Source organism: Scyliorhinus torazame, chromosome 9 (assembly GCF_047496885.1).
Source record: "Scyliorhinus torazame isolate Kashiwa2021f chromosome 9, sScyTor2.1, whole genome shotgun sequence".
NCBI classification, from domain to species: domain Eukaryota; kingdom Metazoa; phylum Chordata; class Chondrichthyes; order Carcharhiniformes; family Scyliorhinidae; genus Scyliorhinus; species Scyliorhinus torazame.
Genome location: NC_092715.1, coordinates 48,241,910 through 48,818,625, shown reverse-complemented (window position 1 = coordinate 48,818,625; position 576,716 = coordinate 48,241,910). Strand labels below are relative to the sequence as shown.

At 47.8% G+C, this 576,716-nt stretch overlaps 5 protein-coding genes and 2 long non-coding RNA genes across 11 annotated transcripts; 4 read left to right on the top strand and 3 right to left on the bottom strand.

The window, feature by feature from the left end:
• Positions 1-34,669: 34,669 nt before the first annotated feature.
• On the bottom strand, positions 34,670-90,278 carry LOC140429181 (organic cation/carnitine transporter 2-like). The gene is made up of 10 exons (XM_072515849.1): positions 89,749-90,278; positions 69,181-69,284; positions 61,282-61,436; positions 54,881-55,052; positions 50,936-51,077; positions 44,564-44,655; positions 41,719-41,933; positions 41,200-41,382; positions 39,848-39,983; positions 34,670-34,896 (listed from the first exon to the last, which is right to left on the bottom strand). Exons 1-10 carry the CDS (start codon positions 90,121-90,123, stop codon positions 34,806-34,808), a joined length of 1,665 nt encoding a protein of 554 aa, XP_072371950.1. The 5' UTR covers positions 90,124-90,278; the 3' UTR covers positions 34,670-34,805.
• Positions 90,279-110,383: 20,105 nt separating this feature from the next.
• Positions 110,384-220,879, bottom strand: trappc11 (trafficking protein particle complex subunit 11). 2 transcript variants are annotated; one of them, XM_072515848.1, is made up of 30 exons: positions 220,749-220,879; positions 216,739-216,965; positions 213,763-213,932; positions 203,422-203,492; positions 199,963-200,077; positions 192,154-192,253; positions 190,484-190,557; positions 189,871-189,967; positions 188,497-188,630; positions 188,163-188,310; positions 184,526-184,619; positions 175,396-175,475; positions 175,201-175,279; positions 175,010-175,064; positions 163,474-163,619; positions 162,361-162,422; positions 162,142-162,274; positions 158,500-158,630; positions 150,475-150,630; positions 148,882-149,069; positions 141,689-141,837; positions 136,612-136,733; positions 134,803-134,922; positions 133,474-133,539; positions 131,445-131,601; positions 113,260-113,371; positions 112,992-113,083; positions 111,554-111,687; positions 111,146-111,313; positions 110,384-110,967 (listed from the first exon to the last, which is right to left on the bottom strand). In XM_072515848.1, exons 2-30 carry the CDS (start codon positions 216,940-216,942, stop codon positions 110,923-110,925), a joined length of 3,402 nt encoding a protein of 1,133 aa, XP_072371949.1. In that variant the 5' UTR covers positions 216,943-216,965; positions 220,749-220,879; the 3' UTR covers positions 110,384-110,922. The 2 variants fall into 2 exon arrangements, with proteins under 2 accessions (XP_072371949.1, XP_072371948.1); XM_072515847.1 differs by lacking the exon at positions 220,749-220,879 and adding an exon at positions 220,525-220,677.
• LOC140429179 (uncharacterized) lies at positions 116,364-157,884 on the top strand. Its single transcript, XR_011949006.1, has 3 exons — positions 116,364-116,544; positions 118,806-118,909; positions 157,087-157,884. It is a non-coding gene; the product is annotated as an uncharacterized lncRNA (long non-coding RNA).
• Positions 220,880-221,004: 125 nt separating the features above from the next.
• On the top strand, positions 221,005-229,402 carry LOC140429178 (uncharacterized). Its single transcript, XR_011949005.1, has 2 exons — positions 221,005-221,664; positions 224,745-229,402. It is a non-coding gene; the product is annotated as an uncharacterized lncRNA (long non-coding RNA).
• Positions 229,403-230,770: 1,368 nt separating this feature from the next.
• Positions 230,771-256,859, top strand: rwdd (RWD domain containing 4). The gene is made up of 7 exons (XM_072515846.1): positions 230,771-230,954; positions 240,311-240,391; positions 241,137-241,246; positions 242,865-243,015; positions 243,908-244,019; positions 244,828-245,158; positions 256,298-256,859. The coding sequence occupies exons 1-6, from the start codon at positions 230,931-230,933 to the stop codon at positions 244,887-244,889; spliced, it is 540 nt and encodes a 179-aa protein (XP_072371947.1). The 5' UTR covers positions 230,771-230,930; the 3' UTR covers positions 244,890-245,158; positions 256,298-256,859.
• A 57,774-nt stretch (positions 256,860-314,633) lies between these two features.
• Positions 314,634-569,200, top strand: LOC140429174 (uncharacterized). 2 transcript variants are annotated; one of them, XM_072515841.1, is made up of 31 exons: positions 314,635-314,897; positions 320,130-320,222; positions 342,822-342,938; positions 343,026-343,103; positions 358,044-358,160; positions 370,800-371,391; positions 373,191-373,390; positions 385,522-385,937; positions 394,437-394,591; positions 400,435-400,643; positions 412,695-412,834; positions 422,275-422,388; positions 424,983-425,141; positions 429,093-429,216; positions 435,996-436,199; positions 440,348-441,240; positions 461,969-462,108; positions 463,874-464,002; positions 473,891-474,222; positions 484,912-485,045; positions 515,508-515,636; positions 520,297-520,544; positions 522,016-522,184; positions 531,331-531,532; positions 532,502-532,632; positions 532,855-533,024; positions 536,472-536,626; positions 541,429-541,635; positions 554,007-554,101; positions 566,849-566,973; positions 568,134-569,200. In XM_072515841.1, exons 1-31 carry the CDS (start codon positions 314,847-314,849, stop codon positions 568,370-568,372), a joined length of 6,267 nt encoding a protein of 2,088 aa, XP_072371942.1. In that variant the 5' UTR covers positions 314,635-314,846; the 3' UTR covers positions 568,373-569,200. The 2 variants fall into 2 exon arrangements, with proteins under 2 accessions (XP_072371943.1, XP_072371942.1); XM_072515842.1 differs by lacking the exon at positions 566,849-566,973 and having other exon boundaries at positions 314,634-314,897; positions 568,134-568,311.
• A 1,231-nt stretch (positions 569,201-570,431) lies between these two features.
• ing2 (inhibitor of growth family, member 2) lies at positions 570,432-575,851 on the bottom strand. 3 transcript variants are annotated; one of them, XM_072515844.1, is made up of 2 exons: positions 575,580-575,851; positions 570,432-571,334 (listed from the first exon to the last, which is right to left on the bottom strand). In XM_072515844.1, exons 1-2 carry the CDS (start codon positions 575,653-575,655, stop codon positions 570,670-570,672), a joined length of 741 nt encoding a protein of 246 aa, XP_072371945.1. In that variant the 5' UTR covers positions 575,656-575,851; the 3' UTR covers positions 570,432-570,669. The 3 variants fall into 3 exon arrangements, with proteins under 3 accessions (XP_072371945.1, XP_072371946.1, XP_072371944.1); XM_072515845.1 differs by lacking the exon at positions 575,580-575,851 and adding an exon at positions 575,335-575,401; XM_072515843.1 differs by lacking the exon at positions 575,580-575,851 and adding an exon at positions 574,975-575,191.
• Between the last annotated feature and the right edge of the window lie 865 nt (positions 575,852-576,716).

The following is a 576,716-nucleotide window of genomic DNA, read 5'->3' as shown; positions in this document are numbered from 1 at the left end:
CAAGGTGTTCTGGGAGTATGGAAGTGATGATCAACCTCTCGAAGCACTTCATTATGACTGAAGTCAGGGCCAACGGACTGTAATCATTGAGGCACGTTGCCTGGTTCTTCATGATGGTGGTCTTCTTGAAGCAGGTGGGGACCTCGGAGTGGAGTAGGAACAGGTTAAAGATGTCCGCGAATACCTCTGCCAGCTGGTCTGCGCAGGCTCTGAGTGCACGACCAGGGATTCCGTCCGGGCTCGTCGCATTCCGAGGGTTCAAAGGTTCACTTTCAGGAAGTCCGATCTGACTTTGGAAGCTGTGATGGTGGGTATGGGTGAATTATGGGCTGCTGGGGCACTCGACAGCGGATTGTTGGTTACCTGCTCGAACCGAGCATTGAATGCATTGAGTTCATCAGGGAGGGGTGCGCTGCTGCCAGAGATACTGCTAGGCTTCGCTTTGTAGCCCGTTATGTTGTTTAATCCTTGCCGCAACCGCCGAGAGTCTGTCTGTGACTCTAGCTTGCTCTGATATTCTCCTTAGGCATCTCGGATGGCTTTGCGGAGGTCGTACCTGGATTTCTTGTATATGTCAGGGTCATCTGCCTTGAACGCCTCAGATCTGTCCTTCAGTAGAGAGTCAATCTCGCGATTGAGCCATGGTTTCCGGTTTGGGAACGTATGTACTGCTTTCTTTGGCACGCAGTCGTCCACACATTTGCTGATGTCTGTGACGGTGGTGGCATACTCATTTAAGTTGGTCGCTGAGTTCTTAAATATGGAGCAGCACCATACATGCCTAAAAATGAGGTGTCAACCTGGTGAAGCTACAGTACATGCATGCCAACTGTGTTAGCGGCAAGCGATAGACAGAGCAACGCCATCCCACAACTAACGGATCAGACCTAAGCTCTGCAGTGCTGCCGCATTCAGTTGTGAATAGTGGGGGATAATTAGACAATTAATTGGAACAGGCGTTTCACAAATATCCCCAACCCTAAATACCCTGAATTGTAGGGGAGACTAGCACATCAGTGCAAAAGACGAGGCTGAAGCATTTGCAACCACCTTCAATCAGAAGTGCCGAGTGGATGAACAAACCAGGCAAAGTGATGGAAGATATCGTAGACAGTGCTCTCAAGCTACACCAGTCAGCAATATCCTGCGCACTGACGCTCAGTTTGGCTTCCACCAGGGTCACTCGGCGCCCAATTTCATTACAGCCTTGATACGAACTCCAGAGCTGAGGTGAGAGTGACTGCCCTTGGCATCGAGGAGTCCTAACAAAACTAGAGTCCGTGGGAATCAGGGGAAAACTCTCCACTGATTGAAGTCATACCCAATACAAAAGGAAGATGGTTGTGGCTTTTCGAGGCAAGTCATCGCAGTCCCAGAACGTCACTGTTCCTCAGGTAGAGTCCTAGGCCCAACCATCTTCAGCTGCTTCATCAATGACCTTCCTCCCATTACAAGGTTAAAAGGGTGGACGTTTATTGATGATTGAACAATGTTCAGCACCATTTGTGACTCCTCAGATACTGAAACAGTCCGTGTCCATGTGCAACAAGACCTGGACAACAATCAGGCTTGTGAAGATAACTGACAAGTAATTTCAAGATAAAGATAGTAAGAAGTCTTACAACACCTGAGGAAGGAGTTGTGCTCCAAAAGCTAGTGATTCGAAACAAACCTGTTGGACTTTAACATGGTGTTGTAAGACTTCGTACTGTGCTCACCCCATTCCAATGCCGGCATCTCCACATGAAGATAAAGACAGATAGTTTTTTTGAAGAATAAAGGAATAAAGGGTTATGATGATCGGGTGGGAAAGTGGAGCTGAGTCCACAAAAGATCAGCCATGATCTCATAGAATGGTGGAGCAGGCTCGAAGGGCCAGATGGCCTACTCCAGCTCCTAGTTCTTATGTAACATTCACACCACACAAGTGCCAGGCAATGGCCATCTGCAACAAAAAGAAACCAACTATTTCTCCTTGACATTCAATGGCATTACCATCGCTGAATCCCCACTATCAACACCCTGGGGGTTATCATTGACCAGAAACAGAACTGGACCAACCACACAAATACTGTGGCTACAAGAACAGGTCAGAGGTTCAGACTTCTGCAGGAAATAACTCATCTCCTGGCTTCCCACAGCCTGTCCAACACCTACAAGGCACCGGTCAAGAGTTTAATGGAATATTTTCCACTTACCTGGATGAGTGCAGCTCCAAAAAAGAGGCTTGACACCATCCAGTACAAAGCAGTCGCTTGATTGGCGGTCCATCCCACAACCTTCAACATTCGCTCGCTCCACCATCAGCACACAGCGGCAACAGTGTGTACCATTTACAAGATGCACTGCGGCAGTTCAAGGCTCCTTCGAAAGCACCTTCCAAACCTGCCACTTCTACCACCTCAAAGGACAAGGGCAGAAGATGCATGGGAACATTACCTTCAAGTTCCCCTCCAAGCTACACACCATCCTGACTTGAAATGATATTGCCGTTTCTTCACCGTTATTGTGTCGAAATCCTGGGATTCACTTGCTAACAGCACTGAGTATATTTGCACCACATGTCTGCAGTGGATCAAGAAGGAGGCTCACCACGACCTTCACGAGAGCAATTAGGGATAGGCAACAAATGCTGGCCTAGCCAGCGACAGCCACAACTGTGAACAAATAAAAAAAACTGGGGTGACTGGGCCGTAGGTAGCTTTGGAAGCCATTGGACTAGGTGGGGGACATGACTTGGCACCGAATTGGAATGGAGATGGCGTGGGGCCATTGGTAAGACCTTTTGACCCTATCAAAACCACGGCTCCTCTGAGGTGCGACTCCATGGAAATTGCAGGGGATTAACAGATACCTACCTCCACACGGCAGCCAACCAGGCTATCCGCACCCTCATTCTCCACCAGCAAAAATTGGAAATGCCAGGAATGTTGGGGGTAATCCCTGACAGGACTCTTACAATGTGGACTTGTTTCCAATGCCCCCCCTAACAATAAATTCTTTTGGGATGTTGATAAACACCCATGTTCAGGAACTGCAGTTGCCACTGAAGCAAGCTGTCTTTTCAGCCTGGTTTACACAACCAAGCACTTTGCGCGAGTCAGGCAGAGTTCTGTCCATGTTAAATGTTAATGCAGTGCTGTTGTCATTTTAAGATGCCAAAGTTACAGACTCTTGCCAGCATGTGATAACTCGGAATGCCCAAGCTGATGTATGTGCCTGTATGGGAGCAGCTGTAAAGCACTCATGAACTTCAACACTTTCACTGATGCAGCAGGTCACTTGATCCATCACACAATAGCCTGACTGAGTGGGGACAAATGGGTGTTTTTTCTGGTTGGTGATCAGTAGCTAGTGGTGAGCCTCAGGGATCAGTGTTGGGACCTGATGCACGATCAATGACCACTAAAGCAAGGTTGTAGTCCAACTGAAGGCTTTAATAAGCTAAATGTTTCCCCAGCAGCTCAGGTGCAGAATGAGGGCTGCTGGGGCGGCAGGGGTTCTTATACTCCGCCTATCAGGGCGGAGCTATTATACACTCTAGCCAATAGAAAGCATACAGTTTCCACCAATGGTGCTTTAGCCCATCAGGTACCGTAATACCTATAATACCACATTCACCCCGTGGGGGTCCAGTGGGGGGGGGGGGTGGCCAGAAACTACAAAACACAACAACATGCATAATTAGTTATGGAGGTACCGTAATACCTCTGTACAGTGTTTAGTAACTATTTACAAGTCTGGTAGCTATGTACATTTGATGGTGCATATTTACAGATTACAGTTAAAATGAAGCATCAGTCTATCGGGGGCCCTGGTCGTCCTCCGTGATCGTCGGAGCTTCGGTGGCGACTCCGGTGGAGGCTCGGGCATCTGTGACTCCGGGAGCGTGGCTTCGATCTCCATGGCAGCTTCGTCAACCCCAGACGGCGTTGGTGGGGAAAACGGCTGACCTGGGAAGGGAGCACCTGAGGGGGGGTGTCGGTGGGAGGGGGGGGCCTAGACAGGGGCGGCGGAAGGACCGATCCTCCTGTAAGGTGCTGCGGTGGAGGGGAGGGTGGGACTGGTGGCTGGAATGTGCGTGGAGTTCCGGCGGGCGCCAGGTCCCGTAGGGAGAGTGTATCTTGTAGGCGTACTAGGGGTTAGCATGGAGCAGATGGACCCTCTCGAACAACGGGTCCGATTTGTGCGCCCGCATGTGTTTTCGGAGCAGGATGGGTCCGGGTGCTGCCAACCAGGTCGGGAGAGAGGTCCCAGAGGACGACTTCCTAGGAAAGACAAGGAGATGTTCGTGAGGTGTCTGGTTGATGGTCGTACAAAGCAGTGACCGGATGGAGTGGAGGGCATCCAGGAGGACTTTTTGCCAGCGGAAGACTGGGAGGTTGCTGGACCTTAGGGCCAGTAGGACGGTCTTCCAGACCATTCTGTTCTCCCTCTTTACCTGTCCGTTACCCCGGGGGTTGTAACTGGTCGTCCTGCTCGAGCCGATGCCCTTGCTGAGCAGGAATGGACGCAGTTCGTCGCTCATAAAGGAGGACCCCCGAGTTTGGGTGAGCTGGAGGAGAAGTACGTGCTCCCCACGGGGTTATCTTCAGGTACTTACAGGTAAGGGCGTTTGCCAAGCGGCAGGTGGTGGAATTCCCGCGGCTACTGCCACACACAGTACAGGACAGGGTGCTCTCGGGGGGTGGGTGGGAGTGGGGAAGATCTCGGAAACCAGGTGATGCAGGAGGAGGCCTCGGTGGTGGAGTTGAAAGGTAAGTGGGAGGAGGAGTTGGGAGAGGAGATCGAAGAGGGGACGTGGGCAGATGCCCTAGGGAGGGTGAACTCTTCCTCTTCGTGCGCGAGGCTCAACCTCATACAGTTTAAGGTGCTGCACAGGGCACACATGACCGGGACAAGGATGAGCCTGTTTTTTGGGGGCGAGGACAGGTGTGTTAGGTGCTCAGGGAGCCCAGCAAACCACACCCATATGTTCTGGACATGCCCAGCGCTGGAGAAATTTTGGAAGGGCGTAGCGAGGACGGTGTCGAGGGTGGTAGGATCCAGGGTCAAACCGGGCTGGGGGCTCGCAATATTTGGGGTGGCAGAGGAGCCGGGAGTGCAGGAGGCGAAAGTGTATTCTGGCCTTTGCGTCCCTGGTAGACCGGCGAAGGATTCTTCTTCAGTGGAAGGATGCGAGGCCCCCAAGCGTGGAATCCTGGATCAGCGATGGGGCAGGGTTCATTAAATTGGAGAGGGTGAAATTCGCCTTGAGAGGGTCGATACAAGGGTTCTTTAGGCGGTGGCAACCGTTCTTAGACTTTCTGGCAGAACGATAGACATTGGTCAATGGCAGCAGCAGCTCGGGGGGGCGGGGATTTTCTTTATTATTGTTTTTGTTATTTACACTGAGGGGTCTCAGGGGGTGTATATACCTGTTGTGTTAAGTCGGGGTGTTAAGTCGGGGTGTTAATATTAATTTATTCTTTATGTACAGGGGAGAGGGGTATGGAGGGTTGCTTTCCTGGACTGTGTTTTGTACTTAACCCTGTTGGGTTCTTTTTTTTCTCATTTTGTTATTGATATTATGAAAACTTTTAATAAAAATTATTATTTTTTTAAACAAAGGAGGACCCCCTATCACTGTGTATGTAAGCGGGGAACCCGAACAGTGCAAAGATGCTATGGAAGGCCTTGATGACGGTGGTGGCGGTCATGTCGGGGCAGGGGATGGCGAATGGGAACGGAGTACTCGTCAATCACGTTCAGGAAGTGCGTGTTGTGGTCAGTGGAGGGGAGGGGGCCTTTGAAGTCCATGCTGAGGCGTTCAAAGGGACCGGAAGCCTTTATCAGGTGCGCTCTCTCTGGCCGGTAGAAGTGCGGTTTGCACTCCGCGCAGATTTGGCAGTCCCTGGTGGCAGTCCTGACCTCCTCGATGGAGTAGGGCAGGTTGCGGGTCTTGACAAAATGGAAAAAGCGAGTGACCCCCGGGTGGCAGAGGTCCTCGTGGAGGGGTTGGAGGCGGTCCACTTGTGCGGTGGCACATGTGCCGCGGCACAGGACGTCAGGAGGCTCGTTTAGCTTCCCGGGACGATACAAGATCTCGGAGTTGTAGGTGGAGAGTTCGATCCTCCACCGCAAGATCTTGTCTTTTTATCTTGCCCCGCTGTGCATTATCGAACATGAAAGCAACGGACCGTTGGTCAGTGAGGAGAGTGAATCTCCTGCCAGCCAGGTAATGCCTCCAATGTCGCACAGCTTTTACTATGGCCTGGGCCTCCTTTTCGACTGAGGAGTGGCGGATTTCGGAAGCATGGAGGGTACGTGAGAAGGCGGCCACGGGTCTGCCCGCTTGGTTGAGGGTGGCCGCCAGAGCTCCGTCAGACGCATCGCTCTCGACCTGGAAGGGGAGGGACTCGTCGATGGCGTGCATCGTGGCCTTTACAATGTCTGCTTTGATGCGGCTGAAGGCCTGGCGGGCCTCTATCGACAGGGGAAAAGCTGTGGATTGGATCAGGGGACGGGCCTTGTCCGTATAGTTGGGGACCCACTGGGCCCGAGGCAGCGTTTCAGGGCCTTGGGGCAGTGAGGGAGGGGGAACTCCATAAGGGGGCGCATGCGTTCAGGGTCGGGGCCTACAACTCCATTTCATACTACATAGCCGAGAATGGCTAGACGGTCGGTGCTAAACACGCATTTATCCTTACTGTATGTTAGGTTAAGGATTTTAGCGGTCTGGAGAAATTTTCAGAGGTTGGTGTCGTGGTCCTGCTGGTCGTGGCCGCAGATGGTGACATTATCGAGATACGGGAATGTTGCCCGTAAACCGTACTGGTCAACTATTCAGTCCATCTCGCGCTGGAAGACTGGCACCAAAGGGAACCCTTAAGAAGTGATAGAGCCGCCCGTCTACCTCGAAGGCAGCGTATTTGCGGTCACTAGTGCGGATGGGGAGCTGGTGGTAGGCAGACTGGAGATCTACCGTGGAGAAGACCTTATAATGCGCGATCCTGTTTACCAGGTCGGATATGCAGGGGAGAGGGTACGCGCCCAGCTGCGTAAACCTGTTGATGGTCTGACTGCAGTCGATGACCATCCTATGCTTCTCCCCGGTCTTTACCACCACTACTTGAGCTCTCCAGGGGCGGTTACTGGCTTCAATGACCCTTTCCCTCAGTAGCCTTTGGACCTCTGACCTAATAAAGATCCGGTCCTGGGCACTGTAGCGTCTGCTCCTGGTGGTAACGAGTTTGCAATCCGGGGTGAGGTTCGCAAACAGGGAAGGCGGGTCGACCTTAAGGGTCGCGAGGCCGCAGACAGTAAGGTGGGGTATAGGGCCGCCGAATTGGAAGGTCAAACTTTGAAGGTAACACTGGAAGTCTAAACCCAGGATGTAGCCGCGCAGAGGTGGGGAAGGACGTAGAGACGGAAATTTTTGAACTCCCTTCCCTGGACTGAGGTTTGCTACACAAAACCCCTTTATCGCCACTGAGTGTGAACCGGAGGCCAGTGAGATTTTTTGATTAACAGGGTGGATGAGGCGGGAACAGCGCCTTACCATGTCGGGGTGTATGAAGCTCTCCGTGCTCCCAGAGTCGATTAGGCAGGACGTCTCGTGCCCGTTGATAAAAATGGCCGGCGTAGCGGTTGAGAGTGTTCGAGGTCGAGACTGATCCAGGGTCACCGAGGCCAATCGCAGTCGTTGAGAGTTCTGTTCGGGCAGTGTGTGGTCGGCAGAGCTGGGGTCCTGGGGGTTCATCCAAGATGCCGTTTCCCATTGGTCGCACATGGCCGGGGGTGCACAAAATGGCGGCGCCCATCCCTCCAACGTGGCGTCCGCGGAACAAGATAGCGGCGGCCGGGGTCCGCATGTGGCCCTGGGAAATGGAGGTGGCGGCGACCGCTGGCCGCAAGGGGCCCGTGGAGAAGTTTGTGGTTGCGGTCCGCATTCGCTGCTGGAGACCGCGGCCACCGCTTGTGCCTGACATACCCCCCCATAGAAATGGTCCTTTTTGCCGCATCCCTTGCAGGTGGATGCGCGGGCCGGGCAGCGCTGGCGCGGGTTCTTGGCCTGCCCACAAAAGTAGCAGCAGGGCCCCTCGGGGCTGCCAGGCTGCCTTGCAGCGCAGGCCTGTGGGGGAACAGGGGAAGTCTCTGGGTCGGGCGCGGCGTGGTTCCACGGTGCCCAGGGGGCTGCCGCGCAGTCGGGAATGTGGGCGTGGGCATTCCTGGAGGCCACGTCCAGGGAACCTGCAAGGGCCCATGCCTCCTCGAGACCCAGGGTGTCCTTCTTTAACAGGCGCTGGCGAATTTGTGACAAAAGCATACCTGCCACAAAAACGTCCCGGACTAAGAGTTCCGTGTGTTCGCTCACCGAAACTTGCGAAAGCCACAGCTTCTTCCCAGCACCAGGAGTGCACGGTAGAATTCCTCCAGTGATTCCCCAGGGGTTTGTCACCTTGCTGCAAGCAGGTGCCGGGCGTAGACCTGGTTTACCGGGCAAATATAGTGTCCTTTTAGCAGCTCAATTGCTGCATCGAAGTCTTCCGCTTCCTCGATGAGGGTGTAAATCTCCGGGCTCACCCTCGAGTGCAGGACGTGCAGTTTCTGCTTTCCCGTGGGTGCGTTTTTCGGCCATCTCGAGATACCCTTTAAAGTACGCCAGCCAGTGCTTGAAGATTGCCACTGAGTTCGCCGCGTGGGGGCTGAGTTGCAGACACTCTGGCTCGATTTGGAGCTCCATCCTTTCTTCTTAAAATTCTAGCTTATTAAATCAATGACCACTAAAACGAGGTTGTAGTCCAACTGAAGGCTTTAATAAGCTAGATGTTTCCCCAGCAGCTCAGGTACAGAATGAGGGCTGCTGGGGCGGCAGGGGTTATTTTACTCCACCTATCAGGGCGGAGCTAATATACACTCTAGCCAATAGAAAGCATACAGTTTCCACCAATGGTGCTTTAGCCTATGAGGTACCGTAATACCTATCATACCACAGGACCGCAATTGTTTACAATTTACATAGATGATTTGGAGTTGGGAACCAAGTGTAATGTGTCAAAGTTTGCAGATGACACTAAGATGAGTGGTAGAGCCAAGTATGCAGAGGGCACTGAAAGTCTGCAGAGGGACATAGACAGTTTACGTGAGTGGGCAAGGGTCTGGCAGATGGACTACAATGTTGGTAAATGTGAGGTCATCCGTTTTGGTCGGAATGACAGCAAAATGGACTATTATTTAATTGGTAAACAAATTGCAGCATACAGAGGGCCTGGGTGTCTTTATGCATGAATCGGAAAAAGTTGGTTTGCAGGTGCAGCAGGTAATTAAGGCAAATGGAATTTTGTCCTTCATTGCTAGAGGGATTGAGTTTAAAAACAGACAGGTTATGTTGCAACTGTTTAGGGTGCTGGTGAGGCCACACCTGGAGTTCCGTGTACAATTTTGGTCCCCTTGCTTGAGAAAGGATGTACTGGCACTGGAAGGGGTGCAAAGGAGATTCATTAGGTTGATTCCAGAGTTGAGAGGATTAGCTTATGAGGAGAGACTGAGACTATACTCATTGGAATTTAGAAGGAGAGGGGTATGATAGAAACATATAAAATTATGAAGGGAATGGATATGATAGAAGCAGGGAGTTGTTTCCATTGGTGGGTGAAACTAGAACAAGGGGGCATAGCCTCAAAATAAGGGGGAGCAGATTTAGGACTGAGTTGAGGAGGAACTTCTTCCCCCAAATCTGTGGAGTTCCCTGCCCAGTGAAGCAATTGAGGCTACCTCATTAAATGTTTTAACGACAAAGATAGATAGATTTTTGTACAGGAAAGGAATTAAGGCGAGCAGGCGGGTAAGTGGATCGGAGTCCACAAAAAGATCAGCCATGATCTTATTGAATGGTGGAGCAGGCTCGAGGGGCCAGATGGCCTACTCCTGCTCCTAGTTCTTGTGTTCTGAACGCAGTGAGTGTCTGGTACATCCGTTGCTGTGACCTGAAATCAATGAGTCTACAGAGAAGATAGACAACCTTGCCAGAGAAAATCCATCTGAAGCCTACAAGGAAGAAGTATCAAAAAGTCCAAATCTGTGCAGGTTTGGTGGATTGGTTATTCTAAATTTCCCATTAGTGTCCAGGGATGTGCAGGTTAGGTGGGGTAACGGGGTTACAGGAATAAACCAGCAGAGTGGGCAGATTGGCAGATGGGGTGCTCTTTCAGAGGGTTGATGCAGACTTGACAGGCCGTACTTTCAGAGGGTCGATGCAGACTTGATAGGCCGAATGGCCTCCTTCTACACTGTAGCAATTCTATAGTTCTAAAACGAAAGCTGAACACAGACATTAACTGGAAGTCATCCCAGTGCTTCAAAGAACTTTATCCTTTTATTTTTACTAATGTTTTCTTTCCCTTTCCAACATACACACACGTGTGTGAGCGCGTACATGTATATAGAATGGGTGCAGTTTCTGTCCGTTCAATTATAATACTGTACATAATAAAAAGTTACTTGCGTGTTAAAGTTACAAACCTGGTGACTGTAGTTTATAGGCTCAACCAAGGACCTGGAGTATTTTAACTAAAATGGAGTTTCCCCTGAGTTGCGACTCCGGGTCACGAGGGTGAAATTGACCACGCACCAGCCCAGGGTGTCATAACAACATAAAAGACTGTTGAAGATCATCGAAAGGTGAGTGTACGAGTGTTATGAACACAAATACAAAAGCAAAACACGGTGGACGCTGGAAATCTAAAAAACATAAGATGCTGGAAAATCTCAGCAGGTCCGGCAGCATCTGTGGGCAGACAGAGTTAACATTTCAGGCCAATGACCTCCCATCCTAACTCACTTATGCTTAAAATCCCAGAATCTTTTGCACTGATTTGGCCAACTGATATGACTGACAAAAACTACGGACTCCTCTATGTACAACATAGCAATGGATTTGGAAGAGACACAAGCAAAACTTGTTACATGGTGCCACCTGGTAGTTATAGCCTGCAACTACACCTTAACAGTTGACAAAATGGGCTGGGAAATGTTGCCACGAGTAATGTGAAATTTGTTACTATTGTGGGACTCAAAGACAATTCCATTTAAAAATCTCCCTTTTTGCTGAGGGTGAAACAGAATGCTCTGGAAAGGCAGGATGGTCATTGCACACTCAACTCAGTTTGCACAAAAAGCCAATGTGAATTGCTACCAGAACCTCAACAATCAATCCATTGGAGGCCATTCAGTCTGCTGTAACCGTGCTGGCTCTCTGCAGGAGCAATTCACCTCAGGCCATTCCCCTGCTTGCTCCCCATAAACCTTGCACATTCTTCCTTTTCAAAATAATAATCCCATTTAAGAATTTGCTTGTAGCTGCAACTTGTGGAGAGTTGACAATGGAACCATCCTTTTCCCCCTGGTCTGACTGCGGCCCATTTGTGCCCAGTGACTCACAATATCCCAATCCACGGCATTGCTAGTCCTTGTGCTGATATCCTCTGCTAGTGTCGGAGCTGGTGATTGAAAGTGTGAGACCAAGTGACGGGTCCGTCACTCGTGCTGCTGCTGCTCTTTTTTCCCCTCCTGGAAGATGTATTAGAAAACAGCGGGCTTCTGCAGTGGAGTTACTGGGTTACAGGGATAGGGTGGAGGTGTGGGCTTAAGTGGGGTGCTCTTTCCAAGGGCTGGTGCAGACTTGATGGGCCGAATGGCCTCCTTCTGTATTGTAAATTCCATGATTCTATGAGAGCCCGATGATCACACAATCCAATGCTTGCTTCTCATCCTCATCCTGTTTTCTGGAATGATATGGGAGTTGAGAAGGGGCATAGAATCATAGAATTTACAGTACAGAAGGAGGCCATTCGGCCCATCGAGTCTGCACCGGCTCTTTGAAAGAGCACCCTACCCAAGGTCAACACCTCCACCCTATCCCATAACCCAGTAACCCCACCCAACACTAAGGGCAATTATAGACACTAAGGGCAATTTAGCATGGCCAATCCACCTAACCTGCACATCTTTGGACTGTGGGAGGAAACCGGAGCACCCAGAGGAAACCCACGCCGACATGGGGAGGACGTGCAGACTCCGCACAGACAGTGACCCAAGCCAGGAATCGACCCTGGGACCCTGGAGCTGTGAAGCAATTGTGCTAACCACCATGCTACCCTAAAACAGGAATGTACTAGCAACGGCACGGCGGTTAGTGCTGCTGCCTCAGTGCCAGAGATCCATGTTCATTTGCTGCCTTGGGCAACTGCGTGGACTTTGCACTGTCTCCCAGTGTTTGCGTGGGTTTCCTCTGGGTGCTCCAGTTTCCTCCCACAGTCCAAAGACGTGCAGGTTCGGGGGACTGGCTATGCTAAATTGCCCCCTTAGGATAAGGTGAGGGAGTGGGCACAGGTAGGGTGCTCTTTCGGAGGGTCGGTGCAGACTCAATGGGCTGAATGGCTTCCATCTGCACTGTAGGAATTCTATTCTATTCTCAGCATCGCCAGATACTACAAGCAGCTGGATTCTCTGCTGTCAGGATTCTCCATGGCGCTGGCAGAGCACCCACGCCCAGGGATATCCCGATGGTGTGGAGTTGCCCACAATTTGAAATCCCACTCACCAGCTGGTGGGACGGGAATCCCACCCAAGTTCTCTCATTGCCATGATACTGACAGTCATCGCCTCCACAGGGCTCAGGAGACGCAGTCATCCATCGCTCTCACCATGCCTATGTCTATTACTTACCATCTTGTCGTGCAAGAGACAGGACTGAAAGTCAATTGGGTTTGGGCAATGTTCCTGCCACAGCTAAATAACTGGTGCAGGAAAGATGTAGAGGCAGCAAGTGTATGTGTGAGGCGGATATCATTGGGAAGTGCAACTTCACTTTGAGAGGGACGGCCTGCCTTTAGAGGAGCAGGCGTATTGCAAGGCTGCGGAGTCCCCTGCTGAGGGAAGAGACAGCGCCAAGGAAGAAGCAGCGGGGATCCATTCAGCCACTAATTATACAGGAAGCGGTTTCATCAAATTTATAGAATCAGTATGGATAAATCATGAATCCCGTGCCCGAACATCAGGGCACAATTTCTTGCCCAAAGATAGATCTCCAGGGAGGAAGATAATCTGACTGATATGAATCTATCAGCCTAGCTGTTGATCTGCTTGCACAGCACAGGAACAAAAAAGACTGAAAATTGTTAACATATTTTGAATTCTGATAAGAAATCTGGCCGCGAGGTTTGCTAGTGTCACACGGGAGGGTTTAAACTAGTATGGCAGGGGGGTGGGCACGGGAGCAATAGGTCAGAAGGTGAGAGCATTGAGGGAGAACTAGGGAATAGGGACAGTGTGGCTCTGAGGCAGAGCAGACGGAGAGAAGTTGCTGAACACAGCGGGTCTGGTGGCCTGAAGTGCATATGTTTTAATGCAAGGAGCATTACGGGTAAGGCAGATGAACTTAGAGCTTGGATTACTACTTGGAACTATGATGTTGTTGCCATTACAGAGACCTGGTTGAGGGAAGGGCAGGATTGGCAGCTAAACGTTCCAGGATTTAGATGTTTCAGGCGGGATAGAGGGGGATGTAAAAGGGGAGGCGGAGTTGCGCTACTTGTTCGGGAGAGTATCACAGCTATACAGCGAGAGGACACCTCAGGGGGCAGTGAGGCTATATGGGTAGAGATCAGGAATAAGAAGGGTGCAGTCACAATGTTGGGGGTATACTACAGGCCTCCCAACAGCCAGCGGGAGATAGAGGAGCAGATAGGTAGACAGATTTTGGAAAAGAGTAAAAACAACAGGGTTGTGGTGATGGGAGACTTCAACTTCCCCAATATTGACTGGGACTCACTTAGTGCCAGGGGCTTAGACGGGGCAGAGTTTGTAAGGAGCATCCAGGAGGGCTTCTTAAAACAATATGTAAACAGTCCAACTAGGGAAGGGGCGGTACTGGACCTGGTATTGGGGAATGAGCCCGGCCAGGTGTTGATGTGTCAGTAGGGGAGCATTTCGGTAACAGTGACCACAATTCAGTAAGTTTTAAAGTACTGGTGGACAAGGATAAGAGTGGTCCGAGGATGAATGTGCTAAATTGGGGGAAGGCTAATTATAACAATATTAGGCGGGAACTGAAGAACATAGATTGGGGGCGGATGTTTGAGGGCAAATCAACATCTGACATGTGGGAGGCTTTCAAGTGTCAGTTGAAAGGAATACAGGACAGGCATGTTCCTGTGAGGAAGAAAGATAAATACGGCAATTTTCGGAAACCTTGGATGACGAGTGATATTGTAGGCCTCGTCAAAAAGAAAAAGGAGGCATTTGTCAGGGCTAAAAGGCTGGGAACAGACGAAGCCTGTGTGGCATATAAGGAAAGTAGGAAGGAACTTAAGCAAGGAGTCAGGAGGGCTAGAAGGGGTCATGAAAAGTCATTGGCAAATAGGGTTAAGGAAAATCCCAAGGCTTTTTACACGTACATAAAAAGCAAGAGGGTAGCCAGGGAAAGGGTTGGCCCACTGAAGGATAGGCAAGGGAATCTATGTGTGGAGCCAGAGCAAATGGGCGAGGTACTAAATGAATACTTTGCATCAGTATTCACCAAAGAGAAGGAATTGGTAGATGTTGAGTCTGGAGAAGGGGGTGTAGATAGCCTGGGTCACATTGTGATCCAAAAAGACGAGGTGTTGGGTGTCTTAAAAAATATTAAGGTAGATAAGTCCCCAGGGCCGGATGGGATCTACCCCAGAATACTGAAGGAGGCTGGAGAGGAAATTGCTGAGGCCTTGACAGAAATCTTTGGATCCTCGCTGTCTTCAGGGGATGTCCCGGAGGACTGGAGAATAGCCAATGTTGTTCCTCTGTTTAAGAAGGGTGGCAGGGATAATCCCGGGAACTACAGGCCGGTGAGCCTTACTTCAGTGGTAGGGAAATTACTGGAGAGAATTCTTCGAGACAGGATCTACTCCCATTTGGAAGCAAATGGACGTATTAGTGAGAAGCAGCACGGTTTTGTGAAGGGGAGGTCGTGTCTCACTAACTTGATAGAGTTTTTCGAGGAGGTCACTAAGATGATTGATGCAGGTAGGGCAGTAGATGTTGTCTATATGGACTTCAGTAAGGCCTTTGACAAGGTCCCTCATGGTAGACTAGTACAAAAGGTGAAGTCACACGGGATCAGGGGTGAACTGGCAAGGTGGATACAGAACTGGCTAGGCCATAGAAGGCAGAGGGTAGCAATGGAGGGATGCTTTTCTAATTGGAGGGCTGTGACCAGTGGTGTTCCACAGGGATCAGTGCTGGGACCTTTGCTCTTTGTAGTATATATAAATGATTTGGAGGAAAATGTAACTGGTCTGATTAGTAAGTTTGCAGACGACACAAAGGTTGGTGGAATTGCGGATAGCGATGAGGACTGTCTGAGGATACAGCAGGATTTAGATTGTCTGGAGACTTGGGCGGAGAGATGGCAGATGGAGTTTAACCTGGACAAATGTGAGGTAATGCATTTTGGAAGGTCTAATGCAGGTAGGGAATATACAGTGAATGGTAGAACCCTCAAGAGTATTGAAAGTCAAAGAGATCTAGGAGTACAGGTCCACAGATCACTGAAAGGGGCTACACAGGTGGAGAAGGTAGTCAAGAAGGCATACGGCATGCTTGCCTTCATTGGCCGGGGCATTGAGTATAAGAATTGGCAAGTCATGTTGCAGCTGTATCGAACCTTAGTTAGGCCACACTTGGAGTATAGTGTTCAATTCTGGTCGCCACACTACCAGAAGGATGTGGAGGCTTTAGAGAGGGTGCAGAAGAGATTTACCAGAATGTTGCCTGGTATGGAGGGCATAAGCTATGAGGAGCGATTGAATAAACTCGGTTTGTTCTCACTGGAACGAAGGAGGTTGAGGGGCGACCTGATAGAGGTATACAAAATTATGAGGGGCATAGACAGAGTGGATAGTCAGAGGCTTTTCCCCAGGGTAGAGGGGTCAATTACTAGGGGGCATAGGTTTAAGGTGAGAGGGGCAAAGTTTAGAGTAGATGTACGAGGCAAGTTTTTTACGCAGAGGGTAGTGGGTGCCTGGAACTCACTACCGGAGGAGGTAGTGGAAGCAGGGACGATAGGGACATTTAAGGGGCATCTTGACAAATATATGAATAGGATGGGAATAGAAGGATACGGACCCAGGAAGTGTAGAAGATTGTAGTTTAGTCGGGCAGTATGGTCGGCACGGGCTTGGAGGGCCGAAGGGCCTGTTCCTGTGCTGTACATTTCTTTGTTCTTTGTTCTTTGTACTTGCGTTGTATGCTATATTCCAGAATTTGAAGGAAATAGAATCATAGAATTCCGACAGTGCAGGAGGCGGCCATTTGGCCCATCGAGTCTGCACCCACCCTCCGAAAGAGAGACCCCACCCAGGCCCACTACCCTGCAACCCCACCTAACCGTTGGAAACTAAAGGGCAATTTAGCATGGTTAATCCACCTAACCTGCACGTCTTTGGGCTGTGGGAAGAAACCCACGCAGACACAGGGAGAAGATGCAAACTCCACACAGTCACTGAAGGTTGGAATTGAACCCGGGTCACTAGCAGTGCTAACCACTATGCCACCCATAGACTTGCGATCGCTTTGCGTTGCGTTTATTTAATGTAGATGTGCACATATTAAGCATGTGCAGTAGCTACCCTTTAGTTACATCTTAGGGGACAGCACCCTCTAGGTTGTCTGTCAGTACAGCAAGCACCCTCTTAAATTCAATACACTCGGCCTGTCATGATATGCAGACATCCAGATAATGATATGCAGACAGGCAGCTAATGAACTCAGAGAAGAGGACATGACCAATGAGCAGACAGGACACTCGGGGGTGGTATCTCACTATAAAAGGCATGAGGATCTCACTCCGCCTCTTTCCACGGATGACCTCTACAGAGTGAGTCAGGGTGTATTTACAGTATCACACCTCCAGCACGTGGCTAAGAGCTAGTCTGGTTCAGTCTGACAGAGTAACCACACTTAGGTTAGCAGAGAGTCGAACTCAGAACTGTGCTACTGGTTCAATAAATCAGATTGAACTAACTTCCAGGTCTGGAGAACCTTTTGGTTAAAGCTGCATCCAGTTGCAGCCTGTGTTATCCCAGAGTACATAACACATCATGCTACCAGGAGACTGCTTAATCTATGTGGTTTACCTCAGTCTGTCCTGTAACGACCAGCAAATGTATCACGGCACCATGGAGAAGATTCAGGCTCCTCACCAGCTCAAGACCTCTGGCAATCTCAGTGCCAACTGGCTGATATTCAAGCAAAAGGTTTCTGTTGTACATCGAAGCTTCAGACCTCATGGGAGCGTCTGATGCAAGGAAGAGAGTTCACTCTGATCCTCAGAGAGCAGCTACTGAAAATCAAGCATATGACCCTGCCAGTCGCGATTGAAACATGGTGCATGAGCATGCCAAAAATCACTATGCCCAGTACAAATCGGCTGAAAATGAGAAACTTACCTCCCACGAGGCAGAGAGTGTGCAGGCCATCTCCCGGATGCAGCACCTCAGCATTAATTAAAGCGGCCATTTCACGCGCTTTTCCCGGGGCCCCCACGCATGCGCGATGCGAACGGGATAACAAAGTGGCCGACACCCACACTGCGAAGGTACAGACGCCTGCTGACCGTACTGCGCATGTGCTACGATGCGCGGAGCGTCAGGACACTGACGTAATGACGTGCTCTAACTGCGGCAACGCCCACATAAAGAAACACTGCCCTGCAAGAGGCAGGCGATGTTTAGCTGCGGGAAGCCTGGACATTATACAGCCGTGTGCAGGTCTGCACCACCAGTCAGGGGCCAGCGCTCCCAATTCCGTCGACGGTGTGTTCAGAGTGTGCAACAACAATTACAGGATTCTGATCCTGGCAGCACAAGGGATTCAGAGGAAGAATGCCTGGACTCTGCCTACTGTGTGGGCGTCATTACCAAATGGGAGTATGCCACATCCAACTCATCACAAATTCAATCCATCCTCGGGTGTGGATTCTGCAGACGAATAGCGTGCGGTGATGCAGATCAACCACTGCTCCATCCAGTTTAAGCTGGACACAGGTGCTTCTGCCAACCTCCTCTCACAGGCAGATTTCAAACGCATCAAGAAGCCCCCACCAAGGTCCTTCCAGCAGCCTGCAGCTCCAGGACTACAATGGAAATGCCATCACAGCTCTGGGATCCTGCTATCTACTCGTCTCCAACCGGAGCACCATGCACAGTTATGTTTTGAAATTGTCAAGCCAGACAGGGCATCCCAACTTGGCGCGCATGCCTGCAAGCAGCTGAACCTTGTGCAGCGGGTTTACACAACGACATCCTCCAATGGGGATCTTCAGGTCGACATTGATGACATCCTCGCTCAGTATCCGGATGTGTTTAATGGGATGGGCATGCTGCCATATCCACACAAGATTCTGCTACGACATGATGCCAAGCCAGTGGTCCATGCACCACGCCGGGTCCCGGCTCCGCTGAGGGAGCGCCTGAAGGCACAGCTCAAGGATCTTCAGCAACAGAGCATCATTTCCAAGGTAACCAAACTGACTGACTGGGTTAGCTCAATGGTATGGGTTAGAAAGCCTTCGGGAGACCTGCGCATCTGCATTGATCCCAAGGATCTCAATAAGAATATAATGCGTGAACACTACCCCATACCGAAGCGGGAGAAACTCACCAGTGAGATGGCGCACGCACGTTTTTTCTAAAAGTTTGATGCATCACATGGATTTTGGCAAATCCAGCTGGATGAGCCCAGCAGAAGGCTCTGCAACTTCAACACATTGTTTGGCAGATACCGCTATAATCGCATGCCGTTTGGCATTGTCTCGGCATCGGAGATCTTCCATCGTATCATGGAGCAGATGATGGAGGGCATTGAAGGGGTTTGTGTACGTGGACGACATCATATGGTCTGCGACCCCGGAAGAGCATGTTTCCCGTCTCCAACAGGTATTCCGCCATGTCCATGCCAATGGCCTGAAGCGGAACAGGTCCAAATGTTCCTTTGGCATGTCGGCACTCAAGTTCCTAGGTGACCAGATCTCTCAGCAGGGCGTGCGCCCGGACACAGACAAGGTCAAGGCCATTGAAGCCATGAAGGTCCCTGAAGGCAAGGCGGTGTTGTGCTTTCTGGGCATGGTCAATTTTCTGGGCAAGTTCATCCCAAACCTGGCCTCACACACCACGGCCCTACGGAACCTGGTGAAAAAGTCCACTGCCTTCAAGTGGAAGGCAGCACATCAGGCAGAGTGGTTGGAGCTGAAAGCCAAGCTCACCATTGCACCAGTCTTGGCATTTCTCGACCCAGACAGGGAGACAAAGATCTCAACAGATGCGAGCGAGGATGGCATTGGTGCAGTGCTGCTTCAACACAGGATGACACTTATCCTGGGCACCGGTAGCCTACGCATCGAGGGCCATGACGCCCACCGAACCAAGGTATGCGCAAATAGAGAAGGAATGCCTGGGTCTTCTCACTGGCATTCTCAAGTTTCACGACTATGTCTATGGCCTGCCGGCATTTACTGTCGAGACAGATCATAGGCCTCTGGTCCACATTACCCACAACGACCTGAACGACATGACGCCTCGGTGGCAGCGCATCCTCCTCAAACTCAGAAGGTACGGCTTTGACTTAGTGTACACGCCTGGCAAGGAGCTCATTATCGCTGATGCATTGTCCCGCTCCGTCACATTGCCTAGTGAACTGCTGGAAATCATCTGGCAGATTGAATCACAGGTGCAGTTGTGTGCTAGCACCCTCTCAACGTCTGATGAGAAGGTGGTTCGTATCTGCGAGGAGACGGCCAAAGACCCCCTCTTGCAGCGTGTCATGCACCACCTCGCCAATGGATGGCAGAAAGGGCAGTGCCCTCAATTTTACAATGTAAAGGACAACCTGACGGTGATTGATGGTATCCTCCTCAAGCTGGGCCGGAATCCTCCTCAAGCTGGGCCGGATTGTCATTCCACTCAGTCTCCAGAGCTTGGTGCTCCGCCAAATCCATGAGGGGCATCTGGGGATCGAGAAGTGCAGGTGCAGAGTCAGGCAGGCTGTCTACTGGCCCAGTATTAGCCAGGACATCTCGAACATGGTCCTCAACTGTGCAACCGGTCAGTGCTTCCAGCCAGCGCAGAGCAAGGAGACGTTCCAGCAGCATGAAATCGAGAACTCCCCGTGGTCCAAGGCTGGCATCTACATCTTTTGTGCGAATGGTCGTGACTACGTGTTGATTATTGACTATTTCTCCAATTACCCTGAAGTCGTGAAGCTCTCAGACCTCACATCTCGGACCGTCATCAAGTCCTGTAAGGAGACGTTCTCCAGGCATGGTATCCCACTCACTGTCATGAGTGACAATGGCCCGTGCTTCAACAGCCACGCGTGGTCTATGTTTGCCAAGTCATACCATTTCAAACATGGTCACTTCCAGCCCACACTATCCACAGTCCAATGGGAAAGTTGAAAGAGGTGCACATTGTGAAAGAGCTCATCTGCAAGACTGCGGATTCTGTTTCTGACATCTACCTCACGCTGCTTGCGTACAGGGCGACCTCACTGTCCACTGGCATGTCGCAGGCTCAACTCTTTTTTTTTTAAAATATGTTTTATTGAAATTTTTTTCCCAAACAATTTTTCCCCTCTTACAAAGCACACGCAACAATAACAATACAGAAATTTTTAACAATACACAAGTAACAAATCCCCTTTATCTTTGACCTAAACTAAACCCCCCCCCCCTCCCTTCCCCCTAGGTTGCTGCTGCTGGTCATCTGTCTTCCCTCTAACGTTCCCCTAGGTAGACGGGAAATGGCTGCCACCGCCTGGTGAACCCTTGAGCCGATCCTCTCAGGGCAAACTTTATCTGCTCCAGTTTAATGAACGCCGCCACATCATTTACCCAGGCCTCCAGTCCGGGGGGTTTCGCTTCCTTCCACATGAGTAGAATCCTACGCCGGGCTACTAGGGACGCAAAGGCCACAACGTCGGCCTCTTTCGCCTCCTGCACTCCCGGCTCTTCCGCAACTCCAAATAGAGCTAACCCCCAGCCTGGTTTGACCCGGGCCTTCTCCACCCGCGAAATCACTCCCGTCACTCCCTTCCAATACCCTTCCAGTGCCGGGCACGCCCAAAACATATTTGCGTGGTTTGCCGGGCTCCCGCCACACCTCCCACATTTGTCCTCCACTCCAAAGAACCTGCTCAATCTTGCTCCCGTTATGTGTGCTCTCTGTAGCACCTTAAATTGAATCAGGCTAAGCCTGGCGCAGCAGGCTCAACTCTTGATGATGAACAGGGACCTGCGGATGACACTTCCAGCCATATACTTGCCCAACCTGGATCACCTCCCAGTGTTGCAGAAGGTGCAGCAGCTCCGAAACCAGCAAAAGCAGGGCTATGATGCTCATGCCATCGATTTGCCCGCGTTATCCCCGGCAGACACTGTCAGGATCAAGATACCGGATGGTGGCTGGTCTGCTCCAGCTATCGTTGTTCGACAGGCTGCGCCCCGCTCGTATTTGTACGTATGGCTGATAGTTCTGTTGTGTGATGAAACAGACGGGCACTGCATAACGATGCCTGCCCGCAACCGCTTTCTTCTCAGTTTCCGTTCGTTGTTTTGCCACCTCCTGATACCTCAAACTAAGAGGCCACCAGTCAGGCTTCCATCCTGCCTGTCAAGGCGCCGTCGTCCCCACCATCACCTCTCCGGCGGTCGACAAGGATCAGACGTAAACCCCAGAGACTAGACTTATGAACATTTGTTTTGTTTGCTATGTTCTGTTTTCTCACATTAGACAGCTGTCTTCACATGTAAAGACGTTCACATTAACCACCGCTTGTAAATGTTAATATATGCCACCACATGTAAGTACGTTCCCATATGCCAAAACATTTTTAAAAAGGGGGCGATGTCATGATATGCAGATAATGATCTAGACAGACACAAGACAGGCAGCTAATTAACTCAGAGAAGAGGACATGACCAATGAGCAGACAGGACACTCGGGAGTGGTATCTCACTATAAAAGGCACGAGGCACTCCGCCTCTTTCCACTGATGAACATCTACAGAGTGAGTCAGGGTGTATCACACCTCCAGCACGTGGCTAAGAGCTAGTCTGGTTCAGTCTGACAGAGTAACCACACTTAGGTTAGCAGAGAGTCGAACTCAGAACTGTGCTACTGGTTCAATAAATCAGATTGAACAAACTTCCAGATCTGGAGAATCTTTTGGTTAAAGCTGCATCCAGTTGCAGCCGGTGTTATCCCAGAGTACATAACACATTACGGCCCACTTAGAAATTATATTTTACTATATTATCGGGCTCGATTTAACCCACCTAATGTTAAAATATTTCATTATTTAGAATGGGCTGTTTGAAAGAATCAAATGCTGAATCTGTGTTAGTGTCAATTACATATTCCCAGTGCTGCACCACACTGGTTGTGATTGTTTACATACAATCATATACATACATATGAATTGAGAGCAGGAGGAGGCCATTCAGCCCCTCGAGCCTGTTCCGCTATTCAAGTAGATCACGGTTGATCTGGTCATAACCTCAACCCTCACACTCCTACCTACCCCCGACAACCTTTTACCCCTCCCAAATCAGGAATCTATTTAGCTCTTCAAAAATATTCAAAGACTCTCTTCCTCAAAAGGCAGTGGAAGCAGAGTTCCAGTGACTCGCAACCCTCTGGAGAAGAAAACATCAGTCTTAAATGGGCGACCCCTTATTTTTAAACATTGGCCCCTAGTTCTAGATTCCCCAACTAGAGGAAACATCCTCTCAAAATCCACCTTGTCAAGGCCCCTCAGGATCTTATAGGTTTCAATTAAGTTGCCTCTTACTCTAAAACTCTAGTGGATACAAGCCCAACCTGTCCAACCAGTCCTCAGAGGACAAACCGTTCATGTCTTGCAAGTCTTCTCTGAATTGCTTCCAAGCATTTACATATTTTCTTAGATAAGGAGACCAAGATAGTATAAAATACTCCAGGTGTGGTCACACCAACACCATGTACAACTGAAGCATAACCTTCCTACTTTTGTAATCAATTCCCTTCACAATAATCAATAACATTCTTTCTATTAGCTCTACTTGCTGCCCCATGCAACACTCTGGATAAATTTGTAAATGCCAATCAATTCTCTCTTTTAATGTTTCAAGACAAAATTAGAGTTATGGTATCTGGGGGTAAGAGGTCACAATCAGATCAGTCATGGTCTTATTCAATGGCAGAGCAGGGTCAATGCGTCTAATAGACAATTCCTGCTTCTAATGTGTACATTACACTGTGGATTGGGTAAATTGGATCAGTTCAGTGTTAAACAATGGGCCTTTATATCTGGATCTGTAATAAATTCTGCCACTGAAGTGAAGTATAGGAACAGATTCCAGGTTAATGCAACTGCAATTAAACCAACAACAATGTGCATTCCTGTGGTGCCATCAGTGTAGTACGAGGATAGTCACAGGATGCTTACTGATATTGATTCATTTGTGGCTCTAAGTGCTGGTGTTAGGTGCTAAATAAGCTAAAAATAGTGAAATTATTATAAATGCCTTGACTGTGAGAATGCAGTCATTGTTTTAGACAATGAATCAACTATTGAACTCTAAGCAACTTGCCTGCGGAAATTTAGACATTGTTTTGGTGTTTCGGTGAATGTTTCATATAATGAACTGACTATTTAGTGAATGTTTCATATAATGAATTGCTGACTATTGTATTTCTGTGCATTTAACAATAAGAATGTATCAATTAATTAGTTACGGCAAGGTTTATGGCCAGCGATATGATCGATCAATCTTATGTAATGGCCAAGGTTGGATTAATCGATTATGCTTTTGAACAAATCAGGAAGACTCAGCTGAGAATTAGAAGCCAATGAGAGTAAATGAGGGATTAGACGATAGACAAGGATTCCCTTAAAAAACCAACCTCATGGGCAAGGTTTTGTTCCGGAATCATCTATTTGTTAGTGTTTAAAGTAATTTCTTTATGCATTGGTGTGCAATGCTTTCCTTTGCCATGTATCTGGCCAAGTTTGTGTGTTTTAAGTTTTGATTCAGTTCTTATGCAAGTGAATAGTTAGCAATAACGTTGTCTTTTCTACATCTCCGATCAACCGGACAATCAATTCTGAGTAGAAGAAGAAAAACAATATAGAGTCCTGACATTTACCAAAGCAAAAAAAAAAAAAAAAATCAGACTCGTCACCAAAAGCTTCATTAAATAGGTGATGGAGGTAGGGAAGGCATCCCAGACCTTGGGGCTAAAAAAAAAGTAGCTGTACATATGGCTGGCAATACAAAGAACAGTACAGCACAGGAACAGGCCCTTCGGCTCTCCAAGCCTGTGCCAACCATGCTGCCCGTCTAACTAAATTCTTCTGCACTTCCGGGGTCCGTATCCCTCTATTCATGTATTTGTCAAAATGCCCCTTAAATGTCACCATCGTCTCTGCTTCCACCACCTCCTCCGGCAGCGAGTTCCAGGCACCCACTACCCCCAGTGTATATTTTTTAATATAGAGGTTTATTTAAACCTTGCCTCGTACATCTCCTCTAAACCTTGCTCCTCGCACCTTTAACCTATGCCCCCTAGTAATTGACCCCTCCACCCTGGGAAAAAGTCTCTGACTATCCATTCTGTCTCTGCCCCTCAATTTTGTAGACCTCTACCAGGTCGCCCCTCAACCTCCGTAGTTCCAGTGAGAACAACCAGGTTTATTCAACCTCCCCTCATAGCTAATGCCCTCCATACCAGGCAGCATCCTGGTAAATCTCTTCTGCACCCCCTCTAAAGCCTCCACATCCTTCTGGTAGTGTGACGACCAGAATTGAACACTATACTCCAAGTGTGGCTTAACTAAGGTTCTATACAGCTGCAACATGACTTGCCAATTCTTATACTCAATGCCCTGGCCAATGAAGGCAAGCATGCCGTATGGCTTCTTGACTACCTTCTCTGCCTGTGTTGCCCCTTTCAGTGACCTGTCGGCCTGTACATCTAGATCTTTCGGACTGTCAATACGACCATTCACTGTATATTCCCTACCCGCATTAGACCTTCCAAAATGCATTACCTCACATTTGTCCGAATTAAACTCCATCTGCCATCTCTCCGCCCAAGTCTCCAAACAATCTAAATCCTGCTGTATCCTCTGACAGTCCTCATCGCTATCCGCAATTCTGCCAACCTTTGTGTAGTCTGCAAACTTACTAAATCAGAGCAGTTACATTTTCCTCCAAAACATTTATATATACTACGAACAGCAAAGGTCCCGTGAACACCACTAGTTGAGAATATGGCTTGATGGGAATGTTGTATTAACTTCGACTTGCATCTGTAGACACTCGTGTACAGTGCTCAAGTCCCGGCCGTGAATAAACGTACGTTGAAGTAACTCGGTGTTCAATTGATCATTTCATCCGGACTGAAAAGAAACTAATTCACATTTGGTAGCAGAGGATGGTTCTCACGGAGCCTTGCCAGGAGCAGACGGTGTAACTGACTGATCGTGTCGGGAGGCGTTGGAGGAATTGGGCCCCCAAATGGGAGTACACTTGTTACCACTTTGGTTTACCCATCTGCTGTACCGAGCGCAACCTGGTCCTACCGTCTGTTTCTGGAGAGACTCTTACGAGATCAGGTCAGTCCGGTGAACCCATTACAGTCCGGGTTAGAGGCCCGGGAAGGGTTGGAGTCCCGTAGGAGCTTAGAGTTCTCCTCAAATTCTGGGTTGGAGTCCTGTAAGAGGTTAGAGTCCTCTTCGAATTGTAAAGGTGCTTGGCTGTTGATGACCCTTCTGGTTGCTTGATACCTTCGCGATAAAAGGTTGCCCTTAAAACAAGTGATTGTCTCAACCAGTGTCTCGACTTGTTCGACACTCCGAGTCGACTATTGGCTACAGCGGAAAACGGATAACTTTGTCTAAATTCTAGTACTTCTCACCAGGTGCGGATGATGCCTTAAACTCCACAATAAACAGGGTTTCACCGTTGCGTACCCTGTCGGAACACTCGAACAATTTCTTAAATCTGTCAGTTCTGTCTTTGATTCCCTGAGTCTGTCTGTCTGTTTAAATCAGTCCTCTCTCTCTCTATGTTTCATTTCCAGACTTTGATCTTCTAAAAGTCACTTTCGAACAATTGCCTAAGCCTCCTAATTGGGTAACGGGGCAGGATAAACCCGTTTAAATTCTTGATTGAATAGGCGATTTAGGATCGCTACCAAAATTAAGTAGGTAACCACAAGGATCATCCGAGGATAGGAGACAATGGGTAATACTCTGGATAGCACCTCTGATAGCGGAAGCACACTTCAGACTCGTTGTGAACAGTATCCGGAACATTCTCAGCAGCTGCGGCAGTTATCGGGAGAATTGCATAAGAAATTGGGAAAGGGGAAATGGCCCTGGGAGGATCAAAAGATTTGCCTACGGTTATAGAGGCACAGCAGATTATTTGGCAACATAACCGTAGCTCCACGGCTAAGAAATTGATTGAGTTACGGCGGGAGTACTGCCAAAAATTAAAAGATACATCTTTATTGGCTAATTGGCAGGCTAACGCTTTAAAATTGGGTATTGAATTAACAGAAGGGGGAATTGTTAAGACTGCGGGGGTTTTGAGAAAGGAATGTGCCCACCATAGAAAAGGACCCAAGTCTGTAAAACCCCCCATTTCCAAATCAGGACCGTACGGTCAAATAGCCGGCCTTGCCTTGACCGAGGGAGACGATGAGGATGACCCTGAAAATTGGCTATATAGGGGACGACCGACCGTTACACCGCCACTACGACCGCCTCCACCTTACATTCAAGCCCTTTATCCTCCGCTCCCACCGCCAGTACCACCACCTCCACCGTCGCAAGGAGGTCCGGCGACTCGCACTCGTTCTAAAAACTCATGCTAATCAATTCCCACAGATGAATCAAGAGTTAGTCCTGGGAAAAGAGGGGGCACCAGAGGTGGATTTCCCCGATTACCCAGACGATTATCAGCCGCCGTATCAGTTTCCCGTCCGGCAAGTTCCCAATATAGCATACAACCCTGCCAACCCCCGGGGCCCAACAAGGCATTTCAAAATAATTATTATAATTAATAAATTAATCAAATTTGATACTACTGATTCAGTATTAATGAATTATACAATATGTTAATAATAGTCAAACAGTGATTGATCAGAAACATTTCAATAATAGTATTTCAGCTCAAAATCTTTCGGAATGCTCACAGCCAGGCCACGATTGCCTGACGCTCCTCAGAGAGGAAGCCTCCGTGCGCGATGATCTCACTGACAGGCCCCTGCCCGATGTAGACTTAACTGTTTACACCGACAGCAATGCTTCCGTCGGCGAAAGGGGGGATAGATTATCAGGGTACGCTATAGTTAATCAGCAGGGAGAAACCTTGGAAGCAGCAGCATTTGAAACGCCGCTCTCCGCTCAACAAGCCGAGCTATTTGCACTTACCCGAGCGTGCGTGTTAGGAGAGAATAAGAAAATAAACATTTACACAGACTCCAGATACGCATTTGGAGTCACACGCGACTTCGGTCAATTATGGAAGAACAGGGGATTTCTTACATCTGCAGGCGCTCAGATATCCCACAAACAGTTAGTTTCACAATTACTACAGGCTTTAATGCTCCCTAAACAAATAGCCGTTATAAAGTGCGCTGCCCATACGACAGGCAAAACACTGGTGGACGCAGGTAATCGGCAAGCGGACCACCAAGCCAAAGAGGCTTCTCGCTTAAAAGACATGGTGGTACCAAAAATGATGAGCCAGACTAAAAGCTCGAAGGGTCAGTCTCCCTCTGAAAAGCCAATGCCGACCATCACTGACGTCATTCAGTTACAGGAGGACGCTCCTGGCTGTGTAAAAAGACTATGGGAAGAATTGGGATGTTGTTATGATCCTGTAAATAAATTGTGGGTCACCCCGGCAGGGCAAACTTGGTATGCCCGATGCATTGGCAGCCTGGGTTACCGAATGTGTTCACTTTGCAACTCATTGTGGTGCGCGAGCTACGGGTGATGTATTGCCCAAGGCTTGGTGGCATTCAAGACTGCAAGACATAGCACAAAACATTTGCAGTTGTTGCCTAGTATGTCAGCAGTATAATCCAGGTAAAGCAATACCCTGTGAAATGGGTAAAACCCAGCTACCGGAAAGTCCCTTTGAGACACTCCAGATGGATTACATTGAGTTGGAAAGATGCCAATGTTATAAACATGTATTAGTTATTGTTGATGTATTTAGTAAATGGATAGAAGCTTGCCCCACTGCAGATAACAAAGCTTCCACGGTAGTAAAAGTTTTAATGCGAGAAATTGTTCCTAGATTTGGGATTCCATATCGATTAAGCTCCGATAATGGACCTCATTTTGTGGGACAGATCAATAAGGAATTTTGTACTCAGCTGGGAATAAAACAACAATTACATTGCGCATACCGACCCCAAGCAGCGGGAATGGTAGAAAGGGCTAATCAGACATTGAAAACCAAACTAGCCAAACTACAGGCAGAGACTGGAGCCACTTGGCTCAAATTATTGCCTATTGCCCTCTTCCAAATACGTGCAACCCCAGCTGGAAAGACACAACTGAGTCCCGCCGAAATTTTATACGGAAGACCCTTGCGTACTCCTTGGGATCAAGGGAAACATTAGTAAGTACAGTTTCACCATATGACCACTGAAATGGCCAACTATGTGATAGCCTTGACTAAAGTACTAAAAGGCCTCCATTCACGGGTACGAGCTGCCTATGAGGAGATACCTCCCTTGTCTAGTTCTGTCACTATTAATCCGGGGGAGTAGGTTCGGATTCGTAATTGGGTTCGGAAAGGATTAGAACCCCGATGGGAAGGACCACACCAGGTCCTACTCACTACTCCCACTGCTGTAAAAGTAAAAGGCAGAAATGCCTGGATCCACATCCACCATTGTAAGGTTGTGAAAATGCAATAGAGAATAACCCTCTGTTTCGAGCCCTAGGTAGTAACTCTGACATCACTTCTAGGATGAAGGTCACACTTATTATCGTAACCCTGCTGGGACTTTTGGAAACTGGAGAAGAGGCCAAGCGAAGAACCTGTGGCCCCAAGGGAAGACGGACTCATCACCTCTGTCGAGGAGACACCTTACAATGCACCAGTCAAGGCCCAGGAGAAGGACCTTGGAACGCGACCCCTGCGGACGGATGTTCGGCCTACGTACAAAGATGCAATCGGACCATACTCATCAGTGGAGTGACTAAGGGCAACCTACCCTGTCATCAGGTCAACTGTAAATGGGACTATAGCTGCAGAAACAAAAAAAAGACTTTACCCTTGGGTTGCGTTGACCAAGGGAGGGAAAGGCTGCGAAAAAAAAGGGAATGACATGTAAACACGTATCTGTATATGTCATGTGTACGCAAAGGACATGAATGTTTCTGGTTGCTGGGCATGTACACATATCCCGACCTATGCTAAGGGAGGGATCCCCCTCAGACCTGTTTCCCTTAACCTGTCAGAAACAGTAGAATGGTATATTTACCAGGATGGTACTCGTCAATCCCCCAGGACTATAAGAATGGCATCTATGGTAAGACACCCAGACGGCAGGGCAGCTTCTAGTTTATCGTTTCTCCCCATATCCCCAAGACCTTGGAAAGAGGGGGGGGCTATCCAATGAACACCTTTGAGATGTGGTACCAACCAAGTTATAACAAATCCCACCAGCCTCCGTTTCTTACCCTCACTAATACCACCAACATGGGAAGACCACTGGGAATAATATGTTTAGTAAGGAATGTGGTTAAAGGGATATTCGTAGGTGCGAGTCAATGCGAGCACAGATTTGTGGTGGCCAACATATCCGAGGTCTATCCCGCATATACATCTCCTCAGTTTTATGGGTGTACACTGGACATGTACGCAAATGGGACAGGTACCTTCAAGTACTCCTTGGTGGCTGAAGGGTTTGATGTGGACAAACCTACTTCGTACAATGGGACGTATTTTATTGTGGCCACAAGGCATATCCCTGGCTGCCAGAGAATTGGATGGGATCCTGTTATCTGGGGTATGTAGTCCCCTTTATACACCACCTCGCCAATTTAGGCGACCATTGCCAAATGATGAAGCGACAAAAGAGAGAAATAACCAAAACACAACGATACTTTGGGATCCTGCCGCCCCCTATCGGGGTAGCTCTTGCAATGAAGAAAATAAGGAAGATTGCTACCTCCTCCAGGATTTTTGCTAACGACACCACTGAAGCATTGACTGAGATAAATAATGAAATGGTGGCAATAAGAACCGTAGCCCTACAAAACCGAATGGCCCTAGATTACCTCCTTGCAAACAAAGGTGGGACTTGTGCTATGATCGGTTCGGAATGTTGCACCTACATCCCCGATAGTTCGGAGAACATCATTCACCTCATGGATCATATCCACAAAGAGGTTAAGAAACTGCATGAAACATCAAGGGATGGGTGGTTAGATTGGTTATTTGCCGGATCATGGGGGGCTTTCCTGGTGCATGGATTGATAATCCTGGTAGTTGTAATACTTGTAATAATTATGTTTAGCTTCCGAATGAAATGCTTGTGTAAAAGTGTCAGTGCAGCAGTTTCTCAACAGTTAATGCAGCAACATGAAGCACGCCTTGAAGAGTTAATGGATGTGAAAGAAAGTGCAGAGGAACGCAAGAAAATGATAGAAGTACAGATAGAATGGGAGAGACTGAGACGATTGGCTATGGATTAGAAGTTATGATGAAATGATAAGGGGGGAATGAGAATATGGCTTGATGGGAAAATTAAATGTCAAAGAGAACTTTTGGTCTAATGGAATTTATGTTATCTCTTATGTTTTTGCACTAGACAGTTGCAGTAACAAAACACGGCCTTGGGAATAGTTTCTAATTCTACAGATAGTTGAGGGCCACAGAATGCTGCATTTCTCAGGCCTCCACTAAAGGGGCTGTCCTTGGGAAGGGGAAGGAAACATTGTCATTTTATTATAAAGTAATTGTCTGCTGTATTAACTTCGACTTGCATCTGTAGACACTCTGATGTACAGTGCTCAAGTCCCGGCCGTGAATAAACGTACGTTGAAGTAACTCGGTGTTCGATTGATCATCATTTCATACGGACTGAAAAGAAACTAATTCACATAGTCACAGCCCTCCAATCAGAAAAGCACCCTTCCATTGCTACTCTCTGCCTTCTATGACCTAGCCAGTTCTGTATCCACCTTGCCAGCTCATCCCTGATCCCATGTGACTTCACCTTTTGTACCAGTCTGCCATGAGGGACCTGGTCAAAGGCCTTACTGAAGTCCATATAGACAACATCCACTGCCCTACCTGCATCAATCATCTTTTATGACCTCCTCGAAAAACTCTTCGTCAAGTTAGTTAGACACGACCTCCCCTTCATAAAACCGTGCTGCCTCTCGCTAATGCGTCTATTTGCTTCCAAATCGGAGTAGATCCTGTCTCGAAGAATTCTCTCCAGTAATTTCCCTACCACTGACGTAAGGCTCACCGGCCTGTAGTTCCCTGGATTATCCTTGCTACCCTTCTTAAACAAAGGAACAACATTGGCTATTCTCCAGTCCTCCGGGACATCACCTGAAGACAGTGAGGATCGAAAGATTTCTGTCAAGGCCTCAGCAATTTCCTTTCTAGCCTCCTTCAGTATTCTGGGGTAGATCCCATCAGGCCCTGGGAACTTATCTACCTTAATATTTTTCAAGACGCCCAACACCTCGTCTTTTTGGATCTCAATGTGACCCAGGCTATCTACACACCCTTCTCCAGACTCAACATCTACCAATTCCTTCTCTTTGGTGAATACTGATGCAAAGTATTCATTTAGTACCTCGCCCATTTCCTCTGGATCCACACAGATTCCCTCACCCGTCCTTCAGTAGGCCCACCCTTTCCCTGGCTACCCTCTTGCTTTTTAGGTACATGTAAAAAGCATTGGGATTTTCCTTAACCCTATTTGCCAATTACTTTTCGTGACCCTTTTTAGCCCTCCTGACTCCTTGCTTAAGTTCCTTCCTACTTTCCTTATATTCCACGCAGGCTTCGTCTGTTCCCAGCCTTCTAGCCCTGACAAATGCCTCCTTTTTCTTTTTGACGAGGCCTACAATATCTCTTGTTACCCAAGGTTCCCAAAATTTTCCGTTTTTATCCTTCTTCCATGCAGGAACATGCCGGTCCCGAATTCCTTTTAACTGACATTTGAAAGCCTCCCACATGTCAGATGTTGATTTACCCTCAAACATCCATCCCCAATCTAGGTTATTCAGTTCCCGCCTAATATTGTTATAATTAGCCTTCCCCTAATTTAGCACATCACCCTAGGACCACTCTTATTCTTGTCCACCAGCACTTTAAAACTTACTGAATTGTGGTCCCTGTTCTCGAAATGCTCCCCTACTGAAACTTCTACCACCTGGCCGGGCTCATTCCCCAATACCAGGTCCAGTACAGCCCCTTCCCTAGTTGGACTATCTACATATTGTTTTAAGAAGCCCTCCTGAATGCTTCTTACGAACTCTGCCCCGTCCAAGCTCAGAGCACTAAGTGAGTCCCAGTCAATATTGGGGAAGTTAAAGTCTCCCATCACAACAACCCTGTTGCTTTTACTCCTTTTCAAAATCGGTCTACCCATCTGCTCCTCTATCTCCCACTGGCTGTTGTGTGGCCTTCATTAAACCCCCAACATTGTGACTGCACCCTTCTTATTCTGGATCTCTACCCATATAGCCTCACTGCCCTCGGAGGTGTCGTCTCGCAGTACAGCTGTGATATTCTCCCTAACCAGTAGTGCAACCCCTCCACCCCTTTTACATCCCCCTCTATCCCGCCTGAAACATCTCCCGGTCTGCTCTTCCTCAGAGCCATACTGGCCCTATTCCCTAGTTCTCCCTCAATGTTTTCACCTTCTGACCTATTGCTCCGTTACCCACTCCCCTGCCATACTAGTTTAAACCCTCCAGTGTGACATTAGGAAACCTCACGGCCAGGATATTTATACCTCCAGTTTAGATGCAATCAGTCCTTCTTATACAGGCCAAAACTGTCCCGGAGGAGCTCCCAGTTGTCCAGATAACGGAAACCCTCCCTCCTACACCAGCTGTTTAGCCAAGTGTTTAGCTGCTCTATCTTCATATTTCTAGCCTCACTGGCACGTGGCACAGGGAGTAATCCTGAGATTACAACCCTCAGAGGTACTGTTTTATAACTTTCTGCCTAGGTCCCCGAACTCCTGCTGCAAGACCTTATGCCCCTTCCTGCCTAGTACCAATATGTACAACGACCTCTGCCCGTTTGCCCTCCCCCTTCATGATGCCCGCTACCCGTTCGGAGACATCCTGGACCCTGGCACCAGGGAGGCAACATACCATCCTGGAATCTTTCACGTCCACAGAAGCGCCCATCTGTGCCCCTGACTATAGAGTCATGTATGACTATTGCTCTTCTGCGCTTTGAGCCTCCCTGCTGAACATCAGAGCCAGCCGTGGTGCCACTGCTCTGGCTGCTGCTGTTTTCCCCCCGATCGGCTATTCCCCCCCACAACAGTATCCAAAGCGGTATACCTGTTCGAGAGGGGGACAACCATAGGGGATTCCTGCATTGACTGCCTGCCCCTTCTGTGGTCACCCATCTCTCTGCCTGCACCTTGGGTGTGACCGCATCTCTATAACTCCTATCCATGACACTTTCCGCCACCTGCATGCTCCTAAGTGCATCCAATTGCTGCTCCAACCAAACCATGTGTTCTGTGAGGAGCTGCCATTGGTTACACTTGCTGCAGATGTAGTCAACCGGAACGCTGGAAGTGTTACAGATCTGCCACATCTCACAGTTGGAGCACTGCACCCCACAGTGACATTTAAGCACTAATTAATTCAAAATAAACACTTGAATTGTTGTTAGATTGAGTTACAATTAACTATATGGCCCTGACGCTAGATGATTTTTACTGTAAAATTAAATGTGAAATATCGATCTCCGCCCTCAGGTTTAGTTACTCTATCTAGTTAATCAATTAGAATTTTTTTGCAATCTTATTTTTTCAAATTCAACAGATCCAACCAGCCAATCAGGTCACAGCTTTACTGTGATGTCACTTGCAGTTCTCTCTCTCTCTCTCTTTCCCCCCCCCCCCCCCAACCCCACACACAATTTGAAAAGGTCATAAAATAAAAATCACTTACCTTCCCTGGTTCTCTCCCTGCAGATTAACAGTTACAGGCCAGAAGAAAAAACAAAACAGTAGGGGAAAAGCACCTTCTCCCACTCTGCACCAAATTACCAAGTTCCAATTCCAATGGTGAGGGTGGTTGGGAGAAAAAAAAACATGGAGATGCAAGAGACCAGAACTGGAACAATGCAGGAATCTGGGAGTACTTAAGGTTTTGGATGGTTAGAGAAAGAAGACACCATGGAGGGATTTGAAAACAAGGATGAAGATTTTAGTTGCTAAAATGTGATAACTTAGTAGATAATTTGACTGGACACAATCCAATAAATTCTTTAGTGTACAAACAAATGTCCCTCCTGGCTTTCTAATCAGGTCCAGATAACTGCTGACTCCATTGTATCGACACTGATAAAAGAAACATTCTCCAAGACTTACAAATTAGATTTATTAGCATGTTGCGGATACAAACAGTGCCAGAATCGCTGACTTCTAAAATTAAAGTTCAGCCATTTCATTCACCTTTCTCACAAAAAAAAAAAATTCTGAAGATGCCACATTAGAAAAACGTCAAGCAGCTCCCTTTCGACTGTCCAAGCATTGTTCATCTTCAACATTATCCTTTTCTGCCACTAAGATGTCATCCCTCGTTGTTGCACAACTGGAATAGAAATACGCAAAAGGTGAACACTTTCCTCTTAAACATCAAAACTTCAGCGAGCTGAAGTCACGATCGCTTCCCCAGCCAGAAGAACGCAGGTGCAGGGAATTCAAAATTAGTGGGTAATCCTTTCAACAGTTAGGTCAAAGACAGCAGTATCCGATGAATGACAAGAGATTTTGGTTGATATTTAATGGAGGCGACCGTTCCCCCCCCCCAAAAAACTGATTTTTACTGGGATTTGAAAATTCTGATGTCTTCCCTTCCTACTGGGAAGGCCCTTACCCACCCTCTTTTGGGTAAGGAGGACTGGAATTAAAATGGCACTTAGTTAGGCAATGGCAGGCCATCTCCAGGACCAAGGACCCCTGTGGAGCAAATCCTACCCTACCATGGTACATCGAACAGCATGGTGACCGCTGCAGGCAGTGCACTCACCTCCAGCCATAGGTGAGCGATAGCAGAATAGGATGGTGCGCTGGCAGCAGATTGCTCTCTGTAGTCGCCCCCACCACCGCTAACCTCTTGCCGAGGTCCTCCAATCTTTAAAACGAGCAATCCCTTTCCACCCTCACTCCCCAGAGAAGCGCAGGCAACCCAAATGGGATTTGAGTTTCAGGTTTTCCACGGGGTGAGATCCCACCCACTGCTGTGTGAATACAAACTGCGACAAGGCGAGGCCCACGGCCAGAATCTGACCCGATATTGGCAAAGTGTCAGGCTCAGACTGAAAACCGGCGTGTAGCTCCCCAACTGCACAGACCGGTTTTCTCTCCCAATCTGGAGCCTCCTTTTAAAGAAAAAGAAAGTGGGCATGGTTTCTGCAGTCACTCTGGTGGGACAGGTTTTGATAAGAGTCAGCGCCCCGCTCCACCGGCACCGGGGCGCACGCCCCGCTCCACCGGCACCGGGGCGCACGCCCCGCTCCACCGGCACCGGGGCGCACGCCCCGCTCCACCGGCACCGGGGCGCACGCCCCGCTCCACCGGCACCGGGGCGCACGCCCCGCTCCACCGGCACCGGGGCGCACGCCCCGCTCCACCGGCACCAGGGCGCACGCCCCGCTCCACCGGCACCAGGGCGCACGCCCCGCTCCACCGGCACCAGGGCGCACGCCCCGCTCCACCGGCACCAGGGCGCACGCCCCGCTCCACCGGCACCAGGGCGCACGCCCCGCTCCACCGGCACCAGGGCGCACGCCCCGCTCCACCGGCACCAGGGCGCACGCCCCGCTCCACCGGCACCAGGGCGCACGCCCCGCTCCACCGGCACCAGGGCGCACGCCCCGCTCCACCGGCACCAGGGCGCACGCCCCGCTCCACCGGCACCAGGGCGCACGCCCCGCTCCACCGGCACCAGGGCGCACGCCCCGCTCCACCGGCACCAGGGCGCACGCCCCGCTCCACCGGCACCAGGGCGCACGCCCCGCTCCACCGGCACCAGGGCGCACGCCCCGCTCCACCGGCACCAGGGCGCACGCCCCGCTCCACCGGCACCAGGGCGCACGCCCCGCTCCACCGGCACCAGGGCGCACGCCCCGCTCCACCGGCACCAGGGCGCACGCCCCGCTCCACCGGCACCAGGGCGCACGCCCCGCTCCACCGGCACCAGGGCGCACGCCCCGCTCCACCGGCACCAGGGCGCACGCCCCGCTCCACCGGCACCAGGGCGCACGCCCCGCTCCACCGGCACCAGGGCGCACGCCCCGCTCCACCGGCACCAGGGCGCACGCCCCGCTCCACCGGCACCAGGGCGCACGCCCCGCTCCACCGGCACCAGGGCGCACGCCCCGCTCCACCGGCACCAGGGCGCACGCCCCGCTCCACCGGCACCAGGGCGCACGCCCCGCTCCACCGGCACCAGGGCGCACGCCCCGCTCCACCGGCACCAGGGCGCACGCCCCGCTCCACCGGCACCAGGGCGCACGCCCCGCTCCACCGGCACCAGGGCGCACGCCCCGCTCCACCGGCACCAGGGCGCACGCCCCGCTCCACCGGCACCAGGGCGCACGCCCCGCTCCACCGGCACCAGGGCGCACGCCCCGCTCCACCGGCACCAGGGCGCACGCCCCGCTCCACCGGCACCAGGGCGCACGCCCCGCTCCACCGGCACCAGGGCGCACGCCCCGCTCCACCGGCACCAGGGCGCACGCCCCGCTCCACCGGCACCAGGGCGCACGCCCCGCTCCACCGGCACCAGGGCGCACGCCCCGCTCCACCGGCACCAGGGCGCACGCCCCGCTCCACCGGCACCAGGGCGCACGCCCCGCTCCACCGGCACCAGGGCGCACGCCCCGCTCCACCGGCACCAGGGCGCACGCCCCGCTCCACCGGCACCAGGGCGCACGCCCCGCTCCACCGGCACCAGGGCGCACGCCCCGCTCCACCGGCACCAGGGCGCACGCCCCGCTCCACCGGCACCAGGGCGCACGCCCCGCTCCACCGGCACCAGGGCGCACGCCCCGCTCCACCGGCACCAGGGCGCACGCCCCGCTCCACCGGCACCAGGGCGCACGCCCCGCTCCACCGGCACCAGGGCGCACGCCCCGCTCCACCGGCACCAGGGCGCACGCCCCGCTCCACCGGCACCAGGGCGCACGCCCCGCTCCACCGGCACCAGGGCGCACGCCCCGCTCCACCGGCACCAGGGCGCACGCCCCGCTCCACCGGCACCAGGGCGCACGCCCCGCTCCACCGGCACCAGGGCGCACGCCCCGCTCCACCGGCACCAGGGCGCACGCCCCGCTCCACCGGCACCAGGGCGCACGCCCCGCTCCACCGGCACCAGGGCGCACGCCCCGCTCCACCGGCACCAGGGCGCACGCCCCGCTCCACCGGCACCAGGGCGCACGCCCCGCTCCACCGGCACCAGGGCGCACGCCCCGCTCCACCGGCACCAGGGCGCACGCCCCGCTCCACCGGCACCAGGGCGCACGCCCCGCTCCACCGGCACCAGGGCGCACGCCCCGCTCCACCGGCACCAGGGCGCACGCCCCGCTCCACCGGCACCAGGGCGCACGCCCCGCTCCACCGGCACCAGGGCGCACGCCCCGCTCCACCGGCACCAGGGCGCACGCCCCGCTCCACCGGCACCAGGGCGCACGCCCCGCTCCACCGGCACCAGGGCGCACGCCCCGCTCCACCGGCACCAGGGCGCACGCCCCGCTCCACCGGCACCAGGGCGCACGCCCCGCTCCACCGGCACCAGGGCGCACGCCCCGCTCCACCGGCACCAGGGCGCACGCCCCGCTCCACCGGCACCAGGGCGCACGCCCCGCTCCACCGGCACCAGGGCGCACGCCCCGCTCCACCGGCACCAGGGCGCACGCCCCGCTCCACCGGCACCAGGGCGCACGCCCCGCTCCACCGGCACCAGGGCGCACGCCCCGCTCCACCGGCACCAGGGCGCACGCCCCGCTCCACCGGCACCAGGGCGCACGCCCCGCTCCACCGGCACCAGGGCGCACGCCCCGCTCCACCGGCACCAGGGCGCACGCCCCGCTCCACCGGCACCAGGGCGCACGCCCCGCTCCACCGGCACCAGGGCGCACGCCCCGCTCCACCGGCACCAGGGCGCACGCCCCGCTCCACCGGCACCAGGGCGCACGCCCCGCTCCACCGGCACCAGGGCGCACGCCCCGCTCCACCGGCACCAGGGCACACGCCCAGCTCCACAGGCATCAGGGCACACGCCCAGCTCCACAGGCATCAGGGCACACGCCCAGCTCCACAGGCACCAGGGCGCACGCCCAGCTCCACAGGCATCAGGGCGCACGCCCAGCTCCACAGGCATCAGGGCGCACGCCCAGCTCCACAGGCATCAGGGCGCACGCCCAGCTCCACAGGCACCAGGGCGCACGCCCAGCTCCACAGGCATCAGGGCACCAGCCCCTTCACATTGACAATCTGCCGGTGATTGTCACTCAAATAAGTTGCAGGCCACTATCTCTATTCATAAACAAAATTATGCCACCAGGTCTCTATTCCTCTCCCCCTTTAAAATTGGACCATTTAGTTTATATCATCTTCACATTCTTCCTACCAAAATGAATCTTTTTCATTTCTCCAAATCAAACTTCAGTTGTCCTGAAGACTAATAATCCTCCTTGTTTATTATGATTTCAAAGTTTCAGGTCATCTGCAAACCTTGAAATGATACCCTGCGTGCTGAAGACCAGGCCATTAATCTAGTGAAATGAGCAGTGGTCCCAACACCACCCCTGGGAAATGCCAATGAAAAACAAACATTCATTCAATGCTACAAACCACTTCCAGTGCCTCAACCACTTCTGTATGCACACAACCATGCAGGTCCCCTCATTTTCCAAATTAATTTTTGAAAAGGCTTTGGAAAGTTTACATCCACATTACTATCCTCAACAAGCCCTGCTACTTCAAAAATAACTCAAATCAAGTTAGTCAAACAAAATTTGCCTTCAACAACTCTTTTATTGGACTGGGGCTGGTTTAACACAGTGGGCTAAACAGCTGGCTTGTAATGCAGAACAAGGCCAGCAGCGCAAGTTCAATTCCCGTACCGGCCTCCCCAAACAGGCGCTGGAATGTGGCGACTAGGGGCTTTTCACAGTAACTTGTGACAATAAGCGGTTATTATTTTTCCCAGTGCCAATTATTTCCGTCCCAAATTAATACCTCCGTTTCCTCATCACGGACATTAGATCAACTGGCCTTGTACACGGTTACTGGATTTATCCCTCTTCCAATTTTTGGACAAGGGTATAATAATTATAAATTCTCCAGTGAATGGCCTTTAATTTGTGTTAAATCTTTTTGCAACCTTTAGTCGGAGTTGCAACCATTTCAGAAAGCAGGCATATCTTGTTCATGATGAGTCTCTGCAAGAGTTGGCAGAGAATTGTGGGATTAAAAAAAAGAGACAGAAACAAAAAAAGGCAATATAATCACACAAGTGCCTACTATACTGCACTTACCATATAATTGGTTTTACTTGACCAATAGTCTGTGGAAGAGGTTGGCCATATGTTTCAGGCAGCACCAAGCACAACATTCCAGCCACTATAGAGAGGCTGCCCATGAGCACGAAAGGCAATATTTTATTATGTGTTCCTAAAAAACAGAATTGCGTTACAGTTCAGTGGAGGTTTCTCAGTTACACTGCCCGGAGACTAACACGAAGTGGAGGGGGGAGGGGGGGGGCGAAATTCCATGGATGCATTTTAGAATTTAAAAAAACTTCAACCACACTGACACACAAATAGCCAGAGGTGGACTTAACACTCTTGGGGGCCCTGCACTCTCCCTCTTTCTGGGGATCCATGTCACAGCCCCCCCACTCCCTAGTGACATGGTGGTCACCCCAATGTCCACATGCAAAAACAACAAGAAAGATGTTGGTTACTGCCCAACCCTTTCCATTGCAGCCCTCCCTGGCTGGCCTCTGGCTCAGAGTCACCCTGCTTCTGCTGGCTGCTGCTCTCTGATTCTCCGAGACACTGCCGGGTTGCCTGGCCGCCTTCAGTGTCTCCAGACTGTTTTCTCCTCACCGTTCTAGCTCGGGTGGCCAGGCCTTGAGCCTCATCTCTCGGTGACAGTGTGCACTCCTGGCTGGCTGCTGCCTTCCATTCTTTTCGATTGGTGCCCACCCACCACCCCCAGTCCTGACTTTGAAGGAGAATCTACCTGCTGCTCCCCTCGACACCCAGGTGTGGGCGACTGTAGTTTGCACGTTCTCCCCATGTCTGCGTGGGTTTCCTCCGGGCGCTCTCGTTTCCTCCCACAGTCCAAAGATGTGCAGGTTTGGTAGCGTTACGGGGATAGGGCAGGGAGTGAGCCTAGGTAGGGTGCACTTTCAGGGGGTCGGTGCAGACATGGGCCAAATGGCCTCTTTCGGCATTGTAGGAATTCGATGACTTTATGGAAAAACAGAATTAAATTTATTACCATTGCAGATTTTCAACTTTGGGTTATGTCCTGGGTAATAATAGGGAGACGACTGCTGGAACGGTACCATTGATTTGAGAGTGTAAAACAGGCTTATATAGTCTAAAACTAGAGCCTTTCTCCCTCTGCTAGCCACAATGAGTTAGTAGCATCCAGTCTCGGAATCAGAAAGATAGAGGCTGGAGCATGAATCAGGTGACTCAGTGATGAGCTGTTACAAATTGTAATGAGGGACACACCCACACAAAAATAAGCCAGATGTGATCGATAAGATGAGACGGAGGACACCCTTTCCACCAAATTCACAATGTGCTGACATCAATTTAAGGTAGTTGAATAATTCGAAACAAAAAAGGAGTTTCTGAAAGTTTATACCTCTTACCCAGATAAGCAATATATGGAGATATTATGGTGGCAATCATAGATGCCATGGAACATGCCGCAATGCCCATGCTCCTCACCACAGTTGGATACAGTTCAGCTGAGAAAACAAAGATCATCGACCAGACGGCTGAATAACCAAATTTACCAACCATTGCCATTATCACGGTAAGAACATAGTGACCTGTGAAAACCAAGCATAGACAGATCGATGTATGATGAGGGATTCCAAATAATTGCATCTATTTTGCTGGTTCTATATTTTTAGCCACAACACAAAGAAAACTCAGCAACGTGGGCACAAGTATTGGATCAATTCTGCCCATCACACAAAGCTTGGAATCATCGAATAGCCGTAGACAATGCCACAAGCAATTGGCCTATGAAAAAGCGGAATAGGATTTGTTCGACCAAGTCGTGTTCTAGAAACAATGTAGAATAAAATCTGGTTGTTTTGCATAGTCACTAACATTCTGCAGCAAAGTTGAGAATTCCAGAAGTAACTGGTTCAGACTCTTACTTGGAGGTATGATCTGGGTCAACAGCAGCACAACTCCACTGCACCCCACAATGCAAGCAATTGAGATTCGACGAGGTGACGTACGCAGCAATATCCATGTTATCACATATGCTGCCATTTCAGCTGCTGCACAGATAAAGCAGTTGACGTAGGGGTCTCCATGCATATTAGGAGTATTGAAGGACAATCCATAGTATCCAACCGAGGCTATCATCCTGCAATAAATTGCAAAACAAATATTTAGTGGGAAGAGCAGAATTCCCACATTCTGGGACTACTTCCAGTGGCGGAGGCAGAAACGTTGAGTGCTTCCCGCAGCAGAGGCCAGCGGGAAAACACACCAAACCTTCTGACCCGGACTTCACTATTCATGCAACCTGGGGTTCTGCGCCGTCTTCCATGGCAGGGCAGGCCTGATGGGGCTGGTTTAGCACAGTTGGCTAAACAGCTGGCTTGTAATGCAGAACAAGGCCAACAACGCAGGTTCAACTCCCGTACCAGCCTCCCCGAACAGGCGCAGGAATGTGGCGACTAGGGGCTTTTCACAGTAACTTCATTTGAAGCCTACTTGTGACAATAAGCGATTTACATTTCATTTCATGATGCACAGCTGACCACCCTATCTGGGCATCATGCTGAAAAGGCACCCAACATCGCTGACCCACTGTTAAAGAAAGAAGGTGGACCTCCTGAAAACAAGGATGGATCACTGGGACTAGCAGATGGATGGCCTGAGAAAGAAAATACATCACCAGGAACATTGGAGATTGGAAGATGGGACCCCCCAGGACACCAGATCTGGAAAGTCCACCTGCGAATTCACACTGACCCACTGCTGTGGTGTTCCAGCATTGCTGGCAGCCTCCGTTCTGGAGGAAGCCCCAGACATTGTTCAGGTGAGTCTCCACATTCGCACGCAACGTTTTTCCACACTGGCACTTTTTCCTGCTGGCGTCACAAAGAATTGGGCGTGGGCTGTCAGGCCTCCACTTGCATGAGCAGGATGCAAGTGATATTAATGTCAGCCTCCAGCAAGTTTCTTGATCCGCTATAGAGGGCACCAGCAGAAGATTCCGGGGAAATTAATGTTGATGCAAAACCAATTTGTAGATCTCACACAATTTTGTCCCCACCTGCCGCTGAACCCACCGGCGGGGGCATGGGAGAATTCACCCAAAATATTTCAAATGCTGAAAATACAGAAATCTCATTTATTATAGCAAACCTCAGCTCCTTCCGTGGAGCCATGGGTTGGAGAGTCTTTTGGGGCTCTCATGCAATGATATGGGCTTTAGGGAGGGAGGAGCAGCCATTGAAGTAGTTTCTCTAAGATTAGTGGATAGAGTTGAGGAAAGTATCCCTCTGCTGAACAATGGAGATGAGGCGTGTCAACTATCAGGGGTTACAGTATAATGGAGAGATTGTCCAGCGTACCAGAATCACAATGAATGTCATTCGTTACTTCAATTAGAGTTGTTTAGTGCGATAGCAAAGTTGAAAGCATATTGAAGACTTGATCACTAATTTGTAAGGCAACAAGACTTGAGGAAAAGAATGGATATGGGGCAGTGATAAGCTCAAGGCTGTTCTTGTTGTAGCCATCTCTGTTATGGGTTATATTTAGGGTTAAGAATATAGAGTTTCATTTAAGGGGAATTCAGGTATTGTTTACTTGGTTTGGTTTAGTATGCCCATGTGTGTTTGCAAACCATATTTATTTTGATCCAGCTTTCAGAAGCAAGAACACCCAGGAGGTTGCTACGGAGAAGATTGGAGGGTGGAGCTGTGCTCGAAAAGGAAAACTGATAGGTTATTATTATTTTTTCTGAAAAAAGATAATTACATCAGAGGCTGCAGATATTTAGTCTGTCGTATTTAACCAGCGTACTCCGTTCTATATGACTTGAGCGGAAAAACACACATGTTCTAGATAATTGATTATGAGATCAAGTAGTGCTACAAGAGGAGTCTTGCTGCAGAACAGACACCAAGGGAGTTTCTACATGTGTCTGGTAGATCATGTATGTGACCATCAGCGACACCTATACATGGGCCAACAGGTTGAATTGATAAGAATATACCATGGACCTGAGCTTTAACCTATGCAGTCAGAGCTACAGATAAAGGGACTGGCTCCCTATGAGAATGTTTAAAAGCCTATCAGACTGAAAGCCAGAGTTAAAATGTTAAGCGTGAGAGATTGAGTTTGAGGTACAACTTGTTGTGTTGGGTGCTCTGGATCAGTGGAACACATACAGACCACTAACACTTAAAATAGTGCAACACCACTTTATTAAGCTAGAAACTGTTGAACATACTTTCACTGTGGGTTAACACGATGTTAGATTAAACTAAAGACCTATGCCTGTCCTAACCAGTCTATGCACTCAGCACATGAAGATCTGTGCTGTAAGCCCTGTCCTTCTGAGAGGCTGCATCCCGAATGAGTGGGAACTCTGATGCCGTGTCGATATAGTGAGTGTGCTCTAACTGGTGATTGGCTGCGGTGTTGTGTGTGTTGATTGGTCTTGCTGTGTGTCCATCAGTGTGTGTGGCTGCACCATGATTTACTGGTGTATATTATGACAACTCATATTGCTTACAATAATTATCTTATTTGCTCAGTGTAATGATTTAGTTATTATTGCGGGAATTTAAACCTGGGAGTCCTGCCTGCATATCTCCTTAGCCTTGGTTCTTCTACATATTATACCTTCTTTACAGTGATTATGGTCCATCAAGCCAGAACCTAACAAGTGTCTGGTTTGTCCAGCATGCTCAGCTCAGGTCGTAACATTGTGCAGGGTGTAGGGGCACGCACACACGCAAGAATATCTTTACCCACCATACAAGGACAGAAACTACTGTGACGTTTCTGATGTTGGAAGTCCTAACCAAATCCAAGTAAGTGACTGTACGGATATCCCCGGTTGGCAGCTGTATATAAAAATAAATTCAATTAGGAAATGCACAGCAAGAACAAACAGGAAAGGTACATCCTTTTAGTGTTGAGACCAAAACTTAAACATTTCTCCAGATGTGGTCTCACCAAAACCCTGTACAATTGTAGCAGGACCTCTTATTCCATTACTCCAATCCCCTTGCAAAAAAAAAACAAACCATGGCAACATGCCATTTGCCTTCTTAATTTCACCCAAGTTTCGTTTAACATCTTTACTTACGAGCTTTTCACCCTTCAACCAAAAAGGTGAACAACTCACACTTCCCTACATTATCCTCCATTTGCCATCCACTCGATTAACAAATCTGTATCCCTTTACAGTTTTGTGTTCTCCTCTCAGCTCACCTTTGCATTAGTTTATGGTTGAGGGAGTTCTTAGGCTGTGGTCCTTGGGTTTCTCTCCTGGAAATGGTGATCTTGTTCACTGGCCTCTCGCAATATTGCCACAGATGGGAACGGATTCACTCTGGACAGAGCTTAGCTATTGTTTTATGTCTTAGGACAACAAATATATCATACAAGATTTCTTTAGCGCAATCAAAACGACCTATGGCCCAAGCACCCAAGGCCCTATCGCACTGCTGCCCAAGAACAGAGAGGTGCTCATCAAGGACAGAGGCAGTCAGTGCTCATTGAAAAGGAGCACACCCAGTTTGCAGAGACTTTGTCTGCTACCCGAATAGCCTCGACTCGATCCCGCCACATGCTATCCACCACAACCCCTACCCAGACCACTTGTATTCTCTATTCTGCTTTACCTGGATGGCTCGGATGCGTAGTGTTAAATAAAGAACACAAAGCTTTGTTGACAAAACTATAAATTTATTCTCACTACTAAAGATTCGTTCACATTCCTAAAAGGAAGTTACCTAAAACTCCGCTATCTTGAACTTACAGAACTCTCAAGGTATACAACTGCTCTATGCCTGACCCTCTTCCAGCTCTCTCCTAACTCTCAACTCCCAGAATCCCCCAATTCTATGATATATATGACTGTTCTGTGGTTCGAATCATTATCATTAATTTGTTAACTTTTACTTCCCAGTAATCATATCATGACAACCACAACATCAGATCCGGCACCAAACTCATGGTCTACAGAGTGGTAGTGCTACCCTTCCTCTTGTATGGTTTCAAGACATGGGCTGTGTAAGTGGGGGTTACTGGGTTACGGGATAGAGTAGATACGTGGGCTTCAGTAGGGTGCTCTTTGTAAGGGCCGGTGAAGACTCAATGAGCCGAATGGCCTCCTTCTGCACTGTAAATTCTATGGTTCTATGATTCTATGAGCAGGCACCTCAAAACCCTGGAGAAGTACCACCAACACTGCATCCGCTAGATCCTGCAAATCCATTAGCAGGATACGCACACCAACGTCCGTGGTCTCACTCAGGCCAACATCCCAGGCATTGACAACACTTGATCAGCTCCACTGGCCGGGCCACTTGTCCATAGGCCCGACACGAGACTACAAAAACAAATGCTCTACTCATAGCTTCAACACAGCAAGCAAGCCCAAGGAGGAAAGAGGAAACGCTTCAAGGACACCCTCAAACCGACACCTGGGAATCCCTGGCCCAAGACCACTCTAAGTGGAGAAAAAGTATCTGGCAAGGAGCTGAACACAGTTTCATCACCAAGAGAAAGCTGAGGCCAAGGATAGACAGGGAAAGGAATGTGTGGCAACCCCGACACCACCCTCACCTGCTCCACCACCAACCATCTGCCCAACCGGTGACAGAGATTGTAGGTCACGCTTTTATTTCCTCAAGTCACCTGACCACCTCAAGTCACCAAACCGCTGTCGACTGACCCAGCAGCCCCGGACACAAATATACCCACCGTTACAGCTTCAGAAGTCAGATGGGCCTTCCTGAAACAAAACCCTTGGAAGGAGATGGGTCCGGATGGTGTCCCTGGTTGAGCACTCATGCTGGGCAGACCAGCTGGAAGAAGTGTTCGGGGACATCTTCATCCTCTCCCTACTCTGCTCCAGGCCCCCACCTGCTTCAGGAAGGCCACCACCATAAGATGCAAAGAAGAACCAGGCAATATGCCTCAATGTCTACCGTCCGGTGGCCCTGACATCAATCGTAATGAAGTGCTTAGAGGTTGGTAATGAACCACATCAACTCCATACTCCCAGAATGCCTAGATCCACTGCAATTCGCATATCGCCGCAACAGCAGATGCCATCACCCCGACCCTACACTCATCCCTGGAGCATCTCGACAACAAGGGCTCCTACGTCAGGCTCCTATTTATTGACTACAGCTCAGCCTTCAACACCATAATCCCAGCCAAGCTCATATCAAAGCTCCAAAACCTAGGACTTGGCTCCTCATTTTGCAACTGGATCCTCACCTTTCTGACCAATAGGCCACAATCAGCAAGGATAAACAACAACAACACCTCCATGTTAGTCCTCAATACCGAGGCCCCACAAGGCTGCTTATTTAGCCCCCTACTATACTCCCTATACACACACGACTACATGGCAAAATTTGGCTCCGACTCCATCTACAAGTTCACTGATGACACGACTGTAGTGGGTCGGATCTGGAACAACGACAAGTCAGAATACTGGAGGGAGACAACAATCTATCCCTCAATGCCAACAAAACTAAAGAGCTGATCATTGACTTCAGGAAGCTAAGTATTTTACACACTCCTGTTTGCATCATCAACGGGGCAGAGGTGGAGATGGTTGACAACTTCAAATTCCTGGGAGTGCACGTCACCAATCTGTCCTGGTCTACCCACATCGACGCTACGACCATGAAAGCACAACAGTGCCTGTACTTCCTCAGGAAACTTGGCATGTCCACATTCACTCTTACCAACCTTTACAGGTGCACCATAGAAAACATCCCATCTGGCTGCATCACAGCCTGGTATGGCAACTGCTCGGCCCAACACTGCAAGAAACCTCAGGGAGTCGTGATCACAGCCCAGTCCATCACACAAACCTGCCTCCCATCCATTTGCTCCATCTAAACCTCCCGCTGCCTGAGGAAAGCGGTAATCAAAGACCCCTTCCACCTGGTTTACTCACTCTTCTTCCATTGGGCAGAAGATACAAAAGTCGGAGAACACGCACAAACAGACTCAAAAACAGCTTCTTCCCCGCTGTTACCAGACTCCTAAACGACCCTCTTATGGACTGACCTGATTAACACTACACCCCTGTATGCGCCACCCAATGCCAGTGTCTATGTATTTACATAGTGGACCTGGTGTTGCCCTATTACATATTTTATTTTCATGTACTAAATGATCTGTTTGAGCTGCACACAGAAAAATACTTTACACGTGACAATGAACAAATTCAATCCCATCACCTGAGAATAGTGGGGAAGAAGTTATCCTGGAACTCCAGGAAGAAAATCATTGAAGTATAATCCAATACTTCCGATTCTTCCATGCGTTATGATTGCAGACCAGACCCCAACATGTGCCAGGATACCAGACTGAAAAACCCCAATATTTAATTTAATTTGTAAGACTGAAGAAAGGATACTTCACTCCGGCAGTCATTCCACACACAAATAGGGATATGATATTGCAAAACAAATTACTACTAACATAGTGGGCTCAACCGGCGGAATATCCTGGTCCCACGCCAGCACAGGTTTCCTCGCGACGAGAGCTGCAGTCACCGGGAAATCGGTTTGACAACATCGGAGTCAGTAAATCCCACTGGCGGATTGCCTCCGCCGGCAAAAACACAGCGGGTTGGTTGGTAAATCCCGCCCAGTATTGCTAACTTTAACTGCAAAGAAAACAGTTTAAACAATGCTCAACAATAGCATGAAACACCAAACCCTAACTGCTATCTTTTATCTCCTTTCAAGCAAAACCCATCTCAGGTCAGAATCCACTTTTAAATACAATTACCCAAGCCAGGAAGACTTACTGTATAGTGATGTCTTGGATAAACCACTGAGCTCCTTGCTGGTGTCAGCTGCTGTTTAACCTAGCAGCCTTATGTTCACACACAAATCTTTTTAACTAAACTTCTTTGAGAGCAGCTGCCAGTCTGTACAATCAAATCTCAAACTCACCCGACTGCTTCAGCCCCTGGCTCCTCCCATTAACAGCATCATCTTACTGAAGCCAAATAAATGTCTCTAATTACCTACTCCCCAGGGAACCTTCTTCATATCAACAAAATTCCATTTTACGATGCTTTAATTATCCTCTGCAACCGGAATGGCTGTCTTTTAAATCAGGACTTTTTTTAAAACCCTCACTGCACCAAATACAAATAATACAATTCATATCGGAAATTCCTACATACATCACAAATAGCTGGGAAGAATACAGCACCCGAGGTAGACATCTCTGCAAACTGTTCATCCCCAGCCTGACGTAATAGAATGTAGTTTTTAAAATAGTGACAATCATTTTAAATTCAGCCAGTCTTCAAAACGACCCTCGACATGAACGGGGTTGAAATTTAGAATGGTTGCTTGGTCATGTCTCAAGTTATAATCCACATTGTTAACTTGTAACTTCAAGCAGTTAGACCAATTTGCAATTGCAGGTTTGCAGCCACAGGAACACAAGAACAGGAGTCGCCATTTCAGCTCGTCAATCCTGCTCCACCATGCAATACGGTCATGGTTCATCAGACTTTTCAAAAGCCTTTTACACTGACCATCCTCCTAACCCTAATGTTTTATTGTTAATTAGAAATCTATCAACCTCTGCTTCAAACAGCTCCACAGCTCTCTGGAGAGAATTCCAAAGACTCACAACCCCGGGTAAAGGAGTTTCTCCTCATCACGGCCCTATGTGGTATTCCCCTTATTTCGAAATAGCTGCCCATAGTTCTAGGCTCTTCAACCAAGGGGTTCTAGGCCCTTCAACCAACCTTACCTGCATCTATCCTGTCTGTTCCTCTGAATATTTGGTAGGTTTCAATGAGATCTCATCGGATTCTTTGAAACTCTGGAGAATACAGGCCCAGTTTGCCCAATCCCTCTTCATAAGACAGTCCTGCCATCCCCAGGACGAGTCTGGTGAACCCTTGTTGCACTCCCTGTGCCAATAATATCCTTTGTCAAGTAAGGGGACCAAAATGGCACACAGTACTCCTGGTGCAGTCTAGCCAAGCTCCAGACAATTTAAGCAGGACCTCAATACTCTTGTACTCGGATCCTCTTGTGGTAAAAGTGAATTAGCCATTGGCCTTCCTCATAGCCTTGCTGCACCTTCATGCTAGCCATCAGTGACTTATGGACAAGGACACCCAGGTTCCTTTGTACATATACACTTTCTCATTTCTTACCATTTAGGAAATATTCTGCACACCTGCTCCTTCTACAAAAGCTGATGACCTCACATTTTCCACATTATATTCCATCTGCCAGGTTTCTGCTCACTTAGTTGGTATGCCCAAATCCTCCTGTAGCCAATTTGCATCTTCTGCCTGATATAGTTTAAGGTAGTGCACAGGGTGCATATGACTCAGGCGAGAATGAGTGGGTTATTTCAGGGGCAGCAGATGAGGGAGAGAGGCGTGGGCAGGGGCCAGCGAATCACATTCGCACGTTTTGGGGTTGAGAAAAATTGGGAAGATTGTGGGCGGGAGTGTTCGCGGTCTTAGCCAGGGTAGTGGACCACCTGGACCCTTTGGTGGCGATATTTGAGGTTTCAAAGAAGCCGGAGCTCATGGAGAGGAGGAAGCCCGATGTTGTGGCCTTCACCCCTCTGATTGCATGGCGGCTACTTTTACTGAAGTGATGGTCGGCATCATCACCGGGGGTAGCGGCTTGGTTGGGTGACTTGTATGACTTTCTGCGGTTGGAGAAGTTAAAATAAGAGTCAAGGGACTCTGCAGAGGGGTTTGAGAAAAGGTGGGGGAATGTTTGTGACCATATTTGAGGAGCTGTTCATCGCAGGGGAAGTGGGGGCGCATGGGGGGGGGGGGGGGGAAGGAGGAGGAGGAGGAATGAGAAAAAGGGAATTAATTTGTACAGGCTGTATAGTTGATTACTGGGAAGTATATTCCCCGGGGTGTTTATGTGTTGTAACCTGTTTTGATACATGCTGATAATAAAAAAAAATTAAAAATAAAAGGCATATGGTACAAACTAGGAACGCAAAAAAACGAGGAAGTTATGCTCAAATGATATAAACAGGGCCACCCATATATTCCGGAAAGCAATGTACCGTCATTTTAACAAACTTACTATTTCAAACAGCAAGGTAATTAAAAAGATGAAGAATGAAAAGCGCAATATTTATTACCATGCATTCTTGGTCAATTATATTCTCAAGAATCTCTGCAGTCGTAGTAATGCCGTTTCTTTGAGCAGCAGCTTGTAAAATCGCTTTTGCTTCTGTGTCCCGACCTTGAGAGAGCAGCCATCTTGGAGACTCAGGTATAAACCTGCAAAATACAAGGGGTAAATATTGTTAATGGGCAGAATTGTAGACATCGCAAAACGCTACAACTTGTTCAGGTGGGGTGATCGAAAAGGAAAGCAAAGCTGCAGAGAAATGTTCCCTCCCGACTACTGCTGAAATAAGGCTTGTGGGAATGGTGTATTGGAACAGATTGTTGTGCAATAAATTAAGATCACACTGCTGGTTGCTCCAAAAATAAAATTGAGGAGCGCAGGGTGATGCTTTGGGAGAAAGGAGAACCACCAAAGTCATTCTATGCAAATCAGGTCTATGTTCTCCAAAGTTTAGAAGAATGGGGAGGTAATATTATTGAAACGTAGACTCTGAAGACTCGGTAGGGTGATAAATGGCTTCTGCCCCCCCCCCCCCCCAACCTTTGGGATTACCCATCCCCACTTAAGGACCTAGCATCTGCATTGACTACATTGCTCAGGTCCATAGACGGGCACAACCTGTTGCACACTTGTTCAATCCTGGCAGTATAACAGAAGTGTTTGAACAATGCCCAACCACGCAAATGGCTCAGGACACAAGTGGTGCCATCAGGTAGCAACACAAAGAACAGGAGTTGCTGCTTGAGCCTGTTCAACCATTCAATAAGATAATGGAGATCAGCATCCTCAGCTTTCCCACCAGCTTCCGATTCCCCGAGACACCAAATATCTGTCTATCTTGATCTTAAAACATAATCAACGACGGAGCATTTGGAGTAGATAGTTCCAAAACATTCACGAGTTAAAATTGTCTTATTTCATTGGCTGTTACAGAGACATAGCTGCAGGACTACCAAGGATGGGAACTAATGGTATTCATTATTTAGGATGGGCAGACAAAAAAGGGAAATGAGGTGGGGTAGCATTGTTAGTAAAAGGAGGAAATCAATGCAGTAGTGAGGACGATATTGGTTCAGAAAATCATGTGGAACCTGTATGGGTGGAGGTAAGAAACATCAAGGAGTCTTCCAAACAGTAGTAGAGATGCAAGAGAAGGTATTAAAACAAGAAAACCAGAGATACAGTAATAAGTGTACAACAGTAGTCATGGGTGACTTTAATTTACTACATAGAATGGACAAACCAAACTAGCAATGGTATATTGGAGGAGGAATTCCTGAAGTGAATACGTGATGGGTGATGTGAAAACCAGAGAGCAGGCTATTCTGACTGGGTAGAGTACAATGAAAAAGAATCAATTAATAATCTTGTTGTGCGGGGTCCCTTGGGGAAGAGTGACCATAACATGATACTTCAGGAAGATGGGGAGTGAAATGGTCAAATCCAAAACTTGGATCCAGAATCAAAATAAGTGGACCATAAGAGTATGAGGCATGCATTGGCAAAGAGGGATTAGGGAGCTTGACTAATAGGGTGGAATGGCAATGGTTCATATTTAAAGAAGATGTGCATGCATTATGACAGTAGGATTCAGAATCAAAATAAAGGGACCATGAGAGTACGGGGCACGCATTGGCAAGGAGAGATTGGGGAGCCTTACTAAAGAAGTGGGTTGGCAATGGTTTAGAATTAAAGATCTTATGACAATTATTCATTCCTTACTGGCACAAAAAGACAAAAATGGTGCCTCAACCATGATTACAAAAGAAATTTGGGATAATATTAAATCCAAAGAGGCATAGAATTGCCAGAAAAAGCAGCAAGCCTGAGCATTTTAGAATTCAGCAAAAGGAGGACAAACAATTTGATGGGGGTGGGAACTAGGGTATGAGAATAAAATTTCAGGAAATACAGAAACTGGCCATAAAGGCTTCTATAAATATATGAAGAGAAACTTTTAGTAGGTCCGTTACAGTCAGAAGCTGGGGAAACAAAGAAATGGCAGAAGAATTGAACACATTTTGGTTCAGTCTTCACAAAAAAGGCACAAATAACCTCCCAGAAATGTTAGGGAACCAAAGGTCTAATGATAGGGTGGAATTTTAAGGAAATTAGTAACAAAATATTGCTGGGGAAATTAATGGGGGCAAAGGCTGACAAATCACCAGGGCCTGAATCTACATCCCAGAATATTAAAAAGTGGCAGCCCTGGAAATATTTGATGCATTGATGGTCATCTTCCAAAATAGACTCTGGAGCATTGAGGGATAAATGATATTTAAAAGGGAGGGAGCAGGAAAAAAGTTAGACCAGCCATAATCAGGCTGAATGATAGAGCAGGCGCAAAAGGCCAAATGATCTACTCCTGCTCTTAATGTCAATGTATGCAACCTGTGCAAATAAAACATTTTAGTCATAGGGAAAGGGCACTTCCTGTTGCATCCCTTAATTCCCCATTTCTTTGTAGTTATAATTTTTATCCATGGATGTTCAATGTACATATCCCCTAAAGTCAAGCAGAGGAAGTGAAGAACTAGTTGCAAAATAGTACACTGCGCTATTGGAGATATAGGGAGTCATTCTCCGACCACCCAGCGGGTCGGAGAATGGCCGTTGGCCGCCGTGAATCCCGCCCCCGCCGGTTGCCGAAGTCTCCGGCACCGGATATTCGGCGGGGGCAGGAATCGGGCCACGCCGGTTGGTGGGCCCCCCCCACTGGATTCTCCGGCCCGGATGGGCCGAAGTCCCGCCGATAAATTGCCTGTCCCGCCAGCGCGGATTAAATCACCTTTTGAACGGCGGGTCAAGGCGGCATGGGCGGGCTCCGGGGGGGGGGGGGCGCGGGGCAATCTGACCCCAGGGGGTGCCCCCACAGTGGCCTGGCCCGCAATCAGGGCCCACCGATCCGCGGGCGGGCCTGTGCCGTGGGGGCACTCTTTCCCTTCCGCCTCCACCATGGCGGAGGCGAAAGAGACTCCCTCCACTGCGCATGCGCGGGAAACTGTCAGCGGCCGCTGACGCTCCCGCGCATGCGCCGCCCAGAGATGTAATTTCCGCGCCAGCTGGTGGGGCAACAAAGGCAGTTTCCGCCAGCTGGCGGGGCGGAAATCCCTCCGGCGTCGGCCTAGCCCCTCAATGTTGGGGCTCGGCCCCCAAAGATGCGGAGCATTCCGCACCTTTGGGGCGGCGCGATGCCCGTCTGATTGGCACCGCTTTGGGCGCCAGTCGGCAGACATCGCTCCGTTTCAGGAGAATTTCGCCCATAGCTTTTTGAACAGCAGAACGCAAGACTTTCTGGCACCCAAGAGATTGGAGTGACTCAATTAGATTGGCTGGCTGGTGGCCAATGAATTGGCCAAAGGCTGTATTCTGCCTGGCGACAGGTGGTGATTGGGTCCTGCACAGGTGCGATGGTTTCCAGGGTTCCAGTGCCAAGGTGCTACCCAATGGCCTGGGAGACTCCCCCAGGTGCTGTTGCCAGTGGTCCAGGTTTGTGGGAACCAGTCATAAATGGCACCCGGTCGAGGCCTTCCCAGTCCTGGGATTTCGCCCAGCGCGTGCGAGATAGAGATTGCGACGTCTCACGAGGTATGGTTGAACCAAACGCGACTGAGCATCGCAAATCTCGTGGAGAGGCCTCTCGTGAGATTCAATGGCCTCATCGCAACATCAAGTCGGGCGCAGCGAGGCCTGTAATTCACACCCCACATTGCAAAACCGAGTTGGCGATGTGGATGGCTAAAGGTGAACACCATGATTGTGAATTTCCAATGCATCTGGAATACACCCTTTCCCCAACCGATAGAAGTATGTATATTTTGAAATCAATTCTACACTGAAATGGTGATAAATTTAGCAAATTGACCAAGTGTAGGCAGGGAATTCTTGCTCTGTTTCCTTAAGTATTACAAGTTCTCATCAAAAATTGAACTTAAACAGAAATTAAACTCACCACCAGAGGGGAACATACAGGATTTGTGGAAGTGACAAGGCCACCAACAGAACCCGCCAATCCCGGATAAAATATGCAAAAATAGATAAAATAACATAACCGACTGCAACAAAAAGGCAGGCACCAACTGTCCCAAAAGCAATCCTTTCAGCTTTGCCAAGAATCTCACTTCCTGTTGAAGAAATATAAAAATTAAAGCACGTTTGAAAATCAATAACTTGAATTAAGTGACAAGTCACGGAATCGGCAATTTCCAAATATAATCGGTAATATTTTGTGTAAAAACAGACTAGGAATATCTTGTACTCAATACTATGTTTTGAGTTGCAGGTTCCACATTTGATCTCCTGGGCACTTTCCATTCAACTTATCCCCCATCCTAAAGTGAGTTTGATACACCATGGGGAAAGACTGGTCATGTCCCAATTGCAATTGTTCAGATCCCGATCCAGAGATTCACCGTGTCTGCTCTCCCTCCAATTCTTTAAACCCCCCATCCCTGCTCATAGGACCCCCAGATCTCCCTACCCTTGCCATCCACAATCCTGAACTTCTGCTTTCTTCCCACCCAGACAAGACCTCCAGGATCACTTATCTCCCTCATCATCTGGCCCCCAAAGTCCATTCCCCAATCTTGTTCCCCATTTCCCCCCCCCCCCCCCACCCCCTTCAGACTGCCATTTTCCAACATTCTCCTGTCCCAACCAACCTAGAGGTCTCCCCGAGCCCCTCTTTAAGGGGTGTGGTGCTCCAGGTCCCTAAACTCCTTTCCACACCCTCTTACTTGCAGTGCTCCACATGCAGGGGATTTTCTCTTGGTACTGTGGGATACGCATCAACATATTTCCATATCCTCGGTTCTATGCCCAGAAATTCACAGAATAACTCACAGAAAATCAGTGCCAATCGCCTAGCTCTTAAAAATATGTAATCAACACCACTGGAGATCGGATTTGAACAAGGTACAAAGAAAAGTACAGCACGGGAACAGGCCCTTCAGCCCTCCAAGCCTGCGCCAACCATGTTGATCGTCCAACCCAAAACCTTTTGCACTTCCGGGAACCATATCCCTCTATTCCCATCCTATTCATGTATTTGCCAAGATGCCCCTTGCACGCCACTTTCATACCTGCTTCCAGCAGCGAGTTCCAGGCACTCACTATCCTGCATAAAACACTTTCCTCACATCTCCTCCAAACGTTGCCCCTCACACCTTAAACCCATGTCCCCTAGTAACGGACTACCACCCTGGGAAAGAGCTTCCGACTATCCACTCTGTCCACGACACTCAATTTTGTAGACCTCTATCATTTTGCCCCTCAACTCCACCATTCCAGTGAGAACAGAGTTTATCCAACCGCTCCTCATAGCTAATGCCCTCCATCCCCGGCAACATCCTGGTAAACCTCTTCCATACCCTCTCCAAAGCCTCCATACCTTGTGGTAGTGTGGCGACCAGACATGTGGTTGACTCCGAAATGACCGGTCAGTTGTATCAAACCACTAAAACGTCAATAAAAAGTAATGAAACTGGACTCTGCACTGGACCCACGCACCGAAAACAACAGCAAACCCAGCCCTGTCGACCCTGTAAAGTCCTCCTTACTAACATCTGGGGCTTGTGCCAAAATTGGAAGAGCGGTCTCTCAGACTAGTCTGGTCAAGCAAAAGCCTGATGTAGTCAGTCACAGAATTGTACCTTACAGTGTCCCCCACCATCACCACCCCGTCCCACCTACAGTCCATCCCACCAATTAGGACACTGATATTTGGCCTCCTGGTGGCCAAGCTTACCTGCCGCTCATGGGACCAGAATATTCCACCCAGTATTTCTCCACTCGAGTGGAGAAGAGCAAAACTAGGAGGCAATCAATAAAGGATAGTCAGTAAGAAACAAACAGGGAACTCGGAAGAAACACTTGTACGTGAAGTGTGTAGCTCACTACCATCAGGAGTGGACGTGAACAGTATTGATGCATTAAGGAGAAACTGGATGAACTCATGGGAGAGGGATATACAGTGTCAGGGAAGAAAGACAGGAAGAGGAGCAGGAGTAGACTAATTACTCCCTCGAGCCTGGTCCTCAAATCAACAAGGTAATGGCTGATCGGAGATCCAGGTTATGACCACCGCCACAACTACTGCAAAACAACCTACTGTGAAAAGCCCCTAGTCGCCACATTCCGACACCTGTTCAGGGAGGCTGGTACAGGAATTGAACACGCGCTGCTGGCCATCTTCTGCATTACAAGCCAGCTGTTTAGCCCACTGATCATTCAACTCAATAGCCTGATCCCCTTCTCTTTCTCTCCTCCTCTCTCCCCCCCCCCCCCCCCCCCCCCCCGCGCCCCCAATATCCTTTGATCCTCTTCATCCAAAGTGCCCAAAGTTTTTTGCCCCTGGGTGTTTCTCAACTCTACCCATACAGATTCCATATTGTCAGAGCGAATATCCTTCCTCACATTTGCATTAATACCCTCTTTAATCAGTCCTACCACTCCTCCGCCTATTTCTTTTTGTCTGTCCTTTCGAAATACAGAATACCCTGGATATTCAGTTCCCATCCTGGTCACCCTGCAGTCATGTCTCCATAATCCCGATGATATCATACCCGATTACATCTTTTACGCAATTAGTTCATCCGTTTTATTGCGAATACTCTGCACGTTAAGGCACAAAGCCTTAAGCTTGCCTTTTTTAAACTCGTCTCGCTCCCAATATTTTTCACTGTGACCCCTTTTGCATCTGGCCCTTGGTTTCTCTGCCCATCATTCCCTCCTCCTCTGACTCTTTCCCTAGGTACCCATCCAGCTGCCATTTTAGTTTAAACCCTCCCGGACCACAAACAAATACTGCCCCAAGAACATCAATCCCAGTCCTGCTTTGGTGTAACCAGTCCAGTTTATACTGGTCCCAACTCCCGAAGAACTGGTCCCCAGGAATCTGAAACCATCCACTTCACACCATCTCTTCAGCTATGTATTAATCAGATATAGCCTGCTATTTCTACTCTGGATTAGCACGTGGTACTGATAGTAACCCCTAGATTACTACCTTCATGAGGTCGGACTTCTCAATTCCCTGTATTCTGTTTTTAAAATCTCATCCCTTGTTTTTTTAAATCCTTGGTACGGATGTGTACCACAACCACTTGCTGTTCACCCTCCCTCTCCAGAGTGTCTTGCAACCACACGGAGATATCCTTGACCCTAGCACCAGGGAGGCAACACCATCCTGGAGTTTAGTTTGCGGCCACAGAAACACCCATCTATTCCCCATATAACTATTGCATTTCTACACTTTATTCCTCCCCTCTGCAGCTGAACCAACCATGGTACAATGAATTTGGCCGTTGCTGCTTTCCCCAGAGGTCGTTCCCCTCGACAGTGTCCAATGTGGCATATCAGATTTGCAGGTGAATGGCCACAGGAGATTTCTGCATTGCCTGCCTAGTGGTCACCCGTCCCCTTCTTGCGGAGTCTGAGTCTTCAGTGTGGCTGCCTCTATAAGTGATATCCACAACACTCTCCGCCTCCCGGATGCTCCCCAGCCATCGCTGCAGCTCTGAAACACAGGTTTCCAGGAACTACCTGGAGACACTTCCTCCATACAAGCTGGTCCTGGGCACTGGAAAATGTTCCTGGCTCCCACATGGAGCAAGAGAAGCAAATTAAGGCTTTGAGCTCTCCTCCTTTGACTTATCCCTCTAAATTAAACCTTAAAGATGCTTGATATTAGATTAAATCCAATTCTCCATGGCCCTTCTTTCCTCGTCACTACCAATTATAGCCCTTTATAAACCATAAAAGTATTTTCAGCTGTGTGATAAAAGTTGTAAGGACTTACTGACGTTACTCACTTCTTAGCAATTGGCTCTCTCCCTTATAACCTCACTGCAGCAGGGCAAGAACACTTCCTGAATATGTAAAAGGTAAAGCAAAGAGCACCTCTTCGCTCTCCGCACCAAATTCTCACTGCTTCAAATTCCCAAGTTTAAAACTCACTCTGGTAGTGCGTGATGCCAGACGTGGCCTCTCACACTGCTCATGTGTAAAGCTCTGTGAGCATGCTTTGGAGCCCTTTCTTAAATAGGAATGTCATCCCTTAATACCAAATCACAAATTTACAATTGATCTCACATCAATTGCCATTCACAGATAGTTCTAAACTTTTAGTACCCTTTGTATGCAGAAGACTTTCTGAATTTTACTCCCAAATGCTCTGATCGTGGTTTATTAGGTTATGCCTCCGTAGGCCTGGATTTTCCAGTAGGTTCTCGCCATCCACCTGGTCGGTTTCCTTTGGTATTTTCAGAACTTTGATGAAATGTCACCCTTATTCGTGCAAACATCAAGGAATACACCCCTGGTCTAGATAATTTCATCATGTAAATCAACGAGTCCTGCAAATCTCATGGGGCCATTAAAACCTTGTTAAACTGCAGTCCTCAAGAGTACACCATGCATGGCCTAACCAGGGCTCTGTATAGCTGAAGCCCAATTTTAAGTAGGCCTATTCGAAGAGGGCAGAGGGACAGCAAGCCAGAGATTTGGGAAGATAGACATCCAATTTTGGAGAAGATACAGTTAAGGCAACATTTGAATGTTCTTCCAAAGCGAGAGGGATAGGTTGGTGCAATGCAAAACAAGGGATTCAGTGGCATAGTGGTATTGTCACTGGACTAGTAATCCAGAGACCCAGGTTCGAATCCCACTAGGGCAGTGGAATTCCCCCCCAAAAAAAAAAAAAAAAAAAAAAAAAGGAATTAATAGTCTAACAGCGACCGTGAAGCCATTTGCCAATTGTTGTAAAAATCCATCTGGTTCACTAATGTCCTTTAGGGAAGGAAATCTGCCATCCTTACCATGGTGCATGTGAGACCCCAGACCCACAGCAATGTGGTTGACTCAAATGTCCTTAGCGACTCCCACATCACATGAACGAATTTTTTTAAAAAGGAACTGGAAGAGCAGGTTGGACAGGTATGGTGGGACAAAGATAAAGATTTTTAGAATTCAACTGATTGAGGATATGGGCCCAATAAAGGCTGTTGTGAACCTAGTCTTGCGATAGGATGGGAGCGGAAGATGTGAGAGGATGAGAGTGTTATAATATCCACTCATGTATATAATGAGATGCAGACAGGCAGTCTTTAAACGTTTTTAAGAAATAGATAGATACCTTTCTAAAGAATAAAGGATTCGGGGATATGGTGTACGGGCCGGAGAGTGGAGCTGAGTCCACAAAGATCAGCCATGATCTCATTAAATGGCGGAGCAGGATCGAGGAGCCAGAGGGCCTACTCCTGTTCCTAGTTCTTATGTTCTTATGATTGACACATAGGATGACCAGTAAGCATACAACACAGCCCAGCCAATCACCAGACAGGACACTACCACTATAAAGCCAGAGGGCACTAGGTTTCCCGCTCTCTCAGGACCCAGCTGCGGAGACAGTCAAGAGTCCACGAGCTAGCAAGCACAAACACCATGCAGTAGCTAGTAAGCCTGGTCAGGCTACTACAAGATCACTCGTCAGATTAGTATAGTGTCAACCCACAGCTAAATATGTACAGCAGTTCAGCTAGTTGAATAAAACGTGTTGGATCTTCTCCTGTGTTTGACGTCTGTTTCTAACTTCCCTGCATAGTGTGCAGTCCACATCAAACCAACCTGCCTAACACAGTGAGCATTTGGGTTTCAGACAGTTTTAACAGTCATTCAGACTCGAAATGTTAGCTTCCTTCTCTCTCCACAGATGCTGTCGGACCTGCTGAGACTGTCCAGCATTTTCCGTTTCTGTTTCAGGTTCCAGCACCCGCATTAATTTGTTTTACTGAGAGTGTTATTGCTGATGTGGAAAAGATGGGGAATGGTCAATGGATAGGACATGGGATTTGAAGATTACCTGACACACCTTTTTGTTTATTCTCAAATGCACAGCCAGGCACAAGTTCCTATTTTGGCATGAGCGAGTGTCACTGGCAAGGCCAGAGGTTTTGCCCATCCCCCAAATGCCCTCGGGTTGAGTGACTTTCTAGGTCATTTCAGAGGGAAGTTAAGAGTCAACCACATTGAACATATAGTGAACCAGATGGGTTTTTACGACGAACAATGATGGTTGCATGAACAACTTTACTGGGGCGAGTTTTGCAATTTCAGGTTTATTTATTGAATTTAAATTCCACCAGGTCAACCCATGTTCCAAGAGCATCACCCTGGGTCTCAATTCCTAGTCGACTGCACCTTCATCTTCCAAACTGCAAACACTGCTTCGTCCAATTGATTTGCCCAGACAACATACATACTAAAAAAGGGAGAAATGATTAATGCACAGTGAGAAGAGAATGAAGAAACACCGACTTTAGCGCAGCATATATAGTAATTTACAAAGAATCTTACCCAAAATAAACATTACGATGTATCTTGTAATTTGTGCAAGGCCAACAATAAAGTACAAGATAGCAAACATCTCCCAGCTCTGAGCGGTCACGAGAAAAAGACTGAAGACTGCGTGCACAGCCATGGATATAAACAAAATGATTTTTCGGCCATACCTTAAGAAAGCAAGAAAACAAAATCAATTTAAACCGGCAATAATACTTCTTCAAACATCAGATACCACTTCGTATCAAAGGATATGAAAATGACCAATTCACATAGTAATCAGATGTAGGGCTATGAGGCTCCCGGGTTGGATTCCCAGATCCCCGGTCGGCAATGGGGCGGAGAATCCCCAGTGACACCAAAACCGGGTGCGGCGCGGCTTTCGCGATGCTCCGCCTCCTGAAAAGCGGTGTAAGCACCCTGTATCCATAGCGTCCGTACGTTGGCGGAGGACCTCCCCGCGATGCTCTGTCCCCAACTAGCAGAGTTCCCGAAGGCGTGGGTCTCATGGTCTCACCCATCGGGAACTCAGCATGGCAGCTGCGGACTCAATTCAGCGCCGCCACAGTCAGACGATGACGGATGCACGGGCAGCGGTGGACGTTGGGGGCACTGTCGTAGGGCGGTCTGGGGCACGCGAGCCAGCCGAGGGGGGGGGGGGGGAAACGACTATTTCACAGGCCGGATCCACGAGTGTCACCCGCCATGAAACAGTGCAGCTGCTGCCGTGTGCGAGCACAGCCACGGACCCAGCAATTCACCAAGCTGTATCGGCAGCTAGAACCGGGCGCTTTACGCTGCCCCCCTGCTAGCCCCCAGTAAAACGTGGAATCGGTGGCCGTTACATGACGATTTTTCTGTGGAGACAAGTCACCAGAATGGAGAATCCAGCCCCATATTCCTGAATGAGAATGAACCAGATAGCCAGCTTTTCATCGCTGCCCTCAAATATAAATCACGATAAAATATGCAGGTTGAAATACTTATTACCCTTTCTTTGGGCATGGCCCTGGTGTTTCTGCAGTCCTTACACTGGTGTTGTACAACAATGGCATGAAATACAGAATTTCAGGGTTGAGACAGCAACAACAAAAGGACAGTGATACAGTTGGATACAGTTCCAGGTGAGCTCAGAGGAAGAACAGGCTTGTGACGGAGCCCTAGTGCTTCACAGCAAAACCAGAATTCAATGCCACACTAGCTTGGGGGGAGAAATAAAAACAAGCTGCTTTTACAGCCAGGAGAGCCTCGCAGTCAAGGAGGCAGACATGTCAAGGTCCTCGTTGAAGTTTGAAGTAACCTTCAGACTTTTGAAAGCTATGCAAGGTCAGAAGGGGTCAGGGCATGATTGAAATGGAAAGGATCTATGACACCTAAACATCAGGAGGATAAGGGAGCCAAAACAGAATCGTCTCACTTTGTAGAGAGCACAAAGACCAAAAGAAAACACCACTGATGGGAAATTGAAATCGAAAGGACAAAGGCTTTCCTCAAAAAGCAAAACTCTTCAAATAACGATTAAATGACTGTGGATAATGCACTGCAGTGTCTGTAATTGTAGCATAAGGGTCTATCACAAAGGGTTAATGTGGGACCGAGTACAGTACCATGCACAGTGATGTAACAGAACATACGATCCCCACCTAGGAGTGCAAGTGTTGGACAGAGCAGCGTGTAGAATCAAGCATGGAAACAGCTCCTAGCCTGGATCTTTACTGAACCGGTGTATATATTTTAGTGTAGCTGATAAATACTTACTGTTGAACTACTCAAGACTATGAATACCTTAATAGGACCCACCAACCTAGGCCTTACAACAGTAATAGTGGATATGCCAGGAGTAGGGACGATGATTGGGCAGCACGGTACCATAGTGGTTAGCACAGTTGCTTCACAGCTCCAGGGTCCCAGGTTCGATTCCTGACTGGGTCCTGTCTGTGCGGCGTTTGCACGTTCTCCCAGTGTCTGCGTGGGTTTCCTCCGTGTGCTCCGGTTTCCTCCCACAGTCCAAAGATGTGCAGGCTAGGTGGATTGGCCATGCTAAATTGCCCTTAGTGTCCAAAAAGGTTAAGTGGGGATTGCTGTGTTACAGGGATAGGGTAGATGAGTGGGCTGGAGTACGGTGCACTTTGCAAGGGCCGATGCAGACTCAATGGACCAAATGGCCTCCATCTGCACTGTAAATTCTATGATTCTATGATAATTTCACATCCACGGACGTGGGCAGGAGCAGTCACCAGAATGCCCAGCTCAATATTGCCCAAACTGCTGCACCACTAAAAGAGCTGCACCAGGGAGCTCTCACACAGGAGCCAGAGGAACCTTTTCAAAACGCATCATCAAAACCTCCATGAAGGTTAATGAACATAGCACAAAAGGAGGCAGATACCCAATATCCAAAATGGCAATCAACCATTAAAAATGGTATCAAGACCAAAATAGACATCACAGCCCATCGTAAACCCAGAGCCAACACTGACAACTCAATTCCACACTACCATCTGCAACAAAGAATCATCCTCGACATGAGGGATTGTCAATAGCGTGCAACAAATCCACTGGAGTAGGAAAATAAAATCCACAAGTCCTACAATTGGTTAATGTAAGATTCTGAGAATTTGACTAATTTTTTGAATCTCGAATAACCAAGGATTTTATTTTGCGACCACTGGTTTGGTTTTGATGTTTTGTTGGGCAATTAACAGTCGAGGAAATGGAAAGGCATTCATTAACTGTTGATTTTCATACCTTTATTGTAGGGCTCGTGTGAAGGCATGTTGACAAGAGAATATGACTTTATGGCTTTGGAAGGAAATGTAACTTCTGGGGGTTTATGACTCATAAATCATGGGTTGTGGGTGACATAACAGGATTGCATCCCATAGCCAATAGGAGGAGTGAATTTAGACCAACTCAAAAAAAAAGGAAGGAGGAATGGGAGTCTGAGGGATGAAAGTTGAGAAGTGTAATTTCCATTGGCAGTGATACCAGAGCTTGGTGGTACCAGAGCTTGGTGGTACGTCTCTTCTGGACACAGCTCAACAGCACTAAGACAAAGAAAAAAAAAAAAAAACAGGTGGCTTGGCCATAATTTTATATCATGGCCAATCCACCTAACCTGCACACGTTTGGACTGTGGAAGGAAACTGGAGCACCGAGGGGAAAGGGGAGAAAGTGCAGTGCAACTCCACATAGACAGTGACCCAAGGCTGGAATTGAACCTAGATCCCTGGAGCTGTGAGGCAACAGTACTAGTTATTTGTACCTCGCCGGTCAGACACCAACTGAGACTCTAGAACTAGAAATCAACACATTCAAAGTGGTGTTAAGTAAACAATTTTTGCTTTTGTTTTTTTTAAAAATATTTTTATTCTCCATTTTCACATTTTCTTCAGAATTTACACCCCACCAACAAACAATAAACGGTAACGAATACAATGTCAATCCCCTCATCAACAACAACGATCCCGTCCTCCCACCACCCCAAATAACGGCCCACCTGACAATATAAGCATCAAATAAAACTAAACCTCCCAAGAAGGAAAAAAGAAAGGAATCAGGAACCGCCCCTAGTCACCATGGCCAGATATAGTCCTCCCTCCCAAACCCCCCTAATATTAAACGCCATCCAATCCCCGAAAGAGTACCGTGAATGGCACCCATGAATTGTAGACAACGCCCACCCTTCCTCTTGTAAACTTATTCCCCCCCAACCTCAGTTCCTTCCCCCAACTTTTCACCCCGGCTAGACTCACCAAAACCTGTTGTACCGGGCTCCGATGACCGCAGCCCCTCCCCCCACCTCACTCCCATTCACTGGCCGCCTTAAACCAGCCAGCGTGGAGGCGCCCGGCCGGGTCTCCTTCCCCCTTGCCCAGTCCCAAGCTCCTTCCCCCTTGCACAGTCTCCTTCCCCTTTAGCACACAACCCCAGCATACACACCCAAGCCTCAAGAACCATCATTGCAAATGAAAGTCCCAACTCTTCCCTTGTCCAAATATACAGCGTCGACTCATTTAGTACATACACCATAAAGTTACATGAGGCTACATCGGTACACGACCCGCTCTCAGTCCCATTTCTCAATTCGGTCACAGTCCTTCTGCCTTTGCAAACTCCTCCACCGCCCCAAAATAAAGAGGTCCTTGGATTTGTAGGTCACCCTCAACTTAGCTGGGTATACTATGCCGCACTGCACCTTGCTGATGTACAGTGCCTTCTTCACCCGGCTGAAGGCAGCCTGCCTCCTCACCAGTTACACCGTATCTCCTGGTATATGCATATACCAGCACCAACCAACTACACCACCTGCTTCTGCTTTGCCCAGCACAGGACCTTCTCCATCAGCCTATACCTACGGAAACAGTTACTACTCTTGGCGGCTCACTCGCCTTCGGTATAGGCCTCTACGACAGATGAGCCCGATCCAGTTCGTATGGAGAGGGACCGTCCCCCTCCCCCAATAGCTCTGCCAACAACGTGGCAAAATACTCAGTCGGCCTCAGGCCTTCCACTCCTTCGGGCAGACCCACAATCCTCAGATTCTGCCACCTGGATCGGTTTTCCAGGTCTTCCATTTTGGCTCGCAGACCCTTGTTGGTCTCTTTATCACCTTCCGCAACTCCTTTCCCATCGAGGCGAGTTGATCACTACACCTCCTTCCCCATTGAGGGGAGTTGACCACTGTGCTGCGATAATACCTCTTCCACTTCCTTCAGTGTATCACCTTGCTCCCGCACCTCCGCCGCCCTCACCGGGGCAATTGCCTCCTCCACCAGCACTTTGCAGAAGGAGAAGGGCAGTGGCGGTTTCTTCATCGCTTCCATGTGCTTTGTGAACTGTTTTTCCAAGTTTCACAACCATCACTTTGGTCATTTCTTCTGCTGTGAGCGATGCTGCCTCCCCTGGTGCTCCAGCCTCCGCTTTCCTTACAGTTCCTGCGCTTACTTTTCCACTCACCGGCGGACTTTCATTAACCCCCTTTATCACGGCCGGTTTCTCTTTCTCTTTCTTCCCCCCCCCCCCCCCCCCCACCCCCAAGCCTGGACATTTCTCCTCCATGTCTTCTTACAGCTTTTTCAGCCTCCGTTGCCCCTGGGACCGGGCGTTAAAACCCCAAAATGTTATTCCCGAGCAAGAGCCCTCCAGTGTGCGGCTGCCTCCTGCGCACCGTCACCGGAAGTCCCAAATAGACGTATACCTCTCCCATTATCACTGCACGGGGAGAGTGCAGTCAGCGAAATGACGGTACTCCCAAGGCGCTTTTGTTTTTCAGAACCTCCCAATCTTCATCCCAAAGTCATTTTTCAGGAAAGTTAATGCTTTGATTTGGGGGTTTGCGTGGGTGGGGAAATCCCAAGGGTAAAGAAGGTGCTGTTGGAAAGGGAGTGCTGGGCAGGCTGGCCTTGCCAAATATGGAGATTATTGGGCAACGAATATAGCCATGATTAGGAAGTGGATAGTGGGAGAGGGGCCAACCTCCTGCAGGGGCACGGGATTTGGGGCATTGTAGATGGCGTGTCTGCCTTTCTCATCGGCCAAGTATTCCACGAGTGCAAGGGGGGGGGGGGGGGTGGCAACAGGCAGGGATCAAGCAAACATGTTTATGGTGGGGGGGGGGGGGGGGCGGGGCAGCTTTGAGTTTAGAGGAACTGGAGGAGGAGTACGAGCTGCCCAGTGGGAATGGGTTCCAGTACTTACTGATGTGAGGAAGCAGGTGGTGTCCTTCTCAGAGCAGCCGCCCCCGGGCTACAGGATAAGATGACTTCCAAAGCAGGACTTCCAAAGCAGGAGTGAGTGAGGCTCGATGTGTCTGAGATTTACAAGGAGGTAATGGACCGGGGGGGTTGGGGGGGTTGAGAGAAGAGCCTCAATAGGGGAATTCAAACAAAGTGGGAGGAGGGTGAATGCATCTTTGTTGTGTGCTAGCTTTATTCAGTTTAAGGCAATAATAATCATAATTGTCACAAGTAAGCTTACATTAGCATTGCAATGAAGTTACTGTGAAAAGTAGTGTATATGGCATTATGGGCCAGGGTTTAGAGAACCCCAAAGTGTATCATGGAGTTCACCTGACCCACAACGTTTAATAGATTGTGGTATGGGGAGCACATGGCCCACTCTACAGGTGTAGTACCGCAGAAACGGAAAAGTATTTTTTCAAGCAAAACAATGTTTATTCTATGAACTCAAGTTAACCTTTTCAAAACATACAGTGAACATCTCAGCAACCATCAATTCAAATACAACCCCCAAAGAATACAACACTAAGTAATCCTTAATAACTTCCCAAACAACATCCAGAAGACAAAAACCCCTTTTAACACATTAGGTTTAAATTCACTATTGAGAACATTTATAATTCTGAATTCACCGAACAAGAGATAGTCTTTTCCAGCAGAGAGAACAACAGTACACCTGCTTTGTCTGGCTTCAGCTCCAACACTGAAACAAAACCAAAAAAACACGACACCCAAGTTTTTCTCAAAGTGAAACTAAAAGCTGACAGACTGCCCAGCTCCACCCACACTGACATCACTGCAGTAATAAACACCCATATCTTAAAGGTACACCACTACAGTTATTCTATAAAAACACCCATTTCTTAAAGGTACTCTCACATGACAAGGGCACATATGATGGTGGCATGGATGAGTAGATGGACGGCAGGTGTGGGCAGTGCACGGGGAGGCCTGCGAACAACAAGCACATGTCCGAAGCTGAAGGGGTTCTGGCAGGCGTTTGCGGATGTAATGTTTGAGGTGGCCCCGAGTCCAGAAGTGGCGATATTTGGTGTGTCGGAAGACCCAAGAGTCCGGGGGGGGGGGGGGGGAGAAGAGAGAGGAGGCTAATGTTTTAGCGCTTGCCTCCCTGGTAGCCTAGAGTTGGATTTTGCTGGAGCGGAGAGACTGAGCCGCCAAAACCAGGGGTGTGGGAGAGCGACCTGACAGAGCTGGAGAAAATTAAGTTTGCCTTAAGAGGGTTAGTTGATGGGTTTGCCCAGAGATGGTAGCTGTTCATTGGTTTAAATCAAAGAGAATTGAGGTGTCTGCTGTCACCCACCCTTAGTGGTTCAATTGTAATTCTCCCGGACTCAGAAGGTTGAGAATTTGAGTCCCACTCCCAAGGGCCAGAGTACAAGAAAGCACTGAAAAAAAAATCTCAGCAGGTTTGGCAAAATCGGTGGAGTTTGTTACAAAGAAAAGGAAACATGGCTGCAAGAGCTGGTCAGAGGTGGTTTTCAGCAAGCAATTCACAGGAAACTCCCCAAAGTCAGTCAACCATCCACAAAGGCACAAGTGAGGAATGTGATGGAATACTCTCCACTTGCCTGGATGAGTGCAGCTCCAACAACACTCAGAAGACACTAGACAAAGCAACGGGCTTGAATGCCACCACATTATCAACCCTGACACCCATCACTACTGGCACAATGTAGCAGCTGTGTGTACTCTCTACAAAATGCACTGTTGCAAGTCGCCAAGCCTCATCTTCAAAATCAGTGCGGTCTTGCCCTAGAAGAGGAAGAGCAGCACAATGATCGGAGGACCACCACCAAAGATCACCATCTGCAGGTTCTGCTCCAAGCCAATCACCACCCTGCCTTGGAACTATACTTGCTGTTCCTTGACAGATGGGGGAGCGAGTTCTGGGATTTTGACCCAACAACAGCACTGTGGGTGTACCCTACACCTCAGGGACAGCAGTGATTCAAGGCGGCAGCTCATCACTACCTTCTCAAGGGCAGTTAGGTACAAGGAACAAATGTTGACCAAGCCAGGAGATGCCCACATCCCAAGACCAAATAAAAGAAAAACACTTCCCTTCCTTATAATACGAACCAAAGGCACCAGCTAGGCAAATACGAAAAGTGTCTTACGATTTATTGACAAAAATTAACAGCAGCAGCTATACCTATCTGAAACTTGTCCGGAGATGAGTGAGCCGCACAGCATTCCAAAGAAAAATACTGATGCTGTAAATGGTCCTTTCCATTTATCATCACAAACAAGGTTCCACTGAAAAAGAAATTCAAAAGTCATTAAAAAGCAGAGTTATCTTTTATTTCTGGAATACAATGAGTTTGTTAAAAGCCATGGGTTGGACAGGGCAGACAACATAGTGATTTCCAATCAGAGTTTAGAAAACGTCACATGGGTGATGCACGATCAATGACCACTAAAGCGAGGTTGTAGTCCAACTGAAGGCTTTAATAAACTAGATGTTTCCCCCAGCAGCTCAGGTACAGAAAGGCAGCTACTGGGGCGGCACGGGCTCTTATACCCAGCCTTGCAGGGCGGAGCTACCATACATCCTAACCAATAGAAAGCATACAGTTTCCACCAATGGTGCTCCAGCCTATCCAGTACCGTAATACCTATAATACCACATTCACCCAGTTAAAAAAAAGTCCAGTGGGGATGGTGGCCTATACTACAAACATGGCAACGTGGTAGAATTAGTTATGGAGGTACTGTAATACCTCCGTCCAGTGTTTAGTAACTATTTACAATTCTGACAGCATTTGATGATTTACATTTACAGTTTACAATTTAAAATGGAGCAATCAGTTTACAGCTTACACTTTAAAATGAAGCAATCAGTCGATCGGGGGCCCTGGTCGTCCTCTGATCGGCAGAGACCCCGGTGGAGGCACGGGCGTCTGTGACTCCGGGAGCATGGCTTGGATCTCCATGGCAGCTTCGGCACCCCTAGACTGCGCTGGTGGGGAAAACGGTTGACCTGGGAAGGGAGCGCCGGCGGGTGTGGGGGCCTAGACTGGGCCGGCGGAACGACCGATCCTCCTGTAAGGTGCTGCGGTGGAGGGGAGGGTGGGACTGGGGTGTGCGTGGGGTTCCGGCAGGCGCCAGGTCTCGTAGGGAGACCGTATCTTGTCGGCCATCAGGGTACACCACGTAGGCGTACTGGGGGTTAGCATGGAGCAGATGGATCCTCTCGACCAACGTGTCCGACTTGAGCACCCGCACGTGTTTTCGGAGCAGGATGGGTCCGAGTGCTGCCAGCCAGGTCGGGAGCGACGTCCCAGAGGAGGACTTCCTGGGGAAGACAAGGAGACGTTCGTGAGGTGTCTGGTTGGTGGTCGTACAAAGCAGTGACCAGATGGAATGGTGGGCATCCAGGAGGACTCCCTGCCAGCGGGAGACTGAGGTTCCTGGACCATAGGGCCAGTAGGATGGTCTTCCAGGCCGTTCCATTCTCCCTCTCTACCTGTCCGTTACCCTGGGGGTTGTAACTGGTCGTCCTGCTCGAGGCAATGCCCTTGCTGAGCAGGAATTGACGCAGTTCATCGCTCAGAAAGGAGGACCCCCTTTCACCATGTAGGTTAGCGGGGAACCCGAACAGTGCAAAGATGCTATGGAGGGCCTTGATGCCTGTGGTTGCGGTCAAGTCGGGGCAGGGGATGGCGAATGGGAACCGGGAGTACTCAGTCATGTTCAGAAAGTACGTGTTGCGGTCGGTGGAGGGGAGGGGGCCTTTGAAGTCCATGCTGAGGCGTTCAAAGGGACGGGAAGCCTTTATCAGGTGCGCTCTCTCTGGTCAGTAGAAGTGCGGTTTGCACTCCGTGCAGATTTGGCAGCCCCTGGTGGCAGTCCTGACCTCCTCGATGGAGTAGGGCAGGTTGCGAGTCTTGACAAAATGGAAAAAGCGAGTGACCCCCGGGTGGCAGAGGTCCTCATGGAGGGCTCGGAGGCGGTCCACTTGTGCAGTGGCACGTGTGCCACGGGACAGAGTGTCAGGAGGCTAATTTAGCTTCCCGGGACGATACAAGATCTCGGAGTTGTAAGTGGAGACCCTCCACCGCAAGATCTTGTCGTTTTTTTGCCCCGCTATGCATTATCGAACATGAAAGCAACCGACCATTGGGTCAGTGAGGAGAGTGAATCTCCTGCCGGCCAGGTAATGCCTCCAATGTCGCACAGCTTCCACTATGGCTTGGGCCTCCTTTTCGACTGAGGAGTGGCGGATTTCGGAAGCAGAGGGTACCAGAGAAGAAGGCCACGGGTCTGCCCGCTTGGTTGAGGGTGGCCGCCAGAGCTACGTCAGACGCATCGCTCTCGACCTGGAAGGGGAGGGACTCTATGGCGTGCATCGTGGCCTTTGCAATGTCTGCTTTGATGCGGCTGAAGGCCTCTATCGACAGGGGAAAAACCTGGATTGGATATGGGGACGGGCCTTGTCCGCATAGTTGGGGACCCACTGGGCATAGTAACTGAAAAACCCAAGGCAACGTTTCAGGGCCTTGGGGCAGTGAGGGAGGGGGAACTCCATAAGGGGGCGCATGCGTTCAGGGTCGGGGCCTATAACTCCATTTCACACTACGTAGCTGAGGATGGCTAGACGGTCGGTGCTAAACACGCATTATCCTTGTTGTATGCAAGGTTAAGGATTTTTGCAGTCTGGAGGAATTTCCAGAGGTTAGTGTCATGGTCCTGCTGGTCGTGGCCAAAGATGGTGACATTATCGAGAATTTTGCCTGTAAACCTTACCAGTCTACCATTCGGTCCATCTCGCGCTGGAAGACCGAGACCCCGTTGGTGACACCGAAGGGAACCCTTAAGAAGTGGTAGAGCCGCCCATCTGCCTCGAAGGCAGTGTATTTGCAGTCACTGGTGCGGATGGGGAGCTGGTGGTAGGCAGACTTCAGATCCACCGTGGAGAAGACCTTATAAATGCGCAATCCTGTTCACTAGGTCAGATAGGCTGGAGAGAGGGTACGTGTCCAGCTGTTGGTCATTGACTACAGTCAGACCATCATCCTATGCTTCTCCCCGGTCTTTACCACCACTGCTTGAGCTCTCCAGGGGCTGTTACTGGCTTCAATGACCCCTTCCCTCAGTAGCCTTTGGACTTCTTGACCTAATAAAGATCCGGTCCTGGGCACTGTACCGTCTGCTCCTGGTGGCGACGGGTTTGCAAACAAGGAAGGCGGGTCAACCTTAAGGGTCGCGAGGCCGCAGACAGTAAGGGGGGGGGGCAATTGGGACATCGAATTGGAAGGTCAGACTTTGAAGGTTACACTGGAAGTCTAAACCCAGGAGTATAGCCGCGCAGAGGTGGGGAAGGACGTAGAGACGGAAATTTTGAACTCCATTCCCTGGACTGCGAGGTTGGCTGCACAAAACCCCTTTATCTCCACTGAGTACGAACCGGAGGCCAGGGAGGTTTTTTGATTAACGGGGTGGATGAGGAGAGAACAGCGCCTTACCGTGTCGGGGTGCATGAAGCTCTCCGTGCTCCCAGAGTCGATTAGGCAGGACGTCTCGTGTCCGTTGATGAATACGGTCGTTGTAGCAGTTGAGAGAGAGTGTTCGAAGTCGGGACTGATCCAGGGTCACCGAGGCTAATCGCAGCAGTTGAGAGTTCTCTTCGGGCAGTGTATGGTTAGCAGAGTTGGGGTCCTGGGGGTTCATACAAGATGGCGGCTCCCATTGGTCGCACATGACTCGGGGTGCACAAAATGGCGGCGCCCATCCCCGCATGGGCCTGACATACCCACACAAAATGGCCCTTTTTGCCGCATCCCTTGCAGGTGGATGCGCGGGCCGGGCAGCGATGGCGGGGGTGCTTGGCCTGCTCGCAAAAATAGCAGCGGAGCCCCCCGGGGTTGCCAGGCCGCCTTGCAGCGCAGGCCTTGGGGGGGGGGGGGGAAAGAGAGAAAAGAGAAAGAGAAGAGATGGGGAAGTCTCGGGGTCGGCCGCAGAGGGGTTCCACACTGCCCAGGGAACGTAAGCGCGGGCGTTCCTGGAGGCCACGTCCAGGGAGCCTGCAAGGGCCCCATGTGTCCCCGAGACCCAGAGTGTCTTTTTCTAACAGTCGCTGGTGGATTTGAGAGGATAGCATACCTGCCACGAAAGCGTCCCAGACAAAGAGTTCATGGTGTTCGCTCGCCGAAACTTGCGGGCAGCTGCAGTTTCTCCCCAACACCAGGAGTGCACGGTAGAATTCTTCCAGCGATTCCCCAGGGGTTTGTCACCTTGTTGCAAGCAGGTGCCAGGCATAGACCTGGTTTACTGGGCGAATATAGTGTCCTTTTAGCAGCTCGATTGCTGCATCAATGTCTTCCGCTTCCTCGATGAGGGTGTAAATCTCCAGGCTCAGCCTGGAGTGCAGGACTTGCCGTTTCTGCTCTCCTGCGGGTGTGCTTTCGGCAGTCCCGAGATACCCTTTAAAGCACGCCAGCCAGTGCTTGAAGATTGCCACTGAGTTCGCCGCGTGGGGGCCGAGTTGCAGACACTCCAGCTTGATTCGGAGCTCCATCCTTTCTTCTTTAAAAAAAAAAGCTAGCTTATTAAATTGATGCACGATCAATGACCACTAAAGCGAGGTTGTAGTCCAACTGAAGGCTTTAATAAGCTAGATGTTTCCCCCAGCAGCTCAGGTACAGAATGAAGGCAGCTGGGGTGGCACAGGCTCTTATACTCTGCCTATCAGGGCAGAGCTACCATACATCCTAACCAATAGAAAGCATACAGCAACAGCTTCCACCAATGGTGCTCCAGCCTATCAGGTACCGTAATACCTATAATACCACAATGGGAAAGCCAGTTTTTGCCCATTATATCGTGGATACTCCTGTCAGTTCAACAAGTGTTCAGTGAGGGCAACTTTCAGTTTAACTTGGTGTCAAATCTGGAATTGCAGGTCCAAATGCAAACATTATAGAATCAGTGCAGAAGGAGGCCATTCAGCCCATCGAGCCTGCACCAGCCCTTGCATAGTACTTATGCCCGTGCCGCCACCCCTTCCCCGTAACTCCACCTAACCTTTTTGGACACCAAGGGGAATTTTTCATGGCCAATCAACCCAACTTGCACATCTTTGGACTGTGGAAGGAAACCGGAGCATCCGGAGGAAACCCACACAGACACAGGGAGAACGTGCAGACAGTGTCCCAAGCTGGGAATCGATCCTGGGACCCTAGAGCTGTGAAGCAACTGTGCTAACCCCTGTGCTACTGTGCCATGAGGAATGAAAGTACTGCCTTTGTAGGGAGCAGACTTCCTTCTCTAAATGTGATTACCGAATGATATACTCCATTTGTATCTATCCAGGATCCAGTGGGGTCCAACTTACAGGCTCGGAGATTAGCTTTCAGAATGTCTTTACATCAGAGTTTGGAATATTCTTTGGTACAGGTCCCCACTGTTCAGCGGACTGTCGAGTATTGCCAGTGGTGTATAGGAATCCTCCATGTGAACCACACAGCTGACGCAGCAATGGGTACCTTAGGGGTGGCATGTGGCACAGTGGTTAGCACTGGGACTGCGGCACTGAGAACCCGGGTTCAAATCCCGGCTCTGGGTCACTGTCCATGTGGAGTTTGCACATTTTCCTGATATCTGCATGGATTTCACCCCCACAACCCAAAGATGTGCAGGTTAGGTGGATTGGCCAGACTAATTTGCCCCTTGGAGAAAAAAATATTGGGTAATCTAAATTAATTTTTTATTTTTTTTTATTTTTTATTTTTTTTAAATTGGGTACATTACATGTTGCAAGACCTTGGGTGTTGGGAATTTGCGCCGTCTCAGGATGTTGCAGGTAAATCTCAAGCCGCAAAAGGTGGAATGCATCTGTAAGTGATAACAGGTTGCCCCCATCTTTGAAGTGATGAGAGGAATACTGCCTGGAAGTGTTTTTGGTCTCGAGAGACAACTTCCATACTCTCTCCAAAGCCGGTGGGTAAACCTGCCAAATATGGGGCTTGCGTCTGCCAGGTGCTGTTGAAGCAGAAGTTCTGAACCAAGTTGGAGGAAAGTAGTGTGGCAAGAGGCAGGTTAGTACAAGATCTCACCTTTTTTTTTTTTCCCCCCCAGACTAATTGTAAAGCCAAAACGTGCTGAAGATTAGGCACAGCAGTCAACAAGCACCTGGGTGTTCTCTAGAGTGTGTGCTATCAGAGCACAGTGGTCAGCAAACCTTAGTAGCTGTCCTGGAATTTTTACGCAAGCCTTCAGCCTTTCTGACTGAAGAGGTTGTCGTCTCTCCTGGATTGAACATGTACTTCTATGGAAATATCTTGGGTGTGCGTACAACAGCATGGCCCAAATGTAAATAGAAAACAGAACTGGAGCCTTATGCAGCCTTGCTTGATTCCATGGATGACAGGAAAGTATCTGAGAAAGGCAGCATCACACTGGCCATCATTCGGTCATGAACAGAGATGACCCCGATCACCTGTTCAGAACAGCCATATTTGCACTGCACAGATTACGGTGTGAAAGGCCTTGGCCAGGTGAGCAAGCACCATGTAGAGACTCTTGTTCATGGGACTTTTCTTGTGCTGCAAAGATAATGTTGACTGCTCCTCACACAGCATAATAGCCACACCGAGTCCATAAGATGAGTGACAACACAGTTGAAATGAATCATTGCAGGAACTTTTCACGCTTTGGAGAAAAATGGTTGTCGCAGAGACTTCCCTACAGTGCAGGAGGCCATTCGGCCCATCAAGTCGGCTCCAACCTTCAAAAAGGGCCCCCACCCTTTCCCCGTAACCCAGCCTAACCTTTTGGACACCAAGAGGCAATTTAGGATGACCAATCCATCTCGCCTGCCGGTCTTTGGACTCAGCATCCAGAGGAAACCCACACAGACACGGGGAGAAAGTGCAAACTCCACACAGACAGTCATCCAAGGCCAGAATTGAACACTGGTCCCTGGCACTGCGAGGCAGCAGTGTGCCACCATGTCACCCCTTTAGTCTGCACAGGGGAGTTATTGGAGTATCCAAGTAGCCCTGTTTATAAAATAATGAAAAGAAGATGGAAGCTCTGATGATAAAGGAAAGGTCAGCACAGCAGTGAGAAATGATCTTGGTTCAGAAGGTCAAGATGTAGAATCTCAGTGAATTTAAGAAATGGCACAGGAGGGAAATTAATGGTGGGAGTGGTTTCGAGCCCCCCCCACCCCCTCCCTCCCAATAGTCGTATACTGACCATAAATCAAGTAGGACTAGCAGATTGCAAGAAGGGCATTGCAATAAGAATGGGTGATTTTCATCTTCATATAGATCTGATTAATTCAAATTTAACCTCAAGGATGGGTTATATGAGTATATGAACAAGGGTGTGAAAACAGAGTTGGGTAAAATAGATTATAAAGTGGACAGAAGAGAAGCAGTAGCAGATATTTCATAAACCTCAAATCAATTCCAAGATTGCGAGAGGGATGCACCATCCGTGGCGAATCAAGGATGTTAAATTTGATAAAGAAAAGATCTATAATGCTGAAAAGGTTAGCGGTAGGTCAGAGGACTGGGAAAACTTTTAAAATCAGCAAAGGATGACTATACAAAAAAAAAAAAGGGAGAAATTGGAGTGCCAGAGAAAGGCAGCGAGAAATATAAAAACAGTAAAGGCTTCTACAAGTGCTCTAGGCCCAAATCTCTCCAGTTGCTCCATCAATGACCTTCCGTCCTGAAGTGGGGATGTTCACTGATGGTTGTACAATGTTCTGCATCATTCACAAACCCTGGTATACTGAGCAGTCCATGCCCACATGCATCAAGACCTGGGCAACATTCAGGGCAGCTGAGAAGTGGCAAGTAACACATTTGTTCCACGTCAAGTGCTGGTGAAGATAATGTCCATCGCCCGTGACATTTTAATGGCATAACCATCACTGAATCCCCCAGTATCAACATCCTGGGCATTGACATTTCAAACAGAATTAGACTATTCATATAAATGCTATGGCTAAAAGAATATCTACAATTCAACAGAACATTTAATAAAATGGTGTGCAATCAGCAAAGTGGTCTCATGGCTCTGTTCCTGGCATGCTCCTTTGGTGTACATCCAAATCCATGGCTATCCAATCATCTCCCACACCGTCTTATGCTATGCCCAGTCTTGCTTAATCTGAAGTTTACCTTACGATCTGTTTACAGTCTTCTGTCTGGGATGACAATCCAATTGATTCAAGAGAAATCCCAGAGTGTTTTTACAATCCAGGAGTTTGAGGGCTGCAAAAGGGAGAGGATTTAACAAGTGACGCAGTCTGCAGGCACATCGCTGTTGTACCTTGGGAGGTTAAGGCCCCCCTTCACAACCTTGACCTTCAGGTTAAACCAGCTCTAGTCAATGTTCATCTGGAACTATGGCGAGTTAACCTTGCCTTGGGATGGTTTGCTCTTTTGAAGATGCTGTTGCAATGTAAATTGTTATTGTTACAGTCGACAACAGGGTGTTCATTTAAGAAAGTCAACATCCACTTTTGAGAGAGCATTCTACCATTAGGACAGTGGGGCTCCAACTCTGCCCTTCACCACTTTCTTTTTTAATTGCTCCACCAAAGGTCACCGTGCCTTTGTCACCTGATCCCAAAGCTCTGGAATTCCCTCCAGGCTTGTCCCTTTTCTGCAAGACTATCCACAAAAATGTCTACTGGAGTTCAGGTGGCGTATTGTAACCTTGCGTTCTGGAGTTTAAAAATTTACCTTTTGACCCTGGTGGTGAAGTCTTGGGATATTTCGCTCAGTTAAAAAGGCACGATGAAGTTGCTTTGATGTTGTTGGATAGAAATGTTGTTTTTGAATTCAGCTGCATTGCAGGAGATGGTAAACTGATGATTTTTCTTTGATAACGTGTCAGTAGTAGCACCCATTCAGCAACAATGGGCAAAATCTTGCAGATGATGGAGGTCCTGGCTACCAGTTAGGCTCAGCCACATCACCTCTTTCAGAAGACCCGTTGTACCTTATTGCACTCTGGCATGGCAGGTCTACCCTCAGGACTGTGCACCCGAGGGGTGAAAGACCAGCCTGCCGATAGCTGCCAGTACTATACCCACCCAAGGCCTCTGATCGAGTGGGGATGGTCTCTCTCCTTCCGAACAGGCACGGTGATTCTGAATGAGGGATTCCCCCCCCCACACCAGGATTTTGATAGTGGAAGATTCAGCAATGGTAATGCCATTGAATGTCAATTGGAGATGGTTAGAAATTCTCTTATTGAGCTTCCGGGTGCGGCGATGACCAGCTGAGTCGCACGTTTCGGCACCTCCCGTTGGAACGGACTTTTGGGCTCTTATTAGGAGCCCCAACGGCAATTTTTGATGGCTAAAACCATTGTGTGGTGAAATAGAAGGGAATCCCCCCGGATATATATGGAGAAAGGAGAGTAGTGGCTGGATTGCAGAGGATCCTCAGGAGCAGCGGCAAGGAAGGGAAGCACGAAGCAAGATGGCGGCGGAAGGAGGCCGTTCGGTGTGGGGCCCGGAACAGCAAGAGTTCCTGCGGCGGTGTGGAGGAGCTGAAGAAGGAGGTGTTGGCCCCGATGCTACAGGCGATTGAAGGGCTAAAGGAGGCACAGAAGACCCAGGAGTTGGAGCTTCGTGATGTGAAGGCAAAGGCTGCGGAGAATGAGGATGAAATACAGGGCCTGGTGGTTAAGACAGAGACGCACGAGGCACTGCATAAAAGGTGTGTAGAGAGGCTGGAAGCCCTGGAGAATAACTCGAGGAGGAAGAACTTAAGAGTTTTGGGTCTTCCCGAAGGTGCAGAGGGGGCGGACGTCGGGGCATATGTGAGCACATTGCTTCATTCGTTAATGGGACCGGAGGCCCCGACCGGCCCCTTGGAAGTGGAGGGAGCATATCGAGTCCTTGTGCGAAGACCAAAGGCAGGAGAAATACCTCGAGCCATAGTGGTGAGGTTTCACCACTATAAGGACAGGGAGATGGTCCTGAGATGGGCGAAAAAGACACGGAGCTGCAGGTGGGAGAATGCGGTGATCCACGTGTACCAGGATTGGAGTGCGGAGGTGGCGAGAAGGAGGGCGAGTTTCAATCGGGCCAAGGCGGTGCTACATAGAAAGAAAGTTAAATTTGGAATGCTGCAGCCAGCGAGACTGTGGGTTACACACCAAGGGAAACATCACTACTTCGAGACGGCAGAAGAGGCGTGGACATTTATTGTAGAGGAAAGTTGGACTAGACTGGAGAGAGAAAGAGTTTCTGTAATAAAGTAGTGGGGGGATTGTATGGGACGGGGAAGGGGGGGGGGGGGGAAATTCTCTATTCCCCTCGTTGGGGGGGGGGGGGGGCATGGTGAACTGTGGGCACCGGTGGGGAAGGAGGGGGAAAGAGAGAGGGAGCTGACCCATTAGGGGCGGGGCCGAGTGGGAAACGCGGGCTTTGTTCCCGCGCTATGGTAATTGCGGCGGGAAAGGGAGTGCAGGAAGGAGGGGGCCTTACACAATGGGGGGCCAAGGATAAACGGGGGAAGCAGAGGTCAGCCAGAGTTTGCTGACTTCTGGAAGTAACATGGGGGAAGCAATTACGCTAGAAAAGGGATCTAGCGGAGGGGGGGGGGGGGGGGGGGAAGGGTTACTGCTGCTAAGGGAAAGGGGGAGCTGTTATGGGGCAGGGTGGTCGGGACGGGAGGACACCGTCGGGGGGACAAACGGGAGCGTGGGAACCGGGTGAGGAGCTGACCTAAAAAAGGGGATGGCTAGTCGACATGGGGGGGGGGGGGGGGTCGGTAAAGAGCCCCCCGACCCGGTTGATCACGTGGAATGTGAGAGGGCTGAATGGGCAGATTAAGAGGGCAAGGGTACTCACGCACCTAAAGAAATTAAAGGCAGATGTGGTCATGCTACAGGAGACGCATCTGAAACTGGCGGATCAGGTCAGATTACGTAAAGGATGGGTGGGACAGGTATTTCATTCGGGCTTGGATGCGAAAAATAGAGGGGTGGCTTGTAGCGCACAATGACTTACGAGAGAGACGAGTAGAGATGAAGTCGATGAGGCTTTATTAAGCGAGACTTGTCCCCAGCAGTTCAGCAACAGAATGGAGCGGCAGGGAGAAGCTCGGGTTCTTATACTCCGCCTTCAGGGCAGAGCCAGGAGTCAACAGCCAACCAGGGCCTGGGATCTGTCAGCCAATAGCATCACTGCTTCACAGTCCCACATGACCCCTAATACATACTACCACATTCACCCCTTGTTAAAAAATGAACCCGGCGGGGTGGTGGTTCGCATGGTGGTAGGGGTTTACAAGGCTGGTCCTGGGAGGAGATTTTCGGTCATGTCATTGCAGTTTTAGCCCTACACTGAGTTATGTATAAGGTTTGTGAAACTTTTTACAATATTAGTAAGAGAAACATTTTTTGTTACAGTCCAACAACATTCTTGGTGTCACGCCGATACCACGAGTCGAGCGGGCGGTCTGGTCTTCCTCGTCGATCGCCTCAGCCCCGGTGGTGGTGCAGGTGCTTGTTCCGGCGTTGTCGTCTCCAGGAGCGTTTCGGTGTTTGTTCCTGTTTCACTCCTGGGAGGAGGACCGATCCTCCCGGGAAGGGGGCGGTCGCGGGGTGCGCCGGTGGCAGGGAGGGGATGATTGGTGCCGGGGGGGGGGGGGGGGGGGGGGGGGGTGTTGCCGGCGGGCGCCAGGTCTCGCAGGGAGACCGTGTCCTGTCGGCCGTCAGGGTACGCCAGGCGTACTGCGGGTTCGCGTGGAGGAGGTGAACCCTCTCGACCAACGGGTCCGACTTGTGCGCCCGCACATGTTTCCGGAGCAAGATGGGTCCTGGGGCCACCAGCCAGGTCAGCAGCGATGTCCCGGAGGAGGACTTCCTGGGGAAGACAAGGAGGCGCTCATGAGGCGTTTGGTTAGTGGTGGTACACAGCAGCGACCAGATGGCGTGGAGAGCGTCCGGGAGGACCTCCTGCCACTGGGAAACTGGGAGATCCCTGGACCGTAGGGCCAGTAGGACGGTCTTCCAGACCGTGCCGTTCTCCCTCTCTACTTGCCCGTTCCCCCGGGGGTTGTAGCTGGTCATCCTGCTCGAGGCTATGCCCTTGCTGAGCAGGAACTGGCGCAGCTCATCACTCATGAAGGAGGATCCCCTGTCGCTATGGATATATGCGGGGCAACCGAACAGTGTGAATATGGTGCCAAGGGCTTTAATGACTGTGGCCGCTGTCATGTCGGGGCAGGGGATGGCGAAGGGGAAACGGGAGTACTCGTCCACCACGTTCAGGAATTATGTGTTGCGGTCGGTGGAGGGGAGGGGCCCTTTGAAATCCAGACTGAGGCGTTCAAAGGGGCGGGAAGCCTTGATCAGGTGCGCTCTATCCGGCCTGAAAAAGTGCGGTTTGCACTCCGCGCAGCTGTGGCAGTTCCTGGTGACTGTACGGACCTCCTCCACCGAGTAGGGGAGGTTGCGGGACTTTATAAAATGGCAGAACCGAGTGACCCCCGGGTGGCAGAGGTCCTCGTGGAGGGCTTGGAGACTGTCTATTTGTGCGTTGGCACATGTGCCGCGGGATAGGGCATCGGACGGCTCGTTCAGCTTTCCGGGACGGTACAAGATCTCGTAGTTGAAGGTGGAGAGCTCGATCCTCCACCTTAAGATCTTGTCGTTTTTGATTTTGCCCCGCAGTGCATTATCGAACATGAAGGCTACCGACCGTTGGTCGGTGAGGAGAGCGAATCTCCTGCCGGCCAGGTAATGCCTCCAATGTCGCACAGCTTCCACTATGGCTTGGGCTTCCTTTTCCACTGATGAGTGGCGGATTTCTGAGGCGTGGAGGGTTCGGGAGAAAAAGGCCACGGGTCTGCCCGCTTAGTTAAGGGTGGCCGCCAGAGCTACGTCGGAGGCGTCGCTCTCGACCTGGAAGGGGAGGGACTAGTCGATGGCACGCATCGTGGCCTTTGCGATATCCGCTTTGATGCGGCTGAAGGCCTGGCGAGCCTCTGTCGACAGGGGGAAGGTAGTGGTCTGTATTAGCGGGCGGGCCTTGTCTGCATACTGGGGGACCCACTGGGCGTAATATGAAAAGAACCCCAGGCAATGATTCAGGGCTTTGGAGCAGTGGGGAAGGGGAAATTCCATGAGGGGGCACATGCGTTCGGGGTCGGGGCCTATTATCCCATTGCGCACTACGTATCCCAGGATGGCCAGCCGGTTTGTGCTAAAAACGTACTTTTCCTCGTTGTATGTGAGGTTCAAGGCGTTAGCGGTCTGGAGGAATTTTTGGAGGTTGGCGTCGTGGTCCTGCTGATCATGGCCGCAGATGGTTACGTTGTCGAGATACGGGAACGTGGCCTGCAACCAGTGCTGGTCAACCATTCGGTCCATCTCCCGTTGGAAGACCGAGACCCCGTTCGTGACACCAAATGGGACCCTTAGGAAGTGGTATAGACGCCCGTCTGCCTCGAAGGCTGTGTACTTGCGGTCACCTGGGCGGATGGGGAGCTGGTGGTAGGCGGACTTGAGGTCCACGGTGGAGAAAACCTTATACTGGGCAATCCGATTTACCATGTTGAATATGCGGGGGAGAGGGTACGCATCTAGCTGTGTGTACCTGTTGATGGTATGGCTATAGTCTATGACCATCCTTTGCTTTTCCCCGGTCTTTACTACTACCACCTGGGCTGTCCAGGGACTATTGCTGGCCTGGATTATGCCTTCCTTCAGCAACTGCTGGACTTCAGACCGAATAAATATCCTGTCCTGGGCGCTGTACCGTCTGCTCCTAGTGGCGATGGGTTTGCAATCCGGGGTGAGGTTTGCAAACAAGGACGGCGGTTCAACCTGGAGAGTTGCGAGGCCGCAGATAGTGAGTGGGGGTATTGGGCCGCCGAATTGGAATGTTAGGCTCTGCAGGTTACACTGGAAATCTAATCCCAGTAATGTGGGCGCGCAGAGTTGGGGAAGGACGTAGAGCCTGTAGTTTTTAAACTCCCTCCCTTGCACCGTTAGGTTCGCGATGCAGAACCCTTTGATCTCTACGGAGTGGGATCCTGCAGCTAGGGAAATCTTTTGCGTACTTGGATGGATGGTCAGAAAACAGCGTCTTACCGTGTCGGGGTGAATGAAACTTGGCGGTGCTCCCAGAGTCGATCAGGCATGATGTCTCGTGTCCGTTGATCAGCACCATTGTTGTCGTCGTCCGGGGCCGTGATTGATCCAGCGTCACCGAAGCCAGTCGTGGTCGTAGTGTCTCGGTGTCTTCTTCGGACCCCGTGGAGCCGTCGATGCTGGGGTCCTTTGTTGTCATCCAAGATGGCGGCGTCCATGAATCGCACGCGGCCGGGGGTGGACAAAAAGGCCGCCCCCATGGATCGCACGTGGTCGGGGGTGGGCAAAATGGCCGCCCCCATGAATCGCACGTGGCTGGGGAGTCACAAGATGGCGGCGCCCATCCTCCCCTCGTGGTGGCCGGGACCCAAAATGGCGGCGCCCGCGGGTCGCACATGGGGCGCTGGGGGGGTTGGGGAGCATTTGGGATGCGCTGGGCTCGTTCTTCTCCGGGGATTGCGGCGACCCCCCGGTACCGGCACACAGCCGCGTAATGGCCCTTCTTGCCGCAGCTTTTGCAAATAGCTGCGCGGGCCGGGCAGCGCTGCCGGGGGTGTTCCGCTTGCCCGCAGAAATAGCAGCGGGCCCCCCCGGGATGATCTGGCGCTTTAACCGCGCAAGCCTGTAAGGGAGTGGGGGGGGGGGGGGGGGTTGTCGCGACGGGGGTCCACGGAGCCCAAGGGGCTGCCGCGCGGTCGGGGCCGTAGGCGCGGGCGTTTTGCGAGGCCACATCGAGGGAAGCTGCAATGGCCCGTGCCTCTGAGAGTCCTAGCGACTCTTTTTCTAAAAGTCTTTGGCGGATTTGGGGAGAGTTCATAACTGCCACAAACGCATCGCGAATTAGCATGTCAGTGTGTTCAATCGCGTTCACCGGCGGGCAGCTGCAGCCCCGTCCCAAAATTAGCAGCGCGGCGTAGAATTCTTCTAGCGATTCTCCGGGACTTTGCCGTCTCGTTGCGAGTTGGTAGCGTGCGTAGACCTGGTTCACGGGGCGAACGTAAATGCTCTTCAGTGCTGCGAGCACCGTCGGGAAATCCTCTGCGTCTTAAGACCGTAAGACCATAAGACATAGGAGTGGAAGTAACGCCATTCGGCCCATCGAGTCCACGCCACCATTCAATCATGGCTGATTTCAACTCCATTTACCTGCTCTCTCTCTCCATAGCCCTTAATTCCTCGAGAAATCAAGAATTTATCAACTTCTGTCTTAAAGACACTCAACGTCCCGGCCTCCACCGCCCTCTGTGGCAATGAATTCCACAGACCCACCACTCTCTGGCTGAAGAAATTTCTCCTCATCTCTGTTCTAAAGTGACTCCCTTTTATTTTAAGGCTGTGCCCCCGGGTCCTAGTCTCCCCTGCTAATGGAAACAACTTCCCTACATCCACCCTATCTAAGCCATTCATTATCTTGTAAGTTTCTATTAGATCTCCCCTCAACCTCCTAAACTCCAATGAATATAATCCCAGGATCCTCAGACGTTCATCGTATGTTAGGCCTACCATTCCTGGGATCATCCGTGTGAATCCCGCTGGACCCGCTCCAGTGCCAGTATGTCCTTCCTGAGGTGTGGAGCCCAAAATTGCTCACAGTATTCTAAATGGGGCCTAACTAATGCTTTATAAAGCTTCAGAAGTACATCCCTGATTTCATATTCCAAGTCTCTTGAGATGAATGACAACACTGCATTTGCTTTCTTAATTACGGACTCAACCTGCAAGTTTACCTTTAGAGAATCTTCTATGAGAGTGTAAATTTCCGGGCTTACCCTCGAATGCAGGACCTGCATTTTCTGGTCTTCTGTGATCCGGCCGGGGGCCGTTCGGAGGTAGCCTTCAAAACAAGCTTGCCAGTGTTTAAAAACTGCTGCCGAGTTCGCTGCGTGGGGGCTGATCCGCAGGCATTCCGGGGCGATCCGGAGCTCCATAGTCCTTTAAGCTCGCTAAATAAATTGTAGCGCACAATGACTTAAGAGAGAGACGAGTAGAGATGAAGTCGATGAGGCTTTATTAAGCGAGACTTGTCCCCAGCAGTTCAGCAACAGAATGGAGCGGCGGGGAGAAGCCCGGGTTCTTATACTCCGCCTTCAGGGCAGAGCCAGGAGTCAACAGATAACCCGGACCCAGGATCTGTCAGCCAATAGCATCACGGCTTCACAGTCCCACATGACCCCTAATACATACTACCACATGGCTATATGGGGGGGGTGGGGGGGGGGGGGGGGAAGAGAGATTTCAACATGGTGCAGGATCCAGGGCTGGACCAGTCCAGGTCTAGGACCGGGAGGAGGCAGGCAGCGGCCAAGGTGCTTAAGGACTTCATGGAGCAGATGGAAGGAGTAGACCCCTGGAGATTCACTAGGCCCAGGAGTAGGGAGTTTTCCTTCTTCTCCCATGTCCACAAAGGTGTATTCTCGGATAGACTTCTTTGTCCTGGGAAGGGCACTGATCCCGAAGGTGACAGGGATGGAGTATTCGGCCATAGCCATCTCGGACCATGCCCCACATTGGGTAGATCTGGTAGTAGGAGAGGAAAAGGAACAGCACCCACTCTGGAGATTAGATATGGGACTGTTGGCGGATGAGGGGGTATGTGTAAGGGTGAGGGGATGTATCAAAAGGTACCTGGAGATTAACGATGATGGAGGGGTTCAGGTGGGAGTGGTCTGGGAGGCACTGAAGGCAGTGGTCAGAGGGGAACTGATTTCCATAAAGGCCCATAAGGGGAAACAAGAGAGTAAAGAGAGGGAGCGATTGTTAAGAGAAATTTTAAGAGTGGATAGGCAATATGCAGAAGCTCCGGATGAGGGACTGTACAGGGAAAGACAAAGGTTGCATACGGAATTTGACTTGCTGACCACAGGCAGGGCAGAGGCACAATGGAGGAAGGCACAAGGAGTACAGTATGAGTACGGAGAGAAGGCGAGCCGGTTACTGGCCCAATAATTGAGGCAGAGAGGGGCGGCGAGGGAGATAGGTGGGGTGAGGGACAAGGAGTGTGAGATGGAACGGGGAGCAGAGAGGGTGAACGGGGTGTTTAAGGCATTTTATAGAGGCTGTATAAGGCTCAGCCCCCGGAAGGGAAGGAGGGAATGATGCACTTCCTGGATCAGCTGGAATTCCCGAAGGTGGAGGAGCAGGAGAGGATAGGATTGGGAGCACAAATTGAGGTGGAGGAAGTGGTAAAAGGGATTGGGAGCATGCAGGCAGGGAAGGCCCCGGGACCAGATGGGTTCCCGGTGGAATTTTATAGGAAAGGTGCCCTCAGGGGTTTCATATAGTTGTTTATATATCAGTTATTTATACTGGCGTGTGGGACTTTGTCTTGGAGAATTATTATTTTGTTGTTGGCAGTTGCCGTTTAGTTAAAATATTATTTATTTGTTTAAAAAAAAAAACGGTCATTATTGTTTTAAAGTTGTAAAAAGGGGAAAATCCTGTACTGTTCTTGTTTGACCGAAAAAAATATATTAAAAAAGAAATTCTCTTATTGAAGATAGTCAATGCCTCGCACTTGTCGTTACATGTCACTTGTCCATGCCTGGCTCCTTGTGAACATAGACTGCTTCAGTATCTGAGAGGACACAAATGGTGCAATCAACATTCCCACTTCTGACCTTACACTGGAAGGAAAGTCATTGATGAAGCAGCTGAAGATGGTAAAGCATAGGACACCAGCCTGCAGTGATTTCCTGGAATCAAGATGTTTGACCTCCAGCAACAGCAACCATCTTTCTGTGTGTTAAGTATTAGAGTTATTGCTTGCTTGTCTGGTTCAGGTTCACCTCAAATCAAGAAACCGTGGACAGGATATATAACTGGGCTCCCCATCCAGTCATTCAAGAGTGAATGGGAATATTCTGCCGACCCTGTCTGCACAAATGTATGTCAATTGGCAGGCAGCTCTTCGCCCCTCACTCAATCAGATTGACCAGCAACTCTCTATTTCCTGTAGCAGACAGAAGCTGTAGTTGAATGACGAGGAACTTCCTGAGGATTTTCATCGAATTTACAGTGCAGAACGAGGCCATTAGGCCCATCGAGTCTGCACGGGCCCTTACAAAAGAGCATCCTACCCAAGCCCATACCTCCACCCTAGCTCCGTAACCCAGTAACCCCACCTAACCTTTTTGGACACCAAGGGCAATTTAGCATGGTCAATCTACCCAACCTGCACATCTTTGGACTGTGGGAGGAAACCGGAGCACTCGGAGGAAACCCGCAAAGACACGGGGAGAACATGCAGACTTCGCGCAGACGGTGACCCAAGCCGAGAATTGAACCTGGGTCTGTGGAGCTGTGGAGCAACTGTGCTAACCACGGTGCTACCGTGCTCCCCAATGTCAGAGACGAAGTCTCAGGACTGGGTAGAAAGATAACTTATCATAACTTTTAAACGAATGTCATCATTGGCACTAGTCAAGACAAAATAGCCCACTTGACCAGCACCAGCTAAAAAAAACAGCCAGCACAACCTTGGCTACAGGGGGCAGGGGTGTCCACAGTCCTGGGGGTAGACCTGCCATGCTAACTGCACAAAGCACGAGAATAACTCCCAAGGAGTCTTCAGTAGCACTCTCCAAATCTTCAGCATCTCAGAAGGACCAGAGGTGCAGGTGCAGAAGAATACCATCACCTGCACAGTTCCCTTCAATAACACAGATACTGCAGGTCCTTCCTGTCACCAAGCCAAAATTCTGCAAACTCCTGACCTACCAATGTTGCGGGAATACCTTTATTACACAGACTGCAGTTTTTAAGTGGGAAGTTCACCAGCACTTCAAAAAGGTAACCAGGGATAGATGGAAAAGGGGTGGCAAGATAGCACAGTGGTTAGCACTGCTGCTTCACAGCACCAGGGATCTGGGTTTGATTCCCGGCTTGGATCACGGTCTGTGTGGAGTCTGCACGTTCTCAGTGTCTGCGTGGGTTTCCTCCAGGTGCTTCAGTCTCCTCCCACAAGTCTAGAAAGACGCACTTGTTAGGTGAATTGGCCATTCTAAATTCTCCCTCTATGTACCTGAACAGGTGTCGGAGTGTGGCGACGAGGGGCTTTTCACAGTAACTTCTTTGCAGTCTTAATGCAACTTACTTGTGACACTAATACAGATTGTTAAAAAATGCTGTCATTTCCAGCAATGCCCTCACCCCACAAACAGGCTTTTTAAAATGTACTTGGAAGTCAAATTAAATGCTCAAAAGCAGAGATGCTCCCACCAACATTCTCATTATTTTCAATTTAAGCTATAGAGAAAAGAGCTCAACAAGCGTGCGAGTCTGCCTGAGCTGACTTCTGACGATGAACTCGGAGCTGTAATGTCACATTCGGAATTTACATCAATATATTATAAGCTCGTTACCGGTTCCTCACAGGTAGCGTATGAAAACAAAAGCAGCTGTTGTGGATCATTGTGTGTAAATTTGGTTTTAAAAATCCCTGGCAAAGCATGTGATTTAATTATTTTGTGCTATGGAACCTGCACAAAACTATGAATTAAGTATTTCATGAGGCAATAGTTGTGCGTTTGTGGAAAACTAGTTAGTTTGGATAATTCGAAATAAACATCAACACCATGTTCTCTCTGTGCTTAATTTTCTACCAATTTAGTTTAATTGGTAACATTTACATTTAAAACTTTCAAAGGCTAAGAATTGGAACTACCTGATGATGTCGCGTTCAGGAAGGGAGGGTCCCCATATCCTGCTCCTCCCCATTGTCATATCACAAGGTCCTGTCATATCACAAGGTCCTGCCCCTATCTAATTCTATTTTTTTTAAAAATCACACAAATCTCGTTTGAAGTGCTCAAGGCACTCTTAGTGCTCCCTCATCACATAACTAAAGTCACAATGTTTTTAAGGTATATTTGATCTTCTGCTTCAAATTTGTTTTCTAACATTTTCAAATCCGGAGTGGTACGAACACGGTATAAAACAGTGAGAAACTGATCACACTCAAGAGAGCATCAAGATCGAGAGGGCATAGGTTAAAAATAACCAGCTAAAGAAGGAAAGTGGTGAGAGGACAAACGTTTTCACCCAGAAGGTGGTTGGACCATTAACTTCCGGAGGGTGGGGGAGGCAGGTTCAATTAAGGTATTCCGAATGAGAATTAAATTGTTATCTGAAAAGAATGAATGCACGAGGTTATGGGGATACGGCAGGGGAGTGGGACTCAGTACTATGCTTTTTCAGAGACCCAGTGTGGACTCAAATGGGCCGAATGGCCTCCTTCTGCACGGTTGTGTAATTTCAAGAAGGAATTAAATACAGCACTGGGGGATGGGGGGGGGGGGGGGGGGGAGAGAAGAGGTGGTATCAGGGTATTGAACTATGATGATCAGCCATGATCAAAATGAATGGCAGAGGAGGCTCGAATGACCTCCTCCTGCTTCTAGCTATGTTTCTATGTAAAGATGTGATTATGCCACAGAAATCTAGCACCCCTTCCAGGAATGCAACATCTCCCAAAATATTTGGACCCCCCACAAGCATTGTCAAATCTCAAAGCAGCACCTCCAAGTCCATGCTCCTAATAATGCAAATCTGTATAAACCAGTCTGATTTCACAAAACCACATGGCTTTCATTGAGAGAAACCCCGTGGAAAAAAAATCAGCTTGTTAAAATAAAACCTTAACCTTCCCTACCTCGCTGACAATGGTAGAGATGTATCTGTCCGTGCTGTACACCCAGCCGTCTGTACACGGCTCGGTTTCACCTGCGGTGTCATTGAAGCGCTCTCCTGCACGGGGTTTGAATTGGGTACATTGGCTGGCCACTCGCTCTCCATTCCGTTCTTCCACCGGCAGCCGCAAGCTCAGGTTAAAGGGGGACCACCCTCCCGGGCTGATGGTCGTGGAATTGGACAGGCGGCAGTGGTGCTGCGGGGTGTCTGCCACGAACACCATGGAGAGGCTGGTATAGCCGTTTGGGATAATGAGAATGCTCAGCGAGAAGAAGATGGTCTTCTGGAAGGGACCCCATTCCCCCAGGAAAGCGGTCAACTCGTCACTGTCTTGCATGTCCAGTTCTGTCTTTCTGCAAAGTTCCAGGAAAAAGATTTCTGCTCGGATTTAGTTATCCATAGGATGACAGCCTGCTGACCAGTGTGGGGGTTAAGAAGACATTACCATCTTGCGAAATAGGGCCCTCCTGATCACATCGCCACTCCCAACAAATTAAGCAAAGACCTCGCGTCCAAATAACCCAATGCACGCTTTCCTGAACGACTTAAATGTTTAACTGATGGGACCCACGTGCTTCGCACATTTTTAGAGACAAGTTTCTCATGTTGTCTAACTCTTAATTCGCGAGGCGAGTAACTTTTCATAAAGAAACTGAAAATCCCCTTTACTCACTGAAAGAATAGCCACAAGATTGGACAATAGAAATTAATTGGTGGAATTTATTGCTCGTCCCTAATTGCCCATTGAGAAGGTGGTGGTGAGGTGCCTGAATGTGGCGACTAGGGGCTTTTCACAGTAACTTCATTTGAAGCCTACTTGTGACAAGCGATTTTCATTTCATTTTCATTTCTTGAAGCACTGCATTCCGTGTGGTTATGGGGATATTTTCACTACATGAGTCAAACAAAGCAAAGGCTAAATACTATCTTGGGTATACTGCCTACGCTCCAAAATCCAGAATCAACCTAAGTTAAACATGAATTAACAGACAAGTTGTGGTCCATTATAAACCATATTAACTGGCTGATACAACTGAGACAGAGCTTACAAATTGAAGCAGCAATCCACACAACAAATATATCATCAAACTCAGTCGCAAAGTCCTTCAAAGGTTGCTGCGACTTGGCAGGGGGTGAGAGATGACATGGTCAGGAGCGGAGCAGGGAGCCATCTGGGATGGGCTAGGTATAGAGTGGAATTAAGGGGGTGGGAGTTAAGTGGGGAAGATGACTGATGGTAGAGGAGATTGGAGGCGTAAGCCTCTGGCAAGGCTGGTAACATGGGACGTCTAGGGACCGAATGGGCCGGTTAAAAGGTCACAGGTGTTCGTGCACCTCAGGAGCTTGAAAGCGGGGCTGGTCTTTCTGCAGGAGACGCACCTCCGTGTGAAGGACCAGGTTAGGTTAAGGAACGCGTGGGTCAGGCAGGTTTTCCACGTGGGGTTTGATTCAAAATCGAATCGGGGTGGCGATTTTAATGAGCAAAAATATGGGATTTGTGAGTGCGAAGAAGGTGAGGGATCCGGGTGGGAGATATGTGATTGTGAGTGGGGTATTGGAAGGGGCACCAGTGATGTTAATAAATGTGTATGCCCCAAATTGGGATGATGTAGGTTTTATGAGAGGGTTGCTGGCAGCGATCCCGGATTTGGCCAGGCACCAGTTGATCATGGCAGGAGATTTTAACTGCGTCCCAGAGCCGAGGGTGGATACGTCGAGCCCCAGGTCGATGCGTAGGGTACGAATGACGAGGGAGCTGGGGAGTGGTTTATGGAGAGGATGGGTATGGTGGATCCATGACGCTTTCAGAACCCGGGGGAAAGGAGTATTCTTTCTTTTCACACATCTATAAGATGTATTCAAGGGTTTGATTTGATTTGATTTATTATTGCCACGTGTTAACATACAGTAAAAAGTATTGTTTCTTGTATGCTGTACAAACAATGCATACCGTACATAGGGAAGAAAGGAGAGACTGCAGAATATAATGTTACAGTTATGGCAAGATGTAGAGAAAAGATCAACTTAATACGAGGTAGGTTCATTCAAAAGTCTGATGGCAGTAGGGAAGAAGCTGTTCTTAAGTCGGTTGGTACGTGACCTCAAACTTTTGTATCTTTTTCCTGACGGAAGAAGGTGGAAGAGAGTGCATGGGGTCCTTAATTATGCTGGCTGCCTTTCTGAGGCAGCGGGAATTGTAGACAGAGTCAATGGATGGAGGCTGGGTTGGTTAGTTTGTGGTGACTTGGAATATTTTGGTTGGAGTGGAGGGGACAGAATATGCGGGTTAGTTATCTTGGACCATGCACCCCACTGACTGGAGATTCGATTTAGATCGGGACGAGAGCAGAGGCCAGGGTGGAGGTTTGATTCACAGTTATTGGCAGATGTAGGTTTGTGTGATAAGGTCCAGGCGGCGATTAAGGTGTAAGTGGAACTGAATCAGAATGGGGAGGTGTCAGCGGCCACGTTTTGGGAAGCACTGAAGGCAGTAGTCCGGGGGGGGGAAATTATTTCGGATAGAGAAAGGAGGGAGGAACATGATTGTCTAGTGAGCGAGATAGTGGAGGTGGACAGTGAATATTCGAGGGTGCCCACCGCAGAGGGATTCACGACAAGGAAAATGTTGAAGGGGCAATTTGACAGGTTGACAACAAGGAGGGCAGTAGGGCAACTGCATAGGGCAAGAGGGGTGCAATATGAGTATGGGGAGAAGCCATATGCTGACGCGCCAGCTGCAGAGGTAGGTTGCGTCCAGGGAAATATTGAAGATACAGACTGGGGGGTCAAGGGGGTTGCCATTTTGGGGAGCAACAACCCACTTTAGGTATCTGGGAGTGCAGGTGGCCCGGGATTGGGCTCCGCTCCATAAGTTGAACTTCACGAGGTTGGTGGGCAGGGTTAAGGTGGATTTGCTGAGGTGGGAGAGCCTTCCCCTATCGTTGACAGGCTGGGTGCAGGCTATTAAGATGAACATTTTGCCACTGTTTTTATTCTTGTTTCAGCGGCAAAACATTTTTTTACGGAGATTTTGTTGTTTGTGTGGGCAGGTAAGGTAGCGAGAATTAGGAGGACAGTGCTCCAGAGAGGGCAACAGTCGGGGGGGCTTGGCCCTTCCAAACTTGTTATACTATTACTGGGTGGCGAATGCTGAGAAGGCGTGGGGCTGGAGTAGAGAGGCGGAGGCTTTATGGCTGAAGATGGAGGCACGTTTTTGTAAGGGGTCGGGGTTGCGGGCATTGGTAACGACACCGCTTCCATTTGCCCCGGGGAAATATTCGGGGAGTCCGGTGGTAGTAGCCACTGTGAAAATATGGATGCAGTTTCGGCAACACTTTAAGTTAGGGGCGGTGTCGAAGTTGATGCTGATTCAGAGGAACCATGGGTTTGAGCCTGTGAGGATGGATGCAAGGTTTCGGGGATGGGAGGAGCGAGGGGTGGTGGCAATAAAAGATCTGTTCCTAGAAGGATGGTTTGCGAGTCTGGAGGAGTTGGGGGTGAAGTCTAGGGTCCCGTGAGGGGACGGTTTCAGGTACGTGCAGGTGCGGGATTTTGTCTGACCTTTCCGGTGGCACCGCCCTCCTCGTTGCTGGACGGGGTGTTGTCGGCGATGGGGTTGGAGCGGGGGTGGGGGGGGGGGGGGGGGGCGGTTGTCTCGGCAATCCATGGGAGGATTTTGGAGGAGATTATGGCATCCCTGGAGGGGGTTAAGGCCAAATGGGAAGAGGGGTTGGTGATGGCGCTGGAGGAAGGATTGTGGTGTGAGGTGCTGCAGAGGGTGAATGCCTCAATCTTGTGCACAAGGCTGGGGTTGATGCAGCTAAAGGTGGTAAACAGAGCAAATCTGCGATGATGAGCCGGTTGTTTGAGGGGGTGAGGTATATATGTGCGAGCGGTGTGGGTGGGACCCAGCCAATCATGTGCACATGTTCTGGTCATGCCTTAAGTTGGAGAGGTTTTGGGGGTCATTCCTCAGCACCACGTCGACAATTTTACATGTGGACATAGGGCCCAACCCCTGCGGCCCATATTCGGGGTGTTGGACTTCCTGGAGTTGCAGATGGGTGCAGATGTTTTAGCCTTCACCTCATTGACTGCTCGCAGGCGGGTCCTGTTGGGGTGGAAGTCAGCTTCTCCACTCTGTTCCTCAGTATGGCTGGGGGAATCTAAAGGAATTGTTGTATTTGGAGAAGGCGAAATTTGCTCTGACGGGGGCGAGTGAGGGCTTCCACACGAGATGGGGTTTGTTTGTTGTGCATTTTGGGGAGCTGGTTGCCGCCAACTGCTAGGGGGGAAGGGAGGGGAGGGGGGAAGGTGGGGGAGGGGTGTTGGGGGGGGGCCTGTTTAAAAAAAAAAATTTGGATGAATTTATTTGGTAAATGTTATGTGTGTTATATGTTTAATTGTTAAAATGTAAAAATTTGAATTAAAACGCTTTACACAAAAAAATAGAGCAGTTTTAACATCCCACCTGTTCACAGAAGGGTGATGACTGCAATGCCTTCTCTTCCCACTCTCTCCCCACTGCCTATGGTGTCCCTCGTGGATCTACCTGTGGCCCACCTTCAATTTGTCATCTACACGCCACCCCTCGGTGACAATAATGAAAAACACCGCATTAGCTTTCACCTGAATGCTGCCGACATCCACCTCTACGTCACCACCACCCCTCTCTTGATTCCTTTACAATGGCAAAATTATCAGACTGCTTATCTGGTATCCAGGTGCTGGAGGAACAGAAATTTCCTTCAATGAAATATTGGGAATACAGAAATTACCCCCAATTAAATACCCGGAGACTGAAGCCATTGTCTTGGGCCTTCGCTGCAAACTTTGCTCCACAGCTACTGGTTAATTCCTGTCTCAGGCTGCATAATAATCTTTATTAGTGTCACAAGTAGGCTTACATTAACACTGCAATGAAGCTACTGTGAAAATCCCCTAGTCAGCACATTCCGGCGCCTGTTCGGGTACACAGAGGGAGAATTTAGAATGTCCAGTTCACCTAACAGCACGTCTTTCGGCACTTGTGGGAGGAAACCGGAGCACCCGGAGGAAACCTACGCAGACAGAGGGAGAATGTGCAGACTCCACACAGACAGTGACCCAAGCCGGGAATCGAACCTGGGACCCTGTCGCTGTGAAGCAACAGTGCTACCCATTGTGCTACCGTGCCTTTGTAACATTGTTGTCACATTTGACCCTGAGTAGAGCTTCAAACCACACATCCACCCTGTCACTAGGACTTCCTGCCTCAGTAATAGTGCCCGAACTTCACTCCTTTTAAAAAAAAATTTAGAGTACCCAATTCATTTTTTCTAATTAAGGGGCAATTTAACGTGTTCAATCCACCTACCTTGCACATCCTTTGGGTTGTGGGGGCAAAACCCACACAAACATGGGGGGGAATGTGCAAACTCCACATGGACAGTGACCCAGAGTTGGGATCGAACCTGGCACCTTGGCGCCGTGAGGCTGCAGTGCTACCACTGCGCTACCGTGCTGCCCTTCGAACTTCACTCCTGACTGGTTCATCTGCTGCTGAAACCTACACGTCTGTATTAGCTCTGGATTTACCTATTCCAATGCCCTCCTAGTCAGCCACCTACTTTCTATCCGCCATAAACTTGAGGTCATGTTTAACTCTGCTGTTTGTGTCCTAACTCACATTAAGTCCTATTCCCCTGTTAGCCTTGTGCTCCCTGACCAACATTGGTTTATGCTCAAGCAACATCTTTATTTTAAAGTTCTCAATTTTGTTTCTAAATTCGTCCCACAACCTTGCTCTTCTCTATCTCTGGGATCTCCTCAGCCCTACAACTCTCTGAAATATATGCTCCCCTCTAATTCTGGCCTAATGAGCAAGCCCAATTTCTATTGCTCCACCACAGTGCCTTCAGCTGCCCAGGCCCTACTGGGAGGGGAAGGGATAGGGTGGGGGAAAGGAGGAGACGGTGCTGATGCCGAGGGGAAGATGGGCGAGGAATAAAAAGGAAAAGTGGAGATGTTGAGGTAGAGGAAGGACGGGAGAGGAGATTGGGGCAAGGAGGAGTGAGGAGTGGGTGTGTGGAGGAGGAATGGGGGGAAAGGGAGGGCCTCAGAGGAAGGGCAGGGGTGATGAGAAGAAGGGCAGCATGGTTGCACAGTGGTTAGCACTGTGGCTTCACAGCACCAGGGTCCCAGGTTCAATTCCTGGCTGGGTCACAGTCTGTGCGGAGTCTGCACGTTCTCCCTGTGTCTGTGTGGGTTTCTTCCGGGTGCTCCGGTTTCCTCCCACTAGTCCCGAAAGGCATGCTGTTAGGTGAATTGGACAATCTGAATTCTCCCTCTGTGTATCGGATACAGACGCAGGAAAGTGGCGAATAGGGGCTTTTCACAGTAACGTCTTTGCAATGTATCCTACTTGTGACAATAAAGATTATAATTAAAGGGTGGCAGAGGTTGAGGGGTGGGACAAGAAGGGAATGTAAGAAGGGAGGGAAATAATGTCAGACCAGCACGTGTAAACTAAGGCATAGGATTGAAGAGGCTTAGGAAGGTAACATAGAACAGCATTTTTCCAACATTTGTTTCTGCGACCCACGTTTACAGAATGGCCAACTCTTGCAACCCATGCCACATTCACAAAAGAACCCTATAATTACTTTTAAAAACGTCACACTCATTGTTGGCACTTCTGTATTATTGTACTGTAAAATTCTAATTTGAGTTGTTGTTTGACCTTAAACGACAGCACGGTAGCATAGTGGTTAGCACAGTTGCTTCATAGCTCCAGGGTCCCTGGTTGAATTCCCGGCTTTGGTCACTAACTGTGCGGAGTTTGCACGTTCTACCCGTGTCTGCGTGGGTTTTTTCCGGGTGCTCCGGTTTCCTCCCACAGTCCAAAGATGTGCAGGTTAGGAGGTTACGTGGATTGGCCATGCTGAATCGCCCTTAGTGTTCAAAAAGGTTCGGTGGGGTTAGTGGGTTACGTGGAGGGTGGGGGTGTGGGCTTGGGTAGGGTGGCACCCACTTTGTAGACTGGGAGGATATAGAGGAGGAGGCGCAACACAATGTTGGGAAGAGTCATCATGAGAACAGTTGCGACGGAGGCGGAGGAACTGGGAGGATGGGATGGAGACTAAACGCAGATTGGGCGACCGCTTTACAGAACACCTCCAGTTGTCTGCAAGCAGCACCCAGACCTTCCTGTCGCTTGCCATTTCAACTCAGAGTCCTGCTCCCACGTTCACATGTCCATCCTTAGCCTGCTGCAGTGTCCCAGTGAAGCCCAGCGCAAACTGGAGGTAAGGCACGTTGCAGCCTTCCGGACATAACGTTGTGTTCAACAACTTCAGACAGTGAACTCGCTCCTCCACCTTCATCCCATTTTTATTGCTAGCAATGTATTGTCATTTCTTCCATTGATCTGTTTTTCCCTCACCGTTGTTCCCCCTTCTCCCACTCCTCTTGGGCCAACTGTTCCCAGTTGCCCTTTGACACATTGCTCGCCTTTGTTCTGTCATTCACATATTCTAATCTCTTTATGTCACACAATCACCACCCTTCTTAGTCTTAATCACCCCATTTACATTCCATTTGTCTTCTGTCTTCAACATCTTTGTCTATCTCCATCTATTGCTGGCCACCTATCCAGTCCCACTGCTCCATGCCCTCCCACTACAGCATAAATCTGACCCTTTTCCAGTTCTTTTTTTAAAGTATTTTTATTCAACAATTTTCAACATTTTACCTTTTTCAGTTCTCTCTAGCTTTGACAAAAAGTCATCCAGACTCAAAACGTTAGCCCCTTTTTCTCTCCTACACTGATAGGGACCTGTGGATAGGGTGCAGCGAATCCTCGGAAGCGCGTGACAGAAGTAGATATCTCGTGTAGATTTGAGACTGTTCGCTTAGAGATTTAACTGTTTACTGAAGAGTCCTGTGAAGAGATTGATAGAGTTTGATGCAGTTTAATTAAAGTACAGTAGTAGAGTCAGATAAATATTGTTTTTCCTTGATAAAGTGTTCAATTAAGTTCTTTTGGACCATCAGCTGACTCTTGTCGCCTTTGTCTAGCTCACTGCATAACGCACCTGAGTTGAAAAGGGTTACTGAAAACTGGTCGAGGTTAGTTGGGTACATTTACCCACATTTCGCTTTACAAGGGAGGAGGGTGTGAAATCTCCTGTGTGGGTGATTGCGTTGGGGGAAAATAATTCCTCACAGCTCCAGGGTCCCAGGTTCAATTCCGGCCTCGGGTGACTGTCTGTATGGAATTTGCGCTTTCTCCCCGTGTCCGTGTGGGTTCCTCCCACAGTCCAAAGATGTGCAGGTTAGGTGGATTGGCCATGCTAAATTGCCCCTTTAGTGTCCATAATGTTAGGTGTGGTTACTAGATTACGGGGATAGGGTGGAGGCGTGGGTTTAAGTAGGGTGCTCTTTACAAGGGCTAGCGCAGACTTGATCGGTCAAATGGCCTCGTTCTGCACTGTAAATTCTATGAAAAACAGGGAAAGTTCACTGTCTAAACTTGTGAAACTCGCTGGTGAGTTCAAAAATCTATAAAGTTCCTAATAAAAAGATGAGGTGCAATACAGTTTGCATTGGGCTTCACTGGAACAGTGCAACATATCAAGAGTGGGCATGTGGACATCGGAGTGTTATGGCGGCACGGTAGCACAGTGGTTAGCACTGTTGCCTCACAGCTCCAGAGTCCCAGGTTTGATTCCCGGCTTGGGTCACTGTCTCTGTCTGCACGTTCTCCCTGTGTCAGCATGGGTTTCCTCTGGGTGCTCCGGTTTCCTCCCACAAGTCCCGAAAGATGTGCTGTTAAGTGAATTGGACATTCTGAATTCTCCCTCTGTGTACCCGAACAGGCGCCGGAATGTGGCGATTGGGGGATTTTCACAGTAACTTAATTGCATTGTTAATGTAAGCCTACTTGTGACAATAAAGATTATTATTATTATTATTAAAACAAGATGAAACCCTTGAGTGTGAGAGTTCCAGTGACTAAAGGCCTTAATTCAACATACATTGGGAGATCTGCTGCCATTCCAAGGACTTCTCACGCTGTACAAGGGTTTGTAGCACAATTTATATCTCCATCAGTTAAAGCATGAACACAAATGTCTTACAAATACAATAAAAAAGTTAACTCAAATAATTATGCATAAACACAATGGAATCACGACAGACGCCCGGGCTTCAAACCCCCCCCCCCCCCACCCCCACCTCCACCTTCAGACCCTCCTTTTGGACCCCTGGTCAGGCATTATCTGGCTCAGGTCGGCCATTCCCAAGATCTTCTGCTCAAGAGAAACTCTAGGGATCCTTCTGGAGTCCAGTGTGCTTCAGAATTGCTACTCCATCCTTCTCTTATAGCTTCTTCCAAGTCCATTGACCTAAACTAGGTTCAGAACCAGCATTTCTTTAAATTGCAAAATCCTCGCGGATATTCCCTATGTTCGTGTTCGCTGGTAGTGGAGTCTCAGTGGTAGTGGGACCTGAGGCATACACCTTATTGGCTGCATTACCATTCATGCTGTTTGGTGTACGGTAATTTCTGATAGCAACAGATACACAGCCTAAAAGTAGGACTGCAACTAATGCAACAGCCGACATTACTCCCATACTGGGAAGTTAGATTGCATTCTTGCCATCTTGGCCCAATGACTGGCTGGGTCCTCCAATCTCAGGCGGCATGGTAGCACAGTGGTTGGCCCTGTTGCTTCACAGCTCAGGGTCCCAGGTTCAATTCCCAGCTTGGGCCACTGTCTATGCGGAGTCTGCACGTTCTCCCCGTGTCTGCGTGGGTTTCCTCCGGGTGCTCCGGTTTCCTCCCGCAGTCCAAAGATGTGCCAGCTAGGTGGATTGGCCATGCTAAATTGCCCTTAGTGTCCAAAAGGTTAGGTAGGGTCACTGGGTTACGGGAAGGTGTGGGCTTAAGTAGAGTGCTCTTTCCAAGGGCTGGTGCAGACTTGGTGCAAACGGCCTCCTTCTGCACTGTAAATTTTATGATCTCCTGGACTTTCCAATGACCAGATTAACCTGCACCCTTCCCCTAATGATTGCTTGACGACTTGTTTGCCTTATTCACGGCCACCCGGGCTTTTCGGCCTGGGATCCCATTGATATTTAACGTATCGTCACATCATGGACTGAATACATAGTGTCAGGGGGAAATAAATAATAACGGTTGAGGTTTTAAACAGATTACGTAGTTAGGCTTAAAAATTAATAATTTTTTTTAAAGTTACAGATCTCTTCATTCCAAAGAGTCAGCATATCTGTTTGTTGCAAAATTCAGCAGCGAGCACATTCTAACAGCAGTTGACCTCTGTAAAACTTAAAGCAGAATCTCCAGCTGAGCCTAGCACCTCCAGGACGGCATTAGCTGGAACTCTTCAGCGATAACAAAGTCCTGGGGCGCGATTCTCCGGCCCCCCACCGGGTCAGAGAATCACCGGGGGTTGGCATGAATCCCGCCCCCAACGTGTCCCGAATTCTCCGCCGCCAGAGATTCTGCGGGGGTGGGAATCGCGCTGCGCCGGTCAGCAGGAATCGCACCAGTCAGCGATTCTCCGGCCCGCGATGGGCCGAAGTACCGCCGCGTCAACCCTCACCCGCCGGCGTGGATGAAACCACCTACCTTACCGGCGGGACAAGGCAGCGCAGGCGGGCACCGGGGTCCTGGGGGGGGGCGCGGGGCGATCTGGCCCCGGGGGGTGCCCCCACGGTGGCCTGGCCCGCGATCGGGGCCCACTGATCTGCGGGCGGGCCTGTGCCGTGGGGGCACTCTTTTTCTTCCGCCTTTGCCATGGTCGTCACTATGGCGGAGACGGAAGAGACCCCCTCCCCTGTGCATGTGCGGGGATGACATCAGCAGCCGCTGACGCTCCCGCGCATGCGTCACCCGGCGAAGTCCTTTCAGCGCCGGCTGGCGTGGCGCCTGTGGTAATACCAGGTATTGCAGTACCTGAGAGGTGGATGCCCATTGGCTAGACCTAGGAGTCTACCATTGGCTAACGCACATAGCTCCGCCCTGAGAGGCGGGGTATAAGAACCAATGCCATCCCAGCAGCCTTCACTTTCTGTATCAAAGCTGCTGGGTACAGTTCTAGCTGATTAAAGCCGATTAGTATGACTCTCCTTGTCTCACGAGTAATTGATTGTGCATCAGCGCCAAAGGCCTTTCTCGCCAGCCGGCGGAGCAGAAACCACTCCGGCGCGGGCCTAGCCCTGCAAGGTGAGGGCTTGGCTCCTAAAGGTGCGGAGACTTCCGTTTTTGGCGCCGCGTAGCGGACATCGCGGCAGTTTGCGGAGAATCCCGCCCCTGGAGTCAGACAGCAAGAACAGTTGTCTTGGTACCAGATAGAGATGGGGTGGTAGTCACACCATGGTGAGCTAGGAGCCTCTGCAGGGAAGTGCGTGGCTTGTGCAAGATGGGTCTGTTTTTGGTAAAACCTGTCTGTAATGTCAGACTTTAATTTAAACAATGTGTGTGTATGTACGAAGCACCCTATAAAAAAATGTGCAATTTCACTGTGAACACCAGAGTTCGGATCAGCTGCTGGTTGAACCACCTCTCCCTGAACATTCCTGAGTAAACGACCGTAACCTGCTCTGAGCCGCCTGTGATTAGCTCCAGAGAAGTCATTGATAACAATACCCAGTGAGGGCCCTGCCCACAGTGAAGGAGTCAACTATCTGTGAGCAGAAAGTGTGGTTGTTATCACACTCTGATCCTCCGTATGTACCTTGTTCATACAAGGTATGAACCACTGTCTAGGAGAGGTTGGGACTGCCTTGAAGTCTCCTGCAAGGGGTTTAACTGACACCACGATGGCAGAACAATTGCTGATGGGTTTCAGGGCATTGCAGGAGCAAATGATGTGATGCGATTTGGTACAACATTCTCATGCTGGCACCATTATGCCACCCCGGAACCGTATACCCATGGGATCCTACATGCACCCATCTTTCCCCATCCCCAGGCATTCAAATCTAACTCCCCCCTCCCTCCTCTATATGTTCCGTTCCCAAGTTCCTGCAGTATATTCAGCTGAAATCCTAATGTGTCTCCCTTGCCCCCAGTCACGGGCTGTGGAACTACTAATTCCTGTTGTCCTTCCGATATAAATTGATAAGGTCCAATTTCTCCACAGTCTGGTTTATATGCCGTGGTGCGATGCCAAATCTTGTATGTTCAATATCAGATTTAATATTATCTATCAGGCCCCAGCCATCATGTCACATGTCCTTCCCTTTACACTGTGAATCTGTTAGATTAATAATGACCTGGGATAGTAATCTTAGCTTTTCCATTATGTCTTCAGCCTGGATCTGTACAGCTATAAGTGCGTGTTCGGTTCCTTTCACCATTAGTCGAGCCCTTCCGCAGTCTCTTTGGCGACCCATGAATCATAGAATCCCTACAGTGCCCAAGAAGGCCATTCAGCCCATCGAGTCTGCACCAAATGTCTGAAAGAGTATCCTACCCAGACCCATGGCCCCTCCCTATCCCCGTACCCTCACCTAATCTTTGGACACAAGGGGCCAATTTAGTGTGGCCAATACACCTAACCCACACATCTTTGGACTGTGGGAGGAAACCAGAGCACCTGGAGGAAACCCATGCAGACTTGGGGAGAACGTGCAGACTCCGCACAGTCACCCAAGACTGGAATTGAACCCGGGACCCTGGAGCTGTGAGGCAGCAGAGCTAACCGCTGTGCTACCTTGCCGTCCCTGAGGAGAATCATTCATAATGGAGACCTGTAGCGAATTTAAGGCACTTCCAAACAATCCCCCTCAGATTGCCCAATAAGCTTTGTCTCATCCTTCCCTTCCTAGCGGCATGAATTCCCAGAGTAATGCGGGTTTGGTAGTCACAGGTTAACTGCTGTGATGTTTGTCTCGCCCAGCTGGCGAGCTTTGTATGGTCGCCACAGGCTTCCAGCAGGGTTGGGACAAGTCAAGTCAAATTATAAGTCACTTCTAGGATTGCCATCGTGGCATCATGTAACATTTCTTTGAGCTTCCCTACTTTAACCAACCCATCAGGGGGCGGTGACATGATGGCTAGGCACTTGGTGGGATTCTGATACACACAGGTTGGCAAATTAAAACACTGCGTATTGCTACAACCAAGTTAAAACCCATCTATGCACCATTCTTGACAATATTGTATCTCCAATCCTGGTTCCCATTAAATGTGGGCAAATTCATTTATTCTGCTGTGACATTTACTCCTGCATTGGGCACCACTACTTACCACTTACTGACATGAGCACATGTACCAGAATTGTCCCATACCCGAGCTGGTGCCATACTGTCCCAATATTCTAACAGGACTAGACAGGGTAGATGCAGGAAGATTATTCCCAATTGTGGGAGTGTCCAGAACCAGGGCTCACAGTCTGGGGAACCATTTAGAACAGAGATGAGGAGACATTTCTTCACTCAGAGAGTGGTCGGTCTGTGCAATTCGTTACCACAGGAAATAGTTGAGGCCAAAGCATTGTATGTTTTTCAAGAAGCAGTTAGATATCGCACTTGGGGCGAAGGGGATCAAAGGATATTAAGGTAAAGCAGGATTTGGTTATTGAGTTGGATGATCAGCCATGATCATAATGAATGGCGGAGCAGGCTCAAAGGGCTCACATACTTGGTTTCCTTATCCATTCCTAGCCCCTCCTTTTGGAATTACACCTACTGCCCTGAATGCAGGCAATAGTCCTCTCGATGTTCATGGTGCCTCCCATGCTGCTAATCCTGTAGCGAGGGTGAATACAGTTGCAGCCTCCAAGTTGCCATTTATCTGAGGATTCGCCTGAAACAAATTAATTAAACGAGGGGCTGGTGGCGTTCATGCTGGTAGAAACAGGCTGTGAGATACAGGCTTTTACTCTGACCAGTGCTTCCACCTTCCTCTCCCTGCCATATCGAGGCACACACCTTGTCATTATTATCTCTTTTGGTCCCTGCCTGCCACCTTGGGGGGAATCCAGGTCGGGCAGGGGGCCTCTTTACTATCAACTTCTCACCCATCTTCAGTAACTGTTTCGTTCCTGTCTCTTGTTGCTATCGCACCTCGAACCATAGAATTTACAGTGCAGAAGGAGGCCATTCGGCCCATCGCGTCTGCGCCGACCCTTGGAAAGAACACCCTACTTAAGCTCACGCCTCCACCCTATCCCCGTAACCCAGTAACCCCATATAAACATTTTGGACACATAGGGCAATTTAGCACGGCCAAACCACCTAACCTGCACATCTTTGGGTTGTGGGAGGAAACCGGGGCTCCCGGAGAAACAATTACAGTCCAATTCATCCGTTGTGCAATGCCTGGGCTTTGGGGATGATATGGGATGTGAAATCATTGCTTTATTCCTAGTAACTGACACACTTTCCTCATTACCCTTCCTGTTCAGTGAGTCCCCTGACCTGAATCTATTTTGAGAGGCATTCCCCATCTTGGTGTCACCTCTTCTGGCAGGATTTTAGCTACTGTCAAGGCCGAACAGTCCCGAGTTGGGAATGTCTCCACCCACCGAGTGAAGTGATCTATGATCACTGAACAGGATGCTTTCCCCCCCTACTATTAGGCAAGGGAGCCGGAAAGTCACTTTGCAAATTCTCGTCAGGGGCCCTTTGGTCTGGGCTGATTAGCCATCTTCACCTTGACAGCGTTCCCTGAGTTATTGGTGCAGATTCCCCTTCTTTCGCCAAATGCACTCCCTACCCTTACCACGCCGTCTTTTCCCAATCTTCCATAGAATCATAGAATTTACAGTGCAGAAGGAAGCCATTCGGCCCATCGAGTCTGCACCGGCTCTTGGAAAGAGCACCCTACCCAAGCCCACACCTCCACCCTATCCCCATAACCCAGTAAGCCCACGCAACACTAAGGGCAATTTTGGACACTAAGGGCAATTTAGCGTGACCAATCCACCTAACGTGCACATCTTTGGACTGTGGGAGGAAACCGGAGCACCCGGAGGAAACCCACGCAGACACGGGGAGAACGTGCCGACTCCGCACAATGACCCAAAGCTGGGAATCGAACCAGAGAACCTGGAGCTGTGAAGCAATTGTGCTAACCACTATGCTACCGTGCTGCACTTCTTCAAGGAGGGAGGGGGGGATTCTCATACAACTTCCTGACCTTAACCCCCTCTGGATCGATGGCACTGCCAGCCTTTGGTGTGGAAATTAGGGTAAATTTTCAGGCCCATTGATTGGTCCACCGAATGGGGTCTTCTGACCTGCCCTGCCCCCTTTCTGAAGGGCCACTACCTCTGCCAGTGAGCGGACTCTCTGCTCATGTTTAATGTGCCCTCTCTGCGAGGTTATGTACCCCCTCCTTGCCCATACTGCCAGAGTAAGAAGTCATACAACACCAGGTTAAAGTCCAACAGGTTTGTTTGGAATCACTAGCTTTCGAAGCGTAGCTCCTTCATCAGGTGAGTGAAGAGGTGGGTAACACATACACATATATAGACAAAGCCAATGATGCAAGATGACACTTTAAATATGTGATAGTCTGTGTTAGGAGGATTACGGTACCTAGTATTACCGGAATACCATTGGTGGAGAATGTACTTGTTCCATTGGATAAGCTTGCATGTTAGCTCTGCCTGCTGCTGGGGGAAACATCTAGCGTATTAAAGCCTTCAATTGTCTCCAATCTCATTTCTGAGGTTATTGATTGTGCATCAAAATATAAGTAATGTTGTTCAGTTTTCCAATTGGAGACTGGGTGGAGAAGGAATATGGATCACTGCCATCATGTCGCATCTCCACATCACACCGCCAGAGGGTCAGGCACTGCCTGTCTGTATAAATGTTTACCCTTCTGTCGCTGCAGTCACCCAGTCCGGCCATCAGGGTGTAATAGCCCCCCGCCCCGCCACCCCACCTCTAAAGCACAGTGTTTAACTACGGCCTCGGTCATTTTCACTACTCCCCACCCTATCTCATGTATCTCCGCGGCCCATCGACAAACAACCGCCCCTCTCCCTCCCTCCTTCCCTCCCTCCCTTCAGGGGTAAATCTTTAACAGCAACCACCCCCTCCCTCAGTCTCACAACTGTGCGCATTTTTGCTGCGGGGTTTGTTCCAACATCCCGGATTATCTGCACAGATTGGGAATCAGAAGCGCCTCCCAAGCGGCTCTTTGGCTATGAGGGCAATCTGTCTGTGTTCACTCATTCTAGCTGTGTGTGGGTGCCTTTACTCCGGGTTCACTAACACATACTGCCCAGGCTGCAGCCGCTGCACTACGGGGAAGTGAGTCCATCCCAGACTGCAGCCACCTGGGTGGGTGATTCCGTTCAGCCTGCCACTCTGCCAGAATATAGGTGAAACAGCATGTCCCTGTCTGCTAGCCTGAGGGCTGGTGTGCTGGGGAAAGTGGGTAGGACAGAAATGTTCAGGACACAAGACAAAGGAAGTGTTAATGGTAGTGTGCTGGCCATCGCCTGTTTAATCTAGGTGGGTGGGTGTTCTTCCCTGATCCTCACCTGTCTGTTTGCCTGTTCGCCCCACGTCTGCGTGGGTTTGCTCTGGGTGCTCCAGTTTCCTCCCACAGTTCAAAAATGTGCACGTTAGGTTAAGGGATTATTGGGGTAGGGTGGGGGAGGTGGGCCTGGATAGGGTCCGCGCAGACTTAATGGGCCGAAAGGCCTCCTTCTGCATTGTAGGGATTCTATGATTCTATTACTCCTCCCACTCTATCAGCTCCGTGGGAGCAGACCGTGCATCCCGCCCAATTCGGCATTGTAGGGATTCCACTAATGCTCCCAAGGTAGGGACAAAATTCCTACAGTAGTTGAATAATAATAATCTATTATTGTCACAAGTAGGCTCACATTAACACTGCAATTAAGTTAGTGTGACAAGCCCCTAGTTGCCATACTCTGCCGCCTGTTCGGGTGCACAGGAGAATTCAACAAAGAACAAAGTACAGCACAGGAACAGGCCCCTCGGCCCTCCAAGCCTGCACCGACCATGTTGCCCGTCTAAACTAAAAACTTCCACACAGGGGTCTGTATCCCTCTATTCCCATCCTATTCATGTATTTGTCAAGATGCCCCCTAAACGTCACTATCGTCCCTGCTTCCACCACCTCCTCCGACAGCGGGTTCCAGGCACTCACTACCCTCTGTGTAAAAAAACTTGCCTCGTACATCTCCTCTAAACCTTGTTCCTCGCACCTTAAACATATGCCCCCTAGTAATTGACCCCTCTACCCTGGGAAAAAGTCTCTATCAAGAATGTCCAATTCACCTAACAAGCACGTCTTCCGGGACTTATGGGAAGAAACCAGAGCACCCGGAGGAAACCCACGCAGACACAGGGAGAACGTGCAGACTCCGCATAAACAGTGACCCAAGCGGTAATCGAACCTGGGACCCTGATGCTGTGAAGCAACAGTGCTAACCACTGTGCTACTGGCTGATTTCCCCTCAGCATGGCAAAGCCTTTCTACTATGTCCTCGCTCTCAATTCTCTCTATCCATTGCTTCGACTATCTTCCCCTCTGTCAATATTTTGTTGATTCCTTTTCCTTCGTAAACACCAATACAAAGGACAATGGGCGGGATTCTATGATCCTGAAGTGTTGACTCCATCGGGAAACATGGCCTCAGGATCAGCAATTCTGGCCCCTACACGGTGGGACCTCAAGGTGAGTGTGCGGGGGCCGTCCTGGAGGAGGGGGGGCGGGGGGATCCGACCCCAGGGGGGGGGGGGGGGCCCTCACGGTGGCCTGGTCCGCGATCGGGGCCTACCGATAGGTGGGCGGGCTGGTTCCGTGGGGGCCGATTTTACTCTCGCCGGACCCATGTAGGGCTCTGCCATATTGCCCGGGGGACGGCACTGAGAAGGGAACCTCCGCCCATGCGCAGAAATGCGCGGGCCGTTCCGCTAATGCGCGGACCCGCGCGGGCCGTTCCCCGCCAGCTGGAGCTGCGGGGACGACTCCGGCGGCATCCTAGCCCCCTAGAAAGGTGAGAATTCCTCACTTTCGGGGGTCGTTGATGCCGGTTTTCACGCCGGCGTGGGGAATTGGCCCATTTTTAGAGAATCCCGCCCCTTATTGTTACTCGAAGGGGATAGATGAAGAATCCAGAGGGGTGGGTAGAGGTCCATGCCAGGCATAGACACCCTGCAAGTGATGAGTTGCGGGCACAGGGCAGGCAGCAGAGTGGAGGAAGGTGGTTTCATTGAGGGACAGACTTCTTCAGGCTGCTAGCCTTTTGCCTCTGCTTTGCTGGCATCCTGCATGGTCTGATGGAGAGGTGGGCTGGAGAGAGTGATAGGAATGTGCTGGACTAGTGTTTAAATATGACACTGGGAACTTTGAACTCATCAACGGAGGGCAGGTGGTCAAATCAGTTGCTGGCCCACCAGGAGGGTCGGAGAACTCACCTGTACATGATAGGACCGTGTTTAGGAGGAACTTCTTCACCCAAAGGGTTGTGAATCTCTGGAATTCCTTGCCCAGTGAAGCAGTTGAGGCTCCTTCTTTAAACGTTTTAAAGAAAAAGATAGATACCTTTCTAAAGAATAAAGGGATTCGGGGATATGGTGCACGGGCCGGAGAGTGGAGCTGAGTCCACAAAGATCAGCCATGATTTCATTGAATGGCGGAGCAGGTTCGAGGGGCCAGATGGCCTCCTCCTGTTCCTAGTTCTTATGTTCTATTAGTAAGGTTTCAAGTGTAGAATCTGGTGCAGGATCCTGCCATTCTGGCTGGCGGAACAGTGTTCGCTGGAGCTGCCCACCACCACCCCAGTCTCAAAATGGGATAATTCCATCCTATATTGGACCTGTTCTCACTTGAAGAATTCACCAAACGTACATTGTATACCCTCTTTTATAGTTTCATCATCATCATCATCCAAGGAGCCCTGTTCTTGGCTCACTCTCCCACCGGTGGAACATATCCAAAACATTTCGTCCTTAAAAATCATTATTTGTTCCATTGCAGGTTTTCCTGCCATTCTTTGGTTCCATTCTACCCTGACTAGATCCCTTCTCATTGTTGAAATTAGCTCTTTTCCAGTCTGGACATTCAACATTATATTGGTCTTTGCTTTTCTCTTTCACTCATCTAAACCTTTATGATATGATGCCGACTCTTACCCAAGTGCTCCTCCACAGACACTTGACCCACTTCATTTCTCAGCACCAGATCCAGGAATGTATAATTACTTAACATTTCCCACCATTCAATAATCAAGGAATAAAGCACTCAATATAAACCATAAATGCACGAAAAAGTGACAGTATATGTTGCATAAGCAAATGAGCATTAAGATATAGAGTTAAAGGAACAGAGAGTTCATTCTGGTGGGAGGCTTGCAACACTGCAAGATGTAATGGAGAAAGAGTGGATCAAGCTCGTGTAGCCATTCTAAATTTAAAGCATTGGAAGGCCAGAAGCCATTTATTCATCAGCAAGGAATGTGGTGATGGGCAAACAAGGTTAAGATGCAGGCTGCAGAGTTTTGGAGACACTGAAGTCGAGGGAGAGGAGAGAATGCTAGGACGGCCAACAGAACATCATAGTCAACTTTGGAAGCAACAAAAGCATGGACCAGAGTTTCAGCAGCACATATGCTGAATTAGGGTGGAGACAGGTGATGCTACCAAGGTAGATTTAGGATGGGAGAAAATATGGGGTTAGAAAGTCAGATTAGAATTTAATAGGAACATTGAAGTAATCTAGAGTCAGTCTCAGCTGGAGACAGTGGTTGAGGAGGAGAATGAAGTTTGCGACAAGAATATGTAGTTTGTGATAGTGTTAATGATTATGACTTTGGTCTTCCCAATATCTAGTGAAATAAATTGTCCCTCATTGAAGATGGACTATCAGATTGCAAGGGGGGGGGGGGGGGAAGAGAGAAAGAGAGAAAGATGGCACCTTCCAGCAGTGCAGCACTCCCTCAGTATTGCACTCTTTGTCAGCTTTGATTTTTGTGTTCTTGTTCTGAATCATAGAATCCCTACAGTGCAGAAGGCGGCCATTTGGCCCACTGAGTTTGCACCAACCCTCTGAAATAGTAGCCTTCCGAGGCCCAATCCCCCACCCTATCCCCGTAACCCCATCTAGGGGTTAGCATGGCCAATCCACCTAACCTGCACATCTTTGAACTGTGGGAGGAAACCCACGCAGACACGGGGAGAATTTGCAAACTCCACACAGTCAGTCACCTGAAGTCAGAATCAAACCCAAGTCTTTGGTGCTACAAGGCAGCAGTGCTAACCACTGTGCCACAGTGTCACCTTTGGGACTTGAACCGGGAACCTTGCAAGTCAAGAGTGGAACCAACACAGGCACAGCTGACTACATTGATGCCTGGTCCCCGAACATTTAGAATTAAAACAAAAATTGAATTATGTTTAAATCCTTTCATGGCCACTCCACATCTCCTAACACTCTGTTCTAATTCTGCACTCTTCCAATTCTGATCCATTTCACTCTTCTTTTACCACCTTGTTAGTTAGTGGCCGTGCTGTCTAAATTATGGAATTACGTTGTTTTCTTACAATTTTACAACTCCATTTTTTTTGGAGACACATCAGTGTAGACTTGGAATCCAACATTCTAGATGCTTGCACAATTTTTCCCTCAGAGAGCAGTTATGTGCAAATTTTATTAAGTCAAAATCTGAATTCAGTTAACACTGCAGCGGTTTGATCAAGTAACTTGCACACAAAAATCATGCCAATACTATGATTTACTGAAAGATTTTGCAGCAGCTCTTCTCAAACATCAAGGCTGCATGATAATTATAAATGGAAAATTTACAATAGCATATATTCCAACCATCACATCACTTTGAACTTTAACAATACAAAGCTCATAATGAAATCATGTAACAATCTTAATAATTCTTAGTTCATTATCAACCTACTTTTGCTTACAGAACACTAATTTCAACATCTAGAAAATGTTAAGCTTTTATGCCTCTCGGACAATTGCAGCAAATGTGTGACAATTAGGAAACATTCAACTGTTGCAAAATGCTGCAGCTCCAGTTCAAACAGCCAGTTAATTTTATACATCCATGAATAAGGGTGATGATTTTATTCCTTTCTAGTCACAATAGTCTGATTTTTCTTCCACAAGACAGGTTGTTCATCAAGCAGCTACAATGATTACTTCATCCGCCTGCCGACCCTGGGGCTAAAATGAAACCGGAAACATAAAAAAGTCATATTAAGGATGATTAAATGTCGGAACTATTTTTTGAAATAAACGGAATAATTCTTCCCTGTGCATTTCATACAGAATGTATACGGGTCATAACCCTTGCGCGACTGAAGTAAAATCAGGTTAAAAAAGGGGTCTAGATTCAGTCTACCTTCACAAAAACGTGGGTGGGAAGGAATCTGCTCAGCAGCTGGGTAGAGACCGCAGGAAACCGTGACAAGCTTATGTTGAGACCTGGCAGTTGCTGGTACCCAGCCATGAGCGGATAGAAGTTGTACAATAACTCCTGTTCGGTGTCTGGCAGAATTCGCAACCGGACCTTGGGAAAGACAGCAAAAGAAAAAAGTCTGAAAATAAAATGGAAGCAGTTTGGAGATCCCAGACAAAAAGCAATTACCTCCTCCAGATAATTACTGGAATTATCTATCAACAACAAATGTCTATGCTGTTATTCCATTCTCTTTCTCTCTTTCTCCCCCCCCCCCCCCGCCCCAAACACAATAAAAAATCTTCAGACCCACCTACTCACTTAAAATGTATTAGCAGCTACAAATTGTACCTGTTTCAGACCAGAAAACATGAATGCATCATTGGGCTCCACGAAAATCTCCACATCCTGCACCAGTTTGGTCCTGTTCTGCAACCAATATTTGACTGGCAAAGACTCGCGGACCCTGCCGAATGATGGAAGATCTTTCAAAGAAAGCAGAGAAGTGTAAATTTAGTTTAAACTATTGCAAGTGCTTCCGTTAAAGTAGAACAGCGGTATATTTATGTATACTAAATTCACTGTAGACCATTATAGAAACATGCACATAATGCTAATTTGATGGAAATTAAAGAACAATTTTCATTAAAAACTTGGAATTATCAGCAAATGAGCTTTGAATGTCCAAAATTCGTTCAGTATTAGAGAATGTTTAGACTTGAAATATTATACATAATTGTTGCCAAGCGTGGGCAGCGCGGTGACGCAGTGGTTAGCACGGCTGCCTCACGGCGCCGAGGTCCCAGGTTCGATCCCGGCTCTGGGTCACTGTCCGTGTGGAGTTTGCACATTCTCCCCGTGTTTGCTTGGGTTTCGCCCCCACAACCCAAAGATGTGCAGGCTGGGTGAATTGGCTTCGCTAAATTGCCCCTTAATTGGAAAAAAATAATGAATTGGGTACTCTAAATTTTTTTTTTAAAAATTGTTGCCAAGCATTGGCATTTGCATGCCAAGCACTTTGAATTAATTAGATTCACAACTTTTCAATAGCGATGACTTGGGTACCATATTTGCTCTTGTAAAAGCCACATTTCTGAGCCCACAATTTAGGCAAAAAATTAAGGTGTCAATTTTTACATGGGTAACGTTTTTGAGGGACATACTTTCAATTATCGAAAGCTCACACAGCCAGCAAAGAACGGTACAAGGTTTTCAGTCTCTGTTCCAATTTGTTTAACAGTTGGGGCTCACACAATCAACTTGGTTACTCTCCACAAAGATATCTCTTGGGCTGGTGCGTACAGACTGCAGTTTGTTCCAATCTTACCTCTGTCATTCCAATGATAACTTTTACTAAAGTTCCCCAATATCTCAGTGGAAAACTGCACTCATGATCTAGCATGGATGCCGAAAGATCAGAAAACTCCTGCTTCAAATCCTGATCGCTGCTGTATTACTCTGAATGAAGAGTGGGGCAGTGAGCTGAGTCAAGTGAAGTGTCCTTGGAAAGTCAAGGGTCAACACTTTTACATGGGGTATGTGAAAAATTATGTTTTATTTTGCCAAATGGCAGTGGTTGACTTTTATATGAAATCGACTATTATTCGAGTATGCATGGTATGTACTGCTAGATAATAGCTCCTTCTTAATAAACCCTTCCTTGCTTCCAATCCTTTGGACTTGTATTCGGTCTTAAAATTTATCGTTAATTATGAACTCATGCTGGTTTTAGTGTTGCATTCTACCCGTAAAACTTCTAAATTTGATGTACACATAAAGAACAGTTCACCTGCATGAACATAGAGCGGAATTGCCTCCACAATCACATGGGGCAACGTAATCACTGTGTTGACAACAGGTATACTTTTAGCAGCGGAGGTCCTATTAAAAAATCAGAATAGAATCATAAGTGCTTTAGCAACACGGGTTTTCTGGTTTGATTTGCAACTTAAGCGGAAATCAAATTAAAGATAGATTTTTGCTCCACAAAACAAAATATTGCCGTTTTCACAGAGGAAGCAGGCTTGCTGTTTTTAAACTGATAAGAAATACTTTACCTTTTCCAAGAGATTATATATTGGCCCGAGGCAACTCCACTCTGATTCGTAGGTGCTGGAGGACACTGTAAGCAGAAGCACTCACTGGCACTTTCTCCTGTCTGTAAAATCACTGAACAAAAAAGATTTTTTAAATGCTGAGCATCAAATTTCAATGTTTGCTATTTTATATAGATCATTGAAAAAACTGAGTAACAGCAAATAAATTTTGTAGCAAACAAAAAATAAGCCTTAGCTGGAGCAGGCTAACTTTTTTGTTTAATTGTGCAAATGTCTGCGCCTCACCCTCCCAATCGTTCTGGTGTGGGACTGTATTGTCATGGAGTCATTGCTGCAGATTGATATTCCTCCTCTGCCAACACCTACACATCTGCACTTCCAAAAGGACTTGCTGCATCAAGATGCCACACAAAAGGCTACTAAATAAAGTCAAGATCTATGAGTGGCAGTTGAGTTTGGATTGGATATGGAACATTTGGATTCCCAGATAGAAAGTGGGTGCTCATCATAGTGGACCACATGCTAGTAGGATCTCACCATCAATGATCTGGGTGAAGACATTGGAGATATGTCCACAATCTTGTTGGCGAAACAAGGATATGTAGGTATAAGAAACTTGGATAAGAAAAATACATTTCAGCTCTGGCAGATGTCTTTTAATACATGCAAGTGTGAGATGATGGCTCAGATATGATATTGACAGTGGTGGGTATGGTAAATGGGAGTGTTGAAATTTTGCAGCAGGTAGTGTGCCTGCAACTACTACTAGGATTGTGGTTTGGACGCAGGATCACTGATGTTTGGGTATGGGATGGGGTCCAGTACTCTTGTTCCTCCTGGCCCACAAGCCGTGCTGTAAATGCACTTATCTTCTCCTTAAAGCTGTGCTCATCTTTCTTCAGAATCCGGGTTTCCCCAAGACCTTGAAAAAAGCAGCTGGCTAAAACAAATCAGAGGCTAATACAAAAGCAAAATACTGCAAATGCTGGAAATCCCTTGGTTGGTAGCCTCATTAGAATATTTAAATGGCCAACCCATCACTGGGACGAGGTTGGCTGTCCACCCTCATGTAATCCAGATGTGGCCATGTTGGAGGCAGGTTTGAACTGTTTAGCGTCTCACTCAACCCCAACAGTTTTGGGGAATTAAAATTCACTCCACTGCTTTTGATGGAGTTACTTCAAGCATGGGATAAAATAAAATTACTGCAGATGCTGGAATCTGAAACCAAAAAGAAAATGCTGGAAAATCTCAGCAGGTCTGGCAGCATCTGTAGGGAGAGAAAAGAGCTAACGTTTCGAGTCCAGGTGACCCTTTGTAAAAGCTAAAGATAGAGAAAGTGGGAAATATTTATACTGTGGAGTGAGAATGAAAAATGAGTCATAGCCACAGAAACCCAAGGGAACCGGGTGCTAATAGCCACAGAAACCAACGGGAAAGAGTGCTAATGGCAGTCCCCAGAGAGAACAAAAGGTGTGAAAGGCCAAACTGAGAAACTAACATCAGAGGATAAACTGTGACAGATGTAGATGTGGAGGAGGGGAAGGGGGAAGCAAAGGGAAGAAAATAGCTAAAGTTGAAAAGAAGAATGGCAATATTTTAAATAAGCCAACCTCCTTGGAGTAGTAGATTTGGCGCTTACCTTCCTGTGGCCTCCGGTAAAGCTGAGAATAGGTGTGTTTGTAGTGGGTTTGGGATCCAAATTTGCCTTTTCGTGAATTAAAAATTCGCCATATGGGTATTGAAAGCCATTGATGCTGCTCTTGTTTTTCAGGAGCTAAATGGGCACCTAAGTTTCCAAAATGGTGGATAGGAAGCACATGCTCATCATCAGTCCAAAAGATGTGCTACCATCCACATTGGTATAGGTAGATTTATTTTTAAAGAATTCATATCACTCTGTCCCAGTCATACCCCTGTCGTTACAATTGACACTCCCAATTGTCTTTCCCTACATTCCGTCCCAAGGCAAAATATTTAATAGTTCTTGGACTTACCCATTCTGATTCAAAGGACCTGCAGCTGAGGCAAATTAGTTTGTAGACCTCAAGAGTATTATGAAATCCTTTCTACATTATTTAAAGTGAATCTGTTAAAGTAGCAAAGGAATAGAGCACATATTCTGGAGCACAAGGGCAGCACGGTAGCATAGCGGTTAGCGCAATTGCTTCACAGCTCCAGGGTCCCAGGTTCGATTCCCGGCTGGGTCACTGTCTGTGCGGAGTCTGCACGTTCTCCCCGTGTGTGCGTGGGTTTCCTCCGGTTTCCTCCCACAGTCCAAAGATGTGCAGGTTAGGTGGATTGGCCATGTTAAATTGCCCTTAGTGTCCAAAATTGCCCTTAGTGTTGGTTCAGTGGGGTAAATATATAAAGAATATATAAAGAAAGACAAGAGAGAAAGAAATGGTAAAAAACAATTAAAATGAAATGGGCTGAAAACAAATGGGTCGAGGTGGGGTAGAGCTAATCATCTGACGTTGTTGAATTCGATGTTGAGACTGGAAGGCTGCAGCGTGTCTAACCGGAAGATGAGATGTTGTTCCTCCAGTTTGTGTTGAGCTTCACTGGAACATTGTAGCAGGCCAAGGACAGACATGTGGGCATGGGAGCAGGGTCTTGTGTTAAAATGGCAAGCAACGGGAAGATCAGGGTCCAGAATGCACACAGACCGAAGGTGCTCAGCAAAGTGATCACCCAGTCTGCGTTTGGTCTCTCCGATATAGAAGAGACCACATTGGGTGCAGCGAATGCAATAGACCAAATTGGAAGAGGTGCAAATGAAACGCTGCTTAACCTGAAATGTATGTTTTGAGCCTGGGATGTTAAGCATCTGGAAGAGGTAAAGGGGCAGGTGTTGCACCTTCTGTGATTCCATGGGAAGGACCCATGGGTGATGGGAGAGGTGTTGGGTATAGTGGAGGAGTGGATTGGATTATCTCGGAGGGAACGGTCTCTGCAGAATGCTGACAGAGGGAGTGAAGGGAAGATGTGTTTGGTGGTGGCATCACGCTGGAGTTGGCGAAAATGGGAGCCTATAGTACAAACCCTACTAGAGCATTCTATCCCTGAGACTATCAACTTTGGTCCAAAACAAGACAGAATACTTCATTCAAGTGCAATACCAAGAGTCTCATGACAATCTTTCATGTGACAAGACAAACATGGCTGCTATTGAGGAACAAAAGGATGCTGATGAGGAACATGTTTCTGCCTCCTTATTCAAACACCAGTGCTTACACAGTGAGGAAGAAGATTCATGGGGAGACTAGAGTTATCTGAATACTGGTATGTATGCATACATACCAGATCTTGCTTTAACGGAACAATGTCCTAAATCAGAAATTAAAACAGAAGCCTAAAGAGTCAAGAACAGGTCAACAAGTGTTATGGGCCAGGGTTGAGAGAACCCCAAAGTATATCATGGAGTTCACCTGACCCACAACTTTTAATAGATTGTGGTTATGGGGAGCACACGACCCTACTCTGCAGGTGTGATGCAACAGAGATCTACAGTACTTTTAAATTAAAACAATGTTTATTTATGAAACCAGTTAACACTTTATAAACCCACAGTAAACATCTTAACAACTATCAACACCAATAAATCCCCCAAAGAATACAGTACTCTATAAGTAACTCTTAATCTTTCCTTGCAACATCCATAAGACAAAAAAAACCTTTTTACAGAAAGACATCAGGTTTAACTTCTCTACAGAAACAGGTATAAGTTTTAAATCACCAAAGGATCTGGAGACAGTTTTTAGACTGCAGAGAGAGAGACTAATATACCTTCTTGCTGTGACTGCAGCTATCCAGCTCTCAAAATAAAACTAAAATGTACCCAGTAGCAGACAGACAGCCCAAAGCGAAAGTAAAAGCAGACAGACAGCCCAGCTCCACCCACACTCTGACATCACTGATAAACACCCATTTCTTAAAGGTACATCCACTAGATATTTTATCATCACTCATTTCTTAAAGGTACTCTCACATGACACAAGTTTGGAGATCATGCACAAACAAGGACCTTTAATAGTGATACATGTCCAGCAGTTGCAGTGATAAATAGGCCCGAAGCCTATATTTTCACCAAGGTGCAAGGCCATAGTCACTGGTACCATGCTACAAAATCCAGGTCAACACACCTGTGATGCGTTGAAGGCTTTATAGATGCCCCATTTTGGATAAGGCACGGAACTGAGATCACATCTGCTCTCTTAAGGTGGGTGCAAAAAATTTTATGACATAAGGCCGGTGAGACTTACGTCAGTAATAGGGCAATTATTGGAAAAGATTCTTAAGAGATAGGATTTATTCACATTTGGAAACAAATGTACTTATTAGTAATAGACAGCATGGTTTTGTGAAGGGGAGGTCGTGCCTCACTAATTTGATCGAGTTTTTCAGGAAGTGACAAAGATGATAGATGAGGGATAAGCAGTAGATGTTGTATACATGGACTTCAGTAAAGGTAACTCATGATACACTGGCACAAAAGATGAAGTGGTGTATATAAATGATTTGGAAGAAAATGTAGCTGGTCTGATTAGTAAGTTTGCAGACGACACACAAATTGGTGGAGTTGCGGATAGTGAAGAGGATTGTCTGAGGATACAGCAAGATTATAAACTGGTTGGAGTCTTGGGTGGAGAAATGGCAGATGGAGTTTGAACCGGACAAATGTGAGGCAATGCATTTTGGAAAGTCCAATGCATGTAGGAATTACACAATAAATTGTAGAACACTTGCGAGTATTGACAGGCAGAGAGATCTAAGCGTGCATGTCCACCGATCACTGAAAGTGGCAACGCATGTGGATAAGGTGGTCAAGGAAGGCATAAGGCATGCTGGCCTTCATTGGTCGGGGCATTGAATATAAAAATTGGCAAATCATATTGCAGCTGTACAGGACCTTAGTTGGCCTCATTTGGAATATTGTGTACAATTCTGGTCGCCACATTACCGGAAGGATGTGGATGCTTTGGAGAGGGTTCAGAAGCACTTTACCAGGATGTTGCTTGGAATGTAGGGCATTAGCTATGAGGAGAGTTAGATAAACTCGGTCTGTTCTCCCTGGAACGACAGAGGTTGAGAGGCGACCTGATAGAGGTCAACAAGATTATGAGTGGCATGGACAGACTGGATAGTCAGAAGCTCTTTCCTAGGGTGGGAGAGTCAAGTACTAGGGAACATAGATTTAAAGTGCGTGGGGAAAAGTTTAGAGTAGAATTGTGAGGCAAGTTTTTTTCCCCCCCCCCCACAGAGGATGGTAAATATATGGAACATGCTGCCTAGGGAAGTGGTGGGAGCAGGTACGACAGCGGCATTTAAGGGGCATCTAGACAAATATATGAATAGGGTGGGAATGGATGGATATGGACTCCGTATGTACATACGGTTTTAGTTTAGGCAGGTACTATGGTCGGCGCAGGCTTGGACGGCCAAAGGGCCTGTTCCTGTGCTGTATTGTTCTTTTTATTACATCGAAGAAAAGTATGCAACTTCTCTCCCTGGTGTCCTGACCATAAACCATTGTATTCCTTCAGCCAACATCAAAAGAGTCAGCATCACATTTGCGAGTCGGAGAGTATCGTGGAAAGCACATATAGAGAAGTGTGTATACTTCAAAGCAAGAAGCATCAGGAATAAGGTAGGTGAACTTAAGGCATGGATCGGTACTTGGGACTACAATATGGTGGCCATCATGGAGACTTGGATAGAAAAGGAGCAGAAATGGTTGTTGGAGGTTCCTGGTTATAGATGTTTCAATAAGATTAGGGAGGGTGGTAAAAGAGGTGGGGGGGGGGGGGGGGGGGTTGCCTTGTTAATTAGAGATAGTATGACAGCTGCAGAAAGGCAGTTTGAGGAGGATCTGCCTACTGAGGTAGTATGGGTTGAAGTCAGAAATAGGAAAGGAGCAGTCACCTTGTTGGGAGTTTTCTATAGGCCCCCAACAGCAGCAGAGATGAGGAGGAACAGATTGGGAAACAGATTTTGGAAAGGTGCAGAAGTCACAGGGTAGTCGTCATGGGTGACTTCAACTTCCCAAATATTGAGTGGAAACTCTTTAGATCAAATAGTTTTGATGGGGTGGTGTTTGTACAGTGTGTCCAGGAAGCTTTTCTAACACAGTATGTAGATTGTCCGACCAGAGGGGAGGCCATATTGGATTTGGTACTTGGTAATGAACCAGGGCAAGTGATAGATTTGTTAGTGGGGGAGCATTTTGGAGATAGTGACCACAATTCTGTGACCTTCACTTTAGTAATGGAGAGGGATAGGTGCGTGCAAAAGGGAAAGGTTTACAATTGGGGGAAGGGTAAATACGATGCTGTCAGACAAGAACTGAAGTGCATAAGTTGGGAACATAAGCTGTCAGGGAAGGACACAATTGAAATGGGGAACTTGTTCGAGGAACAGATACTACGTGTCCTTGATATGTATGTCCCTGTCAGGCAGGGAAGAGATGGTCGAGTGAAGGAACCATGGTTGACAAGAGAGATTGAATGTCTTGTTAAGAGGAAGAAGGATACTTATGTAAGGCTGAGGAAACAAGGTTCAGACAGGGCGCAGGAGGGATACTAGATAGCCAAGAGGGAACTGAAGAAAGGGATTAGGAGAGCTAAGAGAGGGCATGAAAAATCTTTGGCGGGTAGATCAAGGAAAACCCCAAGCCCTTCTACACATATGTGAGAAATATGAGAATGATTAGAGAGAGAGTAGGTCCGATCAAGGACAGTAGCGGGAGATTGTGTATTGTGTCTGAAGAGATAGGAGAGGTCTTGAACGAGTACTTTTCTTCAGTATTTACAAATGAGAGGGGCCATATTGTTGGAGAGGGCAGCGAGAAACAGACTGGTAAGCTCGAGGAGATACTGGTTAGGAAGGAAGAGGCGTTGGGCATTTTGAAAAATCGGAGGATAGACAAGTCCCCCGGGCCTGACGGGATATATCCAAGTATTCTATGGGAAGCAAGAGATGAAATTGCAGAGTCGTTGGCAATGATCTTTTCGGCCTCACTGTCAACAGGGGTGGTACCAGGGGTTTGGAGAGTGGCGAATGTCGTGCCCCTGTTCAAAAAAAGGAATAGGGATAACCCTGGGAATTACAGGCCAGTTAGTCTTACTTCGGTGGTCGGCAAAGTAATGGAAAGGGTACTGAAGGATAGGATTTCTGAGCATCTGGAAAGACACTGCTTGATTAGGGATAGTCAGCACGGATTTGTGAGGGGTAGGTCTTGCCTCACAAGTCTTATTGAATTCTTTGAGGAGGTGACCAAGCACGTGGATGAAGGTAAAGCAGTGGACGTAGTGTACATGGATTTTAGTAAGGCATTTGATAAGGTTCCCCATGGTAGGCTTATGCAGAAAGTAAAGATGCATGGGATAGTGGGAAATTTGGCCAGTTGGATAACGAACTGGCTAACCGAAAAAGTCAGAGAGTGGTGGTGGATGGCAAATATTCAGCCTGGAGCCCAGTTACCAGTGGCGTACCGCAAGGGTCAGTTCTGGGTCCTCTGCTGTTTGTGATTTTCATTAATGACTTGGATGAGGGAGTTGAAGGGTGGGTCAGTAAATTTGCAGATGATACGAAGATTGGTGGAGTTGTGGATAGTGAGGAGAGCTGTTGTCGTCTGCAAAGAGATATCGATAGGATGCAGAGCTGGGCTGAGAAGTGGCAGATAGAGTTTAACCCTGAAAAGTGTGAGGTTGTCCATTATGGAAGGACAAATATGAATGCGGAATACAGGGTTAACGGTAGGGTTCTTGGCAACTTGGAGGAGCAGAGAGATCTTGGGGTCTATGTTCAAAGATCTTTGAAAGTTGCCACTCAAGTGGATAGAGCTGTGAAGAAGGCCTATGGTGTGCTTGTGTTCATTTGCAGAGGGATTGAATTTAAGAGCCGTGAGGTGATGATGCAGCTGTACAAAACCTTGGTAAGGCCACATTTGGAGTACTGTGTGCAGTTCTGGTCGCCTCATTTTAGGAAGGATGTGGAAGCTTCGGAAAAGGTGCAAAGGAGATTTACCAGGATGTTGCCTGGAATGGAGAGTAGGTCTTACGAGGAAAGGTTGAGGGTGCTAGGCCTTTTCTCATTAGAACGGAGAAGGATGAGGGGTGACTTGATAGAGGTTTGTAAGATGATCAGGGGAAAAGATAGAGTAGACAGTCAGAGACTTTTTTCCCGGGTGGAACAAACCATTACAAGGGGACATAAATTTAAGGTGAATGGTGGAAGATATAGGGGGGATGTCAGAGGTAGGTTCTTTACGCAGAGAGTAGTGGGGGCATGGAAGAACTGCGTGTGGAAGTAGTTGAGTCGGAAACATTAGGGACCTTCAAGCGGCTATTGGATAGGTACATGGATTACGGTAGAATGATGGGGTGTAGATTAATTTGTTCTGAATCGGACTTCCGGGTGCGGCGATGACCAGCTAAGTCGCACGTTTCGGCAGCTCCCGGTGGAACGGACTTTTGGGCTCTTAATAAGAGCCCCAACGGCAATTTTAACGGCTAAAAGCACTGTGCGGTAAACCAGAAGGGAATCCCCCCTGGATACAGATGGAAAAAGGAGAGGAAAGTGGCCGGATTGCGGTGGATCCTTTAGAGCAGCGGCAAGGAAAGCAAGCAAAAACCAAGATGGCGTCGGAAGGTGGCAGTTTAATATGGGGCCCTGAACAACACGAGTTTTTGAAACGCTGCGTGGAAGAGCTTAAAAAGGGGATGAAGAAGGAGCTGTTGGCCCCGATATTACAGGCGATTGAAGGGCTAAAAGATGAGCAAAAGACCCAGGAGCGGGAGCTTCGGGTCGTGAAGGCAAAGGCTGCCGAGAACGAGGACGATATACAGGGCCTGGTGGTGAAGACGGAGATGCACGAGGCACACCATAAACGATGTGTGGAAAGGCTGGAGGTGCTGGAGAATAATGCGAGGAGGAAGAATTTAAGGATTCTTGGTCTTCCTGAAGGTGCAGAAGGGGCGGACGTTGGGGCATATGTGAGCACGATGCTGCACTCGTTGATGGGATCGGAGGCCCCGACGGGTCCGCTGGAGGTGGAGGGAGCCTATCGAGTTATGGCGCGAAGACCGAGGGCTGGAGAAATTCCTTGAGCCATAGTGGTGAGATTCCTCCGTTTTAAGGACAGAGAGATGGTCCTAAGATGGGCAAAGAAAACTCAGAGCAGTAGATGGGAGAACGCGGTGATCCGCGTATATCAGGATTGGAGTGCGGAGGTGGCGAGAAGGAGGGCGAGCTTTAATCGGGCCAAGGCGGTGCTTCATAAAAAGATCAAATTTGGAATGCTGCAGCCGGCAAGACTGTGGGTCACATATCAAGGGAAGCACCACTACTTTGAAACGGCGGATGAGGCGTGGACATTTATTGTTGAAGAGAAATTGGAATGAGTGGGTTATTAAAAAAGAATGTTTGAGACAAAGTGGTGGGGCGAATATGGGGGGCGAAGAGGGGGGAAAGAAGGGGGGAGAGATGATTTTTATGTTGTTAATCCTGCGACCCGGTAACTTTTCTCTCTTCCACAGGTTGTGGGGGAGGGAGGAAGGGAGGTGAAGGAGTTGGGGGCGTTGGCCATTGGGGACGGGGCCAAAAGGGAAGCGCGGGCTTTGTTCCCGCGCTACGATAATTATGGCGGGAATAGGGTAGCAGGAAGGAGGGGGCGTCGCACGGTGCGAGCCGAGGTCACGGGGGGAAGCCGAGGTCGGCCAGAGTTTGCTGACATCTGGGAGCAACATGGAGGGTGTAACTACGCTAGTGGGGGATCTAGCGGGGGGGGTGGGAGGGGGGGATTTACTGGGTTGCTGCTGCTGGGGAGAAGGGGGAGCTGGTATGGGGTGGGGTAGGCGGGGCGGGGGGGGCACCGCCTGGGAGGGAACCGCCTGGGAGGGACACAGCTGCGTGGGAACCGGGTGAGGGGCTGGGTAAAAGGGGATGGCTAATCGACAAGGGGGGGGGTAAAGAGCCCCCCAACCCGGCTGATCACGTGGAATGTGAGAGGGCTGAACGGGCCGATAAAGAGGGCACGGGTGCTCGCACACCTAAAGAAACTTAAGGCAGATGTGGTTATGTTACAGGAGACGCATTTGAAACTGATAGACCAGGTTAGACTACGCAAAGGATGGGTGGGGCAGGTGTTTCATTCGGGGCTAGATGCGAAAAACAGGGGGGCGGCTATATTAGTGGGGAAGCGGGTAATGTTTGAGGCAAAGACCATAGTGGCGGATAGTGGGGGCAGATACGTGATGGTGAGTGGCAAATTACAGGGGGAGGCGGTGGTCTTAGTGAACGTATATGCCCCGAACTGGGATGATGCCAACTTTATGAGGCGCATGTTAGGACGTATCCCGGACCGAGAGGTGGGGAAGTTGGTAATGGGTGGAGATTTTAACACGGTGCTGGAACCAGGGCTGGACAGATCGAGGTCCAGGACTGGAAGGAGGCCGGCAGCAGCCAAGGTGCTTAAAGACTTTATGGAGCAGATGGGAGGAGTAGACCCATGGAGATTTAGTAGACCTAGGAGTAAGGAGTTTTCGTTTTTCTCCTATGTCCACAAAGTTTATTCGCGAATAGACTTTTTTGTTTTGGGAAGGGCGTTGATCCCGAAGGTGAGGGGGACGGAGTATACGGCTACAGCTATTTCGGATCACGCTCCACGTTGGGTGGACTTGGAGATAGGGGAGGAAAAAGAACGGCGTCCACCCTGGAGAATGGACATGGGTCTAATGTCGGATGAGGGGGTGTGTCTAAGGGTGAGGGGGTGTATTGAAAAGTACTTGGAACTCAATGATAATGGGGAGGTCCAGGTGGGAGTGGTCTGGGAGGCGCTGAAGGCAGTGGTTAGAGGGTAGCTGATATCAATCAGGGCACATAAAGGAAAGCAGGAGAGTAGGGAACGGGAGCGGTTGCTGCAAGAACTTCTGAGGGTGGACAGGCAATATGCGGAGGCACCGGAGGAGGGACCGTACAGGGAAAGGCAAAGGCTACACGTAGAATTTGATTTGCTGACTACGGGTACTGCAGAGGCACAGTGGAGGAAGGCACAGGGTGTACAATACGAATATGGGGAGAAGGCGAGCAGGTTGCTGGCCCACCAACTGAGGAAAAGGGGAGCAGCGAGGGAAATAGGGGGAGTGAGGGATGAGGAGGGAGAGATGGAGCGGGGAGCGGAGAGAGTGAATGGAGTGTTCAAGGCATTCTATGAAAGATTATATGAAGCTCAGCCCCCGGATGGGAAGGAGAGAATGATGTGTTTTCTGGACCAGCTGGAATTTCCTAAGGTGGAGGAGCAGGAGAGGGTGGGACTGGGAGCACAGATCGAAATGGAGGAAGTAGTGAAAGGAATTAGGAGCATGCAGGCGGGGAAGGCTCCAGGACCGGATGGATTCCCAGTTGAATTTTACAGGAAATATGTGGACTTGCTCGCCCGCTACTGATGAGAACCTTTAATGAGGCGAGGGAAAGGGGACAGCTGCCCCCGACTATGTCAGAGGCGGCGATATCGCTTCTCCTAAAGAAAGAAAAAGACCCGCTGCAATGCGGGTCCTATAGGCCTATTTCCCTCCTGAATGTAGACGCTAAGATTCTGGCAAGGTAATGGCAATGAGGATAGAGGATTGTGTCCCGGGGTGGTCCATGAGGACCAAACTGGGTTTGTGAAGGGGAGACAGCTGAAAACGAATATACGGAGGCTGCTAGGGGTAATGATGATGCCCCCACCAGAGGGGGAAGCGGAGATAGTGGTGGCGATGGATGCCGAGAAAGCATTTGATAGAGTGGAGTGGGATTATTTGTGGGAGGTGTTGAGGAGATTTGGCTTTGGAGATGAGTATATTAGATGGGTACAGCTGCTGTATAGGGCCCCGATGGCGAGCGTGGTCACGAATGGACGGGGGTCTGCATATTTTCGGCTCCATAGAGGGACGAGGCAGGGATGTCCTCTGTCCCCATTATTGTTTGCACTGGCGATTGAGCCCCTGGCAATAGCATTGAGGGGTTCCAGGAAGTGGAGGGGAGTACTCAGGGGAGGAGAAGAACACCGGGTATCTCTGTATGCGGACGATTTGTTGCTGTATGTGGCGGACCTGGCGGAGGGGATGCCAGAGATAATGCGGATACTTGGGGAGTTTGGAGAATTTTCAGGATATAAACTGAACATGGGGAAAAGTGAGTTGTTTGTGGTGCATCCAGGGGGGCAGAGCAGAGAAATAGAGGACTTACCGCTGAGGAAGGTAACAAGGGACTTTCGCTACGTGGGGATCCAGATAGCCAAGAATTGGGGTACATTGCATAGGTTAAATTTAACGCGGTTGGTGGAACAGATGGAGGAGGACTTCAAGAGATGGGACATGGTATCCCTGTCACTGGTAGGGAGGGTGCAGGCGGTTAAAATGGTGGTCCTCCCGAGATTCCTTTTGGTGTTTCAGTGCCTCCCGGTGGTGATCACGAAGGCTTTTTTCAAAAGGATTGAGAAGAATATCATGAGTTTTGTGTGGGCCGGGAAGACCCCGAGAGTGAGGAGGGGATTTTTGCAGCGTAGTAGGGATAGGGGGGGGCTGGCACTACCGAGCCTAAGTGAGTACTACTGGGCCGCCAATATCTCAATGGTATGTAAGTGGATGGGAGAAGAGGAGGGAGCGGCGTGGAAGAGATTGGAGAGGGCGTCCTGCAGGGGGACTAGCCTACAAGCTATGGTGACAGCGCCGTTGCTGTTCTCACCGAAGAAATACACCACAAGCCCGGTGGTGGTGGTTACTCTGAAAATCTGGGGGCAGTGGCGACGGCATAGGGGTAAGACGGGAGCCTTGGTGTGGTCCCCGATAAGAAATAACCATAGGTTTGCTCCGGGGAGAATGGATGGGGGATTTGGAACATGGCAAAGAGTAGGAGTAACACAAATGAGAGATCTGTTTGTAGATGGGACGTTTGCAAGTCTGGGATCGCTGACCGAAAAATATGGGTTGCCCCAAGGGAATGCATTCCGGTATATGCAACTGAGGGCTTTTGCGAGGCAACAGGTGAGGGAATTCCCGCAGCTCCCAACGTAGGAGGTGCAGGACAGAGTGATCTCAAAGACATGGGTGGGGGACGGTAAGGTATCAGACATATATAGGGAAATGAGGGACGAGGGGGAGATTATGGTAGAGGGAAGAGGAGCTGGGGGAGGAGATTGAGGGGGGGCTGTGGGCTGATGCCCTAAGTAGGGTAAACTCATCGTCCTCGTGTGCCAGGCTAAGCCTGATACAATTTAAGGTGTTACACAGGGCGCATATAGCTGGAGCACGGCTCAGTAAATCTTTTGGAGTAGAGGATAGGTGTGCAAGATGCTCGAGAATCCCAGCGAATCATACCCACATGTTCTGGTCATGTCCGGCACTACAGGGGTTTTGGGTGGGGGTGACTCTCAGGGATGTTAGTGTAAATGTATAATATGTATAGGTTGTTGTTATAGGTAATCGTATATTGGACTGCTGAATTGTATTTTTGGAGAGTATTTATTTGGGACAAGGCAGTTGCCATTTAGTTTTGTTTTTTAATTTTGATGTTGTTTATATATTATTTATTTCTTGCTTAAAACTGGCCATTGTTATTTATATTGTTATATTACTGTGTAAAGGATACACAATGTACTGTCATGGTTGGCCAAAAATTTTGAATAAAATATATTTTTAAAAAACAAATTTGTTCTGAATCTAGGACAAAGGTTCGGCACAACATCGTGGGCCAAAGGGCCTGTTCTGTGCTGTAATTTTCCATGTTCTATGGTCACACCGACCGCAGGCTCAGAATCCGCAGGCAGGAAGGGAATGGGTGACCACCAGACAGAGCAAGAGGGCGAGGCAGGTAGTGCAGGAATCTCCTGTGGCCATTACCCTGCAGAACAGATATACCATTTTTGATACTGTTGAGGGGAATGGCCTCTCAGGGGAAAACAGCAACAGCCAAACTCGTTGGACGACGGTCGGTTCTGCTGCAGAGGGGAGGGGTAATAAGTGCAAGAGTTATAGGGGATTGAATTGTAAGGGGAATAGACTGGCGTTTCTGTGGCCGCAAACGAGACTCCAGGATGGTATGTTGCCTCCCTGGTGCTAGGGTCAAGGATTATCTCGGAGCGGGTACAGGACATTCTGGAGGGGGTGGATGAACAGCCAGTGTTCATGGTACACATCGGTACAAATGGCATAGGTAAAAAAAAAAGGATGAGGTCCTAAAAGCAGAATACAGGGAGCTAGGAAGGAAGTTAAGAAATCGGACCTCAAAAGGTAGTGATCTCAGGATTACTACCGGTTCAACGAGCGGAGTAGAAATGACAGGATATATAGCATGAATACGTGGCTGAAGAGATGGTGTCAGGTGGAGGGTTTCAGATTCCTGGGGCATTGGGACCGGTTCTGGGGGAGGTGGGACGGGTTACACTAGGACAGGACTGGAACTGATGTCATAGGGGGCTATTTGCTTGAGCAGTTGTGGATGGTTTAAACTAATATGCCAGTGGGGTGGGAACCTATGCAAGGAGTCAGAGAAAGAGGGAGCAAGGACAAAAGCAAAAGGTAGAAAAGTGAATAAGAAACGTGATAGGTGGAGAAACCAAGGACAAAATTCAAACAGGGCAGTTGAGAAAAATATTGGGAGAAGGACAAACATTGTGAAAAAGACAAACTTAAAGGCTCTGTGCCTTAATGCACGGAGCATTTGCAATAAAGTGGATAAACCAATCACGCAGATAGATATAAATGGGTATGATATAATTGGGATTAGGGAGACATCGCTGCAGGGTGAACAGGGATGGGAACTGAATGTCCCAGGGTTCTCAGTATTTAGGAAGGACAGGCATAAAAGAAAAGGTGGTGGTGTGGCACTGCTGGTTAAAGAGGAAGTTAACACAATAGTGAGAAAGGATGTTAACTCTGACAATGTGGAATCTGTATGGGTAGAGTTGAGAAATACCAAGGGACAAAAAACATTAGTGGGTGTCATATATAGACCCCCAAACTGCAGTGGTGAGGTTGGGGATGGCATTATACTAGAAATTAGAGATGCATGTAACAAGGGAATATCGGTGATCATGGGTGATTTTAATCTTCACATAGATTGGGCAAATCAAATTAGCCACAATGCCGTAGAGGAGGAATTCCTGGAGTTTATACAGGATGATTTTCTTGACCAATATGTGTAGGAACCAACTAGAGAGCAGGCCATTTTAGACTGGGTACTGTGTAATGAGAAGGGTATCATTGCCAATCTGGCTGTACGAGACCCCTTGGGGATGAGCGACCTTAACAGGATAGAATTTCTTATCAAGATGGAGAGTGAAGTAGTTGATTCGGAGACTCGGGTGCAGGGAACTATGAGGCTATGCAGCGTGAGTTGGCCTTGAACGATTGGGGAGAGTTACTTAAAGGGATGACAGTGGATAGACAATGGCAAACATTCAAGGAACGCATGGAGGAACTATAGCAACTGTTCATTCCTGTCTGGCACAAAAGCAAAGAGGGTAAGAGGGCCAATCCATGGCTTACAAAGGAAGTTAGAAATAGTATCCGATCCAAGGAAGAAGAATACAGATTGGCCAAGAAACATAATAGGTCTGTCTGAGGATTGGCAGCAGTTTAGAATTCAGCAAAGAAGGATGAAGGGATTGATTAAGAAGGGGAAAGTACAGTACGAAAGGAAGCTTGTAGGGAACATAAAGACTGACACTAAGAGTTTCACAGATATGTGAAGAGAAAGAGATTGGTAAAGAGAAATGTAGGCCCCCTACAGACAGAAATGGGGAATGCATAATAAGGGACAAAGAAATGGCTGAGCAATTGAATACATTCTTTGTTTATGTCTTCACAAATGAGGAACAAATCAGATCCCAGAAATGTTGGAGAATGAACGGTTTAGTGAGAGGGAACAACTGAGGGAGATCAACATTAGTAGAGAAAAGGTGCTGGGAAAACTGATGGGATTGAAGGCGGATAAATCCCCAGGGCCTGAGAATCTGCATCCCAGAATGCTTAAGGAGGTGGCTCTGGAAATAGTGGATGCACTGGTGGTCATCTTCCAGGATTCTATAGACTCGAACTGTCCCTGCAGATTGGAGGGTAGCTCACGTCACTCCAATATTCAAAAAGGGAGGTCGAGAGAAAGCAGGGAATTATAGACCAGTAAGCCTAACATCGGTAGTGGAGAAAATGCTTGAATCCATTATCGAGGACTTTATAGCGGAACATTTAGAAAGCAGTGGCAGGATCAGTCAAAGTCAGCATGGATTTATGAAGGGAAAATCATGCTTGACAAATCTGTTGGAATTCTTTGAAGAGGTAACCAGTACAGTCGACAATGGGGAGCCAGTCGATGTGGTATATTTGGACTTTTAGAAAGTATTTGACAAAGTCCCGCAGAAGAGACTATTGTGCAAAATTAAAGCGCAGGGGATTGGGGGAAATGTATTGAAGTTGATAGAAAACTGGTTGGCAGAGAGGAAACAAAGAGTAGGGATTAATGGGTCCTTTTCAAATTGGCAGGCAGTAACTAGTGGGGTACCACAGGGAACGGTGCTGGGACCCCTGCTATTCACAATATAAATGATTTGGATGAGGGAACAAAATGTAACATTTCAAAGTTTGCAGATGATACCAAATTAGGTGGGAGGGTAAATTTTGACGAGGATGCAGGGATCCTACAGCAAGATCTGGACAGGTTGGGGGAGTGGGCAAACCAATGGCAGATGCAGTATAATTTTGTAAGTGGGAGGTTATTCACTTTGGAAGCAAAAACAGGAAGGCAGATTACTACCTGAATGGTTGTAAATTGGGAGAGGGGAATGTGCAGCAGGACCTGGGTGTCCTTGTGCACCATTCGCTGAAGGTAAGCATGCAGGTGCAGCAGGTGGTAAAGAAGGCTAATGGTATGTTGGCCTTCATTGCAAGAGTTTTCAAGTATAGAAGCAGGGATGTGTTGCTGCAATTGTACAGGGCCTTGGTGAGGCCACACTTTGGAGAATTGTGTGCAGTTTTGGTCTCCTTCTCTGAGGAAGGGTGTTCTTGCTCTCGAGAGAGAGAGTGCGCGAAGGTTTACCAGACTGATTCCAGGTATGGCGGGACTGTCATATGAGGAGAGATTCACCAGGTTGGGATTGTTCTCGCTGGAGTTCAGAAGAATGAAGGGGGATCTCATAGAGACTTATAAAATTCTAACAGGGCTAGACAGGTTAGATGCAGGGAAGATGTTACCAATGATGAGTGTGTTCAGAACCAGGGGTCACAGTCTGAGGATTCAGAGTAAACCATTTTGGACAGAGATAAGCAGACAATTCTTCACACAAAGAGTGGTGAGCCTGTGGAATTCATTACCATAGGAAGTAGTTGATGCTAAAACCTCAAGAGGCAGCTGGATATAGCACTTGGGGAGAATGAGATCAAAGGCTATGGGGAGAAAGTAGGATTAGGCCATTGAGTTGGATGATCAGCCATGATGGTGATGAATGGCGGAGCAGGCTCGAAGGGCCAAAAGGCCTCCTCCTGCTCCTATCTTCTATGTATCTATGTACATCGTTATTTATGCTTGCTGTGCATAAATTGGCGGGGTATTTCCTTACATTGGAGTGATTCTGGATACCTGCTCATCGACATAGCACTTTGGGATGTCCTTTGCATTGTACAAGAGGATTTTCACAGTAATTTCATTGCAGTGTTAATTATTATTATACGTACAAGTCTTTCTTTCACCGTGAAGCAACACCACATCAACAATCCTTTGCTTTAGGGGTGGTGATAACCTGGGCATGGTTTGATTGGGAACAATCATTACTAAAAATTGCCACTGATCAGAAACACATTGCATGTTGGCACGGACCTCACAATATCAAATCTTTTTGGGACATTCTTCCAGTAGAGGGAATGATAGTTCAACAGTTGAATCGCCTGTTTTGTACCACACAAAGGTTTGCTCAAGATTTTCCTGCTAATCCCAGGAGATTTACAAGATTACATTGGACATTCTGCAAGTTAGCCAATACTGTGCTCTCATTGTAAAACCCATGAGTGCTGCCTCAGATGAACAATTACTCTCCCCCCAAAAAATACTCCTCAGTGATAGAGGACATCAACTCCAGTGTTAAAATGAAGAATGCATTACATCCAGAAATAAAAATGAACAGTTAAAAAATAAAAGGCTAATCTATAAACCTTGTGCTAGCTGTGACTCCATCTCATCGACTAATATCATGGAATGTGCAAGTTCCAGTCTGCTGTTTGCTATGGTGAGGGACCATGGAGATGCACTCAGGATATCCATCATCAAAAGGAATGGAATATCTGCAAACACCCGATCCATATGTTCAAACTGCAAAACATATTTGAGAAGGTAAGCATATTAACAAACAGTGGAGTATTAAAATAAAATACATCATTAATGTTAATGTAAACTTGCAGAATCACAATCAGTAAGCAAGCATAATAAAGGCTCTAAAAAAAACCCAGATGCATCGAGGTTCAGACTGAAAGAGTTGGAATTCTCCTTTAACACACACAAAACAAACAATTTTAGTTATTCTGTAGTAGAATTTGAATCCCGATCTCTAAATACTCAGTCTACTGTATCAACTTTTACAAATATTTCTTAATCCATAACCTTATTCCATATAACTTGAACTTTTTGCACCCAGAAAATACTCAATAAGTATATCATAGAATCTCTATAGTGCAGAAGGAGGCCATTTGGCCCATGGAGTCTGCATCGACCCTCCTATCTAGACCCAATTCCCACCGATCCCTGTAACCCCCACCTAACCTCACCTTTGAACATTTAACGGGCGTTTCAGCATGGCCAATCCACTTAATCTGCACATTTTGGGATGGTGGGAGGAAACCTGAGAAACCGGAGGAAACCCACGCAGACATGGGAGAATGTGAAAACTCCACACAGACAGTCGCCTGAGGTCGGAATAGAACCCAGGTCCCTGGAGCAGTGCTAATCACTGTGCCATATGTTTGAGGACAGGAAGGACGGCATGTGACGCAGTGGTTAGCAATGGGACTACGGCGCTGAGGACCCAGGTTCGAATCCCGGCCCTGGGTCACTGTCCATGTGGAGTTTGCACATTCTCCCCATGTCTGCGTGGGTTTCACCCCCACAACCCAAAGATGTGCAGGTTAGGTGGATTGGCCACGCTAAATTGCCCCTTAATGGGGAAAAAAAAATTGGGTACTCTAAATTTTAAAAATACTATTAAAAAAAAAATGTTTGGGGACAGGAATTTGAAATGATCAATGTTTGCCAGTTGAAGAAGATTACTAGTTGATGCAGTTAACACAGTACTGGTATTCAGATCCAATTGCAGACCAACGTGATGAAAAATTCTTGTTTGGTGGTCGGAGTCTGGACTATATCAGCCTAATCCAATACTGTGGTATCCAGAATTATGAGAGATTGCCTTTTATTTCCAATCCCTAGAGAACAAAATTTTGCAACAAAGTTGACAACAATTTACCATCAATTCCACAAAAAGTTGCAGAGTAGAAATGATGACTTAGGCATAGAACACTTTATTCTACATGGCCCAGCCCAAATTCAGAGGGGGGAAAGGAAATAATTCGGAGGAGTGAAAGGAAAAAATAAGCCAATTGGCCTAAAAAATCAAACTCTGCAGTACTTTACAAAAGGAAAATACTGCAAGTGCTGGATATCTGATCAATAATTCTTTGCTTTAGAGATGATGTTGACCTAGGCAGAATTTGATCGGGAATAATAATGACTAAATTACCACATCAGAGTGGAGGATGAAAAAAAAAAAAACTTAATTGACTGGCTGTTCTCACTCTAACCAAGCCAAGATAATTTTTCTTTCAAGCTTTGTGAGAGGGGGAAAGCTGGGTTAATCTGTAGCACTTCCTCCCACTTTACGAGATTCTCCGAATCAATCCTGGCTGCCAAAATGTGGTAAAGATGAACAATACATAAATTTATCTACTTTGCATATATTGTAAAAGTTTTCTTGAAGCAAAATTTAGCTGTAACAAAAAATACCAAATAGACGGCAACAGGAGAGGAATAGAGATACCACAGAAATGAATGCTGCTCTACAGACTGGATAACTAGACCCCCATAACGCCCATCAGGCATTGTTTGGGTACATTTGCCTTAGGATGTGGTTTAAAGCTTCAAGTTACTGTTAAATTAAAGAAAGACGATAACTAAATTTATTCTTGCACTTACTTTTGTAGAAACAAACTTTGCCGTAACATCAAATGGCACAACTGTTTCAATAGTGATGGTCTCATCCTAAAAGGCAAAGAAAACGTCAACAACTTTGCATTGCTGGAATCAAAAATTTACAAATCAGACCAAGAATCATAGAACCTTAAGGTACAGAAAAAAGCCATTTGACCTGTCAAAAAATGTGCCAGCTCTTTGGCAGAGCTGTCCAATTTAGTGCCACCTCCAAACTTTTTCCCCATAACCCTGTAGATTAGTTTCTTGAAGAACATGTCCAATTGCCTTACTATTACCCAAGGCAACATTTTTACAACTGGGCCAATTGCGTAAAAAATATTGCAAAATTAATTTAGAGATACATGTGAGGATCATCCAAAAGTTTAAAATTTTACATAACGTTTTCACTCAGTAGCAAATCAATAATATAGAACCACTATTTATATGCTATACCTTTGGATTCTCTAATTTGAACATTTGTTTCATGGCATCCCTTTGGTTTTTACGCGCAGTAAAATTTTTTATTCATTCATGAGATGTGGGCATTACTGGCTAGGCCAGCATTTATTGCCCATTCTTAATTGTCTTTGAGGTGGTGGTGAGCTGTCTTATTGAACCACTGTCATCCATGTGGTTATCGAAGTACCTTCTTTCAAAATCCAAGAAAAACTATCTTGAGAGTATTTCTTCAAAAAGGAGTTTTATAAACTATGTGTAGACAATTGGGCCATTACATCTTAGAAAATCCCCAGATAAGCATTCTAAACATTGGACTAAGGCAACGTAGAGCTTGCACTATTAATAGGATAGCTTGTACTTTTATTAACAAAGTTGGAAGTAACAGGCAAGATTACAAGAATGGACAAAAAGACTTGTATTTATAGTGCCTTTCACAGCCCCCAAACATCCCAACACATTGTACAACCAATGAAGGGAGCAGATCAGGAAGTCAATTTGCATAACATTTGTCTGAACAGAAATGAGATAGTGATCAAATAATTTATATTAGTGATAGTGGTTAAAGTATAGATATTGTAAAGGCCACTGCGGAGAACTCCCTTGTTCTGCTTCAAACTAGTGGCATGGGATCTTTTATGGCCACTGGATTTTATGGCAGCAGACTGGATTTTGTGCTCAGGTCTTTGGAATGAAACTTGAACGCAAGACCTTCTGACTCGGAGTTAACTCTCAAAGCTACAATGGTGGATATATTAAAAATGTTTTGCTTACCCTTCCACTTAAATTACACTAAGATACTGGAAGATCAACATTGCGTGGGGGGAACACCAAACAATCTACAACATCTGCAAGGCTCAGGAAACCATCACCAACCTTATGGCATTTGCAAATTATTTCTTTGCCTTCAACAACAGTAGTAACAGCATAAGAAACATGAACCAAAAAAATTCTCGATCCAACCTGTCCACATCGGATGTGCAGCGGTTTCTTCACCTACACAAAGTTCAAACAATTAGTTTAAGATTAAATGTCTAGGAAAACAGAAACAGGTGTAGGCCACTTGGCCCATCAAACCTGTTCCATCATTCAATTTGATCATGGCTGAAATAAAAATATTTGATAAAAGTATCAATTGTATCCCATTAATCATCATCCAAAGTTAAATAATTTATGAAGCAACTATCTAAACATGAACTTCTGTCTGTCACAATTTGAGAAATCTTTGGAAACAGCTCATACAATCTACCATGGCAGACATCCATCAACCCAGCCTTAGTGTAAAACGCCTATATGTAAGCTAAGAAAATCTTCTGTCATATGACTCTCACTTCCTTTTTTTATTTTTACCAAAGTTAAGATTCTTTCAATTTTCATCAAAGATCAGAAGCAGCTTTTAAATGATCAACATCCATCATCGAAAAAAACAACAAGTATATTGCTGATCATAAACAGATATAGAAGCTTTGTAGCAATACCCAACATCAAATGCAAGATACAGGAAAAGCAATCAATGAGCTCAAATATTTTTTTAAAAGCATAGAGAGATTCAAGGTTGCAATGGGCTTCCCAGAATCCCAGGTGTATTAATTTCCACTAAAAGTAACACACAACTTAATGGGATCAAACAGAAAGCATCACAAATAATGCGACCTAATTGTCTAACTTCAAGCACTCATTGGATTAAGCTAGCTGTGGAGTGCTTAGCAAGATAAAGGAATAGCACCAAAATTGAAAACTATATGACTTGCTGACCAAGGTTTGCAGATCATGTTTGACCATTTTGGGAATGGCATGAAAGAGTAAAGCACTAATAAACAAAGTTTTAACATATGGTATGCATGAAGGCAATAATCTGGTTGTGAACACAGGGATCTGCAGAAGCAGAAGGGATAGGAGATAAAAGGTCTCACATAAAAACGTGAAAGTCAGAAGCGAAAATGACCTTGGAACAAAAATCACAGAAAGAGGCTGCCGTATATGTAGTCACTGATACAGGTGGCAAAACAAGACCCTTAGTATGAAACATCCAAATTGCAACACAATGACCTTTAGGTGTGCATGCTTTACTTTTGCATACTGAGCACTGCAGGAAACAAATCTTACATAAGTATCGGTAGAGATAGCATTTTGAAAGGAGCTGGAAAAATTACAGACAATAGTGAACATGAGAAAAACGTTGAAGAAGCATGAAAGATAATGGCTCATCACAGCATTTCTGGTCGGTGTGTCTGTGCTGCTGTGTAAATGAAACAGGCGAGTTGCCCCTTAAATGTTACTCTTTTGCCCTATGCTGGACATTGCTGAGGTATTAAATATCAAAGCAAAGCCTGGTTATTGGAAAAGAGGAAACTACATGTATCCTGTGTCCATGTGTGTAAAATGCTTACAATTATTTTCTTTAAAATGTATTCTTAAAAAGAACATTTCTGACATCAAAAGCAGTTACAGTCAAGGCTCATGTTTGGAAAGTTTGAACGAAGCAGGAAGCCTCGCCTGCCAGGATACACAGAAATCACAGATCTTTAAACTAAAATATAGGTGCGGGGAATGGTTAGAAGCTAGATTTCCCAAGCACGGAGAGGATAGGCTCCTCATCTGCATCATGCATTGTAAAATCGGTCCTCCTCTCTCCAAGTACAGTACTACCTAAGCTTTATCTATATGCCCATTAAGGAAGGTTACCATTTCCTCTGGGTGTAAGTCTCCAATGGGAATATCAGGAAGCAAAGCAGGATGAGAATCATCACACATCTCGGTACCATCAAGGGTGACGTGTGTTGTCTGCGTGAGGTTGGCATCCTGGCCTGAAAATGGTACAGAAAGCATAATTGTCAATGTTGGTTCACAGAAATGTGGTTAAAACACGTTACGGAAAGCTAATGAGTTTAGCAGCCTTTTAGATTCAAGACTTGAATTACTAATTTGGACAAGACAAACACACAAGCTTCAGGAAGTTCTATTGCATTAGTATAGAATATATGTTTGTGCTACTTACCATGCAAATGAAAAGACAAGAAAAGCAGGACAAGGAGTTGGTTGCATTAATCTTGTTTCAATTCAGAAGAACCTTGCCTATAGTTATTACACATGTAGTTAGGAAGCACATTTTCCCAAAGTGGTAAAATGGAATTCTCTCTACCAAAAGGCTGTGATTTTCTAAAAAAAAAGTTATCTGCAGGATGTGACTGGCAATGGCAAGGCTGGCATTTATTTCCCATCTCTAGTTGCCCCAAGATTTTAGTGGGCCTTATTGATGGATCGCTTCAAAGTTTAATGTGAATATTGGTCAGACCAGGTGGTGCTTCCTTTCTTCGAGGATACAAGTTAGGCTTTCAATGACAATTAGACAACTGCATGGTCACCGAGAGAGCAGAGGTTGAAAATTTCCAGATGTTTTAAAAAATTACCTCCTAATTCTCAAATGAAAATGAAGTGATATTTGAATGTTCTCTGGATTACTAGTCCAATCACTTGACCACTACAGCTACTGTGCCATGGTTGTTGAATCAATTGACACTCCAAGGGCATAAATATATATTCGGCAATGGTACCAAAGAAGATAGAACATAGAAAAATACAGCACAGAACAGGCCCTTCGGCCCACGATGTTGTGCCGAACCTTTGTCCTAGATTAATCATAGATTATCATTGAATTTACAGTGCAGAAGGAGGCCATTCGGCCCATTGAGTCTGCACCGGCTCTTGGAAAGAGCACCCTGCTTAAGCCCACACCTCAACCCAACACCAAGGGCAATTTTGGACACTAAGGGCAATTTATCATGGCCAATCCACCTAACCTGCACATCTTTGGACTGTGGGAGGAAACCGGAGCACCCGGAGGAAACCCACGCAGACACAGGGAGGATGTGCAGTCTCCACACAGACAGTGATCCAAGCCGGAATCGAACTGGGACCCTGGAGCTGTGAAGCAATTGTGCTACCCACAACGCTACCATGCTGCCCTTAAGAACAAATAAATCTACACTATACCATTTTACCGTAATCCACGTACCTATCCAATAGCTGCTTGAAGGTCCCTAATGTTTCCGACTCAACTACTTCCACAGGCAGTGCATTCCATGCCCCCACTACTCTCTGGGTAAAGAACCTACCTCTGATATCCCTCCTATATCTTCCACCTTTCACCTTAAATTTATGTCCCCTTGTAATGGTTTGTGCCACCCGGGGAAAAAGTCTCTGACTGTCTACTCTATCTATTCCCCTGATCATCTTATAAACCTCTATCAAGTCGCCCCTCATCCTTCTCTATTCTAATGAGAAAAGGCCTAGCATCCTCAACCTTTCCTCGTAAGACCTACTCTCCATTCCAATCAACATCCTGGTAAATCTCTTTTGCACCTTCTCCAAAGCTTCCACATCCTTCCTAAAATGAGGCGACCAGAACTATACACAGTACTCCAAATGTGGCCTTACCAAAGTTTTGTACAGCTGCATCATCACCTCACGGCTCTTAAATTCAATCCCTCTGTTAATGAACGCGAGCATACCATAGGCCTTTTTCACAGCTCTATCCACTTGAGTGGCAACTTTCAAAGATGTATGAACATAGACCCCAAGATCTCTCTGCTCCTCCACATTGCCAAGAACTCTACCGTTAACCCTGTATTCCGCATTCATATTTGTCCTTCCACAATGGACAATCACACTTTTCAGGGTTAAACTCCATCTGCCACTTCTCAGCCCAGCTCTGCATCCTATCTTTTCTCTTTGCAGCCGACAACAGCCCTCCTTACTATCCACAACTCCACCAATCTTTGTATCGTCTGCAAATTTACTGACCCACCCTTCAACTCCCTCATCCAAGTCATGAATGAAAATCACAAACAGCAGAGGACCCAGAACTGATCCCTGTGGTACGCCACTGGTAACTGGGATCCAGGCTGAATATTTGCCACCACTCTCTGACTTCTATCGGTTAGCCAGTTCGTTATCCAACTGGCCAAATTTCCCACTATCCCATGCCTCCTTACTTTCTGCAGAAGCCTACCATGGGGAACCTTATCAAATGCCTTACTAAAATCCATGTACACTACATCCACTGCTTTACCTTCATCCACATGCTTGGTCACCTCCTGAAAGAATTCAATAAGACTTGTAAGGCAAGACCTACCCCTCACAAATCCGTGCTGACTATCCCTTATCAAGCAGTGTCTTTCCAGATGCTCAGAAATCCTATCGTTCAGTACCCTTTCCATTACTTTGCCTACCACCGAAGTAAGACTAACTGGCCTGTAATTCCCAGGGTTATCCCTAGTCCCTTCTTTGAACAGGGGCACGACATTCGCCACTCTCCAACCCCTGGTACCACCCCTGTTGACAGTGAGGACGAAAAGATCATTGCCAAGGCTCTGCAATTTCATCTCTTGCTTCCCATAGAATCCTTGGATATATCCCGTCAGGCCCGGGGGACTTTCTATCCTCAAATTTTTCAAAATGCCCAACACATCTTCCTTCCTAACAAGTATTTCCTCGAGCTTACCAATCTGTTTCACACGGTCCTCTCCAACAATATCGCCCCTCTCATTCGTAAATACAGAAGAAAAGTACTTGTTCAAGACCTCTCCTATCTCTTCAGACTCAATGCACAATCTCCCGCTACTGTCCTTGATCGGACCTACCCTCGCTCTAGTCATTCTCATATTTCTCACATATGTGTAAAAGGCCTTGGGGGTTTCCTTGATCCTACCCACCAAAGATTGTTCATGCCCTCTCTTAGCTCTCCTAATCCCTTTCTTCAGTTCTCTCCTGGCTATCTTGTATCCCTCCAATGCCCTGTCTGAACCTTGTTTCCTCAGCCTTACATAAGTCTCCTTTTTCCTCTTAACAAGACATTCAACCTCTCTTGTCAACCATGGTTCCCTCACTCGACCATCTCTTCCCTGCCTGACAGGGACATAAGTATCAAGGACACGTAGTACCGGTTCCTTGAACAAGTTCCACATTTCACTTGTGACCTTCCCTGACAGCCTATGTTCCCAACTTATGCACCTCAATTCTTGTCTGACAACATTGTGTTTACCCTTCCCCCAATTGTAAACCTTGCCCTGTTGCATGCACCTATCCCTCTCCATTACTAAAGTGAAAGTCACAGAATTGTGGTCACTATCTCCAAAATGCTCCCCCACTAACAAATCTATCACTTGCCCTGGTTCATTACCAAGTACTAAATCCAATATTGCCCCTCCTCTGGTCGGACAATCTACATACTGGGTTAGAAAAGCTTCCTGGACACACTGCACAAACACCACCCCATCCAAACTATTTGATCTGAAGAGTTTCCACTCAATATTTGGGAAGTTAAAGTCACCCATGACTACTACCCTGTGACTTCTGCACCTTTCCAAAATCTGTTTCCCAATCTGTTCCTCCACATCTCTGCTACTATTGGGGGGCCTATAGAAAACTCCTAACAAGGTGACTGCTCCTTTCCTATTTCTGACTTCAACCCATACTACCTCAGTAGGGTGATACTCCTCAAACTGCCTTTCTGCAGCTGTTATACTATCTCTAATTAACAATGCCACCCCCCCACCTCTTTTACCACCCTCCCTAATCTTATTGAAACATCTATAACCAGGGACCTCCAACAACCATTTCTGCCCCTCTTCTATCCAGGTTTCCGTGATGGCCACCACATCGTAGTCCCAAGAACCGATCCATGCCTTAAGTTCACCCACCTTATTCCTGATGCTTCTTGCGTTGAAGTATACACACTTCAACCCATCTCCGTGTCTGCAAGTACTCTCCTTTGTCAATGTTCCCTTCCCCACTGCCTCATTACACGCTTTGGCGTCCTGAATATCGGCTACCTTAGTTGCTGGACTACAAATCCGGTTCCCATTCCCCTGATGGAGCGAATGAAGGTAAATAGAGCGAAGATCAGGCTCTGGAGCTGAATAGCCTACTGCTCCTCTTATGTTTCAGTTGCAATATTAAAAAAAACAGCAGGGAGATATTTTTGTGTGCATGATTTCAACTGAAACGGATGAGCAGCAAATTTAAATTAAGCAAATACACTTCTTGATTACCTTCTCTCACCAAAGGATGCCGAGGAATATGCCCAACCACAGACAATCGAAAGGGATTTGGGGAGGGGGGGGGGGGGGGGGGGGAGATGGGGTGAAATCTTGCATGACCAACATCTTTGGATTTGAGGTTGTGGGAACTCAAGTGGACCGTACCTAGCTTTCCAAAGGCGTTTGATAAAATTCCACACAAAAAGATTTCCAGTGAAGCTCAAATCCAAGATAAATAGTCAGAATGGATAAGAAACTGGCTAAGGATAACAAAATTAGATTCGTTTGTTAGAAGAGGGCGAATGGTGTGTTACAGAACTGAGTGGAGTGCCCAGGCTGTGGTATTGGGACCACAACTCTGAAAATACATCAATGACTTGAATTCAGAAGCTCAATTCACACACTAGTCAAATTTGAAAATGATACCAAACTAGGAAGAGCAGTGGAATCAAGGATGTGGCAAAAGGTTGACTGCCTCAACACTTCTAATCATACAGGGCATCAAAGCAAATCTCGCACTGGAGGAGAAGGCTCCACAAATACCTCCATCCTCAATGATGGAAGAGTGCAGGAGACAAGGCTGAAACAGCCCACAGAGAGACTAGAGAAGCAATTCTCCATAAGAGAAAAAGACTTTGACCCATTTTGGTTTCCAGGATGATGGGTCAACATTACAAATATAAATCCTACAAAAGAAGCAGCCGCGTATCACATGTGCATACCTGGTTTCAACCCTGCTGTGAGCTTCACATCTCTTGCAATGGTCGCCTCTTGTGACTGAACAGTAACTGTTAAGCAGTACATTTCATTGGTCAATGCAGGGGGTTCATGGCGCAGCTGCAACAATATTCTTGGAACTCGTGAAATCACCCTTCAATTGCAAAAAGAAAAGTTACAAAAAGGAGCCCATCACTGACATGAGTGACCATTGTAAGCTGCAAGTACCCACTCCAAAGCAGGGGTTCTACACAGAACACAGGCTACCCCAATCTCTAGATAAGACAAAGGGGCAAAATTAGGCCATTTGGCCCATTGAATCTGCTCCGCCATTCAATCATGTCTAATAGGTTTCTTATCCCCATTCTCCTGCCTTCTTCCCATAACCTCTGATTAATCAAGAATCTATCTATCCCAGTTTTAAAGACACTCTTGTGACTTGGCCCCCACAGCCTTCTGCGACAATGAGTTTTACAGATTCACCGCTCTCTGGCTGAAGAAATTCCTCTCCATCTCAGTTTTAAAGGATCGTCCCTTCAGTGTGAGACTGTGCCCTTGGTACTAGTGGAAACATCCTCTCCACGTTCATTCTACCTAGGTCCCTCGGTACTATGCAAGTTTCAATAAGATTCCCCCCTCATCCTGCTAAACTCCATAATCCTCAATCGCTCCTCATATGATAATTCCTTCATTCCGGAGATTATTTTTGTGAACCTCCTCTGGACCCTCTCCAAGACCAGCACTTCATTCCTTAGATACGAGGCCCAAAACTGCTCACAACACTCCAAATGGGGCCTGACCAGAGCCTTATACAGCCTCAGAAGTACATGCCTGCTCTTGTATTCTCGCCCTCTTGACATGAACGCTAACATTGCATTTGCCTTCCTAACTGCCAACTGAAGCTGCATGTTAATCTTAAGAGAATCCTGAACTAGGACTCCCCAAGTCCACTTGTGCTTTTGATTTCTGAAGCTTTTATCCCCATTTATAAAATAGTCTATGCCTCTAATCTTGCTACTAAAGTGACCCTTGATCCCTTTCGACCCAAGTGCCAAATCTAATTCCTTCTTGAAATTACATTATGTTTTTGCCTCAACTTTTTGTGGTAGTGAATCCCACAGATTTCACCACTCTCTGGGTGAAGAAATTTCTCCTCACCTCAGTCCTAAAAGGTTTACCCCTTATTCTCAAACTATGACCCCTAGTTCTGGACTCCCCCACCATCGGGAACGTTCTTTCTATATCTACCCTATCTAATCCTGTTAGAATTTAAGTTTCTACGAGATAGCCCTCACTCTTCTAAACGCACTGACACTTCTAAACCCCAATGAATATAATCCTCACCGATTGAGTCTCTCCTCATGTGACCATCTTAGATGGGATTCTCCTAGCTACAGCCACACAATACCTTCCACGTGAATTCTAATAAAATTGGCAAACTTTACATAAAAATGCCATCAGCCTCACAGTATTAACAATGTTTTGCTGACTAAGTTCTTAGAAGCTCGATTCACTGATCCATTGTTAAACCTTGCTGATCTAATAAAGACCCTGGCAATCAGATGAATAATGTTTGAAAAAGCATTTGGAAAGATACTTGCGTCAAATAACATAATAAAATGAGCATTTTAGCATGTTCCATATTCTGGTTTGCATGATGTTTGTGGGACAAAGGACAAAGTCCCTGATTTCACCGGACATCTGTTGAACTATCGACTCAAGAGTTCCGTGGTGCAACATGGGCCCTAATAACATCACTGGCCTATGTTCAGCTCTTGGGCAATGCACGCTGCCTGAATAGAACTCTCAAAAGCCAAAACCATTAACATCTTGCAGGAAGCATATTAACATATGCAGAGGACGTTACCGGATAGGAATATACAAAATAATAACGATAATAAGACCATAAGACATAGGAGTGGAAGTAAGGCCATTCGGCCCATCGAGTCCACTCCACCATTCAACTCCATTTACCCGCTCTCTCTCCAGAGCCCATAATTCCTCGAGAAATCAAGAATTTATCAACTTCTGTCTTAAAGACACTCAACGTCCCGGCCTCCACTGCCCTCTGTGGCAACAAATTCCACAGACCCACCACTCTCTGGCTGAAGAAATTTCTCCTCATCTCTGTTCTAAAGTGACTCCCTTTTATTCTAAGGCTGTGCCCCCGGGTCCTAGTCTCCCCTGCTAATGGAAACAACTTCCCTACATCCACCCTATCTAAGCCATTCATTATCTTGTAAGTTTCTATTAGATCTCCCCTCAACCGCCTAAACTCGAATGAATATAATCCCAGGATCCTCAGACGTTCATCGTATGTTAGGCCTACCATTCCTGGGATCATCCGTGTGAATCTCCGCTGGACCCGCTCCAGTGCCAGCATGTCCTTCCTGAGGTGTGGGGCCCAAAATTGCTCACAGTATTCTAAATGGGGCCTAACTAATGCTTTATAAAGCTTCAGAAGTACATCCCTGCTTTTATATTCCAAGCCTCTTGAGATGAATGACAACATTGCATTTGCTTTCTTAATTACGGACTCAACCTGCAAGTTTACCTTTAGAGAATCCTGGACTAGGACTCCCAAGTCCCTTTGCACTTCAGCATTATGAATTTTGTCACCGTTTAGAAAATAGTCCATGCCTCTATTCTTTTTTCCAAAGTGCAAGACCTCGCACTTGCCCACGTTGAATTTCATTAGCCATTTCTTGGACCACTCTCCTAAACTGTCTAAATCTTTCTGCAGCCTCCCCACCTCCTCCATACTACCTGCCCCTCCACCTATCTTTGTATCATCGGCAAACTTAGCCAGAATGCCCCCAGTCCCGTCATCTAGATCGTTAATATATAAAGAGAACAGCTGTGGCCCCAACACTGAACCCTGCGGGACACCACTCGTCACCGGTTGCCATTCCGAAAAAGAACCTTTTATCCCAACTCTCTGCCTTCTGCCTGACAGCCAATCGTCAATCCATGTTAGTACCTTGCCTCGAATACCATGGGCCCTTATTTTACTCAGCAGTCTCCCGTGAGGCACCTTATCAAAGGCCTTTTGGAAGTCAAGATAGATAACATCCATTGGCACTCCTTGGTCTAACCTATTTGTTATCTCTTCAAAGAACTCTAACAGGTTTGTCAGGCACGACCTCCCCTTACTAAATCCATGCTGACTTGTCCTAATCTGACCCTGCACTTCCAAGAATTTAGAAATCTCATCCTTAACAATGGATTCTAGAATCTTGCCAACAACCGAGGTTAGGCTAATTGGCCTATAATTTTCCATCTTTTTCCTTGTTCCCTTCTTGAACAGGGGGGTTACAACAGCGATTTTCCAATCCTCTGGGACTTTCCCTGACTCCAGTGACTTTTGAAAGATCATAACTAACGCCTCCACTATTTCTTCAGCTAGCTCCTTTAGAACTCTAGGATGTAGTCCATCTGGGCCCGGAGATTTATCAATTTTTAGACCTCTTAGTTTCTCTAGCACTTTCTCCTTTGTGATGGCTACCATATTCAACTCTGCCCCCTGACTCTCCGGAATTGTTGGGATATTACTCATGTCTTCTACCGTGAAGACTGACGCAATGTACTTATTTAGTTCCTCAGCTATTTCCTTGTCTTCCATCACAAAATTACCAGCGTCATTTTGGAGCAGCCCAATGTCAACTTCGAATATTCGCTTATTGTCACAAGTAGGCTTCAATGAAGTTACTGTGAAAAGCCCCTAGTCGCCACATTCCAGTTCCTGTTCGGGGAGGCTGGTATGGGAATTGAATCCGCGCTGCTGCCTTGTTCTGCATTACAAGCCAGCTATTTCGCTCAGTGTGCTAAACCAGCCCCAGAAATAAGAAACAGCAGCAGACGTACATCATACAACCTCTCTAGCCTGCTCTTTTACTCAATCATAAGAACATAAGAACTAGGAACAGGAGTAGGCCATCTGGCCCCTCAAGCCTGCTCTGCCATTTAATGAGATCATGGCTGATCTTTGTGGACTCAGCTCCACTCTCCGGCCCGTACACCATATCCCCGAATCCCTTTATTCTTTAGAAAGGTATCTATCTTTTTCTTAAAAACGTTTAAAGAAGGAGCCTCAACTGCTTCACTGGGCAAGGAATTCCAGAGATTCACAACCCTTTGGGTGAAGAAGTTCCTCCTAAACTCGGTCCTAAATCTACTTCCCCTTATTTTGAGGCTATGCCCCCTAGTTTTGCTTTCCCCGACCAGTGGAAATACATGGCTGATGTACTCCATAACTCCACTTTACCACCCACTCATTATTTTGTTGATTTACTAAAAGATCAAAAATCTTTCATTAGAGTGTACAAAGCACAAAAGATATTTCAATGGTTCAATTCAGAGTCCAATGTCTGTTATAAGTCACCAAAATAAATATTGCAAGAGTGTAGATACAAGAAAGTTGTTGACGGGTGTTAGAAGAAAATGACAAATTAAGAGCAGTTATCGAAAACTCACTGCGGGCATAGTCAGTATCTGGAAACTGCATCCCAGAGAGGAAGGCTGAAAAAAGTCTTACATTGTTAAATTTTCTCAAGAAATTTAAATGAAAAGCAGGATTGCCACTCATTATTCATTCAAGGGATGGGAGCTTCACTGGCTAGGTCAGCATTCATTGCTCATGAGGGTTTATGCGCATAGATCTTTGAAGGTGACAGGGTACATTGAGAGAGTAGTTAACAATGCAGGTGCGATCATGGCCTCCATAAATAGAGGTATAGAACATAGAACATAGAACAATACAGCGCAGTACAGGCCCTTCGGCCCACGATGTTGCACCGAAACAAAAGCCATCTAACCTACACTATGCCATTATCATCCATATGTTGATATGGTATTGAGTCCCTATGCAGGGAACCATTACAAAGCTCTAGTTAGGTGACAACTGGAGTGTTGCATCTAGCTCTGGTCACAACACTTTCTTTCTAATAGTCTTAATTTTAAAATGATAAAAATATCTCTCCCTCTTACAAAGGAAAATTCCATAGCAGGCTACTGGACTTACGAAGGACAATGTAGGCTATTTTCTTTGCCAATGACATGCTTCTGGGGGCTGGTTTAGCACAGTGGAGGGGCTGGTTTAGCACAGTGGGCCAAACAGCTGGCTTGTAATGCAGAACAAGAACAGCAGCGCGGGTTCAATTCCCATACTGGCCTCCCCGAACAGGCACCGGAATGTGGCGACTAGGGGCTTTTCACAGTAACTTCATTGAAGCCGACTTGTGACAATAAGCGAATATTATTATCTAGCACAGGCTCTGAAACAAGACCACTTAGGAATTGAAAAGATGGGGTTCACACCCACTTGTCCAGACAAGGGTCTGGTAGAATTTAACAAATGGTACCAAGCAGGAGATAAACGGGAAGGTGACTTCAGAGCTGAGCGATGTGCAGAGAAAGGGTAACCTCAGTGATTGGATAAATGGAATCGAACAAGTGATCAACACGAGATGCCCACCAGTCTCTAAGGTATATAAACAGGTGGTCGGGGAGGGAAACCATCAGACGTCTTATGATGAAAGATCAGAGGAGAGCTGTCCAACACTTTGGTTAACTCCAGAAAATTAAGGAGCAGTAGGGACAGCCACCAACAACAATTGGAGATCAGCATTCACACCATGTCAGTTTGTCTTCCAGGGTCAGTAGATACTTCTCACCTGTCACAGATATTATGTCTTTTCTATTTGGCTTATGCATCACACTTAAACTGCTTTAAAATCTCTTTTGACCATCATTTTTCAATAATGTTGTCCCCCCGGGACCAAATCTTACAGGAAGGATGCGAAAGTGCGAGAGAGGATTTACCAGAATTGTTCCAGGGAGGAGAGAATTTAGCTGTAGGGTTATGTTGGTGAAGCTAGGGCTGTTCAACTTGGAGCCATGGCGATAAAGGGAATTTTTGATAGAAGTGGACAAGATTAGAACAGGGTTAGATAAGGTAGACAAAGGACTAGGGGGATACAGATTTAATATTTTGATCAAGACATATGGAGCAGGGGGGGGGGGGGAGAGAGAAAGAGAGAATATGAGAATTTAAAAAAATGTTTTTAAAAGAACACTGTGCGTTAATGATCCTGAACCTGGATGTCCATGAGGATGTGATGGAAGTGGAGATGTTTAATGATTTCAAAATGATAGAGCAAGAGAATGGTCTGACTGGGTTGTTCAAGAAAGCGCTAGAATGCACTTAATTACTTTGGATGCTGGAATCTGAAACAAAAACAGAAAATACTGGACAATATCAGCAAGTGTGACCGCATCTGTGGAGAGAGAAGGGAGCTAACGTTTCGAGTCTGGGTGACTCTTTAGCAAAGCTGCTAGAATGGTTGACTGGTCTCCTCTGTGCCACAATAGGCCCTTACATTAAAGGCAGATCACGCCATCATTCCAGCAGCCTTTCTGCATAGGTAATATTAGAGGATCAATTGCTGGTTCTTCACTCTTTCTTTCTAGGTAAAAACATTTGCACAGACAAGATTGCTTTGCCTACAAAGTTGCCAAGGCAGCCTTCTAAAAAGATAAACATTCCTTCCAGGACTCAAACCAGATGGATTTTCTTGATGAGTAAAAGGCTCAGTAACATTTCACTGTCGCCCGATCCTCATTGTAGGAGTAAACCTTCCCATCAGAAACATTTTTTGTACAAGAATAGAAATTAGAGCTTTGCTTCTAACTGTCTGCATGCACTCTAAAGAAAATATGAAATACATTTAAATCCGGTTGATTTCCTCACTGTTCCATTAAACATTTATACGAATGGAGAAGAGAGGAAGATGTAAAACATTTGGAAACACTAATGCAGTTTCATGTTGAAGGCAAGGTGGGTATAGAGGGATAAGGGCCAAATGCGGGCAATTGAGTCCAGCTTAGTGATAAAAAGTGGGCGGCATGGACAAGTTGGGTCGAAGGGCTTGTTTCCATGCTGTTAACCTCTATGAATCTATAAGTTTAAAACATGCACACTGATGTCAGCATGAAACTTAAACTTCATTTTATTCCAAATGTATTCAGGATAAGGATCGTGCTAAGTATCTCCTTGAGTGACCTACTCTAGGGGAGCAACTGTAGATTACACTACTGGTCTTTGCCTCTGATATAGCAATAGTTATTAACATCAAACTGTGAATAGCGGACTTTCACTGGAGTAATCGCATTAAACAAATTAATTGTTTCTTGTACTCACATGGTGCTCGCCTGTAATGTAACACTGTCCCAACATACTTCATTGTCAGGCAACTTTGGTCGTCGCTTAAAGGATCGAGTGGCCTGCAAGGCCTCCTGGCACGATGCAGCATCTCCTCCTCCACCCCTCCAGTTCAAAATCACACATCTGCCAGTATCACTACCGAGGACCAGGTCTACCGAAGTAATCTAATAGTACAGACAGAAGAAACAGTGCCAAATTCTGATAGGAGATACCTGTTCAGCAAATATTGCCCATGAAGATTTTTGGGATGCTTTACAGCAAAAGTCAATCCAATCAATCTTGTTAATTTTCAGATATACCGGTGACCAATTGCTGTCAAAATATACAGGGTTTTTAACAGTCTGTAAATGTTTTTAATAAACTAAACACAGAAAAAGAGAACATTTCACCATAGATGCGAGAAAATATTTTGCGATGTAATAGTGTCATTGTACCAGTATATAGTTCTTTTTATTTGGAATTGAATCACAGATTTTTACAGCATAGGAGGCCATTGTGTCTGCACCAACTCCTGAAAGAGCTACCTAGCTAGTCCCATTCTCCAGCCCTATCTCCAGAGCCCTCTAAATTCATCACTTTCAAATATATATCCAGCTCTCTTTTGAAACCACCTATGGAATCCACCTCCATCACTCGCCCAGACAGCACATTCCAAATCCCAACAACTCTCGGAGTAAAGACGTTTCTCCTCATCTCACACCTAGCTCTCTTGCTGACCATTTTGAAATTGTGACCCCGTAGTCACTGAAATACCAACTAGTGGAAAAAGAATATCCTTCTTTACCTTGGGAAAATTGTTCAGAATTTTGAAAACCTCAATAAGGTCACCCTTTAATCTTCTCTGCTCCAAGGAGAGCGAGCCCAATTTCTCCAATCTTTCCTTGTCTCTAAAATTACTCATTCCTGGTATCATTCTAGGAAATCTCCTCTGTACTCTCTCTGTGGCTTTAACATCCTTCCTTGTACAAGACGCCCAGAATGGAACACAATATTCCAAATGTGGTCTAGCCAATTGTTTGTAGAGGTATAGCATCACTTTCTTGCTTTTATACTCTGTGCCTCGATTTATAAACTACAAAGCCTTCTTAACGACTTGCCTTGCCACCTTCAGAGAATTATGCACTTGAAGCCCAAGGTCCCTCCACTCCTGCACTGCCCTCATTGAGCCTGTATTGTCTCCCCATTTTTCTTCCACCAAAATGCATTATCTCAGTTTTCTCTGCATTGAAGTTCACCTGCCAGATGTCTGACCATTTGGCCAACTTGTCAATGTCCCTCAAGTCGCTCAGCATCATCCTCACAATTCACTATTTCCCCAAGCTTAATATCTACAAATGTAGAGATTTTGCCCTCAATACCCATCTCTAAATCATTTATATAATTCAGAAAAAGCAAGGGTCTCAAAACTGAGCGCTGGGGAACACGACTTTCAACTCATCTCCAGTCTGTGAAATGCCCATCTATACCTACATCCTGTTTCTTACCTCTTAGCCAACATCAAATCCATTTACACTACCTTTTTTCAGGAAGCAGGAATATTTTAAACTGGTAAATAAATAAATAAATTACCTCCACTTTCTTTCCAACATCTTCAGTCCTGGCAACAAACTTGAATACATACTGCCTGGTTTTTCCAGGAACTAAACACATGGTCCCCTGTGATGAAGCTTCTAAGATGTCAGACGTTTGATAGGTTTCTTCTACCACACAGTGCTGGTTGTACTCCTTAAGGAAAAGTAAGTTAATAATAAAAGAAATGGCGATTGCAATCAGGTCCACTTACCTACCAAGAACACAGAAACATACACTACAGAGTGATTATAACGTATAACCCACTTCTCCAAGGCGTAATTGATGTGCCGAGCATTGGTGTTTTTAAGGGAAATCTAGATAACCGCAAGGGAGAGGGAATAAAAGGATTATATTGACGGGGTAAGATGAACAGGAGGTTCATGTGGAGCATAAACACTGGTGTGAACCAGCTGGGCCGAATGGCCTGTTCAATAAATAATCTTTTATTGTCACTTTCTGGGCTGTAAATTCTATTCTATGTAGAATTTATGTTTGCCCAATATAGAGTGCACATAAAGGGATACATAGCACCACGCTACGTTCAGAGAGCAGGTACGTGAGGAAAATCCAAAATAAACAGAAATATACCAGACAGTCAATACTTGCAATGAAGAAACAAGGCCGATTAATATTTTGGGTGTATAGCCTTTCATTACAGTTCCAGCAATTTCCATTTCAGTTCCAGAGACCTGGGGCGAAATTCTCCCCCAACGGCGCGATGTCCGCCGACTGGCGCCAAAAACGGCGCCAATCAGACGGGCATCGCGCCGGCCCAAAGGTGCGGAATGCTCCACATCTTTGGGGGCCAAGCCCCAACATTGAGGGGCTAGGCCGACGCCGGAGGGATTTCCGCCCCGCCAGCTGGCAGAAATGGCGTTTGTTGCACCACCAGCTGGCGGAAATGGCGTTTGGTGCCCCGCCAGCTGGCGCGGAAATGCGGCGCATGCGGGAGGCAGCGGCCGCCGACAGTTTCCCGCGCATGCGCAGTGGGGAGAGCCTCTTCCGCCTCCGCCACGGCCTCCACCAAAGGCCCGCCCACGGATCGGTGGGCCCCGATCGCGGGCCAGGCCACCGTGGGGGCACCCCCCGGGGTCAGATCGCCCCACGTCCCCCCCAGGACCCCGCCCACGCCGCCTGGTCCCGCCGGTAAATACCAGCTTTGATTTACGCCGGCGGGACAGGCAATTTCTGGGCGGGACTTCGGCCCATCCGGGCCGGAGAATTGAGCTGGGGGTCCCGCCAACCGGCGCGGCCCGATTCCCGCCCCCGCCCAATCTCCGGTACCGGAAACTTCGGCGGGGGCGTGATTCACGGCGGCCAACGGCCAATCTCCGACCCGGCGGGGGCTCGGAGAATGACTCCCCTGAGGCACAGATAGTCAGAGTCAAAGCCTAGGAGCACTATTCCACCCACTGCCACCCCCTGAAAAATGCAAATGGGGATATTTAGAAGCTTACCAAGGTAAAAACAATGCAGCTTACCAATAGGACTCCCCGTTCTTAACTATTTAGGACCACCCTACTCATTGAGGGTTATCAGCAGCAGACTGGGAGGGATCCTGGAGCATACCATCTCTCCAGATCGTAACTGCCAGCAATTAGGGTTTGAAGTCAGTATTTCACCAGTTAAACTTTATCCACATCTGTCATGTGGGAGTACCTTTAAGAAATGGGTGTTTATAAATGGGTATGTATATAAATATCTGTAGTGAGAGCACCTTTAAGAAATGGGTGTTTACGACTGCAGTGATGTCAGAGAGTTGGTGGAGCTGGGCTGTGTCAGCTATTTACTTTCGTTTTAGGCTGTTTGCTGTAGGGTGTGTTTCAGTTTAGCTTTCAGTGTGGGAGCTGAAGCCAGAGAGAGCAGCTGTACTGTTGATCTCCATGCCATCAAAAGACTATCTCTTCATCATTTGGTGAATTCAGAATTATAAATGTTTTCAGTAGTGACTTTAACCTGATGTGCTTTGTTTTTAAGTCGGATGGATGTTAAAAAGGAAAGCTTAAAGGCTTACTTAGTGTTGTAGTCTTTGGGGGTTGTATTTGAATTAATGGTTGCTAAGATGTTCACTGTATATTTTAAAAAGGTTAACTTGAGTTCATAGAATAAACATTGTTTTGCTTTAAAAAATACTTTTCCATTTCTGCTCTACCACACCTGCAGAGTGGGCTGTGTGCTCTCCATACCACAATCTATTAAAAGTTGTGGGTCAGGTGAACTCCATGATACACTTTGGGGTTCTCTAAACCCTGGCCCATAACACATCGGGGGCTCATCCGGGATAAAAGTCGATCTATTGGATTGGCTCAGTGAACTTAAAGACAGTGAGAGGATGAGCATATTGTGGTTGTATATCAGGTGTGGTATTCTAGTTTAAGTAGGGAGTGAGTTGTGGACAATGGCTCTTTCAGAGGCTCTGAAGTTTTTGGGGGTGGAGACGGTCACACGCAGTACCTTACGGACAGAGACTAAAAGCAGACTGTTAGATTTGGCAAAGACATTGCAGTTAACTACCTGAGAAAATGCAAAAAGATGAGGTTATTATGGCGGTGGCTAAGCATTTAAAGTTGCCCTGAGATACAGTTTGACTCATTGGAAATGGCAAAAATTCAGTTGCAAATTAAACAAATGGAACATGAGAAAGACTTAAAGCAGCTTGAATACGAAAAAGAGAGAGAGAGGAAAAAGAAAGAGAAAGAGAGAGAGAGGAAAAAGAGAGAGAAGAAAGGAAAACAGAAAGAATAGCCCTAGCAGAACAAAAAGAAAGAGAAAGGGAGATACAGATCAGGGAAAAAGATAAAGAGAGAGAGTTTGAACTTCAGAAAATGGCCATGACACATGACAGTCAGTTAAAATTGGCAGGCGTAAAGGGAAACGTACAGTGTATTGATAGTGATGAGGATAGTGAGAAAGAGCATCAAATTCGAAGGCTTGGTGGGGATCTATTTAAATATGCCCAAGCATTGCTAAGATTTGATGAGAAGGAGGTAGAAGCCTTTTTCATTTCATTTGAGAAGGTAGTTAAACAAATGAAATGGCCACAGGACATGTGGGTATTGCTGATTAAAACAAAGTTGGTAGGTAGGGCTAGTGAGGTGTATGCATCACTATCAGTGGAGGTATCTGGGTCGTATGAGGAGGAGAAAAAATCCATCTTAGGTGCATATGAATTAGTGCCTGAAGCCTACAGACAAAGGTTTAGAAATTTAAGGAAAGAATTTGGTCAAACATACATGGAGTTTGAAAGGACCAGAGTAATTTTGATAGGTGGATAAGGGCTTTGAAAATAGACCAAACGTATGATGCTCTCAGAGAAATTATATTTTTGGAGGAGTTTAAAAACTCAATTCCTGGTGTAGTGAGAATTCATGTGGAAGAGCAGAGGGTTAAAACTGCGAGGTTAGCAACAGAAATGGCTGATGATTATGAATTAGTTCATAAATCAAAGCTTGGTTTCCGATATCAGTTTCAGTCTGTGAGAGATAGAAACCGGGGACATGAGAAATACTCAAATGGTAAAGGTAAAGGTGATCTGATGGGAGATAATAAGGAGAGTGTACCTCAGATTAAAAAAGAAATCCAAGAGGGTGGAAGAGACATGAAAAGTTTCAAATGTTTTCACTGTAATTAAACAGGCCATGTAATGTCACAGTGTTGGTGGTTGAAGAAAAGCACTGGGAAGGCTGATGTGGTAAAACAGGATAAGACAGTAGGGGTTCTTAAAGTGTAAAGGAAAGTCCAAGTGAAGCGAAGGAGCTGCAAAAGATTGTAGTACAACCTGATCAAGAGATGATTGATAAGAAGGTGCCAGATCTCTTTAAAGAATTTACTTGTGTGGGTAAAGTTTACTCATGTGTATCAGGAGGAGCAGGTAAAGAAGTCACAATTTTAAGACATACGGGAGCTACTCAATCCTTAATGGTAAGAGATGAGGAGTTATGTAGTTTGGGAAGATTGTTGCCAGAAAGATGGTAATATGTGGAACTCAGGGTGAGAGGAGTAGTGTTCAATTATATAAGGTAAGGTTGGAAAGTCCAGTGGAGAGTGGTGAAGTGGTAGTAGGAGTAATAGAGAAACTATATTGTCCAGGAATACAGTTTATCTTGGGTAATGCTATAGCTGGATCGCAGGTGGGAGTGATGCCTACTGTGGTTGCTAAGCCAGTGGAGAATCAGACAACTGAAGTGTTGAAGGACGAATGTCCTGGGATTTTTCCGGATTGTGTAGTAACAAGGTCGCAAAGTCACAGGTTAAGACAAGAGAATAAATCAAAGATTGAAGATGAAGTGGAAGTGCAATAATCAGAAATGATTTTTGATCAGATGGTTGGAAAAGAACAAGAACAGGTGGAGGGTGAGGCGGATATTTTTAGTTCAGGAAAATTGGCAGAGTTACAACAGAAAGATACAGAAATAAAACGGATGTATCAGAAAGCATATACGGAAGAGGAATCTGAGAGTATACCAGAGTGTTATTACCGTAAAAGTAATGTCTTGATGAGAAAATGGAGACCTTTACATATGCAGGCGGATGACAAGTGGGCAGAATTTCATCAAGTAGTATTGCCGGTAGGGTATAGAAAGGAGGTGTTGCGAGTTGCACATGAGGTACCAGTGGAAGGTCATTTGGGAATAAGGAAAACTCAAGCTAAAATCCAGAAACATTTTTATTGGCCTGGACTACATAAAGATGTAGTTAAATTTTGTCAAACATGTCAAGTGATAGGGAAACCTCAAGCAGTGATAAAACCAGAGCCCTTAATACCCATTCCAGCATTTGAGGAACCTTTTACAAGGATCCTAATTAATTGCGTAGGACCGCTTCCGAAAATGAAAAGTGGGAATCAATATCCTTTGACTATAATGGATGTGTCTACTAGGTTTCCAGAGGCCATTCCAGTGCGTAATATTACAGCTCAAAAGATTGTGGAGGAGTCACTTAAATTCTTTACTAGATATGGACTACCCACAGAAATATAATTGGATCAAGGATCAAATTTTACCTCCAGGTTATTCAAAGAAGTTATGGATAGTTTAGGAATAAAACAATTTAAATCAACTGCGTACCATCCAGAATCGCAGGAAGCGTTCGAAAGGTGGCATCAGACATTAAAGACAATATTGAGGGCTTATTGTCAAGATTATCCAGAGGATTGGGATAAAGGAATTCCACTCGTGCTGTTTGCAATTAGGGATGCACCTAATGAGTCAACCAAATGTAGTCCTTTTGAACAAATTTTTGGTCATGAGGTAAGAGGACCACTTAAATTGATTCAGGAAAAATTGGTCAGTGAGAAATCGGAAATTACATTATTTGATTAAGTGTCAAATTTTAGGGAACGATTAAATAGAGCAGGTGAATTGGCTGGACAACATTTAAAAGTTGCACAACATGTGATGAAACGGGTCGCGGACAAGAAATCCAAAGTTCGTAGGTTTCCCAGTGGAGATAAAGCTTTAGTGTTGTTACCAGTGGTAGGTGAACCTTTAAAAGCTAGGTTTTGTGGACCTTATCAGATTGAAAGGAAATTAACTGAGGTGAATTGTGGTAAAAACACCAGATAGAAGGAAGACTCACCGAGTGTGTCATGTGAATATGCTTAAAAGGTACTTTGAAAGGGAAGGAGAGAAAAAGGAGGAGGTTTTAATGATTCTAACTCAAAGTGACGAACCAAATCCAGATGACTGTGAATTTGACGTAACTCCAATTAAATTGGAAAGAGGTTTTCTTAAAAATTGGGATAAATTGTTGAGTTACTTTCCAGAGGAAAAACGGACTGGCCTGAACGAGTTATTGATATCACGTGGGCAAATTTGTGGAGATAAATTGGGAAGTACTAAAATGGCTATACATGATGTAGATGTGGGAAATGCTGTTCCAATCAAACAACATTCATATAGACTTAACCCTTTAAAATTGGCACAGGTTAACAAAGAGATTGAGAGTATGCTTAAAAATGGCATAATTGAAGTGGGTTGCAGCCAATGGAGCTCACCCATAGTGATGGTACCTAACCCAGACGGTACCCAACGGTGTGTGTGGACTTTAGAAAGGTTAATGCAGTTAAAAGAATGGACTCTTAGCCTATCCCACGTTTGGAGGATTGCATTGAGAAAGTGGGACAATCAACTTTTATTTCCAAACTGGATTTACTTAAAGGTTACTGGCAGGTACCTTTATCCGAAAGGGCGAAGGGGATTTCAGCTTTTGTGATTCCAGATGGTATATAATGATTCAAAGTTATGCCATTTGGCATGAAAAACGCCCTAGCCACATTTCAACGGTTAACTAACAAATTTGGTTCTGGATTACCCAATTGTGCAGTATACATCGACGATCTGGTAATTTTCAGCCAGACATGGAAAGAACATTTAAAACATCTGATGGAGTTATTCGATCAACTTCAGGAGGCGGGATAAACCTAGCCAAAAGTGAATTTGGAAAAGCCCAAGTCACTTTCCTTGGCCATACAATCAGACAGGGTCGAATTCACATGGGATGTGAAACCAACAGTTATTGAGGTGTTTTCAATACCCTCAAGACGAAGGGAAATATACGATTTCTTGGCATGAGTGGATTTGATCGAACATTTGTGCAAATGTTTTATAGCGCGATTGCTCCACTGATGGACTTGCTGAAGAAACATGGAAAATTTCAGTGGACAGCGGACTTTCAACAGGCATTTGACTGCCTGAAAGCTGTGATAACCAATGCTCCTGTGTTGGAGAATTGCAAGGGACTCTGTGATCAGATTGAACTAAAGTATCTGACTTTAAAGAGAAATGCCGAGGCGTAGAGAAATGGAAGGATCGTGCAGAGACCTTCCTGTTCAAAGAGACTGTCAATCGAGAAGGAGTTTCAGTTGAAGGAAGAAGAACGAAAAAAATGGACTATATAATTATACCTGTTTGCATGTGTTGTTTTTTTTTTAAACGAAAAAGTATATTTACTATGTGCATTTCTTAAAGAATGGTGAAAAGGTGAAAAATGAAGCCATCTTGAAGTTGATGGTTTATTTTTTTTACTTGGGGGGAGGTGTCATGTGGGAGTACCTTTAAGAAATGGGTGTTTATAAATGGGCATGTATATAAATATCTGGAGTGAGAGTACCTTTAAGAAATGGATGTTTACTGCTGTAGTGATGTAAGAGAGTGGATGGAGCTGGGCTGTCTGTCAGCTTTTTACTTTCGTTTTAGGCTGTTTGCTGCAGGGCGTGTTTTAGTTTCATTTTCAGTGTGGGAGCTGAAGCCAGACAGAGCAGCTATACTGTTGATCTCTCTGCCATCAAAAGACTATCACTTGATCATTTGGTGAATTCAGAATTATAAATGTTTTCAGTCGTGACTTTAACCTGATGTCCTTCTGATAAAGGTTTTGTTTTTAAGTCATATGCATGTTAAAAAGGAAAGCTTAACCGTTTACTTAGTGTTGTAGTCTTTGGGGGTTGTATTTGAATTAGTGGTTGCTAAGATGGTCACTGCATGTTTTAAAAAGGTTAATTTGAGTTCATAGAATAAACATTGTTTTGCTTTAAAAAATATTTTTCCATTTCTGCTCTACCACACCTGGAGAGTGGGCCGTGTGCTCCCCATACCACCATCTATTAAAAGTTGTGGGTCAGGTGAACTCCATGATACACTTTGGGGTTCTCTAAATCCTGGCCCATAACACCTGCCTTCGGCATACAGTTCCAGAGGACTAAGCAGCTCCAGTATTCTTCATTTAAGACTACGGATTTTGCATTGGCAGGTAGCAGTCAAGGTTTGCCCCACTTTTGTTCTTCCTATCACAAGGATAGGAAAAAAAACTATGGAACCATTAGCACAATCCTGATGAAAGTGAGCTGTATATCCCAATGACACCCCACATTTAACCACTAAAGTATAGTACAGGGTGTAAACCGACAATTTTCAGATTAGGAAGCAAGAGTGTTACTACTGACCCCAAACACACAATTGGGTGAAAATCTTGTATTTACAGGCAGATAAGCCTTACTTCAGAATGGGTCTACTGTGTTCTCACCTGGTTGTTAAAACAGACGCAGAGTTTTGAAAATCTAAATGGATGAGGGCAGTCAGCTCGGAGGTACACATGGAGTTGCACTGGGACGTCAACGTGGAAACTAGGAGCCAGGAAGCAGGCTTTACATTCAACTACATAGAGGCAAAAATAGATGTAAGAACAGAAGAAACAAGCAGTGACTTTGCTCAGGTGAGCAAGCACAAATTTGAAAAATGTTCCATGCTTAACAATCAGTGGACCCGATCTTGCGCGGAGAGGCAATCAGAGTTGGATTGCCATTCTGCCCTTGTTTCCTGCCTTGAAGTCCAGGTGACCTTTGCTCGCCCAAACTCAAGCAGGTGAGAATTGTGTAGGGCACTGAACTCCTGAGGCCTTTAGTACAGGGAAAGTCAGAAGCCACACCTTTTTTTAAAGGCACTAGCAGCCGTAATTCAGGCAAGTTTAAAAGGTCCAGCCACTTTCAAGCCAGGGAAGTGGTTTAAAGTCCAACTATTCCTGTAACTATTACCATAAGACAGTTGGAACAATCTGAAGTTTGCGACCTGAATCATAATATTGGATGCCCGATGAAAGTTTGAAGTTCCAAAGCAATTGCCAGGCAATCCATACCTGGGAGTCGGGGTGGGGGGAATACGTCTGTGGCTGGGGGTGGGGGGGAAAGAGGGGTTTCCCCAGCACATCTTTGGCATTGAATGGCCTACTTCTGCTCATATTTCATGTGTTCGTACGTAAATAAAGGGGTTCCCTAAACTCACTCTGCTGTTGGACCTCTGCTAAATTGATTATTTTACTGTCCCACTAGCCTGAGGTTTTTTTTCCTCAGAGTTTAAAATCCCTGTCTCATTTCTCTGACCCACACTGAACACCCCCTTTCTCAACTCTTGTATTTTCTATGTCTCTGGGTCATTGTTGCTAGGGAACAGTACAACTTTTCTTTCCAGAATCATTGAAGTTTCAACTCTGCTTAACCCATTTCTAATGTCAGGAGTTGGGAGATTTAATTAAAAGGTGCATATATACACACAAACAAACCCAAAGGGCCTGAAATCTTTCAGTCCTAAATCTATCCAGACGACCAGGCACCAAGGTTCCGAAATGAAACCAATATGAAACCGAAACCATTTTTACCTTCCTTATCACACAAAATATAAATAAATTAATTTAATTTTAAGTTGAATTTATACATTGTTCATAACACATTAAAAGCTCTGTATTGAATTAAAGCCGCCTCCCCCACTCTTGCAATGGCACAGAAATTTAATAATTTTAAGGAATTGCTGCAACAAATCTGAGAACATTTTCCTTTTAAGAAAGTAAGTACTTATTCTTCAAAAGAATATGTTATTCACAGCATTAATATTAACCAGTGGAGTTGGCTTCAAAGCAGCCACATTACAAAATGGTCAGCTGTTATGGACACTTAAATATCTTATTGTTTTTCTTTCCCATAGAACCATAGAATTCCTACAGTGCAGCAGGAGCACATTCAGCCCATCGGGTTTGCACCGACCCTTTGAAAGAGCATCCTACCCTCGCCTTATCTCTCAAACCCTGTAACCCCACCTAACCTGCACATGTTTGGACACTAATGGGCAATTTAGCCTGACCAAGCCGCCTAACCTGCACATCTTTGGACTGTGGGAAGAAACCGGAGCACCCGGAGGAAACCCATGCAGACACGAGGAGAACGTGCAGGCTCCGCACAGTCATCCAAGGTCAGAATTTAACTTGGGTCACTGTGAGGCAGCAGTGCCGACCACTGTAATGCCCCATTTTAGAAGAGAATGTCAAAAGCAATCAATATAAAGTAATTGATAGAAACTTACTTTTTTTTTTATAGGTAGTAAAAGTTTAAGGGAAGAAATTATTTAGTGACATTATACTATTAAGAATCATATATTAGCCATGACAGCAGAGAATGCTGAGAGCATAGGAAAAGATCTCATAAGGAAGTCAGTATTCAAACCAACTATCCACGTTGCAGAATAGACTCATTGTTATCATTATAGGAGGGTGAATTGTGACGAGGATGCAGGGATCCTACAGCAAGATCTGGACAGGTTGGGCGAGTGGGCAAACCAATGGCAGGTGCAGTATAATTTGGATAGATGTGAGGTTATTCATTTTGGAAGCAAAAACAGGATGGCAGATTACTACCTGAATGGTTGTAAATTGGGAAAGGGGAGTGTGCAGCGGGACCTGGGTGTCCTTGTGCACCATTTGCTGAAGGTAAGCTGAAGGTAAGCATGCAGGTGCAGTAGGCGGTAAAGAACGCTAATGGTATGTTGACCTTCATTGCAAGAGGTTTCGAGTATAGAAGTAGGGATGTGTTGATGCAATTGTACAGTGCCTTGACTGATTCCAGGGATGGAGGGACTGTCATATGAAGAGAGATTGACTAGGTTGGGATTGTTCTCGCTGGAGTTCAGAAGAATGAGGGGGGACCTCATAGAGACTTACAAAATTCTAACAGGACTAGACGGGTTAGATGCAGGGAAGATGTTACCAATGATAGGGGTGTCCAGAACCAGGGGTCACAGCCTGAGGATTCAGGGTAAACCATTTTGGACAGAGATAAGGAGACAATTCTTCACACAAAGAGTGGTGAGCCTTTGGAATTCATTACCACAGGAAGTCGTTGATGCTAAAACTTTGAATATATTCAAGAGGCGGCTGGATATAGCACTTGGGGAGAATGGGGTCAAAGGCTATGGGGAAAAAGCAGGATTAGGCTATTGAGTTGATGATCAGCCATGATCGTGATGAATGGCGGAGCAGGCTCGAAGGGCCAAAAGGCCTCCTCCTGCTCCTATCTTCTATGTATGTATCTATGTATTACTGGGCAAACATCCCAGTTCTGGAAAACATGGTGGGAAACAGGTGGTTTGAAACAAAGAGAAGTTTTCCAGTGCCACATTATCTCTTAAAACTTGATAGACAGACATTTTGGTCATTTAGATGAATTACAATTATTTTAACCCAATCACAGTCAGAAAGGGGACAGAGCCTAAAAAGATTATGATTTCTTTATGAGACTAAGAGAGAACCTTTTTGCTCTCTCCAAAATCATCTTTAAGCTTTCTCTCTCTCTCTCTCTCGCTCTTTCTGAATTTATCTTTAACCTAACCGTTGAAATCTATTTTTACGTTGCTTGGCAAACAATTTTCATTTTCTTTCATTTCATTTTTGTATTGTGCATTTTGATCTGAAGAAATTACCACGAACTGAATTGTATTTTGAATTCAACTCAACCATTTTTATTTGCATTCGACAAACAACTTTCTAGATTCTGTATTCGCATAAAATTTGACTTGATCAGTACACTTTGAAACTGACATAAATAAAGCTGTACTTGACTTCACCCAAGTAGCTCAGTCTCGAATTCTGCAATATTAATATATAGTGTGGCGACACATAAATATATTAACAAAGTACAGATCCATCAGTAATTAAAGTTAACAAGTTATTTATAGGTCAGAGAAGCAGCAGGAAAATATTCCAGGCTGCACATCAATTTTGCTACAAAGGAAATAATAAGACAGAGAGGCAATGAATCAAACCATAAAGGTTTTGCACCTTCAAGGTAAATTACCACATTTTAAATTTTGATTAAATATTTTGTTTAAAAAAAAAGTTACTTACCAAATGGCACATAATCTTGCATCTCGATAGTAAATATGTTACTTCCAGCCAAAGAAATACGATCTGTCCACAATTTCTGAGCAGTTTTGATGGCCTTGGAGTCACAATCAGGTTCTGGTGCAGGGCTTTCATTCTACATTTATGTGACGGAAGTAGAGGTAATGTAATTCAAATTTACTTATTTCAAAAGATTTTTAAAATTGTTACTGCAGTACTAACCATCAACACTTTTATCAAATTCTTTTCTATACGAGATTTCTGTTCGTTATTCAGTGTGGAAGCTGTCATTTCAGTAAAGGAATAATCTCAAAACAGTCTCGAACATGGTCTAAAATTGGCACCATTTTTCAAGCAAGGAAAGAACAGTCATTTTATGATATGGGCAAAGTTAGGTGAAATTATCTAGGGCACCTTTTGGGGCCATACAATTGGCGATGACACCATTGCGGGCTTAAAATTCAACAGGTTCACCCTACTACCCGCCCCAAATTGAGGCCAATTAATGGTCACTGAGGGCTACTTCCCGCCCAGCCTTCCCTTCCAATACCATCATGAAGCCCTTTCGGCAAATACATGCTCCTGGGCCAAAAGTTTCTGACTTTGTCTGCAGCTGGGATTTTCCAGCACTGCTGAAATTGAATGGAGTTTTGGCTGGAATGCCAAATTTTCCATTCCCGCTTGCAGTGGGTCTCACCATGGACGAGACTGGAGAATCCCACCCAATTTGATTGGCTGGCAATTCTCTGAGACAGCACTTCCTCTCAATTGAGAGCGGCTGTCTCACCTTCAACCAATTAACGTCTCTTGGAGCAAGACAGCTGAGGGACAGTTTGGGTAGAGGGTGGGAAACCCTGTCATTTGTTAAATTCTACCCAAGGTTTAGTTTCCGATTGCTATCCAGTGATCTCTACTGGAAAGTCTGCATATATTCAACACTTTTGTAAATCCATTCACGCAAACAAAATAACATTTGTTGTCAATTCCTGATTTCCCTCGAGAAGGTGGTGGTGGTGAGTCGCCTATTGTGCTAGTGATTTGAGACAGTTGAATGGGTAGTTCAGAGTCGACCTTAAGAACATAAGAAATAGGGGTAGACCATATGGCTCCTTGAGTCTGCTCCGCCAGTCAGTATGATCATGGCTGATTGTGGGTTTCAACTTCATGTTCCTGCCTACTCCTCATAACCCTCGATTCCCACAGAGATCAAACATCTAAATACATGACACTTGCAACCCAATCAAATTGTTATTAAGAGAGGTCAAATATATAAATATCCAGTAACATGAAAATATTGGGAACAAAGCAACAATAGTTTTAACGAAGCAAGGATACACCTCCCAAGTAGCTCCAGGGAGTAGGTAATGTAATCTTTGATTTGACCCATCAGGTAAGCGCATTTGAGTGCAGTGGTCAGAATAAAGGTAAGCAGCTTCCACCAGCGTTCACTGCGGTAATCACACATCACGTAATCCAGCAACCTATGGGGGGGGGGAAATATTCAACAATGAGTTAGGAGAGGAAACAAAGAGGAAATTAAGAGTGGCATAGAAAGGAGAATAGAATAGCAGTTAAGACAAAACGCAAGCCAAAAATCTTCTAGGAGCATGTAAATCGTAAGCGAGTAGTAGGAGGCAGGGTGGGTGCTACAAAGGACAAAGAGGATAATATATCGTTAGAGCAAGGTTAGAATATTTAATGAGCACTTTGCATTGTTGTTCACTAAGGAAGTGGCACCCTTATTCAAGGAGGGGTACAAGAATATTCTTAGTAACTACAGGCCATTCAGCTTAACATCAATGGTGGGTAGGTTTTAAGAAACAATAATCAGGGAAATGAATCAACAGGCATTGGGGAAGCTAGAGGTAATTAAAGAGAGCCAGGATGGATTTGTAAAAGGCACATTATGCTTGATGAATCTAATTGATTTTTTTGAACAAGCAATAGAGAAGGTGGATGAAGGGAATAGAATGAATGTTGTCTATATGGAGTTTTTCAGGCTGTGGAAGGTAGAAAATGGCATCCACGTTTGTGCTAGGGCCACAACTTTTATATATATTTTAATGATTTGGATATTGGAAGAGAGCAAAATGCTGTGTATTTTAGCAGCAGAAAGTGAGAGGCAACAACACACACACAGAAGTGATGTTGAATCTTTACTTTGAAGATTAAAAATCTGTCTAACTCATATCCTTTTTTAAAAATTAAATATATTTATTCAAGTTTTTTAACAAAACAAAACAATTTTTACCCCTTACAAACAATAAACCACTCCCCCCATAACAAAATAACACAAAATCGCCCTGAGCAAGATATATACATGGTAAGATGATATATTTACAGAGCTTTATACATTGGCTCTCGCCCGTTCGTGCCAGTTTCCCCCACCCTCCATGATATCCCCCGCTCGTCCGTCCCCTCAAGCAATCTCTCGTCCCCCCCCCCCCCACCCCCCAGGGTTGCTGCTGACCGGCCTTCCTCTAACGCTCCGCGAGGAAGTCTAGGAACGGTTGCCACCACCTGTAGAACCCCTGCGCAGACCCCCTTAAGGCAAACTTAATCCTTTCCAACTTTATGAACCCAGCCATGTCGTTTGTCCAGGCCTCCACGCTAGGGGGCTTTGCCTCCTTCCACATTAGCAAGATCCTTCGCCGGGATACCAGGGACGCAAAGGCCAGAATGCTGGCCACTTTCGCCTCCTGCACTCCCGGCTCGTCCACTACTCCAAATATTGCTAGCCCCCAGCTTGGCTTGACCCGGACTTTCACCATCTGAGATATTGCTCCCGCCACTGCTCTCCAGAACCCCTCCAGTGCCGGGCATGACCAAAACATATGGACATGGTTCGCCGGACTCCCTGAACACCTTCCACATCTGTCCTCTACCCCAAAGAATCTAATCAACCTCGCCCCCGTCAAGTGCGCTCTGTGAACCACCTTAAATTGTATCAGGCTGAGCCTGGCACATGAGGAGGAGGAATTGACCATACCCAGGGCATCAGCCCACAAACCTTCCCCGATCTCCTCCCACAGCTCCTCCTCCCATTTACCCTTCAACTCTTCTGCTAGCGCTTCCCCCTCTTCTTTCATCTCTTGGTGTGTTGCCGAAACCTTGCCCTCCCCGACCCATACACCCGAGATCACCCAGTCTTGAATTTCCTGTGTCGGGAGCAGCGGGAATTCCCTGACCTGTCCCTTCACAAAAGCCCTCACCTGCATATATCTGAATGCATTTCCCGGGGGTAGCTCAAACTTCTCCTCCAGTAGGCTTGCAAATGTCCCGTCGATGAACAGGTCCCCCATTCTTCTAATCCCCGCCCAGTGCCAGCCCTGGAACCCCGGGACAAACCGGTGGTTACCCCTGATCGGGGACCACACCGAGGCTCCCACTGCACCCCTATGCCGTCTCCACTGGCCTCAGATCCTGAATGTTGCCGCCACCACCGGGCTCGTGGTGTACTTTGATGGCGAGAGCGGCAACGGTGCCGTCACAAGCGCCCCCAAGCTCGTTCCTTTGCAGGACGACATCTCCATCCTCTTCCATGCCGCCCCCTCTCCCTCCATAACCCACTTACGGATCATCGCCACGTTTGCTGCCCAGTAGTAGCTCCCTAGGTTTGGCAGCGCCAGCCCTCCTCGGTCCCTACTGCGCTCCAGGAACCCTCTCCTTACCCTTGGGTTTTGTTCGCCCACACAAACCCCATAATACTCCTACCTACTCTCTTGAAAAAGCCTTTGGTGATCACGATGGGGAGGCACTGGAACACAAACAAAAACCTCGGAAGGACCACCATTTTTACCGACTGCACTCTACCCGCCAACGAGAGCGGCAACATGTCCCATCTTTTGAAGTCCACCTCCATTTGGTCCACCAACCTCGTCAGATTCAGTTTGTGTAGGGCCCCCCAGCTTCTGGCTATCTGGATCCCTAGATACCGAAAACTCCCCTCCGCCCTCCTCAGCGGTAGGTCCCCTATCCCTCTTTCTTGGTCCCCTGCCTGTAGTACAAAAAGCTCGCTCTTCCCTACATTGAGCTTATAGCCCGAGAACTCCCCAAACTCCCTCAAAGTCTGCATGACCTCCACCATCCCCTCCATTGGGTCCGCCACGTACAGCAGCAGGTCGTCCGCGTATAGCGACACCCGATGCTCTTCCCCCCCGCGGACCACCCCCCTCCATTTATTAGACTCCCTCAGTGATATGGCCAAGGGTTCGATCGCCAATGCAAACAACGGGGGGGACAGAGGGCACCCCCTGCCTCGTTCCTCGGTACAGCCGGAAGTACTCCGACCTCCGCCGGTTCGTCACCACACTTGCCACCGGGGCGCTGTAATGGAGCTTAACCCAGCTAATAAACCCTCCCCCGAACCCAAACCTACGCAACACCTCCCAGAGGTACTCCCACTCAACTCGGTCAAAGGCCTTTTCTGTGTCCATAGCTGCCACTATCTCCGCCTCTCCCTCCTCCGATGGCATCTTATCACGTTTAAGAGCCGCCGCACATTCGTATTTAATTGCCTGCCCTTTACAAATCCCGTCTGGTCCTCATGTATCACCCCCGGGACACAGTCCTCAATCCTCGTGGCCAGCACTTTTGCCAATAGCTTAGCGTCCACATTAAGGAGCGAAATCAGCCTGTACAATCCACATTGCAATGGGTCCTTGTCTCGCTTCAGAATCAAGGAAATTGTCGCCTCCGACATTATCGGGGGCAGGGACCCCTCCTCTCTTGCCTCGTTAAAGGTCCTCACTAGTAGCGGGGCCAACAGGTCTGCATACTTTCTATAGAACTCCACCGGGAACCCGTCCGGCCCCGGGGCCTTCCCCGCCTGCATGCTCCCCAAACCCTTACTCAGCTCCTCCAACCCGATTGGTGCCCCCAAACCAGCCGCCTCTTGCTCCTCCACCCTCGGGAACCGCAGTTGGTCCAGGAATCTTCCCATCCCCTCTTCCCCCCCCCTGGGGGCTGGGATCTGTACAGCTCTTCATAGAAGGCCTTGAATACCTTGTTTATTTCAATTGCACTCTGGGCCATGGCTCCCCCACCATCTTTGACTCCCCCTCTTTCCCTCGCTGCCGCCCTCTTACGGAGCTGGTGTGCCAGCATCCGACTGGCCTTTTCCCCGTATTCGTAGGTCGCCCCCTGCGCCCTCCTCCACTGTGCCCCCGCCTTCCCCGTGGTCAACAGGTCAAACTCAGTCTGGAGCCGTCGCCTTTCCCCAAGTAATCTTTCCTCCGGGGCCTCTGCGTATCTCCTGTCCACTCGCAAGATCTCCCCCACTAACCTCTCCCTTTCCCTGCCCTCTGTCTTCTCCCTATGAGCCCTGATGGAGATTAGCTCTCCCCTGATCACCGCCTTCAACGCCTCCCATACCACCCCCACTCGCACCTCCCCGTTGTCGTTGGCCTCCAAGAACCTTTCAATACACCCCCTTACCTTACCACACACCACCTCATCTGCCAACAGCCATACATCCAACCGCCACAGCGGGCGTGGTCCCTCTCCTCTCCCAGCCCCACTTCCACCCAGTGCGGGGCATGGTCCGAAACGGCTACGGCCGAATACTCCGTCCCCTCCATCCTCGGGATGAGCGCCCTGCCCAGCACAAAGAAGTCTATCCGGGAGTATGCCTTGTGCACGTGGGAGAAGAAAGAAAATCCCCTGGCCTGCGGTCTTGCAAACCTCCATGGGTCCACTCCCCCCATCTGAACCATAAACCTCCCGAGCACCCTGGCCACCGCCGGCCTCTTTCGCGTCCTTGATCTGGAGCGGTCTAGTGCTGGGTCCAGCACTGTGTTAAAGTCCCCTCCCATTATCAGTCCTCCTACCTCCAGGTCCGGGATGCGCCCCAACATGCGCTTCATAAATCCAGCATCATCCCAGTTCGGGGCGGAAACATTTACCAACACCACCCACGTCCCTTGCAACCTACCACTCACCATCACGTATCTCCCTCCATTGTCCGCTACGAGAGTCTTGGCCTCAAATGACACATGTTTTCCCACCAGAATTGCCACCCCTCTGTTTTTCGCGTCCAGTCCCGAGTGAAATACCTGTCCAATCCATCCCCTTCTTAACCTAACCTGGTTCGCCACCTTCAGGTGTGTCTCTTGGAGCATAGCCACATCTACCTTCAGTCCCTTCAAGTGCACGAACACTCGAACCCTCTTCACCGGTCCATTCAGGCCCCTCACGTTCCAAGTTATCAGCCGGATTGGAGGGGCTGTCACCCCCCCGCTCCTGCCGGACTAGCCATCTCCTTTTCTGGGCCAGTCCCGTGTCCGCGTCTCCCTCACCTCCGTCCCAGCCACCTCTTCTGTGTCCCATTCCCTTTCGGCCAGTGCAGCAGCAATCTTGTTTCCCCCCCCTCTCGATCCCCGTCTAGCTTTTTTGCTCCCCCCATATCACCCCCGTAAGTCAGCTGACGCCTGCTGACCCTGGCTTCCCCCGCCATCCCTTTGACACCCCCGTGTGGGAATCTCCCCATCAGTAGGCGTTCCTACGCTCCCCCTCCCACCTTTCTTCCCGCGCGCGGGAGAAAAACTCCGCGCTTTCCAGAGCCTGCCCCGCCCCCCCCGACGCAGCTTCTGTTGCGGCCTTGTCTCTCGTCCCCAGCCCATATAACATTCCCTGCGCGTGCTTGCCCCCCTATATACAACTGCCATCATACTTCAACCCTCAAATAGCCCCCACCCTCACAAACCCTCAATTAGAGTACAACTTTTCAGTTAATATAAAGGTCCACGCCTCTTCGGGTGTTTCGAAGTAGTGGTGTTGGCCGTTATATGTGACCCACAGTCGCGCTGGCTGCAACATTCCAAATTTCACTCCTTTCCGGTGCAGCACTGCTTTGGCCCGGTTGAAATCCGCTCTCCGCTTAGCGACCTCCGTGCTCCAGTCCGGGTATATTCTAATCTCAGCATTGTCCCACTTGCTGCTCCGCTCCTTCTTGGCCCATTTCAGGACCCTCTCTCTATCTGTGAACCGGTGAAATCTCACCACCATTGCCCTTGGTGGCTCGTTTGCTTTGGGCTTCCTCGCCAGCACCCTTCCAGCTCCAGCAACCCCAGGGGGGCCTCCGCGCCCATCAGCGCCCCGATCATTGCGCCCGCATATGCCGCGGCGTCGGCCCCCTCCACTCCTTCTGGGAGACCCAGGATCCTCAAATTGTTTCTCCTCGACCTGTTCTCCAGGTCTTCGATTCTTCCCGCCCACGTCTTGTGTAGCGCCTCGTGCCGCTCCACTTTCACCGCCAGGCCCAAGAGCTCGTCCTCATTCTCACTCACTTTGTCCTGGATCTCCTGGATCTTCACCTCGTGGGCTTTCTGGGTTGCCCCAAGTCCTTCAATTAATGCCAGCATCGGCGCCACCATCTCCTTGCGCAGCTCCTCGAAGCAGCGCTTGATGAATTCTTGCATCTCTTCTTTGTCCCCGGCCGCTGCCATTTTGTTTATTTTACCCGTCTTCTCCCGCTGCTCCAGTGCCGTTTCTTTGGCCGTTTCGCTGCGGGTCCGGTCCATACAGGTTAGTAGGGGACCTCTCTCCTGTCTTCCCCACGGGTTGGCTGTGTGAAAAGTCCCGTTGGGGCTCTTCTATCGAGCCCGAAAGTCCGTCTTCGCGGGAGCTGCCGATTCGTGCGGCTTAGCTCTGCATAGCCGCAACCGGAAGTCTGTCTAACTCATATTCAATAACCCAGCCTCCACTGGTCTCTGTGAGGAGAATTCCAAAGATTAGTTAATCTCACGGAGTCATCAAATTGATCTTAAATGTGTAGCCATGTAAAATGGCCACCTGCAAAGGACCAAGGGAATTTGGGACACAAACAGGTACACAGCGTGTATTGTGCAAAGAGACCAGACTTGGCTGAAACTTGTATCCATTAAGAGTCGATCACCATTTCCCCCAGGACAATAGAGTTTGAATCAAGGAGTTACAACAGTAGCAGACTAACCGGCGCCACCCCCCCCCGCTTATTTGGAAAGGCCTACGTGCCTGGGACAATGATTGCTAGGACCCGCCCAGCTACCAAGGTATCCACCCCTTAATTGGCTGAGCGCAGTACGAAGTCTTACAACACCAGGTTAAAGTCCAACCGGTTGAGACTTGGCTGAGACAGTGAGGGTGATCAGAACTCTATCGATCCATTGGACCCCGAGTACGGACCGCCCAAAAGGGCGCGAAAAAGACGAAGGATAAAAAGCCCTGCGCACTAGAGATCTGCCTCTTTTGGGACCAGCCTGTGTGCGACCAACTGCAGCAGAACAACCAAGTTCGAGGGCCCGTGACCATTCCTGAAGGACGAGCCCAGCTGAGACGAACCCAACAACTTCCAAACCAACCACATGGACCCGGATAAAGGCCTTATCTCGCACAGTGCCGATCGCTCGAAGTTAAGTAAAGGTCATCTTAGTCGTTAGGTGTAGTTTAGTACGGAGCCGCGTGTATTTAATATACAAGTCGTGCTATTAATAAACTGTGTTTTTGAGCTAACATATTGGTTGTGTGGTTATTTGGTTGATATAAGAAACAGCTTGTGGTTCACCCCTAGTTTTAGATTCCATCATGTGGGGAAATATCATCATAGCATCTAAATGTTCAAGTCCCCTCAATACCTTGTGTTTCAATAAAATCACCTTACAATTAGAACATAGAACAGTACAGCACAGTACAGGCCCTTCGGCCCATGTTGTTGTGCCGGCCATTTATCCTAATCTAAGATCAACCTAACCTACACCCCTTCAATTTACTGATGTCCATGTGCCTGTCCAAGAGTCGCTTAAATGTCCCGAATGACTCAGGCTCCACCACCTCTGCTGACAGTGCATTCCACGCACCCACCACTTTCTGTGTAAAGAACCTACCTCTGACATCACCCCTATACCTTCCTCCAATCACCTTAAAATTATGTCCCCTCATGACAGCCATTTCTGCCCTGGGGCAAAGTCTCTGGCTATCCTCTCTATCCAAGCCTCTCATCACCTTGTACACCTCTATCAAGTCACCTCTCTCCTTCTTCGCTCCAGTGAGAAAAGCCCTAGCTCCCGCAATCTTTCTTCATAAGACATGCCCTCCATTCCAGGCAGCATCCTGGTAAATCTCCTCTGAACCTTCTCCAAAGCATCCACATCCTTCCTATAATGAGGCAACCAGAACTGGACACAATATTCCAAGTGTGGTCGAACAAGGGTTTTATAAAGCTGCAGCAAAACCTCACGGCTCTTAAACTCAATCCCCCTGTTAATGAAAGCCAACACCCCCATACGCCTTCTTAACAACCCTATTAACCTGTTCCTCCACACTTCCAAGAATCCTGCCTGTAACCCTGTATTCAGCATTCAAATTCGACCTTCCAAAATTAATCACTTCACATTTATCTAGGTTGAACTCCATCTGCCACTTCTCAGCCCAGCTCTGCATCCTGTCAAGGTCCTGTTATAACCTGCACCAGCCCTCAACACTATCTACAACTCCCCCAACCGTCGTGTCATCAGCAAACCTACTAACCACCCTTCCACTTCCTCATCCAAGTCATTTATAAAAACCACAAAGAGCAGAGGTCCCAGAACAGATCCCTGCGGGACACCACTGGTCACTGACCTCCAGGCAGAAGGCGGAATACTTTCCATCCACTACCACTCGCTGTCTTCTTTCGGCCAGCCAATTCTGTATCCAGACAGCCAAATTTCCCTGTATCCCATTCCCCCTAAATTTCTGAATGCCTACAATGGTGAACCTTATCAAATGCCTGAATGAAATCCATATACACCACATCCACTGCCCAACCTTCATCAATGTGTCTTGTCACATCCTCAAAGAATTCAATTGTCGTAAATTCTAATCATAATCCTTTCAGCCCTGAAAGAGCTTAATGAATCTTCACTGAACTGCCTATGGAAGCACATCCCTCATTAAATAAGGAGACCAAAACCGTATATGGTCCTCTAGGTGCATTCTTACTAGTGCCCAGTAAGTCTTCCCTACTTTTAAGAACATAAGAACTAGGAGCAGGAGTAGGCCATCTGGCCCCTCGAGCCTGCTCCACCGTTCAATGAGATCATGGCTGATCTTTTGTGGACTCAGCTCCACTTTCCGGCCCGAACACCATAACCCTTAATCCCTTTATTCTTCAAAAAACTATCTATCTTTATCTGAAAAACATTTAATGAAGGAGCCTCTACTGCTTCACTGGGCAAGGAATTCCATAGATTCACAACCCTTTGGGTGAAGAAGTTCCTCCTAAACTCAGTCCTAAATCTACTTCCCCTTATTTTGAGGCTATGCCTCCTAGTTCTGCTTTCACCCGCCAGTGGAAACAACCTGCCCGCATCTATCCTATCTATTCCCTTCATAATCTTATATGTTTCTATAAGATCCCCCCTCATCCTTCTAAATTCCAACGAGTACAGTCCCAGTCTACTCAACCTCTCCTCGTAATCCAACCCCTTCAGCTCTGGGATTAACCTAGTAAATCTCCTCTCCACACCCTCCAGTGCCAGTACGTCCTTTCTCAAGTAAGGAGACCAAAACTGAACACAATACTCCAGGTGTGGCCTCACTAACACCTTATACAATTGCAGCAGAACCTCCCTAGTCTTAAACTCCAACCCTCTAGCAATGAAGGACAAAATTCCATTTGCCTTCTTAATCACCTGTTGCACCTGTAAACCAACTTTTTGCGACTCATGCACTAGCACACCCAGGTCTCTCTGCACAGCAACATGTTTTAATATTTTATCATTTCAGTAATAATCCCTTTTGCTGTTATTCTTACCAAAATGGATAACCTCACATTTGTCAACATTGTATTCCATCTGCCAGACCCTAGCCCATTCACTTAGTCTATCCAAATCCCTCTGCAGACTTCCAGTATCCTCTGCACTTTTTGCTTTGCCGCTTATCTTAGTGTCGTCTGCAAACTTAGTCACATTGCCCTTGGTCCCCAACTCCAAATCATCTATGTAAATTGTGAACAGTTGTGGGCCCAACACTGATCCCTGAGGGACACCACTAGCTACTGATTGCCAACCAGAGAAACACCCATTAATCCCCACTCTTTGCTTTCTATTAATTAACCAATCCTCTATCCATGCTACTACTTTCCCCTTAATGCCATGCATCTTTATCTTATGCAACAACCTTTTGTGTGGCACCTTGTCAAAGGCTTTCTGGAAATCCAGATATACCACATCCATTGGCTCCCCGTTATCTACCGCACTGTTAATGTCCTCAAAAAATTCCACTAAATTAGTTAGGCACGACCTGCCCTTTATGAACCCATGCTGCGTCTGCCCAATGGGACAATTTCCATCCAGATGCCTCTCTACTTCTTCCTTGATGATAGATTCCAGCATCTTCCTTACTACCAAAGTTAAGCTCACTGGTCTATAATTACCCGCTTTCTGCCTACCTCCTTTTTTTAAAACAGTGGTGTCACGTTTGCTAATTTCCAATCCGCCGGGACCACCCCAGAGTCTAGTGAATTTTGGTAAATTATCACCAGTGCATTTGCAATTTCCCTAGTCATCTCTTTTAGCACTCTGGGATGCATCCCATTTGTTAGAGGTGTAGCAGGCTACGATGGGTTTTGACAAGGAAGACAACAAAAATGTTTTCCCATTAGCTGATCGTACAAGGAGGGGACAATGGATTAAATGGTTTATGCAAAAGATGCAGAGCATATGTGAGGAAGACTTTAAAAAAAAATACAGTAAGTGGTAATGTCCTGGAACTCACCGCTGACGATGGTGGTGGAAGCAGAGACCAATGATTTCAAAAGAAAATAGCATGGATACTCAAGGGAAGTAAAGTTGCAGGGCTACAGGAATGGAATGGGGGAATGAGACTGACTGAATTGCTTTACAGGTATGGATTCGATGGGCAGAATACTCTCATTCTGTGTTGTAATGACTCTGACTTCACAATGTTGCAATTTTGCAGTAGAGGCACCTTGTCAAACAATTCATATTAGTCTTTCAATCTCGCCACCAGTGTGCACATATAATTATTTCACCGGTCCTTTTGATACCAAAATTAAACTCAGGAATAAATCCCTTAAAACTACCTTCATTTTCCAAGAATATCTCTAGAAGCATGTCCATTCTGGTTAAAAAAAATTATGCTAAATGTTTTTGCAAACGCCTTCTAAACATGGAAAAGCAATTTATAATGGTTTCAACTTAAACATATTTTTGCAAGCACTTAGTTTGGAAGTTCTTACTGCATTTAAACATTTGGGCCAGAATTCTCCGACCATTGGAATTCTCCGTTCCTACCAGCAGTGCAGCCCTGCCCCGCGGGTTTCCCGGCGGCGTAGGGTGGCTTCAACGGGAAATCCCATTGACAAGTGGCGGGACAGAAAATCCGTCTGCCAGCGAACGGTGCACTGGGGGACCGGAGAATCCAGCCTTTTCGCACACAGGTGTTTTAACTTAAACATAATTTTAACAGTAAAGATAGTTTTTTTTTTTAAATCCCCAAAATTTTACTTCAGAACAATGACCGTTATGAAGCATGTGAAAAATGAAACAATGCAGTTTATTTGGAATGAACTTAAGAACTCCCAAAGTTTTGGAGCTTTGATAGTTCAGTCAGATAGTCCAGAGAGGAGTGGTTGGAAATAAACAAATAATGGCCATTTAGTGAGAGAAGTGTTCAGATATTGGACTGACTAGAGTCAAGTTGGTCTTTGCATTGGAATATGCTCTGTATCGGAATTTTGAAAATAATTAATATATCTGGTTGTACACTGCAATACCACACCAGCATTGAAAGTACAAAGGTGTACACAAACATCCGGATGCAAGTGAGAACTGGAAATACCATGTTGGTCTTTCAAATTCATTTTACAGAATAGATAACTGAAGATACTCACTTCAATGCTTTGCTGTAGTCCTTTGCATAGTAATATTCTTCACCCATTTGAACCACTGTCAACACAGAGGAGCATAGTGACATAAACATGGTTTTCAGAGAGACAAGTAACCCGTTCAAAAAATATATATTTTTTAAAAAGGCAAGCAAAAGCCAGCTCTGGTCCAAGATTATTTGGTATGCATTACTCACTCAAATGACTCTTCATTCGGGGACACTTGTATTTCTTGAATTGAGCCACTGCATTACTCAGGAGGGCGATGATCAATTCCTGACAATTGCGAATACTCACAATCAGGTTATTGTTCCCCCTCAAAATCATTTAAATCCAGTGTCTAAATCATAATGTATTCATTGTTGGTTATATCAGTGGGAAAGCGTACTTACAGAGTGGTCAACATCTCTTTCTTTGAGCTGAAGTGCCAGAATGCCAACCTTCTCTTTCTCAGGATCTGGTGGTTCGATACCTGGATAAGACAGTTTGTAATCCATTAAATGTGAGGAATCAACGGCATTGGAAAGAAACAGAGTGGGGGGGAAACCTACTGGGGGGTCATACTATCACAGTGGGGCAATTTCACCATGAGTAAAAGCAGGGCTTCAGTTACACTGCAACCCATTCAAAAATCAATGACCAGCACCGTTGCCATGGGGATGGAATGCATTTTTTTTTAGGAATTCAGGGCGATTTCTCATTTCCATTGTCAACACCTCAGAAATTCTAAACAAACAAAATGCATTCAACATACCATCATTATCTTTTAAAGCGGTAAGCAAATTTAAAATTGTGTAAATCTAACTTTATAGTGTACTTTCAATAATACACAACCCTTTGGGCATTTTGAGCGTGTCTAAACTACTACTTTGGCCTCAGCTGCAGTATTGTACCCAGTTCTAGGCGCCGCAATAGGAAGGCATTGGAATATGCAGAAAATATTTAGGATGGTGGTTCCTGGGATGAGAAACTTCAGTAACTTGGATAGATTGGAGAAGTGGGGACTGTTTTCCTTCAGAGAAAACATGGCTAAGAGGGGATTTTCTAAAGGTATTCAAAATCATTAGGGGTCCGAGTAGATAGCGAGAACGAGTTTCCACTCGTGAATGGATCGAGACCGAGAGGGTACAGATTTAAAGTAATTAGTAAACAGAAGCAATGGCGATAGGATGAAAGGCTAGGTTCTGGAATGCCTGTGAATGGGGTGGAGGCAGGTTCAATTGAAGAACTCAAAAGAGGATTAGACTTATTTGAAAAATAAAAATAAGAATGTGCAAGATTACATGGGGAAGGCAGGAGAATGGAACTGTGTTCGGAGAGTCTATACAGATACTATTGTGATCAATGACTTCCTTTTGTGCTTGTGATTCATTTAAAAAAATATATCTCTTAGTCCTGTTTGAAGGTTGTTGAAGTTTCTATACTTTTGATCTTTGTTCAATGTCCCATGGGATTTTATTTTGTAAAAAGATCATAGGTTCATCTTGAACTGTGAGCTTTTTCCAAGATATCACCTGACCAGCATGGCACTGGAGTAGCAGAGCTATTAGCATATTTGAACAGTAATTACTTTAACAGTTGGGGGAAAACGGTTTTAAAGGAAAATGCCCTGGTGATTTTCTGGAAATTCTGTCGAGGATGAGCTTTATGTTTCAAATTTGTTTTTTTGAAAACTTAGTTGTGTATAAACCAAGAATGAATGGTTATCAGTATTCAGCCAGGACACCTTAACTCAGTGGAATTTGTACTTGGAAACCCGAGAGGTTGAGACAAGGAGCACTGATCGGACTCTACTTTCTTCTACGCCGAAGCTCTGTTGGTGAGAATGTCCTGTCCACGCAACTAGTGATCGGTCTTCACATGTGGGATCTCCAGATCAACAGCGTTGTGGAAGGTTCCTTACAAATATGGCTGCTCTGAAAAGATGAGCAGTGTCATTCACTCATTTCACAATGGCATCATGGCCAGCGTGATGCCATGCGGTATGTTATCAGATGCCTTTCTGGTCATCAATACCCACCAAGCAAGGCTGTGTATTGGCTCCAGTTCGGTTTACCATATACTTCTGGGCCATGCTCCAGTCCTCAAAAACATTTTGACACTGGAATACACACAGGCGGCAACCTCTTCAACTTGCAGACTCCAGGCTTGCACAAAGGTTACTGAACAATATGATCAGGGATAGTCAGCGTGGCTTTGTGAAGGGTAGGTCATGCCTCACAAACCTCATTGAGTTCTTTGAGAAGGTGACTGAACAGGTAGATGAGGGTAGAGCAGTTGATGTGGTGTATATGGATTTCAGCAAAGCGTTTGATAAGGTTCCCCACGGTAGGCTATTGCAGAAAATACGGAGGCTGGGGATTGAGGGTGATTTAGAGATGTGGATCAGAAATTGGCTAGCTGAAAGAAGACAGAGGGTGGTGGTTGATGGGAAATGTTCAGAATGGAGTACAGTCACAAGTGGAGTACCACAAGGATCTGTTCTGGGGCCGTTGCTGTTTGTCATTTTTATCAATGACCTAGAGGAAGGCGCAGAAGGGTGGGTGAGTAAATTTGCAGACGATAATAAAGTCGGTGGTGTTGTCGATAGTGTGGAAGGGTGTAGCAGGTTACAGAGGGATATAGATAAGCTGCAGAGCTGGGCTGAGAGGTGGCAAATGGAGTTTAATGTAGAGAAGTGTGAGGTGATTCACTTTGGAAGGAATAACAGGAAAGCGGAATATTTGGCTAATGGTAAAGTTCTTGAAAGTGTGGATGAGCAGAGGGATCTAGGTGTCCATGTACATAGATCCCTGAAAGTTGCCACCCAGGTTGATAGGGTTGTGAAGAAGGCCTATGGAGTGTTGGCCTTTATTGGTAGAGGGATTGAGTTCCGGAGTCGGGAGGTCATGTTGCAGCTGTACAGAACTCTGGTACGGCCGCATTTGGAGTATTGCGTACAGTTCTGGTCACCGCATTGTAGGAAGGACGTGGAGGCTTTGGAGCGGGTGCAGAGGAGATTTACCAGGATGTTGCCTGGTATGGAGGGAAAATCTTATGAGGAAAGGCTGATGGACTTGAGGTTGTTTTCGTTGGAGAGAAGAAGGTTAAGAGGAGACTTAATAGAGGCATACAAAATGATCAGGGGGTTGGATAGGGTGGACAGTGAGAGCCTTCTCCCACGGATGGAAATGGCTGGCACGAGGGGACATAGCTTTAAACTGAGGGGTAATAGATATAGTACAGAGGTCAGAGGTAGGTTCTTTACGCAAAGAGTAGTGAGGCCGTGGAATGCCCTACCTGCTACAGTAGTGAACTCGCCAACATTGAGGGCATTTAAAAGTTTATTGGATAAACATATGGATGATAATGGCATAGTGTAGGTTAGATGGCTTTTGTTTCGGTGCAACATCGTGGGCCGAAGGGCCTGTACTGCGCTGTATTGTTCTATGTTCTAACAGCTACTGAGTGAATTCTTGTCCGTGGTGAACTGCACTCTCATGGCATGTACTTGAGGATAGTCAGTTTCCTTTCGACTGCTTTGCCCTCACCCCAGAACACAGATCAAAGTTTACCAGGCAGCTGCTTTTGCATCACTTCTTATGGGTGCGAGACAAGGACAACCTATTAGTTTGCATAAAGCAATTAGAAGCTTTGCTGTCTGAGATCGATTTGCAGCACAGATGGCAGGACAAATTCCCAAAACAAAGGTTCCCCCACCCGCAAATAGTGCTGCATCCCAGGCATCGAGAGCATGCTCATCAGAGCTCAGTCTCGCTGGGTCAGTCATGTGATTTACATGGAGGATTACAGCATACCAAAGGCATTACTCTACAGCTCGCTGAGCACGGACACCTGCACCATAAGATATAAGACAATCTGAAAGCCAACCTCAGCACATTGGATAAAAAAAAGAACCTGGGACAGACCCAAATGGAGAAGTCTCTGTTGTCAAGTAATTGACATTTGGGAGAACAGTCAAGTGTCTCCGGAACAAGTGAGTGTGGCATAGTCAAGGCCACCATCGATCCCTGAACACTGACTTCATATGCAGTATTTCCCATCAGTTATGCAAATTAAGACTTGGCTTGACATCACACGAGACAATATCAACCGACACTATAGTTTGCCGAACACTCATACATTGAAGCAACAGGAGAATACATCTGATCCCTTTAAAACTAGGTTTCTCGAGGATCTGATTTCTGAATTTTTAAAAAAGCAGCTGGCTTCCAGTAAATGATCATGTAACCAAATTGCCTGGGAGATGACCAATAAGAAAAAAGGTTGACAACAAGTTAATTATAGAGCAAATAGCCCTGTGGGCAGTTCTGTGTTCAAGCAATTTTATATTAATTGTTAGAATAAGCAGGCTGCAGAAAACATCTCTATCAAAAGGGTTTAGTTGAAATTGTGTGCATCGGTTACAGGAATTTAAAACTCTCGCGTCATAAAATGATTACATTGCAAGAGGCCATTCAGCCCATCGAGTCTGCACGACCCTCTGGAGGAGCACACTACCTAGGCCCAATTCAATCCCCCATCCTATCCCTGTAATCCCACCTAGGGGCAATTTAGTATGAGCCAATCCACCTAACCTGCACATCCTTGGACTGTGGGAGGAAACTGGTGCACCTGGAGGAAACCCACACAGACTCGGGAAGAACCTTCAAACTCCACACTCAGGTTGGAATCGAATCCAGGTCCCTGGCACTGAGGCAGCAGTCTAACCACTGTGTCACAATTCTTATGAACTGAAGGACTCCAAATAATGAGTTGGACTTTTTTGGCATAGCCAAGCTGAGGACAGAGTGAGTTTTAGATGCAAATTCCAGACAAAAGGTTGCTGCATAAGATAAAGATGCATGGCATTAAGGGTAAAGTAGTAGCATGGATAGAGGATTGGTTAATTAATAGAAAACAAAGAGCGGGGATTAATGGGGGTTTCTCTGGTTGGCAATCAGTAGCTAGTGGTGTCCCTCAGGGATCAGTGCTGGGCCCACAATTGTTCACAATTTACATAGATGATTTGGAGTTGGCGGCCAAGTGCAATGTGTCCAAGTTTGCAGACGACACCAAGATGAGTGGTAAAGCAAAAAGTGCAGAGGATACTGGAAGTCTGCAGAGGAATTTGGATAGTTTGAGTGAATGGGCTAGCGTCTGGCAGATGGAATACAATGTTGACAAATGTGAGGTTATCCATTTTGTTCGAAACAACAGCAAAAGGGATTATTATTTAAATGATAAAATATTAAAACATGCTGCTGTGCAGTGAGACCTGGGTGTCCTAGTGCACAAGTCGTAAAAAGTTGGTTTACAGGTGCAACAGGTAATTAAGAAGGCTAATGGAATTTTGTCCTTCATTGCTAGAGGGATGGAGTTTAAGACTAGGGAGGTTCTGCTGCAATTGTATAAGGCGTTAGTGAGGCCACACCTGGAGTATTGTGTTCAGTTTTGGTCTCCTTACTTGAGAAAGGATGTACTGGCACTGGAGGGTGTGGAGAGGAGATTTACTAGGTTAATCCCAGAGCTGAAGGGGTTGGATTACGAGGAGAGGTTGAGTAGACTGGGACTGTACTCGTTGGAATTTAGAAGGATGAGGGGGGATCGTATAGAAACATATAAAATTATGAAGGAATAGATAGGATAGATGCGGGCAGGTTGTTTCCACTGGCGGGTGAAAGCAGAACAGGGGGCATAGCCTTAAAATAAGGGAAAGCAGATTTAGGACTGAGTTTAGGAGGAACTTCTTCACCCAAAGGGTTGTGAATCTATGGAATTCCCTGCCCCGTGAAGCAGTTGAGGCTCCTTCATTAAATGTTTTCAAGATAAAGATAGATAAGCGGATGGAGGCTGCTTCGTGCAGGGGCACTAGCTTCGCAGCCCTGGTCACGGCACCTCTGCCGCTTCTGCCGACACGGTACTCCACCGGCCCGATAGTGGTCGCGGCTCTTCGGATCTGGGGCCAGTGAAGGAGGCATGTATGGGAGGTAAGAACATCAGTGTGGACCCCAATCTGCGGCAACCACCGATTTGCCCCGGGGAACATAGACAGGGGGTATCAACTGTGGAGAAGGGCGGGGATTGTGAGGATGGGAGATCTGTTCCTGGAAGGGAGCTTTCCGAGCATGAGGGCACTGGAGGAGAAGATTGAGCTGGCGAGAGGGAACAACTTTATTTCATAGAATTTACAGTGCAGAAGGAGGCCATTCAGCCCATCGAGTTTGCACCGGCTCTTGGAAAGAGCACCATACCCAAGGTCAACACCTTATCCCCATAACCCAGTAACCCCACCCAACACTAAGGGCAATTTTGAACACTAAGGGCAATTTTTTATCATGGCCAATCCACCTAACCTGCACATCTTTGGACTGTGGGAGGAAACCGGAGCACCCGGAGGAAACCCACGCACACACGGGGAGGATGTGCAGACTCCGCACAGACAGTGACCCAAGCCGGAATCGAACCTGGGACCCTGGAGCTGTGAAGCAATTGTGCTATCCACAAGGCTACCGTGCTGCCCTAGATACTTACAGGTGCGGGATTTTGTACGCAGACTGGTGCCGTCCGTCCCACGTCTCCTGCCGAAGGGGAGGCAGGACAGGGTAGTTTCTAGGGGAGAGGTGAGAGAGGGTAGAGTCTCAGACGTCTACAAGGAACTAATGGGAGCTGAGGATACGCAGACCGAGGACCTGAAGCTTAAGTAGGAAGAGGAGCCCCGGGGGGGGGGGGGGGGAAAGAGATAGAGGACGGTATCTGGGTAGAAGCCCTGAGCAGAGTGAACATGACCGCAATATGCGCTGGGCTCAGCCTGATCCAGTTCAAGGTCATGCACCGGGCCCACATGATGGGGGCCCGAATGAGCAGATTCTTTGGGCTGGAGGACAAGTGTGCTAGATGCGCCGGAGGGCCGGCTAACCATGTACACATGTTCTGGTCGTGCCCTAAACTCAGGGGGTATTGGCAGGGATTTGCAGGGGGTATTGGAAGGGATTCGCAGATGTAATGTCCTGGGTATTGAAAACTGGGGTGGTAATGAGCCGTGAGGTGGCAATCCTTGGGGTTTCGGAGGACCCGGGAGTCCAGGAAGAGAAAGAGGCCGACATTCTGGCCTTTGCTTCCCTGGTAGTCCGGCGATGAATATTGTTAGCATGGAGGGACTCAAAGCCCCCGAGGGCTGAGGTATGGTTATCGGACATGGCGAGCTTTCTTGGCCTGGAGAAAGTCAAGTTCGCCTTGAGAGGTTCGCCCGAAGGTGGCAGCCATTTATTGACTTATTTGCAGAGGAGTAAGCGTCAGCAAGGGGGGGGGGGGGGGGCAAGGGTAGAGTAGAGCAGAGTAGGGGGATATTGAGGCAGGTCCGTGCATGAACAGAGCCATGGTTTGCACTATGTTTAATTTGTGCCTTGACTTTTTTTTTGTACTGTACAATGTCACTTTTTCTATATGCCTAAAATACCTCAATAAAATTGTTTGTTAAAAAAAAAGATAAAGATAGTTTTTTGAAGAATATAGGAATAAAGGGTTATGGTGTTCGGGCGGGAAAGTGGAGCTGAGGCAACAAAAGATCAGCCATGACCTCATTGAATGGCGGAGCAGGCTCGAAGGGCCAGATAGCCTACTCCTGCTCCTAGTTCTTATGTTCTTAAAATGTATTAGAACTAGGTCAATTCTGACCAGAGGAGGTTATGCTCAAGACAGCCAAGTTGAACGGGGAATTTGCAACCATATTAAGGTCGGAAAAGGTTGGAAGGGACAACCTTGCTGAAAATAAACAAAAAGGCACAAGAAATCTCAATCCTTTTGTGAATCTTCGAAGCAGTACTCAGACCAAGCGGCTAACTTTCCAATTTTTGATAAGTTCTGACTTGACTTCATTGGGGATAAAAGGAAATCCGATTTAAGAATTCAGTTTAGAGAGCAAGTAACTGAGTTCATTGTATTTTCAACATATCTGATTGTTCAATGTTCTTTGATTTAAACTTCTTTTAATTTGAACTGTGAACCTTGTGGCTTCTTTTCAGTAAATACTGGGTTTTCGGATTCAAAGAAAGGTTATTGGTCTCGAGAGTGAAAAGCTTTAACTAAATGAAGAGTCCTTTTTTTAAGCTATGATATAGCTTAGAAACATGTAACCTCACCAATGTTCTCTACAATTGCCGTAAAATATCTCTATTCCTATACTCAAATCGTCTCGCTATGAAGGCCAACTTACCATTTGCCTTCTTTATTGCCTGCTGTACCTGCGCCCTTACTTTCAACGACTGATACACAAGGATACCAAGGTCTCCCTGAGTATCCACTTTTCTCAATTTACACCCATTCAAATAATAATCTGCTTTCCTATTTTTTCTACCAAAGCAGATATCCTCACATTTATCCGCATGATACTGCACCTGCCATGCATGTGCCCACTCACTCAGCCTGTCCAAACCCTGCTGAAACATCTCTACATCCTCCTTGCAGCTCACCTTCCCACTCAATTTTGTATCATCTGCAAATTTGGAGATAATACATTTAGTTGTCTTGTCCAAATCATTAATATATAATGAGAACATTTGGAGTCCTGGAAACAGCTCCCTGTGGTACCCCACTAGTCACTACCTGCCAATCAGAAAAAGACCCATTTATTCCAACTTTTTGCTTCCTGTTGGCTAACCAGCTTTCTATCCATCTCAAGACACTAGCCCTAATCCCATGCGCTTTAACTTTACATATTAATCTGCTATGCGAGACCTTCTCTAAACCTTTCTGAATGTCTAAATAAACCACATCCACCCGTTCTCCCTGGTCAACTCTACTAGTGACATTTTCAAAGAATTCTAACAGATTTGTCAAGAATGATTTTCCTTTCATAAATCCATGCTGACTTTGTCGGATTACACCACTGCTTTCCAAATGCTGTGCTATGAAATCCTTGATAATTGACTCCAGAAACTTCCCTACTACCAATATTAGACTCACTAGTCTATAGTTCCCATTTTCTCTCTACCTCCCTTTTTGAATACCCTCCAATTTGTAGGAACCCTTCCAGAGTCCAAAGAATTTTTAAAAATGACCACCAATAGATCTACCAGTTGTAGGGCCACTTCCTTAAGTGCTCTGGGACGAAGATTAGCAGGCCCTGGAGATTTGTCCACCTTCAATCCCAATAATTTCCACCAAACCATTTTTAAAATTAATACTAATTTCCTTCAGCTCCTCACTAAAACTTGTGGTTCTCAGAACTTAGAAATTTGACGTGTTAACAAATTTAATCGTTGAAATCTAAACAATGAGCAACACTAGCACTGATCTTGGCCAGCGGTGGCACATAATTAAATACCACAATAAGCAATTGCAACAGAAAAGCTTGAGCATGTTGGGACGGCCTCACAAACATGCTAAGCTTCACTCATTGCTGTCCAGACCATACATTTAAAACTAGGCAATTAAATGCAGCGAGGGGAATTCATGTTTTGACCACAACATTTTAAAAGACCTTTCCCAGATCACAGTTGGCATCCATCAAAAGCCTTATTTTGATGGTAATTCTTGCCTTACTTTGGTGACTTTGCCTCCAAGGTCTTTGCCCAAAAAAGTCCAATACTCCAGAAGGCGTCTCCAACGGGTCAGGACTAGGATAGGTGGTAGAGGGCTACAAAGAATAAACATAATATGACAGAATAAATATTTAAGAAATCATCCGCTCAAACAAAATGTGATGCTGTCAAACAGGAGAAGTTAATTTCACCCCTTCAATCTTAGATGTGTCACAGTCAGCCTACAAAACATTATGCACTCTTAACAAAAACATGCAACGTAAATAGAACAATTGATGGACATTGGGCTGAAGCACTCCAATAATCAGTGTGTAGTTTTCAATATGCATTTCTCAGTCACACCCACATATGGCACCATGCTTAGGAACTAGGATATGCTTTACATAGGTTAATAAGCAAAACGGCAGGTGCAAGCATGTGCATAGAGTGGAGCCTCGATTATCCACCAGGAGGTAAGTCACCCTATCCAAACCATATGAACAATTGCCGCCAAGGTTTGAATATCCAGTCTCTCTCTCTCTCTCACTTGCCGTTGGGTGTCTCCAGTCATCAAACTCCTCGGTTGTCCCGCTCTTCCTGTAAGATCAAATGGGGCTGGAACTGCTGAATGAACAATTATTCCAGCAGGTCCAGTTAGACAAAAATGCTGCTTTAATTGCTAACCTTTATTCCTCAACCCCAATGATCTATTTTGTAGCCTCCTCAGTGATCTCAGTTGCGTGGATTTTAAATTCAATAGGTAACTTTCATATTTAACCAATTTAGTGGAATAAGTTTGTATCTGAACATATTCTGCTTGTGCTGGTGTTCATTTAAATGACTACATCAGTGGCTCTTTGAGATCAGCACTCTGGAAGTTGCAAGAGCGCAGTGAAGGGGAGTGCATGTTTCTTTCAGTGATTAGGCATGTTAAGATGGTGGGGAGGTCGATAGCGGTCCTTATGGACTAGCTTTTGGTCACCTCTGGTGGCTGTGGCTAATATGACCGATTGCGCCAGTGCCATATGATGTGGTCAGCCAGAGAAAGTGAAGGAAATAGCATTAAAGCACCCCAACTTGCATAGGTCTACCATTATACGCAACAATTTTGTGGATATTCAAGAAGAGGAGCACAAGAAAATTAACGTGGCATTACGATTATTGCAAATCACAGAATTACCTAGGATACAAACTAATGTCATGTGAGAGTACCTTTAAGAAATGGGTGTGTATATAAATATCTGTAGTGAGAGTACCTTTAAGAAATGGGTGTTTACTACTGCAGTGATGTCAGAGTGTGTGTGGAGCTGGGCTGTCTGTCAGCTTTTTACCTTTGTTTTAGGCTGTTTGCTGCCGGGTGTGTTTTAGTTTTGTTTTCAGTGTTGGAGCTGATGCCAGACAGAGCAGGTGTACTGTTGATCTCTCTGCCATGAAAAGACTATCTCTTGATCATTTGGTGAATTCAGAATTATAAATGTTCTCAGTAGTGAATGTAAACCTAATGTGCTTCTGGTAAAAGGTGTTTTAAGTCTTATGGATGTTAAAAGGAAAGCTTAACGGATTACTTAGTGTTGTATTCTTTGGGGGTTGTATTTGAATTAATGGTTGCTAAGATGTTCACTGTATGTTTTGAAAAGGTTAACTTGAGTTCATAGAATAAACATTGTTTTGCTTTAAAAAATACTTTTCCATTTCTGCTGTACCACACCTGTAGAGTGGGCCGTGTGCTCCCCATACCACAATCTATTAAAAGTTGTGGGTCAGGTGAACTCCATGATATACTTTGGGGTTCTCTAAACCCTGGCCCATAACACTAATGTATAGAGAATTCTGAATCACCAATAATACAGGCATTATTCAGAAGTATTGTGCACGATGCTGTGATGCCATTGACCATCATTGTAAAGACATACATATGCATGGATCAAATGTTCAATTTCCCTCCAGTTCATGATGAATTAAAACAGAATCCTCTTGAAATACAAATTAATTGCTTAGAAACAGTTAATTTTAGCCACAAATGTATTTCTTTGTTGTTAATGACCTCTTCCGTCGCCACATACAAAAAAATCAATGAGCACCGTTCGCAAGCCAAAGGTAATTTTAAAGGAGTTATATATGCATAGGTAAACATTAGAAATAAGGGATAGTTAGTGTATTTAATTTAATTTTCTAGGCCTGGAAGGGACCTATAGCTAAATTCATGCTGGACAAAGGTGTTTGTATGTTTGGGAGTTGGTTAAGTTCCAACTGGGTTGTCCATTGTGCTTAGAGAGGGCTATGGTGTGAGAAATAAATAAACCAAAAGGCATTGCTTAGCAACAAGAGGACACTTCCCAACAAAGAAAGCTCTCCTTTATTCTTAGTTTTTAACTGCCAGAGCAGTTGCAGATAGAAAGTTGGAGATAAAGCGTTTCTCGGCTTTGCTTTAAACAGGAAAAGCTGTAGAAAGAAGTAGTATGAAAGAGAGCAAGCTCCAGAGAAACTGAAGGATGGTTGGTTGTAGAAGCCTGGAAATAGAACAGGATACTGTTCTTGGGCACCACAGACAAAGCCATGAAGGAATCGACTGGTGAGAAGATAGATTTCCAAAGTAACCATAAAGCTTGGAATGTATTATACACTTTATTGTCACAAGTAAGCTTACATTAACACTGCAATGAAGTTACTGTGAAAAGCCCCTAGTCGCCACATTCTGGCGCAGGTTCAGGTACACGGATGGAGAATTTCAGAATGTCCAAATTACCCAACAGCACGTCTTTTGGGACTTACTACAGTTGTGAAAAAAAATTACATTGGGAAGACAGTATTGCCAGAATATCAGAGTTTGTGTAACAGTGGAAGTCAGTCTAGACAAAGGAATCCTGAAGGATTGGTGCAAAGTCCTGAAGTGGATTGACGGATAAAGGTGGAGCGGAAGATGCGTTCACAAGATTCTATTGGAAAACGTGGACTGGATTTCAGAATGCAGACCGCTAATGGAAAGCTAATTATGAGAGAAGATTTTGAAACGGGTTTTGGGGATTAGAGTGTGGAAACTCTTACATCACAATCATCTGGGGATATTCTGAGGAGATATCAAGATTATTCATTTGGGGTTTCAGAGCAGGGTGTATATTTGATTACAGCCAATTGGTGTACCTTAAAAAAAGGACGGTGTGTGTTAAATGAGACTACTGGAATTTCAAATTTACTTTTTCATCCACGTTAATCTTAAAACTTGTGTGTATTTGTTAAGTTTTAAGTTGAGGGGGGGGCGGGGGAGTGGAAAGATAAAGGAGTATTGTAACAATCTAATTTCTTCATGTTTAACAAATGACTTTTTCTTGTTGTTACAACTAATTAGTGGTCCTGTGACTCTGTTCCTCAATGTTTGATAAGAAAAAAAAGTAAAAGTTACGGTCTTCAGAGCCAGTGTTTCATTCTGGGATATTCCTGTTCAGTTATATCAAATGGGATCGTAACATTACCAACAGCCCAAGAAAAAAAAACGTTTCGATCTTGCATTTTAACCAGCCTCACATTTGATATTCAGAAAATGGCTCACAATGACAGGGTAAAACAGATGCCATGAAATAATAGAACATGAATACATTTTATGAATAATCTCAAACTACCAGATATAGCTTAACTCCATATTTCTTGGAAACTTTACGTACATCGTGGTTGCAGAGTTGATTCGCTAGTTGTTTGCGTTCTTGTGCGTAGTATGCTGCCTGTTGGTAATAGAAGCCAGGGTTCTGGGTCTGAATTGCCGTGAGGCCAAGTTTAATAGCTTCATCAAACAAATCTCCGAATGCTTGAAATCTTATAAAGAGAAAAAAAGGAAAGCATTACAAATAAATTCCCAGTGGGCATCCAGTTTAATCTGTAAGTATAAACAGTGGTAGATGAGGAACACATGGGCAAAGAGATCACACACCACCATCTATGCACATAACATACATGGGGCAAGGAAGCGATTACAAGTTTAAAACGTCAGTGGGATCTTACTGTTTAGACATCCAAGCTGTGTGTTCAAATGCCAGTTCTGCACTTCCTATCTTCTTTTTGCACAAATCCACATGCTTACGGAACTGCGCGATGGCATCCAATGGAGCATTGTGTTGGAAGCATAAACGACAAATCTGGGGGAATAAAAGCAGAAAGAAAAATGAAAAATGCATGCCCTTGTCAATTGTATCCCACCGTACATACAGCATCCACAGCATTCATGAATTGTTTTGTCATCCTAACTTTCATGTCTGTTTTAGGTCAGGTTCAGCATTAAAGCTGAATGGCAAATAAACCAATCCTGACTCATGCTCGGAAAAGATGTACCCGAGCTCCCAATTTACTGTTTGAAACGCAAAACTTGCAAAATCAGATACACGGCCAAAGCTTCATAGGATGGAACTTTGTTGAGCTTATTGGGAAGATAATGGCTGGAATTCTCCAGCCATTGAGATTCTCTTTTCCCGCTGGCAGCGCATGCCCGCCCAAGGGTTTTCCAGTGGCATGAGGTGGCTTCAACAGGAAATCCCATTGACAAGCGGCAGGAAGAGAATCCCGCAGCCAGTGCATGGTGCGGCATAGAAACATGGGGCTGGGGGACTGGAGAATCCTACCAAATATATTATTGAATCAACCGTATTTTATTCCCAACTCTATGTAACGACATTCTGAATTCTTCTGTTTTCAATGAAAAATTATACTAATTTCCAATTGAACACATTCCTAAGCAGCTAGTTCATGACAGAATGCATGCTAGCATCAAATAGCAGACAGACTATAGCATTTGGTACTGTTCTATGCAAGATATAATATAAAAATGAACTGGCAAGCAACAATGGAAATTATGCCATAGATGCTAGATTTCCAAAACAAATATCTCAAACCTTAAAAAGCCAAAATGTCATTAGATTGCAGATTCTCTGCCTGTTAACTTACAAGAGTGATGTTTTGTTGCTTTTCAAAGCTTTCAAGATTAATAGTGCTTTCCTTTGAAAAGCAGACAGACAGTTCAGGACTGCTGTAATACACAAACACTAGTTAGGGCAGCACAGCGGCAGTGATTAGCATTGCTGCCTCACAGCGTCAGGACCCTGGTTCAATTCCAGCTTCAGGTGACTGTGTGGGTTTCCTCCGGGTGCTCTGGTTTCCTCCCACAGTCCAAAAATGTGCATGTTAGGTGGATTGGCCATGATAAATTGCCTGTAGTATCTAAAAGGTTAGGTGGATTTATGGGGTTACAGGGTTAGAGTGGGGAGTGGGGGATTGGGCCTTATTAGGGTGCTCGTTCAGAGGGTCGGTGTAGACTATGGCGATGTAGTTAACTCAATAATCAGTTGACAAAATAATACTATAATTAATAAGTTGCGTAATCACCTTATAATTGATGAATCCAGCCATGGTCTTGATTTCAAGCATGTTGGTCTCATGGGCTCTCAGTTCATGTACAAGGTTATAAGCCGTTCTGTAGTTTCTGATAATAAAAATCCCCAAGGTGCAGTGTGGTTAGGATAAACATTCAACAAGTATTTTGTTAGAAAGCAGCATTATAACAAGTGCCAAGTTTTTATATCAGGCGATGCTGACAAAATGCCGCGGTTAACATTCAATCGTACTAATTCAATTCTGCATTCTGCTAGGAAGCGTGGAGGGAAGATGCAACTAATTGGTCAGATTGGCAACTGAAAAGGAGGAAAGCTGAAAGCTATTTCTACTTCAAACTCTGCGGATGAAGACATACTGTTTCCAGAGTAGTGGTGGGAACTTAGTTGCTCCTGTTTATTTTCTCTGCAGCAATCCCCACATATTCCAAAATATGAAAATGTTTTAGCTTATGGTGAAGTGATGGAAATGATTGAAAAATGAGAAGAATCTTTCCTCTCCCAGTCAAGTTTTTCTTCGGGTCAGTTGTAATCCAGACAGTTAGAAACCAATTATCATAACAAAGTTCACAAAGATGAAGAACATTAATAATTAACAAAGGCCTTACTTTAATGCATTTTGTGTATCCTGCTTCAATTCACTGAAGAAAGCAGTTTTGAACTGATGTCTCACAAATAAGAGCTGTCAAAATAAAAGACGCAGATTTAAGCTACAAAGAAAGCATCTTGGCATTCCTTAAATCAGCTAAGTTTAACATAAGCAGATTGTGCATTGTAACACACCGCTAACTGGACTGCCAGTTGTGAACAGATTGCACAATGGAGTGACTTTTCAGATCCAGATGCTTGCTGTTAATGTATTAACCATTTCCAAAGAGTTTTCATTGGTTATATGAAGTGCAATAATTCCAAAATTACTTTGACATGTAGCTTGCAAATGAACATGTATTACCAAAACAATAAACCCAAATAAATAATTTATTATTGTTCCCCACAATGCCCCATTTCATTACAGATGTAAAATAATATTTTTCCAAAGTAAAGCACTGGATCTGAAGATGTTTGCAATCCATTAACTTGCCTCTTTTTACTTAAATTACAATTATCGGAATTCAAGTAGCAAACGTTTACATCACTAGTCTTAAAGACATGCTTGGCCTCTGAGCTCCAGACCCCAGGATGCCCATTGAACACCACCTTTGACATGGAAGATCCCCAAGCAGTAACTGAACCCTTTTTTAAACAATAGTCAATTGTTGAAGATTTCCAAAAATCTAATTATGTAATGCAATTAACAAAGCAAAACAACACTGGACTACTCTTCCAAACATAATTATGGTTGCCACCCCTACCAATTTGCCTCTCAGCATATGTGAATGGATCGCATGCTGCTGCCATAGAAATGGTAACGTCAGGTGACAGCAGAGAGCCAACTCAAACTTAATGGTGACTGAAAACAACCCTGGCTGTTTAGAGGGAGTAGGGAAAGACTGACAGCTCTTTGGGAGCCAGAGGAATGAGTGGGTTTTGGGAGGTGGGGGTGAAAGAAAAGTTAGGTCACAAGGGGGCCTGGACAGGTGAGAAGGGGGAGGGAGACTGGGATGTGTATGTGTGGGGCCCAGCATTTCCAGCAGAGACATGTGGACAGCAACATTGGTGAATGGAAACAACTTCGAGAGAGAAGCATGCGGTAAAGGAGCAAGTGAAACCTGGGAACTTTGATGCAGGAAATTAGTGAAAGATTCCAACCACTGGTGGCCAAATGGGGATGGTGGTGACAGAGACCAAGGATATAAACTGCAAGAACCAAGGGCTACAGAGAAGAAAGATTATGCCACTGAGGGCCATTAGGCCACAGGATATTTCATCACAAATGGTGATCAAGACAGAGACCAGATCATTTGAAAGGAAATGAGATAAGCACTTGAACAGGAGGAATTTAAAAAAGCTGGGGATGAGATTGGTGCAGACTGCAGTAAGGTTCACCAAATGGTTTTTTCTTAAGTAGTAACTACAATCATTCTGCGAAAATTCTCCATAGTCCAAAGTCAAGTTGTTGATGCCGAGCTGTGGATGGGATCAAAACTATAGCTTTATAAAACACTATCAGGCATCTAGTTCTCTGCATTAACAACAGTCTCCAGCCTAAACTGGAGGGTGCTAGATAACAGGACACGCCACCCACAGAATGGTTAGTGAAGAAGGCAGCCATTCGGCCCATCATGCCTGCCCCCCACTCCCCCGTCCCTCCTTGCGCAATGCCCTCAACCGTATTTACCTGATGAGTTGTTTTGTTCAAGAATTCTTTGTGTGATTTAACTCTTCGGATCTCGGTGTAATAATATGTCTGAGCATGCTCATAAAAAGCATTCTCTAACCTACAAGGTGACACAACAAAAATGTACATTTTTAATATGGAAAAAATGCTACCTGAACTCTAATTGAAATAAAAATTAAATACTTGTTATAATTAATCAACATCGCAGCAAGGGAAGCCCCTCAGCAATGAAGCAGTATATACAATTGTGACACAAATGAACAGGCTAGAGATTTTAATTTTTTTCAACTCTAGTTCCCTCTGGTCTTAGTTTGTCTAGGGTACAGTCTAAGGCTATAACAGAGTTAACACAGGTTTAGAAATACCAAACAAGCTGTTTAAATAAAAAAAGAGTCAAGTCTGTTAAACTTTCCATTAAAAAAGCATAATTCCAAAATTTTGGTATTCTAAATTAAACAACCTATGAGAATATGAACGGAATTAATTTGCTATTTGATCTCAGGACATGTGATAATGACAAAGTCACATTGATAGGATACCCTTAGCCGCTTGAACTGTATTGGCATTCTCCTTAAACCTGTTCTACATATAAAAATACATAGAGGCTACAACATAGAAACAGATGTTCAGCATTTACCATTCATGTCAACAAATAATCCTCATCACATTTACTTACCTTGTTACCATATCCCTTCATCCCTCTTTTCCTCCACCCATTGATTCAATCGAAGGTTGAATGTTAATATTGTTATGCCTCAAGCACGAACCATGAAAATCTATTCCAACCTCAAGAGACTGTTAAAGAAGCATCTTGATCGAATCCCTACAGTGCAGAAGGGGGCCATTCGGCCCATCGAATCTGCACCGACCCTCCGAAAGAGTATTCCATCTAGGTTCAATCCCCCACCCTATCCCTGTACCTATGGTCAATCCACCAAATCTTCTCTCTGTCCTAGTCTCCTCTTATGCCAATTGTCCTTCAACTACTACTGCTCTGCTCTATCCTTTCTTATTTACAAACACTAACAAATCAGCTGCTAATGTGTTCTTCTGATTAAAAATTCAAGTTTTATTCACATTGGCATTTCCCACAGTAGGCAGCATCATAATTAACCTTTACGGTAACCTCCCTAAAAAACACCACCATATCCTTCCGATGTTGCAAGTCCCAATACTGCATACAACATCCTAACTCTTTATATAGGTTTATTATTACCTTTTTATATTCATTTTTTATATTCTTTTTTTAAAAAAAAAAATATTTATTAAAGGTTTTCATAAAATATCAATAACAAAATGAGAAGGAAAAAAGAGGTTAAGTACAAAACACAATCTAAAAAAGCAACCCCCAAACCCCTCCCGCCCTGTACATAAATAATAAATTAACATCAACACAACAGGTGTATACACCCCCTCAGACCCTCCAGTGTAAATAACATAAGCAAAAATAAAGTAAACATCCCCCCCCCCCCCCCCCCCCCCCGAGCTGCTGCTGCCATTGACCAATGTCTATCGTTCTGCCAGAAAGTCCAAGAACGGTTGCCACCGCCTAAAGAACCCTTGTACCAACCCTCTCAAGGCAAATTTCACCCTCTCCAATTTAATGAACCCTGCCATATCGCTGATCCAGGATTCCACGCTTGGGGAACTCGCATCTTTCCACTGAAGGAGAATCCTTCGCCCGGCTACCAGGGACGCAAAGGCCAGAATTCCGGCCTCTTTCACCTCCTGCACTCCTGGCTCCTCTGCCACCCCAAATATTGCGAGCCCCCATCCCAGTTTGACCCTGGATCCTACCACCCTCGACACCGTCCTCACTTCGCCCTTCCAAAATTCCACCAGTGCTGGGCATGCCCAGAACATATGGGTGTGATTTGCTGGGCTCCCTGAGCACCTAACACACCCGTCCTCACCCCCAAAGAACCGGCTCATCCTTGTCCCGGTCATGTGTGCCCTGTGCAGCACCTTAAACTGCATGAGGCTGAGCCTCGCGCACGAAGAGGAAGAGTTCACCCTCCCTGGGGCATCTGCCCACGTCCCCTCTTCGATCACCTCTCCCAACTCCTCCTCCCACTTACCTTTCAACTCCACCACCGAGGCCTCCTCCTCCTCCTGCGTCACCTGGTACGTTTCCGAGATCTTCCCCACTCCACCCACTCCCTCGAGAGCACCCTGTCCTGTATGGTGTGTGGCAGTAGCCGCGGGAATTCCACCACCAGCCGTCTGGCAAACGCCCTTACCTGTATGTACCTGAAGGTGTTCCCCGGGGGGGGGGAGCCCGTACTTCTCCTCCAGCTCACCCAAGCTCGCGAACTCCCAGCCACAAACAGGTCCCCCAACTTTTGTATCCCTGCCCTGTGCCACCCCGAAAACCCTCCACCGGTTCTTCCTGGGGTGAACCGGTGGTTCCCCCGTAATGGGGTCCACGCCGAGGCCCCAACTTCCTCCCCAATGCCGTCTCCACTGCCCCCAAATTTTGAGGGCAGCCAGCACCACCGGGCTCGGGTATACCTCCTTGGAGGAAGCGGCAGCAGCGCCGTTGCCAGCGCTCCCAGACTCGGATCCACACAAGACGCCGTCTCCAGCCTCTTCCATGCAGCCCCCTCCCCCTCCATCATCCACTTGCGCACCATCGTCGCATTGGTGGCCCAGTAGTACCCACAGAGGTTGGGCAGCGCCAGCCCCCCCTATCACTAATCCGCTCCAGGAACACCCTTCTCACCCTCGGAATCCCTCGCACCCACACAAACCCCATTATACTCCTGTTAACCCGCCTGAAAAAAGCCTTCGGGATAAAGACGGGTGGCACTGGTACAGGAACAAAAACCTTGGGAGCACCGTCATTTTGATTGACTGCACCCTACCCGCCAAGGACAGTGGTAACGAGTCCCACCTCTTCAAATCCTCCTCCGATTGCTCCACCAGCCTTGTAAAGTTAAGCCTATGCAGGGTCCCCCAGCTCCTGGACCCCCAAATATCTGAAGCTCCTCTCCGCCCTTTTTAGTGGGAGCTCGCCAATCCCCCTCTCCTGGTCCCCTAGCTGAACTACCATCAGCTCGCTCTTCCCCATATTGAGCTTGTACCCCGAAAAGTCCCCGAATTCCCTAAGGATCCTCATTACCTCTGGCATTCCTCTCACCGGGTCCGCCATACAGCAGCTGGTCGTCCGCATAAAGCAACACCCTATGCTCCTCCCCACCCCACACCAACCCCCTCCAGTTCCTCGACTCTCTCAGTGCCAATCGCCAGTGCGAAGAGCAAGGGGGACAGGGACACCCCTGTCTCGTCCCTCGGTGCAACCAAAAGTACTCGGACCTCCTCCTATTTGTGGCCACACTCGCCATCGGGACCTCATACAACAGCCTAACCCACCAGACAAACCCCTCCCCAAACCCGAACCTCTTCAGCACCTCCCACAGGTACCCCCACTCTACCCTATCGAAGGCTTTCTCAGCGTCCGTTGCCACCACTATCTCCGCCTCCCCCTCCCTCGCCAGCATCATGATAACGTTCAAAAGCCTCCGCACATTCGCGTTCAACTGTCTCCCCTTCACAAACCCCGTCTGGTCTTCATGGATGACCTGCGGCACACAATCCTCAATCCTCATGGCTAAGACCTTCGCCAGCACCTTGGCATCTACATTTAGCAAGGAAATCAGTCTGTAAGACCCACATTGCAGGGGATCCTTGTCCCGCTTCAGGATCAAGGAGATCAGTGCCCGGGACATCGTCGGGGGTAAAGCCCCCCCCCCTCCCTTGCCTCATTAAAGGTCCTAACTAACAGCGGGCCCAACTGGTCCATATATTTTTTAGAGAACACGACCGGGAAACCGTCCGGCCCCGGTGCCTTCCCCGCCTGCATGCTTCCTATCCCTTTGATCAGCTCCTCCAGCCCAATTGGGGCCTCCAGTCCCACCACCGGTCCCTCTTCCACCTTTGGAAACCTCAATTGGTCCAGGAAACGGCCCATCCCTCCCTCCTCCCGTGGGGGCTCGGATCGGTACAATTCCTCGTAGAAGTCCCTGAAGACCCCATTGATGCCAACCCCACTCCGCACCACACTCCCTCCCCTGTCCTTAACTCCCCTGATCTCCCTAGCTGCGTCCCGCTTCTGAAGCTGATGCGCCAGCATCCGGCTTGCCTTTTCCCCATATTCGTAGACCGCCCCCTGGGCCTCCGCATTCCTGGTGGTCACCAGGTCGAATTCGGCCTGGAGGCTGCGCCTCTTCCTCAACAATCCTTCCTCAGGCTCTTCCGCATGCCTCCTGTCTACCCTCATCATCTCCCCCACCAGCCTCTCCCTCCGCACCTTGTGGGCCCTAATGGAGATCAGCTCTCCCCTCACCACCGCCTTCAGTGCCTCCCATACCATCCCCACTCGGACCTCCCCGTCCGTTGTCGTTGGTCTCCAAGTACCTCTCTATACTTTCTCGGACCCGCTCGCTCACCTCGTCGTGCGCCAACAGCCCCACCTCCAAGCGCCACAGCGGGCGCTGGTCCCTCTCCTCCCCCATCTCCAGGTTCACCCAATGCGGGGCGTGGTCCGAAATGGCTATTGCCGAATACTCGGTATCCTCTACTCTCGCTATCAGCGCCCTACTCAAAATGAAAAAGTCGATTCGCGAATAAGCCTTATGGACATGTGAGAAGAATGAAAATTCCCAAGCCCCCGGCCTTGCAAATCTCCAAGCGTCCACCCCTCCCATTTGGTCCATAAATCCCATCAACACTCTAGCCGCCGCTGGCTTCCTACCTGTCCTAGACCTGGAGCGATCCAGTGCCAGATCCAACACCGTGTTAAAGTCTCCCCCCGTTATCAGGCCCCCCACTTCCAACTCTGGGATCCGACCCAACATACGCCGCATAAAACCCGCATCGTCCCAGTTCGGAGCATACACATTGACCAGTACTGCCCTCTCTCCCTGCAACTTACCACTTGCCATTATGTACCCACCGCCGTTATCTGCCACAATGCTCGTCGCCTCGAATGACACCTTCTTTCCCACCAAGATCGCCACCCCTCGATTTTTGGCATCCAGCCCAGAGTGAAACACCTGACCTACCCACCCTTTCCTCAGGTCTTACCTGGTCTGCCACCTTCAGGTGTGTCTCCTAGAGCATAACCACATCCGCCTTGAGCCCCTTCAGGTGCGCGAACACGCGAGCCCGCTTAACCGGCCCATTCAGTCCCCATACTTTCCAGGTTATCAGCCGGATTAGGGGGCTACCCGCCCCCCTCCCCCCCCGACTAGCCCTGACCCCTTCTCGGCCAGCCACCCGCCCGCACCCCACACCTGGCCCGTTCCCCAGCGGCATACCCGCGTCTCGACCACCCCCCCCCCCCCCCCCCCCCCCGCCCGGCTAAGACCCATCCTAGCTGGTTTACTGCCTCCATTGCACTTCCGCAAGTCAGCTGACTCCTGCTGACCCCGGCCACTCCCGCCTCCCCTTCGACTCCTCCCATTGTGTGGCACACCCTCCTCTCCCGCTCCCCATCCACAGGCTTTCAACCTCCCCCCCTCCGTTCTAAGCGCGGGAAACAATCTTCGCTTCCCCGCCCCCCCCCAAAGTCTTCAGCGTGGGAATAGAAAGCCCGCGCTCTCCACCTACCAGGCCCCGCCACCAACCAAAACAGTGCCCAACCCGCCCCATCCACCCTCGCCAACCCAAAAGAGAAAAACACAGAGAAAAAGAAACCCAAAACAATGCAAAGGCCCCCCCCCCCCTCCGAACAAAAATAGGCATAACATATCCACCACAGTCCCTAATTGCCCATCCCGACCCTCAGTCTGTCCAGCTTCTCGGCCTGAACAAAGGCCCGCGCCTCCTCCGCACTCAAAATAATGGTGCCGGTCCTTGTAGGTAACCCACAGTCGCGCCGGCTGCAACATACCAAACTTCACCCCCTTCCTGAGCAGCACCGCCTTCGCTCGATTGTACCCAGCCCTCCTCTTCGCCACCTCCGCACTCCAGTCCTGGTATATCCGAACCCCTGCTGCTCCTCTCCTTCTTGGCCCACCTGAGCACACACTCCCGATCGACGAACCGATGGAACCGCAACAGCACCGCCCGCGAAGGCTCGTTAGCCTTGGGCCTCCTCACCAACACTCTATGGGTCCCTTCCAGCTCCAGGGGCCCCTGGAAGGACCCCGCTCCCATCAGCGAGTTCAACATGGTGACCACATAGGCCCCCACGTCCGGCCCTGCCAGCCCCTCCGGGAGGCCCAGAATCCGCAGATTCTTCCGCCTCGACCGATTCTCCATCTCCTCGAACCGCTCCTGCCATTTCTTGTGGAGCGCCTCGTGTGCCTCCATCTTTACCTCCAGGCCTAGATCTCGTCCTCATTGTCAGAGATCTTTTGTCGAGCCTCTCGGATCGCCACCCCCTGGGCCGCCTGTGTCTCCAGCAGCTTATCAATAGAAGCCTTCATCGGCTCTAGCAGGTCAGTTTTACGCTCTCATAGGCAGCGCTGGATACCCTCCTGTTGCTCCTCCGCCCACTGCCTCCACGCTGCCTTGTCTCTGCCCGCCGCCATTTTGCCCTTCCCTCCCTTCTTCGGGTCCACCACCACCTTTTTTGTCGCCCCGCTCCTAGTTAAAGCCATATACTGACAGGGAGCTGTTATTAATTCCTTCCCACACCGGGAAACATCAAAGAAGTGCCCTTGGGGGCCCTGAAAAGAGCCAAAAAGTCAGTTTTTGCGGGAGCCGCCGAATGTGCGACTTAGCTCCGCATAGCCGCAACCGGAAGTCTCGAGAGGGAATCCTTTTGGCAGTGTTCGCTTCACCAATCTGCCCCAAAAGGTCTGTGGAAACTCCTGAAAAAGGTCTGAGAGTCCGTTCCAGACGGGAGCTGCCGAATGCACGACCTACTCCTCCATGGCCGCCACCGGAAGCCTTGTCCCCGCTTCTTCAATGGCCTTGGTGAGATCTTTTCACAGTTGTTCCCTCTGCTGCTAGAATTCACCTTTAATAAAGGACCTCAAGTCAGCTTGAAGCCTTTAATCTTGCCCTTCCCCCGCCTGCATGCTGAAAGAGGCTTTTGTCTATTCCTGCAGCCAAAGCCAAATTTTTTTACTGTTTCTGCCGGGTCTGGTAACCAAGAGACATACCATTCCTGGGGGACACTGTTGGGGGAATGTTACAGTCTTCTTCCCACACCGGGAAATGTCAACCAAATGCCGCTGGGGGCCCTGTAAAGAGCCCAAAAGTCCGTTCCAAGCGGGAGCTACCGAACATACGACATAGCTCTGCATAGCCACACCCGAAAGCCTTCATTTTTATATTCAATACCTCTAGATAAAACATAGATGAAACCAAGAATGCTATTAACTTTTTTTTAAATCAAACAGCTGTATCAACATTCCAAACAAGGAGGAACTCCAAACAAATTAAAGCAGCACCGAGCAGCAGTCCAGCATTGTGAGAGGGGCTCCAACCAGGTTAAAAGCACAGAACTACCCAAAATACACAATAATCTTCATTCAGTTCAGAACATGACTTCTGCTTTTTTTTTTTGTTCCATCAACATTCAGTAGCGAGTTGCCTAGTAGCCTCTGTATATTCGTATAGCCGAGCTGCTCTTCACATGTTGGATACAGTATTGTTAAAACAGAAGGACTGTTTATCCCAAATGGAACATTTGAATCAGACTTGGCCCTAGCAGCAATTTGAACAAATAAAACTTTATAGGCGGACAATTATTTTAAACTAGCGTACAAAACAAGATTACAAGAAAAGCTTTCTAAAAACATATTAAAATTTAGATTATGGCAAGAGCGGAACTAGCCAAAAATGTGAAGCACCTACCTGATAATGTACCCTACGAGATGATCAGTGTGTGGGAGCACAAACAAAGACTTTCCTGACAAGTCACAGGCATTGCACAGTGCTGCTGCTCTCTCTGAAGCAATTAAGTCCTCACCTGAGAAGCATTAAATGGAAAAAACATTTAATCTAAATGAGGTGGCGATGAGGTGACAAACCTTTTATAACAGCTCCAACAACACTCAAGAAGGCTGACACTGTCCAGGACGAAGCAGTCCACCATCCACCATCTTAAGCATTCACTTCCCCACCACCGCACAGTGGCAGCAATTGGATTGGATTTGTTTATTGTCATGTGTACAGAGGTACAGTGAAAAGTATTTTTCTACGAGCAGCTCAAACAGATCATTTAGTACATGAAAAGAAAAGAAAATACATAATAGGGCAACACAAGGTATGCAATGTAAATACATAGACACCGGCATTCGGTGAAGCATACAGGAATGTACCATCTCCCAGATGCACTGCAGCAACTCACCAAGGCGCCTTCGTCAGCACCTTCCAAACCTCCACTACATGGACGGTCAAAGACAGCAGACACATGGGAACACCACCACCTAGACATTGCCCTCAAGTCACAGAGCATCCTGACTCAGAACTATATCATTGTTTCTTGGCCGGGCCAAAATCCTGGAACTCCTTTCCCCAACAGCACTGTGGGTGTACCTAAACCACATGAGCTGCAGTGATTCAAGGAGGTGGCTCACGCCCTCAACTCAAGAGACAAGCAAAAAATGCTGGCCTTGCCAGCAATGCTCACATCCCACAGAAAAAAACCCCAAAGCATTTTCAGTGTGTATGCCATTACAGTCACCCCAGGTTTTTCTTATGCACTTCCTAGAGACTTATTGTTTAGTTTAACTGGCCTGCTAACTGCTGGCATGCTACTAAATGTTTATTTTCCTTTCAATCTCAACAATGACATACTCATGCCCGAATGAAAAAAGCATAACATATGTTTGAATCTTGGAGTTTTGGCAGGTCACACTTTTAATAATTTATATTTTTGTAGTTCACCTCACCAAGGGGAGGCGGTGGCGTTGTGGTATTGTCACTGGACTAATAAACCAGAGACCCAGAGTAATGCACTGGGGACCCAGGTTCAAATCCCACCACTGCAGATGGTGAAATTTGAACCCAGTAAAAATCTGGAACTGACCATGAAACCGTTGTCGATAGTCGTAAAAGTCCATCTGGTTCACTAATGTATTTTAGGGAAGTAAATCTGTCGTCCTTACCTGTTCTGGCCTACATGTGACTCCAGACTCACAGCAATGTGGTTGACTCTTAACTGCCCCCTCAATCCCAATTAGGGATGGGTAATAAATGCTGGCACAGCCTGCGACTCCCACGTCCCATGAACGAATAAAAAAAAAAGCATCTCACTGGACAGCCAGTTCAAATAGAAGAATTCTCCCACTTAGTTGCAGAAACAGAAACTTTAACCCAGAGACAGTTTGATGTGTTTCTCTTGCTATAGATGCTGACCAACCTGCTGAGTGTTTTTCATCATTTTGTGTTCCGTTATAAAAGTGATCATGTCTAGACTCCAGTCACCAATAGAATGGAACAACCACTGGGTCAACTGGAAATAAACTCTTCATGCACCGAATACTAAAGCAAACTATAACTCTCCAATCAGTAGAAAAGCCTGTTCACAAAGCTTGACGGAGAATTAGAGATGCATACAGAACATTTTGCCTTCACAAGACAGTGTGGGGAGATCAGAGGACAGTCTTTCCAACTTCTCCTGAACAAAATATATAACAAAATAAACGATGCAGATCAGGTGACTTGGACTGGGAAGACCTTCTGGACCGTTGTGACAGTAAGGCAAAACACACTGCCTTGTGCTACAGGCAAACGGGGAAGGCCGGCAACAAAATGCAGTGGTAAGAAACCTGGATGCCTCATTGTTTTAACCTAGTATGGACATCTCAATATATGTATGGTTTAATCGTTTGATGATTTAGTGGTCAAAGGCAGCTTCCCTCAAACCGGTCAATTTTGATCAGTGGTTTATGCTAATATTAGTTAGGGCAACAACTAGTACTAGAAATCCCAGCAACTAAGAAATGGCACGGCAAAATAAAGTAACTACATGAAGTAACTTAAGCTCCCACTTCAGGGGCGGGATTCTCCGCACCGGCAATGGCAGAGGTTGACAGCAGCCGGTGCAGAGGGAACGAGTGCCCCCACGGCACAGGCCCGCCCACTGATCGGGCCGGAGAATCGCTGGGGGGGGGGGGGGGCGCTGCCAGCAGCCGCCAGCCGGCGGCGGAGAATTTGGCAACAGGCGGGAGCGGACCAGGCCCGCCCCCGCCAAAACCCCAGCACCGGAGAATTTGGCAGCAGGCGGGAGCGGGATTCACGCCGCCCCCCCCCCCCCGGCGATTCCCCGACCCGGCCGGGGGCGGGGGGGGTGGGGGTAGGAGAATCCGGCCCCAGTTAACTATTTAGGACCTTCACAGGGAAACATGTGTATGCAGAAATCAGGTGAGATGGACGGGGTCCGGCTGCAACACGAGTCATGATAAAATATTTTTGTATAACCTATCGCTTAGGCTCATGAAGAATGGTAACAGCAAGAGCTAGTACTTCCAAAAGTGAAAACTGATTTTGTTGGGAGGGTGGAATTTAAAGCAAAAAATAAGTGTACACTGAATTTGCATTCCCGCAATTCCTCACCATGAAAACTAGGATATAGTCAGGCTCCATGATTAAAGCTTTACGCTTTAGATTTCTGAAATGTGTTACAACCAAATACTTTCAAAACAATTGGGGTTTGTGGGGAGTGGTGGCTTCCTCTTCAGTGTTGTTGAATCGATTTAAAAAGCAAACAAAATAATTTCAAGTGGACCATTTTCACAACTGTGCAAGTAGCGATAAAAGTTGCACTTCCTTCAATAAAACAGAAGCACTAGTTTTGTTAGACATCACACAAAAAACACTGAGAAGTTCAGCATTTTTATTTCAAAACAAAATCCTGAACAAAAAATGCAATTACTTCAAAGCAATGTATCCAAAGTCATAAACTTGTCTGATTCAGCTTCTTATAATTAAAGTTTCATTTAAAATATTGAAACCATAGAATAAGTCTTCAGTAAATATTTACTTCAAAGCAATTTTAACTATTTACAATCTACTTTTGGAAACAAAGTTTAAAAGAATAGAAAAACAGAAATACTAGAAATGTTCAACAAGTCAGTCTGCATCTGCAGCGAAAACAGACAAGTTAACATATTGAATGCGCACACTTCTTTCGAACAGTTCTGAAGAATAGTCTGCACCCTTAACAATAATTTCGCTGTTTTTTCTTTGGATGTCGACTGACTTCTTGATTGCTTCCAGCATTTTTTGATACATTCCCCAGTCTCCCCCCCCCCCCCCCCCTTTTCATACCCCATTCCCCCTTTTCAAAAGACCTTGCAATGAAAGTACCTGGCGGTAAGGGAGTTTTCTTCTGTATCAGCACAACAGCAACCTTTGTGTTTCTTCCTTGCAAACTTTGTCTGCAACCACAAAACAATTCATAGAGCAACATGGAAATAAAAATATACAATAAAGCAATCAAGCAACCTCAGAATTATGCACACAAGGTAAAGCGAATCTGATTTGGTCCTGCACTCGGTGGACAGGGAACTGTTGATTATTTGAGCAGCTAGTTTTCTGCCTGAAATGAATCTAAACAGGTAACAGACAAGGCAATCACTCGAGTGAGACTATTCCCATTTGGCTCCAGATAATCTTGCAAGCTAATCTTCTGAACAAGCAGCTGCAAATTTAGGGTGTCTGTGCACAGCAGCCTTTCTGTTAAAGCCCTGGCTGTTCACAATTAACTCTGTACTTGAATGCACCTTACAGTTGACAATTTCAAACAAAGCTCTAACCATGTCAGCATTTTGGTATGGAAGCTAAACTCTGGGGCGGGATTCTCCCCTACCCGGCGGGGCGGGGGGTCCTGGCACCAAGGTGTGGCATGAACCACTCCGGCATCGGGCCGCCCCAAAGGTGCAGAATCCTCCCCACCTTCAGGAGCTCGGCCGTAGGCGGAGTGGTTTGCGCCGCGCCTGCCGGTGGGGAAGGGGCTTGGCGGCACGCCAACCGGCGCCGAAGGGCCTCCGCCAGCCGGCATGAGTTGGCGCATGCCAGGTGCGCCAGCGTGTGCTGGTGTCATCCCAGCGCGTGCGCGGGGGGGGGGTTCATCTCCGCGTCGGTCATCGTGGAGGACCACAGCGGCCGACGCAGAATAGAGTGCCCCCACGGCACAGGCCCCGCCCGCGGATCGGTGGGCCCCCGATCGCAGGCCAGGCCACAGTGGGGGCACCTCCCGGGGCCAGATCGCCTTGTGCCTCCCCCCACCGAGGACCCCAGAGGCGGCCCGCGCAGCCAGGTCCCGCCGGCAAATACCTGGTGTAATTTCTGCCGGCGGGACCGGCCGAAAACGGGCGGCCACTCGGCCCATTGCGGGCCGGAGAATCGCTGGGGGGGGGGGGGGGGCTGCTAGCGGCCGCCGACCGACACAGCACGATTCCCGCCCCCCGCCAAATCCCCGGCACCGGAGAATAAGGCAGCTGCGGGATTCACGCCCCCCCCCCCACCCCCCCGGCGATTCTCCGACACGGCGGGGGGGGTCGGAGAATCCCGCCCCTGGTTTCTGCATGCGTCAGATACCCCATTTGACTCAAAAAAGGTACTTTAAAAAATGGCACATAAAGAACAAACACTGATTACACACAATACAAATATGTAAACACGGGACTTCCGGTGGCGGCCATGGAGGGGGTAGGTCGCACATTTGATAGCTCCCGCCTGTAACGGACTTTTGGACCTTTTTCCTCTTTTTCCCTGGATTTTATGGGATAAAGCCGTGAAGAGTGAGACAGTGAGGAGAAATCCCCCTCCGGTGTATAGAGAATTGGACCAGAAGTGGCCGTGTGAGACGACAAAGTCCTTAAGGGAAGCGCAAGCAGAGCTGGTAACACGGGACTGCATGGCGGAGAGCAAGGGCCACGGGGAGACGGCACAGTGGTCGATGGAGCAGCTGGTGAAGTTTTTTGAGGATTGCTTCGCCAAGCTGAAGAAGGACATGCTGGGCCCGATTAAGGCTTCGATTGATCAAGTGGTTCAGAATCAGGAAACCCACGGGAGAGTGAACAAATGTTGTCCGAGCACGAGGAGTATATAACCATACTGGAAAGCAAGATGGGGATGATGAACGACCGCCAGAAAAGAATGCACGAGAAGCTGGAGGACCTGGAGAATAGGTCCAGGAGGCAGAATCTCAGAATTGTTGGCCTCCCTGAAGGCAGTGAGGGATCGGGTGCGAGGGCTTATGTGATGGACATGTTGGAGAAGTTGATAGGGGCTGTGGCATTTCCTCGGCCTCTGAAATTGGACAGAGCGCACAGAGCCCTCGCGAGGAAGCCCAGAGCGAATGAACTGCCGAGGGCCATGGTGGTACGTTTTCACCGTTTCATGGACAAGGAACACGTTTTGCAGTGGGCCAAGAAAGAACAGAGCAGCAAGTGGGAGAACTGTGAGTTGCGCATTTATCAGGACCTGGGAGCGGATTTGGTCAAGAGGCGAGCTGGGTTCAATCAGGCAAAAACGACCCTCTTTAAGGGGGTGAAGTTCGGGATGCTGCACCTAGCCCACCTGTAGGTCACACATGAGGAACGGGACTTCTACTTTGAAACGCCAGACGAAGTATGGACCTTTATTAAAGAAATGAAGCTGGAGGCAAATTAAAAGACACTTAAGCCTTGGAGAAGTACTGTGGCAGCGATTTGTGGTGCTGGATTGTAAAAATTTAAGTAGCTCTATGTGAAATAATGGGATGTGTGGATGGTTAAAGGTTGATCTGTCTTGTATGGACCTTGTTAGAGGGGGGGTGTGGGCTTTGAATTTAGTTCTGCTTTTTGGGTGACTGTTTTGCTAAAGTGATTGTTGCTTCACTTTTTTTTTCTGTTGTTTGTTTACTGGGGAATGTGATGCTTTTAAAATGTTTATTCATGTGGGGGGGGGGGGGAGAGAAAGAGGAGAGTACAATAGGGAGACAGGCTGCTTGGTGCCAGGGGCGGGGAGCTATCGAGTCAGCAGACTCTCGGAAGCGCAGTGGGGGGTGGACATGTGTTAAGCTGGAGCTTGACTTGGGGAATTGGGTTTTTAGTGTTGCTGTTAGGGGAGGAGGGAGGGGAGGGGGATGGTAGCTCCTTTGCTGACAGGGAGGAACTGCTACTAGGGGACAAATGGGAGGTCGGGAGCGGTGACAGCCCGAGTGGGGACTCGAGGAAGCGGAGGGTGCGAGCTCGAAAAACGGTGATGGCTAGTCGGCAGGGGGGGGGGGGGGTTGGAAGCAGGCTGATCACATGGAACGTGAGAGGACAGAATGGGCCGGTCAAGAGGGCTCGCATGTTTGCGCATTTGAGGGAACTGAAGGCGGAACATGGCAATGCTACAAGAGACACACCTAAAGGTTACAGACCAGACGGGATTGAGGAAGGGGTGGGTTAGCCAAGTGTTCCACTCAGGACTGGACTCAAAGACCGGGGGGGGGGGGGGGGGGGGGGGGGTAGCGATCTTGATCAGCCAACGAGAGGCAGGGAGAATAGTGTCACACAAGGGTGTAGGTACATAATGGTGAGTGGGAACCTGGATGGGGTGCGAGTGCTACTTGTGAACATATATGCTCCAAATTGGGACGACGTGGAATTTATGAGGCGCGTGTTAGGTAAGATCCCAGACTTAGAGGTCACATAGCCTGATCATGGGAGGGGACTTCAACACAGTCATTGATCCGGGATTGGACCGGTCAAAATCCAGGACAGGGAGGAGGCCGGCTGCAGCAAAGGAATTGAAGGGTTTTATGGAACAGATGGGGGGAGTAGACCCATGGAGGTTTGCACGTCTGAGGACGAAGGAGTTTTCCTTTTTTTCACAAGGTATACTCTTTCATCGACTTTTTTGTTCCGAGCAGTGCGCTAATATCGAAGGTGGTGGATACTGAGTACTCGGCAATTGCAGTGTCGGATCATGCCCCGCAAAGGTTGGATCTACGGGTTAGTGTGGAGAGAGGGCAACGCCCGCTGTGGAGACTGGATGTGGGGTTGCTAGCGGACGAGGTGGTCTGTGGACGGGTTAACAAGTCCATCCAGAACTACCTGGAAACAAATGATATGGGGGAGGTCTCTGCAGCGACGGTCTGGGAAGCTTTGAAGACCGTAGTCAGAGGAGAATTAATCTCGATACGGGCCCACAGAGAAAAGGTGGAACAGGCTGAGAGGGATATGTTAGTGGAGGAGATACTCCAGGTGGACAGGAGATACTCGGAGGCCCCGACGCGAGGCTACTGAGGGAGCAGCGGAGGTTACATACGGAGTTTGGGCTGCTGACCACAGGGAAAGCAGTGGAACAGTTGAGGAAGGCAAGTGGGGGGGGGATCTAGGAGTACAGGGAAAAGGCAAGCAGAATGTTGGCACACCAGCTCAGGAAAAGAGAGACGGGCAGGGAGATTGGTAAAGACCATAAGACATAGGAGTGAAGTAACGCCATTCGGCCCATCGAGTCCACTCCACCATTCAATCATGGCTGATTTCAACTCCATTTACCCGCTCTCTCTCCATAGCCCTTAATTCCTCGAGAAATCAAGAATTTATCAACTTCGGTCTGAAAGACACTCAACGTCCCGGCCTCCACTGCCCTCTGTGGCAATGAATTCCATAGACCCACCACTCTCTGGCTGAAGAAATTTCTCCTCATCTCTGTTCTAAAGTGACTCCCTTTTATTCTAAGGCTGTGCCCCCGGGTCCTAGTCTCCCCTGCTAATGGAAACAACTTCCCTACATCCACCCTATCTAAGCCATTCATTATCTTGTGAGTTTCTATTAGATCTCCCCTCAACCTCCTAAACTCCAATGAATATAATCGCAGGATCCTCAGACGTTCATCGTATGTTAGGCCTACCATTCCTGGGATCATCCGTGTGAATCTCCGCTGGACCCGCCCCAGTGCCAGTATGTCCTTCCTGAGGTGTGGGGCCCAAAATTGCTCACAGTATTCTAAATGGGGCCTAACTAATGCTTTATAAAGCTTCAGAAGTACAATCCCTGCTTTTATATTCCAAGCCTCTTGAGATGAATGACAACATTGCATTTGCTTTCTTAATTACGGACTCAACCTGCAAGTTACCTTCAGAGAATCCTGGACTTGGACTCCCAAGTCCCTTTGCACTTCAGCATTATGAATTTTGTCACCGTTTAGAAAATAGTCCATGCCTCTATTCTTTTTTCCAAATGCAAGACCTCGCACTTGCCCACGTTGAATTTCATCAGCCATTTCTTGGACCACTCTCCTAAACTGTCTAAATCTTTCTGCAGCCTCCCCACCTCCTCCATACTACCTGCCCCTCCACCTATCTTTGTAATCATCGGCAAACTTAGCCAGAATGCCCCCAGTCCCGTCATCTAGATCGTTAATATATAAAGAGAACAGCTGCGGCCCCAACACTGAACCCTGCGGGACACCACTCGTCACCGGTTGCCATTCCGAAAAAGAACCTTTTATTCCCAACTCTCTGCCTTCCTGCCTGACAGCCAATCGCCAATCCATGTTAGTAACTTGCCTCGAATACCATGGGCCCTTATTTTACTCAGCAGTCTCCCATGAGGCACCTTATCAAAGGCCTTTTGGAAGTCAAGATAGATAACATCCATTGGCTCTCCTTGGTCTAACCTATTTGTTATCTCTTCAAAGAACTCTAACAGGTTGTCAGGCATGACCTCCCCTTACTAAATCCATGCTGACTTGTCCTAATCCGACCCAGCACTTCCAAGAATTTAGAAATCTCATCCTTAACAATGGATTCTAGAATGTTGCCAACAACCGAGGTTAGGCTAATTGGCCTGTAATTTTCCATCATTTTCCTTGTTCCCTCCTTGAACAGGGGGGTTACATCAGCGATTTTCCAATCCTCTGGGACTTTCCCTGACTCCAGTGACTTTTGAAAGATCATAACTAACGCCTCCACTATTTCTTCAGCTATCTCCTTTAGAACTCTAGGATGTAGCCCATCTGGGCCCGGGGATTTATCAATTTTTAGACCTCTTAGTTTCTCTAGCACTTTCTCCTTTGTGATGGCTACCATATTCAACTCTGTCCCCTGACTCTCCAGAATTGTTGGGATATTACTCATGTCTTCTACTGTGAAGACTGACGCAAAGTACTGATTCAGTTCCTCAGCTATTTCCTTGTCTCCCACCACTAGATTACCAGCGTCATTTTGGAGCGGCCCAATGTCAACTTTTGCCTCCCGTTTGTTTTTAATGTATTTTAAAGAAACTTTTACTATCATTCTTAATGTTACTGGCTAGCCTACCTTCAAATTTGATCCTTTCTTTCCTTATCTCTCTCTTTGTTATCCTCTGTTTTTGTAGTCTTCCCAATCTTCTGACTTCCCACTACGCTTTGCCACATTATAGGCTTTCTCTTTTGCTTTGATGCATTCCCTAACTTCCTTTGTCAGCCATGGCTGCCTAATCACCCCTCTGATAACCTTTCTTTTCTTTGGGATGAACCTCTGTACTGTGTCCTCAATTACTCCCAGAAACTCCTGCCATCGCTGTTCTTCTGTCTTTCCCACTAGGCTCTGCTCCAAGTCGATTTTCGTCAGTTCCTCCCTCATGCCCCTGTAGTTACCTTTATTTAACTGTAACACCTTTACATCTGATTCTACCTTCTTTCTTTCAAATTGGAGATTGAATTCTACCATATTATGGTCACTGATCTTTAATCAAGTCTGGCTCATTACATAAGACTAAGTCCAGAATGGCCTGTTCCCTCGTGGGCTCCATCACAAGCTGTTCCAAAAAGCCCTCCTGTAAACATTCAATGAATTCCCTTTCCTTGGTTCCACTGGCAGCATTATTGGCAGAGGATTTTTTAAAGTAAAGAGCAGAGACGGTAATACTGTCCTGGACCCAGCGGGGGTGAACGAGGTGTTTAAGGACTTTCATAGTAAATTATATGAATCGCATCCCCGGCTGGGGTGGAGGGGATGAGGCAATTTCTGGATCAGTTGAGGTTCCCAAGGGTGGAGGAGGACCTGGTGGAGGGGCTGGGAGCCCCAATTGAGATTGAGGAAATAATCAAGGGGCTGGAGGGCATGCAGTCGGGCAAGGCCCAGGGCCTGACGGCTACCCGGTGGAATTCCATAAGGTTTTCAGAAATATTGAGCCCACTGCTGGTGAGGTCATTTAACAAAGCGAGAGATAAGGGAGTCCTCCCCCCAACAATGTCGCAGGCCTCGATTTCATTGATCTTGAAACAGGAGAAGATCCGGAGCAATACGAGTCATACAGGCCGATTTCTCTACTGAATGTGGATGCCAAACTGCTGGCTAAGATACTGGCCACAAGGATAGAGGACGGTGTCCCGGGGGTGATAGGGAAGACCAGACGGGATTTGTTAAGGGCAGGCAACTCAAGGCCAATGTTCGAAGGCTTCTAAATATTATTATGATGCCCTCAGAAGGAGAGGAGGCGGAGGTGGTGGTCGCAATGGATGCGGAGAATGGCTTTTGATCGGGTGGAGTTGAATTACCTGTGGGAGGCGCTGGGAAGGTTTGGTGAGGGCTTTATTGTCTGGGTGCGGTTGCTCTATCAGGCACCAGTAGCGAGTGTATGAACTGGCTGAGGTCGGGATATTTTGATCTACACCGAGGGACGAGGCAAGGGTGCCCCTCTCCCCGTTACTGTTTGCTCTGGCCATAGAGCCATTGGCCATGGCATTAAGAGCCTCTAGGAACTGGAATGGGCTGGTTCGGGGGGGGGGGGGGGGGGGGGGGGGGGGGGAGCACCGGGTCTCGCTCTACGCAGATGACCTGCTCTTGTAACATTTCGGATCCGTTGGAGGGGATGGGGAAAGTAATGCGAATCTTGGGGGAATTTGGCAATTTTTCAGGTATAAATTGAACATGGGAAAAAGCTAGATGTTTGCGATCCAGGCAAGAAGGCAGGAGAAGAGACTGGGAGAGCTACCGTTTAGAATGGTAGGGAAGAGCTTTTGATATCTGGGAATCCAGGTGGCCTGGAAATGGGAGGTATATACAAGTTAAACCTATCCCGGTTGGTAGAACAAATGGAAGGGGACTTTAAGAGATGGGACATGCTCCCGCTGTCACTGGCGGGGAGGGTACAGACCGTGAAAATGACGGTCCGCCCCCAAATTTCTGTTTGTCTTTCAGTGCCTCCACATCTTCATCCCTAAGGCCTTTTTCAAGCGGGTGAATAAGATTATTTGGGGCTTTGTGTGGCCGAGTAAAACCCCGCGAGTGAAGAAAGTGTTGCTGGAGCGCAGTCGGGGGAAGGTGGGTTGGCGCTGCCGAACTTCTGCAATTACTACTGGGCGATTAATATAGCCATAATTAGGAAGTGGGTTGTGGGGGAGGGGTCGGCATGGGAGCAGATGGAGGCGGCGTCATGTAAAGACACCAGTCTGGGAGCATTGGTAACGGCACCTCTGCCATTCTCGCCGGCCCGATACTCCACAGGTCCGGTGGTAGTGGCGGCTCTGAGGGTCTGGGGGCAGTGGAGGAGATATAAGAGAGTGGAGGGAGCATCGATTTGGACCCCAATTTATAACAACCACAGGTTTGTACCGGGTAGACTAGATGGCGGTTTCCGAGTGGGCAGAGGGCAGGAATTAGAAGGATGGCGGATCTATTTATAGTCGGGAGCTTTCCCAGCTTGAAAGCCTTGGAGGATAAATTTAAATTGCCAGCAGGGAATGGTTTTAGGTATTTGTAGGTGCGCGACTTCCTGAGGAAACAGGTGCCGGCCTTTTCACTGCTACTGCCACAGGGGATACATGATAGAGTAGTTTCCAGTACCTGGGTGGGAGAGGGGAAGGTATTGGATATTTACCAGGAGCTTTCGGAGGCGGAGGAAACTCCGGTGGAGGAGCTCAAGGGCAAGTAGAGGACGAGCTAGGAGGAGAGTTAGAGGCGGGTCTATGGACGGATGCCCTAAACAAGGTTAATACCTCCTCATCGTGCGCCAGGCTTAGCCTGATACAATTTAAGGTGGTCCACCAGGCACACATGACAGTGGCTAGGATAAGTAAGTTTTTCAGGGTAGAGGATGTGTGCGAGGTGCGCAGGAAGCCCAGCAAATCATGTCCACATGTTTTGGGCATGCCCGAAGCTTAGAGGGTTTTGGCAGGCAATGTCCACGGTGCTAAAAACACGGGTGGTGCAGAGTCCAGAGGTAGCGATCTTTGGAGTGTCGGGAGTTCAGGGGGCGAAAGAGGCCGACGCCTTGGCCTTTGCCTCCCTAGTAGCCCGGAGATGGATCTTATTAATGTGGAGGAACTCGAAGCCCCCGGGTGTAGAGACCTGGGTTAGTGACATGGCTGGGTTTCTCGGTCTTGAGAAAATAAAGTTTGCCTTAAGAGGGTCAATGTTAGGGTTCTCCCGGAGGTGGCAGCTGTTCGCCGACTTTCTCGGGGAAAATAAAAAATGTCAGCAGATGCAGTATTCCAAGGGGGGGGGGGGGGGCGGTTTCAGTATTCCAAGGGGGGGGGGGGGGGCGGTTTGTATGGTTGAAGTGTGTGAAGATTGGGCTGGGGGAGAAATGTTTATTTTATTATTGTGATTGTTATAAAAATTTTCAAATACCTTAGTAAAATATTATTTTTAAAAAAACAAAAAACGTGTAAACACATAGCCAATTATTATACAGCAATTATTTCCAGTACTTTGTTTGTAGAGCTAATCTACTTTCCCCCCCAAATTATATGTAACTAAAGCTTCAATGCACAATGTAATCATTAACGATCAGTCGTCAATTTGCAATCATGAAATTTGATACTTAATTTGGCAGGGGGTGAAATTTAAAGTCATGTTAACTGCCTTCACAAAGGGAAGATGTCAAAAGTATTACCCTCCATGAGAAAGCTACACAACTAACTTATTTTATAAAAAGGTTTCTGGCATAAAATCTGATTCCAATTTTTGACTTTATTTTGTTTAGATTGTAATATTTTCAAGGAAGTTTTAAATTTTACAACCTGTTACAATAAAGAGCATGCGAATGAATGGGCAACGCGGTAGCACAGTGGCTAGCACTGTGGCTTCACAGCGCCAGAGTCCCAGATTCGATTCCTCGCTGGGTCACTGTCTGTGCGGAGTCTACACGTTCTCCCCATGTCTGCGTGGTTTCCTCCGGATGCTCCGGTTTTCTCCCAGAGTCTAAAGACGTGCAGGTTAGGTGGATTACCCATGCTAAAATTGCCCTTAGTATCCAAAAAAAGGTTAGGAGGGGTTATTGGGTTACGGGGATAGGGTGAAAGTGAGGGCTTAAGTGGGGTCAATGCAGACTCGATGGGTCGAATGGCCTCCTTCTGCACTGTAAGTTCTCGGAATACCCTGTATTAACATTACATTAAGTATGTTAACATATAACACTGCAGGATATCATGGAAAAATTATCTTTGCATGAATTACATATTCAGTTGAATAATATTATTCAACCGTGTTGGTTGATAAAAGCCGATTGAGCTAAATTTCTATAACTCTTTGGAACATTTGGATTATGGCAATTTGGTAACACTTAGATACTAAGAAGTATGTGCAGCATTGTCTGACCAAGAAATTACAGTTCATAGGTTACAGATTATCTCAAATCATCCCAAGAAATGTTAAACACGCGGAGAAGTTATTAATGTTGGCACATTCCTTTATTGATTTTTAAAAACAGATTCTCAAAAGAATATTCAATTACAAACCTGACAATTTCTACTCTGGTGGCACACTCAGATTGTTTCTCCTTCCATTGACCCTCATCCCAGTCCAGTTCATAGAAGACCACCACCAGTGCAGGAACAAGGTTGAGATGTTTGTTCAGCCAGCCAGTTTTAAGGATTCCTTTTGGAATGTACCACTCATAAGAAGTCCTCTGGAAAGGGGGGGAAAAAAAAATCAGTAAATAGCGAGAGAACTAAACCGTGGCAAGAATGTTACTTTTTGTTTCATTTTGTAGGCTGCAAAGATACATATTCAGAAATTACACGTAATTTAGGTTCCATGAATTTGTATATATCGAGGTGCGATTTAGGAAATAACTAATTTATACAAGTGCAGTGCAACATGGTATTCAGGTTAAGAGATAAAGTGCACCGTAACAGTGCAGAACATCCACTGTGATTGTGATAACGATAAACAACCTCTCCATGTCTAACTTTAATCGGTCTGCAGCCTTTGACACGTTGGACGAAATCACCTTGCTCCAATGCCTCTCCACTCTCTTCCAGCTAGGTCTCATATAGCGAGAGTATCACTTGCAATGGTTTCTCTTCCTGCTCTCCCACCGTTGCCTTTGATGTCCTGCCAAGGATCTATCCCTGGCCTCATTTCATTTCTCATCTACATGCTGCCTCGCTGTGACATCATCCGAAAATACAGCCTTAGCTTTCACTCGCAAGCTGATGACATCCAGCTCCATCACACCGCCACCTCTGTCAACCCCTCACTATTCAACATTCAGTAAATGCATCAACAGAAACTTCCTCCAATTAAATATTGAGAAGGTGGAAACCATTGCTTTCGTCCTCATTCCAAGCTATTTTCCCCTAGGTACCGTTCACCATTCACAACCTTGGTGTCCAATTTGACCTCAAAACGAGCTTCTAACCACATATTCGTGCCATCTCGAAAACTTCATATTTCTACCTCTGGAACATCATCCATGCTTGCCTCTGGAACTCATTCATTGGTTCTGGCATACTTCAGATATCTTCACTGTTGTTGGAAAACTTTGTAACGAGAGGAAGAGTCACATTTACCCACCCAATGGTAATTTAATTCTAAAATAACTCACTGAAGCGCTTTTGAGAAATTCAGGATTTCTTGAGGATCTGTAAAATGCATTTTTAAAATATATTGAAACTGGAGAAGGCCCATTCACCCCTGAAGCCTATTCTATCATTTAATTAGATATCATTCAGAGAGTCAGAGTCATTTTCTTCTCCCAGTATAGGAAGACTGGAAAACAAAACTGTTACAAAGTATCATTTGGAGTACAGAGTGTTCCTATGTAATTGTTTTACTGGTGTCTGTTGAGGGTTTTGATCTTGTGTGAGCTTTTGGTGGGCTTTTTCAGTATGCAAGCGAGACATCTTTTACTACTGCTTCTGTTTTCAGTTATAACCGTTATTGCTAAACTTTGTTATTTTTATGACGCATTCGACTACCTTCTTTGAGGTCTCTAGTTGCTTTTATTCCCTATATAACAATGGAAATGCTGTCAACTTGCATACATGTAGGTAGTTTGAAGGTATTACAGAAATGGCCTGTTATCACCATCCTTCTTTTCCCTCACTTCAACTTCACCAACATGATTGCCCCTTTCTAGCCATTGCGCCTTGGCAACGTCATGGCGGCAGCATGTTTCTACAATACAGGTCGAGCGTCCCATATCCGAGTGTATATAGGATTTCGAAATATAATTATGCATCTGCCACGCATTGCGAACTGCGCATGTGCAGCATGCATTGCAAACTGCCCATTGCCCGGGCACTCATGATGTCACATCGGCACTCGAAAAAAGTGCACATTTTGGATAAGGGATGCTCAACCTGTATTAGTACACCAAAAGTCCAAGTGGTCTTTTTTGGCCAATCTCACCAACGTCTGTCAAACGATGAACACCCATCACAGTCAAAGCTTGGCACTACCTTAGCGGCATGTTATACAGGCCCACTTTGGACATGGACACTATAATCAGGTGTAGGAATTCTCCACTTTCAAGCTTGGGAGCATGGAGTCCTCCCCCCCCTCCCCTCCCACCTCCCACCCCCCCTCTCCCTCCCCTCCCACCCCCCCTCTCCCTCCCCTCCCACCCCCCCTCTCCCTCCCCTCCCACCCCCCCTCCCCTCCCACCCCCCCCTCCCCTCCCACCCCCCCTCCCCTCCCACCCCCCCTCCCCTCCCTCCCACCCTCCCCCCTCTCACCCTTCCACCCCCCCTCTCCCTCCCCTCCCACCCTTCCTCCCCTCCTCCCCTCCTCCTCTCCTCCTCTCCTCCCCCTACCCCTCCCCTCCCACCCCCCCCTCTCCCTCCCCTCCCACCCCCCCCTCCCTCCCCTCCCACCCTCCCCCCTCCCTCCCCTCCCACCCCCCCCTCCCTCCCCTCCCACCCTCCCCCCTCCCTCCCCTCCCACCCTCCCCCCTCTCCCTCCCCTCCCACCCTTCCACCCCCCCTCTCCCTCCCCTCCCACCCTTCCTCCCCTCCTCCCCTTCCCTCCCCTCCCACCCTTCCACCCCCCCTCTCCCTCCCCTCCCACCCTTCCTCCCCTCCTCCCCTCCCCTCCCCTCCCCTCCTCCTCCCCTCCCCTCCCCCTCCCCTCCCCTCCCCTCCCCTCCTCTCCTCCCCTCCCCTCCCCTCCCCTCCCCTCCTCCTCCCCTCCCCTCCCCCTCCCTCCCGATAAACTCTGGTTCTGGATTAACCCAGTGAACTATCAAGGGTTCCAACAGTTTAGGCTTTACAGTAAAACAAACAAAAGTAAGTTAAACTTAAATGCACTGTTCCCTTATTTTAATGTCTGAAAAATAAACATTTTCATACAACTCACTTGTCTTTTATTATGCACTTTTTCAGCAAATTATTGCATTTATGGTATACAGATTTAACCTCACTTCATAATACTCAAACTTCCCATCATGCAACGTACAAATTAAGGATACTCCGACTACTAACGTTGCTTACCTTTTGTCTGCATTTAGGGTATTCATGATCTCCAGGAAGTACTTTAAATGAAATAGGGACTCGATCAGCCCGTCTGTTAGCACAAAAGGCATCCCAAATAGCTCGATGTATGGCATTATAAGTCACATCAAGGCCCGTGAGGGCTACAAAGGCCATAGGCCGGCAACAAAGCTCCAACGGAAAATCCCATTGCATTGAGCTCATTGTACAGATTAATGACGCATAAGCTGAAATAAAAGACAAAGCAACACAATGTTAGCAGAGTGGAGGCTAGGCAGAATTACTGATCAGTTCTAATCAGCCATAATGCTTTTTCTGCATTGTGAGGGTCTTAAAAATCTACATTTTCAGATTTGGTCATTTCTGGATTAGGGCAGCTAAACACGCAGTTAATGCACTTTATATCCAGGGAAATATACATTTTCTGATATTCATGCCCCATGACCCAGTTGGTGAAGAAAGCATGCAAATGAAACACACAAATAATGTATCTGGTTCTATTCAAGCCATTCCTGAATTCAACAGCTGCGATGATCAAACGATTAAGGTGCCTTACTTAAAATCCAACCAGGCTTTGATGAGCAGGTTTGGATGCTGCTCGAAGCTTACTTAGTTAAGCATTGAGATGTCAGCATGTAACTGAATCAAAGCCTGAATAATATACCAGGGAAGAGGCACTTTTAACTGGGAGTTCAAGGTTCATCCGCACACTTTCAGGAAGTGAGAAGGAATCTTCCTTGAACTGCAACCTAATTGTGAGCAAATTAGCTGCTCGTGCCACTGAACCTGACAGTTACTCTTAATCAGGGTAACTTAAAGGATATCATTATCAACTCCACCCGCCCCCCCCCCCCCCCCCCCCCCCCCGCAAAATTCCCCGTTGCTATATATGGTTCATTTGTTGCACTATGCAATCCATACGGCAACACATCTCATCAACAACAGCAACTCATATTTATATAGCACCTTTAACATAACGGGATACCCGAAGGTGTGTCATTTCACAGGAGCATTACAAAACAAAGTATGACACCGAGCCGCAAAAGGAGATATTAGGTCAGATAAACAAAAGCTTGGTCAAGGTTTTAAGGAGGAAAGCGAGGTAGAGAAGGGAGATGTGTAGGGAGGGAATTCCTGAGCTAGCGAAGGAATGGCCACAAATGATGAGAGGTAGCATAATTGGCCAGAATTAGAGGAGTGCAGATATCTGAGGGCTGTGGAGATTACAGAGATAGGGAAGGATAAGACCATGGAGAAATGAAAACAAGGATGAGAGTTTTAAAATTAAGACATTGCTTGAGCCTATGTAGGTTTGTGAGCACAGGGATGATAGGGGAACAAGACTTGAGTTTTGGTGCAAGAGGGTCACTCCTGATTGCGGTCTAGTGATGCATGCTGGAAGATCATGCATTCAGACGTCAGGTGTGAATGCAACAATAATGCTGCTATTTGCTGACTAGCATGTCAACAACAGTCTTGGAACTCTTCCTTTTTTATATGTTAATTTCTTGTGGCAATACATGGGGATATAAGTAATGGGATTCCTCCTTTCTTTAACTCCATGTGTGTGTAGACATTTCTCTCTGGCTGCCAAGAGTCCTCTGCCTTTGGTGTTTCTCTCTCTCTCTCTCTCTCCCCCCCAACCCCCGCCTTGTTTTCATTTTTGATGCTACTCCTACATTTTGGCATATGTTTTTTTTTTTGTTTGCCGGAGTCCTCAGAAAACCAGAGGTGGTGTTCTGGCTGCAAGACTGGAAGCCAATGCTGTAGGTATTGGTAGAATTGTGATAACCCTTCAGAGGAGTCTAATCACCACATCGACATTGAGTTATTGGTTGGATATCATCCTTGATGGCATAGGAGAACTTTAAAAAAAAAATTCTTTTAAGTGAGAATGGAGTTTATGGGGGACTGGAAGATGACCCCAATTCAACCTGCTGTCAAACCCAATGCTTCCTGGAGGCAGTTCTGTGAAAGATTCAACAACAAATGCCTTCCAATAAAAGCAACCAATTGAAACTGAGGGCGAGAGACTGGGAGGGAACTGAAAGCATAGCCTTGAATAAATATCTGAGCTTAAACATAGGACTTGGGAGCAGGATGAAGCTATTCAGCTCTTCAGGCCATTCAACAATATCATGGTTGATCTGATTGTGGTTTCAACTCCAGTTTCTTGCCTGTCCCATAACCCTGGACTCCCTTCTCTATCAAAAATTTATCCATCCATTTGAATACAATGTCCCAGCTTCCACTGTTTTTTGGGGGAAAGAGAATTCCACAGACTAACAGTCCTCTGAGAAAAGAATTATCCTCATCGCCACCTTAAAAAAGTCTGCTTCTTCTGAAACTGTGTCCACTTGTTCTAATCTCCCCTCCTCCTCTTGGTATCTAACCTATTAAGTCCCCTCAGGATCTTATATTTTTCAATAAGATAAACTCTCATTCTTCTGAACTCCAGTAAGTTAAGGTCCAACCTGTTCACCCTTTCTTCATGATAGAAGCCCTTCAAAACAGGAACGGGCAAGTGAAAATTCTCTGAATTGCTTCTAATGAGTTATGTAGACTTGAAATATTAATTCTGTTTCGCTCTCAGCAGATGCTGCTAGACCTGCTGAGTTTTTCCAGCATTTCCTGTTTTTATTTCAGATTACTAGCATCCACAGTATTTTGCTTTATGGAGATATTAGGACAGCTAACCGATTTTAAGCAGTGTCTTAAAGTAGAGGGGCAGAGCTGAATTGAGAGCTGGAAGCAGGAGTTAAAATAGATCAGCCATAATCGTACTGAATGGTGGGCCAGGCTCAAAGGGCTAAATGACCTATTCCTGCTTCTATGTCTAACATTCTTATAATAATAATCGCTTATTGTCACAAGTAGGCTTCAATGAAGTTACTGTGAAAAGCCCCTAGTCACCACATTCCGGACGCCTGTTCGGGGAGGCTGGTACGGGAATTGAACCCACGCTGCTGGCGTTCTGCATTACAAGCCAGCTGTTTAGCCCACTGTTTAGCCCTAACCAGCTTATGACACCAAGGTTGGAAATAAGCTGGTTCTGGAGTTGGTGGCTAGGTAATAGAGCTTGTGGCAGGGAAAAAAGACAATGACTTTAGTCTTTCCAACATTTAGCTGGAGAAAATGTCATCCAGTACTTGATATCCGAGCAACAATGCAACAAATCAGACAAGGGAGAATAGAGATGGTGCTGAGGTAGGGCTGGTGCAATCAGCATACATGTAGAATCTGATGATGTCTCCAAAAACATCAAAAAATAAGAGGCGACCAAGGGTAGATTCTTAGTGGACATCTAATGTGAGTATGGAAACAGGAAGAGAAGCCATTTCAGGCAATTCTCTGGCTACAATTTGATAGATATGAAAGGAACAAGGTGAGGGAAGCCCCCATCTATCTTGACACTAGTGGAGAGGCACTAGTAGATAATGGTGCGGTCAATCATCTGTGTTGAAAATTGTAGACAAGTTAAGAACAAAGAGGATGTGTGACTGCAATGAGGGCCACTGCAGCTTGGTAGCAGGGTGAAGGAATTCAAACATGGAGTTGGAGGCAAGATGTTCCAAGGATTTGAGAGGATAGGGAGTTGGACATGGGAGTAATAGAGAGTCAAGGGTTTCTAATTGGCAGGGGAAGAGGGGATAACAACAGCATGGGCGATGGTGGCCACCATGGGGATCAAGAAGGGAAGTTGGACAGGTCTTAGTTTACTGGGAATAAGGAGACAGAGTTGAGTTAGGACGGGCTTTGGAGGAAGCTGCTGATCAGAGGCATTACCAGGGTTCCTACTGTTAAGTAAAGTCGCCATAGTCCCAGATGACCACAGCTTTCCCCTTTGAAGGGGTGAGCTGACTGCTGGTGATTTAATCTGAGGATCACCACACCTCAGGCGAGGGGCAAGTGTCACGACCTGTGTAGACAGCAGTCTAACTCCCCCGCCCGACCGGAACAGTCCCTGTGAGGCCCAGCCCACACCCCACCCTGCAGCCCGGACACTTTACCTGGACGGACCGAGTCACCGCGTCTCACTTCCCCCGAGCTGGAACTGCGGCCCCTCCAAAACACTGCGTCGTGACGCAATACGCACGCGGGTTCCTCTTTGATTGACGGCAGAACAATCCAATCACTGAGTAGTCCTCAGCGACCTTCCTTCGGCCCATTGGTCCACTCAGCAGCCAGAGGGCCGATCTCTGGCGCTCTGTGCGCGCGCGCGCGCGCCGCGGATCAGGAGGCTCAAAATCTTGTGACGTCGCAAATCATGAAGTCAGCCGTTGACCATACTTTCTCATCGTCGCCATCTGGCAGTGGGAGGTCATAGGCGGCGCAGTGTCAGGAAAGACTGATGAATCTGTGGATGGCGCCGTTGTGCAAGAAGGCCTTTTTCGTGGCTCAGCATTTTCTTCTGTCTCAAACAGAATGTGTAGTAGCAAGAAATTGTGGTTGGCGTGATCAAGATGTGTTGAGAAGCGAAGAGACTTTTCATGAGTGAAGGGCCCTTATGAATTGTCAGAGTTTACCTTGTACCCTTATATAAAACCCTTAAATATACAGAAACTTATAGCCAAGTTCCGCACACATGAGTGCGGCCTCAACCGGGACCTGGGATTCATGTCACATTACAGTCATTCCCCACCACCTGGCCTGCGAAATCCTACCAACTGTCCTGGCTTGAGACAATTCACACCTCTTTAACCTGGGGTTACCCCATCTCTGGATCTGTAAAGATTTAATCACCTGCTAATGCTTGCATTCCAAGCATTGTTTGGCATCTTTGAATTTGTCTATATATGTGTTTCTGGAACAGACCTCTTCATTCACCTGAGGAAGGAGCAGCGCTCCGAAAGCTAGTGACATCGAAACAAACCTGTTGGACTTTAACCTGGTGTTGTAAGACTTCGTACTGCCCTTATATAAAAGGTAAAGGGATGAAAAATTTGAATACAAGTCCGAGAACCTTTCCCATCATCATTTGCAGTTTGTGTGAGACTATTCAACTTTTTAAAGTTCTTTCATGGGGCATAGATACTCTGCCTTGAACTGAGTGGCTTGCTGGGCGATTCAGAGGGCAGTTGAGTCAACCACCCTGCAGTGGGTCTGGAGTCACATGTAGGCCAGACCTTGTAAGGATGGCAGATTTCATTTCCTCAAGGACATTGGTGAACCTGATGCATTTTCGCAACAATTGAAGATGGTTTTATACATTTCAGATTTGTCAATTGATTTTAATTCCACCTGCTGTTATGGTGGGATTTGAATCCATGTACCCAGGGTATTAGCCTGGCCCTCTGGATTACTAACCCAGTGACATTACTAACCCAGGGGCAGCATGGTAGCACAGTGGTTAGCACAATTGCTTCACAGCTCCAGGGTCTCAGGTTCGATTCCCGGCTTGGGTCACTGTCTGTGTGGAGTTTGCACGTTCTCCCCATGTCTGCGTGGGTTTCCTCCGGGTGCTCCGGTTTCCTCCCACAGTCCAAAGATGTGCAGGTTAGGTGGATTGGCCATGCTAAATTGTGCTTAGTGTTGGGTGGGGTTACTGGGTTATGGGGATAGGGTGGGGGTGTGGGCTTGGGTAGGGTGCTCTTTCCAAGAGCCGGTGCAGACCCGATGGGCCGAATGACCTCCTTCTGCACTGTAAATTCTATGATCTATGACATTACCACTATTTGATTTGATTTATTATTGTCACATGTATTAGTATACAGTGAAAAGTATTGTTTCTTGCATGCTGTACAAACAATGCATACCGTGCATAGGGAAGGAAGGAGAGACTGCAGAATATAATAAGAACATAAGAACTAGGAGCAGGAGTAGGCCATCTGGCCCCTCGAGCCTGCTCCGCCATTCAATGAGATCATGGCTGATCCTTTGTGGACTCAGCTCCACTTTCCGGCCCGAACACCATAACCCTTAATTCCTTGATTCTTCAAAAATCTATCTATCTTTATCTTAAAAACATTTAATGAAGGAGCCTCTACTGCTTCACTGGGCAAGGAATTCCATAGATTCACAACCCTTTGGGTGAAGAAGTTCCTCCTAAACTCAGTCCTAAATCTACTTCCCCTTATTTTGAGGCTATGCCCCCTAGTTCTGCTTTCACCCGCCAGTGGAAACAACCTGCCCGCATCTATCCTATCTATTCCCTTCATAATCTTATATGTTTCTATAAGATCCCCCCTCATCCTTCTAAATTCCAACGAGTACAGTCCCAGTCTACTCAACCTCTCGTAATCCAACCCCTTCAGCTCTGGGATTAACCTAGTGAATCTCCTCTGCACACCCTCCAGTGCCAGTACGTCCTTTCTCAAGTAAGGAGACCAAAACTGAACACAATACTCCAGGTGTGGCCTCACTAACACCTTATACAATTGCAGCATAACCTCCCTAGTCTTAAACACCATCCCTCTAGCAATGAAGGACAAAATTCCATTTGCCTTCTTAATCACCTGTTGCACCTGAAAACCAACTTTCTGCGACTCATGCACTAGCACACCCAGATCTCTGCACAGCAGCATGTTTTAATTTTTTATCATTTAAATAATAATCCCTTTTGCCGTTATTCTTACCAAAATGGATAACCTCACATTTGTCAACATTGTATTCCATCTGCCAGACCCTAGCCCATTCACTTAGCCTGTCCAAATCCCTCTGCAGACTTCCAGTATCCTCTGCACTTTTTGCTTTACCACTTATCTTAGTGTCGTCTGCAAACTTGGACACATTGCCCTTGGTCCCCAACTCCAAACCATCTATGTAAATGTTACAGTTATAGCAAGGTGTAGATCAAAGATCAACTTAATTGAAGGTAGGTCCATTCAAACATCTGGCAGTAGGGAAGAAACTGTTCTTGGGTCGGTTGGTACGTGACCTCAAACTTTGGTATCATTTTCCTGATGGAAGAAGGTGGAAGAGAGTATGTCTGGGGTGCGTGGGGTCCTTAATTATGCTGGCTGCCTTTCCGAGGCAGCGGGAATTGTAGACAGAGTCAATGGATGGGAGGCTGGTTTGCGTGATGGATTGAGCTACAATCACGACCTTTTGTAGTTTCCTGCGGTCTTGGGCAGAGCAGGATCCATACCAAGCTGTGATACAACCAGAAAGAATGCTTTCTGTGTTTCTGTGGTGTATCTGTAGAAGTTGGTGAGAGTCGTAGTAAACATGTCAAATTTCCTTAGTCTTCTGAGAAAGTAGAGTCGTTGGTGGGTTTTCTTAACTATAATGTCGGCATGGGGGGACCAGGACAGGTTGTGGTGATCTGGACACCTAAAAACTTGAAGCTCTCAACCCTTTCTACTTCATTCCCATTGATGTAGACAGGGGCATGTTCTCCAAATGCTTCCTGAAGTCGATGACAATCTCCTTCATTTTGTTGACATTGAGGGAGAGATTATTGTCGTCGCACCAGTCCACCAGATTCTCCATCTCATTCCAGTACTCTGTCTCGTCATTGTTTGAGATCTGACCCACTACGATGGTGTCATCAGCAAGTTTGAAAATCGAGTTGGATGGCAATTTGGCCGCACAGTCATAGGTGTATAAGGAGTATAGTAGGGGGCTGAGGACACAGCCTTGTGGGGCATTGGTGTTGAGGATGATTGTGGAGGAGGTGTTGTTGCCTATCCTTACTGATTGTGGCCTGTGGGTTAGAAAGTTCAGGATCCAGTCGCAGAGGGAGGAGCCGAGGCCAAGGCCACGGAGTTTGGAGATGAGTTTCGTAGGAATGATGGTGTTGAAGGTTGAGCTGTAGTCGATAAATAGGAGTCTGACATGGGTGTCTTTGTTATCTAGGTGTTCCAGGGTAGAGTGCAGGGCCATGGAGATGGCATCTGCTGTGGACCTGTTGTAGCGGTAGGCGAACTGTAGTGGATCAAGGCAATCCGGGAAGCTGGAGTTGATTCGTGCCATGACTAACCTTTTGAAGCACTTCATGATGATAGATGTCAGAGCCACTGGATGACAGTCATTAAGGCACACTGCTTGGCTTTTTTTTGGTACAGGGATGATGGTCGTCTTCTTGAAGCAGATCAGAATTTGTAAAAAGAGGTTGAAGATGTCTGCGAATACCCCCGTCAGCTGATCCGTGCAAGACCTGAGTGCCCGTCCGGGTACCCCATCCGGGCCAGTGGCTTTCCGTGGGTTGACCTTCGAGAAGGCTGCTCTGACGTCTGCAATGGTGATCTCAGATACTATGCCCTAGAGATGGGGGTGAGTCTGGTGAACCACTGCAGACCATGTGGTGTAGGTTGTCATTTACATTAACAATACCAACTAATATCTTGTCTGCTTCAAAGAATCCTAATTATTTACTCTCAAGACTAAAGGGAAGTGTTTTTGTTAATTAAGTGAGGCCTGCAAATCCTAAAACAACAGAACTTGGATAGTCTTGATCAGTTTTCTACTGATCATAATTCCACAGTGTCAAAGTGATCTGTGATTCACAAGACATAGGAGCAGAATTAGGCCACTTGGCCCATGATGTCTGCTCTGCCATTTAATCATGGCTGATATGTTTCTCATCCCCATTCTCCTGTCTTCTCCCATTAACCTTTGATACCCTTATTAATCAAGAACGTATCTATCTGTCTTAAAGACACTCGGTGACTTGGACTCCACAGGCTTCTGCAGCAATGAGTTCCACAGATTCCCACCCTCTGGCTGAAGAAATTCCTCATATCTGTTTTAAAGGATTGTCACTCGGGCTCTAGTTTCACCTACTAGTGGAAACATCCTCTCCAAGTTCACTCTGCCTAGGCCTCTCAGTATTCTGTAAGTTTCAATGAGATCCCCTCCCTCATCCTTCTAAACTCCAATGAGTCCTCAACCACTCCTCAGATGACAAGTCCTTCATTCTGGGAATCAATCTTGTGAACCCCCTCTGGACCCTGCATTGAATCAATGAGTACTCAACAGTCACAAGTGGTGAAAACAGGTGAAAAATGTTTTGCTCAGCGCAGATATCCCTCCTCTTCGTAAGTATAAAATGAATGAACAAAACTGATAAAATCAAAACATTAAAGGCAAAGAGGAACAAGTATTCTGATTAAACAATACCTCTTCCTTTCATGGCCCACCATGTATTCGGGAAGTCTTGCTTCATTGTTAATTCTTGTTGAGAATGTAGGAGCGGTTTCAAGACCTGAGTATTGAGTCAGCTTCCACGTGGGGTTATTCCCCGTGGCTCAACTCAGTACAGCGAGGAAAAAACACATCAACAACCTGGACAAGATGGCTATTGAATCAAGCTTGTTACATGTACAGGGAGAACAGACCTGGATATGTGCCAAGATCTGTTCTGCCAAACAAAGGCCAGAACATAGTACTTATACAATTTTCAAAAATTAATAGCCCACCCCAGTTGGATGCGATCCAATCCCTGAAGCTGCTACGTTTAAACTTATCCAATAGAATTGCAAGCAATGTTTAAACTTCACCCAATGGAATTGCAAGCAGTGCATGATTGATCCTCATCCTGACAGCTGTGCATTCATTGTCTGAAAAGCAGGACAGCAAAACCAGCTTCCTGCATTGTTTCACAAAGACAAGATATCAGAAGTGACATCCTTCCAGACACGTTAGCTATCCTAAATCCCATTTAATTACTTATTACTGCTATGTCCTAAAAATACATGTTTAATGGTTAATAATGATTACTCAGTCCTATAATTCATCTCAATCCTGAATAAAGTAACTTATGTAAAACTACTCTAGTCACATGCTAACTATTCAGTTTTATGAGGTATCATCGCTGAACCCCCCTTCAGAGAACAAGTCTATTGTACACAGCTAACAAACATTCCTTCCATGGAAATAACCTAAATACTGCGGATGCTGGAATCTGAAACAAGAACAGAGGATGCTGGAAGAACTCCGCAAGTCCAGCAGTTTCTATTAGGAGAGAAACAGAGTTAACATCTTGAGTCCTTTGTCTCTGTTAGAACTGAATGTGGTAAAGCTGTAGAAACTGCAACATGAAGTAGCATTCCTTCCATCTTTGCCAAACTTCAAGAAACACATTCAACCCATTTGGTTTTGGATTTGTCAAAAATTGGCAACTATCATTAATGCAGATTTAAACTACATATGAAAAGGTGATTTTACAAATGCTGAACAATAACTGAGGAAACACACAAATTACTCAACATTTATGCCTTTCATGTGCAAGCATACTCGACTCAAAAAGAAGTGTAGATATTTATGTTATATGCAGGAAAGGAGGTAGGGCGCCAATAAAAGATTTTCATTCAAATCAAATCAATTAAAAATGCTACTTAAAATATATTTGAAAAATAATCAATTTCAGTCGATAAACATAAATAAGTTCAGCACAGTCCACCTCTCCCTCATGACGCACAAGCTGGACTGCCTGGGTAGAGGCATCAGTTTAGCTAGTTCTTGTACCATGGAACTAATTTCATCTTACCTCCAGGATGAGAATCCCTACAGTAGTGCAGAAGGAGGCCATTTGGCCATTCGAGTCTGCAACGACCCTCTGAAACAGCACCTTATCTAGCCCCCCGCATCCATCCCTGTAGCCTCGTGCAATGATCGTAGCCACTCAAACTAACGTTCACATCTTTGGGCTGCGTGAGGAAAGCGGAGCACCTGGAAGATACCCACGGAGTCATGGGGAGAACGTGCAAGCTCCACACAGACACTGACCCAAGGCTTGAAACGAACCAGGATCCCCCGAACCACTGCTCTTGAATGGTGTGCAGGCTTGGTGGTGGGAATGTTTAGGATTGATTGGCCGGGACAAGATTAACAGTCATTTTGACAAATGTGGATTAATTCATTCATAGAATCCATAAAATCCTTATGGTGCAGAAGGAGGCCGAGTGGTCCATCAAGTCTACACCAACCATCCTAAAGAACACCCTACCCAAACCCACTCCCCTGCCCTCTTACTCTAACCCCACCTAACCTGCCCATCTTTGGACACTAAGGAGCAATTTGGCATAGCCAATCCACCTAATCTGCACATTTTTGGACTGTGGGAGGAACCCAGAGGAAACCTATGCAGACACGGGAAGAATGTGCAAACTCCACACAATCACCCAAGGCAGAAAAGGCAGCACAGATTAGTGAAGAGCAAATTGGCTAAGTATTTGAATGAGGAATCAGAGTTGATGAGGCAAATGTGGTTGATGGACTTCCAAAAGGTGTTAGATAAAGTGCCACAAAGCAGGTGTATCAGCAAAGGTAAAGGTGATGGAATAAGAATTAAAATGGCAGGATGGATACAACCCTAACCCTAACCTTGGATACAAGGTTGGTTGAGTGCCAGGAAACATCGGGTTGTTTAGGATCGGGAATGCACTGGCTCAGAGTGTGGTGGAGGCATATTTAATTGTGGCTTTCAAAGGAATTTCATAATTATCTCAGAAAGAAATTGCACAGCCATGGGGAAAAGGCAAGGAAGTGGAACTAGCCGAGTTGCTCTTCCAGAGAGTTGGCACAGACGTGACATGCAAAATGGCATTCTTCTGTGCTATCACAATCGATAGCGGCATCATGTCCTCATGACCCCACAATGCTGTGCACAAAACCGCCAAAGACTGTAGGGATAGTGGAACCTGTTTCACCCAGAGTCTGCATCACTTCACTTCACCCAGCAGCTTCAGCAAGAAGTTCCAACTCTGCTTCTCACCAGCCATCTATTCATTGACGGAGACAGTTTAAGTCTTGCAGGGAAATTTCTGTTTTACTCTTCATTATGACAGAAATTAGCTGATATTTGACTTCCAGCAATACTACACTCCATCTCATGGCGGCCGAGAGCCTGTGGCTGAGCTTTGGTAATCACAACCCAGCAGCCATGTCTGGTTAAACACGTGGCTGGCAAGATCACGAAGTGCTGTCAGGGACGGGTATCTCCAAGGACATACAAATGGTTCTGCGTAACACCAACGTGTCCAGAGGACAACAGGTGCTGCAGACAGAAATAACAGCTGGCTTGGCCATTATATAATCAACGATTTCTGGAGAGTAGCCCTTGCTATCAGAGGTTGCAGTGATCGTACTGCTTCCTGCTGCTTGACATTCGCTGCATGCAGATTACCATGATTTTTCTTTGTATCTTGTTCACAGCCTTATTGGTGAAATTTGCATAAAATGATGTAGGCCTCCATGTGACTTCAACCTGCTTGCAAATGGTGCAGCCCACTGCGAGGTACCTGAAAAATGAATTGCAATCAGATATGGAGCTCCGGTTTGTAAATAACAGAATGGTTACAGCACAGAAACAGGGAATTGGTGTGCTGCCTGTGCTAGCTCTCTGTACGAGCATCCCAGCTAGTCCCACCACCTGATCGTTTCCCTGTACATTGCAGCAGGTGAAGCCTGGAATCCAACAGTACATAATCTGCGATTAGATAGCAGCAAACCTCATCTGGGCATATTTGGTGAAAGTAAATACAGAACACAGCTAAAATACACCTATTATGAGGCAGAGGAACAGATACAGGACGGCACGGTAGCACAGTGATTAGCACTGTTGCTTCACAGCTCCAGGGTCCCAGGTTCGATTCCCGGCTTGGGTCATTGTGTGGAGTCTGCAGTCTCTTTCCCTATGTACGGTATGCATTGTTTGTACAGCATGCAAGAAACAATACTTTTCACTGTATACTAATACATGTGACAATAAATCAAATCAAAAGTTCTCCCTGTGTCTGCGTCTGTCTGGCTTCTCCGGTTTCCTCCCACAAGTCCAGAAAGATGTGCTGTTAGGTAATTTGGACATTCTGAATTCTCCCTCTGTGTACCCGAACAGGCGCCAGAATGTCGTGACTAGGGGCTTTTCACAGTAACTTCATCCTGGGCAGCATGGTAGCCTTGTGGATAGCACAATTGCTTCACAGCTCCAGGGTCCCAGGTTCAATTCCGGCTTGGGTCACTGTCTGTGCGGAGTCTGTACATCCTCCCCGTGTGTGCGTGGGTTTCCTCCGGGTGCTCCGGTTTCCTCCCACAGTCCAAAGATGTGCGGGTTAGGTGGATTGGCCATGATAAATTGCCCTTAGTGTCCAAAATTGCCCTTAGTGTTGGGTGGGGTTACTGGGTTATGGGGATAGGGTGGCGGTGTTGACCTTGGGTAGGGTGCTCTTTCCAAGCGCCGGTGCAGACTCAATGGGCTGAATGGCCTCCTTCTGCTCTGTAAATTCTATGATAATCTATGATTGCAGTGTTAATGTAAGCCTACTTGTGACAATAATAAAGATTATTATTATACAATTGCAGAAGAGGCAATTGGGTGAAGCAGAGGTGGATGGAAATAGATTCAGAGCCACAACAAAGGAGACCCAGAGCCATGGAAATTCTTCGGCTGTGTGCCCGACAGGCAATATGCATCGTGGACATCAAGTGTAATGAAAATGCATTGAAGCACCTGAAGGGTGAGACATGGTTCTTGGAGAAGTCACATGGACTCAAAACGTTAACTTGTTTTTCTCTCCACAGTTGCTGCCAGGCCTGCTGAGTTCTCCCAGAAATTTAAGTTTTTATTTCAGAGTGAAACATGGTGCCTGGAGACAAGATAAATGTTATTGCACTTTATGTAATTTCCAAGTCGAAATGTTTTGTAATGTACTTTTACAAATTTTGTGAGTAAAGTATCTATTTGGGGGGGGGAGCTCTCATTGATAACATAAAAATAAACGTTCTGCCGATACATTCATAACAACAACCCGTAACAAAAATAATGACCTCTGAAACATTTTCAAATATGAAGCCTGTAACTGGGAAGAGAGCAGAAACTCAAAACCTGGAGCTTTCAAACTTCCGGCGCTGCTGAGGTGGGCGGGGAAATGACGTCACCACGCATGATATGGGCGCTGGGGTGTCAACGCGCAGTTCCTTGGTGCGTGATGGCGTCACGGCGCGCGTCTGCAGCTCCCCTTTCAGGCAAAGGGTGGTCCTACTGACGCATCAGCTCCCCTGCGCACGCCTACACGTAACTGAAGACACTTTGATTGGTCGAACGTCCCGACCAATGGTGTGGGAGGTCATTGAGTGAGGGGTCGGAGTTGAGCGGGGGGCGGGGAGGTGCCGGCGTGGGCAGGCAAGGTTTAACGGCAGCGGGGTGGTTGCTCTGTGCCTCGGGATTGGAGTGCGGGGCTTGGATGGAGGCCGCTCGATGTTAAGGCTGGCAGCGTGAATTATACCCACCCGACCGTCCGGGGGTAGCTGCGATGACGGCCAACGAGGAGCAGACGGTGAGCCGGGCCGGAGGCAGGAACCTGTGGGTCGAGGACGGCGGCGGGGCTGCTCCTCCTGGGGGGTGGGGACGGCTCAGCACCCTCCCCCCCCCCCCCCCCCCCCGCGGCTTTCATAGGGGGCTCCGAACGGAGGCAGCATTCATCACCTGGGCAAACATCTGGAACTGATGAAGCTGCTGCTGGGCATCAGCCAGGAGCGTGAACACAGACTTTCTTATTCCTCACCATGAAGAGCAGGAGTAGATTGACAACTCTGACAGTGTGGGATAGGGGGGAGGATTGGGCTGGTAGGGTTTTCAGGCTGTGATTTGACCTGGTAACTCTTACTGTCGTCTGCGTACAAGCGCTGCTCTGGAGTTGGGGTAATGCAATGAATTTGTCCCATTGAATTTCCAGAGTAAATCTGTGAATATAATCCTTTGAATGGAAATAGATTGCTGATCCTTCTTTATTCCTGAGTTGAAATCCTGAAACCTCCTACTTGATACCACTGTGGAAGTATCTTTCACACATAGATTTAGATTTATTGTCATGTGCACTGAGGTACATTGAAAAGTATTCTGCGTACAGTCCAGACAGATTGCTCCATACATGAAAACATAGAACCAGAGAATTTAGAGTGCAGAAGGTGGCCACTCGGCTCATCAGGTCTGCAGCGGACTTTGGAAAGAGCACTCTACTTAAGACCATGCCTCCACCCTGTCCCCGTAACCCCACCTAACCGTTTAGACACTTAAGGGCAATTTAGCATGGCCAATCCACCTAACCTGCGCATCTTTGGACTGGGAGGAAACACTGATGAGCATACATAATGAATATACATAAACATAGACATTGGGTGAAGCGTACAGGATGTAGTGCTACAACTATAGAGAAGATTAGTAGAAAGATCAGTTCAACCCATAAGAGGACCATTCAGGAGTCTGGTTACACCGGGGAAGAAGATGTTGTTGAATCTAGTGGTGCATGTCTCAAACTTTTGTATATTCTGCCCGATGGAAGAGAGAATAACCCAGGTGGGAGGCGTCTTTGATCATGCTACCTGCTTTCCAAAGGCAGCGGGAGGTGTAGACCGTCAATGGATGGGAGGCAGGCTCACGTGATTGACTGGGCTGTTCACGACTCTGTAGTTTCCTATGGGCTTGGGCTGAGCAGTTACCATACTAAGCTGTGATATAACCTGATAGGATGCTTTCTATGGCACATCTGTAGAAATTGGCAAGAGTCATTGTAGGGATGCCTAATTTCCTGAGGAGGTATAGGCGCTGGTGTGTGTTCTTGGTCATAACAAGAAGTGGGTTTAAAAGGACCGATTCAATCTCTCCCCATACATCAGTCCTGCCATCCCAGGAATCAGTCTGGCAAACCTTTGCTGCACTGCCTCTAGAGCAAGAACATCCTTCCTCAGATAAGGAGACCAAAACTGAATATAAACATATTCCAGCTGTGCCCTCACCAAGTCCCAGTATAATTGCGACAAGACATCCCTGCTCCTGTACTCTAATCCTCTTGCAATGAAGGCCAGAATGCCATTTGCCTTCTTTACCACCTGCTGTACCTGCATGATTACCTTCAGTGACTGGTGTACGAGGACACCCAGGTCTCATTGCACATTCTCCTCTCCTAATTTATGGCCATTCAGATAATATTGTTCCATCTCATTTGTGCTACCAAAGTGGATAACTTCGCATTTATCCAAATTATACTGCATCTGCCATTCATTTGCCCACTCACTCAACTTGTCCAAATCACACTGAAGGATTTCTGCACCCTCCCCACAGCTTATCCTCCCACCCATGCACTTATAGAAGCTTTTGCTATCTTTTTTTGATACTTTGTGCCAGTTTTCTTCAGTAATTTAAAAATAAATTTAGAGTACCCAATCTTTTTTTCCAATTAAGGGCCAGTTCATCTACCCTGCACATCTTTTGGTTATGGGGATGAGACCATGCAGACACTGGGAGAATGTGCAAACTCCACACGGGCCGGGATCGAACCCAGGTCCTCCGTGCCACGAGGCAGCAATGCTAACCACTCTGCCACCCAGTTTTCTTTCGTAATTCATCTTGACTCTTTTTATTCCTTTTTAGTAACCCTTTGTTTATGTTTGAATATTTTCCAAACTTCCAGCCTGCCACTGGCCTTTGCAACTTGGTATACTTTAGTTTTTGTCTTTATATTGTCCTTGACCTTGTTAACCCATGGATCAGGGTGATGGGGAGAAGGTAGGAGAATGGGAATGAGAAACATATCAGTCATGATTGAATGGCGGAGAAGACTTGATGGGCATAATGGCCTAATTCTGCTCCTATGTCTTGTGGTCTTTTGGATGATTTTTACCCCTCTTACCATCTTACTTCCTCTGGAATATATTTTAGTTTTTTTTTCTTTTTAAATTTAGAGTACCCAATTTTTTTTTTCCAATTTAGCGTGGCCAATCCACCTAGCCTGCACATCTTTGGGTTGTGGAGGTGAGGCCCACACAAATACTGGGGGAATGTGCAAATTCCACACAGACAGTGAACCGGGGCCAGGGTCGAACCCGGGTCCTCAGCGCCGTGAGACATCAGTGCTAGCCACTGCGCTGCCGTGCCACCCTGAATATATTTTAGTTGTGAAGAATTGAGTATCTCCTTAAATAACTGCCACTGCTCATCAGCTGTCCTATCTTTTAACCTTCCAGCCCACTCGGACCAAATCTGTCCTCGTGCCTATGAATTCCCTTTGTTTAATTCCGGAAAGCTAGTGTCGAACTCCACTTTCTTGCCCCAAGCTGAATCTTGAATTCTATCATACTGTGGTCACTGTTCCCTAGAGGATCTTTAACTTCTGGGAACCTTAGTCTTCTGTGTGTTGTCTGCAATTTTTCTAAACCTATCAACAATTGATTGGATTACATGAAAATTTAGTTAACTTAACTCTTTCATTTTCTGCAGTATCTTTGCCCAATTCCTGAAGTGAAGGATCCATTAAACTGCATTCTGTATTTGAGGGTTCCAGAAAATCTACATTTCTTATTCTTTAACGGAATGTAGGCAATTCTGGCAAGGCCAGCATTTATTTCCCCTCCGTAACTGCTCTTGGGAAGGTGGTAGTGAGCTGCTACAATGAACAACTTCAGTCATGCGGTATAGGTGCACCTGCAGTGCTGTTAGGAAGGAAGTTCCAGGATTTTGACTCAATGATAGTGAAGGAACAGCGGTGTAGTTTCAAGTAAGGATGGCATGTGGCTTGAAAGGGGACTTGCAGGTGGTAGTGGTGTCCCATGCATCTGTTGCCCTTCTTGGGTTAGAAGGTTATGCCAAAGGAGCCTTGGTGGCAAAGGAGCCTTGGTGAGTTTCTGCAGTGCATCTTGTAGCTGGTACACCGTGCTGCCACTGTGTTTCAGAGGTGGAGGGAGTGAATGTTTACGGTGGTGGATGGGGTGGCAATAAAATAGAACATAGAACATTACAGCGCAGTACAGGCCCTTCGGCCCTCGATGTTGCGCCGACCTGTGAAACCACTCTAAAGCCCATCTACACTATTCCCTTATCGTCCATATGTCTATCCAATGACCATTTGAATGCCCTTAGTGTTGGCGAGTCCACTACTGTTGCAGGCAGGGCATTCCACGCCCTTATTACTCTCTGAATAAAGAACCTACCTCTGACATCTGTCCTATATCTATCTCCCCTCAATTTAAAGCTATGAAGTTGTTCACGACATCACCATCCAAGGAAAAAGGCTCTCACTGTCCACCCTATCCAATCTTCTGATCATCTTGTATGTCTCAATTAAGTCACCTCTTAACCTTCTTCTCTCTAACAAAAATAGCCTCAAGTCCCTCAGCCTTTCCTCATAAGATCTTCCCTCCATACCAGGCAACATTCTGGTAAATCACTGCACCCTTTCCAATGCTTCCACATTCTTCCTATAATGCGACGACCAGAATTGCACGCAATACTCCAAATGCGGCCGCACCAGAGTTTTGTACAGCTGCAACATGACCTCATGGCTCCGAAACTCAATCCCTCTACCAATAAAAGCTAACACACCGTACACCTTCTTAACAACCCTCTCAACCTGAGTGGCAACTTTCAGGGATCTATGTACATGGACACCGAGATCTCTCTGCTCATCCACACTGCCAAGAATCTTACCATTAGCCCAGTACTCTGTCTTCCTGTTATTCCTTCCAAAATGAATCACCTCACACTTTTCTGCATTAAACGCCATTTGCCACCTCTCAGCCCAGAGCTGCAGCTTATCTATGTCCCTCTGTAACTTGTAACATCCTTCCGCACTGTCCACAACTGCACCAACTTTAGTGTCATCTGCAAATTTACTCACCCATCCTTCTACGCCCTCCTCCAGGTCATTTATAAAAATGACAAACAGCAGTGGCCCCAAAACAGATCCTTGTGGTACACCACGAGTAACTGGACTCCAGTTTGAACACTTCCCATGGGCTGCTTTGTCCTGGATGGTGTTGAACCTGTTGAGTGTTGGTGCTGCATTCATCCAGGCAAGTGGAAAGTTTTCCATCACACTCCTGACTTGTGTGTGGCTGACAGATTTTGTGGAGTCAGGAGATGAGTTACTCTCCACAGAATTCACAGCCTCTGACCTGCTGTATTAGCCACAGTATTTATATGGCTGGTCCGATTCAGTTCTGGTCAGTGGTAACCCAGGGTGTTCATAGTGGGGATTCAGCGATGGTAATTGCTTACATAGAACATAACAGCGCAGTACAGGCCCTTCGGCCCTCGATGTTGCGCCGACCTGTGAAACTACTCTAAAGCCCATCTACACTATTCCCTTATCGTCCATATGTCTATCCAATGACCATTTGAATGCCCTTAATGTTGGCGAGTCCACTACTGTTGCAGATAGGGCATTCCACGCCCTTACTACTCTCTGAGTAAAGAACCTACCTTTGACATCTGTCCTATATCTATCTCCCCTCAATTTAAAGCTATGTCCCCTTGTGCTAGACATCAGCATCCGAGGAAAAAGGCTCTCACTGTCCACCCTATCTAATCCTCTGACCATCTTGTATGCCTCAATTAAGTCACCTCTTAACCTTCTTCTCTCTAACGAAAACAGCCTCAAGTCTACCGTGCTACCGGGCAGCACGGTAGCCTTGTGGATAGCGCAATTGCTTCACAGCTCCAGGGTCGCAGGTTCGATTCCGGCTTGGGTCACTGTCTGTGCGGAGTCTGCACATCCTCCCCGTGTGTGCGTGGGTTTCCTCCGGGTGCTCCTGTTTCCTCCCACAGTCCAAAGATGTGCAGGTTAGGTGGATTGACCATGCTAAATTGCCCTTAGTGTCCAAAATTGCCCTTAGTGTTGGGTGGGGTTACTGGGTTATGGGGATAGGGTGTGGCCTTGGGTAGGGTGCTCTTTCAAAGAGCCGGTGCAGACTCGATGGGCCGAATGGCCTCCTTCTGCACTGTAAATTCTATGATAATCTATGAGTCCCTCAGCCTTCCCTCATAGGATCTTCCCTCCATACCAGGCAACATTCTGGTAAATCTCCTCTGCACCCTTTCCAATGTTTCCACATCCTTCCTATAATGCGGCAACCAGAATTGCACGCAATACTCCAAATGCGGCCGCACCAGAGTTTTGTACAGCTGCAACATGACCTCATGGCTCCGAAACTCAATCCCTCTACCAATAAAAGCGAACACACCGTACGCCTTCTTAACAACCCTCTCAACCAGGGTGGCAACTTTCAGGGATCTATGTACATGGACACCAAGATCTCTCTGCTCATCCACCCTACCAAGAATCTTACCATTAGCCCAGTACTCTGTCTTCCTGTTATTCCTTCCAAAATGAATCACCTCACACTTTTCTGCATTAAACGCCATTTGCCACCTCTCAGCCCAGAGCTGCAGCTTATCTATGTCCCTCTGTAACTTGTAACATCCTTCCGCACTGTCCACAACTGCACCAACTTTAGTGTCATCTGCAAATTTACTCACCCATCCTTCTACGCCCTCCTCCAGGTCATTTATAAAAATGACAAACAGCAGTGGCCCCAAAACAGATCCTTGTGGTACACCACGAGTAACTGGACTCCAGTCTGAACACTTCCCATGGGCTGCTTTGTCCTGGATGGTGTTGAACCTGTTGAGTGTTGGTGCTGCATTCATCCAGGCAAGTGGAAAGTTTTCCATCACACTCCTGACTTGTGTGTGGCTGACAGATTTTGTGGAGTCAGGAGATGAGTTACTCTCCACAGAATTCACAGCCTCTGACCTGCCGTATTAGCCACAGTATTTATATGGCTGGTCCGATTCAGTTCTGGTCAGTGGTAACCCAGGGTGTTCATAGTGGGGATTCAGCGATGGTAATTGCTTACATAGAACATAACAGCGCAGTACAGGCCCTTCGGCCCTCGATGTTGCGCCGACCTGTGAAACCACTCTAAAGCCCATCTACACTATTCCCTTATCGTCCATATGTCTATCCAATGACCATTTGAATGCCCTTAATGTTGGCGAGTCCACTACTGTTGCAGATAGGGCATTCCACGCCCTTACTACTCTCTGAGTAAAGAACCTACCTTTGACATCTGTCCTATATCTATCTCCCCTCAATTTAAAGCTATGTCCCCTTGTGCTAGACATCAGCATCCGAGGAAAAAGGCTCTCACTGTCCACCCTATCTAATCCTCTGACCATCTTGTATGCCTCAATTAAGTCACCTCTTAACCTTCTCTCTAACGAAAACAGCCTCAAGTCTACCGTGCTACCGGGCAGCACGGTAGCCTTGTGGATAGCGCAATTGCTTCACAGCTCCAGGGTCGCAGGTTCGATTCCGGCTTGGGTCACTGTCTGTGCGGAGTCTGCACATCCTCCCCGTGTGTGCGTGGGTTTCCTCCGGGTGCTCCGGTTTCCTCCCACAGTCCAAAGATGTGCAGGTTAGGTGGATTGACCATGCTAAATTGCCCTTAGTGTCCAAAATTGCCCTTAGTGTTGGGTGGGGTTACTGGGTTATGGGGATAGGGTGTGGCCTTGGGTAGGGTGCTCTTTCAAAGAGCCGGTGCAGACTCGATGGGCCGAATGGCCTCCTTCTGCACTGTAAATTCTATGATAATCTATGAGTCCCTCAGCCTTCCCTCATAGGATCTTCCCTCCATACCAGGCAACATTCTGGTAAATCTCCTCTGCACCCTTTCCAATGTTTCCACATCCTTCCTATAATGCGGCAACCAGAATTGCACGCAATACTCCAAATGCGGCCGCACCAGAGTTTTGTACAGCTGCAACATGACCTCATGGCTCCGAAACTCAATCCCTCTACCAATAAAAGCGAACACACCGTACGCCTTCTTAACAACCCTCTCAACCAGGGTGGCAACTTTCAGGGATCTATGTACATGGACACCAAGATCTCTCTGCTCATCCACCCTACCAAGAATCTTACCATTAGCCCAGTACTCTGTCTTCCTGTTATTCCTTCCAAAATGAATCACCTCACACTTTTCTGCATTAAACTCCATTTGCCACCTCTCAGCCCAGCGCTGCAGCTTACCTATGTCCCTCTGTAACTTGTAACATCCTTCCGCATTGTCCACAACTCCACCAACTTTCGTGTCATCTGCAAATTTACTCACCCATCCTTCTACACTCTCCTCCAGGTCATTTATAAAAATGACAATCAGCAGTGGCCCCAAAACAGATCCTTGTGGTACACCACTAGTAACTGGACTCCAGTCTGAACATTTCCCATCAACCACCACCCTTTGTTTTCTTCCAGCTAGCCAATTTCAGATCCAAACTGCTAGATCACCCTGTATCCCATGCCTCTGTATTTTCTGCAATAGCCTACCGTGGGGAACCTTATCAAACGCTTTACTGAAATCCATTTACACCACATCAACTGCTTTACCCTCATTCACCTGTTTGGTCACCTTCTCAAAGAACTCAATAACGTTTGTGAGGCACGACCTACCCTTCACAAAACCGTGCTGACTATCTCTAATCAAATTATTCCTTTCCAGATGATTATACATCCTATCTTTTATAAACCTTTCCAAGACTTTGCCCACAACAGAAGTAAGGCTCACTGGTCTATAGTTACAGGGGTTGTCTCTACTCCCCTTCTTGAACAAGGGGAAAACATTTGCTCTCCTCCAGTCTTCTGGCACTATTCCTGTAGACCCATTGAATATTAAGGCGAGGAGGTTGGAATCTCTCTTGATGGAGATGGTCATTACCTGGCAGTTGTGTGGCATGAATGTAACTCACCGCTTCTCGGTCCAAGCCATAATGTTAGCCAGTTCTTGCTTCAGTACCTGAGGAGCCAAGAATGGTGCTGAACATTGTGCAGTCATCAGTGAACATCCCCACTTCTGTCCTCATGATGGACGGAAAGTCATTGATGAAGCAGCTGAAGATGGTTGTGTCTAGGACACTACCCTGAGGAACTCCTGTAATGATGTCCCAGGGCTGAAATGATTGACTTCCAATCACCACAACCATCTTCCATTTGTGTTAGATATGCCTCCAACCAGTGAGAAATCTTCCATGATTCCCATTGACTTCAGGTTTGCTAGCACTTCTTGATGCTACACTCAGTTAAATACTGCCTTGATGTCAAGGGCAGTCACTCTCACCTCACCTCCGGAGTTCAGCTCTTTTGTCTATGTTTGGACCAAGGCTGTAATATGGTTAGGAGCTGAGTGATCCTGGTGGAAGCCAAACTGAGCATCAGTGAGCAGGATATTGCTAAACAAGTGCCGCTTGATAGCGCTGTCGATGATACCTGCCATCACTTTGATGATTGAGGGTAGACTGATGGGGTGGTAATTGGCTGGGTTGGATTTTGCTTGCTTTTGTGTAGAGAACATTCCTGAGCAATCTTTCCACATTGGGTTGACACCAGTAGTGTAGCTGTACTGGAACACAAATGGAAGATGGAGGTGAAACCCCTTCTGGAGCACAAATCTTCAATACTATTGCCAGAAGGTTGTCGGGGCCCAAACCTTTTTTTAAAGTATCCAGTGCCTTCAGGCGTTTCTTGATGATATTGCTCTTGCATATGCAGGAAACTTTGTGATACAAAAAAAATACAATACTTGCTGACAATCAGTAATAAAAACAGAAACATGCTAGAAATACCCATCAGGCCGGGCAATAACTGTTTCGGGAGGAACAATTAATGTTCCAGGTCATTGACCTTTCATCAAAACTTGTTATCTTGCTTGTGCTAGCATTCTTTAAACACACATCTAACTTAATCTGCTTCATCGAATGTGAGTATGTAATCATAAGCGTGCCAAGAGATTACATTTAAAAAATAAAGTGCTTTCCTCTCCACTTTCATCACATTACAACTGGTTCTGGTTTGATTCTCAGATGGAGCTTGAAGCCCTTCGCTCCATTTATGAAGGAGATGAATGTTTTAAGGAACTTTGCCCAGCATCTTTTCAATATAGGGTGAGTTACAGTACATTTGATACAAATGCGGTTGGTTGGTGGAAGTTTGCATTGATGAGGATGTTAACATTTTTGCACTTCAGGGTATTATACCTTTGGATTGTATGTGAGCGATGCAGGTGCATTCAGGATTAACTCACTTGCAGCAACAGCGTTTCCCTGTAGCATTTACATGTGATCCGAATTATAGAAAACCAAAAGGCACAATGTTCTGTCATCGGTATGATCTTGATGCCAGGTTGTGATTGTTGGGGGCAGCGGCATTATCTTCCTCCTGGATAATTTTGAGTGCAGGTTTATTGCAGTTTTCATTGCTTCTCAAAACATGTATTTGTTTTTTCAAAACTTGCCATGGGAAGTTTGCACAACTGTTTGAATCACACTGGGGATAAATTTGAAAATTGTCACCAGAGCGGCAAACCTGGTGAAGCAATTTGCTCATATACTGGGGTCGATCTGCTCCACCGCGTTGCCATTTGGGCAACAAAGTTGAAATTCCACCCTCTCCCTGCCATTGTTTCCTTAAAGAGGGAAGCTTCTTTTGACTTGGCGTAATGACAGTTGCAAAATAAATGACCAGAGAGAGGATTCGATATACCGCCTTCAAACATTCAACAATGTATTCAATAGACGGCAGTATGCTGTCTTCGAATTTCTAAGTGTAGTATTTCGAATGTCTTCCCTTCTCTGCCAGTAATGCTTTTGACATTCTTTTCATTTTTGTTGCTTTTCTCCTTTATTTTAGGTAGGTAACCGTGGCGACCCAAAAGCCTTCCTGCTAGAAATCTCATGGCCTGAAATGTATCCAGAATTGCCCCCAAACATATCGTTGAACGCATTCTTCAACAATAGCATGTAAGAGTTCCAACCCTATTTGGCAGAAAATGTCAGATTAGTTTTTGTCCTCCTTGCAATTTTAAAGAGATCGCTAATTGATTTGTAAATTAAATTCAAACTGTAATCTTTGAATACAAGTGCTCTGTACTTGGAAAATTGCATTAAGCACATCTTTTGATAAGAGAACTTCTTCAGTTTGGTTTTGTCTAAATTCACATTCGTAAGGCAAATCATGTTTAACTAACTTTTGGGAGTTTTTTAATAAGGCAACAGAGGTGGCTGATGAGGGTAATGCTGTTGGTGTGGTGTACATGAACATCCAGAAGGTATTCGCACAACAGACTTGTGGACAAAATTGTAGCTTGTTAAATAAAAAGGACAGGAGCAACCTGGATAAGAACAGGATATGAAGTTGACAATACCGTCTTGGTTAATGAATATTTTTCGGACTGGAGGAATGTTTGTCGTGGAGTTTCCCCCAGAGATCAGTGTTGGGACCCTTACTCGTCCTGATATATATTATTGACCTAGTCCTAGACCTTGGTGTAAAGGGAACAATTTCATAATTTGCACCTGACACAAACTCAGAAGTAATGGCGAGCTGTGAGGTGGATAGTGTAAAACTTCAAGAGGACATAGACATGTTGCTGGAATGGACGGACGGGTGGCAGATTAAATTTAATGCAGAGAACTTTGAAGCGATTCATTTTGGTAGGAATAATACAGAGGGACAATATAGAATAATGGGTAATTCTAAGAACAAGGAGCAGGAGTAGGCCATCTGGCCCTTCGAGCCTGCTCCGCCATTCAATGAGATCATGGCTGATCTTTTGTGGAATCAGCTCCACTTTCCCACCCTTTATTCATCAAAAAACTATCTATCTTTATCTTGAAAACATTTAATGAAGGAGCCTCAACTGCTTCAGTGGGCAAGGAATTCCATAGATTCACAACCCTTTGGGTGAAGAAATTCCTCCTAAACTCAGTCCTAAATCTACTTCCCCTTATTTTGAGGTTATGCCCCCTAAGGGCGTGCAGGAGCAGAGTGACCTGGGTGTGAAGGTGCCTAAATCATGGGAAGTGTCTGGACCTGTTGAGAGGGAACTGATTTGTGATCTGATTAGAAAGAATGTGCATGGCTATGAGGAGAAGAAAGAGGAGTGGTGATGGGTAAGGTGCTCCTATGGAGAGCTGGCGCAGACAAGATGGGCTGAAGGGCTGTCTCCTGTGCTGTAACTATTCTGTAATGCCAGACTTCACATATTTTTGATGACTATCCCAGAAAGGTGTCTCAGAGCCAACCTATGAAAGAAAGCCTAAACAAAGAAGCTGATGCAAACTAACAAATAAATAATTTTGAAAATAACATAATTCCCACACTTTTACCTCATGTCCATTGTGGCGTAACCATGAAGTTTTGATTTAAAATCTTTTTTCCCCCATCCCAATCCAAAATTAAAGACTGCTTTGTCTTCAATGATTCTATTGTTAATGATCCATGTTCCACCGAATACTTTAGGTTCCAATTAGCTGGTAAAGAACGGGTATCATGTATTTTTCAGTAAAGCTGACGTTCCTCAGTTTGCTAAACCATCTGATGATGTATTTTTTGGTGTATGTTTTGTGTGCTCTTCAGTTCTTCATCAATAAAGCAAAATATAATCGGCAAGCTGCAAGAACAGGTTGAAGCAAACCTGGGGACTGCCATGGTGTACACACTGTTTGAATGGGCTAAAGAGAATCAAGAGCAGCTCATGGAAAACCACCACCCAGTAGTTGGTGCAATGGTAAGTCTGATATCAAAGAATGCTTTAACTTTAAAGAGATGCTTAATTGCTAGCAATGTTCTATTTTGCTTAAAATGCTGCATTTTGGATCGAATCATTTAAAGTGTGACAATGCAACTGCAATACAAGGTAACTGCATCCATGTTCATAGTTGAATAGATATTGACATTTAATTTGTTTTGAAATACCTCCATGGGTTTTAAACCTTTTTGGATCTCGAATGTCATCTTTTGTTGGTCTCCTCTTCTAGGTGCAGGTTGAAACCAAGTTAGCTCCCATTTTATTTATTTTTTGATTACTTTATCACAGTTACAAAGCCAGAGTATGGACAGGGGCAAACCCCTAATCCAGCTCCTTGCCTGCTCCAAAATCTAATTCAAATTGAATCCAATTCATGGTCCCCACAAGAGAGACATACCAGATCCAGGCATTACACCTGACCTCACTACACTTGATCTTAGCCAAAAGGCCATTTTAACATGAAAAACATTCAGAGACTGCCATTCGTGACCTTGGAATTCCCCAAATCGCTTCCTTTCCAGCGACATCCTTTTGAGGTGGAGGGTCACTGTTGTAATTTAGGAAATAGCGCCCAATTTGAATGCAACAAAGTCCTTAAACAGTATTGATGTAAGTTATGAGCAGTTTGAAGGGATGAATGTTGAGCAGGAAAAGAATGCCTCCGCTCATTTTGCTCCACAGGATCTTTCATGGATCATTTAATTGAATGATTGGTGTTCAGTCAGCTGTTTCCAGAGATAAAATAATTCTTTGTTTCTAGTGTAGAGGAACTATTCTTGTAGCTATATGTTCTTGTTATAGAAGAGGTTAAAAACGATTTGTGTAGTGTTGAATTTATGCCAATGTATTTTTTTGGGGGGGTTTCTTACAGACCGCATCACTGACTGAAAATACTGTAATTTCGAATTCTTCTGTGGCTAAGAAAAAGGAGAAAAAAGAACAGCTGTCAAAATCCCAAAAGAAGAAATTGGCTGATAAGACAGGTTTGGAATAGTGCTTTGAAGACTTAGTAACTGTTGTGTGCATCCAAATGTATGAAGCTTTGGGCTGTGTATCTTTTCCACTTCCTTGGCAATGCAAACACGTGTGGCGAAGATGTATTGGTATATGGTATTCTGGATGCACCTTTTCTCCTCACTTACAATCATTATCTTGTGACAAGGGCATTATGGAGCAGATGGGTTTTAACCAAATTTCTGTAGCTTGATGGTCACGTTTGTTTTAGTTCTTGATTTATTTTAATAATGGGATTTGAATTCCTCGGCTGCCATGGTTAGATTTAACTCACTCTTCAGATCATTGGTTCAGTAGCAAAGCCGTCATCTTCTTGAGCAGCTTGATGCTACTTAATTTCCCTCTTGCTCTAGTTTCCTTTTAAATAACCTCTCTCACAGCTCCCACAGAAACAGAAATGATTCACATTACCAAGGTATTAAACATCCCTGTCAATAGCTTGACATGGCTTAAAGATTTGGATCTCTGGGAAATACTTCTTGTCCATTGCACTATTAAATTGGCCCGGCTGTGTTTGGGAAGGTGAACTGGGCCCCCGTCTCCACTCATTGTTAATCCCTGCTGACGAGAGATGTTTGGTGAAGCCACAGCTGGTCTTGGTTTTGATGCTTCCGAAGTCAAGTAGCTGAACTGGCGCTCACTGCTGAAGGTTCACACGTGAATCAGAGCCTAGAGTTGAATGGAATCCAGGGTCAATAGTCCAGGGGAGAGTGGTGTGAAAGAACCAAATGCTCTCTTTGAATCTTGTGCTCAGGACTTTTTTGATTTCTCCACCAGATAACAGAGGCGAATTGCCACGAGGGTGGAATTGGGTGGATGTCATAAAGGTAAAACTTTGATATTGTTTTTGTGAAGCTCAAAGATTTGAGGCACATAATACCTGGTAAGAGCCTGACTGTATTTTAGTGCACAGAAACTTCATCAGATCTGATTGCAGTTGTAATTGTTTTTGAAAGATTTAAAGGAAACCATCTTGCCCTTAAAAGCTAAAGTGTTGGATTTGTAAATTGATTTGAAGCATTTCGGTTGCTAACGAGTTATTTTCACTTTCTCTCAAATACAATCTGCCGATGCTCGATGGATGACTTTGTTCTGGCGCATACAGCATGTAAGTAATCTTTTAAAAATTCCAAAACCGTTTTCCCGCACCCACAGAGTGCAGAGCAGATTTTGCCAATTGAGCTAACTGTAAGATGTACTCAACTGACTCTGCATGAGTGATGTTTTATCCATTAAAATTTGACTTTGCAGTGAAGGCTGGCTAAATTGTCAATTTGTATATTATTTGGAATGGAATCCATCACATGTGCGATTTGAGTCCCTGGTTGCAGTACACCTCACCCCATCAACGTGCTAATTCCTTCATTCCTTCCCACCTCACCATAATTTCACTTTTGGTCACTTGCCCTCCCCAAAGTTCTTTTCAATATTGTTCCCAAGTCCCACAATTACCTTTTTTTAAAAAAAAAAAAATCCCCCGCCCCCCCCCCCCCCCCCCCCCGCTAATAACTTACTTTTGACAAGTGACACTTCTCAGTGACTTCACCTTTCGCAATAATGTCCAGTACCATGCTCCAACTTCTCTCTACTTTTATCTTAACTCATTTCATGAAGCTCCATTTTATGTATTCGAATTAGAGCCACTGATTTGGGGGAATGCAAAAGAGGGCATTGCTGATTTTCCTTTTTAAATGGCAGTCTGAAACTGCAAGAAGGAAGTTCAGGGTTAACAATAATTACAAATTGAAAGATTTATGTAAAGAAGGTTGTTTATAGCAAGTCCAATGGCTTACTGTATCACTGATAGGAAATGTGAGCATGAGTGGCCCATTCAGTCCCGCCATGTGAAAAAAGTCATAGCTGTATTTCTTTTTTTTTTAATATATAAATTTAGAGTACCCAATTCCTTTTATTTTACAATTGAGGGGCAATTTAGCGTGGCCAATCTACCTACCCTGCACATCTTTGAGTTGTGGGGGTGAGACCCACGCAGATTCAGGGAGAGTGTGCAAACTCCACACGGACAGTGACCCAAGGCTGGAATCGAACCCAGGTCCTCAGCGCCGTGAAACAACAGTGCTACGCCACCGTGCCGCCTCCTGCTTGTGGCCTTAATTCCATTTCTATCTCTCATAACTTTTCGCTGCCTTGACAATCACAAATCTGTCCACCTCAGCGTTGAATATATTCAATGACCCAGCCTCCACTGCTGTCTTTGGTAGAGAATTATTCCCAAACTGTGTCCCCTAGTTCTAGATTCCCCCACGAATGGAGACAGCCTCCCAACATCTACCCTGTCAGCCCCCGCTAAGGACATGTCCTGTACAGTTGCAGCAAGACTTCCCTACTTTTATACTTCATCCCCCTTGCAATAAAAGCTAATATTCCATTTGCCTTCCTAATTATTTGCACCTGCATGTTAATTGTTTTGTGATTATGTACAAGGGCACCGCAATCCATTGTACCAAAGCTTTTTGCAGTCTTTCCCCATTTAAATAATATTCTGTCATTCTACTCTTCCTGTCAAGTGGATAAGCTCATTTTCCTGGATGATACTCCATCTGCCATTTTTTTTGCCCATTTACTTAACCTATCTCTGCAGATTCTTGGAAAGCAGCTTGCTTTCCTCCCTATCGTGTACCTATATTGTACTATCAGCAAATTTGGCTCCAAGTCTTTCCTTCATCCAAGTCATTAATATGGATCATAAATAGAAGCCCCCATACTGAATCATGGGGCACTCCACCAGCTACAGTTTGCCAACCTCAAAATGACTCATTGATCCCTTCGACAGCACCTGCCAAACAAGTGATCTCTACACCTAAATGAACAAGGACAACAGATGCATGGGAACACCATCACCTGCAAGTTCCCGTCCAAATCACACGCCACCCTGACTTGGAACTATATCACTATTTCTTCCTTCACTGTCGTGGAGTCACAGTCCTGGAACTCCCTCCCTAATGGCACCGTGTGTGTACCTACATCGCACGTGCAAGGTTCAAGAAGGCGGCTCACCATAACCTTCTCGACGCAGCTAGGGATGTGCAATCAATGCTGGCCTAGCCAGCGAAGCACAAGACGCATGAAATATTTTTTTTAAAATCCCGACTCAAAGAACAAAGAAAAGTACAGCACGGGAACAGGCCCTTCGGCCCTCCAAGCCCGTGCCGATCATGCTGCCCGACTAAACTACAATCTTCTACACTTCCTGGGTCCGTATCCCTCTATTCCCATCCTATTCATGTATTTGTCAAGATGCCCATTAAATGTCACTATCGTCCCTGCTTCCACCACCACCTCCGGCAGCGAGTTCCAGGCACCCACTTTCCTCTGTGTAAAAAAACGTGCCTCATCTACTCTAAACCTTGCCCCTCGCACCTTAAACCTATGCCCCCTAGTAATTGACCCCTCTACCCTGGGGAAAAGCCTCTGACTATCCACTCTGTCTATGCCCCTCATTATTTTGTAGACCTCTTATAAGGTTGCCCCTCAACCTCTGTCATTCCAGTGAGAACAAACCGAGTTTGTTCAACCGCTCCTCATAGCTAATGCCGTCCATACCAGGCAACATCCTGGTAAATCTCTTCTGCACCCTCTCTAAAGCCTCCACATCCTTCTGGTAGTGTGGCGACCTGATTGAACACAATACTCCAAGTGTGGCCTAACTAAGGTTCTATGCAGCTGCAACATGACTTGCCAATTCTTATACTCAATGCCCCGGCCAATGAGGGCAAGCATGCCGTATGCCTTCTTGTCTACCTTCTCCATCTGTGTTGCCCCTTTCAGTGACCTGTGGACCTGTACACCTAGATCTCTCTGACTTTCAATACTCTTGAGGGTTCTACCATTCACTGTATATTCCCTACCTGCATTAGACCTTCCAAAATGCATTACTTCACATTTGTCCGGATTAAACTCCATCTGCCATCTCTCCGCCCAAGTCTCCAAACGATCTAAATCCTGCTGAATCCTCTGACAGTCCTCATCGCTATCCGCAATTCCACCAACCTTTGTTTCGTCTGCAAACTTACTAATCAGACCAGTTACATTTTCCTCCAAATCATTTATATATGCTACAAACAGCAAAGGTCCCAGCACTGATCTCTGCGGAACACCACTAGTCACAGCCCTCCAATTAGAAAAGCACACTTCCATTGCTACTCTCTGCCTTCTATGACCTAGCCAGTTCTGTATCCACCTTGCCAGCTCACCCCTGATCCCGTGTGACTTCACCTTTTGTACCAGTCTACCATGAGGGACCTTGTCAAAGGCCTTACTGAAGTCCATATAGACAACATCCACTGCCCTACCTGCATCAGCCATCTTTGTGATCTCTTCGAAAAACTCTATCAAGTTAGTGAGACACGACCTCCCCTTCACAAAACCATGCTGCCTCTCACTAATACGTCCAGTTGCTTCCAAATGGGAGTAGATCCTGTCTCGAAGAATTCTCTCCAGTAATTTCCCTACCACTGACGTAAGGCTCACCGGCCTGTAGTTCCCTGGATTATCCTTGCTACCCTTCTTAAACAAAGGAACAACATTGGCTATTCTCCAGTCCTCCGGGACATCACCTGAAGACAGTGAGGATCGAAAGATTTTTGTCAAAGCCTCAGCAATTTCCTATCTAGCCTCTTTCAGTATTCTGGGGTAGATCCCATCAGGCCCTGGGGACTTATCTACCGTAATATTTTTCAAGACGCCCAACACCTCGTCTTTTTGGATCTCAATGTGACCCAGGCTATCTACACACCCTTCTCCAGACTCAACATCCACCAATTCCTTCTCTTTGGTGAATACTGATGCAAAGTATTCATTTAGTACCTCGCCCATTTCCTCTGGCTCCACACATAGATTCCCTTGCCTATCCTTCAGTGGGCCAACCCTTTCCCTGGCTACCCTCTTGCGTTTTATGTACATGTAAAAAGCCTTGGGAATTTCCTTAACCCTATTTGCCAATGACTTTTCGTGACCCCTTCTAGCCCTCCTGACTCCTTGCTTAAGTTCCTTCCTACTTTCCTTATATTCCACACAGGCTTTGTCTGTTCCCAGCCTTCTCGTCCTGACAAATGCCTCCTTTTTCTTTTTGACGAGGCCTACAATATCTCTCGTTATCCAAGGTTCCTGAAATTTGCCGAATATATCCTTCCTCACAGGAACATGCCTGTCCTGAATTCCTTTCAACTGACACTTGAAAGCCTCCCACAGACTTCCGGGTGCGGCGATGACCAGCTGAGTCGCACGTTTCGGCAGCTCCCTGTGAAACGGACTTTTGGGCTCTTGATAGGAGCCCCAACGGCAATTTTGACGGCTAAAAACACTGTGCGGTAAACCAGAAGGGAATCCCCCCTGGATACGGATGGAAAAAGGAGGAGAAAGTGGCCAGATTGCAGTGGATCCTTTAGAACAGCGGCAAGGAAGGCAAGCAAAAACCAAGATGGCGTCGGAAGGTGGCAGTTTAACATGGGGCCCTGAACAACAAGAGTTCTTGAAATGCTGTGTGGAAGAGATCAAAAAGGAAATGAAGAAAGAGCTGTTGGCCCCGATACTACAGGCGATCGAAGGGCTAAAGGAGGAACAAAAGTCCCAGGAGCGGGAGCTTCGGGTCGTGAAGGCAAAGGCAGCCGAGAATGAGGACGACATACAGGGCCTGGTGGTGAAGACGGAGACGCAGGAGGCACATCAGAAACGATGTGTGGAAAGGTTGGAGGCACTGGAAAACAACGCAAGGAGGAACAACCTGAGGATTCTTGGTCTTCCTGAAGGTGTGGAGGGAGCGGACGTCGGGGCATATGTGAGCACGATGCTGCACTCGTTAATGGGAGCGGAGGCCCCGGCGGGTCCGTTGGAGGTGGAGGGAGCATACCGAGTGATGGCGCGAGGACCGAGAGCAGGAGAAATTCCCAGAGCCATAGTGGTGAGATTCCTCCGTTTTAAGGATGGAGAAATGGTCCTTAGATGGGCGAAGAAAACTCGGAGCAGTAAATGGGAGAACGCGGTGATCCGCGTTTATCAAGACTGGAGTGCGGAGGTGGCAACAAGGAGGGCGAGCTTTAATCGGGCCAAGGCGGTGCTTCATAAAAAGAAGATAAAATTTGGAATGCTGCAACCGGCAAGACTGTGGGTCACATATCGAGGGAGGCACCACTACTTTGAGACGGCGGATGAAGCGTGGACTTTTATTGTGGAAGAAAAACTGGAATGAGCGGGTTATTAAAAAGAACGTTCGAACAAAGTGGTGGGGCGAATGTGGGGGGCAAAGAGGGGTTTTATGTACTAATCCTGCGATGTGGTAACTTTTCTCTCTCCCACAGGTGGTGATGGGGGGAGGTGGAGGAGATGGGGCGTTGGCCATTGGGGGTGGGGCCAAGGGAGAAGCGCGGGCTTGGTTCCCGCGCTATGATAATCATGGCGGGAAGAGAGAAGCAGGAAGGAGGGGGCATCGCACGGTGCGAGCCGAGGTCACGGGGGGAAGCCGAGGTCAGCCAGAGTTTGCTGACTTCTGGGAGCAACATGGGGGGAGTAATTACGCTAGCGGGGGATCTAGCCGGGGGGGGGTGGGAGGGGGGAATTACTGGGTTGCTGCTGCTGGTATGGGAGAGGATGGGCGGGGGGGCACCGCCTGGGGGAGATACAGCTGCGTGGGAACCGGGTGAGGAGCTGGAAAAAGGTGATGGCTAATCGACAAGGGGGGGGGGGGGGTAGGAAGCCCCCCAACTCGGCTGATCACGTGGAACGTGAGAGGGCTGAACGGGCCGATAAAGAGGGCATGGGTACTCGCACACCTTAAGAAACTTAAGGCAGATGTGGTTATGTTACAGGAAACGCACCTGAAACTGATAGACCAGGTTAGGCTACGCAAAGGATGGGTGGGGCAGGTGTTCCATTCGGGGCTAGATGCGAAAAACAGGGGGGTGGCTATATTAGTGGGGAAGCGGGTAATGTTCGAGGCAAAGACTATAGTGGCGGATAACGGGGGCAGATACGTGATGGTGAGTGGCAAACTACAGGGGGAGACGGTGGTTTTGGTAAACGTATATGCCCCGAACTGGGATGATGCCAATTTTATGAGGCGGATGCTAGGACGCATTCCGGACCTAGAGATGGGAAAGCTGATAATGGGGGGAGATTTTAATACGGTGTTGGAACCAGGGCTGGATAGGTCGAAGTCCAGGACTGGAAGGAGGCCGGCAGCAGCCAAGGTACTTAAAGATTTTATGGAGCAGATGGGAGGTGTAGACCCGTGGAGATTTAGTAGACCTAGGAGTAAGGAGTTCTCGTTTTTCTCCTATGTCCATAAAGTCTACTCGCGAATAGACTTTTTTGTGCTGGGTAGGGCATTGATCCCGAAGGTGAGGGGAACGGAGTATACGGCTATAGCCATTTCGGATCACGCTCCACACTGGGTGGACTTGGAGATAGGGGAGGAAACAGGAGGGCGCCCACCCTGGAGAATGGACATGGGACATGGGCAGATGAGGGGGTGTGTCTAAGGGTGAGGGGGTGCATTGAAAAGTACTTGGAACTCAATGATAATGGGGAGGTCCAGGTGGGAGTGGTCTGGGAGGCGTTGAAGGCGGTGGTTAGAGGGGAGCTGATATCAATAAGGGCACATAAAGGGAAGCAGGAGAGTAAGGAACGGGAGCGGTTGCTGCAAGAACTTTTGAGGGTGGACAGACAATATGCGGAAGCACCGGAGGAGGGACTGTACAGGGAAAGGCAAAGGCTACATGTAGAATTTGACTTGCTCACTACAGGCACTGCAGAGGCACAATGGAGGAAGGCACAGGGTGTACAGTACAAATATGGGGAGAAGGCGAGCAGGTTGCTGGCACACCAATTGAGGAAAAGGGGAGCAGCGAGGGAAATAGGGGGAGTGAGGGATGAGGAAGGAGAGATGGAGCGGGGAGCGGAGACAGTGAATGGAGTGTTCAAGACATTTTATAAAAAATTATATGAAGCTCAACCCCCGGATGGGAGGGAGAGAATGATGGGCTTCTTGGATTGGCTGGAATTTCCCAAGGTGGAAGAGCAGGAAAGGGTGGGACTGGGAGCACAGATCGAGGTAGAAGAAGTGGTGAAAGGAATTAGGAGCATGCAGGCGGGAAAGGCCCCGGGACCGGATGGATTCCCAGTCGAATTCTATAGAAAATATGTGGACTTGCTCGCCCCGGTACTGACGAGGACCTTTAATGAGGCAAAGGAAAGGGGACAACTGCCCCCGACTATGTCTGAAGCAACGATAGCGCTTCTCTTAAAGAAGGAAAAGGACCCGCTACAATGCGGGTCCTATAGACCTATTTCCCTCCTAAATATAGATGCCAAGGTCCTGGCCAAGGTAATGGCAATGAGAATAGAGGAATGTGTCCCGGGGGTGGTCCACGAGGACCAAACTGGGTTTGTGAAGGGGAGACAGCTGAACACGAATATACGGAGGTTGTTAGGGGTAATGATGATGGCCCCACCAGAGGGAGAAACGGAGATAGTAGTGGCGATGGATGCCGAGAAAGCATTTGATAGAGTGGAGTGGGATTATTTGTGGGAGGTGTTGAGGAGATTTGGTTTTGGAGAGGGGTATGTTAGATGGGTGCAGTTGTTGTATAGGGCCCCAGTGGCGAGCGTGGTCACGAATGGACGGGGATCTGCATATTTTAGGCTCCATAGAGGGACAAGGCAGGGATGCCCTCTGTCCCCATTATTGTTTGCACTGGCGATTGAGCCCCTGGCGATAGCGTTGAGGGGTTCCAAGAAGTGGAGGGGAGTACTTAGGGGAGGAGAAGAACACCGGGTATCTTTGTATGCGGACGATTTGCTACTAAACGTGGCGGACCAGGCGGAGGGGATGCCAGAAATAATGCGGATACTTGGGGAGTTTGGGGATTTCTCAGGGTATAAATTGAACATGGGGAAAAGTGAGTTGTTTGTGGTGCATCCAGGGGAGCAGAGTAGAGAAATAGAGGACCTACCGTTGAGGAAGGTAACAAGGGACTTTCGTTACCTGGGGATCCAGATAGCTAAGAATTGGGGCACATTGCATAGGTTAAATTTAACGCGGTTGGTGGAACAGATGGAGGAGGATTTCAAGAGATGGGATATGGTATCCCTGTCACTGGCAGGGAGGGTGCAGGCGGTTAAGATGGTGGTCCTCCCGAGATTCCTCTTTGTGTTTCAGTGCCTCCCGGTGGTGATCACGAAGGCTTTTTTTAAAAGGATTGAAAAGAGCATCATGGGTTTTGTGTGGGCCGGGAAGACCCCGAGAGTGAGGAAGGGATTCTTACAGCGTAGCAGGGATAGGGGGGGGCTGGCACTACCGAGCCTAAGTGAGTATTATTGGGCCGCTAATATTTCAATGGTGAGTAAGTGGATGGGAGAGGAGGAGGGAGCGGCGTGGAAGAGATTAGAGAGGGCGTCCTGTAGGGGGACTAGCCTACAGGCTATGGTGACAGCCCCATTGCCGTTCTCACCGAGGAACTACACCACAAGCCCGGTGGTGGTGGCTACACTGAAGATTTGGGGACAGTGGAGACGGCATAGGGGAAAGACTGGAGCCTTGGGGGGGTCCCCGATAAGAAACAATCATAGGTTTGCCCCGGGGGGAATGGATGGGGGATATGGAATGTGGCAAAGAGCAGGAATAACGCAACTGAAAGATCTGTTTGTGGATGGGAAGTTCGCGAGTCTGGGAGCGCTGACCGAGAAATATGGGTTGCCCCAAGGGAATGCATTCAGGTATATGCAACAGAGTGCTTTTGCGAGGCAACAGGTGAGGGAATTCCCGCAGCTCCCGACACAAGAGGTGCAGGACAGAGTGATCTCAAAGACATGGGTGGGGGATGGTAAGGTGTCAGATATATATGGGGAAATGAGGGACGAAGGGGAGACTATGGTAGATGAACTAAAAGGGAAATGGGAAGAAGAGCTGGGGGAGGAGATCGAGGAGGGGCTGTGGGCAGATGCCCTAAGCAGGGTAAACTCGTCGTCCTCGTGTGCCAGGCTAAGCCTGATTCAGTTTAAGGTATTACACAGGGCACATATGACTGGAGCACGGCTCAGTAAATTTTTTGGGGTGGAGGATAGGTGTGCGAGGTGCTCGAGAAGCCCAGCGAATCATACCCATATGTTTTGGTCATGCCCGGCACTACAGGGGTTTTGGATGGGGGTGACAAAGGTGCTTTCAAAAGTAGTAGGAGTCCGGGTCGAACCAAGCTGGGGGTTGGCTATATTTGGGGTTGCACAAGAGCCGGGAGTGCAGGAGGCGAGAGAGGCCGATGTTTTGGCCTTTGCGTCCCTAGTAGCCCGGCGCAGGATATTGCTAATGTGGAAAGAAGCCAAGCCCCCGGGGGTGGAGACCTGGATAAATGACATGGCGGGGTTTATAAAGCTAGAGCGGATTAAGTTCGTCCTGAGGGGGTCGGCTCAAGGGTTCACCAGGCGGTGGCAACCGTTCGTCGAATACCTCGCAGAAAGATAGACGGAATGGGAAAAAGAAGGCAGCAGCAGCAGCCCAGGATCGGGGGGGGGGGGGGTGGCGGAGGAGGAACCAGAAGGACTCTCAGGGTTGTTAATATATACTGTATAGTATGTATAGGTCGTTGCTACAGATAATTATATATTGGACTGTTAAATTATATTTTTGGAGAGTGTTACTTGTGATAAGGCAGTTGCCAATTAGGGCTAGTTTTCATTTTTGTTATTTATTATTTATTCATTTTTTGTTTATAAAATAGGTCATTGTTATTTGTGTTGTTATAATATTGTGTAAAGGATGCACAATGTACTGTGTTGGTTGACCAAAAATTTTCAATAAAATATTTAATAAAAAAAAAGAAAGCCTCCCACATGTCAGATGTTGATTTACCCTCAAACTTCCGCCCCCAATCTAGGTTCTTCAGTTCCCGCCTAATATTGTTATAAGTAGCCTTCCCCAATTTAGCACTTTCACCCTAGGACCACTCTTATCCTTGTCCACCAGCACTTTAACACTTACTGAATTGTGATCACTGTTCCCGAAATGCTCCCCTACTGAAACTTCTACCACCTGGCCGGGCTCATTCCCCAATACCAGGTCCAGTACAGCCCCTTCCCTAGTTGGACTGTATACATATTGTTTTAAGAAGCCCTCCTGGACGCTCCTTACAAACTCTGGCCCGTCTAAGCCCCTAGCACTAAGTGAGTCCTAGTCAATATTGGGGAAGTTGAAGTCTCCCATCACAACAACCCTGTTGTTTTTACTCTTTTCCAAAATCTGTCTACCTATCTGCTCCTCTATCTCCCGCTGGCTGTTGGGAGGCCTGTAGTAAGCCCCCAACATTGTGACTGCACCCTTCTTATTCCTGATCTCTACCCATATAGCCTCACTGCCCTCTGATGTGTCCTCCCATAGTACAGCTATGATATTCTCCCTAACCAGTAGCGCAACTCCGTCACCCCTTTTACATCCCCCTCTATCCCGCCTGAAACATCAAAATCCTGGAACGTTTAGCTGCCAATCTTGTCCTTCCCTCAACCAGGTCTCTGTAATGGCAACAACATCATAGTTCCAAGTACTAATCCAAGCTCTAAGTTCATCTGCCTTACCCGTAATACTACTTGCATTAAAACATATGCACTTCAGGCCACCAGACCCGCTGTGTTCAGCAACATCTCCCTGTCTGCTCTGCCTCAGAGCCATACTGGCCCTATTCCCTAGTTCTTCCTCAATGCTTTCACCTTCTGAACTATTGCTCCGGTGCCCACCCCCCTACCATACTAGTTTAAACCCTCCCGTGTGACACTAGCAAACCTCGCGGCCAGGATATTTATACCTCTCCAGTTTAGATGCAACCTGTCCTTCTTAGACTCTGTTTCCTGTTCATTAGCCAATCCTCTTGAGCTTGCTAATATATCTCCCCAATACCATGAGCTCTTAACTTGTGCAGTAACCTTTGAAGTGGCACCTTATCAAATGCCTTTTGGATATCCAAGGACACCACATCTACAGGTTCCCCTTTATCCAGCCTATTTGTTACACCCCCAAAGAACTCTGATAAATTTAAAACACCATTATTTTCTTGAATCGTGCTGTTATATTTGTAAGAAAGATATAAGTGAAGTGAATTCAGAATCTCATCATCTGGAGATCGTGTGACATATTAAAAGCAGTTTTGGAAATTGATTCATTAAGCCGTATAATATTCTAGCTTCATTTCCTAATTTAGGATTAGAATAATATGACATTTATTTTATTCTTTCCTTCCTCCCCCAGTTGAGTAAAACTGGCAGCAAGGATGATGAGTAACCTGTTTATGGAGCGATGTGAACCAAGAATTTCAAATTTATTTTGCTGGAGTGCATTCATTTTCCCGTGTTTGTGTGGAAAACTTCTTTGGAAAGATTACAGCATCTGTTTGGTATGAAATCATTGTGAGCTTTGTTTTTACTCTGCAGTCTAGCTGCACAATGGCAATTGATGCACTAAATGACACTCAATCGGATCTGTCCACTTACAAATCAAAATAAAAATATAGAATAACTTGAGCTCCTCCTAAGTTGGACACATGGTAACGGATTGCTTTATTGCACATATTTCTTGTGGAGTATACTCCTGTCAAAGTGATGTTTTCAATTATAAGACTCAACATTTTCCTGAGCAGCATGGGTAAGATGATGACCTATCTGCAATCATGCTAACTGTTTTTGTTATCTTAACAAGGGTATTATGGACTGTACCCTCTCCCTCACTTGCCCGTTTTGATATCCTGTCTTACCATCATGAGGAAATCAACCAGAAATATTTAGGATTTTAATAAAGCTTTTAATATTTGTTATCGCATGGACTCTTATTAAAAAAAGCAGGAAATATTTCCCAAATGTGCAAACGCCAACTGTGCAGTAAGGGAGAGACATTGGATGGTACCTACATTAGATTTCAGCATCATATTTGACATAGACATAATAGTCTAAGCCCATCATTTAGATTGGAGGATTGTTAAAATAGATTGGCAAGTGGTTGGCAGGCAACAATGAATAGTAGTGCATGCCCAGGTGTTTAGATGCCAGCTAGTTACTGGTGGAGTTCCACAACGTTCCGTATGGGATCTTCTTAAATTATTTTGCAAAGGAATTAGTGTCAAATTTTAAAAACCGTCCCGAATTGGCAGTAATAACAAATGCTGAATATAATAATAATCAAAGCGCACATTTTCAAAAGGATCCTTACAAGCTTGATCAATGGGCAGTGAAACAGATACAATCACTGGATTCAGTTGTAAGGTTGAAATTTAGCAGAGGCAAAGTTGATGTGGATTACAAGGAAAGATATAAAGACAGATTTTGGACATTAAAAGCTATTAGCACAAATTTCCCTGGCTGTTTGTTAAAGCAAACCTGGATTATTAGGATGTATAGCATGGGTTGAAGTATGAATCCAGAAAAATCATTTACAATCTCTTTTTTGGCCCTGATGAGACATGGGCTTGATTTCATACAGCTTTTTGTGAATGGAAACATGCTGGTCAGGCCCACTTAATTTTAGGAGAGGCCTATATTCTGGGGCAGGACAAGGTATCCTTGGAGGGGATTAAAGCCAAGCAGGAGGAAGAGTTGGGGGAGGTTATGGAAGACGGTCTGTGGTGTGAGGGTAAACACCTCAACCTCGTGTGCGAGGTTGGGGCTGATACAGTTGAAGGGGATGTATATAGGGCGCACCTCACGAGGGCGAGGATGAGCCGACTCTTTGAGGGGGTGGAGGGTGAATGTGAGCACTGTGGGAGGAGCCCCGCAAAACATGTTCACATGTTTTGGTCCTGCCTGAAGCTGATGGGGTATTGGAGGGAGGTTTTTTAAAGTCATCTCGGGGAGGTGGTGCATGTGAGTTTCGAACCAGTGCCCCTAGAAGTCATTTTCAGGGTGTCTGACCAGCCCGGGCTGCAGGCCGGTGCGGGGAAAGATATCTTAGCTTTCGCCTCGCTGATTGTCCGAAGGCAGGTCCTGCTGGAGTGGAGGTCAGCTTCACTGCCCTGTGCCCTGGCGTGGCGGGAGGGTCCTGCTGGAATTTTTGACACTCGTGAAGGTGAGGTTTGAGCTAAGGGGAAGGATGGAAGGGTTCGACAATTCATGGGCATAGTTTATCTTGCACTTTCAAGAACTGGATGCCATCGCACACTGACCGGGGGGGGGGGGGCATAGACATTTTTTTTTGTTGTGTTGTATTTGGAACGTGGGAATGGTGTTTGGGTTTCTATGTTGAAGGGGCTGCTGGTTGGGGGATTTATATTGTACTTGTTATTCTTGGTTATCTTTTGTTTGTTGTGTATTAGATGAAATTTTTTTTTTTAAATTTGGGGAGAGGCCTACGCCAGTCTTTCTCCAGTGGAAAACACCCTGCAATTAAATTGAAGGTGGGAATGAACACATTTGGGAGTAATTTGCCTCCTCACGGTGGGCTGTCAATTAGGCTCATTATTGAGCCAATTAACACCAATTATCTCTGAGCCGGGTGGAGTTTAGTGGTGGTTCAGGATAACATAGATTTCATAGAATTTACAGTGCAGAAGAAGGCCATTCGCCCCATCGAGTCTGCACCGGCTCTTGGAAAGAGCACCCTACCCAAGGTCAACACCTCCACCCTATCCCCATAACCCAGTAACCCCACCCAACACTAAGGGCAATTTTGGACACTAAGGGCAATTTATCATGGCCAATCCACCTAACCTGCACATCTTTGGACTGTGGGAGGAAACCGGAGCACCCGGAGAAAACCCACGCACACACTGGGAGGATGTGCAGACTCCGCACAGACCGTGACCCAAGCCGGAATCGAACCTGGGACCCTGGAGCTGTGAAGCAATTGTGCTATCCATAATGCTACCGTGCTGCTGATGCAAGAGGCATAGCTTTCCCATGCCTCCAGAAGGCTTCCAGGCACACCCTGTCAAAGGTACTTAGTGCCTGATCAAGGGAAACTCTCAGCCCTAAGAACAAAGAAAAGTACAGCACAGGAACAGGCCCTTCGCCCTCCAAGCCTGTGCCGATCATGCTGCCCATCTAAACTAAAATCTTCTACCCTTCCGGGGTCCGTATCCCTCTATTCCCAGCCTATTCATGTATTTGTCAAGATGCCCCTTAAACGTCACTAGAAGAACTCCGATCTACTGTTTTTACAAAGCACGTCGCATTTTACACCTCTGCTGTAAATATTGGTCTTATACTTGTGTGTTCGAATTCACTAAAGCAGCCAAGTTTGGATTACCCCGAAGGTGAAGTCTTTCGTCCATAAACACCAAAGGCTTTTTCACACCAAGGAGTGGAAGGAGAAGCGTAAGAATATCCAACATAGAACATAGAACGATACAGCGCAGTACAGGCCCTTCGGCCCACGATGTTGCACCGAAACAAAAGCCATCTAACCTACACTATGCCATTATCATCCATATGTTTATCCAATAAACTTTTAAATGCCCTCAATGTTGGCGAGTTCACTACTGTAGCAGGTAGGGCATTCCACGGCCTCACTACTCTTTGCGTAAAGAACCTACCTCTGACCTCTGTACTATATCTATTACCCCTCAGTTTAAAGCTATGTCCCCTCGTGCCAGCCATTTCCATCGACGGGAGAAGGCTCTCACTGTCCACCCTATCTAACCCCCTGATCATTTTGTATGCCTCTATTAAGTCTCCTCTTAACCTTCTTCTCTCCAACGAAAACAACCTCAAGTCCATCAGCCTTTCCTCATAAGATTTTCCCTCCATACCAGGCAACATCCTGGTAAATCTCCTCTGCACCCGCTCCAAAGCCTCCACGTCCTTCCTATAATGCGGTGACCAGAACTGTACGCAATACTCCAAATGCGGCCGTACCAGAGTTCTGTACAGCTGCAACATGACCTCCTGACTCCAGAACTCAATCCCTCTACCAATAAAGGCCAACACTCCACAGGCCTTCTTCACAACCCTATCAACCTGGGTGGCAACTTTCAGGGATCTATGTACATGGACACCTAGATCCCTCTGCTCATCCACACTTCCAAGAACTTTACCATTAGCCAAATATTCCGCATTCCTGTTATTCCTTCCAAAGTGAATCACCTCACACTTCTCTACATTAAACTCCATTTGCCACCTCTCAGCCCAGCTCTGCAGCTTATCTATATCCCTCTGTAACCTGCTACATCCTTCCACACTATCGACAACACCACCGACTTTAGTATCGTCTGCAAATTTACTCACCCACCCTTCTGCGCCTTCCTCTAGGTCATTGATAAAAATGACAAACAGCAACGGCCCCAGAACAGATCCTTGTGGTACTCCACTTGTAACTGAACTCCATTCTGAACATTTCCCATCAACCACCACCCTCTGTCTTCTTTCAGCTAGCCAATTTCTGATCCACATCTCTAAATCACCCTCAATCCCCAGCCTCCGTATTTTCTGCAATAGCCTACCATGGGGAACCTTATCAAACGCTTTGCTGAAATCCATATACACCACATCAACTGCTCTACCCTCGTCTACCTGTTCAGTCACCTTCTCAAAGAACTCGATAAGGTTTGTGAGGCATGACCTACCCTTCACAAAGCCATGCTGACTATCCCTGATCATATTATTCCTATCTAGATGATTATAAACATGCCATTTCCAATTCAAAATCTGCTGTCTTGACCAGGTTATGCAGTTGAAAAAGGTCAAACTTCATGTTCTATTTGAATGGTGATGTCTAGCACGAGGGGACATAGCTTTAAATTGAGGGGAGATAGATATAGGACAGATGTCAGAGGTAGGTTCTTTACTCAGAGAGTAGTAAGGGTGTGGAATGCCCTGCCTGCAACAGTAGTGGACTCGCCAACACTAAGGGCATTCAAATGGTCATTGGATAGACATATGGACGATAAGGGAATAGTGTAGATGGGCTTTCGAGTGGTTTCACAGGTCGGTGCAACATCGCGAGCCGAAGAGCCTGTACTGCGCTGTTATGTTCTATGTTCTAAACCTGCCTTCAGTCGAAACTGCTCTCCACCATCAACATCATCATGAATTCTGCACAGATATAGACTGGACTTTTCCCAATTACTGACAATTTCACCAGGGAGAAAATGTCCTGTATCCAACTGTGGGAAGTCTTCTGAAAACTCTTGAGTTAAACCTGAGAAGTTAGCTGGTCCAGCCGCAATTCCAGCCATGTTTCTCCACGTCTTCGCCTATCAGTTTAGTGTGCCGTTATGCAATGTCTCAAACGCTTCCTTTGCCAAGGGTATAGTTCAATGTCAGTGGAAGCAAGCAATTGCTCGAGTGCTGAAACGGCAATCAGCGATATTGGACCACCTAGAACATACAGTGCAGAAGGAGGCCATTCGGCCCATCGATTCTGCACCGACCCACTTAAGCCCTCGCTTCCAACCTATTCTCCTAATCCAATAGCCCCTCCTAATCTTTTTTTGGGGGGCACTAAGGGCAATTTATCATGGCCAATCCACATAACCTGCATGTCTGGACTGTGGGAGGAAACCGGAGCACCCAGAGGAAACCCATGCAGACAGGGGGAGAACGTGCATTCTCCGCACAGACAGTGACCCAGCAGGGAATCGAAACTGGCACCCTGGCTCTGTGAAGCCACTATGCTACCTCTCTAAGATTGTGGAGCAGTTCTTGACTATGTGGTTACCATCTGACACCATTCCTCTATCTGTCTGTCATCAGTTCGGTAACCACAGTGGAAGATGGACACAGCAAAGCTCCAAAACCTAGGACTTGGCTCCTCACTCTACAACTGGATCCTTGACTTTCTGATCCACAGACCACAATCAGTAAGAATAAACAGCAGCACCTCCTCTACAATAGTCCTCAATAACAGGGTCCCACAAGGCTGCGTACTTAGCCCCCTACTATACTGCCTGTACACACATGATTGCGTGGCAAAATTTGGTTCCAACACTATCTACAAGTTTGCTGACGATACGACCATAGTGGGTTGGATCTCGAATAACGATGAGTCAGAATACAGGAAGGAGATGGAAAACCTAGTAGAGTGGTGCAACGACAACAATCTCTCCCTCAATGCCAGCAAAACTAAAGAGCTGGCCAGTGACTTCAGGAAGCAAAGTACTGTACACACCCCTGTCAGCATCAAGGGGGCCGAGGTGGAGATGGTTGACATCTTCAAATTCCTAGGAGTGCCCATCACCAAAATTCTGTCCTGGTCCACCCATGTCGACGCTACCACCAAGAAAGTACAACAGCGCCTATATGTCCTCAGGAAACTAAGGAGAATCGGCCTGTCCACATTAACTCTTACCAAGCTTTATAGCTGCACCATAGAAAGCATCCTATCCGGCTGCATCACAGCCTGGTATGGCAACTGCTCAGCCCAAGACCGCAAGAAACTTCAGAGAGTCATGGGCACAATCCAGTCCATCACACGAACCTGCCTCCCATCCATTGACTCTATCTACACCTCTTGCTACCTGGGGAAAGTGGGCAGCATAATTAACGACCCCTCCCATCCGGCTTACTCACTTCCAACTTGTTCCATCGGGCAGGAGATACAAAAGTCTGCACAAACAGATTCAGAAACAGCTTCGTCCCCGCTGTTACCAGACTCCTAAATGACCCTCTTACACCTGATTAATACTACACTCCTGTATGCTTCACCCAATGCCGGTGTCTTAAGTATTTACATTGTGGACCTTGTGTTGCCCTTTTATGTATTTTAATTTAATTTAATTTTCATGTACTAAATGATCTGTTTGAGCTGCTCGCAGCAAAATACTTTTCACTGTATCTCGGTACACGTGACAATAAACAAATCCAATCCAACCCACTGTCTGGTAGATGTTGTGAACTTCCTTTGTAAAAGCGCCAATAAGCAGGGAACAATCTCCACCATTATTACAACAGTTTTAAAAGATGTTTGACAGGGTTAGTCATGCAGCCAAGCTGATGAAGTTAAGTGGATCTGAGATTCTTGTCCAGTGGATTGCTGACTTCACACACGTTCTCTGTCAGGCACTATTGTCTTTCTATCTGAAAGTAGTCAATGAGCAGGTTTGCCTTGGGGCACTCAGCTGGGTCAATTCTTTTCCTAATCCTTGTTAGTGGTGCTGTCTCTTTCTCTGGCCTGAAGTACTAAAAATACATGCATGATGTGAGTGTCGAGACCAAAGGGTGCAGTCAGTGAGGTTTAGGAAACGCAATGCTCTCAAATGAAGGATGAGGAAAACGGTATACAGCTAAATGCTACTACACGGAATGCCATGTGGGTAGACTTTGGTAAACCTGAGCACGATGCTCCTTGACATAAAGTTGGGCAATTCCATCCTGACAGAGGTAAAAGCCTTAAATCCTGGGTGTACACCTTAAAGCCGATTTAAATGAGATGGCCAAGAAAAAAAGCATGAAGACGGATGTTAATTCTCAGATCCCTCTGCCCTTTCAGGCTCCCTGTCCATGATCTGCTATTGATTTGCACTAACCACGTCTGTCTCTTGGGTTGAACGTGCTGTACCTCTGTGGCAGCCTGGCCTCAGACATAACACGCAATGCTCAGAGAAAAAGAACACAGAAACGTGCACTGCGATCGACCTTGGGCCGCAAGTACCAGTTGTTTGTCAACGCCCTTCATGTCACCAAGCTTGAACCGCTACAAGCAAGAAGGGTTACTGAGTTTGGAAAATCCCTTCTGCAATCCACCTAGTTTCGGAACCAGTTACCGCCGGCACGTCCAGAGTAATCAAGACAGCTCGGAGATTCGACTAGGTTCAACCCTGTGTATGGACCGAAGCATATCAATGTCGTCTTACTTGTTACATGCTTCAGATTCTCAATTATGTACTTAAATTATGAAATATATATATATTCACTGCCTGTAATGTAGGAATGCAGTATTGGTTTGGAATAATGTTAATTTTAATTCAATATTTCTTCTAATCCTATCTGCCACTTCTCTGTCACCTGCTGAATTTGACTTAATTTTGTTACTACAGGATAATCACGTTTCCATTATTTAAAACTTGATGGCTCAGTCTATATATGCATGTTTTGATGTAAGTCACACTGCAATCATTCTTTGGGGGGTGAAAATGTGCTCCTTGAATAAAATGCCACCATTATTGCATTATGAAAGGGTTGGACAAATTGGTTCCTAAGAAGTTTCTCTCTGTCATGTACATAATTATGCACAAGTGGATGTATTTGTACATAACAAGGACAGCAGCGGGAAAGGCAGGAGCACATTATTTTTTTGTTGAAATTGTTATTGCTAAGTGCATCAACATTACTGGCCTGAGTAGCAGACCAATAAACATAGTTGAGTTTTAAGATGTAGACAGATACTGGTCACCAAATTCAACATTATTAGAAATACACTAGTGAGGGCAGCACGGTGGCGCAGTGGTTAACGCTGCTGCCTCACGGCGCCGAGGTTCCAGGTTCGATCCCGGCTCTGGGTCACTGTCCATGTGAAGTTTCCACTTCTCCCCGTGTTTGCGTGGGTTTCGCCCCCACAACCCAAAAGATGTGCAGGGTAGGTGGATTGGCCACGCTAAATTGCCCCTTAATTGGAAAAAATGAATTGGGTACTCTAAATTTAAAGCAACAAGAAATACACTAGGGGAATACAGTAAATAGGTGGGCGAGATTACCAACGGTAGACTTCTATCCAAAACTGTTAATTTGGGATGAATTTTCAGTCACAAGCCAACTGACTAAAAGAAAAGGTCACTCTCTATTGATTCAAAAACAGAAAATACTGGACAATCTCAGCAGGTCTGGCAGCTTCTGTGGAGCGAGAAGGTACCCTATATTGATATTAGATAAAGGTAAAGTCACCATAGTCCCAGGTGAGCATAGGCTGCGTTCCCTTTTGTGGGGCGAGTTGACTGGTGGCGATTTAACCTGAGGGGCAAGGTTGAGAAGGCGGAATCTTCATCAATAACCTCAGCCAGTGGGAATTGAACCCATGCTGCAGGCCTTGCACTGCATGATGAGCCAGCTGCCTAGCCAAATGAGCTAAATGACATCAGCTGGTGGCCTCAACAAGCTGAGATTTGGACTTCTGTTCCTCAGTGGAAGGAAGTCTCGCCCTCAGGTTAGCTAGCATCTCTTGAAGCCCAGAGGCACCAGTACTCAGTCGTCCCGTGAAGAAGACACCATTTGCACTGGAGTAAGGTGAGTTTGGGATTTTTGTGGCAGGCAGGAGTGGCGCTCTAGGGAGGGCTGGGTGGGGGTTGATATTTTGGGGACCAGGTTGGGGGATGCACAAAAAGGGAGTACCATCATGGATGGGGGTGCACACAGAAGAGGTTATGAAGATTGTGTCTGGGGGGGGTGATGGCATGGAGGTAGGTGATCAGGCATGATCTGTTTGAATGGTGGTGCAGGCCCCACAGGCCAAATGGCCTACTCCTATGTTCCAGCGATGGTGATAAAAATGGGCTTCTCACTCATTGGCCTAGAATGGAGCAGCACAGTAGCATTGTGGATAGCACAATTGCTTCACAGCTCCAGGGTCCCAGGTTTGATTCCGGCTTGGGTCACTGTCTGTGCGGAGTCTGCACATCCTCCCCGTGTGTGCGTGGGTTTCCTCCGGGTGCTCTTAACAATTATGCATTTTAAGGAAGAAACTACAGTATTGGATTCCCCTGTTATCAGCAGTCACGAGTCAGATAATTGAGGATTGGTGAACTAGATCTCTTGGGTTGGAGGTTTGATAGTGCTGTTCAGGAGGGTTTAAACTAGCATGTCGGGGTGGGAACCAGAACAGCAGGCCAGTTAGTGTAGAGTAAGAAAGGAGACTGAGACAAACATAGCACAGAGTAAGAGCAGACAGAGGGAAGCCGCAGGGCTGAGTGGGACTGCAGGTCTGCAGTGCGTATGCGTCAACGCAAGAAGTATAACAGGTAAAACAGATGAACTGAGAGCCTGGATTACTGCATGGAACTATGATATGATATAATCACGGAGACATGGTTAAAGGAGGGACAGGACTAACAGCTGAACAATCTGGGATATCGTTGTTTTAGACAGACCAGAAGGGGATCAGAAGAGGTGGGGGGAGTTGCATTGCTGATTAAGGAGCAGATCACAGCTGTGTTGAGGGAGGACGCATTGGAGGGATCTTGTACTGAGGCATTATGGGTGGAACTCAGGAATAGGAAGGGTGAAATCACAATGTTGCGAGTGTACTATAGACCTCCCAACAGCTCACAGGAGACAGAGGAGCAGTTGTGTAGTCAGGTAATGAAAAGGTGCGAAAAAAGCAGGGTAGTTGTGATGGGCGATTTTAACTTCCCCCATATTAGGGCAGCATGGTGGCACAGTGGGTTACCTCACGGCGCTGAGGTCCCAGGTTCGATATCGGCTCTGGGTCACTGTCCGTGTGGAGTTTGCATATTCTCCCCGTGTTTGCATGGGTTTCGCCCCCACAATCCAAAAGATGTGCAAGGTAGGTGGATTGAACACACTAAATTCCTCAATTGGAAAAAAAATAATTGGGTACACTAAATTTTTTTTTTAAACTTCCCCCATAATGACTGGGAATTCCTTACAGCCAGGGGCTCGGATGGAGAGCAATTTGTTAGATGCTTCCAGGAGGGCTTTTTGATACAGTATGTTGATAATCCAACCAGGGAAGGGGTCATATTAGACTTGGTATTGGGGGATGAGCCAGGCCAGGTGATTGATGTTTCAGTGGGGGAGCATTTTGAGCTTGGCGACCATAATTCCATAAGATTTCAGGTAGTCATGGATAAGGACAAGAGTGGCCCGCAGGTGAGGGTGCTGAATTGGGTGAGGGACAATTACACCCAAATGAGACAAGAACTGGGAAATGTGGAAATGGGAGCGGCTATTTGAGGGCAAATCCACGTCTGACATGTGGGAGGCTCTTAAAGGCCAGTTGGTTGAAGTTCAGGACAGGCATCTTCCTGCTAAAATGAAGGATAGAAATGGCATGATTCAGGGACAATGGAAATTGTAATTTAGTCAAAAGGAAAAAGGAAGCATACGCTAGGTCTTAGCATCTAAAAACTGATGAATTTCTTGAGGAATACAGTGAACGTAGGAATGATCTTAAAGGTGGAATTAGGAGGGTTAAAAGGGGCCATGAAATGTATTTAGCAAACATGGTCAAGGAGAATCCCAAGGCTTTTTATGCATATATTAGGAGCAATAGGGAACAAGAGAAAGAGTAGGCCTACTCCAGGGCAATGGAGGGAAGTTATATGTGGAACCACAGGTAGTGGGTGAAATCCTTAATGATACTTTATATCGGTATTCAGGGAGAAGGACATGACGGATGTTGAGGTCAGGGATAGGTGTGTGAACGCCCTTGAAAACCTCAATATATCAAAGGAGGAAGTGTTGAGTATCCTAAATTGCATTAAGGTAGACAAATCCCCAGGGCCGGATGGGATCTATCCCAGATTACTGCGGGAGGCAAGGGGAGAAATAGGTGTGGCCTTAACAGGTATCTTCACATCCTCTTTGACCACGGGCAAGGTTCCAGAGGACTGGAGAATAGCCAATGTTGTTCCCTTGTTTAAAAAAGGAAGCAGGGATAATCCAGCAATTATAGGCCAGTGAGCTGACATCAGTGGCGGGAAGCTTTTAGAAAAGATACTGATGGACAGGATGTATGCACATTTGGAAGAAAATAGACTAGTTAGTGACAGGCAGCATGGTTTTTTGAAGAGGTGACAAAGAAAATTGATGAAGGAAGGGCTGTGGATATAGTTTGTATAGACTTTAGTAAGGCGTTTGTCAAGGCAGACTGGTACAAAAACTAAAATCACATGGGATTCGGGGCGGGCTGGCTAGATAGATACAGACCTGTCTTGGTTATAGAAGACAGGGTAGCGGTGGAAGGGTGTTTTGTCAGAATGGAGAACTGTAGCTAGTGGTGTTCCATAGAGATCAGTGCTGAGATTTCTATTGTTTGTAGTATATATATAAATGATCTGGAGGCAAATGTAGGTGGTCTGATTAGTAAGTTTGCGGATGACACGAAGATTGGCGGAGTTAATACTGCCGAGGATTGTCAGAGGATACAACAGGATATAGATAGATTGGAGACTTGTGCACAGAAATGGCAGATGGAGTTTAATCCGGACAAATGCGAGGTGGTGCATTTTGGAGGATCACATCTCGGTATGAATTATACTGTAAATGGCAGAACCCTAAGGAACATTAACATACAGAAGGATCTCAGTATGTAGGTCCACAGTTCCCTAAAAGTGGCAGCACCAGCAACATCAAGGTGATTAAGAAGGCATGTGGCATGCTTACCTTCATCAGCCGGGGCATTGAGTACAGGAGTGGGGAAATCATGTTGCAGCTGTATAAAACCTAGGTTAGGCCACATTTGAAGTATTGCGTGCAGTTCTGGTCACCACATTATCAGAAGGACGTGGAAGCTTTGGAGAGAGTGCAAAGAAGGTTCATCAGGATGTTGCCTAGTCTTGAGGGCGTTGGCGATGAGGAGAGGTTGAATAAACTAGGATTTAACTGGAAGGATGGAGGCTGAGTGGAGACCTGATAGAGGTCTACAAAATTATGAGAGGCATAGAGAGAGTGGATAGTCAGAGGCTTTTTACAAGAGTGTAGGTGTCAATTACAAGTGGGCACAGATTCAAGGTGAGAGGGGGCAACTTTAAGGAAGATATGCGAGGTAAGTTTTTCGGGCAGAGAATTGTGGGTGCCTGGAACGTGCTGCCAGAGGATCTGGTGGAAGCAGGCACATTAGCAACATTTAAGAGACATCTGGATGGGTACATGAATAGGGAGAAAATAGAGGGATAAGGACCGAGTAAGGGCAGAAGGTTTTTTTTAGTTAGAGCGCCATGATCAGCACAGGTTTGGAGGGCCGAAGGGTCTGTTCCTATACTTCTCTTTGTTCTTTGTTCGAGATTTAGCAACTGCAACTAAATTGGTTTCTTTGCCAGGTCAATAATGGAGCAAATCTCCCAGAAGTTCAATATCTTGTCAAAACTTTCACTTTAAACAGTTCAAACATTTGCTGGCCAGACCTTTTCCAACACCCGACTTTCCTGCTGAGAATATCTGAAGTTAGCTTCTCACAGCAAACGAAACAGGATACAGAAGATGTAATGTTTAATGGTGAGCACAAACAGAATTTGATTTCAGAATCTATTGCTTTCTAGGTGAATTTTGAACCGCACATCACTGATTGCCATTGAACAATGGATACGTTCACTTCAAGAATGGTCTCCAAGCTCAATAAAGTTTGTATTTGCTAGACTTTGAATCTGTCCTCCATTTTATCTGCTGTCTACAGCATTTACCACTGAAAATCTAAAACAATTTTTCAGAACCTAAATTCATGGGTGCTCTCCCACTCTTCAGGGTTTCTGCTCCAGTGTCGCTGGAAACCTGGAGGATTTGCTATAATTTCAGCGACATATTTATTCCATTGCAGCTGTGCCCCAATGTGCGGATTTGCAAATATATGCTCACTGTGTCCTGCACCATTTAAGGTCTCTTTTAAAATATGTTGTTGGCTGGAATTTATTTTCCACTTCAGTCCAAATTCTCACAGAACAAGTTAGCCATCACTTACAGAAATAAGGTTGTTGGGAGAATGCATTTGGGGTTGAGAAATGTGAATGGCACGGTTCAGGTATTTGTGAAAGAATTGTAATGATTCTTTGTGCGAGTGGTATTGTTAAAAAGGAAGGATTCTCTGGTGGATTTAATGTTCAACACTCACCATCTTGAGCATTAGTCTAATTGGTGATTGCCCCTGACGGGGTCTGGTTTAGCTTGCTAGACATCTGGTTTGTGATGCAGAGCAAAGACAGTCATGTGGGTTCAATTTCCGTACCGACTGAGGTTAATCATGAAGTCCCTGGCTTCTCCACCTTGCCCCTGATGGTCATCTGAGACTCTGGTGACTTTTACCTGCCCCTATGTAGCATTCTGGCTTTGCAAACATGGGAATTTTCTCAATTGCTGCTTCATAGAAAAGAGGAGGCCATTCGGCCTTTCGAACCTGCTCCACTATTCATTATGATCATGGCTGATCTTCCAACTCAACAGCCTAATCCCTCTTTCCCCCCCCACATAATTTCCCCCCTTCACTGTAAGTGCTATATCTAACTGCTTCTTGAAAACATGCAAAGGTTTGGACTCAACTACTTCCTGTGGTAACAAGTTCCACAGGCCAACATTTTCTGGGTGAAGACATTTCTCCTCATCTTTGTCCTAAATCGTCTCCTGCGTATCCTCAGACTGTGACCCCTGCTTCTGGACCCACCCACCATCGGGAGCATCCTTCCTGAATCTATCCTGTCTACTCTGTTAGAATTTTATCGGTTTGTATGAGATCCTCCCTCATTTTTCTGAATACCAGCGAATACAATCCGAACCGATTCAATCTCTCCTCGTATATCAGTCCCGCCATCCCAGGAATCAGTCTGGTAAACCTTTGCTCCACTACCTCTAGAGCAAGAACATCCTTCCTCAGATAAGGAGACCAAAACTGCACACAGTATTCCAGGTATGGCCTCACCAAGGCCCTGCATAATTGCAGCAAGACATCCTTGCTCCTGTACTCGAATCCTCTCGCTATGAAGGCCAACATACCATTTGCCTTCTTTACCGCCTGCTGTACCTGCATGCTGTATGCTTGCCTTCATATAATTACCTTACAAATTACACCTTCAGTGCTGGCACTGTATTTTAGAATCATGTTGAGAAGGGGCAAATAACCCTTCATGTCAACCCATAGAAGTTCTATTCGGTCCTTCGAGTGCACCGACCCTCCGAAAGAGCACCCTACCTAGGCTCACTCCCCCATCCATTCTGCCCTGTTCCCGCAACCTAATCGGCATAATCCCTGGGCACTAAGGGGCAATTTAGCATGGCCAATCGACGTAACCTGCATATCTTTGGACTGAAGGAGGAAACCGGAAAACCTGGAGGAAACCCACGCAGACACGGGAGAACTTGCAAACTCCACACAGACAGACACACAAGGCCAAAATTGAACCCAGCCCTGGCACTGTGAGGCAGCAGTGCTAACCGCTGTGCCACTGTTCTTCAATGATACTTAGATAAAACATTTGCTGTGCAAGATCTGTCCAGCTTTTCTTCGTGGTTAAAAACCCCTGTAAGTATGATGGCAGCACAGGCTCTGGTTCAGGTGAGAGTCAGAATACAATAGTTTAAAAGGAGGAACCCGTTCAAAGGTTTCGAAGGAGGAGGGCTCTGTCTTTAACCATTTCCCCGAGAGAGATCACTTCCCTCAGATTGGGATTGCTCTTTAAAAGTTCCTAGGGGAAGCTGGATTGAGTCTCAGATAATTCAATGGCACAAAAGGAGGCTAGTTGGTCCGTCGTGGCTGCACCATCTCTCTGAGCAACTCACCGAGTTTCATTCTCCCGGCCTTATCCCATCACCCCACGCTTTCTTCCTTTTCAAAAAAACAGTTTAATTCCCTTTTGAATGGTTCAGTTGAGCCTGCCTCCACCACCCTCTCAGGCAGAGCATTCCAGACCTCATCACTTGCTGCATGAGCAAGATTTGCCTCCTGTCGCGAAAGCTCGTGATTCCAAATAAACCTGTTGGACTTTAACCCGTGCTGTCAAACGTCTTACTGTACCCACTCCAGTTCAGCGCCGGCTTCTCCACATCAGGAGTTCCTCAGGGTAGTATCCTAGGCCCAATCATCTTCAACTGCTTCATCAATGACCTTCCTTCCAACATAAGGTCAGATGTGGTGATGTTCTCTGATAGCTACACAATGTTCAGTACCATTTGCGACTCATTAGACACTGAAGCAGTCCATATCCATTGCAGCCAGACCTGGACAATATCCAGGCTTGGGCTAACAAGTGGCAAGTAACATTTGTGCCAGACAAGTGCCAGGCAATGACCATCTCCAATAAGAGAGATGGTCATTGCCCCTTGACATTCAAACTCATCGCCCCTTGACACTCAATGGCATTACTATCACTGAATCCCCCAAAATCAACATCCGGCGGGGTTATCATTAGCCAGAAACTGAACTAGAGTAGGTATATAAATAATGTGACTACAACAATAAATAAATAAAAAATATTTTATTGTCACAGGTAGGCTTACATTAACACTGCAATGAAGTGGGCCGTACAGTGGCGCAGTGGGTTGGCACTGCGCCCTCACGGCACTGAGGTCCCAGGTTCGATTCTGGGTCACTGTCTGTGTGGAGTTTGCACATTCTCCCCATGTCTGACTGGGTTTCGCCCCCACAACCCAAAGATGTGCAAGCTAGATGGATTTTCCATGCAAAATTGCCCCTTAATTGGAAAACAAATAAAAAAGAATTGGGTACTCTTAAATTTTTTTTTTTAAAACACTGCAATGAAGTTACTGTGAAAAGTCCCTAGTTGCCACATTCCGGTGCCTGTTCGGGTACACAGAGGGAGAATTCAGAATTCTCAGCTGGTATGGGAATTGAACCCGCACTGCTGGCCTTGTTCTGCACCACAAGCCAGCTGTCTGGCCCACGGAGCTAAACCAGCCCACAGGTCAGAGGCTAGGAACCTTGCGGTGAGTAACTCACCACCTGACACCCCAAAGCTTGTCCACCAATCTACAAGGCACAAGTCAGGAGTGTAATGGAATACTCCCCACTTGTCTGGATGAGTGCAGCTCCAACAACACTCAAGAAGGTCGACACCATCCAGGACAAAGCAGTCCGTTTGATTGCTCCCCCTACACAAACATTCAATCCCTCCACTCCCGATGACCGCAGCCGTGTGTACCATTTACAAGATGTACTGCAGGAACTCACCAAGGCTCCTAAGGCAGCACCTTCCAACCCCCAACCACTACCATCCAGAAGGCAAGAGCAGCAGATACCTGGGAACCCCAGCACCTGGAAGGTCTCCTCCAAGTCACTCAGCACCCTGACTTGGAAATATTTCACCATTCCTTCATTATCGTTGGGACAAAATCCTGGACTCCCTCCCTTCCAGTACTGTGCTGCACCTACATCACATAAGGGCAGCACATAGTGCTGTTGCTTCACAGCTCTAGGGTCCCAGGTTCAATTCCTGGCTTGGGTCACTGTCCATGTGGAGTCTGCACATTCTCCCTCTGTCTGCGTGGGTTTCCTCCGGGTGCTCCGGTTTCCTCCCACAAGTCCCGAAAGACGTGCTGTTAGGTAATTTGGACATTCTGAATTCTCCCTCTGTGTACCCGAACAGGCGCCGGAATGTGGCGACTTGGGGCTTTTCACAGTAACTTCATTGCAGTGTCTTACTTGTGACAATAAAGTTTACTTTACTTTAGACTGCAGCAGTTAAAGAAGGCAGCTCACCACCACCTTCTTAAGAGCAATTAGGGATGGGCAACAATGCTGGCCGTGCCAGTGAAGCCAACATCCCACTAAAAATTTATTTTTAAAAAGGTGAGAAGTCACGTGACCACCGCGACAGCTCTCTCTGCGTTGGAAGTCAACCAGCAACAGCAGTGCTCTGTTCAACTCTGAATCTGGTCCAGTCAGGTTTTAGGTTGCCTATTATGCCATAGCCTAGCATCAAAACTCTCCTTACCAAGAAATTCTTCTTGGAGCAAAAAGGTATCAAAATTACTGCTGATGCCACAGCTGAATATTTTTAAATGTTGATTTACCAGCAGATGGCGCCATTGATCAATCAAATCCATAATGTCCGACAAGTGAGGAAAATTTTCTTGAGGCATTTTTTTTGTATAATTCCAGTGGGCCTTCCAGAAACATTTGCAGCAGTGATCCCTGTTGCCCTGGGCCTATAACCTTGAACACTGATGCATCAGCAAATTAATCTAATAAGGAGCTACGTGATTTTAGAGCCGGAAGGCTTTATGTTAACGAAAGGAAAAACCCGCACATGTAAAGAGCACTTTTCACAACCACAAAGCTCTTTAACAGCCAATCAAATACTTTTGAACTGTAGTCACTGTTGTTGGAAACAAAGCAGCCAAATGGCACACATTAAACTCCTGCAAATGGGACGGCACTGAATAACGATGAGAGAACTTGGCCAGGAGAGTGGGGACAATCTACCCATTCCATAGAATCCACAGAATCCCTACCATGCAGAAGGAGACCATTCACACCAACTGAACCAAACCTCCAAAAGAGCGCCCAACCTAGGCCTCCTGCCCCGCCAATCCCCGTAACCCTGTAATCCCATCTAACCTTTCGACACTAAGGGCCAATTTAGCATGGCCAATCCACCTAATCTGCACATCTTTGGACTGTGGGAGGAAACCGGAGCACCCGGAGGAAACCCACGCAGATACGAGGAGAACGTGAAAACTCTACACCGACAGTCACCCGAGGCCGGACTCGAACCCAAATCCCTGGCGCTGTGAGGCAGCGGTGCTTACCACTATGTCACTGTGCTGCCCTTTGAAATGGCACCGTGAGGTTTTTTAGCATCTGCTAAAGCAGGCAGATAAATAAATAATCTTTTTATTGTTACTATTAGGCTTACATTAACACTGCAATGATTGTACTGTGAGAAGCCCCTGGTCGCCACATTCCGGCGTCTGTTCGGGTACACAGAGGGAGAATTCAGAATTCTCAGCTGGTACGGGAATTGAACCCGCGCTGCTGGCCTTGTTCTGCATCACAGACCAGCTGTCCAGCCCACTGAGCTAAGCCAGTGACCGTGATTTAACATGGCATCCAAAAGACAGCACCTCCATCAGCTGGCACCCAGCGGCATGTTACAGGATGGCTGAGCGACTGGGGGAGGGCGTACACAGTTTCCAAGAAGGTCCAGAGAATGAGCATGTCCTGTACCCTGCTGTGGGCGATCGGCACCTAGCCATCCCAGCTCCCACCTGTCCTCTCTCTCGGTGAATCCTTACCTTGATTGTAATTGTTTTAAGTTCCTCCCTCTGTTTCACTTCTTGATTTACAATTGTTTCTGGGATGCTTTTTGTGTCCCCTACAATGAAGACAGGCACAAAATATCTGTTCAACTCTTCCCATTTCTAATTCCCCAGACCCACTCTCTGGAGGAGCAATGCTCACATTTGGTTACTCTTTTTCAATACATGTAGGAACTACTACTGTCTCTTTTTTGTATTTCTAGCTAGCTTTCTCTCATATGCTAATTCCTCCCTCCTTATTATGAATAAATGTGGCTCCAGCACTGGCTTTAACAAAGTTGCACAAAAAGTCAACTGATGATGGAGTCCAGTCAAAAGCAAGTGAACATGAAATCGTGAGTATTCTTTTTAAATAGTACTTTAAGTACACATCAATGCCGTGTGATGCACTATCAATTACGACAAGACGAGAGTAGAATGTAAACAAGGCTTTATTACACAGAGATGTGTGGCCTCCTACAGCAACTGACAAAATGGCTGCTGTACGGAGAGCACACATATTTATACTCTGCCTACTGGGCGGAGCCAGCAGGCAGGGATCTACCCCCGTACCTGTAGTACAGGGGCCTGACCGTAAAACCCATATATATACAGTATAATACATCAGCGGTGACTAGCACACCATGTTTACTCCCACACTGGTTAGTATTAGAACAAGTGTTGTCCAACAAAATGCAATGCAGCCTCTTTCAGGAACAATAACAGACAACTTAAGGTGCAATTCACCTTTTACCGCTTATGCGTACTGCAGGCTTCAACTCTTTTACCAAGACGGCAACTTGTGTTAAATGCTGGCTACAGAAGTGTTTCAGCAGTAGACCCCATCTTTGCCACCTCAAAAGATGGATGTTCCTGAAGATGCTGTCACAAATTACCCATCTTAACCCCCCCCCCCAAACCTACCTGGCATCTACTGGCCTCCCCAGAGAGGCTTCAGCTGGGTGCCATTCTGTACAAACAAATGTGGACCAGGCGAAACAGTATCTGTGGGATTTCCCGGGCCATCAGAGGCCCCTGGTGGCCAGGAATAGTGCAGGGTAGCCCCACAGCCCTCCCCCTGGAACTTCGTCACCTTGGCACTGCCAGGCTGGCACCTTGGAACTGCTACACTGGCACTTCCATGGTGCCCAGGTGGCACTGCCAAGCCTGCAGCAGCAGGGTGTCCAGGTGCCTGGGTGGCACTGCCAAGGGTCAGGGTCCAAGGGGGCCATGCCCATGAAAGGAGGGTTGAGTGGGGTATGGAGGGTGGGGGGGGGAGGGGGAGGTGCAGGGCAGGTAGGAAGGACCCCCTGGGAGGTTGGGAGGGTGACAGGTGGGGGTCCTGGAATGGAGGCCTGTAAGGGGGTGTGCGGCGGCCGGAAGGGGAGGAACCACGGGGACCCCATACTGGGATGTCCTCACTTGGGAGGGGGGGGGGGGGGGGTTAATGCCTATGTGTGTGGGGGTGACATTGCCCATGGGTGGGGGGCTGGGGGAACCACAAGCTCACTTAGAGATAGTGACACCCTTTCAAAATGGCGGCCCAATCTCTGAGTTCAGCTCCCCAGTAATTAAAAATATTTTGAGTGTGGGCTAAACCGGTGAGAAACTCCCCTGGGCCCCAAAAATTGACTAAGTGTCATTGAATAGCAGTGGGGAACTCGCCGACAGAGCCGGTGGGAAACTCCCAGCCAAACACACCACAAACGTCACTAAGAAACCTTTCCGTTAAATCGCGCCCAATAGCTCTGGTTGAGGTGCAAATAACATTGGAATAATTCCTGCTCATCTTGGAATAGTGCTAACGGATTTTTCACCTCCAACCGAGTGTCAGGCTAGCTTGTGTACTCAAGTTTCAAGTGGGGCCATAACCTATGAACTTTTGCTTAAAGGTCAATAATACTATTGACCTTCTGCTCAGGGGTCAGTCCTTCCATTTGAATCGAGATTGACAGTTGCACAATACATTAATTATACACTAATAATCGCCTTGTGCTATATGTTCCTCATCCAGTGGGCATATAAGATGATCAACAAAACACTCAGTGATGACTATACATCGTAGAAAGTAGCAATAAATGTTGTCAAACACATTGTAAAATGGTGAGGGATGAGCAGTTCAATAAATTCAAAAGCTATTGGTTTTATTTGTAATCATGGATAGAAACTGGTCTTAGCTACACATCACCGCCATACTTAATTATTCTTGTACCGAGGTCAAAGCATTTTTTACACTTTGAATTTGCATAAACAAAGTGTATCCTCACAAAGAGGGCAAATCTTGTTTGAGACCCAAACGCAAGTTAGCTTTTAATGATATAAAAAAAAACAAAATACAACAGATGCTGGAAAACTGAAATAAAATCAACAAACGCTGGACATACTCATGAGGTTAGATCACATCTGTGGAGCGATAAACAGAGAGTTACCGTTTCACGTTGATGGTTTTCTGGTTACCAAAGTCTCAACTGTTGGCGTGGTTACCTCTGGATTAAAATGGAAGGAGCAATTAAGATAACTACCCACTAGAACCATAGATTTGAGCCAGGGAAGTGGGATGGAACTTTTTGGAGGTGGGAGGAGAAAGGAATTAGGACACTAAAAGATTTGTTTCTTGGGGGTCGGTTTGCAGGATTGAAGGAGCTGGAGCGAAGTATGGGCTGGAGCAGGGGGAAATATTTAGATACATGCACGTTCGAGACTTTGCCAGAAAGGAGATTGATACGCCTTCAATAAGCACACAACGAGTGATGAATGTAACTGAGGCTTCAATACACTAAACAGCAAGCCTCCTGCCTCTGGACCCGAACCGGAGGCGGAGACTTGCCACCTTTATACAGAAGCCCGAGGGGAGGAGCCACAGGCGGAGCCAGCCTGGACAAGCCCAGGCATGTACAAGACAACACAATGCAATACCATGGTTTACCACATTCACCTCCTGTTTAAAAAAGAGTCCGGCGGGGGTGAAGTGATCTTAAAGGTCAAGTCGGTCAGGGGCATTGACCTTCCGCCGTGACCTGCGCGTCCGGGAGTGTGTTCTCTTCTTCTTCACCCAGATGTTGAGTCGGTGAAGGGGGGGGACGGTGTATGGGCGGAGGTGGTGATGATTGTCTCCAGTGGGCTTGCGGATGCTAGTTCGTGAGGTAGGTGGGCAGGGGTGGGGGAAGACGGTGTAGGGTCGGGGGTGGTGGTGATAGTCGCTGGGGAACCTGCAGGAGCCAAATCCCGAAGGGAGACTGTGTCCTGCCGCCCGTCCTGGCGTGCCACGTAGGCATATTGTGGATTTGCATGGAGCAGCAGGACCTTCTTGACGAGGGGGTCGGTTTTATGGCTCCTCGCATGCTGACGGGCCCTGGGACTGTCAGCCAGGACGGGAGTGAGACCCCAGAGGTGGATTTCCTGGGGAAGGCAAACATACGTTCATGAGGAGTCTCGTTGGTGGCTGTAAACAGGAGCGACCGGATGGAGTGGAGCGCGTCGGAGAGGACCTCCTGCCAGCGGGAGACTGGGAGACTTCTAGACCGTAGGGCCAGAAGGACGGCCTTCCAGACCGTCGTGTTCTCCCTCTCCACCTGTCCGTTTCCCCAGGGGTTGTAGCTGGTCGTCCTGCTGGAGGCGATGCCCTTGCTGAGCAGGAACTGGCGCAACTCATCGCTCATGAAGGAGGAACCCCGATCACTGTGGATGTAGGTGGGGAACCCGAACAAGGTGAAAAGACTGTGCAGGGCCTTGATGACGGAGGCAGAGGTCATGTCAGAGCAGGGGATGGCGAAGGGGAATCTGGAGTACTCGTCAACGATGTTGAGGAAGTACACGTTACGGTGAGGGGAGGGACTCTTTGAAGTCAATGCTGAGGTGCTCAAAGGGGTGGGAGGCCTTTACCAGGTGTGCTCTGTCTGGCCAATAGAAGTGCAGCTTGCACTCCGCGCAGACCTGGCAGTCCCTGGTCCCGGTCCAGACCTCCTCGATGGAGTAAGGCAGGTTGCGAGCCTTGATGAAGTGAAAGAAATGGGTGACCCCCGGGTGACAGAGGTCATTGTGGAGGGCCCGGAGTCGGTCTACCTGTGCGCTGGCACATGTACTGCGGGATAGGGCATCTGGGGGCTCATTGAGCTTCCCGGGTTGATACAAGATGTCATGGCTGTAGGTGGAGAGCTCGATCCTCCACCTCAGAACTTGTCATTCTTAATCTTGCCCCGCTGTGTGTTATTGAACATGAAGGTAACTGACCGTTGGTCAGTGAGGAGAGTGAATCGCCTGCCGGCCAGGTAATGCCTCCAATGTCGCACAGCTTCTACGATGGTTTGGGCTTCCTTTTTGACGGAGGAATGTCGAATTTCGGAGGCATGGAGGGTACGGGAGAAGAAAGCCACGGGCCTGCCCGGCTGGTTGAGGGTCACGGCCAGATCAAAGTCCGACGCATCGCTCTCCACTTGGAAAGGGATCGACTCGTCCACAGCATGCATCACGGCCTTGGCAATATCTGCCTTGATGCGATTGAAGGCCAGTCGGGCCTCAGTCGTCAGGGGAAAAATGGTGGATTTGATCAGTGGGCGGGCCTTGTCCGCATAGTTGGGGACCCACTGGGCATAGTGCGCGAAAAAACCCAGCATCTCCTCAGGGCTTTGGGGAAGGGGGAGTTCCATGAGGGGGCGCATGCGGTCCGGGTCAGGCCCTAGGACTCCGTGTTCAACGACGTAGCCAAGGATGGCTAGGCGGGTTGTGCAGAAGACGCATTTTTCTTTATTGCAGGTGAAATTCAGGAGTTTAGCGGTGTGGAGGACATGCCGGAGGTTTTTGTCATGGTCCTGCTGGTCATGGCCGCAGATGGTGACGTTGTCTCAGTACGGAAAAGTGGCCCGCAGCCCGTACTGGTCAACCATTTGGTCCATTTCTCTTTGGATGACCGAGACCCCATTGGTGACGCCGAAGGGGACCCTGAGGAAGTGGTAGAGGCGGCTATCTGCCTCGAAGGCAGTGTATTGACGGTCCTCCGGGCGGATAGGGAGCTGGTGGTACGCGGACTTCAAGTCAACTGTGGAGAAGACTCGATACTGCGCAATCTGATTGACCATGTCAGATATGCGGGGGAGGGGGTACACATCGAGCTGCGTGTACCGGTTGATGGTCTGACTGTAGTCGACGACCATCCGGTGCTTCTCCCCAGTCTTGACGACCACCACTTGGGCTCTCCAGGGGCTGGTACTAGCCTCAATGATCCCCTCTCGCAGGAGTCGCTGGACCTCCGACCTGATAAAGGCCCTGTCCCAGGCACTGTATCATCTGCGCCTGGTAGCGACGGGCTTACAGTCCGGGGTGAGGTTTGCGAAGAGCGAGGGTGGGTCGACCTTCAGGGTCGTGAAGCTACAGACGGTGAGGGGGGGCAGGGGTCCACCAAACTTTAAAGTATGGCTCTGGAGGTGGCACTGGAAGTCGAGCCCCAGCAATAGGGCAGCGCAGAGATGGGGAAGGACGTAGAGTTTGAAGGTAGCGTACTCTATGCCTTGTACAGTAAGTGTCGCGACACAGTACTCCCGGATTTCTACTGCATGGGATCCGGAAGCCAGGGAGATTTTCTGGGTCGCGGGTAAGATTGGGAGGGAGCAGTGCCTTACCGTATCTGGGTGAATGAAGCTGTCTGTGCTCCCGGAGTCGAAAAGACAGGCCGTCTCGTGCCCATTGATCCGGACGGTCATCGTAGACTTCGCGAGATGGTGCGGCTGGGACTGGTCAAGTGTGACGGAAGGCGGTCGGTAGGCCGGTCGGAGGTAGCGGTGGTTAGCGTACAGTCTGGTGAACCAGGCTCCCGGGAAGCTATGGAGTGGTCCCAAGAGGGCGGGCCCCGTGGGACGCGCGTGGCGGGAGGCATCGGCGATGGCGCCAAGATGGCGGCCCCCATGGGTCGCGCGTGGCGGGTGGCAGCGGCGATGGTGTCCAAGATAACGGCCCCCGTGGGTCACGCGTGGCGGTTGGAGGATGCGTAAAAGATGGCGGCCCCAATGGGTCGCACGTGGCTGTTGAAATTGAAGATGGCGGCGAAGATAGCGGGTCGCGCATGGCGGGTGGCGCGGCAGCTGGGGGCGGCCCCGACAGGCAGCAGGCAACACTGCTGGGCCTTGAACTTTTAGGGGGGGATCGGGCCTGGCAGGCTTTTGCAAAGTGGCCCTCCTTCCCACAGCAGTTGCAAGTTCCGTGCAGGGCAGCGTTGTCTGGGGTGGCTGCCCTGGCCGCAAAAGTAGCACCTCGGGCCTCCAGCGTTGGCGGGCCGCTGCATAGCTCAGGCTTGCGTCGCACTCAGGTCGGATGATGGCTGCGCCCATGAGGGTGCCGCGCGGTCGGAGGCATAGGCATCCATGTTCTGGGAGGCCACCTCCAGCGAGTTGGAGAGTTGCACTGTCACTGGGAGGCCGAGTGCACCTCCTTTTAGTAATCGCTGGTGGATATAATTTGATTTCATGCCCACGACATAAGCGTCCCTGATCAGCAGCTCCACGGGCTGGGTAGCCGATATCACCCGGCAATCACAGTTCCGGCAGAGTACACGCAAAGCACGCAGGAATTCTGCGAGTGATTCCCCCGGACGTTGCCGTCACGTGGCAAGGAGGTGCCTAGCATACACCTCGTTAACGGACTTCACGTATTGTCCCTTCAGCAGCGTTATTGCCTCCGCGTACGAGGGGGCGTCCCTGATGAGAAGAAAGACTCTTGGGCTCACCCGTGAGTGGAGGATCTGTTTCTTCTGGAGGGCTGTGAAGTTTTCGGTGAAGGATGCGAGGTACGCTTCGAAGCAGCTTAGACAGTGCTCAAAAGTTTCTGTGGCATCGGCTGCTTGTGGGTCCAGTGGCAGGCGATCCGGCTTGAGTGATGAGTTCATCGTAAAGTTTAGTATATTAAATTAATACGCCTTCAATAAGCACACGACGAGTGATGAATGTAACTGAGGCTTTAATACACTAAACAGCAAACCTCCTGCCTCTGGACCCGAACTGGGTCGGAGGCGGAGACTTGCCACCTTTATACATAAGCCCGAGGAGAGGAACCACAGGCGCAGCCAGCCTGGACAAACCCAGGCATGTACAACACAACACAATGCAATACAACGCAATACCGTGGTTTACCACAGAGATACAGAGCTTCCCAGTAGAGCCGGCTTCCACATTGCTGGAGGAGGTGCTGACGACTGGGGGACTGGAGAAGGGGGTAGTATCAGCAGTTTACGGGACTATTTTGGATGAGGAGAAGGCACCGCTGGAAGGGATCAAGGCAAAGTGGAAGGAAGAGTTGGGAGAAGGTATGGAGGAGGGGTTCTGGTGTGAGGTGCTCTGGAGGGTGAACGCATCCACCTCGTGTGCGAGGTTGCAGCTGATACAGCTGATGGTGGTATATTCCGCCGATACTACCCCCTTCTCCAGTCCCCCTGTCGTCAGCACCTCCTCCAGCAATGTGGAGGCCAGCTCCACCGGGAAGCTCTGTATCTCCTTCCTGGCAAAATCTCGAACCTGCATGTATCTAAACATTTCCCCCTGCTCCAGCCCATACTTCGCTTCCAGCTCCTTCAATCCTGCAAACCGACCCCTAAGAAACAAATCTTTTAGTGTCTTAATCCCCTTCTACTCCCATTTCCGAAAACTTCCATCCCACCTCCCTGGCTCAAATCTGTGGTTCCCCCGAATCGGCATTTCCCTTGACACTGCCCCAACCCGAAGTGTTGGCAAACTGCCTCCAAATTCTCAATGAAGCTATTATTACTGGACTCCCTGAGTATTTCCCCGGGGCCATCGGGAGCGGCGCTGTTGCTAGTGCTTTCAATCCCGACCCCCTGCACAAACTCTCCCCCATTCTGATCCACTGGGAATCAACCCCTCTGACCCAGCTCCACACCTTCTCCACATTCGCCGCCCAGTAGTAATATATCAGGTTCGGAAGACCCAAATCCCCTGCCTGCCTTACCCTCTGTAGCAGCACCTTTCTAAATCTGGCCACCTTCCCTCCCCATATGAACGAGGTAATCATTCTTTCAATCTCTCTGAAAAATGCCTTTGGCAGGAAAATTGGCAGGCATTAGAAAATAAACAGAAATCACGACAACACGTTCATTTTAACCGCCTGTACCCGACACGCCAGTGACAGACGGAGACCATCCCACCTTGCCAGATCAGCTTTCACTATCCCCACCAAACTAGAAATGTTGTACCTGCGGAGCCCCCCCCCCCCCTCCTCCACACGCCCCCCCCACCCCAAATCCCGGGCAACCTGCACCCTCAGGTATCTAAAGTGAGTCCCTGCCCTACGGAATGGCAGCCCCCCAACCCCTGCCCCCACCCCCGGCCGAGACACCACGAAATACTCACTCTTGTCTAGATTTAATTTGTACCCCGAGAAAGACCCAAACACCCGAAGCAGCTCCAATATTCCTCCATTGACACACTCGGTTCCGACACGTATAACAGCAAGTCATCGGCATATAAGGACATCCTATGCTCTTTCTCCACCCCCCCGCACTATTCCTTTCCATACCCCCGAACTTCTTAATGCGATGGCCAACGGCTCAATTGCGAGTGCAAACAGCAGGGGGGACATAGGACATCCCTGCCTAGTCCCGCGGTAGAGAGAAAAGTATCTCGATCTGATGTTGTTTGTGCGGACACTCGCCCTCAGCTCCTTATATAGTAGCTTTACCCAGTCCACAAATCTTGGTCCAATCCCAAACCGCTCCAGAACTGCCATCAAGTACTCCCATTCTACCCGGTCAAATGCCTTCTCAGCCTTCAATGCCACAACCACCACTGTTTCCTTCCCCTCCGCCGGTGCCATAACCACGTTCAATACCCTTCTAACGTTTTGAAAGAGCTGCCTCCCTCTCACGAACCCCGTCTGATCTTCACCTATCACCTTCAGGAGGCACTCCTCCATCCTACCCGCCAGTACCTTCACCAATACTTTTGTGTCCACGTTTAAAAGTGATATGGGCCGATACGACCCACACTCCGTTGGATCCTTATCTTTTTTAAGCAACAGGGAAATTGATGCCTGCCCCAAAGTTGTGGCAACACCCCCTTCCCTATCACCTCCTCAAACATCCCCACCATCAGGGGTGCCAGCTTATCCTTGAATTCTTTATAATATTCCACTGGAAACGCACCCGGCCCTGCCACCTTCCCCGACTGCATCCTCCCAATCGCATCTTTTATCTCCTGCTCCACAATCGCTCCTTCTAATGTAGCCCTGTCCCCGTCCCCTAACCTCGGGTACTCCAACCCATCTAAAAATTCCTGCATCTCCCGGTCTCCCCCAGGTGGCTCTGACCTGTACAACCTCTCATAAAATTCCTCAAAAACCTTGTTAATCAGATCCGGAGCCACCACCAACTTCCCTGCCCTGTCCCTCACCTGAACAATTTCCCTTACCGCCGCCTTCCTCCGAAGCTGACCTGCTACATACTGCTGACCTGCCTTCTCTCCATGCTCGTAAACTGCACCCATTGCTCGCCTCAGTTGGCACAGCGCCTTCCTGGTAGATAGTCGGTCAAAGCTCGCCTGTAGTTCCTTCCTCTTTTCCAACTTCGCTGGGTCCTCATCTTCTGCATAACTCCTATCTACCTCCAACATCTCATCTATTACTCTCTGCCGCTCCAACCTCTCCTCTTTGTCCATTCTGGCCTTAAACAAGATCACCTCACCCCTCACCACCCCCTTTAGAGCCTCCCAGACAACTGCCTTCGACACCTCACCTGTACAGTTGAAACCTACATATTCCTCAATTACCTTTTCAATTTTGTCACAGAACCCTTGGATCCCCAACAGTCCCACATCTAATTTCCATCCCGGCCTCTGCGCTACCCCCTTCTCCGGTACCATATCTACCCAAAGCGGAGCGTGATCTGATACTGCAATTGCCGAGTATTCCGACCCCTTAACCCCAGCCAGCAAAGCCTTCCCCACCACAAAAAAGTCGATCCGCGAGCATACCTTATGGACTGCTGAAAAAAGTACTCCCGCTCCCTCAGGTGCAGAAACCTCCAAGGGTCCACCCCTCTCATTTCCACCATTAGCCCAGCCAACGCCTTCGTCCCCCCTGATGGGACCAGCGAACGTGGCTGTGACCTGTCCAACCTTGGCTCCTGCACCAAGTTCCAACCCCCCCCCCCCATTATCAGTTTGTGTGTGTCCAAGTCGGGGGTGGCCCCAAACACCTTCTTCGCGAATCCCACATCGTCCCAATTGGGACCGAATACACTTACCAGCACCACTAACCTCCCCTCCAGCGCCCCTGTCACAATCACATATCTACCCCCCTGATCGGCAACCACATTCTCCATCTGGAACCGTACTCTTTTGCTGACCATTACCGCTACCCCTCGAGCCTTTCCGTCAAATCCAGAGTGAAACACCTGACTAACCCAGCTCTTTTAAAGTCTCACCTGGTCCTCCACCCTCAAGTGAGTCTCCTGCAGCATTGCTACATCGGCTTTCAAACTTTTAAGATGCCTCTTGACTGGACCTCCTAACCCCCTCATGTTCCACGTGAGTATCCTAACTGGGGGTCTCTCACCCCCCCCCCCCCCCTCCACCTTCTTATCCACCATCATCATACCACCGGGCCCTGTCCCATGAGCCTGACCCGCCCCTATCCATTATTAACATCGAACCCTTTCCCCCCTCCCAGAATCCCCCCCTACATTTCCTCTCGAAAAAACGTCTCCCAGTATCGATCCCTTCCCACTCCCCCCCCCTTGCTCGCCTCGTAGGCCCATCGAAACCTGCTAACCAGGCTCCAATGTCCGCAGCCCTCCTCTCACCTCACCTCCGTTCACTAGCCGACTTTAGTAAGGTAGCGTGGGTGGCCCTCCCCCCGCCCCCCCTCCCCCCAAGGTATATCATCCCCTCCCACCCAGTCCCAGAAAAAACAACAATCCAAACCATACAATTCACTAAAATAAGATATAACCGTCGCAATAAAGAATGCCAATCAACCCAAACAATAACTTGAACTCTGTAACAATGTGAAGTGAAGTAAATTACAATACACGTCAATGAAAAGAAAGTTATAGCATTTATACATTTTCGAGCTCCCCAATCAAAGTCCACAGTCTCTCTTCCAGCTCCGCTCCTCATGTCTGTCCCAAGCCTTCTGCCTTCACGAACGCCTCAGCCGTCTCCACTGTTTCGAAATAAAAGTCTTTGGCGTTATACGTCACCCTCCGCTTCACCGGGTATACCATACCAAATCGCACCCCCTCGTTGTACAGTGCCGCCTTCACTCGGCCGAATGCAGCTCGACTTTTTGCCAACTCCACCGTCAAGTCCTGGTAAATCCGAACTCTGGCACCATCCCACTGCGCCTCGCGCTTCTGCTTCGCCCAGCTTAACACCTCCTTCATGCGGTATTTTGGAAGCAGATAATTACTGCTCTTGGCGGTTCATTTACTTTGGGCTTCGGCCTTAATGACCGATGAGCTCGGTCCAGCTCATGCCGGGAGGGGTTCTGGCCCTCCCCCATCAACTCCGCCAGCATCTTAGCGATGTACTCTGTCGGCCTTGAGCCCTCTGTCCTGTCATCATATGCAGACATGCACATAATGAGATACAGGCAGGCAGCTAATGAACACAGAGAACAGGAAATAACCAATCAGCAGGCAGAACACTTGGGGGTGGTTTCCCACTATAAAAGGCACGAGGCACTCACACTCCGTCTCTTTCCACTAGGTACATCTACAGAGTGAGTCCGGTATATATATCACGTAACACACACAGCACGTGGCTAAGAGCTAGTCTGGTTCAGTCAGACAGGGAGATCACACTTAGGTTAGCAGAGATTCGAACTCACAGAGAACTGTGCTAACTGTGTGACAGGTTCACTAAATCAAATTGAACTAACTTCAAGGTCTGGAGTCTATTTCAGTCATAGCTGCATCCAGTTGCAGCCCGTGTTATCTCAGTGTGCTTAACACGACATGTCCCTTCGGGCAAGCCCACAATTCTCAGATTGTGCCGCCTCGAGCTTTGCTCGGAGCCCTCTGTTGACCTCCGCCACCCTCCGCAGCGCGTCCCCCATCGAGGTGAGCTGATCGCTGTGCTGCGACACGGCCTCCTTTACTTCCTTCATCTTCCCGCCCTGCTCTCTCACCTTGGCCGATGTCTTTGCCACAGCTACCCTCACCGGGGCGATTGTCTCCTCCACCAATGACTTCAATGCAACCGCCATCTCCTTCCTCAAAGCCTCCATGTGCCTCGCAAACTGCTTTTCCAGCTCCACAGCCATCACCTCGGTCATCTTTTCCACCGTAAGCAGTGCGGCCCCACCATGCGATCCGGCATCCGCCATCTTGTCAGCACTTTTGCTGATCCTCTCATTCAATGGCGAGCCCGCGTTTCCTCCCTTCTTCGGCGCTGCTTTTCGCATCCTTTAACGACTTATTATTTTTCTTTTTTTTTCTTTCTTTCTTCAATCTTTACAAAAAAAAAAATTCTTCCTTCAAAAAAAATCTTTAACATTTTTTTCCCCTTTTCTTTTCTATATTCCTCAAAAGTTCCCCTGTGACCGAACTTCAGACTTCTTAAAGGAGCACATTCTAGGCGGGAGCCACCCAATGTGGAACATCTCCACTACATCTCACCCTGGCTTCGGGCCTGCCGCCTCGTCCTCAGTTCGGCTCCGCCCCCACTGCTCCAAACGGCGCGCGCCCTGGGCCCGACGCCTCAGCTCTAGCCGCCCAACACTCGCGCGGGGTTCCTCGCCGGTTCTCAAAACGGTCCGGCTTGACGCCCGGAACGACCCCAAAGGCCGACGACAATTGGGGGGGGGAGAGCGAAAAAAACCCCGAAAAGCGCCTCTCAATGCAGCCAACCCGCTTGCAACCGCCACCGGAAGTCATGGTGAGGCAGACTTAATCGGTATTTATACTCAATATAAACACGAGAACAGATGGTATAGAAGCACCTAGATGACCTCCGGGACAAACCACACCCCCTCCGGTCCAGCGCAAGGGAGCCTCAGGACATCACACCCTTGGGGCCTGATGTTGAGATGTGTGAAGTTTTGGATTCAGCATCCGACATGGAGACTCAGACATCCAAGTTTTCAGACAATGGCCTTGCCAGGGAACGATCGCCAATGATGATCGACACGAAAAAGATGGTCCCTGGCACGTTGCACGCCCACCAACTCAGCCCCATAACAGCCGGAGACACAACCGTGGGCAATGTGAGTAAGATAACCTCCTCTTCTCCCTGCAACAGAGGCACTTACGGACTTTGTGGGGGGGAGCGATGTTATAACCTCCACAGTGGCGACCTGATTGATCTCCCTGTGGGGCTCGTGGAGAACGAGCTCCGCCATCGAGGGGCGGTGGACTAACAGCACCCTCGTTAATTCTTCGAGATAAAAGCTGGCCCAGGAAGGAACCGGCATCACAGGATGATCCCGGCTGGGACTTGGCTGTTGCTTAGCTGCTGTATTTCCCAGCTATGAGTAAGAAATAAATTACTTTTGACTCACCTTTTCGGGACTCCTCATTGGCTACAATTCCTGCCATCGGGAACATACTTCCTGTATCTAAACTGTCTAGTCCATTGAGAATTTTATAGTTTTATACATGATATCCACCCTCATTCTTCTAAACGCTAGGGAATATAATGTGACTCAATCCCTCCTCATACGTCATTTCCACCATCCAAGGAATCAGCCTGGTAAACTTTTGTTTCACTCCCTCCACAGCAAGGACATCCTTCCTCAGATAAGGAGATCAAAACTGCACACAATATTTAGGTGTGGCTTCACCAAGGCAAACAAATGTACACAAATCCTCTCACTATGAAGGTTAACATACCATTTACCTTCTTCACCACCTGCTGCATCTGCATGCTTACTTTCAGTGACTGGTGTACAAGGACACCCAGGTCTCATTTAAAAAATAATTAATTTACAGGATGCGGGAGTTGCTGGCTAGGTCAGCATTTATTGCCCATCCCTAGTTTCCCTTCAGAAGGTGGTGGTGAGTTGTCTTTTTGAACTGCTGCAGTCCCTGAGGTGTAGGTACACCCACAGCGCTGTTAGGGAGGGAGTCCAGGAGTTTGACGCAGCGACAGTGAAGGAACGGTGATACATTTCCAAGTCAGGGTGGTGAGTGACTTTGAAGGGAACCTCCAGGTAGTGGGGTTCCCATGTATCTGCTGCTCTTGTCCTTCTAGGTGGTAGTGCTCATTGTTTTCGAAGCTACTGTCAAAGGAACCTTGGCAAGTCCCTGCAGTGCATCTTGCAGATGGTGCACATGGCTGCCACTGTTGGTGGAGGGTTTGAATGTTTGTGGAATGGGTAACAATCAAGCGGGCTGCTTTGTCCTGGAGGACGTTGAGCCAATTGAGTGTTGTTGGAGCTGCACTCACCCAGGCAAGTGAAAATGAAATTGAAAAATGAAATGAAAATCACTTATTGTCACAAGTAGGCTTCAAATGAAGTTACTGTGAAAAGCCCCTAGTCGCCTGTTCAGGGAGGCTGATACGGGAATTGAACCCGCGCTGCTGGCCTGCCTTGGCCTGCTTTAAAAGCCAGTTATTTTGCCCTATGCTAAACCAGCCCAGGAGAGTATTCCATTACACTCCTGACTTGTGCCTTGTAGATGGTGGGCAAGCTTTGGGGGTTCAGGAGATGAGTTACTCGCAGTAGGATTCCTGGCCTTTGACCTACTTTGGTAGCCACAGTATTAATATGGCTAGCCCAGTTCAGTTTCTGATCAATGGTGTCATGTGAGAGTACCTTTGAGAAATGGGTGTTTAAGAAATGTATCTTTAAGAAATGGGTGTTTATCAGTGATGTCAGAGTGTGGGTGGAGCTGGGCTGCCTGTCAGCTTTTTACTTTCATTTTAGGCTGTTTGCTGCAGGGTGTGTCTTAGTTTCATTTTCAGTGTTGGAGCTGAAGCCAGACAAAACCGTTGTACTGCTGTTCTCTCTGCCATCTCTTGGACTATCTCTTGATCATTTGGTGAATTCAGAATTATAAATGTTCTCAGTGGTGAATGTCAACATAATGTGCTTCTGTTGAAAGGTATTTCTTCTGCTTCTGTATGTTGTTTGGGAAGTTATTAAGGATTACTTAGTGTTGTATTCTTTGGGGGTTGTATTTGAATTGATGGTTGCTAAGATGTTCACTGTATGTTTCAAAAAGGTTAACTTGAGTTCATAGAATAAACATTGTTTTGCTTTAAAAATTACTTTTCCATTTCTGCTTTACCACACCTGTAGAGTGGGCTGTGTGCTCCCCATACCACGATCTATTAAAAGTTGTGAGTCAGGTGAACTCCATGATACACTTTGGGGTTCTCTAAACCCTGGCCCATAACAAATTGGGGGCTCGAGGGGGATAAAAGTCTATCTATTGGATTGGCTTAGTGAACTTAAAGACAGCGAGGGGTGAGAATAGTGTGGTTGCTTTTCAGGTGTGGTATTCTAGTTTAAGTAGGGAGTGTGTTGTGGACAATGGCTCTTTCAGAGGCTCAGCGGTTTTTGGGGGTGGAGACGGTCACACACAGTACTTTATGGATAGAGACTAAAAGCAGACTGTTAGATTTGGCAAAAACATTGCAGTTAACATTACCTGACAAAATGCGAAAAGATGAGGTAATTATGGTGGTGGCTAAGCATTTAAAGTTGCCTGAGATACAGTTTGACTCATTGGAAATGGCAGAAATACAGTTACAAATTAAACAAATGGACCATGAGAAAGAATTAAAGCAGCTTGAATACGAAAGAGAGAGAGAGGAAAAAGAAAGAGAAAGGGAGATACAGATCAGGTTAAAAGATAGAGAGAGAATTTGAACATCAGAAAATGGCCATGAAACATGACAGTCAGTTAAAATTGGCAGGCGTAAAGGGAACCGTACAGTTGGATGATAGTGATGAGGATAGTGGGAAAGAGAGTCAACGTCGAAGGCTTGGTGGGGATCTATTTAAATATGTCCAACATTGCCAAGGTTTGATGAGAAGGAGGTGGAAGACTTTTTCATTTCATTTGAGAAGGTAGCTAAACAAATGAAATGGCCACAGGACATGTGGGTATTACTGATTCAAACAAATCTGGTAGGTAGAGCTAGTGAAGTGTTTGCATCACTACCGGAGGAGGTATCTGGGACGTATGAGGAGGTGAAAAAATCCATCTTAGGTGCATATGAACTAGTGCCTGAAGCTTACAAACAAAGGTTTAGAAATTTAAGGAAAGAATTTGGACAAGCGTACATGGAGTTTGAAAGGCTCAAACAGAGTAATTTTGATAGGTGGGTAAGGGCTTTGAAAATGGACCAAACGTATGAAGCTCTCAGAGAAATTATACTTTTGGAGGAGTTTAAAAATTCAATTCCTGATGTAGTGAGAACTCATGTGGAAGAACAGAGGGTTAAAACTGCCAGATTAGCAGCAGAAATGGCAAATGATTATGAATTAGTTCATAAATCAAAGTGTGGTTTCCGACATCAGTTTCATCCTGTGAGGGATAGAAACTGGGGACATGAGAAATACTCAAGTGGTAAAAGTAAAGGCGATCTGATGGGAGATAATAAGGAGAGTGTACCTCAGATTAAAAAAGAAATCCAGGAGGGTGGAAAAGAAATGAAAGGTTTCAAAATTTTTCACTGTAATAAACTAGGCCATGTAAAGTCACAGTGTTGGTGGTTGAAGAAAAGCACTGGGAAGGCTGTTGTGGTAAAACAGGATAAGACAGTGGGGTTTCTTAAACTGGTAAAGGAAAGCCGAAGTGAAGCGAAGGAGGTGCAAAAGATTGTACAGCCTGATCAAGAGGTGATTGATAAGAAGGTGCCAGATGTCTTTAAAGAATTTACTTGTGTGGGTAAAGTTTACTCATGTGTATCAGGAGGAGCAGGTAAAGAAGTCACAATTTTAAGAGATACGGGAGCTAGTCAATCTTTAATGGTAAGAGATGAGGAGTTATGTAGCATGGGAAGAATGTTGCCAGAAAAGGTGGTAAATTGTGAAATTCAGGGTGAGAGGAGTACTGTTCCATTATATAAGGTAAGGTTGGAAAGTCCAGTGAAGAGTGGTGAAGTGGTAATAGGAGTAATAGAGAAACTATCTTGTCCAGGAATACAGTTTATCTTGGGTAATGATATAGCTGGATCGCAGGTGGGAGTGATGCCTACTGTGGTTGATAAGCCAGTGGAAAATCAGACAACTGAAGTGTTGAAGGACGAATATCCTGGGATTCTTCCGGATTGGGTAGTAACAAGGTCGCAAAGTCACAGGTTAAGACAAGAGGAGAAATCAAAGAGTGAAGATGAAGGTGAAGTGCAATTATCAGAACCGATTTTTGATCAGATGGTTGAAAAAGAACAAGAACAGGTGGAGGATGAGGCGGATATTTTTAGTTCAGGAAAATTGGCGGAGTTACAACAGAAAGATGTAGAAATAAAACTGATGTATCAGAAAGCATACACGGAAGAGGAATCTGAGTGTATACCAGAGTGTTATTACCGTAAAAGTAATGTCTTGATGAGAAAATGGAGACCTTTACATATGCAGGCGGATGAAAAGTGGGCAGAAGTTCATCAAGTAGTATTGCCGGCAGGGTATAGAAAGGAGGTGTTGCGAGTTGCACATGAGGTACCAGTGGGGGGTCATTTAGGAATAAGGAAAACTCAAGCTAAAATCCAGAAACATTTTTATTGGCCTGGACTACATAAAGATGTAGTAAAATTTTGTCAATCACGTCACACATGTCAAGTGATAGGGAAACCTCAAGCAGGGATAAAACCAGCACCCTTAATACCCATTCCAGCATTTGAGGAACCTTTTACAAGGATCCTAATTGATTGCGTAGGACCGCTTCCTAAAACAAAAAATGGGAATCAATATCTTTTGACTATAATGAATGTGTCTACTAGGTTTCCAGAGGCCATTCCAGTACTTAATATTACAGCTAAAATGATTATGGAGGAGTTACTTAAATTCTTTACTAGATATGGACTACCCACAGAAATACAATCGGATCAAGAATCAAATTTTACATTAAGGATATTCAAAGAAGCTATGGATAGTTTAGGAATAAAACAATTTAAATCAACTGCGTACCATCCAGAATCGCAGGGAGCACTAGAAAAGTGTCATCAGACATTAAAGACAATGTTGAGGGCTTATTGTCATGATTATCCAGCGGATTGGGATAAAGGAATTCCATTCGTACTGTTTGCAATTCGGGATGTATCTAATGAGTCAACCAAATTTAGTCCCTTTGAACTAATTTTTGGTCATGAGGACCACTTAAATTGATTAAGAAAAAATTGGTGAGTGAGAAATCGGAAATTACATTATTGGATTACGTGTCAAATTTTAGGGAACGATTAAATAGAGCAGGATAATTGGCTAGACAACATTTAAAAGTTGCACATAATGTGATAAAACGGGTAGCGGACAAGAAATCCAAAGTTCGTCGTTTTGCCAGTGGAGATAAAGTTTTAGTGTTGTTACCAGTGGTAGGTGAACCTTTAAAAGCTAGGTTTTGTGGACCTTATCAGATTGAAAGGAAATTAAGTGAGGTGAATTATGTGGTAAAAACACCAGATAGAAGGAAAACTCACCGAGTGAGTCATGTGAATATGCTTAAAAGGTACTTTGAAAGGGGAGAGAAAATGATGAGGTTTTAATGATTCTAACTCCAAGTGACGAACCAAATCCAGATGACTGTGAACTTGACATACCTCAAATTAAATTGGAAAACAAGGATGTTCTTAAAAATTGGGATAAATTGTTGAGTTGCCTTCCAGAGGAAAAACGGACTGACCTGAAAGAGTTATTGATATCACATGGGCAAGTTTGTGGAGATAAAGTGGGAAGTACTGAAATGGCTATACATGATGTAGATGTGGGAAATGCTGTTCCAATCAAACAACATCCATATAGACTGAACCCTTTAAAATTGGCACAGGTTAACAAAGAGATTGAGAGTATGCTTAAAATGGCATAATTGAAGTGGGTTGCAGCCAATGGAGCTCACCCTTAGTGATGATACCAAAACCAGACGGTACCCAACAGTTGTGTGTGGACTATAGAAAGGTTAATGCAGTTACAAGAATAGACTCTTATCCTATTCCATGTTTGCAGGATTGCATTGAGAAAGTGGGACAATCAGCATATGTTTCCGAATTGGATTTATTTAAAGGTTACTGATAGGTACCTTTATCTGAAAGGGCGAAGGAGATTTCAGCTTTCGTGACTACTGATGGTATATACCAATTCAAAGTTATGCCATTTGGCATGAAAAACGCCCCAGCCACATTTCAACTGTTAACGAGCAAAGTTGTTTCAGGATTGCCCAATTGGCGGTATACTTCGATGATCTGGTAATTTTCAGCCAGACATGGAAAGAACATTTGAAACATCTGATGGAGTTACTCGATCGACTTCAGGAGGCGGGTTTGGTGGTAAACCTAGCCAAAAGTGAATTTTGAAAAGCCCAAGTCACTTTCTTTGAGGAGTTTTCGATACCCTCAAGATAAAGGGAAATAATGTGATTTCTTGGCATGAATGGATCTGATCGAACATTTGTGCAAAGGGTTTGTAGCGTGGTTGCTCCACTGATGGACTTGCTGAAGAAACATTGAAAATTTCAGTGGACAGTTGACTTTCAACAGGCATTTGACTGCCTGAAAGCTGTGATAATCAATGCTCCTGTGTTGGAGAATTACAAGGGACTCTGCGATCAGATTGAACTAAAGTATCTGACTTTAAAGAGAAAAGCTGAGGCGTAGAGAAATGGATGGATCATGCAGAGACCTTCTTGTTCAAAGAGACTGTCGATCAGGAAGGATTTCAGTTGAAGGAAGAAAAACAAAAAATGGACTATATTATTATACCTGTTTGCGTGTGTTGTTTTTTGAAATGAAAAAGTATATTTACTGTGTGCATTTCTTAAAGAATGGTGAAAAGGTGAAAAATGAAACCACCTTGAAGTGGATGGTTTTTTTTTCTTGAGGGGAGGTGTCATGTTAGAGTACCTTTAAGAAATGGGTGTTTAAGAAATGTACCTTTAAGAAATGGGTATTATCAGTGATGTCAGAGTGTGGGTGGAGTTGGGCTGTCTGTCAGCTTTTTACTTTTGTTTTAGGCTGTTTGCTGCAGGGTGGGTTCTAGTTTCATTTTCAGTGTTGGAGCTGAAGCCAGACCAAGCAGGTGTACTGCTGTTCTCTCTGCCATCTAAAGACTATCTCTTGATCATTTGGTGAATTCAGAATTATAAATGTTCTCAGTAGTGAATGTAAACCTAATGTGCTTCTGTTGAAAGGTATTTCTTCTGTCTTCAGGATGTTGTTTGGGAAGTTATTCAGGATTACTTAATGCTGTATTCTTTGGGGGTTGTATTTGAATTGATGGTTGCTAAGATGTTCACTGTATGTTTCAAAAAGATTAACTTGAGTTCATAGAATAAACATTGTTTTGCTTTAAAAATTACTTTTCCATTTCTGCTGTACCACACCTGTTGAGTGGGCCGTGTGCTTCCCATACCACAATCTATTAAAAGTTGTGGGTCAGGTGAATTCCATGATACACTTTGGGGTTCTCTAAACCCTGGCCCATAACAATGGTAACCCCCAGGATGTTGATTGTGGGGGATTTTGCGATGTTAATACCATTGAATGTGATGGGATGATGGTTAGATCCTCCCTTGTAGGAAATGGTCATTGCCTGGCATTTGTGTGGTGCGAATGTTACTTGCCACTTGTCAGCCCAAGCCTGGATATTGTCCAGGTCTTGCTGCATTTGGACATGGACTGCTTCATTATCTGAGGAGTTGCGGATGGTGCTGAACATTGTGCAGTCATCCGCAAACATCCCCACTTCTGACCTTATGATGGAAAGGAGATCTTTGATGAAGCAGCTGAAGATGGTTGAGCTAGGACACTACCCTGAGGAACTCCTGCAGTGATGTCCTGGAGCTGAGATGACTGACCTTCAATCACCACAACCATCTTCCTTTGTGCCAGATGTGACTAACCAGCGGAGAGTTTTCCTCCTGATTCTCATTGACTCCACTTTTGCTAGGGCTCCTTGATGCATACTCGGTTGCTGCCTTAGGGGTGGCATGGTGGTACAGTGGTTAGCACTGCTGCCTCACAACGCCAGGGATTCGGGTCCAATTCTGACATTGGGTGACTGTGTGGAGTTTGCACATTCTCCCCATGTGTGCGTGGGTTTCCTCTGGGTGCTCCGGTTTCCTCCCACAATCCAAAGATGTGCAGGTTAATAATAATATAATAATATTAGCTGAATTGGTCATGCTAATATTACCCAAAGGTTAGGTGGGGTTATGGTGATAAGGGCGGGGGATAGGGCCTTGGTAAGCTGCTCTATTGGAGCAAGGGCTGGTGCAGACTTGATGGGCCAAATGAAGTCCTTCTGCACTGCAGGGATTCTAAGATTTCAATGATGTCAAGGGCAGTCACTCTCACCTCAGTTCTGGCATTCAGCTCCTTTGTTCATGTTTGAACCGAGGCTATAATGAGGTTAGGAGCTGAGCTACCCTGGCGGATCCCAAACTGAGCATCCGTGAGCAGGTAATTGCTGAGTAATTGCCACTTGATAGCACTGCTAATGATGCTTTCCATCACTTTGCTGATGATGCAGAGTAGACTGCATCTGTCCATGATGTCTTGTGTACATGACACACCTGGCAATTTTCTATATTGCTGGGTAGATGCCAGTTCTGTACTGAAACAGCTTGGCTAGGGGTGCAGCAAGTTCTGGAACAGAAATCTTCAGGACTATTGCCAGAATATTGTCTTGGCCCATAGTCTTTGCAGTATCCAGTGCCTTCAGCCATTTCTTGACATCACGTGGAGTGAATCGTATTGGCTGAAGACTGACAGCTGTGATGTTGGGGGACATCCGGAGGAGACCGAGATGGATCATCCACTCAGCACTTCTGGCTAAACATTGCTGCGAATGCTTTAGTCTTGTTTTTTGCACAGATGTTCTGTGCTCCCCCTCATTGAAGATGGAGATATTTGTGGAGCCTCTTCCTCCAGTGAGTTGTTTAATTGTCCACCACCATTCATGGCTGGATGTGGTAGGACTGCAGAGCTTAGATCAGATGTGTTTGTGGTGGAATCACTTAGCTCTGTCAATTACTTGCTGCTTATGCTGTTTGCCACACAAGTAGTCTTGTATTGTAGCTTCACCAGGTTGACATCTCATTTTTCAGTATGCCTGCTGTTGCTCCTGACATGCTCTCCTGCACTCTTCATTGAACCAGGTTTGATCCCCTGGCTTGGTGGTAATGGTAGAGTAGGGGTATGCTGGGCCATGAGGTTGCATATTGTGGTTGAGTACAATTCTGCTGCTGCTGGCCCACAGTGCCTCACGGATGTCCAGTCTTGAGTTGCCAGATCTGTTCAAAGTCTATCCCATTTAGCACGGTGATAGTGCCACACAACACGGTGGAGGGTATCCTCAATGTGAAGACAGGACTTCGTCTCCACAAGGACTGTGCGGTGGTCACTTCTACCGATACCATAAGACATAGGAGCAGAATTAGGCCACTCGGCCATTCGAGTCTGCTCCGCCATTCAATCATGGCTGATATGTTTCTCATCCCCATTCTCCTGCCTTCTCCCCATAAGCCATGATCCCCTTATTAATCAAGTTACTATCATGGACAGATGCATCTGCAGCAGGCAAGTTGGTGAAGATGAGGTCAAGTATGTTTTTTCCCACATTCCCTTCCCTTCTCCAAATATATAGTTATTCGGATAATACGCTGCTTTCCTGTTTTTGCTACCTAAGTGCATAACATCACATTTATCCACATTACACTGCACCTGCCATGCATTTGCCAACTCACTCAACTTGTTCAAATCACACTGAAGCATCTCTGCATCCTCTTCACAGCTCACCTTCCCACCCAGCTTTATGTCATCTGCAAATTACATTCAGTTCCCTCACCAAAATCATTGATATACAATGTGGATAGCTGTGGTCCTAGCACTGATTCATGCAATTTCCACTAGCCACTATAAATTTGGCATTAATCCATGCTGACCCTGTCCGATCCTACCACTGTTTTCCAAGTGATTTGCTATTAAATCTTTTATAATGAACTCTAGCATTTCCCCATTACTGACATCAGGCTGACTGGTCTACAATTCTGTGTTTTCTCTCTCCCTCCTTTTAAAATACATTAGCTACCCTCCAATCCGTAGAAACTGATCCAGAGTTTAAAGAATCTTGGAAGATGACCGCCAATCCATGGACTATTTCTAGGGCCTCTTCCTTCAGAAGATAATAATAATAATCTTCATTAGTGTGACAGGTAGGCTCACATTAACACTGCAATGAAGTTACTGTGAAAATCCGCCAGTCACTACATTCCAGCGCCTGTTCGGGTACACAGAGGGATAATTCAGAATACCCAATTCACCTAACGAGCACATCTTTTGGGACTTGTGGGAGGAAACCGAAGCGCTCGGAGGAAACCCACACAGGCACGGGGAGAACGTGCAGACTCCACACTGACAGGGACCCAAGCCTGGAATTTAACATGGGACCCTGGCGCTGTGAAGCAACAGTACTAATTGCAGTGCTATCGTGCCAGCCATTTTACAGTCAGTTTTTATGTTCCCAGCAAGCTTACTCTCATACTCTATTTTCCTCTTCTTAATCAAATTTTAATCTTTGTCCTCCTTTGCTGAATTTTAAACTGTCTGCTGTTTTATCTGGCCAATTTGTATGCCTCTTCCTTTGATCTAATACTATCTCTAATTTGGCTTGTAAGCCATTGTTTTGCCAGGCTTCCCATTTGATTTTAGCGTCTAACAGGAAAAAGCAATTGTTGCAGCTCACCCATACGCTCCTTGTAAATGAAATGAAATGAAATGAAAATGAAATGAAATGAAATGAAAAATGAATGTTAGTCATTGCCTATCCACCATCATCCCTTTTAAGTAACATTCACCAACCTATCATAAGCAACTCACGCCTCATACCATCGTAGTTTCCTTTATTAAGATTCAGGAATCTTGCCTCAGAATCAACTATGTCACTCTTCACCCTGATGAAGAACTCTATCATGTAATGGTTGCTCATTCCAAAGGGGCCTCGCTCAACTAGACTGTCAATTATTCCTTTTTCATTGCACAATGCCCTGTCTAGGATGGTCTGTTCTCTAGTTCGTTCCTCAATGTATTGGAGCAGAAAACTATCCCAGATACACTCCAGGAATTCCTCCTCAACGGTATTGGTACTAATCTGATTTGCCCAATCTATACGAAGATTAATGTCACCCATAATTACAGATGTTCATTTATTGCATGCATCTCTAATTTCCTTTTTAATGCTATTCCCAACATTAGCACTACAGGTTGGAAGTATATATACACCTCTCAATAATGTTTTAAGCCCCTTGGTGTTTCTCACCTCTACCCATAGAAATTCCACATCGTTGGAGCAAATATCCTTCCTCACTATTGCGTTAATTTTCTCTTTAACCAGCAATGCAATCCCACTGCTTTTTCTTTATGTCTGTCCTTCCTAAATACTGAATATCTGTTGGTTTTCCCAGCCTTTGTCACCCTGCAACCATGTCTCCGTAATCCCGAATATATCATACCCGTTTATATCTATTTGCACAATTAATTCATCCACTTTATTGCGAATGCGCCATGCATTAAGGTACAAAGCCTTTAGGTTTGTTGTTTTGACATTCCTAGTCCCATTCCTACTATTTTCCACAATGTCCCTGTTTGAATCTGGCCCTTGATTTCACTTTTTTGTCTTTCTGCCTTTTGTTCTTGTCCTTGTTTCCCCCTCCTCTGACTCCTTGTATAGGTTCCCGTCCCCCTTGCATAGTTTCTCATCTCCCTGCCATTTTAATTTAAACTCTCCCCAATTACTAAAACAAATACTCCCCCTAGGACATCATTGCCAGTCCTGCCCATGTGCAACAATCCAGTTTGTACTGGTTCCATCTCCCCTGAACCAGTTCCAATGTCTGAGGAATCTGAAACACTCCCCCTCACACCATCTCTTCAGCCATGTATTCATCTGATATATCCTGTTTTTGCTGCTCTGACTAGCATGTGGCACTGATAGTAATCCTGAGATCATTGATGTCCTACTTTTCAACTTACTTCCTAACTCCATATAGTCTGCTTTTAGGATCTCATGCCTTTTTTGCCCATGTTATTTGTACCAATGTGTACCATGAACACTGGCTGTTCGCCCTCCCCCTCCAAAATGTCCTGTAGCCACTTTGAGACAACCTTGATCCAAGCACCAGGGAGGCAACAAACAATCCTGGAGTCTTGTTTGTGGCCAAAGAAATGCCTATCTATTCCCCTTATAATTGAATCCCCTATGACTACTGCATTCTCCTCCCATGCAGCAGAACTAACCACGGTGCAACAAATCTGGCTGTTGCTGCTTTCCTCTGAGGGGCTGTCACTCAACAGTATCCAAAACGGTATATCTGTTTTTGCAGGGGACCGGCCACAGGAGATTCCTGCGCTGCTTTCCCAGTCCTCTTTCGTACATGGTGGTCACCCATTCCCTTTGGAGTCTGAGCCTGTGATGTGACCACTTCTCTATATGTTCATGACGCATTCCACCTTGCAGATGCTCCACAATATCCCCAGCCGCAGCTGTAGCTCCAAATCTGGAATTCCAGGAACTCCAGCTGCAGACACATCTTGCACACATGCTGACCCCGACCACTGGAAATGTTCCTGGCCTCCCACATAGAGCAGGAGGAGCACAGCACAGCTATGCTCTCTCCACCATAATTTACCCCTTTAAGATAAACCCTTCAGAAGATATGTAAAACCAAATAATAGTAATTATGCAAAAGCCCTTCTTCCCTACTCCTCCTTACCTCAGAATATAGCCCTTACAAACTATAAGCCACAAACTTTAATAGATAAAAGTAGTAAATACTTACCCAACTGTTCTTACCTAATCAGCTGCTCCCACCTTTGAATTCTGACGTCACCTCAGGAACTCCAAACTCCAAGCTATCACTCAGCTTTTTCACTGCACTCTCGCACTGTTTTCAATCCCCTGACTGCCTCTCTTCTTGCGCTGATTTCAAACTCTTGACTGTCTCTCCAGTTGCACTGTTTTCAATCTCTCGACTGTCTGTCCTCAAGCGCTGTTTTTAAACCCCCAGTCTCCCCATTCCCACTGTTTTCAGTCCCCTGGCTCCACTCTCAGTCTCACTCAATCTTATGCTCTTTTATACTTGGCTCCAGTCTCAGTCTCCAGCGACACCCACATCCCTTAAAAAAATAACTAGTGGAATCTTCACCCTTATAAAATAAAATAGCACAAGTGGATAGCACTGTGGTTTCACAGCTCCAGGGTTCCAGGATCGATTCCCCGCTGGGTCACTGTCTGTGCGGAGTCTGCGCGTTCTCCCCGTATCTGCGTGGGTTTCATTTGGGTGCTCCGGTTTCCTCCCACAGTCCAAAGATGTGCAGGTTAGGTGGATTGGCCACGCTAAATTGCCCTTAGTGACCAAAAAAAGTTAAGAGGGGTTATTGGGATCCGAGGTTAGGATGGAAGTGAGGGCTTAAGTGGGTCGGTGCAGACTTGATGGGCCGAATGGCCTCCTTCTGCACTGCATGTTCTATGATCACCCCTTTCAATCCAATCTGTTCCTCTGTCGCATACAGGCTAATCTCAGCATATGAAACAGAAAGATAGCACCACGGATGGTGAAAACCTGAAATAAATACAGAAAACAACAACAGCCCATGCTTTAAAAGCACCTTGAACAGAGTAACACATCTCAAAGTGCTTCAGGGGAGCCATAGAAAGTTAACACTGAGCCACAGATGGAGGTATAAGGACAGATGAGGGTCTAAGAGCTAGGTGTCAAGGAGGAAATAGAGACATTTGGAGAGGGAATTCCAAAGCTTAGGACCCTGGCAGCTCAAGGCACAGTCACCATAGAATCACTGCAGTGTTGGCGGAGGCCAATGGCAGAATGATTAAAATCAGGAATGCTCAACAGGCCAGAATTAAAGGCTTAGAATTAAAATGAAAAAATGCTGGAAAATACTCCGCAGGTCTGGCAACATGTGCGGAAAGAGAAATAGTACTCAGGTTTAAGGTCAATGGCCAGCTCTTTCATCAGAACATGAGAACTTTGGCGATTAACAGATTTGAAGCAAGTGCGGACTGGGGGGAAGAAGGAAGGAACAAATCCTGCGATAGGGTATTGAGGTTGGGACCGACCAGATGAAAAGAGTGTAGTCATGGAACAAATAAAAGGACAAAGAAGGGTCCAGAAGAAGTGTAAATGTTTACCACAGAATAACAGGGAGAAGGAGGCATGGAAAATGTGTGGGGGGAAAGGGAAAGCTCCCTTGACCTGGGAATGAGGCAGGACAAAGACAGGTAGACCCACAAGCGTGCAGACCACCCCACATGAGGCCTTCTCCACCCCAAGCGCTCCTTCACTTCCCAACAGCTCAGATGCGGCCTTCCTTCAGCACCTGCTGTCTTGAAAAAAAAGGGAGCGGTGGTTAAGATCTGAAGTTTATTATGCTGAGGCCGCAAGGGTGGAAAATGCCCAGTAGAAAGATGTGGTGCTGTTTCTTGAGCTTATGTTGCTGAGCATCACTGGAACAGCAGGTCAAAGGCAGACGGGTCACTGTGCATATTCTAGATCCTGGCGCATTAATACCAGTGACTACTCCTTTTGACTGCCAGTTTGTAGGGGGTCTTTCATCCCGGGGCCATCTCCTTGGAGTGTGAATTTGGTTACCATGGTAATCTATCTGAATGGTTCACAGTTTTCCAGAAGGCTTGCCTCTTTTTCCATCTGCTGTCGATGACTTGGGAGTGGGAGCGGGGTTCGGATCCGACACTCATGGTAAGAGGGGTCCGGCTGGGGCTGCACACAGTTGATTTGCACTCACACTGCCAGCTTCAGTTCCCTGCGTGTTGCGAAGGCTTTGTTAACGCGTTGCTTCGGCAGAAATCATTTAACTCTCTCTCTCTTACCAGCTCTCGAGTGTTTGAGAATGAAACTGCAGCTGCTTTGGGGAATTGACAAGAATCTGAAAGTGGACTCTGTTCAGTATCCCCAAGATAAAAATGCACTGGTACAAAGCATAGGTCTACTTTAGTCTCCCCCCCCCCAACTCCTTTTTTCCATCAATGCGCCAGTACTGTTGGCTGGAATTGCATTCAAAGTGCGCTGCCTTCATGGTGTTTGTAATTACAGACAACAAACGCACTAACAGCTCTCCTCTGAGTTCAAACACCCACACAAAATGAGGCGTTGCTCTTCCTCCCCCCACCCCTCCAAAACGCTACTTTTCTCTCATTCCTTTATGGGGTGTGGTATGGCCAGCATTTGTTGCCCATCTCGAATTACCCTTGGCACCTTCTTAAACTGCTGCAATTCATCAGGTGAAGCTGCTATGATAGGCAGTTCCGAGATTTAGCCCATTGTCAATGAAGAAAAGGCGGGTGATATATTTTAAAGTCTAGGTGGTGTGTGGCATGGAGGGGAGCTTCCAGCTGGTTGTGTCCCCAAGCATCTGCCGCTCTTGTTCTTTGAGGCGGTAGATATTGTGGGGTTGGGAGGGGCTGTCAAAGGAGACTTGGTGAGTTGCTTGCAGTGGTACACACTGCTGCTGCTGTGCATTGGTGGTGGAGGGAGTAATGTTTGTGGTGATGACTGGGTGCCAGTCAAGTAGGCTGCTCTTCCTGAATGGTGTTGTGCTCCTTGAGGTGTTGTTGGAGCTGCACTCATCCAGGCAAGTGGAGAGTGTTCCACCACAAACCTGACTTGTGCCTCGTAGATCGACCGCCTTTGTGAAGTCAGAAGGGTACGAAGTTGCTGCAGAGCTGCCAGCATCTGATGTGCTTTTGTTGTCATGGTATTTCTGGCCAGTCCTTTTAAGTTTCTGGTCAACAATGATCCCTGGGTTTTGATGTTGAGGGATATAGTGATGGTAACGCCATGAGTCAATTTCCTTTTGTTAGGAATGTTCATTGCCTGACACTTGTGAAACCCTGAATATCACTTGTCCGCTATCAGCCCAAGAGGTGGGTCTGAGTAGAGGACAGGCGGTGAAATAGTAAAGAGCTATGTGTGCTTGTGTGAGTGGAAGGGGGGAGGAACAGTTTTGTTGCTGGGGAGTTTTACCAGTGGTGTGAACAAATGCAGATTGGCTACCACGTCTAAGGAGGTGGGCCAATGATCAGCATAATTAAAGGTTCAATTCAATGCCATTTTACAGGGTTGCCAATTACACTTTGCCAACCCTCCATCGCATGGGGAAGCTGCCAGCTAATTGGAGGCTATCAGAGATGGAGACTTGATGGTCCAAGGAGGAGTTCGTCATAGAGGTTTACAGCATGAAAACGGGCCCTTTGGCCCAATTTGTCCATGCCGCCCAGTTTTTACCACTAAGCTCGTCCCAATTGCCTGCATTTGACCCATAACCCTCAGCTTTCCCATATAACTGTCAAAATGCTTTTTAAAAGACAATATTGTACCCACCTCTACTACTGCCTCTGGCAGCTCATGCCAGACACTCACCACCATCTGTGTGAAAAAACTGTCCCTCTGGATACTTTTAAATCTCTCCTCTTCTTAGTAGCAGCAACAATTTCCCGCCAGATGTTCCCCTCTGACCATTGACTCCATGAGTTTTTATTTGTTTTTTATATGTGCCCGGCCCAGCTCCTGAGGTCTCCTGTGTGCCTCAGTAGTGACCACCTCTTCCTACATTACTGAGACTCCAGAGCTCCCGCCCCATTGAAATAGAAACAGAAAATGCAGGAAAAACCCAGCAGGTCTGCAGCATCTGTGGAAAGAGAAACATTTCAAGTCTGTGTGACTCTTCTTCAGAACTAAAGAGGGAGGAATGTGATGGATTTTCCACTGTTAAAGAGGGGATAAAGCAGGTGTACCAAAAGTACAAGGTCAGTGATAGGTGGGAGCGAGGAGAGATTGTAACAGAGATGTGTGGGGCACAAGACCGAGGAAGTTTTAGTGGCAATGTTAAGGACTATAGAAGGTATTACCATCCTTCTGATTGGATGAGCAGCATAAGGGCGATAGGCCCACAGGCGGCAAATTAGGTGGCAGATGTAGTAAAAATTCTCAGCTGGTAGTCAGCAATTATCAGCAATTAATTATGGGCAGCACGGTAGCACAGTGGTTAGCACTGTTGCCTCACAGCGCCAGGGACCCGGGTTCAATTCCCGGCTTGGGTCACTGTTTGTGTGGAGTCTGCACGTTCTCCCAGTGTCTGCATGGGTTTCCTCTGGGTGCCCCAGTTTCCTCCCTCAAGTCCTGAAAGACATGCTAGTAAGGTGAATTAGACATTCTGAATTCTTCCTCTGTGTACCCGAACAGGTGCCTGAGTGTGGCGACTAGGGGATTTTCACAGTAACTTCATTGTAGTGTTTAATGTAAGCTGCTTGTGACATTAATAAAGATTATTATTACTAATAAAGGAATAATATCATCCATAGAATCCCTAAAATACAGAAGGCCATTTGATCCATCGGGTCCGCACTGACCCTCTGAACGAGCACTGTACCTTGGCCCACTCTCCCACCCTATCCCCGTAAACTGCACAATGATCATGGCCAATTCTCCTAACCTGCACATCTTTGGATTGTTGGAGGAAACCGGAGATGTCAAAGTGGGAAGAATTTGTGGAAAGAGAAACATTTCAAGTCTGTGTGACTTCTTCAGAACAAAAGAGGGAGGAATGTGATGGATTTTCTACTGTTAAAGAGGGGGTAAAGCAGGTGTACCAAAAGTACAAGGTCAGTATAGAAAAAACTTACATTTACTATGCAGGGATGTGACCCAAAATGCTTCACAGGCAGTGAAACAGGAGTAAAATACCAGTGATACTGGAAATCTGAAATAAGAACCAAAAACCATAGAATCCTTACTGTGCAGAAGGAGGCCATTTGGCTCATCAAGTCTGCACCGATCCTCCTGAAAGAGCACCTTACCTAGGCCCACTCCCCTACCCATTGTAACTCCACCTAACCTGCACATCTTTAGACTGTGGGAGGAAACCGGAGCACTCGGAAGAAACCCACGCAGACATGGGAAGGAAGTGCAAACTCCATGTGGTAGTCACCACTGTTTGTATATATGACGTACATGAGAAGTAATGCGGTAAGGCTCCTGTACTACAGGTACGGGGGTAGATCCCTGCCTGCTGGCTCCGCCCAGTAGGCAGAGTATAAATGTGTGTGCTCACCGAGCTGCAGCCATTTCGGCAGCAGCTGTAGGAGGCAACACATCTCTGCTTTATAAAGCCTCGATTACTCTCTACTTTTGTCTAGTCATAATTGATAGTGCATCAATTTATTAAGCAGAGATTTTGCAACGATGGATCTACGCATCAAGCCAGATCGCCTGCAGCTGCACCCTCAAGCAGACAACGCCACATCGGCCTTCGACCACTGGCTAGCTTGCTTTGAAGCCTACATCGGATCAGCGACAGAACAACCCTCAGAAGCACAGAAACTCCAGATCCTGTACACACGGCTGAGCTCTGATATTTTTCCCCTTACCCAGGACGCGCACAACTACACTGAGGCCATGGTACTTCTGAAAGAGAACTACACCCAGCAGATCAACAAACTCTACGCCAGGCACCTCCTGTCCACGCGGCAACAACTCCCCGGTGAGTCATTGGAAGATTTCTGGCTCGACCTCGCGGCAATCAAGAAACTCGTGACCTCACTAATGGTAGCATCCCGTAATGTACAAGCGTACGCCCCCGACCGCACGGCGCCCCCCTCCTGGACATCGTGGACCCCACCAGCGACCGCCGCCAGCCAACCCCAAGCTTGCGCCGCGCGGCAGCCAACCAACACCGGGGGGCCCAAGTGTTATTTCTGCGGGCAGACAAAGCACTCCCGGCAGCGCCGCCCTGCGCGGAGCGCAATCTGCAAGGCCTGCGGGAAGAAAGGACATTTCGCTGTGGTGTGCAAGGCCCGGTCGATCGTCACTGTAACCAGCCCCATTGTTCCTGCACCCCTCACGTGCGACCTGTGGGCGCCGCCATTTTCATCCCCGCAACCCACGTGCGGCCCGTTGGCGCCGCCATCTTCCTCGCATCAGAACACGTGCGGCCCGTGGGCGCCACCATCTTCCCCCATCAGACCTTGTGCGGCCCGTGGGCACCGCCATCTTTAACGCCGCCTGCCACGTGCGCCCCGTGAGCGCTGCCATCTTCGGCGCCCTTTTGGACGGCACCTCAGGACCCCTGCTCGTCGGGCACCTCATCGGGCCGCTCATCACCCGCAACCGCCGCCGACCAGCCCTGGGCCCACCAACACGAGCCGCAGCTCGCCTACATCATGCTCGACCAGTCCCGGCCACACAACCTCGCAACCACGACAACGACGGTGAAGGTCGATGGCCAGAAGACACCTTGCCTTCTCGACTCCGGGAGCACGGAGAGCTTCATCCACCCCGATACGGTAAGGCGCTGCTCCCTCGCGGTGCACCCCATTACCCAACGAATCTCCCTGCCCTCCGGATCCCACTCCGTGGAGATCTGGGGGTACTGCATCGCCACCCTCACCGTCCAGGGGGTAGAGTTCAGCAACTTCCGGCTCTACGTCCTCCCCAACCTCTGCGCTGCCTTGCTACTCGGCCTGGACTTCCAGTGCAACCTCCAAAGTCTAACTCTGAAATTCGGCGGGCCCCTACCACCCCTTACTGTATATGGCCTCACGATCCTTAAGGTCGTCCCACCTTCCATGTTTGCAAACCTCACCCCGGATTACAAACCCGTCGCCACCAGGAGCGGTACAGTGGCCAGGACAGGACCTTCATCAGATCGGAGGTCCAGCGGCTACTGCGGGAAGGCATCATTGAGGCCAGCAACAGCCCCTGGAGAGCCCAAGTGGTAGTTGTAAAGACTGGGGAGAAACACAGGATGGTCATTGACTAGAGTCAGACCATCAATCGGTACACGCAGCTCGACGCGTTCCCCCTCCCACGCATATCTGATATGGTCAATCAGATTGCACAGTACCGGGTCTTCTCTACAGTGGACCTGAAATCTGTCTACCACCAGCTCCCCATCCGCAAGGCGGACCGCCAATACACTGCGTTCAAAGCAGACGGCCGCCTTTACCATTTCCTTAGGGTTCCCTTCGGCGTCACTAATGGGGTCTCGGTCTTCCAACGGGAGATGGACCGAATGGTTGACCGGAACGGACTGCGGGCCACCTTCCCGTACCTGGATAACGTTACCATCTACGGCCACGACCAGCAGGACCACGACACTAACCTTTTCAAATTTCTCCACACCGCCAAACTCCTGAACCTTACGTATAACAAGGCGAAGCATGCGTTTAGCACCAACCGCTTAGCCATCCTTGGCTATATGGTTCAGAACGGAGCTCTAGGGCCCGACCCCGATCGCATGCGCCCCCTCATGGAACTCCTCCCCCCCCACTGCCCCAAGGCCCTCAAACAATGCCTGGGGTTCTTCTCATACTATGCCCAGTAACTATGCGGACAAGGCCTGCCCACTCATTCATTCTACAGTTTTCCCCCTGACGGCCGAGGCTCACCAGGCCTTCAACCGTATCAAGGCCGACATCGCCAAGGCCGCGATGCACGCGGTCGACGAGACCCTCCCCTTTCAAGTCGAGAGTAATGCATCAGACGTCGCTCTGGCCACCACCCTCAACCAGGCAGGCAGACCCGTGGCATTCTTTTCCCGCACCATCCATGCCTCTGAAATTCGGCACTCCTCCGTCGAAAAGGAAGCCCAAGCCATCGTTGAAGCTGTGCGGCATTGGAGGCATTACCTGGCCGGCAGGAGATTCACTCTCCTCATTGACCAACGGTCGGTTGCCTTCATGTTCAATAACACACAGCGGGGCAAGATCAAAAATGATAAATTCTTGAGGTGGAGGATCGAGCTCTCCACCTACAATTACGAGATCTTGTATCGCCCCGGTAAGCTCAACGAGCTCCCCGATGCCCTATCCCGAGGTACATGTGCCAGTGCACAAGTGGACCGATTCTGGGCCCTACACGATGGTCTCTGTCACCCAGGGGTCACCTGGTTCTTTCACTTCATAAAGGCCCGCAACCTATCCTACTCCTCTGCGGAAGTCAGGGCGGTCACCGCGGAGTGCAAACTGCACTTCTACCGGCCAGACCGAGCGCACCTGGTGAAGGCCTCCCGTCCCTTTGAACGCCTCAGCATGGATTTCAAAGGGCCCCTCCCCTCCTCCGACCAAAACACGTACTTCCTTAATGTGGTCGACAAATACTCCAGATTCCCTTTCGGCATTCCATGCCCCGATATGACGTCAGCCACAGCCAACTAAGCCCTCAAGAGCATCTTCACTCTGTTCGGTTTCCCCGCTTATGTTCACAGTGACCGGGGATCCTCCTTTATGAGTGATGAGCTGCGTCAATTCCTGCTCAGCAAGGGCATTGCCTCGAGCAGGACGACCAGCTACAACCCCCGGGTAAAGGGGCAGGTGGAGAGGGAGAACGGGACGGTCTGGAAGGCCGTCCTGCTGGCCCTATGGTCTACAATTCTCCCAGTCTCCCGCTGGCAGGAGGTCCTCCCCGGCGCCTCCACTCCATCCGATCGCTACTTTGCACTGCGACTAATGCAACCCCCCATGAACGTCTCTTTGCCTTCCCCAGGAAGTCCACCTCCTGGGTTTCGCTCCCAACGTGGCTGGCAGCTCCAGGTCCCGTTTTCCTCCGCAAGCACGTGCGGCTCCACAAGGCGGACCCGTTGGTCGGGAGGGTATAGCTACTCCATGCAAACCCGCAGTACGCCTATGTGGTGTACCCTGACGGCCGCCAAGACAGTCTCCCTCAGGGACCTGGCACCAGCTGCCCCCCCCCCCCCCAACTGCCCCGGCGCCACCCATCCTCCCTCCAGCGCACCTCACGACAACTTCCGCTCTAGGACGGTCCGTCCTCCTATTGGTTCCACCCGGGGATGAAGATGAGGACTACACACTCCCGGAGTCACCGGCGACCAAGCCGGTGCCTGCATCGCCAGCAGGACTACGGCACTCACAACGGAGGATCAAAGTACCCGACCGGCTAAATTTCTGAACCTTTCCCCAAACTGTACACTTTAAAAATGCTCACATACATGTAAATAGATTTCCACCACCCCCACTGGACTCTTTTTTAACAGGGGGTGAATGTGGTAGTCACTACTGTTTGTATATATGACGTATATGAGAAGTAATACGGTAAGGCTCCTGTACTACAGGTACGGGGTAGATCCCTGCCTGCTGGCTCTGCCCAGTAGGCGGTGTATAAATGTGTGCGCTCACCGAGTTGCAGCCATTTCGGCAGCAGCTGTAGGAGGCAACACATCTCTGCTTAATAAAGCCTCCATTACTCTCTACTCTCGTCTCGTCGTAATTGATAGTGCATCACTCCACACAGACAGTCACCCGAGGCTGGAATCGAACTCGGATCCCTGGCACTGTGAGGCAGCAGTGCTAACCACTGTGCCTCTCTGCAGGGCAGCAAGTCAGCCAATATCTTTGCAATGCACTTTCTGCTGGTTGTGCTGGCTAAAGCGGCAACCAATTTACACCCAACAATCACCCACAGACCTGTTTTAATGGTGGGATGTTGGAATAAATCCATAGCATCTTTCTCATCCACCTAAGAGGGAGGGCACATACTCAGTTTAATATTCGCCCCAAAAGGCACAGCAACAGTGCAGCACTCCCACAGCGCTTCACCAGAGAATCAGTCTAGATTATCTGCTGGAGGCTCTGGAATTGAACTCTTAAGCTCCTGAATCAAAAAGACAGAGTGTAGGTGTAACATGGTTATTTGGGGACATTTAGTGAATGGCTAATGCAGTGGTTCACTAGTCAGGTGAACTTGTTGCAACTTTGGTTTGCAAGATTTCTTAATTCTCTCCTCAGAACAGGATTCTCACCAAGATCTTCATATTTATACCTATGTTTTACTTGAAGTATTGCTATTTACCCCAGTCAAACTGGTAGCGGCTTAAAATCCTTTGGTTAAAGTTGAGTTCTATTCAGTACATGCACAATGCTTTTGTTAATAATAGGCAATTGTAGAATGCAATGGTGAGATTCTGGGCTCGCTAAAATCTTTGCAGCATCAAAACCACATAATTGTTGCAGCGCAGAAGGAGGTCATTTGTTCCATTGTGTCTGGATCGGTTTTCTGAATGAACAATTCACCTCGTACCATTCCCCCACCTTCTCTCCATAACCCTGTGCATTCTTCCTTTTCAAATAACAATCTAATTCCTTTTTGGATGCCTCCATTGAATCTGTCTCCGCCACACTCCAAGGCAGTGCCTTCCAAATCCTAACCACTCACCGGGTGAAAAGGTTTCTCCTCATGTCGTTCTCCTCATGTCGCTGTATCTTCTTTTGCCAATTACTGCCCTCTGGCACTTAATCCTTTAACGCATGGGAACAATTTTGCCCTATCTATTCTCATCCCGGTCCCTCATGACTTTGGACACCTCGATCAAGTCTCCTCTCAGTCATCTTTTCTCCAAGGAAAACGGTCCCAACTTCTCCAATCTTTCTTCACTACCATACTTCCTCATCCCTGGAACCATTCTGGTGAGTCTTTGGAGTAAAGAAGGTTTAAATCTCCTAGGCAGTCCTTGAGCACTTTATATATGAGGTTTGATACCACACTGGATTTATATTTCATACCATGTCTTTTTTAAATTCCTTTTTCAGAGTTACAGAGCCAATGTGCGGAATGGAGTGGGCAACCCCTAATCCTGCTCCTTACTCCCAAAACAATTCAATTCATGGTTCCCCAGTTAAGGGACATACCAGATCCAAACTGACAAGAGTAGGTATTACACCTAATCTTATGCTTCATCATAGCCTGAGAATATTTTCCAAACCACGCCAAACCCAGGTTGGAGGGCAGTAACCAGTAGAGTGTCACAGGGATCAGTGCTGGGACCTTCACTACATATATTAATTGTTTGGAGGAAGGAACAGAGTGTACAAATTTGTGGATAATACAAAGGTGGGAGGGGAGGCAGGTTGTAAAGATGATATTACAGCTTACAGAGAGATATTGACAGGTTAAGTGAATAGGTAGAAAACTGGCAAATGGAATTCAATGTGGGAAAATATGAGATTGCACATTTTGGAAGAAACAATGAGAAGGCAGATTGTTACTTCAATGGAAACAGACTGCAGAAAGTTGTAGCACAAATGGGGATTCTTGTTCATGAAACCCAGAAAGCTAAAATACAAGTGCAGAAGGTAATAAAGAAGGCAAATTGAATGCTCGCTTTTATTTCTGGATGGCTGCAGTACAAAAGTAAATAGGTGGTTTTGCATCTGTACAAGGTGCTAGTAAGACTACATTTAGAATAATGTGTATTGTTTTGTCCCTTTAAGGAAATCTATATTCTCATTGGAGGCTACAGAGGAAGTATAATAGGATAATCCCAGATATGGAGGGACTGCCCAATGAGGAAAAATTAAACAGATCAGGCCTGTGCTCCTTGGAGTTCAGAAGAATGAGAGGTGATATGATTGAAAAATATAAGATCCTTATGGGTTAGACAGGGTAAATGTTGAGAGGATATTTCCACTCATGGAGAGAGTGTAGGACCACAGAGCATCATCACAGAATGGGGTGCTCATTTTAGACGGATTTGAGGAAGAACTTTTTCTCTCAAAGAATGGTGAATATTTGGAATTCTTTACGCCAGGAATCAATGGAGGAAGAGTCATAGAATCCATACAGTGCAGATGGAGGCCATTCGGCCCATGGTGTCTGCACCAACCCTTCGAATGAGCACTCTGCCCATATCCTCTTCCCCCATCCACCCCTCCCTATCCCTGCAACCCCATAACCCAACCAGTACATCCCTAGATACTAAGGGGCAAATTAGCATGGCCAATCCACCTAATTTGCATGTCCTTGTGCTCTGGGAGGAAAGCGGAGCATCCGGAGGAAACCCGCGCAGACACCGGGAGAATGTACAAACTCCACACAGTGACCCAAGGCCAAAATTGAACCCGGGTTCCTGGTACTGTGAGCCAGCAGTGCTAACCACTGTGCCACCGTGCCACCCTTGAACCTTTTCAAGGCTGAGATCGACATGTTTTCAAGCATTCGGGGAATTAAGGATTATGGAGAGAAGGCAGGAAAATGGAATTAGTGAGTGATAGATCAACCAATATTTCATTAAATGGTGGAGCAGGCTGGAAGGGCTGAATGGCCTACACCTGTTCCTATTCCTTATGGCCTTATGGTCTAAACTGAAGTAGTGTGAGCCTACCCGTCAACCTAGGTGTCCCCTCCGAGTCAATCTGACTCCGGATATTACTCTGAAAATGTAGTAGCAGTGTGACTGGGTATGGTAGTGCTGCTCAGGTTGCTGTCTGTCCTATATGGTTATTCTGTATGGGGACAACAGTACATGTTAAAGTTTGGAGCAGAACCCATTTCTGTTAGGTTTGCACCCCATCATGGCCCCATTCCTAAATTCCGACACGTGGGGGGCGACTTCCTCTTTAGATGGGGGATGACCATTTGGGACTTTCCAGTGCTTCGAAAATGGCAAACGTGCTGAATAGCAAACGTGCTGAATGAAACTTTGATTATATTTATAAATTGAACAAAACCAAGTGGTTGAAAGGTGGCGCGTCTTTTCTGGACAGTGGTGTGTCTCTCTCTCGGCTTTGTGCGGGGTGACTGTGCTCTATCTAAAGGGAGAGTTTGAGAATGAAGGCAGCACTGTCGCTCAGTACACACTGCGCCTTGTCCATGTCCCCAGCCCCGCCAGGAACCGTGCACTGCTCAAGCACAGCCAAGGGAAGACTAAATGCAGTCTGCCAATCTCATCCTGTGGGTGTCGTTCGTCCTGACAGGAAAGGTCTTTGCATCAAACCCCGCGGGTATTCTTTATAACTGGAGTCATTTAAAATGTTCTTACTCTCCGCATGCAAGTGTCAGATCCTCCCTGGTAAAGGCTAGTTGATATTGCAGTATTAACAGTCAGGTAGGTGCCCAATGTCAGATGTGGCGTATCCAGCTGCCTGGGTGTAAACACTGCCCATTGGGACTGGGGAGGACGTGCACCGACTCACTAGGACATTGAAAGGCAAACTCTGAAAGCATCTGCCTGATTTATTGCCGTCCGTGATCTAAAACAATAGTCAAACTATTTGCAAAGCTTTCCCTTGCACTAACCGTGTGAGGTTTTAAAAGTAGGAAATCAAAGGAATGCTTCTGAAATTCAGGAGGCGAATTCGGATCCTGTTGTTAGCACATATTCATTATGTACGTGACCAGTCCTAGAATTCCTACATTATGTGTACTGGTCCGGAATTCAAAGGAAATAATAAAGAACACAACACACACACACACACTCAAACAATTAGAGAGCAGCAAAGAAAAAAAGGACAATTAAGAGTGCGAGGTAGGTGTTGGTTGCTATGCCTAGAATTACTGTTTGGTGTTGTAGGTAACGATGTGAGCTTCATTCAACTGGCTGTGCTGATGGCTCTATCGGTGTTTTGTGTCAGCTCCGCTTCTGTAAAGAGGGAGCCACCTCTTGTACACAGCGGGTCGTTAAATCCCATGCCACATTCCTTGTGAATCTCGTTAACGCTGAGCCTGCTTGCCTGGAGCTGAGATATTGTGAAGGCAGAAGCGTCCCTGTCAGGAAGTTGGGGGCAGCTTCACATTCTTTGCCCAGGAGCTAGCTCCTATTCAATCCCCTCCCTCACCTTGCAAATCCACCCAGCCTGGCCTTTTAAAAAAATTGACCAGATTTAAGTGCCAAAGTCCTCCTCAGCCAACTTTGTTTTGTGTGTTTTGTTTGTTTACAAGACGTCGACCTGAATTTAGATCGCAACTTACAGAGAGAACAATACAACACAACGCGAGCATCTGACAGCAATCGAGACACAGGAACCGGAGCTCGCTACTTCACACAATGTGGACCTCTTTTATGGACCGGAGCCTCCCGCAGAAGAAATTACACAAAGTAAGTAGATCTCAGTTTATTTAACTCGAAAACATTTATTTTTGTCACGAAGGAGGCGGCTCCCTGGAATTTGGACTTTTCTAAAATGATCCTATTGCCGTGTGTGTGTGGCGGGGGGAGCTCGCTGTGCGCACTTTGGCTTTTGAAATGAAATGAAAATCTCTTATTGTCACAAGCTGGCTTCAAATGAAGTTACTGTGAAAAGCCTCTAGTCGCCACATTACAGCGCCTGTTCCTGTTCGGTATTCCCCACCTTACAACAGGGTTAGGGTTAGCACGGGCACGGCAGCATTGTGGATAGCACAATTGCTTCACAGCTCCAGGGTCCCAGGTTCGATTCCGGCTTGGGTCACTGTCTGTGCGGAGTCTGCACATCCTCCCTGTGTCTGCGTGGGTTTCCTCCGGGTGCTCCGGTTTCCTCCCACAGTCCAAAGGTGTGCAGGTTAGGTGGATTGGCTATGATAAATTGCCCTTAGTGTCCAAAATTGCCCTTAGTGTTGGGTGGGGTTACTGGGTTACGGAGATAGGGTGGAGGTGTTGACCTTGGGTAGGGCGCTCTTTCCAAGAGCCGGTGCAGACTTGATGGGCCGAATGACCTCCTTCTGCACTGTAAATTCTATGATAATCTATGATAATACACTTCAAAAGCGCTTCATTGTCTGTAAAATGCTTTGCGTGGTCCCGAGGTCATGAAATATCAATGGGAATCCTTTATTTCTGAAGTGCCTTTAGGAAGGGAGTTTATGATTCTAACCAGTGTTTGTCAGTGTGTCAGAGATGTATGCCTGAGGCAGGAGGCTGTGTGACCTGTGGGGCTTCAGGTGGTGGTGTTCCCCCTGTGTCTGCTGCCCTTGTCTCCCGTGGTGAAGGTCACTATTTTGGAAGTCGCTTTGATTAATTACTGCAGTACATCCTGTACAAAGTAAGCATTCAGCCGTGGTACCAGGTGAGGGTAGTACATATTTAAACTGGTGGATGTGATGCCAATCAAACACATCACTCTGTCCTGCATGAATTTAGGCATGAATAACATAGAACATACAGTGCAGAAGGAGGCCATTCGGCCCAGCGAGTCTGCACTGACCCACTTAAGCCCTCACTTCTACCCTATCTCTGTAACCCAATAACCCCTCCTAACCTTTTTGGTCACTAAGGGCAATTTATCATGGCCAATCCACCTAACCTGCACATCTTTGGACTGTGGGAGGAAACCAGAGCATCCAGAGGAAACCCACGCAGACACGGGGAGAACATGCAGACTCTGCACAGACAGTGACCCGGTGGGGAATCGAACCTGGGAAGCACGGGTTCCCACGGGGAACACTGTGAAGCCACAGTGCTATCCACTTGTGCTACCATGCTGCCCACGAATGTTGTAGTATCTCCCATCCAGATAGATAGAGAGTAGCCATCACATACCTGACCTGTGTCTTGTAGGCTGGGGAGACTTTGGTGAGTTAAGAGTTGAACAATCCACCATTTGCACCAAGCCTCTGACTGTCATGCTCTCCTAACCTTGGCATTTATGTGGCTGGCCTAGTCAAGTTCATTGTTAACGGGGACCATCAGGATCTGAATGTGGTGGATTTTGACAATGACAATTGAATGACAAAGAGATGTGGTTAGGATTTCCCTTATTGGAAATAGTGTTATGACCAGTCCTTGGCCGAGTTCCTCTAATTTCCCAATTTTGGTGAGGAGGAATTAGCTGACTCCCCTTCTTTATTTAATGTTGCCCCCCCCCCCCCCCACCCCACACTTCAGTTGGTCACAAGGTTAATTTAAAATGAATTTCTCCCCCTTTACCCAATGCAAATTTATTTACATTTTAGAACAAGCCAAATTAACCTGGCTTTCCCGAGTCAAAGAAAGATTACGGTTATTAAGTATTAACAAAAGAACCTGAGCAAATAATAAAGAACACGGCACACACACACACTCACACACTACTCAGCGAGAAGTTAAAAGTTCAAATAAAAGGTAAAAGATAATATACATATCAGTCTTTGACTTGTCGGTGGGTGAAACTGGTAGTGTGTTGCGGATGTTAAGTTGGGTGATTCCAGTAGACTGGTGTATCAGCAGTTGGTTTGGAGACACTTGGTTCTGAAGGGTGGCTGAATTGCCGTCTAATTTCCTTTAACCTGTGACTTTTGCTGAGCTTTCTTCATCAACACAGAGAGAGAAATTCTTTGCTTGCTTGTCCATTTTGCACGGGTGACTGGCTGTGGTTCCTTCTTGATTCTGTGTTGCACACTCTGACACATCAGCACACTAGTACACACAGAACAGGTCTGCAGTTGGCATTTTTATTCCAGTTCCCTGTGTATTTTGAAAGGGAGCAAATCCTCGCCCCAGTGTCAGAATCCTTTGAACTCACACCATTTCTACATTCTGAGATATCAATCAGCGGGAGGTGGGATTTGGATGTCTGCTAGGATGTGAAATGTCTCTCTTTACATTCCCTTTCCGTGGCTCTTGTTAGTCTTTCTTACGTTCACCTAGGAAGGTGGTCTCCCGTTTGAGAGCAGTTTGTTCTATCTCACCTCAAATTCCAGAATTTCAGTTAAAGATTTTGAAAAATCATTGAAAAAAAACTACAACTTCATGGCAATAGTCATTGCCTAGCAATTTGAACATCATCAATGTTTTTCACTACTTATCAGCACGAGCCCGGATGTTTCTTGGGCCTTGCTGTGTGTGGGCATCAATCACTTCATTAACTGAGGAACGACAATGGGAGGTGAGTACTGTGAAATTGTTAGCCATTAGCTCCATTTTAGAGTTTATGGTGGAGAGAAAGTTATAGATGAAGCAGCTGAAGATAGTTGGTTCTAGAATACTGCTGTGAAGATCTCTTGGATATCCTGGGCAAGACACCCACCACAACCATTTTCCTTTATACTACATATCACTCCAGCGACTGGTGAGTTTCATGCCCCTCTTCAACTCCAAGGCTGCTTGTGAGGAAACACTGAAAACACTATGAATACAGAACATTTCCTCCCCCTTTAAATCAAAGGTCACTGATGCAATAAACAGTACGACATGAACAACCAATTCGCAACATGAACAATCAATCAACAGCAACAGTCAATATGTCAGACATTCTGGAGCTCATCGTTCTCTGTGTGGTTGTTGCCGAACATCAGGCGTCTTCGCTTTAGTACTTGCTGCAACCTCTGGTGTCTTTGATTTGGTGTGAGTGTCGTCAGTGGTTATCTTAACCGCAGTCGGCGTAGTGACCTGAGGTTGACTCGGTGTTTGATTCGCACTTGAGATGTTGTTTTCCACAATTGGTTTAGTTAGTCTCAAGTTCTCGGGAACGTCTAGGTCGTTTCTTGATTTGACCTCTCTGTCGGCTCTGCCTCTGGTGGATTGGTTCTTGTCACCAAAAGTCGATCCACATGCCTTCTCCCTATTACATCGTCTTCTGTTTGTATGGCGGTAAGAGACCAGTTCCTGTCTGTGGGAAGATGATGGCAGGACTCCCTTTCTCACTTGTGGAATAATTTCTTGCAAGAACTTCTTGACCCTCGTGAAAAACACACTGTTATTCCTTGTTCTCCCACTATATGACCAGATCCTGCTACTTTTTCTCAACAATTTATTTCGTCTTGGGTGGTTTTAGAAAATCGAATGCTGGGCGTACTTGATGTTTAATAATGAACAACACTGGAGGACCTTGGATTGTTCAGTGCGCAGTATTCATATATGTGAGCAGGAATTGATCCAATTGTTTAGACAATGAACCTTGTTCTCTGGTTACCTTTAACAAATGTTTCATCGTCTGTGCAAAATGTTCTGCCAGCCCATTTATGGCAGGGTGATAGGAGCGGACTGGATGCGTTGAATTTTGTTTTCCTTCAAGTCGTTTTTGAAATCTTGAGATCTGAACTGTGGCCCATTATCACTCATCAGTTGCTCAGGATAACCAAATCTGCTGAAGATTTCACCCAATCCTTCAATTGTTTTCTCTGATGGTTTTGATTTCATAATGGCAATTTCAGGTCATTTCAAGTGAGCATTGACTAGAGTGAGAAATATATGCCCTTCAAATGGTCTGGCTCAATGGTTCTGTACCCATTGTCAGGCCTCTTCTGGCAATTCCCATGGGTGCAATGAGGCAATGGCGGCAGGTTCCGCACTCTTGCACAAGACAAACACATTCCTGCCTTCTCTCCGATTTCGGCATCTAGCCCTGGCCACCAGAAAAAGCTCATGGCCATCTCCTTCATCCTTACAATATTAAAGTGGCCTTTGTATAATTGATTTAATACACGTTTCTTAATAATGGTGGAATGATGGTTCCCGTTCCCAGGGGAGACAATCTGCCTGTATGGATAATTCAAGTCTTTGGGTGGAATGTGTCTTTAAGTCAGGGTTTGCTCCTGAAGTTTTCCTTCGAAACATCATGTCCATAACCTCTGACAGCACTGGATCACTTCTTCACCTGCCTTGCAGTCACAGGAGTGTTCTCTACTTGCTCAAAATAGAAAATATTTCCACACAAACTGCTTATCAATTAACTATTGGGTAGGGGCAGTCAGGCCAATCCATCTATGTTTTCATGGAGGTTTAACTGATGATAGTTGACCATGTATGTGTGTGCAACGAGCACTGCCCGCCACTGCATTCTGCTTGCTACCTGTGATGGATTCCTGGTATGAGGTGCAAAAATCATTGTTAGTGGACGATGTTCAATAAAGTGAATTTTCTCCTATGCAGGAATCAGCAGAACCATTTTATTCTAAAAATGATTCCTTGGGCTTCTTTCTCTGCGCATAATTGCTTTCAGCTCTATTTAACCTCTATGCGAAGGCTTCCCTTCACTATGGGCATTATGTGAGAAACCACAACCCCAACCCCATAAGGTGATGTCATCTGGGACTATGGCCACTTTACCTTTACTGTCATTCTACTTCATATGTTAACAGCTCTGTGCAAACTATGATGCAAGTTTTGGAACAAACTGACATGAGTCATGACTGTCAAGAGTATCCTGTTAAAAAAGCTTTGCAAATAAAACAATGAACGTAACAAAATGTGGTGACAGAATGTTAAGTAGTTAAGTAGTTCATATTGTGCGAAGGTCCTGTTCAAAAAAATTTCTGAAAACCCATCATCAGTAATAAATTTTACTGAATATTTTTAGAACATTGAAGGTGGATGGTGCAAATGTAATGGCCACAAAAATATGGACATTTTTAAATTAACAATATTGTGTTACAGGACTATAATCAGGTGAAGAATTCCATTGCTTTACCTCCGATTGGCAGACATCTGCTGGGCAGCTCCTTTCCCCCTGTAACTCGGAAAATACAAGTATGTTGGAAATTATTATTTGTATAGTTGATGTATTCAAATATTTTAAAACAGATTTAATTGCATCTAAAGGGTGCCCCGGTGACATTTTGTTGCTTTTTCTGTGTCAAAACATTTTGTATTATTTTATTTTTAGCTTTTAACTCTGACACAGGAATGGCTAATTGGAAGAACAACCAAACGAGATATTGTTAGGAAAGCAAAGGTAGTTTTGATGGATTTATATTTGTATTGGTAAACATTAAAAATAAGGTATAGTTTAAGTGGGTTTAATCTAGAATCATAGAATTTACAGTGCAGAAGGAGGCCATTCGGCCCATCGGGTCTACACCAGCCATGGAAAGAGTACCCCGCTTAAACCCACACTTCCAACCTATCCCCCAGCCCCACCTAACCTTTTTGGACACTAAGGGCAATTTAACATGGCAAATCCACCTAACCTGCACATTTTTGGACTGTGGGAGGAAACCGGAGGACCCGGTGGAAACCCACGCAGACACACAGAGAACATACAGACTCTGCACAGACAGTGACCCAAGCCGGGAATCGAACCTGGGATCCCGGAGCTGTGAAGCAACTGTGCTAACCACTGTGCTACCATACTGCCTTAAATCTAGAAGGATAGAAGGGTAAAATCTATAGTTAGATTCATGCTGGACAAAGGTGTTTGTATGTGTGGAAGTTGGTAATTTCCAACTGGGTTTCTATTGTGCTTAGAGAGGGCTACAGTGTGAAGAGTAAATAAAAGACATACGCATGTGAGTGTTGCATAGCAAGCAGGGCCTTGTAAGATAGAGAAACTTTTAAATTTTAGTTTAGCTAATTTCATTGCAGTTGAAGATATATACTGAGAAAGAAGGCAGCTCTCCCAGCTCTGCTACAACCAGCTGATTTAGAAAGATAGAGAGGAAACATCTCTCACAGTTTTGGTCAAAGAAAAGTCATACCATGGAGTAATGGTTAAGAAAACAAGTGCAGGGATCTGAAGAGCAGCTCATTAAGGAAATTAGAGAAATAGAACCATAGAACACAGCTGAGAGGGATCCATAGAATGAAAAGAAGTTTCCAAGAAGTCTGAGGTTAAAGATGCCGGTAAACATGGCCTGGAGGTCGGAATACAAACCGCTAAGAGAAGATTATAAAGCGTGTTTTTGGGAGCAGCCTTTGGAAACTCTCCCACCATCATCATCTGGGGGGATTCTGAGGAGAAATCCACAGGTGCTAACTTGGGGAAAGAGCAGAGTGCGCGTATTTTCCTATAGTCATCTTGTGTTCTTGCAATGGACTTTTTGTGTTAACGAAACTATTGTAGCTTAAGATGTGCTTTAATATCCATGTTAATCTTTAAACTGTGTATATTTGTTAAACTAAGGGGGGAGAAGTAAATGAGTACTGTACAATAATCCAACTTTTCATGTTTAATAAGTGCTTTTTTCTTGTTGTTAAACATAATTAGCGACACTGTTACTCTGCTCCTCTACATTTTATCTTTTTAAAAAGTAAAAGTTACGATCATTTGAGCCAGGGATTCATTCTGGAATCTTCCTGTCCAGTTATAACATCAACTGGAAGTGTAACAGTATAAATAAATACTTATCAACGTACAGCGACTAGGGGCTTTTCACAGTAACTTCATTGAAGCCTACTTGTGACAATAAGCAATTATTATTATAATTAGGAGCCTTGTTTATACAACTGAGCACTTTTTATGTAGTTCCTTCTTGAACAAGTTTTTAAAAATATATATATATTTATTAAAGTTTTTAACACAATTTTTCTCCCTTACAAACAATAACCCCCCCCCGTAACAAAAAAAAAGAAACGAGAAATCGCGCGGAGCAAGATAGAGACATGGCAAAATAGTATATTTACATAGCTTTGTACACTGGCTCTCTCCTGTACGTGCCAGTTTCCCCGACTCTTCATGTTATCTCTTGCTCATCCACCCCCCCAGGCAGCCTCCCCCCCCCCACCCCCCCCCCCCCCCCAGGTTGCTGCTGCTGCTGACCGACCTTCCTCTAACGCACCGTGAGATAGTCTAGGAACGGTTGCCACCGCCTGTAGAACCCCTGCGCAGACCCTCTCAAGGCGAACTTGATCCTCTCCAACTTTATGAACCCAGCCATATCGTTTATCCAGGCCTCCACGCTGGGGGGCTTCGCTTCCTTCCACATTAGCAAGATCCTTCGCCGGGCTACTAGGGACGCAAAGGCCAGAATACTGGCCTCTTTCGCCTCCTGCGCTCCTGGTTCGTCCACTACTCCGAATATTGCTAGCCCCCAGCTTGGCTTGACCCGGACTTTCATCATCTGAGATATTGCTCCCGCCACTCCTCTCCAGAACCCCTCCAGTGCCGGGCATGACCAAAACATATGGACATGGTTCGCCGGGCTCCCTGAGCACCTTCCACATCTGTCCTCTACCTCAAAGAACCTGCTCAAGCTCGCCCCCGTCAAGTGAGCTCTGTGAACCACCTTAAATTGTATCAGGCTGAGCCTGGCACACGAGGAGGAGGAATTAACCCTACCTAGGGCATTAGCCCACAGACCTTCCTCGATCTCCTCCCCCAGCTCCTCCTCCCATTTACCCTTTAACTCTTCTACCAGCGCTTCCCCCTCTTCTTTCATCTCCTGGTGTATTGCCGACACCTTGCCCTCCCCGACCCATGCACCCGAGATCACCCTGTCTTGAATTTCTTGTGCCGGGAGCAACGGGAATTCCCTCACCTGTCGCCTCACAAAAGCCCTCACCTGCATATATCTGAAGGCATTTCCCGGGGGTAACTCAAACTTCTCCTCCAGTGCCCCTAGGCTCGCAACCGTTCCGTCAATGAACAGGTCCCCCATTCTTCTGATCCCCGCCCGATGCCAGCTCTGGAACCCCCCGTCCATCTTCCCCGGAACAAACCGATGGTTACCCCTGATCGGGGACCACACCGATGCTCCCATTGCACCCCTGTGCTGTCTCCAATGGCCCCAGATCCTTAGCGTTGCCGCCACCACTGGGCTCGTGGTATACTTTGTCGGCGAGAGTGGCAGCGGTGCCGTCACCAACGCCCCCAGGCTCGTTCCTTTGCAGGACGCCATCTCCATCCTCTTCCATGCCGCCCCCTCTCACTCCATAACCCACTTGCGGATCATCGACACATTTGTTGCCCAATAGTAGCTCCACAGGTTTGGCAACGCCAACCCTCCTCGGTCCCTACTGTGTTCCAGGAACCCTCTCCTTACCCTCGGGGTCTTATTCGCCCACACAAACCCCATAATACTCCTGACTACTCTCTTAAAAAAGGCCTTAGTGATCACGATGGGAAGGCACTGAAACATGAACAAAAACCTCGGAAGGACCACCATTTTGACCGATTGCACTCTACTCGCCAGCGAGAGCGGTAGCATGTCCCATCTTTTGAAATCCTCCTCCATTTGCTCCACCAACCTCGTCAGATTCAGTTTATCTAGGGCCCTCCAACTCCTGGCTATCTGTATCCCCAGATAGCGAAAGCTCCCCTCCGTCCTCCTCAGCGGTAGGTCCCCTATCCCTCTTTCTTGGTCCCTCGCCTGTAATACAAAGAGCTCACTCTTCCCTACATTGAGCTTATAGCCCGAAAACTCCCCAAACTCCCTTAGAGTCTGCGTGACCTCCACCATCCCCTCCAATGGATCCGCCACGTACAGCAACAGGTCATCCGCATATAGCGACACCCGATGCTCTTCTCCCCCTCGGACCACCCCCCTCCATTTATTAGACTCCCTCAATGACATGGCCAATGTTTCGATCGCCAATGTGAACAACAGGGGGGACAGGGGGCACCCCTGCCTCGTCCCTCGGTACAGTCGAAAGTACTCCGACCTCCGCCGGTTCGTCACTACATTCGCCACCAGGGCTCTGTAAAGGAGCTTAACCCAACTGATAAACCCTCCCCCGAACCCAAACCTACGCAGCACCTCCCAGAGGTACTCCCACTCTACTCGGTCAAAGGCCTTCTCCGCGTCCATAGCTGCCACTATCTCCGCTTCACCCTCCACCGATGGCATCATTATCACGTTTAAGAGCCGCCGCACATTGGTGTTTAGCTGCCTACCCTTCACAAATCCTGTCTGGTCCTCGTGAATCACCCCCGGGACACAGTCCTCGATCCTCGTGGCCAGCACGTTTGCCAGCAACTTTGCATCCACATTAAGGAGCGAGATCGGCCTGTACGATCCACATTGCAGTGGGTCCTTGTCCCGCTTTAGGATCAAAGAAATTGTCGCTTCCGACATTGTCGGAGGTAGGGTCCCCTCCTCTCTTGCCTCATTAATAGTCCTCACTAGTAGCGGGGCCAACAGGTCTACGTACTTCCTGTAGAACTCCACCGGGAACCCGTCCAGTCCCGGAGCCTTCCCCGCCTGCATGCTCCCCAAACCCTTGCTCAGCTCCTCCAACCCAATTGGTGCCCCCAGACCAGCCACCTCTTGCTCCTCCACCATCAGGAATCTCAGTTGGTCTAGGAATCGTCTCATATCCTCTTCCCCCGGGGGGGCTGAGATCTGTACAGCTCTTCATAGAAGGCCTTAAATACCTCGTTTATTTTCGTCGCACTCCGAACCGTGGCTCCCCTCCCATCTTTGACTCCCCCTATTTCCCTCGCTGCCATCCTTTTATGGAGCTGGTGTGCCAGCATCCGACTAGCCTTTTCCCCATACTCATATGTCGCCCCCTGAGCTTTCCTCCACTGTGTCTCCGCCTTCCCTGTGGTCAACAGGTCAAACTCCGTCTGGAGCCGTCGTCTTTCCCCAAGTAATCTTTCCTCCGGGGCCTCTGCGTATCTCCTGTCCACTCTCAAATCTCCCCCACTAACCTCTCCCTTTCCATGCCCTCTGCCTTCTCCCTATGAGCCCTAATGGAGATTAGCTCTCCCCTGACCACTGCCTTCAACGCCTCCCATACTACCCCTACCCGCACCTCCCCGTTGTCGTTGGCCTCCAAGTACCTTTCGATACACCCCCTCACCTTCCCACACACCACCTCGTCTGACAGCAGTCCCACATCCAGCCGCCACAGCGGGCGTTGGTCCCTCTCCTCTCCCAGCTCCAGTTCCACCCAGTGCGGGGCATGGTCTGAAACGGCTATGGCCGACTACTCCGTCACCTCCACCCTCTGGATGAGCGCCCTGCCCAGAACAAAAAAATCTATCCGGGAGTCGGCTTTGTGTACATGGGAAAAGAAAGAAAATTCCCTGGCCTGCGGCCTTGCAAACTGCCATGGGTCCACTCCCCCCCATCTGATCCATAAACCCCCTAAGTACCTTGGCCGCCGCCGGCCTCTTTCCAGTCCTTGATTTGGAGCGGTCCAGTGCTGGATCCAACACTGTATTGAAGTCCCCTCCCATTATCAGGCCTCCTTTCTCCAGGTCCGGAAAGCGCCCCAACATGCGCTTCATGAATCCTGCATCATCCCAGTTCGGGGCGTATACGTTTACCAACAACACCCACATCCCTTGCAGCCTACCGCTCACCATTACATATCGCCCTCAATTGTCCACCTCAATAGTCTTGGCCTCAAATGACACCCGTTTTCCCACTAATATTGCCACCCCTCTATTCTTCGCGTCCAGTCCCGTGTGGAATACCTGTCCTACCCATCCCTTTCTTAACCTGACCTGGTCCGCCACCTTCAGGTGAGTCTCTTGGAGCATGACCACGTCCGCCTTCAGTTCCTTTAAGTGCGCGAACACTCGAGCCCTCTTCACCGGCCCATTCAGCTCCCTCACGTTCCACATTATCAGCCGGATTGGAGGGGCTCTCACCCCCCCCCCCCCCCCCCCCCCCCCCACCTGCTGACTAGCCATCTCCTTTTCTGGGCCAGTCCCATGTCCACACCACCCTCACCCTCCAGTCCCCCAGGCGGGGGACCCCCGTCCCGACCACCTCTTCTATGTCCCATTCCCTTTCGGCCAGTACAGCAGCAACCCTTCTCCGCCCCCCCCCCCCTTTCCCCCCCCCCCCCCCCCGCTAGACCCCTGTCTAGCTTTTTTGCTCCCCCCATGTCACTCCTGTAAGTCAGCTGACACCTGCTGACCCCGGCTACCCCCGCTATCCCATTGATCTCCCCGTGTGGGAGTTCCCCCTCCCACCTTTCTTCCCGCACGCGGGATAAACAAAAAACCCCGAGCTTTCCAAAGCCCGCTCCACCCCCTCTGGCGCAGCTCCTGTCGCGGCCTTGTCTCTCTCCCCCAGCCCATGTAACATTTTCTGCGCGTGATTGTGATTGACCCCCTATAAACAACAACCATCACACATCAAACCTCAAATATCCCCCCCACCCTCACAAACCCTCAGTTAGAGTCCAACTTTTTGGTTTGTGTAAACGTCCACGCCTCCTCAGGCGTTTCGAAGTAATAGTGTTGGCCCTTGTATGTGACCCACAGTCGCGCTGGCTGCAGCATTCCGAATTTCACTTCTTTCCGGTGCAACACCGCTTTGGCCCGGTTGAAACCCGCTCTCCGCTTTGCAACCTCCGTGCTCCCGTTTGGGTATATTCGGATCTCTGCATTGTTTCACCTACTGCTCCGCTCCTTCTTGGCCCATTTCAGGACCCACTCTCTGTCCGTGAACCGGTGGAACCTCACCACCATCGCCCTTGGCGGCTCATTTGCCCGGGGCCTCCTCGCCAGCACCCGGTGTGCCCCGTCCAACTCCAGCGGCCTCGAAGGGGCCTCCTTGCCCATCATCGCCCCGAGCATCGTGCCCGCGTATGCCCCGGCATCGGCCCCCTCCGCTCCTTCAGGGAGACCCAGGATCCGCAGATTCTTTCTCCTCGACCTGTTCTCCAGGTCTTCGAGTCTTCCCGCCCACCTCCTGTGTAGCGCCTCGTTCTGCTCCACTCTCACCACCAGGCCCGAGATCTCGTCCTCGTCCTGACCAACTCTTTTTTTGTACCTCCTGGATCTGAACCTCGTGGGCCTTCTGTGTGATCCCTAGTCCTTCGATTGCCGAAAGCATAGGTGCCAGCATTCCCTTCCGCATCTCCTCGCGCTGTTCCTCGAAGCAATGCTTAATAAACTCCTGCAGCTCCACTTTGTCTCTGGCCGCCGCCATTTTATCTTTTTTCCCCGGTTTTTCCCGTTGCTCCAACTCCTGCAGCTCCACTTTGTCTCTGGCCGCCGCCATTTTGTCTTTTTTCCCCGGTTTTTCCCGTTGCTCCAATGCCACTTTTGTGGCCGTTACGCTTCGATTCCGTTTCATAAAAGTTGGAGGGGGACCTCCCTCTTACCTTCCCCACGGGTTAGTATCGAAAAAAGTTCCGTTGGGGCTCTTCTAGCGAGCCCGAAGGTCCGCGGTAGCGGGAGCTGCCGAATCGTGCGGCTCAGTTCCGCATAGCCGCACCCGGAAGTCCTTCTTGAACAAGTTAAGCTTTCTGCAACTAGATCTCAATAAGATTTGACAAATAGTTTAAAAATTCAGGAATTAGAAATATTTAGGGTTTTTCCGAATGCTGAGAAGACCAAGTCATTGACAACTCCATGTCGTTTACTCACTTTTATCTGTATCGTGGCACCAGATGGTCAAGAACATTCAGTTAAATAACTTTTCTAAAATGCCTGCAAAATCCCTTAGCAGGTGTGGCTCAGCTGAAGTAATGAATTAATTACATTTTTACAAAATAAAACACATATTTTTATCTATAGTATGTGATCTATAGTATATGGGCTTTAATAATTAGATACTGCATTTGACTTGCTGCTTTATTGTTGTTTTGGTTTTGTTGGCATCTGGGACTGCATTAATTTTCAACTGTTTAAATGGGGTTGTATTGGAAAATAGATTGGGATTTACTGGTCTAGATAAATATAGTGTCGTGCATGTGGGCTAATACAAAGCAGGTATTTTTCAGACATGATTCTAAACTAATAGATGTTGAACAGGAATGAGAATTAGTTGTTATGTTGAATTAGGCGCTAAAGGTTTATGACCAGTACAACAAGTATATTCCAAAAGTACATGAAGTCCTTGCACAGATCATTAACATTTAAACATTTTTTAAAAAAAATTTAGAGTACCCAATTCATTTTTTCCAATTGAGGGGCAATTTAGCATGTTCAACCCACCTACCTTGCACATCTTTGGGCTGTGGGGGCGAAACCCACGCAAACACGGGGAGAAGGTGCAAACTCCACACGGACAGTGACCCAGAGCCGGGGTCAAACCTGGGACCTCGGCGCCGTGAGGCAGCAGTGCTAACCTCTGCGCCACTGTGCTGCCCTCACAGATCATTAACATAAGCATTTTATACTATCCTTGGTCAGATTTGGTTCCTTCTCATTGTAGAAGTTGAGAGCCCTTGGAATCTATTCAGAGGAGGGCCACTAGATTGATGTCAAGTTTAAAAGCCCACATTTATCATGATAATCTTAGAGAGCTGGGTCTATCTACTCTCGAAAAACATTGACTTTGGGAAGATTTGACTGAAGAATTTTAATAATGGACCATGTCCATATGGAGAGACTGTTTTCATTACATAGGTTGAAATTACTATTTTTAAAAAAGTATTTTTATTCAACAAATTTTCAACATTTTCATAATACAATATCCAAACAGCCCCAAGAAAGAAACAAACAAACAAGACATGTCCACCCGCAACTGTCAATGGTAACCAATGCTTGAAAATGCATAATAAACAAACCCCAGCAATTGTAGAATCCCTCCTTCATCCCCCTCAGTTCAAACTTTACCTTCTCCAGGGTCAAAAACGGCAGTGGATCCCCCCGCAATGCCGAGGCGCAAGGTGGAGAGGCTGACCTCCATCCCAACAAAACCTGCCATCGAGCGATCAACTAGGCGAAGGTTAAGACATCTGCCCCCGTGCCCGCCTGCAGCTCGAGCTAGTCCGACACCCCGAATATGGCTTCTAGGGTCTGGGCTTCACATCCACATGAAATTGTCCTGAATACCGAATAAGTTGAAATTAATGATGGAACATGCAGATAAGTTTACATTAACACAGATTTTATAGAAAGATTTACTTTTCAGAGAGTACATAGAACATAGAACATAGAAAATACAGCACAGAACAGGCCCTTCGGCCCACGATGTTGTGCCGAACCTTTGTCCTAGATTAATCATAGATTATCATTGAATTTACAGTGCAGAAGGAGGCCATTCGGCCCTTTGAGTCTGCACCGGCTCTTGGAAAGAGCACCCTACCCAAACTCAACACCTTCACCCAACACCAAGGGCAATTTGGACATTAAGGGCAATTTATCATTGGCCAATTCACCTAACCTGCACATCTTTGGATTGTGGGAGGAAACCGGAGCACCCGGAGGAAACCCACGCAGACACGGGGAGGACGTGCAGACTCCGCACAGTCAGTGACCCAAGCCGGAATCGAACCTGGGACCCTGGAGCTGTGAAGCAATTGTGCTATCCACAATGCTACCGTGCTGCCCTTGAGAACAAATAAATCTACACTATATCATTTAACCGTAATCCATGTACCTATCCAATAGCTGCTTGAAGGTCCCTAATGTTTCCGACTCAACTACTTCCACAGGCAGTGCATTCCATGCCCCAACTACTCTCTGGGTAAAGAACCTACCTCTGATATCCCTCCTATATCTTCCACCTTTCACCTTAAATTTATGTCCCCTTGTAATGGTTTGTTCCACCCGGGGAAAAAGTCTCTGACTGTCTACTCTATCTATTCCCCTGATCATCTTATAAACCTCTATCAAGTCGCCCCTCATCCTTCTCCGTTCTAATGAGAAAAGGCCTAGCACCCTCAACCTTTCCTCGTAAGACCTACTCTCCATTCCAGGCAACATCCTGGTAAATCTTCTTTGCACCTTTTCCAAAGCTTCCACATCCTTCCTAAAATGAGGCGACCAGAACTGTACACAGTACTCCAAATGTGGCCTTACCAAAGTTTTGTACAGCTGCATCATCACCTCACGGCTCTTAAATTCAATCCCTCTGTTAATGAACGCGAGCACACCATAGGCCTTCTTCACAGCTCTATCCACTTGAGTGGCAACTTTTAAAGATGTATGAACATAGACCCCAAGATCTCTCTGCTCCTCCACATTGCCAAGAACTCTACCGTTAACCCTGTATTCCGCATTCATATTTGTCCTTCCAAAATGGACAACCTCACACTTTTCAGGGTTAAACTCCATCTGCCACTTCTCAGCCCAGCTCTGCATCCTATCTATGTCTCTTTGCAGCCGACAACAGCCCTCCTTACTATCCACAACTCCACCAATCTTCGTATCATCTGCAAATTTACTGACCCACCCTTCAACTCCCTCATCCAAGTCATGAATGAAAATCACAAACAGCAGAGGACCCAGAACTGATCCCTGCGGTACGCCACTGGTAACTGGGATCCAGGCTGAATATTTGCCATCCACCACCACCCTCTGACTTCTATCGGTTAGCCAGTTCGTTATCCAACTGGCCAAATTTCCCACTATCCCATGCCTCCTTACTTTCTGCATAAGCCTACCATGGGGAACTTTATCAAATGCCTCACTAAAATCCATGTACACTACATCCACTGCTTTACCTTCATCCACATGCTTGGTCACCTCCTCAAAGAATTCAATAAGATTTGTAAGGCAAGACCTACCCCTCACAAATCCGTGCTGACTATCCCTAATCAAGCAGTGTCTTTCCAGATGCTCAGAAATCCTATCCTTCAGTACCCTTTCCATTACTTTGCCTACCACCGAAGTAAGACTAACTGGCCTGTAATTCCCAGGGTTATCCCTAGTCCCTTTTTTGAACAGGGGCACGACATTCGCCACTCTCCAATCCCCTGGTACCACCCCTGTTGACAGTGAGGACGAAAAGATCATTGCCAACGGCTCTGCAATTTCATCTCTTGCTTCCCATAGAATCCTTGGATATATCCCGTCAGGCCCGGGGGACTTGTCTAGCCTCAAGTTTTTCAAAATGCCCAACACATCTTCCTTCCTAACAAGTATTTCCTCGAGCTTACCAATCTGTTTCACACTGTCCTCTCCAACAATATCGCTCCTCTCATTTGTAAATACAGAAGAAAAGTACTCGTTCAAGACCTCTCCTATCTCTTCAGACTCAATACACAATCTCCCGCTACTGTCCTTGATCGGACCTACCCTCGCTCTAGTCATTCTCATATTTCTCACATATGTGTAAAAGGCCTTGGGGTTTTCCTTGATCCTACCCGCCAAAGATTGTTCATGCCCTCTCTTAGCTCTCCTAATCCCTTTCTTCAGTTCCCTCCTGGCTATCTTGTTTCCCTCCAATGCCCTGTCTGAACCTTGTTTCCTCAGCCTTACATAAGTCACCTTTTTCCTCTTAACAAGACATTCAACCTCTCTTGTCAACCATGGTTCCCTCACTCGACCATCTCTTCCCTGCCTGACAGGGACATACATATCAAGGACACGTAGTACCTGTTCCTTGAACAAGTTCCACATTTCACTTGTGTCCTTCCCTGACAGCCTATGTTCCCAACTTATGCACTTCAATTCTTGTCTGACAACATCGTATTTACCCTTCCCCCAATTGTAAACCTTGCCCTGTTGCACGTACCTATCCCTCTCCATTACTAAAGTGAAAGTCACAGAATTGTGGTCACTATCTCCAAAATGCTCCCCCACTAACAAATCTATCACTTGCCCTGGCTCATTACCCAGTACTAAATCCAATATTGCCCCTCCTCTGGTCGGACAATCTACATACTGCGTTAGAAAAGCTTCCTGGACACACTGTACAAACACCACCCCATCCAAACTATTTGATCTAAAGAGTTTCCACTCAATATTTGGGAAGTTAAAGTCGCCCATGACTACTACCCTATGACTTCTGCACCTTTCCAAAATCTGTTTCCCAATCTGTTCCTCCACATCTCTGCTACTATTGGGGGGCCTATAGAAAACTCCTAACAAGGTGACTGCTCCTTTCCTATTTCTGACTTCAACCCATATTACCTCAGTAGGCTGATACTCCTCGAACTGCCTTTCTGCAGCTGTTATACTATCTCTAATTAATAATGCCACCCCCCCACCTCTTTTACCACCCTCCCTAATCTTATTGAAACATCTATAACCAGGGACCTCCAACAACCATTTCTGCCCCTCTTCTATCCAAGTTTCCGTGATGGCCACCACATCGTAGTCCCAAGTACCGATCCATGCCTTAAGTTCACCCACCTTATTCCTGATACTTCTTGCGTTGAAGTATACACACTTCAACCCCTCTCCGTGCCTGCAAGTACTCTCCTTTGTCAGTGTTCCCTTCCCCATAATAAAGCTTTAGAATATGTCACCAACTCCTGCAGGGAAAGTGAATCCATTGCAAGCCTTTGAATGGGAGTTGAATGGGTTTATGGTTGATGCAGGTATCACTGTATACAAAACGTTAGGTGGTCTCTAATCACTGCTTGATTAGGGATAGTCAGCACGGATTTGTGAGGGGTAGGTCTTGCCTTACAAATCTTATTGAATTCTTTGAGGAGGTGACCAAGCATGTGGATGAAGGTAAAGCAGTGGATGTAGTGTACATGGATTTTAGTAAGGCATTTGATAAAGTTCCCCATGGTAGGCTTCTGCACAAAGTAAGGCGGCATGGGATAGTGGGAAATTTGGCCAGTTGGATAACGAACTGGCTAACCGATAGAAGTCAGAGAGTGGTGGTGGATGGCAAATATTCAGCCTGGATCCCAGTTACCAGTGGTGTACCGCAGGGATCAGTTCTGGGTCCTCTGCTGTTTGTGATTTTCATTAATGACTTGGATGAGGGAGTTGAAGGGTGGGTCAGTAAATTTGCAGACGATATGAAGATTGGTGGAGTTGTGGATAGTAAGGAGGGCTGTTGTCGGCTGCAAAGAGACATAGATAGGATGCAGAGCTGGGCTGAGAAGTGGCAGATGGAGTTTAACCCTGAAAAGTGTGAGGTTGTCCATTTTGGAAGGACAAATATGAATGCGGAATACAGGGTTAACGGTAGAGTTCTTGGCATTGTGGAGGAGCAGAGAGACCTTGGGGTCTATGTTCATACATCTTTGAAAGTTGCCACTCAAGTGGATAGAGCTGTGAAGAAGGCCTATGGTGTGCTCGCGTTCATTAACAGAGGGATTGAATTTAAGAGCCGTGAGGTGATGATGCAGCTGTACAAAACTTTGGTAAGGCCACATTTGGAGTACTGTGTACAGTTCTGGTCGCCTCATTTTAGGAAGGATGTGGAAGCTCTGGAAAAGGTGCAAAGAAGATTTACCAGGATGTTGCCTGGAATGGAGAGTAGGTCTTACGAGGAAAGGTTGAGGGTGCTAGGCCTTTTCTCATTAGAGCGGAGAAGGATGAGGGGCGACTTGATAGAGGTTTATAAGATGATCAGGGGAATAGATAGAGTAGACAGTCAGAGACTTTTTCCCCAGGTGGAACACACCATTACAAGGGGACATAAATTTAAGGTGAAAGGTGGAAGATATAGGAGGGATATCAGAGGTAGGTTCTTTACCCAGAGAGTAGTGGGGGCATGGAATGCACTGCCTGTGGAAGTAGTTGAGTCGGAAACATTAGGGACCTTCAAGCAGCTGTTGGATAGGTACATGGATTCCGGGAAAATGATATAGTGTAGATTTATTTGTTCTTAAGGGCAGCACAGTAGCATTGTGGATAGCACAATTGCTTCACAGATCCATGGTCCCAGGTTCGATTCCAGCTTGGGTCATTGTCTGTGCGGAGTCTGCACGTCCTCCCCGTGTCTGCGTGGGTTTCCTCCGGGTGCTCCGGTTTCCTCCCACAGTCCAAAGATGTGCGGGTTAGGTGAATTGGCCATGATAAATTGCCCTTAATGTCCAAATTGCCCTTGGTGCTGGGTGGAGGTGTTGAGTTTGGATAGGGTGCTCTTTCCAAGAGCTGGTGCAGACTCAAAGGGCCGAATGGCCTCCTTCTGCACTGTAAATTCAATGATAATCTATGATTAATCTAGGACAAAGGTTCGGCACAACATCGTGGGCCGAAGGGCCTGTTCTGTGCTGTATTTTCTATGTTCTATGTCTGTTGGCCAACGTGCCTTGTGGTCGCAGATTCCTCGGAATTTGTTTTGTTCATCTTTGGAGCTTGAGTGAGGAGTTTCCCATAATTTACTTTCCTCAAGTTGTCTGAGAGTTTTTAAATCTTTCTTTAATCTCTCCCATGTCGTTACATGATTGCTGCTGGGTGAGAGGAATTGTGATTAATTTTTTTAAATGTTTTTTATTGGGTTTTTTGCACATGGTATATTTACAGGTGTATACATAGAGAAACCAAAAAGCAGGTCATAAAAACAAAATTACTACATAGATAACAAAACCTCTTCAGTAATCGTAAAAAAAACAACGGGTCGGAGAGTAAAAGCTGGGAACGCCGCCCCCCCCCCCCCCCCCGCCCTTCTTTTCTTCTGTTTTTTTTTAACAAACAGAGTACATACAACACCAGCAATTCACAATAAAATTGGGTGGATGTTGCTTGCTTCTGCCGGTTGGTTTTCGCTGTTGTGTGTTTGCTTCTGCTTCAGCCATCCGTCGTTTCTTCCTCCTGTGTTTTTTTTCCTGGTGTCCTGCTGTGTTCGGTATACTCGTTGTCCCTTCTTTTGCTCTCCTCCCAGCTTGTGTTCCCTCACCTCCCCCCCCCCCCCCTCTCACCCCCCCCCCCCCCCCCCCCGGCTCCTCTCTGTTGTTCTTTGCCTCCCGTCCTTTTTGTTTGTCCCCCCCTTCCTTCCTTCTCCCCCCCCCCTCCCTGCCCCCTTTCTCCTCCTACCCCACCCCCTCTCCCTCCCTGCAGCTTCCCTTTCCTTTCTGTTGTGTTTGGTTACCCCTTCTTGCACTGTTTCCCCCCTCCCTCGTGTCTTCCCCCACCCCCCACCCCCGCCCCCCCTTCCTTCTCTCTTCTCATGTTTTGGCTACTTTCCCCTAGCTCTTGGCTAGTTGATTATGTATTTGTTTGTTCATTGGCCACAAACAGGTCCCGGAACAGTTGGGTGAATGGCTCCCATGTTCTGAAGAAGCCATCTTCCGACTCCCGGATGGCGAATTTGATTTTCTCCATTTGGAGAGATTCCGATAGGTCGGACAGCCAGTCTGCAGCTTTGGATGGCGCTGCTGACCGCCAGCCGAGCAGGATTCTACGGTGGGCGATCAGGGAGGCAAAGGCAAGGGCGTCTGCCCTCCTCCCCATGAAGAGATCTGGCTGGTCTGATACCCCGAGGGCCTCCACTTTTAGGCATGGCTCCACCCTCATCCCCACCACTTTGGACATTGCCTCGAAGAAGGCTGTCCAGTACCCAGCAAGTCTGGGGAAAGACCAGAACATGTGGGCGTGGTTGGTCGGGCCTCCTTGGCACCATTCACATCTGTCCCCCACCTCCGGGAAGAGCCTACTCATTCGGGTTCTTGTTAAGTGGGCTCTATGTACCACCTTTAGTTGCGTTAGGTTGAGCCGTGCGCATGTAGAGGTGGAGTTGACCCTATGTAGTGCTTCACTCCATAGTCCCCATCCTAATTTGAACCCCAGGTCTTCCTCCCATTTCCTTCTTGCTGGGTCCAGAACAGTGTCGGCCCTCTCTACCAGTCGTTCGTACATGTCGCTACAGTTTCCTCTAACTAGAATGTTTGCGTCCAGTAACTCCTCTAGTAGTGTCTGTCGTGGTGGTCGTGGGTACGTCCTTGTCTCCTTCCGTAGGAAGTTTCGAGCTGCAGGTACCTGAGCTCACTGCCCTTAGCTGACTGAAATCTCTCCGTCAGTTTGTCCAGGAACTGTGATTATGAGGGTTCTGATGTTCAAATGAAAACTTGACTCTGGAACTCAATGAACAAGTTTTTAATCATAGTTTTATGTTTCTAAGTTAGAGTTGACATTTTGTAGCTCAGGCTGGCTGCAAACGGAGTGGACTCAGACATTGTTATTGGATTCAACACTGTGCTAGACCAGTAGAACCAATGGAATTCTTATCTGGCCTACTGAATGCCAAAATTCTGAATACATATTTTCCAAAGTTGCGACCAAGTTTCCAGTTCTCTATGAGAACAAAGAACAAAGAAAATTACAGCACAGGAACAGGCCCTTCGACCCTCCCAGCCTGCGCCGATCCAGATCCTTTATCTAAACCTGTCACCTATTTTCCAAGGATCTACTTCCCTCTGTTCCCCGCCCGTTCATATATCTGTCTAGATGCATCTTGAATGATGCTATCGTGCTCGCCTCTCCCATCTCCGCTGGCAAAGTGTTCCAGGCACCCACCACCCTCTGTGTAAAGAACTTTCCACGCACATCTCCCTTAAACTTTCCCCCTCTCACCTTGAAATCGTGACCCCTTGTAATTGACACCCCCACTCTTGGAAAAAGCTTGTTGCTATCCACCCTGTCCATACCTCTCATAATTTTGTAGACCTCAATCAGGTCCCCCCTCAACCTCCATCTTTCCAACAAAAACAATCCTAATCTACTCAGCCTTTCTTCATAGCTAGCACCCTCCATACCAGGCAACATCCTGGTGAACCTCCTCTGCACCCTCTCTAAAGCATCCACATCCTTCTGGTAATGTGGCAACCAGAACTGCACGCAGTATTCCAAATGTGGCCTAACCAAAGTCCTATACAACTGTAACATGACCTGCCGACTCTTGTGCTCAATACCCCGTCCGATGAAGGCAAGCATGCTGTATGCCTTCTTGACCACTCTATCGACCTGCATTGCCACCTTCAGGGTACAATGGACCTGAACTCCCAGATCTCTCTGTACATCAATATTCCCCAGGATCTTCCATTGACCGTATAGTCCACTCTTGAATTAGATCTTCCAAAATGCATCACCTCGCATTTGCCTGGATTGAACTCCATCTGCCATTTCTCTGCCCAACTCTCCAATCTATCTATATTTTGCTGTATTCTCTGACAGTCCTCCTCACTATCTGCAACTCCGCCAATCTTAGAATCATCTGCAAACTTGCTAGTCAAACCACCTATACCTTCATCCAGATCATTTATCTATATCACAAACAACAGTGGTCCGAGCACGGATCCCTGTGGAACACCACTAGTCACCTTTCTCCATTTTGAGACACTCCCTTTCACCACTACTCTCTGTCTCCTGTTGCCCAGCCAGTTCTTTATCCAACTAGCTAGTACACCCTGAACCCCATACGACTTCACGTTTTCCATCAACCTGCCATGGGAAACTTTATTAAACGCCTTACTGAAGTCCATGTATATGACATCTACAGCCCTTCCCTCATCAATTAACTTTGTCACTTCCTCAAACAATCCTATTAGGTTTGTAAGACATGACATTCCCTGCACAAAACCATGCTGCCTATCACTGATAAGTCTATTTTCTTCCAAATGTGAATAGATCCTATCCCTCAGTATCTTCTCCAACAGTTTGCCTACCACTGACGTCAAGTTCACAGGTCTATAATTCCCTGGATTATCCCTGCTGCCCTTCTTAAACAAAGGGACAACATTAGAATTCTCCAGTCCTCCGGGACCTCACCCGTGCTCAAGGATGCTGCAAAGATATCTGTTAAGGCCCCAGCTATTTCGTCCCTCGCTTCCCTCAGTAACCTGGGATAGATCCCATCCGGACCTGGGGACTTGTCCACCTTAATGCCTTTTAGAATACCTAAAACTTCCCCCTTCCTTATGCCGACTTGACCTAGAGTATTTAAACATCCATCCCTAGCCTCAACATCCGTCATGTCCCTCTCCTTGGTGAATACCGATGCAAAGTACTCATTAAGAATCTCACCCATTTCCTCTGACTCCACGCATAAATTCCCTCTTTTGTCTTTGAGTGGGCCAATCCTTTCTCTAGTTACCCTCTTGCTCCTTATATATGAATAAAAGGCTTTGGGATTTTTCTTAACCCTGTTAGCCAAGGATATTTCATGACCGCTTTTAGCCCTCTTTATTGCGCGTTTGAGATTTGTCCTACCTTCCCGATATTCCTCCAAAGCTTCATCGGTTTTAAGTCGCCTAGATCTTATGTATGCTTCCTTTTTCATCTTAGGTAGTCTCACAATTCCACCCAACATCCATGGTTCCCTAATCTTGCCATTTCTATCCCTCATTTTCACAGGGACATGTCTGTCCTGCACTCTAATCAACCTTTCCTTAAAAGACTCCCACATTTCAAATGTGGATTTACCATTAAACTGCTCCCAATTCACATTCCCTAGCTCCTGCCGAATTTTGTTATACTTGGCCTTTCCCCAATTTAGCACTCTTCCTTTAGGACCACTCTCGTCTTTGTCCATGAGTATTCTAAAACGTACGGAATTGTGATCGCTATTCCAAAGTAATCACCAACTGAAACTTCAACCACATGGCCGGGATCATTCCCCAATACCAGGTCCAGTATGGCCCCTTCCCGAGTTGGACTATTTACATACTGCTCTAAAAAACTCTCCTGGATGCTCCTTACAAATTCTGCTCCATCTACGCCTCCAACACTACATGAGTCCCATTCAATGTTGGGGAAGTTAAAATCTCCCATCGTGACCACGCTATTGCTCCTACATTTTTCTATAATCTGTCTACATATTTGTACCTCTACTTCACGCTCGCTTTTGGGAGGCCTGTAGTAAAGTCCCAACAATGTTACTGCACTCTTCCTATTTCTTAGCTCTATCCATATTGCCTCAGTGCTCGAATCCTCCATCATGCCCTCCTTTATCACAGCTGTGATATCATCTCTGACCAGTAATGCAACTCCTCCACCCCTTTTACCTCCTTCTCTGTCCCTCCTGAAGCATCTATACCCTGGGATATTTAGTTGCCAGTCTTGCCCTTCCCTCAGCCAAGTCTCAGTAATACCAATAACATCATATTCCCAGGTACTAATCCAAGCCCTAAATTAATCCGCCTTACCTGCTACACTTCTCGCATTGAAACAAATGCACCTCAGACCACCTGTCCCTTTGCGTTCATCATCTCTTCCCTGTCTACTCTTCCCCTTAGTCACATTGAGTTTATTATCTAGTACCTTACTGGCTTTAGTTGCTGCCTCTTTACTGACCTCTAACTTCCTAACCTGGTTCCCATCCCCCTGCCACATTAGTTTAAAACCTCCCCAACAGTGTTAGCAAAAGCACCCCCTAGGACATTGGTTCCACTCCTGCCCAGGTGGAGACCATCCGATTTGTAATGGTCACACCGCCTCCAGAACCGGTTCCAATGTCCCAAAAATCTGAACCCCTCCCTCCTGCACCATCTCTCAAGCCATGTATTCATTCTGACTATTTTTGAATTTCTACTCTGACTGTCTCGTGGCACTGGTAGCAATCCTGAAATTACTACCTTTGAGGTCCTACTTTTTAACTTATCTCCTAACCCCCTAAATTCTGATTGTAGGACCTCATCCCATTTTTTACCTGTATAGTTGGTGCCTATATGCACCACGACAACTGGCCGTTCACCCTCCCCCTTCAGTATATCCTGCAGCCGATCTGAGACATCCCAGACCCGTGCACCCGGGAGGCAACATACCATTCGGGAGTCTCATTTCCGACCACAGAAACGCCTGTCTACTCCCCTTATGATTGAATCCCCTATGACTGTAGCCCTGCCAGTCTTTTTCCCGCCTTCTGTGCAGCAGAGCCAGCCATGGTGCCATGAGCCTGGCTGCTACTGCCTTCCCCTGGTGAGTCATCTCCCCCAACAGTATCCAAAATGGTATACCTGTTTTGGAGGGAGATGACCGCAGGGGACACCTGCACTGCCTTCCTGCTCTTTCTCTGCCCTTTGGTCACCCATTCCCTGTCTCCCTTACCAATCCTAATCTGCGATGTGATCAACTCACTGAACGTGCTATCCACGACCTCCTCAGCATCGCAGATGCTCCAAAGTGAGTCCATCCGCAGCTCCAGAGCCGTTATGCGGTCTAACAGGAGCTGCAGCTGGACACACTTCCCGCACATGAAGGAGTCAGGGGCATTGGCCGCGTCCCTGAACTCCCACATTGAGCAAGAGGAGCATAACACGGGTCTGGGATCTCCTGCCATTTTTACACTCCCAACAGTAAGTTTTTAAAAAAAAAATTACTCCCCTTCTCAGCAAGCACTCACTCAGCAACCACTGCGCCCCGCACGATTACACCTCAGGGAAAAGAAAAACTACTTACCAGTCACAGCCAATCACTTACCTGCAGGCTGTGATGTCACGGTTCAACCTCTTTCTACTTCTACCTGCCCTCGAGTCTCCCTCTTGATCTTTACTCGGCTGGGATCCTTACAGTGATTGTCATTTTTTTTAGTTAGGGGAGGAGATAGGGAGGGAAACACTGAGGAAGTGTTTCAGGTTTAACTGTCACTTGACAACAGTTCCTCCACAAACCACCTTTTGAATGCAGTGATCGCAATGCACGGATGCAAATTTTCCACACAACAGCCAATCAGCAGCTCTGCTTACTGCCCTCTGCTGGATGCTTGCCTTGACTTGAACACCGAGGGTGTCTTGCTCAGGTACACTTTCTGGATGCAGTGACTGAAATGCACAGATGCAAACTTTCCCCGCAACTGCCAATCAGCACCTCCACTCTACTGCCCTCTGCTGGATCTATGTTTTAATGTAGGATGCTATAACCTGAACAGAGAGCTGGATTCATTCAGGGTTGAACTGGACACCAAATGTTCTTGGTTGTAATTTTTGATAGAGATAGGGAAAGGTGGTGAGGCCGGTGTTGTGTAGAAAAAACATGATTAGAGCGGTGAAAAGGATTTAAAAAAAAATCTAACTTCATTCAGACAGACTATCTGACACAATCAGGATAGAGTTTAGAATTAATATATTACTATATTAGGAACACACTATAAACTATCAAATAGAATACGAGTTCTGTAGACAATTTAGAAAGATTTTCGGTAATAACAGAATTCTACTAATAGAACCATAGAATTCACACGGCGTGAGAAGAAGCCATTCAGCCCCATTGAGTCTGCACCAACCCTCTGAAAGAGCTCCCCTACCTTGCACCCCCCCCCCCCCCCCCATCCCCGTAACTGCCAAAATCCCACCTAACCTGCACATCCTTGGACACTAAGGGGCAATTTAGCATGGCAAACCACCTAACCTGCACATCTTTGGACTGTGAGAGGAAACCGGAGCACCTGGAGGAAAGCCACGCAAACATGGGGAGAACATGCAATCTCTACACCAATCACCCAGGACCGGAATTGAACCCTGGTCCCTGGCGCTGTGAGGCAGCAATGCTAACCACTGTGCCACCATGCTATACCCATCATGTTGGACGATTTTAATTATCCTGTGGCAAATGTTAGTAGTTAAAATGATGAAAGATTCTTGGAAAGCATCCAGGCTGTTTCTTAATCAGTATATTGTATGTCCTACAAGAATACAATGCTTGATCAAGTTTCAGATATCATCACAACACAAGTAAAGCAACCTGAAGGTCGGAGAACATTTGCAGGAGAACAGTAAGCAACACGGTAGCATTGTGGATAGCACAATTGCTTCACAGCTCCAGGGTCCTAGGTTCGATTCCGGCTTGGGTCATTGTTTGTGCGGAGTCTGCACATCCTCCCCGTGTGTGCGTGGGTTTCCTCCGGGTGCTCCGGTTTCCTCCCACAATCCAAAGATGTGCAGGTTAGGTTGATTGGCCATGATAAATTGCCCTTAGTGTCCAAAATTGCCCTTCGTGTTGTGTGGGGTTACTGGGTTATGGGGATAGGGTGGCGGTGTTGACCTTGGGTAGGGTGCTCTTTCCAAGGGCCGGTGCAGACTCGATGGGCCGAATGACCTCCTTCTGCACTGTAAATTCTATGATAATCTATGATTTGGAAAATAGTGACCCTAACCTGCTTATGTTCACATTGGTGATATGCAAAGTTAAAGATAAAGCGGTTGAAATTATAAATTTACTCACTTCCAGAGCACGCAGCTCAAATTGGTTGGGAAACATTGCATACCTGCAATTTGATATTTTGGGATTAAAATTCAGTGGCAAGATGCAACCAAAATTCTGGAAAATAGGCTGAGACTTAAATGTACTCGATCTGGTTTGTGTTGGGAGGTCGTAGGTCAGAGACTTTGCGTGCCCTCAAAAAGCCAATGAAACAGAGGGGCAGGATCCTTTACAAAGGAAACAAATGAGAGATGTGTCAAGCAATTTTTGAGGGGTCTCCAACGCCCCTCACATCAGCCTGAGAACCAAGGCCATAACGTGCACCATATCCAAATTGTGCTGGGGGCTAGTTGTTTATATTTAAATTAGGTAATTCCTCCATCGACCCCATAAAATGTGGTATCTGGATTCATGGCTCGAGGGTTTCTTGGGGCCATTTAGGTATGGGGATGAAAAAGATACATTTGGAAGACATTCTGACTAATTCTAGAGAAAAAATAATATTCTTCTGCTACCTCAAGAGCTGTGGTACTAATTTCATTGCCATAACCTCCTTGGGGAGAGGCGCTGGCAGGGAGGATGGGTTTGAGAACCAGAGGTTACAATGTCGTAGCTCTGTTATCATTCAGCACTACCATTGAGCACTGGGATGGTGGGATCACTGAATAACTTGTCCAGCCTTTGGAACTTCTAAATGACACTACTTTAATGTGCAATCATTTTGTTCCCAATAGGAAAACGGCTCAAAGAATCCAAGACTCTCCTATAGCTTGCAGGACCTATTCTTCATGCCTCGCATGTTAGACTTTCACAGAATTTCATATACACTTAATGATCTGAAAGACAGCAGAGTAAGTTGGTGCAAAATATTAAAATGGCAATAGCTGTAGTAAGAAATATTGGAATGTTAATTTCTATTAGATTTTATATATTTTTAGGCAGCAGAATGTCATTGGAAGGTGCCTTACAGAAAGGTCAGCAATGATACAAATTGCCAGATCAAGGCTCATTTAAAGGTATGGACAACTTACCAAGCATTGATTCCTTTTAAAATTAGTCTTGTTCTGAATTAAACAAAAGCAATAAAACAGTAAATGTAAAAATCATGACATAACCTTCAGCCAATTACCTAATTTAACAATCAATTTGCCTTCAGAAATATTTAATAAGTGAATTATTGTTAGCATTTGAATATCACAGATCATAGAATTGTTACAGCGCAGAAGGTGGTCATTTTCCTCACCGTGTCTGCACCAGCTCTATCTAGGGCATCTACTCTATCAAAAGCCCTTTACAGTTCAAAAACTTCTACGAAACCTCTTCGTACCCATCTCTACTCCAAGGAAAATAACTACAATATTTTATGTCTCTCCTTATAAGTTTAACTTCCCAATCCTGGTGAATTTACACTGTACATTCACAATGACATTAATTTACAATGATACTGGGAAAGAATTCCATTTAAAAATACACTTTCTTGTTGATACACAGCTTGCAACTAGTCATTTAAGGCAGGCATTGTCAAACTCGGGGGTGTCTTGTGAGAATACCTTTAAGAAATGGGTGTTTAAGAAATGTACCTTTAAGAAATGGGTGTTTATCAGTGATGTCAGAGGGTGGGTGGAGCTGAGTTGTCTGTCAGCTTTTTACTTTCATTTTTGAGCAAGCTGCAGGGTGTGTTTTAGTTTTGTTTTCAGTGTTGGAGCTGAAGCCAAATAGAGCAGGTGTACTGTTGATCTCTCTGCCATGAAAAGACTATCTCTTGATCATTTGGTGAATTCAGAATTATAAATGTTCTCAGCAGTGAATATAAACCTAATGTGCTTCTGTTAAAAGGTGTTTCTTTTGTCTTCTGGATGTTGCTTGGGAAGTTATTAAGGATTACTTAGTGTTGTGTTCTTTGGGGGTTGTATTTGAATTGATGGTTGCTAAGATGTTCAATGTATGTTTTAAAAAGGTTAACTTGAGTTCATAGAATAAACTTTGTTTTGCTTTAAAAAATACTTTTCCATTTCTGCTGTACCACACCTGTAGAGTGGGCCGTGTGCTCCCCATACCACAATCTATTAAAAGTTGTGTGTCAGGTGAGCTCCATGATACACTTTGGGGTTCTCTAAACCCTGGCCCATAACAAATTGGGGGCTCGTCCGGGATAAAAGTCTATCTATTGAATTGGCTTAGTGAACTTAAAGACAGTGAGGGGTGAGCATATTGTGGTTGCTTTTCAGGTGTGGAATTCTAGTTTAAGTAGGGAGTGTGTTGTGGACAATGGCTCTTTCAGATGCTCTGAAGTTTTTGGGGGTGGAGATGGTCATACCCAGTACCTTACGGATAGAGACTAAAAGCAGACTGTTAGATTTGGCAAAAACATTGCAGTTAACATTACCTGACAAAAGACGAAAATGTGAGGTAATTATGGTGGTGGCTAAGCATGTAAAGTTGCCTGAGATACAGTTTGACTCATTGGAAATGGCAAATATTCAGTTACAAATTAAACAAATGGAACATGAGAAAGAATTAAAGCAGCTTGAATACGAAAGAGATGAAAAAGAAAGAGAAAGAGAGAGGAAAAAGAAAAGGAGAGAGAAGAAAGGAGAAAAGAAAGATTAGCCCTAGCAGAACAAAAAGAAAGAGAAAGGGAGATACAGATCAGGGAAACAGATAAAGAGAGTGAGTTTGAACTTCAGAAAATAGCAATGAAACATGATAGTCAGTTAAAATTGGCCGACGTAAAGGGAAACGTACAGTTGGATGATAATGATGAGCATAGTGAGAAAGAGCGTAAAAGTCAAAGGCTTGGTGGGGAGCTATTTAAATATGTCCAAGCATTGCTAAGGTTTGACGAGAAGGAGATGGAAGCCTTTTTCATTTCATTTGAGAAGGTGGCTAAACAAATGAAATGGCCACAGGACATGTGGGTATTACTGATTCAAACAAAGCTGATAGGTAGGGCTAGTGAAGTGTTTGCATCACTACTTGTGGAGGTATCTGGGATGTATGAGGAGGTGAAAAAATCCATCTTAGGTGCATATGAACTAGTGCCTGAAGCCAATAGACAAAGGTTTAGAAATGTAAAGAAAGAATTTGGTCAAACATACATGGAGTTTGAAATTCTCAAACAGAATAATTTTGATAGGTGGATAAGGGCTTTGAAAATAGACCAAACGTATGAAGCTCTCAGAGAAATTATGCTTTTGGAGGTGTTTAAAAATTCAATTCCTGATGCAGTGAGAACCCATGTGGAAGAGCAGAGGGTTAAAACTGCGCGGTCAGCAGCAGAAATGTCAGATGATTCTGAATTAGTTCATAAATCAAAGCTTGGTTTCCGACATCAGTTTCCGCCTGTGAGGGATAGAAACTGGGGACATGAGAAATACTCAAGTGGTAAAAGTAAAGGTGATCTGATGGGAGATAATAAGGAGAGTGTACCTCAGATTAAAAAAGAAATCCAGGAGGGTGACAGAGACATGAAAAGTTTCAAATGTTTTCACTGGAATAAACTAGGCCATGTAAAGTCACAGTGTTGGTGGTTGAAGAAAAGCACTGGGAAGGCTGATGTGGTAAAACAGGATAAGGCAGTGGTGTTTGTGAAGCGAAGGAGGTGCAAAAGATTGTGCAGCCTGATCAAGAGGTGATTGATAGGAAGGTGCCAGATGTCTTTACAGAATTTACTTGTGTGGGTAAAGTTTACTCATGTGTATCAGGAGGAGCAGGTAAAGAAGTCACAATTTTAAGAGATACGGGAGCTAGTCAATCTTTAATGGTAAGAGATGAGGAGTTATGTAGTTTGGGAAGAATGTTGCCAGAAAAGGTAGTAATATGTGGAATTCAGGGTGAGAGGAGTAGTGTTCCATTATATAAGGTAAGGTTGGAAAGTCCAGTGAAGAGTGAAGTGGTAGTAGGAGTAATAGAGAAACTACCTTGTCCAGGAATACAGTTTATCTTGGGTAATGATATAGCTGGATCGCAGGTGGGAGTGATGCCTACTGTGGTTGATAAGCCAGTGCAAAATCAGACAACTGAAGTGTTGAAGGACGAATATCCTGGGATTCTTCCGGATTGTGCAGTATCAAGGTCGCAAAGTCACAGGTTAAGACAAGAGGAGAAATCAGAGAGTGAAGATAAAGGTGAAGTGCAATTATCAGAACCGATTTTTGATCAGATGGCTGGAAAATAACAGGTGGAGGATGAGGCAGATATTTTTAGTTCAGGATAATTGGTGGAGATACAACAGAAAGATGTAGAAATAAAACGGATGTATCAGAAAGCATACACGGAAGAGGAATCTGAGTGGATACCAGAGTGTTATTACTGTAAACGTGATGTCTTGATGAGAAAATGGAGACCTTTACATATGCAGGCAGATGAAAAGTGGGCAGAAGTTCATCAAGTAGTATTGCCGGTAGGGTATAGAAAGGAGGTGTTGCGGGTTGCACATGAGATACCAGTGGGAGGTCATTTGGGAATAAGGAAAACTCAAGCTAAAATACAAAAACATTTTTATTGGCCTGGACTACATAAAGATGTAGTTAAATTTTGTCAATCATGTCACACATGTCAAGTGATAGGGAAACCTCAAGCAGTGATAAAACCAGTGCCCTTAATATCCATTCCAGCATTTGAGAAACCTTTTACACAGGTCCTAATTGATTGCGTAGGACCGCTTCCTAAAACAAAAAGTGGGAATCAATAACTTTTGACGATAATGGATGTGTCTACTATGTTTCCAGAGGCCATTCCAGTACATAATATTACAGCTAAAAATATTGTGGAGGAGTTACTTAAATTCTTTACGGGCAGCATGGTAGCATTGTGGTTAGCATAATTGCTTCACAGCTCCAGGGTCCCAGGTTCGATTCCCGGCTTGGGTCACTGTCTGTGTGGAGTCTGCACGCTCTCCCCGTGTGTGCGTGGGTTTCCTCCGGGTGCTCCGGTTTCCTCCCACAGTCCAAAGATGTGCAGGTTAGGTGGATTGGCCATGCTAAATTATCCGTAGTGTCCAAAATTGCACTTAGTGTTGGGTGGGGTTACTAGGTAATGGGGATAGGGTGGAGGTGTGGGTTTGGGTAGGGTGCTCTTTCCAAGAGCCGGTGCAGACTCGATGGGCCGAAAGGCCTCCTTCAGCACTGTAAATTCTATGAATATGGACTACCCACATAATTATAATCGGATCAAGGATCAAATTTTACCTCAAGGTTATTCAAAGAAGTTATGGATAGCTTAGGAATAAAACAATTTAAATCAACTGCGTACAATCCTGAATCACAGGGAGCATTAGAAAGGTGGTATTAGACATTAAAGACAATGTTGAGGGCTTATTGTCACGATTATCCAGAGGATTGGGATAAAGAAATTCCATTTGTACTGTTTGCAATTAGGGATGTACCTAATGAGTCAACCAAATTTAGTCCTTTTAAACTAATTTTTGGTCATGAGATAAGAGGACCACATAAATTGATTGAGGAAAAATTGGTGAGTGAGAAATCGGAAATTACATTATTGGATTACATGTCAAATTTTAGGGAACAATTAAATAGAGCAGATGGATTGGCTAGACAACATTTAAAGGTTGCACAAAATGCAATGAAACGGGTAGCGGACAGAAAATCCAAAGTTCGTAGTTTTGCCAGTGGAGATAAAGTTTTAGTATTGCTACCAGTGGTAGGTGAACCTTTAAAAGCAATGTTTTGTGGACCTTATCAGATTGAAAGGAAATTAATTGAGGTGAATTATGTGGTAAAAATGCCGGATAGAAGGAAGACTCACTGCTTGTGACATGTGAATATGCTTAAAAGGTACTTTGATAGAGGAGAGAAAAAGGAGGAGGTTTTAATGATTCTCACTCAAAGTGACAAACCAAATCCAGATGACTTGGAATTTGACATACCTCAAATTAAGTTGGAAAACGAGGATGTTCTTAAAAATTGGGATAAATTGTTGAGTTACCTTCCAGAGGAAAAACAAACTGACCTGAAAGAGTTATTGATATCACGTGAGCAAGTTTGCAGAGATAAATTGGGAAGTACTAAAATGGCTATACATGATTTGGATTTGGGAAATGCTGTTCCATTCAAACAACATCCATATAGACTTAACCCTTTAAAATTGGCACAGGTTAACAAAGAGATTGAGAGTATGCTTAAAAATGGCATAATTGAAGTGGGTTGCAGCCAATGGAGCTCACCCATAGTGATGGTGCCTAAACCAGACAGTACCCAACGGTTGTGTGTGGACTATAGAAAGGTTGATGCAGTTACAAGAACGGACTCTTATCCAACCCACGTTTGGAGGATTGCATTGAGAAAGTGGGACAATCAGCTTTTATTTCCAAATTGGATTTACTTAAAGGTTACTGGCAGATATCTTTATCCGAAAGGGCGAAGGAGATTTCAGCTTTTGTGACTACAGATGGTATATACCAATTCAAAGTTATGCCATTTGGCATGAAAATCTCCCCAGCCACATTTCAACGGTTAACTAACAAAGTTGTTTCAGGATTACCCAATTGTGCGGTGTACATCGGCGATCTGGTAATTTTCAGCTAGACATGGAAAGAACATTTAAAACATCTGATGGAGTTATTCGATCGACTTCAGGAGGCAGGTTTGATGATAAACCTAGCCAAAAGTGAATTTGGAAAAGCCCAAGTCACTTTCCTTGGCCATGCAAATGTACAGGGTCGAATGGTCACACGGGATGTGAAGACAACAGTTATTGAGCAGTTTCCGATACCCTCAAGACGACGGGAAATAATGCAATTTCCTGGCATGAGTGGATTTGATCGAATATTTGTGAAAAACATTTATAGCGTGGTTGCTCCACTGATGGACTTGCTAAAGAAACGGTGAAAATTTCAGTGGACAGCGGAGTTTCAACAGGCATTTGACTGCCTGAAAGCTGTGATAACCAATGCTCATGTTTTGGAGAATTACAAGGGACTCTATGATCAGATTGAACTAAAGTATCTGACTTTAAAGAGAAATGCCAAGGCATAGGGAAATGGATGGATGGTGCAGAGACCTTCTTGTTCAAAGAGACTGTCGTTGAGAAGGATTTCAGTTGGAGGAACAAAAAAAAAAAGGACTATATTATTATACTTGCTTGCGTGTTGTTTTTTGAAACTAAAAAGTATATTTACTGTGTGCATTTCTTGAAGGATAGTGAAAAGGTGAAAACTGAAACCATCTTGAAGTTGATAGTTTTTTTTTGGGGGGGGGAGGTGTCATGTGAGAGTACCTTTAAGAAATGGGTGTTTAAGAAATGTACCTTTAAGAAATGGGTGTTTATCAGTGATGTTAGGGTGTGGGTGGAGCTGGGCTGTCTGTCAGAATTTTACTTTTGTTTTAGGCTGTTTGCTGCAGGGTGTGTTTTAGTTTTGTTTTCAGTGTTGGAGTTGAAGCCAGACAAAGCAGATGTACTGTTGATCTCTCTGCCGTGAAAAGACTATCGCTTGATCATTTGGTGCATTCAGAACTATAAATGTTCTCAGTAGTGAATGTAAACCTAATGTGCTTCTGTTAAAATGTGTTCCTTTTGTCTTCTGGATGTTGTTTGGGAAGTTATTAAGGATTATTTAGTGTTGTATTCTTTGGGGGTTGTATTTGAATTGATGGTTGCTAAGATGTTCACTGTATGTTTTAAAAAGGTTAACTTGAGTTCATCGAATAAACATTGTTTTGCTTTAAAAAATACTTTTTCATTTCTGCTGTACCATACCTGTAGAGTGGGCCGTGTGCTCTCCATACCACAATCTATTAAAAGTTGTGGGTCAGGTGAACACCATGATACACTTTGGGATTCTCTAAACCCTGGCCCATAACAGGGGCGTGACCCGCGGGTGGGTCGCGTGCGGGTGTCGGGAAGGTCACGGAGCCGTCCGTCGCGGCGCTCCCGATCGCGTAGGTCCGCGCGCAACAGCCGCAGCAGCCGGCTTTTAATAATGCCGGCTGCAAGCGGCCTCCAAAATGGCCAGGAACAGATTTTTACAATTCGGACGCACTGCGCATGCGTGCCTGATCATCGGTGCGCATGCGCAAAATTTTGCGCATGCGCACCGATGACCGGGGGCGCATGTGCAGTGCGGCCGCATTTTTAAAAATATGGTCGCAGTCTTTTTGTTTCAAGTTCGGGAGGCCAAAGGGACCAGAGGGACAAAGGAACCATTGGGACAAAGGCCATGACCATTTTCTCCATTTTTGTCAGCAACAAACAAGGGAAGAGAAAATGGTGGGTCGCTCAGGTCGGCCGGCATGGGCCGCGGAGGTCAGCCGGCGTGGGCCGCGAAGGTCAGCCAGCGTGGGACGCGAAGGTCAGCTGGGTTGGGTCCCGAAGGTTGGCCAGTTGGTAAAAATGGGTCCCCGGAAAAAAAGTTTGAAAAACACTGATTTAAGGCAGCAAGTCACCATGTTTCCAACAATCTCTCGGTTCACCTCATGTCTGCGTGAGTTTCCTCCGTGTGCTCCGGTTTCCACCCCCAGTCCAAAGATGTGCAGGTTGTAGTGATATGCATCACTGTTTATACGCGAGGGGTTAATGTAAATACACTACAAGTAAGTAACCACTAGAGGGAGCACCAGAGATGTATATAATAGACAAAACAGGAAGTCAAGGGGCACTCTTCACATGAATGGCAGCTGGTGAGCAGGACACAGACAGACAGCTCAGATGTAACATTATAATATAAGCGCTGGAGAGAGAACAAAGTGACACAATAAAGCATCTACTTCTACTGTAAGTCTACGAGGTTTATCAGGACACAAGGAACAATACATGGTGCCAGGAGACTTCAGAACGCTTACTAGAAGGTTACACAAGATGCAGACAAAGAAAGATCGAAAACAGAAGAAAACTCGTATCGGACATTCGACGTGGGGAGACTTCGCTGAGTCGATGAAACTCGTTGGAACTCCACTGCAGCTGAAAACAACCGGTAATTTAAGTCATAGATGGAAAACCTTTAAACAAATGTTCGAACTATATATCGTAGCTAATGATTTGAGCACGGCCTCAGAAGAAATGAAAATGGCACTGCTACCAGCAGGACATGATGCTAGAGAAATCTATAACTGCTTTAATTACTTGAAAGGTGAAGACAACACCAAATTAGATGTAATACTCAAAGAATTAGAAGATCACTATAACACCAGTAGCAATGCTGCTTTAAGACATTCAATGCTCAGAGACCAAATTGCACAGGGGATAAGTGATGCGAAACTCAAACAATCATTATCAGAACAGAAAGGTTTAACACTGGAAATCATGATTGAAAAGTGCAGATCTCAAGAAGAAAATAACATTATGCCTTTACCTTGAAAGAACACCGAAAAAGTTCTTCTCCACGGGTCTAAAGCAGTTAAAATGACGTCTGAGCACATTTTAAACAGCCCGGGGAACAAAAGTTGCAAATCTGCTTAGGAAACCGCAGCCGCGCATGCGCAGTTGAAAATAGCCGGTTTGGACTTAGATCGTTCTGCGCATGCGCAAGCCGTGCATGCGCAGCTGGAAAAAGATCGAACACCGTTCAAAGATGGATCTGCGCATGCGCAAGCTGCGCATGCGCAGATGAACGAAAAGAGCGCACAGTTTGAAGATGGATCTGTGCAACGCACACGCCGTGCATGCGCAGTTGAAGAAAAAGCGGACAGTAAAGGAAAATCGATTTGCGCATGTGCATGTTAGAATAGTCAGACCATGCCCACTTAAAGGGGAAATGCCCGAAAATCACAAACAAGAGTCTTAAAGGCACAAAACCAAAAAATTCAACCTCAAAAGGCACAACATTGCCTGAACTTCTCCCAGCAGTTGAAAATAACTTTCGCAGCACCCTGCAACAAGCAGTTTCCACCACCCAAAGCGAAGTGCACAATGCCAAATCCGAAACCAAAGGAGATGATTTGTTCATTGAACATGAAGAGCACAATAACAAATCCGAAACTAAAAATGATTTGTTTATCGAAAAATACTACTCAGACATGGCTGAGTTATTCAGATATGCTAATCATAGCATCAGCACCACGGTTGAAAAGCTCAACACGACTCTCCTCATGGTAGATGAATCCAATACCATGATGCAATGGCAGATCGTCGATACATTGGGTGACAGCAACCTGTCAAATACCCAAGAAGAATACGCGCCACACAGCGAGTACTGACCGACTCCTTTGAGAGAGCACAGATCGACTCCACAGAGGGAACACTGCACGACTCCACACAGAAAGCGATGAAAGATCCACGGAGAGAGCGATGCAAGCCTCCACAGAGAGCTCGTTTACAGACTCCAAAATGGAAGCAACTAAAGACTCTATAGCGAAATCCATGCATGAACATGAAGGTCTATCCACATTATCTGAGCAACCAGAAGCAGACTATGAAAGTCTACCAAGCTCACAAGAGCAACAAAAAGACTATGAAAGTCTACCCAACACACATGAACAACAAGAAGACGATGCATGTCCAACCACTGTATGTATGAATAGTGACACAGGGATCACAGTCAGCATACACGATGTGCAAGATCACAGCAAGACTGACAGATCTCAGCTCGTCTGTACAAAAGCACTCAACAATCAAGTTAAAACTACTCTTGAGTCCAGTGAGACCGCATCAATTAAAACCTCATCCACTCTTGCCAACCCACAAGAAACTGAAATCTTGACGATGTTGACTCCAAAAGAGGAGCACCAAGAGACCAACGATGAAGCAAATCAAGCAGAAATGACTCCAGAAGAGGAGCACCAAGGAATCAAAGAGGAATCACATCAACCACAAATGACTGATGTCACCAAGATCAATGCAACATCAGATCATTCTCACGATCCTCCAGAAGAAATGCTCAATGAAACATCAGGTACCATAAAGGACGCTGATACCAATAACTTTGAGAATGACTCAAATTATCAACACGGAACAGTATTTGAGCGCAACAAGAACAACGACAAAAACAAAAAAAACAACAACAGGAAGCATAACAAAGACAACAATAGAAACAACAAGCACTACAAAAATAACAAGAACAACAACAAAAACAGAAACAACAAGCACGACAAAAACAACAACAAGAACAACAACGAAAACAACAAAGACAGAAATGACAGAGACAATAAAAACAACAACAATGAAACAGTGACCTGTACAACATGGTACAACTCTGCACATGAAGGATAATGCAACAGCACACTCCAAAACAATGACAAGAGTACAAACATACCATGGCACGACAGCGAATCTCACAAATTCATATTTGCTCCAGAACAAACAAGCACACCAGCTTTCAAGGAAGATGACACACTAAATCGATACCACAAGCACAGAAAAAAGTCCACGTCAGTCAACATCAGTGGTTCGACCATTCGAACACCTCGTGATGACTTGTTGGTTACCTAAATACAAGAACACTGACGACATTCACAAAAAAATTACAATATCAACATCACCACATCAACAACAGAAGAAGAAAAAAAAACACAACCGAACAAATTCATACAGTTTGGATTCATAAATCTTTTATTAAGATTGGAATCAGAAATATTAATTGGCTTTGTATAATCATCAATTTCATCACAACTTGTACACATCATCATTTATCTACATGTTTTGTACAATATTCGTTAACACAGTACAGAAAATATGTAAAAAGAGAAAAGGGGGGATGTAGTGATATGCATCATTGTATATACACAAGGGGTTAATGAAAATATACTACAACTAAGTAACCACTAGAGGGAGCACCAGAGATGTATATAATAGACAAAACAGGAAGTCAAGGGGCACTCTTCACAGGAACGGCAGCTGGTGAGCAGGACACAGACAGATGTAACATTATAGTATAAGCGCTGGAGAGAGAACAAATTCACACAATAAAGCATCTACTTCAACTGTAAGACTGTGAGCTGTATTCAGACACAAGGAATAATACACAGGTTAGGTGGATTGGCAAGGTTATGGGGATAGGGAGAGGCAGTGGGCCGAGATGGGGTGCTCTTTTAGAGGGTCTATGCAGAGCTAATAGGCCGAATGACCTCCTTCTGTAGAGATTCTATGAGTCTACATAAATGAACCCACAGTAAACTTGTTGAACATTACAAGTTACTCAATGGTGTCACTTATGGTCTGCTATAATAGACAGGCTATCTGCATGAGTGGAGGGAAGCGGGGAAGGACTTGTGTCTTGCAAGAGCAAAGATTTATCTAATTATGGAAGCAGTAATAGCAAAGGACAAAGGAAAGTGTTGCAACCAGGTGAGGAAGAGTGCAATGACTCCTCGCTTTTCCCATTCCCAACTTAACGATAGCAGAGGTTTTGAATCTTAAAATGATGCTGTATTGCCAATTTGGTACATAATTGATGGTGTGCACTTTGTAATTAAACCAGACAGGTATTGTTGAGTTAAACACAATAGGGGTTAGATTAATTGTACTAAAACCCACCCAGGCAAAAATATTAAAAATGTTAAAAATGTCCAGTCTTGTCCAACCTCACACTAATGTGTGCAAATACACACTCAAACCCCAAGATTGCAGAATAAATACAAATGTATAGAGCATCAGATGTGAAATTTGATTATTTGGCAGAGGCCGTTAGTTTAAATAAAAGCAAAATACTGCAGATGTTGGAAATCTGAACTAAAAACAGAAAATCCTGGAAGGACCCAGCAGGTCTGACAGCATCTGTGGAGATAGAAGCAGAGCTAATGCTTCAAGTCTGTGTGACTCTTCTTCAAAATATTGACTGCTATGTCCTTTATCTCCTGGAGAGGCTGTTGTAGAAATCTGGTGGCTTTCAGTAGAGAGTCTCCTCTTTCTGCTGTAGGGATGTAGACACGATTTTAACTCAGAAAAACAGGGTTCAAAGCTTTGATGGAATAGAGAGAGAGGTGCGAAAGACAGCTGCCTTCTCCAGCAGCTAGATTATCTCTGCCTCTTAGTTCAAAAATCTTGTAGGAGACGGTGACTGCCTGGCACTTGTGTGCAACGAATGTTACTTGTCAGCCCATGCCTGGACATTTACATTAGTGTGAAGTTTGACAATACTGGACATTGCTGCATTTGGACATGGACTTCTTCAGTATCTGAGGAGTTGTGAATGGTGCTGAGCTTTGTGCAATCATCAGCGAACATCCCAACTTCTGACCTTATGGTGGAAGGAAGGTCATCGATGAAGCAGCTGAAGATAACTGGGCTTAAGACACTACTTTGAGGAACTCCTGCAGTGATGTCCTGAACTGAGATGATTGACCTCCAACAACCACAACGATCGTCTTTTGTGCTATGTATGACTCCAACCAGCGAAGAGTTTTTCCCTGATGCCTATTGCCTCCAGTTTAGCAAGGGCTCCTTGATGCCATACTCGGTCAAATGTTGCCTTGAAGACAAGGGTGATCCTCTCACCTCGCCTTTGGAGTTCAGGTCTTTTGTTTATGTTTGAATCAAGGCTGTAATGAGGTTAGGAGCTAAATGACCCTAATGTTACACAAACTGAGCATCAGTGCACAGGTTATTGCTAAGGAAGAGCCACTTGACAGCACCTCTTCCATCACTTTACTGATGATTGAGGGGAGACTGATGGGGCGGTAATTGGTCGGGTTGGATTTGTTCTGCTTTTTGTGGACAGAATGAACCTGGGCAATTTTCCACTTTGCTGGATAGATGCCAGTAATAGTGCTGTGGCTGTACTGGAATTGCCTGACTACAAGTGTGGCAATTCCTGAAGCATAAGTCTTCTATATTATTGCTGGAATGTTGTCAGGGCTCATAGGCTTTGCAGTATTCAGTGCCTTCAGCTGTTCCTTGGTATCATGTAAAGTGAATCAAATTGGCTGAAGTCTGGTACTTGTGATGTTGGGGACCTCAGAAGGAGCCCGAAATGGCTCATCCCCTCAGCACTTCGGAGGTCTTGTGGCGCAGTGGGTAGCATCCCTGCTTCTGAACCAGAAGCTCCAGGTTCAAGTCCCATCCCAGGTCTTGATGGCCACAGAAGGTGTGTTTATAACGCGGTCAAACAGGTTGAGTGTATCTACCTGCAAATCCTTCCAACATGCTAATGGCTGGGAAAGACTTCTGGTCAGCCATGCTTGATGTGCTATAAGTCCTTGGTGACAAACTAGTGACCTGTTCCAGGAATGACTCGCTATGGAAACAGCTAAAAGTTTGGCTTAGTGCAACCAGATGCGGGAAGAGAATTGGAATGGATCTCTGCACTTTTGACTGCAAATGTTGCAGCCTTATCTTTAGCACTGATGTGCTGGGCTCCCCCATTCTTCACGACCGGGATATTTGGGGTGGGTGATTCCACCAGTTAGCTGTTTAATTGTCCACCACCATTCATGGCTGGGTGTGGCAGGACTGCAAAGATTAGATTTGATCCATTGGTTGTGGAATTACTTTGCTTTATCTATCGCTTGCAGGCAGGTTGATGAGAATGAGCTCAAGTATGTTTTTCCCTCTTGTTGGTTCTCTCACCACCTCCCACAGATCCAGTCTAATAGCGATATCCTTTAGGGCACGGTGAGCTTGGTCTGTAGTTGGTGCTATTGAGCCACCTTTGGTGTTCGACGTTGAATTCCCCACCCAGAGTAAATTCTGTGCCCTTGTCGCCCGCAGCACTTCCTCCAAGTGGTGTTCAATGTGAGGGTCAGTGTGGCAGTGGGGGGCTGGGGGTGGGGGGGCGGGGGGGGTGGGGGTGAAAGGGAGTCCGTCCTAAATGTGCCGCTATCTCTGGTGGTGTCCTACCAGTGCAACAAGACATAAGGAAATATCCAGGTGATGGTGGTGTTTGTGATATTGGCCCGAATTCACGTCGGTGGGTACTTCCGAACCCACCGAAGGCACACCCTCACCAGCGGTTTCCCAGTGGCGAGGGGTGCATTCAAGGGAAACCACGGTGATTTCAGCAGGACCAGAAGATCCCGCCGCCAGCCAATGGCGGGCCGCTTTGCGGATTCCGCTGCCTCCATGAGTATGACTGTGTTAGGCTGTCGTTTGTCTAGTCTGTGGGACAGTTCTCCCAATTTGGGGACAAGCCCCCAGATGTTAGTAAGATGGAGTTTGCAGGGTCAACGATGTTGAGTTTGTTTTTGTTGTTTCCGGCGCCTAGGTTGATATAGTCGATCCACGTGGTTTCATTCCTTATTTACTTTCCAGCGATTTGATACAGTGACTTGCTGGGGCATTTCAGGGGGTATTTAAGAGTCAACCACATTGCTGAGATAGGAAGGAGGTGTTCACACCTTCAGGATTGTCATTGTCTCTATTGGGGCATCCGAAGACTTTGCGTCTCCATGGAATAGGCTGTAGCTGCACACATACAAATCGGCTTGAAATCAGTTTCTTTGTCTTGAGCAACATCCCGTCGCATCACACAAATAGGGAGTTTGCAACAAGAAAGCTCCTGGAGAAAGTTTACATCAGCCCAAGCCTGCCGCTACAGAAGGGCGTGATCAATCCCCCTGCTGCTCACCTCCCATCACACCAGCCTGTATGGCTGAGACCACTATGCCAAGGAGTAACAGCAGAGACCCCATGGCAGCAGAAATGGAAGCAACACACCACGTTCCAAAGTGGCAGGTTAGGTGGATTGGCCATACTAAATGGCCTCTTCATGTCCAAAAGTTAGGGGGGGTTACGGGGATAGGGTGGAGGTGTGGTCTTAGGTAGGGTGCTCTTTCCAAGGCGCTTTGGTGCAGAACCGATGGGCCGAATGGCCTCTTTCTGCACTGGAAAGATTCTATGATAAAAATGTTCAATCTGTGAAATCAGCTGATGAGATAAGAATTGAACTCCATGTCGCACATCTTCATGACAAAAGTTACCATTTGCATTTGAATCAGTATTTTCAGAAAACCTCATGAGAGTTTCATATGCACAGTGCATGTGACTTAAATTTCCCAATGTTTTCTTCATTTAATAGATTTTTGGTGTTTCCATTCATTCAGTATGTCTTTCTTTGATTTACCCCTTAGCACCACTTGCACCGCCGGGTGCACGACAAGAAGATTACTCAGAGTTACAAATCTGAGTCAACAAGAAATGGTGGATGCCGCTCAGGGAGGAACAGAACTTTGCTGCAACTGAGTCAGGTTAATGTGGAAGCACTTACTGCGAATAACGTAATATAATCCTGATAATCTATGTAACTATTTCAACACCGTTTCCCTCTCCCCTAAATTATTTATCAATTTCAGTTAAATTTTTTTTGGGTAAAATATTTTTATTCTCCATTTTCACATTTTCTTCAGAATTTACAACCCACCAACAAACCAAGTAAACAGTAACAAATACAAAGTCAATCCCCTTATCAACAACAACGACCCCATCCTCCCACCATCCCAAACAATGCCCCACCTGACAATATAAGCATCAAATCAAACAAACCCTCCCATGGTGGGAAAAACAAAGGAAAAAAAAAAGAAAAAGGAATCAGGAATCGCCTATGGTCACCATTGACCTATAGAGTCCACCCCCCCCCTCCCCCTAACATTCAATGCCATCCAATCCCCGAAAGAGGACCGCAAATGACACCGATGAATTGTAAACCCTCCATCCCCGACTCCTCCCCTCCACTTCCTCTTATAAAACTCCTTCCCCCAAACTCTGTTCCTTCCCCCCAACTTTCCACCCCGGCTAGACTCATCGGAACCTGTTCTGCCAGGCTCCGATGGCCGCAGCCCCTCCCCCCACCTCACTCCCGTTCACTGACCGGCTTAAACCGGCCAGCATGGAGGCCCCTGCCCGGGTCTCTTTCCCTTTGCCTGGTCCCAGGAAAACCAAGAAATCCCCTTTAGCACACAAACCCCGCAAACACACCCAAGCCCCAAAGAACCATCATTGCAAGTGAAAGTCCCATTCTTCCCTTGTCCAAATATATAGCGTTGACTCATTTAGCACATAAACCAGCACGCAGTGAAAAAGTAAAGTTACATGAGGCTACATCGGTACATGGCCATTTCTCAATTCAGCCGCAGTCCTTCTGCCTCGCAAACTTCTCCGCTGCTTCCTCCGTCCCAAAATACAAGTCCTTGGATTTGTAGGTCACCCTCAACTTAGCTGGGTATACTATGCCGCACTGCACCTTGCTGATGTACAGTGCCTTCTTCACCTGGCCGAAGGCAGCCCGCCTCCTCGCCAGCTCCACCATAAAGTCCTGATATATGCATATACCAGCTCCAGCCCACTGCACCACCTGCTTCTGCTTTGCCCAGCACAGGACCTTCTCCTTTACGCTATACCTACAGAAACACAGAGTCACTACTCTTGGTGGCTCACTCTCCTTTGGTACAGGCCTCGATGACCGATGAGCCCGATCCAGTTCATATCGGGAGGGATCATCCCCCTCCCCCAATAGCTTTGCCAACATTGTGGCACAATACTCAGTCAGCCTCGGGCCTTCCACTCCTTCGGGCAGACCCACAATCCTCAGATTCTGTCGCCTGGATCTGTTTTCCAAGTCGTCCATTTTGGCTCACAGACCCTTGTTGGTCTCTATCACCTTCCGCATCTCCTTCCCCATCGAGGTTGTTGATAACTGTGCTGCAATAATGTCTCTTCCACTTCCTTCAGTGTCTCCCCTTGCTCCCGCACCTCCGCCACTGCGCTTAATACCGCCGCCCTCACCGGGGCAATCGCCTCCTCCACCAGCACTTTAAATACCGCACCCATCTCCTTCCTCATCGCCTCCATGTGTTTTGTGAACTACCTTTCAAGTTCCACGGCCATCACCTTCGTCATTTCTTCAGCCATGGGCAATGCGGCCTCCCCGGTGCCCCAACCTCCACTTTTCTTGCCGTCCCCGCGGTGACCTTTCCACTCCCGACAGACTTTCAGCCGTGATGCACGATCAATGACCACTAAAGCGAGGTTGTAGTCCAACTGAAGGCTTTAATAAACTAGATGTTTCCCCCAGCAGCTCAGGTACAGAATGAAGGCTGCTGGGGCGGCACGGGTTCTTATACCCTGCCTAGCAGGGCGGAGCTACCATACATACAAACCAATAGAAAGCATACAGTTTCCACCAATGGTGCTTCAGCCTATCTGGTACCATAATACCTATAATATCACATTCACCCTCTATTAAAAAGAGTCCAGCGGGGGTGGTGGCCTGAAACTACAACACATGGCAACGTGGTAGAATTAGTTATGGAGGTACCGTAATACCTCCGTAGAGTGTTTTGTAACAATTTACAATTCTGATAGCTATGTACATTTGATGGTTTACATTTACAGTTTACAGTTTACAATTAAAATGAAGCAATCAGTCGATCGGGGGCCCTGGTCGTCCTCTGTGATCGTCGGAGCTTCGGCGGTGACTCCGGTGGAGGCTCGGGCGTCTGTGACTCCGGGAGCATGGCTTCGATCTCCATGGCAGCTTCAGCACCCGTAGACGGCACTGGTGGGGAAAACGGTTGACTTGGGAAGGGAGCGCCTGCGGGGAGCGTCGGTGGGTGGGGGGGCCTAGACGGGGCCGGCGGAAGGACCGATCCTCCTGTAGGGTGCTGCGGTGGAGGGGAGGGTGGGATTGGTGGCTGGGGTGTGCGTGGAATTCCGGCGGGCGCCAGGTCTCGTAGGGAAACCGTACCTTGTCGGCCGTCAGGGTACACTAGGCATACTGAGGGTTAGCATGGAGCAGATGGACCCTCTCGACCAACGGGTCCGACTTGTGCGCCTGCACGTGTTTTCGGAGCAGGATGGGTCCGGGTGCTGCCAGCCAGGTCGGGAGCGAGGTCCCAGAGGACGACTTCCTGGGGGAGACATTCGTGAGGCGTCTGGTTGGTTGTGGTACAAAGCATTGACCGGATGGAGTGGAGGGCATCCGGGAGGACTTCCTGCCAGCGAGAGACTGGGAAGTTCCTGGACCGTAGGGCCAGTAGGATGGTCTTCCAGACCGTTCCGTTCTCCCTCTCTACTTGTCCGTTACCCCGGGGGTTGTAACTGGTCGTCCTGCTCGAGGCGATGCCCTTGCTGAGCAGGAATTGACGCAGTTCGTCGCTCATAAAAGAGCTATGTATGTAAGCGGGGAACCCAAACAGTGCAAAGAGTCTATGGAGGGCCTTGATGACGGTGGTTGCGGTCATGTCTGGGCAGGGGATGGCGAATGGGAACCGGGAGTACTCGTCGATCACGTTCAGGAAGTACGTGTTGCGGTCGGTGGAGGGGAGGGGGCCTTTGAACTCCATGCTGAGGCGTTCAAAGGAACGGGAAGCCTTTATCAGGTGCACTTTCTCTGGTCGGTAACAGTGTGGTTTGCACTCCGCGCAGATTTGGCAGTCCCTGGTGGCTGTCCTGACCTCCTCGATGGAGGAGGGCAGGTTGCGGGTCTTGACAAAATGTAAAAAGCGAGTGACCCCCGGGTGGCAGAGGTCCTCGTGGAGGGCTCGGAGGCGGTCCACTTGTGCGGTGGCAACTGTGCTGCGGGACAGGGCGTTAGGAGGCTCATTTAGCTTCCCGGGACGATACAAGATCTCGTAGTTGTAGATGGAGAGTTCGATCCTCCACCGCAAGACCTTGTCGTTTTTTATCTTGCCCCGCTGTGCATTATCAAATATGAAAGCAACCGACCGTTGGTCCGTGAGGAGAGTGAATCTCCTGCCGGCCAGGTAATGCCTCCAATGTTGCACAGCCTCTACTATGACCTGGGCCTCCTTTTCGACTGAGGAGTGGCGGATTTCAGAAGCATGGAGAGTGCGGGAGAAGAAGGCCACGGGTCTGCCCGCTTGGTTGAGGGTGGCCACCAGAGCAACGTCGGCGCATCGCTCTCGACCTGGAAGGGGAGGAACTCATCGATGGCGCGCATCGTGGCCTTTGCAATGTCTGCTTTGATGCGGCTGAAAGCCTGGCGGGCCTCTATCGACAGGGGAAAAGCTGTGGATTGGATCAGGGGACGTGCCTTGTCCGCATAGTTGGGGACCCACTGGGCGTAGTAGCTGAAAAACCCTAGGCAGCGCTTCAGGGCCTTGGAGCAGTGAGGGAGGGGGAACTCCATAAGGGGGCGCATGCGTTCAGGGTCGGGGCCTATAACTCCATTTCGTACTACGTAGCCGAGGATGGCTACGCGGTCGGTGCTAAACACGCATTATCCTTGTTGTATGTAAGGTTAAGGATTTTTGCAGTCTGGAGGAATTTCCAGAGGTTGGTGTCATGGTCCTGCTGGTCGTGGCCACAGATGGTGACATTATCGAGAATTGGGAATGTTGCCCGTAAACCGTACCGGTCAACCATTCGGTCCATCTCGCGCTGGATGACCGAGACCCCGTTGGTGACACCGAAGGGAACCCTTAAGAAGTGGTAGAGCCGCTTATCTGCCTCGAAGGCAGTGTATTTGCTGTCACTGGTGCGGATGGGGAGCTGGTGGTAGGCAGACTTAAGATCCACCATGGAGAAGACCCCTTATAATGCGCAATCCTGTTTACCAGGTCGGATATGCGGGGGAGAGGGTAAGCGTCCAGCTGGGTAAACCTGTTGATGGTCTGACTGTAGTCGATGACCATCCTATGCTTCTCCCCGGTCTTTACCACCACTACTTGAGCTCTCCAGGGGCTGTTACTGGCTTCAATGACCCCTTCCCTCAGTAGCCTTTGGACCTCTGACCTAATAAAGATCCAGTCCTGGGCACTGTACCGTCTGCTCCTGGTGGGGACTGGTTTGCAATCCGGGGTGAGGTTAGCAACAGTGAAGGCGGGTCGACCTTAAGGGTCGCGAGGCCGTAGACAGTAAGGGGGGGGGTGGGGTATAGGGCCGCCAAATTTGAAGGTTAGACTTTGGAGGTTACACTGGAAGTCTAAACCCAGGAGTGTAGCCGCGCAGAGGTGGGGAAGGACGTAGACACGGAAATTTTTGAACTCCCTTCCCTGGACTGTGAGGTTTGCCACACAAAACCCCTTTATCTCCACTGAGTGTGAACCGGAGGCCAGGGAGATTTTCTGATTAACGGGGTGAATGAGGAGAGAACAGCGCCTTACCGTGTCAGGGTGTATGAAGCTCTCCGTGCTCCCAGAGTCGATTAGGCAGGACGTCTCGTGCCCGTTGATGAATATGGTCGTTGTAGCAGTTAAGAGTGTTCGAGGCCGGGACTGATCCAGGGTCACCGAGGCTAATTGCAGCAGTTGAGAGTTCTCTCCGGGCAGTGCGTGGTCAGCCGAGCTGTGGTCCTGGGGGTTCATCCAAGATGGCGGCTCCCATTGGTCGCACATGGCTGGGGGTGCACAAAATGGTGGCGCTCATCCCTCCAACGTGGCATCCGCGGGACAAGATGGCGGCGCCCGGGATCCGCACGTGGCCCTGGAATAGGAAGATGGCAGCGACCGCTGGCGGCACGGGGACCACGGAGAAGACCGCGGGGCGGTATATGAGTACGGGAAGAAGGCTAGCCAGATGTTGGCATACCAGCTTCGGAAGCGGGAGGCAGTGAGGGAGATTGGGGGAGTTAGGGATAAAGGGGGGAATACGGTGCGGAGTGCGGTGGGAATAAATGGGGTATTTAGAGACTTTAATGAGGGGCTGTATAGGTCTGAGCCCCCGACGGAGGAGGGGTGGATGCGTCGATTTTTGGATCGGCTGAGGTTCCCGAGAACAAACAAAGAACAAAGAACAAAGAAATGTACAGCACAGGAACAGGCCCTTCGGCCCTCCAAGCCCGTGCCGACCATGCTGCCCGACTAAACTACAATCTTCTACACTTCATGGGTCCATATCCCTCTATTCCCATCCTATTCATGTATTTGTCAAGATGCCCCTTAAATGTCACTATCGTCCCTGTTTCCACCACCTCCTCCGGTAGCGAGTTCCAGGCACCCACTACCCTCTGCGTAAAAAACGTGCCTCGTACATCTACTCTAAACCTTGCCCCTCTCACCTTAAACCTATGCCCCCTAGTAATTGACCCCTCTACCCCGGGGAAAAGCCTCTGACTATCCACTCTGTCTATGTCCCTCATAATTTTGTAGACATCTATCAGGTCGCCCCTCAACCTCCTTCGTTCCAGTGAGAACAAACCGAGTTTATTCAACCGCTCCTCATAGCTAATGCCCTCCATACCAGGCAACATTCTGGTAAATCTCTTCTGCACCCTCTCTAAAGCCTTCACATCCTTCTGGTAGTGTGGTGACCAGTATTGAACACTATGCTTCAAGTGTGGCCTAACTAAGGTTCTATACAGCTGCAACATGACTTGCCAATTCTTATACTCAATGCCCCGGCCAATGAAGGCAAGCATGCCGTATGCCTTTTTGACTACCTCGTCCACCTGTGTTGCCCCTTTCAGTGACCTGTGGACCTGTACTCCTAGATCTCTTTGACTTTCAATACTCTTGAGGGTTCTACCATTCACTGTATATTCCCTACCTGCATTAGACCTTCCAAAATGCATTACCTCACATTTGTCCGGATTAAACTCCATCTGCCATCTCTCCGCCGAAGTCTCCAAACAATCTAAATCCTGCTGTATCCTCTGACAGTCCTCATCGCTATCCGCATTTCCACCAACCTTTGTGTCGTCTGCAAACTTACTAATCAGACCAGTTACATTTTCCTCCAAGTCCTTTATATATACCACAAACAGCAAAGGTCCCAGCACTGATCCCTGTGGAACACCACTCGTCACAGCCCTCCAATTAGAAAATCATCCTTCCATTGCTACTCTCTGCCTTCTATGACCTAGCCAGTTCTGTATCCACCTTGCCAGCACACCCCTGATCCCGTGTGACTTCACCTTTTGTACTAGTCTACCATGAGGGACCTTGTCAAAGGCCTTACTGAAGTCCATATAGACACCATCCACTGCCCTATCTGCATCAATCATCTTAGTGACCTCCTCGAAAAACTCTATCAAGTTAGTGAGACACGACCTCCCCTTCACAAAACCATGCTGCCTCTCACTAATACGTCCATTTGCTTCCAAATGGGAGTTGATCCTGTCCCGAAGAATTCTCTCCAGTAATTTCCCTACCACTGAAGTAAGGCTCACCGGCCTGTAGTTCCCTGGATTATCCTTGCTACCCTTCTTAAACAGAGGAACAACATTGGCTATTCTCCAGTCCTCCGGGACATCACCTGAAGACAGTGAGGAGCCAAAGATTTCTGTCAAGGCCTCAGCAATTTCCTCTCCAGCCTCCTTCAGTATTCTGGGGTAGATCCCATCAGGCCCTGGGGACTTATCTACCTTAATATTTTTTAAGACACCCAGCACCTCGTCTTTTTGGATCTCAATGTGACCCAGGCTATCTACACACCCTTCTCCAGACTCAACATCTACCAATTTCTTCTCTTTGGTGAATACTGATGCAAAGTATTCATTTAGTACCTCGCCCATTTCCTCTGGCTCCACACATAGATTCCCTTGCCTATCCTTCAGTGGGCCAACCCTTTCCCTGGCTACCCTCTTGCTTTTTATGTACGTGTAAAAAGCCTTGGGATTTTCCTTAACCCTATTTGCCAATGACTTTTCGTGACCCCTTCTAGCCCTTCTGACTCCTTGCCTAAGTTCCTTCCTACTTTCCTTATATTCCACACAGGCTTAGTCTGTTCCCAGCCTTTTAGCCCTGACAAATGCCTCCTTTTTCTTTTTGACGAGGCCTACAATATCTCTTGTTCTCCAAGGTTCCCGAAAATTGCCCTATTTATCCTTCTTCCTCACAGGAACATGCCGGTCCTGAATTCCTTTCAACTGACACTTGAAAGCCTCCCACATGTCAGATGTTGATTTGCCCTCAAACATCCGCCCCCAATCTATGTTCTTCAGTTCACGCCTAATATTGTTATAATTAGCCTTCCCCCAATTTAGCACATTCATCCTAGGACCACTCTTATTCTTGTCCACCAGCACTTTAAAACTTACTGAATTGTGGTCACTGTTCCCGAAATGCTCCCCTACTGGAACATCTACCACCTGGCCGGGCTCATTCCCCAATACCAGGTCCAGCACCGCCCCTTCCCTAGTTGGACTGTCTACATATTGTTTTAAGAAGCCCTCCTGGATGCTACTTACAAACTCCGCCCCATCTAAGCCGCTGGCACTAAGTGAGTCCCAGTCAATATTGGGGAAGTTGAAGTCTCCCATCACCACAACCCTGTTGTTTTACTCTTTTCCAAAATCTGTCTAACTATCTGCTCCTCTATCTCCCGCTGGCTGTTGGGAGGCCTGTAGTAAACCCCCAACATTGTGACTGCACCCTCCTTATTCCTGATCTCTACCCATATAGCCTCACTGCCCTCTGAGGTGTCCTCCCGCAGTACAGCTGTGATATTCTCCCTAACCAGTAGCGCAACTCTGCCACCCCTTTTACATCCCCCTCTATCCTGCCTGAAACATCTGAATCCTGGAACGTTTAGCTGCCAATCCTGCCCTTCCCTCAATCAGGTCTCTGTAATGGCAACAACATCATAGTTCCAAGTACTAATCCAAGCTCTAAGTTCATCTGCCTTACCCGTAATACTTCTTGCATTAAAACATATGCACTTCAGGCCACCAGACCCGTTGTATTCAGCAACTTCTCCCTGTCTGCTCTGCCTCAGAGCCCCACTGTCCCTGTTCCCTAGTTCTCCCTCAATGCTCTCACCTTCCGACCTATTGCTCCCGTGCCCAACCCCCTGCCATACTAGTTTAAACCCTCCCGTGTGACACTAGCAAACCTCGCGGCCAGGATATTTATGCTTCTCCAGTTTAGATGCAACCCGTCCTTATATAGGTCACACCTGCCCCGGAAGAGCTCCCAGTGGTCCAGATAACGGGTGGAGTAGGAGCAGGTGGCTGGGCTTGGGGAACCGGTAGGGCTGGAGGAGCTGACTAAGGGGCTGGGGAGTATGCAGGCAGGGAAGGCACCGGGGCTAGATGTGTTCCCGGTGGAATTTTACCGGAAGTACATGGACCTGCTGGGCCCTCTACTAGTGAGGACTTTCAATGAGGCGAGGGAGGGGGGTGCCCTACCCCCGACGATGTCCAGGGCGCTGATCTCGCTGATCTTGAAGCGGGACAAGGACCCATTACAATGTGGGTCGTATAGGCCAATCTCTCTCCTCAACGTGGACGCGAAGCTGTTAGCGAAGGTGTTGGCTGCCAGAATTGAGGACTGGGTCCTGGGGGTGAATCACGAGGACCAGACGGGTTTTGTGAAGGGAAGGCAGCTCAATACCAATGAGCGGAGGCTCCTTAACGTAATCATGATGCCTACAGTGGAGGGGGAGGCGGAGATAGTGGCGCGATGGATGCAGAGAAGGCCTTCGATAGGGTGGAGTGGGGGTACCTTTGTTCAGTGTTGAGGAGGTTTGGGTTCGTGGAGGGGTTCATTAGTTGGGTTAGGCTACTTTACGAAGCCCCGGTGGCGAGTGTGGCCACGAATCGGAGGAGGTCGGAATACTTTCGGCTGTACTGGGGGACGCAGCAGGGGTGCCCCCTATCCCCCTTGCTATTTGCATTTGCAATTGAGCCTTTGGCTATGGCTTTAAGGGAGTCCAGGAACTGGAGGCGGCTGGTCTGGGAGGGGAGGAACACCGGGTATCGTTGTATGCCGATGACCTGTTACTGTATGTGGCGGACCTAGTGGGGGGGGATGCCGGAGGTGATGCGGATCCTAGGGAGTTTGGGGACTTTTCCGGGTATAAGCTCAACGTGAGGAAGAGTGAACCCTATGTGGTACATCCAGGGGACCAGGGAAGGGAGATAGACGAGCTTCCATTGAAGAGGGCAGAAAGGAGTTTTCGGTACCTGGGGATCCAGGTGGCCAGGAGCTGGGGGGCCCTACACAAGCTCAACTTGACGCGACTGGTGGAGCAGATGGAAAAGGAATTTAAAAGGTGGGATATGCTGCCACTCTCCCTGGCGGGTAGGGTGCAGTCGGTGAAAATGACGGAGCTCCCGAGGTTCCTTTTTGTATTCCAGTGCCTCCCCATCCTGATCCCTAAGGCCTTTTTAAGCGGGTCAGCAGGAGCATCATGGGATTCGTGTGGGCGAAAAAGACCCCGAGGGTGAGAAGGGTGTTTCTGGAACGGAGTAGGGACAGAGGAGGGTTAGCGTTGCCTAATCTGTGTGGATACTACTGGGTGGCCAATGTGGTGATGATACGCAAGTGGGTAATGGAGGGGGAGGGGGCGGCGTGGAAGAGGCTGGAGATGGCGTCCTGTGTGGGCACGAGTCTGAGAGCGCTGGTGACAGCACCGCTGCCGCTCCCGCCGACTAGGTACACCACGGTTCCAGTGGTGGCGGCGACTTTGAACATTTGGGAGCAGTGGAGACGCCACAGGGGTGAGGTAGAGACTTCGGTTTGGTCCCCGATCCGGGAGAACCACCGGTTCGTCCCGGGGAGAATGAATGGAGGGTTCCTGAGCTGGCACAGGGCATGAATTAGAAGGATGGGGGACCTGTTTCTAGATGAGACGTTTGCGAGCCTTGGGGCGCTGGAGGAAAAATTTGGGCTCCCCCCCCCGGAAATGCCTTCAGGTACATGCAGGTAAGGGCGTTTGTAAGACGGCAGGTGAGGGAGTTCCCGCTGCTTCCAGCACGTAGGATCCAGGATAGGGTGCTCTCGGGGGTGTGGGTTGGAGAAGGCAAGGTCTCGACGATCTACCAGGAGATGCAGGAGGAGGACGAGACCACGGTGGAGGAGCTAAAGGGTAAATGGGAGGAGGAACTTGGGGTGGAGATAAACGAGGGTACGTGGGCGGATGCCCTGGGTAGGGTTAATTCTTCCTCTATTGCACCAGGCTTAGCCTGACACAATTTAAGGTTCTTCACAGAGCGCATATGACAGGGGTGAGGCTGAGCAGGTTCTTTGGGGTGGAAGACAGGTGTGAGAGGTGCTCGGGGAGCCCAGCAAATCACGCCCATATGTTCTGGGCGTGCCTGGCGCTGTATGGGTTCTGGAGGGGCATTGCGAGGATGGTGTCTAAGGTGGTGAAACTCGGGTTAAACCGAGCTGGGGGTTAGCACTATTTGGGGTATCGGACGAGCCGGGAGTGCAGGGGGCAAAAGAGGCCGGTATTCTGGCCTTTGCGTCCCTGATAGCCCGGCGGAGGTTTCTGCTACAGTGGAAAGATGCGAGGCCCCCAAGCGTGGAAGCCTGGATCAGCGACATGGCAGGGTTCATTAAATTGGAGAGGGTAAAATTTGCCTTGAGAGGGTCTGTGCAAGGGTTCTTCAGGCGGTGGCAACCGTTCCTAGACTTTCTGGCGGAATGTTAGGAGGTGGTCAGCAGCAGCAGCAACCCGGGGGGGGGGGGGTACTCTGTGTTTACTACTGTGTTTATTATTGCTTAATGGGGGGTTTGTATAGTGGGGGAATTTGTGATGTAGTTGTAAGATGTTTATTTATGTGTTCTTTGGTTTTCTTTTTTCTGTAAGGGGGGGGGGGTTTGGTTGAAAATATGTAAAAATTTGAATAAAAATATATTTTTAAAAAAGAAACAATTTCCACCTGCATGTGAGTGTGGGGGGAGGGGGGAGGAGGGGGGGCAGGGAGGGAAAGGGAACCTGTGCTATGTTCCTGTGCCTGTGCCCCATGCCTGTGCACTGTGTCTGTGCCCATACCCATCCCTATGTCTGTGCCCAGTGTCTGCATCTGTGCCCTGTGTCTGCCTGTGGCCTTTGCCCTGTGTCCTGTGCCCTGTGCCTGTGGTCTTTTTCTGTTCCCGTCTCTGTGTCTGTGCCACCTGCCTATGGCCTGAGCCCCATGTCTGTGCCTTCTACCATGCCCTGTGTCTATACCTGTGGCCCGTGCCTGTATCTGTGGCCCATGCGTGTACCTTTGACCCCTGCCTCTGCCCCATGCCTGTGCCCTGTGCCTCCTACCCCATGCCTGTGCCCTGTGCCTTTGCCTGTGCCCATGTCCCATGCCTGTGCCCCGTGCCCCTTGCCTATGCCCTGTCCTGTGCCTTTGCCTGTGCCCATGTCCCATGCCTGTGCCCCGTGCCCCTTGCCTATGCCCTGTCCTATGCCTTTGCCTGTGCCCATGTCCCATGCCTGTGCCCCGGGTCCCATGCCCTGTCCTGTGCCTTTGCCTATATTTGTGTTCTCTGGCTTTTGCAAATAAACTTGTGTTAAGGGAAGACTGGCTCCAGATTCCTCCTTTACTCAGTGAATAACCAATGATTTATAATGCAGTGCACAGGTCCATTGATGTCCCATACCATTGGGCAGTCAAGCACACAAACCTTTTTCCAGTTCCTGTTTTAATAGGATCCCACCCCATTGAATGCAAACCCGAGGGGCAGCACGGTAGCCTTGTGGATAGCACAATTGCTTCACAGCTCCAGGGTCCCAGGTTCGATTCCAGCTTGGGTCACTGTCTGTGCGGAGTCTGCACATCCTCCCCGTGTGTGCTTGGGTTTCCTCCGGGTGCTCTGGTTTCCTCCCACATTCCAAAGATGTGCTGGTTAGGTGGATTGGCCATGATAAATTACCCTTCGTGTCCAAAATTGCCCTTAGTGTTGGGTGGGGTTACTGGGTTATGGGGATAGGGTGGCGGTGTTGGCCTTGGGTGGGGTGCTCTTTCCAGGAGCCGGTGCAGACTCGATGGGCCGAATGGCCTCCTTCTGCACTGTAAATTCTATGATACAATTCTATGTGTAAGTCTTTGTTCCATATCTTATTGCTCATTCAACCTCAGAATGGGATTTCTTATGTTCTCGGAAAGAACTTAAAAATGGATAAATTACTATTTGCAATGTTAAAGCTTATAAATGGAAATTAATGGATTCATTATCAATCTGATTATTTTGAATTGTATTTTTTTACAGTCAAGTGACGTTTTATTATCTGAGCCTAGCAGCTGTGTATCACCTCGGCTCCAGATCGGCCCAGCTGATAACTGGGAACCATTCTTGTCCTCCAGCCAGCACGATGAAGTCAGACACCTTGGAGATACTGATGTAAAACAGCTAATGCGCCAGCAGGATGTCTGTGAAACATTTTCACTACCAGCTGATACTGCCAGTCGGGGAGATAATTTGCTGTCAGCTTTTGGCAAGGATCTGCAAAAAGAGTTGGGTTTCGAACCGTGGCAGGCTGGAATTTCAGGAGTTGATACGTCACATTGCTCTGTGACTGCAGAATCGACAAGTTCTGAGGATAATCAACGTGCGTCCATAGCTGAACGTCCGAAACAAAGTCCGACATTGCAGGCCAACGAGTGTGAGCGACAGGACACTCGGAAAACCTTCAACTTACCAAGAATGGTGGTCTCAAAATGCCCGCCCTACCCAGTAGCGGATGAAAACCACCTTTCAGCAGATAATGACCCCGTAAATAAAATAATGAAAGGAAATATCAACATAGCCTATTCGCCCAAGAAGAAAAAGTTTATGATTTATATTTGTGGTGGCTACAAAGGTAATTCTTTATGAGAAGTTTTATGTTAGAAAAAACACAAATTTTGACTACACTGAAGTCGAATGGAGAGGGATATAAAATGGTTTGCAGATTCCCTTCCATTCATTTTACATTATATTACAAAGTCAAAATTGCAGCCAAAGAGTGGTGGGGCGGACCAGATGAATACCTCAGACAAGAACCATACCTACAATGAATTATCCAGTTTATATTTTATTTAAATTGCTGGCACAAATGAAAGGTTATAGGGTATTACCAGTAAACTGGAATTTCTACACTCGAACCTGTCCAGTGGGAATTTAATATTGGACCAAGTGCAAATAGATGCAAGTTAAAAACAAACTAGTTGAACTGTCAGAATTCCCATTACTTGGATTTGCATTGTACTTTACAGAAACATACAAAATTCAAATGCGAATCATCCTTCAGCCCCTCATCGAAAATACAGTTTTAACACTTAGCTGAACCAGTTGTTCACAGAATCATTGCATTTTACAGCAGGGAAAATGGCTATTTGGGCGATTTACCCAATACAAGGTCTCTAAAAGAGCATTCATTTATTGGTAGATATTGGGCGGGGTTCTCCGGGCGGCAACACTATAATCGCTTTCGGCGATTGGCCGGAGAATCCCCGTTTGCGCCGCTTTTGGGATGCTCCGCCCTCTCAAAAACAGCGTACTCAGGGAGTACATCTCACGCCGTATGGATAGCCTCAGGAAGTCACCTGAGGCCCGCCCATAATGCTCCGCCCCCAAGTTCCCAACAGCGTGGGTCACTTATGCTATTTCTACCACAGTCGGTGGGAGGAGCCGTTCCGCGGACAGGGAGGGCTTTGGCGGGTACTGGGGGCACTGGTGCGGGCTGGTCCGGGCGTGACAAGGGGTGTTACTGGGGACAGTATGTGGCAGGCCGGATGTGGCCAGTGCCATGCCCATGCGCGGCCACGGACCCCGAAATTCTCCGGCCGTATCCCCAGGTAAAGCGGGGGCTTTACGCTGCGCGGCTGCTAACCCCCCACTGGCTGGAGGATCGATGCAGCTTTTGTGCCATTTTTTCTGCCGTAAAAAGCCACCGTTCCCACATCGGCGTCAGCACTTATTCTTCAAATCGGAGAATCCAGCCCATTATATTTATTATATATAATTATTTGTAATATGTAAGATGGAGGAAGGAGACAACAGAGACTTGCTCCACAGAACTTCCTCGTCGTCAGATGTTGAAACTATATTATAAGAACAAGAACAAAGAAAAGTACAGCACAGGAACAGGCCCTTCAGTCCTCCAAGCCTGCGCCAACCATGCTGCCCGTCCAAATAAAAATCATCTACACTTCCGGGGTCCGTATATGACATTCTGTGAGGAAACCGTTTTAGAAAAAAATTAAAGGACATTGAATTTTTGGACATTCTCCCTCCGGAGATATTTTTTTGAGAGTCTGCCAAGTTAATTCGGCACTGTGAAAATGTCACTCTTCAAGAGCATAAAAGAGAAATCCCATTCCTACCCTTTCAAATTTTAGATTCTGTTTTTAACCATAGTTCCTGGCATGGTGTTCAATCTCCTAACCACCATCTGGTGTTCAAAATTCTCCTGAATGTTTGCTTCAAAGTTTGGTGCATTGCTTTAATAGTTCAGGTGATGGTACCTGTCCAAATACAGCAGTCCCAGGTCCAGTCCTGGAATGTTAGCTTCCCATCAGAATTCTGCTGGTGAAATGTTTCAATTTCGGAGCATTTTGATTTTTTTTTCATATCAGTTGAGCCGGAAATTTTAGTAACTTAGATTTTTTTAAATTCCAGATACGGAACATGAAAGAAATGCCTTAATGAAGGGGGTGTACCCACAGTTAAACACTTATTGCAAAGAAAGGGGTTATGACTTCATGATGGTTGACCTCAGGTGGGGAGTAAGAGATGGAATTAGCGACAACCATATAATGGCTCGACTACACCTTGAGGTGCTTAAGGAATGCCAAGCATCTGAAGGCTCCATCTTCACTGTAAGTATTCTGTGTAGAAATTGATATGGCTCTGCTGTGCTACAAGAACCCGCTTAGAGTGACACCAGGTTAGTAGGCTCAAGTTATCCTTGGTGATGCAAAACAAATTTTGGGTCCCTTTTTCAAAACCTTTACACAGAGATGGTTTATACCAGGTTAATGTTAATTAAATGGCTGCTGCTATCATAGCACATGTAATATAACATAACCAAGTGAATGGTCACTTCTCTTCGGTTACCTGATGAAGATGATTATTCTTATATAATTGTTTGTGTAGATACAATGGGCGGGATTCACTACCACAGGAAGAAGTTGAGACCAAAACATATGTTTTCAAGAAGGGGTTAGATAGTGCTCTTGGGGCAAAAGGGATCAAAGGATCTGAGGGGGGGGGGGGGGGTGATGCACGATCAATTGCACAAAGACTAAAGTTGGGTACAACTGTGGCTTTATTACGGTCAGATGCGTGGCCTCCTGCTGCAGCTGGCGAAATGGCAGGGCACTGGAGGTCATGCATATTTATACAGTTCTCCGTGGGCGGAGCCAGCCGGCAGGAGCTACCGGCGAACCTGTAGTGCAGGTCCTACCTTACATCTCCTATTACAGTGGATCACCACATTCACCCCCTGTTAAAAATGAGTCCGGCGGGGGTGACGTGAAACTATATACAATTAGTGCAATTCTGTACAGTGGTAGGGAAAGAAAAGTCCATGTTGATGGTCCGGAGTCCGTCAAAGGTTCAGGCAGTCTGGTGCTTTGGTGCTTCGTTGGGAGCGGCGTAACGGTGGCGGCGAAGTCGGTGCTGGCGGTGGTGGAGGTGGCAGCGATGGTGGTGCTGATGCTGGCCAGTCATCGGGGAACTCCGGGAGCGTGCAGAAGTCCTCTTCGTCCACTTGTGCGGAAAAGGGGAGTGGGGGGGTGGTCTGGTGGGGTCAATATTGGCGGCGCGCTGGGAGGTGGGGGGGGGGGGTTGTTGGGGTGGAATCTGACGGTGCCAGGTCCCTGAGTGAGACAGTATCTTGGCGACCATCAGGGAACGCAATGTAGGCATATTGAGGGTTGGCGTGGAGCAGGTGAACCCTGTCCACCAAGGGGTCCGCCTTGTGGAGTCGGACGTGCCTATGGAGAAGGACCGGTCCTTGAGCAGCGAGCCAAGTCGGGAGCGACACCCCGGATGTGGACTTCCTGGGGAAGGTAAAAACACAATCATGGGGTGTATTATTAGTGACGGTGCACAATAGTGACCGGATGGAGTATAGAGCGTCAGGGAGGACCTCCTGCCAGCGAGAGGCTGGGAGGTTCCTGGACCGTAGGACTGTTTGGACAGCCCTCCAAACCGCCCCATTCTCCCCTTCTACTTGCCCGTTTCCCCGGGGGTTGTAGCTGGTCGTCCTGCTGGAGGCTATACCCCTGCTGAGCAGGAACTGACACAGCTCATTGCTCATGAATGAGGATCCCCTGTCACTGTGGATGTAGGCGGGGAAACCGAACAGGGCGAAGATGGTGCTGAGGGCCTTGATGATGATGGCAGACATCATATCGGGGCATGGGATGGCGAAGGGGAATCTGGAGTACTCGTCGCCCACACTGAGAATGAAATGAAAAATGAAATGAAAATCACTTATTGTCACAAGTAGGCTTCAAATTAAGTTACTGTGAAAAGCCCCTAGTTGCCACATTCCGGCGCCTGTTCGGGGAGGCTGGTATGGGAATTGAACCGTGCTGCTGGCCTGCCTGGGTCTGCTTTCAAAGCAGGCTATTTAGCCCAGTGTGCTAAACCAGCCCCGTGTAACGGCCGGTGGAGGGGAGGGGCCCTTTGAAATCCACGCTGAGGCGATCAAAGGGGTGGGGAGCCTTCACCAGGCGCACACGGTCCGGCTTGCACTCCGCACAGAAGTGCGGCTTGCACTCCGCACAGACCTGGCAGTCCCTGGTGACTGTCCTTACTTCCTCGACGGAGTAGGGCAGATTGCGAGCTTTGACCAGATGGTACAATCGAGTGACCCCTGGGTGACAAAGGCTGTCGTGTAGGGCCCGGAGTTGGTCCACTTGTGCGCTGGCACATGTACCTCGGGAGAGGGCGTCTGGGGGCTCATTGAGTTTACCGGGGCAATACAAGATCGCGTAATTATAGGTGGAGAGCTCGATTCTCCACCGCAAAATTTTATCATTTTTGATCTTGCCCCGCTGTGTGTTATTGAACATGAAGGCTACCGACCGTTGGTCCGAAAGGAGAGTGAATCTCTTACTGGCCAGGTAATGCCTCCAAAGCCGCACAGCTTCAACGATAGCTTGGGCCTACTTTTCGACGGACGAGTGTCGAATTTCAGAGGCATGAAGGGTGCGGGAAAAGAATGCCACGGGTCTGCCTGCCTGGTTTAGAGTGGCGGCAAGGGCGACGTCTGAAGCGTCGCTTTCTAATTGGAAAGACAGTGACTCGTCCACTGCGCGCATCCCGGCCTTGGCGATGTCTGCTCTGATGCGGGCGAAAGCCTCGGCCGCGAGGGGGAATTGGGTCGACTGGATGAGTGGGCGGGCCTTGTCCGCATAGTTTGGGACCCACTGAGCTTAGTAGGAAAAGAACCCCAGGCAGCATTTGAGGGCCTTGGGGCAGTGGGGGAGGGGAAGTTCCATGAGGGGGCGCATGCGCTCGGGGTCGGGCCCGAGAAGTCCATTTTGGACTATATAGCCGAGAATGGCTAACCGGGTCGTGCTGAACACACACTTCTCTTTGTTGTAGGTCAGGCTGAGAAGAGTAGCAGTGCGGAGGAATCTATTGAGGTTGGCATTGTGGTCTTGCTGATCATGGCCGCAGATGGTGACATTATCTAAGTACGGAAAGGTGGCCCGCAAACCGTACTGGTCGACCATTCGGTCCATCTCTCTTTGGAAGACCGAGACCCCATTTGTGACACCGAAAGGGACCCTAAGGAAGTGGTAGAGGCGACCGTCTGCCTCGAAGGCAGTGTATGGCCGGTCCGACTTCCGGATGGGGAGCTGGTGGTCGGCGGATTTCAGGTCAATTGTTGAGAAGACCCGGTACTGTGCAATCTGATTGACCATATCAGATATGCGTGGGAGGGGGTACGCGTCGAGCTGCGTGTACCGATTGATGGTCTGGCTGTAGTCCACGACCATCCTGTGTTTCTCCCCAGTTTTAACCACTACCACTTGGGCTCTCCAGGGGCTGTTGCTGGCCTCGATAATACCCTCCTTAAGCAGCCGCTGGACTTCGGACCTGATGAAGGTCTTGTCCTGGGTGCTGTACCGTCTGCTACTAGTGGCAACGGGCTTGCAATCCGCAGTTAGATTGGCAAAAAGGGAAGGGGGATCGACCTTGAGAGTCGCGAGGCCGCAAACGGTAAGGAGGGGTAAGGGCCCGCCGAATTTGAGGGTGAGGCTCTGGAGGTTGCACTGGAAGTCCAGGCCCAACAGGAGTGCAACGCAGAGATTAGGAAGGACATAGAGGCGGAAGTTACTAAATTCGACGCCCTGGACTGTGAGGGTGACTGTACAAAAGCCTCGGATCGGGACAGAGTGGGATCCGGAGGCTAGGGAGATCCTTTGATTGGCAGGGTGGACCGCGAGGGAGCAGCGCCTTACCATATCTGGGTGAATGAAGCTTTCGGTGCTCCCGGAGTCCAGCAGGCACGAGGTCGCGTGGCCGTTGATTTTAACCGTTGTCGACGCGGTGGCCAGGTTGTGCGGGAGAGATTGGTCCAGCGTCATCGAAGCGAGCTGTGGGTAGCCATCGGATGCTTCAGGTGGCAAGCGTGTGCGGTTCCGATGTCGGGATGTCCGGGGACCCTGTGGGGAACAGGATGGCGGCGCCCATGGTGCGCACATTGAGGGGTCGGGACCAGAAGGGGGACAAAATGGCGGCGCCCATTGGTCGCACATGGACCCGGGAGGAGAAGATGGCGGCTCCCATTGTGCGTCTGGCGTGGGGGAGGGGGCGATAGCGGGCACGATCGCATCGATTGCGCGGGCCTGGCACACTGCCGCGAAGTGGCCCTTTTTACTGCAGGCTTTACAAACTGCAGTGCGGGTCGGGCAGTGTTGGCGGGGATGCTTCTGCTGACCACAGAAATAGCAGCGGGGTCCCCCGGGGTGCGTGGATCGGCGTGTGGCGTAGGCGTATTGCGAAGGCAGGGCCCCGGCTGAGGAGGTCGTCGGCAGGGTCCAGGAGGGGTAGGAAGGGGTAGAAGGGTGGGCAGCGCGGCGGTAGAGGTCCGATTGTACGTTACGGGATGTGACCGTCATGGAGAGCGCCAAGGTTTTCGTCTCCGCCAGTTCGAGCGTGGCCCCTTCCAGCAATCGTACTCGGATGCGGTCCGACGCAATCCCCGTCACGAAGGCATCACGCATGAGGAGATTTGCGTGTTCGGCGGCCGTGACGGCCTGACAGTCACAGTTCCGACGAGTGGAATTAGGGCCCCCCAGAAGTCTTCGATGGACTCACTAGGTAGTTGCAAGCGGGTGGCAAGTACATGCCTGGCGAAGAGCGTGTTCGCCTTCTGCGCGTAGTGTTCTTTGAGGAGTTCCATCGCTTTTGTGTAAGTCATGGCGTCTTGGATCAACGGGAACATGCTGGAGCTCAGTCTGGAGTACAGGACATTTATCTTCTGAGCCTCCGTTGGCGCAGGGTCTGCCGCATTGAGGTAAGCCTCAAAACGTGCTAGCCAGTGAGTAAAGTCTTTCCTGGCATCGGGCGAGTGAGGATCCAGCTGCAGGCGATCGGGCTTAATTCGGATATCATTCTGTGTAAAATCTGACTGTAATAAATTGATGCACGATCAATTGCACAAAGACTAAAGTTGGGTACAACTGTGGCTTTATTACAGTCAGATGCGTGGCCTCCTGCTGCAGCTGGCGAAATGGCAGGGCACTGGAGGTCATGCACATTTATACAGTTCTCCCTGGGCGGAGCCAGCCGGCAGGAGCTACCGGCGAATCTGTAGTGCAGGTCCTACTTTACATCCCCTAATACAGTGGATCACCACAGGGGGCAGGGGGAAGGTGGGCACAAGTTATTGAGTTGGATGATCAGTCATGATCATAATAAATGACTGAGCAGGTTCGAGGGACCGAATGGCCTCCTCCTGCTCCCATTTTCTATGTTTCTGTGTTTTTTCTACTTTTCTCGCTGCAGCGAATGGGAGATTTGACTGAACGCCAAATTCTCCATCTTCGCTTGTAGTGGTAGAGAGGCAGACTCGCAACGGAGATGTCCGGCCTATATTTATTATATATAATTATTTGTAAATGTAAGTTGTCAGGAGGAGGCATCAGAGACTTGCTCCACAGAGCTTCCTCGTAGTCAGACGTTGAAAGTGTGCTATTTGACAGTGGACGTACTGTGAGGAACCCATTTCGGAAAAATCTGAAGGGCATTGAAATTTTGGACATCTTCCCCCTGGAGTTATCATTTTAAAAGTCTTCCAGACTAATTCGGCACTGTGAGTATGCCACTCTTCAAGAAACCACAGGGTCAACGGATAGTGGGAGGTACCTGAAGAGGGAAGCGATGCTTTGTATATCTAAGTTAACTAAGAACTGCTGTTTCCGAGCCACAGACCCTTGCTGACTCGAGAGAAGAATTCTCTGAACATTTTTTTTTTAAATCTCTCGGTGGAGAGAGAGTGTGGGTGCCTCAGAAGAAGACTGCAAGACGAACTCTTTCTCTTTCTTTCTCCCTGTCCCACCTTTGTTTTACATGTGGTCTAGAATGTGTTAAACATTCAGCAGAAACGTCCCATCAGAATAACTCATCGGGTTTTTGACTGAAAGTCCGCAAAGGTGTGATAAGTAAGAGTCGTCAAGGACAGTTTCACTGTCTGAAAGAACTTTCGTGTCTGCTGTGATCAGAATTCTGTCAGATTAACAGCGTCGGGTTTAAAATTTTAAAAAATCCTTTTTAAAAAGAGACGTTCCCAAACTCCAGCCTCTGCAGGGAACTGCGTTTGTTTAGTCTTGTTTTTGTGTATGTGTGTGGGTGTATAGGGGTTTTAAAAACCCTTTTGTCACTGTTATGGGCGAGGGGTTTTCAGAACCCCAAAATGTATCATGGAGTTCAACCAACCTCTCCCTTTAATGGATTTGTTGCTTTTCCGAGCTCACGGCTTTTTCCCTAGGTGTGGGATTACAATTATGGACACGTGGGTTTTTAAACACAAAACACGGTTTATTCCATGAACTCAACTTAACATCTTAAATAAACATTGGGGGCGAAATTCTCCGACCCCCCGCCGGGTCGGAGAATCGCCGGGGGCTGGCGTGAATCCCGCCCCCGCCGGTTGGCGAAGTCTCCGGCACCGGATATTCGGTGGGGGGCGGGAATCGCGCTGCGCCGGTTGGCGGGCCCCCATGCTGGATTCTCCGGCCCGGATGGGCCGAAGTCCCGCCGCTAAAATGCCTGTCCCGCCGGCGTAAATTAAATCACCTACCTTACCGGCGGGACAAGGCGGCGCGGGTGGGCTCCGGGGTCCTGGGGGGGGGGGGGGCGCGGGGCGATCTGGCCCCGAGGGGTGCCCCCACGGTGGCCTGGCCCACGATCGGGGCCCACCGATCCGCGTGCGGGCCTGTGCCGTGGGGGCACTCTTTCCCTTCCGCCTCCGCCACGGTCTCCACCATGGCGGAGGCGGAAGAGACTCCCTCCACTGCGCATGCGCGGGAATGCTGTCAGCGGCCGTTGACGCTCCCGCGCATGCGCCGCCCGGAGATGTCACTTCCGCGCCAGCTGGCGGGGTACCAAAGGCCTCTTCCGCCAGCTGGCGGGGCGGAAATTCCTCCGGCGCGGGCCTAGCCCCTCAATGTTGGGGCTCGGCCCCCAAAGATGCGGAGCATTCCGCACCTTTGGGGCGGCGCGATGCCCGTCTGATTTGCGCCGTTTTGGGCGCCAGTCGGCGGACATCGCGCCGTTTCCGGAGAATTTCGCCCATGATCTCTTAACACCCCTTACTTCAAAGCTAACTCAAAAAATATTGCAACAGTAAATAATTCCTTAAAATGTTCCTTCAAACTTCCATGAGACTTAACACCGTTAAACAGTATCACATCAGGTTAAAGGATATATATTTTTTCTGTAGAATGGCAGAGACTGTCGCAAACTGGCTTTCTACTTTTAAACTGCTCTCAGCAAAACCAGCCAGGCACTTTTTAGCTGCTCTCAGCAAAACCAAACTGCAAAACTTGCAGCTCTCTGGAAACACACAGACACTGCTTTTAAACTGAAACTAAAAACCTGCAATATACTCCATGTATGTTTGACCAAATTCTTTCCTTAAATTTCTAAACCTTTGTCTGTAAGCTTCAGGCACTAGCTCAGATGCACTTAAGATGGATTTCTTCACCTCCTCATACATTCCAGATACCTCCTCCGGTAGTGATGCAAACACTTCACTAGCTCTACTTACCAGCTTTGTTTGAATCATTAACACCCACATGTCCTGTGGCCATTTCATTTGTTTAGCTACCTTCTCAAATGAAAGGAAAAAGGCTTCCACTTCCTTCTCGTCAAACCTTGGCAATGCTTGGACATATTTAAATAGATTCCCACCAAGCCTTCGACTATGACGCTCTTTCTCACTATCCTCATCACTATCATCCAACTGTACGTTTCCCTTTACGCCTGCCAATTTTAACTGATTGTCATATTTCATGGCCATTTTCTGAAGTTCAAATTCCCTCTCTTTATCTTTTTGTTCTGCTCGGGCTATTCTTTCTTTTCTCCTTTCTTCTCTCTCCTTTTCTTTTTCCTCTCTCTCGCTTTCTCTTTTTTTTCCTCGCACTCTCTTACGCTTTCTTTTTCCTCTCTCTCACTCTCATATTCCAGCCGCTTTAATTCTTTCTGATGTTCCATTTGTTTAATTTGCAACTGAATTTTTGCCATTTCCAATGAGTCAAACTCTATCTCAGGCAACTTTAAATGCTTAACCACCACCATAATTACCTCATCTTTTCGCATTTTGTCAGGTAATGTTAACTGCAATGTTCTTGCCAAATCTAACAGTCTGCTTTTCGTTTCTGTCTGTAAGGTACTACGTGTAACATTCTCCACCCCCAAAAACGTCTGAGCCTCTGAAAGAGCAATTGTTCACAACACTCTCCCCACTTAAACTAAAATACCACACCGGAAAAGCAACAATCCTTCACTGTCTTTAAGTTCACAAAAGCCAATCCAATAGATAGACTTTTATCCCCCTCGAGCCCCCAATTGAACGGGCGAGGCGTTTTCAGAACCCCAAAATGTATCATGGAGTTCAACCAACCTCTCCCTTTAATGGATTTAGACCATAAGACATGGGAGTGGAAGTAAGGCCATTCGGTCCATCGAGTCCACTCCACCATTCAATCATGGCTGATTTCAACTCCATTTACCCGCTCTCTCTCCATAGCCCTTAATTCCTCGAGAAATCAAGAATTTATCAACTTCTGTCTTAAAGACACTCAACGTCCCGGCCTCCACCGCCCTCTGTGGCAATGAATTCCACAGACCCACCACTCTCTGGCTGAAGAAATTTCTCCTCATCTCTGTTCTAAAGTGACTCCCTTTTATTCTAAGGCTGTGCCCCCGGGTCCTAGTCTCCCCTGCTAATGGAAACAACTTCCCTACATCCACCCTATCTAAGCCATTCATTATCTTGTAAGTTTCTATTAGATCTCCCCTCAACCTCCTAAACTCCAATGAATATAATCCCAGGATCCTCAGACGTTCATCGTATGTTAGGCCTACCATTCCTGGGATCATCCGTGTGAATCTCCGCTGGACCCGCTCCAGTGCCAGTATGTCCTTCCTGAGGTGTGGGGCCCAAAATTGCTCACAGTATTCTAAATGGGGCCTAACTAATGCTTTATAAAGCTTCAGAAGTACATCCCTGCTTTTATATTCCAAGCCTCTTGAGATGAATGACAACATTGCATTTGCTTTCTTAATTACGGACTCAACCTGCAAGTTTACCTTTAGAGAATCCTGGACTAGGACTCCCAAGTCCCTTTGCACTTCAGCATTATGAATTTTGTCACCGTTTAGAAAATAGTCTACGCCTCTATTCTTTTTTCCAAAGTGCAAGACCTCGCACTTGCCCACGTTGAATTTCATCAGCCATTTCTTGGACCACTCTGCTAAACTGTCTAAATCATTCTGAAGCCTCCCCACCTCCTCCATACTACCTGCCCCTCCACCTATCTTCGTATCATCAGCAAACTTAGCCAGAATGCCCTCAGTCCTGTCATCTAGATCGTTAATATATAAAGAGAACAGCTGTGGCCCCAACACTGAACCCTGCGGGACACCACTCGTCACCGGTTGCCATTCCGAAAAAGAACCTTTTATCCCAACTCTCTGCCTTCTGCCTGACAGCCAATCGTCAATCCATGTTAGTACCTTGCCTCGAATACCATGGGCCCTTATTGTACTGAGCAGTCTCCCGTGAGGCACTTTATCAAAGGCCTTTTGGAAGTCAAGATAGATAACATCCATTGGCTCTACTGGGTCTAACCTATTTGTTATCTCTTCAAAGAACTCTAACAGGTTTGTCAGGCACGACCTCCCCTTACTAAATCCATGCTGACTTGTCCTAATCCGACCCTGCACTTCCAAGAATTTAGAAATCTCATCCTTAACAATGGATTCTAGAATCTTGCCAACAACCGAGGTTAGGCTAATTGGCCTATAATTTTCCATCTTTTTCCTTGTTCCCTTCTTGAACAGGGGGGTTACAACAGCGATTTTCCAATCCTCTGGTACTTTCCCTGACTCCAGTGACTGTTGAAACATCATCACCAACGCCTCCACTATTTCTTCAGCTATCTCCTTTAGAACTCTAGGATGTAGCCCATCTGGGCCCGGAGATTTGTCAATTTTTAGACCTCTTAGTTTCTCTAGCACTTTCTCCTTTGTGATGGCTACCATATTCAACTCTGTCCCATGACTCTCCTGAATTGTTGGGATATTACTCATGTCTTCTACTGTGAAGACTGACGCAAAATACTTATTCAGTTCCTCGGCTATTTCCTTGTCTCCCATCACAAAATTACCAGCGTCATTTTGGAGCGGCCCAATGTCAACTTTTGCCTCCCGTTTGATTTTAATGTATTTAAAGAAACTTTTATTATCATTCCTAATGTTACTGGCTAGCCTACCTTCAAATTTGATCCTCTCTTTCCTTATCTCTCTCTTTGTTATCCTCTGTTTGTTTTTGTAGCCTTCCCAATCTTCTGAATTCCCACTACTCTTTGCCACATTATAGGCTTTCTCTTTTGCTTTGATGCATTCCCTAACTTCCTTTGTCAGCCATGGCTGCCTAATCCCCCCTCTGATAACCTTTCTTTTCTTTGGGATGAACCTCTGTACTGTGTCCTCAATTACTCCCAGAAACTCCTGCCATTGCTGTTCTACTGTCTTTCCCACTAGGCTCTGCTCCCAGTCGATTTTCGTCAGTTCCTCCCTCATGCCCCTGTAGTTACCTTTATTTAACTGTAACACCTTTACATCTGATTCTACCTTCTTTCTTTCAAATTGGAGATTGAATTCGACCATATTATGATCACTGCCTCCTAAGTGTTCCCTTACTTTAAGACCTTTAATCAAGTCTGGCTCATTACATAACACTAAGTCCAGAATGGCCTGTTCCCTCGTGGGCTCCATCACAAGCTGTTCCAAAAAGCCCTCCTGTAAACATTCAATGAATTCCCTTTCCTTGGGTCCACTGGCAGTATTATTTACCCAGTCCACCTGCATATTAAAGTCCCCCATGATCACTGTGACCTTGCCTTTCTGACATGCACTTTCTATTTCGTGGTGCATCTTGTGCCCCTGGTCCTGACCACTGTTAGGAGGCCTGTACATAACTCCCATTATGGTTTTTTTGCCTTTGTGGTTCCTCAACTCTACCCACACAGACTCCATGTCGTTTAGTGCTATTGATTTAATTTCATTCCTAATTAACAAGGCAACCCCGCCCCCTCTGCCCACCTCTCTGTCTTTTCGATAGGTTGTGAATCCCTGGATGTTTAAATGCCAGTCCTGAACCCCCTGCAACCATGTCTCTGTGATGCCTACCACATCATACCTGCCAGTCACAATCTGGGCCACAAGCTCATCTACCTTGTTCCGTACACTGCGTGCATTTAAATATAGCACCTTTAATTCTCTATTGACCGTCCCTTTTTGTTTTCTTAGTGTGGTGGACCTTGGTTTACTGAGCCTTTCCATACACTGTGTCATATTTTGTGGGATGAGGACTATTGTAACCTCTCCTGAGTTCTGTCTTTTCGTGCTTTTTTGTATTCCTAAGCAGCTACGCTTCCCACTGATTACTTTACCTCTTGGTTCCCTGACTTTCCCTTCCCCCCCAATCTTTAGTTTAAAGTCCTATTGACAACCCTATTTACTCTTTTCGCCAGAACACTGGTCCCAGCTCGGTTCAGGTGGAGACCATCCCAACGGTATAGGTCCCCCTGTCCCAAAACTGATGCCAGTGTCCCATGAAAAGGAACCCCTCATTCCCACACCACTCTTTCAGCCACGTGTTAACTTCCCTTATTCTTGCCTCCCTATGCCAATTTGCACGTGACTCGGGCAGTAATCCGGAGATTATGACCCTTGAGGACCTGTTTTTTAATTTGAATCCTAGCTCTTTATAATCTCTAAACAGGTCCTCTTTCCTAGACTTGCCTATGTTGTTGGTACCAACATGGACCACAACAACTGGATCCTCCCCCTCCCTTTCCAGTATCCTTTCAAGCCGGTCAGAGATGTCCCGCACCCTAGCACCGGGCAGGCAACATACCATGCGGGACTCTTTATCCTGCTCACAAGATAACTATCTATCCCCCTGATAATAGAATCCCCTACAACTACAACTTGCCTATTTACTCCCTCCCCTTGAATGGCCTGCTGAACCATGGTGCCTTGGTCAGCTGACTCATCCTTCCTGCAACCCTGTTCGCCATCCACACAGGGAGCAAGTGCCTCATACCTGTTGGACAGAGTCAAGGGCTGAGGCTCCTGAGTTCCTGACTGCTGGTTTGGGTGACCCTCTCATATTTGGGTGTGAGGCCTGGCCCTCATTTTGAATGTAATTGTTCCTGAAGTTACTGTACAAAGAAGCCTTCCTTTGTTGTTGCAGCTTTTAATTGGACAGAAGTGCGACTCGCCTTTCAACCCCGACAGCATCATTAAAGGTGACTTTGAAGCTATTTTGAGCTCCATTGATGGCAGGAAAATGGAGATGGGAGTCCAGCAGCAATGGCATCGCAATCCTGAACTCCACACTGGGACTCAGAGCGCTGGATTCCACGGGGAATCTCACTGTGGAAAATCTGATCTGACTAACGACTCGGTTCCACTGAGAGTGGAGTTGCCGGAAAGCTGTGACACGGGTGCCAGTGAAATCCTGCCCCCACATATCCCTCAGACAAATAACATGAATGACGCTCGAACTCAGTCTGCAACAGACTTAGGGAAAGCAATTGGGCTCCTTCAGGAGTGGTACATGCTGGATGAAAACTGCATTCCTAGTGTTTACAGGCTTCAGCCAATAAGGTTAGTCTTAAAATGAGCAATTACCATAAAACACTTATAAATTGTACAGATGACTCATACACTAAGGGGGTCAAGATGTATGTATAAATTGCAGCTCCAAATGAAAAGATCATGAAACTCACTCCTTGTGACGATGTATCTATCTATCGTTTTTTACAGCAGAGGCATTCTGTACAATAGTTATCATTGATAAATAATGTCTGGTCCAGCTACACTTATATGTACCACAAAAATGTTTAGTTGTAAACGATTTCAGTGGATTATTAAAGAGAATTCAGCGCACATAGAATCATAGAATTTTACAGCACAGAAGAAGGCCATTTGGCCCATTGTAACCACACCAGCTCCCAAAAGAGCCACCTGGCTAGTCCCATTCTCCAGCCCTATCTCCATAGCCCTCGAAATATATCACTTTCAAATATATATCCAGCTCTCTTTTGAAACCTCCTATGGATTCCGCCTCCATCACTCTCCCAGACAGCATATTCCAAATCCCAACAACACTCTGAGTAAAGACGTTTCTCCTCATCTCACTCCTCGCTCTCTTGCTGACCATCTTGAAATTGTGACTCCTCGTCACTGACGTATCAATTAATGGAAACAGAATATCCTTCTTTACCCTGTCAAAATTGTTCAGAATTTTGAACACCTCAATAAGGTCGCCTTTACGTTTTCTCTGCTCCAAGGAGAACAAGCCCAATTTCTCTATCTTTCTTTGTATCTAAAATTCCTCATTCCTGGTATCATTCTAGTAAATCTCCTCTGCACTCTCTCCAGGGCTTTAACATCCTTCCTTAAATAAGGTGCCCAGAACTGAACACAATACTCCAAATGTGGTTTGACCAATGATTTGTGGAGGTGTAGCATCACTTCCTTGCTTTTATACTCTATGCTTCTACTTATAAACCCAATGATCCTATAAGCCTTCTTAACAACTGTTTCAACTTGCCTGGCCACCTTCAGAGAACTTTGCACTCGAACCCCAAGGTCCCTCTGCCCCTACTCTCCTCAAAGTTGTACCCTGTCTCCCTATGTTTCTTCTACCAGAATGCATTACCTCACATTTCTTTGCATTGAAATTCATCTGTCAGTGTCTGCCCATTTGGCCAACTTGTGAATCAATGTCCCTCTGAAGTCACTCAGCGTCATCCTCACAATTTACTATTTTCCCTAGCTTAGTATCATCTGCAAATTTAGAGATTTTGCCCTCAACACTTACCTCTAAATCATTTATATAAATCAGAAAAATTAAGGGTCTCAACACTGAGCCTTGGGGAACACCACTTTTAACTCATCTCCAGTCTGAGAAATGCCCATCCACACCTGCCCTCTGTTTCCTATCTCTTAGCCAACTTCTAATCCATGCTGCCAAGGACCCTTCAATGCCAAACATTTCTAATTTGCTAAACAATCTGCTATGTGGCACCGTATCAAATGCTTCCTGAAAGTCCAAATATACAACATCCAGAGCACTACCCTCATCTACTGCCTGTGTCACCTTGTTAAATAACTCATTTAAATTTTCCACGCATGACCTGCCCTTGACAAAGCCATGTTGACTGTCTAGTATTAACTTTTTTTTCTATAACCGTATATTTATCTTACCCCGTATTATGGCCTTCATCAGTTTTCCCACTATTGATGTCAAGCTGACAGGTCTGTAGTTTCCTGCATTATCCTTTGCCATTTTCTTAAACAAACAGTATCACATTTGCAACCCTGCAGCCCCCAGGACTAATCCTGTGCTCAGAGAGAATTGGAATATTTCTGTCAACGGCTCCACAATTTGCTACTCTCAGTAATCTAGATACATTCCATCCGGGGCTTGCGACTTCTCTACCTGCAGTGTTACCTGTCTTTTTAGCACCTTTTATTTATCTATCACTGTACTGCTCAGTTGCTCAACACCCACATTTTCATTTGGGCCACGGTCAGCATCTTCTATTTTGGTAAAGGCAGAAGCAAAGTACTCAATTAGTACCACTGCCATACCCTACGCTTCAGTGAGCATCTTACCCTGCGTCTCCCTTATGGGCTCCACTCTATCCTTCACTAATCTTTTACTATTAATATGTTCATTATACTATTTGTTTTAGTGCAGTCTGCCATCCTTTCCTCATGTTTCCTCTTAGCCTTCCTTATTTCTGCTTTAGCCTCTCTCCTGCATTTGAGATATTCTTCCTGATTTCTATTGCTATTGTTATTCCGGCATGTACCATATGCCTCTTTTTTCTTCCTTATTTTCTCCTCAATAACCTAAGTCATCCATGATAGACACCTTTCTCATGGGTATGTACCGAACCTGCACCCTCTTCACCCTTTGACAAAGCTAGACTCAAAACGTTAGCTCTTTTCTCTCCCGACTGCTGCCAGACCTGTTGAGATTTTCCAGCATTTTCTCTTTGGTTTCAGATTCCAGCATCCGCCATAATTTGCTTTTAAAAATTGCACCCTATTCATCTCTCTTTTGGAAGTCTCTCATTTTTCATCCACTCTTTTATCCACCAAAATGCATTTCCAATCAACTTGTTCCAGTTCAACTTTTAGACCCCTAAAACTTTCCCTTTTCCAGCCTGGGATCTTAATCCGTGAGTGATTTCTATCCTTTCCCAACTTATTATTGAACCTCAGTATATTATGATCGCTATTTTCCAATGGCTCCTACATTCTGATGTTCTTTGACATCTGGATGACATCATACAAACACATCGAATATGTATATGTGCCTGATAATAAAGGCACACAGTGGGTTGAGGTTTCCGGTCCTTCCCAGCGGCGGGATCTTCCAGGCCTGCCAATGGCGATCCCCGCAGAAAGTTCCCTGGCAGCGCAGCCATCAAGCAATGCAAAACGCTGCTGACAACCTGCTGCTGGCCAATGACAGGCTGTCTTGCCACCGGTAAACAGCTGCGGGCGATGTGGGAGCGGAAAATCATGCCGAGTGTTTTTTAAATTAATTTTTGGAATGTGGGCGTCGCTGCCAAGGGCCTAACTGCCCTTGAGGAGGTGGTGGTGAGCTGCCTTCTTGAATTGCTGCAGTTCATGTGTTGTAGGTACACCCACATTGTTATTAAGGAGTGAGTCCCAGGGCTTTGACTCAGTGACAGTGAAGGAAAGTCGATATATTTCTAAGTCAGGATGGTGAGTGACGCGGATGGGAATTTCCAGGTGGTGGTGTTCCCCATATGTCTGCTCCCTTGTCCTTCTAGATAGTAATGGTCATTGGTTTGAACCTTGATGAGTTCCTGCATTGCATCTTGTCGATGGTACACATGGTTGCCACTGTTCGTCGGTGGTGGAGGGAGTGACCATTTGTGAATGAGATGTCAGTCAAGCGGGCTGCTTTGGCCTGGATGGTGTCAGGTTTCGAGTGTTGTTGGATCCTGGCAAGTGGAGAGAATTCCATTGCACCCCTGACTCGTACCCTGTAGATGGTCGACAGGTTTTGGGGGGTTCAGGAGGTTACATGCCACAGGATTCCTGGCTTTTAACCTGCACTTGTATTTGATTGGATTGGATTTGTTTATTGTCACGTGTACCGAGGTACAGTGAAAAGTATTTTTCTGCGAGCAGCTCAACAGATCATTAAGTACATGAAAAGAAAAGGGAATAAAAGAAAATACATTATAGGGCAACACAAGGTATACAATGTAACTACAGAAGCACCGGCATCGGGTGAAGCATACAGGGGTGTAGTGTTAATGAGGTCAGTCCATTAGAGGGTCATTTAGGAATCTGGTAACAGCGGGGAAGAAACTGTTTTTGAGTCTGTTCGTGCGTGTTCTCAGACTTCTGTATCTCCTGCCCAATGGAAGAAGTTGGAAGTGTAAGTAAGCCGGGTGGGAGGGATCTTTGATTATGCTGCCCGCTTTCCCCAGGCAGCGGGAGGTGTAGATGGAGTCAATGGATGGGAGGCAGGTTTGTGTGATTGACTGGGCTGAATTTACGACTCTCTGAAGTTTCTTGCGGTCCGGGGCTGAGCAGTTGCCATACCAGGCTGTGATGCAGCCAGATAGGATGCTTTCAATGGTGCATTTGTAATAGTTGGGAAGAGTTAATGTGGACATGCTGAATTTCCATAGTTTCCTGAGGAAGTATAGGTGCTGTTGTGCTTTTTTGGTGGTAGCATCGACGTGGGTGGACCAGGACAGATTTTTGGAGATGTGTGCCCCGAGGAATTTGAAACTGCTAACCATCTCCACCCCGGCCCCATTGATGCTGACAGGGTGTGCACAGTACTTTGTTTCCTGAAGTCAATGAACAGCTCTTTAGTTTTGCTGGCATTGAGAGAGAGATTGTTGTCGCTGCACCATTCTACTAGGTTCTCTATCTCCCTCCTGTATTCTGACTCGGCGTTATTCAAGATCCAGCCCACTATGGTCATGTCGTCAGCAAACTTGCAGATGGAGTTGGAACCAAATTTTGCCACCCAGTCGTGTGTATACAGGCAGTAAAGTAGGGGGCTAAGTACGCAGCCTTGCTTAGCCATGGTACGTATATGATTAGTCCTGTTCAGTTCCTGATCAATGGTAACTCCTAGTATGTATATAGTGGGGGATTCAACGGTATTAATGCCATTTAATGTTAAGGGGTGATGGCTAAATTCTCTCTTTTTGGAGATGGTCATTGCCTGGCATTTATGCGGCACAAATTTACTTGCCACTTGTCAGCCCAAGCCTAGATATTGTCCAGGTCTTGTTGCATTTGGACATGATTGCGTCAGTATCTGAGGAGTCATGAATGGTGCTGAACATTGTGCAATCAGCAGCGACCTTATGATAGAAGGAAGGTCATTGATGAAGCAACTGAAGATGATTGGGCCTCAGACACTACCCTGAGGAACTCCTGCAGTGATGTCCTGGAGCTGAGATGATACTGAGAGGATGTTTCCTTTTGTGAGAGAGTCGAGGGCCAGAGGGCATAACGTCAGAGTAAGGGCTCACCTATTTAAGACAGAAATGAGGAGGAAATTCTTCTCTGAGGGTAATGAATATGTGGAATTCTTTACTGCAGCGAGCTGTAGAGGCTGGAACGTTAATTATGTTCGAGGTTGGGATAGACAGATTTTTAATCAGTCAAGGTGTCAAAGATTATGTGGATAAGGCGGGAAAGTGGAGTTGAGGATTACATTAGCTTGACCATGATCTCATTGAATGGTGAAGCAGACTTGATGGGACGAATGGCCTACTTCTCGCCTACGTCTTATGGTCTAATGACCACAGACATCCTCTTTTGCTGGATGTGAGTCCAGCCATTGGAGAATTTTCTCACTGATTCCCATTGGCTCTATTTTTGCTCGGGCTCCTTGATGTCATACTCGGTGATATGCTGCCTTGATGATAAGGGCAGTCACTCTCACCTCACCTCTGGAGTTCAGCTCTTTTTTCCATGTTTAAACCAAAATAATAAAGTCAGGAGCTGAATGCGTTGACCAGAAACTGAACTAGATGTACTGTGGCTACAAGAGCAGGTCAAATGCTAGGAATCTTGAGGCGAGTAACTCACCTCCCGCCTTCCCAAAGCCTGTCCAACATCGGCAAGGCGACAATTTGATGGAATGCTCTCCACTTGCCTGGGTGAGTGCAGGTCCAACGTGCAAGAAGCTCATCATCATCCAGTACAAAGCGGCCGGCTTAATCAGCACCCCATTCACAAACCAAAACATTCACTCCCTCCACCGCTGATGAATAGTGGCCAGACGTGTGCACTATACACAAGATGCACTGCAAAAGCTTGCCACGGCTTCTTCAACATCACCTTGCAAACCTGTTACCTCTGCCACTTTGAAGAACAACGGCTTCAGCTGCATGGGAACACTATCACCTGCAATTTCTGCCCCAAGCCACACACCATCCTGACTTGGAACTATATCGTCATTCCTTCATTGTCGCTGGGTCACATTCCCTTTCGAACAGCACTGTGGGTGTGCCTGCACCACATGGGCTGCAGCGGCTCAAGAAGGCGGTTCAACACCACCTTCCGAACGGCAATTAGGGGTGGGCAACAAATACCAGTGACGCCCACGTCCATTAAATAATAAGAAAATAACTTTTTAGGAGTTTGATTGGAATTAAGATGACCAGAGTTGTTTGGATTTGTGAAGAAAGCTAAGTGGATAGTTCTTCCAAATGGATTATCTTCTCCCATGGCTATTCAAGAGGTGTCCAAAATCCTGACAGTTTCTTGACCAAGTCTGAAAATGTTGTGGTAAAAGTCGGGTGGGGAGGTTCAAAACTCAGCAGCGTCTGAACTCGCACTGAACAATGGTGCAACCAGTCTCCATTCACCACTATTCTCTTCCAGCCAGCCAAACCTGTTCTCACATTGAATAACATTTCTTTCCCATTCATTCACTTCCTCATGTCCGGTCACCGATCTCTCATATTTTCATTACCCAATCTCTTTTCACTGGCTCAGTGCGTGCTATGAGCATTTTGCCTTAAATATCCTCCAAGCCAAATGGATGGCCACAGATCTGAAATGTTAATTTTGCTTCTCTTTCCACAGATGCTGCCTGATCTATTGATCGCTTGCGCCATTTTCTGTTCTTATTTCAGATTTGCAGTGACTGCTGTATTTACGTCTGTGGATCCTGGGATTATATTCATTGGAGTTTAGGAGGTTGAGGGGAGATCTAATAGAAACTTACAAGATAATGAATGGCTTAGATAGGGTGGACGTAGGGAAGTTGTTTCCATTAGCAGGGGAGACTAGGACCCGGGGGCACAGCCTTAGAATAAAAGGGAGTCACTTTAGAACAGAGATGAGGAGAAATTTCTTCAACCAGGGAGTGGTGGGTCTGTGGAATTCATTGCCACAGAGGACGGTGGAGGCCGGGACGTTGAGTGTCTTTAAGACAGAAGTTGATAAATTCTTGATTTCTCGAGGAATTAAGGGCTATGGAGAGAGAGCGGGTAAATGGAGTTGAAATCAGCCATGATTGAATGGTGGAGTGGACTCGATGGGCCGAATGGCCTTACTTCTGCTCCTATGTCTTATGGTCTTATGGTCTTACATTTTTATTGTGTTCGAGTTTGAGAAGATTGGGATTAGAGAAGAGTAAAGATCTGAAAAGAAGCTTTCTTAGAACATGGTCAAGTTGGACCAATATCATTGTTGAGTATTGACTGTAAAATAATCTTTGGAGCTTTAGCAAGTTGACTGGGTTGTCATTGATTAATAACAAGCACAATGCTTGGTTTTTTATTAGGTTGTTTGAAACTCGATTAATTTGGCAGATTATTGAGTGAACAAAGAAGGAGAGAGGAGTGCAGATACTGGCCGCGATTTAACGGAAAAATTTCTAAGTGCCATTTGTTGCTAACTTTTGGTTGGGTCTTAATTTGGCTCCATTTAATCACGTTTGCTCAAGAGTCGCCAGGTATCTTTCGACACCGCCACAAGGTTCAGAACCGAATACTGATCAATGACTCGATACACCAGTTAGTAAGTTCAAAAGCAATGCTCATTTATTTACACACAGTCAAATCTACTCATGCATAAACTCTACAAACTAAACTACCACTATTACTAAAGCCTATACTTAGCTTCGGGCGCCCACTCAGTCAGAGGAACAATGGCCGTTGCTCGGTTCTGAGGCTGCTGGGTTGAGCTGTTTACAGGGTAGCAACTAGAAGCGTCTATCTCGTAGCGTGCGTTGACTTGGAACTTACTTGGTCTGCTGTAGCTGCTAGGCTGGTCTCTCTCTTCGCTGAGAGCCACAGCCAAAAAAGGGCATTTTCCCTTGGGGGATACCTTTGATACCCAAAAGGGCTTCGCGGTCTTTTGGGCGGGCCTTGAACTTGGCCTCAACTAATTGGGTCTTTCCCAATCATCGGTATCGATTTTCCTCCAATAGAGAGGTGGTTCCCTGATCGCTGGGCGTGTCCTGGTGACTGTCAGTCAGCTTTGTCTTAGCTTCTTCTGGCGCCGGGGAGTCTGTCCTAACATTGTGTATCTAAATGTTTCCCTTTTGTCCCCAGAGATGGCTCATTAGTATGTAAATCGTTTGGTAGTTTCTGTCCTGTCTGAGCGTTTAAGGGTCTAATCAACAGACAGAGCTTGCACCTGCTTGTTTCTTAGCATTGTCCAATTTTCCCTGCAGTCTTTGCAAGTGTCCATTTTGTAATCAGGATGTGGCCATCCCAGATGGCTGTACATTTATGGCACAATTGGCCGGGTGTTTCTTGACAGCTGCTTTGGTGAGATCGCAGCCCGTATTTGTCGGCACTTTGTGCTGGAAATGAGCCCCTCATGGCAAACCTATACAGTGAAAAAAGCAGCAGTGTAGCTGTTTGTGTGATGATGGGTGGCTGTCATTGTGAATAGAATAAGAATAAAATTAAAAGACTCAATCTGGCCATCAATCAAATTTATCTGGATATGATCTAATAGTTTTGTGCCTGTTACCTATTATAGTTTAATTGCTGTGCAGAAAGTTGGAAGTAGGTTTGTTTCATTGTTAAATACTATTTATCTTAACTTTAATTTGCTTTGTAGGACACACTTCAGAGACATTTACAGCATGGATCCCTCACGCAGACAACATGCAAGGAATAACTGGTCAAGTTCTTCCAAGAAACTGTACAGTATCCTCCAGGAATATGCACCATTGGCACTCAGTAAAGAAACAGCCTCAAATCTCCTTCAAACAGGTAGTGATGGAAAGATCTGAATTAATAGCTTCCTAAGTGTGACGTAGCAACAAGACTAACCATAAATAACTTGATAGAATGGTTAATGGAGCCTTTTCAAACAACTAATTGTTGCAATATATCACTGGGGCAGCACGGCAGCATAGTGGTTAGCACAGTTGCTTCACAACTCCAGGGTCCCAGGTTCGATTCCCGGCTTGGCTCATTGTCTGTGCGGAGTCTGCACGTTCTCCCCGTGTCTTTGTGGGTTTCCTCCGGGTGTTCCGGTTTCCTCCCACAGTCCAAAGATGTGCAGGTTAGGTGGATTGGCCACGATAAATTGCCCTTCATGTCCAAAAAGGTGAAGTGGGGTTACTGGGTTACAGGGATAGGGTGGAGGCGGGGGTTAGGTGCTCTTTCCAAGAGCCGGTGCAGACTCGATGGGCTGAATGGCCTCCTTCTGCACTGTAAATTCTATGATTCTATGATTATCAAATCCCCACATTAAGTAACAGTGCGAAGAACCAGCAGCAGTTTTAACTAGAGCATGGCCTCTCAAATTTTGTCAATATGTCTGGAGGAAATCACTGGGAATGCTGGGAATACTCAGCAGGACAGGCAGTATCTGCGACAGGCACAGCTCCTGGGAGGCCATCGACCTAAAACAATAGGCTGAATTTTTCTGCCCCACTGATGCTGGGGGTGGAGGTTAAGGGGCCTGAAAGTAGCTCTGATTGGCTCTGAGAATACGCCTGCTGCCCTTAACTGGGCAAGGATTCTGTCTCCATGCCAATATAAACGTTCTTCTGTTTGTTTAAAACCATGTGAAGTATGGCCTGAGCGGAGATGGATCGGGCCTGTGTGGTGCTGTTGGGTGAAATAATGATGACGGTACCTGGTGCAGTGCAAAAAGTGAGCCCACCTGAACAATGTTTAGTCCGGAGCTGAAAGGGCAACTGAAGGTCACTAGCTCTGTGCAACTGAGGATCCGATAAACCCATAGGGATCTTGGAGTAAGAAAATCCCAGGGGGAGGTGATGACTCCATGCTACTAAAGAGATGGGGATCAGCGAAGTCCAGCAACAGTTGGTAGCTCGGTAATGTTGAAGGGTTGATATCTCAGTGAAACTGTTGTTGTTGGAAGCAGGTCAACTAGGGCTTTGGAGCTCAGTGAAGCCCAGGGGTGGGTGTCTGACAGAGAGCTGGGAAGTAAACAGAGTTCTTGGCATCAGCGTGGCGGAACAGTTGGGTTCGTGACTGTGTTTAGGCATTGGCATGTAGTCCGGACACACAGTCTCAGAAGTAGGTCAACTGTGCTGATAAAGAAGACCAAGAAAGCTGCATTGGGGAGCTGATCGAAGAGAGATCTGGAATAGTATGCCTTATGGTGAGGATTGTGCCCATAGGATCGGGCGGAGTAAAGCTGCTGTCAGCTGGAATCAGAGTGGCTCCTGGAAGGACTGGAGCTGCAATTCCTCATGAGGAAAACAGAGTTTCAAGGACATTGTGACTCATTGTGATCACTGACGTCTGGGTGGGTAGCTGTGAAAATTCATGGAATCTGCCTTGGTTACGTTTGCCATTTAATGTGCAGTTTGTGATGTGTTTGACCACTGTTTGCTGTTAATTCAGGTTTACCTCATTTTAATTCTGATGTTTCAGTATATGGTAGATAGTATTGACTGTTGGCTTTGCTGACATTTGTATTATAAACATTCTTCTGTTTGTTTAAAACCATGGGAATTCTTGTGGCTTTATTATCTTAGTAACTGGGATTTCAAATGTCTTGTAGTTTAATCAAACCTCTGCAGGTCCCTCAACAGATTGTAACACTGTGAAAATCCCAAAGAGTAACTGTTTCCCATTGCTAGCTCCCCGCTGAGGTGTCCCAATGAAGGTCACTCCCCTCCCTTGCCTGACGCCAGCCCGCACAGTTAAAGTTGTCAGGCTTCACACATGATGGGAGTAATTTAACAACATTTGTCAATGTCAGGCTTTGGTTGAAAACTGATGTGTATCTCTCCAGAATAACAGCCAGCTTTTCAGATCAGAGCTTCTGGCACTCGGCGCACCGAATATTAATAGTGGCACATCACTAGTTAGAGTTCAGAAAAATTCTCATTTATTCCCATTCTGCTTTCTGTTGGTTAGTCAATCTATCCAAGCTAATATATTACCCCCAATCCTGTGGGATCTTACCATGTGTATTAACTTTTTATACGGCACCTTATCAAATACCTTCTAGAAGTCCAGATGCACTACATCTACAGGATCCCATTATCCACTTTGCTTGTTACATCTTTGAAGAACTCCTGTAAATTAGTCAAATGTGATTTACCCTTCATAAAACCATGCTGACTCTGATGGATTGCATTTTGACTTTCCAAATATTCTGTTTTTGCTTCCTTAATAATGGATTCCAACAATTCCCAACAACAGACGTTAAATTAACTGGTCTATAGTTTCCTACTTTCTACCTCCATCCCTTTTTGAACAGGGGTGTTACAATAGCCTTTTTCCAATCTACTGGTTTAGCACACTGGGCTAAATAGTTGGCTTGTAATGCAGAACAAGGCTAGCAGCACAGGTTCAGTTCCTGTACCAACCTCCCCGAACAGGTGCCGGATTGTGGCGACTAGGGGCTTTTCACAGTAACTTCATTGAAGCCTACCTGTGACAATAAGCTATTACTTTTTTCTCACTGGAACGACGGAGGTTGAGGGGCGACCTGATAGAGGTCTACAAAATTATGAGGGGCATAGACAGAGTGGATAGTCAGAGGCTTTTCCCCAGGGTAGAGGGGTCAATTACTAGGGGGCATAGGTTTAAGGTGAGAGGGGCAAGGTTTAGAGTAGATGTACGAGGCAAGTTTTTTTACACAGAGGGTAGTGGGTGCCTGGAACTCGCTACCGGAGGAGGTGGTGGAAGCAGGGACGATAGTGACATTTAAGGGGCATATTGACAAATACATGAATAGGATGGGAATAGAGGGATACGGACCCAGGAAGTGTAGAAGATTGTAGTTTAGTCGGGCAGCATGGTCGGCACGGGCTTGGAGGGCCGAAGGGCCTGTTCCTATGCTGTACATTTCTTTGTTCTTTGTTCTTTGTTTCCAGGATCCAGGGAACTTTGGCATGTTATAACAAATGAATCTATTATCTCTGCTACCACCTTATTTCAGACCCTAAAATATAAGGGGTGGGATTCTCCACGACCCCGGCGGGGCGGGGGGTCCCGGCGCTGAGGAGTGGCGTGAACCACTCCGGCGTCGGGCCGCCCCAAATGTCCGGAATCCTCCGCACCTTCAAGGGCAAGGCCGGCGCCGGAGTGGTTTGCGCCCCGCCGGCTGGCGGGGAAGGGACTTGGCGCCACGCCACCGGCACCGAAGGGCCTCCACCGGCCAGCGCGAGTTGGCGCATGCACGAGATCGCCAGGGTGTGCTGGCGTCATCCCAGCGCATGCGCATGGGGGGGTGATCATCACCGCGTCGGCCATGACTGAGGTCCATAGCAGCCGACGCGGAGGAATAGAGTGCCCACACGGCACAGGCCCGCCCACGGATCGGTGGGCCCCGATTGCGGGCCAGGCCACCGTGGGGGCACCTCCCGGGGCCAGATCCCTCCGCGCTCCCCCGAGGACCCTGGAGGCCGCCGGGTCCTGCCGGTAAGGACCTACTCTAATTTACGCTGGCGGGACCAGCAAAAAATGGGCAGCCACTCGGCCCATCACGGGCCGGAGAATCGCCGGGGGGCCCGCTGCCAGCGGCCGCTGACCGGCGCGCCGCGATTCCCACCCCTGCCAAATCCCCGGTGCCGGAGAATTCGGCAGCCGGCGGGGGCAGGACTCACACCACCCCCTGGCGATTCTCCGACCTGGCGGGGGGTCGGAGAATCCTGCCCCAAACATCAGAGTTGTCTGCCTTTAATCCCAATATTTGCTCATTACTTTTTCCCTGGTGATGGTGATTTGGTGATTCTTTTAAGTTCCTCCTTTTCAACAACCTCTGCATTACCTGTTACTATTGGGATGGTTCCAGCATCCTCCACCGTGAAAACTGTAGCAAAATATTGATTTAGTGTATCTGCCATTTCTGTGTTTCCCATGATTTACTCACCAGTTTTGTAAGACAAAGGACTGATACTCAGGTAACCGATACAAGTCCAGACATTTTGCCGCCACTCCCTTTACTCAGGAAGCATAAGCAACAGGGTCAATGACCGTTAGGGCACGCCCAACCATCAAGGCACCCGCCCCTTTATTGGCTCAGATCGAAGACAGCGATCGAGAACTGCCCAATTAATTGGGTCCAAACCGAAGGACCGCCCAAAAGAGCGCGAAACTCCCCAAGGATCAAGAGAGACACGGCCATGTGTTCGATCTCTTTTGGACCTGGCGCTCCGGCAACACCCATCTCCAATCGTAGCACTGCCAGAAGCAAGTTCAAGTTCAATGCTCGCTACCAGATGGATGAGCCCAGCTGAGCAGCAGTTCCTTGTCCAGACCCAGTAGATCCAGAATCGATCAAAGGCCTCTGTTTCTCTGACCTAAGCCGGGTGCCTGAAGTTAAGTACAGGTTGTCATAGTTGTTAGGTGTAGTTTAACTAGTAGTGTTTATGTTGCATGTATAAGTTAATCTTGTGTGTAAATAAAGTACCATTGATCTTGAACTAACTAACTGGTTGATTGGCTCTTTGATCGATACCCGATTGAACCTTGTGGCGGTATCATTTGATACCTGCCGACTCTGAAAGCAATATAGTATCGCTATCTAAAGAAAGAAGGGCAACCTTATTGATTGCCATATTTCTAGCAGGTAAAAAAAGGCAACAATGGCCACTCAATAGATTTTAGTTGACCCCCCCCGACCTTCAAACCCACCAGTGAAGGAATGTAAATCCAGTCCCGTATCTCGAGCCACTTTGGGCTGTGCATGGAAACTTGCAACTACCTTCCTCATACATTCCTCTGAATGTTTTCAGGCTAAATTTACTCTACCTGCCATCTCCTCCCATGCAGCCTGTCCTTGGCCTCTGGTGGGGTATCCCAAATCCCGCAAGGGGCAATCCCTCATTTGCCCACTTCCTGAGGTTGTAGCTTCACACACACATCCAGTTCTAGCCTTCCACTGCTTCTTTGTTTCATTTGGTACTGACAGGCATTTTCTCCTGCCAAACATAAACCTGCTTTTTCAGTGAGTAAAAGCAAAATACTGCAGATGCTGGAAAACTGAACTAAAAGCAGAAAATGCTGGAAAACAAGAGTATACAATTCCAGTCCACATTACTCTTTCTGCAGCCGTTTAAGAGCTGCAGCAGTATTGAAAATGTTATACCATCGTTCTCCCCTCATTGAACAGACTCCCGACAAGGTGCCAAGCCAGCAGAGGTGATTACCACACATGTAAAATTCAGGCTGTTTCAAGAAATTCCAACAGGATTGGTTTTGTGCAGGGTGAGGAGATGCACAGTTTCTGTGTGTGTCACTGTTTTAGTGGTTCTTGATGTTTCTGGCATGGTTAGAAGTGAATTCGACTTTTAAAATATTATGAAACGTCTCCTCACTCTGTTTCCAGCCATTTCATCTCCTCTGAGACTCAACTCCTGAACAATAAAACAACGTTCCTTGCCTTAGTGTGTTCAGTCACCATTCCACTCAAAGGGCTAGATTTTATGGGTGCTGTATTCCCCATCCTACCCCCTCCCCTCCCCCGTATGAAAGCCAATCATCAGCTTGCCCACCATCCTAGATACGCACTTGATTAACCCTGTCAGATAGAAATTCATTAAATCAGCGGACTTTTCAAAAGAACAAATATGGGATAATTAGGCCTCCTTTTCTTTCTTTCTCTTATAATAAAACCTCAGTTATAGAATGTGAGGTGAAACAGGGTCTACAAACAAAAGGACCTCCAGAGGATCACTGCCATTGGTTTAAACGGTATATCACTGACATCCAATACAACCTGTCAACTGAGAAAGCTTCAGATTATACTGATGTCTGTCCACGGAAGCCAGAATTCAACAAGCCACTATACGAAGCCCACACACGATTTCTGGAAAGCATTCACGCCAGGGTAAGAAACTGATCATTTATGATTGCTTCTGTAATTGAATCGAATCGTTTCTGTGTAATGCTATGTAAGGTCTAAATATACAAATAATTTTAGGAACTATTTGAACACCGGGGTCTATTTTCATAATGCTCATCATTTTACATATCTCCTCCCTCCTGTTCTTCACAATCTCATTGCGTATGCTCTCTTTTAGCTTGACGCATTAATTAAATTGCACTGTTGTTGCGAATATGAGGTTTATGAGAGTGTTATGTTTTCGGACTGTGTCTATTATTGAGGGAAAATGGAGGGGGGGAGTGCGGCTGGTGCTGAATTCTGCTGACAGTAAACCTGAGTGATTTGATTGTTAAATATTAAAGGGAGGACACAGCTTGTTTTACTGGGTAGAAGTGTTCACACTTGTAGACAATGACAGAAACATCTGTTGTGACAGCGGATAGGCCTAGCCTCCGAAGACCCAGGAAGATGTCAAAGGAGGTGATGCCGCAGTGCTGTTCTCACTGAACCCACGGTAATGCTCTTGGAACCTAGGTTTGAATTCCACCACTGCAGATGGTACAAACCTGGACCGAAAAGTGTAATGATAACAAAGGTCTCATGATGACCATGAAACCATTGCCTAATGCCATAAAAACCCATCCCTTTATGGAAGGAAATCTGCCATATTTACCTGTCTGGCCTACATTCTCCGATATGGAGGCCAAGTGTTCGCGCCGTCGTGAACGCTGTCGCGTTTCTCGATGGCACGAACAGGGCCCGGGCACGACCTATTCTGGCCCCCACAGGGGGCCAGCACGGCCCTGGAGCGGTTCACGCCGCTTCAGCGTCTGCGCCGCGCCAACCGCAGTTGGGGCAGCCCAATCCTGCGCATACGCAGTTGGGCCGCGCCATCCTGCGCATGCGTGGGGAACGTCTTACGCACGCCGGCCCCTCACCAACATGGGGCCGGTGTTCTGGTGCTGCGCGCGGAAGGAGGTAGGCCCGGGGGGGGGGAGATATATCTTCCCCACATGCCACCACCCCCCCCAGTGTTCCCGCAGAGTTCCCGCCGGCAGCGACCAGAGGTGGACGGCACCGGCGGGAACCTGTCGTGTCGTAGCAGCCGCTCGGCCCACCCGGGCCGGAGAATCGCTGCTCGGCGGTTCTCCGAGCGGCCCGGTGCGAATTGCGCGCCGCTGGTTTCCGGGGGGTGGGAGAATCGCGTTTGGGGGTTGGGGCGCATGGCGCGATTCGCGTGGCGCCCCAGCGATTCTCCCACCCGGCGTGGGGGGGGGGGGGAGAATAGCGCCCATGACTCCAAATACACAGCAATGTGTTTGACCTTTAACGACCCTCTGAAATGGCAGCCAGTCTCAATGGCTTTCTCGGATTGAAAATAAAATAAAAGTTAAAAGGGTAAAGTTCTGTTCTATAGTTGAAAGTGTAACTTACTTGCTGAAATAGTGAGGATGATTGTCCAGTCCTGCTCGTGCAGGCTCAAATTGCGTAATGGCCGGAGGCTGTCACAAGAGGGCCATAACTCGATGTGTGCCGTGGAGAACTCAATTTGAGCTTCTCCCCATTCCCGGCCGGCAACGTAATCTGGTTCATGCCCAATTGTAGGGCAGGATTCTTCAGTCCCCCGACCACGTGGTTCTCGGGCCGCGCCGTTCGCTGATGGCGGAATTCTCTCTTCCCACCGTTTGTCAGTGGGATTTTACATTGAAGCCACCTCGCGCCACTCTGAAACCCATGGGCTGGGGTGCGCTGCTGACGGGAATTCTGGCCCCATCTGAGATGGAACAGATCACTATTTGATAAGCTCATCCTACAAGCCCAGAACTGACAAAACATGGAAGTGTTGATGTAAAGGCAGTGTCAAGTAGATTTCCTTTCTGTCTATGTGAGTCAGCACTACTCCCTGGGGCCGCACAAAGAATGCAGCGGTGGACCCCAAGAAGTGGATATAATATCTTCAATGGCAATCCCACCACTGGAATTCTTCCTGTTTGCACTGGTCAGCTCCTGGTGGGATCCTACTGGGCTGATTATGATACCCACTCCAGGAAAACGGACTGGAGCTGGGGCAGTTACAGAAAGCGGTACGGAAGTCCAATTCCATCGAAACCCTGGACAGTGACCAAGAACAAAACTCTTCGCGAAATGTTCCTTTCTTTCCAGTCTGGAGATCATGAGATCAGTTACACCATCCTTGGGTGGGATTAGCCAACAGCACATGTGGGCCAATATGCCTCAGCATCATCTAACCAGATATATTTAGCCCATGCAGCATTGGAAGGGAGGACTGACAGTATTAAAAGGAAATAAGTGACACCTCTTTAGCTGTGGAAACAACATGCTACACAGTATAATTTATATCTAACTGAATTATATGAGCACTTTAGCCAAATTGGATATGCCATTCTACACCTGAACAACAGGCTATATTCATTCCAGCTATTCATAATTCATGGTGGGATTGGGAGCTGGAGCATTTCTTTGCCAATGCTGTGCTTGCCAAATTTTAAGTAAGTTTATTCTATTCAAAATCAACCAACCAAAGACTTTTGTACTCAGACAGATTTAGAAAACAGCCCCTCGATAAATAAATTGTTGCAAGGTAATTGAAGGAGTTTGAATTTGTCTCAGAAAGTTGGAATGGCATAATAAGCTGTTAAAGTAACACAAATAAACTGATGTGGTGGATGTGGGGGGGCTGGGGGTTGGGGGTGAATTCAACTCACAACCATTAATCTTCAAGGGCAGCTGTTTATAATTACAGGTGGGAGGTGTGCTATTGGGCGCGATTTCATGGAAAAAGTTTAAAGAGCGCGACTTCCTGAGTGTTTCCCGACCGCCAACCCGGCAAGACCACGGTTCATATTTAACAGCACTCAGTGCCAAAAATGATCCCCCATGATCTTCACGCCAGTACTGGTTGTCCTGCCAGCTGATTCACCAGACTCACGCCTGGTTGCTCCCTGCTGACAAGGGGGAGCTGCTTCTAAACGCTCTCTCCGAGCTCATTCCCAGGCAGCATAGAAGCATGGCACCACGTAGACCTGCTCCGGGGATGCTTCGGGGATGTCAACCTGGCCAGACCTCGGGACGCCGTGGAGACTAGATGGGTTATTCTGTTCCCCCGAGGGAGCCTGAGGACCAGAAGCAAGGCCGCCAATGCCGCCTGGGAGGCAGTGGCAGCAGCCATCAGTTCAGGCAGTATGGTCAGGAGGACTGCTCTTCAGTGCAGGAAGAAGACCAATGACTTCTACTGGGACACAAGGTTAAGTGAACACCAAACCCCTGGCATCAGTTCCGCCTGTCACCCCCCCCCCCCCCCCCCCCCACCCACCCCACAACCCCCTTCAAAGGTCTGATTGGCACCTAACACCCTCCCCACATCCGATCACCATGCTTGTACCCCAGCACACCCTGGCACCCACCAGCACAACCCCTCCATGTCTAGGTGCGATGCCCACACATGTCACCTGCCACAGACAGCCTCTAATGCACCAAGTGCAGAGCTCACAATGCCCCCTGCAAAAGACATTAGCGCATAATAGACATGAAAGGGCCCAGATGGGCGACGGAGTTCTGGACATGAGAGTCCACACACCCTATGAGGAATGGGTCCTGGAGATTGTGGGATTGTCCGAGGAGAGAGCAGTCACCAACAGCAAGGTTGGCCTGTGCCACTGCCACTTCACCCAGATGACTTGCCTCAAGTGAGTTGTTCATGTCAGACAAAATGATCCTTCCCTTTCACTGACCATATGTCCCTTTTCCTGCAGGATCTCCACCTGATTCGGCGGAACCATCTGATCTAGCCTCCCTTCCCCTGCACAGCTGTCATCCCCACACTCCACCAGTGCAGAGACACACACCTTTGTGGGCAACATTAATGGATAGGCTTCTGGGGCACAATCTGGTGAGCACCACACAGTTGCTGATGAACATCAGTTGGAAGCACAGAACTCAGTTGAATTGCAGTCAGTTGCCTTGTCTCTGGGCTAGGTTATCCCAGAACAGATGCTAGGACACAGCCATTACATTTAGGAGGGGATGCCAGCCACACTCCCGTGGATGCATAGCTGATCTGAATAGTTCCAAAGAATATGGGCACAGGAGATGATGCCAACAATGCGTGGCACTGAGGCCAACCTTGCTAGAGCGAGACGACAACGGCAGCGAAATCCGTCCGGGAGAAGCAAGTGACAACACCAACACCAGACCCATTTGCGTATTGCCCACTGTAATTATTTCTCTGGCACCCGAATGTATATCTACCTCCCCAGTCCTCCCCCCACCCCCGCCCCTGCCCCCCCCCCACACACACACAAACAGGTGCCTACTTAGTGTTATAAATAATATTGCCAATTGTCCAGAGTTGCTGCTGTTGAGCTGGTGCACTATACCCTACCAGGTATTTTATTTTATTTTTTATTTATTTTTCATTATTACATTGGTTTTTTTTTGGTATGTTTGTGTGTGCCCTTCTCTTCTATATATATATATATATATATATCTTATTCTGTGTACTTAACGGTAAATATACTTTGTTCAAAAACCCAATAAAAAATATTTATAAAAAATAAATTGCTAGGGTGGTGACCGCAGTGGGAATCGTGCAGCACGAGGTCAGCGTCTTGAGTGGTGATGTCAGGCTGAGAGCCTGGACATTCATGTCCCAGCCACTGAAAGTCATGTCCCACACGCAGGTGGGCATTGCTGAGGCACTGCAGTGCATGTACCCAGTCGTAAAGGGATGTGTCCCAGATGCAGCTGAACATTGCCGAGTGCTCCATAGCATGACCCAGTCACTGAGGAGCATCGCTGAGGGCATTAACACCATGGTGCAGACAACAGGGAGGTACCAGGACCGGCAGAGTAGGAGAACACGGAGACCTCTGGAGCTCACTCCAGCTGCTCTTCTGTCGCATGGAGACCTCCAGGGCCCTAGATACTTCGCCCGGGAGGAGGGAGCTCTGGAGCCCGACATAGTGCCTGTCACCAGGGAGACGGTGGTGGTCTCCACCCCACCCGAATCCCCTTCTCCTGACACCAGCAAGTCTCAAGGTCAAAGGGCAGAAAAGGGTGGCTTGGCGATGCCAGTGACATCAGTCAGTCATCTGGGGCCCTCTGACTCCAGACCCTCCAGATGCCGTTCGCCAAGGGCATCAAAGGCCACAGGGCACAAGAAGGCGCAGGCTACCTCCACCTCTGATGTGCATCCTGCGGACACACATAGACATAGTGGCAGAGCACGAAAGATCAAGAAGATTTTTACCCCCTGGATCTGGAGCATTCCGGCATTGGCGGAGAATCCTGCTGCCCGGGCATCTTGATGGACGTGGTCAGCTTCCCAGGCATACAGGGCATACGGATGCAATTGTGAACTGTAACTTGTGATATGCCCCACAAGTCCCTGTTCGAGCCCTGGAATGATTCAGTGGTATAAATGCTCAGGGCTGCAGTGTCCTTTGCAGCCACCGGGACAGGTCCTCCTCCTCCTCCATGGGGTGCCAAGTCCACAAGTACATGGCACAGGTGTCACACTGTCTCCTGTGGTACATGCTGTTCGTCATCTCCTCGTATGACCAACAATGCTTGTACACCTTGGGAACTCCCTCTGGGTCCTTTCTCTGCCTAATGGGCAGCTGGGTCTGCTGGGTGTGCACATGGGGTGGCGACACATGGAGTGGCACCTCAGTCTGCATTGACACTGCTGCCATCTTCTCTGGCGTCTGTCTGCCTGGGCTGCCACCAGCACCGTGAGGGCAGCCGCTGCGGGGTAGACAACAACACCCATTGTGCTATGTGTAATGAATTGTAGAAGGAGAGAGATTGACAATCAGCTAGGGGTCTCTCAAATCTTCCCAGCCTCCCCCGCACTCAGGTCCTGCCTTCTCTCAGAGTGTCAGTCCACTGAGCCGGTTGTGCTGGAGAACCCCACTATGCACATTCTACCTCGGCCACAGCAGGAACCCAGACCCCTGCCGGGAACATTAGGGGGATCGAGCTCAGGTGCCCTCCCCTGATCCACACACTCACCCTCTGGTCGCTGAAGCCCAGCTCTTGGGTACTTGATTTTTGGCTCCTGCATCTGTGGCACTGATACCCCCAGGGTCCAGGTAAAATGTCCAGGTCTTGCAGTCTGATTGGAACGCTAGGCAATAAAACCCAATAAAACCCATCTGAGACATGGCACGTTTACCCACGAGAATGTACTTGAAAATATTTTGTTGATTAAATGGTGAACAGTACCTACATACAAAGAGATGAAAACCAATTACTTAACAGTAAAGTTGCTCATTCAGATCAATCCGCCTCTCTCTCTCCCTCTTGCAGCTCCCAGCAGTAGAAAATCGAACTGGCACAGAGCACGTCAGAAGAGAGAAAGAACTCCCCTTCCCCTTCTCCCGCTCTAGCAGCCGGTCATCTTACCATGCTCCCTTTCCTTACTCCAGGTCACAAAGAGACGGCAGCAAACAAACGCACAGCCTCCAGACAGCTGAAGCAACAATCAGCAAACACCACTCAGTCAGATCAATCTGCCGCTCTCTCCTCCTCCTGCGACCCCTCAGCAGTGGAAAATCACACTGACCCAGAGCATGCCAGGAGAGAGAAAGAGCTCCCCATCCCCTTCTCCAGCCCAGGCAGCAGGTCATCATCCATCCCCCCTTTCCTTACTCCACGCTACAGAAAAAGAAAAAAACAGCAACAACAACCTCCAGGCATTTGCAGCCACAGGCAGCAGCAAGCAGCAAACACAACCTGCAGCACCAGTTGAGAATATTCTGTTCATTAAACGATCAACAGTACCTTTGTACATAAAGTGAAAATGAACTATTTAACTGTCCAGACATCATACTAACCATTAACCAACAGGGAAAAGGCACCTTGCCACAAGTACCTTTTCGCTTAGAATATCAGTCCAAACACAAAGATACAGCAGCTCATATAAACATTAAACAATCAACAGAACATTAGAGTCACCAGCAATCCGCAAAAGCATTTCTTCAATACCTGCATCAAATTGCTCATTCGGATCAATCAGCCTCTCTCTCCCGGCTCCCAGCAGTAGGCTCTCAACAGTGGAAAGTCACATTGACGCAGAGCATGTGAGAAGAGAGAAAGAGAACCGCTTTCACTTCTCCAGCACTGGCAGCAAGTCATCTTACATCAGCCCTTTCCGTACTCCACGCCACAGAAACAAAAGGGTGGCAGCAAACAAACACACGGCCTCCGGGCATTAAACATTGACCAGTCAACAGTACAATAAAGTCACCAGCCATCTACAAAAGCATTTCTTCAATGCCTCCATCAGGTTGCTCATTTAATTCAATCCGCTACCCTCTCTCCCTCCTGCAGCTCCCAGCAATAGACTCTCAACAGTAGAAGCCACACTGGAAAGTCACACCGAAGCACAGCACACCATAAGGGAGAAAGAGCACCCCTTCTATTTCACTAGCACTGGTAATAGGCCACATTACATCCTCCCTTTCCTTACTCCAGGCCACAGAAGCAAAAGAGGCGGCAGCAAACAAACACATGGCCTTCAGGCATTTGCAACTACCAGCAGGAGCATTCAGCAAGCACAGCATCACCACTTGAGAGCCTTACAACTAACAATGCCAATTCCTTATTAGCTATAGCCTTCAGATGTGCAGATAGAGGCTGCTCACAGCAAAAGGGAGTTAAAGAGACCTTTTAGCATGTAATCAAGAACAGGACAGCTGCCCCTGATATGGGTGTACATAATATTGGAGGATGGCTTGTAGGCCCCTCATACACCAAAGCCCTCAACCCCCCTCCCCCCAGCCAAGGGGAAACCACCGACCTATGACACCCAGCCCCTTGACCAGGTCCATCCCCCCCCTCACCCCCCCCCCCCCCCCCGAGCACTGGGACAGCAGCTCCAGTGCCCCTGGGTGCATGCCAGTAATGGAAAAGGTTGCTCACCTCCTCAGCTCCCCTCAGCAGCTATTGCACCAGCTTCCCATTTTTAAAGAGGAGTGCTAAACGGCCCCCGCGTAACCCCTTGTTGGGGAACTGGTTAGGCCCCAGGAGGCCATTAGATTAGGCTTCCATCTTATTAATAATAATAATAATAATAATCTTTATTGTCACAAGTAGGCTCACATTGCAATAAAGTTACTGTGAAAAGCCCCTAGTCGCCACATTCCGGCACCTGTTCGGGTACACAGAGGGAGAATTCAGAATGTCCAATTCACCTAACAGCACGTCTTTCGGGCTTTGTGGGAGGAAACTGGAGCACCCGGAGGAAACCCACGCAGACACGAAGAGAACGTGTAAACTCTGCACAGACAGACAATGACCCAGCCGGGTATCGGACCTGGGACCCTGGAGCTATGAAGCCACAGTGCTAACCACTGTGCTACCATGCTGCCCCTCTTGTTAATGAGATTGAGATTGGTATTAATTGGTGTTAATTGGTGTCTCGCCACGTTTGGATGGGTTCCGGAACCCGCCACCGGGAGAGGGCCGGTTAGATCGCAAACCAATTTGTGCCCGACATGGATCCTGATTTTGGCCTCTCCGGCTATTTAACCGCCGGGCCCGGAACCCCGTTGGGTGCAATGCGGCTGTTAAATTGTGCTCGTTGTATGCATGCCAATGCAGACATAGTCATGTACTTTTAAGAAGCTGCAGTGGCATCACTATGACATCACCATGAAGAATAAAGGGATTAAGGGTTATGGTGTTCGGGCCGGAAAGTGGAGCTGGGTCCACAAAAGATTAGCCATGATCTCATTGAATGGTGGAGCAGGCTCGAGGGGCCAGATGGCCTACTCCTGCTCCTAATTCTTATGTTCTTATGTAAGGCTGGAGGATAAAAGTTACAGCCTCCATTTTAGATGTTCACTAGTGCTTGTGACTCTGTGGCAGTATTGCTTATGAGTCAGGCATATTGTCACATAATCAGCCTATGTAACTGTTAGAACACAGGTTAGATCAAGGCCTGTGTAGAGCTGTATATAGTTGTTGCTTAATGTTTGTGTTCAACCAAGACCCTTGTCAGTCTCAATATCTTGATTAGCGTCGATAGCATAGAGACAGATCCCTGGAGGTCTATATTGAGACCCTCAACATATATGGTAGCAATAGACCATAAAAGACCAAGACAGGAGGTGCCTTTTCTACCACTTTAAAGTTTAAATATGAAAATCAGGATCCTGAAACTGATTACAAAATCCAAGTTCTGCATGTACTCCAAGCATTCAGTGTCTTCACCGCTGTTTCTTAAATCCATAGAATCCCTCCAGTTCAGCTCATCGAGTCTGAACGGACCCTCCAAAAGATCACTCTACCGAGACCCACTGCCCGACACCCTATCTCTGTAACCCCGCGCATTGAACATGGCCAATCCACCTAACCAGCACACCTTTGGGCTGCCGACGGGAACCGGAGCACCCGCAGGAAACCCACGCAGACACGGGGAGAATGTGCAAACTCCACATAGACAGTCACCCAAGGCCGGAATTGAACCCAGGTCCTTGGCACTGTGAGGCAGCAATGCTAACCACCGTGCCGTCCTTTGGCCATTGCAGACTGTTCAAAAAGAATGATGTGGGAAATATTCAGTCTTTATGTTGGTAGGCCCAGGTCAGCAGGTTTGCTCCAGCAAGGCCAGCAGAAACTGTGACCCACCCACTGCCCCTGTATTGAAGCATCAGCCTATGATCATCCACTCTATGGTACAAAATTCATGTCTTAACCAAATTTTGTGACACTACTAATGGCTTTGTTTCCTCGAATACAGATATAGCAACATAGTTGGTGACTGTCACACTAATGATAAAACATGCATTCGCACCCCATTAGAGTTTTGCAGCATGTTCAGTCACACCCATCAGAATAGCTTATTGCATTTTCCTTGTTACTGCATCCATTTATCTCTGCTGCATCACACACTGCGATTTGTCCATTGAAGGTGACTTTGTGCTCCATTGCATTCTTTATGCTGCAACTCCAGTTCGGAACAGGCATTAACTGAGCTTAAGAATTTCAGAGGAAAGCGTCCAATTTGTACCCAGCGAAGTGTTAGCTGTGTCTCACCTCTGAGTTGGAAAGTTGCGCATTTAAGTTTTGCACCAGAAACTATGCCAACACTTTAGTGCAGTACTGCTGCACTATCAGAGGTGACACCTCTCAGATGAGACATTAAACCGAGGCCCCATGAGCCCACTCGGCTAGACATAACAGATCCTATGGAACTATTTGATGAGGATCCTCTGAGTTCTCCTCAGTGTCCTAGCCAACATTTATCAATCAAGCAACATTATAAATGCAGATTATCTGGAAATTGACTGTGGGATCTTGCTGTGCACAACTCAGCTGCCATATTCCTTTCAGTACATCAGTGGCCGTACTTGACAATATTTCATTGGCTGTAAAATCCTCTGGGTCATCCTGAGGTTGTGGAAAGGCACCATATTTGGTTCCATTCTTTAACAAGTGAAAAAACACCACACAGGTTAGTATTTCAATAGTCACCACCTGTTTGATCTCAGGGGCAATTGGAGGAGATGGGGGAATGATATTTGTGTCCGTTAAACTAATGTATAAAATTACCACACCTTAACCAACAATTAGCACATGTACCATGGCCCACAATTTATTAACAACAAACTTACATTTTAAAGAAATTATTTCATGAGTTGTGGATGTCACTGGTAAGACCAGCATTTGTGGCCCATCCCTAATTTAACTTAGACTGAGTGGCTTGCTATAGACCATTTCAGAGGGAGGTTAAGAGTTAACTAGGTCTGGAGTCACAGGTAGGCCAGATCAGGTAAGGCCAGCAGATTTCCTTCCCTAAGGAACATTAGTAAACCAGATGGGATTTTGCAAATATTGATGATAGTTTCATGGTCACTAATATTGAGTCTGACTTTCAATTCCAGATTTTATTAATTGAATTTGAATTCCACCAGGTTCTGTGGTGGGATTTGAACCCATGACCCTAGATATAGCCTGAGCCTTTGAATTATTTGTTCAGTGGCATTATCACTTGTTAAGAATTGGGGAAAATTAAGATTAAAAAATGAGGTTGGGATAAAATTTTAAAAAGGAAGTTTATAAGGGCAACTGCCTGAAGGGATTTTGATATGCAAATTAGTATGTCAGTGAGAAAAGCAAGTGTTTACCTCTGTAACTGAGGAAAACAATGGGGTACAGAAGCGGTAACTTCAAATGGAGAGATAAGGAAATTGACATGTGTATGCTAAAAGCCACAGGATGGGTAACATCAAAGGGAAAGAATGATATATCTGTAGCACAATAACTCGAAAAGTGGATACAGTAGCAGCTACCATCACAGCCATACCCAGCTGCACAAACAATCTCCCAAAAACAAGCTAATGCAGCTGGTTAAGATACAAAATCCGAACCAAGCGGATTCCGCCTTCGCTGAAACTGAAGACAGTTTTCTCAAATGTGGCCGAATAACCTGTGCGTGACAATTATCTGCTGGATTTAGCTCATAGAGTAATATACTATTGGATGTTGTTTGGTAACAAAGGGGCGTCTCCGAGTTCAGGAAACATAGTTAGTTGGGAACTGAGGAGAATCTTCATATAACACTCTGTGTGTATAGCTTCCAGTGTAATCGAGTGTTGTAGTGTATTATAATCTTTCTTGTCAAATGATTTTTTTCATTTAAGTTAATACATATTCTTTATTAATTGATCGCACAACAACTGGAATATTCCTCCCTGGTTCACATATCGTTTCTCACAGTATACCAAATAGAAAATGTACACCACTAAGAATTGGAGTTCCAAGTTATGCTTCTGAATTTTGGGACACCCTCACAATTAACATCAGCGGGGTTCGTAACAGACTGTACCTTCTGTTATCTTGTAGCTCTATACCCTTTTGTCCTTTTCTCTATTTCCCTCCTGTAAGTTCATTCTCAGTTTACAGCTATTCTTACTCCTTTTGATTAAGTTGCTGTTTGTTCATTTATTTTTTTCATGGCATAACAGTTTTTCTTTCTGCTTGATATCTTCAGACTAGAAGGTAATCATAAATGTTATTGCTCCATAGCTTCGCCACACCAACATCTATGAGTACAAGGTCAGCTGGGGGCGGGATGGAATCAATCCACATCTTAACAGGTCCCACTTATTCTACACACAGCAACTCTGTAACGACTTCCAAAAAACTTCTATCGCCCACTTTAACAGGTCAGTGCTTCCGAGTCCCTCTGCCAAGACAGAAATTAAAATGTTCTGGAACAGTAACATTCCTTGAAGATATTCCTTTTCCTTAATGTTAAATGTGTAGGTTATTGCTGAAATGGACGTGTGAAACTCTGAGGCTGCTTTAAAGTTAATTCTAAGGGAAAACTGAATATGAGGGCGAGAGGAATAAAGGGATACACTGATAAGGTTCAATGCAGCCCGGTGTCAGGATGCATATATGGGACTTAAGCGCCAGCAAGGACCTTTTCAGCCAAATGGCCTGTTTCTGTGCTGTAGGTACTTTGTGATTCTATAGGTGGGATTTTTCGGCCGGTCACGCCGACAGGTTCCCTGGAGGTGGAGGGTGCGAACAATCGGATACCCCGTTGACAGCGGGGCAGGTCCAGAAGATCCCACCGCTGGCCAATGACAGGCTACCTCTGCCGCCACAAAACACACCGTGGGAGATGCGGAAAATCCCGCCCTATGTATTGTAATTCTTTACGAACACTGCAACACTGACTCACTTTCTGCTTCTCTGCTCTCTCAGAGACTTGAAACAGCTGTGAAACATGTCAAAATGCATGAATTAAACTGTCGCTAAAAAAAGAGAATTTGTTCTTCTTATATTTACTAATCTCCCTACTTTGTTAAAGTTCCGTAACCAGAACACCATAAAGTAAGATAAATAAACATGGCACAATAATTTCATTTTTAAATGACTGAAGGTCTATTAAGGCTTATTGTCAGAGGACGACTGCAATTTTCTGACAGGCTTCCAGGTGTCTGTGGAGGAAGTAGGGAATAATGTCTGGTGGCGGCCTGTCAGCGCAGACTGCAGAGGGGGCAACAGTCCTGGCAAGTTTTGAGGCCTTTATAATAATAATAATCTATTTTGTCACAAGTAGGCTAACATTAACACTGCAATGAGGTTACTGCGAAAAGCCCCTAGTCACCACATTCCGGGTACAATGAGGGAGAAGTCAGAATGTCCAAATTACCTAACAGCACGGCTTTCGGGACTTGTGGGAGGAAACCGGAGCACCAAGAGGAAACCCACGCAGACACAGGGAAAACATGCAGACTCCGCACAGACAGTGACCCAAGCTGGGAATCGAACCTGGGACCCTGGAGCTGTGAAGCAACAGTGCTAACCACTGTGCTATCGTGCTGTCCACACCGGACTGTGTTCAGTTGCAGCCACAGGCTGGCCAATGGAAATTTCCCTCTCTCTCACTTATCTGACAGGACAGCCGACAGTTCGGCCCCCCACTTCAAACACCCACACAGTCACTGTCCATCCCTGACCATTAATTTGCCAATTTGGGGAAAATCACAGCGGGCTGACCGTTTAACAGAAAATGTTGGCTTCTGACTCACGATGTCAGGGTCTTGAAACACTGCGGGGAAAATCCTCACTTATTTTTCCTGACTTAGGGTGGGCACTGCCACAAGATATCAATTGTATGTACTAAGTTTCAAACGCAAAGTGAGAATTAGTGCTCAGAATGGAAGAAGTATTCAATTTTCCAACATTGGCAGCAGTCCCATGAATAAGTACAGAAATGCTATTTGTCAGAACAAATTGTAATTCTGTTTCACTGGACTTCCAGATTCAGTCATAGAAGGTTTGCTCCCTAGGCAGACACATGCCATTGTACATTACAGTTCAAATGCTGAAGTAATTACATAGTTTGAAGCAAGTGACAATTTTCCTGACAGTAACCAAATTGCCATGGTGAGACCCCTTTATCAAGTGTAAACGTTAAGAGTAGGGCCGATGACTCACCAAGTTAAAGTAACAAGTCAACTTTCAGGATTGAAGCCTTTTTAAAGGTCCTCTTTTGTAGAAGATGGAAATCACCATCGTAAAACTGATTTATTCTCTCTGCTGTGGTTTGCATCTTTGATTGTTTCACTGATTCTAAGAAACGTGAACTTGTATGTACAGCATTCTGAGTCTCTTGGATTTTAGTAAAGGACCCTCAGGAACTGAAGTAGACTAGAAAACTTGGAATGAGGACATAGCTTTTTAAAAAAATATTTTTATTCTCCTTTTTCACATTTTCTCCCAAATTTACCCCCACCAACAATAAACAATAATCAGTAACAAATATGTCAATCCCCATATCAATAACAATACACCCATCCTCCCACCAAACCCCAAACATTAGCCCACATGTTCACACAAACAAATTACAAAAAGGAATTAGGGATCACCCATAGTTGCCATTAACACACACAGCCCCCTCCCCCCAACCCTCCCACCCACACGCCCCAACTAATGTTCGATGTTATCCAGTTCTTGAAAGTGCATAATGAATAATGCCCATGAATTGTCGAACCCCTCCATCCTTCCCCTCAGTTCAAACTTAACCTACTCAAGAGTCAAGAATTCCAACAGTCCCCCCGCCACGCCAGGGCACAGGGTGGAGAGGTAGCTCTCCAAACTATCATGATCCGCCTTCGGGCGATCAACGAGGCGAAGGCTACAACATCTGCCTCCTAACCCGTTTCCAACCCTGGCTGGTCCGACACCCCAAATATGGCCTCCCGGGGGCCCGGGTCCAGTTTCACATGCACCTAAAAACCTCCTTCCAGTAATCCTCTAGCTTTGGACAGGACCAAAACATATGAACGTGATTAGCGGCCTGTGGTAAACCACTGTGTTCTTATATTAAGGGTTGTACGGTAGAACCTGCACTACAGGTTCACCTGGGCCCCTTCATGCTAGCTCCACCCAGGAGCCGGGTTATTATTATGCGTGGCCTTCAGCTCGCAGCCATTTCGTCAGCTGCTGTAGGAGGCCACACATCAGATACTAATAAAGCCTCAGTTTGAATTCAACTTCGTCTCCAGCCAAATTGGTCATGCCTCAATTTATTAGTATCTGATTCAGAAGATGGACCTCCGGATTAAACCAGATCGCCTGCAGCTGGATCCACACGCAAGCGACGCCAGAAAGGACGTTCAGCACTGGCTAGCTTGTTTTGAAGCGTATATCAACGCGGCGCCGACCCCTGTTCCAGAGGCTCAGAAGATTCAAATCTTGTACTCCAGACTCAGCTCTAAAATCTTCCCGCTGATCCAGGATGCACCCAATTACGCTGATGCTATGACTCGACTGAAAGAAAATTATGAACAGAAGACGAACACGCTCTTCGCCAGACACCCGCTCGCAACGCGTACTCAACTACCTGGTGAGTCAATTGAGGACTTCTGGAGGGCCCTGATCCCACTAGTTCGGGACTGTGACTGCCAGGACGTTACAGCTAAGGAGCAGTCAGATCTCCTTATGAGGGACGCTTTTGTAACTGGGATTGGGTCCGATGTTATCAGGCAGCGGCTCCTAGAAGGGGCCACGCGCGACCTCGCAGAGACTAAAACACTAGCGCTTTCCATGACGGTCGCCCTGCACAATGTACTGTCCTACGCCCCCAACCGCGCGGCCCACTCTTCCTATGCTTCATGGGCCCCACAGGCAGCCACCCCAGCGGGGGCGCTACCCACCCAATACGCCTGCGCTACGCGCCAGCCAGTGATCTCCGGGGGGGCCCTGATGCTATTTTTGCAGCCCGGCCCGTGCTGCACTTTGTAAGACCTGTGGGAAGAAGGGCCATTACGCAGCGGTGTTCCAGGCCCGCTCAGCGGCAGCGGTCGCCCCCACCCTCCCCGGTCACGGACAATGGCCGCTGCTATCCTCCCCTCCTCCCCAGGCCATGTGCGAGCAATGGGCGCCGCCATCTTCTCCCCTGCACAACACGTGCGTTTCATGGGTGCCGCCATCTTGCTCCACCCGCGCAACTTGCGTTCCAGGGGCGCCGCCATTTTGTGACCCCCCAGGACCTCCGGGCGCCGCCATCTTGTCCACCCCGCAGCACATGGAGACTAACGGGGTTCCAAGACCCCGACTCAGCGGCTGCCTCACTACCCGACAATCAACCACGACTCGCATCCATCGTAATCGACCAGTCCAGACCACACACTCTGACCAATGCATCCACCAGCGTGAAAGTCAACGGCCACGTGACTTCCTGCCTACTGGACTCCGGGAGCACCGAGAGCTTTGTACATCCAAATACGGTAAGGCGCTGCTCCCTTAAAGTACACCCTACCAATCAAAGTATCTCCCTGGCCTCCGGATCCCATCGCGTAGCGATCCAGGGGTACTGCACGGTCACGCTCACAGTCCAAGGCGTAGCGTTCCACGGTTTTGCCTCTACGTCCTCCCTAACCTCTGCGCTGCACTTATCCTTGGCCTGGATTTTCAGTGCAACCTCCAGAGCCTGACCCTTAAATTCGGACCCTTACCACCCCTCACTGTGTGCGGCCTCGCGACCCTAAAGGTCGATCCTCCTTCCCTCTTTGCCAATCTAACTCCAGATTGCAAACCCATCGCCACCAGGAGCAGATGGTACAGCACCCAGGATAAGGCCTTCATCAGGTCCGAGGTCCAGCGGTTGCTTCAGGAGGGAGTCATCGAGGCCAGCAACAGCCTCTGGAGAGCTCAAGTGGTAGTGGTTAAGTCTGGGGAGAAAAACCGAATGGTCGTGGACCACAGCCAGACCATCAACAGGTACACGCAGCTCGACGCGTACCCCCTCCCACGCATATCTGACATGGTTAACCAGATTGCACAGTACCGGGTCTTCTCAATGGTGGACCTGAAATCCGCTGACCACCAGCTCCCCATCCGTAAATCGGACTGGCCATACACCGCCTTCGAGGCAGACGGCCGGCTATATCACTTCCTTAGGGTCCCCTTCGGCGTCACCAATGGGGTTTCGGTCTTCCAAAGGGAGATGGACCGAATGGTCGACCGGTACGGCTTGCAGGCCACATTTCCGTCCCTAGACAATGTGACCATCTGCGGCCATGATCAGCAGGACCACGACGCCAACCTCGCTAAATTTCTCCACACCACCACTCTCCCCAACCTCACGTATAACAAGGAGAAGTGTGTGTTCCGTACAAACTGCTTAGCCATCCTCGGCTACGTGGTCCAGAACGGAGTTCTGGGGCCCGATCCCGACCACATGCGCCCCCTCATGGAGCTTCCCATCCCCCACTGCCCCAAGGCTGTCAAACGCTGCCTGGGGTTCTTCTCGTATTACGCTCAGTGGGTCCCAAACTATGCAGACAAGGCCCGCCCACTCATACAGTCCACACATATCCCCCTGACGGCCGAGGCCCAACAGGCATTCGCCCGGATCAGAGCTGATATTGCCAAAGCTGGAATGCACGCTGTAGACAAAACCTTTCCAAGTAGAAAGCGATGCATCGGATGTCGCCCTTGCCGCCACCCGCAACCAGGCAGGCAGGCCCGTGGCATTCTTTTCCCGCACCCTCCATGCCTCCGAAATTCGGCACTCATCCGTCGAAAAGGAGGCCCAGGCTATCGGTGAGGCTGTGCGACATTGGAGGCATTACCTGGCCGGCAGGAGATTCACTCTCCTCACTGACCAACGGTCATGTTCAACAACACACAGCGGGGCAAGATCAAAAATGACAAAACCTTGCGGTGGAGAATCAAGCTCTCCACCTATAACTACGAGATTAAGTATCGCCCTGGCAAACTCAACGAGCCCCCAGACGCCCTATCCCGAGGTACATGTGCCAGCGCACAGGTAGACTGACTCCGGACCCTGCACGGCCTTTGCACCCAGGGTCACTCGGTTGTACCACTTCATTAAGGCACAAAATTTGCCCTACTCCGTCGAGGAAGTAAGGACGATCGCCAAGGACTACCAGGTCTGTGCAGAGTGCAAACCGCACTTCTACCGGCCGGACCACGCGCACCTGGTGAAGGCCTCTCGTCCCTTTGAACGCCTCAGCGTGGATTTCAAAGGCCCCCTCCCCTCCTCCGACCGACACACGTATTTCCTCAGTATGATCGATGAATACTCCCGTTTTCCCTTCGCCATCCCATGCCCCGACATGACGTCTGCCACCGTCATTAAAGCCCTTAATTCTATCTTCACTCTGTTCGGCTTCCCCGCCTACATCCACAGTGACAGGGGATCCTCATTCATGAGTGATGAGCTACATCAGTTCCTGCTCAGCAGGGGTATCGCCTCCAGCAGAACGATGAGCTACAACCCCCGGGCAAACGGACAGGTAGAAAGGGAGAATGGGACGGTATGGAGGGCCGTCCAGCTGGCCCTACGGTCCAGAAATCTCGCGGCCTCCCGCTGGCAAGAGGTCCTCCCTAATGCACTACATTCCATTCGCTCATTACTTTGCACTGCTACGAACAGTACACCGCATGAACGTCTTTTTGCCTTCCCCAGGAAGTCCACATCCGGGGTATCACTCCCAACTTGGCTCACAGCTCCGGGAACCGTGCTTCTCCGTAAACATGTGCGGCTCCACAAGGCGGATCCGTTGGTGGAAAGGGTGCACTTGCTCCACGCATCACCCCCCCCAGGACTGTCCGTCCTCTCCCTGCCCGCCCCCGTTGATGAAGAGGATTTCGGCAGGCTCCCAGAGTCAACTTCGTCCACGACAGCACCAACATCGCCGGCTCCACTTCGTCGATCCCAGAGGACGATCAAGGCGCCGGACCGGCAGAATCTCTGACCAGCCTACCAGATGACCAGAGACAATTTTTTACTGTTCTGTAAATATTAAAGATTGCGAATTGTATATAGTTATCCACCACCCCTGCCTAACTGTATATAGTTATCCACCACAGGGGGTGAATGTGGTAAACCACTGTGTTCTTATATTAAGGGTTGTACGGTAGAACCTGCACTACAGGTTCACCTGGGCCCCTGCATGCTAGCTCCGCCCAGGAGCCGGGTTATAAATATGCGTGGCCTTCAGCTCGCAGCCATTTCGTCAGCTGCTGTGGGAAGCCACACATCAGATACTAATAAAGCCTCAGTTTGAATTCAACTTCGTCTCCAGCCAAATTGATCATGCCTCACGCCCCCCCCCCCCCCCCCCACCCCCCACCCCCCACCCCTGGCAATGTTCACACACATATTCTACTCCTTCAAAGAATCGGCTCATCCTCGCCCTCGTGAGGTGTGCTCTGTGTACCACCTTCAGCTATATCAGTCCCAACCTCGCGCACGAGGTGGAGGCATTCACTCTCCTGAGCATCTCACACCAGAACCGCTCCTCCATATAATCTCCCAACTCTTCCTCCTACTTTGCTTTGATCCCTTCCAGTGGTGCCTTCTCCTCTTCCAAAATAGCTCCGTAAACCGCTGACACTACCCACTTCTCCAGTCCCCCTGTCGTCAGCATCTCCTCCATCAATGTGGAGGCCGGTTCCTCCGGGAAGCTCTATATCTCCTTTCTGGCAAAATCTTGAACCTGCATGTATCTAAATATTTCCCCCTGCTCCAGCCCATACTTCGCTTCCAGCTCCTTCAATCCTACAAACCGACCCCTAAGAAACAAATCTTTTAGTGTCTTAATCCCCTTCTACTCCCATTTCCGAAAATTTCCATCCCACCTCCCTGGCTCAAATCTGTGGTTCCCCCGAATCGGCATTTCCCTTGACCCTGCCCCCAACCCGAAGTGTTGGCGAAACTGCCTCCAAATTCTCAATGAAGCTATTATTACTGGACTCCCTGAGTATTTCCCCGGGGCTATCGGGAGCGGCGCTGTTGCTAGTGCTTTCAATCCCGACCCCCTGCACAAACTCTCTCCCATTCTGATCCACTGGGAATCAACCCCTCTGACCCAGCTCCGCACCTTCTCCACATTCGCCGCCCAGTAGTAATACATCAGGTTAAGAAGACCCAAACCCCCTGCCTGCCTTCCCCTCTGTAGCAGCACCTTTCTAACTCTGGCCACCTTCCCTCCGCATATGAACAAAGTAATTCTTCCCTCAATCTCTCTTAAAAAAGCCTTTGGCGGGAAAATCGGCAGGCATTGAAAAATAAACAGAAATCACGGCAACACGTTCATTTTAACCGCCTGTACCCGACCCGCCAGTGATAGAGGGAGACCATCCCACCTTGCCAGATCAGCTTTCACTCTCCCCACCAAACTAGACATGTTGTACCTGCGGAGCCCCCCCTACTCCCGGGCAACCTGCACCCCCAGGTACCTAAAGTGAGTCTCTGCCCTATGGAATGGCAGGCCCCCACCCCTGCCCCCACCCCCGGCCGAGACACCACAAAATACTCACTCTTGTCTAGATTTAGTTTGTGCCCCGAGAAAGACCCAAACACTCGAAGCAGGGACGTAGCTTTTAATGCGGTGATCAACCTTTGTAGATAACAGAAAAATATACTTCACCTATTCCTCAAACCTTCCTCAAATGCGATTCATTTCAAGTTGAAAATAAATCCCATGAAAAGCAGTAGAGGTCTATGTGAGAAGATTTCCTCCGTGTGTCAGTGACATATGAGGCGGCACGGTAGCACAGTGGTTAGCACAGTTGCTTCACAACCACAGGGTCCGAGGTTCGATTCCCGGCTTGGGTCACTATCTGTGCGGAGTCTGCACGTTCGCCCCGTGTCTGCGTGGGTTTCCTCCGGGTGCTCCGGTTTCTTCCCACAGTCCAAAGATGTGCAGGTTAGGTGGATTGGCCATGATAAATTGCCCTTAGTGTCCAAAAAAAAGGTTAGGTGGGGTTACGGGGATTGGATGGAGGTGTGGGCTTAGGTAGGGTGCACTTTCCATGGACTGGTGCCCTTGGAAGACTCGATGGGCTGAATGGCCTTCTTCTGCACTATAAATTCTATGATTCTATGATTATGAAGAAATACTTATGCAACAACCAAGCCTTTGAAGCTTTGCTGCGAATCTATATCTTACATTTGTGGAGGCTTAGAATTTTCAGATCATGCTTTTGATCTGAAGACTCAGAAATTGAAGACCTTGTACGCTGTCAGAATTAATTCCCACTGACAGATGTGAGGCCTTTATACAAGTTACACCCTTCTGTCCATATCAGATCTTGAGGACCCATTTCAGGTGCTGGTTCGGAATGAAGAGACAACCTGCATTCTCCTAATTTTCATTGTTCGCCATCAAAAGTACAGCATTTACATTTTTTTTAAACTGTAAAATGTGTGAAAGTAGCAAAATTGTGGTGGGGGAGAGTTGCAATGCTGGAGTTGAAAACAATAGGTGTGGGAGTGGGTTGCATCACCTGTTTACGTCGATGTAAAACAAAATTTGGCTTGTCTCGCAATATTTTCCGCTCCTGTTGTCAAACCCTCCCGATGCAATCAGGAGCGGAATATCCTAGCCAAAATAATTTATTTACATATTAAGGCCCATAGCAGCCCTTGCACCTGCGGCAGATGTGGTGAGCCATTCCAACATTTGTTGACTTCGATAGGCTGGAAGATCCCACCGACGGTGTGGGCCAGAAAATTCCGGCCATAATTTTGAACAGCTAAATGTGTAATTTCTTTTTGCACCTTGGTAGAAGACAACTTTTTGCTGAACATTAAAGTTGTTTTTTTTCTTCAAAGGAATGTTGGCTCACAGACTACCAAGAGAGTGTCAGAAGGAAGAAGTAGGAGCCAAGCAACAAAGAATTGGGTTAAGGAAGAGGTTCTCGAACATGTCCATCATTGCCAGACACTGTGAGTCTTACAACAGTTTCATAGAACATACGGGTGACTAACAACTTCATCGTGACTAACATTTCAAATTAGAGCCGACTCCCTTTACAACAGGTGATCGGATAAGTACGTTTCTGGGAGGTAAATAAAATAATTCAGCAACTAGAACATTACTTGTTTTTACTCATTTATGGAATGTGGACGTCTCTGGCTAGGTCAGCATTTATTGTCCATCCCTAATTGCCCTTGAGGAGGCAGCGGTGAGCCCCATTCTTGAACCACTGCAGTCCATGAAGTGTAGTTGCATCCACAGTGCTGTTAGGAAGGGAGTTTCAGACTTTTGATCCAGCGACAGTGAAGGAACGGCGATATATTTCCAAGTCAGGATGGTGTGTGGCTTGGAGGTGATCCTCAGGTGGTGGGGTTCTCCTGCCCTTGTTCTTCTAGGTGGTAGAGGCCATGGATTTGACTGTCAGAGGAGCCTTGTTGAGTTGCTGCTGGTTTAATTGGACCCTATCAAAGCTAGTTTTGTTTCCAAAAGTGCTTTGCTCTGATACAATTGTAAACCTTTGTTGTATTTCTTCAGGCTGCTCTTACTGTGACATGTGGGATTTGAGTTGAATTTGAACTTGAATTTGAATTTGATATATTGTCACGTGTACTGAGGTACAATGAAAAGTATTGTTCTGCATACAGTCCAGACAGATCATTCCATACATGAAAAAAACATTGGACATGCCTATACACAATGTAAATACATAGGCACAGGCATCGGTTGAGCATACGGAGTGTAGTACTGCTCAGTCGAGAAGATGTGTGAAGAGATCAGTTCTGTCCATAAGAGGGTCATTTAGGAGTCTGGATTTAACTTCAGGATGAAAGTGGCACAATATAGTTCAGTGTGAAAATGTGTGAGATGGGTTGAAGCATTATAAACCAAGAATGTCCAACATTTATTACTTGACCTAGATCTGAGATGATGGCAGACACATCAGAATTGATCTCTGTGCCAGAAGCCTAACAAAAAATTGGAAAATTATGGTTCACACTCCCGATACCAAACCAATCACCTGTGCTGGAAGAGTATAAAATCTAGAGAGGACAAAAGCAACGTCAAATGGGATGATCCCCACGCTGGTCATAAGAGCATAAGATATAGGTGTAGGAGGAGACCGTTTGGCTTTTCAAGTCCGCTCCACCCTTCAATACAATAATGACTGATCTTCTGCCTCAGCTTAACTTTTTGCCCACTCCCCATATCACTGGGTATCCTGAGATCAAAAACGTATCTCCTTGTTCTTCTTAGATAGTCCCTCGGGATCAAGGATGACCTGCTTCCACTCCATTTTGATGAGTTCTATTTTGGCTGCTAATAGTCCAATTTGCGACGCTCAAAATGTCTCGTGAGATTCAAGCAAACCCCGTGAGACATTGCAATCTGGATCCTGCCCACGCTGAGTTAGATTCAGATCAGTATCTTTAAATGAGCCATTAGCTCATTAAAATATGCATGCACTGGATTTTCCTGGCGCCCAGTAAATGATGGACTCCACAGCGAGGCCTCGACCCGACACTGTTTAGTTCTGGTCCACACAAACATGGACCAGGCGTAACAACACCTGGGGGGGTGGGGGTCTACCAGGCCATTGGAGACCCAGGGGTGGTCGGGGACAAGGCAGGGTGGCACCCTGGCTCTCCCTCTGGTACCCAGGCACCTTGCACTGCCAGCCTGGCACTTTGACACTGACACCCTGGCACTGCCATGGGTCAGGGCCTGACTGGGGCCATGCTCATGAAAGGGGAGATGAGGGGAGTATGAAGGGTGGGTTTGAAGGGGCCTCATAAAAGGTTGGAGAGGTGAAGGGTGAGGGTCTTGAAAGGGGGCCAAAAGAGGGGGTAAATAGGCCAGAAAAGGGTGGAGGGCCTTAGCGATCCCATACTGGGGTGTCCTCACTTGGGTGGGTGTGGGGAACACTCAAGTGATCGAGGCATCCTTTCAGAATGGCAGCCCGATTCAGCTACCCATTGCTGAAAAAATTTCTAAATGTTGGCTGGACCGGGGAGAAACTCGCCAAGGCCCAACAAAATGACCAGGATGGGGTTCTCCGGTCCCCCACCGCGTGTTTCTCGGCAGCACGCCGTTCGTTGCTGGCGGGATTCTATAGTTTTGCCGCTTGTCAATGGGGTTTCCCATTGAAGCCATCCCACCGGGAAACTTGCGGGAGGGGGTGCCATGCCACCAAGAAGAATGAATCACAACGGAAAGAGAATTCCAGCCTAAGTGTGGTGGATACCGGTGTGGATCCCACCCAAAAAGCTGGCGGGAAACAGCCTGTCAAACTCACCCAAAATGACACTTAGAAATGTTTTAGTTGAATCACACCCCACATCCCAACAACGAATAAGGAAAATTGTGGTTGTGATTAACGTTATTAATTATGCCAACATTGCACATTTTACATTACTATTTTGATGAGAAACATTGCAAACTCAGTACAAATGTGTGATTGATTAATGAATTTGCAACAGTCAAAATTCTGGGGAGAAAAATAGCTTTCTGCGTGAGGATCACTGCTGTTGTAATTGGAAGTTTCGTATTGTTAATCTTTCAAAAGAGCTGCATTTTTCATCGGAAGAGAAGCTACTTTGCTCAACTTGAAGGAGAGTCTGCAGGATTCAAAGCAAAAACCGATTATCCTTCTTGGAGCGGTGGGATGTGGCAAGAGTGCGCTCATGGCCAAGGCATCCCTGTTGGCTTCTGATTGGGTCTCTGGGTAAGCATATCATCTTTGATGTGTCATATTAGCTCATTTATATTATGAATATGAGAATGGGAGCAGGCTATATAGACCCTTGAGCCTATTCTGCCACACTTTCATATCATTGCTAATCTGCACCTCATTCCATGGGCGGGATTCTGTGATCCTGAGGCTAAGTGTTGACGCCGTCGTAAACACCGTTGTGTTTCTCGACAGCGTCAACATGGCCTCAGGATCAGCAATTCTGGCCCCTATAGTGGGCCAGCACGGCACTGGAGTGACCCACGCTGCTCCAGCCGATCCCGGCGTCAGATGGGCAGCGCAGGTCCGCGCATGCACGGTGGGATCGGCCCGATTTCCGCACATGTGTCTCCCTTCTCCGCGCCCGCCCCGACGCAACATGGCGTAGGGCTACAGGGGCCGGGGCGGAACAAAGGAGGCCCCCAGCCTGAGAGGCCGGTCCGCCGATCGGTGGGCCCCGATCACGGGCAGGCCACAGCGGAGCCCCCCCCCCCTCCCCGTGGTAGGACCCCCTCCTCACCCCCCACAGGCCGCCCCGGACCCTTTCACGCCGAGGTCCCGCCAGGTAAGACCAGGTTAGAATGGCGCCGGTGGGACTCGGGTTTTTTGGTACGGCCGCTGAGCCCATCCTGGGCGGAGAATCGCCTGGGGGGCCCCATAGAGCGGCGCCGGGGCAGCGATTTTCCCGCTGGCCGCGGCGATTCTCCAGCCCGCCCGGGGTGAGAGAATCCCGCCCATGTGTCTTACCTTTGCCTTATGTCCCTTAAATCAACTTTGGATATCAACCCGTTAAGGCAAACCAGTAGTCTAGTGTTTTTCCAAGCTAATGATCACAAACTTTAGTTCAAGGACTAGCTTTTAATCAATACTTGGAATATTATGATATTAGAAGATAATTTCAGTTCCCTAGATGGAGTTCCAACCACTAAATCAATTCAAAATTGTCCAATGCGTTCCCTGCCAAGTGGAACGTCAAGCCTACTTTATTCTAAATCCAGATTCAGACAACACAAAGGTGAATTGATATAAAATGTTGTAAATGATTTATCCAATGCTTTGCTTTGAAAATAATCAGCTACAAGGATATTTACGTCTATGGTTACAAATTATGTTTAAGTGAAAACATGTTCAGGTGAAGTGCTCAAGATAGCTTAGAACTAATGAATGTCTATTAGTAGGTCAACAATGATTTATGTCCTGTGTAAATTGAACCATAATACTGTGCAAACAAAACAGAAAGACATGGTTCAGCTGGCTAGGACACGTTTGGATATTTACAACAGATCGATTTTGGCCTGCTTATTTGTAATGATGAAAAATGCACTATGAGATGACAAATGAAAGTAAAAGCCTGAATTTACACTTGCAAGTATCAACATTTGAACTCAATTAACATCACAATTAAAAACTTAATAGGTTAGTTAATATTAGCACTGTACGATGAAGGCCCAGTAAAGAAAGGAAACAATCCTGCAGATAGAAATGATCAGACTTATTGCAAAGTATCTAAACTTGTCCAGGTATTTTTGGGACACTTGGCATTCCCATCAGAATTACTTCCATCAAAGATGTGACGCATTTTAAGCCGCATAAATACCCATCTCAATACACAATCTGAATTGTTTTCAAAGTATTTTTATGGGCTGCATTTACATGCACAGTAATTAATTGATCTAAATTAAGATCAGGATTATAAGTTTTTTATACATGTAAATTCTGCTAGCAGTTAGCCTAGTGACTTAGCAATTACAATCCTGACTTTTCAGTTTGGTGAAGTTCAGTTCCGAGCATATTTTGTTACTCAGGGAATCACTGAGAGCAGTGGGGCAATAAACAACGATGAGAGGGTCTTCTCAGAGTCAGCGAGCAAAGAGCAAGAATATAAGCAGCAAGTTCTAGAGCCAACCAGACAGCAGGCTATTCTAGATCTGGTAATGCGCAATGAGAAAGGATTAATTAATGACCTCATAGTTAAGGCACCCTTCGGTAGCAGTGATCATAACATAATTGAATATTGGATTCAGTTTGAGGAAGAGAAGAATGAGCCGCAGACTAGTGTATTAAACTTAAATAAACGCTATTACGCACAGGGGTAAGTAGGACAGTAAATCGTGAAGAGGACATAAGGGGCTGGATTCTCTGCCGTCGGGGTGCTCCATTTTGCAGGCAGTCCGGGGGTTTCCCGACGCCGTGGGGCTACCCCACAATGGGAAACCCCATTGACTAGCCGGCGTAATGGAGCATCCCGCCGGCGGGGGAAAAAGAGAAATGTGGCGGAGAATCCAGCCCATGGAGTCTGCAAAGAGATATGGATAAAGATGGAGTACAATGTGGGAAAATGTGAACTTGTCTACTTTGGCATGAAGAATGGGAACACTTCAGTATTTACGCCGGTGTCAACACTTAGCCGCGTTTTTGGAGAATCCCGGCCATAAGATCTTGAAACATGACAAGGGGGTGCTGAAAGGATGTTTCCTCTTTTGGGAGAGACTAAAACTAGAGTACACAGTTTCAAAATAATGGGTCTCTCATTTAAGATTGAGGTTAAGTGAACTATTTTCTCACAAAGGATCATGGGAATGTGGGGCTTCCTTGCACAGAGAGTGGCAGAGACAGTCATTGAATATATTTAAGGCAGAGCTAGATAGATACTTGACTAATAAGGGAGTCAAAGAGTGGAAGGGGGCAGATATAAACATGGCGTTGAGGCCACAATCAGATCAGCTTTGAACAGACTTGAGGGGCTGAATAGCCTACTCCTGCTACTGATGCATATTGACGTATTTCCGTCAGTTCAGATGTGTGTATGTTCAAGTCAACATGGTGTCGTGGAAATGAGCTTGTCTTTCTCTGTTCACTATTTCAAGTAGTTGGCAATAATGAAATGTTCTAATGGGAGTTAAAAGAACAGCAAGCTGACAGCAGTAGTCTCCTCCTCATACTGTTTTATTTGTTTTAACGCATAAAAAGAAGCCTGTTTCACAGCGTATTCTGAGATGTTGCTCAAACATAAACCCCTGTCCTGGTTAATACAATCCTTGCAGTGAAATATTATGGTTAGAATTTTTTTAAAAATTATTTCAGAGGACATGTTGATGCTGGCTAGGCCAGCATTCTTATTCCTCTTGGACCATTGCAGCCCATTCAATGCAGGTACACCCACAGTGGTGTTAGGGAAGGATTCCAGGATTTTGACTCAGTGAGTGTAAAGGAACTGTAATATAGTTCTCAGTCAGGGCAGCATGTGGTTTGGAGGGAATCTTTCAGGTGGTGGTGATCCCATGCATCCTTGTCCTTCAAGGTGGTAGAAGTTGTGGGTTTGGAAATTGCTGTCACAGGAGCCTTGGTGAGTTGCTTCAGTGCATCTTTAGATGGCACACACATTGTGCATCGGTGATGGAGGGAGTGGATGTTGAAGGTGGTGGATAGGTGCGGATCAAGTGGGCTGTACAGTGTTGAGCTGCACCCATCCAGCCAAGTGGAGAGTATTCCATCAGACCCCTGACTTATGCCTTGTGGATTATGGACAGGCTTTGGGCAGTCAGGAGGTGAGTTACCCTCCGCAAAATTCTCAACCTCTGACCTACTCTTGTGGCCACGGTATTTTTATGGCTTGTCCAGTTCAGTTTCTGGTCAAGGGCCAGTGGCTGCATTCTTCCTTGTTGGAGATGGTAATTGCCTGGCATTTGTGTGGTGCGAACTTCACTTGCCACTTATCAGCCCAAGCCTGATCGTTGTCCATGTTTTGCTTCATATGGACATGAACTGCTTCAGTATCTGAGGAGTCATGAATGGTGCTGAAAATTGTGCAGTCATCAGCCAACATCCCCATTTGGTACAAAGAAAGCAGACGGAAATCTTTGTGCTGGAACATTAGAACATCTTACTTCCTGTTGTGGTGTAATGAGCAGCGGTTTTGAAACTTACACATTTTCTTCTTTCCAGAGACCTGCGGAAAGCTGTTCGTTTCATTGGCATCACTGGAGAAACCCGAAATATTCGCTTGCTTCTTCGGAGCCTGTGCTTCCAACTCGCTGAGATATACAATAAAGCAACATTTTTTTCTGAGGTATTATAATCAGATTTAGAAAATCTTACATTTATATGGATATAATTTTTATCTTCAATGCCTGGGCAATAATCTCGAGGAGTGACACACAGCTATTTAAGAAATGGCTCAGTTTTGGACCTGTAGACTGGAGAAGCAACAATTCCTTGTTGTAAAGGGATAGAGTTTCCTCCACAGTCCAAGAATAGTATCTGGTTCCCTGGAGGGCAGAATGGGCTGGTCAGCCAATAGTGCTTTGTGGGAGGCCTTCTTTATGTTGAGCAATGGCCTATTTTGCATGGGGTAGCTGAATCTAAGTGAATAAGCAAAATACTGTGGATGCTGGAAATCTGAAATAAAATCAGAAAGCAGGTCTGGCAGCTGTTATGTTTCTGCTCCTGGTAGCATGTTATATTACCATGATTGGTAATATGTTGTATTCTTTCCCTTCTTCCAGAATGGTCCGATGTAGTGTTGACAAAGAATATACCAATCAAAAGATTGAAACAAAACTAATTTATTATTACACTACTAATTAAATGAAGTTCAAACACTCTACTGAGCTACAGATACTAATTAAATGATATTGAATCTGTCTTAAAGTACTGAATATACATCTATTGGCAGCACGGTAGCATTGTGGATAGCACAATTGCTTCACAGCTCCAGGGTCCCAGGTTCGATTCCGGCTTGGGTCACTGTCTGTGTGGAGTCTGCACGTCCTCCCCGTGTGTGCGTGGGTTTCCTCCGGGTGCTCCGGTTTCCTCCCACAGTCCAAAGATAGAACAATACAGCGCAGTACAGGCCCTTCGGCCCATGATGTTGCACCGAAACAAAAGCCATCTAACCTACACTATGCCATTATCATCCATATGTTTATCCAATAAACTTTTAAATGCCCTCAATGTTGGCGAGTTCACTACTGTAGCAGGTAGGGCATTCCACGGCCTCACTACACTTTGCGTAAAGAACATACCTCTGACCTCTGTCCTATATCTATTACCCCTCAGTTTAAAGTTATGTCCCCTCGTGCCAGCCATTTCCATCCGCGGGAGAAGGCTCTCACTGTCCACCCTATCCAACCCCCTGATCATTTTGTATGCCTCTATTAAGTCTCCTCTTAATCTTCTCTCCAACGAAAACAACCTTAAGTCCATCAGCCTTTCCTCATAAGATTTTCCCTCCATACCAGGCAACATCCTGGTAAATCTCCTCTGCACCCGCTCCAAAGCCTCCACGTCCTTCCTATAATGCGGTGACCAGAACTGTACGCAATACTCCAAATGCGGCCGTAACAGAGTTCTGTACAGCTGCAACATGACCTCCCGACTCTGGAACTCAATCCCTCTACCAATAAAGGCCAACACTCCATAGGCCTTCTTCACAACCCTATCAACCTGGGTGGCAAATTTCAGGGATCTATGTACATGGACACCTAGATTCCTCTGCTCATCCACACTTTCAAGAACTTTACCATTAGCCAAATATTCCGCATTCCTATTATGCCTTCCAAAGTGAATCACCTCACACTTCTCAACATTAAACTCCATTTGCCACCTCTCAGCCCAGCTCTGCAGCTTATCTATATCCCTCTGTAATCTGCTACATCCTTCCACACTATCGACAACACCACCGACTTTAGTATCGTCTGCAAATTTACTCACCCACCCTTCTGCGCCTTCCTCTAGGTCATTGATAAAAATGACAAACAGCAACGGCCCCAGAACAGATCCTTGTGGTACTCCACTTGTGACTGTACTCCATTCTGAACATTTCCCATCAACCACCACCCTCTGTCTTCTTTCAGCTAGCCAATTTCTGATCCACATCTCTAAATCACCCTCAATCCCCCGCCTCCGTATTTTCTGCAATAGCCTACCGTGGGGAACCTTATCAAATGCTTTGCTGAAATCCATATACACCACATCAACTGCTCTACCCTGATCTACCTGTTCAGTCACCTTCTCAAGGAACTCAATAAGGTTTGTGAGGCATGACCTACCCTTCACAAAGCCATGCTGACTATCCCTGATCATATTATTCCTATCTAGATGATTATAAATCTTGTCTCTTATAATCCGCTCCAAGACTTTACCCACTACAGACGTGAGGCTCACCGGTCTATATTGCCGGGGTTGTCTCTGCTCCCCTTTTTGAACAAAGGGACCACATTTGCTGTCCTCCAGTCCTCTGGCACTATTCCTGTAGCCAATGATGACATAAAAATCAAAGCCAAAGGTCCAGCAATCTCTTCCCTGGCCTCCCAGAGAATCCTAGGATAAATCCCATCAGGTCCCGGGGACTTATCTATTTTCAGCCTGTCCAGAATTGCCAACACCTCTTCCCTACGTACCTCAATGCCATCTATTCTATTAGCCTGGGGCTCAGCATTCTCCTCCACAACATTATCTTTTTCCTGAGTGAATACTGACGAAAAATATTCATTTAGTATCTCGCCTATCTCTTCAGACTCCACACACAATTTCCCATCCCTGTCCTTGACTGGTCCTACTCTTTCCCTAGTCATTCGCTTATTCCTGACATACCTATAGAAAGCTTTTGGGTTTTCCTTGATCCTTCCTGCCAAATACTTCTCATGTCCCCTCCTTGCTCGTCTTAGCTCTCTCTTTAGATCCTTCCTCGCTACCTTGTAACTATCCATCGCCCCAACTGAAACTTCACACCTCATCTTCACATAGGCCTCCTTCTTCCTCTTAACAAGAGATTCCACTTCCTTGGTAAACCACGGTTCCCTCGCTCGACGTCTTCCTCCCTGCCTGACCGGTACATACTTATCAAGAACACGCAGTAGCTGATCCTTGAACAAGCCCCACTTATCCAGTGTGCCCAACACTTGTAGCCTACTTCTCCACCTTATCCCCCCCAAGTCACGTCTAATGGCATCATAATTGCCCTTCCCCCAGCTATAACTCTTGCCCTGCGGTGTATACTTATCCCTTTCCATCATTAACGTAAACGTCCCCGAATTGTGGTCACTGTCCCCAAAGTGCTCTCCTACCTCCAAATCCAACACCTGGCCTGGTTCATTACCCAAAACCAAATCCAACGTGGCCTCGCCTCTTGTTGGCCTGTCAACATATTGTTTCAGGAAACCCTCCTGCACACACTGTACAAAAAACAACCCATCTATTGTACTCGAACTGTATCTTTTCCAGTCAATATTTGGAAAGTTAAAGTCTCCCATAATAACTACCCTGTTACTTTCGCTCTTATCCAGAATCATCTTCGCCATCCTTTCCTCTACATCCCTAGAACTATTAGGAGGCCTATAAAAAACTCCCAACAGGGTGACCTCTCCTTTCCTGTTTCTAACTTCAGCCCATGCTACCTCGGAAGAAGAGTCCCCATCTAGCATCCTCTCCGCCACCGTAATACTGCTCTTGACTAGCAGTGCCACACCTCCCCCTCTTTTGCCTCCTTCTCTGAGCTTACTAAAACACCTAAACCCCGGAACCTGCAACATCCATTCCTGTCCCTGCTCTATCCATGTCTCCGAAATGGCCACAACATCGAAGTCCCAGGTACCAACCCATGCTGCCAGTTCCCCTACCTTGTTTCGTATACTCCTGGCATTGAAGTAGACACACTTCAAACCACCTACCTGAACACTGGCCCCCTCCTGCGACGTCAAATCTGTGCTCCTGACCTCTATACTCTCATTCTCCCTTACCCTAAAACTACAATCCAGGTTCCCATGCCCCTGCTGCATTAGTTTAAACCCCCCCAAAGAGCACTAACAAATCTCCCCCCCAGGATATTTGTGCCCCTCAGGTTCAGATGTAGACCATCCTGTCTGTAGAGGTCCCACCTTCCCCAGAAAGAGCCCCAGTTATCCAGAAATCTGAATCCCTCCCGCCTGCACCATCCCTGTAGCCACGTGTTTAAATGCTCTCTCTCCCTATTCCTCATCTCACTATCACGTGGCACGGGCAACAACCCAGAGATAACAACTCTGTTTGTCCTAGTTCTGAGCTTCCATCCTAGCTCCCTGAAAGCCTGCCTGACATCCTTGTCCCCTTTCCTACCTATGTCGTTAGTGCCAATGTGGACGGCGACTTGGGGCTGCTCCCCCTCCCCACTAAGGACCCGGAAAACACGATCCGAGACATCACGTACCCTTGCACCTGGGAGGCAACATACCAAACGTGAGTCTCTCACGCTCCCACAAAATCTCCTATCTGTGCCCCTGACTATAGAGTCCCCAATTACTAATGCTCTGCTCCTCTCCCCCTTCCCTTCTGAGCAACAGGGACAGACTCCGTGCCAGAGGCCCGTACCCCATGGCTTAACCCTGGTAAGTCGTCACCCCCACAAGTATCCAAAGCGGTATACTTGTTTCGCAGGGGAACGACCGCAGGGGAACCCTGCACTGACTGCTTTTTCCCAGTCCCTCTTACAGTTACCCACCTATCTCCAATCTTTGGTGTAACTAATTCCCTGAAGCTGCTATCTATGACCCCTTCTGCCTCCCGAATGATCCGAAGTTCTTCCAACTCCAGCTCCAGTTCCCTAACTCGGTCTTGGAGGAGCTGGAGATGGCAGCACTTCCTGCAGGTAAAATCAGCAGGGATACTAACTGCATCCCTCACCTCAAACATCCTGCAGGAGGAACATTGCACTCCCTTCCCTGCCATTCTCTAACTTTCTACCAAGATCTGGCTAACAACTAAATTAAATTTTTTATAAAAAATAATAATAATATAATAAAATATGGTACTTACCTCAGACCAATGGGTTTTATTATTAGGTTAGAGGAGGAGGGCGGGTGGGAGACACTACACGTGTAGTGTCTCGGGTTTCCTCTCCACCAGAATTTATTGGTGAGGGTCTTCACAGACGTCCGCGGGTCGACTTCCTGTTCCCGCCTAAAACACTAATTTAAAAAAAAAAAAAAAAATTCTCAGCTCCTGCTGAAATTGACTAACCAGCCAGCTCCACTCCCGCTGAAATCGACTGGCCTGCCCTTGCAAAGACAAGTGCTTTTAAAGGACAGACTTACCTCCCAGCAGCCACTTCCGCACTGCTCCCGCTGAAACTGACTCACCAGCTGTTCTCCCGCCGAAATCGACTGGCCTGCCCCTGCAAAGACAAGTGCTTTTAAAGGACAGACTTACCTCCCAGCAGCCACTTCCGCACTGCTCCCGCTGAAACTGACTCACCAGCTGTTCTCCCGCCGAAATCGACTGGCCTGCCCCTGCAAAGACAAGTGCTTTTAAAGGACAGACTTACCTCCCAGCAGCCACTTCCGCACTGCTCCCGCTGAAACTGACTCACCAGCTGTTCTCCCGCCGAAATCGACTGGCCTGCCCCTGCAAAGACAAGTGCTTTTAAAGGACAGACTTACCTCCCAGCAGCCACTTCCGCACTGCTCCCGCTGAAACTGACTCACCAGCTGTTCTCCCGCCGAAATCGACTGGCCTGCCCCTGCAAAGACAAGTGCTTTTAAAGGACAGACTTACCTCCCAGCAGCCACTTCCGCACTGCTCCCGCTGAAACTGACTCACCAGCTGTTCTCCCGCAGATGTGCAGGTTAGGTGGATTGGCCGTGATAAATTGCCCTTAGTGTCCAAAATTGCCCTTAGTGTTGGGTGGGGTTGCTGGGTTGTGGGGATAGGGTGGAGGTGTTGACCTTGGGTAGGGTGCTCTTTCCAAGAGCCAGTGCAGACTCGATGGGCCGAATGGCCTCCTTCTGCACTGTAAAATTCTATGATCTATGATCTATTCACTAACTACACCATGATCTAACCTCGTGTTAACTCTATCAACTCTAATCTTCTTCTTATGCTTTCACCTTGCTTTCTCCTTATGCTACTCCTTCCAGCTTCTCCCAGAATTCCCTCAGAGTCTGACTTAAATACAGAGAAGTGGTGGCGTCCTCTAGTGTTTGATTTACACAGAGATGTAAATCTTAACCCTTCACTAACCGAACTATATACATATCATTACAGCAGCATTTGTGGGGAGATAAACAGAGTTAGTAATTCGGTCCATATGACTCTTCTTCAAACTGCCACAATGTGAAGAGTCCAGAACAGAATAGATTCTTGGCAATGGATTGCGGCAAGCAGGGGGCTGGGTGGGGGTGGAAGGAGACCAACAGGGATGTTCTTTCTTTATTCATTGGACATGGAAAATTATTGCCCATCACTAATTTCCCTTGAAATGAGTGGCTTGCTAGACCATTTCTGAGTTTGGAGTCACAAATGGATGGCATATTTATTTCCCCAAAGCGCATTATTGGGCTTTCTTCACATATTGAATTCAAATTTCACAATCTGCCGTGGTGGGATTCAAACCTGGGTCCCCTGGTCACCCAGAACCCTGGTTCTCTGGATTAACACCACTATGCCATTGCCTCCCCCTAGCCTGGTTCTTCAGGCCCCATAATAATGATGAGGTATTAACCTTGCGAGGCCTCTCGGCCCAACTTCTATCTGATGTTGCTTCACACTCCGGCCAAATCAGTCCCAAATGGCTTTGGGGTCCTGTTGGTATCATGGGACCTGGAGAGAATGTTTTAATGAGCTGGCCGCTGTCTTCAGGCAACAGCTGGGACTACTTACTCAGTGGACCCCAGAAAAATGGTAAGTGATGACAGCAAGTGAGTAAATATTAACACTCCATTTCTACCAGCCAGCTTTCACCAAGCAGATGGCTTGAACATTCAGTTCATAGAATACGGTCATGGATCGAATAAACAATGATATTACAATGTCTATAGATATACCAAACATCTTCAGTTCCCAGAGAAAATCAACAATCTTGCTCTTTGATTATAGGATTTCTCAGAACTGTTAAATGAGTTTTATTCGCTGCTGGAGTTTGCTGTTGAAGACAGGCCTCTCTTGATCTCTTTGGATGGCTTGGAGGAATTATCTGATGACTACAATGCTGGGAACCTTTCCTGGTTGCCAAGAGAACTGCCAAAAAATGTCTATTTCATTGTTTCCATGTCAGTCGAGGAGACTCAGGCAACACTAAAGGTAATGAAGCCTGCTAAGCAACAAAGGCTGTCTTCACTGTACTGTTCCCACAAATCAATCTGCACATGTTTGTGAATGTAACTATGATTAGGTCTCCCGTATCATTCAATGTTTACAGCTCAATAAAAGTAACTGGGGTTATTAGTCATTGGTTTATTATCTGGCGCTTGTTTTCCAAAATGACGTAGGGATGGTTTGCTACAACTGTACAGGACATTGGTGAGATTGCACCTAGAGTATAGGGTGCAGTTTTGGTCACCCTATATAAGGAGGGATATACTTGCACTGGGCACAGTTCAGAGAAGATTCACAAGATCGATTCCTGGGATGAAGGAGTTGGCTTATGAGGAAAAGTTCAGCAGATTGGGTATTCCGTAATTGGAGTTTAGAAGAATGAGAGTTGATCTTTTTGAAACATGTAAGATTCTGAGGGGGCTTGACCAGGAAGATGCTGTGAGGAGGTTTTCCCTCATGAGGAAATCTAGAACGAGGAGGCCCCTCCTGGTTCCAGTGGCTCGACTCTCCTGAAGTATAAAAGTAAGGGCTGTCCAATTTAATATGGAGATGGGAAGGATTTTTTTCTCTTAGAGTGTTGTTAGACTTAGGGGCCGAATGGCCTACTCCTGCGCCATTTCTTACATTCTTATTTTCATATGTTCTTACGTTTTCTTCCACAGGTTTTGGTGAGTTGAATGTCTGACCTATGCAGAAACAAACCCATTGTATTTGAGAGTCTGCAAGCCAACTTGCTGTCCTTGAAATCTATACATGTATTATTTCTGTTCGTCTGGCACAAAAAAAAACCTCTCTCTATATGGACAATGCCTGCCCCTCCACAGCCACCTAGGTCTGGAAAAGTTAGACGCAGGTTGGCAAAGCAAATTTTGTACTGGAGTTTAAACAGCTGAAACTGCAAAGTTTAATATACAGATTATGTTGCTTGCCCAGCAAGGGCCACCCTATCTATAAGCGCATTGACTGGTAGACTTTTCCAGTGCCAAGTGAATGATTCACTTGATGGCATATTGAGAGCAAAACTACTTCAACCCCAAACATCAAGTTGGCCTTAGGGCTCTAAGTTGGCCTTAAAAATATGAAACTATCTAGTCTAAGATAGTGGCGAGTCACAAGGCAGCAAATTGTAAGTATTTTAGTTTTCTGGTCTCGTTGATGATGACTTGGAGAACTGGCATTTCCCCTTGGGAAGGGATTATCTTCCATGGGTAATATTGGTGGGTAAGACAGGTGCTCAGATATATTTCAGTCAATCTGCCATCCTCTTGGCAGAGGTGAGCCAGGCAGGGAGGAAAAAGATAAAGAAGAGAAGAGAACCAAGATTTTTCTTTTTTAAGTTTAGAGTATCCAATTCATTTTTTCTAATTAAGGGACAGTTTAGCGTGGCCAATCCACCTATCCTGCACATCTTTTGGGTTGTGGGGGCGAAACCCATGCAAACACGGGGGGAATGTGCAAACTCCACACAGACAGTGACCCAGAGCCGGGATCGAACCTGGGACCTCGGCGCCGTGAGGCAACCGTGATAACCACTTGTGCCACCGTGCTGCCCAAAGAGAGCAAAGATAATGAAGAATGCAGGAAGAAGAAGCTGAGATCCGCAAAAATGCCATGAAAATAATACATTTTGATATTTGCAGAATTTAATTATTTATATATATATATATATTTTCATTTGCCCCTTAACTACCTGAAGTTGACCAGAAACATGGGGTTGAATTTTCGCAAAAAACGGCCACGCGTTGGGTCCTGACTGAAAATACGATGTATTTCTCCACAGTGTAACAGCCACATTTTAACTCCAGATCTTCTGACATTTAGTCAAAATAAAACAGGGCGGAGGGCGTGTTTTGCGCCTTCTTTCTTGAGGAATGGGGTCCAAAGAACCGGCTAGCCTGGCTCCACAGAGACTTTTAAAGGGCGCCCCAATCTCAAATTAAGAGACAGGTGCCCCTACGCCACCCTCCACCCTCGGACATTAGGACGTCCACCCTTCCCACCATCCATCATTGCCAGTATTGGGGCTTTAGTTACCCCCCCCCACCCCCCTAACATTGTCTTGGGAAAGCGGGCAGCATAATCAAAGACCCCTCCCACCTGGCTTACTCACTCTTCCAACTTCTTCCATCAGGCGGGAGATACAGAAGTCTGAGAACACGCACTAACAGATTCAAAAAAAGCTTCTTCCCTGCTGTTACCAGACTCCTAAATGACCCTCTCATAGACTGATGGACTTATAGACTGATCCAATCTCTTCACACATCTTCTCTACTGCGTAGTACTACACTCCTGTATGCTTCACCTGATACCTGTGTCTATGTATTTACATTGTGTATTTTATGTTTGACCTATTATGTATTTTCTTTCCATGTATGGAATGATCTGTTTAAGCTGCACGCAGAACAATACTTTTCACTGTACCTCGGTACACGTGACAATAATTCAATTCCCACATATTGGGAACCTCCACCCGATGGGTTTCCCTGAAGCTCCTGCCCCTGGCCCTGCCAATTTGGCCCTACCCCCTGGCAGTGCCAATCTGGGTCTGTCAGGGTGCCAGGGAGCCTGCCATTCACTGCCTGGGGTCTATACTCACCTCCGAGCCCAGGAGTGGTCATCATGACTGGTTTCCATTTTCTGGAAACCAGTAGTGATTCCTGCTGGCGTGACATCACGCTGGTGGCAGGGGCGAGAATCTGATGTCCTCAGAAGCAACGGCGTTAAGCAGTTCGAGCATATTTACATCAATTCAAATTGAGAAGACCACCACTGGATTCAGTGAAAATATACTAAGGGGAAACTGCAACGGTGCAGTAATTATTGCATGAAGACGAGAGATAGTGCAGGAGCGCGCACTTCCATTTGTCCCCATATGGATCTGGGTTCACTAATCCACAACAATATTTTCTGACTATTGCTGCCCAATAGTAAAACAAAAAATGTGGAAATGCCAGGCCCCCGATTGTGTGTCTCTTTGGAGCAGAACCCCATGGATTCTGGGAGTCTTACCAAAAAAAAGAAGATATCAATTTGTTGAACTTAATAAAAAAGGATTTGGGGATCTATTCATTTTGATCACCAAAGACAATTCCGATTCCAGTGAAGCAATCTGGTCGCTGTGGACCGACAAGACCCCCACCTCCTTATCTTTGATCGTGGTTGACTGGGCTTCAAAGGTCTGATTAGTTGTCCCCAGAGCCGCTCGAATGGGGGCCAAGGCTTTTCGAATTACTTCACCAAGGTACTGGAAAGCACCTCGACCCTTAGTGGAGTGGACGGAGCACCAGAAACTGACTTTGCCATTTTACTTGCCGATGAACTTTGAGAGGCCTCAGACTCTGCTGATGAGTTTCTGCTCCCGGCTTTCTTTTCCCTGATTTTTTGGGGGGCATCTCGGTCATACAAGACCTTTATTAAAATAACTATGTGGGTTTCTGAGAGGAAACAATCTATGGGACTAAGATAAGGGGTAAAAAGTACAGTACTCCAGGGGGAATCACCTCACGCGTGTCTTCCCCTATATTACGCCACTGGAAGTCTGATGCTCTACACCTGCTGAGTACTCCCAACATTTTCTGTTTTGTATTACCTTAAATTGGCGTCCTCTGCTTTGTCTCTATCTACTCTTTCTAGACCCCTCGTAATTTTAAACATTTCTAACACGTGCTGTTAGGTGAATTGGACATTCTGAATTCTTCCTCTGTGTACCCGAACAGGCACCGGAGTGTGGCAACTAGGGGATTTTCACAGTAACTTCATTGCAGTGTTAATGTGACAATAATAAAGATTATTATTATAAAGTGTGGACGCAATAACCGCTGAGGCCGAACTAGTGTTTTAGAAGGTTTATCATAACTTCCTTGTTTTTTGTATGTTTATAAAGCTCAGGATTTTGGATGCTTTATTAACTGTGTTCTCAACCTGCCCTGCCCCCTTCAGTGAATGATTTGGGCACTCATATCTCATGTCTATATGAAGTATGAGTTCCCACTTTGTTCTGATACTCTGATGCATCCTGTCATTTATTGCAGAAATTACTGTTAGGAGGAAAATATTTTTGTCAGTGAGATTCTCATATTGATTTAAGGAGGGAGTGAGTCAGTTTTGTTATAAAGTCTTAATTCTTTTCACAGAAGGTGAAGGAACATGGGGACATTCTTCATATCCCACCTCTCAGCTCCACGGAAATAGAGAAAATGATCAATTATTTGTTAAAGAAAGACCAACGAAAACTAACAGCTGACCAGTGGTGTTTACTGCTGGAAGCGTGCTCTGCCTGCCCTGACCCCCTGTATCTCCAGTGTGCATACAGAGAGTCCCTCAACTGGCAATCCTCCACCCCAGTCTCGGACATATTTCTGCCACAAACTCTACATCAGTTGTATTCAGCCATTCTCACTCGACTGGAGAGAGAACATGGAGGAGAGCTTGTGAAGAAAGTAGCTGGGTTACTGACCTTGTCAAGAAATGGTGTCACATTTGATGAATTGACTGACCTTCTATCTTTGGACCAGATGGTCATGCAGGAGATCCAGCAGTTCCAAAATGTTTCTCTGTCCAAGTTCCCTCTGGTGCTTTGGATCAAACTTCACAGAGACCTGAAAATTCACGTGGTCGAGTGCAGGACCGACAACACTTACACCTTTAACTGGGCTCATTCAGCACTGAAACTTAACTGCTTGAAGAGGTATTTCTTATCCAAAGAATCCCAACTATCTTTGCACATGACTATCGCAAGCTATTTTTTGGGGAAGCCAACTATTTGCTCAGGAGAGTCGAGCAACTGGAACCAAGAGGAGCTGACCAGTCAACCTCTGGCCTGGGTGTTCAAGAAGAATGCTGAAGTGAATCGTGTATTCAATCTACGGAAACTGAATGGAATTCCTTACCACCTGCTGCGCTCAAACCAAATGTCGACTATGATAACTGACTGTCTTTTCAATTTTGACTTTTTGTTACACAAAGCGTGGGGTTTGTCTATTGTCAGTGTGGAAGAAGATCTGAAAGCAACAATGATGTTAGAGAGGTAAGGCGATGAGTCCCGTTCAAGATGAATAAATCTCAAATGTAATACATTAAATGTGTGGGTTCTTGCAGGGGACGTAATGTGGAGCTTCCATTATGGGGCAAATTCATCATCTTTGTTAATCAATGCCCATGTCTCTGGAAATGATAATTTACCATTTCCCAATGGAGTGAGCGCCACTTGATGCTTATTGGATATGCTTTTAATGGTTAAAACTGAGCATAAGTCCCTCTTTTTCTCTAAGTACCTGCTGGCTGTGCTTCTCAAAGAAAGTCATTGTGCAGATGTCATCACAACTTCTTAAAATTATTCCTGGAAACAGAATTTATACTACAGCTGCACAACAGAAAATCCCAGTGGTACTGCTTAGGTAGTGGAATATCTTTTCTCAAGTTATTGTTTATTGTATCCATGTGATACTTTGAATCCAAATGGTTGAACATGTTCACTCTTTATTGTCATGGCAGTATAATTTGTTCATACCAGAGTGGATATGGATATGGGTATGGTTATTTAAAGCTTATTTTCATCCTCCCAACAACTTCTTTCCTTCCCATCCTCACAAGAATGCTGCGATTCCTTACTGAGGTCCTGTCACATGATGGTGGCTATCCATTGCCTGACTAAGCACCTACTGCTCAGGTGAGGGCCTGGACAGGAATGTCAGGAGACTATTTAACCCCATGCCTGTGCCCAGTCGCCAGCCTAAAATTGATGCTGGGGAGGATGGGAAGGGAGGTTGGCGAGGAATGGAAGAAGAGGAAGGCAGAACGACGAGGAGGGAGGAAGAGGAGGAAGGGAGGAAGGGAGGATCAAGGGAGCAGGAACGGAGAACGACGAGGAGGGAGGAAGAGGAGGAAGGGAGGATCAAGGGAGCAGGAAGGGAGAACGATGAGGAGGGAGGAAGAGGAGGATTAGGAAGGGGAGGAGGAGGGAGGGAGGAGAAGGAAGAGGAAGGACATGTTCCCTGACGATCTGGCACCTGTGTTACTCTTGGCCCTTACCCTGGCTGTTAATCACTCATGTCAGATACCTCATGTGCCGGTTCTGCCTCAAAACTCCCTTCTAAATACAAAGCGTGTCAATGTCTGAGTTGGTGGTGGCTGTGAGAGTGAGAGACGGTGTTTCTTCTTTGTCACTGTCTTCCTGCTCTTCTTTTGGGGCGGTACAGTGGCACAGTGATTAGCACTGTTGCCTCACAGTGCCAGTGACCCAGGTTTAATTGCAGCCTGGTGATTATCCGTGTAGAATTTGCACTTTTCCCCCCGTGTCTGTGTGGGTTTCCTCCAGGTGCTCCGGTTCCTCTCATAATCCAAAGATGTGCAGGATTGACCATGCTAAATTGTGCCTTAGTGTCCAAAAGGTTAGGTGGGGTTATTGGGTTGCGGGGATACGGTGGGGGACTGGGCCTAGGTAGGGTGCTCTTTCTGAGAGTTGGTGCAGACTCAGTGGACTGAATGGCCTCCTTCTACACTTTAGGGATTCCATGATCCATCTCTTGTTTTCCCACCACTGCTTGGTCAGGTGGAGGTTCTTGGATATCAAAATGGGAAAGGCACAACGTTGAACTGAGGGGTGAGTGTGGGTTGCAATCAAGAATCGTGCACTTATACCACCTGTAGTTTGTATATCAGAGAAGAGTGTGGAATGCTGGTGGAACATGAGAAGGAAGATTAAGATAGTTTCAGTCCTGTCATTGTTTGTAATCTCGGTCATGATCACTCCAATGATGCTGAGCATCAACTCCTCCCTCTGTGTGAGGACATGCCTACCTCTGACCGCTTTGCTGCTGCTGCCTCCGGGTGTACATGACTTTATCCTGCAAGAGTGGGAGAAGAAATGACAGTGAGTCTAATGTAATTTGTTTGGATAACGTAGTTGTTGGGCGCTATTCTCCCCCCCCACGCCGGGTGGGAGAATCGCCGGGGCGCCACGCGAATCGCGCCACGCCGCCCTGACCCCCGCACGCGATTCTCCCCCCCGCCCCGGAAATCAGCGGCGCGCGATTCGCACCAGGCCGCTCGGAGAACCGGGAAGCGGCGATTATCCGGCCGGATGGGCCGAGCGGTCGCTACGACACGAAAGGTTCCCGCCGGCGCCGTCCACCCCTGGTCGCTGCCGGCGGGAACTCTGTGGGAACGCTGGGGGGGGGGGGGCGGCCTGTAGAGGGGGAGAGGAGGGCTCCTTCACCGGGGTGGCCTCCGATGGGGTCTGGCCCGCGATCGGGGCCAACCGATCAGCGGGCCGGCTTCTCCCCCCCCCCCAGGGCCTACCTCCTTCTGCGCGTGGCCCCAGAACACCGGCTCCATGTTGGTGAGGGGCCGGCATGCGTAAGACGTTCCCCGCGCAAGCGCAGGATTGGGCTGCACCAACTGCGCATGTGCAGGTTGGCGCGGCGGGGGCCAGAATAGGTCGCGTCCAGGCCCAGTTTGCGCCGTCGTGAAACGCAACGGCGTTCACTACACCGCGAACACTTGGCCTCAATATCGAAGAATCGCCCCCATTGTGGTTGAATATTGGTTGAATAATCGGGGGGGGGTGAGGTCCTCCATGTCCGTGGTGGGGAATTTTATTTTTAGCGAAGATCAGCGCACCCTTTAAAGTCCCGATAACTGTGGAGCCAGAGTTGCCGGCTCAATCAGGCCCCGTTCCACTAGAGTCACGGTGCAAACTATGCCCAAGTTTCTGTGCACTAATTTCCAGAAAGCTGGAGTGAAAACTGGGCTGTGCATCTGGAGAGAGACATGCTGGCTTTTGGTCTGAACCTGACACTGCCAGAGTCTTGGAAAATTCCATCCATTTCAGGACAAATATGTCTCGATAGGCTGAATGGACTCCTTCTGCACTGTAGGGAGTCTGAAGGTTTAAAGGCTTGCAATGCTGCATCCGAGAATATTTCAGCGCACTGATTCCTCTATTCCAGTCAGAATGCACCCCCTCCCTTCCCCGACTGCCCAATTCAAGTGACACAGGCTAATTTTAAATGATGCTCATCTACTTGTCCCCTTGCTAAGCCTGCATTCACTCGATGGAGCTGGACTGCATGGCTACTATTATTTACATCAACAGGCAGGGAAAGCAGGAGGTGTGGCCTAATCTTTCAACCTAATCCCTGCGCCGGTTTTGGGGAGCTATTGAATTTACCCTCAAGATTCTTATTTCAAGGATTCTAAACCATGTTGAAAACAGATACTAATCTCTTCCGTTTCATCCCCATTAAAGCCATTGAATGTGGCATTGCAGCTCTTAAGAAACTGAAAGCTCGTTTCGCCCACACATAATATGTCAAGATGAAACATTTGTTCAGTGTGTAATCTGACTTCCACCACAACTATTTAATACTAATTGTTCATTGTATCCAACAACAAAACCCCAACACATAGGTTTTCTTGCCTGCGTTAAAATGTACTTGAATGTTATTTTGGTCTCACCTAATTTTGTACGCAAGTTTGGGCAGAATTTCCTGCTCTCTTGGGGACAGGTTGGGTTGGTGGATGGTGGAGAACCTGTCGCCTTCCCCAGAAGAAAAAAATGAGTTCGGACCACTATTCTTATTTCCCTGTTTTATTGGTGTTCCATTTTAAAGTATACAAGACAGTGGTGATTGTCCCTTTTAGGGCAACATAGTAGAGTAAGGGTCACGTAGCTTGGAGGTCCAATCAGGACTGAAACCAGGGGGTGAAGCCCTCTATTCGGCAGGAGAGGTGGTGGCATAGTGGTATTGTCACTGGACTAGTAATCCGTTACCCAGGGTAAAGCTCTGGAGACCCGGGTTTGAGCCATCCTTACCTGGTCGGCCTACATGTGACTCCGGGGGCGGGATTCTCCGACCCCCCCGCCGGGTCGGAGAATCGCCGGGGGCTGGCGTGAATCCCGCCCCCGCCGGTTGCCGAATTCTCCGGCACTGGAGATTCGGCGGGGGCGGGAATCGCGCCGCGCTGGTTGGTGGGCCCCCCCCCCCGGCGATTCTCCGGCCCGAATGGGCCGAAGTCCCGCTGCTGGAATGCCTGTCCCGCCGGCGTGGATTAAACCACCTCTCTTACCAGCGGGACAAGGCGGCACAGGCGGGCTCCGGGGTCCTGGGGGGGGCGCGGGGCGATCTGGCCCCAGGGGGTGCCCCCACGGTGGCCTGGCCCGCAATGTCATTTCCGTGGCAGCTGGCGGGGCACCAAAGGCCTTTCCCGCCAGCTGGCGGGGTGGAAATCAGTCCGCGCGGGCCTAGCCCCTCAAGGTTAGGGCTCGGTCGCTCAAGATGCAGAGGATTCCGCACCTTTGGGGCGGCGCGATGTCGGACTGATTTGCGCCGTTTTTGGCGCCGGTCGGCGGACATCGCACCAATTACGGAGAATTTCGCCCCTGATCTATAGCAAAGTAGTTGACTCTTAAAATGCCACATAGCTCGAGGGCAATTAGGGATGGGCAACAAATGCTGGCCTTGCCTGTAACGCTCACATCCCATGAAAGAATAAAGGAAAAAAAGAGGCATGCAGTGTAATAAGGGCAGCCGTGTGACTGCTTACGGTTTTCCTTCACGTTTTGTATTTTTAATGAAGTCTACGAAAGTGCATCATCACAAAGACCAGTTTAAACCAGTATTCTTATTTCCCTGTTTTATTGTTTTTTCCTTCTGGATTCTGACTGCCTCATCCAAAAGACGGTACATCTCACAATGCAGCGCCTTTGGGGCGAAAATGGACAAATTAAATAATGAACTTGAGAATATTCTGTGTTAATTTGTAATAACTGGATCTCATTTAAGTAAAAGAAAGCCATCTTTTTCTGACCTCAAGGCACCCCCAAGAACTTTACAGCCAATAACTAGTTTTTGAAGTGTAGTGCAGTTGATATTAATAAATGGGAGGTGTTGGGCACCTTAAAAAGCAGATAAGTCCCCAGGGCCTGATGGGATCTACCCCAGAATACTGAGGGAGGCAAGGAAGGAAATTGTTTGTGTCTTGACAGTCATCTTTGTATCCTCATTGGCTACAGGTTCCAGAGGACTGGAGAGTAGCCAATGTTGTTCCATTGTTTAAGAAGGGAAATTATTGGAAAAGATTCTTAGAGATAGGATTTACATACATTTGGAAACAAATGGACTTATTAGTGATGGACAGCATGGTTTTGTGAAGGGGAGGTCGTGCTAATTTGATGGAGTTTTTCGAGGAAGTGCCAAAGATGCTAGAAGAAGAAAAGGCAGTAGATGTTGTATACATGAACTTCAGTAAAGCCTTTCACAAGGTAGACTAGTGAAGAAGTATATGGTAAGTATATGGAACGCGCTACCTGGAGAGGTGGTGGGAGCAGGTATGATAGCGGCATTTAAGGGGCATCTAGACAAATATATGAATAGGGTGGGAATGGAAGATACGGACTCCGTAAGTGCATACAGTTTTAGTTTAGGCTGGTACCATGGTCGGCGCAGGCTTGGAGGGCCGAAGGGCATGTTCCTGTGGTATATTGTTCTTTGTTCTTTGTCCCTGTTTTTAATAATAATCTCTATTATTGTCACAAGTACGCTTACATTAACACTGCAATGAAGTTAGTCACCACATTCCGGCGCCTGTTCGGAGGGAGAGTTCAGAATGTCCAAATTACCTAACAAGCAACAAGATGAAGAGTGACTTAGTTGATAATGAGACTAGGATCTTGAATCTTAATAAAGGTAATTGCGAGTGCATGAGGTGCCAGTTGGCTATGATGGATTGGGGAATGTTAAAGGGATGATGGTGGACAGACAATGGCAAAAATTGCCTATCACTTTTCTTATTCCCCTTTCTGTTTTTTGTTTTTGTCCTTGTTTCCCCCTTCTCAGGCTCCTTGCAGAGATTCCCATCCCACTGCCATTTTAGTTTAAACCCTTCCCAATCACTCAAGCAAATAGTCCCCCGAGTACATCAGTCTCGGTTCTGCCCAGGTGTAACCGGTCCAGTTTGTACTGGACCCACCTCCTCCAGAATCGGTCCAAATGTTCAAGGAATCTGAAACCCTCCCCCTCACACCATCTCTTCAGCCATGTACTCATCCAATATATCCTGCTATTTCTACTCAGACTAGCCATCATGTTTCCCAGGACTAGTGGCCTTGGAGAATCCCCCCCAACCCCCCCACAAGGTTAAAAAAATTATTTCACAGTACATAGGTATCGTTAGCTAGGCCAGAATTTGTTACCCAACCCTAATTGCCCTTCAGCAGGTGGTGGTGAGCCATCTTGAACCGCTGCAGTCCATATAGTGTAGGTACAACCACGCTGCTGTTATAGAGGGAGTTCCAGGATTTTTACCCTCAGCTTTCATTCTCAGCTATTGCAACAGTAAGTGCCCCTGTCATGGGGAGGACATAATTGACATTTTTTATTATTCCTTTGGGAGTAGACTGGAATTTAGAGATCTCAAACAGGGGCGAGATTCTCCGACCCCCCAGCGGGTCGGAGAATGGCCGTTGGCCGCCGTGAATTCCGCCCCCGCCGCCCGCCGCCCGCCGAAGTCTCCGAAGGGAGAAAAGTCGGCGGGGCGTCAATGGTGCCGCACACCCCGGAGAATGGCACGGGTGGGCGCAAGGCAATGGATTTTGGGGCTGCCGATATCCTCCCGTCCGGATGGGCCAAAGTCCCGCCGACGTGATGATGGGTCACGTCGGCGTAAATCAAACCACCTTTCAATCGGCGTCAACCAGTGCTCAAGGTTTATGCCGACCAGCGTGGAGGTGGGTGACGGCCTGGGGGGTTGGCCGCTGGAGAGGCGATGGCGTGGCCGCAGTCTGAATGTGCGGGGGAGAGGTGTGTGTAGGGTTCTGTGTGTGTGTGTGCGGCGGGGGTGGTGGTTAGAGTGGGCTGGGCTCCAGGGGAGTGCCGGGAGGGGGGTGAGTGCCAGGGAGGAGGATGGGGTCCGTGCCGGGGAGGGGGATGGGGGGACGGGGTCCGTGCCGGGGAGGGACGTGGGGAGGGAGGGGGGGCAAATGAGTTGGTCCACCTGGCCAGGTGCCAGGCTCCAACAGTCGGACCCATGCGGTCCATGCCACCTGGCTGGGGGGAGGAGGGGGTATGGACAATGATGACATGCCGATCAGCCAGCGATGTTGGCCGCCGTGGATGAGGAGGAGGAGGAGCGTGCCAGAGAGGCGTCGCAGGCTGCCGCAGAGGGGCAGGCGGCAGCTGTCCAGGCTGGGGGGACACCTGACCGACAGGACGAGGAGGGGGAGGAGGATGTCGCGGTCCCACGGCAACGGAGGCACCCGAGGGCGCCCCGTGTGTACCAGCCCCGGCAGTCATACCAGGACCTCACGGACCGAGAATGCAGGAGGAGACTCCGGATGAGCCGGGAAACCATGGCACACATCTGCCACCTGCTGGCGCACCTGTCACCGCGTGGCACTGGTGGGGGACACCCTCTTCCCGTGTCCGTCAAGGTTACGGTGGCCCTGAACTTTTATGCAACAGGGTCATTCCAGGCACCAAGTGGGGACCTGTCCGGCATATTACAGACATCGGTGCACCGGTGCATCCGGGCAGTGACAGGTGCCCTATATGCCATGGCGCACCGCTACATCCGCTTCCCTGTGGACCGGGCAGCCAAGATGCCCGGGCCGTGGGCTTCTCTGCCGTGGCCAGGTTCCCCATGGTCCAGGGCACGATTGATGGGATGCACGTCGCCGTGCGGCCAACTGCAGATAACAGGGCCGTGTTCACCAATAGGAAGGGGACCTATTCGATGAACATACAGGTGGTCTGCGACCACCGCATGATGATCCTGCACGTCTGCGCCCGTTACCCGGGCAGTGTACACGACTCGTACGTGTTGTCGCGGTCATACATCACCGGCATGTACGAGGGACGTCATTCCCGGCTGAGGGGCTGGTTGCTGGGCGACAGGGGCTACCCATTGCGATCGTGGCTGATGACGCCTATACGGAGGCCACGCAATGAGGTGGAGAACCGCTACAATGATGCCCATGTAGCGACAAGGGGAGTGATAGAGAGGTGCTTTGGCGTGCTGAAGATGCGTTTCAGGTGCCTGGACTTCTCTGGGGGCGCCCTCCAGTATCGGTCAGATAGGGTCGGCCGCATCATTGTGGTGTGCTGCGTCCTGCACAATATAGCCCAGCAGAGGGGTGATGTGCCGCAGGCAGAGGAGGGCGGAGTGGAGGAGCAGCAGGGAGAGGCGCAGTCCTTCCCAGATGAGGGGGATGGGGGCAATGGTCAGGGCAGACGGGCTAGACACGGGCGGGTGGCTGTCCACCGTTACCGGCTGGGCAAGCGGGCACGGGACAGGCTGATAGCCGCCCGCTTCACTGACTAGATGGGCGTGGGAATCGGGTAGTATGGCCACAGACCGCACACCATGGCAACAGCTGACCACCCACACCCCAACCCATCCACCCACCCAGCACCCTCACCCCCCTCCCCAACCCCCCCCCCCCCCATTGCCGATCCACCTGCGGCACAACGGCCGGCCTCACACAGTTGCCGTTGGACGCATGTCTATCGCAGGCCATGGAGGATGGTGACAACCCGCCCTGCGATGAGCTCCTGGCTCCACATCGTTGGACTATGTCTGACCCATGGCCACAGTACCACCATCCACCCGGACCATCCCTGCATGCGGCTGTGACACTGCAGCGCACAGTCCCGTCCTCTGCCCGGGGGGATGTTGATGGCGGCCCAGGGGGAAGGGGGCAGACTCACCTGGGGCTGAGGTAAGACCACCCCTCACACACACACACACTTGCGCTCAACGTACGTGACACCCCCGCACGCTTTGGGCAGAGCACAAAGGCAGCTTCTGTAGGTGTAACATTGACTTTAATAACGAACGGAGTTCATGCACGTGCCCTAGCCCCTAAAACTCATCTGTGCCCTGCACCTGTGCCAACTTACTCAGTGTCTAGTTGTTTGGCCTTACGGACCCTATGACTACGTCTACGTGGTTCCCCAGACGATAGAGCAGAACTGGAGGTGGACTCCTGTGATTCCTGCCCTCTGACACGGGATCCCTTTGGCGACCGTTTCCTGGGGCGTCCTGGCCTAGATGGGCCAGGCTGGCTTCCGGGTGCGGCGATGACCAGCTAAGTCGCACGTTTCGGCAGCTCCCGGTGGAACGGACTTTTGGGCTCTTGATAGGAGCCCCAACGGCAATTTTAACGGCTAAAAACACCGTGCGGTAAACCAGAAGGGTGTTCCCCCTGGACACGGATGGAAAAAGGAGAGGAAAGTGGCCGGATTGCAGCGGATCCTTTGGAACAACGGCAAGGAAGGCAAGCAGAAACCAAGATGGCGTCGGAAGGTGGCAGTTTCATATGGGGCCCTGAACAACAAGAGTTTTTGAAACGCTGCGTGGAGGAGATAAAAAAGGAAATGAAGAAAGAGTTGTTGGCCCCAATATTACAGGCGATTGAAGGGCTGAAAGAGGAACAAAAGACCCAGGAGCAGGAGCTTCAGGTCGTGAAGGCGAAAGCAGCAGAGAATGAAAACGATATACAGGGCCTGGTGGTGAAGTCGGAGATACAGGAGGCACACCAGAAACGATCTGTGGAGAGGTTGGAGGCACTGGAGAACAACGCAAGGAGGAACAACTTGAGGATTCTTGGCCTTCCTGAAGGTGTGGAGGGGGCGGACATCGGGGCATATGTGAGCACGATGCTGCACTCGGTAATGGGAGTGGAGGCCCCGACGGGTCCGTTGGAGGTGGAGGGAGCATACCGAGTTATGGTGCGAGGATCGAGAGCAGGAGAAGCGCCCAGAGCCATAGTGGTGAGATTTCTCCGTTTTAAGGACAGAGAAATGGTCCTTAGATGGGCGAAGAAAACTCGGTGTAGTAAATGGGAGAACGCGGTGATCCGCGTCTATCAAGATTGGAGTGCGGAGGTGGCGAAAAGGAGGGCGAGCTTTAATCGGGCCAAAGCGGTACTTCACAAAAAGAAGATAAAATTTGGAATGCTGCAACCGGCAAGACTGTGGGTCACATATCAAGGGAGGCACCACTACTTTGAGACGGCGGATGAAGCGTGGACTTTTATTGTAGAAGAAAAATTGGAATGATTGGACTACGAAAATGAACGTTTGGACAAAGTGGTGGGACGAGTGGGGGGGGGGGGGGCGAAGAGGGATTGTATGATTAATCCTGCGGTATGGTAACTTTTCTTTCTCCCACAGGTGGTGATGGGGGGAGGTGGGGAGGGAGAGGAGATGGGGCGTTGGCCATGGGAGGCGGGGCCGAGGGAGAGGCGCGGGCTTGGTTCCCGCGCTATGATAATTATGGCGGGAATAGAGAAGCAGGAAGGAGGGGGCGCCGCACGGGGCGAGCCGTGATCACGGGGGGAAGCCGAGGTCAGCCAGAGTTTGCTGACTTCTGGGAGCAATATGGGGGGAGTAATTACGCTAGCGGGGGGTCTAGCGGGGGGGGGGGGGAATTACTGGGTTGCTGCTGCTGGGGAAAGGGGGGAGTGGGTACGGGAAAGGATGGGCGGGGGGGCACCGTCTGGGAGAAATACAGCTGCGTGGGAACTTGGTGAGAAGCTGGAAAAAGATGATGGCTAACCGGCAAGGGGGGGGGGTGGGAAGCCCCCCAACTCGGCTGATCACGTGGAACGTGAGGGGGCTTAACGGGCCGATAAAGAGGGCACGAGTACTCGCACACCTTAAGAAACTTAAAGCAGATGTGGTTATGTTACAGGAAACGCACCTGAAACTGATAGACCAGGTTAGGTTGCGCAAAGGATGGGTGGGGCAGGTGTTCCATTCGGGGCTGGATGCGAAAAACAGGGGGGTGGCTATATTGGTGGGGAAGCGGGTAATGTTCGAGGCAAAGACTATAGTGGCGGATAACGGGGGCAGATACGTGATGGTGAGTGGCAAATTACAGGGAGAGATGGTGGTGTTGGCAAACGTGTATGCCCCAAATTGGGACGATGCCAATTTTATGAGGCGAATGCTAGGACGCATCCCAGACCTAGAGACCGGAAAGCTGATAATGGGGGGAGACTTCAACACGGTGTTGGAACCAAGGCTGGATAGGTCGAAGTCCAGGACTGGTAGGAGGCTGGCAGCAGCCAAGGTGCTTAAGGATTTTATGGAGCAGATGGGAGGTGTGGACCCGTGGAGATTCAGCAGACCTAGGAGTAAGGAGTTCTCGTTTTTCTCCTATGTCCATAAAGTCTATTCACGCATAGACTTTTTTGTGTTGGGTAGGGCATTGATCCCGAGGGTGAGGGGAACGGAATATACGGCTATAGCCATTTCGGATCATGCCCCACACTGGGTAGACTTGGAGATAGGGGAGGAAACAAGAGGGCGTCCACCCTGGAGAATGGACATGGGACTAATGGCGGATGAGGGGGTGTGCCTAAGGGTGGAGGGGATGCATTGAAAAGTACTTGGAACTCAATGACAATGGGGAGGTTCAGGTGGGAGTGGTCTGGGAGGCGTTGAAGGCGGTGGTTAGGGGGGAGCTGATATCAATAAGGACACATAAAGGGAAGCAGGAGAGTAAGGAACGGGAGCGGTTGCTGCAAGAACTTTTGAGGGTGGACAGACAATATGCGGAAGCACCGGAGGAGGGACTGTATAGGGAAAGGCAAAGGCTGCATGTGGAATTTGACTTGCTGACCACAGGCACTGCAGAGGCACAATGGAGGAAGGCGCAGGGTGTACAGTATGAATATGGAGAGAAGGCGAGCAGATTGCTGGTACACCAATTGAGGAAAAGGGGAGCAGCGAGGGAAATAGGGGGGGTGAGAGACGAAGATGGAGAGACGGAGCGGGGAGCGGAGAGAGTGAATGAAGTGTTCAAGACATTTTATAAAAAATTGTATGAAGCTCAACCCCCGGATGGGAGGGAGAGAATGATGGATTTTTTGGATCGGCTGGAAATTCCCAAGGTGGAAGAGCAGGAAAGGGTGGGATTGGGAGCACAGATCACGGTAGAAGAAGTGGTGAAAGGAATTAGGAACATGCAGACGGGAAAGGCCCCGGGACCGGACGGATTCCCAGTTGAATTTTACAGAAAATATTTGGACTTGCTCGCCCCGCTACTGACGAGGACCTTTAACGAGGCAAAGGAAAGGGGACAACTGCCCCCGACTATGTCAGAAGCAACGATATCGCTTCTTTTAAAGAAGGAAAAGGATCCGCTACAATGCGGGTCCTACAGACCAATTTCCCTCCTCAATGTGGATGCCAAGGTCCTGGCCAAGGTAATGGCAATGAGAATAGAGGAATGTGTCCCGGGGGTGGTTCATGAGGACCAAACTGGGTTTGTGAAGGGGAGACAGCTGAACACGAACATACGGAGGTTGTTAGGGGTAATGATGATGGCCCCACCAGAGGGTGAAACGGAGATAGTAGTGGCGATGGATGCCGAGAAAGCATTTGATAGAGTGGAGTGGGATTATCTGTGGGAGGTGTTGAGGAGATTTGGGTTCGGAGAGGGGTATGTTAGATGGGTGCAGCTGTTGTATAGGGCCCCGATGGCGAGTGTGGTCACGAATGGACGGGGATCGGCATATTTTCGGCTCCATAGAGGGACAAGGCAGGGATGTCCTCTGTCCCCATTACTGTTTGCACTGGCGATTGAGCCCCTGGCGATAGCGCTGAGAGGTTCCAAGAGATGGAGGGGAATACTTAGGGGAGGAGAAGAACACCGGGTATCTTTATATGCGGATGATCTGCTACTATATGTGGCGGATCCAGCGGAGGGGATGCCAGAAATAATGCGGATACTTGGGGAGTTTGGGGATTTTTCAGGGTATAAATTGAACATGGGGAAGAGTGAGCTGTTTGTGGTGCATCCAGGGGAGCAGAGTAGAGAAATAGAAGACCTACCATTGAGGAAGGTAACAAGAGACTTTCGTTACCTGGGGATCCAGATAGCTAAGAATTGGGGCACATTGCACAGGCTAAATTTGACGCTGTTGGTGGAACAGATGGAGGAAGATTTCAAGAGATGGGATATGGTAGCATTGTCAATGGCAGGGAGGGTGCAGGCGGTTAAGATGGTGGTCCTCCCGAGATTCCTCTTTGTGTTTCAGTGCCTCCCGGTGGTGATCACGAAGGCTTTTTTCAAAAGGATAGAAAAGAGTATCATGGGTTTTGTTTGGGCCGGGAAGACTCCGAGAGTGAGGAAGGGATTCTTACAGCGTAGTAGGGATAGGGGGGGGCTGGCACTACCGAGCCTAAGTGAGTATTATTGGGCCGCTAATATTTCAATGGTGAGTAAGTGGATGGGAGAGGAGGAAGGAGCGGCGTGGAAGAGATTAGAGAGGGCGTCCTCTAGGGGGACCAGCCTGCAGGCTATGGTGACAGCCCCATTGCCGTTCTCACCAAGGAACTATACCACGAGTCCGGTGGTGGTAGCTACACTGAAGATTTGGGGACAGTGGAGACGACATAGGGGAAAGACCGGAGCACTGGGGGGGTCCCCGATAAGAAACAACCATAGGTTTGCCCCGGGGGGAATGGATGGGGGATATGGAATGTGGCAAAGAGCAGGTATAACGCAATTGAAAGATCTATTTGTGGATGGGAAGTTTGCGAGTCTGGGAGCGCTGACCGAGAAATATGGGTTGCCCCAAGGGAATGCATTCAGGTACATGCAATTGAGGGCTTTTGCGAGGCAACAGGTGAGGGAATTCCCGCAGCTCCCGACACAAGAGGTGCAGGACAGAGTCATCTCAAAGAAATGGGTGGGGGACGGTAAGGTGTCGGATATATATAGGTAAATGAGAGACGAAGGGGAGACTATGATGGACGAACTAAAAGGGAAATGGGAAGAAGAGCTAGGGGAGGAGATCGAGGAGGGGATGTGGGCAGATGCCCTAAACAGGGTAAACTCGTCGTCCTCGTGCGCCAGGCTAAGCCTGATTCAGTTTAAGGTATTACACAGGGCACATATGACTGGAACACGGCTCAGTAAATTTTTTGGGGTGGAGGATAGGTGTGCGAGGTGCTCGAGAAGCCCAGCGAGTCATACCCATATGTTTTGGTCATGCCCGGCACTACAGGGGTTCTGGATGGGGGTGACAAAGGTGCTTTCGAAAGTAGTAGGAGTCCGGGTCGAACCAAGATGGGGGTTGGCTATATTTGGGGTTGCACAAGAGCCGGGAGTGCAGGAGGCGAAAGAGGCCGATGTTTTGGCCTTTGCGTCCCTAGTAGCCCGGCGCAGAATATTGCTAATGTGGAAAGAAGCCAAGCCCCCGGGGGTGGAGACCTGGATAAACGATATGGCGGGGTTCATAAAGTTAGAGCGGATTAAGTTCGTCCTAAGGGGGTCGGCTCAAGGGTTTACTAGGCGGTGGCAACCGTTCGTCGAATATCTTGCGGAAAGATAGATGGGGGAAAACAAAGAAGGCAGCAGCAGCGGCCCAGGACTTGGGGGGGGGGGGGGGGGGGGGAGGGATGGGGGGGGATGGGGGGGGGGGTGGCCTGAGACAAGGCAGTTGCCAATTAGGGCTAGTTTTTATTTTTTGTTATTTAATATTTATTTATTTGTTGTTGTTTTTGTTTAAATAAAAAAGGTCATTATTATCTGTATTGTTACAATGTTGTGTAAAGGATGCACAATGTACTGTGTTGGTTGACCAAAAATTTTCAATAAAATATTATTTAAAAAAAAAAGATGGGCCAGGCTGCGGCCCGGGCGACTGGAATGGTGAGCTGCCAGCCTGTCCTGCCCGTTGCCCACCCGATGCACCTGGGACGGAGGGGGGGGGGGGGGAGTCCGAGGTGTCGCGGTGTTCCGGGACCTCCCCTACAGGGGGATCCGGGACGGACCACAGCACCTCCTCCTCCCTCGGGGTGCCCGATGGCCCCCAGGCCTCTACATGGGTGGAGGATGCGAACGGACTGGCCATCAGACGCCCCCCCCCGACATCTGGCGCTGCCAGTCCTGGAGGCCCGTGCTGGTATCGACAGGGGTCTGCAGGTTTGCAGCCATGGAGCTCAGGGGATTGGCAAACCCTGTCTGTGACTGTGTGATGCCGGCTCGCACATGGGCAATGGCGCCGATGCCCTCAGCGATGGCCTGCTGAGACTGGGCCATGGCCTGCTGAGACCGGGCCATGGCCTGCAGAGACTGGGCCATGGCCTGCTGAGACTGGGCTATGGCGTTGAGCGCCTCTGCCATCTGCCGCTGGCGCTGGCTCATGGCCTTCTGTGAGAGGGCAGCCATGTCCTGGGCCACAGACGCCGCCTGCACAGAAAGCCCCGGGCCTCGCAAACTGTTCCCCATGTCTGACACCGTCGCACTCATTGCCTCCACCGCGGACGCCACCCGTGCGGTGTCGGCCTGGGTGGCACGCATGACCGGCACCACTCCCAGCTCCTGGACGCGGGTGGACTCCTCCACCTGCGACTGCAGCCGCCGCAAGCCGGCCGTCACCCTCTTCGCTCGTCTCCGGTTCGGTGGTTGCATCGGATCTATGGGTGGGTGTGGTAACTCCAGGAACCCGGGATCCATCCAGATGTTCGCTTGGGCTGGGCTGCCCTCCGACCGGCCGGCCCCTCTGCTGCTCCTACCTCCACCTGCTGTACCGGGACGGCTGTGTTGTGCGCACCAGTGAGTGTACCAGACGCCTCATCACTAAAGTGCCCAACCGAGGTGAGCGTCTCTGCGATGGTGGAGGGTGTTGGTGACAGCAGTGGCGGTGTGTCGTGCGCATCGTCCCACTCTGAGTCCATGGCACTTTGGGGTGGCAGTTCGTCTCCGCCCATCCAATCTGTGTCACTGTCCTGTATTTCAGTTTCCTGGGTAGTGGTGTCCTGGGTAGGGGTGTCCTGGGTAGTGGTGTCCTGGGTAGTGGTGTCCTGGGTAGTGGTTTCATGGCTCGGCTGTGACGGGGGCCTGTGGCTGCCCCTCTCGTCGCTGGGTGGCACACGCCTGCGTCGTCGCACCCGCACAAGACGGGGGCATCATCTCCCTGTTGCTCCAGGTCTCTCCGTCTCCCGTGGTCTCCAAGGGACATCCTGCAGGCGTCGCATGCCAGAGGGTCCGGGTCTCTCCATCTCCAGTGGTCTCCAAGGGGCATCCTGCGGGCGTCGCATGCCAGAGGGTCCGGGTCTCTCCATCTCCAGTGGTCTCCAAGGAGCATCCTGCGGGCTTCGCATGCCAGAGGATCCGGGTCTCTCCGTTCCCCGTGGTCTCCGAGGGGCATCATGCGCGTGGTCTGCATCTGCGGGGATGGGTGCCTCGACATTTGCTCCTGCGATACACAATGAAGCATGCATGGTTAGACCCGCAGGTAGTGATCAGGTGATATGGGGGAGGGGGGGATATGGGGACGGGCTGTCGGTGGCTCACTTGCTGGTGGGCCCACGACCTCTGCTTCAGCAACCTCCCGGTCCTCAGGTCCGCCAGCCAGTTCCAGGGTCCTTCCCTCATGTTCGGTCAGTGGCCTCTCATCAGCGGGGCCTCCTCCAGTCCTCACATGCTCCCTGGTGTTGTGTGAGCGTTTCTCCTGTGGGGGGGGGGGGGGAGGAGGGCGGGGGGGGGGGGGGAGGGGGGTGGTGGCAGTGGTAAAAGGCAACAGTGTTAGACAGGTATATGAATGCACGCCATCGGTTGTGCGTGTATTGCAAAGGTTAAGGTTAGGGCTGGATTCACTTGGGGAAATGGGGGAAGGCGGATATGGGGGAGGGGGGATATGGGGGAGGGGGGATATGGGGGATATGGGGAGGGGGGATATGGGGGAGGGGGGATATGGGGGAGGGGGATATGGGGATATGGGGAGGGGGATATGTGGGATATGGGGGAGGGGGGATATGGGGGAGGGGGGATATGGGGAGGGGGGCTATGGGGGATATGGGGGAGGGAGGATATGGGGAGGGGGGATATGGGGGATATGGGGGTGGGGGGATATGGGGAGGGGGAATATGGGGAGGGGGGATATGGGGGATATGGGGAGGGGGGATATGGGGGAGGGGGGATATGGGGGATATGTGGGAGGGGGGATATGGGGGAGGGGGAATATGGGGGATATGGGGGAGGGGGATATGGGGGAGGAGAATATGGGGAGGGGGATATGGGGAGGGGGATATGGGGGAGGGGGGATATGGGGGATATGGATATCGGGCGGGGGGGGGGAGGCTCACCCTGGCTGCTCTGACAAGGTTGTTCACCTTCTTGTGGCACTGGGTGCCTGTCCGTGATGTCAGGGCCACAGCGGTGACGGCCTCTGCCACCTCCCTCCACAGATGCCGGCTGTGGCGTGGGGCAACTCTGCGGCCGTGCCCGGGATACAGGTGGGATTTGCGCTGTTTTAGCCGCCGGCTGGCGGACTTTACGCCGATAACGGAGAATTTCGCCCCAGATCAGCCATGATCATATCAAATGGTGCAGCAGGCTCAAGGGATCGAATGGCCTACTCCTGCTCCTCGGTTATGCGTTCAGATGCTTTTCATTCTTTCTGAACTGTCTTTGAATTCTTGTTATATTGTTTTGTCTCACTCATTTTGTGACTAATTTCTGTCTCTGTTATAAGAACATAAGAACTAGAAGCAGGAGTAGGCCATCTGGCCCCTCGAGCCTGCTCCGCCATTCAATAAGATCATGGCTGATCTTTTGTGGACTCAGCTCCACTTTCCGGCCCGAACACCATAACCCTTAATCCCTTTATTCTTCAAAAAACTATCTATCTTTATCTTAAAATCATTTAATGAAGGAGCCTCTACTGCTTCACTGGGCAAGGAATTCCATAGATTCACAACCCTTTGGGTGAAGAAGTTCCTCCTACACTCCATCCTAAATCTACTTCCCCTTATTTTGAGGCTATGCCCCCTAGTTCTGCTTTCACCCGCCAGTGGAAATAACCTGCCCGCATCTATCCTATCTATTCCCTTCATAATCTTATATGTTTCTATAAGATCCCCCCTCATCCTTCTAAATTCCAACGAGTACAGTCCCAGTCTACTCAACCTCTCCTCATTAATCCAACCCCTTCAGCTCTGGGATTAACCTAGTGAATCTCCTCTGCACAACCGCCAGTGCCAGTACGTCCTTTCTCAAGTAAGGAGACCAAAACTGAACACAATACTCCAGGTGTGGCCTCACTAACACCTTATACAATTGCAGCATAACCTCCCTAGTCTTAAACTTCATCCCTCTAGCAATGAAGGACAAAATTCCATTTGCCTTCTTAATCACCTGTTGCACCTGTAAACCAACTTTTTGCGACTCATGCACTAGCACACCCAGGTCTCTCTGCACAGCAGCATGTTTTAATATTTTATCATTTAAATAATAATCCCTTTTGCTGTTATTCCTACCAAAATGGATAACCTCACATTTGTCAACATTGTATTCCATCTGCCAGACCCTAGCCCATTCACTTAGCCTAACCAAATCCCTCTGCAGACTTCCAGTATCCTCTGCACTTTTTGCTTTACCACTTATCTGAGTGTCGTCTGCAAACTTGGACACATTGCCCTTGGTCCCCAAATCCAAATATATCCCTTATATCCCTTTATGTTCTCTATCATTCATACCTGGAAAAGGGGATGCAATGTGGTTGACTCTAAACAATGCCACTCGGTTCGAGGGCAATTAGAGGCGAGCTACAAATGCTGACCTTGCCTGCGATGCCCACATCCCAAGAACAAATAAAGAAAAAAAAAGTATCCTCTGAGGCTTCAGTTGATGGAACCTGGGGCGGGATTCTCCGACCCCCCCCGCCGGGTCGGAGAATCGGCGGGGGCTGGCGTGAATCCCGCCCCCGCCGGTTGCCAAATTCTCCGGCACCGAATATTCGGTGGGGGTGGGAATCGTGCCACGTCGGTTGGCGAGCCCACCCCCGGCGATTCTCCGGCCCGCGATGGGCCGAGGTCCCGCTGCTGGAATGCCTTTCCCGCCGGCGAGAATCAAACCACCTCTCTTACCGGCGGGACAAGGCGGCGCGGGCTGGCTCCGGGGTCCTGGGGGGGGCGCGGGGCGATCTGGCCCCGGGGGGGGTGCCACCACGGTGGCCTGGCCCGCGATCGGGGCCCACCGATCCGCGGGCGGGCCTGTGCCGTGGGGGCACTCTTTTCCTTCCGCCTTCGCCATGGTCTCCACTATGGCAGAGGCGGAAGAGACCCCCTCCACTGCGCATGCGCGGGGATGCCGTGAGCGGCCGCTGACGCTCCCGCGCATGCGCCACACGGCAAAGTCAGTTTCGCGCCAGCTGGCGGGGCACCAAAGGCCTTTCCCGCCAGCTGGCGGGGCGGAAATCAGTCCGGCGTGGGCCTAGCCCCTGAAGGTTAGGGCTCGGCACCCTCGAGATGCGGAGGATTCCGCACCTTTGGGGCGGCGCAATGCCGGACTGATTCGTGCCGTTTTTGGCGCCGGTCGGCGAACATCGCGCCAATTGTGGAGAATCCCGCCCCTGATTTGCAATGAGGGGCATGTGTAGGTTAATTCACCCTCTGATTGCTCCATTTCTCTGTCTGTGGTAATGTGCATATCCTATGCCTCCGGCCTATCCGGATAGGTGGGTTTTATTACGATTAGGAAGGAAGGAATGAGCTTATTACCTGGTCCCAGTAATCCCCAGGCCATACCATTAATTTAAAAGTTCAATTTACTCACAAAAATGGCAAATTGTTTACCTTCTCTACTGAATATGAGAGACTGTAACCAAGTTTCTTTCAATAAACTCAGAATGATTGTTTATTTCTAAGCAAAATGTTTTTGACAAGTTTCAAGAACTGGTTATGGCACAATTGTACTCCGCAAATAAAACTACTTGTCTCTTCTTATAAATGCCCTCCACGACCACCCCCCCCCACCCCCCACCCCCCACACCCCCACCCCCCACCCCCCACCCCCCACACCCCCACCCCCCCCCCCACACCCCCACACACACACGGATATGAACAAATGACAAGCAAAAGTGGTCCCTCTGCAGAGTTGGAATTTTAAGAATAGGCCTTATAAAGTAAGGGATAACGTTTGCAGGGCCTCAACGCTATCAATCTGGAGTTCCCTCACGTGGCTGACGTTCCCAGGGGACATCTGGAAATTCTCACCAATGGGACTTCAGCATCAAGAAGAATATATAGCTGTGTCAATTCTTCTTGTCTTAGCTTTGTATGAGGATTCTCTGGCAGCCGGTTGAGAACCACACACAATTTCAGGTAAGGCAGTGAGAGAGAGAGACAATTAGGGTAGCTTTTCTTTCTCAGCCTATTCCGCAGCAAGACTGACTTCAAACCCAGCAGGTTCAATGCTTAAAGCTTGACCGTGCCATGTGATTTCCGAAAAAGCCTTTGCCTTTCAGTTTTTCCCCATCAATTAAAGCGATTGCAGCTCTATATAAACACAGATCTTCCTCAGGTACCACAGGATTCAGGTGATTTCCTGGAAGAAGGCAGGTTTATTCCCAGTCCAAGGTGAACTTATGGCCTTTTTTAACAAAAACAACCCGCAGGTCAGCATCCCAAGTATTCAGATAGTACAATGTCTTTCCATATTTGAAGAAAATATATTGTTTATGATTTTTCCAGTAACTGAAATCTGTGGTTTGTCATCAGAAAAATTTGCCGCCTATCTTCCAGCTTCCTGTCCCATCTAATCCCTGAACTCTTTGTTTCAGTATGACTGATGACTGTGGACTCTGGTATATGAATTACCTCACGTCTCAGTACTATTTGAATGGCTGACTTTTATCAAAATTTATCCACTGCTTTCTGGAATGTACTTCTGCGCCATGTTGAGAAATCGAAGCAAAACAAAGGCAGCTCAAGCACCATTTTATATTTTCTGAACAGGAAAGTCGATGACTTGAACGTACTGAATGAAGCCGTACACTTGTCCAAAAGAGTCTTGCTTCAGGATCCTTCTCAATTGGCTTCACAGCTTGTCGGTCGCTTACAGCAGATTATTGCAGAGGATAAACCAGTGGCCCCAGGTACCAGGTGAAAGGGTGGCTAACGTAACAGAATGCCGACTGCAGCACAATTCTCATTTCAACATTGTGGTGTTGGGTGCTCTGGTGCACAGATGAGCCAACACAGTTGTATGTGGTACAACTCTATTTTATTTTAACTCTTATAATACAGTTCGTTCTGGATACTCTGCACGTGCTGTCTCCCTGAGTGTGTTTGGTAACAGATCTGTCCTGGTCCTCCTCTGCAGCTAATACTGACCACCGGGGGTCGTGTCTGTGCTTTTATATCTTTCTGTCATTGGTTGTGGTGTTGTGTGTTCTGATTTGTCTGTTGGTGTGTCTATCATGATGTGTGTGTTTGAATATCATGACAAACATCCTGCATGCCGGCTACTTTATGATAATGAATTCAAAATAGCAAAGTAGTATGTTTCAAGAAAGAAAATGGTGAGGAAAATTAATGTTCCATTCATTCTTCTCTTCTGTGTTGTAAGTTTCAGAGTAGTGTGAAGTGAATTTCAGTCAGGCTATTGGTTTTAGAAAAGTTCCACCAGTGCCTTTGTGGATTCGTTGATGTGATATTGAGACTGTCCCAGGTTCGATCGCTGGTCTGCATTGCTGCTTGTTGATGCCGACTGGTACGTACAACGGCAGTAATAGAACAGAGAGCCCTCAGTCAAGGAGGGGAAAAAGCAAAGTGCATTCCTCTTCCTGATTGCTATCCAGTGACTCGAGCTGACGTATAGGCAGCAGGTCAAACAAGCTTCAGAGGGTGCCTCAAGGGAAGAAGAAAAAGTTGGAAAAAAAACACACACACAAAGCGCATGGCACTGAAGGGAAGAGGGCAAAAGGAAAACAAGAGTGTGTCATAATATACACCAGTATATCATGGTGCAGACACACACTGATGGACACACAATGGGACCAATCAACATACACAACACCGCAGCCAATCACCAGTTAGAGCACACGCACTATAAAGACAGGGGTCATCAGAGTTCCCGCTCATTCGAGTTACAGCTAGCTAGGAGGACAGAGCTCATAGCCTGCAACACAGACATTCACCATGTGCTCTGGGCATCGACTGGTTAGGACAAGGCAAAGGTCTTTAGTTAAAGCTAGTATCGTATTAACCCACAGTCTAAATATGTTTAAACAGTTAATGGTTCAATAAAATAGTGTTGCACTATTTCAAGTGTTGGTGACCTGTATGTGATCCAGAACACCCAACACATCAGAGTGTATCAACCCTGCCCACTTCACCATGATTGCCAGGGATGGTGAATAGAACAATGGCCAATCGCAGTTACTTAACCCAATGTCTGATCACTGGAACAAGAGTGATGTGTCATTGGGGGAAGCTCAGAAAGGAGAGTGTGAGAATCTAATTTGAAAAACCTCTCAGCAATAGGAATGCCCAGATGGAGGAATCAGGAAGAATGACTGAATAGGAAAGGTGCTTTTCCCATGGGCAGCATCGATACGATAATCCTCCTAGCCTTATCGTGGCTCCTGAGTAATTGGTTTGGAGAGATCAGAGTGCAGACCAGCAGACCAGCTCTTCAGATTGAAGCTGATGTTGGACATAATGAGGAATTCTAACAGAACAGGGGAGGGAGAGGGGAGTTCATTTAGTTTTCAAACAACAAAGAGACTACTGAGGTCTTTTTCAGGTTTCTTAATTTAATCAAGTATGATATAAAAGATTTCTGTTACACTTCAAATATATTTATGTTAATATATTAATTGCGACTTTAACATGTATACTCCATTACCTGTTCTTCAGGTGACCCGAAGAAATACCCACACCTCCTGCATTTGCTCAATCAGTGTCAACAATCTTCGATCCCTTCCCTCGTACCTTCATTCACCTGCCTCTTTCCCCCAGGTGGCCTGCTGTATGATACCTTGACAGGTAAGAGGATCTGTCTTCCTAGGATAGTAAAGATCCTGAGTAGACAACATGTAGCATTTTGCTTCAGAATAGAGCAAAATACTGTAATTGCTGAAAATCTGAAAGCTAAACTCCCTCCACTGATACGTTCTAACCTGTTCAGTGTTTCCGGCATTTTCTGCTTTTACCTTACTGACTGGCTCACGCCCACATAGGTTTGTAGTTACATTTAATCACGTGTAACCGTAAACTATTTCCAGTCTACTCATAATTTCTGTTGAGCACTTTGAAAGCTCTAATTTTCTTTATTGGGGGATCCAGAAGTCTCCATGCGAAGGCTGCACACCAATTGCTTGGGAAGCTTAAACTTCTGATGGACAATTACCCTGCACCTGAAACCATCCCATACTCTTGGTTTGAAACAGATGGTTCCGACTGCCTTAGCAGGATAGTTACACAGGAAAAGATAGAAGGATTAAAACCACTTCTAACTCCTGGGTAACAATACCAGTGATCCCCCCAGAACCCCCGCTGGATCCCCCACCCAACTAAACCCACCGTGCAACTGTGATGGTTTTAAAATTAAAATTCAGGCTGCAGGCCTTTGCGGTTCACACAAACGATGAGCTTTATTCAGGAGATGTTAACACTGATCTTTTAATAATCTTTATTATCACAAGTAGGCTTACATTGCAATAAAGTTACTGTGAAAAGCCCCGAGTCGCCACATTCCGGCACCTGTTCGGGTACACGGAGGGAGAATTCAGAATGTCCAAATTATCTAACAAGCACGTCTTTCGGGACTTATGGGAGGAAACCGGAGCACCTGGAGGAAACCCACGCAGACACGGGGAGAACGTGCAGACTCTGCACAGACAGTGACCCAGCCAGGAATTGAACCTGGGACCCTGGCGCTGTGAAGCCACAGTGCTACCCACTGTGCTATCATGCTGTCTTACAGGCTGCTGTGTTACACTGCCTGTTTGCCTAGGCAAACGGCCGATCTCACTGACGTCATGTGATCGGTCTTTTAACGTGCCCCTGTTCCACTACATGGCTGCGAGTGAGGAAACTCGAGAAATACCATGAATACACAACATTCTCCCCCCCTTTAAATCAAAGGATGCTGACACAATAAATAGTATAACATGAACAATCGATCAACAGCAACAGCCAGTGCATTAGACCCTTCAGATGCCGTTGTCCTCTGTGTGGTTGTCAGCGAACCACAGACGTCTGCCTTTTAAATTTTTTTTATTGTTAAAATAAATTTAGAGTACCCAATTATTTTTTTTCCAATTAAGGGGCAATTTAGCATGGCCAATCCACCTACCCCGCGCATCTTTGGGTTGTGGGGTTGAGATCTATAGTGATCTGCATAACAGACCGTTAGTTCACAAAAGTAGATAAAAACTTGAATGACATGATTGTCATTCCGCTGAGCCTAAGATCAGAGATGCTACGCAAGATTCATGAGGGACATCTCGGAATTGAGAAATGCAAGAGGAGAACACAGCAAGCAGTGTACTGGCCTGGTATTAACAAAGAGATAATTGACATGATCATGACATGTGACACTTGTCAGAAACATCAACCAGCATAGTGTAAAGAGACACTCCAGCAACAGGAGTTAAACAGAAAAAAGTAAGCATCGATTTGTTTCATGCTACAGATCGTGACTATGTTCTCATCATAGACTACTACTCAAATTTTCCTGAGGTAATTAAACTTCCGGATCTTACGCCTTCGTCTGTAATAAAGGCTTATAAGGAAACATGTTCGAGACATGGGATTCCACGGTTCCATGGGCACGGTTATGTCCGATAATGGTCCTTGCTTCACGAGCTGAGAGTGGACAGATTTTTCCAATCAGTACAACTTTCGTCATGTGACTTCGAGTCCACACTTTCCACCGTCTAATGGGAAAGGTGTGCACATTATCAAACAACTCATAAGCAAGGCGAATGACTCGCAATCCGACATTCCCTTGGCTTTGCTTTCTTACCGAGCAACACCATTAAGCTCAGGGTTATCACCGGCTCAAATGCTTTTTAACTGAGACGTTAGATCAACGTTACCTGCAATTCAACTCAAAGATCCTGATCAATCGTATGTACTCGACAAAATCAAAGCGCAACGTAGCGAACAAATATTATGATCAGCATGCAATTCAACTCAAATCACTGAAGGAGGATGACATTGTCAGACTGAGAAATTCAGAAGGAGGATGGTCTGCTCCAACCACAGTCTCAGGCAAGCAGCACCACTATCCTACATCGTTAAGTCTGCAGAGGGTGTGATTTTTTGACGTAATCGGCGAGTGCTACTGAAAGTACAACTTCAGACACCAGTCTTTCCCACGTTGAATCTACATGAAACAGTAAACAGAACTTAAATTTCAACAAACCACCTGACAATGTTCAGAAAGACATAAAAACTTCAACAACACCACTTCAACCAAGGAGATCCAGTAGAAGAAGAAGGAAACCCAAAAGTTTAATTTATAAAGATTGGACTCATTAATGAAATATTAATTGGCTTTGTATAATGCATTACAACTTGCACAGATATTCACAGCATAATTTCTTATTGTACAATTTTCTTCACTGGGTACAGAAAATATGTTTAAAAAAGGGGGGAGATGTAGTGATCTGCACATCTGTATCTACATAAGGAGTTAATGTATAGTCATAACAGCTAAGTGATCACTAGATGGCAGCACTATCAAGGGGTATAAAGACAGACTCAATCTGAGTTCCCGCCTCTCTTTGTGTGTCTTGGGACTAGTGATCAGAGGTGTAGGGAGTTAGCTCAGAGTGCAAGTGTAGTTAATCATAGTTTATTCTTATTCAATCTTGTTTATTTAATAGCTAGTAAAAGTATTGGAGAAAACAAACTTACAAGTTTATTTGTTTAGTTACTCAATAAATTATTTGCTTTCATTGGACAACTATGAGTGTTAATCAACACCGAGTTTAAGGGCATCTTGGTATGAAGCAAATGGGTAACATATATTACAGCAAGTACTATAACAAGACCCACGCAGACACGGGGACAATGTGCAAACTCCACATGGACAGTAACCCGGGGTCAGCGTCTGCCTTTTAATGCTTGCTGCAACCTCTGGTGTCTTTGGCTTGGTTTGGACGTCATCCATGGTCATCGTAACCGAAGTCGACATAGTGACCTGAGGTTGACTCAGTGTCTCGTTTTCTACTGAGGTACTGCTTTCCCCAATTGGTGTCAGCTTCTCGTGAAGGCCTGGGTCATCTCTTGGCGCAGCTTGACTTGGACCTGTCAGTTTTGTCTCTGGCAGATTGGTTCTTGTTGTCAAAGGTTGATCCGCATATCTCCTCCATACTATATCTTATCGGGTTTGTAGGGTGTAGGAGACCTCTCCTGCCTGTGCAGTAATTGTGGCAGGTTCCACACTTTTGTACAAGACAAACAAATTCTTGATTTTGGCATCGAGCCCCAGCGACCAAAAATAGCTCCTGGCTATCTCCTTTATCCTTACACTACTACAATGGCTTTTGTGTAATTGGTTTAATACACTTTTTTTTAGGAGTGGTGGAATGATGACTCTTATTCCGTCAAGGAGACAACCAGCTATCCGATATATCCTGCTATTTCTACTCTGACTAGCACGTGGCACTGGTAATAATCCTGAGATCATTACCATTGAGGTCCGACTTTTCAACTTACTTCCTATCTCCCTTTATTCTGCTTTTAGGACCTCGTCCTTCTTTTTACCCTATGTCTGTCATAATATACACATCAGTATATGATGGTGCAGAGACACACACTGACTGACACACTGCAAGACCAATCAACACACTCAACACAGCAGCCAATCACCAGTTAGGGCACGGTCACTATAAAGACAGAGGGCATTAGTTTTCCCGCTCATTCGGGATGCAGCCTCTGAGACAGACAGAGCCCGCAGTCAGTAGCACAAACATCCACCATGTGCTAGCAGTATAGGCTTGTCAGGTTAGGCTTAGGTCTTCAGTCAATCTAACATAGTGTCGACCCACAGTGCAAGTATGTTTACCAGCTCTTAGTTAAATAAAATAGAGTTGTACTATTACAAGCGTTGGTGGCCTGTCTATGTTACTGCTAAGGTAAACATAGTCTCCACCGATCCAGAGTACCCAACACATCATGGTACCAATATGTGATGTTAGAGTTTAATAGGCCTACCTTCAAGTGATCTGCCTTCGACCAGCAATCAGCCATCCGGTAGTATGGACAGCGTCCGCCCTCCCCCGCCGCTCCGCATCACCGGCAACCTCGGTGCAAACTGGAAAATCTTTAAACAACGATTCCAGCTATACCTCAAAGCTACAGACCTGGAAGCTGCTTCAGTCGCCAGGAAGATTGCTCTCTTCCTTTCCACGGCCAGGGACCACGCCATCCATATCTTCAACTCTCTCACTTTCGCTGAAGGTGAAGACACGTCCAAGTTCAAGACAGTCCTGCTCAAATTCGACAGTCACTGTGACATCGAGGTGAATGAAAGTTTTGAGCGCTATGTCTTTCAACAGCGTCTGCAGGGTAAGGATGAACCTTCTCAATCTTTCCTCACCCACCTTCGCATCCTCGCGCAGTCCTGCAATTACAGCTCCACCTCCGACTCGATGATCCGTGACCAGATCGTTTTCGGTGTGCAATCGGACCCCCTACGCCAGCAGCTCCTCAAGGTTAAACAGCTCACCCTTGTGATAGCCATCGAGACCTGCGTTCTGCATGAACACGCCACTAACCGATACTCGCACATTCAAGCGGCTGAAGCGGCGTGGCAAGGTCCCCACGAGGCAGAGCGGGTGCAAGCCATTAAACAACTCCAGGGCCTAAGCCTGGATGAGGGCGGCCATTTCGCCCGCTTTTCGCGGGCTCCCGTGCATGCGTGGTGGCGTACCGAACGTTCTGACGTCACGATGTGCGGCAACTGTGGCTCCGCCCACTGAAAGCGGCAATGTCCTGCAAAATCCGCCGCTGTCTCAAATGTGGCACGCTTGGCCACAATGCAGCCCTATGCAGGTCTGCTCAACCTACTACCTCTCGTCGCTCCAACCAGCCACGCAGGAATGTCTGAACCATCCAGCCACCGGTCACCGATTCCGACTCCGACTTGATTCCGGACCTTGACACCGAGGACCCTAAAGCACCATTTCTGGTGGGCATCATCACCAAACACAAGATGCTCCAGAAGACAAAAGCCAAGTCTCTCCCAATATTCAGCATTGATCCGGACGACGAGTGGTGTGCCACCCTCACGGTCAACCGATCCCACATCTGATTCTGCCTGGACACCGGCGCTTCAGCCAACCTCAGGTCTGACCTCGAAAGCCTCCATGTCAAGCCTACCATCCTGCCATCCGCCTGCCAGCTTCTGGACTATAATGGTAATGCCATTGCTGCCAGTGGCTCTTGCCAGCTTGAAGTGTCGCACCGGTCATTAAAGGCTAACCTGCCATTCGAAATAGTGAGATCCACTAAAGCCTCCCTGCTTGGTGCTCAGGCGTGCAAACTTCTAAACCTTGTCCAAAGGGTTCACTCCCTGTCACCCGCTGACGCTTCCGAGTCTCAGGATGCTGACTTTCGGACACAGCTGAACGCCATCATCACCCGATACCACGGTGTATTCGAGGGCATGGGCACACTCCCATACACTTATAAAATCTTGTTAAAACCAAATGCAACGCCTGTGGTGCACGCACCTCGCAGGGTACCAGCACCCCTCAAAGACTGCCTCAAGCAGCAGCTGCAGGACCTCCAGGACCAGGGCGTAATTTTGAAAGTTACAGAACCGACTGACTGGGTCAGCTCTATGGTGTGCGTGAAAAAACCATCTGGCGAATTACGCATATGTATTGATCCCAAGGACCTCAACTGTAATATTATGAGAGAACACTATCCCATTCCAAAGCGCGAAGAACTCACCTGCGAGATGGCTCGCGCCAAATTTTTCACCAAGCTAGACACATCCAAGGGGTTCTGGCAGATCCAACTCGACGCATCCAGTCGGAAGCTCTGCACCTTTAACACCCCATTTGGCCGATATTGCTACAACCGGATGCCGTTTGGCATCACCTCTGCATCGGAAGTGCTCCACAGAATAATGGAGCAGATGATGAAAGGTATCGAAGGGGTTTGCGTATATGTGGACGACATCATCGTCTGGTCTACCACCCCGCAGGAGCACATTGATCGCCTCCAACGCGTCTTCCGACGAATCCATGAGCATGGCCTCCGCCTCAACAGGGCCAAATGCTCCTTTGGTCAAACAGAACTTAAATTCCTCGTGACCACATTTCACAGTTTTGCGTGCAGCCGGATGCTGACAAGGTATCTGCCGTTAAGGCCTTGAAGACACCGGAGGACAAGAAGGCGGTCCTCCGCTTCCTGGGCATGGTCAATTTCCTGGGAAAATTCATCCCTAACTTCGCCTCCCACACCACGGCTCTCAGGAACCTGGTTAAGAAGACGACCGAGTTCCAATGGCTCCCTGCCCACGAACAAGAATGGCAGGAACTCAGGGCGAAGCTGACCAAGGCCCCAGTGTTGGCATTTTTCAATCCGGCCAAAGAAACAAAGATCTCCACGGATGCCAGTCAGTCCGGCATTGGAGCAGTGCTCCTTCAACGTGATGACGCCTCCTCATGGGCTCCTATCGCATACGCGTCACGTGCAATGACGCCCACCGAACAGCGCTATGCGCAAATTGAAAAAGAGTGCCTGGGCCTTCTTACCGGAGTCGTCAAATTCCATGACTATGTCTATGGACTCCCAAAGTTCATCCTCGAGACAGACCACAGGCCACTGGTCAATATCATTCAAAAAGACCTTAACGACATGACGCCGCGCCTGCAGCGCATTCTCCTTAAACTCAGGAGGTACGGCTTCAAACTCGTCTACACCCCGGGTAAGGAGCTCATCGTCGCCGATGCACTCTCCCGATCTGTCACCACACCCTGCGACCCAGCGGGCTTCGTGTGCCAAATTGATGCTCAGGTGGCATTTGCCGCATCCAATCTGCATGCCATGGACGAACGGCTCATCCAGATTCGTCGTGAGATGGCCAACGATCCCCTGCTCCAACGTGTCATGCGCCGCCTGACAGACGGTTGGCTCAAGGGCCAATGCACTCAATTCTATAACATTGAAGATGACCTGGCGGTGGTAGATGGAATTCTACTAAAGCTGGACAGGATCGTCATTCCGCACAGCATGCGAAACCTCGTCCTTGAGCAGCTCCATGAGGACCACCTGGGAGTGGAGAAATGCCGCCGACGGGCCCGTGAGGCAGTGTACTGGCCTGGAATCAATGAGGACATTGCCAATGCCGTTCTCAACTGCCCAACATGCCAGCATTTCCAGCCTGCTCAGCCAAGGGAGACCTTGCAAACCCATGAGTTAGTCACGTCCCCCTGGACCAAAGTGGGCATCGACCTGTTCCATGCACTTGGCCGGGACTACGACCTCATAGTGGACTATTTCTCAAACTACAGTTAGGCTACACGACCTCACCTCAACTGCGGTCATCTGTGCGTGCAAGGAAACCTTCGCTCGCCATGGCATCACGCTCACGGTCATGCCCGACAATGGCCCGTGTTTTGCCAGTCAGGAGTGGTCCAATTTTGCCAAACAAAACAACTTCACACATGTCACGTCCAGTCCCCATTACCCCAATCCAACGGCAAAGCTGAAAAGGGGGTGCACATTGTCAAACCACTCCTGTGCAAGGTGGCCGATGCAGGATCCGATTTTTACCTCGCCCTGCTTGCTTACAGATCAGCTCCATTGTCCACCGGCCTGCCACCAGCTCAATTGTTGATACATCGCACGTTGCGGACGACGGTGCCGGCCATTCATGTCCCGGACTTGGACAACCTTCCGGTCCTTCGTCGAATGCAGTTGTCTCGGGCCCAACACAAATCGGCGTATGATGCCCGCGCCACGGATCTCCCTGCTCTGGCTCCTGATGATGAGATCCGTGTCCAACTTCCCGATGGTGGTTGGTCCGCCACCGCTGTGGTGCTCAGACAAGTGGCCCCCAGGTCATTTTTGGTTCACCTACAAGACGGCTCTCTTCTTCGCCGAAATAGGCAGGCACTATGACTCCTTCCTCGCTCGCCACCAGATCATCATGTCCTGCCTCGCCGTCACGACAAACCCGTCACGGACTTTGCAGATCTCCCTTTCGCTCTGCCACCCTCTGAGTCTGACACAGTCCCACCCATTCCAGAACAGGCGGCCCCTGACCCACGCTTGCGGCGGTCAACCAGAATTTGTTGCCTACTTCAGAGACTGAATTTATGAACTGCCTGAATTCATGGACTCTTTGAACTCATGAACTGATTGTTTTGTTACCCTGTTTGATTAACTCATTGGTTTGTACATACTGTTGTTCTAGTTATATTTTGTGTTACATACTATCCATCTGCACTAGACACCTTTCAATGTAAATATCTTAGAGTTTCTGTACATAGTCCTGTAGATATGCTCGCATGTGCCACACATAGTTAGGAACATTCGCATACTACATTTATTGCCACGAGCACACATTTGTTTTAGAAAAGGGGGGGATGTCATAATATACACATCAGTATATGATGGTGCAGAGACACATACTGACTGACACACTGCAAGACCAATCAACACACACAACACAGCAGCCAATCACCAGTTAGGGCACGGTCACTATAAAGACAGAGGGCATTAGTTTTCCCGCTCTTTCGGGATGCAGCCTCTGAGACAGACAGAGCCCGCAGTCAGTAGCACAAACATCCACCATGTGCTAGCAGTATAGGCTGGTCAGGTTAGGCATAGGTCTTCAGTCAATCTAACATAGTGTCGACCCATAGTGCAAGTATGTTTACCAGCTCTTAGTTAAATAAAATAGAGTTGTACTATTACAAGTGTTTGTAGCCTGTCTATGTTACTGCTAAGGTATACACAGTCTCCACAGATCCAGAGTACCCAACACATCAATGTCATTTGTACCAATGTGTACCATGACCACTGGCTGTTCACCCTCCCCCTCTAGAATGTCTTGTAGCCTCTTTGAGACATCATTGATCCTAGCACAGGGAGGCAACATACCATCCTGGCAGCCATAGAAACACATATCTATCTCCCCTACTATTGAATACCACATAACTATTGCATTCCCACACTCCTCCCCCCCCCCCCCATGTGCAGCAGAGCCAACTGTGATGCAACGAATTTGGCTGTTGCTACTTTCCCATGAGGCAGTTCACCTGAACAGTACCCAAAGCAGTACCCAATTGCTCATCTAAATCATATCAGAGTCCACAAATGGCTTGAGACATCTTTCTCCATTAGAGAGAGAGAGAGAGGGGCAATTGGTTACATATAGCTTGAGGGATGCTACTACACAAGGAAGCAGGACTCCATGAAGTACCACAGCCAGTATGAGGATTTAACCGGAGCTGTTAGTGTCATCTCTCAACATAGCTAACCGACTCATATAGAACTGCAAAAACAGAGTCTCCTGTACAATGTTGTGACCCAAGTATACCTTTATACTTTGCAAACTCAGTTAATCTTTAAAGAAAAATATTGTCCCCATGGTATCTATACCAGGGGCCGGTTTAGCACAGTGGGCTAAACAGCTGGCTTGTAATGCAGAACAATGCCAGCAGCGTGAGTTCAATTCCCATACCGGCCTCCCCGAACAGGCGCCGGAATGTGGTGACGAGGGACTTTTCACAGTAACTTCATTTGAAGCTTACTTGTGACAATAAGCGATTATTATTATTGTGTAAAATCCAGCACAATATAAATGACATATGTGCATGAATGATTGTTTCTCAGTGCTGTAAGTTGTTAGTTAACTGTCTGTGTGTAGCTCATTAATGGTTGCCCCCTATGATCATTCAGGTCACACTGACAAGATTACAGCTGTAACAGGTATCCAGAAAGGTCTTCAAGCAATCACTGCATCCAGGGATGGGACCCTGAAAATCTGGGACCTCAAAAATGGCAAAGCTGTGCGGACGGTTCATGGAGTTGGAAGGAACATTGATTCCATCGCTACCTGCATGCAGAACAGTCTGGTTGCAGTTACAGAGGACAACTCTCTGCAGGTTTGGGATATCCATTCAGGAAAACAGATCTTTGCTGTCAGCGACTCTCTGGACACTCCCATAGTAACATCTGCAATGGATGGATATCTGTTACTGGCCTTCTATGATGGAAGCCACTCTGTTAAAGTAAGAAAATCAGAACATCTATTGCGACTGTAAGGAGTTCACTTGCGAAAATAATAGTTGAGACAAGTTGTTGCACCTATTGGAGTGAGACATTCACATTGCAGGTCAAATATGTGACATTTTCAACATAAATCACTCTTACAAATGAACACGACTACATTGGGGAAATCTTGTTTGGATCCATGGGCCAGCGACATAAAGGAAGAAGCATAACTTCATTGGCAAAATGAAGCTACACTACAGACATGCAAGAACTTCATTTAGACAGCATATATTTGGAAATATAGCTCAGATGGTTCAACCAAAGTGTGAGGCTGGTTCATATAACATGTGTGTTTCTGGAGCCCTGGGGCATACGTAGGTTTCCTCGAAGGGAGATTATGGTTTCAGTTGCGACTAAAAACTTTTGCAATTGAATGTTGTTCCATTGGAATTTAAGATTTAGGAACAGGAGTACTGCTTGATTTTGCTGCATAATCTGCTCCACGTGTTATTTGTGCAAATGCTTCATTTTGCTACAGCACGGTAATCTATTGGGTTCTATATCAGGGGCGCGATTCTCCGACCCCCACCGGGTCGGAGAATCGCCGGGGGCTGGCGTGAATCCCGCCCCCACTGTGCCCCGAATTCTCCGCCACCAGAGATTCGGCAGGGGCGGGAATCGTGCCGCGCCGGTCGGCAGGAATCGCGCCGGTCGGCGGGCCCACCCCCGGCGATTCTCCGGCCCACGATGGGCCGAAGTCCCACCGCTGTCAACCCTCGCCCGCCGGCGTGGATTAAACCTCCTTTTGAACGGCAGGACAAGGTGGCGCGGGCAGGCTTCGGGGTCCTGGGGGGATCTGGCCCCAGGGGATGCCCCCACGGTGGCCTGGCCCGCGATCGAGGCCTACCGATCCGCGGGCGGGCCTGTGCCGTGGAGGCACTCTCTTCCGTCTTCGCCATGGTCTTCACTATGGCGGAGGCGGAAGAGACCCCCTCCCCTGCGCATGCGTGGGGATGCTGTGAGCGGCCGCTGACCCTCCCGCACATGCGTCGCCCGGTGTAGACCTTTCGGCGCCGGCTGGCGTGGAGCCAAAGGCCTTTCCCGCCAGCCGGCGGAGCGGAAACCACTACGGCGCGGGCCTAGCCCCTCAAGGTGAGGGCTTGGCCCCTAAAGGTGCGGAGAATTCTGCACCTTCGGGGCGGCCCGACGCAGAGTAGTTCCCGCCACTCCATTACGCTGGAACCCTCCGCCCCGCTGGGTAGGGGAGAATCCCGCCCCAGGTCATTGAATCTCGTCAAGGCTGAGTTAAAGTGAGGGTTAGTGGGCAGGCCGGAAATTGGAGTTAAGGCCGCAATCATGTCAGCCATGATCTTACTGAATTGTGGAGAAAGCTTGATGGACAAATTGTCCTATCCTGCTGCTATTTCTTATGATTTTATATTACCAAACGAGTAACACAGAGCCTCGGTTGATAATCTAGAGAACCTGAATTCAACTCCCACCATGACAGCTTGAGAATTCAAATTCAGTGTAAAGAAATCCAGAAAGAAGAACTTCAGTAAGAGGCCATGAAGCTGATCCAACTGTTATTTGAAAAAAATGTTTCATTAATGTCTTTTAGGGAAGGAAGCTGGTCATCTTTACTTGGTCTGGCCAATATGTCACTGGAGTCCTCTACCATCTTGGGCTGACTCCTAACTGCCCTCAAAACAGGCTAGCAAGCCTCTCACTTGTGTACATACACTGGGCAGCTAGGACAGAGCAATGAATGGCTGGCTTTGGCAATGATAAACACATCCTGCGACTGATAAAATAACATTCAAATAGCAGCGAAAGTGGTGATGAGGCAGTAAATGCTTTGGAAGCTCCCATGGTGCCTTCTGCTTTTGTTGTGGAATACGAGTTCATGAGAGGATCTTCTTCTGGGGCTAGATGAGAGAAGTAGGTCAGGGTGATACAATATTGATTCCCCACCAGCAAAGAAAAGACTGGGGGCGCGACTCTCCCAGCCCCGCGCCGGAGAATCGCCGTTACTGTGCCACGACGCCCGATGCTGGCGCGCGATTCTCCAAGGTGCGGAGAGTCGCCGGCATTTGTGCCAGTGCGTTTGCCGTGGCACCGGTCGCAGGCTGCTGTTCTAGGCCGGGCCGCCGGTTCTCCAGCCTTGATGGGCCGAGCGGCCGCGAGGAAATGTCAGAGTCCCGCCGACGCCGTTCACACCTGCTCGCAGCTGGCGGAAACTCTGCACAAAGGGTCGGGGGGGCAGCCTATGGGGTGGAGAAAAGCGCTCCTTCACCGGGGGGGGGGCCTCCTATAGGGTCTGGCCTGCGATCGGGGCCCACCGATCGGCGGGCCGGCCTCTCCCTCCCCGGGCCTACTTTGTTACGGGCGCCGGCCCCTGAACCCCCACGCCATGTTGGGTCGGGGCCAGCGCGATGAAGAAGCCCTCCGTGCATGCGCGGGTCAGCGCGGCCCAACTGCACATGCGCGGGTTGGCGGGCCCAACTGCACATGCGCGGGTTGGCGCAGCGCCGGGTAGGAACGGCATGAACCGCTCCAGCGCTGCCAGAATCGGTAGTCCCCACGCCCGTTTCGCGCCGTCATGAAATGCGACGGCGTTCACGACGGCGCAAACACTCTGGGCGAAATTCTCCGGAAATGGCGCCATGTCCGCCGATTGGCGCCCAAAACGGTGCCAATCAGACGGGCATCGCGCCGCCCCAAAGGTGCGGAATGCTCCGCATCTTTGGGAGCCGAGCCCCAACATTGAGGGGCTAGGCCGACGCCGGAGGAATTTCCGCCCCGCCAGCTGGCGGAAAAGGCCTTTGGTGCCCCGCCAGCTGGCGCGGAAATGACATCTCCGGGTGGCGCATGCGCGGGAGCATCAGTGGCCGCTGACAGTTTCCCACGCATGCGTAGTGCAGGGAGTCTCTTCCACCTCCGCCATGGTGGAGACCGTGGCGGAGGCGGAAGGGAAAGAGTGCCTCCACGGCACAGGCCCGCCCGCGGATCGGTGGGCCCCGATCGCGGGCCAGGCCACCGTGGGGGCACTCCCCGGGGTCAGATCGCCCCGCGTCCCCCCTAGGACCCCGGAGCCCGCCCACGCCGCCTTGTCCCGCCGGTAAGGTAGGTGATTTAATTTACGCCGGCGGGACAGGCAATTTATCGGCGGGACTTCGGCCCATCCGGGCCGGAGAATTGAGCGGGGGGGCCCGCCAACCGGTTGCCGAAGTCTCCGGCACCGGATATTCGGCGGGGGCGGGATTCACGCCAGCCCCCAGCGATTCTCCGACCCGGCGGGGGGTCGGAGAATGACGCCCTCTGTCTCCATTTCGGAGAATCACATCCCGTCTCTTTTCCTGGTCTTCCCAATGAATGTTAGAACTGGATGGGAAGATGCCAGAATGGACCTTGACCATAACTTTTAAGTTATTTTTAATCAAATGTGGAGGTCCAGAGTCACAAGACTGTTCATTGGTTTTAACAACAAGAAAAAAAAACATTTATTAAACATGAAAACATGGATTATAGTACAATACTCCCTTACTCCCCACTAAGGTTAACAATTACACACAGGTTTCAATAGTAACACGAATGGCCCTGTACATTTGAAGCTACAATGGTCTCATTGATGTACAAAGTCCCTTTTTTAAATGCACTAGATGGCTGTGGTCAAATACGCACAGCACTCTGAACCAAAGTTAGCGGGCGGGATTCTCTAACCCCCCACCAGGTGGGAGAATCGCCAGGGGTTGGCGTGAATCCCGCCCCCGCTGTCCACCTAATTCTCCCGCCCCCCAAAAACCGGCCCGGCATGAGTTGCGCCGCCCGCCTCGGAGAATGGCGAGGTCCGGCGCAACTCAATGGACGCCGGGGCTGGCCGAAATCTCCGACCCGCAATGGGCCGAAGTCCTGCCCGTCTGTTGCTTGCCCCGCCGGCGTAAATTGGAGTAGGTTCCTTACCGGCGGGACCTGGCGGCAGGGGCGGGTTCCGGGGTTCTTGGAGGGTCTGGCCCCGGGAGATGCCCCCACGGTGGCCTGGCCCGCGATCGGGGACCACCGATCCATGGGCAGGCCTGTGCCATGGGGGCACTCTATCCTTCTGCACCGGAGGCTGTGGTCCTCCACCGTTCCTGGTGCGGAAGCGAATCCCTCTGCACATGTGCGAAGATGACGCCAGCACACACTGGTGCTCCCGTGCATGCGCGACTCGCACCGGCTGGCGGAGGCCCTTCGGCGCCGGTTGGCGTGGCGCCAAGCCCCTTTCCCACCGGCCGGCGGGTTGCCAACCACTCCGGGGCGGGCCTAGCCCCTGAAGGTGCGGAGGATTCCACATCTTTGGGGCAGCCCGACGCCGGAGTGGTTCACGCCACTCCGTCCCGCCGGGACCACCCGCCCCGCCGGGTAGGGGTGAATCACGCCCAGCGTCTGTGGATTTCTTCTGAGAAGTCTCCCAGATGATTGTCACATGGGTTTCCAACATTCACTCAAAAACACGTTTTAAAATCTTCTCTCATAATCAGGCTTTCCATTCACAAGTTGCATTCTGAAATCCACTCCATATTTTCCAAAGGACTCTTTTGGCCAAAGCTTCCACTCTACTTGTACCAGCGAATCAACTAAGATTTTACACCACCCCTTTTAGGATTTATTTGTCTTGACTGCTTTTGTACACACAAATTCCAATCCCCAGCCACCGATTGCTCCACAATTATTTAAATTAATGTCTCACAAACTGCAGCTCCTTTACAGTCCTATAACTTGAAATGAACAGTAGTCCACTTTGTTCCTTTACCTTCAGACTCCCTGGAAACTCTTCATTTCTCCAGTTTCCATAAGTAACTTTCCTTTAGATTTCTGCCACTGGTTTTCTTGAGCATTACTCCATTGTATGGATTTTCTTCCAGCAAAGCAGAGAGATGTTTCGTCTCTAGCTGCCGGTCACCAAATGCTATAGCTTCCAGCTAAAACTAAAGAACAAAGGGAATCTCTTTTCCTTACAAGGGCTGCTCATTACTGGGCAACTATATTTCTTTTTCCACCGTAGCTCTCTCTATCCCAGTGGGAACTTTTATTTTAAGTTAGAGGAGCCAATTCATTTTTTCCAATTAAGGGGCAATTTAGCGTGGCCAATCCACCTACCCTGCACATCCTTGGGTTGTGGGGGTGAAACCCACGCAAACACGGGGAGAATATGCAAACTCCACACAGACAGTGACGCAGGCCGGGATCAAACCTGGGACCTCAGCACTATGAGGCAGCAGTGCTAACCACTGCACCACAATGCTATCACATTAGGAACTTAACCAACCCCCCCCCCTCTCAAACATACAAACACTTTTGTTCACCATGAATCTAATTATAAGTCCCTTCCAGGCACAGAAACATAAAATTAAACCCACCATAAACTATACCTTATATAGGGACTTCCGGTTGCGGCGATGCCTTGCTAGCCGCAGGTTTCGGCGGCTCCAGCTCCGACGGACCTTCGGGCTCTTTTAAGAGCCCCAACGGGAAATTTTGGGGCGATGCAACCCGGTGTGGGGTGAGTGAGTAGGGAGTCCCCCCCAAAGAAGGAGGAAAATATCGGCGGCGGCGGCTGCAGCGCGAGGAATCGTCGACGAAAGGGACAGAAAGGGAGAAGACACAAGATGGCGGCGGAGAAAGCTCAGGCGACATGGGGGCCCGAGCAAGACGAATGTTTGAGACGGTGTGTGGAGCTACTAAAGAGGGAGGTGCTGACCCCGATGCTACAGGCAATTGAGGGGCTCAAGGAGGCACAAAGGACCCAGGAGACAGAGCTCCGCGTGGTGGAGCAGAAGGTGACGGATAATGAGGACGAGATCCTGGGCCTGGCGGCCAAAACACAGACGCACGAGGCACTCCATAAAAAGTGTATTGAAAGGATCGAGGCCCTAGAAAACAGAGCGCGAAGGAAGAACCTTCAGATACTGGGTCTCCCTGAGGGAGTGGAAGGAGCGGACTGTGGAGCTTATGTAAGTACGATGCTAAGCTCATTGATGGGTGCTGAGGCCCCTGCGGGCCCCTTGGAGGTGGAGTGGGCACATCGGATCCCGGCGAGAAGACCAAAAGCGGGAGAACCACCCAGGGCGACAATCGTGCGATTTCACCGCCTTAAAGATAGAAAAGACGTCCTGAGATGGGCTAAAAAGGTGCGGAGTAGCAGATGGGAGAATGCAGTGGTACGGGTGTACCAGGATTGGAGTGCGGAGATGGCGAGAAGGAGGTCGAGTTTTAACCGAGCCAAGGCGGTGTTACACAAAAAGAAGGTGAAGTTCGGGATGCTGCAGCCGGCACGACTATGGGTCACGTACCAGGAGAGACACCATTATTTCGATACGGCGGAAGAAGCATGGACCTTTATTAAAGAGGAGAAATTGGATCGGAACTGAGGGACTGATACTGTAGGGAATGTTATTGTTATTGTTATGGTTGATGTAAATAGAGAAGTAAATTGGGATGGGGGGAGACACTAGGAAATGTGGGCGCCGGTGAGGGGGGAAAGAAGGGACATAGGCGGAGAATGAGGAATGGGAGGGGGAGAGGAAAGGGAGCTGCGCCACAAGAGGCGGGTCAGATAAAGGGATGTTCCCGCGCCAGAAAGATTATGGCGGGAAGACAGGCGCAAGGCGGATGGGAGCACTCTGGCGATTAGATGTGGTATTGATGGCGGACGAGGGAGTGTGTGGAAGAGTGCGGGGGTGTATTGAGAGATACCTGGAGGTCAATGACGACGGGGAGGTCCGTGTGGGAGGTCCGTGTGGGAGTGGTATGGGAAGCACTAAAAGCGGTGGTCAGAGGAGAGCTGATCTCCATTGGGGCCCACAAAGGGAAAACAGAGGCCAAGGAAAGGGAAAGATTACTGGGGGAGATTTTAAGGGTGGATAGGGAATTTGCAGAGACCCCGGAGGAGGGACTGTACAGGGAGAGGAGATGACTCCAGACGGAGTTTGACCTCCTGACCACCAGAAAGGCGGAGGTGCTGTGGAGTTTGTGATACACCCAGGGGACCAGAGTAGAGAGATAGAAGGCCTGCCTCTAAGGAAAGTGGAAAGAAACTTCCGATACCTGGGGATTCAGATCGCTAGGAGCTGTGTAACCTTGCACAGACTTAATCTGACACGATTGGTAGAACAAATGGAGGAGGACTTCAAGAGGTGGGACATGCAGCCTCTGTCGTTGGCGGGCAGAGTGCAGGCAATTAAGACGATGATCCTCCCGAGGTTCTTATTTGTATTTCAATGTCTCCCTATACTAATCACTAAGACCTTTTTCAAAAAAATAGACAGGAGCATCACGAGCTTCGTGTGGGCAGGGAAAGTCCCGAGGGTAAGGAGGGGGTTCCTACAACGTAGCAGGGACAGAGGAGGATTGGCGCTACCAAATTTGGGCGACTACTATTGGGCCGCAATGTGGCGATGATTCGTAAATGGATGATGGAGGGAGAGGGAGCGGCGTGGAAAAGACTGGAGAGAAAGTCCTGTAAAGGGACGAGCTTAGAGGCGCTGGTGACGGCGCCGCTACCGTTCTCACCAAAAAGGTTTACCACGAACCCGGTGGTGGCGGCAACATTGAATATCTGGGGACAATGGAGGTGACAGAGAGGTGTGCGGGGAGCCCTGGTGAGGTCCCCAATCAGGAACAACCATAGGTTTGCCCCAGGAAGAATGGATGGAGGATTTCAGAGCTGGCACCAGTTGGGAATTAGGAGGGTGGGAGATTTATTTATAGATGGGACGTTTGCGAGCTTGGGAGCATTGGAGGAAAAGTATACGTTGCCCCGGGGAGACTTCCTTCGATATATGCAGGTGAGGGCGTTCACTAGACAACAGGTGAGGGAATTTCCGCTGCTCCCGGTACAGGGGATTCAGGACAGAGTGCTTTCGGGGGTATGCGTCGGAGAGGGCAAGGTGTCAGAGATATACCGAGAGATGAGGGAAGAGGGGGAGGAGTTGGTGGGCGAACTAAAAGGAAAGTGGGAAGAAGAGCTAGGGGAGGAGATAGAGGAGGGTATGTGGGCTGATGCCCTAAGCAGGGTAAATTCCTCTTCCTCATGCGCCAGGCTTAGCCTGATTCAATTCAAGGTGCTACATAGAGCACACATAACGGGAGCAAGACTGAGCAGGTTCTTTGGAGTGGAGGACAAGTGTGGGAGGTGCGGCGGAAGCCCGGCAAACCACGCACATATGTTTTGGTCGTGCCCGGCACTGGAGGGGTATTGGAAGGGAGTGACGGGAGTGATTTCTAAGGTGGTGAAGGCCCGGGTCAAACCAGGCTGGGGGCTAGCTCTATTTGGAGTTGCGGATGAGCCGGGAGTGCAGGAGGCGAAAGAGGCCGACGTTGTGGCCTTTGCGTCCCTAGTAGCCCGGCGTAGGATTCTACTCATGTTGAAGGAGGCGAAACCCCCCAGACTGGAGGCCTGGGTAAACGATATGGCAGGGTTCATAAAACTGGAGTGGATAAAGTTTGCCCTGAGAGGATCAGCTCAAGGGTTCACCAGGCGGTGGCAGCCATTCCTCGACTACCTAGAGGAACGTTAGAGGGAAGATAGATGTCCAGCAGCAGCAACCCGGGGGGGGGGGGGGGGGGGGGGGGGGGTGGACGTTTTAGTTTATGTTAAATGATTAGATTACCATGTTGATTAGCCATTTGTTTATTGTTAAACTTTCTTTTCTGTTATGTTTGTTCTGTAAGGGGGAAAAAATTTTGATCGAAAAAATTTCAATAAAACATATTTTTTTTAAAAAACTATACCTTATATATAATGTTTACCAGTACAAAAATAAATCTCTTAAAAAACTGCCTTTGTTTTCGTAACACTGGGAACTATGCAGGTGTCTGTCAATGGTCACAGAAATCCAAACTCCCATAGGCAACTAAGATTTAAATGCAGCTTAAAGTGGCAATGTTACATTTTATTCCATTGCTACTGGTTAATACCCATCTCATTAAATTGAAGGAGGCGTGGATGATTGTGAGGTGGATGTGGTTCAATGGAACCAAGGGCCATAGGGTTAGGAGTAGCTTATTCAGCCCACCTGTTCCACCATTCAATTAGATCCCGGTTGATTTGAACATTAACTCCAGTGACATATCCACCCTGAGGAAGTGGGTTAAGGACCACTTCTGAAGGTTTGCTACTGACACCACCTCACCCAGACTGATTACAACAGGACCGTTGTTAGTACTATGGACATTTATTTTGTTTTCATCATAACTCTTTCACCACAGGAGGCATGGATGCCTGACTTCAGTTGATACCTGGCTGTAAATATCATGGGTGGCACGGTGGCACAGTGGTTAGCACTGCTGTCTCACAGCTCCTGGGTTCAATTCTGGCCTCGGGTGACTGTGTGGAGTTTGCGCTTTCTCCCTGTGTCTGCGTGGGTTTCCTCCGGGTGCTCCGGCTTCCTCCATCGGTCCAAAAAATTGCAGGTTAGGTGGATTGGCCATGCTAAATTACCCCTTAAAGTCCAAAAGGTTAGATTATTGGGTTAGAGGAATAGGGTGGAAACATGGGCTTAAGTAGGGTGCTCTTTCCAAGGGCTTGATGGGCTGAATGGTCTCCTTCTGCACTGTAAATTCTATGATTCTATGATTTTATGTCCTCCATCGAGGGAATTTGAAAGTGGGGTGTATTTAATTGGGCGGCAGGATGCCAGGTAAGGACTCCACCGCCTTTCCATCTTTACCCCGATTAATCCCAGGATGGGAAGTCCCATGTACAACCTTCTTGACCCAACGCCAATTGAGGCCATTAAGTGTGTGATTAATGCCACTTCCTGCCCCCGCTGGTATTCAAGGGCAGGACGTTTGCCACGTGGGAAGCCCGAAAAGCAGAACATTGCATGTGGGTTCCCGGGGGTGTGGCCCTCATTCACAGGCACTCACTGCCTGATTGGGAAACCCAACATCAGGAAGGAGGAGGACCGCTGAGAGAGACTACCCTGTCCTCTCTCTGACCATCCTGGCTACCCTCAGCCAGCGGCCCTGTCCCTATGACACCCAACCTGCCCTCACTTACCTCTTCCCTGGGTCCCTCGCTGATCCTGGGCCTCTCGCGGTTGTGTTGCCCGCAGTTACCACCACTCCGCTGGTAACACTAATGTCAATAATAAGCTGAAAGCCTCTGATTGGCCAGCAGCTCTTAGGGGGGTAGGTTTCTACTCCTGGAGTTCTTTTATCTCGGGAAAGGCCTGCCAGTGGCTGTCACTAAATATGGTGAGCCTTCCCAAAGGAGGGGACACAGGGCTCTCCAGCTTGCGGATGAGACCCCCATCACCTGGATTAAATTCCACCCTATGTAGCACGTAGATAGCCATTACTAAAGGAGCAGCCATTTAATGGTACTTAATAGCGATGTCACTATAAGGCCACGTGCATAATGATATTTTGGTAAAAATTGAACACAACAGAACACACAACTCTGGAGATTTAGATATGAGAATAGCTCAAATCTGTTAGCTATTTGGAAAACAAGTTAATCTGGGGGCAACCATGAGTGTTGTTCACCATGTGATGTTATACTGTCATTGCTGGCTCATCCCACTGCAGAAAAGTCTTGAAATGATTCCTGTTTCTGTAAGTCACCAGTGCAGCAATGAATTCACTACTATCAGCTGAGCTACTGCTCGAGACAACAACAAATCCAAAAACTGACCTATACATTTTTTTTGCCATTTTAGATCTTTGATCTGGCCAACTCCTGCAGACTATTGCACCAAGTGGACATATCACCGGAGGATGACCCAATACACAAGGATCATACTGTTCTGGTATCTGAGAATTCACTGAATGATTGTGTTCTTTTTGCTTATCGGTTAGTAGTCAGTCTACTCTTTCTATGCACCAATTTAAGAGTTTATACACTAAATGGATTACAGGTGGCTTTGATATTTTCATCCATCTGTGAATGTGCGAATCATAATGGAAAATACATGCAGGAGAAATGTACTTGTTCATCCAACTTTTGTGAAATGGATGGGATTCCTTACGCATCAAAGTACTTTAATTTCCCAGCCACCTGGAGCCATGTCATCACCGGGGGATATGAAAAACAGGCCAATAAGGGTAGAGGGAAACCTGGAAAGCTTACCTCCTGTCCTCTTAGATGATCAAAATTGGTCCAGGACAGGGAGATGGCTGCATAATGGTAATGTCACTGGACTAGTGATCCAGTGACTCATCTGACTACTAATGTTCTTTAGGGAAAGAAATCTGCCATCCTTACCTGGTCTGGCCTATTTGTGACTCTACACCCACAACAATGTGGTTGAGTCTTAACTTCCCTCAAGGGCAATTAGGGACGGGCAACAAATACCCGCCCTACCAGCCCCACCCACATTCCATGAAAGAATTTTTAAAAAGACCACAGGTGAAATTTTCCCCAAACGGCGCGATGTCCGCCGACTGGCGCCCAAAGCGGCGCCAATCAGACGGGCATCGCGCTGCCCCAAAGGTGCGGAATGCTCCGCATCTTTGAGGGCCGAGCCCCAACATTGAGGGGCTAGGCTGGCGCCGGAGGGATTTCCGCCCCGCCAGCTGGCGGAAACGGCCTTTGTTGCCCCGCCAGCTGGCGCGGAAATGACATGTCGGGGCGGCGCATGCGCGGGAGCGTCAGCGGCCGCTGACAGTTTCCCGCGCATGCGCAGTGGGGAGAATCTCTTCCGCCTCCGCCATGGTGGAGACCGTTGCGGAGGCGGAAGGGAAAGAGTGCCCCCACGGCACAGGCCCGCCCGTGGATCGGTGGGCCCCGATCGCGGGCCAGGCCACCGTGGGGGCACCCCCCAGGGTCAGATCGCCCCGTGCCCCCCCCCCCCCCCCCCAGGACCCCGGAGTCCGCCCGCACCGCCTTGTCCCGCCGGTAAATAGGTACTTTAATTTACGCCGGCGGGACAGGCAATTTCTCGGCGGGACTTCGGCCCATCCGGGCCGGAGAATCGAGTGGGGGGGCCCGCCAACCGGCGCAGCCTGGGGGTTCGGAGAAAGACGCCCCTCAAGTGGGATTTTCCGGTTTGGTCCAGCTCTTACTAAATGGAAACAGGTTCACCTCTTACTAAATGGAATACAATGAATCAGCAATTGTCTCATGAGCTGACAACCTGTTTGACTATTCTCGGGGAACATAAAAGAAAAACCACTCAACATCTAACCTCATTCTGTCCTTCCATAATTATTAAATGTGACCCCAGTCCTCCCTCACCTATTCAGCTGAAGTAATTGGTCCACATTAACACAATCTGGGCCCTCCATTGTTTTATAAGGTAAAGTTGCTATAGTCCCAGATTACCAGAGGGTGCTTTCCTCTTTGAGGGGGAGAGCTGACTGGCAGTGATTTAATCTGAGGATCACCACACCTCCAGCGAGGGGTAAAGTTGAGAAGGCAGTGAGGTCTTCATGAATAACCATAGTCGATATGGGAATTGAACCTGTGCTGTTGGCCTTGCTTTGCATCATGAACCAGCTGTCTAACCAAGCGAGCTAAACCGGCCCCCAATTATTTTATAAACCTCAGTCGAATCACCACTCAGTCCAGAGTTCTCTGACATATAGAGACTCAGCTGAAAACAAGTGTTTTAAACTGGGAATTAATCTTACGGGGCTGGTTTAGCACAGGGCTAAAGAGCTGGCTTTTAAAGCAGACTAAGGCAGGCCAGCAGCACGGTTCATTTCCCGTACCAGCCTCCCTGAACAGGCACCGGAATGTGGCGACTAGGGGCTTTTCACAGTAACTTCATTTGAAGCCTACTTGTGACAATAAGCGATTTCATTTTCATTATGGTAATTACAGGAACTCCAGGATTGGTCACGGTACATTGAATTATCCGACACTGTTTTTCCACTCTAGTTTCAACAATGCAACCGTGATCATCCACACACTGTGCTTCTGTACTGTGACCAAGGATATTGTAACTTACTGGTGTAGTCATTACACCGAGACATAGTAGTGTCATTGAGTCTGATTCTTATCTAAAGAGTTAGTGAACTGTCTCCCAATTGGATCAATGTGTGCCAAGAAACCATCATACTATAGTAAACTGCTGTGTAATGATAATTATTTTTATCATTTGGCAGCATGATAATTGTTCCAATTCAGATATTTAAATACTCTTTAATAGATTCACAGTCACGTAATGCAACAATTGAGGGTTATGCAACATTTCTGTACTTTTCAAATGTGTTGGTGAATAACTCCGAAGGTCATATTAACATGACGACTAAAGTTTTTGTTGCCCCGCAATGAACAGTAAATTTAACTCATATGTCAACATAAAGACATAAATTATTAATTTCTGTTCTTGTCACATCACATGCAAAGCAAGTGCATGAAACTGTGAGGGAGTTGATACCGACCATTATTGAGTTGTTAAAATATTTGTGTTTGCAGTACAGAAAGAGGACATTTGAAATCCTGTGATTGTAGTCCCGCCTCCCTGCTATTTCCCCACACCGTCGCAATTTTTCAACGTTATTTTAAACATTATGTATAAGAAGCACGGTGAAACAAAGGAAGATTTTTAATCAGACTCCTGTATGTTATCAGATTTCACTCATTAATGAAATTATCATGGATCCTTACATTCTGCAGTGGAAGCTGAGATGTCTCCTATCAGATTAGATCAGAATTGAAGATTGTTGCCAGTGTATTATTGTTTCGAGATAGTAAGAAGGGACGATTCCTCATTTACGAACAATTGCAAAGGATGTCATGAGTACAGCAAAGAGAGATGACCTTAGCCCGAAAGAGCAAGGTGTAGAATCAGTTTGAGTAGAGATAAGAAATAGGAAATGTAAAAGATTAATTGTGGGAGTAGCTTAAAGACCCCTTAACAGTAATCACACTGTGGGACAGAGAATACAAGAAGAAATAAATGTGGCCCTGTAAGAAAGGTGCTATAAAAATGATGGATTACTTTAATCTACATGTACATTGGACAATTCAGGTTGGGAAAGAAAGGTACTATAGGAATGATGGATGACTTTAATCTACATGTACATTGGACAATTCAGGTTGGGAAAGGTAGTCTGGAAAATGAGCTCATAGAGTGTTTCAGGACGATTTCTTAGAGCAGTACATTCTAGAACCATCCAGAAACCAGTCTATTCTCGATTTAGCAATGGACAATGAGACAGAATTAATCAATAGGCTCATGGTTAAGAAGGCCCTAAGTGGCAGCAATCATAGCATGTTAAAATTTCACATTCAATTTGAAGGCAAGCAGTGTCAATCTAGGACTACTGTTTTAAACCTGCATTAAAATAACTGTAAGGGTATGTATGGAGGCAGAACTTGCTAAAATGAACTGGAAAACTAGGTTAAAAGGTAGGACAGTAGAGATACAGTGGCAAACGTTTAAGGACATATTCGATAAATCTCAGCAAAGATTTATCCCAGTGAGAAAGAACGACTCCTTGAGAAGGATGCATCATCCAGGACTAAATGGGGAAGCTAGGGATTGTATCAAATTCAAAGACATACAGTATAAATCTTAGTGATAGGTCAGAAGATTGGACTGATTTTAAGAACCAACAAAGAATAACTTACAAATAATAAAGAGAGAGAAAGTAGGCTATGAGATAAAGCTAGTTAGAAATTAGTAAGTTTGCAGACGACACAAAAATTGGTGGAGTTGCAGATAGTGAAGAGGATTGTCAGAGGATACAGCAGGATATAAACTGGTTGGAGTCTTGGCAGTGAAATGGCAGATGGAGTTTAATCCAGACAAGTGTGAGGCAATGCACTTTGGAAGATCCAATGCATGTAGAAATTACACAATAAATGGTGGAACTCTTGCGAGTATTGACAGGCAGAGAGATTTGGGCATGCATGTCCACTGATCACTAAAAGTGGCAGCACATGTGGATAAGGTGGTCAAGAAGGCATACAGCATGCTGGTCTTCATCGGTCGGGGTATTGAATATAAAAATTGGCAAGTCATGTTGCAGTTGTACAGAACCTTAGTTAGGCCTCATTTGGAATATTGTGTACAATTCTGGTCGCCACACTACCAGAAGGATGTGGATGCTTTGGAGAGGGTACAGAAGCGGTTTACTAGGGTGTTGCGTGGTATGGAGGGCATTATCGATGTGGAGAGGTTAGATAAACTCGGTCTGTTCTTATTGGAACGACGAAGGTTGCGAGGCGACCTGATCGAGGCCTACAAGATTATGAGTGGCATGGACAGAGTGGATAGTCAGATGCTCTTTCCTAGGGTAGGAGAGTCAAGTACCAGGGGACATAGGTTTAAAGTGCACGGGGAAAAGTTTAGAACAGATGTGTGAGGCAAGTCTTTTACACAGAGGGTGGTAAATATATGGAATGCACTGCTTGGGGAGGTGGTGGGAACAGGTATGATAGCATTTAAGGGACATCGAGACAAATATTTGAATAGGGTGGGAATGGAAGGATATAGACTCCGTAAGTGCAGACAGTTTTAGTTTAGGCAGGTACCATGGGCGGCGCAGGCTTGGAGGGCCGAAGGGCCTGATCCTGTGCTGTATTGTTCTTTGTAATATAAAAACAGATACTAGAATTTATACAAGTATTTAAATAGAAAAAGAGTAACTAACCCTAGTGTAAGACCTTTAGAGAGTGAGTCTGGGAAAATGATAATGAAATACTTAGCAAACTTCCGAAAGATACTGGAAAATCTAGACTTAAAAGGGAGGAAGGAATTTAAAACAATCAAAAGCACCAGGGAAAATATGCTGCAGAAATTATTAGACCTTAAGGCTGACAAATCCCCAGGACCAGATGGCTTGCATCCCAGGATTTTAAAATAAGTGGCTGGAGAAACAGTAGAATGATTGGTTAGAATCTTCCAAAATTCCTTCGATTCTGGAAGGGACCCAATGGATAGTAAAATAGAAAATGGAACACTTCTTTTCACAAAAAGAGGAAGACACGGTAGCACGGTTAGAACTGCTATATCACAGCGCAAGGGCCCAAGGTTCAATTCCAGCCTTGGGTAATTATCTGAGTGGAGTTTTCACTTTTTAAAAAATGTGTTATTTATAGCACAGAAAGAGGCCATTCAGGCGATTGTGTCTGCACCGGCTCCCAAAAGTGCTCCCTAGCTAGTCTCATTCTCCAGCCCTATCTCCGTAGCCCTCTCAATTAATCACTTTCAAATATATATCCAGCTCTCTTTTGAAACTTCCTACAGTCCACCTCCATCACTCCTTCCTTAAATAAGGTGCCCAGAACTGAACACAATACTCCAGATGTGGTCTGACCAATGATTTGTGGAGGTGTAGCATCACTTCCTTGCTTTTATACTCGATGCCTCTATTTATAAACCCAAGGACCCTATGAGCCTTCTTAACAACTGTTTCAACTTGCCTGGCCACCTTCAGAGAATTATGCACTTGAATCCCAAGGTCCCTCTATTCCTGTACTTTCCTCAAAGCTGTACCATTGAGTCTATATTGTCTCACCATGTTTCTTCTACCAAAATGCATTACCTCACATTCCGCTGCATTGAAGTTCATCTGCCAGATGTCTATCTATTTGGCCAACTTGTGAATCAATGTCCCTCTGAAGTCACTCAGCTTCATCCTCACAATTCACGATTCTCCCTAACTTAGCATCTGCAAATTCGAGAGTTTGCCCTCAACACCCATCTCTAAATTGTTTATATAAATCAGAAAAAGCAAGGGTCCCAAACCTGAGCCCTGGGGAACCCCACTTTCCGCTCGTCTCCAGTCTGATATGCCCATCTATAACTACCCTCTGTTTCCTATCTCTGAGCCAACTTCTAATCCATGCTGCCAATGACCCATCAATCCCTAACATTTTTAACTTGCTAACTAACCTGCCTTGTGGCACTGTATCAATGTTTTCCGAAAGTCCGAATATACAACATCCACAGCACTACCCTTATCTACTACTGGTGTCACCTCGGCAGAGAACTCAATTAAATTTGTCAGACATGACCTTCCCTTGACAAAACCATATTGACTGTCTAGTATTAACTTATCTTTCACTAAGTGTATATTTATCTCATCCTGTATTATGGCCTCCATCAATTTTCCCACGATTGATTGATTTGATTTATTGTCACGTGTACCGAAGTACAGTGAAAAGTATTTTTCTGCAGCCGAAGGAATGTACACAGTACGTACATAGTGGACAAAAGAATAATCAACAGAGAACATTGACAAATGGTACATCGACAAATAGTGATTGGTTACAGTGCGGAACAAGAAGCCGAACAAAGCAAATACATGAGCAAGAGCAGCATAGGCGTTGTGCATGGTGTTCTTACCGGGAACAGATCAGTCCGAGGGGGAGTCGTTGAGGAGTCTTGTAACTGTGGGGAAGAAGCTGTTCCTATGTCTGGATGTGCGGGTCTTCAGACTTCTGTACGTTCTGCCTGATAGGAGGGTCTGGAAGAAGGCAATGCCTGGGTGGCAATGCTGTCTGCCTTCCTGAAGCAGCAGGAGATGTATACAGAAGCAATGTGGGGGTGGCAAGCTTGTGTGATGCATTGGGCTGAGTTCACCACATTCTGCAGTTTCTTGCGATCTTGGACTGAGCAGTTGGCATACCAGGCTGTGATGCAGCCGGATAGGATACTCTCTATCGCACATCTGTAGACGTTTGTGAGAGTCGATGCAGACATGACAAATATTGTTAGCTTCCGTAGGAAGTAGAGACGTTGTTGAGCTTTCTTGGCTGTTGCATCAACGTGAGTGGACCAGGACAGACTGTTGGTGATGGTGACCCCCAGGAACTTAAAGCTATTGACCATCTCCACTTTGGAGCCATTGATGCAGACGGGAGTGTGTGTCGCGCTACGCTTCCTGAAGTCGATGATCAGTTCCTTGGTCTTTCCAACATTTAGAGAGAGGTTGTTTTCGGTATACCATGCAACCAAGTGATTTATCTCCCTCCTGTAGTCTGATTCGTCGTTGTTTGAGATACGGCCCACCACAGTCGTATCATCCACAAACTTATAGATTGAGTTGGAGTTAAATCTTGCCACAGAGTCATGTGTGCATAGGGCGTACAGTAGAGAACTGAGCACACATCCTTGCGGGGGTCCAGTGTTGAGGGGGAGGTGCTGTTGCCTATCCTGACAGATTGCGGTCTGTTGGTGAGGAAGTCAAGGATCCAGCTGCACAGGGAAGGGTCAAGTCCAAGATTGTGGAGTTTGGTTATTAGTCTTGTTGGGATAATGATGTTGAAGGCGGAGCTGTAGTCTATGAACAGCAGTCTTACATAGGTGTGCTTGTTGTCGAGGTATTTTAGTGTTGATTGCAGAGCCAGTGAGATAGTATCTTCTGTGGACCGGTTGCGGTGATAAGTGAACTGCAATGGATCTAGACCGTCTGGGAGGCTGACTGCTCAAAGCGTGCATAGAACTTGTTCAGATCATCGGGTAGGCTTGCTCCAACCCCAGATATTCCACCTGGCCTTGCTTTATGGCCTGTGATCTTGTGTAGGCCCTGCCATTGTCGTTATGGGTTAGTGCCGTTGGCCTGGGACTCTAGTTTGATGCAGCATTGTCTTTTTGCATCCCTGATGGCTTTCCGTACATTGTATCTGGATTTCTTATATAGGTCAGGGTCGTCAGACTTGAACGCCTCCTCCAGAACTTCAGCAGGGAGTGGACCCTTTGGGTGAGCCAGGGTTTCTGATTGGGGAATACCCGTGTTGTCTTCTTTGGTACATAGTCCTCGACACTCTTACTGATGAAGTCTGTGATGGTGGTTGCGTACTCGTCCAGGTTAGCTGCCGCGGCCTTGAATATGGACCAGTCCACAGACTCCAAGCAGTCGCGGATGATGTCATCAGATTCCTCGGACCAGCACTGCATGGTTTTCTTGACTGGCTCAGCACGCTTGAGTTGCTGTTTTTAAGCCGAAAGTAGAAATACCGACTTGTGGTTGTAAGCCGAAAGTAGGAATACCGACTTGTGGTCGGATTTGCCAAAGTGTGGTCGGGGAATGGAGCGGTACGCACCTTTGATGCCCGTGGAGCAGTGGTCCAGGGTGTTTGCACCTATGGTGGAGCAGGAGATGTATTGATGGTGTTTGGGTAGGACCTTCCTGAGGTTGGCCTGGTTGAAGTCTCCAGCCACGATTGTCAGGGCTTCGGGGTGATTTGTTTCTTGGTTGTTGATGGTGGAATGTAGTTCGTCAAGTGCTTTTTTCACTTCCGCCTGGGGTGGGATGTAGACTGCTGTGTTGAGTACAGAGGTGAATTCACGGACTTCTGGTGACGGCGGGCGGGAGGCGGCCACACAATGGAGGGCTCCCGGTCGGCAACGGCATTTTCGGGGCTTTAAGCCCGGTCCCAGGGTCCGCGGAGGCGGCAGAAGAAGGGAGAAGGCACGGAGGAGGCACTGCGGAGACACAGGAGGAAAAAAGGAACAAAGAAAAATGTCGCGGGTGAGCAAGAAAACGGCCGGAAAAAAAACAGCTGGAGGTCCGTCGGGGAGTGGAAAGGTCACCGCGGGGTCACAAGGAAAAATGGAGGTTGGAGCACCAGGGAAGGCCGCACTGCTTACGGCTGAAGAAATAACTAAGGTGATGGCTGCGGAATTTGAAAAGCAGTTGGCGCAGATTGCGAAATGCATGGAGAGGGTGAGGAAGGAGATGAGGGAGGTTTTGAGTGTGCTGGTGGAGGAGATGGTTTCCCCGGTGAGGACGGAGGTGGCGAGCGCAGTGGCGGAGGTGCGAGAGCAAGGGGAGGCGCTGAAGGAAGTGGAGGAGACGTTATTGCAGCACGGTGATCAACTTGCCTCGATGGGGAAAGAGATGCGGAAGGTGATGGATACTAACAAGGATCTGCGAGGAAAAATGGAAGACCTGGAAAACAGATCCAGGCGACAGAATTTGAGGATTGTGGGGCTGCCCGAAGGAGTTGAAGGACTGAAGCCGACTGAGTACTTTGTCGCGATGCTGGCAAAATTATTGGGGGAGGGGGAGGATCCCTCCCGATATGAACTGGATCGGGCTCACCGGTCGTGGAGGCCTATACCAAAGGCGAGTGAGCCGCCAAGGGCAGTGACTCTGTGCTTCCGTAGGTACAGGGTGAAGGAGAAGGTCCTGAGCTGGGCCAAGCAGAAGCGGGTGGTGCAGTGGGCTGGAGCTGGTATACGTGTATACCAGGACTTTACGGTGGAGCTGGCAAGGAGGCGGGCTGCCTTCAACCAGGTGAAGAGGACACTGTACATTAGCAAGGTGCGGTGCGGCATTGTATATCCAGCGAAGCTGAGGGTGACTTACAAGCTCAGGGACTTTTATTTTGGAACGGCGGAAGCAGCGGAGGAGTTTGCGAAAGCAGAAGGACTGTGGCAGAACTGACAAATTGAGGAATGGCCATGTGCCGATGTAACCTCATGACTGTATTTTCTTCTTTTTTGTATCACTGCACGTGGGTGTAGAGATTAAAGGAGCCAATGTGGTATATATTTGGACGAGGGAAGGGACGGGACTTTCACTCGAAATGAGAGCTCTTTGGGGTGTAGGTGGATATGCGGGGTTTGTGTGCTAAAAGGGGATCTTTGGGCTTTCCTAGGGCCGGGCAAGTGGGAAAGGGACCCGGGCGGGGGCTTCCACGCTGGCCGGTTTAAGCCGGCCAGTGAACGGGAGTGAGGTGGGGGGAGGGGCTGCGGCCATCGGAGCCTGGCAGAACAGGGTCCGAGTGGTCTAGCCAGGGTGGAAAGCTGGGGGGGAAGGAACCGAGGTTGGGAGGAGGAGTTTTACAAGAGGCAGTGGACAGGAGGAGCTGGAGACCTGCAGTGGGGGCGGGGGGGCGGGGGGGGGGGGGGGGGGGGGGGAGCTGTGTAAGATTAAGGGTGACTACGGGTAATCCCTGATTCCTTTTTGCCATTTGTTTATGTAAACATGCGGGTTGAGGTTTGGGAGTTGGTGGGTAGATGGGATCATTGTTATTATGGGGACTGACATATCTTGCTGATTATTGTTTATTGTTGATGGATGTAAATGTGGGAGAAAACGTGAAAAACGAGGAGAATAAAAAAAGTTTTTTAAAAAAGAGGTGAATTCACGTGGGAGGTAGAAGGGGCGACACTTCGTGGTTAGGTATTCTAGGTCTGGGAGCAATGGCACGCTAGCGACACCCTATCCGAGCACCAGGAGGTGTTGATCAGGAGGCAAACACCCCCCGCCCTTCGACTTGCCTGAGGCCTTCGTGCGGTCCATTCGATGGATTGAAAAATCTTCTGACTGGATGGCGCAGTCTGGTGTGGCCGGAGTGAGCCATGTCTCAGTGAAGCAGAGCGCACAGCAGTTTGTCACTTGACTCTGGGAGGTAAGTCTAGCGTTGAGGTCATCCAGCTTGTTCTCAGTCGCTTGGACGTTCGCCAGGAATACGCTGGGGAGAGGAGTCTTGAAGCCACGTAATTTAAGTTTCACCTTAATGTCAAGTTGACAGGTCTGTAGTTTCCTGGGTTATCCTTTGCCCCTTTCTTAAACAATGGTGTCATATTTGCAATCGTCCAGTCCCCCGGGCCTAATTCTGTGTTCAGAGAGGTCTGGAAAATTTCTGTCAACGGCTCCGCAATATCCCTTACCTCTCTCAGCAATCTAGGATGGAACCTATCCGGGCATGGTGACTTCTCTACCTGGAGTGCTGCCACTTTGTCTATCACTATCCTGCTCAATTGCTCAACACCCACATTTTCAACTGGGCCATTGTCACCATCTTCTGATTTGTCAAAGACAGAAGCAAAGTACTCATTTAGTACCACTGCCATACCCTCCGCTTCAGTGAGCTGTTTATCTGCTTGTCCCTATGGGCTCCACTCTATCCTTCTCTTATCTTTTACTATTAATATGTTTGGATATCATTTTGCTACTTGTTTTAGCACAGCTTGCCATCTTTTCCTCATGCTTCCTCTTAGGCTTCCTTAGCCAGGCTTAGCCTCTCTCCTGTATTTGAGATATTCTTCCTGATTTCTATTGCTATAATTATTCCGGCATGCGTCATACGCCTTGTTTTACTTCCTTATTTTATCATCAATGATTTATTTCTCATGGGTATGTACCTAGCTTTCACCCTATTCATCTCTCCTTCGAAAGTCTCCCATTTTTCATCTACTCTATCCATCAAAATTCGTTTTCAATCAACCTGCCCCAGTTCAACTTTTAGACCCCAAAAATTTTCTCTTTTCCAGTCTGGGATCTTAATCCTTGACTGATTTCTGTCCTTTTCCAATTTATTATTGAATTGTATTATATTATGATCGCTATTTCCCAACTGCTCCCCCACTCTGCCGTTCTCCACCTGCCCTGCCTCATTTCCCAGGACCAGATCCAGCACAGCTTACTCCCTGGTAGGATTGGAAATGTGCTGTTCCAGAAAGCTCTCCTGCACACACTGTAGGAATTTCTCCACGTCCGTGCCACACACCCCACCTTTTCCCAGTCAACCTTAGGGTAATTGGAATCTCCAACTATCACAACCCTACTTGCGCTGCAGGTTTCCAGAATCTACCTACAAGTTCTCTCTTCCACTTCCTCCCCACTATTTGGAGGTCTATAATAAATACCAAGCAAGATCTTCCTGTTTCTCACCCCCAACCATATCAATTCTAATACAGGAACTGTACCTCGTTCAAGGGCTATGAAATTATCTTTGACAGGACTGCTACACCTTCTTCCTTTTTACCCACCCTGTTTCTACTAAAAACCTTAATACCCAGGATGTTGAGTATCCGGTCCTGTTCTGGCTTGATCCATGTTTTTGTCAACGCTATTGTGTCATATGCCCCTAAAGCAATTTCTGCTTCTGGCTCCCCAAGTTTGTTCACCATGTTCTGTGCATTTACATCCTTGCAACTTAGCCCTGCCCTTATCCTTTTCTTGCCCTTTGGGAGGTGATCATTCCTTTGTTCACTGTCAACACTCAAGCCTTCCTGGAGATTGGTTCCATTTCGTCTCTGATGTCCCAGACTTTTTCCCCGTGTCTGTGTGGGTTTCCTCCGGTACTCTGGTTTCCTCCCACAGTCCAAAGGTGTGCAAGTTAGGTGGATTGACGATGATAAAATTGCCCCTTTGTGTCCAGGAATATACAGGTTAGGTGGGATTACAGGGATAGGGAGGAGGAATGGACCTGGGTAGAGTGCGCTTTCAGAGGATCAGTGCAGTCTCAATGGGCCAAATGGCCTTCTTCTGCACTGTAGAGATGCTATGGTTCTACAGAAAGCAGGAAACTATAGGGCAATTAGCCTAACATCTGTCATAGGGAAATTGTTTAAATTCATTATTACGGTAGTTGGTATTTTTAAGTCATCCTTTGTTGGTTCTTAAAATCAGTCCAATCTTCTGACCTATCACTAAGATTTATACTGTGTTTCTTTCAATTTGGTGCAATCCCAATCTTCCTTATTTAGTCTTGGATGATGCATCCTTCTCAAGGTGTCTTTCTTTCTCACTGGGATTAACCTTTGCTGAGATTTATTAAATATCTCCTTAAAGGTCTGCCACTGTTTTTCTACTGTTTTAACTTTTAGCCTAGTTTCCCAGTTCACTTTAGCAAGCTCAGTCTTCATACCCTTATTGTTATTTTAATGTAGGTTTAAAACAGTGGTCTTCGATTGACGCTTCTCCCCTTCATGCTATGATTAGACCATAATGTGATCAAGGTTATTATGTTCAGCTAATTTATCAGAGTTTTTTGAGGAAGGAATAAACACTATGGGTGGGATTCCCCGAAATGGAGGCAGAGTGTTTTGCGCCGTCGTGAACGCCGTTGAGGTTCACGACGGCGCGAAACGGCCCCTATCCCGACCGATTCATGGCCCGATAATGGGCTAGAAGCGGTGCCGCGTCATTTACGCGCACCAGGCCTTGGCGCCGCGTAAAGGCGGCGCCGCATACATGACGCGGCCGGCGCCGCATAACTGGCGTCACCCACGCATGCGCGGGAGAAGATGTCAGACGGATCTTGCGAGGCTGCGGAAGAAAGGAGATCCTCCTTCAGAGAGGCCACACCCCATTTGAGGCCCCCCCCCCCGGTGCAGGATCCCCCCTCCCCCCCCCCCCCCCCCCCCCCCCCCGCAGGCCGCCCCCCCAGCGTTCCCGCACTGTTCGCGCCGGCAGCGACCAGGTGTGGACGGCGCCGGGGGGGAACCCGCCGTTTTGGGCTGGCCGCTCGGCCCATCCGGGCCGGAGAATTGCAGGGGTGCCGGAGAATCGCCATTTTGGGTGTCTCGGGCGATTCTCCAGCCTGCGCCGCGCGGAACTCGACGGGGCTGTTCTCGACGCTTGGGAGAATCGCGGGAGGGCGTCGGACCAGCGTCGCGGGAAAATTTGGCGACCCAGGCGATTCTCCCAACCGGCGCGGGAGCGGTGAATCGCGCCCTATATATAATAGGGAATCTGTAAATGTGGTATACTTGGATTTCCAAAGGCATTTGATTGGGTGTCACATCAAAGGTTAGTTCACAAACTAAGAGAATATGGTGTAAAGGGTAACATATCTGCAAGGTCAAAACCTTGGTTCGCTAACAGAGAAGAGTAGGGATAAAGGATTGGCAAGCTGTAACTATTGGAGTGCTACAGGGATCAATGCTTGGACTTCAAAGATTTACAATCTATTTCAATAACTTAGATGAAGGGACCGAATGTATAGTAGCTAAATTTGCCGATGACATCAAATACGGTAGGCATGAAAGAAAGTTTTCAAGAGGAGGTAGAGAGTCTGCAAAGGGTTATAGACAGGTTAAGTAAGTGTCAAAATTTGGCAGGTGAAGTAGAGTGTGGGAATACACAGTCGACTTTGGCAGGAAGAATAGAAATGTAGTATGTTATTTAAGTGGAGAAAGACTGCAGAACTGTGGCACAGAAGGATCTGGGTGTCCTGGTACATGAATGACAAACAGTTAGTGGGGTGGCACGGTCGCGCAGTGGTTAGCACTGCTTCCTACGATGCTGAGGACGCGGATCCGACCCCGGCCCTGGGTCACTGACCGTGTGTTGTTTGCACATTCTCCCTGTGTCTGCGTGGCCCTCATCCCCACAACCCAAAGATGCGCAGGGTAGGTGGATTGGCCACACTAAATTGCCCTTAATTTGAAAAAAAGAGAATTGGGAACTCTTAAAAGTAAGAAAATTATTCAAAAAAGGATATAATTTTGTTTTGAAGCATCTCAGGGAAGGTTCACTCGATTCCTTCCCTGGGATGAGGAAAGGTTGAATGCAATATCCATGGCGGTTTTAGATGAATGAGAAGTAATCTTATTGACACATATAAGATCCTGAGGGGACTTCATAGGATGGATACTGGAAGGATGTTTCCTCACCATTAAATAAGTGTTACAACCTGCCCGGTGATGCACGATCAATGACCACTAAAGCGAGGTTGTAGTCCAACTGAAGGCTTTAATAAGCTAGATGTTTCCCCCAGCAGCTCAGGTACAGAATCAAGGCTGCTGGGGCGGCACGGGCTCTGATACCCCGCCTAGCAGGGCGGAGCTACCATACAGCTTGACCAATAGGAAACATGCAATATCTACCAATGGTGTTCCAGCATTACCAGGTACTGTAATACCTCTACAAAGACTACCACATTCACCCTGTTAAAAAAGAGTCCAGCGGGGGTGGTGGCCTGATATTACAACATGGTAACGTGGTAGAAATTATAGTTATGGAGGTACCATAATACCTCCGTACAGCGTTTGTAACTATTTACAATTCTATTTACTATTTACAATTTATGATTCATAATTAACTATACATTTTAAAATGAAGCAATCAGTCGATCGGGGGCCCTGCTCGTCCTCTGTGATCGTCGAAGCTTCTGTGGTGACTCCAGTGGAGTTTCGGGCGTCTGTGACTCCGGGGGCGTGGCCTCGATCTCCATGGCAGCTTCGACACCCCTAGACGGCGCTGGTGGGGAAAGCGGTTGACCTGGGAAGGTAGCGCCTGCGGGGTGCGTGGGGGGGCATAGACGGGGCCGGCGGAAGGACCAATCCTCCTGTAAGGTGCACTGGTGGGGGGGGGGGGGGGGGGGAGTGTGGGGGGGGCTCCAGCGGGCGCCAGGTCTCGTCGGGAGATCATATCTTGTCGACCGTCGGGGTACGCCGCGTAGGCGTACTGGGGGTTAGCGTGGAGAAGATGGACCCTCTCGACCAACGGGTCCGACTTGTGCGCCCGCACGTGTTTTCGGAGCAGGATGGGTCCGGGAGCTGCCAGCCAGGTCGGGAGCGAGGTCCCGGAGGAGGACTTCCTGGGGAAGACAAGGAGACGTTCGTGAGGTGTTTGGTTGGTTGTGGTACAAAGCAGTGACCGGGTGGAGTGGAGGGCATCCGGGAGGACTTCCTGCCAGTGGGAGACTGGGAGATTCCTGGATAGGGCCAGTAGGACGGTCTTCCAGACTGTTCCGTTCTCCCTCTATTCCTGTCCGTTACCCCGTGGGTTGTAACTGGTCGTCCTGCTCGAGGCAATGCCCTTGCTGAGCAGGAATTGACGCAGTTCATCGCTCATAAAGGAGGACCTCCTATCACTATGTATGTAAGCGGGGAACCCGAACAGTGCAAAGATGCTAATGAGGGCCTTGATGATGGTGGTTGCGGTCATGTCGGGGCAGGGGATGGCGAATGGGAACCGGGAGTACTCGTCAATCACGTTCAGGAAGTACGGTCAGTGGAGGGGAGGGGGCCTTTGAAGTCCATGCTGAGGCATTCAAAGGGATGGGAAGCCTTTATCAGGTGCACTTTCTCTGGCCGGTAGAAGTGCAGTTTGCACTCCGCACAGATTTGGCAGTCCCTGGAGGCTGTCCTGACCTCCTCAATGGAGTAGGGCAGGTTGCGGGTCTTGATAAAGTGGAAAAAGCGAGTGAACCCCGGGTGGCAGAGGTCCTCATGGAGGGCTCGGAGGAGGTCCACTTGTGCGTTGGCACATGTGCCGCGGGACAGGGCATCGGGAGGCTCGTTTAGCTTCCTGGGACGATACAAGATCTCGTAGTTGTAGGTGGAGAGTTCGATCCTCCACCGCAAGATCTTATCGTTTTTAATCTTGCCCCGCTGTGCATTATCGAACATGAAAGCAACCGACTGTTGGTCCGTGAGGAGAGTGAATCTCCTGCCAGCCAGGTAATGCCCCCAATGTCGCACAGCTTTTACTATGGCCTTTTCGACTGAGGAGTGGGCGGCGGATTTCGGAAGCATGGAGGGTACGTGAGAAGAAGGCCACGGGTCTGCCCGCTTGGTTGAGGGTGGCCACCAGAGCTACGTCAGACAGGTCGCTCTCGACCTGGAAAGGGAGGGACTCGTCGATGGCGTGCATTGTGGCCTTTGCAATGTCTGCTTTGATGCAGCTGAAGGCCTGACGGGCCTCTATCGACAGGGGAAAAGCTGTGGATTGGATCAGGGAACGGGCCTTGTCCACATAGTTGGGGACCCACTGGGCATAGTAAGAGAAAAACCCTAGGCAGCGCTTCAGGGCCTTGGAGCAGTGAGGGAGGGGGAACTCCATAAGGGGGCGCCTGCGTTCAGGGTTGGGGCCTATAACTCCATTTCGCACTACGTAGCCGAGGATGGCTAGGCGGACGGTGCTAAACACGCATTTATCCTTGTTATATGTAAGGTTAAGGATCTTTGCGGTCTGGGGTAATTTTCGGAGGTTGGTGTCGTGGTCCTGCTGGTCGTGGCCGCAGATGGTGACATTATCAAGATACGGGAATGTTGCCCGTAAACTGTACCGGTCAACCATTCGGTCCATCTCTCACTGGAAGACCGAGACCCCGTTGTTGACACCGAAGGGAACCCTTAAGAAGTGATAGAGCCGCCCATCTGCCTCGAAGGCAGTGTATGTGCGGTCACTAGTGCGGATGGGGAGCTGGTGGTAGGCGGACTTGAGATCCACCGTGGAAAAGACCTTGTAATGCGCGATCCTGTTTAACAGGTCGGATATGTGGGGGCGAGGGTACGAGTCCAGCTGCGTAAACCTGTTGATGGTCTGACTATAGTCGATGACCATCCTATGCTTCTCCCCGGACTTTACCACCACTGTAGCGCACAATGACTTACGAGAGAGACGAGTAGTGATGAAGTCGATGAGGCTTTATTAAGCGAGACTTGTCCCCAGCAGTTCAGCAACAGAATGAAGCGGCGGGGAGAAGCTCAGGTTCTTATACTCCGCCTTCAGGGCGGAGCCAGGAGTCAACAGCCAACCAGGACCCGGGATCTGTCAGCCAATAGCATCACAGCTTCACAGTCCCACATGACCCCTAATACATACCACCACATTCACCCCTTGTTAAAAGGAACCCGGCGGGGTGGTGGTTCGCATGGTGGTAGGGGCTTACAAGGCTGGTCCTGGGAGGAAAATTTTGGGCATGTTACTACAGTTTTAGCCCTACACTGGGCTATATACAAAGTTTGTGAAACTATTTACAATATTAGTAAGAGAAAAAAAATTTTTTTTTGTTACAATCCAACAACATTCTTGGTGTCACGCCGATGCCACAAGTCGAGCGGGCGGTCTGGTCTTCCTCGTCGATCGCCTCAGCCCCGGTGGTGGTGGAGGTGCTTGTTCAGGCGTTGTCGTCTCCAGGAGCGTTTCGGTGTTCGTTCCTGTTTCACTACTGGGCGGGCACGGGAGGAGGACCGAACCTCCCGGGAAGGGGGCGGTCGCGGGGTGCGCCGGTGGTAGGGAGGGGATGATCGGTGTCGGGGGGGTGTGTGTGTTGCCGGCGGGCGCCAGGTCCCGCAGGGAGACCGTGTCCTGTCGGCCGTCGGGGTATGCCGGCGTACTGCGGGTTCGCGTGGAGAAGGTGAACCTTCTCGACCAACGGGTCCGATTTGTGCGCCCGCACATGTTTCCGGAGCAAGATGGGTCCTGGGGCCGCCAGCCAGGTCGGCAGTGACGTTCCGGAGGAGGACTTCCTGGGGAAGACAAGGAGGCGCTCATGGGGCGTTTGGTTAGTGGTGGTACACAGCAGTGACCGGATGGAGTGGAGAGCATCCGGGAGTACCTCCTGCCACCGGGAAACTGGGAGATCCCTGGACCGTAGGGCCAGCAGGACGGTCTTCCAGACCGTGCCGTTCTCCCTCTCTACTTGCCCGTTCCCCCGGGGGTTGTAGCTGGTCGTCCTGCTCGAGGCTATGCCCTTGCTGAGCAGGAACTGGCGCAGCTCGTCACTCATGAAGGAGGACCCCCTGTCGCTATGGATATATGCGGGGCAACCGAACAGTGTGAATATGGTGCCAAGGGCTTTAATGACTGTGGCCGCTGTCATGTCGGGGCAGGGGATGGCGACGGGGAAACGAGAGTACTCGTCCACCACGTTCAGGAAGTATGCGTTGCGGTCGGTGGAGGGGAGGGGCCCTTTGAAATCCAAACTGAGGCGTTCAAAGGGGCGGGAAGCCTTGATCAGGTGCGCTCTATCCGGCCTGAAAAAGTGCGGTTTGCACTCTGCGCAGATGTGGCAGTTCCTTGTGACTGTACAGACCTCCTCCACAGAGTAGGGGAGGTTGCGGGACTTTATGAAATGGTAGAACCGAGTGACCCCCGGGTGGCAGAGGTCCTCGAGGAGGGCTTGGAGACGGTCTATTTGTGCGTTGGCACATGTGCCGCGGGATAGGGCATCGGACGGCTCGTTCAGCTTTCCGGGACGGTACAAGATCTCGTAGTTGAAGGTGGAGAGCTCGATCCTCCACCTTAAGATCTTGTCATTTTAAATTTTGCCCCGCTGTGCATTATCGAACATGAAGGCTACCGACCGTTGGTCGGTGAGGAGAGTGAATCTCCTGCCGGCCAGGTAATGCCTCCAATGTCGCACAGCTTCCACTATGGCTTGGGCTTCCTTTTCCACTGAGGAGTGGCGGATTTCTGAGGCGTGGAGGGTTCGGGAGAAAAAGGCCACGGGTCTGCCCGCTTGGTTAAGGGTGGCCGCCAGAGCTACGTCGGATGCGTCGCTCTCGACCTGGAAGGGGAGGGACTCGTCGATGGCGCGCATCGTGGCCTTTGCGATATCCGCTTTGATGCGGCTGAAGTCCTGGCGAGCCTCTGTCGACAGGGGGAAGGTAGTGGTCTGTATTAGCGGGCGGGCCTTGTCTGCATACTGGGGGACCCACTGAGCGTAATATGAAAAGAACCCCAGGCAACGCTTCAGGGCTTTGGAGCAGTGGGGGAGGGGAAATTCCATAAGGGGACGCATGCGTTCGGGGTCGGGGCCTATTATCCCATTGCGCACTACGTATCCCAGGATGGCCAACCGGTTTGTGCTAAAAACGTACTTTTCCTCGTTGTATGTGAGGTTCAAGACGTTAGCGGTCTGGAGGAATTTTTGGAGGTTGGCGTCGTGGTCCTGCTGATCGTGGCCGCAGATGGTTACGTTGTCGAGATACGGGAACGTGGCCTGCAACCCGTGCTGGTCAACCATTCGGTCCATCTCCCGTTGGAAGAACGAGACCCCGTTCGTGACACCAAATGGGACCCTTAGGAAGTGGTATAGACGCCCGTCTGCCTCGAAGGCTGTGTACTTGCGGTCACCTGGGCGGATGGGGAGCTGGTGGTAGGCGGACTTGAGGTCCACGGTGGAGAAAACCTTTATACTGGGCAATCCGATTTACCATGTCGGATATGCGGGGGAGAGGGTATGCATCTAGCTGTGTGTACCTGTTGATGGTCTGGCTATAGTCTATGACCATCCTTTGCTTCTCCCCGGTCTTTACTACTACCACCTGGGCTCTCCAGGGACTATTGCTGGCCTGGATTATGCCTTCCTTCAGCAACCGCTGGACTTCAGACCGAATAAATATCCGGTCCTGGGCGCTGTGCCGTCTGCTCCTAGTGGCGACGGGTTTGCAATCCGGGGTGAGGTTTGCAAACAAGGACGGTGGTTCAACCTTGAGAGTTGCGAGGCCGCAGATAGTGAGTGGGGGTATTGGGCCGCCGAATTGAAACGTTAGGCTCTGCAGGTTACACTGGAAATCTAATCCCAGTAATGTGGGCGCGCAGAGTTGGGGGAGGATGTAGAGCCTGTAGTTCTTAAACTCCCTCCCTTGCACCGTTAGGTTCGCGATGCAGAACCCTTTGATCTCTACGGAGTGGGATCCTGCAGCTAGGGAAATCTTTTGCGTACTTGGATGGATGGTCAGAAAACAGCGTCTTACCGTGTCTGGGTGAATGAAACTTTCGGTGCTCCCGGAGTCGATCAAGCATGATGTCTCGTGTCCGTTGATCAGCACCGTTGTTGTCGTCGTCTGGAGCGTCCGGGGCTGTGATTGATCCAGAGTCACCGAAGCCAGTCGTGGTCGTAGTGTCGCGGCGTCTTCTTCGGACCCCGTGGAGCCGTCGATGCTGGGGTCCTTTGTTGTCATCCAAGATGGCGGCGTCCATGAATCGCACGCGGCCGGGGGTGGACAAAATGGCCGCCCCCATGGATCGCACGTGGTCGGGGGTGGACAAAATGGCCGCCCCCATGAATCGCACGTGGCTGGGGGGTCACAGGATGGCGGCGCCCATCCTCCCCTCATGGTGCCCGGGACCCAAAATGGCGGCGCCCGCGGGTCGCACATGGGGCGCTGGGGAGGTTGGGGAGCGTTTGGGCTATGCTGGGCTCGTTCTTCTCCGGGGATTGCGGCAACCCCCCGGGACCGGCACACAGCCGCGTAATGGCCCTTCTTGCCGCAGCTTTTACAAATAGCTGCACGGGCCGGGCAGCGCTGCCGAGGGTGTTTCGCTTGCCCGCAGAAATAGTAGCGGGCCCCCCCGGGATGGTCTGGCGCTTAAACCGCGCAAGCCTGTGAGGGGGGGTGGATTGTCGCGACGGGGGTCCACTGAGCCCAAGGGGCTGCCGCACGGTCGCGGCCGTAGGCGCGGGCATTTTGCGAGGCCACATCTAGGGAAGCTGCAATGGCCCGTGCCTCTGAGAGTCCTAACGACTCTCTTTCTAAAAGTCTTTGGCGGATTTGGGGAGAGTTCATACCTGCCACAAAAGCATCGTGAATTAGCATGTCCGTGTGTTCGATCGCGTTCACCGGCGGGCAGCTGCAGCCCCGTCCCAAAATTAGCAGCGCGGCGTAGAATTCTTCTAGCGATTCTCCGGGACTTTGCCGTCTCGTTGCGAGTTGGTAGCGCGCGTAGACCTGGTTCACGGGGCGAACGTAGATGCTCTTCAGTAATGCGAGCGCAGTCGGGAAATCCTCTGCGTCTTCTATGAGAGGGTAAATTTCCGGGCTTACCCTCGAATGCAGGACCTGCATTTTCTGGTCTTCTGTGATCCGGCCGGGGGCCGTTCGGAGGTAGCCTTCAAAACATGCTTGCCAGTGTTTAAATACTGCTGCCGAGTTCGCTGCGTGGGGGCTGATCCGCAGGCATTCCGGGGCGATCCGGAGCTCCATAGTCCTTTAAGCTCGCTTAATAAATTGTACCGCACAATGACTTACGAGAGAGACGAGTAGTGATGAAGTCGATGAGGCTTTATTAAGCGAGACTTGTCCCCAGCAGTTCAGCAACAGAATGAAGCGGCGGGGAGAAGCTCAGGTTCTTATACTCCGCCTTCAGGGCGGAGCCAGGAGTCAACAGCCAACCAGGACCCGGGATCTGTCAGCCAATAGCATCACGGCTTCACAGTCCCACATGACCCCTAATACATACCACCACAACCACTACTTGAGCTTTCCAGGGACTGTTGCTAGCTTCAATGACTCCTTCCCTCAGTAGCCTTTGGACCTCTGACCTAATAAAGATCTGATCCTGGGCACTGTACCGTCTGCTCCTGGTGGCGACGGGTTTGCAATCCGGCGTGAGGTTCGCAAACAGGGAAGGCGGATCGACCTTGTGGGTCGCGAGGCCGCAGACAGTGAGGGGGGGTAGAGGGCCGCCGAATTTGAAAGTTAGACTTTGGAGATTACACTGGAAGTCTAAACCTAGGAGTGTGGCCGCGCAGAGGTGGGGAAGGACATAGAGCCGGTAATTTTTGAACTCCCTTCCCTGGACTGTGAGGTTTGCTACACAAAACCCCTTTATCTCTACTGAGTGGGAACCGGAGGCCAGGGAGATTTTTTGACTAATGGGGTGGACAAGGAGAGAACAGCGCCTTACCGTGTTGGGGTGTATGAAGTCTCCGTACTCCCAGAGTTGATTAAGCAGGACGTCTCGTGCCCGTTGATTAGTACAGTTGTTGTAGCAGTTGAGAGTGTTCGAGACCGGGACTGATCCAGGGTCACCGAGGCTAATCTCAGCAGTTGAGTGTTCTCGTCGGGCGATGTGCGGTCAGCCGAGCTGGGGTCCTGGGAGTCCATCCAATATGGCGGCTCCCATGTTGTCTTTTAGAGTCCAATCAAATCAATATAATAAGGGAGGCGGGGCAGACATTAGCAGTGCAACTGTATAAATAGAGCTGGCCAGTGTGGTACCGGCTAGAGAGGGAACTAATCGTGAACTACTGGTGTATTCTACATAAAGTTACTTTTTGTTTGACTCTACAAACTCGTGCTGGGTTCTTCATGGCCCTCACAAAAATAAGGCTCAAGTTAAGGGTAGTTAATCCCCTGACCTCATTCCTGAAAGGTTAGTTGAGTGACTGTTTCCAAATGATAGAGGTAACCCTGGCTGGCAGAGCTTATTAACAGCTCCCCCCCGCAACACACACACACACACACACCTATAAAGGTTCTGGAAGCTTCATGCATTTCATGTATTTACCATTGTTGCAAAGACACTCCGAGAATAACTTAATTTCAATTAGATCTCAATAAAAGTACTTTTTGTAGTTACCTCATTATCTACCACATCTCCCATGCCAGCCCCACTCTATGCTTTTTATTGAAATATATATTCCCAACTTTCCCCTCTAGGCCTCTGCATTGATTCAGTTCCTCACCCTTAATCATTTCAAACTCCATCATGTCACGATACCCTGGGCTGGTGCGAGGTCAATTCCAGCCCCACTTGACCTGGAGTCGCAACACAGGGGAAATTAGATTTTAATTCAAATACCCGAGGTCCTTGGGTGAACCAGGAAACTAGTCACCAAATCTGAAACTTTAAACACAAGTAACCTTTTACTCTGTACAGTATTATAATTAAACTGACAGAATATGTAACTGACTATCTACTACCCCTATCCCAACCCGCCCTTTCTAACTTGCCCCACTCTCTACACACACAAACAAACAGAGGGAAAAGGGCGTTGGAAAGGAAAATAAACTATGAATAAAAGTAAACGGTTAAGGACCTTTGATGCTCTGTGTTGACTTCCTGTCCATGGGCGAAATTCTCCGGAAACGGCGAGATGTCTGCCGACTGGCGCCCAAAACGGCGCCAATCAGACGGGCATCGCGCCGCCCCAAAGGTGCGGAATGCTCCGCATCTTTGGGGGCCGAGCCCCAACATTGAGGGGCTAGGCCAACGCCGGAGGAATTTCAGCCCCGCCAGCTGGCGGAAACGGCCTTTGTTGCCCCGCCAGCTGGAGCGGAAATGACATCCCCGGGCGGCGCATGCGCGGGAGCGTCAGCGGCCGCTGACAGTTTCCCACGCATGCGCAGTGGAGGGAGTCTCTTCCGTCTCCGCCATGGTGGAGACCGTGGCGGAGGCGGAAGGGAAAGAGTGCCCCCATGGCACAGGCCTTCCCGCGGATCGGTGGGCCCCGATCGCGGACCAGGCCACCGATGGGGGCACCCCCTGGGGTCAGATCGCCCCGCGCCCCCTCCAGGACCCCGGAGCCCGCCCACGCCGCCTTGTCCCGCCGGTAAGGTAGGTGATTTAATTTACGCCGGCGGGACAGGCAATTTATCGGCGGGACTTCGGCCCATCCAGGCCGGTGAATCGAGCGGGGGGGGGCCCGCCAACCGGCGCGGCGCGATTCCCGCCCCCGCCGAATATCCGGTGCCGGAGACTTCGGCAACCGGCGGGGGCGGGATTCACGCCAGCCCCCGGCGATTCTCCGACACGTCTTTGTAAAGTTCAGGCTTTCGTTTTGGTACTTCCTTCCTTCTAGGCTTGGGATGGTTTTCTCTGGCAAGCTTAATAAGAACATAAGAACTAGGAGCATGAGTAGGCCATCTGGCCCCTCGAGCCTGCTCCACCATTCAATGAGATCATGGCTGATCTTTTGTGGACTCAGCTCCAATTTCCGGCCCGAACACCATAACCCTTAATCCCTTTATTCTTCAAAAAAGCCTTCTCTGTTTGCCTTCTCTGCAGACTCAGCATCATTTCAGGTTCACAGCAAAGGATGTGCCAGGAACTCGCTGCTTTCAGAACCATAGAGCATTTCGCAGGAGAGAGAGAGAGCGAGTGTGTTCCTTTCACTTCCAATTTCTAAACATTTCTGCCCAGTTCTCTGAGAAAACAATACGCAGGAACCAATTACTGACCATTGTCAGGCAGAATACTGTCCCTGGCCAACCCGTTGGTTGGCAGTTTACCAATCAAACCGACTTCCTCCAAAACTGCTTCTTACGATCCACTCGGTGACCAGGGGCGAAATTCTCCGACCCCCCCGCCGGGTCGGAGAATCGCCGGGGGCTGGCGTGAATCCCGCCCCCGCCGGTTGCCGAATTCTCCGGCACCGGAGATTCAGCGGGGGCAGGAATCGCGCCACGCCGGTTGGCGGGCCCCCCCCCCACGATTCTCCGGCCCGGATGGGCCGAAGTCCCGCCGCTAAAATGCCTGTCCCGCCGGCGTAGACTAAACCACCTACCTTACCGCCGGGAAAAGGCGGCGCGGGCAGGCTCCGGGTTCCTGGGGGGGGGGGGGGCGGGGCGATCTGGCCCCGGGGGGTGCCCCCACGGTGGCCTGGCCCGCGATCGGGGCCCAGCGATCCGCGGGCGGGCCTGTGCCATGGGGGCACTCTTTCCCTTCCGCCTCCGCCACGGTCTCCACCATGGCGGAGGCGGAAGAGACTCCCTCCACAGCGCATGCGCGGGAACGCTGTCAGCGGCCGCTAACGCTCCCGCGCATGCGCCGCCCGAAGTTGTCATTTCCGCGCCAGCTGGCGGGGCACCGAAGGCCTTTTCCGCCAGCTGGCAGGGCGGAAATTCGTCCGGCGCCGACCTAGCCCCTTAAGGTTGGGGCTCGGCCCCCAAAGATGCGGAGCATTCCGCACCTTTGGGGCGGCGCGATGCCCGACTGATTTGCGCCGTTTTGGGCGCCAGTCGGCGGACATCGCGCCGTTTCCGGAGAATTTCGCCCCTTTAAGGAGTCTGGCTTCTCCTCTCCCAAACACAAAACCTGGAACACGGTGTCCTGAGAAGCAGACTGTTTCAACCCTGAATCTACTTAAAGGCACATCCCAATTATGGGTCCAGGGACCAAAAATAATAAAGTAACCTAAAAGAAATGGGAACAAAGGAAATAAACAGGAAAGACTCTTAACATTACAACTCATCTTTTCTTCACTTTTCTGATGTCATTGTTCTCCTGTCCTCACAAAACCTCTCCATTTATATGAACTATTCTCCTCATATCCATGGTCATTTCCTCAACCATATAGCTTACTTTTACTCTCTCAATCGCAATCGCAGGTAAGGGTACTTCCACACAGTGTCAGCAGTGTGTGCCATCTTCAAGATACACTGCAGTATCTCATCATGACTCCTTAGGCAGCACCTTCCAAATCCATGACCACGACCAACTAGAAGGATAAAAGCAGCAGATACATGTGACCACCTTGAGATTCCCCTGCAAGTTACTCACCACGCTGACTTGGAAATATATCACCGTTACTTCACTGTCGCTGAGTCAAAATCCTGGAACTGCCTCCCGAACAGCAGTGTGGCTATACCTACACAACATGGACCGCAGCAGTTCAAGAAGGTGGCTCACCATCACCTTCTCAAGGGCAATTAGGGATGGACAATAAAGGGGCAGCACGGTGGGGCAGTGGTTTGCACTGCAGTCTCACGGCGCCCAGGTCCCAGGTTCGATCCCGGCTCTGGGTCATTCTCTGTGTGGAGTTTGCACGTTCTCCCCGTGTTTGCGTGGGTTTCACCCCCACAACCCAAAGATGTGCAGGCTAGGTGGATTGGCCACGCTAAATTGTCCCTGAATTGGAAAAAATGAATTGGGCACTCTAAATTTTTTTTTTAAAGGGATGGACAATAAATGCTGGCCTAGCCAGTGACACCCACATCCTGTGAAAGAATGTTTTTAAAACACTTCCCTTTTACCTCACTACCCACATTGCCTTACCCCTTCCCATTTACAAACTCCCAACTGGTTAGTCTTTGGCCTTTCATTTACTACATAACTTGCACCCCCTCAGTCCCCCTCATTCCCATTGTCCACAAAGCCAGACCAGCCCAAAATCTCTCACCCCCCCCCCCCTAACCCTGAACCTCTTTCTCCACATGTGCGATCTCTGAGTTGACCATCCAATTTATTTTCAAGGCTTATAGTATCTCAATGATCCTACATAGTGCATGGTGCTCCACTATTTATTGGAGCTCATTGGCCTGTATTTCCCCCCTCATGGCATGTTTTCCCGCAGCGGAGGTGGCCAAACGTTGGTCGTTGGCAGGATCTCCCAGTTTTGCTGAAGTCTACAGCCCTGTTTGTGGAGGTCAGCTTTGGTGGGACCGGAAGTTGAAAGACCCAGAAAATCTTGCCCATTGTCTGCAAAATAGAAAATGTTTTTCTCCAACATCAGCACCTGAATAGACAGAAATAAACCAACTCTTGATGGTTGATGCATACATAATTAAACTAAAAAGATCTAGTTACAGCTAAGGGCAATTAAGCTGAAACTGTTGACATGTAAATAATAAATTCACAAGTCAGAAAACAACACAGCAGTGTATTGCTGTTTGCCACTGTAAGTAACTTAAAATTCAAGGAGATTCCCTCTCAAATAATTTCTAACAACAGTACTGACATTTGTAACACATTCACTAGGGTCTAGTAGAATCTGAATAACTCACCTTTGGAAAAATCTACAGGTAAGTTAATTTCTTATTCAGACATTAGGAATCACACTGGGGTTTGATTGGGCAGCACGGTAGCACACGTGGCTAGCACTGTAGCTTCACAGCGCCAGAGTCCCAGGTTCGATTCCCTGCTGGGTCACTGTCTGTGCTGAGACTGCATGTTCTCCCTGTGTCTGCGTGGGTTTCCCACGGGTGCTCCGGTTTTCTCCCACAGTCCAAAGACGTGCAGGTTCGGTGGACTGGCCATGCGAAATTGCCCTTAGTGTCCAAAAAGGTTAGGAGGGGTTATTGGGTTATGGGGATAGTGTGAAAGTGAGGTCTTAAGTGGGTCGGTGCAGACTCGATGGGCCGAATGGCCTCCTTCTGCACTGTATGTCCTATGTTATGCTCTCCCAGCATTCACCCACAATTCCCCTCGGACAGCATTCTTTGGATAATTTTTTTAAAAAATATTTTAAATTGGTATTTAACATTTTATACATAAAACAAAACAAAAATAATAATAAAAGAATCCCCCCTCTAGACCAACCAAATACATATATGACTCAAAAAATACCCCCCACCCCCTTTAGCAGCTGACGGTGACCAACTCCTCAAAGTGAAGAATAAACAGACTCCAACTCCTATGGTATCCCTCAATTGCTCCCCTCAAGGTGAACTTCACCTTCTCAAGCTACAGAAACTCCATCAGGTCCCCCAGCCACACCGAGGCACAGGACGGAGAAGCTGACCTCCACCCCAATAGGACCCGCCTGCGAGCAATCAGCGAGCCCCCCACATTCTTTGGATAATAACAGTGCATGAACCTTGGCCAGTTCTTCCTCCCCCACCCTAATGGCACCAAACCATTGCCTCGGTCCATACAAGCGGTTGAACCTGGGATTTTCCTGACCTGTGGAGCTCTGCTATTCAGTGGAAGAGCCAACTGGTAAATAACTGCTTACATGTAAATAACATCTGTAGCTCTGACCAGGGAAATAACATTGGTCTTTCCAAAATGTATCAAGCATGCAATCCGGTCAGGGTGTCTGGTTCTCCTCTAGTTAAATTCATTCTACATTCATACATAGCACAATTGCTTCACAGCTCCAGGGTCCCAGGTTCGATTCCGGCTTGGGTCACTGTCTGTGCGGAGTCTGCACATCCTCCCCATGTGTGCGTGGGTTTCCTCCGGGTGCTCCAGTTTCCTCCCACAGTCCAAAGATGTGCAGGTTAGGTGGATTGGCCATAATAAATTGTCCTTAGTGTCCAAAATTGCCCTTGGTGTTGGGTGGGGTTACTGGGTTATGGGGATAGGGTGGCGATGTGGCCCTTGGGTAGGGTGCTCTTTCCAAGAGCTGGTGCAGACTCGATGGGCCGAATGGCCTCCTTCTGCACTGTAAATTCTATGAAATGTGGGCAACATTGACACAGCTACATTGAATACCCTGCAGTGTTGCTCTGGAAAAATGATTCTGGGCCTTCCTAAAGAATTGCCGATATGCTGGCAATGGGTGTGTAAATCCTAGAAGTGAACCTGGAGATAGTTGTGTTTCCATGATGCTGCGCCAGTTGTTCTTCTTGGCGACAGAGGCCACAGGGTCGGGCATTGTTGTCAATAGGGCTGGGAGTTGCTGTCAAATTAAGGGGAAACGGTGGTGTTGTGGTAATATCACTGGAGTCGTAATCTGGAGGCCCAGGTTAAAGTTGTGGGGACATGGGTTCAAATCTCACCAGAGCAGCTGGTGGAATTTAAATTCAGTTAATGAACCTGGAATTGTAAGCTATCGTTGATTGTCGTTGTGAAAGGCCACCCGGTTCATTAATGTCACTTTAGGGAAGGAAATCTGCCATCCTTACCTGGTCTGGCCTACATGTGACTGCTTCTGAAGTGGCCTAGTAAGCCACACAGCTCAAGGCCAATAATACTAATTTATAATCTTTATTAGTGTCACAAGTAGGCTTACATTACCGCTGCAATGAAGTTACTATGAAAATCCCCCTGTCTCTACACTGTTCGGGTACACTGAGGGAGAATTCAGAATGTCCAATTCACCTAACAAGCGCGTCTTTCACGACTTGTGGGAGGAAACTGGAGCACCCGGAGGAAACCCACACAGTCACAGAGAGAACGTGCAGAACTCCGCACAGACAGTGACCCAATCCTGGTGATCGAACCCGGGTCCCTGGTGCTGTGAAGCAACAGTGCTAACCACTGTGCTACGGTGTCACCAGGTTAGGCTTGGTAAACAAATGTTGGCTGTACCAGTGACACCCACATCCCATGAAAGGATAAAAAATGAGTTGCTGCAGTGCTCAGCTCTACAGTACGTACTGCAGGCACAACACACCAATGATGACGTCCTGGTTAGTGTCATGCTTCTTGAGTTTTATTACAAGGGCATCCATCAATGTGAGTGATGTGTATTCCATGGTACTTCCCAGTTGCGATTTGAGGCATCAAGGTATACCTTATAGAGCCATGCCCTGTGCCTATTCTTGGTGCCAAATTTTTGAATGTGTCCAGTCTGATTAAGCATCTCATTGGTGGTAACGCCTCAAGGTATTGATGATGGGGCTTTCGGCAGTGAGGTTGCCATTGATGGCCGGGTAGAGCTGTTGGGCTCTCTCTTGGATATAATCATTGGCATTTACCAAGTATGAATGCTACCAACCCAAACCTCAGAGTTGTAAAGGTCCTAGATGTAGGCCACATTGCTCCCAGAGGATGGAGATGAACACTGTGGAATAATCAGCAGTCGATTATTCGACACTTCCCAATTGAAGTATGCTCTCTTTCCTTTATTCTTCTAACATTGGCTGAATTTGTGACTAATTTGGCACCTTCTCTTTCAAACGTCCTGCTTTAACCTTTCAGCTTCACTAAGCCTTCAGCTGTAGTGAGAGTGAACAAAATGAAAATCAGAATAATTATGATCACTGAGCCTTTCTAACAGCCAATAACTTGAATACGGAAAAGAGCAAGATCCCAGTAAGAGGCTCGTGAAGCGAAAGTCAAAAACTGAACAATGGGTATACCTGGATTGAGCCTGGTGGACGAAAGGCCATTACGATAAGTTTTGAACTTTAGTAATTTTAAGCAAAGCCAATTTATATCTGAAAGTGGCACTGAGAGAGAATAGATATTTAACCTTTGTTTTTTAAGATGAACACCAGCTTTGCCAGAAACACGAGTGTTCCCATTGTGCACAGATAGTGCTGTACATGTCTCCTACATGAAGCAAAATAGTGTTAAGTCTCACTCCCGACAAGCGAAAGAGCAGCGAAGAACAGTTGCCCACCATTCATGAATTATTTTCTCCCATAGGAGCATTAACCTGACCATACTGTTGATGGAGAATGTAATTGATATATAATAGTCTGTTTACATTACCTTGGCAAATGCTCTCTTTAATTGCCCTAATTGGTTGTTTTTATGACTTTGTCAGAAGTGGGAAAGCAGCTATGGTGTTAAGTGCTAAAAAGGGAAAGGTGGTTGCCAAGCTGTCAGCCTGTGACGCAGTAGCATCTATCCAAGGAGTGGCAGTTACCAAAGAGTACTTCCTTCTAATATGCAGGTACAGTACCATTTCACACCTACAATTAGTCCTCTCTAACTGAGGTGAAAAATAACAGAGAGTAGAATGGAACTTTGGAACTCCTCATGGGGGGTAATTTCCTTTGTGAGCTATTTGTAGGTGAAATTGTGATGCACACAAAAAAAACTTGTTTACGATTTCACTGCAAACAAAAGAATAGTTTGAAACCTTAAATCTTCCAATCCTACCACACATAGACCAGTGGGAAAATAAACCTGTAAATGTTGGATGTCTGAGGTAAAACCATAAAATGACAGACACGACAGGGTTCATTCGTGTCTGAAAGAGAAAGATGGATTCATTTAAGTCAAGGTCTCCCAGCTCGGCGAACCCAACCTTTAAAAATGGCCACCCGCTGGTCAGAGTTTTGGTCAGAGTTTTGCGGGCGAGCCAGGAACAAATGCAGGGGCAGCCATGTGTGGAGTGGGGCTGGGAGCAAGGCCTGCCGCTATGCTCCAGGACTGTGTTTAAATGTTTTAAAATAACACAATGGGCTAAATCGCTGGCTTTGAAAGTAGACCAGCAGCACGGTTCAATTCCCGTACCAGCCTCCCTGAACAGGCGCCGGAATGTGGCGACTAGGGGCTTTTCACAGTAACTTCATTGAAGCCTACTCATGACAATAAGCGATTTTCATTTCATTCATTTCAGTTCAAGAACATCCCTCCAGCTCTCAAACCCCTCACCCCCTCACATACTAGCATTCATGCCGACCTATGTCAACCCATGTCCTCCAGCCACTCCCATGACCGCCGTATCCCCTATGCCAGCCCATGTACCTCTACCCCATCCCCAATGCCCCATATCCCTTGCCAACCTAGTGCCCCCTGCACCCACCTCCATTTCACCCCTACCCCCTGTTGTGTTCTCTATTTTGCTTTATCTGGATGGCTTGGATGCGTAATGTTGAATAAAGAACACAAAGCTTTGTTAACAAACAAAACTATAAATTTATTACACTACTAACGAAGATTCATTCACATTCCTAAAGTAGAAGGTTCCTATATTAAGCCATGCTCTCTCTAACTACAGAACTCTCAAGTACACAACTGCTCCTATGCCTGATACTATTCTAACTGCTTTCTAACTCCCAGAATCCCCAAACTCACATGATATGTATATAACTGTTCTGTGGTTTTCTCTAGTGGTAAGAAGCATTATCATTAACTTGTTACCTCTTTACAGCCCAGTCAATATACATATCATGTCACCCCTGTGCCAACTTAGTGCCCCTCTGCCCACCCATCATTATTTTGATACAGCTGGCTCGTGATACAGAGCAAGACCAGCAGCGAGGGTTTAATTCCCATACTGGCTGAGGTTATTCATGAAGTCTCGCCTTCTCAACCTTGCCCCTTGCCTGAGATGTGGTGGTCCTCAGGTTAAAGCACCATCAGTGTGGGCAGCACGGTCGCACAAGTGGCTCGCACTGTGGCTTCACAGCGCCAGGGCCCCAGGTTTGATTTCCCGCTGGGTCACTGTCTGTGCGGAGTCTGCACGTTCTCTCCGTGTCGGCGTTGGTTTCCTCCAGGTGCTCCGGTTTCCTCCCACAGTCCAAAGACAGTGGGTAAGGTGGATTGGACATGCTAAATTGCCCTTAGTGTCCAAAAAAGGTTAGGAGGGGTTATTGGGTTACGGGGATAGGGTGGAAGTGGGTTGGTGCAGACTCGATGGGCCGAATGTCCTCCTTCTGCACTGTATCTTCTATGTTCTATGTTTAGTCAGCCTATGGTTAAGTGGAAGTATGTCAACTTTACCTTTACTTCCTTTAACAAGTTGATGCCCACCACCCACCACCCATTCCTCCCATGTCCCCAATTCCAATTTAATGCTAACTAATGCCAACCAATGGCCTCCACCCATCACACTTTATCCTTACCCCCGGTAAGCCAACTTGCTTTAGTTTTCAGATGTTGATTGGCCTACTGTTTATATTTCATATTTTCTGTTTTTTGTCAACTGAATTTCACTTAATTTTTGTATATTATTACACAAATTTAAATATTAGATTATTCTCAGTGCCTGGCAACACAATGCATCATATCCTAATGTAGAGAATTCTCAAGGGTTTAACATTTGTCAAAAATGAACAAAAGTTGGAGATTCGTATTGTTTGGTTGTATGAAAACGAAACCACTATATCTAAAGAACCAGGGGCGACATTCTCCGACCTCCCGCCGGGTCGGAGAATCGCCGGGGTCTGGCGTGAATCCTGCCCCCGCCGGTTGCCGAATTCTCCACCACCGGATATTTGGCGGGGGCGGGAATCGCGCCCCGCCGGTTGGCGGGCCACCCCCCCGCGATTCTCTGGCCCGGATGGGCCGAAGTTCCGCCGCTAAAATGCCTGTCCCGCCGGCGTAGATTAAACCACCTACCTTACCGGCGGGACAAGGCGGATCGGGGCCCACCGATCCGCGGGCGGGCCTGTGCCGTGGGGGCACTCTTTTCCTTTCGCCTTCGCCACGGTCTCCACCATGGCGGAGGCGGAAGAGACTCTCTCCACTACGCATGCGCGGGAATGCCGTCAGCGGCCGCTAACGCTCCCGCGCATGCGCCGCCCGGAGATGTCATTTCCGCTCCAGCTGGCGGGGCACCAAAGGTCTTTTCCGCCAGCTGGCGGGGCGGAAATTCGTCCGGCGCCGACCTAGCCCCTTAAGGTTGGGGCTCGGCCCCCAAAGATGCGGAGCATTCCGCACCTTTGGGGCGGGGCGATGCCCAACTGATTTGCGCCGTTTTGGGCGCCAGTCGACGGACATCGCGCCGTTTCCAGAGAATTTCGCCCAAGATTCGTGTCTGGCAGACTGGATGCAGGGATGATGTTCCCTCTGGTTTGAGAGAGGGGGGGAAGTGCTGATGTCTAGAACAGCGGGGTCACAGTCTCAGGGTACGGGGTAGGCCGTTTAGGGCTGAGATGAGAAATTTCTTCACTCAGAGGGTGGTGAACCTATGGAACTTTCTACCACAGAATGCAGTGGAGGCCAAGTCACTGAATATATTGAAGAAGAAAATAGATTTCTAGACTCTAACAGCGTCAGGGAGTATGGAGAGAGCACTAGAGTTTGGTGTTGAACTAGAGGATTAGCCATAATCATATTGAATGGCAGAGTAGGATCGAAGGGCCTAATGATCTACTTCTGCTCCCAATTTCTGCGTGGGATTCTCCGAGCCCACGCCGGGTCGGAGAATCCCCGGGGGGCCGTGCGAATCCCACAACGCCGCTCCGGCGCCAGGACACGATTCTCTGGAGAGCGGAGAATCGGTGCCATTGGTGCCGGCGCAGCGCCGGTCGAAGGCCGCTCTACGAGGGCCCGGGATGGGCCGAGCGGCCGTACAAAAAAACCTGAGTCCCACCGGCGGCGTTCCAACCTGGTCTTACCCGGCGGGACTTCAGCGTGAATGGATCCGGGGCGGCCTGGTGGGGGGGGTGGGGGGGTCCAACCCCGGGGAGGGCCTCCACTGTGGCCTGGCCTGCAATCGGGTCCTCCTGATCGGCGGGCCGGCCTCTCGGTCTGGGGGCCTCCTTTGTTCCGCGCCGGCCCCTGTAGCCCTACGCCATGTTGTGTCGGGGCCGGCGCGGAGAAGGAAGCCACCGCGCATGTGCGGCAATCACGCCAGTCCCACTGCACATGCGGGGACCCGCGGCGCCCACCTGATGCCGGGATCGGCAGCTGGAGTGGCGTGGGGCACTCCAGTGCCGTGCTGGCCCCCTGGAGGGGTCAGAATTGCTGCTCCTGAGGCCATGTAGATGCCGTCGGGAAACATGACGGTGTTTACAACGGCGTCAACACTTAGCCTCAGGATCAGAGAATCCCGCCCTCTATGTTTGTTAATTGAAAGAACTCGATTGGAAATTGAACTTCTGGTCAACAAAAAGGGGACAACATTACAAAACCATTCTTCTCTTGTGCAGTCTTGACCAATGAAAGTGTGTATCAGAAAATTGCAGCTGTGGGCTCCATGATGTTCAACCCACAAGTAAACACTTCTACTGAGTGAAGCTGGGCAGTCATATAATTGGCCCTATTGTTTCAATATATAATTATGGGCTGACCATTTAGGGTTACTCACAGACTCCTGCTTTGAAATTAACTTCAGATGGTCTGTAATTTGAACACTCCAGTTCATCGATCATAGAAGATCATGGATCATAGAATTTACACTGCAGAAGGAGGCCATTTGGCCCTTCAAGTCTGCACTGGCCCTTGGAAAGAGCACCTTACTTCAGCCCACACCTCCACCCTATCCCCGTAACCCTGTAACCCCACCCTAACCATTTTGGACACTAAGGGTAATTTATCATGGCCAATCCACCTAACCTGCACATCTTTGGATTGTGGGAGGAAACCGGAGCACCCGTAGGAAAGCCACGCAGACACGGGGAGAACGTGCAGACTCCGCACAGACAGTGACCCAAGCCGGGAATCGAACCTGGGTCCCTGGAGCTATGAAGCAACAGTACTAACCACTGTGCTACCGTGCCACCCTTATAAAAATCAAACCTTAATTTCAAGTTGCTAGTGCAACTGAAACCTGAATTTCAAGGACTCTTAAACCTCTTAATTAAAGCCACTCTATGAATTTGTAAGCAGCCATACAACTTCGGATTAATTATATTTCCTTCATTGAAATGTCATTCCAGATATCCGTCCTCAAGACTGCGTGAAGTACTCCATGTTGAACTATTTGGTGTGACGAAGTTTGCTTATATCCGCACAGTAAAAGGCTGTTGTGATCATCATCTCTCTACTGTATCCGTAAATCACTTGGGTTCTCACTTGGTTGCAATGTGCAGCTCTATTAAAATGAATATCACTGAGATCATCTCCTGGAACCTAGAAACTGAAGATCACAAACACTTGGCCAAGTTCACTTCTACAGTGATTGGAGGCAAGCGAGCTTTCCTAAAATAAATGCTTGGGTGCTTATTTAAAAATACACAATTGACAGATGACTGCCAAAACTAAATGCTGAAAATTTGAAGTTTAAGTTCCCAAGCATGCCTGAAGTTTTGATTTGTTTCTGAGATAGCAACAGGATTGCTCACTGTCACCCCCATCAAAATCCATCACATTGTGAGTGAGTGAGTGAGGGCTGTGACAAGGGAGGGATTCGCCGGGCAGCGAATGGACTTTGTGGAGTTAGATCCAGTCAGTCACCCAGGCCTTTGTTGCTGGATTGCTTGCGGTTGCAAGCAGATTCACACAAGAAAACTTTTAGTCATATAAATACTGTGGCTACAAGAGCAGGTCAGAGACTGAGACTTCTGCATTGAGTAACTTACCTAACTCCCCAAAGTCTGTCCACCATCTACTGGGAATGTTATTGAATGCCCTCTACTTGCCTAAGTGACTGCAGCTCCAACAACACTCAAGAACTTCACACTATTCAGGACAGAGCAGCCTGCTTGATTGGCACCCCATCCGCCACCTTAAACTTCCACTCCCTCCACCATTGATGCACAGTAGCAGCAGTGTGTACCATCTGCAAGATACACTGCAGCAACTCACCAAGGCTGCTTGATAGCACCTTCCAAAGCTGCAACCTCTAACACCTCAAAGGACAAGGGCAGCAGATGCGTGGGAACACTGTCAACTTTATGTTCCCCTCCATGCCACGGACCGTCCTGACTTGGAACTATATCGCCATTCCTTCACTCTCATGGAGTCAAAATCCTGGAACTCCCTTCCTGCGGTGCTGCGGGTAATCCAACACCACATGGACTATAGCGATTCAAGAAGACAGCTTACCATCAGCTTCTCAAGGGCAATTAGGGATGGGCAATAAATGCTGACCTAGCCAGTGAAACCCACACCTCATGAAAGAATAGAATAAAATTTGTGTTCAAAGGCAAGTTAATGCGTAGGTGCAACAAGCATTTAGGAAGTCAAGTTATATGATAGCTTTTATTACAAGAGAATGGGAGGAGGAAAGGAAATCACTGCAAATGTACATGGCTTTGGTGAGACCTGGAGTACTTTGTACGGTTTTGGTTGTTGTATTTAAGGAAGAATATACATGCTTTAGAGGCAATGCAGTGGGGTGATTTCATTGAAACACATACAGCAGGCACGGGGAGAACGTGCAGACTCCGCACAGACAGGGTCTAACCACTGTGCTACCGTGCCGCTGTATATTGAAGGCTGAGATTTTTAGATATTAAGGGAACAACAGGATATTGGGATAAACAAGTATGTGGAATTGAGGCAGAAGCTCAGACATGATCTTGTGGAATGGTGGAGCGGGCTTGAGGGACAGTACGACCTATTGCTGCTCCTATTTCTTTTGTTTTTATGGGAACCCTTTCATTAAATAGTGTCACAGTATACCCGGTTAAATAACAGATATCTCAATATTTCAGGATTCTGCCTTGACCTGCATTTTTGCCTGGCTGTCTGTGACGGAGAGAACTTCCTGCGGGTGTGGAACTTAGCTTCCAAGATCAATGATCAATCATTGAGTATCAGTGTGAATAATATGAAGAACATTGAAGGGATTGAGGAAATTATACCTATGAAGAACTATCCTCGGTAAGGCTACTGCACTCATTGATGAACTGATTGTTTTTAAAATTTTACCAAATAGCATATTGTTGTGGAATTGTTCCACTGAACATTGAAGATGAAATTGGAATGAGAATATTTCATGTCTGTTAATCCCTCCAATTTAAAAAAAAATTTGGAGTACCCAATCTTTTTTCCAATTAAGGGGCAATTTAGTGTGGCCAATCCACCTAGCCTGCACATCTTTGGGTTGTGGGGGTGAGACCCACGCAGACACAGGGAGTATGTGCAAACTCCACATGGACAGTGACCGGAGCCGGGATCGAACCCGGGTCCTCTGTGCCGTGAGACAGCAGTGCTAACCACTGCGCCACCGTGCTGCCCTCCCTCCAATTTGATTTCTGCTCTGTGAAGAAACAGAAATGACTCTTAGCAAAGTAATAAATGACACTCTATGTGAAAGTGACAATGGTAAACTATCCATTCTTGTTCTTCACAACCTGTCTGTATCCTCCTCCGATGACTTTACATCATCACCCAGATGGGACTGCACTCAGCTGGTTCCAATCTTATGTAGCCTGACACTGCCAGTGAATCATCTACAATGGCTTCTGTTCCCATTCCCACACTGTTATCTCTGGAACCCCCAAAGGCCTATTCTTGGTTCCTCCCTTAATTTTTTTCTACAAGCTGCAGCACCATCCAAACACGCAGCAGACTGAATTGTAGTTCTAGGGTCCCACTCCCGATGGCGAGTTGAATTAGAGCTGGGGAATCTGGAAGTGGCTGTGGCCGTGAAGGAGACTATCAGATATTTGAAAGGTGAAATGAAAATGTAAATGAAAATCGCTTATTGTCACAAGTAGGCTTTGAATGAAGTTACTGTGAAAAGCCCCTTGAGGTTGTCTCTCAATTAAGAATGGTGGATGGGAGTCCACAGCTGGGAAAGCCAGTGGGGTGTCCAAGGCTCTGAATGGCTGGCAATCCGAGATGGAGAAATGCTTCCTTCTAAACCTGTCTCATCCCTGTGTTCAGATCCCTCCATGGCCTTGCCTTGCCCTATCTCGGTAATCCTCTCTGGGCCTACAGCCCTCTGGGATAATAATGGGCAGCCTAGGCGGGTGAGTGGGCTGCATGAGTGACCCTTCCACATCTCAGTGGGCCGCAAGATTGAAATCAGGCTTGTTCACTAACCATGACCCCATGAACAAGATAATAATAATCTTTACTTTGTAAACAAGTAGGCTTACATTAACACTGTAAAGAGGTTACTGTGAAAATCCCCTGGTCGCCACACTCCGGCGCCTGTTCGGGTACACTGAGGTAATACTTAGAATGTCCAAATTACCTAACAGCACGTCTTTCGGGACTTGTACGAGGAAACCGGAGCACCCAGAGGAAACCCACGCAGACACAGGGAGAACGTGCAGACGCCGCACAGACAGTGACCCAAGCCGGGAATCGAACCTGGGACCCTGGCGATCTGAAGCAGCGTTGCTAACCACTGTGTCACTCTGCCGCCATTTAATGCACGCTGAATATTTCATAACAAGTTATAGAAAATGCTTAATCGTTTATATATTAATAGAACTCTCATCAACTTCAAACGGTAAAAACAAAATAGATATTTACATATTGGGCGCATGGTTCTCACAGTCAATGTTGTGAGCAATCAGCACACACCTCACTTCACTTGTCCTTGCTTTATGTGCAAATCACACCAGTACAAAATAAAATCTACAGCGACGGAAGTCAGTGGAATGTGGCAACCCCGCGTGTGGCAAAGGTTGATAAAATGACTCGTGGGTCACACTCAGAACCCAGATGGACCACATGTGACCCAGAAACCGCAGGTTGCCTACCACTGCTCTGGGACATCGGCACTCGCCCCATCCTGGCCTCTTGACCCTCATTATTATCTCTCCAGAATTGCCAGCTATTAGTTGCTGCGACTCTAAACAACTCTGCCTCTCTTTCCTCCATAAGACACTCCTTAAAACCTACTTCTCCGGTCAAGTTTTTCACTATTTGCTCTCATACCTCCGAATGTGGCTTTGTATTCCCTTTCTCGTTTCTTCTCTCTCCTTTGCCCCTCTTTCCTTATCCTTCTCCCTTGCCTGAAATTCCAGTTCCAGATTTTTAAGTAAGACCAAAAGACAGGAGCAGAATGTGCTTTCCTTTTCCTCCCTTTCTCATTCTTTTCCTCTTTACACTCTTTTTCTTTTGCCTCCAATTCAAATTTTTTTGCAACTAAATCTTAGTCAATCCAGATAACGCACCGCCTAGAGAACGTAGTCTCTCTGTTATCCCTCCCAATTACAAATGCTGTGCTATTGCCTGCTTTCCTTGCCCCTATGGTTAATTCTTTTTTAAAATATTTTTATTCGAGGCTTTTTACATATGTACACAAAATATCAGAAGACCGAAATATCAACACAAAGAAACAAACACAAATCCCCAAACTTCCCACATACGAACACCCCACCACGTCCCTTCTTTCCAATTTGTCCCCCTTATCCTCCCTCAACTCTCCCAACTCTCCCCCCTCCACCCTCCACCTGACGATATTCCATAGGTTTAAAGAAATCAATGAATTGTTTCCACGTTGAACCCCTCTGCTGACCCTCGCAAAGCCAACTTGACCTTCTCCAACCACATCAATTCTGCCAGGTGACTCACCTACACCCCTGCCTTCAGCGGCTCTGAGTCCTGCAAACATTGCAAAATCCATCTTCAGGCTATTAGGGAGGCAAAAGCCAATACATCAGCCTGGACTGGCAGATCTTCAGACACACCAAATATCGCCACCTCCAGACTCCCTCACCTGCAGGCACCTAAAGCCGTTCCCCTAGGGCAACTCATATAATTCCTCCAGCTCCGGAAACCTGCTCCCTATAAACAAGTCCCCAAAGTACTCTATCCCCACCTGCTGCCATTCCTGAAATATCATTTCCAGCCCCACCGGCACAAACCTATGGAATATCGTCACCCACAACGACATGCCCTCCAGCCCAAAATGTTGCCTGCACTGGCTCAATACCCGTAATGCTGAAACCAGCATTGGGCTCACTGAGTACCTGACCAGCAAGGACAGATGAAGTGCCAACAACAGTGGCCTCAAACTCATCCCCCTAGACAATGCCTCCATCCATCCTCAAACTGAGCCCTCCTCCACAACCCATTTCCTCACCATTGCAATGTTCGCCGCTCAATAATAATTTATCAGATTCCGCAATACCAGCCCCCCTTGACCCCCTCGCCCCTTTTCCAGCGAACTGTGGTGATGTTGGAAACATTCCATATGCCCTCTCCCTCAGCAGCCGCCATGCCGGTTTCACGATTTTTAAAAGTGCACGTGAACCGCGCCATCGGGAACTCAGCCCATCGGAGGCAGAGCATTACAGAGGCCCCGGAGAAGACCGGCTTGGGCCCGCTAATGATATGCAAACGCATTGACACAGCTGTCGAGTTGCTGGAGCATTGCGATTTGGCGTCAAATTGGCATCTGCCGCGATTTTGCCGTCAGAACCTATTCTCCGCCCAGTCGTCTTTCCCGATTTCGGCATCAGCTAACGGAGAATCCCACCCCCTATCTTTGGGGAAGCCTTGGCAATTTCCAAAGCCATTTTGATTTCAAAATGTATAATATATCCCACAGCGACTCCAACTCATATGTCAAATGCTTCAGTACCTCCATACCCTCATTTTTTCAGGATTCACAGATCTCGGGCGAAATTCTCCTACCCGCCCCGCCACATTTCTGCGCTGACCGGCCGGCGGGAGTCTCCGTAACACTGGCCGGTCAATGGGGTTTCCCATTGTGGGGCAGCCCCACGCCGTCGGGAATCCCCCCCCCCCCAGTGCTGGCAGAACGGAGACTCCCGCCGGCGGAGAATGGCGCCCCTCACCTTATAACAATAAATACCAGACCAAGTTTTACTATTCGGCGACCAGTAACCTGTTGCCTACATTTCAAAATATCCCGGATGCGCCTCCACTTCTGTTACAGTCCCAGCTGATGTTACTACTGGACAAGTCAAATCCCAGGGTGGAACTTCAATTGATAGATCCCAATTTTTATTTTTTGTTTAGATATGTGGATGTACAGAATAATAGGATGCCGATGAACTTGTAACAAATGAATAAAACATTTATTGAACAAGGAAGCATTAACTACAATACACTATTCCTTCACCCAGCTGTACCTTTACAGATATATACAGATTTGTAAGGATAACGCATGTTACAATATTTGCCTTACGTTCTAATGTTCTCAGTAAGTGTAAGTGACAGATGCCATCCAAAACAACTTCTGCATTTTTCTCATCAATCCCCTCCTGATGCATGCCACACTGTGAACCAATTGCTCTCACTGGAATACTCTCTTCTACACAAGGGTTTCCAATCCCCACTCTCAAAGAACACACCTGGCAATCTTCTTCCAAACACTGCTTTCTGTCAGATGTCTTCATCAAGGATCCACCCTCAGGATTTCAACCTCTCCTTTCCGTATTCCTCTTCCTTGAATCACCATGTGCATTCAAGCTTCTACTCAACCTCTTAGCTACCCAGCCATGCCAACAGAACACCACTGCTGCATGAAGGTGTTACCACCCTTAGAATTACTTCAGATATAGGAACATAGGAAACATAGGAATTAGGAGCAGACGTCGGCAATTCAGCCCTTCGAGCCCGCTCCGCCATTCAATCAGATCATGGCTGATCTCTTCCTGGTCTCAAAGCCAGCTCCCTACCTGTTCCCCATATCCCTTTAACCCATTTTTAAAATCATAAATATATGTATCCCCCTCTTGAAACGATTTAATGAGTCGAACTCTACCGCACTATGGGGCAGCGAGTTCCACAAATTTACCATCCTTTGCGGGAAGCAGTGCCTCCTCATCTCAGTTCTAAATCTACTGCCTCTCAATCTATATCTGCAAACTCTTGTTCTAGATTGCCCACAAGGGGGAACATTTGGTCTACGCTTACTTTAACAATCCCTTGTAGTATTTTATATCCTTCGATCAGATTCCCTCTCATCCTTCTAAACTCCAGCGAATAAAAGCCCAAACTGTTTAATCGCTCCTCATACGTCAACCCTTTCATCCCCGGGAACAATCTGGTGAACCTTCTCTGAACTGCTTCCAATGCCACCACACCCTTCCTCAAATAAGAAGACCAAAACTGGACACAATAATCCAGATGTGATCTCACCAACACCCTATACATTTGCAACAATACTTCTCCACTTTTATACACCCGTCTTTTTGCAATGAACACTAACATTCCATTTGCCTTTCTTATTACATTTTGTACCTGCATCCAGACTTTCTGCAATTCATGAATAAAGACACCCAGATCCTTCTGCCCAGACGCATTTTGAATCTGCTTTCCATTTAGAGAGAGATAATAATTTGCCTGACTATATTTTCAGCCAAAATGGATAACCTCACACTGATCCACATTAAACTCCATCTACCAAATCTTGGCCCAATCTCCTAGCCTGTCTATATCCATCTGTAAAATCTGTATCTTCTCTTCACTGCCTGTTTCCCCCCTATTTTAGTACCATCTGTAAGTTTTTCTACCTTACACCCTATCCCTGCTTGTAGATCATTTATATAGATTGTAATAAGTTGAGGTCTGAGGACTGAACCCTACAGCACACACCAGTTACAGTTCACCAGCCGGAGAAAGACCCATTTAACCCAACCCTCTGCTTTCTGTCAGTCAGTCAATCCTAAATTCAATCTAACCCCCTGCGATCTCACCTTCTGATCAATCTTTTCTGCGATACCTTGTCAAATTCCTCCTGGAAGTCCAGCGATATCACATCCATGGGTTCCCCATTATCCATCTTGCTCTTTAATTCACCAAAGAACCCAAGGAAGTTTGTCAAGCATGACTTACCTTTCATAAAACCATGCTGGCAATGGTGGATTGAGCTTTGTCTTTCGAAATGTTCAGTCATCTTGCCCTTAATGATTGATTCCAGCATCTTCTCCACCACAGAGGTCAAGCTAACTGGCCTATAGTTTCCTACTTTTTGCCTCTCTCCCTTTTTGAATAGGGGAGTTATATTAGCGTGTTTCCAATCCACCGGGACCTTTCCAGAATCCAGGGAATTTTGAAATATCATAACCAATGCATCCACTATCTCTGCTGCCACCTCCTTTAATACCCTGGGGTGCAGGCCATCTGGTCCTGGAGACTTATTTGCTTTTAGTCCCATTAGTTTATTCAATACTTTCTCCCTAGTCATGGTTATTACACTAAGTTCCTCTGCATTAACTTGCATAATTTTTGCTATCCTCTAGATATCTGACTTCTCACAAGCCGACATCACCCACATCAGCACAGTGTAACTCTGTCTTTAACTGAGAGTCTCTCTCTCTGCCCCTTTCTTTAACTTCAGTGAACAGGACCTTGTTCAGATTCCTGTTACTTGTTCCTATGACTTTGCAGTCTTTCTGAGATCTTCCCGTCCCATTCCCAGGTTTCTGGTACTTTCTTCTTTAGCTTCTGGGACTTGCTTCCTGTCTCTCTGTATTGTCCTGTATTGTCTCTGTATTGTTCTGCATGTACTGGCAGTGTACTGGCAGTAATCTTTCTGATGCCTCCAAACCAATTGTGCATTTGCCCATTTTCTCTTTCTATCTTGTGTACAATACTGTGTGCAATAACTTGTGTCAGACAAAACATTGCTTCTATTTAAACGTGTATCTTTCCTAATATTCACAAAGCTTTTGCTGATCTGATAGAGTAACGTTCTCTGTATTTCTTTACAAAGTCAGAGAAACTGCCCAAAACAGTTTTATTTACTTCATTCATGGGATGTGGGCATCACTGGAAAGGCCACTGTTACCATGCCAGTTGGTGTTAAAACTGGATGGGGAGAGCCCAGATTGGAACCCTGGTTCAAAACACTGTAACTTCTACGTTTTTTAATATAAAATGTGGAGGAACAGAGTCACAGGGCCGCTAATTAGTTTCAACAACAAGGACATTTTTAAAATTCAACATGAAAAAATTGGATTATAATTCAATACTACTTTGCTCCCCACTAGCTTAACAATTACACACAGATTTTAAGATCAACATGAATTACAAATTACGTCTTAACTATAATGGTCTCATTGACACACAAGTACACAAGTTGACTGTGGTAAGACACATTCCTCTCTGAACCCAAGTGAATGTCTACGGATTTCTCCTCAAAATCCACCCCCTAACGTGATTCTTATACCTTGAGCCACCTTGTCTCACTGAACTCTGGCTTTCATACAAGTGACTTCAAATTCCATTTTCTAAAGTCACGCTTTCAAATCTTTTTTTAAATCATGCTTTCCCTCCGCTGCTTCCATCAGGATCCAGCCACCAATTTCCACAATTGTTTCAAATAATGTTTCCCAAACTGTAGTAATTTCTCACAAACCTTAACACTACTACATCTATGTTTACTGAACAGTAATCTGTTCTGCTTCCCAGTTTCATCTGTTCCATTATCTCCAGATGTCTTGGAAACTTCTCTTCATTTCTCTAGTTTCCTTAACTAGCTGGACTTTAGACTTCCAGCATCTGTTTTCTTAACCATTGTGACACCATACAGTGTTTCTTCTAGCAAGGCTGAGAGAGATGTTCCCTCGCCTTCTAAAACAAACTGCTTTTAGCAGAGCTGCCTTCTCTCTCACTATCTATCTATAACTGCAATCAAATTAACTAAAATAAAACTTAAAAGATTCTCTACATTATAAAGCCCCAGTTGCTAAGCAGCCACTGCTGCTTTATTTACTCTTCACATCATAGCCATCTCTAAGCATAATAGAATCACAAGTGGAATTGAAACCAAACCACACACATACAAACACCTTTGTCCAGCATGAATCTAACTATAGATTTTAGCCCTCCAGGCACAGAAACATTAAAATAAACGCACTTAAAACTGTGCCTTATTTCTAATGTTTACCAATACAAATATCAATCCCTTAAAACTACGTATATTTTCCTAACACCATTTATCGCCCATCCCTAGTTGCCCTTCAGAAGGTGCTAGTGAGTTGCCTTCTGAGCTGCTGCAGTCCCAATGCTGTTAGGGAGGGAATCCAGAATTTGCCCCAGCAAAATGACGGAACGGCAATATATTTCCAGGTCAGGATGGTGAGTGACTTGGAGGGGAACCTCCAAGTGGTGGGGTTCCCAGATACCTGCTGCTCTTGTCCTTCTGCATGTTAGTGGTCGTGGACTTGGAAGGTGCTGTCGAAGGAACCTTGATGAGTTACTGCAGTGCACCTTGTAGATGCTACACATGCTTCCACTGTTCATCGGTGATGGAAGGTTTGAATGTTTGAGGAGTTGCGAATGGTGCTGAACATTGTCCAATCATCAGCGAACATCCACACTTCTGACCTTATGATGGAGGGAAGGCCATTGATGAAGCAGCTTAAGATGGTTGGACCTAGGACACTACCCTGAGGAAATCCTGCAATGATGTCCTGGGACGGAGGTGACTGACCTCCAACAATCACAACCATTTTCCTTCATGCTAGGCACGACTTCAACCTGTGGAGAGTTTTCCCACGATACCCATTGATTTAAATTTTGCCAGGGCTCCTTGATACCACACTGAGTCAAATGCTGCCTTGACGTTAAGGGCAGTCGCTCTCATCTGACGTCTGGAGTTCTGCTCTTTGGTCCATGTTTGGACCAAGGCTGTAATGAAGTCAGAAGATGAGTGACCTGGTGTAACCCAAACTGAATTTCACTGAGCAGGTTATTGCTGAGTATGTACCATTTGATAGCGCTGTTGAATAAACCTTCCATTACTGATAAATCTTCCATTACTGAACAGATGATCGAGGGAGGCTGATGGGTGGCAACCGACCAAGTTAGATTTGCCCTGCTTTTTGTGGCCAGAATATACCTGGGCAATCTTTATATTATAAGGTAGATGTCAGTGTTGTAGCTGCACTGGGATAGCTTTGTGAGTAGAGCCTTGAATATACAACAAGGAGAAGGGAACCCATGTGTCATTTTTACCTCTAAGCAGAAACATAAAATAACACTCCATTGTTTTAAAAGAAAGAAGTGAAACAGGTTCTGCAATTAATAACTGTTACCCTGTACTGATTTGATTAATTTCTTTCAAGAGGTTGCATCTCTTTTTATTTTAGTTATGCTGTGTGTATGAGCTTAAATGCAGAAGTTATATCCATCTGGAACATAAGAAAATCCAAGTACAATGGAAAAGCAGTCCACTTGGAGCGGGGACTGATTGAAAGTATGAACACTGTACTGGTGAGGGATACAAAACTATACATCCTTTCCGATAAGGGCACAGCTACTTTCACAGAAACACCAAGGCCCATTTTTCAGGTATGTTACTCCTTTTTCACTGTTATAATGCAAAACTGTATCAGTCTGGGCCACATGTAAAATACTACAGATTATGTAACTCTCAGCGGGTTAGAGCCTGACTTTTGCAATAGGATAAAACAGATTAAAGCGAGTCGGCAGCTGGTTTTCCATCTCTCCCAATCCACTGACTTCACTGGAAATAAAAATGGTATGGGGCGCAGAGTGGGTGACAATATGACATCCAGATGCAGCATGCCAGATTTGGCCCAAAAAAACGGGTTGGAAGGGTGGGAACGAGTTTGTGGAGTGCGGGGATCCCAGCTCAGCATTGGCCCGGATTATATTTTTGATTCCTAGAGGTCGTGACACCCTGGTGAAGCTCTGGGACCCACATAAATAATCCAAGACATGACCTTTGCAGGGCATCTTCTCTTCCATTATCTATGGAACTGGTCAAAATCTGCACTGCAGGTTTCTGTCTATTTTAGTCTTGTTCTGCATTTTAAACCATCAATCCTTTTTGGGTAAAATGCTTTTTTTCAATGAAGAATGGGATCACGGTTCCCTTCTTACCAATATAAAACTGCAAATCTCAATAGATATTAGACCCAACTGACATGATAGACAATAATGGTCAAATCTTTGCGAGCTACAAACAACATACTCTTCTATCTCATTGAACGAAATTTCATTCTGCTCACCAAAATCAAAAAATTATCATTTACAAAGCAGGAAATTACATAAATACACAACAGTGTAGCCATGTCCATTGAAGAGAAAAGTTCGGCTTTGGGTAGCACCCTTCACCATAGCGATAATCAGAAAGAATAAATATTGAAATATTGCAGATTCCTATACTCTTCACAGCTCAATCTACCTTGACACAACCTTACCAATTAACTTCTACCCTCTGACACACATGTACCCACACACAAATGCAGGTGAGAAAATGCCTTTTTATTATTCGCTATTTTGTATTTACTTCAGACACTTCTGATGTATGATCTTCTGAAGAAAAAGTTCTCAAAAAAGTTGACTGGCCTGTATATTATCCCTTGTCTGAAACATGAATACAGAATCTTGCCAGGCGATCTGCTGCTAGGGCTGTCTGAATACAGGTGAGGATACACTTCCCCGGTGACACGTACTATGGAATGGAATGTTTGTCAAGGATGAAAGTTGCTAAAATATATTTTACCCCAGTGTTGCACAAGGCATAATCTGCTCATAGCTTTCTCTCTCATAGAAATGTAGCTTTTGTGACCGTACAAACAAAGTTCATAAAAATATTTATTATTGAATAAAATTAAGGAGTAATGCTTATTTCTGTCTGTGGAAAGAGACCACCTTGTTATCTGGAACCTGAAGAGTGGATCTATAAAGGAACGGATCCGACCCACGTACAAAGACCAAGTTCCCTTAAATGCCTTCCCCTCCTACTCAAAGGACAATTTCTACAAAGAACTTCTGCTCAAGAGGAAAAAAGGAAGAGAGACAAAAGGATCAGGAGGTACAGATATTCAGTGCTGTGTTGCGAGTGTGACTGTTTTGTGGAGGGACAGAAATATTGCAGGTTGATTATTTACAATGAATCCAAACCCTGCCACCTATGAGACACCTTGAGATAATAGGGACACTTTGTATTACACTTTGTAATTTCGAGGTGACCTTTGGAAACAAGTTGAAAATCTAATGTTGATGCGGTTCTGTAATACCGTGCTTCATGCTTTTTGACCTGGATACAATTTAGTTTAATTCAGAGAAAAGAATATTGAAGGGGTACATAATTTAAATTCTGCAAAACAGAGATAGTGTAAATGTCAGATAGGTTGTTCCATTTGGACCACAAGCAGAGAACCAGAGGAGTCGGTTATCAAATGAAAATGCCTTAAAATGGCATTAAAAATTAGAAGACGATTTGGCTGCACGAATACATGTTTGTAACGAAATCCCAGCAAAATCAGTCAATATGATGTCCAATTCTTTTGGAAAGCAACTGGATGGATATCTTTACGGATGAGTTTGAAGGTTATAGACAAATGTATTAAATATGGCAGGACTGGCAGAAACCTCAAAGATTAAATATCCATAAGATGTCTAGGCTGGTTAGATACATTTCAAAGGAGGAAATTAGTAATGCTTTGGATTTGTTTAGAGCTCTACAACTGTTGGAATATCCAATGATTAGACAAAAGAGTACAGTACAAACCTCCTCATTACAGATCAGGGGCGAGATTCTCCGACCCCCCGCCGGGTCGGAGAATCGGCGGGGGCTGGCGTGAATCCCGCCCCCGCCAGTTGCCGAATTCTCCGGCACCGGATATTCGGCGGGGGTGGGAATCGCACCGATTGGCGGGCCCCCCCCCCCCCCCCCCCGCGATTCTCCGGCCTGGATGGCCCGAAGTCCCGCCGCTAAAATGCCTGTCCCGCCGGCGTGGATTAAACCACCTACCTTACCGGCGGGACAAGGCGGTGCGGGCGGGCTCCAGGGTCCTGGGGGGGGGGGGGCCCCTACGATGGCCTGGCCCGCGATCGGGGCCCACCGATCCGCGGGCGGGCCTGTGCCATGGGGGCACTCTTTCCCTTCCGCCTTCACCACGGTCTCCACCATGGCGGAGGTGGAAGAGACTCCCTCCACTGCGCATGCGCGGGAATGCCGTCAGCGGCCGCTAACGCTCTCGCGCATGCGCCGCCCGGAGATGTCATTTCCGCACCAGCTGGCGGGGCACCAAAGGCCTTTTCCGCCAGCTGGCGGGGCGGAAATTCATCCGGCGCAGGCCTAGCCCCTTAAGGATGGGGCTCGCCCCCAAAGATGCGGAGCATTCTGCACTTTTGGGGCGGCGCGATGCCCGACTGATTTGCGCCGTTTTGGGCGGCAGTCTGCGGACATCGCGCCGATACCGGAGAATTTCGCCCCAGTTTCCTGAGTGGGGGAGCCTATCAACATTTAAAGAGCTTTCTAAAAGAATTGGACATCATAGTGACTGATTTTGCTGGGATTTCGTTACAAACATGTATTCGTGCAGCCAAATCGTCTAATGCCATTTTAAACATTGCAGCCATCTAAAGGACCAGTTAGCATGGTTTCTGAAAGAATAGACCATGGGTGGGATTTTCCAGCTTTTCCCGGCGGTGGAATCTTCTGGTCCTGCCGAAGGCCGAGCCCCATGGCAGCTTCCCTGGCAGCGGGGTGGGTGAGCCATGGAAACCACCATAGACATCAGCGTGACCAAAGGATTCTGCCACCAGCGATGGGGATCCGCTTCCAGCCACTGTAAAACACACAGCGGGTTGCTCTGTAAACTCCGCCCGTTGTCAACGGGGTTTCCTGTTCAATGCAACCCTTGTTGCCGGGAAACCCTCTGCAGAAGTGTGCCATCAGCAGAACCAGAATATCCCGTCGGCGTAAACAGCCGGAAAGGTCCGGCCAATTATTTTTATTTTAAATAGGCGCTCGAGAAAACACATTCCCATGTGTATTCAACAAATTCCTTTCCTTAAACGAGCAACACAAGTAAAATTTCAGGAAGTTAAAGGAAGCAGAATGTTTTAAGTAACTAAGAAAAGCAAAGGGAAATGGTAAATTGTGACTGAACCAAAATAAAGTATCTGGTGAACCTGGGGATAGAATTAGTCTTTGCCACCAGTGTAAAAAGGGCTTGTAGTGAATTAATAGTCTGCTTTATATCACATCCGATTTTCTTTTCCTTCATGAGGGATCCATGAAGCAATAAGGGGGAAGAGTGTTCTCTGAGCATCCTAAACCTCAGCATTGGCTCTTCTTGACAACAGCAGGACCTTAACTCAAACCTCCTTTCCCACACTAACTTCATGCTGGGGACTGTTCTCTTGCATGCCCAGAATCTTCAGTCCTGATGCATGCTCTCCCTCTCTTATCAGTGTTGGCACCACTTCTGCCAGTTGAGGAATATGCAAATAAGGTCCAGGAGTTAAAATAGCCAGACACTAAATTTGAGCTCTGTGCACAGTTGGGTATCACATTGAACACAGGGCCAGTCTAGGGACAGTGCTCCTCACAGAGCGTTTCCTCCCACCCACAACTTGCCCACACTGAAAAAACTAATGCTAAATTTGACTCTGCTGTTTCTGAGCCATGAGGAGCAAAAAGGTCCAAGGATCAGTCTCCAGCTTGTACTGTTTTAGCCAATCTCAAACAGCTGCAGCAAGCTCACTTTAGAGAAGGAAGAATTGGCCAGCTCCCCCTGCTGATTGCTATAAAATTACTGTGTGCACTTGTGGGTACTGAGTGAGGACCTGGCTTTGACATTCTTGACAGGCCTCCGTCTAAAATGCAACAACAAAAGGCAAAATTGAATAGTGGCTAATTGGATGAGGTTTCAGTGGAGACCATCATTCATGGAACTGTTGCCCAGTAAGGGAGTCAAACTCTTCAAGGGATGGGGAGAGGAGAGAAAGTCGGGGAGTGGAGAGAAAATTGGGGGAAGGAAAATGACATAACCAATGAACAGGGGGCAGGTGCATCTGAGCGTCAAGGACTGGATGGAACTAAAAGGTGGTTTAATTGTGAGATCAGTACCCTATGGATTTGCAGCAATCACCAATGCTCCTTCGACAACACCTTGTAAACTTGTGACCTCTACCATTGGGAGGAAAAGGACGGCAGATACATGGGAACACCACCACCTGCAAGTTCCCCTCCAAGTGATACCACGTCATGACTTGGAACTATAATGCCATTCTTCACTGTTGCTGGGTCAAACCCTGGAACTCCCTTCCTAACAGCACTGTGCGTGTGTCTACACCAGATGGTTTTCTAGAATGCAGCTCACAACCACCCTCTCAAGAGCAATTGCCTTTGGGAAACAAATGTTGGCCTGGTCAGCGACTCCCATGTTCTGTGAAAAAAATCCCCTGTGGGTATGTGATTGTAATTTTATTCAAGAAGCCATGACTCAATGTCCCTGTGTAATTGCAGCATTTCTCACCCCCTGGGAGAAGCGTACTGAGACAAAAACAGCTCGAAAAAGGCGGCTGGAAAAGGAAGTGAAGAAAGAAATGGAAATATTACAGCAGTTCTCCAACGAGAAGTCTAACCCAATTGACCAGTATCTGCTAAGTGGTGATGAGAAGGTGAGAAAATCAATGTAAGAATGCATTTAAATGCGTTCTTTTTCACCAAGTTGAACTATGTTATCGTGCTAAAACATTTAAAACATTTAAGCATTTAAAATATTCCAAGCATTTGAATTTTGCAGCTTCCATCTAAAGATAGAAGAGTAAAATTGCTCAGGTTTCTCCCAATCTCCCATCATAAATTATGCTGAATATCAACGAAAATGGCAGAAGTGGCTTGTTGTCCTTTTTCTCCAAGGTTTCTACACATCTTCCACCAAAGTTATAGTCGGAGGTTTGACCCATTGCTTTCACTCTCTCCAGCTTGAGCACTTTATTTGGAGTGCAGCAGGACGCTGTGGAGTGTGTGGTGGAGTCACTGAAATGACAGCTCCCCCATGGGTGGACATGGTTCATGCATCTGCATGAGGATCACAGTCTGTGGAACCTTAGGGCCCATGTGCCAGTCAGAGGTGAATAGTGTGATTGAACTCTATTTAGGTGCTGTAGACAATGCTGACAAGATCACATTGATCACTCCAATTAACGTGACTCTTATAACCGAGAGGCTTGCTGAGCAACTTCCATCCTCCCCATGAGACTGAGGATCCCCTCAGGTGGACAAAACCCATCTCGTGGCACTGTTTTATAGAGCAGGGGGGGTTTTGCCTGGTGTCCTGGCAAATGGACAGGTTATCCCTTAACCTACATTACTAAATCAGGGGAGATGGTGATGAGGGGTAATAAGAACATAAGAACTAGGAGCAGGAGTAGGCCATCTGGCCCCTCGAGCCTGCTCCACCATTCAATGAGATCATGGTTGATCTTTTGTGGACTCAGCTCCACTTTCCGGCCCGAACACCATAACCCTTAATCCCTTTATTCTTCAAAAAACTATCTATCTTTATCTTAAAAACATTTAATGAAGGAGCCTCTACTGCTTCACTGGGCAAGGAATTCCATAGATTCACAACCCTTTGGGTGAAGACGTTCCTCCTAAACTCAGTCCTAAATCTACTTCCCCTTATTTTGAGGCTATGCCCCCTAGTTCTGCTTTCACCCGCCAGTGGAAAAAACCTGCCCGCATCTATCCTATCTATTCCCTTCATAATCTTATATGTTTCTATAAGATCCCCCCTCATCCTTCTAAATTCCAACGAGTACAGTCCCAGTCTACTCAACCTCTCCTCGTAATCCAACCCCTTCAGCTCTGGGATTAACCTAGTGAATCTCCTCTGCACACCCTCCAGTGCCAGTACGTCCTTTCTCAAGTAAGGAGACCAAAACTGAACACAATACTCCAGGTGTGGCCTCACTAACACCTTATACAATTGCAGCAGAACCTCCCTAGTCTTAAACTCCATCCCTCTAGCAATGAAGGACAAAATTCCATTTGCCTTCTTAATCACCTGTTGCACCTGTAAACCAACTTTTTGCGACTCATGCACTAGCACACCAAGGTCTCTCTGCACAGCAGCATGTTTTAATATTTTATCATTTAAATAATAATCCCTTTTGCTGTTATTCCTACCAAAATGGATAACCTCACATTTGTCAACATTGTATTCCATCTGCCAGACCCTAGCCCATTCACTTAGCCTATCCAAATCCTTCTGCAGACTTCCAGTATCCTCTGCACTTTTTGCTTTACCACTTATCTTAGTGTCGTCTGCAAACTTGGACACATTGCCCTTTGTCCCCAACTCCAAATCATCTATGTAAATTGTGAACAGTTGTGGGCCCAGCACTGATCCCTGAGGGACACCACTAGCTACTGATTACCAACCAGAGAAACACCCATTAATCCCCACTCTTTGCTTTCTATTAATTAACCAATCCTCTATCCATGCTACTACTTTCCCCTTAATGCCATGCATCTTTATCTTATGAAACAACCTTTTGTGTGGCACCTTGTCAAAGGCTTTCCGGAAATCCAGATATACCACATCCATTGGCTCCCCGTTATCTACCGCACTGTTAATGTCCTCAAACAATTCCACTAAATTAGTTAGGCACGACCTGCCCTTTATGAACCCATGCTGCGAACTCAAAATCCAGAGGCCCATGCTCTGAGGATGTACCAAACTATGCCATCTCATGCATCCACCACCCATCACCCATGGCCCTCATTTGATCCATGCTACCCTGTGTCCTCTGCCCACCCCTACATGACCATTCATATCCTCCATGTCACCTATTCCCTTCTATCCACACCCATGTCCCCTCATACTCCTAATGCCAATCTATGGTCTTCTACACACCCCAGTGTCCCTCATATCTCCTCTGCTAATCCATGCCCCATACAACTCCCCATAGGCATTGATAGCCTGAGGCCGTTGATACGGCGCACGGCTTACTCTGCGAGTACTCTGTCGATACGCCAATCGCCAAACACGATTTCGCCTTTGGCGACCAGAGAATCCCGCCCATAGAATCCCTACAGTGCAGAACATTGGAGTCTGCACTGACACTCTGAAAGAGCATCATACCTAGGCCCTATCCCACCTAACCTAAAATTTTGGACACTAGGGGGCAATTTAACATGGCCAATTCTCTTAACTTGTACATCTTTGAACTGTGGGAAGAAACTGGAGCACCCAGAAGAAACCCACGCAGACACGAGGAGAACATGCAAACTCCACAGCAGTCACTCAAGGCCGGAATTGAACCCGGGTCACTGGCGCTGTGAGGCAGCAGTGCTAACCACTGTGCCGCCATCCCTCTCTATTGTGCTAAAAGCATCATTAATGAACAGAGCCATCCCTCCACCATTTCCTAGCTTCCTATCTTTCCGAAATGTCATGTACGCATCAATATCCAGGTCCCAATATATGTCACCCTGCAGGCATGACCCTACAATGGCTATCAGATTGTAGTTATTTATTTCTATTTGCGCTTTTGGTAAATCTGTTTTGTTTCAAATACTGTGTGATTCCAGATATCGGACCTTTAGATTTGTCATTTCATTATTTTTGTAACCGTTTACTTTACCTGCTGATTTACTCTTAGATTTGTTCTCTCTATCATGGTGTGTTTACCTTTCTCTCTTGCTTTAATAATAATAATCTTTATTGTTGTCACAAGTAGGCTTACATTAACACTGCAATGAAGATACTATGAAAAGCCCCTAGTCACCACATTCCGGCGCCTGTTCGGGTACACAGAGGGAGAATTCAGAATGTCCAATTCACTTAACAGCACATCTTTCAGACTTGTGGGAGGAAACCGGAGCACCCGGAGGAAACCCACGCAGACACAGGGAGAATGTGCAGACTCCGCACAGACAGTGATCCAAGCTGGGAATCGAACCTGGGACCCTGGAGCTGTGAAGCAACAATGCTAACCACTGTGCTACCGTGCCGCTTTGTCTCTACTCTTTGATGTATCACACCTTCAAAATTTGATCCCTTTCCGCCACTATTTTGTTTAAAATCCTCTCTACTTCGCTAGTTATGCGGCTCACCAGAGCAATGGGGCGAAATTCTCCCGAAACGGCGCTTTGTCCGCCGACTGGCGCCCAAAACGGCGCCAATCAGACGGGCATCGCACCGCCCCAAAGGTGCGGAATGCGCCGCATCTTTGGGGGCCGAGCCCCAACACTGAGGGGCTAGGCCGACGCCGGAGGAATTTCCGCCCCGCCAGCTGGCGGAAACCGCCTTTGTTGCCCCGCCAGCTGGCGCGGAAATGACATCTCCGGGCGGCGCATGCGCGGGAGCGTCAGCGGCCGCTGACAGTTTCCCGCGCATGCGCAGTGGAGGGAGTCTCTTCCGCCTCCGCCATGGTGGAGACCATGGCGGAGGCGGAAGGGAAAGAGTGCCCCCACGGCACAGGCCCACCCGCGGATCGGTGGGCCCCGATCGCGGGCCAGGCCACCGTGGGGGCACCCCCCGGGGCCAGATTGCCCCGCGCCCCCCCCAGGACCCCGGAGCCCGCCCACGCCGCCTTGTCCCGCTGTTCAAAGGGTGGTTTAATCCACGCCGGCGGGACAGGCAATTTATCGGCGGGACTTCGGCCCATCCGGGCCGGAGAATCGAGCGGGGTGGCCCGCCAACCGGCGCGGCCCGATTCCCGCCCCCGCCAAATATCCGGTACCGGAGACTTCGGCAACCGGCGGGGGGTCGGAGAATGACGCCCCTGGTCCCAGTGTACATTGTCCCAATGATACTGGCCCCACTTTCCCCAGTAATGGTGCCAGTGCCCCATTAACCAGAATCCACTTCAGCCACATCAGCCTTTGGGCCATCAATAGAACAAGAATAGTTTTAAGAATTATTCCAATTACTTAGGGTGAAAATGTGTCATATGGTGTGATTATACAACCATAGAAACTGGGGATCCAGATGCATTCATTCTGGTCTCTGCTGATATTTTATTTTGATGTGAAAAGGCCATCTTCATTTCCCTTGTCAATTAGCCAGTGTGAAGGGCTTCTCTGGACCTGCTGCATTCTTCTAGCGCCCATGCTTCCATGATGGTGTTAGGTGATCTCAGTTGAATTGGCAGCCAAGTGAAGTACCAGTATCTCATGGGCTATGGAGGAGAAGGAAATTAGGCAGAGTTTGTGCTCCTGATCATTGGCGATGCACATGTAGATGAAGATAGGAGTAGGTTCGGAACCAATACATTCCCACAGATAAATGACCATCAACTCAGTCTGGGCTCAGATCGGGCAGTAGGAAAATATTAGAGTGATGCTGGGATCTGAAGAACTGTAGACCAGTCTGAGTCAATGTCTTCAAGTGAAGTGAGGGAAGGAACAAAGAGGAAAAGCATTTGATAGCAATATTAATTCCAGACTTTAAATGCAATCTCTGTTTCAGATTCTTGTCTGCTCCTATTTTGCACATCATCTCGCCATCTTCAGCTTGGACACTGAGTCTCACATCCAGACCCTTGAAGACAGGACATCCATGCTATTCCTGCACATTGCTGCATTGACGTACAGTGGCAGCTATCTGGTGCTGTCAAATTACAATGACACTGAGAAAGTGTGTTATGTCACTTTGTGGGACTTGCAGACTGGGAAGGTAAAAGCATTACTTTCTTTACAGCTCTTGTTTTCTTTAATTTTGTTATGGGATGTGGGTGTCACAGGTTAGGCCAGCATTTATTTCCCACCCCTAGCTGCCCTTCAGAAGGTGGTGGTGGGTTTCCTTCTTGAACCACTGCAGTCCCTGAGGTGAAGGTACACCCATTGTGCTGTTAGGGAGGGAGTTCCAGGATGTTGCCCCAGCGACAGTGAAGGAATGGCGATAAATTTCCAAGTCAGGGTGGTGAGTGACTTGGAGAGGAACCTCCAGGTGGTGGGGTTCCCAAGCATCTGTTGCCCTTGTCCTTCTACATGGTAGTGGTCGTGGGGTTGGAAGGTGCTTTCTGTGGTAGTATGCATTAGGGGTCATGTGGGACTGTGAAGCCGTGATGCCATTGGCTGACAGATCCCGGGTCCTGGTTGGCTGTTGATCTCTAGCTCCGCCCTGAAGGCGGAGTATAAGAACCAGAAGTTCTCCCCGCAGCTCCAGTCTGTTGCTGAACTGCGGGGAACAAGTCATGCTTAATAAAGCCTCATCGACTTCATCTCTATTCGTCTCTCGTGAGTCATTGTGCGCTACAATTTATTAAGCGTGCTTAAAGGACTATGGAGCTCAGGATCGTCCCGGAATGCCTGAGGATCAGCCCCCACGCAGTGAACTCAGCAGCAATTTTTAAACACTGGCAGACTTGTTTCGAAGGCTACCTCCGAACGGCCCCCGGCCGGATCACAGAAGACCAGAAACTGCAGGTCCTGCATTCGAGGGTAAGCCCGGAAATTTCCCTCTCATAGAAGACGCAGAGGATTTCCAGATGGCGTTCGCAGCACTAAAGAGCGTCTACGTTCGCCCAGTGAACCAGGTCTACGCACGCTACCAACTCGCAACGAGACGGCAAAGTCCCGGAGAATCGCTAGACGAATTCTACGCCGCGCTGCTAATTTTGGGACGGGCCTGCAGCTGCCCGCCAGTAAACACGGCTGAACACACGGACATGTTAATTCGCGATGCGTTTGTGGCAGGTATGAACTCTCCCCAAATCCGCCAAAGACTTTTAGAAAAAGAGTCGCTAGGACTCTCAGAGGCATGGACCCTCGCAGCCTCCCTAGATGTGGCCGCGCAAAACGCCCGCGCGAACGGCCCCGACCGCGCGGCAGCCCCTTGGGCTCCGTGGACCCCCGTCGCGACAAACCCCCCACCCCCCCCTCACAGGCTTGCGCGGTTAAAGCGCCAGATCATCCCGGGAGGGCCCGCTGCTATTTCTGCGGCCAGGCGAAACACCCCCGGCAGCGCTGCCCGGCCCGCGCAGCGATTTGCAAGAGCTGCGGCAAAAAGGGCCATTTCGCGGCTGTGTGCCGGTCCCGGGGGGTCGCCGCTGTCCCCGGAGAAGAAAGAGTCCAGCGCATCCCAAACGCTCCCCAACCCCCCCCCCCCCCAGCGCCCCATGTGCGACCTGCAGGCGCTGCCATTTTGGGTCCCGGCCACCACGAGGGGAGGATGGGCGCCACCATCTTGTGACCCCCCAGCCATGTGCGATGCATGGGGGTGGCCATTTTGTCCACCCCCGCCGCCAGCTTGGGACCCCCCAGCCATGTGCGATGCATGGGGGCGGCCAATTTTTTCACCCCGCCGCCATCTTGGATGACAACAATGGACCCCAGCATCGACGGCTCCACGGGGTTCGAAGAAGACGCTGAGACACTGCGACCACGCCTGGCCTCGGTGACGCTGGACCAAGCACGGCCCCGGACGCTCCAGACGACGACAACAACGGTGCTGATCAACGGACACGAGACACCATGCCTGATCGACTCCGGGAGCACAGAAAGCTTCATCCACCCCGACACGGTAAGACGCTGTTTTTTGACCATCCGTCCCAGTACGCAAAAGATTTCCCTAGCTGCAGGATCCCACTCCGTACAGATCAAAGGGTTCTGCATAGTGACCCTAACGGTGCAAGGGAGGGAGTTTAAAAACTACAGGCTCTACGTCCTTCCCCAACTCTGCGCGCCCACATTACTGGGATTAGACTTCCAGTGCAACCTGCAGAGCCTAACATTCCAATTCCGCGGCCCAATACCCCCACTCACTATCTGCGGCCTCGCAACCCTCAAAGTTGAACCCCCATCCTTGTTTGCAAACCTCACCCCGGATTGCAAACCAGTCGCCACTAGGAGCAGACGGTACAGCGCCCAGGACCGGACATTTATTCGGTCCGAAGTCCAGCGGTTGCTGAAGGAAGGCATAATCCAGGCCAGCAATAGTCCCTGGAGAGCACAGGTGGTAGTAGTAAAGACAGGGGAGAAGCAAAGGATGGTCATAGACTATAGCCAGACCATCAACAGGTACACACAGCTAGATGCATACCCTCTCCCCCGCATATCCGACATGGTCAATCGGATTGCCCAATACAAGGTCTTCTCCACCGTGGACCTCAAGTCCGCCTACCACCAGCTCCCCATCCGCCCAAGTAACCGCAAGTACACAGCCTTCAAGGCAGACGGGCGACTATACCACTTCCTAAGGGTCCCATTTGGCGTCACAAACGGGGTCTCGGTCTTCCAACGGGAGATGGACCGAATGGTTGATCAACACGGGTTGCAGGCCACGTTCCCGTATCTCGACAACGTAACCATCTGCGGCCACGATCAGCAGGACCACGACGCCAATTTCCAAAAATTCCTCCAGACCGCTAAAGCCTTGAACCTCACATACAACGAGGACAAGTGCGTGTTTAGCACTAATCGGCTAGCCATCTTGGGACATGTGGTGCGCAATGGGATAATAGACCCCGACCCCGAACGCATGCGCCCCCTCATGGAATTTCCCCTCCCCCACTGCTCCAAAGCCCTGAAACGCTGCCTGGGGTTCTTTTCATATTACGCCCAGTGGGTCCCCCAGTACGCAGACAAGGCCCGCCCCCTAATACAGACCACCACCTTCCCCCTGTCGACAGAGGCTCGCCAGGCCTTCAGCCGCATCAAAGCGGATATCGCAAAGGCCACGATGCGCGCCATCGACGAGTCCCTCCCCTTCCAGGTCGAGAGCGACGCCTCCGATGTAGCTCTAGCGGCCACCCTTAACCAAGCGGGCAGACCCGTGGCCTTTTTCTCCCGAACCCTCCACGCCTCAGAAATCCGCCACTCCTCAGTGGAAAAGGAAGCCCAAGCCATAGTGGAAGCTGTGCGACATTGGAGGCATTACCTGGCCGGCAGGAGATTCACTCTCCTCACTGACCAACGGTCAGTAGCTTTCATGTTCGATAATGCACAGCGGGGCAAAATTAAAAATGACAAGATCTTAAGGTGGAGGATCGAGCTCTCCACCTTCAACTACGAGATCTTGTACCATCCCGGAAAGCTGAACGAGCCGTCCGATGCCCTATCCCGCGGCACATGTGCCAACGCACAAATAAACCGTCTCCAAACCCTCCACGAGGACCTCTGCCACCCGGGGGTCACTCGGTTCTACCATTTTATAAAGTCCCGCAACCTCCCCTACTCCATGGAGGAGGTCCGTACAGTCACCAGGAACTGCCACATCTGCGCAGAGTGCAAACTGCACTTTTTCAGGCCGGATAGAGCGCACCTGATCAAGGCTTCCCGTCCCTTTGAACGCCTCAGTCTGGATTTCAAAGGGCCCCTCCCCTCCACCGACCGCAGCACATACTTCCTGAACGTGGTGGACGAGTACTCTCGTTTCCCTTTCACCATCCCCTGCCCCGACATGACAGCGGCCACAGTTATTAAAGCCCTTAACACCATATTCACACTGTTCGGTTGCCCCGCATACATCCATAGCGACAGGGGGTCCTCCTTCATGAGTGACGAGCTGCGCCAGTTCCTGCTCAGCAAGGGTATAGCCTCGAGCAGGACGACCAGCTACAACCCCCGGGGGAACGGGCAAGTAGAGAGGGAGAACGGCACGGTCTGGAAGACCGTCCTACTGGCCCTACGGTCCAGGGATCTCCCAGTTTCACGGTGGCAGAAGGTCCTCCCGGACGCTCTCCACTCCATCCGGTCGCTGCTGTGTACTACCACTAATCAAACGCCTCATGAGCACCTCCTTGTCTTCCCCAGGAAGTCCTCATCTGGAACGTCGCTGCCGACCTGGCTGGCGGCCCCAGGACCCATCTTGCTCCGGAAACATGTGCGGGCGCACAAGTCGGACCCGTTGGTCGAGAGGGTTCACCTCCTCCACGCGAACCCGCAGTACGCCTACGTGGCGTACCCCGACGGCCGACAGGACACGGTCTCCCTGCGAGACCTGGCGCTCGCCGGCAACACGCACACCCCCCCTGACACCAATCACCCCCTCTCTGCCACTGGCGCACCCCACGACCGCCCCCTTCCCGGGAGGATCGGTCCTCCTCCCATGTCCGACCAGGAGTGAAGCAGAAGCAGACACCGTAAAGCTCCCGGAGACGACAACGCTGGAACAAGCACCTGCACCACCACCGGGGCTGAGGCGATCGACAAGGAAGACCAGACCGCCCGCTCGACTCGTGGCATCGGTGTAACACAAGAATGTTGTGGACTTTAACGAGAATGTTTTTTTTTCTTCTTACGAATATTGTAAATAGTTCACAAACCCTGTACGTAGCCCAGTGTAGGGCAAAGTATAGGGCACTGTAATGACATGCAAAAAAAGTTTTTCCTCCCAGGACCAGCCTTGTAAACCCCTACCACCATGCGAAGCACCACCCCGCCGGGTTCATTTTTAACAAGGGGTGAATGTGGTAGTATGCATTAGGGGTCATGTGGGACTGTGAAGCCGTGATGCCATTGGCTGACAGATCCCGGGTCCTGGTTGGCTGTTGATCTCTAGCTCCGCCCTGAAGGCGGAGTATAAGAACCAGAAGTTCTCCCCGCAGCTCCAGTCTGTTGCTGAACTGCAGGGAACAAGTCACGCTTAATAAAGCCTCATCGACTTCATCTCTATTCGTCTCTCATGAGTCATTGTGCGCTACAATGCGCTACACTTTCTAAGGAACTTTGGTGAGTTACTGCAGTGCATCTTGTAGATGGTACACACAGCTGCCACTGTTCGTCGGTGGTGGAGGGATTGAATGTTTGTGGAAGGGGGAGCAATCAGGCGAGCTGCTTTGTCCTGGATGGTTTTGAGCTTCTTGAGTGTTTTTGGAGCTGCACTCATCCAGGCAAGTGGACGATTCCATTACAATTTTAGATGGTGGGCAGGCTTTGTGGGGTCAGGAGGTGACTTACTCGCCATAGGATGCCTAGCTTTTGACCTGCCCTGGTAACCACAATATTAATATGGCTGATCCAGTTCAGTTTCTGATCAATGATAATCCCCCAGGATGTTGATTATGGTTTGTGAAGGATGTTGTTTGCATCTTCGGGGATCTTTCCACATTTTATCAATAGGCTGCTTCCTTGTCTACTTATTATTCTGATCATTGTTCAGATATTCACCAAAAGCTAAATGCTACAGAAGCTGGAAATCTGAAATAAAAATAGAAAATGTTGGGAATACTCAGCATCTCTGGCACCATCTGTGGGGAGAGAAACCCCCACACTGAAGGGGGAGGGTGAACAGCCAGTTGTCGTGGTGCATATAGGTACCAACGATATAGGGAAAGAAAATGGGATGAGGTCCTACAATCAGAATTTAGGGAGTTAGGACCTCAAAGTAGGACCTCAAAGGTAGTAATCTCAGGATTGCTACCAGTGCCACGAGACAGTCAGAGTAGAAATTCAAGAATAGTCAGAATGAATACGTGGCTTGAGAGATGGTGCAGGAGGGAGGGGTTTAGATTTTTGGGACATTGGAACCAGTTCTGAGGGCGGTGGGACCATTACAAATCGGATGGTCTACACCTGGGCAGGACTGGAACCAATGTCCTAGGGGGTGCTTTTGCTAACACTGTTGGGGAGGTTTTAAACTAATGTGGCAGGGGGGTGGGAACCAGATTAGGAAGTTAGAGGTCAGTAAAGAGGCAGCAACTAAAGCCAGTAAGGTACTAGATAATAAGCTCAATGTGACTAAAGGGAAGAGTAGACAGGGAAGAGATGATGAACGCAAAGGGACAGGTGGTCTGAGGTGCATTTGTTTCAATGCGAGAAGTGTAGCAGGTAAGGCGGATGAACTTAGGGCTTGGATTAGTACCTGGGAATATGATGTTATTGGTATTACGGAGACTTGGTTGAGGGAAGGGCAAGTCTGGCAACTAAATATCCCTGGGTATAGATGCTTCAGGAGGGATAGAGAGGGAGGTAAAAGGGGTGGAGGAGTTGCATTACTGGTCAGAGATATCACAACTGTGATTAAGGAGGGCACGATGGAGGATTCGAGCACTGAGGCAATATGGGTAGAGCTAAGAAATAGGAAGGGTGCAGTAACATTGTTGGGACTTTACTACAGGCCTCCCAAAAGCGAGCGTGAAGTAGAGGTACAAATATGTAGATAGATTATAGAAAAATGTAGGAGCAATAGGGTGGTCGTGATGGGAGATTTTAACTTCCCCAACATTGAATGGGATTCATGTAGTGTTGGAGGCGTAGATGGCGCAGAATTTGTAAGGAGCATCCAGGAGAGTTTTTTTAGACAGTATGTAAATAGTCCAACTCGGGAAGGGGCCATACTGGACCTGGTATTGGAGAATGATCCCGGCCAGGTGGTTAAAGTTTCAGGAGGTGATTACTTTGGGAATAGCGATCACAATTCCGTAAGTTTTAGAATACTCATGGACAAAGACGAGAGTGGTCCTAAAGAAAGAGTGCTAAATTGGGGAAAGGCCAAGTATAACAAAATTCGGCAGGAGCTAGGGAATGTGGATTGGGAGCAGCTCTTTAAGGGTAAATCCACATTTGAAATGTGGGAGTCTTTTAAGGAAAGGTTGATTAGAGTGCAGGACAGACACTGCAAGCGAGGGAAGAAATAGCTGGGGCCTTATTAGATATCTTTGCAGCATCCTTGAGCATGGGTGAGGTCCCGGAGGACTGGAGAATTGCTAATGTTGCCCCTTTGTTTAAGAAGGGTAGCAGGGATAATCCAGGGAATTATAGACCTGTGAGCTTGACGTCAGGGGTAGACAAACTGTTGGAGAAGATACTGAGGGATAGGATCTACTCACATTTGGAAGAAAATAGACTTATCAGTGATAGGCAGCATGGTTTTGTGCAGGGAAGGTCATGTCTTACAAACCTAATAGAATTCTTTGAGGAAGTGACAACATTAATTGATGAGGGAAGGGCTGTAGATGTCATATACATGGGCTTCAGTAAGGCGTTTGATAAAGTTTCCCATGGCAGGTTGATGGAAAAAGTGAAGTCATATGGGGTTCAGGGTGTACTAGCTAGATGGATAAAGAACTGGCTGGGCAACAGGAGACAGAGTAGTGGTGGAAGGGAGTGTCTCAAAATGGAGAAAGGTGACTAGTGGTGTTCCACAGGGATCCGTACTCGGACCACTGTTGTTTGTGATATACATAAATGATCTGGACGAAGGTATAAGTGGTCTGATTAGCAAGTTTGCAGATGATACTAAGATTGGTGGAGTTGCAGATAGCGAGGAGGACTGACCGCGAATACAGCAAAATATAAATAGAGTGGAGAGTTGGGCAGAAAAATGGCAGATGGAGTTCAATCCAGGCAAATGAGAGGTGATGCATTTTGGAAGATCTAATTCAAGAGCGGACTATAAGGTCAATGGAAGAGTCCTGGGGAAAATTGATGTACAGAGAGATCTGGGAGTTCAGGTCCATTGTACCCTTAAGGTGGCATCGCAGGTCGATAGAGTGGTCAAGAAGGCATACAGCATGCTTGCCTTCATCGGACGGGGTGAGTACAAGAGTCGGCAGGTCATGAGCGTCATTCTCCGCCGGCGGGAGTCTCCGTTCTGCCGGCGCCCGGGGGTTTCCCGACGGCGTGGGGCTGCCCCACAATGGGAAACCCCATTGACCGGCCGGTGTTACGGAGACTCCCGCCGGCCGGTCGGCGCAGAAATGTGGCGGGGCGGGTAGGAGAATTTCGCCCCATGTTACAGTTGTATAGGACTTTGGTTAGGCCACATTTGGAATACTGCGTGCAGTTCTGGTCGCCTCATTACCAGAAGGATGTGGATGCTTTAGAGAGGATGCAGAGGAGGTTCACCAGGATGTTGCCTGGTATGGAGGGTGCTAGCTATGAAGAAAGGTTGAGTAGATTAGGATTGTTTTCGTTGGAAAGACGGAGGTTGAGGGGGGACCTGATTGAGGCCTACAAAATTATGAGAGGTATGGACAGGGTGGATAGCAACAAGCTTTTTCCAAGAGTGGGGGTGTCAATTACAAGGGGTTACGGTTTCAAGGTGAGAGGAGGAAAGTTTAAGGGAGATGTGCATGGAAAGATTTTTACACAGAGGGTGGTGGGTGCCTGGAACGCTTTGCCAGCTATTTGCTCCACAATAGCATCATTTAAGATGCATCTAGGCAGGTATATGAATGGGCGGGGAACAGAGGGAAATAGATCCTTGGAAAATAGGTGACAGGTTTAGATAAAGGATCTGGATCGGCACAGGCTGGGAGGGCCGAAGGGCCTGTTCCTGTGCTGTAGTTTTCTTTTGTTCAGAAACGGAGTTAACGTTTCAGGTCGTGAACTTTGGTCACCACTTGGGACCTTGGGCAGGATTTTTCAGATCGCGGGGCTTTCCCTCCCCACCACTGAAAAGGTTGGCAGTAAACGCACCGTGGCCGATGCTGGCAGGGCCACAGCCACAGTCAGTGTAACTATCTGGAGACCTCACCTCACTCCGGAGGAGGTCAATTGGCCAGAAGGCCAGGAGCCTCTACTGTGCCAGGTGTTAGAGGGGGCACTGCTGAGGAGGGAAGAGGCCCAGCATCCTACAGAAGGTGAACTGAAGATGATAACAAAATTATATTGATGGAAGGGAACATAAGTAGGATCAGCAGTAGACCACACTGTCCCTTGAGCCCACTCTGCCAATCAATAAGATCATGGCTGATCTGATGTGGCCATAACTCCACTTTCCTGTCTGTCTCTCATAATCCTCGATTTCCTTGTCAATCAAACCCCTCTGAAGTAATCACAGGGGATCTGGGGGCTGCCTTCCCTTCCCGCAGCCTCCACTTCGAATTTAAAAAACCTTCGTCCCCGGACTGCCGTTGGGAAGCTGCCTGTATTCAGCTAGTGGCCTCCAATCCGACATTGGTAAAATGCCAATGACCTGATAAAGTGGCCCCTAATAAGTCATTTGAATATTTAACTTTATCACCCACCGCCTTATGGTAGGAAGCCTATCCAGTGCCCTTCCAAACGGCGATAAAATACCCCAACGATAGAATGTGGTCATGGAGCCAACCCCGCATCCCCCCCCCCCACCTACCATTCCCCCCCCCACACCCTCAATTTTATCCCCCCCTTCTCTTGACCGTTGTGTTCCTGTGATCCTACCTTGTACGGGATGGTAAAATTCTCCCCATTGACTATGTTTCTCTCTGGGTGTTTTGAACATTTTCGGTTTTAATTTCAGTATATTCAACAGTGGATACCTTACGTGCCAGCAATAGAACTCTTACAATTGGCTGCTCAACGTCACCACACTGCTGGATTTTGTGAAGTAGAAATGGATCATTTACTGGCAGCCAAGTTCTCTACCCAATTGGAGAGAAATTGAGGGGGAAGGGATGTAGAAAAGTTTTGAAAATGCCTTTGAAAGTCTGGAGGAAGAGCGAAGGATCTAGGAAGTGAGTCGCAAAGGAAAAGAAAGAGCAGTTGTTGAGTCTTGCCTCAAAGTCAGAAAGTTGGGGTTTCAAGCCCCATTCCAGAGCACATATTTGGGGCTGGTACATCAATGCAGTAGCTGTCACTGTTGGAGGTCTTTCATTAAATCCAGACCTCATCTGTTCTCTCAATGGAATGTGAAACATTCCATTGTCCATTCAAAAAAGAGCAAGGGCATTCCTAGCTAAAATCTATGCCTAATCTAACATTTTTGAAACAAGTTGCCTGGTCATGAATCCCATTGCTGTTTGTGGAGAACTTGCTGTGACTCCCTCCGTTACAACAGTGACCAAAGTTTGATAGTACTTCATTATCCACAGAATACTTTGGAATGTCCTGAGGACATCAAGGGCATGAGAAAATTCAAGATATTTTCCTTTCTTTGACTTTCAGTTAAAGATGGTGGAATGGGGCAGCACGGTAGCGCAGTGGTTAGCATTGCTGCCTCACGGCGCTGAGGTCCCAGGTTCGATCCCGGCCCTGGGTCACTGTCCATGTGGAATTTGCACATTCTCCCCGTGTTTGCGTGGATTTTGCGCCCAAAAGATGTGCAGGATAGGTGGATTGACCATGCTAAATTGCCCCTTAATTGGGGAAAAAAAAATGAATTGGCTACTCTAAATGTTTTTTAAAAGATGGTGGAATTATGATCAATCGTACAAGTTAATAGTCATTTGGAGAATACATTAGACTGCGGCATTGTTTGAAACGGAATTGGGAGTTTTCCCAGTTTCCCGAATGACATTCCTTTATCAATGAAAACGGATTTACCAATGATTTACCTTGCAGTATGCAAAATGGCTGCCACATAATAATATTCTTAACACTGAATAATTTGTTTCATATGAAAAAATAAAGACTTGTGTTTATGTATTGCCTTTCACAACCACTGGAGGTTTTAAATGCTTTGCAGAAAATGAAGTACTTTTGAGGTGTAGTTACTGTTGTCATGTCAGCCAATATACAAACAGCAAACTCCCACCATCAGCAATGTGATAATGACCAAATAATCTGTTTTGGTGATGTTGATTGAGAACACCAGGGATATCCCCTGTACTCTTTTTCCAAAAATAGTGCTACGGCCTCTTTTACATTCTTTGGAGTAGGCAAATGAGACCTTGGTTTAATTATACATTTGAAAAATTGTAACTCCATCAAACAAATTGCCCACCCTCAGTACTGCATTAGAGTGTGTCGTGGACAGAATATATTTCAACTCTCTTACTACCCGTAATCAGTATGTTCTGTGTGGAAAGAAGTGCGTCTTTACGCACCCTCAGAGTGTGTATGCCAGCTAAAATTATGCCGCAACAAGCTTTCATGGGTTTAAAATAAAAAATAGTATTTATACTCACATGCGTACCCTGAATTAACACAGTCACCCACAAATACACACACACAACACAAAGATTGAATACAGATAAACAGATTACAGTTAACTCAGTCACTGATGTGTGATTTCCGGTCTCCACTGTGACAGGTCTTTGGTTTCTTGAATGGATTTGGTGATTTAAATAAAGATGAAGTGAAGGTCTTGTGAAATGAAGGGTTCACAGTAGATTGCAGGGATTGATATGGGTGGTTGATTCTCAGGTGAACTTTGAATCTGGACCAGGTTTCGCTGCATGATGACCTACAGCTGGCTACAGAATCTGGTTCTCAAACTGACTCATGACGGATGGTTCTCATCCATCTGCTGGGTCCTGTTGAAGTAAGGGTACAGTTCCTGAAACCAGCTTTGACCACATGACCACTGGATTAACACTTCTGACCACTCTACGGTGGATTGGGGAGGCCATCATCATACAATGGGGAGTTGATAGTGGCTAGAGTTTCAATCTTCCCTTTTGTCCAACACGAAACATGGAGACAGACAGTTTTGGAAACTCTATTGTCTTTAGGCATTGGCCCATCCCTAAGCAATGAGATGTGTGAATTCCATAAATGGCTGTGAGTACCCTCCCCATATCCATATTTAATTAGGTATTCGCCAGAAACCCTAGACTGTCTAACGAAGCGTTAGGAGGTGGACAGCAGCAGCAGCAACTGGGGCGGGGGGGGGGGGGGGTGGGTACTTTGTGTTTACTACTGTGTTTATTATAGTTTAATGGGGGGCTTGTATATTGGGGGGAATACGAAGACAAAGCTATAAGATGTTTATTTATGTGTTCTTTGTTTTTTCTTATTTCTGTAAGGTTTTGTTGAAAATATGTAAAAATTTGAATAAAAATATATATTTTTTAAAAGGTATTCGCCAGAAACTTGATACTGTTAGTAATGCCTAGAGTTGTATGTGTTGAGACATGTGTTGTAACAGCTTGTTTGTGTCTAATTTCTAAAGGTATGGACTGGAAGCTCATAATATGACATGGCTTACTGTACATGCCAAGTGTCGGCCTTGGTATTTGTGCTCAAGCCTGGAGTAGGGCTGGAATACAGAACTTGTGCTTCACAGTTAAGCATTGCTACTAACTGAGCCACAACTGAATGTACTCAGATGTAGGAAGCTGTTACAAAATTACAAGTTATAGAAGCATGTATATTCTCATAGATGGATAGATAAATGCAAACGTTCATAGGTGTTGATGATAAACTAAAACATTTTTCAAAATTATGTTTTATGTTCAGGTCCGGAAGCGTTTAAAAAATGAACCAAATGTCTGTTGCATTGCAATCACGAGCACTGCTGACCGAATTGTGTTTGGTGTTGTGAAGGCAAACAGGTAATGAGTCAGCTCCACTTTGACAACTCAAACGTTTCAGCGATTGAGAATGGCTCAAAAGCAATGAAACATGACAGGCATATTCCCCAGCATGCAGCCAGTGTGGTAGGGCAAGTGGGCTAGGAAGACACAATGGGGAGAAAAGCCTTTTGACTAAATTAACTGGTCACTTAAGACTTAAACTGTGAACATCACAGGCGGGATTTTGTTGGATCTACATAAAGAGCTGTGATCTGCAGTGCTACGGACCAAGTTCAATGAGGTTGGATAGCTCTGCTTTAACCGACTGAGTGGCCCTCCTGAGTGTCGGGAACTTTAGAAAAAAACTGTTTTTATTGATTTTCATATTTTATGGTACATAATTCCATCATCACTGACAAAGTCAGCTGAGGACCTGGGTTCGATCCCGGCCCCGGGTCACTGTCCTTGTGGAATTTGCACATTCTCCCCGTGTTTGAGTGTGGCTCACCCCCACAACCCAAAGATGTGCAGGGTAGGTGGATTGGCCACGCTAAATTGCCCCTTAATTGAAAAGAAATAATTGGGTACTCTTAATTTTAGAAAAAACAATAATTGACAAAGTCAAAGTTTGTTTATTTATATTGTTCCTTCTGCAAAGGGTGGGGTATCGAGACCCTCCACGCCCCCCCCCCCCCCCCCCGCCCCCCCGAACAGGATGAGACGAGACTGTACATATATATGTGTCCCAACCTGGAACTTTCTGACTGTCTACCTGCTTCTCCCCCCCAACTCTATTAGCTGCTGGCTACAAACAGGTCTTGGAACAAGTTGGTGAATGGCCTTCACATCTTACAGAAGCACTATTCCAACGCCCAGATGGTGAATTTTATTTTCTCCAGTTGGGGGAATTTCAGCGGGTCGGACAGCCAGTTTGCAGCTTTGGGTGGTGCTGCCAATCGCCAGCTGAACAGTATTCTTCGGCAGGTGATTAGGGAGGCAAGGCTAGGGCATGGGCCCGCTTCCCCATGAAGAGTTCTGGGTGGTCTGAGACGCTGAAGCCCGCCACTTTTGTGCATGGCTCTGCCCTCACCCCCACAACCTTGGACATTGCCTCAAAGAAGGCTGTCCAGAACCTGGCAAGTCTTGGGCAGGCCCAAAATATGTGGGTGTAGTTGGCTGGATCTCCCTGGCACCGTGCTCATTTGTCCTCCACCTCCGGAAAGAACCTATTTATTTGGGTGTCGCGACACCTTAGAATCATAGAATTTACAGTGCAGATGGAGGCCATTCGGACCATTGAGTCTGCACCGGCTCTTGGAAAGAGCACCCTACCTAAGTCCTATCCCCGTAACCCGCAACCCCATCTAACCCAAGGGCAATTTAGCACGGCCAATTCACCTAACCTGCACATCTTTGGACAGTGGGAGGAAACCGGAGCACTCGGCGGAAACCCACGCAGATACGGGGAGAACGTGCAGACTCCGCGCAGACAGTGACCCAGCGGGAATCGAACCTGGGACCCTAGCGCTGTGAAGCCATAGTGCTAACCACTATGCTACGGTGCTGCCCTGAAATTTAGGATTTGTATGTGTGTGATTTGGAGGGAAGCTTGCAAGTGGTGGTGTTCACATGCACCTGCTGCCCTTGTTCTTCTAGATGGTAGACGTTGTGGATTTAGAAGGTGCTTCCAAAGGCGCCTTGGCAAGTTGTTGCAGTGCCTCTTGTAAATGTTGCACACTGCTGCCACTGTGTACCAACAGTGCAGGAGGTCAATATTTAGGGTCCTGGATGTGTGCCACTTAAGTGAATTATTTTGTCCTGGGTAGTGTTGAGCTTCAAGAGTGTTTCTGGAGCTTTGGTTTATTCATTCAAGAAATGTGGGCGTCGCCAGCATTTCTTGCCCATCTCTAATTACCTTTGAGGAGGTGGTGGTGAGCTGCCTTCTTGAATCGCTGCAGTCCATGTGGTGGAGATACACCCACAGTGCTGGAAGGGGGAGTTCTAGGACTTTGACCCAACGACAGTGAAGGAATGCTGATATATTTCCAACTCAGGATGGTGAGTGACTTGGAGGAGAACTTCGAGGTGGCGGTGTTCACATGTGTTTGCTGCCCTTGTCCATGGTGATGGTTGTAGGTTTGGAAGGTACAGGTTAAGAAGCCTTAATGCGTTTCTGAAGTGCATCTTGTAGGTGGTACTCATTGCTGCGACTGTTCTTCAATGGTCGAGAGAGTGAATGTTTGTGGATGGGGTACCTGGCTGCTTTGTCCTGGATGGCATCAAACCTCTTGAATGTTGTTGAATCTGCACTCATCCATACAAACATAGGAATTAGCAGCAGGAATAGGCCATTCAGTCCATCGAGCCTGGGCAGCACGTTAGCATAGTGGTTAGCACAGTTGCTTCGCAGCTCCAGGGTCCCAGGTTCGATTCCTGGCTTGGATCACTGTCTGTGCGGAGTCTGCACGTCCTCCCTGTGTCTGCGTGGGTTTCCTCCGGGTGCTCCGGTTTCCTCCCACAGTCCAAAGATGTGCGGGTTAGGTGGATTGGCCATGCTAAATTGCCCTTAGTGTCCAAAAAAGGTTAAGTGGAGGTTACTGGGTTACGGGGATAGGGTAGATATGTGGGCTTGAGTAGGGTGCTCTTTGTAATGGCCAGTGCAGACTCGATGGGCCGAATGGCCTCTTTCTGCACTGTAAATTCTATGTATCTATGAGCCTGCTCCGCCATTCAATAAGATCATGGTTGATCTGATTGTGACCTTAACTCCACATTCCCACCCACCCACTCCCTTGTTGGTCAAGAATATATTTACCTCTGCCTTAAAAATATTCAGTGACCCTGCCTCTACTGCTCTCTGAGGAAGAGAGTTCCAAAAACTCAAGACCCTTTGAGAGAAAACAATTCTCACCTGTATCTTAAATATACAGGGTATACCAAAAAGGAAATTAGGAGGGCAAAAAGGAAGCACGAGGCAGCTTTGGCTGAGAGGATTCAGGTGAATCCAAAGGGATTCTTTCAGTATATTAAAGGAAAAAGAATAACTAGAGAGAGAATAGGACCCCTCAAGGACCAAAATGGACACATATGTGTGGAACCGCAGGAGATGGGCGATGTTCTCCATGAATATTTCTCTTCTGTGTTTACCATGGAGAAAGACATGAAGACTTGGGAATCTGGCAAGATTAGTGGCGATATATTGGGGACAGTTCGCAATACAGTCGAGGAGGTGATGGACATATTAAAAAGCATGAAGGTGGATAAATCTCCTGACCCTGGCCAGGTATATCCAAGAATTATGTTAGAGAAGATATTACTGGAGCCCTGGCTGAGATATTTGCATCATCGTTAGCCATGGGTGAGGTGAGGTACCAGAGAGGAGGGTGGCGAATGTTGTGCCTTTATTTACGAAGGGCTACAGGGAAAAACCTGGGAATTACAGACCTGTAAGCCTAACATCTGTGGTGGGTAAGTTACGAGAAAGGATTCTGAGAGATAAGATATACAGGCATTTGTAAAGATCGGGTTTGATTAGGAGTAGGCAGCACAGCTTTGTGCATGGGAGATCACGCCTTACAAATTTGTTAGGAGTTCTTTGATGAAGTGACCAGGAAGGGTGATGAGGGCAGAATGGTAGACATAGCCCATATGGACTTCAGTAAGGCTTTTGATAAAGTTCCACATGGTAGGCTGCTCTGGAAGGTTAGATCACCATGGAATCCTGGGAGATTCTTTGGACTTGTGCCTTGTAGATAGAGGACCGGTTTTGGGGAGTCAGGAGGTGAGTTACTCACCATCAAATTCCCAGCGTTTTATCTGCTCTTGTAGCCACAGTATTTAAGATTGCCCAGTTAAGTTTATGGTCAGTGGTAACCCCATGATGTTATAGGTGGGAAATCAGCAATAGGATTGAATGTCAAGCGGCAGGAAATGATTAGATTTTCTCTTGTTAGAGATGGTTATTGCCTGGCAATAAGCAAACGTCACTTGTCACTTATCAGCCCCAGCCTGTATAATGTCCCGGTTTTGCTGCATATGGGTACGAACTGCTTCATTGGACTGAGTTCTCTGTTGTCGCCGCTGGTAGCGGAGTTCCCGATGTGGTGGAGAAACCAGCGTCGGGGAAGAAACCGTTTCCAATGCTCCGGACCCCGCTTGCGTCAGGATCAAGTTACGTATTAATGGACTGGGCACCCTAACCACCTGATTCTCTGGTCCTCTGGGCTGGGAATCACGTGGGAGTGAACTAGTGCAGGTATACCTGACGTGGTGGACCTCGCGGTGGGGCAAGGAAGTAACCTTTTGAAATCCATCAGAGGGTTCCCCCCCCCCCCAACAATTCAAGACCTGCCCACCCCACCCCCACCAGACCCACCCAGTGCTCCCCTCACCAGAGACCCCTAATTAAAGAGACACCTGAAATATAGAGACCCCCTAATTAAAGAGACCCCCCAGAGACATCCTAATTAAAGAGACCCTCTGCCCAGAGACCCCCTAATTAAAGGGCCCCCACCACCAGAGACCACCACCCCCGCCCTGAAGGCAGACCCTGTCTGGAAGCTAGAGAGTAGTCCAGACAGATGTAGTGAAAAAATGGCTTCCCTTCCATCATAAGGTCAATCAACAACCCCACTATCTGGAGGGTTCCTTCCAAGTCACTCACTACCATGACTTGGAAATGTATCACCATTCCTTCACTGTCTCTGGGTCAAAATAATGGAACTCCCTCCTTAATAGAACAGTGGAGAACCTTCCAAGCAATTTTTCACAGTGCTCAGCAAAAGGAAGTACAGTAGAAAGAGAGATATCTAAGGAAATAAGGGAGAGTATCAAATTGAAGGAAAAAGCATACAAAGGGGCAAAGATTAGTGGGCGACTAGAGAATTGGGAAATCTTTAGGGGGCAACAGAAAGCTACTAAAAAAGCTATAAAGAAGAGTAAGATAGATTATGAGAGTAAATCTCAGAATATAAAAACAGATCGTAAAAGTTTCTACAAATATATAAAACAAAAAAGAGTGGCTAAGGTAAATATTGGTCCTTTGGAGGATGAGAAGGGAGATTTAATAATGGGAGATGAGGAAATGGCTGAGGAACTGAACAGGTTTTTTGGGTCGGTCTTCACAGTTGAAGACACAAATAACATGCCGGTGACTGATGGAAATGAGGCTATGACAGGTGAGGACCTTGAGACGATTGTTATCACTAAGGAGGTAGTGATGGGCAAGCTAATGGGGCTAAAGGTAGACAAGTCTCCTTGCCCTGATGGAATGCATCCCAGGGTACTAAAAGAGATGGCTAGGGAAATTGCAAATGCACTCGTGATAATTTACCAAAATTCACTAGACTCTAGGTGGTCCCGGCGGATTGGAAATGAGCAAACGTGACACCACTGTTTAAAAAAGGAGGTAGGCAGAAAGCGGGTAATTATAGGCCAGTGAGCTTAACTTCGTGAGGCACAATCAATTGAACAAAGACTAGAGTTGGATACAACTGAGGCTTTATTGCTCTAAGATGTGTGGCCTCCCACAGCAGCTGGCAAAATGGCTGCTGAATGGAGGACATGCATATTTATACTCCTCCTACTGGGCGGAGCCAGCAGGCAGGGACTACCGGCGAACCTGTAGTACAGGTCCTACCTTACATCACCTAATACAGGTGCAACAGTGGTTTACCATACTTCGGTAGTAGGGAAGATGCTGGAATCTATCATCAAGGAAGAAATAGCGAGGCATCTGGATGGAAATTATCCCATTGGACTGATGCAGCATGGGTTCATAAAGGGCAGCTTGTGCCTAACTAATTTAGTGGAAATGTTTGAGGACATTACCAGTGCGGTAGATAATGGGGAGCCAATGGATGTGGTATATCTGGATTTCCAGAAAGCTTTTGAAAAGGTTGCTGCATAAGATAATGATTCATGGCGTTAAGGGTAAAGTAGTAGCATGGATAGAGGATTTGTTAATTAATAGAAAGCAAAGCGTGGAGATTAATGGGTGTTTCTCTGGTTGGCAATCAGTAGCTACTGGTGTCCCCCAGGGATCAGTGTTTTGCCCACAATTGTTCACGATTTACATAGATGATTTGGAGTTGGGGACCAAGTGCAATGTGTTCAAGAATGCAGACGACACTAAGATGAGTGGTAAAGCAATAAGTGCAGAGGCTACTGGAAGTCTGCAGAGGGATTTGGATAGTTTAAGTGAATGGGCTAGGGTCTGGCAGATGGAATACAATGTTGGCAAATGTGAGGTTATCCATTTTGGTAGGAATAACAGCAAAAGGGATTATTATTTAAATGATAAAATATTAAAACATGCTGCTGTGCAGAGGGACCTGGGTGTCCTACTGCATGAGTCGCAAAAAGTTGGTTTACAGATGCAACAGGTGATTAAGAAGGCAAATGGAGTTTTGTTCTTCATTGCTAGAGGGATGGAGTTTAAGACTAGGGCGGTTATGCTGCAACTGTATAAGGTGTTAGTGAGGCCACACCTGGAGTGTTGTGTTCAGTTTTGGTCTCCTTACCTGAGAAAGGATGTACTGGCGTTGGAGGGTGTGCAGAGGAGATTCACTAGGTTAATCCCAGAGTTGAGGGGGTTGAGTAGACTGGGACTGTACTCGTTGGAATTTAGAAGGAGGCGGGGGGGGGGGGGATCTTATACAAAGATAAAAAATTATGAAGGGAATAGATAGGATAGGTGCAGGCAGGTTGTTTCCACTGGGGGTTGAAAGCAGAACTAGGGGGCATAGCCTCAAAATAAGGGGAAGTAGATTTAGGACTGAATTTAGGAGGAACCTTTTCACCCAAAGATTGTGAATCTGTGGAATTCCTTGCCCAGTGAAGCAGTTGAGGCTCCTTCATTAAATATTTTCAAAATAAAGATAGATAGTTTTTGGAAGAGTAAAGGGAGTGTTCGGGCCAGAAAGTGGAGCTGAGTCCACAAAGTTCAGCCGTGATCTCATTGAATGGCGGAGCAGGCTCGAAGGGCCAGATGGCCTACTCCTGCTCCAATATCCACGAAATACCAGTTAAACACAAGGAAAACTTAAACGTACTATCTGCATCTGCTACTTTCTCCAATTCAGCAACCCAATACAGTTCAAATGCCACTTATAAATAAAGTTAATAGATGACTTGTTTAACTATGTAAAGAGAGACTCTTTCAGGACAAGGTCCAGTAGACGTCTTTCAGGACCAGATCCAGTACACCGCTTTGACAAAGTGTCATCAGACTCAAAACGTCAGCTCCCTTCTCTCTCCACAGATGCTGTCAGCCCTGCTGTGATTGTCCAGTATTTTCTGTTTTTGTTTCAGATTCCAGCATCTGCAGTAATTTGCTTTTATTCAGTATACTTCTGCTCAACCAAGCAGCATTTGGAAAAGCTGTTCAACTTAAAATCCTTCTGTCTTGTCAGACTCAGATCCTATGACAAACTGCATAACTACTGACAGATCTGGCTCCTCCCATTAATACATCATCTGTATTCCACTAAGATGTCACATGACCTGCTTAGCTCGGACAAAATATAATCCCTCATTAGTAATCCACTCTCCAGGGAATCGCCAGAAATTGTAACAATGTACCATTAACCCTTTATATGTGAACAAGTAAATGGTTAGAAACCATGGGGTGGATTCTCCGATTTTGGGGCTATGTCCCCACCCTGTCGTAAAAATTGTGGCCTTTCACATCAGAAAAACTTGTGTGAAAGGGCCACATATTCATAGCCCTGCAAGGGGCTAGCAAACCTGGCATGAAACTAACAGCTTTTGCTGCAGATACAGGCCCCCTCACTTCCGGCTCGGAGGCCGCGCATGCGCATGGCAGAGGCCTCTAGCAGCTGCGCCCTGCTCCATGGCGAATTCAGACCGTGGAGCTGGACCCTCCAAATAGAATTCAGACTCCGGAACTGGACCCTCCAAATAGTGCCTCCGATTGGCCGCGCGCCCGACCCTGACCGCCCGCCCAAAATTAGTCCGGTGCCATATAAGGCAACCCCTGCCCTCCGAATGGCCCACCCCCAACCATGGCAGCACGGTAGCATAGTGGTTAGCACAGTTGCTTCACAGCTCCAGGATCCCAGGTTCGATTCCCGGCTTGGGTCACTGTCTGTGCGGAGTCTGCACGTTCTGCCCGTGTGTGCATGGGTTTCCTCCGGGTTCTCCGGTTCCTCCCACAGTCCAAAAATGTGCAGGTTAGATGGATTGCCCATTCTAAATTGCCCTTAATGTCCAAAAATGTTAGGTGGGGTTACTGGGCTATGGGGATAAAGGGGGATTGGGTGGCGGCGTGGGGCTGAAGTAGGGTGCTCTTTCCAAGGGCCGGTGCAGACTCGATGGGCTGAATGGCCTCCTTTTGCACTGTAAATTGTATGGCGGCTGTCAACTGAGTCCGCAGCCGCCATGCTGGTATCCTGACCGGCAGGACCACATTAGATCCACGCCATCAGGACTTCAGCCGGTCGGGGGGCGGAGAATGATGGGGGGGCCTCCAGCAATGGCCATAGGTAGGTGATACGCGACGCGGCGTACTGCTTTTCGGGCCCCGGAAAATCGTGGAACCGGCGCCAGTCCCGATTTCGTGCACCTAAATGTATTCTCCGCCCTGGCGCCGGCCACGATTTCGCCGTCGGGGTGCAGTGAATCCAGCCCCATGGTTCCCTCACGTATTTACTTCTTAATTACAGCTTTAGCAGACACAGAGTCTGGATACCTTAACCTGTGTTCTTTAATAATATTATTTGAAAGCGAGTGGTCCCAGCAGAACTCAAACTGAGTCTTGGTGGGAAGGTTGTTGCTCGAGGTATGGCTAATTCTGGAGCACGAGGCTTCAGCATTGCATTCAAAATGCTATGGGGGCCCATGGCCTGTGAGGTGTCCAGTGTGCTCAGTCATTTATTGATATATGGAGTGAATAAAAACTGGTTGATAACTTGTCCCTGTGACAGGGGCAGCACGGTAGCATTGTGGATAGCACAATTGCTTCACAGCTCCAGGGTCCCAGGTTCGATTCCGGCTTGGGTCACTGTCTGTGCGGAGTCTGCACATCCTCCCCGTGTGTGCGTGGGTTTCCTCCGGGTGCTCCGGTTTCCTCCCACAGTCCAAAGATGTGCAGGTTAGGTGGATTGGCCATGATAAATTGCCCTTAGTGTCCAAAATTGCCCTTAGTGTTGGGTGGGGTTACTGGGTTATGGTGATAGGGTGTAGGTGTTGACCTTGAGTAGGGTGCTCTTTCCAAGAGCTAGTGCAGACTCGATGGGCCGAATGGCCTCCTTCTGCACTGTAAATTCTATGTGACATTGGAACCTCAGAAAGAGCCCAAGTTGCAGCATCCATTTTGCATTTTACACTTCTGGTTAAAAACGCAAACAAACTTTTCGGCCTCATCTCATCTGCCACTGAAACACTCATCCATGCCTTAGTTACCTCTAAGTTTGACTATTCCAATGCATTCCTGGCCGCCTACCATCTTTCCCTCCCCCTGAACTTGAGTTCATCTGAAGCTCTGCTGCCCATGTTTCCTCTCACACAAGCCCTGTTCACCCACACCCGTGCTCACTGACCTCTATTGGCTTCCGGCTAATGGCTCAATTTTAAATTTCACACTCTTGTTTTCAAATCCTTCCGGGGCCATGCCTGCAATGCTGGAGCCTCCTCTTGTCTCTTGGGGATAAGTGCGTTCCTCAAATTCAGAAGTCTTGGGTATCCTGATTTTAATCACTCCACCCTTCAACTGCCTTGGCTGTAAACTCTGGAAATCTCCTCGCTGTTTCCTTCTTTAATATGCTTCGAGCCTCCCTCTTTGGTCATTTGCCCGAATGCCCATCTGCTGTGGGTTCAAATTCCGCTTCAAGCCATTCCTGTGTAGCATTTTACTATGTGAAAGTTAAATACAAGTCATTATAGTTACTGCAATTAAATCATATTCACTTGACTTCAGCTGTGGATTAGATTATCCTTTGCTGCCTTCTATTGGTGATAGATTCAAATGGCAAACGTTCACCCAAAGGTGCAACTCAAAACAGTGCAGCAAGGACCGGTGTTTCAAATCTGAGATTTTGGTGAATGGGGGAATTCAGTGTGGTGAGGGAGTGGGCACTCTTCTGTCCTTTCACACAAAGAAAAATGGCCCAAGAGAGGGAACCAGAACAGCGAGACCCGAAACCATTAATTATGTGAGCAGGTAGGCGGTTGGCAAGTTAAAGTTTTTTCCTCTCTCTAAATTGGGGCAATAGTGAATACTTTTTTTTCCGCAGTATCATCAGTTTAATGTTAAATTTATAGCATAACCGATTGAACTCCATAACTACCATAATCGTTGAGTGATATTTCTAAAGTTGAAACTTAATTAGTTAAACACAATAAAGATGGCAGGGCAGATGATGCATTGCAGCTGAAGCATATGAGAGCTGACAGACACATGAACAGCAACCACATCTGCAGTAAGTGTCCACAGCTTGAGGAACTTCGGCTTAGAATTAATTAGTTCCAAGTTCGAGCTTTGGACACTGCAGTGCAAGTTACTCGAACACTTTGGTCCAGAAGGCAGTCACACCCTTGAGACTAGGTACTTCAGATTTGCTCCATTGTCAGGAACAGAAGGCTGTGACTGCAGGTGAGACAAGTATGTGGATCCAGAATGTAGCAATGAAGGAGCCTCAGCCCTTGCAATTATCCAATAGCTTTGATTTACTGGCAGCTTGTGTGGACTGCAGCAGAAAATGCCTGGAGGTTGTGAAAATAATCCCAGCACCATCAAGCAATAGGGCATTCAAGTGCAGGACTGAAAAGGAACATAGTGGTAGTATAGGGTACGGTACAGTGAGGGAGGGAGGGGATGCTGTTCAATGCAGCTGAGAGCATGAGGCCTGAAGACCTGCCTGGCGCCAGTTAAGGACATCTCTTCCAGGCTGGAGAGGAAATTAGAGCGGGAGGGGAAGGATCCAGTTTCATGGTACCAAGAAATAGGTAAGACTAATAACAGGTTCCACTAGGAGGTGGAAGTTGCTAGGAATTACACTAAAACACAGACTACTAAGGTAATAAACTCAAGATTGCTGCCAAGGTCATGAACAAATTGGCATTGGGTAAATAAGAATATAGTTGGACCGGCTCAATAACTGGTGTGGGAGAAATGGGTTTTGATTCATGGGGTACTGGCATCAATATTGGGCATGATGTGGCGATGCCGGCGTTGGACTGGGGTGAGCACAGTAAGAAGTCTTACAACACCAGGTTAAAGTCCAACAGGTTTGTTTCGATATCACTAGCTTTCGGAGCGCTGCTCCTTCCTCAGGTGAAATTGGAGAAAGAGGGGAGAGTACTATTTGGACGTCTGTCATATGAACTGCACTGCGACTGTTCTGGTGAATCATATAACAAGCCGAGGTCCAGATCGTGCCGGCGGAGCAAGTCAGGTGATTTGCGATTGGCCAGGAGCCCAATATGGGGCTCACGCTTGTTTCACCCCATGCACACAGATCAGCACCAGGCGCAACGGGGTCGCTGAATCAAGTTCGAAATATTTACATATTTTGCAAGGATTTTTAAACTGATGGCTGTGACAGCATTGTACATGAATGGTACTGTCTCCCTGTATTATTGACAGGGATACTCAGGTTTACAGTACACCCGTTACACTCTTGTGTCCACAATGCAGCACGGTAGCACAAGTGGATAGCACTATGGCTTCACAGCGCCAGGATCCCAAGTTCGATTCCCCGCTGGATCACTGTCTGTGCGGAGTCTGCACGTTCTCCCCGTGTCCACGTGTGTTTCCTCCGGGTACTCCGGTTTCCTCTCATAGTCCAAATACATGCAGGTTAGGTGGATTGGCCATGATAAATTGCCCTTAGTGACCAAAATGGTTAGGAAGGGTTATTGGGTTACGGGGATAGGGTGTGAGGGCTGTAATGGGTCGGTGCAGACTCGACGGGCCGAATGGCCTCCTACTGCACTGTATGTTCTATGTAATGCAAGAAGTGTACCCACAATGCCCCCAAAATGACTCAAACTGTGGCCTCCTCATAAAGCAACCGTGGCACCTGTTAACAACCATGGATGCTTGAGGTACGATTGTGTAAGATCAGTGACGCTGGGTTGCCATTGTTTCCCCTGTTCTTTTTCTAAAAGCTAATAGCTTCAAAAAGCTTGACGCCACCTGCCCCTAGTGGTCGCAATGTACAAAAATGCAGTGGCAATGAGCAGTTGGCCAGCATTGCTTCCAGGTCCGCTGATACCCGACAAGATGCTGTTCAGGCGAAAGATGCTCTCGGTTCATGAATCATGAATGTTCTTCCAGGAATATCACAACTTGATAACAAGCTGACTTTGTGTTTTGCCTTGCAGTTGGCTCATTCAGGCACAGAAGTGACCAGAGAATTATAGATTCACTACAGTGCAGAAGAAGGCATTCGGCCCATAGTGCTGCACCGACCAACTGAAACAGCACCCTAACCTCGCCCCTCCCACCCCGTCCTATCCCCGTAACCCCAACTAATCTTTGGACACTAAGGGGCAATTTAGCATGGCCAATTCACCTAACCTGCACATCTTTGGACTGTGGGAGGAAACTGGAGCACCCGAAGGAAACTAACGCAGACGTGGGGAGAACATGCAAACTCTACAATCACCCAAGTTCGAAATCAAACCTGGTTCCCTGGTGCTGTGAGGCAGCAGTGCTAACCACCTAGTGTAGCAATCTTCACACTCGATCACTGGGGTCACAACACAAGGCCTTTGGCTTCAACAGGTAGTGAGTTTTTCTTTCTCTTCCCTTTTACTAAAAAGGCTGAAAGTGTGGGACCCATTCAGAAAAGGCCACAAGACTATCCCAGGATATGAAAACCTTAACTTTACAACAAACAGTACTGTATATTTGACAGATGGTGGATCTAAAGCTATTGTTCTGGCAGGTATGTGCAGCTAATACCCATTGAAAGTAATATCTCTGGGTTTAATCATGATTTGGGGGATTAAATTCTTCCTTTACCCATCATGTTTTTAAAAATTATTCCTGTCAACCTAACGCACACTAGAACTATGGATTAGGGATCTTCCCAGGTTTCAGTTAATATCTTAGTATAGAAGACAGCAGTTTATTGGCCACTGAAGAGCATGGAGAAGTGCTCTTCTGTTTTTCAACCACACCATATTCTTAATTGACTGTTCGGAAGTACACAATGGGATTGGTTACTGACTCCCCATGAGCACACACTGGAGGCTAGCAACTCCAAAGTGGTGGACTGCAGGCATTTCATCAAGCAAGCAGTGATCCATGTCCAATCGCCAGCAACACAATATGAATCTCGAAAACTTGCACTGGATTCATTTACATTGTTAATCTACTGGCTAAGGGCGAATTATAGAACATGAGAGCTCGGTACTGTGATGGAGTAAAATCCGTAAAGTCCCTAAAATGCAGATGGAGGCCATTCGGCCCATCGGGTCCTATCCGAAAGATCACTCTACCTAGGCCCACCCTATGCCCGTGCATTGATCGTGGCGAATTCACTTAACTTGCACATCTTTGGACACAAAGCTGCAATTTAGCATGGCCAATCCACCAAACTGCACATCGGAAACCAGAGCATCCGGAGAAAACCCACACAGGGGAGAACGTGCAAACTTCCCAGTCACCCATGGCCAGAATCGAGCCTGGGTCTCTGGCACTATGAGTCAGCAGTGCTAACCACTGTGCTGTGCAGGAATGAAGCAACTATCGTCAAGCACCTCTTATCCACCTCAGAGCAGCTAAAGAACAGTATTAGTAGAGGCTAGTTGCAGAATGAGATTGCCTCTTCAAATGGAAAAGAAGTAATAAAACATCAAATTCAAAAAATGGTGTGTCTCTACCTTCCATTAAACCAAACTCTGGTAAAACTCTTAATAATTCAAGTAATCTTCAAACCACCTCCCAAATGAAGACTTCAGTCCTCTTCTTATGTGATATTTTAATTGGGAAACTAATCTGAGAGCCAGTACACAGTGATTTGACCGTGTCAGCACCTTAAATGCTTGTTTAAATGTAATAAAGTAGTTGAGGTTCACCAGCTTTTTCTTTCTCCTGCCTCAGGTGGTGTGAGTATGTGGGATCTTGATGGCGACACAGTGCTGTCAGTTTTTACACCTGACAGCGTCATTCAGAACATGACTCCAATGCTTGAAAGCAACCTCATTCTTCTTGGCATGAGCAACACACCTGTTCTTATCACCTTAAAGCTGACATCAAAGAATAAACTTGAACTAACTTCCACAGGAGAGGATATGTTTGGAGAAGCATCTAGTAGCAGTGAGGAAGATGACAATTCTTAATTAAATCAGCATCTTACCCTAGCCTGAGTGTATGTATTTTAAACATTGGTTGGGCTGTACAATAGTTGGTGCCATTTTAAGATTATTACATTTTGCAGGGACTTCTGCTTGCTGACATTGTGCAACAAGTGCAGTGTCTACATCCCTTTTGTTGGCACTTATGCTAATGCAGACACCCTACTTAATTTCAGAACTAGAATTGCATGCTTCCAGGGTCAATTCTTGCTGTACAGTATCTTTTAATTGCCAAATAATGAAGTAAATCTTCATTGAGATTAATCTGTTTACATTGTTTGGAATTTCCAGTAAAAATGGCATTAATACATTAGCTGATGTTCAACGTTAATTGAATGGATTAGCACATCAATCTACATTTGTTTAGAAGCATGAATGGCTCATTTACACTATATATTCTCTTCCCATTCAGTAGCCCCTAGACTTTTTATTAATTGTTTTTCAATGTCCTAACTTGTGTATTGAATGAAGTTTCCATTTCCTTATTATCTTCATATTTCATATCTCAAAGCAAAATAATGACTGTTGTTCTATTTGCAAAGCAATGATCAATCAGTACATTGTACAAGGAATCAATGTATCTAATGGAAGTCATAGAATCAACAGCAACTTGAAGGGGCTTTGTCACACTTTCCCGATATGTTCAGAATTTCTGAACCAACCAGCTTAACAATGGAGCTTTGCTAAGTTTTTCCCAGCGTTTTCTGTTTTTATTTCAGCTTTACAACTCCATTGCAGACCCTGTGATTTTGACTATTGTAAAGTGGTTTTGCATTTTGTTTTGAGGGCAAATAAAGAGATGATCAACACTGACGTCACTGCACAATTTCACATCATTTTGCAAACTACTTTAAATGCCTCACAAATTTCTTCAGAGCCATTCTTTGCTGCGATACTATAGAACAGAGTGGGTTGTGGACCAATCGACCGCGCTGTCCCCGTTCACGGGAGCAGCGCCCAACAGCTGCTACTGGCTGTTAAATTGAAAATATCAGCCTCTACAGCCCTTTAAATTTAAAGAAAACGGGCTGTGTGCAGTCTTTCGGCCAGAAGCGACAGCAGAGAGCAGATCACACGCCCTGCACAAACACTGGGTATGATCAAAGGCGCTCCATGTACTTGCTTTTGCCGCCAAATCATGGAGAAAGCTGCTTCCATTTTCTAGCTGCTGGCAAGAGGACTGCGAAGATGGATCATTCTCTGAAAAGAGGCAGCCAGACTCAAATAACTACTGGTCAGGGTCCCTAGTTGCCCTTCAGGGATGGGCAATGAATGCTGGCCTAACCGGCGACGCCCACGTCCCATAAATTAATTTTTTAAAAGGAGGGCAATGCGCATTATCAGGTGCAGTTCCTTTGTAGCCTCATCTTATGAAAATGGAAAATTCAACCTCGCACACGTAGGTCATCTTGAAGGGCAATAGCAACAAAATGCTTGCTTTACTCAACACTGGAGACTTTAAACCTGATTCCAGTTAGATCGTGAGGACCAAAGGTAAATGAACGTGGCATGTGTTGTGAAGATCAATCGGCAAAAGTGGGTCCCGGGAAAAACACTGCTATAGAATATTGCATGAACATAAAATGTTATTTTCTTCCGAGCCCAAGACATGCCTGCAGCTGGATGGATAGTTGGGTAGGGTCGGAGAAGTCACATATGCTGATACTATTATCGAAAGTATATCGTTACTACTGAAACAGGCAGTTTAAAGGCCCTCCGATTTTCCTCAGCCTGTGGAGTGAGATCAGTGGCTTGAATCTCCAACATTATGCCAGCACTGCAGACCACAATACAGACACAACATTGTCCATTAACCATACACAGTCTATCCACTAATAGCTCTCTCCTTATTTGTTCTTGGGATGAGTGTGTCATGGGCAATGCTGGTATTATTGTCCATCCCCAACTGTTCTTGAGTAAATGGTCATGAGCCATTTAGAACTGAGCGGCTTGCTAGGCCATTTCAGAGGGCATTTAAGAGTCACATATTGGCCAGACCAAGCAGAGATCCTCCCCAAAAGACATCAGGCTCATTACTAACAAGTCTAGCATTTCATTCCAGATTTATTAACTAAATGAATTCACATTTCTGCCTATGTAAAAAGTTTAAATAAGCATATCTACACAAATACTGCCTCGGTGCATGAGTCTATACACAAATCAAAATTCAGCAATGTTTAATACCATAGTAAAAATGATTGCATAGTTACATACAATTTAAGCTAATGTTCTTATACATGATGACAGACGTTATGAAAATCTTTTAAAATTTAAGGTCGGCACTACCTCGACTTCCTATCCTTTTTTGATTTTTCTATGCATTTGTCCATAGTCTTTTCAGTATCACCTCTGCATTTTGGACAGTACCATTTACCTTTTGGCTTGTACGTTAATCCTACACATGAAAAATGAAACCACTCAATTGGACATTCATCATTATCACAACCTATCATTTCACCATAGGACACCTGGTTGCAGAGGCAGTACGTGGGTTCATTAGGATCAATTGGAAAGTCAATAGGGGAGATTTCCCTTTCTGGTCTAGCTTTCGAGCGCTTCTTCTTTGCAGATTTTGATTTTTTCTCTTTAGGAGGCTCCTCTCCCTCTTCAGTTTCATTACCAATATGGCACAATTCACGGTTTTCACCGTTTTTCGGTCTGCGCAGCCTTCTGGAAGGCCTTTCCGTTTGAGGCACCTCCATTTTCACCTTCTCGGTAGACTTCTCATGTTCAGTTGGGTCCTCAAAACAGTCGGAGTGACTATCCATCTCCCGTGCACAATTCTCCACCTGTTCACTCATGTGTGTGACGATCTGAATTTTCTCATCTCCCAGCTCTTGGCTGCTAATTAGCGCTCGCTGGAGATGATGCAGCAGCCGCTTCCTTTGAGCAATGTCTGTTTCCTGCTTATACTTTTCATAAGCATCATCAAGTTCCTTCAAAACATCTGAAACAGGGAAATAAATCTAAGTTTGCAAATTAGGAAATGATGAACACGATGCTATTTTAACATTCATCAATATTCTGGCCTGCAATCAGTTCCCAGTGTATTAAAATACTCATATTAAACTACATTTGACCCCGACAGAAATTTATACATGCAGAGAATCTACATACAGAGTGAGGAACAAATTAGTCCATTTTGTTTTTTAAATGGCTGTTACATTGTGTCTCACTGCCATTGCACACTTGTCTTTTTATGCTAAGTCAGCACAATTGCAGCAATATAAACACCAGTCAGCTTCAAAATTTAAATCAAAAAAGAAAATCAAGGGCAGCACTATAGCACAGTGGTTAGCACAGTCCCTTCACAGCTCCAGGGTCCCAGGTTCGATTCCCAGCTTGGGTCACTGTCTGTGCGGAGCCTGCACGCTCTCCCCATGCCTGCGTGAGTTTCCTCTGGGTGCTCCGGTTGCCAAAGATTGCAGGTTAGGTGGATTGGCCATGATAAATTGCCTTTGTGTCCAAAAAGGTTAGGTGGGGTTACTGGGTAGGATGAAGGCGTGGGCTTAAGTAGGGTGCTCTTTCCAAGAGCCTGGGACTCTTTTCTCTAGAACACTATCAAACTATTTGGAAGGACAGAGTGGATGGTAAGGGAGTTATTGTAGCTCTGTTATTTAAGGATGACATTTCGGCAGTAGTGAGGGATGATATCGGTGCTATGGAGGATATGGTTGAATCCATTTGGGTGGAAATCAGGAATAGTAAGGCGAAAAGGTCACTGACAGGAGTAGGCTATAGGCCACCAAATAGTTCACAATTCATAAAGATGATTTGGAGTTGGGAACCAAGCGCAATGTGTCCACGTTTGCAGACGACACTAAGATGAGTGGTAAAGCAAAAAGTGTAGAGGATAATAGAAGTCTGCAGAGGGATTTGGATAGTTTGAGTGAATGGGCTAGGGTCTGGCAGATGGAATATAATGTTGACAAATGTTAGGTTATCCATTTTGGTAGGAATAACAGCAAAAGGGATTATTATTTAAATGATAAAATATTAAAATTTGCTGCTGTGCAGAAGGACCTGGGTGTCCAAGTGCATGAGTCGCAAAAAGTTGGTTTACAGGTGCTTAAGAAGGCAAATGGAGTTTTGTTCATCATTGCTATAGGGATGGAGTTTAAGACTAGGGAGGTTATGCTGCAACTGTATGAGGTGTTACTGAGGCCACAGCTAGTGTGTTCAGTTTTGGTCTCCTTACCTGAGAAAGGACGTACTGGCACTGGAGGGTGTGCAGAGGAAATTCACTAGTTTAATCCCAGAGTTGAGGGGCTTGAATTACGAGGAGAGGTTGAGTAGACTGGGACTGTACTCTTGGAATTTAGAAGGTAGCGGGGGGATCTTATAGAAACATATAAAATTATGACGGATAGATAGGATAGGTGCAGGCAGGTTGTTTCCACTGGCGGGTGAAAGCAGAACGGGGGGCATAGCCTCAAAATAAGGGGAAGTAGATTTAGGACTGAGTTTAGAAGGAACTTCTTCATCCAAAGGGTTGTGAATCTATGGAATTCCCTGCCCAGTGAAGCAGTTGAGGCTCCTTCATTAAATGTTTTCAAGGTAAAGATAGTTTTTTGAAGAATAAAGGGTTATGGTCCGCTGGCGGGAAAGTGGAGCTGAGTCCACAAAAGATCAGCCATGATCACATTGAATGGCAGAGCAGGCTCGAAGGGCCAGATGGCCAACTCCTAGTTCTTATGAAGGGGTGGAGAGGTGGTGGTGATCTGATAGAGGTCTTTACAATTATAAAAGGCTCTCATTGTAAACAAAATCATAGTACTTCAGACCTACACCCTTAATATCGTGGTCAGCCGAAGCTAACCTGCCATAAATCTCTCTCCCCGGCATCTCTCTTTCTTTCCCCCTCCCCGTCAGCTGTCGCTCTCTCCCCATCCCGCCATCTCTCTCCCTCCTCCACGCCGTGTCTCTCTCCCCCACTACAAGGCTTTCTTCCCCTGCCCCCCACAACACGACTCTCTTCCCCAGACCCCGTCCCTCTCATCGCCTCCGCCTCTCACTCCTCCTCGCCGCCCACCCTTCGCTTGCCTCCTCGCCCCCCTTTCTCTCTCTTCTCCTCGCACCCCCGTCTCCCTCTCGACCCCCCCCCCCGACTATCTCTCTTTCTATCCTCCTTGCCCCTATCTCTCTGTTCTCCTCCCTACCCCGCCCCTCTTTTCCTCCTCACCCGTCTCTCTCTTCTCCTCCTCGCACCCCGTTTATGTCTCTCCCTCTTCTCCCCCCCCCCCCCCCCCCCCCCCCGGGATCTGTCTTCTCCTCGACCCCCTCCCCAGTCTCTCTCTTCTGCTCGCCCCCCGTCTCTCTCTCTTCACCTTGACCCCCCCCCCCCCCCCCCCCAGCCTCTCGCTCTTCTCCTCACCTGCGGTCTCTCGTTCTTCTCCTCACCCAGCCCCCCCCCCGGGCCTCTCCCACTACTCCTCGCACTCCCCCTCCCCAATCTGGTGTCTCCCTCTTCTCATAGTCTCCCCCCCCTCCCCGGTCGCTCCCTCTTCTCCTCGCAACCCCCCCCCCCCCCCTCCGGTCTCTCCCTCTTCTCCTTGTCTCCCCGCACCTCCCCCCCCCGGTCTCTCTCTCTTCTCCTCACCGCCCCCCCAGTCTCTCCCTCTTCTCCATGCCCCCCCCAGTCTTCGCCCCTCCATGCCATCTCTCCCTCTTCTTCTCACCGCCCCGCCCTCTCTCTCTTCTCGTTGCCCTCACCCCGTCACTCTCTTGCTCTTCTCCTCGCCCCCGCCCCCGTCTCTCCCTCTTTGCCTCGTCCCCCCCGTCTCTCTCTCTTTGCCTCGCCACCCCGTCTCTCTTTGCCTCGTCCCCCCGTCTCTCTCTCTTTGCCTCGCCACCCTGTCTCTCTCTCTTTGCCTCGCCACCCCGTCTCTCTCTCTCTCTTCTCCTCCCCCCGTGTCTCTCTCTCTTCTCCTCCCCCCGTCTCTCTCTCCTCCCCCCCCCAGTCTCTCCCTCTTCTCCATGCCCCCCCCCCCAGTCTTCGCCCCTCCATGCCGCCTCTCCCTCTTCTTCTCACCGCCCCGCCCTCTCTCTCTTCTCCTTGCCCTCACCCCCCATCACTCTCTTGCTCTTCTCCTCGCCCCCTCCCCCGCCTCTTTGCCTCGTTCCCCCCCCCCGTCTCTCTTCTCCTCGCCCCGTCTCTCTTTTCTCCCCCCACATCTGCCTCTCCTCTGCCCCCCACGCCTCTCTCTGCTCTCCCCTCTCTCTTCTCCCCCTCTCTCGCTCTTCTCCCCCCTCTCTCTCTCTTCTCAACCCCCTCTCTCTCTCTTCTCCCCCCTCTCTCTCTCTCTTCTCCCCCCTCTCTCTCTCTTCTCCCCCCTCTCTTTCTTTCTTCTTCCCCCCCCCCCCCCCCCCGTCGTCGCTTTCTCTCTTCACCTCACCCACACACCCCAGTCTCCCTCTCTTGTCTCCCCCCCCCGCCCCCGCCCGGTCTCTCTCTCTCGCTCTCTTCTACCACCCCCCGGTCGCTCCCTCTCCTCTCCTTCCTGTTCTCCCCTCCCTCTCGTCCTCCCGGTCTCTCTCTCCCTCGCCCCCCGCGGGCCTCCCTCCCCTCTCCCGGGCCCCGCTCTCACCACGGTACCGGGTATCGATCTCCCTCAGTCGGGAGACGCTCCGCTGCAGCTCCAGTGGCAGTGCCTCCACACTCTCCAGATAATCCTCCACATAGCCGGAGAGCCGGGCCTTGGGGCACTGCGTAAGGCCGAGCATGGTACCGGCCCCGGGCCCAACCTCTCCGGTCCCAAACAAACTCTGCGGTTTCTGCGCGCCTGCGCACTCACCCCGCCTGCCAGCCAGCCCGCCCGCCTGCGCACTCACCGACCGCCAGCTGCGCGCCTGCGCACTCACCGCCCGCCTGCCAGCCAACCCGCCCGCTGCGCGCCTGCGCACTCACCCGGCTCTCCAGCCCGCCAGCTGCGCGCCTGCGCACTCACCACGCCCGCGCATTATGCGGATCACCGCTTCAAGAAAGAAATTAAATCCCATTCCCGCGTCCTATCTTTACAGTCAGTCAAGTCGAAGAGCGAATCGGAATGAGTTTTGAATTGCTGACTGGATGTGGAATCCCTTTCACGGTCGGTCACCATGGCAACTGGCGGTCGCCATAGTAACCGCCGGTGTGGAAAAAAACGACATTCTGAGAATGAGCCCCGTGCTGTTGATGTACCCAGTACATTACCTGCGTAACTTCTGGCTTGGACGGCTGCCCCGTCTGCGCCCGCGCGCTCAGTCCGGGAACATCGTGGCGCCCTCATGCGGGCCCTGCAGACAGGGACAATCGCTTCAAGGCGAGACACTCACTGCCCACGGGTCCGGGGACTTTCCCCTAGGCTCAGGGGGGGAGAGAAACTGCGTTCTCCGTGTGTAGCCTAGTAAGCAGGTCTTCAGAATGCCTATCTTCAAATGTCCCCACCGATCTTTTATATATCACCATCAGTGCAACCACATTACTGTTGTGGTCTCCGGATATCAGCGACATGGAGTGTGAGCGCGGGTGATTAAAGTCATTCCGAACACGGAAGACCTTTCAAAAACGGTGCCTATTTGTTAAGTTCATGAACAGAGTGGGGAACGGTCAGATTTACGAACACATTATGCTAATGAGATTTGCAACAGCCCCGCCAATGAAATCCTGCAAAATGCTGGAACGACCCAGCACTGGGAAAATGTGTCTGAAAGTAGCTCCAAAATCCGCCAGGAGAATCTTGACTAAATGACAGGCAAAGGGAAGCAGAGAAGGTTGAATTATACCCACATCTACAAAGTGATGATAAAACATGTTCACCCAGACACTGGTTGAGGCTCCTGTCTGGCCACTCACGAACCCCGCCCACTGCATTTTCCAACAAACCTGGCTTGACAACCTCAAGAACTCATCCCTGCTAAAACTGCCTACCACTCTTGGGCCAGCAAGGTCACTTTACCTTGGTTCCCTTTACCGATCTAATCATGGCCACAACATCGAGCAACAGGAGTAGGCCATTCAGCCCCTTGGCTGATCTGTGACCTAACTTCATACAACTGCCTTTGATCCATAATCCCTTAATATATTTGCTACCTATCTCAGATTTAAAATTAACAATTGATCTGACTGGGAGAGAATTCCAAACCTCTACCACCCTTTGAGTGAAGAAGTTCTTCCTGACATCTCTCCTGAACGGTTTAGCCCTAATTTTTCGACGATGCCCCCTAGTTTTAGAATCTCCACCCAATGGAAATAGTTTATCTTTATCTACCCTGTTTTTCCCTGTTAATATCTTGAATATATCAATCAGATCACCCCATAAACTTCTCAATTCTAGCAAAAACAGGTCTA

Excerpts from the sequence above, each read along its gene's own strand:
- LOC140429181 (XM_072515849.1), bottom strand. The coding sequence starts at position 90,123 with ATGCAAGACAGTGACGAGTTGACCGCTTTCCTGGGGGAATGGGGTCCC. Across the intron at positions 69,285-89,748 it reads TCTCTACCATTGTCAGCGAG|TGGAACCTTGTTTGTGATGA; the intron begins GTAGGGAAGGTT and ends TTTCTTTTTCAG. Across the intron at positions 41,934-44,563 it reads GTAGTTTCTGTCCTTGTATG|GATGATAGCCTCGGTTGGAT; the intron begins GTGGGTAAAGAT and ends AATTTATTGCAG.
- trappc11 (XM_072515847.1), bottom strand. The coding sequence starts at position 220,555 with ATGGCGACTTTACTTAACAGTAGGAACCCTG. Across the intron at positions 190,558-192,153 it reads TGAACAAAACAACTCATCAG|CTCTTATTTGTGAGACATCA; the intron begins GTAAATACGGTT and ends TTATTTTGACAG. Across the intron at positions 113,372-131,444 it reads GGAGTCACAGCTAGCACAAG|TGATTTTACAGACAGGAGAA; the intron begins GTTTATAGATTA and ends TTTTTTGTTCAG.
- rwdd (XM_072515846.1), top strand. The coding sequence starts at position 230,931 with ATGACGGCCAACGAGGAGCAGACG. Across the intron at positions 240,392-241,136 it reads CAGCATCTTTTCAATATAGG|GTAGGTAACCGTGGCGACCC; the intron begins GTGAGTTACAGT and ends CCTTTATTTTAG. Across the intron at positions 241,247-242,864 it reads GCATTCTTCAACAATAGCAT|TTCTTCATCAATAAAGCAAA; the intron begins GTAAGAGTTCCA and ends TGTGCTCTTCAG.
- LOC140429174 (XM_072515841.1), top strand. The coding sequence starts at position 314,847 with ATGTGGACCTCTTTTATGGACCGGAGCCTCCCGCAGAAGAAATTACAC. Across the intron at positions 400,644-412,694 it reads TGGAAAGCATTCACGCCAGG|CTTCGCCACACCAACATCTA; the intron begins GTAAGAAACTGA and ends ATTGCTCCATAG. Across the intron at positions 515,637-520,296 it reads TACTTCCTTCTAATATGCAG|ATATCCGTCCTCAAGACTGC; the intron begins GTACAGTACCAT and ends ATGTCATTCCAG.
- ing2 (XM_072515843.1), bottom strand. The coding sequence starts at position 575,110 with ATGCTCGGCCTTACGCAGTGCCCCAAGGCCCGGCTCTCCGGCTATGTG. Across the intron at positions 571,335-574,974 it reads GATCGATACCCGGTACCGTG|ATGTTTTGAAGGAACTTGAT; the intron begins GTGAGAGCGGGG and ends TCCCTGTTTCAG.